Source organism: Malaclemys terrapin, chromosome 7, assembly GCF_027887155.1.
Source record: "Malaclemys terrapin pileata isolate rMalTer1 chromosome 7, rMalTer1.hap1, whole genome shotgun sequence".
NCBI lineage: Eukaryota > Metazoa > Chordata > Testudines > Emydidae > Malaclemys > Malaclemys terrapin.
Genome location: NC_071511.1, coordinates 57,191,518 through 57,741,380, shown reverse-complemented (window position 1 = coordinate 57,741,380; position 549,863 = coordinate 57,191,518). Strand labels below are relative to the sequence as shown.

The 549,863-nt window shown below is 49.4% G+C and overlaps 6 protein-coding genes across 17 annotated transcripts; 4 read left to right on the top strand and 2 right to left on the bottom strand.

The window, feature by feature from the left end:
- Positions 1–87,744: 87,744 nt before the first annotated feature.
- ELOVL3 (ELOVL fatty acid elongase 3) lies at positions 87,745–109,849 on the top strand. The gene is made up of 4 exons (XM_054035168.1): positions 87,745–88,028; positions 99,075–99,206; positions 108,659–108,810; positions 109,362–109,849. Exons 1-4 carry the CDS (start codon positions 87,922–87,924, stop codon positions 109,781–109,783), a joined length of 813 nt encoding a protein of 270 aa, XP_053891143.1. The 5' UTR covers positions 87,745–87,921; the 3' UTR covers positions 109,784–109,849.
- Positions 109,850–136,821: 26,972 nt separating this feature from the next.
- PITX3 (paired like homeodomain 3) lies at positions 136,822–174,575 on the bottom strand. The gene is made up of 4 exons (XM_054035081.1): positions 174,341–174,575; positions 154,590–154,733; positions 142,047–142,252; positions 136,822–138,083 (listed from the first exon to the last, which is right to left on the bottom strand). Exons 2-4 carry the CDS (start codon positions 154,696–154,698, stop codon positions 137,520–137,522), a joined length of 879 nt encoding a protein of 292 aa, XP_053891056.1. The 5' UTR covers positions 154,699–154,733; positions 174,341–174,575; the 3' UTR covers positions 136,822–137,519.
- A 12,949-nt stretch (positions 174,576–187,524) lies between these two features.
- GBF1 (golgi brefeldin A resistant guanine nucleotide exchange factor 1) lies at positions 187,525–373,461 on the top strand. Of its 8 annotated transcripts, none has more exons than XM_054033852.1 (41): positions 187,525–187,723; positions 193,003–193,108; positions 194,523–194,589; positions 299,991–300,122; positions 308,815–308,933; positions 309,569–309,677; positions 310,084–310,144; positions 314,053–314,107; positions 315,416–315,514; positions 322,187–322,334; positions 326,914–327,140; positions 329,291–329,459; positions 329,658–329,869; positions 330,800–330,898; positions 331,418–331,612; positions 332,263–332,449; positions 336,587–336,727; positions 337,333–337,421; positions 340,969–341,171; positions 341,514–341,637; positions 341,944–342,069; positions 342,810–342,892; positions 343,850–344,086; positions 344,914–345,007; positions 355,224–355,400; positions 356,379–356,443; positions 356,546–356,669; positions 357,313–357,384; positions 357,943–358,037; positions 358,753–358,906; positions 359,971–360,193; positions 362,131–362,294; positions 362,790–363,036; positions 363,585–363,772; positions 368,135–368,285; positions 369,048–369,178; positions 369,629–369,730; positions 370,406–370,519; positions 370,751–370,928; positions 371,203–371,319; positions 371,857–373,461. In XM_054033852.1, exons 1-41 carry the CDS (start codon positions 187,716–187,718, stop codon positions 372,138–372,140), a joined length of 5,676 nt encoding a protein of 1,891 aa, XP_053889827.1. In that variant the 5' UTR covers positions 187,525–187,715; the 3' UTR covers positions 372,141–373,461. The 8 variants fall into 8 exon arrangements, with proteins under 8 accessions (XP_053889827.1, XP_053889821.1, XP_053889822.1 ...); XM_054033846.1 differs by having other exon boundaries at positions 363,585–363,784; XM_054033847.1 differs by having other exon boundaries at positions 326,911–327,140.
- A 5,926-nt stretch (positions 373,462–379,387) lies between these two features.
- Positions 379,388–417,219, top strand: LOC128841354 (transmembrane protein 150A-like). 3 transcript variants are annotated; one of them, XM_054036367.1, is made up of 7 exons: positions 379,388–379,661; positions 385,979–386,026; positions 400,989–401,060; positions 403,927–403,994; positions 405,315–405,442; positions 410,347–410,524; positions 414,673–417,219. In XM_054036367.1, the coding sequence occupies exons 1-7, from the start codon at positions 379,597–379,599 to the stop codon at positions 414,915–414,917; spliced, it is 804 nt and encodes a 267-aa protein (XP_053892342.1). In that variant the 5' UTR covers positions 379,388–379,596; the 3' UTR covers positions 414,918–417,219. The 3 variants fall into 3 exon arrangements, with proteins under 3 accessions (XP_053892342.1, XP_053892340.1, XP_053892339.1); XM_054036365.1 differs by lacking the exons at positions 379,388–379,661; positions 385,979–386,026 and having other exon boundaries at positions 400,572–401,060; positions 410,425–410,524; XM_054036364.1 differs by lacking the exons at positions 379,388–379,661; positions 385,979–386,026 and having other exon boundaries at positions 400,572–401,060.
- A 1,012-nt stretch (positions 417,220–418,231) lies between these two features.
- On the top strand, positions 418,232–446,559 carry NFKB2 (nuclear factor kappa B subunit 2). Of its 3 annotated transcripts, none has more exons than XM_054034585.1 (23): positions 418,232–418,280; positions 433,300–433,357; positions 433,661–433,739; positions 434,327–434,367; positions 434,664–434,762; positions 435,164–435,315; positions 437,471–437,577; positions 437,996–438,154; positions 438,787–438,891; positions 439,628–439,713; positions 439,964–440,102; positions 440,267–440,386; positions 440,570–440,773; positions 440,965–441,106; positions 441,726–441,840; positions 442,315–442,522; positions 442,966–443,135; positions 443,616–443,718; positions 444,351–444,583; positions 445,428–445,497; positions 445,644–445,816; positions 445,895–446,006; positions 446,130–446,559. In XM_054034585.1, exons 2-23 carry the CDS (start codon positions 433,337–433,339, stop codon positions 446,267–446,269), a joined length of 2,778 nt encoding a protein of 925 aa, XP_053890560.1. In that variant the 5' UTR covers positions 418,232–418,280; positions 433,300–433,336; the 3' UTR covers positions 446,270–446,559. The 3 variants fall into 3 exon arrangements, with proteins under 3 accessions (XP_053890560.1, XP_053890561.1, XP_053890559.1); XM_054034586.1 differs by lacking the exon at positions 418,232–418,280 and adding an exon at positions 418,330–418,348; XM_054034584.1 differs by lacking the exon at positions 418,232–418,280 and adding an exon at positions 431,686–431,726.
- A 422-nt stretch (positions 446,560–446,981) lies between these two features.
- On the bottom strand, positions 446,982–522,774 carry PSD (pleckstrin and Sec7 domain containing). The gene is made up of 16 exons (XM_054034583.1): positions 521,762–522,774; positions 521,539–521,641; positions 520,297–520,789; positions 513,129–513,572; positions 479,013–479,207; positions 478,318–478,398; positions 477,568–477,680; positions 476,485–476,543; positions 475,827–475,916; positions 456,898–456,941; positions 454,318–454,496; positions 452,841–452,911; positions 451,974–452,131; positions 451,329–451,473; positions 449,680–449,823; positions 446,982–449,030 (listed from the first exon to the last, which is right to left on the bottom strand). The coding sequence occupies exons 1-16, from the start codon at positions 522,728–522,730 to the stop codon at positions 448,791–448,793; spliced, it is 3,528 nt and encodes a 1,175-aa protein (XP_053890558.1). The 5' UTR covers positions 522,731–522,774; the 3' UTR covers positions 446,982–448,790.
- Between the last annotated feature and the right edge of the window lie 27,089 nt (positions 522,775–549,863).

The window sequence follows — 549,863 nt, the reverse complement described above, 5'->3', positions numbered from 1 at the left end:
GACCTGCCTGTTCCCCACCCTGAGGGCGTGGTATGGAGGTAACGCCAAAGACCAAGTGCCTGCAGCCACCTGAGCTGTGCGATTGGAAGCCAAGCCATGCTCTAGTCTTACAATCCACCTGCAGTTGTATGGAAAATGCACTTGGTGATGCCTTGGAACAAGCATGAATGTTTCTGCGCTGGCAGCTTGGCCAAGCCTGTCACGGCTCTTGCAATAGTTGCCCTGTTATCCCCCTTCTGCCAGTTGTTCTGCTGTGTTTCCTGGGCACATCTCCCAGTCTGCCCTTATCTGAGTATATCTGTGGGACAGCACCTAGATTGCTGTCCTGAGTGTCCTGTATTGGAACCGGGCCCCGCTGCTGAATGGGTAGGGGCACTTGGCGCTAACTTGGATTTTAGCTGGCTCAGACTCCAGTGTCAAGCTTCATGTCCTTCTGATGCTGTTCGTGTTCCTATGAGGCATGAGTAATCACCCTGTGTACGACAGGCCAAATTCTAGCCCCTCCCTTACACCTTCTTGACATCACTGGGGTGATGGAGAAGAGATGGTCAGCTGCTGTCCTCTGCTCTCTAGGACAAATCTCGAGGGCAAATGAGGGCATCTGTGCCCCCCCTCGGTTACACAGTGAGAGATGCTAAAGTAGACCCTTGTCTGCTTACTGACGTGTGATTTATGCTTCACAGGGATTCTTGCACTTTCCTGATGCACCTGTTCCTCGCTGCTGTCTGAGACCGACAACGGGGCTACCTTGGACCCTACTGATTTCATTCTCTGTCAGCACTATGTAACTTACATCTGACTTGGGACTGCTGAGTCTCAGTGGGTGTAACTTGCATGCTGATGGGGCAGACGAGGAGCGTGGCAAGACAAGCAACTAACAGGAGGTGTATGGAAGAAGAATAACCTGCTCCTAGCTGGTAGTAGAGGAAGGAGGACTATGAGAGCCGAGAGCACTGGCTACCCCTGGCCTTCATGCCTTGGCCTAGAGATGGTTGAGATAAAAGGGCTAAATGGCTTTTCAAAAACACAGTGTAACAAGTTTCACAACATGCCTGTCCTAGTGCAGCTGTTTCCAATACATCAACTATGAGTCACTGGTCACCCTAGAGCAACTTGGAATGCATGGGTGTCTCATGGTGGGAGGGAAGGTGGAGGGGAGCTCATGTACTTCGTTCAGCTCTTCGGCCCCTGAGGGGTGGGCCGTTGGTAGTTCCTCTGCAGCCCATGTCGTACCTCAGCAACTTAGTTCAGTGCAGCAAGGCTGGGGTCCATGGCTTAGCTGAGTTCCATATGCTGTTTCTAGCCTGAGCCAGCGAGGAGGCCAATGCTCAGTACTGGTTCCCAGTAAGCCTTGCTGCTTGGGCGGAGTCTCTTGCTGTGTGCCAGGTCTGTTTTCACTGTCCATTCGCATTCCAGGTGCAGAGCTAGTGCTGTGGAGCAGAGAGGCAGGGCTAGCCTTGCTTTCCTCCACAGCACCCTCTTTGGCCAACAAAGGAACTGCAGGAGTGAGCGCCAAAGTCCGTTCTAGCTCGTATTCATCCTGGAAAGATGTTGGTCACAGTCTTTCCTGGGGCCGGAACGCCGTGTGCAGGGAGTGGGCTCAGCCAGGGAGGGGATGTGCCCATTTCCCTCTGGGAGTAAAAGGGCAGCATGTTTGACCCAAATGTTCCCTTTGTGACCTGCAGGGGGCTAAGCAAGAACCCAGCTTCGCCCATGACTTGCTGTGTCACTATCGGCAAGTCACTTAACTTCTTCTCTAAATCAATTGATTGTCTGTGAAATGGGGCCCTCCTCTGTCGAGAGCTACAGAGGACAACGTGCTGTTGTATATTAAGCCAAAGCTATGATTTGTGGGGTACCAAGCAATAGAGGTGCCCACTGAGAGACATGCCTCCCTATTCCTATCCTGGGGTCAAGAGGGACATGGCGGCTAAGTTCAGGAGCTGGGAATCTGCTCTGGGCCCCATGCTGCTATTTTGTATACAAAGCTGGCCTTCTGTCTGGCCCTCTGAGTTTTTGGAACAGAGTGCTTCAGGGAAATGCTGAAATGGTAGCATTCTTGCTGGTGTATGCAAAATCCCTCAGCAGGGACTGTGGGCCTCTTTAGGGGTGGGGATGTGCGTGGGGAGTGAATTAACTTGCTTTTCAAGTTTAGCTTGCATGGTCAGGTTCTTCAGAACCTCGCCTGGCAATGAGGAAAGACCGGCTTGTGAACAGAGATTGCATTTCAAGAGACAGTGGGAAAGTTAATTTGGAAAGGACCAGTACAACCCTACACAGGCACTGCAGAAACTCTGGTTGGGGGAGTGTGCAGCTACTCCATTTTCTAGGCATCTCCGTGCAGCATTGGCAATGCAGCCATGCTCTAACTACTGGGCCTTTCTGCAGCTTTCAACACCATAGACTCCAAGGTACTGCTAATCTGGCTAGCGCAGCTGGAGAAGTCAGTGCATTGCTACAGTGGCTCCAAGAGATCCTTTCCAGCAGGCGCAGAGAGCGGTGAATAGCTGCTGCTTCTCCCACAGGCCTTTTAGGCTGGGTCTCTACAGCGCAGCACAGCACATCTCCCCTTCTGCATATACACAGATGCCATGGGCTCTGCTGCCAACAATGTGATGCTGGCACTTTGTTGGGTGCCTCATTTTTCACAGCTGCAACCAGGGGCACTAAGCCGTCCATGTTTAGAGAAAGCAGCTCTTGCCTGAAGAGCAGCAGCTCTAGTTCTGCACAAGCAAGGATGAAGCTACACAAGCTGGTTGGAAGGGGGAAACGTGGACAACTTTCCAGTGGCAACGCTTCCCTGAGTGGTACAAAGAATCAGGCCCTTTGTCTCCTCCATTTAGCCTCAATAAGCTGCTAGAGTATAACTAAAGTCTACCCCCTCCAGCTTGCTTGGAAACTTTCCTTCCTCCTAGCTGACCAGTGCGCACACTGGAGTCTCTGCAGGTGCACCATCCCCCCTCCCAACACCATGCCTTAGGCTGCTGTGAGATCATCACCGCTGTGTTGTAGTGTGGTGCTTTTTTGGGCACCCAGGGCTGAGAGTCACCTTGTCGCCAGCTGCCTTCAGCAGGAGGGAGTCGTGCCTGTGCCAGCTGGGTGTTAGCTTCTAGCACAAACCAGCCTGTCAGCCACTCAAGCACTCTTCTCCAGGCTCTGCCATCTGACAGTAGATGCACCCCTGCCAAGCATCTGCCTATGGTATCCAGCCCCTGCTCATTGGCTACCCCAGAAACCCCAGCTCCTCTGTTCCCAAAGGAATAGTGTACCCCAGTTGATAAGTTTCATCTTAGCCCACCGCTCCTGTGTCACACACAGCACGTGAGCTTGATTGTAGTAAAACAAAAGGAAATGTATTTTAAAAAGATTCAAATAGAAACAAGGGCAAGTGATGGAAACAAATGGTCAATTAGAAACCCAAATCCTAAAACACAAACTATGGCCCACCCTTATAAATTATTATCTTTTGTAGCTAATAGATTCTAACCCAAAAGTTCAGTCTTTTGCAGCCTTGGCTGGTCCCAAGGACCTAGGCCCTAGTCTTTTACATAACATCCCTGCCCATCCCTTGACAGCTGGCACTACTGGGCCTCCATGTCACAAGGAGTCCCCGCACTAGCTCCCAGGCAAAAGTTTTGACTCTCTGTATAAGGCACAATGCAAGACCCTCCTCTTTGATGCTTTTTCCACTGTAACCAGAATATTTGTTACCCTCCCCTATCTCCAGCAAGAAACCCTAGCCCAGCCAAGAATTCTGTTCCCAGTACCCCCACTCTAACCACTAGGTGGCACTGCCTCCTAGAAAACCTGCTTGAGTGCAAGCTGGGATGAGCTCAGAACTGTCCTTGCCTCTCCCACCAGGAGTCAGACACTGGGGACAATCGTTGGAGGAATGGAGTCTTCCAATCTAAGCCATCCTTTGGCAATAGGGATAATGTTCTGTTTCTCTAGCCTGGTGTCTCCTGTTCAGGGGAGTGGGGAAATGCTAAGCTAGTCCCACCAGTAGGGGTCATGGCAGGACAGTGACTCAATTTTGTTTTGTCCATGACCTACGAAATGGCCAAAAACTTTGTCCCGTGACCCACCAGATCCTCCAATCCTTCCTGCTCTGTGAGCCTGGTTTGTCAGCCATTTTGTGGACGGGAGGAATTGGTAGGCGATGGTGCTGCTGCTGTCCCAGTCTCTCCCATCACTGAGTACTGTACATGGCAGAGGAATGGTGGTGGTGGAAACCAGAGCTAATCTATTTCTTCTAGCGGGAGTCACTGTAGGGTGTCCTGAACAGAGATGTCTTCATTCTGACCTCCTGCAGCCGGGAATGAACAAGAGGAGGGATGGCGGAGCTTTTTCCCATAGGCAGTGTGGGAGCTGGAGTGGGCTATGTGAAACTCCTTCCATCTCTGCTGTCCCTTGTAGGCAGGACTGGGCAGAATGACTTGAGGATGTGCCGATGCCCAGCCATTCCCTGGAGGAGGAATGAGGCTGTCAGCCATAAGAACATAAGAATGGCCATACCGGGTCAGATCAAAGGTCCATCCAGTCCAGTATCCTGTCTGCCGACAGTGGCCAATACCAGGTGCCCCAGAGGGAGTGAACCTAACAGGTAATGATCAAGTGATCTCTCTCCTACCATCCATCTCCACCCTGTGACAAACAGAGGCTAGGGACGCCATTCCTTTAGCTGCGTGGGAATGCAGTGATGCTGTTCCCAGCAGCAAATGCACACTGAGGAAAAGAGTGAAAGGGAGCTCTGAGGTTCTCCACTCCCAGCAGGAGACGCTCTGTGACAGTGTTGTGGGGGTAGGCAGGCTGCAATCAGGTGCTATGTGGGAGGGGACGGGGGGGGGGACTGGCATGTATAAACAAAGTTAGTCTTTATCTTGTGCTCAGTAAACCAAAACTAGGGCAGTTACACAGAGAAGGGCACAAAGGAGGCGGGCCTCTGTGTGTAACAAGATCAGCTAATTTAAAGATGTTTGGGGTGGGGAAGGGAATCTCACACTGACTGAGTCTTCAGGGAGGGTTGCTGGCTGCATGGACAAGGCGGCATCAACTGCAATGGACACAAGAACGTCATTAGGAGGAAAATGCACATGTACATTCACTGCAACTGTCAGCTGGGGGAGAGGGGGAGATAATGTCACCCTGACTTCTGGCTGCTGTGAGGTGCAGGGTATTATGTGGCTTTGGTCAGATAGCACTAGCTCTCTCCCAATTGCCAACTGCAAGAGTTAAAAAATCCTGAGTCAGACCCCCCACACACACAAATCATGAGATTGACTCCCAAATCACCCACTTCACCCGCTGGCACTGCTTCCTTGGTTCCACCACTCCTCTACCCAGTCCCAGCAGCACCACTTTCCTGATTCTCTGCCTCCTGCTGCTCCAGGACCCTCGCTTTGCTATAGGACCATATGTGAAGGCAGCACAGGTCTGTGTTCTCAGCTCTGAGGCTCTTGCCCAGAGTGTTATGCTTATAAGAAGCACTCCGGATCATTTTCAGGGGAAAAGGCAGTAGATTCCTGGTATTCTGGGTTGCTCTTCAGCTGCTACCAACTTTTCCTGATTTTCTGAAAGACAAAAAGAATATGTTTCTACCCCATTTGGGGTGGCAGATTATTGCTTAAAATATCCCCCCCCCCCTTTTTTTTTTTTTTTTTTTACAAATACCCTTGCTGATTGCAGGCAAAACAGAGGAATTACCCCCATACTCTTCTGTGTTTTTGTTCTATAGGCAGGCCATGTTTTAATGGCTTCTACCTTTTAAGGGTGAATTATCCCACTGTTCAGTTATTAAATTCATGAGTTAGTGTACCTCAGTTTTCCTTCTTATACAGCAGACCAAGTTTGTAATGTTTTGTTTTGTTTTCTGTGCTAAGCTCTAAGTTTATTCACAGGTAATAGCTGAGAAGCATCATTACCATATGTCTTTAAAGGTTTTTTCCAAAAATCATACACACTATACATTGTTACAGGGTACTTATTAACATTAAGTTTATCCCAGTGTTTAATATTAACATCAAATCTATTAAAAGTATCTTGTTATACCATGCTTTTTAGTCAGACAATTTGTTTTTGAGACCAGTGTGTTCAATGTCCTCTTGAAATCTTTGCATAGGCTTTTTAACGTAATTATATCCTTGGGGTTTGGGTGAATTAAAAGATAGGGGTGTCATGCATATAAGCAAACCTCTTTTGTACCTGTCTTCAGATTTCAGCACTGCATACACACACACACAAAGTATATTTTTCCTACTTAGAGTTAACCTGTCACTCTCTTATTCTTAGGTTTGACTCCTTTTACCACCTTCCTCTGAAGGGTCATAATTTGAGTCTTTTAGTTTCAGGTAGTTTGTTTGCTTACCAGGTATGTCCTTTATCTGTGGCTCCTTTGTGCTGCCATTTATGGGTAGTTCTCTCCTTCCTCTATCAATTAGGTAATTTGCATCAACACAGGTGCTTTCTGGCTTGCTTTTGGATCCAAAGCCATCAGTAGCTCAGAGCCTCTGTCTTAAAAGGTTTCAGAGTAGCAGCCGTGTTAGTCTGTATCCGCAAAAAGAACAGGAGTACTTGTGGCACCTTAGAGACTAACAAATTTATTTGAGCATAAGCTTTCGTGGACTACAGCCACTTCTTCGGATGCATAGGGACACAATCAACTTCCACCAGAGTTTTGATTTTTTTTCCTCTTTCAACTCCTGCTTCCAAAACACACAGCGATCTGAAAAAGAAAACACAACCTATTGTGGCTCCCTTTGGAGCCCTAATAGGATTTTAATTAAGTAGCATGTTTTGTTTGCATTTCTTTTACCCTTTCTACAATATACACTGCACACGTTCTGGGAAAAATGCACATTCCTTTCATAGTTTAACTTCTATAACATTAGCCATATCAATTTTTACATAAGGTGTAACTGTTTCTTTTGTGCTCACAGAGTTCTCATGCACCCTTATCAAAGTGACAGCTGATTACTCAGAGCCACCTTAAGGTGTTTTACAAAGAGTTTTACAAACCAGGAGTGTTGCTTTAGGTCCTAAATACTCCACATATTTACACAATATATTTATACACACAGATACATACATACTCTTTTGCTTAACAGCCCTTACACGGCTTTAATTTTTACACAGCTGTACATAGATTACATCTGTATATATTTGGGGGCAGTTAAGTTCCAATAGAAACCCCTTATGTTCTTTTAGCAAATGTGACTAAATTGTAAATAGTCCAGGCAAAGAGACAATCTGATTGAAATCATCTGACTATGAACAGACATTCCTTTGGAAAAGGGGCCCATTTTCCCTTCAGAATGGTTGCAAAGAAACCAAGAATTCTCTTTCTATAACACTTTTCCTTTTTAACATTTTTACAACGTTCAGCTGCTTAATTCCCTCCAGCCTCTGCAGAGTTAACTTCTCACTCTCTTTCCTTAAATCACTTGCTTATCTCCCAAAATGACACCTTCATGAAAAAGTCTATAAGCACTAAAAACTCTGCCTGACAGAGCAGGAGGGGAAAACGCTAAGCCCCCTACCTTTTGGGCTCAATCCTGCTAGGACAGAGGGTATATTCACCTATGCAATTTTTCCCCGACAGGCAGATATGAGCAATGACTCTAATCCTCCCCCTTATGGGCAGGCACCTCTATGACCAGGGGTGTGTATACCTAGACAGTTTGTATATATCTTCTCTGTATAATTTTCCCCAACAGACAGGTTGGAGCGAGAACTCTAATCCTCCCCCTATTGCCCGGCACTTCGATGACCGGGGGTGTGCACATCTGAATGATTGATCAAGTAAGTATGGTATACCTTTTAGCAATATTTAGCAGTATTTTCAAATATCACAAGTGCATGTCTTGCCCCCTTGCCCACATTCTCCACCAAAAATGTTATGCTTATAAGAAGCACAGGGGATCTTTTTCAGGGGAAAAGGCAATATGCCTGGTTTATTGAAGATACAACAATTAGCATATGCATTCAATCATACCCCCCCACACACACACACACACATACACACACTGCCCCACCAGTTGATGTTATAGTTACCAGTCCAGAGTCTGGATCAATCTAGTGACCAGCTATATTGATGATGGGTAGGTAGGAGTCAGGTTCTGTCGGTCGCAACATGGTGCTCCAGGGAAGTCTTGGCAGGATGAACCCAAAGTTTCATGGCAAGGCACCTTGTTTATATAGTGATTTTTCCTTCATTGGGACCAATGAGTTTTGGACCATCATGCTGTAATCAATTGTTGTTTAACAAGTGCTTGTTTTTTTTAAATTGTTCTTCTCATCATTTATCTTGTTCTTTCATCAAGTCTCTCAGGGAGTTATCTCATGCTAGTTTTGATCACAGCTATCTTGTCCCCATTGATATGTGCCTGTCTCATCTTTAGAGTCATTAATCTGCCCTCCTCTGACATTTCAATAGGGGCGTGTTGCACTCTCCTGGCACCCTTGCTTCTGTCTCTGGTTCCTCTCTAGAACATCTGGTTCAGTGATGGCCTTTACACTTATCTCTTAACATCCATTCCTCATTCACACATAAAACAGAATTAATTTACACAGAACATTTTGAACAGGAACATCAAATTGCAATGCAGAAGAAAAACAATCATGGCATCCTTTTACTCATTTTAAAATGCTAAGCCTACAACAACGTGGTGACCGTCAAAGGTCTGTTACTGCTTTGAAATCAGCCCAGACACAAATTGATTCTGGCTGATGCATCTCTACCAATGGCCCATTAGGCCATTCCTTTCTGCTATTCAAAAAGGGTGGCTGGCAGGATATGGTCAAATCATACATCAATACATTTAATGCAGGCTACATTATCTTATTATTCCTTATCCTTCATTATAAATTATACATGTTCCTCTCCACGGAAAACATAAAATCCTACTACTACAAGAGCTCTGCCCAAATGCCCAGCCTTGGAAATCACAGGACCAGAGGAACATCTCATGCCATCGTGACAGCTCCTCCTACAGGCACCAAAATCCCGGCACTTGTGGTCACTTCACAATAGTCGGCGATCCTGCAACACTGCCTTCCCCTGGCTGCTGGGAGGGGACCCCTCACCCCCACACTGCACCCAGGCTGTGGGAGAAGCCATGTTAGCCCCTCCATCTCCCACTCCCATCACTGTCCTCTGCACCTGTGACCCAGGGTGCCTGGGGTAGCCCTCACTGGAAATGCCAAGGTCAGGGCAGGCTGCAAAAAGGAGAGTGGATACTCCCAAAACTAGTAGTTAACACTGAAGTTAAACTTCCCAACCAGCCACAAAGTGAGCTCCTGATCCCCCACATTGGTTATCAAGAAGCAAAAAAAGGAAATCACACAGTCCCCTTTATTGCATTCCAGTTCTTGCTCCAAATCAGCACCTAGGAGCAGTAGGTTGAGGAGTTATTTAAAAACTCTGCTCGCTATATAAAATGTTTTTCTGACCTCCAAAGGGTCAGCCACATTGCCAGGTCAATATTAGGTTGGATCCTACCCAAATTACCATGTTGCCAGCCAATCCTTTAACATCTAAAACTAAAGGTTTATTACAAAGAAAAAAGAAAGAACAAGAAGAGAGTTGTTAAATGATGAAGTAGTCACATACATACAAAGACTTCAAAGTCCATATATCAGGTTCTTAGCCATATTGGTGAGTTTGCTGGCTTGATAGTCCCTCTGGACCACATCTACAGGTTGGATGGGTCATTCAATCCTTTGTTCAGAGCTTCAGTTTGTAGAAAAGTTATTCCAGAGGTAAGAAGCAGGATTGAAGACAAAATGGAGATGATGCGGCTGCCTTTTATAGTCTTTTGCCGTGCGGCTTGTACTTCCTTTGTCCCAAACACAAGCTACCCAGCACATGGCATGGAAGCCTTAGAGTTCTGTCCATAAGCATACCACATGTCTTGCTGACTCATAAGGAGTCTTCCCTATCTTTTCTTTCAATGGGTTCATTGTACAGTTGATGACCCTTGATGGGCCATTGAACAGGCTAGGTGGTGCTGATGCCAATCTGCCTGGGGGTGTCACCCAAAAACACAGTACAAGTTTGGAAATACAGCTATACCATGCATATCTAGAACTAACAATACAAAGGCGATACAAACATATAAAGAAGATTATCATACTTGGCGATTTATAACATTTTTGCAGATACCTTATAAGGCATATCTGGTCAGATTCCTTGCAATTTTATAATATTGGTGTCAATAATATAAAGTGTCTCCCATATTCCATACAGCATCATAGCTCCCCCTCAGCCCACAACATCCTCCTGCATGCTCCTCAGCCCCCCTACCCCCACATCTAGGCTGTACCCCTTAAATCTGCCTCCTGCCCCCATCACTCCCCCATCCCCCTTTCACAGGGTCTCTGCTGCTCCTCACAGCCTGTGTCCTGTCCAGCCCCTGAGCCCTAGACTGACAGCCATCTTGCCTGTGAGTGGTGTCAGCCTCACTGAAAACAGTGGAACGTGGCAACCAACTGTACTAAGGGCAGACTCCCTTCCCCATATGGCTGTGGGGGATGGCGCCCGTCACGCTGGCTTCAGCCCATTGAGGAGATGGCGGCCATCTTGAATAAGGGAAAATTCACACATCAACAACTTTCATCGTGTTTTCATGAGGCAGGTGAAACTACCCAGAATGGCTGGAGTGGCCCTGCTGCTGCCACCATCCCAGCCACTCAGCTGGGCAGGGAGGAGGCAGTAGCAGTTGCAGCCTCTAGCTACTGCCTCTTAGCGAGGGTGGAAAAACCCCTACACTACAGCTGTCGTGGCTGCAGTATAGACATGGCAATTAGTGAATTGCTTGCTTCTGCCCTGACAGCTACAGTGCAATGGGAAATTGGCTTTAGAGTTGCGCTGTAGGTTACAAGCAGAACAAGCTCCAATGTTAAGTACTGCTGCCACTCGTTCTCCTTGCTTGCTGCCACACAGGGCCTGTTACCTTCTGTGGCATGGTCTCAGGCGGCTCCTTTTGCTCCAACTCATGCAGAGGGAAATAGTTGCCATTATTTCAGTTCCTGGGAACATTTTGTGCTTGATCTGTCATGCTATTACACACAGAGGCCAGGGAGAGGATCAGCGTAGAGAAAATGCTTAGCTTTTACACACTGCCTTGTAAAAAGGCTGCATCTCAGTGTAAAACTGTGGGTGCTTCATTTTGCAACAATTTCAAGCAGCAAAGATCACTCGTGTAAAACTACTCATGGCCTGCAGCATTGCCATGCCAGTCTGTAGGAAGCATGACAGTTCCAGGCAAGTATGGATTGCTTCAGGATGCATGAGGGGGCCGTGTTTCTTGTTGGCTACGATTTGGGTAAAATAACAGCAATCACATGCCGCCCTCCAGCACCGGGGCAGTTTTAATGGAGCTCAGGCTGATGCCTGTGCAGCTCAACCGAGCGACTGTTGGCCTAGCTCTCTGGGCTGGCAGTTCGTCAGGGATGTGATGGGGAAGGTTCGGGAGGAGTGGGGTGCTGACTGTGAGGGGGCACAGACTGGCAGTTAGCCAGAGAGATGGAGGAGTGGAAGGTTCTAGATTCACACCCACGCAGCATTCCAGGTGGCCTGAGCCCACCGGCTGGTGGCTCTAAGGCACCGCAAACAGCTGACGTGGGTGAGCGGGGGTTGTGCTGGGAGATTGGTGTTGATTTGTGCGGGCGATGAAAGAGGGGTGTGTGCTGCAGTGAGGGGCTGCATGTGTGTTGGGGTTTGTGGTGTGGGTGGCAATGTTGATGTGTGGGGTCAGTTTGTGTTGTAGGGGTGTCTAATCAACCTTTGCGAAGCTGTGGCCAAGTAACCCACCAACAGTGCAGTCTCCCTCATTTCATTGACTCAATGCAACCTGTGAAACTGTTATATGCAAATTAGCTGCAGAGGAAGGGTGGTGATTGGTTGAATGACCTATGATGTCACAAATGTCTAGGACCGTTGCTGCAGATAGCTACATGGCTTATTGTTTTATTATATGGAGATTCTCTCTCTCTTCCTGACATAAATGAGCATGAGCTGTAGTTCTGAGTCAATGCCTGTGGAAATGGAGTGGATTTGAACAGTGCCCTAATCTCTCACCAGCAGCAAACTCTCACCCTTGCTGGTCTTCAGAATGTTGTCGAGAGGCAGAACTGCAACACTTTCCCATTTTAAAATTCTACAGACAATTCTCCTGCCTTGCACATGGGCCATAGCAGTTCTCTTTCTCCACCGCCCACACCGCATTCCTTCATTGCCATTTGATTGGACAAGTGTTTCCAGGGTTTCTTCTAGAATCATGGTATCAATAGTGGCTTTAAGTAAGAAGGAAATTCACTCCCCTCTCTTCCAGGAAAATTCTGCTGATCAATTCAGGGCTCTGTATAGAGTGCTGGACTTCACATTGGTACAGTTTCCACAGTATCTTGGTGTCATGGCCCTTTTTCAGGGGAGTCAGGGACCACCCTGTCTCTGACTTGCTCCTGAAAGTGAGAATGAGTCAACTTAGACCCCTCTAGAAGTAATTAAATCCCTAGGTGGCTGGTTGGCAGTTAATGAGCCTGATAAAGGGTTACCAGGACTCAGCTGAGTGGATCCAAGAAACAGGAAATGCCTGAGGAGAATGGCTCACCAGAGCAAGAAGCCTGGAAGGTGTGCTCCTGGAGAAAGGAGCTTTCCTAGAGATGACAACAGCAGCTGGTGCTGACTGGAGAAAGCAGTTGCAGGTGAGTGGTGTAAGGAATAAAGGTAGATTTTGAACTGAACTCAGCCCCAAGAAGGAGGGCTGAGGATTCTGGACTCAAGGAGAATGAGGCATTTGAGTGACAGTCAGAGGCTGGACCAGAGAGAAGGAAGAGACTTTGTTTTTGAGTTTCTTTGGACTGTGTGGGGTTATTTAAGGAGCACTGAAGAGGGTAAACTGAGACTGCTAGGGGTGTGTGCTTGAGGTGCTGCCCCCATGACTCTTGGATTCATGATAAACAGACCTGTGGTTTTAGAGAAGTCAGGCAATGAACCCCATTAGGTGTAAATCTAATCTCAGAACGTTAATAAAGATAAGGATTATCATAAAGGGAAACTAGTGGTGCAACACAACCAAAACTCCCATTCTTAGTGAAGACTATTAGGGACACTGATCTCATGCACGGACAAGTTTCAATGAACCAAAGTTTACATGAGCCTTATCCAATATCTCACTCCTATTTGCATGTCATGCCATCACATCTGTTAGCAGAGGTCAAGATTCTATTGTCCATTCTCCTTTCCCTCAGCTGGTGAATGCAGAGAATCACCACAAAGAGATCCAACCATTCATAAGCCAGGGAGAGCGATCCTTCTGTCAGATGCCAGCTGGAGGAGGGCTCGCTTAGGTCCCAGCCCAATCCAGGGGATGGGTAATAGAAAGTGAGCATAGCACACAGTAGCTGGAATACCTATGTGAGATCTGAGCACTTCCTTCCATGTCTGAGAGACTTGTTCTGGTGGTGACAGTAAACATGTCTGATGGGGTTTGGATAAATTGGGAACAACATGATCAGCCCAATCCCAGAGAGAATTCACCTGTCCTAGGCAGAGTAGAGTTTCCTATCTCTAGGTGCACTGCCCATCAAGGGGAAGGTTAGCACCCAGGCTTCCATGGCAGAATTTGGACTAAGCAGGGTGGAACCTGTACTCAGAAATATCCTCATTCATTGTAAGTCAATTTGATTGGCTGATAAGTGACCTCTTTGTATCAAGAAGCAGGAACACAGTACCCTGATGCCTCTCAGTGTGTGTGTCGGGACCAAAGATACAAAGTGCTGTATGATCTCTCACCAGGGCCGGCTCCAGGCACCAGCTTACCAAGCAGGTGCTTGAAGCAGCCATACCAGAGAGGGGCGGCACGTCCGGCTCTTCGGCGGCAATTCGGCAGTGGGTCCCTCACTCCTGCTCAGAGCGAAGGACCTCCTGCCGAAGTGCCGCAGATCGCGATCGTGGCTTTTTTGTTTGTTTGTTTTTTGTTTTGCAAGGGGGTGGGTGGCTGCTTGGGGCGGCAAAAACCCTGGAACCGGCCCTGTCTCTCGCAAAGCTGGGCGAGGTTTCTGCAGCATGCCCTCCTGTCTTTGCTGCTGCTCTTGCTCCCCGGACTATACAAGAGATCAGGAGAGTGCCAGTGATAGTTTGTCCTGACTGAAGAAGCTGAGATTCTCAACTTGATTGACCTAGCATTGGACCGGCTGCTGTGTGAGGAGGCAAAAAACAATCCTATAGACAGGATCAAAATGGGCACTTGGATGAGATGATTATGCCAATCACAGATCTTAGAAAAAGGTCAAATAGAACTTATCCTACTGGCAGAAGTAAAGTCCATAGTTTAATTGCCACACTGAAGTGAAACAGCTTTGAAGCCCTCTAGCAGGGCTCTAATGTTGGTATATGAGTGTCCATCTGAAATGGTCCATTCTGTCCATTCTCAGCATGTTCAAGAAAAGGAAGTTTGGTGCAAGCCCCTGGCATTAGAACCTTAGAACCTCATTCTGGTCTGTACCTGCCACACAGGTTCAACTTTGTCATACTTCCTAGCTATTAAAACAGGCCTTCTGGGAGCTACTACCAGATGAGTTCATGAAGCTGCACACTCTCTCAGCTTTTAATTCAGACAAGTTGTCCTTAAGTGTCAGAGCATTCATTCCCAAAATAAATGTAAGAAATATTTTTCTGTCAAGCATCAAAATCCAGTTTGTAGGAGCACTGACTATGTCAAGGCAGAAAAGGCACATCTCCTGTATTAAGATCTACTAAGTGGCCATCAATAGCTATTCACCAAATTCTACATACTGCTCATCAGTTATTATCCATTACCATTTTTTTTTTTTTTGGCAGAAGTCTTTTCTGTGCCTCAGTGGCCATGCCTCCGTGGTGGGTAGATAAATAACTTACCCCACTGTGGCTGTCCCCTGCAATAAAGCTACCAGCACCCTGCCTGCAAATAGAAAGTGATCATTTCTAAGCCCAGTACATCCCTGCTTGCCTTCAGCCAGGAAAAACAAAGGCCCAAACTCACAGGTGGCAGCACGGAGCTTCCCAATACTTCAGTGACCAGCACTAACTCAGACTAAAGCAGAGGAGATGTTTGTTTGTCCCTTCAAGATGATATTTTTCCATAGCATTCGCTGACTCAGGCCAAATCTGAGCAATTTTATGTGCAATGTGAGAGGAAAATTCAGTATGAAGAACTGTCTCTAAAAGAGGGGAGGCATCCCCCCCTCAATGCAGCCTGTTCATGCACTGACTTCTTCACTCTCCGACGGTTCAACATTAAGACCGGTCCTTTGCCCCATTGGGACTGTTGCACCCCAAGCCAAAGTTCATGTTCTGCCCATTCCAGGGGGGTAATAGCCATCCCTCCAACTTCCACTCCCAGCCTGGACACCAGAGCCAAAGTGCGCTCTGCCTAAGGAGTGGAGTTTACAAGTACCCAAAACAGTCCCATGGTTATCATGGCAACCATTAAATAGACCAGTTCAGAAGATTACTGTATATAGGCCCTGAAGACTCCATGCATGAGCAGCATTGGGAACTCCCATGCCACTCTAGTGAGAAAGCTGATCAGCCCAGGTAGGGTCGCGGTGTTGGAGCTGGGCAACCCTCTTTTCACTGGTGAGCTTCCAGGTGGGAGACATCTGGACACTCAGTCGGGGTAGCTTTGCAGGGGAAGCCCATACATTCAAGGATAAATGAAAAAAACATAACTGCCAGCCAATTATTTTAAACCTACTTATTGACTTGCAGAGTCCCATGGAACAGCCTTCTCTGCGCTCCCCCCCCCCCCCCCCACTCAATGTTTGCCTCAGACCCAATTACTGAGGAAGACGTATAGAGATGGAGGTGGGAGGCTAGAGTTACTCTGCTCTGGGAACTCTGGTTGTTAGCAATACAAAGGTCCAGTGCAACTGAATGCAATTATCTAGATTACACCTCAGGAGTGGGGGCAATTAAAGTAACTTTTGGTTCAAACTCCCAACCATAAACTTAATAACCCCTAGATTCTGTAGAATGATGTAAAACCCTGCTCATCTTTAATGGTATTCCTTTCTCCACTTGGCAGCTGTCTGTAATACAGTGTGCTTTGCCCTTAGAATAGAGCCACCCATGTATGTATAGCCAAAAATGACATTAAAAGAGCATTAAGAATGTTAAGGCTGCAGCATCAAGCATTCAAAAGTTAGAAAATGCCAAACCAGGACTGGCCTTAGGAGTGGGCGATGTGGGCAACCTCCCAGGGTGCCATGGTCAGGGGGGCACAGTAGCCAATGTGATCGCCATTTTCCCTATGGCCGGCTCTGTGCCGGAATTAAAGTTAGCTGGGCAACCTATTGCAGCCCCATTATGTGTATGCATGATGATACAATCTCTAATTACAGGATCATATACTCTGTTCCACGGGACCCCTGCCTCGTTCAGTGCATAGGATGGGCTGTGCACCGGGAGCAGCTATTCAGTATTTTGACTTATCCCCATTGCTCAGTGTGGCCCTACGCCTTATTTATTGGATGCTGATTAAACTCTGCTCTGAAGACATAACTTAATTTCCTCATAGGCTTTTCTGTGGTGCTCATCACTGTGGTATCCGAGTGCTTCACAACCCTCCAGAATTTATCTTCAAAATGCCCCTGTAAAGTGAGAGTTGGTATTATCCCCTATGTAGAGGTGGGCAGTTGAGGCACAAAGGCCCAGATCTTCAAAGGTAGTTAGGCACCAAACTCCCATTGATTTCAACGGGCACCTAAACACCTTTGAGGATCTGGGCCAAAGAGATTAAGATCAAAAGTATCCATCAACTTTGGATGCCCAAGTTGAGACCCTTGGGACGTGATTTTTTCAAAGCACTTATGAAGTGATAGATCATTATTATTATTAATCAGGGCAGTGCCTAATGGCCAGCCAAAAAGGGAGCCCGTTGTGTTAGGTGCTGTACAAACACACAGTAGTAGATGGCCTCTGCCCCAAAGAAAATAGAAATGAAATACACCAGACAGACACCTGGTGGGGAAGAGGTAGAACACAAGCAAATGGACCAACATGATGGCAGCAAATGCCATGTTAGTGCCACAATTTGGGGGTGGGATGGACTTAGGAGGGGATCAGCTAAATGGAAAGAAAAGGGAAGAGGGTGAGGGAGACAGAGAACTTTCTACAGTTTTGACTGGAATGTCCAAAGATGAGAAAGGTCCCTGATTTGGTTGCTTCTGTTCCTACTATGAGCTACGTTCAAAGCCCAGCACCCATTGACTTCAGTTGCACTTACAAGTGCTCAACACTTCTGCAAATCAGACCCCAGAGTCTCAAGGTAGGTGCCCAGAAAATGAGGCGCACCTCTGAAAAGTTTGGTTTGCGATTTGCCCAGCATCACAGAGGCAGGGATAGAATCCAGTTCCCCAGCGCAGCATTCAACTGTCTTAACCATGTGACCATCCTTTCTTGCTGCAGTCCCCTGCCTCATTCACTACTGTCCTTCCAATTTCTGAAACAAATAGGGCAAGGGTCCTACAGACAACAGTCTCCTTGACTATACATCTGTATTCTCAGCTCAGCCCCTGTGTTGCTCATCTGTGGAGGTAATTATGGCTCTGATCTGGTCAGTCCTGGACTCCCACAAATAGAGATTCCATCTTGGAGGTCTAAACTCTCCTCTAACTGTGTAAGCTGAGTTTCTTTGTCCCTAACAGAGGAGGCTATGAAGGACTCCTAGCTAGACACAGGTAGGGCTAGCTGCTGGTCCTATTAATCCCAAGAGGATGGCACCACGAGCAGTGACTCCACTCTTATAGAAATTGCAGCATTAGCTCTTTTCACCAACTGATATTGACTAACTGAACCCTCTTGAGCAGGGCCAGCTCTAGGCACCAGCTTACCAAGCAGGTGCTTGGGGTGGCCACACCAGAGAGGGGCGGCACGTCCAGCTCTTCAGCGGCAATTCGGCAGTGGGTCCCTCACTCCAGCTTGGAGCGAAGGACCTCCTGCCAAAGTGCCGCAGATCACGATCGTGGCTTTTTTGTTTGTTTGTTTTTTGTTTTGGCGGGGGGTGGCCGCTTGGGGCGGCAAAAACCCCGGAGCCGGCCCTGCTCTTGAGTCCACTCTTACTGCCAGGGCCGGCTCCAGGCACCAGGCAACCAAGCACATGCTTGGGGCGGCACCTGGTAAGGGGCAGCCAATCTTGGGGTGGAAGGGTGCAGAGCGGCGCTGCACTTGGCGGGGGGGCGGCGTAGGGTGCAGCACTGGGGGGTGGGGGGTTCCGGCAGTGCAGCGCTCGGCGTGGGGGGCTCGGCGGGGCGGCGCTCGGCGGGGCGGCGCTTTTTTTTGCTGCTTGGGGCAGCAAAAAAGTTAGAGCCGGCCCTGCTTACTGTACCTTAATTGGTTTTAAGAACTCCCCTGGAGCAAACTCCCAGACTAAACATGACCTGAGGCAAAGCTAAGCAATCTTTATATAAGATTACAGGGCAGAATTTCCCATAATCACAGGTGGTGCAAGTAGCTCAGAGTGACTCAGAATATTTGACAGAACAGGCAAGAGTATTTAAGGAACTGTGCAAGTCAGCTGGCTCAGGTGATACAAGTATTAATGAAGTTAGCTAAATTTTCTAACCTGCCTTTTTGGCTTTAAAGTCATGCACAACAAAGATCAACGCAATCCTGACAGTCATCATCCCACGTTTGTCATTTCAATCCTTAAAAAAAAAAAAAAAAAGATCTTGAAGTGCTAGCCGAGCCTCTATTGTAAGTAGCATAGATCTACTTCCAAATCATGCCAGAAAATTTTGAGAACAAAATTGATGCCCTGTGCATGGTAGATGTGACACACTCAGTGCAAGGTAACTGGATGAAATTCTAGGGCCTGTGTTATACAGGATATCAGATTAGATGATCTAATTGTCTTTTATGGCCTTGAAATCTAGGAAAGTGAATTTAAAAATTACAATTGTTACTCTGTAATATGCCTTACTAAAATCTAAGTGTTGCATGTGTTGAAGACTGGCTGGAGAACCCAATGCCAGGTAACTATCAATCATCGTGGTAAGGCGGGGACTGGTGCAATGCCGTTAAGGCCAGTATTGTTTAACGTCTAAGTTACCTGGGAGAGGGATTAAATTTGTTAATGAAATTTTCAGGTGAAAACAAGTTGGTAAAAAGTTGCATGTACCAATGAGAACAGAAACACAAATGGATGGATTGGCATAGTGCATTTTTAAAGGTGAGTTTCATTTTGCTTCCCCTGACCCATCTTCAGGGGCTGCATGGGGAGGAGGGACAATTCTAAAGAGATATTCAATAGGCGGGAGAAACTTGGAAAGCAGTAAAGTTCAAAGGGACCTGGGGGTGAGAGTGTAGAGCAAGTTAGACATGACTCTGATGTGACAGACAGCAGAAAAAACAATGCAGGCGCAGTCCCTGTGGGCAGCTCCTGGCACAATGCCTTCTGTTCCATGAACCAGTTAACCAGAAAGATGGTGACAAACTGCAGGGTTGAAACTGAAGTGATCAGGAGTTGGAGGGATTTTAGAGGACAGATTAAAAGGGGCTATAAGTGTCACCAGCTTGGCTAAGGGGCCAGTCTGGAAGTATCTAAGGCATGTAAACATCAAGGAACAGAGCTGGATCAAACAAAACAGAGCTGGCTTCCTGGGGCCCCACCAATGCTGATTTAAACAGCAAGCAAGCAAGTGAAATGAGAGGGAAAGTGACTTCAGACAGACATCTGAATGCTAGCCCCCCAACTGTCCCAATTTCTAAAGAAGCTAAGCAGTTATAGGATGCAAGGCAAAGTTTTGTCATGGTTCAGGACCGGCTAGGAGTAAATGATCAGTTTGCATGATGAAAAGGCTAACTGGGGTGCATCAAGGTTGTGTACAAGGTTTAATATTTAATATAGTTATTGATCTGGAAAGGCAGCCAAGTAGTGAGATAGCAAAATTTGCACATAACTCAAATTCCAGTCCTCTTTCGTCTTGCCTAATGTAAATAACTGGTCTAAACAAGCTAGGTGAATGGACAACTCAGCGGCATTTGATAAATGCAAAGTAATACACATTGGAGGGAAAAATTTGAACTACTCATACACCTGAGCGTTCTAAATTAGTTGTATCAATGCAGGAAGGGAACATGAGCATCATTGATCAGAGGGCTTCATTGAGCTGTGTACAATTTGCAGCTGCAGTCAAAAGTCAGTTAATCTTATGATGCATAAGGAAGGCCATGGCATATATTGAGTGTGTACACCTTTATGTAAGTCAGCGTTGTGGCCTCATCTGCAACACTGGCCACCCCATCTCAAAAAGGGCATTACGTAACTAGTGGGAGTTCAGAGAACGGGGACAAGAATGATCAAGGGCCTGGAAAAAATTATCTGAGGTGACTGAAAGGATTGGGACTGTTTACCTTTAGAAAGAAGATGAGTAGGAGGGGAGCAAGAATGAGTGGCGATAACAGAGACTGCAGGTCTTGAACCCTGCTTCACAGGGTTCTTAAGAGCTAGGCATGCCTGATCTGCCCTCCAGTGACCTACTAATAGCTGCTAGAATAACATCTGAACTCTAACAGAGGACTCTAGTCCTGGGATCAGATTGATGGAACCCTGCGTGTCCTGATTGGTCCGCAGCCTCTATTTAGCCTAAGCACAGGACCAGGAAGTTGTCCATGCAATTGGGTTCTCCCTGCTCAGGATTGTGTCCCCTGCAATACCTGCACCTACTACTGATCTCCTACTAACCTGACCCTGGCTGACATCTGACTTTCAATTTGCCCTCTGGCCTGTCTGACTCTGACCTCTTGGTATCTGACCAGGCATGACTTCTGCTCTGCCCATTAGGTCAGACTGCCCACATTCCAGCCATGACAGGTAGGGAATGTAGATCATGAACTTCTGGTCTTACCCTCTCAAAATATGGAGACAGTCAATGAAGTTGGGTGACAAATTCATAAAACTGAAAAGGAAACACTTTTGTACAACACCATTGTGACCAAAAGCACCCCTGTATTTGTACCCTACACATTAGTGTAATAATCTTTGTGCAAAATATGCTTTGTGAGGTATCACTTAAACACTAACACACTGGTCATCGATATTCTTGTATAATGTAGGTATGAAATGTGTATTAAGAGTTATGAACATAACCTGAAATTATGACTACCATGTGTTTACCAGACAAGTCTGGGGAGGGAATAAACCAGTCTTGCAAAGACAAACGACAAGCTGACACCTCTAGCCAGGTCTCATCAAAGATGATGGGCAATCACCTGTCAAGTGGCCATGCTTTGGCAACGAGAGGGAACAGGAACAGATTGATCTGCATTTTAGCAAATAACAGCATGGAACCTCTTTCACCACAAGACTCTGTGTCTCCGTCCTCACAGCTGGAAGGAACTTTGTCTAGAGGTAACCCTCAGGAAAACACATTTCCCAGGGTAACTGGACTATAAAAATGAGGGGCAAAAGCACCCTAGGCTATCTCTCCTTATTTCTCTATCATCTAAGAAGACAAAGGAACCAGCTCTTTGATTTTGCGGGAGTTCCTGACCTGAGAATTTGGTCAGCAATGTTGCTGGGAACCTGTAGTAAGGATTTTACCCTGAACCAAGTCTAGCTGTTGAGTTGAGCTACTAGAAAGTGTTTTTATCTTTATTTCTCTTGTAACCATTTCTGACTTCAATACCTTATTGTTCTACTCCCTTAAAATCTTTGTACATAAATACCTTTTTGTTTTGTTTTAATCAAAACTAATCCAGTGTTGTATTTAAACTGAACTGTGGGTAATGCCAGTTAAAGTAGCAAACTGTTGCATACTGACCCTTTATGAGGCAAGGGACCTCTAACATCTGAACTGCCCAGGAGAGGGCTGGACAGTGCAGATTACACATTTTGGGGAACATTCGGGTCTGGGAGTGTGTTGGGGTCACCCTGCAGGTAGTAACCAAGGCTGCTGGAAGCCAGAAGGTGGTTGGTGTGTTGCTAACAGGCTGCTAGGGTCAGAATGCTAGACTGGGGATGTAGCTACATGCAGACACTCGGGGTGTGACCTGCATTCTGTTAGGCTGTGAGTGGCCCAGATTGGAAGCTACAACAGCAAAGCATTGTGAGGCCGCCAGGGTTATGGGGCAGGTGGTGACACAGCCTCTCTGGTCTGAATTGCAGAATGTGACAATCATATAATTAGGCTGCAGGGCTTGCTGCTAGAGGAAGCTGCGGCCAAAAACTTGGCAAGATTAAAAGGGTTTGGACATTTAGCGGATCAGAAGACTGTCTAGAGTTATGATAAGAATTTTGAAAGGGATATTTAACTTCATACCACCTGCCCCCACTCTGCTGCTGGGGGCAGGTGGTATGACTGCATTATGTTTACTCTAGCAGGGTTTTTTATTTGTTTGGGCGGGGGAGGGGCGGTTTATTGGCCTAAGTTTAGAGTGTGTTTGTTAGGTGTATCTGCCTCTCCCACTCCCTCTCTAAAGTCCTTTGCTAAACTCCTATGTTGGTTAGCTCCTCTGGTCGCTTAGAAGCTGCTTTTCAAACCCCTGTTCTCCCTGTGTTAGCTCTGCCCCCTTGGCAAAAGATCCTAAATGGATGAAGGATCAAAGGATGGCAGGCTAGAGCCTAGTTAGGAAGCTCTCAGCCTAGCCTAGCAGGCCTCTAGGCTCAGCACACCACCCCAACACAGACCACACTATAAACTTCAGTGAAGCAGGCACTCAACAAACTAACAGACAACACACACAACCCAAGGGTCACATGGTCAGCCCTCCATGCCCTGGAGAACTCCCTCGGAGAACTCCATTTGCTAGCGTCATTGTATGTGGCATGCAGAAATGAAAGTTGTTAAAACAAGAAAAAAGTGACAAAATCACACAAATGTGAGTTCTATCCCCCTTCTCTTCAACATTAGTCTGCCAAGTATAAGAGCACACTGAAATGTATTCTTTCCTACATCGATGGCACAGACTGCTCCATACCAGTTATTGGAGTACAGTCCCTGACGTCACCTTTCGTCGGAAAACTGTAATATGGAGTGCAATTCCATACTTTAGAAATGTTTTAACTATTGACGAATGATGCAAAGATCTAGGGACATGCTTGGCAATGTTTATCTGGAAGCCTGGCTCGAATAATTGGCTTGTAACATGTTTCTATAGCAGCACAGGGCTCCAGGCTCTTTAGATCCATCAGCCCAGCCAACGATTCATTCAACACACACACATAACCCTGGTGGCTGCTGGGTTTTACTGTGAATTTTTTAATTCTACATTTGTGTGGGAGAGGGAAGACAGCTGCGAACTCACAAGAACTAAATCCAAACTGAACATGGGAAGTCCCCTTCAGAAAAGGGAATGATAAATACATGGGAATTTTGCTCAGGTAAAAACTGAATAAGGATTTCAGGAACTGGTCCTGTCTCTGAAAAGCATCTTGTAAATAATAAGAGGGCTCGAAAAAGAACTAGATAAGTTCATGGAGGATAGGTCCGACAATGGCTATTAACCAGGATGGGCAGGGATGGTGTCCCTAGCCTCTGTTTGCCAGAAGCCAGGTATGGGCAACAGGGGATGGATCACTTGGTGATTACCTGTTCTGTTCATTCCCTCTGGGCACAGGCACCAACTTTCCTTGGCGCTGGTGGTTGCTTGCACCACCCACCACCCCAACCCCACTTCTTCCCCGAGTGCGCTGTGTTCCTCCGCTTCCCCACTCCCTCCCAGTGCTTGCTGCACGAAACAGCTGTTTCGCGGCGCAAGCGCTAGGAGGGAGGGGGTAGAAGCAGGACGCAGCGGTACGCTCAGGGGAGAAGGCGGAGGTGGAAGTGAGCTGGGACGGGGGGGGCAGGTTGGGTTGGGGAACTGCTGGTGGGTGCAGAGCACCCACCAATTTTTCCCCATGGGTGCTCCAGCCCCAGAACACCCACGGAGTTGGAGCCTATGCCTCTGGACACCTGGCATTGGCCACTGTCGGAAGACAGGATGGGCTATATGGATCTTTGATCTGACCCAGTATGGCCATTCTTATGTTCTTATGTAACACTATTATAGCTGGCGCTACCAGCAGTGCCTATGGTTAATGTTGCTTAACACTTTCCAGTATGTGATCCTGTTTAGTTGCTTAAAACCTTGCTGAACTTGAAAGTTTCCCAGGGCGAGCATCTGCCTCAGACCAAATTTCTTTTTAAAAGTTTCAGAGGAGAAAGAACAAAACAATGCCCATCCCTTGCCCTCCCCATATTAAGTGTAAGAATTGTTTCATTTGGAAGTTCTGGTGCCTGTGTGTTTTGGAGCAGGGACTGGCAGGGGGTCAGACACGTTCCTTTTGCCATTCCCATGAAAATCCACTCAAATCTGGCTAACCCATAAGCAGGGCCGGCTTTAGGCCAATTCAACCAATTCCCCTGAATCAGACCCTGCCCCTAAGAGGGCCCCGCGCCCAAGCCCCGATACGGCGTACCGGCGTGGCGCGGCTTCCCCAGGGGGCAATTTAAACTGGAACTCCAGGCCCTTTAAATTGTCACCAGAGCCCCACTGCTGGAGCCCGGGGGTAGGGCTGCGGGGCTCTGGGGGTTATTTAAAAAGTCCAGGGCTCCCGTTGCTTCTACTGCCCCGGCCCTTTAAATAGCCACTGGAGCCCCACCGCTTCCCCAGGGCTCCAGCGGCTATTTAAAGGGCCAGGGCGGTGGAAGCAGGGGAGCCCCGGCCCCTTTAAATAGACCCCGAGCCCCGGGCTGCTGCTGCTACCTGGGTGGGAGAGGGAGGAGGAGGGGGCACTTACCGTACAGGGTGGGCTGTACCCGCACCCACTGCCCTGCCTGCACCAGCCCCTGCCTGCAGCCAGCCCCGCACCCCCTGCCCTGCCTGCATCAGCCCCTGTCTCCAGCCAGCCCCGCACCCCCTGCCCTGCCCGCAGCCAACCCCTGCCGCATCCCCTGCCCGCACCAGCCCCGCCCCCCCCCTGCCCTGCCACTGCCTGCAGCCAGCCCCGCACTCTCTGCCCGCAGCCAACCCCTGCCGCACCCCCTGTAGCCCTGCCCGAAGCCAGCCAGCCCTGCACCCCCTGCCCTGCCTGCACCCCCTGCCATGCCCACACCAGCCCTGCACCCCCTGCCCTGCCTGTAGCCAGCCCCTGCCACACCCCCCTGCCTGTAGCCAGCCAGTCCCGCACTCCTCTGTCTCCAGCCCTGCCAACCCATGCCGCTCCCCGCTGCAGCCCTGCCTGAAGCCAGCCAGCCCACCCCACACCCCTTGCCCTGCCTGCAGCCAGACCCTACCTCCAGTCAGCCGCTGCCCTGCCTCCAGCCAGCCACATGTCCAGTGGTGCCCTGCAGTTCCCAGGGCAGTAACCCTGCACACCTGCTTCAATGAGGGGGTCAGGGAGCAGCTGGGACCCACACATGTGCACACACCCCCAGAGAGTGGTGGGGACCCATACATGTGAAACGGAGCTCATTTCTAGTTCAGGCCCATCTTTTTAAAAAAAGAACTTTAGGTAGGGTTAACATACATCCGTATTTTCCCAGACATGTCAGGCTTTTTGGTTCTTAAATCGCCGTCCGGGAAACTACGGACATATGGTAACCCTATTGGTACAAAAAATACATACTGTGGCACATCCCTTAAATCAGAACTTTTTATAGGGAACCAGTTGCTAAGAAATTAAAGGCTTTTTATATATATATATTAGTCATCCCTGCTGGGCCCCCCCAAAAAATGTTCGAATTGGGCCCCACACTTCCTAAAGCCGGCCCTGCCCATAAGCCTCTGAAAGTCGTAGTTTGCCCATGCTCAGTAGAGTCACTTTGGCCACTAAGTTCCCAGTCTTCACTGCTGGTCCAGCCCTTGAATAGCTCCTATGGTCAATTGGGCTGCACATTTGCTGTGGGGATGGCACCTGAATATGCTCCAGATGGGCTCCAGGAAGGCAGAACTTTCCCTGCAATTGCCCAGTGCCCACACTGCTAGCAGGCAGTTAACAGGGGAGGAAAAGGTGGCCAGGCTGGAATGCCGGGGAGTGAGGAGCTTGTGGAGGGGAGACAGGGACAGACTACTAGAGGGGTAGAGAAAGGAGGACTGAGACAGATCAGACTGCAAGACACACAGATAGAAGAGGTCAGGTTTGTGGGGGGATAGAGGGCAGAAGGATCTGTAACCATTAGCACAGGGGTCGGCAACCTTTCAGAAGTGGTGTGCAGAGTCTTCATTTATTCACTCTAATTTAAGGTTTCGTGTGCCAGTAATATATTTTAACGTTTTTAGAAGATTTCTTTCTATAAGTCTATAATATATAACTAAACTATTGTTGTATGTAAAGTAAATAAGATTTTTAAAATGTTTAAGAAGCTTTATTTAAAATTAAATTAAAATGCAGAGCCCCCCTGGACCGGTGGCCACGACCCAGGCAGTGTGAGTGCCACTGAAAATCAGCTCGCGTGCCGCCTTCGGCAGGCGTGCCATAGGTTGCCTATCCCTGCATTAGCACATACTCTCCTCAGAACCTGGAACTGGATTCCTGTGTCTACATGCTGCTGCTATCAGTAAGTAACTGAAAACGACCTGGCAAAGCATGTGTGTTTGCTAGTGGCTGGTCCACACAAAGGATGATAACAGAAATAAGTTTTCTTTTACTCAGCTAGCTCATATGGCAGAGGCCTGTGGTAGAATCGAAAAGTTCCAGCCCTACTCATGAACCATGAGAGGGTCCATCTGATTCCATGTTTTTTGTGGGTTATTTTTTTTTAAGTTTGCAACCTTAATGTTTTTAATGTAGGATTTTGCATTAGGGTCTGCAAAGGAGCTCCTTCAGGACGTTTTGTACAGAGAGCAAAACTTTAAGTGCCACTATCTAAAATCAATATTCCCTGATTGTCTTAAAAATTGCTAGGCCACATTAGGGCTGAGTAGATTTGTGATGCATGTTGGGGATCATTTGGATCAGGTTCACAAAGTTTTTTCCCCACCCCCATTGGCTTATTTTAATTAGATTGCTCTCAAATCCACACAGGGGGTTGTTGTCTTGAAAACTGATGTGCGACAGCAGGGCTGAGGGGGAGAACACCCAATTAAATTAATGACCCATTTCACACTTTTTAAAAATCACAAAGTACCTTTTGGTGTAGCAATGTTATGGGTCATGTTTGGTTCTGTGTATCTACCTTCTGTTCTGAGTCTCTGGGATGCCCTGAGGACTTTTTTTTCTTCTCCAGTGGAAGTTGAAATTCTCACAAAAACATGACTCCAGGAGCTGGAGCTTTAAGAACATCAAATATCACGAGATGCAAGATAAAAACCATAAGCTGGCAACACTTATTTATCCTTTGTATCACTATTAGCTCTCACAACAACTTTGAGATCTGCTAGCACAGTACTGCAGGAACCTCCTACAGATCCCAGTTCATATACTAGGGAGGTTCCAGCCCTACTCATGAACCATGAGAGGGTCCATCTGATTCCATGTTTCCAGGCCAGGGAGATCCTTCAGTCCCACCCACTGATCATCAGCATCTGGAGCCTTAATTATAATGACTGCCTTCAGCTGCAAGGGATCTGAGTGAGGATTACTGAAGCATTGTTGTGAACTCAGTCTAGGGAGGAGAAGTGCTGCCTCCAGGACAGCCTGGATGACAGCAGCCTGAAAGAGATCTATAGGAAGCAGGTCAGTTGGGGTTGGCAGTGCCTGTAGTTGCTGCCACTGCCCTGAGCCAGGGCCTGTAAGAGCAGGCAGACCCCTGAGGTAAAGCGCTGGAGTCCCTGGGGAAGGGAGCAAGGGAATCGTGCTGGGAAAACAGCTGTTTAGGAGGCATTCTGCAGGGCCCAGGCTAGGGGCAAAGCAGCAACCTTTTGAGGAGCCTAAGAGGGGCAGAAGAATTATTAGTTTGGATATATTATTTGGACTTATAATTGGAGCTTTGTCACCACGGCAGGGGATTGAACTTTTAAGTGACTTAGCCAGAGGCCCAGGCCAGGGAGACCCAGGCAAGGGCAGGGCCAAGGAAGTGGCTACCAGCGGCCTGTTACAGATGGGGACCCTGGTAATGCCCTGAGTAGATATGAGGGGTGCACGTGAGGTGAGGGTGTGTTATAATACACCCTGTGATGGAATGCAACCATGTAGTCACAGCCCACAAACTACTGTAATTATTAGGGCCCTACTAATTTCTCGGCTGTGAAAAACAAGTCATGGACTGTGAAATAAGCCCTTCCCTATGAAATCTGAGATCCCCCTGCTGCTGGGAGCACCCTAGCCAAGGGGCTCCTAGCTGCAAGTCCCTCCTGGGCTAAGAAGGGACAGGACTTGTCCTTCCCCTGCATGGCTGCTCTGGGGGAGGTGAGGGGAGATCAGACCCACCTCAGGGTATCTTTAGGGTTGGGACCCCCACAGTTACAACACTATGAAATTTCAGATGTAAACATCTGAAAATGTGAAAGTGACCAATTTCACAACCCTCTAGACACAAAATGGATCAGAATGGACTGTGAACTTGGTAGGGCCCTAGTAATAATCTTTGTACCAGTTATACCATGTGAGCTATCATGTGAAAACTCCTACCTTGCTGATCATGGTAAAATGTATGTAGCGATGTTAAGTGTATAAAGTTGTGAGCATGAGCTGCAATCATGACTGAAGTGTGTTTCCCAGATAGGTATGGGGAGGGACTAAACCAGTTTCCCAAAAACAAAGGGCAAGCTGATGCTCCAGCCAGGTGTCAACAAAGCTGATGGCCCATCACCAATCAGGTGGCCATTCTTTGGCAAGAAAATGGGGGCAGAGACAAAGTGATCTGCATCTTAGCAAAGAAAGAGCATGAGGTCTCCTTCCTCTACCAGACCTCCTGTCTCTTGGTTCCCAGCTGGAAATGCTTTTCAAAGAGGGACTGAAACTATAAAAAGGAGCAGCAAACACCCCAAGCTACTCCTCCTCTTTCTCCCTGCCCATCTCACTCTTAGCACCTGAGATGACAAAAGAAGCTGCTGTTGGACTCTGGGGGAGGGGTCCTGACCTGAAAGTTTGGCCAGTAAAGCTGTTGGAAGCATGTGATGAAAAACTTGGCTTTGCAGTTTAAGCGAGGCACCCGAAAGCATTTTTATCTTTATTTTCTTGTAACCGTTTCAGATTTTTAGGCCTCCTTGATTATACTCACTTAAACCTCTCTCTTTGTAGTTAAGAGACCTATGTTAGTATATAATCCTGCGTGTTTAAGGCCAGATCTACACTACAGACTTATGTCAATATAACTACACTACTCTGTGTGTGAAAAATCCACACCCCTGAGCGATGTTGTTATACCAACCTTAACTAGGGTTACCATATTCAAACATTTAAAAAAGAGGACACTCCATGGGGACCCAGTCCTGCCCCAACTCTGCCCCTTCCCCACCCCTTGCCCCGCCCCAATCCCATCCCTTCCCTGCCCCCATTCCAACCCCTTCCCCAAAGTCCCTGCCCCAACTCTGCCCCCTCCTCTGAGCACCCCGCATTTCCCCTCCTCCTTCCCGCTCTGATCTTGGTTGGGGGTTGCTAAGTGCTTCCCTGCTGCCCACTCGCCCTGCAGCCCCTGCACCCCCCCGCCCCTGCAGCCTCAGGGCCCCCTGCTCCCCACTGGCCCTGCAGCCCCTGCACCCCCCCACCCCTGCAGCCTCTGGGCCCCCCACCTGCCCTGCCCCTTCAGCCTCTATGCCCCTGCCTGCCCTGCTCCTCCTCGCCCTGCAGCCTCTGCACCACACCGCCTGCCCTGCCCCTGTGCCCCCCTGCCCCTGCCTGCCCTGCTCCTCCTTGCCCTGCAGCCTCTGCATCCCCTGCCTGCCCTGTTCCCCTGCTCACCCGGCAGCCTCTGCCTGGCGGGGGCTTCGGATGCTCAGCCGCGACCGGGGCAGCGCGGGTCCCTGCAGCCCCGGCACACACTGCACTCCCTGCCCCGCAGCCTCCTTCCTGCCGCGCGGAGTGACGGGGCCACAGGAAGGGTCCCCCAGTGGCCGGGGAGTCCCCGCCCGTGAGGGAAGCCCGAGCCACTGGCTGGGCCCGGCCTCCCCGTGGTCCTGCGGGCTCGGCTGGGGCGCGCAGTCCGCCTGGCCTCCGGGGGCAGCAGTGGCCCCTTCACCGCCTTCTGTGGCTGCGCCTCCCCCGCCCGAGCTCGCTACAGTGTAGCCGGGCGGCTGGGCTGCACTGCAGACCCGGTGGATCGTGCTGGGGCCGGGCGGACCCTGGCTTATGCTGCCTCCCTATTTCCCCAGACATGTCCGGCTTTTTGGCAATTCCCCCTGGACGGGGATTTGAGTACCAAAAAGCCGGACATGTCCGGGGAAATCCGGACGTGTGGTAACCCTAACCTTAACTCTTGGTGTAGACCGTGCTATGTTAAGGGGAGAGCTTCTCCCACTGACATAGCTACCGCCCCTCGGGAAGGTAGATTAACTACGTCAATGGGAGAGCATACACACATCAGCATAGGAACATCTTCACTTAAGTGCTACAGTGGCACAGCTGCCTTGGTGCAGCATTTTAAGTGTAGACCTGCCCTAAACTAGTGTCCTCCATTTAAGGTGTATATTGTTCCCTTAAAGGAATAATGTACTTAATATATTTGGACTATCCAGGAGAAGGCTGGACAGTACAGAATGTATATTTGGGGGAAAATCCAGAACTAAGGGTGTGTTGGAGTCACCCTGCAGCATAACCAAGGCTGGTGAGAGCCAGAGCGTAACCCAAGTGTGGCTGGCAAGCTGCACTTACATCCAGACACTCTGGGTGTGGCCTGCATGCTGGAAGGCTGTGTGTGAGCAGCCCAGGTGGGAACTACTTCAGTAAGGTATTGTAAGGCGCCTAAGGGTATTGTAAGGTGCCTCACTGGTCTGGACTGCACTCTGGTATGGCACAGTGGGGTCAGGGCCTCTCTCCTGGACAGGGCATCTGCCACCGTGTTTTGTTTTCCCTTTATATGCACAATTTCCGTATCAAATTCTTGTAGTACAAGACTCCGATGTGGAAATTTGGAATTTGAGCCTTTAGGTTTGTGCAACCAGATCAGTGGAGAATGATTTGTTAATTCCTGAACTTTCTGTTGAAAAGATGGGGCTGTAACTGATTTACTGCCCACATAATTGCATAGCATTCTTTCTCTATGACAGAATAACTTTGTTCTGTGGGTGTCAATCTCTTGCTTAAGAAAGCAATGGGGCATTTGTTGTTCTCCCTTGACTGCATTAATACAGCCCCTAAAACAGTGGCTCGTGTTTCTGTACACAGCTCAAACATTTTGTCAAAATCTGAACTAGCTGGAACAGGCTTTTCAGACAAGATTTTCTCCCCCCGCTTCTGTTATTGGTTCCTGTAGGAGCTGTGAGAACCCTCCCCCATGGAGTAGAATGCAATCGTTCATAGAACGTCATAAATGTAATACAAAAGACACCAAAGATACTGCCTGGGGTTGCAATATTTGTCACAGCCCTTGCTTGGAAATAGGGCAGCTGGGTCATGAGGTCCCAGGTTCCAAAGACCAGCGCTGACACCCCGCCCTCCCCAAGATTCCACAGTAGCTTAAAGACATCTTCTCCCAGAGCTCCAAGCATGTGGGTGCTGTGGGTTGACAGTTCACCATCTGCTTCACAAACTGTGATAGTGGAAGGAAAAAGACACACCTGCTTTGCAAAGGTACCAACATACAATCATTCTACTGTCATTAGCACAAGAAACATAGAGCTCTAGACAAAATAATAACACACTGACTGCATTTCCTTGCCTCCGTTTCCTTGACACCCTTGGGGCTTAGGTCAGAGTCCTCTAAGGCGGCCCACCCACGACACATTGTGTCTCATCTGCAGCCAGTTTCTTCCTCAGCTGAACCTGCAGTTAAACAGGACCTCTGTGCTATAAGAGCACGTCTCTGTCTCTCTCCTGCCCAAGCTGACGTTGTCTCTGTGGATAGGTCTCTGATGCAGCGGCAGTGTGACTGTAGCATGGGTAGGTATGTCCTGTACAGCTCTAATCTAGCTAACACAGGTCATAGTGGCGAAGGTGTGGTGGTATAAGCTCAGGCTGGCTGCATCAATACAAGTCTACCGTGGACCTGGGTACATGCTGCTATGTCTTCATTCCTATTGTTACCTGGATGTGCAAGACAGCACATGGATGCCTATTGTCTACTACTTGGGTTTAAATCAAGTTCCTGGCAGCCAACCTAATGACACAGTATATTGTGAGAGCTTGTCCTGATGAAGGTCTGCTGTGATCTGTGTGGCACGTCTCATCCAAAAGCATTCTACATGTAGAGCATGTTGCCAGCACAGGGTGCCTGAGGACAGCAACAGCAAGGTTCGTGGCCCGGTGTGCTTCGCGCCAATAAACACACCAGGGGTGGAGGAGCAAACAAAGTTTATTTGAGACGTGCCAGTCTCCTTGCACCGCTTTGAGATCTCAAATAAACTTTGTTTGCTCCTCCACCCCTGGCAGGGCCGGCTCCAGGCACCAGCTGACCAAGCACGTGCTTGGGGCAGCACCTTATAAGGGGCGGCCAATGTTAGGGTGGCGGGGGGTGCGCGCAGTGTTTTTGTTTTTGTTCACGGGGCGGCACTCAAGGGCTTTTTTTGTTTGTTTGTTTCGCTGGCGCGGCGCTGGGGGGGGGCTTCGGCGGCGCAGCACTGGGGGGGCCGTTGGCTGGCACGGCACGTCGCTCCAGGGGTTTGGGCGGCCCAGCCCGGTGCTCTGGGGGGGTTGGCTGGCCCAGCGCGGCGCTCCGAGGGTTTGGGCGACCCAGCGAGGCGCTCGGGGGGCGGAGCGGGGGTTTGGGCAGCCCAGCGAGGCGCTCGGAGGTTTGAGCGGTCCGGCGCTCCAGGGGTTTTGGGCGACCCGGCACTCGGGGGGGGGGGGGGGCGTGGGTTTCGGCAGCGTGGCACTCGGGGGGGGGGATGTTACGGGGGGCGGCGCTCTTCTTTTTTGCCTGGGGCGGCAAAAAAGTTAGAGCTGGCCCTGACCCCTGGTGTGTTTATTGCCCGAAGCACACCGGGCCACGAACCTCGCTGTTGCTGTCCTCGGGCACCCTGTGCTGGCAACAAGCACATGGAACTACAGTCACCTCCAATGAAAAGGCTGCTGCATGAGTTTGAGGGGAATTTTGTGTACAACTGGCAAAACCCAGGTCCTACAGCAAATATGTGTCAGATGCAAGATGAAAACCAGGTTCTCTTGGCTCACACACCAAAAGCCTCATATTACCCTTCACCCCCAGCAAAGCCCTAGTTATTTAGATCTTGTGACAGTTTTCCCATCTGTCAAGGACTCTAATATTATGTTTGCGTAGCACTTTATCTGCACATCTCAAAGCACTTGACATGGGTGATTAACTGTTTTACAATCCTAACTAAACAGAGCTTTGAAGTCGTTTCTGAAGGCGTTATAGTCTTGTGCTGTATTGTGTCCGATTCTGGGATTGGGTCAGAGCTGCTACAAGATTCCAGTTCAGACACTTTTAAGCAGTTTTGGGTGTCTGGAGTTGGAGATGCTGAGGTGCTCATCGATATATTGAAGTTTTGAGCTTTAACCTGAGCACTTCACCATCTTCAGAAAATGCATGTAAAACCTATTGCGTCTATGCAGCATGTGATTTCCGAAGGCTCAGCTTGGGTCAATCAAACTCAGTTTTACTGGAATACACGCTTATCAGGAAGGGTTGTTTAGCTCAAAACTGAGTGTTGAAATCTGACAGGATAGTGTCTAAATGGAAAACACACTGACTTCTTAAAGTATGAACTGTTCCACGTGTTCTTTGCTCAGTCTTTCACATATTTGATCCGATTAGGCCTGAAACTTTTTAGCCTGATTGACGTTTCAGAAAATTAAGCGACTCAGAAGGCAATTGGGGGAGGGGGAGAGGAAGGAAACCAACCTTAACTATGATCCATCCCATGCTATATTACTCTGAGTACTCTGCATGTCTCAAGCATAGACTGTTTGAGGAAATCCCTATGTAACTGGGCTATAAAAATTTAAGCATTCCCTCCTCCCAGTGTTAATGCCACCTTTTTTTTCACTCCAGTGCATGCCCTCAATGCATGAAGGACCTCCCAGCGCTGCTATCCTCTTTCCACTCAGGCCCTTCTAATAAAACTCCTTCCATGCTACCCACAAACAGAGTTCACAGTAATAGTTTAACAGTTATTCCCCTTTGCAATTCCTAGTGCATCCTATCATCTTTTGTTCAGACACAAGCTCTTTAGGGCAGGGACTGTTTTGATTTCTGTTGCGTGTCAGGTCAAGCATGTTGTAAACACTAGAGACACAGCTCTGACTGAGGAAAGTCCAGTACTGCCAACCCAAACAAACAAATCACAAGTCAGGCTGAAAAGAATCGTGAGTAGCTTAGAACTCATGAGACTTTGAAATATATTTGGGATAATTTTATTTGCCTTCTCGTTTGAGCCACTAGGATGTTCTCTATTCTTGTTTTCAAGCTTTACTCTTGCAACCATGACGGCTAGAAAGTTTGAAATGGAAGTCGAGATTCGCATTTAATTACTTGCCTGCAGGAATTTGGTGTCTTTCTTAAATGGCCCACAAGAGGTGGAAACACTGGGAAACTGAGTCTTGAGTTTGAGGGTAACAAGTGGCACAGCTGGGAACAGGAAACAGTGGCTATGCCTCAGCAGCTGCTGTGTTCTGCTCTTTCCCCCTCCCTCCCCCCTCCCACGCCCAGTGTTCACTTGTGTCAGTATATGGGGTAGGCAGCAGCTCTGCACTTCAGAAGTAGCATGGTCAGAGACATTCCAGCAGACAGTAGCTTTATGGGCAGTATATTCTGCTTCTTGAGGACTGCACCAGAGCAATCAATTAGCATGTCTCCAAAATTTAACTGCTCAGACATTGTTAGTCTTTCAACTTCTATTTTGTCTGCACTAATGCAATCCAGCAACTGGCGGTAACTTCTTGAACTCTCCCTTTAAATAGGAAGCAAGGACGGGCTCTGGGAGAAAGAGAGAAACTCCAGGTTTGGGTTTGTGTGGCTGTGGCTATTTTCAGCAAACTGCACTTTTAAACGTTTGCGGTGTTGGTCCCAGGGTACTCGATAGACAAGGTGGGGGCGGTTTATTGGACCAGCTCCTTTGGGCAATTCCTGCTGTGCCTCACCATGTCCCAGACAAGAAGCCTCTTCTGCCTGCAGGACTTGCTATCTCACCCTGCAATGTGGCCCTACCTCCTGCAGACTGTGCGGGAAGGGGATGCCAAGTCAGATAGCTCTCCTCAAGGGATGCCCTCTCTCCGCCTCCAATCCTAAACCCATGTGATCAGTGTGCGTGTCCTTTAGAAAGGCCAGTACAAAGTGCTGTTCAAGTTCCCTGTAAAGAGGAATTTAGGTGTTTGATGCTTTGCATTGGTACAGGCATGTCCGTGGCATGAGACAGCGCTCCAGAAAATGAGTTGGTTGTTCAGTTCCTCCAGAAGCTTCCATGTAAGGGAGTGTCTGGTCTGTCAGGGATGGACATGCTGTTCTGATGGGGGCTGTTCATCTGGGTAGCCATTCTCCCCCACATAAGCCACATTCTCCAGGCCTGCTGAACCACTTCAATTCATCCCCAATGGTCTTTCATCTGATGACAGTTAGGGTCTCCTGCATCCTGAATCTGGGCAATGGCTTCCAGGAGACACCTCCTGGAGAATTTCCAGGGAGGTTTGAGGTTTTGCAGGCCTTACAACTGACCACCAAGCCCCGTTAAGTCCCTCTGCTGGTTGCTCTGTCACCACCATACGAAATACAAAGGGGAAGGAGAGACACGTGAGGCATTTTATATCTTAACCCCACCCAACCTAACTGACTTAGTAACCTGTTGCCATGTCAACCCCCACCATTGCTCCATGAGCATTCCCTCCTTTGCCACCCACCAATCAGCTTTTCCCTTGAACACCCCTATGTTGTCCCTTATGCATAGGAAGAATTCTGATAAAATCTGAACAGCTGGTACCTTCTCTTCCTTTCAGCTCTTCTGCCATGATGCTTACAAAACCCAGCCTGATGATTGTGACTAGGTAGATAAAGCCTGCCATTCCTCACCCCATCTCTCCTTTTCCTTTCTACCCTCAATTGAAACAAGCTACGATATTTGTGACAAAGCTGTGCCAATTCTTTGCCTTATTTGTTTCCTTGCTTGTTGTATTCACGTTCCCAACCCTCCATCTGTTTGTCTTTCAACTGTAAACCCTTCAGGGCATGAGTTGTCCCTCGTGTGTTGTATGGTGCCTAGCTCAATGGGGCATCCAGCATGCAACCCAAGCAATGATCCAGTTGGTACTATCCCACCTGGCTTTGACTTCTTGCTGGGGTGTCTTAACTGGGAGGATCTTTCATGGGATTCAGCAAGCCCTGATGTCTGAGTCGCCATAGAGACAATAGGGAGAGCTAGAGAGGGCCACATTGGCATAAAAGGATCAACTTTCTGAAAGGACAGAAGTGGCCCATACAAAATCTGTTGTAAGACATCTTGCCACCCAATGCAGAGTCAGTGACTGGACCTCTTGTGACCCTCTGTATCCTAGGTGTATTGGGCAGTTCTGGGGAACAGGGATGGAGGGTGACATACCTACAGTGTCTTGTATTCTGAATATTCTGTCCCAGCATAACCACACACAGTGGGCTGTTACAAACCAGTGCAACTTGCAACCCGGGCTGGCTGTAAGTTGTATCTGATCTGGGCATGCCCACCAGGCAGGGCCAGCATTTGGCAGCACAAAGGATACTGCAAAAGCCACCTTTGCCTGCCTACTCTTGTCTGGACCCAAGACTGGAAAGGAGAATCTGGGCCTTGATTTCTGAAACTCTCTGAAAATAATGCCAAAAGAACTAGCTTGTATAAGATAAGTCTCTGCTTTAGGGAAAAGCAGTCTTGTGTCCACTGTTTGCACCCCTTGGACTTGAAGATGGAAGCTCTGTGAGGCAAAGAATAGTTTGTGTCCAGTGTCTAGCACAGTGGAGGCTCAATCAGGGACTGAGTCCTGTAGATGCTACTGCAATTCAAGAATGCATACACAGACAGTATTGCTGGGGGTCTTCCCCCCCCCCCCCCGCCCCTTGCTCATAGCTGCCAAATTTATGAAGTCCCATATGGGACATTTGACACAGATTATGTTCAAATATGCAAATTAGCTTAAGGAACATGCATATCTGCAAATATTTGTACCATCCTAAACTTAAGCTTAAAGTTCATAGGACAAAGAGCTGCACAAAACTTGGTGGCTGGGTGAGGAGTAGGAGGGAAAGCCATGGCGGACATGTTTGTGGGATTGTCAGAAGGAGAAACTAGTTGTGGGGGGTTGACCACAGGGCATTGCGTTGGCTTTTAGAAGCTGGGGCCAGCCTGGTTTGTGTGGTGCCTGGGCAGAAGATTCAGCAGCTGGGACCTGGATGGGCCTGGGTAGATGGGAATATCTGAAGGCAAGTCTAGGGCCCTTCACCTTCTGGAGAAGTGCCAGACTCCATGAGGCCCCTCGGGACTCGGCTATTGATTGTATGTGGAAGGCTTAATAGTATAGTAAGACTGAGCATCACGTGACTGAAAGGCCATGCTATGGACCTCACAGGTGGTGCATGGGAGTGAAACACCTGTGGGACTGGCTACCAGATCAGGGGCCAGCAAATGACCTCCCTAAAGTGACAAGAGACCTTAACAGAAGGCAAGAAAATGCCACTCCCCAAGAAATAGGCAGGTGTTGAAAAGTCAGAAGCAACACTCAGAGCACGATTTTTGCTCAGCCTGGCAATGTCCAGTGTAGCTTGCCACTTGCCCAGTTACTCAGTGGTTAAGCTATGTTGTGTGCATTGCTACACTAAGCAACAACATGCTCATGTTGTTCCTTTGGCCTCTTCTTTCTACTTCTCCCCACTTGTTTTATCTGCCTGCCGGTGTTTCTTGTCCTTAGTCTAGACTGAAGGGCAGGAGCTGCCTTTGTCACATATGTGTACCTCCTCTTGGGCAGTGGGGCCATGGGGCCTTCAGGCACTACTGTAAGATAACTAAGAAGGGGGAAGGAAGTCCTTTCAGAGGCAGCTGGCATCAAAAAGCATCCTATGTATCAACATCCCTTAAAGAACGGGTATCTGTACCTCTCAGCTGATTCCAATGGAATTACAATGAAAACAGATGCTGTGGTAACTCCTGAAAGGTTCCCAGTGGTGAGCACTTCTTTGATTCGGGTCCATATAGACACTCCCAATCATTGGAAGAGGATTCATTCTGTACCTTTAAAAGCTTGGACCATTTTAGAGAAGAATTTGTTACAGGTGGAGGGTGGAGCCTGAATCCAAAATAAAGGTTCAACCATAGCTGAGCTCATGTATTCCCAAGGACTTAAGGCCAACTGAAGAATTTTATATAATTAGTCATACTTTCCTTTAGCTCTAACACATGCACTGATCTGTATTTGTTACTCATCCTGTTCTGCAGTTATTGATACAATTGAATTAATAAAACAAAACAAAAAAAACACATGGCCAAATCATGCTCTAGTCATGCTTTGTTCAGAAAGCTAGCTTGGGGAACTTAACAGTGCATAGCACTTACACCGTCTTTTAAAAGAGCTTTGAGAAAGGAAGCTATATTAAAACTTTTAGTGCTTCAAAGGGAATTAATGTAGGATATAGGAAAGCTGTAAGTAGCTGTTAAATAAATTAGAGAAATTACATGAACAAAGGGGTACAAAGAGAAATTTTGTAACTTCAAGGAAAGTCAACACCGGCTTTTTCAGCCAAAAGAGGTTGTTACCTTGTGACACTTCTAGTATTTGAAGATAGTTAGTGTCAACCTTAAAACATCTCTTTCTAATTTAACTTTTAGGTCCGGATTCATTGTCATGCTCTGGCTGCTGTATGCCATTCTGGGGAGGCACAAAGCAGCCAGAGTATGTATCCCATGTTCCTCTTCTCCCCGTTCCATTACATCCTCCACGCTGGTTCCTTCTCCTACCTTGCCTGTTGAATAGATCTGGTGCAAAAGTTTCCGATCTTAAAAAAGGAATAAACAAAAACCCACAACCTTCTACTGAAGAAACGATACATTCTGAAGAATAATGGGAAAGGAGCACTAATTTGCAGAATTTATTTTCAAAAACTTTCTAATGTACCAGAGCTATTCAAGAGCCACTTCTCGGCCAGTTTTTGAGTAGCTAAAAATACCCGAGCTGAGATCATTTGAGACAAAAGTCTGATGATCCTTTAAGAAATTTAGGCCCCCACTTTTAATGAATTTTTAGCTCATTAACCAACAGATTTAAATTAATTCAGTACTGTCCTGCTGTAATTTTGGGGAAGATTCTTTGTGCATAAAATGTGGATCCCTGCTTTAAGTGCACAACAATCCAACCATAATTTTGGCACTGTCACTGGCCCCTCCCAACAGGCTCAAATGCATAATTTCTAGTACGAATGGCTATTCTGATTCATGTAAAACTGAAGTAAGAAGATTTTTAAAAGATGCAGGCTTAAATTCACCCCTTAAGTGAGTCAAACTTTGTTGGGGTTAGTGTTGCTTTGGCCAGTAGTGAATTTGGTTATGTGACCACCGCTATTTAAGCACCCCTGAGCACAAGTAAGTCTCTTTCATGCAACAATATTGTCAGACCCATCTGTATTGCTGTTCTGTGTTACAGTTTAGATTGGGCATAACCTTTATAAGTGTCTCCAAAATATGGACATGTCTGAGGCTTGAGCAGTTACCATACCATCTGCTTTACACTACCAAACAGAACTGGGTTGTAATCAAGGCTGATGCCATGGTTATAATTGTAGTGTAGATGGACCCTTGCTCAGCTGACATCATAGATAACCTAATGCAGGAAATTGTCATACCCCTACTCTTCCTGGTTGCTCTATCTAGTGTGATTAACTGGTGTGTCTACCTTAATCACAGTGGTGCTACCTCCCTACTGTAATAACACCAGTGAGGGGGATTTCACCATTTCCCTTAGGACTCTGTTGCATTGTTTAATTGGTCACAGCTTAACCTTAGTTTTTGGATAGCTTGTGTGCAATTGCCCTTGCTCAATTTCTTACCTTTGTCATTAGTTACTGTAATCCTTCAACCAAATGAAACTATTCCTCCCCCTCCTTAATCAAGCGAAACGATTCCTCCCCTCCTTAATGCATGTCAGCTATTTGGCTGTGGTAATCAAATCAGCTTTTAGCCAAACTATGCACCTGGTGGCTTTAGCTTTTCCAAATAAGCCAGATCTTCCATGTTCTCGATCACCCCCTTTTTTTGGGGGGGGGGGGGTGAACTAGAGCATGCAAACACACACCCAGTATTTAAAATTCAGTCTAGCCAATATTATAGCAAAGGATGATCCACAATCAACAGACTAGTCTAGTTTTGACTTTTTTCCACTGTATTCCTTTATATGTAGGTTCTTCCCCATTGTTGCCTGTAAGGGTCTCTAAGGCCTGGTCTACACTAGGAGGTTATGTCAAATTTAGCAGCATTAAATCGAATTAACTCTGCACCCGTCCACACAACGAAGCTATTTAGTTTGACATAGAGGTCTCTTAAATTCGATTTCTGTACTCCTCCCCAAGGAGGGGAGTAGCGCTAAATTCGACATGTCCATGTCGAATTAGGGTAGGTGTGGATGGAAATCGATGCTAATAGCTCTGGGAGCTATCCCACAGTGCACCACTCTGTTAACGCTCTGGACAGCAGTCCGAGCTTGGATGCTCTGACCAGCCACACAGGAAAAGCCCCGGGAAAATTTTAATTCCTTTTCCTGTTTGGGCAGTTTGAATCTCATTTCCTGTTTGGACATCGTGGCGAGCTCAGCAGCACTGGCAACGATGCAGAGTTCTCCAGCAGAGGTGACCATGCAATCTCAGAATAGAAAAAGGGCCCCAGCATGGACTGATCGGGAAGTCTTGGATCTGATCGCTGTGTGGGGCGATGAGTCCGTGCTTTCGGAGCTGCGATCGAAAAGACGGAATGCAAAGACCTACGAGAAGATCTCAAAAGCCATGACAGAGAGAGGATACAGTCGGGATGCAACGCAGTGCCGCGTGAAAATCAAGGAGCTGAGACAAGCGTACCAGAAGACCAAAGAGTCAAACGGACGCTCCGGATCCCAGCCCCAGACATGCCGTTTCTACGAGGCACTGCATTCCATTCTAGGTGCGGCGGCCGCCACTACCCCACCACTGACCGTGGACTCTGAGGATGGGATATTGTCGACGGCCGCTTCCTCGGAGATGTTAGCGGACGGGGAAGATGAGGAAGGTGAGGAGGAAGATGAGGCAGTCGACAGCGCTTACAATGCTGATTTCCCAGACAGCCAGGATCTCTTCATCACCCTCACAGAGATCCCCTACCAACCGTCCCCAGGCGTTAACCCAGACCCTGAATCAGGGGAAGGATCAGTCAGTAAGTGTTTTAAACATGTAAACATTTATTTTGAACAGAACAGGAATATTAACAATGGGTTTTTCATGATTTGTTTGCCCTAGGCACTTAGCGTTTTAGTCCTTGGCAGTGCAACTACTGCAAAAGAATCTAACAATGTCCGGTTTATCATGATTAGTTTGCCCTAGGCGCTCTACTTTTTAGTCCTTGCCAGTTCAGCTACTGGAAAAGAAGGTCTATATGTCCAGGGATAGAGCTGAAATCCTCCTGGGACATCTCCACGAAGCTCTCCTGGAGGTAATGGAAAGCCTTTGCATGAGGTTCCTGGGGAGAGCGGCCTTATTGTGTCCTCCATGGTAGGAAACTTTTCCTCGCCAGGCTATCATCAAGTACTCTGGGATCATTGCCTTGCAGAGCATGGCAGCATACGGCCCTGGTTTTTGCTGGCTTTCACGCAGCATGCATTCTTTCTCAGTCTCAGAAATTCTCAGCAGAGTGATGTCGCTCATTGTGACCTGCTTAGAATTAGGGGAATGTTACTATTGGGACTGCTTGCCTGTTCCTTTACAGAACTGTCACCGGCGTTTTACCGCCACGCGGTGGAGGCGGGAGAGGGGCAGCATACAGGGATCTTTCCTGGGGACAGCCGCGAGGGGGTGGGACAGGGGCAGAGTTCATGCTTGTCGGATTGCCGGCAGCAGGAACTGCCCAACGATAGGAGCATTGCTTTGAACGTGAAAGGAGGGCACTGCTCTAATTTAAGTTTTAAGCAGCCAAAAGTCTATGGCTTACCATGTCAGCCTGCTACCCGAATTCCGCTGTCCTGCCCCCCTTGTCTGATCTCCACTGCAAGACCCCAGGCACTGAATGCAAAGGCCGAAAATTCGACCTTGTCCTGAGTGCGCATGTGACAGGTGCTGTGCATGGTCTTGTTCACAGAGAAAGACTATGTTCATTGTTCACAAAAAACTTATCTTTGTGAGGAATTCACTCCTTTTTTCCCATCCCACAGCTGTGATTGTCTCCCGACCTACCCTGGCATCCCCCTAGCAGAGGCTGGCACAGATTAGGCGGAGAAAGAAAAGGACACGGGATGACATGTTCTCAGAACTTATGGGCTGCTCCCGAGCCGATGCAGCCCAGCAGACCCAGTGGAGGGAGAACATGTCACAATACCAGCGAGCATACAGCGAATGGGAGGAGAGGTGGCGGCAGGAAGACCAGCAGGCGACTCAAACACTGCTTGGACTAATGAGGGAGCAAACGGACACACTCCGGCACCTTGTGGATGTTCTGCAGGACCGGAGGCAGGAGGACAGAGCCCCGCTGCAGTCTATCTCTAACCGCCCTCCCCCGCCACAAACTCCCATACCCCCCTCACCCAAAGCCCCAAGAAAGAGGGGCGGCAGGGGCCGTGAAAACTGTCACTCCACCCCTGCAGACTGCTCAAGTACCAGAAGGCTCTCATCCCCAAAAATCTGATAAATCCTTTCCTTCCCACCTCACCCAAGCCCCCGTCCCAGTTTCATCCCCTAATTGTGTAGTTGCTAATAAAAGATCCGTTTCTGTTAATTACTGTTTCCATCATGTTCTTTTAGGGGAGAGTGTGTTTCAAGGGGGGGAAGGGGGTTGGTAATTGGAGAGGACAGTCACCTTTACCAGGGTACAGACACGGGGGCAGGTTCAGCAGAAGGTCACACACACATTGCAGTCACTAGGCACCCTGGTCAGTCTGGGAGGTGGTTTTCCTGTTCTGTGGGGCGGGGGGAGACACGGATAGAGATCTTATGCTGCGGTCCTTATCCTGGATCACAGAGCCACGCAGCAGGTGATCTGTAACCGTCCTCCCCCGCCACAAAGTCACATAGCCTCCACACACAGAGTCCCGAAAAGGAGGGGTGGCAGGCTCCGTTGAAACAACCAGTCCAAGACTGCGGACCTCTCTAGGAGCAGGAGCCTTTCATTCCTCGAGTTTAGAAGCGTTCTTTCCAATACTATGCCTGCTCCCCACCACAGTCTGCATCCCAGTTTCAACACTTTAAAACGAAATCCGTAATAAAGAAAACGGTGTTCATTAACAAAGTTCCATTTATTTTATTTTTAAACGTGTGTTGGAAGGGGCGGGACAGGGTGAACGGTGTATGTTGCTGGAGAGGATAGTCCGCGTCCCAGTTTTAAAAAATTCCCGCGAAAACAGTAGTAAAGAAAACGGTGTTCATTAACAAAGTAGAACTGATTTTATTTCGAAACGTGTGTTGGAAGGGGGGGAGAAGGGGGTATGTAACTGGAGAGGATAGTCAACATTAACTGGGTAAAGAAACGGGGGCAGGTTCGGCTTCTCTGTACACAAACTTTACAGTCACAGGTTACCCTGCTCACTCAGGAACCTAGCTTTCAAAGCCTCCCGGATGCACAGCGCGTCCCGCTGGTCTCTTCTAATCGCCCGGCTGTCTGGCTGTGCGTAATCAGAAGCCAGGCTATTTTCCTCAACCTCCCACCCCGCCATAAAGGTCTCCCCCTTGCTCTCACAGAAATTGTGGAGCACACAGCAAGCTGCAATAACAATGGGGATATTGGTTTCGCTGAGATCAGAGCGAGTCAGTAAGCTTCTCCATCTCTCCTTGAGACGTCCAAAAGCACACTCCACCACCATTCTGCACTTGCTCAGACGGTAGTTGAAGAGTTCTTTTTCAGTGTCCAAGGCGCCTGTATAGGGCTTCATGAGCCAGGGCATTAGCGGGTAGGCTGGGTCCCCGAGGATCACTATAGGCATCTCCACATCCCCAAGAGTAATTTTCTGGTCCGGGAAGTAAATACCTTGCTGCAGCCGTCTAAACAGACCAGAGTTCCTGAAAACACAAGCATCATGAACCTTGCCCGGCCATCCTACGTTGATGTTTGTAAAACGTCCCCTATGGTCCACCAGTGCTTGCAGCACCATTGAAAAGTAGCCCTTTCGGTTAATGTACTGGCTGGCCTGGTGGTCCGGTCCCAGGATAGGAATGTGAGTTCCATCGATAGCCCCACCGCAGTTTGGGAATCCCATTGCGGCGAAGCCATCTATGATGACCTGGACGTTTCCAAGGGTCACTACCTTTGACAGCAGTAGCTCAACGATTGCATTGGCTACTTGCATCACAGCAACCCCCACGGTAGATTTGCCGACGCCAAAGTGATTCGTGACTGACCGGTAGCTATCTGGCGTTGCAAGCTTCCAGAGGGCTATGGCCACTCACTTCTGGACAGTCAGGGCTGCTCGCATCCGGGTGTCCTTGCACTTCATGGCAGGGGACAGCAACTCACAAAGTTCCAGGAAAGTTCCCTTCCGCATACGAAAGTTTCGCAGCCACTGTGATTCATCCCAGACCTGCAGCACTATGTGGTCCCACCAGTCTGTGCTTGTTTCCCTGGCCCAGAATCGCTGTTCCACAGCATCAACATGACCCATTGCCACCATGATGTTCACGGCGCGGGGTCCCGTGCTTTGTGAGAGGTCTGTGCCACTCTCAGACTCCATGTCCTCACCGCGCTGCCGTAGCCTCCTCGCCCGATTTCTCAGCATCTGCCTCTGGAAAAGGTGGATGATAAGGTGTGAGGTGTTGACAACAGCCATAACTGCAGCGATGGTCGCAGCGGGCTCCATGCTCGCAGTGCTGCGGCGTCCGCGCTGTCACTCACCAGAAAAGTGCGCGAACTGATTGCCCGCCAGCGTTTTCAGGGAGGGAGGGCGGGAGTGATGGTTGGATGATGACAGTTACCCAAAACCACCCTCGATACATTTTTTTCTCCAGCAGGCATTGGGGTATCGACTCAGAATTCCAATGGGCAGCGGGGACTGCGGAAACTGTGGGCTAACTGCCCACAGTGCGCCACTTCCAATGTCGACACTTGCCCCGTTAGTGTGGACTCACAAAGTTGAATTACTGTCCTTAGTGTGGATACACACGTTCGACTTTGTAATATCGATTCCACATATTCGATTTAAGTATAATCGAACTACTCTCGTAGTGTAGACATACCCTAAGTGTTGAAGTTTACTGACAATCTCTTTTTCATTAGATATTGGAGATGGGATCATCCTCCCCGGACGTGGGCTGCACCTTCCTGGTTGAATTTCATTTTGTTACTTCCTGTCATTTTCTGGTATAATCTTTAAATCTGTATCTTCCCTGCTACCCTCCCTGATTTTTCTATCTATCTCAGGCCCCTGTTAGTGGCCTCAGAGTCTTCAGTGTATTTGATCCTCACAACACCCCTGGGGGGTAGAAAAGTACTATTCGTCCCATTTTACAGATGGGGCACTGAGGCACTGATTTGCCCTAGGGCACACAGCAAGTCTGCAGCAGAGCAGGGAATTGAACTCATAACACATGTCCCAAGTGCCATGCTAGACCCTAACCATGGGGCCAGCTTTCCTCTCATGCAGCTGCCTGTAGGTTTTTGTATCCTCTCTAAACATAATTTGTGTGTGTGGTGGGTTTTTTTTTTTGGTTTGGGTTGTTGTTGGTGGTGGTGGTGTGGTTATGCATCCCCTCCAAATTGTAATGTTATTTACGATTACCACATAGTCTTGCCAGGGCAATAGAAGCTAATGACCTAAATTCACTAGTTGAAAAAGCCTAACAAATCTGTGATCTTCATATCAGAATTTTTATATTTACGTATATATGGTACCTCTAGGAAGTCTAACTCTCCGGTAGTAGGGGAAGCCCAACTGCTAGACAGGAGGAGTGGGGAAGTGGGTTCTGTGTTAGTTCTGAGCTGCTGTGAAATGTGGCATTCATTGCTCAGCTCATGAGTACAGACAGTACTTGGCTCGTGCCAGTCAGCAAGTCTCTGGTCAGGTTAATAGTGCTCTTGTTCGACCCTATTCAATTTGATTTTTTTTTAATTATTTTTATTGTTGAACGGCTAAAGCGAATCAAATTGCCACAGTGAGGAACTAGATATGGGACACACGAGTCTTGTTTGAGATCCAGTTGCCCTATATAGTGTGCAGGGCCGGCTCCAGGCATCGGCGAAGGAAGCAGGTGCTTGGGGCGGCCAATGGAAAGGAGTGGCACCTCCAGGTCTTCGGCAGCAATTCGGCGGCGGGTCCCTCACTCCCTCTCAGAGAGAAGGACCTGCCACCAAATTGCTGCCAAAGAATGAAGCGGTGCGGTAGAGCTGCCGCTGAAGTGACGCCGATTGCGGCTTTATCTTTTTTTTTTTTTTTTTCCCCCGCTTCGTCGCTTGGAGCGGCAAAAAAGCTGGAGCCGGCCTTGATAGTGTGCTAACAAAATTATCTGATGGTACAAAGTTGAGAGGCACCATCAATACAGAAGAGGAGTGGGCTATTACACAGGAGGAATTGGATGACCATGAGGACAGTAGTAATAAAAATGGGATGAAATTTAATAGTACAAAGTGCAAGGTCATGCACTTGTGGACTAAAAACAAGGGAGCCTTATTGGGTGGAAATGACAGAGGAGAAGACTTTGGGGGTATTAGTTGATCACACAGTAACAATAAGCCACCAGTGTGATGCAGCTGTAACTAAGACACAAAACAAAGAGGCAAGCAAATGCAACCATAGGATGTATCAGGTGAAGTATTTCCAGTAGCGATATAGAAGTATTAATGCCATTGTACAAGGCACTGGTAAGACCTCATCTGGAATGCTGTGCACAGGTCTGGTCACCCATGTTCAAGAGAGATTAATTCAAACTGGACCAGGTGCAGAGAATGGAGTCTAGGATGATCAGGGGAATTGAGGGCCTATCTTATGAGAGGAGACTCAAAGAGCTTGGCTTGTCTAGCCTAGCAAAAGGAAGGCTGAGAGAGGATATGATTGCTCTCTATAAATACATTAGGGGGTAAACACCAGGACAATGTTGGCACAAGAACAAATGGGTAGAAACGGGCCATGAATAAATTTATTTATAGAAATAAGAAGGTTTCTAACCATCAGAGGGGTGAAGTCTGGAACAGCCTTCCAATAGGAGTAGTGAGGGGGAGAAACTTAATTGGTTTTAACATGGAGTTTGATACCTTTTATGAACGGGATTGTATGTTGTGGTTGTCTGTGTCTCAATCAGGGTTTTGGAACTGTGCCTCGGTTCCGCTCCAGCTCCAGGCAAAAACCTGCAGCTCCACTGCTCCAGAGCTCCTCCATGCTCCAGCTCTGGGTTCCGCTCCAAAGCCCTGGTCTCAATGACCCAGTAGGTTCCTTCCAGTCCCAAATTCCTGTATGATAGGGTTTGACTTTGTGAAAAGGGAAGACTTGTGTTCCTAAGAGCACAGCTGTAGTGCACTCACAATGTGAGCATAACAACATGGTCCTTGTTTGGACAGAAACTCTTCTTGTTAGATCAGGAGGGAACCGTTGTCATCTGTCAGTCTTTTACATTGGTTGGAGCTAAGGGGGTAATTAATTTTGATAGCCTTTTTAAAAAAGTCTGTCTTGCCCTGTGAAGGATGATATTGTGATGTGCAGGGGAAAACCTCAAGCAAAGGAATCAGTATCCTAAAGGAATCTGAATATTATAACATGCCAAAGACAGACATAACTAGTTCAGATACATATCGTGACTCTTCCAGAAGAGGGGTATAGCTTCTGAGAGGTTTAAGATCTTTCATCTGTGATCATAGAATCATAGAATATCAGGGTTGGAAGGGACCTTAGGAGGTCATCTAATCCAACCTCCTGCTCGAAGCAGGACCAATCCCCAACTAAATCATCCCAGCCAGGGCTTTGTCAAGCCGGGCCTTAAAAACCTCTAAGGAAGAAGATTCCATCACCTCCCTAGGTAACCCATTCCAGTGCTTTCCCACCCTCCTAGTGAAAAAGTTTTTCCTAATATCCAACCTAAACCTTCCCCACTGCAACTTGAGACCATTAGTTCTTGTTCTGTCATCTGCTACCACTGAGAACAGTCTGGATCCATCCTCTTTGGAACCCCCTTTCAAGTAGTTGAAAGCAGCCGTAAAATCCTCCCTCATTCTTCTCTTCTGCAGACTAAATAATCCCAGTTCCCGCAGCCTCTCCTCATAAGTCATGTGCTCCAGCCCCCTAATCATTTTTGTTGCCCTCCGCTGGACTCTTTCCAATTTTTCCACATCCTTCTTGTAATGCGGGGCCCAAAACTGGACACATTACTCCAGATGAGGCCTCACCCAATGCCAAATAGAGGGGAATGATCACGTCCCTCGATCTGCTGGCAATGCTTCTACTTATACAGCCCAAAATGCCGTTAGCCTTCTTGGCAACAAGGGCACACTGTTGACTCATATCCAGCTTCTCGTCCACTTAACCCCTAGGTCCTTTTCTGCAGAACTGCTGCCTAGCCACTCGGTCCCTAGTCTGTAGCAGTGCATGGAATTCTTCCGTCCTAAGTGCGGGACTCTGCGCTTGTCCTTGTTGAACCTCATCAGATTTCTTTTGGCCCAATTCTCTAATTTATCTAGGTCCCTCTGTATCCTATCCCTACCCTCCAGCGTATCTACCACTCCTTCCAGTTTAGTGTCATCTGCAAACTTGCTGAGGGTGCAGTCCACGCCATCCTCCAGATCATTAATGAAGATATTGAACAAAACCGGCCCCAGGACCGATCCTTGGGGCACTCCACTTGATACTGGCTGCCAACTAGACATGGAGCCATTGATCACTACCCATTGAGCCCGACGATCTAACCAGCTTTCTATCCACCTTATAGTCCATTTAGGGTTACCATATGTCCGGCTTTCCCTGGACATGTCCGGCTTTTGGGTCTTTAAATAGCCGTCTGGGGGGAATTTGTAAAAAGCTAAAAATGTCCAGGATTTCCCCCCGTACGGCTATTTAAAGATCCAAAAGCACTGACAGGGCAGCCGCGCTCGGGGAACCGCGGCAAGCCGGTGCCACTCACCTTTCCTCCCTGGGCCCTGGGGCAGCGCGCAGCTGAGCTCCTGGTGCGGTGGTGTCAGCCCACGGGGCCCGCCGCCCAGCTGGCAGGAGCCTGCAGAGCGCAGCCCTGCCCCTGCCCCAGCACACAGAGAGGCAGCGAGGAGGTCTCGCTCCCCGGCGTGCTGCAGGGGGGCGGGGCCTGTAGACTCAGGCAGAGAGACCCCCCCCGCCCCTGCCCCCCTCCCCTCGACCCGACCCAACCATAGGAAGGAGCCAGAGGGACTGGCAGGGATCTGGATGCTTTCTGGGAGCCACTCCAGGTAAGCACTGCTGGGCTGACCTGGCCCCCTGGCAGGTCCCTCTGGGGGGGCTCCCCTCAGCCCCACTGCCCTCAGCCCCCACCCTGATCTGTTCCCTCAGCCTCCCCCGCAGTTCCCCCTGTGCCCCCCACCCTCAATCCACTGCCCTCAGCCCCCCTGAACCTGTTCCCTCTGCCTCCCCCACAGTCCCTCCCCTCCCCCATCATCTCACCTGTCCCAACGCCCCGTGATGCATCGCTTCGCATGCCAGAAATCCCTTTGATTCCGTACACCTTTGGCGCCATCTTTCAACGGTTTCTGTGCAGCGTGATCTGTCTGCAGGAAATGGAGCCCGAACTGCTGAGGCGGATGCTAACGAGTCTCGCCAGCACGTCACATTTGGCTGTAAAACTATTCCTTAAGATCCAAAGTGACAGTGAGAGTGAGGAGTCCGACGATGCTATCGAGCTACGTAAAGCCTATGACATGAAATTGCTTGTGGCATTCATGGACATGCTCAGCACCGTGGAACACTGCTTCTGAGCTCGAGAAACAAGCACCGATTGGTGGGATCACATTGTCATGGAAGTCTGGGATGACGAGTAGTGGCTGCAGAACTTTCGGATGAGAAAAGCCACTTTCATGGGACTGTGTGAGGAGCTCGCCCTCACCCTGCGGCGCAAGGATACAAGATTGAGAGCTGACCTGCCAGTGGAGAAGCAGGTGGCTATTGCGGTCTGGAAGCTGGCAACTCCAGACAGCTACCGGTCAGTCGCAAACCAGTTTGGAGTGGGAAAGTCGACTGTTGGAATCGTGTTGATGCAAGTTTGCAAGGCCATTAATCGCATCCTACTCAGAAGAACCGTGATTCTGGGTAATGTGCAGGACATAGTGGATGGCTTTGCACAAATGGGTTTCCCTAACTGTGGAGGGGCAATAGATGGGATGCACATTCCTATTCTGGCACCACCCCACCTAGCATCCAAGTACGTTAAACGGAAGGGGTATTTCTCTATGGTTCTCCAGGTGCTTGTGGATCACCGTGGGCGTTTCATTGACATTAACACAGGCTGGCCCGCAAAGGTGCATGACGCATGCATCTTTCGGAACATTTGGCTGTTCAGGAAGCTGCAGGCCAGGACTTTTTTCCCAGAGCGGAAGATCACAGTAGGGGAAGTTGAAATGCCCATTGTGATCCTTGGAGATCCCATTTATCCGTTAATGCCGTGGCTCATGAAACCCTACACAGGGAGCCTTGACAGCAGCAAGGAACGGTTCTACTACAGGCTGAGCCGGTGCCGAATGACTGTGGAGTGTGCCTTTGGCCGTTTAAAGGGCGGCTGGCGATCTCTGTATGGGAAGCTGGACTTGGCCGAACACAGCATCCCCGCGGTTATATCCGCGTGCTGTACCCTCCATAATATTTGTGAAGGGAAGGGTGAAAGCTTCACTCAGGCATGGACCTCTGAGGTTGAACACCTGGAGACTGAATTTGCACAGCCAGAGAACAGGGCTATTACAGGCACCCAGCGCGGGGCTGCAAGAATTAGGGATGTCTTGAGGGAGCAATTTGAGGCTGAAAATCAGCAGTGATATCTGGTGCCCTGCATGGGAGTGAAGTGCAGTAGTTCCAATCTTTAGGAATCAGTGTTTGCTAAGCAGACTTGCAGTGCCTGTTTATTTCCTGGGCTAAGGAATCTTTTACTTTATGCAATAATAAAGAATGTTTTCAAGTCAAAAAATCCATTTATTGAAAATAAAATTTATTTATTGAAAAGAAACACAACTGCTTGGGAATCAGAAAGGGCAAGGGGGTGGAGTGGGGTTAGTGTAGATTCGCGTATGTCCTGTCTGGTGTGCTGTGCAGTGAGTGCTGCACTTCAGGATAGCTATACTGCATAGTGATGGGTGTTGAGTGCGGAGGGTAAGGATCGTGGTTTTCAGGGCTGAGTGGTGAAGATACTGGTGTTGGAGGCAGCTGGTGGCGTGAAGAACCCGGAAAAGTGGGTTGGAGGTAACAGTGGGGCACAAGGAAAAGAGTTTTGGGACGAGGGCTGGGGGTGGGGGCGTTTGTGGTACTGCTCCTTCTGCATGGCTACGAGCTCCTGGATAGCGTCTGCTTGGACCTCCAGGATGCTTATGAGCCGATCCGTGCTTTGCTGCCGGTGCGTTGCGTTTTCCTGGCAGATCCTGCTTTCTCTCTCCCTCCTGTTCTGTGCTTTCTCATTCTCTTTAATAGATTGCCGCATCACTTCTTGCAGCATGTCTTCTTTGGTTTTTCGCAGTCTCTTCCTGAGTCTTTGCAGTCTCTGAGCAGGCGATAAGAAGGACGGCTGAGGTCTCAAGGTTGTTGCAGCTGTATAGGCAAAATGCAACATTTAACAGAGGCAGCATTGTTATACCAGACAGAGTAATGATTTCCCCCCACTTAAGGAGAGCACACACAGGGTCTACACAATAGCATAATTTCCCCATCCCAAACAGAGCACATATAACCCACAGGAGCCTCAAAATGGTGAGTAAGGGGGACTGATTGTTTCAGGGCTATACTGTCCTCTGTGTTTCTGTGCCTTGGGGAGAGCCAACAGCTGCAGGGGGCACCTACACTGAACACTGTCCCAACATTTTCCACAGGAGTTCGTCCTGGATGATATCTCGCTGCTGAGGGTGACCTGGGAAGCAAGGGAGGGTCTTCTACTGCAATGCGGCTTCCGCCCTGGCCCATATGCAGCTTGCCTGTGTGCAGCAATGGTCCCCCCACCCCTCGCGACACAGTGGCACGGACACATTAGCCTGGCTGGGACAAGACCACGGTGGCTCTCCCAATAAACCTCCGCAAGCGCATTGCACACGTTCTGGATGAGACATTCGAAGAGATTACCGAGGTCAATTACCGCGATGTGATAAACCACATCAATGCACTATTCCGCATCTAGGCATGCATGCCTAACCCTCCTCTCCCAAAGAGCCTGCACCGAAAAAATTCCTTCCCGAAAAAAAAACTGCTTACTGGGAACCTGCTCTTCTGTTTGTCCTCCACCAAGTACTGGCCGCTGCGACTGGCTACCTTCCTCCTGGCTCAAGAAGAGCTCCTGGCTGCATGCCTCCAGGGATTTCGGGGTGTCTCCATCCACCCTACCACCCTCACTCCCGTTTTCCTCCTCCTCCCACCCCGGCTCTGAAGTGTCCATGGTGGTGCTCGGAGTGGAGGTGAGGTTAACTCCAAGTATCACATCCAGCTCTTTGTAAAATTGGCAGGTCGTGGGGGGAGCACCTGAGCGGCCGTTTGTGTCGCGGGCTTTGCGCTAGGCACTCCGCAGCTCCTTCACTTTAATCCTGCACTGTAGGGTGTCCCGGACATGGCCCCTTTCCATCATGTCCTTTGATACCTTCCCGAAGGTATCGTAATTCCTACGGCTGGAGCACAGCTGGGACTGGACAGCTTCCTCCCCCTAAACACTGATGAGGTCCAGCAACTCGCCATTGCTCCATGCTGGGGCTCACTTGGCGCGTGGAGGCATGGGTCACCTGGAAAGATTCACTGATAGCACTCCACGCCATGCCTGGCTGAGCAAACAGAAGGGGATTTTTAAAATTCCCGGGGAATGTCAAGGGCGGGTCACATGGTTAATTAACTGAGGCCAGGGCAGTAGAGTTTGAACTGATGACCAGAGTGGTTAGAACAGGCATACTGCCGAATGCTTCTGGAGGCCAGTCACAGCGCATTGGGCGGCCACACTGGCGCCACAGCGCTGCAGTGGCAGCGCAATACACAGTATTCCTCTCGGGAAGGTGGAGTACATGCAGCGCTGTAGCCACAGAGATACAGCGCTGCAAATACCTTGCCAGTGTGGACAGGGAGTGAGTTACAGCACTGGGGGCGGCTTTATTGCACTGTAACTCACAAGTGTAGCCAAGGCCTCTCTCTCCATCCTGTGATATACTGAATCAGGTCTGGTCTACCTGAGAAAATTAGGTTGGTTTAATAACATTGGTTGGGGTGTGAAAAATCCATACCCCTGAGTGTTGTAGTTAAGCCAACCTAAGTCCCTGTGTAAACAACACTAGGTTGATGGAATAATTCTTCTGCAGTCACTTACGCGGACAGGAGAACCCCTCCCATCAACATAGTTAGTGCCTACAATGAAGCACTACAGCTTGAATGGGCCATCACTGAGACATATGATTCCCTGGCAACTCATTTTTACTCCAAGACCACAAGGGCATAGCTTTCAATGACTCTGGAGCACCTGGCATTGGCCACTGTCAGAAGACAGGATACTGGGCTAGATGGACTTTTGGTCTGACCCAGTATGGCTGTTCTTAAGGAATAAGTATTACCCATACACATATCTGGTGAGTATTGACAAGTCACAAGATTTCAGTGGAGACCTCACATGCTACCCTTTATTGGTAAATACTGTGATAGTGGTGTGTTAGGTGTAGTGAGTTTGTCAGGTCTGAGACAGTAGTTGCTTATAAAGAATAGTGAACCCTTTGTCTGTTGGCACCAATTGGCCTCAACATCACAGTGCTGATGGGTAAAATGCTCGTGCAGAAGTATGTTATGACAGGAGGAAATGTGTTGGATCCCTTAACTGCTGATTGCCAGACTTCCTAACTTTTTATTAAAACATGTACACTTTAAAAATTCTTAAAAGTAATCTTTTTAAAAAGCTGAAATTCATTGAAATACACTTTAAAACTTTAACATAGTTTAAATGAGCAAAAGAAACATAAGCAAAGGTGGTATATAAAATCTGCAGGACAGGAGCTGCTCTGCAACAGACCGTAGAAGACTGTGTGGGGTGGGGGGGACAGGAACCTTCCTGCACACAGACCTGAATGTTATGTTCCCATCATACACTAAAAGAATATAGATAAAAACACAAAATACAAGAGTTGGAAGGTTGCAATATGACGCTATTTTATTTCTTAGAATTCAGAAAAACACACAAGAACCCAAACACAGAGAGAGATAAAGCAGGCTGCTCCCTAAGGCTGGGGGAGACAATTCATTCTACCTTCCTTTAGGCTGGCTTTCTTCAGATTGACTGTGTGATCTCATACCTCCCTGTAGAGCCCCAGTAGTCTGCAAGCAAGGCCAGGAAACACCTGAGCATTAAAGCAACAGCTTACCATTTTAATATAGCTTTCCATACACCACCCCGAGCAAAACTATAGGAAATGTATACGTGGTAATTACCTCTAGGTGAGGCATGGAGGGAGTGGAAGTAATAGATGGTGGAATGGAATGAATGGGCGAGGCTTTTATCCACATTAAGCTCTTATGCCTTTCAAAGATTTCTACATAAGGAGAAAAGAATGAGGGCAGAGATCAGTGTTGTAGACTCCACACTCTTCCTCCGTCTCTGCCCCCCCCCACTTCGATACATGGATGGGGAGTCAAACACTTGTTTCCCCCTTTGGACCCTAGTGGATGATTTGGGGCCCTTGGGGTTGTTCCAGTTGGGAAGAGACATTGATGATGGAGTCTGGTACATTTTGATGCAACCGTCTTTATTTACAAAGTAGGTACAAAGATCTGTTTCTCCCCAAACTCCAGAGGAACCAAATGAGAGATGGTGTCCTTGTTCACAGCGCCATTAACTCTCTCAGCCAGCACCCCCAAAAGACTCTCTCAGGCTTTTTCCAGGCTCTGCTCCCAGCCACCTCAGTGTTTCCACACTTGATTCTCCTACATCTACACACAGAGAGACAAAAACAATACACAGGGCGTTCTCTGCCTACACAGCTCAAATTTCTGAGTGGCCTCAGGTGTGCACACACACACGGATGTCTTGGAGACCACTATTGTTTCTTTCATTTAACTTGAATGAAGGGCAGCTGCTACATTCATCTGTTTAAAAGGGCTTTAAGCCAATTATAACATGCTTTTAAAGCTGCTCGGTAATGGTTTAAACTAGGAAAGTAACATGTGGTAGTTCCCCTTAACAGGAATGTTGTACATCGAGGGGATGACTGGTGTAAATATCTCTGCTGCTATGTGGGAGTGAAAGGCACACAACTTCTCCCAGAAACAAAGACCATGTTGGAGTTCCAGATTCTGAGCTAGCAGATAGGGCAGGCAAAGATGGCTTGATGCCACCTCTACGCCTCCCAAATATTGGGCTAGTCTGGGTTCCAATGTGGTCCTTAGCATAAGTTAGATCAACTCCAAGGTCTGCTCAAATCTTTGGCAACTTCCCACAGCTGCTTGACAATACCCAGGAGCACAGAGCACTCTAGCCACCCCAGGTCCCCCTCACCCGCAGGGACTGGGCTGCTGCGGAATCCGCCCACCGCCTGCCAAGCCTGGGAGCTGTAGGGTCCCCCTGCTGTGGCTGGGCAGCTGTTGTGGTGTCCCCCCACCAGCTTGGAGGCTGGAAACTGGGGGTGGGGGGGCAGCTGGGAGCTCCAGCCCCAGGGCAGAAAATGTCACGGAGGTCTCTGGAAGTCACTGATTCAGTGACCTCTATGACATAATCGTAGCCTTACTTATAAGTCAGCAAAGATAAAGTCCGCCTCGTCAATGAATAGCCCAAGAGAAATCTCTGAGCATAGAAGGCCTCCATGTTTGTTTGCATACACCCACTAAGCACAGCACAAGCAACTACTGGTCACATAGCCACTCTCCCACCCCATTCTCATTTTCATTAAACCAGATACAGGAATGGATTTGACGTGTAAACTAACCAAAACTGTATTTGTGATTGTTCCCATTTGCTAAGCACAAGGCTTGAGTCTGATCAGTCAGCACTTCTGGTACTTGCTTCCTGCATGGGTCTGAGAAGGGGGGTCCCAGGGTGGCGTGGGTTGGAAACCCTTCGGCCTTGTCTACACTACGAGAGTAGTTCGATTTTACTTAAATCGAATTTTTGGAATCGATATTGCAAAGTCGAACGTGTGTGTCCACACTAAGGACAGTAATTCGACTTTGTGAGTCCACACTAACGGGGAAAGCGTCGACATTGGAAGCTGTGCACTGTGGGCAGCTATCCCACAGTTCCCGGAGTCCCCGCTGCCCATTGGAATTCTGGGTGGAGCCGCAAATGCCTTCTGGGTAAAAAAAATGTATCCAGGGTGCTTTTGGGTAACTGTCGTCATCCGTCCATCACTCCCGCCCTCCCTCCCTGAAAGCGCCGGCGGGAAATCAGTTCGCGCACTTTTCTAGTCAGTGACAGCGCGGACGCCACAGCACTGCGAGCATGGAGCACACTGCGACCATCGCTGCAGTTGTGGCCGCTCTCAACGCCTCGCAGCTTATCATACACCTTTCCCTGAGGCAGATGCAGATAAGTCAGGCGAGGAGGCTACGTCACCGCGGTGATGGCCTGAAGTCTGAGAGTAGCACAGACCTCTCAGAAAGCAGGGGACCCAGCGCCGAGGACATCACGGTCACAATGGGTCATGTTGATGCCGTGGAACGGCGATTCTGGGCACGGGAAACAAGCACTGAGTGGTGGGACCGCATAGTGCTGCAGGTCTGGGATGAATCCCAGTGGCTGCGAAACTTTCGCATGCGGAAGGGAACTTTCCTGGAACTTTGTGAGTTGCTGTCCCCTGCCCTGAAGCGCAATGACACCCGGATGCGAGTAGCCCTGACTGTCCAGAAGCGAGTGGCCATAGCCCTCTGGAAGCTTGCAACGCCAGACAGCTACCGGTCAGTCGCGAACCAGTTTGGGGTGGGCAAATCTACTGTGGGGGTTGTTGTGATGCAAGTAGCCAAGGCAATCATTGATGTACTGCTGCCAAAGGTAGTGACCCTGGGAAACGTGGAGGCGATCATAGATGGCTTCGCAGCGATGGGATTCCCAAACTGCGGTGGGGCCATAGATGGAACTCACATCCCTATCCTGGCACTGGACCACCAGGCCAGCCAGTACATTAACAGAAAGGGCTACTTTTCCATGGTGCTGCAAGCACTGGTGGACCACAGGGGACGTTTTACAAACATCTACGTCGGATGGCCGGGCAAGGTTCATGACGCTCGTGTTTTCAGGAACTCTGGTCTGTTTAGACGGCTGCAGCAAGGTATTTACTTCCCGGACCACAAAATAACTGTTGGGGATGTGGAGATGCCTATAGTCATCCTCGGGGACCCAGCCTACCCGCTAATGCCCTGGCTCATGAAGCCCTATACTGGCGCCCTGGACAGTGAAAAAGAACTCTTCAACTACCGGCTGAGCAAGTGCAGAATGGTGGTGGAGTGTGCTTTTGGCCGTCTCAAGGGGAGATGGAGAAGCTTGCTGACTCGCTGTGATCTCAGCGAAACCAATATCCCCATTGTTATAGCAGCTTGCTGTGTGCTCCACAATCTCTGTGAGAGCAAGGGGGAGACCTTTATGGCGGGGTGGGAGGTTGAGGAAAATAGCCTGGCTTCTGATTACGCACAGCCAGACAGCCGGGCGATTAGAAGAGACCAGCGGGACGCGCTGTGCATCCGGGAGGCTTTGAAAGCTAGGTTCCTGAGTGAGCAGGGTAACCTGTGACTGTAAAGTTTGTGTACAGAGAAGCCGAACCTGCCCCCGTTTCTTTACCCAGTTAATGTTGACTATCCTCTCCAGTTACATACCCCCTTCTCCCCCCCTTCCAACACACGTTTCGAAATAAAATCAGTTCTACTTTGTTAATGAACACCGTTTTCTTTACTACTGTTTTCGCGGGAATTTTTTAAAACTGGGACGCGGATTGTGGTGCGGAGCGGGTGTAGTGTAGTGACGCAAAGAAAGCTTCTAAACTCAAGGATTGACAGGCTCCGCTGTGGTGGGCTGGTTCTTTCAACGGAGCCTGTCACCCCTCCTGATCGGGACTGTGTGTATGGGGGGGCTATGTGACTTTGTGGCAGGGGGAGGACGGTTACAGATCTCCTGCTGTGTGGCTCTGTGATCCTGCATAAGGACCGCCGCTTAAGATCTGTAACTGCCCTCCCCCGCCACAAAGTCACAGAGCAACCCACCCCCCACTACAGAACATGAAAACCACCTCCCAGACTGACCAGGGCAACTAGTCACTGCACTGTGTATGTGCCCTGCTGCTGTACCTGCCCCCGCCTATGTACCCTGCCAAAGGTGACTGTCCTGTCCAATTACCATCCCCCTTTCCCCCCCTCCTCCAAAAGAACATGATGGAAACATTAGTTAACAGAAACATATTTTTTATTATCAACTACACATGGAACTGGGAGGTGAAACTTGGACGGGGGCTTGTGTCAGGTGGGAAGGAAAGAACTTGTCAAATTTTGGGGAATGAGAGCCTTCTGCTACTAGAGCTCTCTGCAGGGGTGGAGTGAGAGTTTGCGTGGACTCTGCCGCCTCTCCTTCTGTGCACTTTGGGTGAGGGGGGTATGGGACTTGGTGGCGGGGGAGCGCGGTTAGAGATGGACTGCAGTGGGGCTCTGTCCTCCTGCCTCCGTTCCTGCAGAACATCCACAAGGCGCCGGAGCGTGTCCGTTTGCTCCCTCAGTAGTCCAAGCAGGGTTTGAGTCGCCTGCTGGTCTTCCTGCCGCCACCTCTCCTCCCGATCCATGTTTGCTTGCTGCATTTGGGACAAGTTCTCCCGCCACTGGGTCTGCTGTGCTGCCTGGGCTCGGGAGCAGGCCATAAGCTCTGAGAACATGTCCTCCCGTGTCCTCTTCTTCCTATGCCTAATCCTCGCTAGCCTCTGGGAGTGTGATGCCAGGCTAGGTTGTGAGACAGTCGCAGATGGGGCTGTGGGAATGGGAAAAAGGGAGTGAATTCCTCAGAAAGATAAATGTAGTTGTGAACAAAGAACATAGTCTTTCTCTGTGAACAAGACCATGCACAGCACCTATCACATGCGCACTCAGCACAAGGTCGAATTCTCGGCCTTCGCATTCAGTGCCTGGGGTCTTGCACAGCACATTTGAGAACCGTGTCAGGACAACGGAATTTCTGTTGCAGGCAGACATGGTAAGCCGTAGACTCGTGGCAGCTTAAAACTTTAATATTAGCAATGGCCTCATTTCACATTGAAATCAATGTCGGTCCCTGCTGCCAGCAATCCGGCAAGCAGGAATTCTGCTCCTGTCCCACACCCTCGCGGCTGTCCCCGGGAACGATCCCTTTCGGCTGCCCCTCTCCCGCCTCCACCGCGTGGCTGCAAACCAGCGGTTACAGTTCTGTAAAGGAACGGTAAAGCAGTCCCAACACTAACATTCCCCTACCTCATTCAAAGCAGGTCACCATGAGCGATATCACCCTCATGAGGATCTCTGACAGCGAGAAAGAGAGAATGCTCCGGGAAAGCCTCCAAAGACCAGGGCCGTATGCCGCCCTGCTGTGCAGAGCAATGATTCCCGAGTACTTGCTTGTCTCGTGGCGCGGCAGCGTGTCGTACTACGGAGGACCCAATAAGGCCGCTCTCCCCAGGAACCTAATGCAACGGATTTCCAATTACCTCCAGGAGAGCTTCCTCGAGATGTCACAGGAGGATTTCTGCTCCATCCCCGGACATATAGACCGCATTTTACTCTAGCTGCTGTAGCAGTGACTAAACAGTAGAGCGGCTTGGGCAGGACAATCATGCAAAACTGGACATTGCTAGATTTTTTTTTCAATAGTTGCACTGCCCATGACTGAACCGTTAAGCGCCTAGGGCAAACTAATCATGAGAAACCCATTTTTTTAATTGTTAATATTCCTGTTCTGTTAAAAATAAATGTTTAGATGTTTACAACACTTACTGGCTGATCCTTCCCCAGATTCTGTGTCCGGGGTAACGGCTGGGGACGGTTGGTAGGGGATCTCTGTAAGGGTGATGAAGAGATCCTGGCTGTCGGGGAAACCAGCGTTGTGAGTGCTGTCGACTGCCTCGTCCACCTCTTCTCCTTACTCATCTTCCCCGTCCGCTAACATGTCCGAGGATCCGGCCGTGGACAATATCCCATCCTCAGAGTCCACGGTCACTGGTGGGGTAGTGGTGGCGGCCGCACCTAGGATGGAATGCAGTGCCTCGTAGAAATGGCATGTCTGGGGATGGGATCCGGAGCGTCCGTTTGCCTCTTTGGTCTTCTGGTAGCCTTGTCTCAGCTCCTTGATTTTCACGCGGCACTGCGTTGCATCCCGGCTGTATCCTCTCTCTGACATGTCTTTAGAGATCTTCTCGTAGATCTTTGCATTCCGTTTCTTGGAGCGCAGCTCGGAAAGCACGGACTCATCACCCCACACAGCGATGAGATCCAAGACTTCCCGATCAGTCCATGGTGGGGCCCTCTTTCTATTCTGAGATTGCACGGCCATCACTGCTGGAGAGCTCTGCATCATTGCCAGTGCTGCTGAGCTCGCCACAATGTCCAGACAGGAAATGAGATTCAAACTGGCCAGACAGGAAAAGGAATTCAAATTCAAATTTTCCCGGGGCTTTTCCTGTGTGGCTGTTCAGAGCATCCGAGCTCGTACTGCTGTCCAGAGCGTCAACAGAGTGGTGCACTGTGGGATAGCTCCCGGAGCTATTAGCGTCGATTTCCATCCACACCTAGCCTAATTCGACATGGCCATGTCGAATTTAGCGCTACTCCCCTCGTCGGGGAGGAGTACAGAAGTCGAATTAAAGAGACCTCTATATCGAACTAAATACCTTCGCGGTGTGGACGGGTGCAGGGTTAATTCGATGTAACGGCGCTAACTTCGACATAAACGCCTAGTGTAGACCAGGCCTTCATCTCACACTTGCTGTGGCTTTATATTGAGCCATGTCGTTAGGCAGCTCTTTTTAAATGGCTCTAGGGCAACTTTTCATGAGGACTAATACTACTGACTCACACTATACAGGTACAGCTTGAGGTCCCTGGGGCATCCAGACTCTGCCCTATACAGGTGGCCTCCTGTTGTTCCCTTGCCTAACTCTGTACCTATAACAAGACGAAAGTTCCCCTTAGCTACCGCGACAGGGGTTCTACCCGCCCCGCCCCCAGAAAGAATCATGCTGGGGTTAGTGGTGTGTGCTTACTTGGGTTTGAAGAGTAGCATCTCTGAAATGACTGCGTTTGGGATGTCTTGGCTGTACAGGGAAAAGGAGTACTGATGACATGCAAAGGGGGGTTATGGGAAACACCTATGCATTTGGGATCTCTCTGTGCAGAAACTTCCCCTTATTTGCTTCGTGGTCCTCTTCGGCAGAATGTGTAGAATCCAAAAAGCATTTAAAATGTGACTTACAAGTGCCCCAGATGATTGCTGCTGTATTTGGGGTGTAGATGAGATCTTTAAATGAGGGCAGAGCAGTTCCAGAAATCCATGCCATACAACAGCAGTGGAGTTGTGAAAATCCCATCCTCTAAGTGTTCTGTATCTGTCTGCGCTCTTAGATCCCTTATGCACCCACGACTGAACGCAAAGTTCTCCCGAATCCAAGCACCCTCCCTATTCAGCTTTAAAAGTTCCCCATTCTTCTGAGCAGCCCTTTGCAAGATCCCTGGTGCATAATTTTCCTGGTCAGACACTGTAGCCTATTGGATTAAATATTGTCCTTAGCAGTTGTTTTTACTTCTGCTTTTGCTCTGCTGTGATACCTTGGACAAATCACTTGTGTCTCAGCTTTTCCAGCTAACATGGGATAATAAAAATTTGAGATTTTTTTTTAAGGGTTCTTTTGCTTTCTGGCTTCTGAGCCTTTAGGGTTCACATTTTCAAGGTTTCCTCCACAACCACGAGGGTTAGAAACTTTAGTCTGGCATTTAAAACTGAGATTCTTACTTCATAGGGCTCCACAAGCTGAGGGTTTGAGAAAGACACCAAATAATGTGAGCTGGCAACATGGTAATAAGGTTCAGCTAAAGCCTTCTCGCCAGGCTTGGCTACTCCTCAGGACTGCTCAGCCCACACACTAGCTCCTCACTCAGCAGTCACACCCAGCTCCCTTGTGGCAAGGTGGGGTAACAACTTGCCTCAGGGAGTCAATTTAACTTTTCTTCTTCAGCAGGATCACATCTTAACAGGGTGGGATGTTTGAAGGAAACACTTCCAGCCTCTTGGGCGTTGCCTCTGCTCTATGCATCATCCTATATAGCAGGGGTCTCAAACATGCGGCCCGCGGGGCTATTTTCTGCGGCCCGCAAGCCCCTTGCAGCCCCCCCCCCCACCCTCCCCCAGTGTTTACCTAGAGCGGCTCCGGCCGGACATGCACCGGGGGCAGGGCAGCCTCTCGGGGTGGTGGAGTACCATGCCAATGGGAGAATCTCTCCCATTGGTTTAGGTAGCATCTTCTCTGAATAGGGATAGCTGCATCACTTCAGCATTTTAAGTGTAGACAAGCTCTAAGTGTCTTATGCCAGACAAAATCATTATTCTTCCCAGAAATGAGCATGGAACCTGGAAAGTCATCTCCCGAATAATTCCTGAAGTGTTTCAGATCATCCACTTGCCAAAAACAGTACACAGACTGTGGGTGTGCAAGGTGAGGGGAGAGGGGGGACAGACAGGAAAGAGCATCTGGAAGAAGAGAGGTTGTAGCTGTGTTTTCTTACTTGGCAGACTTTCTGTTGCTGGGGCCATGCCCAAGGGCTATGCCTGTTCATATCACAGCAAAGGTGCAAGAGATTTAGCATAACCCTGCTGGGTTCAAAGAATGTCTGGACGAGCTATATGTGAACAAATCTCTGACATAAGATTGTGAATTGGTAAACTTTGGTTTAGGTTATAATTTTATTATCATAAGTTTCCATATTTAGTGGGATGTCTTGCAAACAGAGTAAAATCAAAGGATACTTCCCCAAATATCCCCACTGCTGCTCCTTCTCTGTGACTAGCTGGAGTAAGGAGGAAACTCTCAACTCTTCTGCAAGCTGTTAACTCCCTGCTTTAGCACCCCTATGGTCAGGGCCGGCTCCAGGCACCAGCTTACCAAGCAGGTGCTTGGGGCGGCCACACCAGAGGGGGGCGGCACGTCCGGCTCTTCAGCAGCAATGCGGCAGTGGGTCCCTCACTCCAGCTCGGAGCGAAGGACCTCCTGCCGAAGTGCCGCAGATCACGATCGTGGCTTTTTTGTTTGTTTGTTTTTTGTTTTGCGAGGGGGGGGTAGCTGCTTGGGGCGGTAAAAACCCTGGAGCTGGCCCTGCCTATGGTTGGAGCTGTTGCAGAGGTTCTCACCCTACCCCCACCCCCATAAACCATCTGCTCTTGTGCACATTCCAGCTCTCCTCTGACTGAGATTTGTCAAGGTCAAGCTCCTTTTGGGGTAACAAAAGGTTTAACTAATATCCAAAGTCCCAACAAACCAGTCCATTCCCAGTCCCCTTTCTGGTGTTACCTACAGTCTCCTCCACAGTATCCTCTGATAGCGAGCCCTGGCCCCTCAGACTGAGTCTTCATGAGGTGTCTGTTCGGCTGATCCTGGCTCGGGATCCTTTGCAGGACCCTCTTTGCCTTTCATAAGGCCCCAGTGTCCACTGACGTTATCACCAGACCACTCTGAGCCCTGCCTCCTTGGACTGAGAATCAGCTCGTTAATTACACTACAGATGTAGTATATGGTCTTTAGCCCTCTCTATCTTGTGGTGGAGTTTCATCCTGCCACACCTCCTAAATTACTAGCAGCAGTGAGGCAGTCTGGAGAGGTCTCAAATGGCAGCAACAGCAGTAGAACCATAGGCCACAAGGTGGCAAAAAACCCCACTAAAATCTCTCTTCCAGTGTCATCATCTCCTTCTCAAAGCCACCATCAACTGACATGGCCAGGAGCTCCCTCCCTCAGTTGACAGTTACTAAACCAGAGAGACAGTTACTGGAATCTGGAGCCTCCTCTGAGCATGGCTACTCTAGTGAACGGGCCATGGGTCTGCAAAATCCTTTCCCCCACAGCTCGGCAGAGGAACGGTGTTGCAATACCACCAGAGAGGTTAATCCGTCGTTCATTGGGTGTTACACTTTTTGTGGCTTTGTTTTTTCTCCCCTTTTTATTTCTGTCTATGGGAGGCTTAGAAGGTGGTTTAACTACTATAAACATGGTTATGGGAGGGAAAGAAGTGATTATATCTGGTTACTGTATTGTTCTAAGATGCTTTCTTGTTGAAAATATTTACAGATTTAATATAGGGAGAAATAAGGCCAGCATGTGTGGCCCAGTGGCTTTTTGTCCCTGAAAAGTTGTTCTGAGGGGAGAGGGCAGGAGAAAGGAGGAAATAAGGGTGAAATAGAGGATAAAATGGTAATAACTGGGAATCAAAAGAAGAGAAAAGGAGATTATGGCCTGGTCTACACAGTTGGATGGGTTAACTAAGGTGTGATTTTTATTACACTGCTGCAATTTTCTGTAGACAGCCCAGTTTACATGGATTACATTGCTTTTGCTTGTCCTTGTAAGTTTATTGGGGCAAGGTTAGCAATCTAATCAGGGTTAAGCCAATATAAGTGTCGCTATTTTTTTAGCTCAACCAGTGCAAGCTTGTGTGTAGACAAGCCCAAGGAGTGGTGAAGGGGATAGGTGCAAAGAGGCCAGAAAGAGGTAGAATACTTCACTTACACCTCCCGTGTTAATTGCTTTTCCTGCTACACACCTATCTTCTGGCTCCTCTGTATGTTAATTGCACCAATCTATATGCAAGGGACCAAATTCTGAGGTCATGAGTGTTTCCCAAAATCCAGTTATGCTTTTAATTTAACTACAGTGACTTTAATCAGATCAGAATAATTAAGAAGAAAAGTAACAGGCCTGAGATTTTTCTAATATGCCTATGGGCTGTTAGCAAGGCTTAAATTCAGCAGGAGCTGATGCCCTGAGCCCCAGCATCTCCTGAAGGGGGCTCTGGGAAATACTCTTTGAGAATTTAGAGTTAGACACCCAACTCCCATTGCAAATTAATTGGAGTTAGGTATCTAACACCTTTAGGCACATTAGAAAATGCAGGATACATTATCCTTGGACTCTTCTCTAAATTTGCCCATGATGAGGGAAGGTCAGGTGATCACCAGAGATCAGACCTCAAGGCTTGATGCAAAGGACCATATTGTAAATAACTGGGGATGAAACTACTCTGTGATATTTAGAGCTCTGAGGAGACCAATCCATGAGTGAATGGGAGGGGAGATGATCATTGAGCAATGTTGATCAGTAATTCTGAGAACTCCAAAAGACAAGCATTACTCAACTCACGTTGAAGGGAGATATCTAGACTGTCAAGCTCTAGTGGAATGTTTGCAGATAAACTGTTTATAACTGAGGAGGAACTGAGTTGCTACTGCTAGTGACTAACCTGTGTTGGCAAAAAGGAAGGATGGGAGTGGACAATCCTCTCTCATGATAAATAATAATGGAAATGTCTCTGGACTAGATCTTGTGGGGTGATGCAGTGGGAAACTTTAGGAAGAGTTCTATAGTACTATCCCAAACTGCATTTTTCCAAGGTTTGAAAAGCATTCCCAAAGCACGTGCTCAAATGCCTTCATGTGGAGGGCAAGGAGAAGGCCCTCTGTTTTGATCTTATTGACATTTTGTATAATATCGAATGATCTCTTTATATGGACATGTCTGAAATAATTTCTGGCTGGTCCATATGAGTTCCTTTGGCAGTGTTTTGCATAACTATTAAAGCCAAAAAGGACCATTGTGATCATAGTGTTTGGGACAGTGGATTTACTGAGGTTCTTGCCAAGTTCTGTTTTCTAAACTGGTCAGCGATATTGGATCGAAACAGTTAAAACTCTCTTGATCTTTCTCTCTTCAGGGTGATAGTTGTTTCCTGACAGGTGCTTGGAATAGCTCCCACCACTGGAGTTTTACAGACACTTGTTTCGTGAATTCTGTTTAAACTCATCCAGTCAAGGGGATTTTCCATTGGGGAAGCCATCTGTCACTTCTCTCCCCTTTTCAAACATGCTGGCACCACTGCTCTTTGGTTCAGGGTAGAATTTGGAAGTTCAGGGTGCCCAGGGAATCCTGTCTAGTTACATTTGGGCTTTGATTTTAACTAAGGCATCAATCCTGCCACCGCTCACTACTGGGTGAAATCAGTTGAACAACTCACAGGAGGAAGCACTGCCCCTGGTATTAAGTGTTCACAGGAGTGGAATCTAAGTTAAAATTGAATCCAGTTGGGACTGGATATCTAGTAAATCACATGTCCTAGCCAATTTCCCTAGCATAACTATTTGCTGCAGATCATGAAACTTATAAAACACAGCTGTTTAACAATCTTTTGTTTTCTTGCTTTTGACTAGTATATAACCATGACCTCTTAGAAATGAATACTTCTAACAGCTACCTAAGTGAAACCCATCATAGTATGATGATCATTTAAATAACTGAAATCACTAAGCACCGTCTCAAATGTTACAGATTGTCTTCAGGAAGCATGTAGAAACCTCAATTAGTCAGCAGCTCCCTTTGGTGCACCAACTGGTACAAACTAGGGGCATGATCTATTGTAGGGGTCGGCAACCTTTCAGAAGTGGTGGGCCGAGTCTTCATTTAGTCACTCTCATTTAAGGTTTTGCGTGCCAGTAATACATTTTAAGGTTTTTAGAAGGTCTCTTTCTATAAATCTATAATATATAACTAAACTATTGTTGTATGTAAAGTAAATAAGATTTTTAAAATGTTTAAGAAGCTTCATTTAAAATTAAATTAAAATGCAGAGCCCCCCGGACCGGTGGCCAGGACCCGGGCAGTGTGAGTGCCACTGAAAATCAGCTCCTGTGCCACCTTTGGCACGCGTGCCATAGGTTGCCTACCCCTGATTACATGATCTATGCACACCCACTCCCTCACTGCAAGATGGTGACAGCTGACACAGCTAATGAACCCTTCCCTTGTAGTAGATAACTCTACTGCGTGCCTGTTTGGTCTAACCTAAACTAAATGGCCCAAATGATTAAATTAAATTAAGTATCAGATGTGATAGACCCAGGCCTGTTGGGTACAGCAGAGTAGTCCTATTGGGTACTGGGAAGTGGGCGGGCGGAAGCCCACCTACAGCAGAGTAGTCGAAGGCAGATATACTGGCCACTGGATAAGCAATTTTCTGTTCCTTGACTGACCAGAGCGGGGGCTGGTCCAGGTTAGGCTAAGGAGAACACCTGACTCCAATTAACCTGCAAAGAGTCAAGTGAGGCTGTTAGGCTAATGTGAACACCTGACTCTAATTAAGGGCCCTCTGAGACTGTAAAAGGGCTCACTCCAGTCAGGCTGGGGGGAGAAAAAGGGAGCCGGGGGGAGGAAGTGTAGTTGAAGGGCTGGGTAATGAAGACACCCTCAAGGCACTGGAAAGGGAGCCCTAAGGTAAGGGTGAAGAAGGCATTAAGAGAGAGAGAGAGAGAGAGAGAAGTGGGAGAGCTGTAGGAGAGCTGTGGGGAAGTGGCCCAGGAAACTGTAGCAACTCTGGCAGTGAAAGATCGGCTGTCAACAGTTGCTGCCACTAGGGTCCCTGGGCCAGAACCTGGAGTAGAGGGCGGGCCTGGGTTCCCCTCAACCTCCCACTACAGAAACACCTCCTGGGAAGGGAAGACAGGCCCCTGTCAGGACGGAAGGCTAAACTGTTCTTGAATAAGCCCCTAGGGACAACAGAGACTGTGGGAGTTCTCTCACCAACCTCCTTGCTGGCTTATGATGAAAAGGGCTCCGTAGATTGTAACCCTGGCCCTAGAGAGAGAAGGGCTACGTGGAGAGTCGCAGGGAGCCTCTGAAGCTAGCAATAACCACCTGGAAGCACGGGACCCACAGGGACAAGGTCGGAGCTCTGCCACACAGAGTACTTGGCAAGTATTTAAAAATATGAATAATCTGCCCGCCAGCTGCTCAGACCTCCCAAAAGCTACTTACTTTCCCTGTTCAGGACAATTGTTTTTAAGATTCTTGTTAAGATTATGTACCTATAGGTGGACTTCTGCAGTCAGAGAGATCTTCAACTTTTTAATGAGTGAATGCTCTCTGATTCAGTCTTTGTATAACTTTTATATATTTAAATCTTATTACACAAAGGCTGTTGATATAAATCCTTTAGTCTCAGTGGGTCTTGGTAGCAATTTTCCAATAGTTCCTGTAGTCTCTAGTACTGAAGTGTTTTTAAGTGCTTGTCTGAAACTCCTTTTTGTTATAGATCTGAAAAACCTATTCAGGCTTTTCTGCACATCACAATACCATTTTAGGCCCAAACTTTCCCATGTTGCAGTCTTTTAAAGGTTGGGTAGGTTGTCTACTGCTTCACTTGAGCCAGATATTACTAGGGTAGCAGCCTTACACGGAAAAGCCTGCCAGTGCTGGTCAAGACTCAATCTATAGGTAAACTACAAAGATGAACTACTATTTATTAAAAAGCAACAGAGGGTCCTGTGGCACCTTTGAGACTAACAGAAGTATTGGGAGCATAAGCTTTCGTGGGTAAGAACCTCACTTCTTCAGATGCAAGTAATGGAAATCTCTAGAGGCAGGTATATATCAGTGTGGAGATAACGAGGTTAGTTCAATCAGGGAGGGTGAGGTGCTCTGCTAGCAGTTGAGGTGTGAACACCAAGGGAGGAGAAACTGTTTCTGTAGTTGGATAGCCATTCACAGTCTTTGTTTAATCCTGATCTGATGGTGTCAAATTTGCAAATGAACTGGAGCTCAGCAGTTTCTCTTTGGAGTCTGGTCCTGAAGTTTTTTTGCTGTAAGATGGCAACCTTTACATCTGCTATTGTGTGGCCAGGGAGGTTGAAGTGTTCTCCTACAGGTTTTTGTATATTGCCATTCCTGATATCTGACTTGTGTCCATTTATCCTCTTGCGTAGTGACTGTCCAGTTTGGCCAATGTACATAGCAGAGGGGCATTGCTGGCATATGATGGCATATATAACATTAGTGGACGTGCAGGTGAATGAGCCGGTGATGTTGTAGCTGATCTGGTTAGGTCCAGTGATGGTGTTGCTGGTGTAGATATGTGGGCAGAGTTGGCATCGAGGTTTGTTGCATGGGTTGGTTCCTGAGTTAGAGTTGTTATGGTGCGGTGCGTGGTTGCTGGTGAGAATATGCTTAAGGTTGGCAGGTTGTCTGTGGGCGAGGACTGGCCTGCCTCCCAAGGTCTGTGAAAGTGAGGGATCATTGTCCAGGATGGGTTGTAGATCACTGATGATGCGTTGGAGAGGTTTAAGCTGAGGACTGTAGGTGATGGCCAGTGGAGTTCTGTTGGTTTCTCTTCTGGGCCTGTCTTGTAGCAGGAGGCTTCTGGGTACACGTCTGGCTCTGTTGATTTGTTTCTTTATTTCCTTGTGTGGGTATCGTAGTTTTGAGAATGCTTGGTGAAGATCTTGTAGGCGTTGGTCTCTGTCTGAGGGGTTGGAGCAGATGCGATTGTACCTCAGTGCTTGGCTGTAGACGATGGATCGTGTGGTGTGACCGGGGTGGAAGCTGGAGGCATGAAGGTAGGCGTAGCGGTCGGTGGGTTTTCGGTATAGGGTGGTGTTAATGTGGCCATCGCTTATTTGTACGGTGGTGTCCAGGAAGTGGACCTCCCGTGTAGATTGGTCCAGGCTGAGGTTGATGGTGGGGTGGAAGCTGTTGAAAGCATGGTGGAATTCTTCCAGGGCCTCCTTCCCATGGGTCCAGATGATGAAGATGTCATCAATATAGCGTAGGTAGAGAAGGGGCATGAGTGGACGGGAGCTGAGGAAGCGTTGTTCCAGATCAGCCATAAAAATGTTGGCATATTGTGGGGCCATGCGGGTGCCCATAGCGGTGCCACTGGTCTGGAGGTATATATTGTCACCAAATTTGAAATAATTGTGCGTGAGGATAAAGTCACAGAGCTCAGCAATAAGTTGTGCTGTGTCATCATCAGGGATACTGTTCCTGACAGCTTGTATTCCATCTGTATGTGGGATGTTAGTGTAGAGAGCCTCTACATCCATGGTGGCTAGGATGGTGTTTTCTGGGAGGTCACCAATGCATTGTAGTTTCCTCAGGAAATCTGTGGTGTCACGGAGATAGCTGGGAGTGCTGGTGGCGTAGGGTCTGAGTAGGGAGTCCACATATCCAGACAGTCCTTCAGTGAGAGTGCCAATGCCCGAGATGATGGGGCGTCCAGGATTTCCAGGTTTGTGGATCTTAGGTAGTAGATAGAATAACCCCGGTCGGGGCTCTAAGGGTATGTTGATTTGTTCCTGTGTTAGTGTAGGGAGTGTCCTGAGTAGATGGTGTAGTTTCTTAGTGTATTCCTCAGTGGGATCTGAGGAAAGAGGCCTGTAGAATTGGGTATTGGAGAGTTGTCTGGCAGCCTCCTTCTGGTAGTCAGACCTGTTCATGATGACAACAGCACCTCCTTTATCAGCCTCTTTGATGATAATGTCAGGGTGGTTTCTGAGGCTGTGGATGGCATTGCGTTCTGCACGACTTAGGTTATGAGGCAAGCGATGTTGTTTTTCCACAATTTCTGCCTGTGCACGTCGGCGGAAGCATTCTATGTATAGGTCCAGACTGTCATTTCGACCCTCAGGAGGAGTCCATGTGGAGTTCTTCTTCCTGTGTTGTTGGTGGGAGGGTATCTGTGTATCAGTGCGCTGTTCCGTGTTATCATGAAAGTATTCTTTGAGTCGGAGGCGGCGAAAGTAAGCTTCCAGATCACCACAGAACTGTATCATGTTCGTGGGGGTGCTGGGGCAAAAGGAGAGTCCCCGAGATAGGACTATATAACCAACCCTCCACACAAACGGGCTTAACTAAAATAAGACCGGAGATCTACATTACACACTTCACCTCTCTACAAAGGAAAAAGGACCGTAAGCTGTCTAAAATCCTACCTGCCACATGGACAAAAGGAGAGTCCCCGAGATAGGACAGACTCTTCTGCTGGGTTGAGTGTGTAGCTGGATAAATTGACGATATTGCTGGGTGAGTTAGGGGTACCCCTGTTGTGGCCCCATGTGGCAGGTAGGATTTTAGACAGCTTACGGTCCTTTTTCCTTTGTAGAGAGGTGAAGTGTGTAATGTAGATCTCCGGTCTTATTTTAGTAAAGCCCGTTTGTGTGGAGGGTTGGTTATATAGTCCTATCTCGGGGACTCTCCTTTTGCCCCAGCACCCCCACGAACATGATACAGTTCTGTGGTGATCTGGAAGCCTACTTTCGCCGCCTCCGACTCAAAGAATACTTTCATGATAACACGGAACAGCGCACTGATACACAGATACCCTCCCACCAACAACACAGGAAGAAGAACTCCACATGGACTCCTCCTGAGGGTCGAAATGACAGTCTGGACCTATACATAGAATGCTTCCGCCGACGTGCACAGGCAGAAATTGTGGAAAAACAACATCGCTTGCCTCATAACCTAAGTCGTGCAGAACGCAATGCCATCCACAGCCTCAGAAACCACCCTGACATTATCATCAAAGAGGCTGATAAAGGAGGTGCTGTTGTCATCATGAACAGGTCTGACTACCAGAAGGAGGCTGCCAGACAACTCTCCAATACCCAATTCTACAGGCCTCTTTCCTCAGATCCCACTGAGGAATACACTAAGAAACTACACCATCTACTCAGGACACTCCCTACACTAACACAGGAACAAATCAACATACCCTTAGAGCCCCGACCGGGGTTATTCTATCTACTACCTAAGATCCACAAACCTGGAAATCCTGGACGCCCCATCATCTCGGGCATTGGCACTCTCACTGAAGGACTGTCTGGATATGTGGACTCCCTACTCAGACCCTACGCCACCAGCACTCCCAGCTATCTCCGTGACACCACAGATTTCCTGAGGAAACTACAATGCATTGGTGACCTCCCAGAAAACACCATCCTAGCCACCATGGATGTAGAGGCTCTCTACACTAACATCCCACATACAGATGGAATACAAGCTGTCAGGAACAGTATCCCTGATGATGACACAGCACAACTTATTGCTGAGCTCTGTGACTTTATCCTCACGCACAATTATTTCAAATTTGGTGACAATATATACCTCCAGACCAGTGGCACCGCTATGGGCACCCGCATGGCCCCACAATATGCCAACATTTTTATGGCTGATCTGGAACAACGCTTCCTCAGCTCCCGTCCACTCATGCCCCTTCTCTGCCTACGCTATATTGATGACATCTTCATCATCTGGACCCATGGGAAGGAGGCCCTGGAAGAATTCCACCATGCTTTCAACAGCTTCCACCCCACCATCAACCTCAGCCTGGACCAATCTACACGGGAGGTCCACTTCCTGGACACCACCGTACAAATAAGCGATGGCCACATTAACACCACCCTATACCGAAAACCCACCGACCGCTACGCCTACCTTCATGCCTCCAGCTTCCACCCCGGTCACACCACACGATCCATCGTCTACAGCCAAGCACTGAGGTACAATCGCATCTGCTCCAACCCCTCAGACAGAGACCAACAAGAAGACCAACTACAAGATCTTCACCAAGCATTCTCAAAACTACAATACCCACACAAGGAAATAAAGAAACAAATCAACAGAGCCAGACGTGTACCCAGAAGCCTCCTGCTACAAGACAGGCCCAGAAGAGAAACCAACAGAACTCCACTGGCCATCACCTACAGTCCTCAGCTTAAACCTCTCCAACGCATCATCAGTGATCTACAACCCATCCTGGACAATGATCCCTCACTTTCACAGACCTTGGGAGGCAGGCCAGTCCTCGCCCACAGACAACCTGCCAACCTTAAGCATATTCTCACCAGCAACCACGCACCGCACCATAACAACTCTAACTCAGGAACCAACCCATGCAACAAACCTCGATGCCAACTCTGCCCACATATCTACACCAGCAACACCATCACTGGACCTAACCAGATCAGCTACAACATCACCGGCTCATTCACCTGCACGTCCACTAATGTTATATATGCCATCATATGCCAGCAATGCCCCTCTGCTATGTACATTGGCCAAACTGGACAGTCACTACGCAAGAGGATAAATGGACACAAGTCAGATATCAGGAATGGCAATATACAAAAACCTGTAGGAGAACACTTCAACCTCCCTGGCCACACAATAGCAGATGTAAAGGTAGCCATCTTACAGCAAAAAAACTTCAGGACCAGACTCCAAAGAGAAACTGCTGAGCTCCAGTTCATTTGCAAATTTGACACCATCAGATCAGGATTAAACAAAGACTGTGAATGGCTATCCAACTACAGTGGGAGAACACTTTAACCTGTCTGGTCATTCAGTGACAGACCTGCGGGTGGCTATATTACAACAGAAAAACTTCAAAAACAGACTCCAAAGAGAGACTGCAGAGCTAGAATTGATATGCAAACTAGACACAATCAACTCCGGTTTGAATAAGGACTGGGAATGGCTGAGCCATTACAAACATTGACTCTATCTCCCCTTGTAAGTACTCTCACACTTCTTATCAAACTGTCTGTACACGGCTAGCTTGATTATCACTTCAAAAGTTTTTTTTCTCTTAATTAATTGGCCTCTCAGAGTTGGTAAGACAACTCCCACCTGTTTATGCTCTCTGTATGTGTGTATATATATCTCCTCAATATATGTTCCATTCTATATGCATCCGAAGAAGTGGGCTGTAGTCCACGAAAGCTTATGCTCTAATAAATTTGTTAGTCTCTAAGGTGCCACAAGTACTCCTGTTCTTCTTTTTGCAACTACAGAAACAGTTTCTCCTCCCTTGGTGTTCACACCTCAACTGCTAGCAGAGCACCTCACCCTCCCTGATTGAACTAACCTCGTTATCTCCACACTGATATATACCTGCCTCTAGAGATTTCCATTACTTGCATCTGAAGAAGTGAGGTTCTTACCCACGAAAGCTTATGCTCCCAATACTTCTGTTAGTCTCAAAGGTGCCACAGGACCCTCTGTTGCTTTTTACAGATTCAGACTAACACGGCTACCCCTCTGATACTATTTATTAATAAACCTTATGCATTTGTAAATAGATGCACTCCAAACAGAAACCACAGGAGATGCTTTTTCTGACCTAACACTAGAAATTACTGAACACTTACTCTGTGATGTTCTGATATGGGATTACTGTCCTAATTAAACATTGGATAAAACCAGGTCCTATCCTAGATGAAACTTGCCACCAGTGCTTCAAAAGCACTGGTAAATATTTTGAAAGCTCTACTGTCTAGCACATGTGTAGAGCTCTCCTATGTACTTTGCTTCTGCATAAGGTGTCTTCGTGTTCTGTTATTTTTATCATTTTTCATTAGTCTCATACCAAAAATGCACAACTGGCAACACAATCTGATCAGAGACCAATTCTTGTTTCTCTTCATCTAGCGGCTGGGATATGTCCACATGATATTATATTATTGTAGTGCCTGGGAGCTTCCTTATTAACACAGTTGATACAAATAAAATGAGAGAACACACTTTGGATTGCAGTAAATTTAGGCCAGGTAAGTTTTGTCAGCATAGCTGTCTGTCAGGTGTGTGAAAATACTATGCCCTCTAGCGACATCACTATGCTGGCAATGCCCTCAGGGATGGTCAACACTAAATTTAGGTCAGCTATGTAGTTATGCTGACCCAAGCCCCGGCGTAGATGCTGCTAGGTTGACAAAATAATTGTTCTGGCTACACAACTACTACCTCTTGTGGAGGTGGATTTACTCAGCAATGGCCAAACCCCTTCTGTCTCTGCAGGTGTTCCATTGTAGCCTTTCTAGAGGACACATACCCTCAGTATAGAGGTAACTGTGCCGCAGGGTGTGTCTGTTGGCATAACTAACATCACTGTGGTATCAGAGTAGCAGCTGTGTTAGTCTGTATCCGCAAAAAGAACAGGAGTACTTGTGGCACCTTAGAGACTAACAAATTTATTCGAGCATAAGCTTTCGTGGGCTACAGTTTTTGTTTTTTTTTCACTTAATTGGCCTCTCAGAGTTGGTAAGACAACTCCCACCTGTTCATACTCTCTGTATGTATGTATATATATCTCCTCAATATATGTTCCATTCTATATGCATCCGAAGAAGTGGGCTGTAGCCCACAAAAGCTTATGCTCGAATAAATTTGTTAGTCTCTAAGGTGCCACAAATACTCCTGTTCTTATCACTGTGGTACTGTCCTGTCAGAAAAACTCCTCCTGTCAGCATATGCTGTGTCTACACCAAGGGACACTTGGTCTAGCTATACCTGCAAAGGATTTGTACTGTAGCTGAGACCTTCATTTCTCTGTGGGGCAAGGACTGTCTGCTCATCTATTAGAAAGCAGCTACTGCTGCAGGCACTTCCTCAATTTAATGACTATTCACCCATGGCCTCTGTGGCAGTGCTGTGGCCATTATTACTAGGAGTGACAGTGTCCTTGACATTTTCCTGGAGAACGCTGCTTGGACTCTCCGGCTCTGTGCTGATGGATCAGCGAATGCAGTGGCTCCTAACCATACAGTTGGAACCCCCCTTGTGACTGACTAGATAGTCGCCCTGCTGTAGCCCCTCATTGCCACACACCAGCACAGCTGCAGTCTATTTTTTTTTTTTCTTCAGGCTTTCCCCTCTTTTCCTTTCTTCCCTCTGGGAGACAAGGTGGGGGAGGTAATATCTTCTATTGGACCAACTTCTGCTGGTGTGAGAGACAAGCTTCCAAGCCTCACAGAGCTCTTCTCCAGATCTGGGAAATGTATTCAGAGTCACAGCTAAATACAGGGTGGAACAGATTGTTTAGAAGAAGTAGTTAACACACGTTCTAAGAGACCATTTGAGGTGAAATGGCCTGTTAACACTTCTGCAGTCACCGGACAAAAAGGGGGGTTAGTGGGTTACAGGTTGTTGTAATAAGCCATAAATCCTGTGTCCCTATTAAGACCATGATGTGTAATGTCTAGCAAAGTTATGAACTAAAGCCATAGGCGCTGACTCCGTGGGTACTCCAGCACCCCCCATAAGTCCCTCCATCAGCTCCTCCCCTGCCCCGCAGTGTTTGCTGCTCACCAGCAGGCCCTGCTTCCCCCTCCCTCGCTGTGCCTCCTGCCCACACATCAGCTGTTTTGTGGCATGCAGGGGGCGCAGGAGGAGCGAGAGCGTGGCATGCTGGGGGCAGGAGGCGGAACATGAGAGGAAAGAACAGAGGAGTGCAGACACTGATCCGAGAGTTAAACCCTCGGGCATCTTTTTTGTCCCATGCAGTTCTCATTCATTGGACTTGGTGGTCAGTGATGCAGCATCAGCTTCTAGTGAGGCTGCTGAATTTTTTTAATGTAATTCAAAGCATCTATCTTTTTTTTTTTTTTTTTTTTCCTGCATCAACTCATCAATGGCAAATTTTGAGGCAACATCTGGGAACATCCTGTCTGACACTGAAACCACTGAGTGCCACACGATGGGAAAGTTGAGTGGAGGAGATAAAGCCTATCAAATGCCAAATTGGGAAGATAGATGATGCCATGGTTGCCATTATGGAGGATAATGCTATGACAGGAACTGTTCGTGGGAGAACAGTGGCAGAGGGAAATGGAATCACCAGAAACATACATAACTTCACATTTCTGTGTGGCTTAGTGTTGTGGCATGACATACTGTTTGAAATAAATGTTGTAAGCAAGAGACTCCAAGGTGTTGACCTTGATATATCTGGAGCAATGGAACAACTGGATTAAGCAAAGTCATATCTACAGTCTTACCAGTCAAATGAGGGATTTCAAAACATTCTGAAGAGTGCACAGAAGTTGGCAGAGGAACTTCACACTGAAGCTATTTTCCCACCCATTCAAGAATACAAGTCACCGAAGAAGACAGTTTGATTACGAGGCACTGGATAATCCCATAAGAGACCCCAAACAACAATTCAAAGTTGAATTCTTTAACCAGGTGCTAGATTGTGCAATACAGTCAGTTGAAGAACGTTTCATGCAGCTCAAGGAACACAGCAGTATATTTGGGATGTTGTATGATACTCTAAAACTCCTCACTATACCTCAAGAAGACCTACACTAGCAAGGCAGGGCACTAGAGACAGTGTTGACACATGATGACATGCGTGATATTGATGCAAGTGATTTAAGTGATGAACTGAAAGCCCTTTCAAGATGCATTTCAGCAGGATCAACTCCGAAGACTGTTCTGGAATATATGTGCACAAATAAGATGACCACCTTCTTTCCAAATGCTTTTGTTGTTCTGTGCATACTTCTAACACTTCCTGTAACAGTTGCCAGTGGAGAACGCAGCTTCTCCAAGCTGAAGTTAATAAAAACACATCAATGCTCCACAATGACACAGGAGAGGCTGGTCAGCCTTGCAACCATCTCAATAGAGCATGAGCTGGCCCAGACTGTGGACCTTCAGCAGGAAGCAGTTCAAATCTTTGCAACCAAGAAGGCACGGAAAGCACCACTTTGATTATTCAAACAGATAAAAATGCCAGTGTTTACTATGCAGACAAGAAAAGTTATATTTGCTGTTCAGGCGTTTGAAAGTTAAGTGTTACTTAAAATTTTTGAACAAGACATTTTAAGTTGTTAATTCTCCTTTATTGGGGTAGGTAGCAGAGCAGTCCCATGAGAGGAGTAGAACAAGAAGAAGGCAGAATTGAGACCTTTCAAAGTTTTGGCCCAAGCGAGGGAGTATGGGGGCGTCATTTGAGCTCCCCGCCTCAGGTGCCAAAATGTTGTGGGCCAGCACTGCTGGCATCCCTGGATTGGGAAACTCTGAATTAAAGGTGGAACTCAGGCCCCTACTGACCTGACATTGCACGGGAATTTACGATGTAAAATTGACAATCAAGTTGTTTGTCCCTGACATGGGAATGCAGTGTTAGACGGGGAGGAGGCTCCAGGAAACCTGACACATTCCTGGGTGCAATCCAGACCAACAAGGGGCTGTGTCACTGCCTGCCCTGCAACCTTACACTGCTTCACTGTTGTAGCTCCCAACCTGCACTACTCCCAAAGAGCCTGCAGGTCACACCTGGAGCGTCAGTGTACAGCTGCAGCCCTGGTTCAGCAACCTGTTAGTGACACACCAGCCACCCTCTGGCTTCCAGCAGCCTGTTACTACCAGCCCTCTCCTGGACAGTTCAGATAATAAAGTTCTGTTGCCCCTGCTATAAAGGGTCAATATTCATGTTTGCCACTTTAAGTGGAGTTACTCAACAGTGCAGTTTAAACACAGCACTGGCTTGGTTTCACTGAAAAAGAATAAAACCAGTTTTATTAAAAAAAGAAGATAGAATTTTAAGTGAATTCAAGTATCAGATATGAAAGTCAGAAATGGTTTCTAGTAGCTAAACTTAACACGCTTGACTTGGTTCAAGGTTAAATCCTCACCCCATGTTCCCAGCAATGTGGCTGACCAAATTCTCAGGTCAGGATCTCCTCCAAAGTCAAAGAGCTGGTTCCTTTGTTTTGTTAGGCGAGAGAGATCCTTTGGGGTTTTCTGCCCCTTTCTTTTATAGGCCAGTTAACCCTTGAAGTGGATTCTTCTGAGGGTTACCCCTCAAAGCAAAGTTTATTCAAGCAGTAAAGAAGGCGACATTGGGTCTGGTGGTGAAGGAGCTCCCCGTGTTCTTTCTTCTCACCTGTGTTTGCTGAAATGCAAATTTGGTTTGTCTCCTGCCCTCTCCTCTTCCTGCTGTCCCAGGGACCGTGCTTACTCCTTCTATGTAAACTGAGGTAAAAACACATTTCTTCAATCAGGATACTGCGGGCTGGGCTGTGTGGGTTTGAACAAGTGTTAAGAATAGCATGCAGGGGGACTTCATAACTGTACATCTAATGTTACATACACTTCACCATGATATTATTGGCCTGTGAGCTGTTAGTTTTCATATGATCCCTCACAAGCCATATTTTGTACAATTATTACACTAGTGTGTAGATATGAACACTGGAGTGCTTTCGGTCTCACCTTCCTCCCACTTGCATGGCCCCATGAGGGTCAGACAGTTGCAGTCCCTAAAATGGAAGCTGCACAGAGACTTTTTCCTCCCTTGTGGCATCCAGCACACCCAAGGCAATGGAGAGGAGCGAGCAAGAGACATGATCCCATAGAAGGGGTGTAGTAGCAGATGCACTTCCCCCTGCAAGCCAGGATTTCTTAGGGGGGAAGGGAGGGGTGCAGCTCTGCATTGCCCCAAATGAGGGGAGAGAGGAGGTTGGCTATGGAACCTTACCTCTTAATTTCCACGCTTACAGATGGGTGGGGATTTCTTTAACTATGCTGTAATTAGGGGGTGTTTTGGTTTAAGGACTACGTATTTTCAATCTTACCACTATCTAAACGGTGTCTTGTTTGGGAACTGTCTTGTACAGTAAGATGTACATGTAAACACTGCTGATCATGGATGAATTCAGTGTATGCATTTTGTGCATTGCTAGATGCACAGTTATTGGGCATTGAACACTTATACTTGCATGAGTGTGTAGGTGGTGGTCAGTATTTAAATAAGAGACTGCATCTTCCTAGATACTGTACAGTGTCACTTTAGCCTGAGGCTGCGGTTGGCTTTGTTACAGATAACTCATTGGCTCCAGTTAGCCTTGGGGATGTTTTAAGGTTCCATCTGCACCACATACTTTGTCACATGTTGTAAAAAGTGCCTAAATACAGTATTGCCCTGACTAATACCATGAGGCTTTACTATGTCTGTGCTCCCATAAGCAGACAGGCTGGGAGGAGTATCCCCTCCTTGCATCATTGCTGCTGCTGCTCTCCTATGAGATTCTCTCTTGGTTTTGCACTAAGCATCCTACACAAAGAGCCTGTGGAAGGGTTGAGGGTGGCCGGGAGGCAGTATTGAGACATAAGACCTTCATGCAGGTGACTTATGGCCTCCACTGATACCCCTAACTTCAGTGACCAAACCCCTTATCATTTAAGGTGACCCACCCACTCCTACCCCTTGGAGGAAAGAATGCACTGTAAACTCAGGGCACAAACTTGCAGTGTTTCTCCCCCCCCCCCTCCCCTGCAGTCTGGCCCATGGTGCTGATGATATCAAATCATGTTAAGGAACTGAGACGTGTCCTGGAGCATGATTCCTTAACAGACTTATAACTGTTTGTTTGCTCCTGTTCAGCACATGAGACCAAACCATACTATAACACAGGCTCTATCACATTTGATAAAGTACAGTAGAATCTGTAGTTTAGGCAGGGCCTAATTCAAGCGGAGGCATAACTTAATTGTTGCTAGCTGGGTTCCAGCCCAGGTTTCCTGATGGGTGTGGACTGGCAACTCCTTGCTGGAGGACCATGCTGTGAAACTGTGATATGGATAACTTTTCATATCCCTGTAGATTGTGTCTAGCCCACTCCCCCGGGATTGTTTTCCCCACAGCATAGACTGGTCAGGCAAGAATGGCAGGACCCTGCTGGAAAGAACCATTTAAACCTAACTGTAGCTATGCAGTCCTGCTTACAACAGGTGTATATGCATTAGAAAATTGTATAGCCATTTTCCAGCAGTAATTCAGTTGCACTTGTGCTAGCAGTGTAAGCCCTAGTCTAGTGCATACAAGACTTGGCCATTAAAATCTGTTCTGTACCAACTGTGAGGCAAGCTTGGTCAAACTTGGTTAGAAAGTTCAGCTTCCATCTATTCCTCCGTGTAGATGCAGTTCTGTGGAGCAATCCTATCCTTAAAATCAAAACCTTGATGTGGAAGGGCTGGATAGAGAGAGGAATTCTGATTGGGTTGCAGCTACTTGGCTATGATAAATTTAAATCATTTGTAGTCTTCAACAACAATTTGGCTTGTCCTGCTCTGGGCATGGAAATATCTCCAATTAAAGTATTCACTTCTGACTGTATTTGGAGCAGATGCTTTGGGAGCTCCAGAACTTTTGTTATTTTAAGGGAAACTTCCTGGCTTTACTTGGCCGTTGGTGTCCTTTTGTGATTTTTTTTTTTTTCTGGCTCAAAAAACTCTGCCAAAAATTAAGAATCTGAGAGTTGCTCGGAATAGAGATTTGGATACATGACTATCTTCAACCCAATAGAATACATTTGTATCTGATGTTTAAAAGGCAACTATTGATCTGAGACTACAGTTTATTCACCAAAAGACATTCTTTCCAGTATCCTGGTCCTGACATCGGTTAATGGTAATGGGCCCCTCACAAATGCTAATCTGTGGGGGAAATGGAATTCCTTTGGTGCTATATTAACTTATAAGTTTTGGGGGTGCCTTTATATCAAGCATTTATGGCATGAGGTGGGTCAAAGGACCAATTAGCTATTGGATGCTAACTTGGAGCCCTCCCCCTTAAGTTTCCTTATTGGATGTATTCCTGATACCTGATAACAATGCGGCGTGGTTCCAATGTGCAGCTTTGGTTGCTACAAAAATTAACCCTGCACAAATGGAAAATTTGATTTCCACCAAACCTTGCTGCATGGCCCAGTGATATTGCTGGCTTTGCAGCTAACGCAGGCAGACTGTCATGAGGGGAGTTCCATCCTGGCTTGACCCAGATTCTGCTGATGGCCAATAAAGACCCAGACCTTCTAAAGTTTTTTAAATGAGGCAGAAATTTTCCACAGTGGGAGTATGTGTAGAGATGCTGATTCTAGCACATGGGGAAGAGGCATGTTCTGGCAGCTTTAAATAGTTATATTGTGAAACTGCAGAGATCCACAGATATCAGATACAGTGTGCAGTGCTGAGATAGCTTCAGGACTTTCCTTTTTGGGGAACCACTATGCAGAGATCTTGGGGAGATAACCCTTCAGGCCGTTCAAAATCAATAAGTCAATCAGCTGTTGCTTCTCACTCCTAGTCCTCCTCCCTTCCCCCCAGCCTGGGGTAAATGAGTGGTCTCTGTCTTTGGAAAAATCTGAGATAGATTTGCCATTTTGTCTCTGTGTCCCCACCCTGGCCCCCCCATCAGCCCACTGATAACATCCATTTGTCTGAAACCTTGGTTTCAGTTACAGCCTCAGAGAGTCCTTCAGTGGTAACCTGAAAATTCCTCTGCCATCATGGTTGTGATTTCCAGGGAGTGCTGTAAATCTTCCACTCTTTAGGGAGTTAAACGCCAGCTTGTTGAAACAAAGTTGTTATAAACCTTTGAGTGCTGGGGGAAAATGCCAGCTCAGGAGTTCTGGAGTCGGAGATGGACATCCTCAATGCAGCCTTACAGCAGGAACTGTACAGGCAGAAGCCGTGCAAGGTACCCCCACTCCTGATCTGGAGAGACCCCCTCGAGGGCTAAGAGGAAAGTCCAGGCTCCAGGTCTCACTTTGCCCTTGGCTTGTCAGCTGAGGTTGCCACAACGAGGGGGGACAGCTGTTGCCAGTTGTGATAGTGTTTGTGAGGGGCCACTTGTGCTCTAGACACTTGGCTGAGGCCCACCAGGAACACTTCACATGGCATGGCACTGCCCTGCCCCTCTTGGATAGTAACAATGATAATTCTATTCCGTTAGGCTAGATTTCAACTGGGGACCTAGATGTGAAATAAAGGGAGTGTTTAGAATCAGGGCTTTGGAGCTGTGCTCCAGCTCCAGGCGGGTATTGTAGTTTTAAGAATGCTTGATAGAGATCTTGTAGGTGCTTGTCTCTGTCTGAAGGATTGGAGCCAACCCCTGGAGAGGTTTGCATATACTAGATCAAACTGGATTCTCCAGGGACCAGCAGACAAAGGATTTGTGGTTAAATAGCCTTGTTTTAGACAGGCTTAGGGCCTTCTTCCTTTCTTAGCCAGCAAATGGACAGGCCCCTGGAAGGACTTGGCCTGCTGTGACCCTATAAGATTGGTGCTTTAACTTGAAACTACAAGGAAACACCTCGAGGGCAGGTGTTGAAGGACTGCTCCTGCCAGAGCCTGTATTAGGGTTAGCGTGATCTCTGGTAAGCTTATTAGCATGCATACAGGTTCTTCTATTGCTTGTAATGTTTTCTCTTGTGGTTTTTACCTTAAGAACATGGGTGGCAGGTATCGTAGCCTGGAGGAGGCTAAGCCTCCCCCAAACAGTCCCATGTGACCCTGCCCACACTTCACCCTGAGGTGGCCCCGCCTACTTGTTGCTATCCCCCTTAGCCCCAGCCCAGGCAGGCTGCTCCTCTTCTGCAGCTGGGACTTGGGGGGGCTGGGGGCACTGGGGCTGCGCTGCCCAGTGCTTGGGGGGGAGGGGGCTGTGGCACCTGGGAGGCTGGAGGTACTGAGGCTGTGGGCAGTGCCAGGTGCTCTAGGGCAGGGGATGCTTGGGCGGGGCGGCCCGGGTCTGGGGTGGCAGGGCTGTGGCCGTGGGGGGTGGGGAGGGGCTTGGGTCTCTGGCAGGAGAGGGGAGTGGAAGGGGCAGAGGAGGGGGCAGAGAGGTGGCGGGGTCTAGGGTAGAAGAGGTGGGGCCGAGGGTTAACCTCCCCCAACGGACAGCTCACGCGCCGCCCATACTTATGAATAAAATAGGCTTGCATAGGAAGTGCTGTGTGGTTACTATAACAATTGGCAGTTACACTGTGTACGTGTCTGAGGAGCAAGAGAGCAAGCAGACCTCAGTAGGCAGCCTGTCTCTGCTAGGAGTAACACAATGAAGGCAGTGAGCAGCTCAACCTGGAAGGACCATGGTCAGAAAGGGAGAGAGTGACATCTCCACCCAAGAGAGGGGACAGCCATGGGAACCGGAAGCCAGAGTGTGGGTGCCTTTGCTGGACCACAGAGGGGGATGGCAGGTGCAGATACCCTGAGCTGTGACAGGGGCTTTAGCCTGGCACTGTCCTGACATTAGGAGAATACTCTCTCCTCATATCCACCCCTCCACACCCTCTGCTCCTGAGTGACTGTTGAGTGTCCTGGTCAAAGTCCCTGTGATGTGGGGGGAAATATCAGTGATCTGTGAAGATTAACTTGGATTACTAGAGAGAGATTCACTGGGTTATGCTGAAACAAGACCTAAACCATTTTCAGTCAGGCCAAGCTTCTTGCCTCAGTATCATGCAGCAGTGTGTTGCCCAGGTTAATTACAAGCTGGATTAAAGAATTTGCTTTATTACCTTTAAAATTGTTGTCTTTTGGTTTCATCATGGCCTTGTGCAATGGGACATGGTAAACAGAAGCACAGAGAATATGTGTTATGTACTATTTGTGATTTCATACACTTGTCATCTGCTTTTACTCTTGCTAAAGTAAGTTGACCTAGGGACAAATCCTGCCCTCCGTCACTCAAAAGGGCCACTGAATTCCAACAGACTGCATGGCTAAGTAAGGTGAGCAGTCGGCAGCTTTTAAAAGCCCTCTCCAAGTAACCATTTTTGGGGCCCTTCTCTGAACCTGTACTCTCTGATATAGTCTCATGTGATGAGGTGACCAAATTGGACTGTGTCCAAGGTGAGGCTATACTGTGCATTTGTACAATGCTGCCGTATCTTCCATATTCTCTCTCCCTCTCCTTTTAATTCATCCTACTGCCACTCCTTATTGGAGCTTTTCTACCAAGCTAATGCCACTGGCTGATGTATCAACAGTGATCAGAACATGACCTTACTGAGCATCTAGAACAATGGCAAGATTATCCAACTTCATTCAACTCTTAATACTTCACTAGTATAAAATAATTGCATAGCACTATAGATGGGCATAGTGCTCCAGGATACAGATAAGGATGGATTCCTTGCCCTGAAGAGTATAGTTCAGTCAGTGGTTCTCTGCCTCCTGCACACTGAGACCCCATGTTGCAGCAGTAAAAATATTCTGCCCACCCTCTCACCTAACCATTAAGAAAGCAAGTTGAGAACCTGTGTTCTAAGTGAAAACAAAAACATCTAAAGGAAGGCAACACAGGACGGGACGGCAGAGGTGGAAGCCAAGGTAGAGGATATGAAAAAGCAATTAATGTTGTGTAAAGAGGGGTGATGGTGCAGAATACAACTGGTGTTTCCCTTCAGGAATCTTCTAGTTTTTGAGTGTGGTAAGGTATAAATAGAGGCTTACTTAGTGGTAGCCAGTCACAGGAGTCACTGAGGGCAGTGACCTCTAAGGAATGAGAGCTATGTGGTATGTTACTAATAAAAGTTTTGAGGAAGGAAAGGTTCTTATAAGAGAAAAGGAATAATTTCAGTCATGCTGTTGGCCAGGTGATGCTTGTAGCACAAGTTACACCAGTCTAACTGGCTGGCTTGGTGCAGAATATTCTGATTTTGGTCTATGCCTATTGTATTCACAATCGCAGTATAACCTTGTCACGCATGCCTGGTAGATGGCAGGAGTGCAGTGCACGCAGGGACACAGACTAGGAAGGCTCTAAAAAAAAAGGTTCCAAGGTTTCAGGCTACAATTTGAGAAATACAGCTCTTTAAAAGCTAACCTAGAGTCTTCCTGATCAAGCTGGAAACCCAGCGAGATGTAGTCTGAGAACCCCTGCATTTCAACCAGTAGTATGTTTGTATGCACTTTTAAAGCACATACCACAAAACTAGTCTAGATCAGTGGTTTTCAAACTTTTTTTCTGGCGACCCAGTTGAAAAAAATTGTTGATGCCCGTGTCCCAACAGAGCTGGGAATGAGGGATTTGTGGGAGGGGCTCAGGGCTGGTGCAGAGGGTTGTGGTGTGTGGGTGAGAGCTCCGGGGTGGGGTGGGAATGAGGGGTTCAGGGTGTGAGAGGGGGCTCTGGGCTGGGGAAGGGGGTTGGGGTGTGGGAGGGGGTCAGGGATCTGGGCTGGGGGTGCAGGCTCTGGGGTGGGGCAGGGATGAGGGGTTAGGGGTGCAGGAAGGGGCTCTGGGATTAAATGGGGGGCTCAGGGCTGGGGCGCAGGCTTAACTCTGGCAGCTCCCGGTCAGCAGTGCAGCCGGGATGCAGAGGCAGACTTCCTGCCTGTCTTAGCGCCACAGACTGCACTGTGCCCCGGAAAAGGCCAGCAGCAGGTCTGGCTCCTAGGTGGAAGTGCGCAAGTGGCTCTGCTCAGCTCTCGCCCACAGGCACTGCCCCCACCAAGCTCCCATTGGCCAGAAACCGGCCAATGGGAGTGCAGAGCCAATGCTCAGGTCAGGATCAACGTGCAGAGCCCCCTGGCCCTCCCGCCTAGGAGCCGGACCTGCTGGTGGCTGCTTCTGGGGCACAGTGCAGTGTCAGAACAAGTAGGGACTAGCCTGCTTTAGCCGGGGTAGCACCGCCGACGGGACTTTTAACTGCCTGGTCAGCGGTGCTGACCAGAGCAACTGCGACCCAGTACCTTACATTCTGCAACCCAGTACTGAGTCGCAACCCACAGTTTGAAACCACTGGTCTAGATGCTGGAATGCTGAGCTAGCTTAGCCCCAGTCTGTCTCTGCAACTCACTGACCTTTTGTATAATTGTTTCTATCTCATTCTGCTTCTTGCGTTTGCTGATCTGTCTTTATAGTGGAAAACGGTTCAGTGCTGTGAGCCTTATTTGTGTTGCACCAAGGGGAGGCCACTCTTCTGACAAGTGTGAAGATATGGTCCTTATGCATGAGAGCATACTCAAAATAGCAAACGTACAACGTATGGGGTTTAGGATGCAGAAAAGGTAAGATGACTGGTGATGTAGTGTGCACATAGTGTTCCAAGAATCATGCTTATGGTCATTGTTTTCAAATATAGGAACTGCCGTACTGATTAGCCCAGAGGTCCATCTGGTCTCTGAGGCTGGCAAGGACCAAATGCTTCAGAGTGTGGTGCAAAACAGCCCATAGCAGACAACTGGTCTCTAAGTGCCTATAGGGTAAGTTTCTTCCTAATCCTCATTAATGTGCTATGTATATTGTTTGGATGATACATTGTTGGATCAACCAATGCAAACACTGGAATTAATAGGCCCTCTGAAAGGGAGCCCATGTTTAATAAGACAGTGAGGGTGGCTGGAGAAAGGGCAGCCTGGGTCAGAGAGGGTATCAGGTACTGGGTGGGGGAGCTGATGGCTACCTTCCAGGTGCTGGGGCTTCTGAGGATAAAGGACCTGTACTAGTGTAACTGAAGGGAAATCATCTTTACAGGGCCAAAGACTCTGGCCCCTTTGATTTACACAGTAATTGCCAGCAGCAGGTTGGTTGAGGGCCAGCACCTTGAGGGAGGCCATAGATAAGTAGGCTGCGAGCTTCCTGCTGCTGCCAGTGCCCTATATGGGGTCCGGCTCTGCGGGAAGCAAGGCTGAGTGACTCCGAGCAGCAGAGCCTGGCGCGGCGGCCGATGAAGGACAAGACTGCAGCCTTTCCCCAGGGCGGAATGGAAGCGCGGTGTCCTGGTGCAGCCGCCTCTCAGTCATGGGGTGGGTGGGTGGGCGGGGCCACTCGCGCTGTCTGTCTCCGGGATTGGTTGTCGGCGGCAGGCGGGTCGGGGGCGGAGTCTGAGCGGAATCAATTGGCGGGGCTGGCGGCGGGAACCCGTCACCTGCAGCCTGGCTGCGGCTGGGGGTCCCAGCTCCGGGCTGCCGCCGGCGGCTCCTCCTCTAACGCCGGCCCGGCACTGACCCATTCGCCCGCCGGCTCCTGCAGGGCCCGACCCGGCACTGACCTGCCCGCCTGCTCCTGCAGGGCCCGGCCCGGCCCGGCCCCGAGCCGCCCGCGCCCCTCCAGCATGGAGCTGTTGGGCGCCAACCTGTCCGCGCTGCCCCGCCCGCAGGAGTACGACTTCGAGCGGCACTTCGACGAGCTGCAGGCGATCCAGTGGATGCGGGAGAACTGGTGAGCGCTGCCGGGGCGGCTGGCTAGCTCCGCGGGGGCACCTTGCTGGGGTGGGGATGCCCGAGCTAGGCAGTAACTTGAACTGGAGCCTGCGGTGCAGCACCGGGGGACCCGTCTGCTGCACCGAGACTAGCAGCGCAAAAACCGGGGCGCCAATCCCGTACAACCAGCTTGGCGCTGCTGCTGAGAGAAAGGGGCGCCTAGAACCAGCCTGAAGATGCCCCGTGAAGCTGAGGGTGTAACTGCCATTCTGCAGGGCCCGCCTCATGTAAGCAAGGCTGGCAGCTGGACGTGACAGTCACAGGCTCAGATGTTTAATCCACCATTGGACCAATTTACCAAGGGTCTCCTGGTGGATTCTCCATCACTGGAGTGAGTCTTTTCTAAGAGATCTGCTCCTCTAGTACAAATGGGAATTAATCGGGGAAGTCCTGTAAGAGGCTGGTTATGCAGGGGGTCAGACTAACACAGTGGTCCTTTCTGGCTTTATAATCTGTGACCCAACTCAGAAGAATGTGCTTCTGTCAATATTTTGGGAAAGAAGAGCTAGATAATAAAATAGGAAACAAAACTATAATCTGGATGAAAGACTGAGCACGTACAAAAGCTAAATCCAAATAGCCTTCCAGGAGGAAATGCAACTTAGTTAATAGAGCAATTGCCTTAAAATAAAACTAGGTTAACTGCTCTGTTTACTTCAATATGAATTTAGGGTTAAAATTGCTGGTGAAAGTTTAATATTAAACACCTTCATAAACCTATGCCGCTGAGGTCCTTTTGAGAGCCAAGAATTAAATTTATGCTACTGGCTTGAATAGTGAAACCCATTGTACAAGATTAGTCAACAATTGCTAGATTTCATAAAGCATCATTCAATGTACAATTGTTTTCTGTGTCTCAAAGGAGATGTTAGAGAGCAGCATCTTTATACTCAATTCTTGTTTGAACTCTTTCTTCCCTTGACACAAAGATAAATTGTAATAAGAATGTCTACGCTGCAATTTTTAGTCCTGAGTTATCTGGCCGGGGCCAGCTGCCAGCCATGCTGTGGGTCTTTTATCCCTGTATAGACATACCCTAAGTAGTGCCTTTAGAGTAGCAATAATAGTGATAATGACTCAGCCATCTTACCTAGTGTACAGATATTGTTTAATCAAATCTGCATTTCTTGAGTGCAGAAATATTTTAGGGTGAAGAGCAGCAGCTTGAAATAAACAGTTACAATAAACTTTAAAGAGCCTGCTGGTACAGTTTCTCTGTGTGTGAGGTCCTGAGTTCTGTATGTAGGGGTATGGCCTTGACCAGGTTTGTCCCCAAGACTGGAACAGGAGGGGCTGCTGTAGGTCAGAATTTAGGGGTGGTATGGTAGAACTGTATTTGGAGAGAAGTTTCCTGCATCATACTTGGACTTCGTTAATGTGATTGCTCTCTGGCTTTTTGAGTAGCCTTGCTCAGGTGATGCTGTAGGTAGAACATGTAAAACAATCACTGAAGTCTTGCCTGTTATCTGAGGTGTTCTAAAAATTATGGCCCCAGATCTTCTCTAATAAAATGAATCGGGATCTGGGGGCTTTGCCTCAGACACAGGCTGGGTTCAGTGGACATTGCCAATGTTTAGTTTACAGAGCTAGGTGGCCTGCAGGTTTGGAGGTAAGCGATTGCAGGGGGTGGTTATGGTATATTGGTATTTCAGAGGACCGGAACAATATGCAGTAGACAATTCTGGGAGATGAGGGCAGTATGTGGGAGAAAGATGTCGCCTGCTTGGGGCAGCTGCTGATTCCACACAGCACTGTTATACTTCCTGAAAGTGTCCTAAGATTACAAAGTTGTCTGCATGCTAGGAAACTTCTACTGAGGTGATGTGGCATAGGATAACCTGTATGTCTGACAAGAAAACATGGTGCTATTTTTTTTTTTTTTTTCTTGTGCTGAAGGTGTGTCATGAAGTCGTTTTTGTCTCTTTCCTAAGGGAAAATTACTGGTCTAATCTGTAGTTAAAACTCTGGTGCATCAATTGACAAGCACATCCAGGTTGAGGCTGAAAATGAAAACTGCTCTCCTGTCTCTTTCTCGCAGCTGCTGCTGAACAGCAGCGTCACCCCATGCCATGCTTCATGACAGGAAGAGCTGTCTGCTGTTTGCTACTATGCCCCACGAGGCTATGTGCACAGCCAGAGGAGGAGTTACACCAGGGGTCGGCAACCTTTCAGAAGTGGTGTGCCAAGTCTTCATTTATTCACTCTAATTTAAGGTTTTGCGTGCCAGTAATACATTTTAACCTTTTTAGAAGGTCTCTTTCTATAAGTCTATAATATTTACTTTACATACAACAGTAGTTCAGTTATATAAGGTTTTTAAAATGTGTAAGAAGCTTCGTTTAAAATTAAATTAAAATGCAGAGCCCTCCGGACCGGTGGCCAGGACTCGGGCAGTGTGAGTTCCACTGAAAATCAGCTTGCGTGCCGCCTTCGGCACACGTGCCATAGGTTGCCTACCTCTGAGTTACACCATGAAACAGGGAAATCCATTCATTTCTGCGGTTGGAATTTACAGGGAAACTTGAGTAGGACTAGGAGACCATGCTTCATTTGCACCTTCAGTTCAGCGACATGCAAATCCACGTACCCAGGATCTTGCTATGTGGGGTGACAGGTTGCAGCTGCATTTGATTTGTCCACACTTGGTATTTCTGGGCTGGCAGCCAATAGGCTTTTCCTGGCCTGCTAAAATTTGCACTGAGCACAAGATTTGTCAGGATTCTAAGCCTCCAAAGACCTGAGGTGGTTTGCGTCCAGGGTTTTGGTTTGGGGTCCAGCTAATTTGACACCAGAACTTAGAACACTTAAGTTGTATTGAACTTCATAAATATTTCTTCTGCATGCTGAGATTACATGACAAATGCCCACAGCACACACCTCTTCATCTTTCAAAATCTCTCCCTGAGCATGGGGTAAAATCTGTATGGCTTGCTATTTGGGGATGCTAATTCTAAAAGAATAGACCGCACCCTGTTTCCATTGGGACATCTATTGTGTATTCCTGTTTCCTAGCATGGAAATGTGATGGGTTGAGCGGGGGGGGGGTTGTCGTCAGGTAGTCTCTCTTTATTGGGCCAACTTCCCTTGGTGAGAGAGACAAGGTTTGTAGGTTACACAGGCTCTCCTTCAGCTCCTGAGCAACACAGGGTTGGTAACTGTCTCTGGAGCAAACTTAACTTGTTTGTTCTTGGCTTAGTGCAGTTAGGAAGGATTTATGCCCTGATTGGGAGAGGCTTAGAGTGAAACTTTCTTGGAGGGGGTATTTCCGCAAAATGCCAGAGCGCTTGATTACTTTGTGGTGAACTGTTGTAAGCATTTGATGGAATGAATGGGCTGGTTGTCGTGGGTGCAGTGATAACATCATTAACACCACATTAAATTATGACGCATGGTTTAGATTTGGAGCAGAATCCTTTTGCTTGCTTAGTCCCATGGCAAATATGCTATGGGAGGGGATGAGAGATTCATCTCAAAACTAAGTTTTTATTAATGGAATAGATGGAAGAATTCAAAATGAAACCAAGCATTTTGAAATCAAATTTAAACAATTATTCACAAAACAATCAAATGCAAAACTCACAACTCCTATTTTAGAGAGTGTCTATTCATCCCTTATCTTAGAGTGTCTTACCAAAGTCCCTTAGGGCAGTGGTTTTCAAACTGCAGGTCACTACCCAGTGCTGGGTCGCAGAATGTAAGGCACTGGGTTGTGGTGGCTCTGGTCAGCACTAGGCCATTAAAAATCCCGTCAGCGGTGCCGCCCAGCTAAGGCAGGCAAGTCCCTACCTGTTCTGACACTGCACTGTGCCCCAAAAGCAGTCAGCAGCAGGTCCAGCTCCTAGGCGAGGGGGGCCATGAGGCTCCATGCACTGACCCCGCTCCAAGCACTGGCTCCACACTCCCATTGGCCGGCTCCCAGCGGGAGCTGAGGGGCAGTGCCTGTGGAGGGGGGGTGGCGAGAGCCGCGCAGAGCTGCTTGCGCACCTCTGCTTAGGAACCGGACCTGCTGCTGGCTGCTTCCGGGGCGCTGCAAGGTCCACTGTGCCAAGGCAGGCAGGAAGCCTGCCTTAGCACCCCCGCTGCACCACTGACCGGGAGCTGCCGCAGGTAAGCCTATGCTCCATCCCCATGTCCCATTCACCTACCCCAGCCCTGAGCCCTCCCCAAACCCAGAGCCCCCTCCTGCACCCCAAAGCCCTTATCCCCAGCCCCATCCCAGAGCCTGCACCCCCAGCCTAGAGCCCTGACCCCCTGCAGGAGCGGCGCCAGGGTTTTTGCTGCCCTAGGCGACAGTGCTCCTCCTCTGAGCATTCAGCGGCGGGGGGTCCTTCTGCTCCGCGTCTTCGGGGCACTTAGGCGGCGGGTCCTGGAGCAAGTGAAGGACCCACTTCCGAATTTTCACCGAAGACCCGGAGTGGAAGGACACCCCCCCCCCCCCCCCCCCGGCCGCTGAATTTCCGCCGAGGGCGGCAAAATGCCACCCCCAAATCCTGCCCTAGGTAACCGGCTGGGGTTGCCTAGTGGAAGTGCCGGCCCTAACCCCCTGCACCAGCCCAGAGCCCTCGCACACACCTTGAACCCCTCATTCCTAACTGCAGCCCTCACCTTGCACCCCAACCTCTGCCTGAGCCCCTCTGCCCCAGCTCCGCTGGGTCACGGGCATCAACAATTTTCTTCAACTGGGTCGCCAGAAAGTCTGAAAACCACTGCCTTAGAGCCCTCCTTGTGGGGGATGGAGGAAAAGTTAATTCTGTTGCTGGACCTTGAACTTGCTGTTTGCTATTAAAGTTACTCTTGCCTTTAGCAGACCCAAGAGAGCAGGATGGAGAAGAATGGCTTTCTGTTGACAGTCACAGACAGCTCATGCATCTGTTGTGGCCAACCTGTGTAACACCTCTGAGCCCTGGCTTGCTTGCTTGCCTTCCCCACCTGGCAGGTTTTGGCAGGTGCCTCTTTCTTTGGGTTTCTCTTGGGCAAGCTATGCTGCTTCATACCATTGTGCTGATGCCATGCAGTACAGCTGATCTCTGCACCGGGTGAGAAATAGTGGGGGATCCCAGGAATCAAGTTGGGTCCTCACTGGTTCAGCAAGATGATCCAATGTCCTCACTGGCATGTTGACACCTGGACTGCTCCATCCTTCACCTGTGAACCTGGAGGATTCTGGAGCGAAGCAGAGGCCTTTGGATATTTCTCAAGCAAACCCCTCAGGAGCCCATGATCTTTCTCATTCTCTAGAGTCCCAGTTCAGCCTGACTTCCAATACACCAAGTTTGTCTAACTTCTGGTTTCAAACTCCTCTTGTTTGCAAGTTGTAATCTCAGTAGAGTCCTTGGGTTGGAGCAACAGCCCTCTTCTGTTAATACATATTCAATCTTTTTTTTTTTTTTTTTTTCCCCCCCTATACCTTCTCAATCACCTTTCTTTGTTACTGTGACTCTAAGTTTTCATCCACGTATCAATTACAGCTCAAACAGCAACTAGGCCTGCTATGTCCTACCAAGGCACCAATACTACCCCAGTCAGGCCAAAGTTGAGGGCGTTGGCAGTGGCTCATTTGGAGTAGAGAGAGCATCTTTGCCCTGTGAAACTAACACATTCCCTCCTTCCTGAGCTGTCTACCAACCTGCCTTTGAGAAGTCACTTCCTCCAAATGAGGCAGTGGCTTTTAGGAGAGAAATCAATGTAGCTCCTTTCTGGTCATGGCTGTCTAACATATGGTATTGTTTTAACTGCTAAGCTGCTGGTTGGGCCAAGTGTGCTGTGCCACATACATCCCCTGGCGCCCGAGATCAGCTTCACACCTCTACACTGTCAGCACTAAGAACTGGAATAGAGTCTAAATTCAGATTTATAAAATGAAAGTGTCTGAGAAGTATTCCTGTGAAGGAGGCTCCTTTTCTGGTGGCTGACTGTGTGTTGGGATTGGCTGATAGTGCTGCTCGGTACCAGGGAAGATGGTCTTGTGGTCAAAACACTGGATTAGGAATTAGGAGGCCAGCTCTGCCTCCGACTTGGCATGACCAAGTAAGTCACTTAATCTGACTCAGTTTCCCATCTCTTAAATGGATCTAGTAGTACTTCCAGCCTGCCCTTGGTCACTCTTGTCTCACAGGGACAAGGGCTATCTCCTCGGTATGTAGAAAGTCTATAGTACAATGTGTCCCTGATCTCACTTGGGTCTTCCCAAGCACTTTGGTATTCTATTTATGTACAGCCATTGGGGGCTTCAGTTTCACCAGGCTGCTTAAAATACTGCTTGGTGACGGCTATTATTGTGTTTAGTGTGAGCCGCTTCATGTTGACTGCGACTCTGTGGATGTAACTTGAGCTTCCTGAGGAACTAGAGCATCTTCCTTCTCTTTCGGCCCTGGCACAAAGGTCCCTCTGTTTAAGAGGAAACTTCTGTCCACTCTTACCTGCCACAGATAAACCCCTTTCTTGGCATGTTGGGCCCAGTTCATCCTTCGTGGAACTCAGCTCCCATGGGACCGAACGCCTGTGGCCTGGGAGGCTGGGTTTGGGTGAGAGGCAGGAGAATTGCTGGGTGAATCTTGGGCCTTAGAGCCGATGTGGGCAACAGTATTGTTTGAACTGCTTCTCAGACCTGTCTTGTTTCAGTAGGGTGGGGAGTGTGTGAAGTCTTCTAGCAAATGAGCACAGCCCCTTGGGAGGGGATTATGTTGACTCATCAGCCTACACATCTGTGAGGTTACCAGATTGCCCGCTGCATACAAGAGTCCTTCTCCTTGATATTGAAGACGAAGTTGCACACAAACCACCACCAGAGTGTTCCCCTGGGGCTGCTCAGGCTGATGTGGGTCCAGTGTTCAACTCCATCTGTGCTCTGCAGCCTTCCATGTTGGCAGCACTTGGCAGAAGTTCAGTACTTAGATAGGAATGGAAAGGGATGGGTGCAAAGGTCAGCATGCATCATGCACAACTAGTCAATGCTGGGAGTAGCTGTTTACTTTAGGGGTGTCTCATCAGGGTGGAGGGGGTGTTTTCTGGACTGTTCCATGGAAAGTGGCTAGATATGACCTTTGTCCCACTTGGATTTTCTTCACTGAGTCAGTTGGCCTCTAGATACAACTGCATTGCAAAAGGAAAAAAAATCTGCAGCAGTAAGTCTGAGCCCGGTCAACTGACTCGGGCCCTGGGGCTCATGCTACAGGGCTAAACATAGAGGATTAGTTGTTTTTGCTAGGGCTTGATCCTGGCAAGGGGATGGGTGACAGAGCCCAGCTCCAGCCCAAGGGGATGTCTACACTGATATTTTTAGCCCTGTAGAATGCGCCAGAGTCAGCTGCCCCAAGCTCTAAAACTCACTGCTGCTGGATATTTTTGCAGTGTCCCCGTACCCTTTGACCCTCCCCTGTTAATGGGGGATTTTGAAGTTCCTTTCTTACTGGGGTGATAAACCTGTTGAGGATGAGCTGGCCAACCAGTCATTTTCCTTGCCTCCCCATTCTCCGGACGTGGTTGGAGCTGCCACCCACCTGCTCCCACCTCTACAGGACAGATGAAAAGTTGAGTAATTTGCCTGAGAGAGTGGAGCAGTGAGATTTCCTGTTTGTTCTGTAACTTACTAAATTAGGAGTCTTTCCTAATTTTACATAGCAGGGGCAAGAGTGTAACGCACACCTTCCTCTTCCATTTGGCATCATGTGGCATGCCTCTGACAACTGCGATTGCTTAGGCAGAAAAGTAACATAGAAATATTTAGTGTATTTTCTCGACGCCTTCTAATGAAACTTGGCAGTTGCAGGAGAGGAGTGAGAGCCATGTGACCAGCTCCCTTTTCACTAGCAAATGCCCAGTGGGCCCCGCATGACAATTTGGGGGATTTCCTGTTAAACCAGGATCCCAATTCCAGTGGGTTTTATAGTGCCGAGGGGTGAGTCATGGCTAGAGTGTAGGGAACGGTGCTCCTGAATTATAGGCTGGATCCCTGGCATCTTGGATATGGAGCTCACGAGAGCAGAAGGTCTTGTCAGAGAACCCTCGGGGTGACAACGAAATGCAGCCATTCAGCCCCTTCTCTTCCATTCACAAGCTGTGAATCACAAAGCCGTTGGCAGTGCTGCAGATCAGTGAAATGTCGACTCCACCCCTGTGATGCCTCTGGCACCAGCTGCCACTGCTTGCTGGTACACACCCCTGTGCAGGCTCAGCAGGAAAGAAGGGTTAATCCTGTTCTTAATCAGTACCAACAACCCGCTGCCGCCTCTTTAGCAAACACGGATGGAAGCTTAACCCTGGCTGAGCTGGGTTCACTACTACTACTCGGGATGCCTTGGCACTTCCTGGTGCTGGGATACTTCCCTGCCCGAAGCCTGCCTTTGCAGTGATTTGGGTACAGTTGGGGGGCAGGGGTGGCTTCATGCTGCAGCGCTGCTCTAGTATGGGCTGGTAGCTTCATTTTCTGCCATGCTGTTTACCTTTAACTTCAGCATGTAGTGCTTGAAGGGAGGTGCTGGCTAGAGCAAAGCCTAGTGCAGGCAAGTGGTGTTCACTAGCAGTACCTGCTCATCTAGGTCTCTCTCAGTGAAGTTCTGTGGCCTGTTATATGCAGGAAGTCAAGTCATAATGGTCCCTTCTAGCCTTAATCTATTAATCTCTTTTTTTTGTTTGTTTGTTTGGGCGAAGGCAGCGCATCTCTGCCAATACACCACAATCCTGACCTGTAACATGTCCTGCTTTTCTCCCAGCCAGCCTGCTCTGCTCATGCATCTAAGTCTACCTGCTACCCCAGTCCAGGCGTATGTTGCCCACTAGGCCACAGCCTGAGACCTTCAACCTCTTTGCTGTTAAACTAAGTAGAGTAACTTGGACTAAAGTCTCTGGGGTTGAAAGGCTTGTGCAATAGCCTGAATGTCAATTGATGTACAGATTCTCCTAGGGCATAGGTACCATACATACAGATGCCTGACCTGGGAGTACAGTCCTCACTATAGTAAACTGTGGATCACATTTCAAGCTATAATTCTACTGTTTCCATGGAGACTTGTTCTGAATGCCTCTCTCCGTCCATCAAACGTCTCTGTAAAACATCTGGCATTTTCAGTCCACGTAGACCAGGCGTCCCTGTGACCGCAGTGTGAATTCGAACAATACTGGGGCAAAGAGTAGGGATTCCCTCACGGCAATGCCACTCTTGCCCAGGAATCTGGTAAGCCCATTGCAGTGGGTCCTGGAAGTTAACTAATATGAAGAATGTTAGACTTAGGCTGAATTGGCCTAGGATCAGAGAGAGGAATGTAGATCTTCCCCCTGCATGGTTGAAGAGGGACTCGGTTGCTTTGGTTCTTACCCTAGATGGGGATATGACTTATGGTGGCTGGAGTCAAGTAGGTGGGCTGTGCAGCACGTGCACATTCTGGTGGTTGTTCTCAAATAAGCCAAATCAGACTCATCAGCTGTTGGGGCTGGGAGGAGGGGCAGCTTCTTAAGGCCAGGGAGAGAAGAGAAGAGGGGCTCTGAAGGGCAACTGTGCTCCCTTGTTTACTCCCCCTAGCAAGAGGTGGGTGTTTAAATCCTAGGTCTTTAAATCAAGGACTTAAGAACAAAGTAACATGGGCAGACTGGGTTGAGTGGCTGCCTTGGGTTCTATCCATCCATTCGGTCTCTTCCACTTCTCTCCAGTGCTTTCCTTCCTTTCCCTGAAAGAGGAAAGATCTGCCCCCTTCAGAAATGGAGAAGGCAGCTGGTTGCTGGGACAATTCACTGTTACTCTGTGCCTTACAAAGGGCATTTCCATCTAGCAGCAGAGAAATGGAGCGAATAGGATTTGTTGGTGCCTTTGCTACAGAGAGGACACAGCTGAATGCCTGTGTCCAGGCTGCTGCTCCTACTGCAGAATCCCCAGGCACAAAAGGCTTTATAGGACTATTGGGAGCAGGGAAGATGGGGAGGGATCTCTTACGGTGTGGCTGGAATCTTAGATTTTTGCGAGCTGAGCCTAACTAGATTAGGACTTGGATGGGAGAGCTCCAAGGAACACAGCTGGTGCAGGAAGTGGTATTTGTGACCCGCTAAGCTTTCTTCCTAACACAAACTCATGGCCTAAGATTCTCTGCTACTCTTTGATTGGTGGCGTCAGGCAGGCAACAAGGGCCAGACTCCGGCTCGGGTTCTGTTCTGCCACCCTAGGTTCCACTTGCAGGTTCTCTTCACTTCCTGTCCTGTTACGTTACTATGCGCTGCTGAGGCTGCATTTCAGTGGGGCTGTGAGAGCTGGTATAGGGTTTGTAAATGTCTCTGGGATGAAAGGCTTGTGAAACTCTAGTTAGCCATGGAGATAATTCTTTAGGTTTTTTTTTTTTTTTTTTTTTTTTTAAAGATAATTTAATTCTTCAAAAATGTATTCTGATGGCCAGTATAGGGGACTGGATTTTGTCCAGCCTGGTGAATTGTCAGACCTTTTTAAAATCAGACTGCATCATACGAATGGAGTATCAAAAATGGGGTCCCAGATCTGGGAAGCTAAGGCCAGAACACGTCATAGCACGACAGAATGTTGTTTTCAGCCAAGTCTGTTGTGAGGGTCAGCCCCCAGCGCTGCCTGTGTAGAACGCTGTCCCTTTCCTCCATGTACTAAGAAGTGGTACAAAACAAACACTGGCCTCCTCACAAATTACAGTAAATGAGCTAGTCTGTAGATAAATAAAACTGCCCTGTTCTCTCAGCTTGAAATCCTTGCAGCTGAGCCTTCACTTGGGATCTGAAGGGGCAGGGCAGCATTGTGGAAGTCTCCATAATGTGAGAGATCCCCTTTCTTTTCCTTCCCTCACCAAAGGTATTTCTACCGGCTCCACTTATGGCCAAAGCCTGCTCCTCGTGACTACAGCTAGAGGAACACAGATATTTCCAGTACCCATGGGAGTGCAGGGCTCCATTAGATTCCTCCTTGTCCAGGCTAGCGAAGCCCCCACCAGGAGCAAGGGGTAGGTCTGTGCTTTACCACGTGCCAGCCTGTCTGAGAACTCTTCTTCCCCACTCACAGGCGTAAATCTTTCTCGTTCGCCTTGGCTTATGTGCTGCTGATCTTCGGAGGCCAGCATGTCATGAAGCAGCGGAGAGGATACGACCTGCGCAAGCCACTGGTCCTGTGGTCACTCAGCCTGGCCTTGTTCAGGTAAGAATGGTGTCTCTCGCTGTATTCTGCTGCTGACGGTTACTGGGCAGCCGTAGAGCTGACCCTGGAGAGAGACATGGAGGCATTTCCTTCTGGGATGCTAACCCAAAAGGGGCAATAGGTTTTTGATAAACTGCTGAACCACAGACAATTTCCCACTCCCAGCCTGGCCACAGGGCTTTAATGTTAGTCCTTATTTTAAAACCTTCCTCCTCTTCTCCCCCCACCCCCCCACCCCATTTCCTAACCCTGTAGAAGCGATCCCAAAATGAGGGGAAAGGATCCTGTGAAGTCTTCCCCTCTTCCCCACCCCGAGCCCTCTGGTCTTGAGCCATCCCTGCAAGGCCTCTCTCTGCCTTCCCCACCAACAGCTGCAGTCTCTTCCAGGGACGATCCCTGCCTTTGTATGTGGCAGGCAGGCAGCAGTGGGGGGAGAGGCAGAGGCACTACTCTGTTGTGGCCTTGGGCAAAACAGAGGGCGCTAACACTCAGCAAAGCTCAGCCTGAACTAGAGTAACTGAGCTGCTGCCCCAGATGAGATGAGCCACGTTGGGGTTGACGGCTTCTGTGCTCTTCTGTACGGGTTCTTACCATGCCCTCGTCACCTCAGAATCTGAAACCATTTGGATCTGTTGACTGTTGTCTTCATCTGAGAGCATTGGCTCTCCTAGGTACCCTGGGCCCAGGTGCTAGAGCATCTTGAAGATAAGGGGAGGGGGGAGAGAGAGCTCAGTGGTTTGAGCATTGGTCTGCTAAACCCAGGGTTGTGAGTTCAGTCCTTGTGGGGGCCACTTAGGGATCTGGGGCAAAATCAGTACTTGGTCCTGCTAGTGAAGGCAGGGGGCTGGACTCAATAACCTTGCAAGGTCCCTTCCAGTTCAAAGAGATAGGATATCTCCTTTAATTTAATTTAATTTAATTTTTTTAGTTTAAAAAAGACGGAGACCTTGAACTTGACTGCTCAATCCACTCCCTGAGCATTTCCCTTAGAGTTTGGGTGGGCAGAGTAGCAGGCCTATCCCTACTCCAGATGGCTGGCTGGCCATGACCATGAGCCAAGGCAAAGATCAGCCTCTGCTGTGCAGGGCCCAGCTAGCCTGGTCTTGAGGTGCAGGATTCTGAAAACTGAAAGGTGAACAGAGAAGTGCATGATCCCTGCCTTGCTCTTTGAGCTGAGACCCTCTGAATCCAGAGGAGAACATGAAAGGGATTGCCAGCTCCTCTCTGGCCATTGGCACAAGCTGGCTGAATGTGTCAGTATGTACAGGCCTCTCCATTCCTTGTTATCTTTACTGCACTTGTGAGGTGCTCAGGGAAACTTTCCAGTGTGGAAAATTTGCTACTTGTTTTTGCAGTGGTGAGGATAAAAGCTGAATAGCAAAACAACAAGGATGAGATGGTTTGTTAAACACAGATTTCTTTTGTGAACAGGTATTATTTTTAAGTTTCATCAACACACATGTCATAAAAGTGAGACAAGTTTCAGAGTAACAGCCGTGTTAGTCTGTATCCGCAAAAAGAAGAACAGGAGTACTTGTGGCACCTTAGAGACTAACAAATTTATTAGAGCATAAGCTTTCGTGGACTACAGCCCACTTCTTCGGATGCATATAGAATGGAACATATATTGAGGAGATATATATACACACATACAGAGAGCATAAACAGGTGGGAGTTGTCTTACTAACTCTGAGAGGCCAATTAATTCAGAGATCTACAACCTATCCTGAAAGATGATCCTTTACTCTCACAGATCTTGGGAGACAGACCTGTCCTCGCTTACAGACAACCCCCCAACCTAAAGCAAATACTCACCAGCAACCACACATCACTGAACAAAACCACTAACCCAGGAACCTATCCTTGTAACAAACCCCGATGCCAACTCTGTCCACATATCTATTCAAGTGACATCATCATAGGACCTAATCACATCAGCCATACCATCAGGGGCTCGTTCACCTGCACATCTACCAATGTGATCTATGCCATCATGTGCCAGCAATGCCCCTCTGCCATGTACATTGGCCAAACCGGACAGTCTCTACGCAAAAGAATTAATGGACACAAATCTGACATCAGGAATCAAAATACTCAAAAACCAGTGGGAGAACACTTTAACCTGTCTGGTCATTCAGTGACAGACCTGCGGGTGGCTATATTACAACAGAAAAACTTCAAAAACAGACTCCAAAGAGAGACTGCAGAGCTAGAATTGATATGCAAACTAGACACAATTAACTCCGGTTTGAATAAGGACTGGGAATGGCTGAGCCATTACAAACGTTGACTATCTCCCCTTGTAAGTATTCTCACACTTCTTATCACACTGTCTGTACTCGGCTAGCTTGATTATCACTTCAAAAGTTTTTTTTTTTTTTTTTTTTTTTTTTTCTCTTAATTAATTGGCCTCTCAGAGTTAGTAAGACAACTCCCACCTGTTTATGCTCTCTGTATGTGTGTATATATATCTCCTCAATATATGTTCCATTCTATATGCATCCGAAGAAGTGGGCTGTAGTCCACGAAAGCTTATGCTCTAATAAATTTGTTAGTCTCTAAGGTGCCACAAGTACTCCTGTTCTTCTTTTTGCGGATACAGACTAACACGGCTGTTACTCTGAAACTTGTCATTATGCAAGGCACTGCATTTAGCCGTATGGAATGGAAATCCATCAACCTCATGAAAAAACTCGTACAGATACAGACAGACATCATCTTCCTTTCCAAATGCAAGCAGATGGACATCATACCAAAAGGACTAAAGGTAAAAAATCCATTACAATCTACATATCACACAGACTATGCTGAGAGACTGTGTCACACACTCTCAAAGAAACTGCGAAACCACCTGATCAGCATCCTATACAGCAAACAGGGAAAGATTAAGAATGAGCTCTCAGAACTGGATACTCTCATAAGAAACCAACCTTCCACACAAACTTCCTCATGGATAGACTTTACAAAAACTAGACAAGCCATTTACAAGACAAACTTTGCCTCTCTACAAAGGAAAAAGGACACTAAACTATCTAAACTGCTACATGCCACAAGCAGCCACAACAGTAGCTCCCTTAACCCACCCAGCAATATTGTTAATCTTTCCAGCTATACTCTTAGCCCAGCAGAAGAGTCTGTCCTATCTCGGGGCCTCTCCTTTTGTCCCTCCAGACCCATGAATATGATACAGTTCTGCGGTGACCTAGAATCCTACTTTCGACGTCTCCGACTCAAAGAATATTTCCAACATACCTCTGAACAGCATACTAACCCACAGAATCCTCCCTACCAGCACTACAAAAAAAAGGATTCTGCATGGACTCCTCCGGACGGTCGAAACAACAGACTGGATTTCTACATAGATTGCTTCCGTCGACGTGCAAAGGCTGAAATTGTGGAAAAGCAACATCACTTGCCACATAACCTCAGCCATGCTGAACACAACGCCATCTACAGCCTCAGAAACAACCCTGACATCATAATCAAAAAGGCTGACAAAGGAGGTGCTGTCGTCATCATGAATAAATTGGAATATGACCAGGAGGCTGCTAGACAGCTCTCTAACACCACATTCTACAGGCCATTATCCTCTGATCCCACTGAAGATTACCTAAAGAAACTACACCATCTGCTAAAAAAACTCCCTGACAAAGCACAGGAACAAATCCGTACAGACACATGCCTAGAACCCCGACCAGGGGTATTCTATTTGCTACCCAAGATCCATAAACCTGGATATCCTGGACGCCCCATCATCTCAGGCATTGGCACCCTAACATCAGGCTTGTCTGGTTATGTAGACTCTGTCCTAAGACCCTACGCTACCAGCACTCCCAGCTATCTTCGAGACACCACTGACTTCCTGAGGAAACTACAATCCATCGGTGATCTTCCAGAAAACACCATCCTGGCCACTATGGACGTAGAAGCCCTCTACACCAATATTCCACACAAAGATGGACTACAAGCTATCAGGAACAGTATCCCTGATAATGTCACAGCTAACCTGGTGGCTGAACTTTGTGATTTTGTCCTCACCCACAACTATTTCACATTTGGGGACAATATATACCTTCAAGTCAGCGGCACTGCTATGGGTACCCGCATGGCCCCACAATATGCCAACATTTTTATGGCTGACTTAGAACAACGCTTCCTTAGCTCTCGTCCCCTAACGCCCCTACTCTACTTGCGCTACATTGATGACATCTTCATCATCTGGACCCATGGAAAAGAAGCCCTTGAGGAATTTCACCATGATTTCAATAATTTCCATCCCACCATCAACCTCAGCCTAGATCAATCCACACAAGCGGTCCATTTCCTGGACACTACTGTGCTAATAAGCGATGGTCACATCAATACCACCCTATACCGGAAACCTACTGACCGCTACACTTACCTACATGCCTCCAGCTTCCATCCAGGACACACCACACGATCCATTGTCTACAGCCAAGCTCTAAGATATAACCGCATTTGCTCCAATCCCTCGGATAGAGACAAGCACCTACAAGATCTCTATCAAGCATTCTTAAAACTACAATACCCACCTGCTGAAGTGAAAAAACAGATTGACAGAGCCAGACGAGTACCCAGAAGTCACCTCCTACAAGACAGGCCCAACAAAGAAAATAACAGAACACCACTAGCTGTCACCTTCAGCCCCCAACTAAAACCTCTCCAGCGCATCATCAGAGATCTACAACCTATCCTGAAAGATGATCCTTTACTCTCACAGATCTTGGGAGACAGACCTGTCCTCGCTTACAGACAACCCCCCAACCTAAAGCAAATACTCACCAGCAACCACACATCACTGAACAAAACCACTAACCCAGGAACCTATCCTTGTAACAAACCCCGATGCCAACTCTGTCCACATATCTATTCAAGTGACATCATCATAGGACCTAATCACATCAGCCATACCATCAGGGGCTCGTTCACCTGCACATCTACCAATGTGATCTATGCCATCATGTGCCAGCAATGCCCCTCTGCCATGTACATTGGCCAAACCGGACAGTCTCTACGCAAAAGAATTAATGGACACAAATCTGACATCAGGAATCAAAATACTCAAAAACCAGTGGGAGAACACTTTAACCTGTCTGGTCATTCAGTGACAGACCTGCGGGTGGCTATATTACAACAGAAAAACTTCAAAAACAGACTCCAAAGAGAGACTGCAGAGCTAGAATTGATATGCAAACTAGACACAATTAACTCCGGTTTGAATAAGGACTGGGAATGGCTGAGCCATTACAAACGTTGACTATCTCCCCTTGTAAGTATTCTCACACTTCTTATCACACTGTCTGTACTCGGCTAGCTTGATTATCACTTCAAAAGTTTTTTTTTTTTTTTTTTTTTTTTTTTTTTTTTTTTTCTCTTAATTAATTGGCCTCTCAGAGTTAGTAAGACAACTCCCACCTGTTTATGCTCTCTGTATGTGTGTATATATATCTCCTCAATATATGTTCCATTCTATATGCATCCGAAGAAGTGGGCTGTAGTCCACGAAAGCTTATGCTCTAATAAATTTGTTAGTCTCTAAGGTGCCACAAGTACTCCTGTTCTTCTTTTTATAAAAGTGAGAGTAATCTTGCATCTAAGGTCTCCGTGTAAAAGATTCAGTTCTTTGTCTTTAAGCAGCCCTATAAACTGTCCATAAACATACTGTGCTGGCAACTCTGGCTTCCTGCGGGGACTCTGATAGGAGTCTGCCGAGAATGACTCAACCATAGCTTTGCTCTGTAATTTAGAGCAGAGCCAAGCCAACATCCTTCAGTTTTCTCACACTCCTCTCAGCACCTGTTTACTGCAGCTCCAGCTGGTTGGGCAGAGTGAGACTATCATCCTCACAAGGTTAATTGGTGTAAGATGCTGAAGTATGAGGGGGATGAAGCTGGCTGGGAGTGATGCTGGATTCTGACTGGCTTGCGTGGTCCACATAAGGGTGGAAGGGGGTAGGGGAAGATGTAGGAAGCTAGAATGACACCTTGCTATGCAGTGTCCTGGGACATGCAAGCTCTGGCACTGATAGTGCATGCACAACCATTGTGAAGCCATATCCCCTCTTTAATGACTGACAGCTTTGGGTAGCCAGCCCACAAATTTAAGGGGTGCTTCTTGGCCTGCATGAGCATCTCTTTCAAAGTACTTGAAGCCAAAGGTGGGGCAGGGAGCGCATATTCTTCACTTCTCTTGTTGTCTTGGTTTCCCAGGAGCCATTGCCTGGCATCAGGTACGCAGAAAGCCTTGCGTTTGTATACACTGGGTTGCTGTGATACAGTCCTCAGCTTTTTATCTCTTGTGTGGCATTTTATTGGTGGTGTCATTCTGACAAGGCAGTTCTAGGTGGAAAAACCACAACTGCTTATACCAGCTCAGACTGCTTTCAGCCTGATATTAGTCATCACACCAGTGGTATTCAGAAGCTCTCTACTCAGCCATGCAGTTATGGCTCCAATGCTTTGTGTACATTAGCCTTTTCCTGAAAAACTCACAAGTGGCTCAGCTCTTGGGAGGATTGCCATAGTTTGGGTGGGTGCTGGCAAGACAGGAGCTGCCTGGAACTTTTTGGCTGAATAGTTTATTCGTTGAAAAATGCAGTTTTGGGGCAAGTGAAATTATTTGCAAATTTGGATCAAATTCAGGAAATAGCACAGAATGAATAAAAGAAATTTCTAAGTCAAAATGTTTTTTTCTAACACATTTTGAAATGAAAGGCTTTGACTTTGTTTCATTTTGAAATGTAGCTAGATTTGTTTCAAAACTTTAGATGGGTAAAAACCACCCTAAATAAATGAGAATGTCCAAGTTGAACAAAATGTTTCATTTGACTGGAAATGAATTTTTTTTTTTTTCATTTTCATTTTGCAAGCAAGAACAAAAATGTCAGGGGATTTTTTTTTTTCGGTTTTACTTTTTTGGTTCGGCCACTGAACCAAAAAATCCATTATTCGCGCAGCTCTAGTGAAAGCCTCCTCTAAACTTCAGTTTCTAAAATGGTGCTGAATGCAATTAATCTGCACTTGCAGCTAAACCATGTTCAGGACTTGCTTAGCTGTCCCTGTCAACAACACAGAGCTTGTCTAAGCTACAGAAGAAGTGGGGGAAAAACTACTATGTTTAAATACATTTGTCAACCTCTTGATTTCTTGCTGTGTGGAGGAGAGGGGAACCATGGGTTAGCCTAGGAATCTACCGGGGTTAAAACATGGCTCCTTATTATCTTGTCTGGTTAGTATTTCTAGCATGTAGCAGACCTTGAAGTCTGTGGTGATCACTTTCCAGACCCAAACAAGTGTTGATTCCTGCCAGCAGTGCAGAGCCTATGTAGCTGTTAAATGGATTTTTGAGATCCCAGCTGAGGTTTGCCCTCCAGCACAAGCTCTTAGGTCACTTCTCAGTTTGTAAACTGAGCCAGCCATCTAGCGCTAGTGACCTCAATTTCCAGTCAGATCAGAACCACACATCACATAGCTCTCTGTGTCATGTGTCCATGGATTTCTGCAGTGTGTCTTATGGACGCTAGGAATGGGGTTAGGCAGCAAACCTTTAGAATGGCATTTGTGCATGTTGATTGTAGGGGCTGAGATGAGCGAGTTGAATTAGTGGCTCTTTGCCTAATTCAGACTTTCCGTTATGCTTAAGATGTGTAGTGGTTTTTGTATCCTCTGCTCATTTGAGGCCCAGGCCTGGCCCGACTTGCTGAAACTCCAGTTAAGAGGCGAGAAGAGACTGGAATATCAGAGCGTGTGGTAGTTCACTGTTGAGGTGCCCTGGAAGAACTTGGAGTAGGACTTCATAATGAAGTAGGATCTTCATTAATGATCTGGAGGATAGTTTGCAGATAACACTAAACTGGGAGGAGTGGTAGATACACTGGAGGGCAGGGATAGGATACAGAGGGACCTAGACAAATTAGAGGATTGGGCCAAAAGAAACCTGATGAGGTTCAACAAGGACAAGTGCAGAGTCCTGCACTTAGGACAGAAGAATCCCATGCACTGTTACAGACTAGGGACTGAATGGCTAGGAAGCAGTTCTGCAGAAGAGGACCTAGGGGTTACAGTGGATGAGAAGCTGGCTATGAGTCAACAGTGTGCCCTTGTTGCCAAGAAGGCTAACGGCATTTTGGGCTGCATAAGTAGGGGCATTGCCAGCAGATCGAGGGGCGTAATCATTCCCCTCTATTCGACATTGGTGAGGCCTCATCTGGAGTACTGTGTCCAGTTTTGGGCCCCACACTACAAGAAGGATGTGGAAAAATTGGAAAGAGTCCAGCGGAGGGCAACAAAAATGATTAGGGGGCTGGAGCACATGACTTATGAGGAGAGGCTGAGGGAACTGGGATTGTTTAGTCTGCAGAAGAGAAGAATGAGGGGGGATTTGATAGCTGCTTTCAACTACCTGAAAGGGGGTTCCAAAGAGGATGGATCTAGACTAGGGGTCAGCAACGTTCGGCACGCAGCTCGCCAGGGTAAGCACCCTGGCAGGCCGGGCCAGTTTATTTACTTGCTGACACGGCAGGTTCGGCCGATCGCGGCCCCCACTGGCTGCAGTTCGCCGTCCCGGGCCAATGGGGGCGGCGGGAAGCTGCGGCCAGCACATCCCTCAATGGGGGCGGTGGGAAGCAGCGTGGGCTGAGGGATGTGCTGGCCGCAGCTTCCCGCCACCCCCATTGGCCCGGGATGGCGAACTGCAGCCAGTGGGGGCCGCGATCGGCCGAACCTGCCGTGTCAGCAGGTAAATAAACTGGCCCGGCCCGCCAGGGTGCTTACCCTGGCGAGCCGTGTGCCGAACGTTGCCGACCCCTGATCTAGACTGTTCTCAGTGGTACCAGATGACAGAACAAGGAGTAATGGTCTCAAGCTGCAGTTGGGTAGGTCTAGGTTGGATATTAGGAAAAACGTCTTCACTAGGAGAGTGGTGAAGCACTGGAATGGGTTACCTAGGGAGGTGGTGGAATCTCCTTCCTTAGAGGTTTTAAAGTTCAGGCTTGACAACGCCCTGGCTGGGATGATTTAGTTGGGAATTGGTCCTGCTTTGAGCAGGGGGTTGGACTAGATGACCTCCTGAGGTCCCTTCCAACCCTGATATTCTATGACTTGGGCAGGAGGTGCTGTAGGCTCAGGACTGAAATGTGTTGGCAGAGCTGCCTGGGGACTTGTGGCTGGCTGGATGGCTGCCCTTATCTGAGTAGGGTCAAGTAGTTCTGCTAGTGAGCCAAGGTATTCAAATCTGTGCTTCCCAAGACAAGGAGGAGCAATAACTGAAGTAAATACAGTATCAGTTGCCCTGCAGGGCAGGAGACTGATTACTTGGGCTTCCTACTTCTCCTGCGGAGGGGATGGAGTTGCCAGAGTTTCTGTGGGGGGAGAAGTCAGCCTTCCTTGTGTGATTTCGTCATGTCCCATGATGCTCATATGGCTCTCTTGCAGTATCATCGGCACCCTGAGGACATGGGGTTACATGGGATTCGTCCTCTCCACCAGTGGATTTAAGCAATCTGTATGTGATCCAGGCTTCTATAATGGCCCTGTCAGCAAGTTCTGGGCATATATGTTTGTCCTAAGCAAAGTACCAGAATTGGGTGAGTATAAAACCTCCTTTGCTTTATCTGATGTGGTTATAAACTCTTCCCTTGTTACTGGCAGACTCTCTAAAGGGCTCCATCCTCCACAGGAGGGGCTGACTCAGCCAGCATAAGCTGTCTCCCTTGTTCTGACCCACTGCACTCAATGCAGACAGTGTAGCACCATCCTGTGACCTCCCAGGTAACCTCAGTCTAGCTCAGTCCCCCCAGCATGGTCACTTACACAGGAAGGAGGACTTCGGGATAAGACACAGAACTGGCAATTAGGGTTCAAATCCAGGCCCTGCCACTAACTTTTTGCCTGGAGGGAGAAGGGGGTAAACATCAGTACCATAAGGTGTATGGTGTTACTTCTCTCAGTGCAGCGTTGTATGTTTGGTGGAGGGAGGGGCTGTCCCCTTGAAGCATGGAAATAATCTGGGCTGAATAAAAGTTTTGGTTGGGTCGAGTGAGGTGATGGATTTAGTGCAATGGTTTATCTCTTCACTGCAGCCTGAAAACACATCAGCTGCTTTGCCTTATCTGACCAGTGATGTCTGTCTCCTAAGGTGACACAGTGTTCATCGTTCTCCGGAAGCAACGGCTCATCTTCCTGCACTGGTACCACCATGTCACAGTGCTGCTCTACACCTGGTACGCCTATAAGGACATGGTAGCCGGTGGCGGCTGGTTCATGACCATGAATTACAGTGTCCACGCCTTCATGTACTCCTACTACACAGTGCGGGCGGCAGGCTTGAGGGTGCCACGCCCATTTGCCATGGTGATTACCTTTACCCAGATCCTGCAGATGGTGATGGGCACAGCAGTGAGCATCATGGCATACTCCTGGATGCAGGATGGCATCTGCTCCACCTCCTGGGAACAGATCTTCTGGTCGTCCATAATGTATCTCAGCTACCTAGTGCTCTTCTGCCACTTCTTCCATGAGGCGTACCTTAAGGGGAGGGGCAAAACAAAAGGGGACTAAAACTGGGGGAGGGGTGCAGCTGGGGGTTGCTGGGACTCTTACTCCCTAGGCTGTTGGTGCTCTGGCACGTTACAGGCCTGGTGTGATGATGGCGGGGGGGGGGGGGGGAGGAGGAGAAACTGCTTGGACCTATGAAGAGGAATTGGTATCTGCCTCAGAGGGGGCTTCTCCCTGGGCCTTCCAGCCAAAGGCTGAGTTCTGTTCCTTCTGCAGTCTTTAGAGGGATGGGGCAAGAGAACTGGAGAGGCTGTGAATGTCAGAGAGAGGGTTCGGAGTGTCAAGAACCCATCACTGAATTTCAGGTTCTGCCTTTTCTGTCCTGCAAACCTGTCTCTCCCCTACCCCCCAGGGTTGTGTTGTGCGTCTCTGGCACAGATCTAATCTTCCCTTCGGTTCTTAAAGGCCAAACTTCCCTAAGGGTGAGGAGTGTCTGCTCCCTGGCATGAGCTTCACACACCAAGGGATGGTTGCGTGCCTGTTGCACAATGGCTGGCCATGCCAGTTCTGCAGGAGAGGTTGGGAGCCAAGATTAGATGCTATTGCCAGCTAGAGGGAGACCCTTGAATTCAACAACTCACTGGGCCAGGGGGTGGGGCAGGAAATGGCAATGGTGGCTACATTGAATGGGAAAACACCCTAGTTTTCTTAAGTACCTAAATCTTTCTCCTGCAAGGAACTGGTGGGGGGAGGAGGGAAGGTGCCAGTAACAACTGGGAAGCCTTGGTTGTCCTGATTGGCTTAGAGTCCAGGGGGCTTGAACTAAGGGGTTGAAAGCTCACAGGTACTGACCTTATATTAAGGGTTCTCCTGCTCCCCCAAGCTAGCTGGCTTGACTTGGCATTTCACTTTTCTCTTGGATGACAAGAATTCTCCTCTTTTCTGGGTTATAACTGTGAACACCCACTGGGGAAGAGGGGAAAGGGACAGTCCCCAGTACATATCTAGATTGCCTAGCTGGGGCAGAATGAAGATCCTCCCACGTGCTAATTGCAGGAGATGAAAAGCCCTGGCACCTGCTGCTAAAAGCCAGAGCTCTAAGTAACTAGTTCAAAAATTGATCTCCCCAGTGATGGTCTCACTTAACTCCTCATGACACTCACTTTGGTATGAACGTGCGTGCCTGGGCTGCTGGCCTAGATGTTCCCCATCTGATATCCTGCCACTTGTAATTACCTCAACTTTTAATAGTGGATGGGCAAAGACGGTGTTTAAATCTGGCTTTGTGATCCTGGAGCCAAAATACTAATGCCCGTCATGAGACTGGAGGGGTCGTCCCCAAGCTGGACCTTGGAGTTAACGTATACTGGCTGCACTTTAAAAACCTGCTTTCCCCATTGTGAGTTCAGGGAACTGCTCTGATTGGCATACTGGTAGAGCTGCTAATCTCAGAAGGCCAGTTTAAAGCTCCTGATGCTTTATTAATTGAGGTCTGTGTGCAGGACTGGAGGCTGGGTACCAGCCTCACTTCTAACAGATTCCCTCTGTGGCCTTGGGCAAATCATTTCACCATGTTGTGCCTCCATTTCCCCACCTGTAAAATGGGATGATCCTGACCTACCTCCCATGGGGTTTGAGGCTTACTGTCTGTAAAGTGTTCTGAAGACTAACATTGTGCAAAGACTTGTCACTGTGTAATGCGGCCCCGCCCCCTGCTTTCATCGCAGGAATTGCCTCTTCTAGTCAAAGCACCTGTCTGTTTCAGGCAGCTGTGCCGCTGGAGGAGGCTGAAGCCCTGATCACTAACTCCCAGGGGACACCAAGCCCAAAGCTTCTTTATGTTGTAAACAGTTGGAGGCAAGAGTTTTTCCTCCTAAAATCAAGATGGGAGAAGCCCATCCCTTCGTGGCATGCTGTGACCTGTAACTGAAGTTAACCAACGTCCTCTTCCTTGAACAGGAAAATAAAGGGTAAGAGTCCCTGGAGAAACAGCAATGAGTGTTAATGAAGCCAGGAATCTTTGGAGTCCAGGTTCCCTTGCTAAGGCACTGACTGACAGCACTCTAGTAGCGTGTTTAATCAGGCACACGGATTCTCAGGGTTTAAGCTGCTCTTTCTACTTCAATTAAATCAATTTATGCTTCCTCAGCTGTTCTGCTGCTGACTTCCACTGCACCTTGACATGGCCTCTTTCAGATTCCCTGGCTGGATGGCAATTCTGGAAGAGAATTCACCCCTTACTGGAGGGTGCTGAGTATCAGGGGGTGCTGAGCGGTTCCCACTGCAGTGATCTCTGCATGGGGCAAGCCTGCTCCAGAAACTACTCCTGTTGGGACTTGCATCATAACACTGCAATAGGGCTGTGGTGATGCTAGCTTTAACAGCCATACATTTATTATAACTAGCAAGCAGGGCCCAGCTTACTCTACAGCATCAAAACTTGCTGCAGTCTTTCCAGAATTATGCAGCCAAATCGAAACTTTCATTTTTAAGTTTCTGGGTGTTAGTTATGAAGAAAACATTAATCTGAACTGAATGTAAAGTGGTGTGGTACTGTCTGCCTCCGGCTACAGCCACCCTAAGCAATAGCTCTGAGTTAACACCTTATTTAGCTTGAATGGATGTACACTCTGAAATCGAATGACAGCAGTTTAAATGTCCATTGGTCAGCACTGTGACAGCTACTCTGGAAAAATCTTCCCGCTAAACTGCTTGTTCTGCAATCCCAAACTACCTTCCCTCCAGTTTCATCTGTGTCAGTTTCCTCTTGACAATTGCTAAGTGGAGTCCTACATCATTCTGGAGCTCTGCAGCACAGAGCAAAGTGGGTGGCAGTGTAGAATTAAATAAGGAACACTATGCTGATTGTATTATTCATATTTATATTAAATAACCTCAGTTAATTTACCAGATACTGCTTCCACACCATCCCTGCCCCCGGAGTTCTGCAGAATCCATCTCTAGCTTGCTGCAGTGTTATGTGGGGCCTTGTAGAAGTGCTGAGCACCTATGACTCCCCTCAGCTTCAGTGAGATTTGCAGGTATACCCATCCCCCAAGACCAGGGCAAGCTGTAGAAAGGTTGGGAAGAAGCTGTCTTGGTGTCGCTGGGTGTTTGTCCTGCTTGTTACAAGACTTGCAAAGCAGCCAACAGCGAAGAAATGTGTCTGAACTAGATCTGCAAATCCACTCCAACTGCTTCTGAAATGGTTATTATGTGATCTGTGAATTTGGTTAATAAAGTGTATGGTTTTTATCACTCTCCTTTGTATCTGGCCTATGTTCTGAATTAGTAAAAAAAAAAAAAAAAAAAAAAAAGGCTAAGCATGACTTCCCCTTTACAGCCCTGACTCCTCGTGGGGAAGAACTAGCCTGGAGGTGGGCTAGCTACTGAACAGAGGCAACTGTAACTTCACTTGCTGGAGGATTCTCTGCACCTTGAAGCCTTTAACTCATGATTTGAGGACTTCAGCAGCTCAGACGTAGGTTAGGGGTTTGTTACAGGACTGGGTGGGTGAGATTCTGTGGCTTGCGCTGTGCAGGAGGTCAGACTAGACTATCATAATGGTCCCTTCTGACCTTAAAGTCTGACTCTGTGCTTATTTATATTTTTATCCAGCAACTTTTTCACTAAACTCTTGTAAAGCATCCGGTCCTGTTTTGTACTTTACACACTATCTAACTAAGGGTCATCTTACTCCGTAAAGTAGGTTTGAGGAGAAGCAGAAAACAGTTTGGTAGTTGTGGAATAAACAAAAAACAGTTAAACCGTAATTATTTCTTGCTCAGTTAAGCAACTAAGAGCTTGCTCAAACCTTGTGAAAGGCCACAAATCACTGAGCTGTAATGCACCCATTTGCCCCAAAAGTTGAGTTCTCTTCATACTGCTCATCAAACTGTGGTGTTCGTTTGTTTGTTTTTAAATGCCCTACTGTTCTTGCTTGCCTAGTTCCTCCCCCACCCCCACAGCCAGGGAATCCAGCTCGTGAAATCCACACGTATTCAGTAAAGACAAATGCAAAGTACTGCACTTAAGGAGAAGAAAAATCAAATGCACAACTACACAATGGGAAACAACTCATGTATTGCTCAGAAGGAGCTGGGGCTTATAGTGGATCAGAATTGAATGAGAGTCATCAATGTGATGCAGTTGCGAAAAAGACTGTATAATTCTGGGGTATATTTAACAGAAGTATTGTATATAAGACGAGGTAATTATGGGCCAAATCAACTTGGAGAATGAATTTAAGCAGAAAACTGAATGATTATTGGAAATCAGCTAAGAACACTAGTAGATGTCACAAGTGAGGGAAAAGTCTGTATTTGAATAAATAAGTGAGCTGGTTTAGAAGGGAAGTGAAGGCAGATATATATATATATATATATATATATATATATATATATATATATATATATATATATATATATATTTTAAATGGAAGAAGGGGGAAGTTGGTAGTAATGAAGATAAATCAGAAATTAGGAATGGTAGAAAATTGGTAAGGGAAGCAAAGAGATGCAAGGGGAAATCTCTATGGCCAGCAGAGTGAAGGACCAAAAGGAATCCTGACAATGATATTGGTCCGTTATTAGATGGGAATGGTGGAATTTTAAATAATAATGCAGAAAAGGTAGAAGTGTCCAATAAATATTTTTATTCTGTGGTGGGTGGAGGGAATTAAATGATCTCATTATATGATAACACTTTCCATTCCATTACTATCTCTGGAGGATGTTAAACAGAAGCTACTCTAAGGCCTTGTCTACACTACCAAGTTTTGTCGCCAAAACACCCAGCTTTGATGACACAAACTTCCACCCCTACGAGAGACTTTTGTCTTTTCCCCTCCCTTTATTGTCCACAAAGAGCCAGTGTAGACACTGCTGATTGTTTTGTCCACAGAACTGGCTTCTGCCAGTCTCCCACAAAGCCTGCCCTGATTGCTCTGCTCAGTGTTTTGATCTCTGCTGCCCTGCAGGCATACGCCCCTCCCCTTTCAGAGCTCTGGGAAATATCTGTGTGGTGCTCCGTTCCATTCTGGGAACAAACAAAAAGCAAATAATTGGAATGCTCCTGTTCTGCCCTGCACTAGGAACACAGCGGCAGGCAGACTGCTGCTGCAGGGGGAGGGGGACAGACTGCTATGCTGCTTTGCCATTCCTCAGCACGGAGAGCTCACAGAGCTATCCATGATGCTGCTCTCAGCAGCTGAGGGGGCTGTGGGAGAATTTGGAGAGAATCCCAAGATGTGCAGTGATCAGCTCTTCCTTCCCACAACACTGCACTGTGGGATACATACCCATGGTGCATTGCTCACCCTGTCGGTGATGGTGTCCCCAATGTGGACATGTGTTGACAAAGGGAGCAAGTGTGAACACTGTTTGGTGATGTGTTTTGTTGACTTTTGGGTGCCGACATAAGTTTTGTCAACAAAACTTGGCAGTGTAGACAAGCCCTAAGTCTTGGAGTACTGGGGAAGTTCCAAAATACTGGAAGAAAGCTAATGTTATGCCAGTACTTTAAAAAGCTAATCATAGATCTGTCTGCCTGACATCGATCCTGGGCAACATAATGGAGCAGCTGATACAGGACTTGATTTAATAAAGAATTAAAGGAGGGTAATATATTTAATGCAAATCAACAGAGGCCTATGGAAAGTAGATCCTGTCAAACTAATGTGATATTTTTTTTTGATGATTACATATTGGGTTGATAAAGGTAATTGAGTTGACGTAATATACTTAGATTTTCCCTAAGGTGTTTGACTTGGTACTGCAGGACATTTTGATTAAAAATTAAAACAATATAGATTTAACATAGCCAATTTTTAATTCATTTAATGTATACTAACTGATATTTACAATTATATTTTGAGCTATGGAAACATCATTGAGCGGGTGTGTTTCCGGTGGGATCCTCCAGGATCGGTTCTTAGCCCTACACTATTTAACATTTTTATTCGTGACCTAGAAGAAAACACAAAATCATCGCTGATAAAGTTTGCAGATGAGGCAAAAACTGGGGGACTGGTAAATAATGAAGAGGACGGGTCACTGATTCAGAGCAATTGGGATCATCTGGTGTCACAGACTCACAGGACTAGTGCCCTCTGCTCCGTACAGTCCCTGGGAGGAACCCCCTTCAGCGTGCCAGTCCTCAGGATTTACACTCTCTTGGGGGTTAAGCCTTGGGCTCCACCGCCTTCTGGAACTGCACCTCTGAGCCTGCACATCTGTCTCTCTATGAGCCCCCTTTGGGAGTCCACTCACTCCAGACCCCCAGGGCCTCCACACCCAGAGGGAGCAATTCAACCCTGATTTCTAGAGCGCAGTGATTCTCAATCAGTGTAAAAGAAAAGGGTTTATTGAACATCTGAACACAGCACAGGAAGTGGTCAGAGCCCTCGGGCCTAGAAAGTCAGCACAGTCCATCTGGGCCTGTCCAACATGGAGGTGGGATCAGTTTTCTCTTTGTCCCCAGTCCAGAAGTGACCTTCCAGCCCACCACCCTATATCAACTTCCCAACACGCCCTCCTCCATCCTTTGTCTTCTTTCCTGGGCAAACAGATCATCTGGACCCTCTGTCTTCCACCCTTTGTTTTCCCACAGGCCAGAACCTGCTGCCTTCCAGCTAATCTGGGCCCTCTCTCCTCAGGCCTTTGTCTTCCCACGGGCCAGAACCCACTGCCTTCCAGATCATCTGGGCCCTCTCTCCTCGGCCCTTTGTTCTTCCCCTGGCTGAAAACCGGCTGGCTCCCAAGGTGGGGGGCGGGGGTCTCTGGGTCACCAGTTGCTATGTTATGCAATTCCAGGCTGTTGTCCAGACTGCTAGGTGAGGGGTCACACCTGGCCCTCTGCAACAACAAACACCCTCTTCCACCATCTCATTAAACACACAGTACAAAGAGAAAACAGAGACACACACTGTATTCATGCAAACCATTAAGAAAATCCCCCACTTCATTACATTTGGTAAATTGAGTCCAAGCATTGTGTATTTTAATACAGGGTTAGGTCACAGAAATCTCCTTAGGATTGCCACCTGTTGTGCTGAGACTACCTCTGAGCCTGTTTTCCCTGGCAGCTTGGGACTTCAGTAGCCTGTCTTGTTGGGCCAGACACGCTAGCCTGCTGCAAAGACAGACCCATGTCTGAACCACATACCCCACAAGCTGCAGGCTTAACTGAAAACAGCTTAAGAAGTACTCCGGTCTCTAGCGCCCAGATACCCAGTTCTCAATGGGATCCAAACCCCAAATAAATCTATTTTACTCTGTATAAAGCTTATACAGGGTAAATTCATGAATTGTTCGCCCTCTGTAACACTGATAGAGAGATATGTACAGCTGTTTGCTCCCCCAGGAATTAATTACTTGCTCTGGGTCAATTAATAGGTGGAAATGATTTTATTAAGTATAAAAAGTAGGATTTAAGTATTCCAAGTAATAACAAACAGAACAAATTAAGTTTCCAAGTAAAATAAAACAAAAACATGCAAGTCTAAGCCTAATACAGTAGGAAACTAAATGCAGGTAAATCTCACCCTCAGATATGTTCCAATAAGCTGCTTTTACAGACCAGACTCCTTCCTAGTCTGGATCCAGCAATTACTCACACCCCCATAGTTACTGTCCTTTGTTCCAGTTTCTTTCAAGCATCTCTTGGGGGTGAAGAAGCTATCTTTTGAGCCAGCTGAAGACAAAATGGAGGGGTTTCTAGGGCCTTATATAGTCTTTCTCTTGTGGGTGGAAACCCCTTTGTTCTCCTGTGTAAAATCCCCTCAACAAGATGGAGTTTGCAGTCACCTGGGCAAGTTACATGTCTATGAATGGTTCAGCTTTTTGCAGGCTGACGCCATTGTTTACATGTTAGTTTGAACGTTCCTAGGAAAGCTCAGATGTGGTTTGGCGTCTTCCAAAGTCCATTGTAAGTTAAGTGTTTCTTGATTAGGCACTTACTGAGAATAGTCCTTTCTCAAGAAGCTGACCAAATGCTTCACTGAGGCTACTTAGAATCAAACAAATACATAGCCAATATTCATAACTTCAAATACAAAAATGATACAGCATAATCATAACCAGTAAACTACAACTTTCCCATAGACACCCCACTTGGCCTCTTCTGTATAAGAACTGGTGCAACCATAGGACCTGGTTGCAACAATGATCTGTACGGTCACAGTTTATGTCAATAATGTCACAGCTAGGAACAAAGAATGTAGGCCATAGTTACAGGTTAGGGGATTCTACCCTGAGCAGTAATGAATCAGCTGAACATGAGCTCCCAGTGCAACGCTGGGGCCAAAAGAGCTAATGTGATCCTCAGATACATGAACAGGGGAATCTCAACTAGGAGTAGAGAGGTTTGTTTTTCTTCTGTTTTGCACTGGTGCAACTGCAGCTGGAATCCTGTGTCCAGTTCTGGTGCCCACAATTCAAGAAGGATGTTGATATATTGAAGAGGGTTCAGAGAAGAGCCACGAGAATGATTAAAGGATTAGAAAACATGCCTGACAGTGATACTCAAAGAATTCAGTCTATTTAGCTTAATGAAGAGGAAAGTTAAGGGATGACTTGATTACAGTCTAAGTGTATACATGGGGAACAGATATTTAAGAATGGGCTCTCCAATCTAGCAGAGAGGGGTCTAACATGATCCAATGGCTGGTAGTTGAAGCTAGACAAATTGAGACCAGAAACAAAGTATACATTTTTAGGTGTGAGTATAATTAACCATTGGAACAATTTACCAAGAGTCGTGGTGGATTCTCCATCACTGACAATATTTTAAATCAAGACTGGATGTTTTTCTAAAAGATCTGCTCTAGGAATTATTTGGGGATGTTCTATTATCTGTGTTATACAGGAAGTCAGACTGGATCAGTGGTCTCCAAACTATAGGGTGCAACACCCCTCCCCCCCAGGTGGACACAGAGGAACATTTGAAGGGGCAAGGAGGGAGCACCACCCAGCCCTGCTCCAGACCCAGCCGCAGCTCCGCTCCACCTCCAGCTATCTCTGCCTCTAGTCCTAGCTCCTCCCCCATCCCCAGTTCCGCCTTCAGCCCAAGCTCCTTTGCTGAGCCCACTGTGCTGTAATGGAGGAGGGGGCAGACAGATTCCATTACTGGTAAGGGGGAAGGAGGGCAAGAGGAAAAGTTTGGGCACCACTGGACTAAATGGTCATAATGGTCCCTCTGCCTTTGGAATCTGTGAATTGTCCCACTCTACGAGGCAGTGGTGAGGCCTCAGATGGAGTACTGTGTCCGGGTTTGGACACAAGAAAGATGTGGACAAATTGAGGAGAGTCTAGAGGAGAGCAGCAAAAATTAGAAAAAGTTTAGGGAACCTGATCGGTCAGGAAAGGTTCAAAAATTGGGCATGTTCAGTCTTGAGAAAAGATGACTGTGGTGTGTGTGGGGGGGCATGGGAGAGGCGTGATAACAGTCTTCAAATATGTTAAGGGCTGTTACAAAGAAGGCCCATGTCCACTGAAGGAAGAGCAAGAAGTAGTGGGCTTAAGCTGCACCAAGGGAGATTTACATTAGATATTAGGGAAAACTTTACAGGAGTAGTTAAGCTCGCGAACAAGCTTCCAAGGGAGGTGGTGGAATCCCGGTCTTTGGAGCTTGTTAAGACCAGGTGGAGCAAACACCGTCCAGGACAGGCCACATTTATTTGGTGTTGCCTCAGTGCAAGGGGCTGATGACCTGCTGAAGTCCCTTCCAGCCCTACATTGGTGGGAGCCATGGCTGGGATCTTGGGTGGAGGGAGCAGGCGTATCTGGGTAAGAGGGGCCCCATTGCTGGTCTCTGGGGGGAAGGGGATGTGGGTATCTGGGCGGGGGGGCACAGCTGAGCTCTTTGGAGGAGGGATTGTGGGTGTCTGGCCCCCTGGCTGGGCTCTGGAGTGGCAGGGAAGGGAGCAGAGAAACAGGAACTGGATTGTCGTCGGAGTTTCTTTAATGCTCTACTCCTGGGGGAATTTTTGTGTGTCTGTATAGTTACAAACATACTTGCTGACAGGTATTTTGAAATAAATTACCAAAATAATTGAAACTGCCGTGATTGTGTAGTGTTATTTTGACAAATAAAATTTGCAGAATTTTAAAATATTTTGCACAGAATTTTTATTTTTTGGTGCAGAACTCCCCCAGGAATAGAGCTCTCACACCCCTGTTCAGGACAGGACCTGGTGCGGAGTGAATACCTCAGTAATTTCTCCAACTCAAACCTTCCTGACTCGCACCATGGCCACCGGCAGAGGCATGGGAATCGTAAACTGACTCCTCTCCATGGGCTAGGAGGAGGCCATAGCTAAGGCTAAGATTTTGTCATGGTTATTTTTAGTAAAAGTCACGGATAGGTCATAGGTTTCCATGAATTTTTGTTTGTTGCCAGTGACGTGTCTGTGACTTTTACTAAAAATAACCATGACAAAATAGGGATTGGGGTCCAGCACCCACCGCTGCTGCCACTCATGATGGCTGGGAGCTATGGGGTCCCCCTCGCCCCGATGGGGGACAGAAGCAGCTCCACACGCATCATGGATAAAATAACATCTATTGTTCAAGCCCTTCTGCAGCAGGGGGGAGCCACAGGTGGTGGAATTAATGCTGGACACTGGCTCCGTGGTTTCTATACTACCTATATCAATTCACTTGCAATACTTTGGACGTGTGCCACTTACTGAAGCAAGCTTACATCTAGCGCACTACTTGCTGAACTGCATTTCTGTGCTTGGTTGCTTATCTGTAACTGTGACTTTTGATACATGCTGTGTACCAGCAGAATGTATTGTGTAGAGGGGTACTCCTGTCCTAGGCAGAGATTTGTTTGACGCACTCCACATGCCGGTGGTCAATGGGCAGGTTACTCCTATGCCACTGGCACCATTACAGCACAAACACCAGTCTCCGCTCTTAACAAGGATGGTACAGAGAAGGCCCTTGGCTGTGCATTTGGATTTGTTCACAAAAGTAAACTGACCTAATGTGACAGCCATAGCACAGAAATTGCACTGTCTTCCATTCTCAATCAGGGATGCTGTATCACAGGAGCTTAAAAAATGAGTACGGAATGGTATTACTGAAGAGATGGCATCCTCTGAATGGGTCTCACCAATAAAGGTGATGAAGGAGAAACCTGGAGGTATTGATCGTTGCATATGTAACCCTTCTGCCCATCTAAGTTGGCAGCAACAAGGGCCGGGTTCTGTATCTAGGGGTTCCGCTTCAATAACACAGTGCAAAACCGGCTCGAGCCCCCACCCAGTGACCTGGGACAATTACATACCACCCCCTGGGTGCCTCTAAGAGGCAATACTTCCCCTCTCGCAAGCACGGAGTCTGAGTGTAACAGAAAATGTTTAATAACATGAGGTAAACGACATCAGCATTAAATTGGAAAAACACCACAACTAGAGTTCATAGACCAAACCATGAGCGAAGACCCACCCCAGCAAATTGGGCCGTGTCCTCTCCCGTTGGTTCTTGGAACCAGCGACCCAAGAATCACCAAAGTCCCAAAAGTCCGACAACCTCCCAAAGTCTCTGTCCCTGATCAGTGCAGCCCCAGAGTTCAAAAGGGGGTGTGTGTGTGAGCAGGGTGTTAAGGGGCACCTTACGTGATCCGAGGCCAACCGGCTGCTTCTCCGTGGGGTTCCACCCAGCCTTCACCACGAACTGCTCCACTCCACCCGCAGTCCCACTCCTGCCGTCCCACGAACTGCTCTGGCAGCTGCTCCGCTCCGCTCCCCGACCTGTGAGCCGTGCCGCACCGCGCTGCTCCGCTCCGCTCCGCTCCGCTCCGCTCACCGACCTGTGAGCCGCTCCGCTCCGCTCCGCTCCAGCCGTCCCTTGGGCCGCTCCCACAAGGCTCTGTTCTGTTAGCTGCTCCTCCAGCCGCTCCACTCACCGACCTGTGAGTCGCTCAGCGCCACTCCAACCGTCCCACAAGGCTCCACTCTGCTAGCTGCTCTGCCAGCCGCTTAGCATTATAGCTTCAGGCTCCCCCACTAGTTAACACCGCCTCAGTGATCTCAGCTCTTTTGTGATTTCAGCTCATAGTAGGGGAGCCCCAGTGCTAGTGCACCACTGGCCCAAAGTGAATTCAGTTCAGCAGTCTGTAACTAAACTTCTAATGGAATCAAAAGTTAGCTCTGATATTCAACAATGGAGAGAGAAGGTAGTGCAATTGGTGTTTCAACCCCTCAGAGAGGGCCCATACCATCAGGTACAAATACCTGTCCCCATCCTCTCTCAATTCACTGGGTTTTGTAACCCATGCCCCTTGACAAGCACATGCTACTTAGGTAATGGTGAATGACTCACTCAGTCCTTCTGTCATACACAGTTCCACTGGCCTTGATTCACAGAATCAGGGTAACAAAACTTTATTCTTCCTGCCCCAATAACAGAGAAACTGGGGATCCCACACCAGCCAAAGTAACCACTTTGAGTTGCTGTTGTTTCATGCCAGGCGAGTGGGTGTGCCTATGCAAACAAGATCAGCCCCTGGAGTTCTTTTCCACACTCGCCATAATTCACCACCAGATGTCAGGGTAGAGCTCATCCTGACTCTGCTTACACATAGAATTAAGGGAGCCTAATAAAGCTGTCGTGATTGACAGCCATCCACTCCCCCTAAAAGAGGCAGTCAAGGGACTTTGTGGTGCAAAGATGTTTTCTACTCTTGATCTACTGAGTGCATCTCACCACATTATGCTACAGAAGGAAAGCACAGCTCTCACAATGTTCATTATTACGCATGCTGAACTATTCTGCTTTAAACCTGTTCCGTGGAAACTAGCATCGGCACCCAGCGCTTTCCAAAGAATGATGTCAGTGATTCTAAAGAACCAACTTGGAGTCCAGTGTTGTTTGGACAATATTATTTTGTTCAGCAAGACTCTGGAGGAACATGGAAACATCTCCAGGTTGCACTACACTGTGTCACAACAGCAGGGCCGCACAAATTAGTTTTGAGACAGGAAACAATTTGATTGTAAATAGCCCAGCACTAACTTTGTTTGCACCTGCATTACCAACAATTGCGGCTACAGATGCCTCACACTACAGACTGGGAGCAATACTTATTCAACTCCACCATGGAAACATGGAGAAGCCTGTTGCATTTGCTTTGCAAACACTTACAGAAGTTTAGAGGAGAAATTTTCCGTTGTTGAAAAGGTGGCATTTGCTTGCATATGGGCTATGGAAAAATGAAGAACTTACTTTCAAATTGCTTACAGATCGCAGCCCTTGGACGACACTGTTAACATTTAAAGGACTCAGACAAGCAGGAAGCCAAATTACTCAATGGTCAGCAAAAGTATTGCCTTTCCTGTATGACAGAGTACAGGCTGGGAATGAAAAATGATTGCTGATCATTTGTCCCGTCTTCCCTTGCCTTTGCACGATGTACAGATGGATGATGACAAAGAAGTAGTTGCATTTATTACAGCCTGTTCCCCTTCCAGCTGCAGCACTGGAAGGGTTTGCCAGGTCAATTCGACAATGCACCACGTGACAGTTACTATGTGATCAGCCTGCTAGACTACTTCAGTAAATGGCTGGAAGTGTTATTTACATCACAGGTCTCCACTGCTATGGTGATCAAGTTCTTGTTGACAGACTTTAGCAAGGAAGGGTACCCAAAAGAACTGATATCAGACAACAGAACAAACTCACCTCACTGGAATTTGAAACTTTCCTGACAGACAGGACTATTAGACATAGCAGATCCTCAAGCTAACAGAGAAATTGAATGATTCAGCAGAAGCTTGGAAGGCAGTCTTCAGACAGCTATGTTGGAAAGAAAAGTATAGATGACCTTCACTACAGTTTTCTTTCAAACCTATGGTGCCACAGTGCACACCTCACCGACTGAATTATTGCATGGTAGAGAGATGTATATTAAATAAAATATTGCTCAATTACAGGAATTTACATCTGATATATCCCTGCAGCTGGATATAAGACAAACTGTTCAACAGAAACAGCACAAATGTAAGACATACAGATAAACATCATGGGGCCTAAGAACCCAAAGTCAAATGTGGTTCGTTATGAAAAGGAGACCCCAGGTTCACATCTCCACTGGAAAATTGTTGCATAAAAAGAACCTGGCACTTACAAGCTGTGAGATGGTCCACTATGGAACGCCATTCAACTTGCACCTGCTTACCAAGAGTGAAGCAGAGATGTTTCAGACCATCTAACTGGTCCCAGTGATTTTACTTTGCCACTGACAAGGCAGGAGAACAGACAGGACATTGGACCTGACAGACATGCTATCAGAGTCAGATGGCCATCGGTATGAACTAGAGACTATGTTATATAATTATTAACAAAAAAGGGGATTAGTCCTCAGTTATAACTAGAAATTTACTTAGAGTTACATAACTGTTTCTTCTTAGTTATTGTTTGTTTATTTGCTAATTACTTAATTGGCATTTGTTAATACAGTAGCAAGTTACTTTTGCTGCATTATTATTATTACTGATGTAAGATCCGGGTTGTTCTTGAGACAGGGAAATGTGGTGTTGCTCTAGCCAGTATGGCATGTTGGGAGTTGTAGTCTTTGAGTTTAGAAAATCTAACAGGAAGCAGGAAGAGAGTGTGTGTGACACAGAGAGAAACAGTTGGGGGCAGGGACTCCTGCTGCAACTATTTCTGGAACAGCATGGCTGTTTTGTCTAAATAAAAACCTTATTGGATTTCACGCTTTCAATCTTGCCTTCCACTTATCGCTCCCCCTGCCCTATAATTTTCTACAACAATTAACTAAATGTTAAACAATAATTCAGCCCAAGACTTTAGCTTTCAGCAGCTTTGAAAGCATCTGATTTCCCCTGTTTTCTCCCACTGATCTGCAGCTTCTGGGTCTTTTCCTGCTTTTCAGCAAGAGATCCAGCCTGATGAAGTGCCAGTCCAAGGGCTGCCCCTACTGAGACACCAGCAACGCTGCTGAGAAAGTCCTTGCTCACTTTCTTGAACATTATGCTGTAACAAATATTCCACACTCCACAGTTCTCTTCCTTTCCCTGCAAGCTCCTGGAAATAGGCTCAGGCCAGTGACTGGGGGGAGGAGAAGGGTCTCTTTCAGAAGCAGCTGTTATGTGATCCAAAAGTTGCCAGCAATCCTGATTTTGGAGGGGACAGTCCTGAGTTTTTGCGTTTTTCCTCTGGGCAGCCGGACACGGGAACAAAAGTTGGCTGCAGTTCTAACATTTGGCCCCTAGAGGGAGCTGGTGCCTGTGCAGCCAGACGCTGCCCTTCCATTCACTGCTCAAGGGTGCCCACCGTGGGGAGCACAGGTGAGAGCCAGCAACTCGCCCCCTGGGGGAGAGACTCAGAGGCGAGGGGGCATGTGGGGGAGGCCAGAGGGTGGGGAGAAGAGAGCAGGGGGGAGAGGAAGTGGAGGACACACCTGGTCGCAAAACCCCAAGGGGAGGACAAAAAAGGGTGCTCAATGGGGGGTTGCTGTCACAGGGAGTGAACGGTGGTGGGGAGCCGGGGCTGATGGCCCTGGGAGATGGTGGGGTGGGGGAGAATGGCTTGCCCAAAGGGGAGTACCAGCCCACAGGGCCCCGTCATCACTGGAGAGGCCTCCCTTCAAGAAGACAGGTGCAGGTGGAAGGGGCCTAGTGTGGGGAGGGGTGGGAGGTCCCCACCCAGTCTGTAGGGTGTGTCTCTGAACTCTGAGCCATGGGGTCTCCCTGTCACTGGGGTCTTTGGGGGCTTTGTACTGTTGGTCCGTGCTATGTTCATGGTTTACATGTCCTTTGCCTCATTTGGCCCCTTTGGACACTGCAAAGTCCTGACTCAGCCTACAGAGCAAAGAACACAGAGGTGGGGGAGCTTGGGTCTAACGGGCGAAGATGCTGGAAAACAAGGCCTGCTTCGACAGCCCTCTGGAGTATTAGTGGCCTTGGAGCTCTGGCTTACGTGGAGGCTGGTCTTCGGGGAAAACCTTTCAAAGTCTGGTGAACTTTAGAGGCCAGGGAAGTAATGACTTTACCCGGAATAGAAGCAACCGCTAGGTGGCACCATTGCACTTGGTTTTACAACTGAGCCATTTCCTACTGCCTGGCTAGGGCCAGATTTCCTAGGCCTTTTTACCCATGTCATCTCTGGCTCCTTGGCTCTCTGGGGCTGGGTCTCCTCCAGCAGCGCTGGCTGTGTGCGCGTGAGGGGGAGCACCCATGCCTAGCACCACCTCCTCTCCTGGGTTTGTGAGGTGGTTCTATTGACCCAGCTAGAGACAGTCAAGGCCGATTAGCCATGGGGCTTTATAGCTAGTGCTAAACTCTGTTTCAGGGACATAGGGACTCCTCCTAGCGAGGGGCAAGTTGTCTGGGCTCCTTGGATGTCCCCTCAGTGGAGGTCAGGGCTCTGGGCTTCTCAAGGAGCAGGCCCATCATTGTCCTCAGGCCCCTGAATTTTGTGGGGACAGCTGGCAAGAAGGTAGCAAAGGAGAGCGCAGCAGGCTGTGTTGTAGGATTAGTGCTAAGATGGTGACTCTGTGAAGCTCCCTGCTAGTGGTTGTGAGACGGGGCTAGTGCTGCAGGTCTGACACCCAGTCTGTGCTGGAGGGTTTTACGCAGCACAGGAGTAGGCCTCTGGGGCCTGTGTGTCTGGGCCTCTCCTGGTGTCTCCCCTCAGTGTGGCTGTGATGTGGGCAGACCTGGAGCCTCCAGCGGTGTCATGCTGAGCCAATTCTCCCCAGGCTCTTTAGTTAGAAACCTGCTTGCCCCATAGTGGGGGGATGGGTAATGCATTTCCGACGCATCGCCAGCTACACTCACCTCACCTCTGCACCATGGAGCCCCTTCTTGCCACCTTTGGCAGGTGTCTGAGGCTGCTAGGGGGGTTTTGGCCTGGGGACAGGTCTGAGCCAGCTGGTATGGCTGGGAGGACCATGAGGGGCTCAGTGCCTGTACTGACTGGTGTGGGAGGCACTGATAGACTGGCACGGAGCTTTGGGGGGCTCTGCATATGCTGGCTGGTAGGTGAGGGCAGGACCTGATAGGCCAGTCACAGGGCTCATTGAAGGCTGTGCATTCCTCCAGGCTCTCCTCACTGTATTCCATGTGGACTTGCTAGCCCCTTCCCTCTCTCCTGCTCCCCGCCCAGATGCCTGTCACTGCAGCCTGCAGTCTGTCTCACTGCCTCCTTTGGGGAAGGTCAGGGGGTGCGTTGCTCTATGGGGGGCAGCCAGCCTGAGCCTGTGCCATTCCAGCTGGGGTTTGGGGTTTTCTAGTTGTGATGTCTCCCTCTCTCCCCAGTGAAGGAGCAGGATACAGGGTGACAAACAATCCATGCCTCGCAGTGAGGGATTGCTGTGGGGAGGAGGAAGAGGGCATTACATGGGACCACCACTGTGCCAAATTAATGGGAGCCACTGTCTGCCCCAGGAATCCTCACCAATAAACTGGAGAGGGCCAGGGCCAATTACCAGATTTGCATCTCCGTGAGTAAATACCATGCCCTGTTCCTCTTCTCCAGGTCCAGGCCTCTTGGCATCCCCACTATTTAGAGGAAGTGGGGAGAGACCCAGGTAGGTTCTGGGTAGATACAGAACTTTGAGATCTCACTCCTGTCTCATCAATGCACCTCTGTTAGATCCTGGTCTGTTAGGGCCTCTCTTCCCCATGCGCGCCTGAGTGGGGATCAGCTGCAGGTTCCCCTCAGCACTCTCCCTCTGTAGCAGAGGCTTCCTTGCTCATGCTAGTGGACGGGTCCGGATTGGCTGGAGTCTGAAGATCTCAGTTTCCAGAGGAGGCCAAGGAGATGCCTGCCAGAGGTTTCGGGAGTGCGAGCACAGGATCTGGGCTGAGACCCACCAACTGGTTTCACACAGGGACACTAGATAGCCACTGGCAAGCCAGAGAAGTGCCCTGGGAAGCTCACACCAGGGCACAGAGGGGTTTCCTTCTCCTTTCTGAGGGTATGTCGGTCTCTGAGCTCATTCACCAGGAAGGATAGTTTTTGGCGGTCGTGTTTAAGAGGCTCTAGTGGATGGAAGGGTCTCTGCTTTATGTGAGAGAATGTATCAGTGGTGTGGAAGGTCCTTGCCAGTCCAGAAGATGCTATGGCTTTGACTTGGCTCAATGTAGTGGCTGTTAGGTGTTGTCTCATTGTTGGAGGAAAACCAGGGGCACTGCTATCAAATAAGAGAGCTGTGATCACAACAAACGGCCTTGTCGTTGTCTCCCTGAGATGACACACTGCTTGGATTCCATCTCCTGGTGGCTTTCTCTATCAGAAGCCGTCCAGAACTGCTTCTCTCCCTCTCTTACCCTGCCTCCTCCCTGTGACTCAATGTACCCCTGTGTCTACTCCCTACACACTAGGGTAATCATCTTTGTACAAAGACTTTGTCTTGTGAGGGATCATTTGAAAACTCATCATTTGCTGCTCACTATTGTCCTGTTAAAATATGTGCGGCAACATTGTATGGGAAGTTATAAGATTACACTGTATGGTGCTCTTAACACATGGTCTATCTCAAACAATGGAATGTGTGCTTTGCTTAGTTTGCATTTAAGCAGTAAACAAAGTCATCAAGCAGGAAGGGTGGACAAGGAAACCTCAAACAGGTGAGGAAAAGCGGCAAGGAACATCCTTCTCCATAGACCTTTGGTCTCCAGAATCTCAGCTGAAATGTTTTCCCCGGGGGCGGTAGCGGGAGAGAACGGACACTATAAAAAGGAGGGACAAACACCTTAAGGCACCTCTCTCTCTGTCCATCGATTCACTGCACAAGAAGGGATAAAGGAGGCAGCCATTGAACTGGAAAAGGGGTCCTGGCCTAAGACATTTGATCAGTAAGACTGTTGAGAGCAGGTGGGGAGAAAAACTTTGCTTTGAATTTAACATAGTTTGTTAAGTTAAGCATCAGTAGTGTTTTATCTTTGTTTCTTGTAAACAGTTCTGACTTTTATGCCTCATTACATGTACTCACTTAAAATCCCTCTTTGTAGTTAATAAACGTGTTTGTTTGTTCTTATTCATAGATTCATAGATTCATATATTATAGGACTGGAAGGGACCTCGAGAGGTCATCGAGTCCAGTCCCCTGCCCGCATGGCAGGACCAAATACTGTCTAGACCATCCCTGATAGACACTTATCTAACCTACTCTTAAATATCTCCAGAGACGGAGATTCCACAACCTCCCTAGGCAATTTGTTCCAGTGTTTAACCACCCTGACAGTTAGGAACTTTTTCCTAATGTCCAACCTAGACCTCCCTTGCTGCAGTTTAAACTCATTGTTTCTGGTTCTATTCTTAGAGGCTAAGGTGAACAAGTTCTCTCCCTCCTCCTTATGACACCCTTTTAGATACCTGAAAACTGCTATCATGTCCCCTCTCAGTCTTCTCTTTTCCAAACTAAACAAACCCAGTTCTTTCAGCCTTCCTTCATAGGTCATGTTCTCAAGACCTTTAATCATTCTTGTTGCTCTTCTTTGGACCCTTTCCAATTTCTCCACATCTTTTTTAAAATGCGGTGCCCAGAACTGGACACAATACTCCAGCTGAGGCCTAACCAGAGCAGAGTAGAGCAGAAGAATGACTTCTCGTGTCTTGCTCACAACACACCTGTTAATGCATCCCAGAATCATGTTTGCTTTTTTTGCAACAGCATCACACTGTTGACTCATATTTAGCTTGTGGTCCACTATAACCCCTAGATCCCTTTCTGCCGTACTCCTTCCTAGTCTTTTCCCATTCTGTATGTGTGAAATTGATTTTTCCTTCCTAAGTGGAGCACTTTGCATTTGTCTTTGTTAAACTTCATCCTGTTTACCTCAGCCCATTTCTCCAATTTGTCCAGATCATTTTGAATTATGACTCTGTCCTCCAAAGTAGTTGCAATCCCTCCCAGTTTGGTATCATCCGCAAACTTAATAAGCGTACTTTCTATGCCAATATCTAAGTCGTTGATGAAGATATTGAACAGAGCCGGTCCCAATACAGACCCCTGCGGAACCCCACTCGTTACGCCTTTCCAGCAGGATTGGGAACCATTAATAACAACTCTCTGAGTACGGTTATCCAGCCAGTTATGCACCCACCTTATAGTAGCCCCATCTAATTTGTATTTGCCTAGTTTATCGATAAGAATATCATGCGAGACCGTATCAAATGCCTTACTAAAGTCTAGGTATACCACATCCACCGCTTCACCCTTATCCACAAGGCTCGTTATCCTATCAAAGAAAGCTATCAGATTGGTTTGACATGATTTGTTCTTCACAAATCCATGCTGGCTGTTCCCTATCACCTTACCACCTTCCAAGTGTTTGCAGATGATTTCCTTAATTACTTGCTCCATTATCTTCCCTGGCACAGAAGTTAAACTAACTGGTCTGTAGTTACCTGGGTTGTTTTTATTTCCCTTTTTATAGATGGGCACTATATTTGCCCTTTTCCAGTCTTCTGGAATCTCTCCCGTCTCCCATGACTTTCCAAAGATAATAGCTAGAGGCTCAGATACCTCCTCTATTAGCTCCTTGAGTATTCTAGGATGCATTTCATCTGGCCCAGGTGACTTGCAGGCATCTAACTTTTCTAAGTGATTTTTAACTTTTTCTTTTTTTATTTTATCCGCTAAACCTACCCCCTTCCCATTAGCATTCACTATGTTAGGCATTCCTTCAGACTTCTCGGTGAAGACCGAAACAAAGAAGTCATTAAGCATCTCCGCCATTTCCAAGTTTCCTGTTACTGTTTCTCCCTCTTCACTAAGCAGTGGGCCTACCCTGTCTTTGGTCTTCCTCTTGCTTCTAATGTATTGATAAAAAGTCTTCTTGTTTTCTTTTATTCCCGTAGCTAGTTTGAGCTCATTTTGTGCCTTTGCCTTTCTAATCTTGCCCCTGCATTCCTGTGTTGTTTGCCTATATTCATCCTTTGTAATCTGTCCTAGTTTCCATTTTTTATATGACTCCTTTTTATTTTTTAGATCGTGCAAGATCTCGTGGTTAAGCCAAGGTGGTCTTTTGCCACATTTTCTATCTTTTCTAACCAGCGGAATAGCTTGCTTTTGGGCCCTTAATAGTGTCCCTTTGAAAAACTGCCAACTCTCCTCAGTTGTTTTTCCCCTCAGTCTTGATTCCCATGGGACCTTACCTATCAGCTCTCTGAGCTTCCCAAAATCTGCCTTCCTGAAATCCATTGTCTCTATTTTGCTGTTCTCCCTTCTACCGTTCCTTAGAATTGCAAACTCTATGATTTCATGATCACTTTCACCCAGGCTGCCTTCTACTTTCACATTCTCAACGAGTTCCTCCCTATTTGTTAAAATCAAGTCTAGAACAGCTTCCCCCCTAGTAGCTTTTTCAACCTTCTGAAATAAAAAGTTGTCTCCAATGCAGTCCAAGAATTTGTTGGATAGTCTGTGCCCCGCTGTGTTATTTTCCCAACATATATCCGGATAGTTGAAGTCCCCCATCACCACCAAATCTTGGGCTTTGGATGATTTTGTTAGTTGCTTGAAAAAAGCCTCATCCACCTCTTCCACCTGGTTAGGTGGCCTGTAGTAGACTCCTAGCATGACATCTCCCTTGTTTTTTGCCCCTTTAAGCCTAACCCAGAGACTCTCAACACTTCCGTCTCCTATGTCCATCTCTACCTCAGTCCAAGTGTGTATATTTTTAATATATAAGGCAACACCTCCTCCCTTTTTCCCCTGTCTATCCTTCCTGAGCAAGCTGTACCCATCCACACCAACATTCCAATCATGTGTATTATCCCACCAAGTTTCAGTGATGCCAACAATGTCATAGTTGTATTTATTTATTAGCACTTCCAGTTCTTCCTGCTTATTCCCCATACTTCTCGCATTTGTATATAGGCATCTAAGATACTGGTTTGATCTTTCCTCCCAGTTTTGTCCTGACTCTCCTTTCTGTCTGCCAATATAGCCCACACTCCCTCTCGTTTCCGACCCATCTCCCCGGTCTCCATGTTCCCCACTTACCTGTGGGCTTTGCTCACCTGTCCCCGTCGAACCTATCTAATCCAGTAAACTGGAGCGTCGGTAAAACTCCATTTGGAGTAATAAAGTGTGCCTATTATGTCTATGAAAGAAATACGGACTTTATATGAATTTGTATTGTCCAGGAGAGGGCTGAGCCGTATAGTACACACATTTCTGGAGGGAAATCTAGGACTGGCAGTGTTCTGGGGTCAGGGCCGGCTTTTGGCCGACTCCCCCGAATCGGGCCTCGCACCTAAGAGGGTCCCACGCCCTAAAGAAGAGCGCCTAACTTCGGCACCTTTTTAATTTTTACTCACCCGGCAGCACTCCGGGTTTTCGGCAGCACTTCGGCGGCGGGTCCTTCACTCACTCCAGGTCTTCGGCGGCATTTCGACGGCGGGTCCTTCAGTGCCGCCGAAGACTCAGAGTGAAGGACCCGCCGCTGAAGTGCCGCCGAAGACCTGACGCATCGCCGGGTGAGTCATCCCTGCCGGGGCCCCGTCGAAGCTATTCAAATCGGGCTCCGCACTTCCTAAAGCCGGCCCTGGCTGGGTCACCCAACAGTATAACCAAGACTGGTAAGAGCCAAGGTGTGGCTGGCTGGCTGCAGCACACACAGACGCAGGTGGGAGTGACTTGCATGCTGGAGGCTGCTTGTGAGCAGTCCAGGCTGGAGGGTACAGCAGCAAGGCATTGCAAAGGGCATCCCCTGTTAGAGGGCAGGGGGGTGACACAGCTACTCATTAGTCCGGATTGTACCTTGGTATGTCACACCCCCACCTCTCTCTTTTTCCCCTTCAGTTAGGGAAATTGGGGTCAAGTGGCAGGTCCTTCCTTTGTGGTTAGCCAAAGGACCCTCTTGCCCTTGCAGGCTGGAGTAGCTGCACCAGGATAGACAGCACTCGCCACTTCCTTCATGTGTTGTCTTTCTACTGAATTCCCATCCTGCTCAGAAGTGGTTTGTTCTGACAGTTTGCCATGAATCTTGAAAATCTCCATTCCTTTGGCCCCTCTAAGCCAGAGCAACTGACGCTTTGCACGCTGTTTGAGTTTCTGCAGGAGAAGCAGATGGACTCAATCCTGATGGAGAAGCATTGGAACATATGTGCACAGGTCCCCCCCCTCCCATGGCAGACTGCAGCTCCTTCTGCAGACATGAAAGGAAATGGCTACAAAGCTTCATCCCTGATAGGTGAAGAAGAGGAGGGAGCTGCCCCCAGGACAGTCTCTGGCATCTCCAGGTAGGAACCAGGCTGGTCAGATCCAGCCTGTCATCTTGTCACCAGCTCATGGCCATAGATTAAAGGGAAGAAGAGTTGTCACTGTGTTAACTCCAAAAGTAGCTATGGAAACAGCATGGAAAGGTGCTCTGGGATCCAGTTACTCGTCCCACAGATCCTCTAGCAGGAGAAACATCTCTTTGGGGCTAAGCAAGCCAACTCTGCCTGCTCTGCCAAAAACCCGACCCAGCCGGGCAGAGATACCAAGGCAATACAGTTAGGAAGACCATGGCAACCAGTGACATGGAGGCTCCAAAGAAGATCTATGGGATGGAGCTCTCCAGAGCAACTCAAATAGCAATTCTGACATCTCTTCCCAGGGCCCTTATGTTCAGCTAGGGTTCATGCTCAATCAAAGAGTGCCCCTAGGGAAGTATGCAAGCCACCGGGGCATGGCCAGGGTCCTGGTGCTAGAGGCCAGGCTGCATCAATAGAAGCCAAGCTTCTGAAATGTAAAACCAGGACATATTTCCCAATGGTGACATGGGGCAAGGTGGTTATGGGGAGGGATTGGCAGTTCGGAGGGGTATGAAGTTGTTGACAAAGGTCTGTGTGGAACGCTTTGGCAGCTGGGAGGTGAGCTTTATTAACCAAACTGTTGAACAGTTCAGGACCAGCCTTTTGTCTTACAATGCCCAGCCGTGGGTGGTCCTTGACAGGCCTTCAGCACACCAGAAGAACCTGCTGCTGATAGGGCCAGGATACTGTGAGGCTGGGGCCTTCGATCCGCCATGTGGAGAACCAGGAAGAAAGCTACTTAGCTATCTCACTTGTAACTCAGTGAGATCTACATGAGCACGAGGTGGTTGAAAAGTCACATCCGTCGTCCTTGAGCCAGGGTGACTCTGAAGTTCAGTCCATGCTATTTAGAGACAGGGCTGAACTGTCAGCTACTCCTCCAGCCCTAGGTGTCCCTACCAATGGAACGTGGTTCCTGCCCTGAAGTCACCTTGCTGGGCCTCCTTAGTCTCCATGGCTGGGTACCTTTCCTTCGGCTCCACCAATGAATCCCACCTCTTGACCTATGGGGACAGCACTCCCTTCCCTGCCCATTTGCAGAATGGACATGAAATCCCATTGCAAATAGCCATTCCCTATGATCTCCACCAATAGGCTTTAGTGTTGACTTGCAGAGAATCCCTTCTCCGGGTGCAGGGGGAGAGGAGAACCCACGCTCGCCACTCCCTAAAACCTAGACTTTCCCCACACACTGCTGCACCCATGGAGCTGAGCCTGGCCATGAGATCTAGCTTCTGGGGTGAGAAGGGAACCCACACAAATGACACATTAGCAGTGAGAAGGGCAAACCAAATTGTTTAGAAACAATTTGTTCAGATCAGAGTGAATATGCACACTGGAAGGTGCAGTGGTTAAAGCAGGTTGAAATGGGGGGAGCTCTCCCCACACTAGCTAGGGAGGAGGCCAGTGGGGAAGCTCTCGCTATATGCTTAGCAGCACCAACCAGTGGAAAGGGGGAGCTCTCAGCTCTGCTCCTCACCCCTGGGGTGGGGGGATGCAACAGGTCCTTTAAGACAGACAGCATTTCCCTGAGCCTGGTCACAGTCCCAAACAAGAGGTATGCTGGGAATTAGTCCAAGAGATAGTTGGGTAATGTGGGGGCAGGAGATATAAAGCATGCTGGGAAAGAATACACTATATGAGCAGCTCCATTCTTTCCTGAGAGAGACTAGAAGGGAACTGGAGCTAGGGGATGTGCTGGCACCACCTTACGAAAGTCACAGATTGCGGAGGCACCATGGGAAAGAGGGTTTGGCAGCTGCAGTTAGTGATGAACTTTGTGGGGTTTGTTAGGAGCTCCAGCGAGGGGAAGGACTTGGAGAGAAGAAAGGTGTCTCAGGCAGGGGAGCTGAGAGGGCGTGGGGGGGGAGCATCCAGACTGGGTGCTTGCTTCCTTCTTTGGAGCCCAGAGCAGCCCTCAGTGGGTGGGTGAAATCTGCTCTTCACACCACTGCATCAAGGGTGGAGGCTTGCACAGAGCCTCTACAGAGAGACCGTGACCCAGAGAGAGACTAGGACTGTGTGCTTGATCTGGTCTTCTGGTACTCTGAAGAGGAGTGGCTTCAGCTCGGCCAGAGAACCAACCACAGAACATGGGCAAAGCCGCTCCAAACCAGCACAGCAGCAGGGAAAGTGAGGTGGCCTCTGCATTCCCACGGTGGTACGGTCAGACCAGGCTACACTGAACTACTTTGTCTCAAATGCACTATTTTATAAAAGCTTGTGCTCTCTCTTAAATGTCCACCCTGGAACTGGATTATGTTCTCATCTATAGTCATGTAAATCTGGATTAGTTTAATTGAGTAGCTTCTGATTACGTCAGGTTGACTGGGCTCTGCTAGAGCAAGAATAGCCTGTGGTTATTCCATGGCAGACACGAAGGGAACGGAAGTACTGAGGGCTGCCCGTGTGAGTCCCAGAAATGGTTACTGTGTGAAAATGGATAAGGCACTTGAAGCCAAAGGGGGTTTCTACCTCTCCTCGTTGGGAGGAGACATCTCAGCAGAGTCCCCGCCCCTCTATGGCACATGCGGCAGCTGCACATGTGGAAATGCCAGCAAGCATGTACTGTGTTGCTCGCTGTCTGTTAACTGAACTGAGCTGCTGAAAATGAAGAGGCACCAACACCATGTGCCCAGCCAGCAGATGGCTGGCTCCTGGGCCATGCTTCAGGAACCTCTGCTCTGAGACGACTGCATCAAAGGGCAGGGGCACCTCATTTGTCAGTTTTTAAACAGCTTCATACTAATCCATTGGGAAAGGCAGGGGTTGCCCCCTCTGCACATGTGCAGATTCCTTATGACCCAGTGGAAGCAAGAGTGATCTGTACAACCAACCTGCTTCTGCTGTGGTGCCAGGCCCCACCAGCTCCTCCTAGACTCTGCACAGCACAGTAGGTGCCACGCCTCTAGCAGCTCCCGCTGTGGCAGCTGTCCTCAAAGGGCGCATCCCTCAGGGTGGCCGGGCAAGGCAGTGTAAGTTCATGGAGGCTCTGCCTCTATTAAGAGTTGGGTGTGGGTGTAGGAGGGGGAATCCAGAAGATCAGAGGTCTGGTTCCCTCCCAGCCTACCCAGTCTATAGCACCATGGACCTGAAACCCTGCAGGGACCCCCAGGAAGGGGCTTCCATTAGTTCATGGGGGAAAGCTTGGTATAGTTTCTCCTTAATGCCCCCTCCCAAGGTGAGGAGACAGCCATGGAAATGGACAGTTCTGCAAGGGATCCTGGGAGTTAGGCCACTGGCACTGTGTTCTCGAAAGATCGCCAGAGCATTTGAATTGCAAACATGGAGGAGAAAGACGGCTCAGGCACATGTTGGGGCCCCCATCCCTTGACTTTGCTTAGATGACACTTCCCCTTCTGTTACTGGGCCCTCACCAAGAACTGGCGTCTCATAAACAGCAGCCCTCTTGCAGACTCTCCTCTTTCACAACGTGGGTTTGATTTGGACCCTTTAGACACGGTCGCTGGTCTTTCTTTTCCCCACGTTCTCATCTTGTGCACGCAATAACCAGACAGACGGAAACCGCTAACGGGACTGCTCCAACTTTCATTTTATTGTTGAACATGGAATTCAGGGGCAGAGAGGCGGGTGCACAAAAGAGGTCAATTTGTTGCAAAAGGAAAAAAAAGGGATTCTTTGGATGTACATTGGCAAAGGAATTCCTACCCGAGTGGAAATGACTTAAGCAGTAAAGCGGACAGGCTGAATGCTCCACCATGGTGGACATGCTTGGCTTTTCATCTGTAAGGTCTACTTCATGGATTATCCCACGTACAAAACAAAAAGGTGTGTTTTATATATATATATATATATATATATATATATATATATATATATATTTGTGTGTGTATATGTGTGTGTTATATAACACACACACATCCTACATCCCTACAACTCCCGATCCCTAAGGGGTTCAATTACTTGGCCATGCATATATCTGCAGTATAAAAATGTATTGCCGGCTGAGACAGTACTTTCCTGACTGGTGGCTGGTGAGACTAGCCATATGATAAATAAATGGGTGAGATGCCTCAAAATGAAATCTGACCACTCACACCTGTGGGTGTATCTGTGTTCTCAGCCAAGCATTGAGTAGCTGCGCCACTTTGTCTGGGTCCCTGGCTGCTTCCTACAGCTGTGCCACCTGGCTGCCTATGCTTTAAACAGGGCTTTTGTGCCAGGGAAGGGCAAGGACAACTATCACACCAAGTGGAGGGGGGAAGGGGCAGATTGACATATGCTCAGTTCTGCTGCCCAGGAGCCAAACTGAATGTCACAGGTTCCTGTTTCCCAGTGGGTCTTCCAATGAGCAGTTTCTGTTGCTTTACCAAAAAAAAAAAAAAAAAAAAAAACCAAAAAACAAAGACAGTCAAAATTCACCATACGATAGTTAGACAAGTCTTCACAGAGATCCATCTGTCTTTCTCTCTCCTGCAGGGCGTACGCTGTTGTAGGGCTAAAGGTCTCCTTTCATCAGGCTAAGGTCGAGTCCCTGGTTGGTGGAAGGTGGCCCTTCATACGGGCCTGTCCACGGCATATTGGCAGGGGCTCAGGTTGGAAGCTGCCGTCTGAACCGCTGGGTAGGTGAAGTTGGCATGCTGCTTGGCCTTCAGCCTCAAGCTGGCCAGGCTAGAGTTGCACGTGTCCCTGTACATGTAGGGGCTGGCGGTGGAGGCATAAGGGCAGGCACTGGATGAAACGGCAGAGTTGAGGCTTGGGCTGTTGAGGTTGTTGATGTTTCCCAGGTTGTTGAGGCTGGATCCTGGCACGCCAGTCACTGCTGAGGGGACCATGGAGGAAGGCATGGTCATGGAAGCAATGGAACTGGGAGGGGAGAACATGGGCTGGGAGGAGAGGGGGCTGACATTCATGGAGTTGAAGAAGGGGAAGCTCTTGGCTGACAGGGGGCTGGTAGCAAGCCCTTTGGTAGCCCAGTTGTTATACGAATAGCCGGAATACATGTCATCATAAGGCTGCATCAGTCCATTGAACTGAGCTCCAAAACTGTTCTTACAAAGCTCTGCCTGCTGGTTCCTTTCTCGTTTCCTCCACTTGGCTCTGCGGTTCTTAAACCAGACCTGCAAGGCAAGGGGAGAGGGGGAGGGTCATTCCAGTTATTAATGAGGAAGCCTCTGCCTTTGTCAGTCATCCCTCCTTGTACCAACATGGTCATCAGGACAACTGAGTACATCTGGAAAAGGACAGGCTGAGGTGAGCAAGGAGCTTGTAACTAGGAGTGATTACATAGAATTAACCAAAGAAAACTTTGGCTGAATAGCAGGAAAAGTTACTTCACAGGGGTATGGTAGGCTGTGGCATGGTCTCCCAAAGGGAGCTGGTGGGAGCCCCCTCACATAGCCCCCCTAAAACCAGAACAGAGAACTGGAGCATGCAGTACAGGGAGAATCCTGGGACTGTGTAGGTGACCTAGCAGGTCCTTTCACATTCTAACGTCCATGATTTTCAGTATTAATGTAGTCCTGTACGTTTGTGTACATACCCTGTTTCCACAGCTATCAGAGAGAGACTGGACCCTACAGGAGTGGAAAATCCAGCAGACTCCCTTGACATCCCCCTTCTGGTTTCTGTTAGTTTAGTCTGGTTCTCTGTCGCTAGTGGAGATCAGCTGGAGATTCTCCATGGGGATTCCCACCAGGACAGGGGACCTCAAACTGGGCTGGACTACAACTTACTAGAGAGGGTGCCTCACAGACCCTCCCTGCATGGCTGTTTGCGATCATGTAACCCACTTTGCCTTCCATTCTCGATCACACAACAAATACAGCAGTTGCTTACATAGGAAAATATTAGGAAAATACTTTGTGTATTTTTAACTGTGATCTAGCAGCTAGGAGCCGGTATCGTATGGCTTTGTAGATCTTCATAGACCAAGAGCAAGTGCTCTGAGGTGCATGGTTTGAGAACTGCTGCACTAGGGGAATTCACACTTCTTTTTGTCTGTATCTCAAAATCAGTTTGATTTTGTGTTATTAATCTTTTGTATTCATTAGAAGGTGATGAAAGATTAGTTTTGCTGGGATTCTTCAAAGACAAATAACAAATGTAAAAATAACCCCATAGGAAATAAATTAAAATGTTGACTGAAGACTATTAATGGGACACTGTCAAAAACCCTATTTGAAACTATTTTTTTCTTAAGTTACTAGTAATACCTCAGTTTAAAAATATAATTAATTTTGCCATTGATGCACTTTGTTTTGTTTTGGCATTTCTGTCAGCTTGGATGGTGAAATGACTGGTCCGTTTCACTCCTGGGTTCTTATGTTGTAGCCCAGTGTAGTTGCTTAGTATGGATTTAAACCACTTGACAAGTTCCCTCTCTGAGAATCGTAATTTCACCGCTGCCTACTCTAAGCATTCAAAAATCATGAGTCAGAACCCAAAATATCATGTGTCTTAAATTATAATTTTGAAAAACTGTCACTTTGTTTTGTTTTTGGCCTGCCATCTGATTTCCCCCCCACCCCACCTTAGGGGGAAGCCACACATTTCCAACTTGTGTGGGATCATGTTGGGTTCAAAATTCAATCACAGAAATGCAACTTCCCTGTTTGCAAATACCACCTACCCTCTTGTATCCCTTGGGGCCATTCTAGCCCTCTCTACCTCTTCCCTAGCTAGACACGGTAGGCAGCTGCCCCACACACATGCTCCCTTTTCTAGTATGTATGGAACTTGAGAAAGAGGGTCAGACTTCAGGGGAACCTAGTGTGATGTTTGTTTATACTGCTTAGAGTTCAGTAGTTCCCTCATATTGACCCTGAGAGAAGTGTAATCGGGTGCGGGTCACTTGCTAGGATTATCTGGTGTATCTCACTTAATCATTATTGCAGGGGCCTCAGACATTGGTGCACCTTGGTCCCTCCTGTTCTCTGCCTGTGGCACACAATAGTCTAGTCTCCTGTGGGCTGTAATACTTCGATCTAATTTCGGTTGTTGGGTTTAGCATGTGGGTGGTAGAGGTGGCCTGTGATATACAGGCAGTAGGTAGCTGATCTGGGGGGCCCTTCTGGCCAACTCTATGACTGTATTTAAGATCAGAGCCCTGCCATTACCTACACTTAGCGAGACAGGCCTGCCCCAAAGAGCTGACAGTCCAAATAGACAAGCTAAAGGTTGAAAGGCGAGAATGAAGGTCCGGAGAGAAGTGACCAGCCCATGGTGGCATAACAGGCCAGTAACAGAGCAAGTTATAGAGCCCAGGTGTCCTGTCTCCCAGGCAGGGCTTAACGTGCATTTGGTGGAAAGGGGGTCAGACCCACAAATGAAATTTCAGGTACATCTACACTATCGTGCAGTAGTGTAGACGCTCCCTACAGTGAGAGAAGGGGTTTTCCCATCAATGTAGTTAATCCGCCACTCCAAGAGGCAGTAGCTAGGTGGATGGAAAAGTTTGTCCAACATGCTAGCTGTATCTACACCAGGGGCTAGGTTGGGCTAATTTTTAGGTGTAGACCCAGCCTTCTACAACTACAACTCCAGCCATGTCACTGAGAGGTGCACATGTCAGCCCGGGAAAACCCCCACTGACTGGCTACATTCGCCATTGCCCCACCTCCTGGGCAAGAGCAGCCAATCAGAGCTGCTGCACCAAGCAGGCAGAGCTGACACATTCTTACAGGAGGGGAGCAAGGAGCAGAAATTGACCAGCAGCTCAGGATGGCTCCACTCCCCCATCTCCCAATCTCCTCCCCTCTCTGCAATATCCAACCTGGGAAAGGAGAAAGAGGTGAAGAGTAGAGATGAGGCTGGAAAGGAGAACTGAGGGGGAACTGGACAGAATTTGGAGGTTGGGAGGACAGACATGCTGGGCATGGAACAGGTAGATGTGGGGATCAAAGCTCCTGCAGCGGCAGCCAAAATCCCCTTACCCAATACATTCAGGAGCACGGGAAACACTAAATGTGTCTGTGTCTCATACTCACACGCTCCCACTCACAGAGCATGGGCAAGGGGAGTTCTGCAGTCAAAAAACAGACTGAAAAACACAGACTTTTTTTTTTTTTAATCATGAGTTTTGGATCAATCTCCTGATTTTCTAGTGTCCAACTCATGATTGTTGAACCTTTGGGGTTGGCCTCTGCTCCTTCCCTCCTCCCCACTCCATCCCTGCAACACCTCGTCTGAGAAAGGGGACCCTGCTGCAGCCCCTACACCCCAGGCCTGTGAAATAGGGGTGAAGGGCTCCAGGGAGCTGCAGGAGGAGCGGAGATGAGGCTAATGGGGCAGCATTGATGTGGGACAGGAGGACAGGCAGATGTGATGTCACTTCCATTTGTGTAGGAAATGACAGACTGTCCCTCCCCACTTTTTCCAGCCTGCTGTCAGGCCCATGCCCTGGCCACTGGGCAATGCTGTCCCAAGGCAGAGGAAGCATTGAGACACAGTGAAATGGACAGGGAAGAGGAATGGGGGATGAGCACTGAGGAGGGGGGAACAAGGCCTGGGATAGGGATGAAGGCAAAAGAGGGGATTGGCAGTGGTGGCGGGACAGGGGATCAGGATGGTGTGGCAGAGCAAAGGGGGTATTTCCTGAACTGAGTAATGGCTTCTCCTCTGTATTGGGTGAGATTTCTTCCCCAGGGTCCTCTGACCCTGAGCAGCCCAGGGAGACTTTTCTTTCCTGGGGGCCAGAGCACAGGACAGAGGTCTGTTTTTATATGGAACTGGAGGAAGGTGGGCAGTTCTCTGTCTGGGAAGGAGCCTGCCATCAATCATTCTCAAGGAAATCAAGTGAGATTTCCCTCTCAAACACCTGCCAGAATGATGGTTCTTTGTGAACTTGCACTGAATCCAAGATGGCAGCCTGCAAGGTGTCTGCAGCTGGGGCCTGTTGGGCACTGAGAGCAGAGCTGGGTGGAATTGATGTGCTGGAGAAGCCTCTAGTGCCCTTGGCTCTCTGTTAAAGGCAGGTTCTGGGTTGGTTTGGTGGCTGGCTGCAGAACTGGTCTCGGGACCCCTCCTCCCCCCAAGCTGTGGCTGTGTTCAGAGACTGTGGAGCGGGAGATTGGCAGCCATACCCGGACTCGTGCCTCGGTCAGGTTGGTCCAGACTGCTATCTCCTCCCTGGTGCTCATGTCTGGGTAGCGGTTCCTCTGGAAGGTAGCTTCCAGTTCCTGGAGCTGCTGGCTGGTAAAGTGAGTCCGCTGCCTCCGCTGCTTCTTCTTCAGGGAGCCGTCCTCGGGGTTGGAGTCATCAGTCTGGTTCTGCTGGGACTTCTCTGTGTCTGTGAAATGCAAAGGCAGGTAACCTGTCACAACGTAGCCCTGGGACTCCGGCACATGCCTCGGTCCCCAGGACAGTAACTTCCCCAAAGCTCAGTGGCTTGGGATGCAACTCTTTCTCATTACCCTGGTGCTACCTGCTCCAGGCTTCCGGCCTGCATCTCTGAGTCCCAGGACTCCAGGGCACCTCATTCCTGGTGCATGTAATCCAGGCACACATGAAAGTCACCTGCCTTCCCTCCCTAATGCAGCCAACTGTGGTAACTATGTAGGGCTTCAGGAGCAGGCAGCATCCTATTAGACTAAACGCTTCTCTCATCAGCCCAGCCTTACAGCCCCACCCACCTCTAGGTGTAAGAGGAGGCAAAAATCTACTCCTTGTTTACACACAACTTGCACTGTTTTAAACTGACGGGTGGACTCTTGTTTTCATTTGAGTAGCTTATTGTAATGTAGCTTAAACCTGCTCCTAACTGACTTAGGCTAAATTGATATAAGCCTGGGTTGAACAGATTTTAAAGTGTTCACTTAGTGTTTCTTATGCTTGCTTAACTAAAGCAATTTTCAATCACACCGTTTAGCAAAGTCCACAAATCAGGAAAAATGCCAAAGGAGAAAGAAAATGGACAAAGGAGTCGGTGGGAGCCACATGGGAGAAACGTTAGTCACGTCATTTATTGCCATTCTGGAAAGTGCCTGGGTACCGGGGTGATGGCTGCTGTATAAGAGCCAGGATAGAATAGAACTGTCAAGCCCTGGCTTGAGGGAACAGCAGAGACAAGAGGGGAGGGGAGCCAATCTGCCAGGATCACAAACTGAGGCTCCTACAGTAAGTGGAAGCCGCAGATGAAAGTAATGACTTTCCAGGATACTCCGTTCAATTTTACTTCGATTTAACAGGCACATACACACATACATACATACATAATGGATATGACATCTTGGCCTCTCTTGAACTTTTGTCATGGAGAATGGCCAGGTTATGAAAGATTCCCCCACCCCATTGCCATGTCCCTTACAAGTGAATACTCTTTCCCCATTCTCTACTCAGTGGCCATCTAGAAATCCCTTCTATTGGATTTGTAGACTTCAAGGTCAGAAGGGACTACTGTGATCATCTAGTCTGACCTCCTGTATAACCCAGGCCAGAGAACTTCCCCAGAATAATCCCTAGAGCAGCTCTTTTAGAAAAACATCCAGCCTTGATTTTAAAATTGTTAGTGATGGAGAATCCACCACAACCCTTGGTAAATTGTTCCCATGGTTAATTACTCTCCCTGTTAAAAATTTACACCTTATTTCCTCTCTGAATTTGTCTAGCTTCAACTTCCAGCCATTGGATCATGTCAGACCTTCTTCTGCTAGACTGAAGAGATCATTAGAAGTATCTACATGGAGAACAAATATTTAATAGACTGTAATCAAGTCACCCCTTTAACTTCCTCTTTGTTAAGCTAAATAGGTTGAGCTCCTTGAGTCTGTCACTATCGGGAAGTTTTCTAATTGTTTAGTCATTCTTGAGGCTCTTCTCTGAGCCCTCTCAAATTTATCAACATTCTTCTTGAATTATGGGCACCCGAACTGAATACAGTATTCCAGCAGTGGTTGCACTATTGCCAAATATAGACGTAAAATAGCCTCTCTGCTCCTACTCCAGATTCCTCTGTTTATGCACCCCAGGATCGCATTTGCCCTTTTGGCCACAATGTCACATTGGGAGCTCATGTTCAGCTAATTATCCACCATGAACCCCAAATCTTTTTCAGAGTCACTGCTTCCCAGGACAGTGGCCTACATTCTTTAGTCCAAGATGTATACCTTTGCATTTAGCTGTAAACCCTAGTATTCCCACTCATATCCAGTGAAGATAAATCAGTTAAAAAAAAACAGAATATTTTCAAATTGTAAATCTCCTCTTTATATTGTATAGATGCTTCATAATACAAGCCTTGAAGACAAAAACAACCCCAGCAGCCATATTCTTCCCTGCACTGAAGCCAGTGGGACTACGTGCCCTGTGAATCGGGACAGAATTTGAACACAAAATTGCCTCTGTTGAGAGACAACAGAGTGTTTTAATCGTGTGCAGGGATAATCCACCTCATGGAGTAACAGTGTGAGGAGAAAAAAGCAGCATGCATTAAAAATCTTCTAGGATGAGCAAAGATCTAGAAAGATCGCATAACCAAAGAATAAGTATTGGAGAGTACTGGAACTCAGCAATTGCTAGTTAGACATATTTGATTTGGATGGCACATTTTAAGAGGTTCAGTGCATGACACAGAGGGCACCAGAGGGGAAAGTTGATGGCAGAAGAACATGATGCAGAAAAAGAGGATCCTTGATGGACCAGGTGGTATCTTGGGTGGATCAAAGGGACAATCCATCCACCAAGAGATTAGCAGAGAGGATCATTCAGAATGGGCTACCATGGTTGCAAATCTCCAGTAATGGAGAGGCCATATAAGAAGAAGATGAGCAATAAAGATAATATTCCGTTACAGGCTGGAGAATGATATTTTGGGGGTGGGGAATAAATAAATAAATAAATAATCCTGGCTTTATCCTCTCTTCGATCTAGAGGCCTGAGGAAATGTGTTTAATTGAAAACCCAGTTTTCTACTGAAGTCCCCCCTCCCCCGTTTTGTTTTTTAAATGGAAATTTTTCAACCAATCCTAACCATAACTGATCACAACACTATTGAACTGGGGGAGGAATCATAACAAAAACTAGCGCTGACACTCAACTTCAGGTGGGGGGATTAAAAAATTGATGCAAGTCCAAGCACAACAAACTTGGCAAAGATGTTACTTATCTATATAGAGCTATAGCGATCTGTCTAATCACACAGAAAAATAGGAAGGCAGGAAGAAATACAGTAAGATATAATGGCAAGGTAACAAAGGTTATTCAAATTCAATGGATATTCTTTAGAAAATGGAAATTCAGCCCTAGTGAAGCCAGCAGAATGGAGTATATTAACTATGGCTGGTAAAATATAAGAAAGAAATTAGGAAGGTTTAAGAATGAATTTGAAGGGTAAATAGCCAAAGATACGAACTGCTAACAAGAATTTCTTTAATTATAGCTGCAGCAGGAAACCTGTGAGAAAAATCAGTGGGTCTGTTGAATTAGTAGAGAGTAAAGTGAGCAATTAAGGAAGGTAAGGACACTGCAGAGAAATCAGATCATTTATTTGCAGGCTCTACCACTGAGGATGGTGGGGGGGGAGAGAGGATAAGAGGGACTTATTAAGGAGCCCACTGGTCCAATAGATTCTCTTCTTGCATGGGAACTAAATTGGGTGCTCCTCTCTACCCTTCTTCATTTAAAGAGCAAAAAGGCACATATAATGAAATGGAAAGGCAACTCATGTAAAATTGACCAAGGGAATTACCTTTCTACAAACTGCATATTTAGCCTGCGGAACTCCATGCCACAGGATATCACTGAAGTTAGTAGTGAGTCAAAAAAGGACTGGACACTTATCTCGATAAGCGTGAAAACACCTGCAGTTACATAATTAGGATATAATAAACACTTATGCATCATGTTATAAGCCAACCACTAACTGACAGAGTTTAGAAAGTTTATGCCATAATAGTTCATTAGTGGGTTCTTTGTCCCTTCCTCTGAAGTGTCTGGTTCTGGCTCTGTTAGAGATGGACTTCGGTCTGACTTGGCAATTCCTATATTTCCATTCTTTCTTTGCTTGTCCTCTAAGAGAAGTTGTGCATATGGTGCTATGCATATTCTTGTTGGCTGGTTATATGACAGTAACACCTAACTAAATCAGGCCATTCTGCTAGGCCCAGTCCCTGTCCCAATCAGCTTCTGCTTTTACTAATCCCCAACTCTTTCCTGTGGTATCCCATTGCTGCACAAACAGTAGGGCCGTCTATATGTCATTGCTGTGAAAATCCGCCTCTAATTACTTTTGAGAGACACAATGGAGGAAAGTATAATTTAGGCTGCAAACAGCCTTTGTCAAGGAGCAAATCCATGGCCCAGGTTGGAGGAGCAATGTCTGGATGACAGGGAATTAGCTGATGTGAATACAGCCTATTACTAGCAAAGTGAACTAGTACAGGAAGGAAGAGGAGTCCCATATCCAACCTGAACCTTCCAGGCAAATGTGTCTCAGTGTTAATGTGTGAACTGAGTGCTGGCAAAAGACACCGCATTGATCCCCTGGAATAGGGATGTTCTCTACTGATCAACAGCACAGGCAGTGGCAATATAGGCTTCCCTCATGCTGCCCCACCAGCCACCTCTTAAGGATGGGAGGTTAGTTCTCTCCATTGCCCATTTAACCCTTGGCCTCTCAGCTGCATTTAAGAAGAAGGGGGCATGTCAATAGGCATAGACAACTGACCATTAGGAAGCCGAGTGAGACCCCCAAATATTCAACATAAACACCTAACCAAACATCAGCTCACGACAGCCAGACATGGTTTGGCAGTGGAGGAAGGCTCCATGCCCCATCATCAAACCTCAAGCTCAGACAGCTTCTTCAGCTAATGTTGTTTGAGACTATGAAAAATGCTGAAGATGTGTATTCAAAAGGTGGAAATATGTAGTACCTAAAAATAGACCCACAGGAAACTGCTGTACCCTTGTGACACTCTAAGCACTGCTATAATTATCTAGATGTGGGGACACTGCCCATTTCCTGAGGGCTCTTTGGAAGCAGATGAATTTCTCTGGCCCCCATTGAGTTGATGCTCTTTGACAACAACACGTGCTTTTAATGTGTATGTTACAGTTGTGGTTCCAATGGAGACTATATTCTTATTCCTCTGATCTGAACCAATGTCATAGGAGAGGGACTCAGCCCTTGTTGGCCTCTGAACAGATTAAAAAGGGAATGATGGTAGATGCCATTTCTGAGCACGAAAGTAATGGTCTGACTATCCACGAGGGGACAATATTCAGTTAAACCCTCATTCATTTTGTTAGGTCTGAAACCCTTCACAGAGAGAAGCACGGGTGTAAGAGCCTGCTTGTGAGAGTCAATGGCAAAACGCCACCAACTTCCAAAGGAATTGATGCTAAGGTAGTAATGATGTGCCCCAATCTGCAGCCTTTGCTCAGAATGCCTACTGAGGGCAGGAGAAGCTTGCAATGCATGGGACATAGAGGGATGGTGTAGACATATAGCCCATGAGCAGTGTGCTATATCATCCTTAGTCTCAGGAAATATCTGATTTTGTCACCATCTAAGCCCAAGGCATCATCACCTTTGAGCAGGGGTGCAAGACTGTCCAGGTAATTGTGTGGAACCCAAGGAGATAAGGGGAATCCTGGTCCTAATCTTACAAATCTCAGCACACATCTGCAGAGCAGCATGCCCAGTGCCCTTAGTGTCCTGTTCGCAGTACCCCACTCCCAAAGGACAGAAGCTCTGTACTACCAGCTAATGGTTGCAAGTGGCTTCTGCAGAGCAAACTTCCCATGGTGGTATAGTATTGCCAGGGGAGCACCATGCTTCAGGGAAAACACCTTCCTTCCCATTCTTGCTGGCCCTGGCTTCCCCGTGTGGTGTGTGTAGGGAAGGATTTTCAGCATGGCAGAACCAAGAGAGGATCGTGCTGTGCAGCTGGAAAGGAAGTAGAGGGCGCACTAAACACCCACTGATTAAACCTCACAGCTGCCCAGGACACTGATCATTGAAGCTTAAGAATTTAGTCCTATCTGGTAGCTGGGGCAACCAAGCCCCAGAGCAGGTGAAGTGACTTGCCTGAAATCACAAAGCAAATCAGGAGCAGAATCCTGAATGGAAGTCCTGAATCCCCATCCCCAGTTCCAACCAGTACCCACAGCTGATTAGTTGCAACAGAGTGTGCATCTCCAAAGGCAGCAGGGTAGTCTTTGCACTGGGGAGAAGGTGCTCATCTAAGGTGACCAGACAGCAACTGTGAAAAATCGGGATGGGGTGGGGGGTAATAGGAGCCTATATAAGAAAAAGACCCCAAAATCGGGACTGTCCCTATAAAATCGGGACATCTGGTCACCCTATGAATCTGGCCAAGGTTTTTCAACTGAGGAGGAATGGAACTGGGCTCTTGCAAAGAGAGCGGCCAGCCAATTTAGAACAAGGTAGAGAAATGGTGACATCATGGGGAGGCAGCTACCAGGTATGAGGGTAAAGAGAGAGAAAGGTAACTGGAAACAACAATTTGAGTAGAAGAAAAACTAAGGCCAGGGAACAATAGGTTAGAAGAAAGGAGGGATTCAGACTGTCTAATATACATTTGAGTTTAGGACTGTTCTGTTCGTTATGCCAATGGCTGCAAACCAGAGAGAGTAAGTAATTAGCATGCTGAAAGAGCATGCTCTTGGTATCTGCCCAGACCTCTAGCAGGGGTTGTGCACTCTGACAAACCCCAAGATGATAAATGGCTTTTGTGGCTCCGATATAAACAATTTCCCTTTACACCGAGATTCTAGACTCCTTTGAAACGGGCTCCCGAGATTTAAAGCGTGGTCATGAAAAGGGGGTTGAAAGGCTCTGCCGGGAAACTGGATAGCGAGGTTTTGGCTACAAAGGAAGTATCAAGGTGCTAATGACAATTGGTAACACCTGGCCAGCAGGTCAGGGAGGCATGGTGACACACCTCGCTGGGATGCTGGAGAGGATAGGTAGGTTGAGAGTACGGGCAGAGGGGAAGGAGTAGGTTTTCATCTCACTTAACCAATATTTGCACTTCAGTTTAAGGCTCAGCCAGCCCTGCTGTCTCTATCTAGGCGCTGCTTAGCTTTGATGATTGTGTGATCCCCCCCTTATTTTCTACCCAAGGCCAAACAAACGGTGCTTAATGAAGATACGCTGGGCTAACTGCGCAGGCTGTTCAATTAGGGGGGGTTACTTTAGGGGCACCAGCCAGAGACAGCTGGTCCCTTGGGAGGTGGGATTAGGAGAGAAGGAACCGTCTGGGCCAGTCAAGGCCCGCAGGAATTGCTATTCTATCGCGGAGGGAGCGCGGGCTGGTCCCATGGAAGGGAGAGTCCGGAGCCCTCGAGGGGGCAGATAGTTGGGGGCAGTGCTTGTGGGACCAGGGGCGCGGAAGGATCGGGGACCAGGGGGTGGGGAATGTCCCGGAGAGCAGAGAGTGGGATAAATGTGTTGTTTAGAGGCTGAGCTATTGCGGTGATGAGTTCTGCCACTTCTGTACAGCGCAGATTTGGTGCTAATCAAACATGGGGCAGAGCAAACAGCGCGCTGGCCGCTGGCTCTGCTCGTTGGCTACGTGGCACTCGCTGGAGTTGCAGTTAGGGGCACGGATCGCTTTGCACGGCGCTCTTCCACGGGTTCCCCGGTCCCCTGGCACTGGCCTGTGTAAACCGAGCCGGAGCAGAGAGAACTAAACAGGAAGCTGCTGACGCTCCAAAACCAGCTCTGGCCGATAAGAGATCGGTGCACTCTGACTGAAAACAACCAGATGGGTTACCTGGGAACCGTGCAGGGCTGGGGGAGGGGCTGTTCTCAACGCTTTATTTCCAGAATAAGGGGCAGAGCAGTTTACAGAGGCTGGATTCGTTCCGCTTCGGGTTTAGCCGGGTTGATGGGGGGAGTCCAGGAAAGTTTTAGTCCACAGGCTGCTGTCCCTGTTACATATCCCTGGGGGCTCAGAAAGCCCGTTTGTTGCAGGAGCCGCCTGCCTGCGTTGGTAACTGAAGAGCGAAGCGACAGATCTGCGAGGGGCGCGTTACCTGCTGCTAGGGATGGAAGGGCTCGCCATGGCCACAGGGAACGGGTCAGGGGCGCTCGGGGGAGCGGAGACAGGTGGCCAGACCCGCGCTGATCTCTGCAAGTGTTTTTTGCTGACGCCTTTATCCGATCAGCCGGAGCAGAATCTGGGCCCAGCAGGCGGAAGCGCCCCAGAGAAGATGCTTGGTTCAGTGTAAAGCTGCTTGTAACCTAGGCTGCTCCTGAGGGCGGGCCGCAGGCAGGATAGTCTGGCAGAGTTTCCCCGGGGCTGAAGGCAGCAGGGAAAGGAAGGGCCCTGTGCAGCGGTGTGCGTCCCGGTAGTGGCGGGGAGACGGGTACAGGTTTCTGCTCTATGGAGCTGCAGCTCACTAGCTCAGAGGCTGCCGCGGAGCGCCCAGCTCTCTGGAGAGGGAGCGCTGCATCAGCTAGGGAGAGGGGGAGGCGCTGGGCAGGGAAGGCAGCGATCAGGAGGAAGCGTCCCTTCCTCAGTCACCGTTCAAAGTCCCAGGAGTCTGGTCCCAGCGGCTCTACCGCTCCCCGCTCTGCCTGCAGCGGCGCTGGCCTGTTGGTGGCGCACAAGTCCCAAACCGCAGGGAGTCCTACAGGCGGTGGAGGGGACAGGAGGGCGGTAGATTACCAGACAAACTGGGAACCGACTCCTGCGCTCCCTCGCCTAACAAGAACCTGGCCACGTTCAGTGAAAAGCAGGCGAGGCATCTCCGGGTGCCCCCGGAACACGGTGGAACTCACTGCCACAAGGTGAGGCTAAGAGCTGGATAGATGTAGGGTTGGACATTTACAACGGGTGAGATCGGCGACGGTTCCATTAGCCAGCGAGGATGCGGGTAAGGATAAATCCTTGTGGTTCAGGGAATGACCCGCCTGGCCTGGGTTTAGGAAGACAGGTTGATTTAATAATTAGCCGTTAGCAGAGCAGAAAGCGGTCCTGTGGGCAGAGCCCTACAACCTTCAGTTGGACCCCCCTTAATTATAGCAAGCGGATGCGTCTGGCCCTCAGCCCCTAGCTCTGCGCCTGGCAATCCGCTTCTAACCTGTCCCCAGCAGGCGCACTAGCTGAGGTGCCATCAGAGCAGGGCTGGGCAGCTATCGGTGCGGTCCTGCGCCTCCACCAACTGTGCCCGAGGAAGCTGTGGCTGTTAACACTCCTGCCACCAATACTGACTGCGCCCCATTTTCAACGCAGCTGGTTCCCCTGCGACCGCGAGAGAATAGCGCCAGGCTGGGGGCTTTGCCTGCTGCAGCGCTCGATCCCAGCCCTGATCGCTGACCCCGCAGCCAAGTATCTCCACTGGGGGCTGCTCCCGGCCGGGCCCTCTCCTGCTCCCCGGCACTCCCCTCTCCAATCTGCAGGGCAAGCTGCAGCCCCGGCCCTGTCTCGCCTTAGCCCCCTGCCTTCTCCAGCGGAGCCGGAAAGGGTTGGTTGGCCGGGCTCCAGCCCTGCTGTCGAGTGGCACAGCTCACCTGGCCGGCCTCAGCACAGGACGTGCACGCTGAACCCTGAAGGATCCGAAGCCGGGTGTCTGCACGGTGCCGGGCCGGGAATTCGCGCTGCACTGCAGCTGCCCCCCACCCGTTGTCCCTTTGCCCCGCACACATCCCGGCTGCAGATAAAGGCGAGAGACTGGCAGCATCAGTGCGAGCGGGGGGAGTTTTAACCCGGGTTCGGCGGGCGCAGAATCGAGTCCAGAAACTGAGCATTTCCTCGTCCCAGTTACTCTCCGCGCCAGATCCAGCCCTCGGCTCCAGATTAATTAACAAAGATCTCCTTCTACCCACCCCCACCCCCTCGAACACGAGTATTTCATCAAGAAACTGCACAGGGGGCAAAACTGGCCGGATCGCGCAGTTCTCCGGGAAAGAGACCAAAGTCTACAGGTGGGACCCGAAACAAGTTAGATTTGGGCTGGGAAATGTCACTGAAAGCAAAAAAGCGCGTGTGACATCCCAGCCCGGACGAAAGGGAAGCGGAGAAAAGAGAGGAAGCGAAGGAATAGCGCAGAATGGAAAACACCGGTATGAACGCCCAAAAAAACCGAAACCAGATTGAATTGGGACCTATGAAACCAGGACAATAACCAGACGCTCGGACCCGGGATTAATAATTTGAAATCGACAAACAAACCCCAACAGGGGGACGTGGAATAGGATTTAAACATAAACTGCGCGTGATGAACAATAAAAGCTCACGGCAAAAATGAAAATCGGACAGCAGCGCAGAGAGGGGGCCCTGCGGGGGACGAAATGAAGCGGGTGTAGCCAGAGGCTGTTTTGTTTGGGTGTCTGGGTCGAGTTGTTTGTGTGTCTAGAGCTGAGCTGGTTGTGTCTGCAATACGGGGGGTATCTCTGGATCAGGCGGTGCAGGGATGTGTGGGCAGTGGATGGGGGGTTGCTGGTGCAGTGTGCGTTGTTGGGGGCTGTGCGGGGCAGCAGGCAGGTGGAGCTGTTAGCTGAGTGTGGTGGATGTGGGCGCACTGGATGACACCGCCTGGCGCGCATACGCGTTCTGTATGGGGCACTTTGGTGTGCCTGTTGGGCGGTGCCCAGCGTGTGTGACTTTGTCGAGGTTGCCCGCGTGTGTGTCGGTGGCCGTTTCACGCAGTGGACACGGGTGAGCTGTGAGCGCGGGTGACAGCGCGTTCCACTGCCCTGCGTGGGGGCGGGAGTGACAGCGTGAGGGCGGAGGGGGCTGCGCGTTCCACTGCACTGCGCGGGCTGCTCTGGCGGTGCTGGGCTGCCTTTTGGGGTAGCGCCTATCGCGTTCCGCCTGGGAAGGAAAGCGCTGTAGGGGTGCGGAGCTTGCAGCAGAGATTGTAGCTTGGGCCTAGATGAAGTGGAAGATGAACCTGGCAGCCGTTGCTAGTTGGGGGAGAGGGGGTATCTCCCGGCCGCTTATTGCTGCTAAAGCCTCTGTAGCATGAGTCCCCGGGACACTACAGGGTTACCTGAAGGAGGGGCTCTCCAGAGTGTTGCAGGGCTCGCTGCTCCAGCCCTATAGCCTGGCAGTGCCCGGTACCCAGATGTGCCTACATGATCCCTACTGGCTCCTGAACCAGCCCTGGGCGGTGCAAGCCATTTCCGGGTTCTGCTCTCTTCCGGGAGGGAATCTCAGTCAGTGGGAACCTGGCCCTTGGCTTCCAAGGTAGTTGGATTGGACCTTAAGTGCACAAAGAGCATTAAACCAAAAGTGGTCTGGGAGGTTTGAATGTAACTCCTTGGAGGAGCCTTTCCGCTGAGAGATTCTCCCTGGGTCTTCAATGCCCTTTTCCCCACTTCCAGCTTTGTTCCAACTCATTAATGGGGCTAAAACCGCAGCAGAGGAAGCAGCCAGCTGCAATGCCTCTGAAGGAAGCCATTCTCAGCCAGAGGTCCCCAGCACTGAGGGGAAGTCACACTACTTAGGGACAGCTGGACCTTCCCTCTGTCTATGGCTTAAACTGGGAAAGGGTGTGTCTCTTCCCAGTTCCCAAAAGGGGGACCGACCACCCACCCACAACACATGGTGGTGCCAGACCTTTTAAACAGACTTTGCATTTCTGTGGCCTTTCGTCTGCAGTCTAGCACCAGGGTACCCAGCAAGTCTGTGGCACAACCCAGGTCTCCCGACTTCCCTGCTCTAGACACTGGACCATGCTCCCTCCAAGGGCCCAATGCTGCTCTCACTGAAGTCAACTGCTAAACTCCTGGTGATGCAATTGGATCGGAAGGGAACAGGACGTACTTTGGATCAGATTTGTTTTATACTTTCTGTAGGTCGATGTCGGTCTATGGGAATGGCGGACTGAGATCTGGAGTGATGCTCTAATCAGAAAGCAAGGAAGTGCAGCGCCTCCCTGTGTGCTGCTAGGAATAGGATAATAAACTGTCCCATTCATAAGCTGGTTTCCTTCTCTCCCTTCCATCTCCCAAGCAGCTGCTTGATCTGCTCTCATCTCTCCTTCCCAGGACGCAGGTATGGGATCAGGACAGATCTGAAGCTGTCAGGCTCCTGACTAACCTTGTCATCAAAATCAGCATCCCCGAAACACGCCCACTGAGATGTTTGTTGCCTTTAGCCTGCTTAAATTCCTAGCAGAAATCGAACCCTCCAGCCTGTCTGCAAGCTAAACAGTCAGCTCTAGGAAACCATCATCTATCTGCAGGCTTACAAAGAAGACACCATGGCCCCTTGTTGTGTTAGTTGCTGAGTTTCTGGAGGAGGTAGAAGAGGGTGGAGCCTTTTAAGGAAGAGCCCAAGATCCAAATGTCAAGTGCTGGGGGTGTTTTTTATTGGGCCCACTTTTAGATTGCAATGATTTTGGGTAGGGACTGTCACTGACTCTGTTTATACAGCACTGAACACAATGAGACCCAGACCTAGTAAAGGCATCTGTCCGGCACCCATTTAACCAGACAAGTGTCCCAGGCGCCTAAAACTGATCCCTAGGTCAATGACACAGCCAATCTTCTTGCCAGAGAGACTTCTGGCACTATCACCAAGGAGCATGCAAAACAGAGACATGTCCATTCAGTGCAGGTGCTATGTGGGAGAGCTCTGCCACTCCTTCTGGCCAGGCAGCAATGTCAGGGAGGGGGAAGGGAAGGGTCTCGGGGAAGAGCCTGCACTTACCACTATGGTCCTGCCCCTTGCAGCTGTGTTCGTGTTGAGGGGTCCCAGAATCCGAGAGGGACAGAGCAGGGCTGCGAGCTTCTGAGTCCGTCAGCAGGTTGAAATCCATCTGGCAGGAGTCGGTGGTGGGGGAGGAGGAGAGATCTGCAGAAACAGGCACAGAGTGAATGGGGAGGTAGAGCTCACATCATGCCCCCTCCCTACCCCTTCTGGGAAGGGACCAGCCAATTCAGGGCAGAGGAAGTTCTGCTAGGAAAAGTAAAGGAAACTGCAGGAGCAGGACCCCAGCCCAGTCTGGGTTTCCTGGCTGGGAAGTGGGCAGACTGGCCGCAGCCCTCACTAAACTCCACACTTAGCTGCCCTATAAATCAAAGATTATCTAATGGCACTTCTATTTGCAGCCTTCAGAGAAAGAGCCTCCAATTTATAGGTGACATTCAGACTGAAATAGCAACATTGGGAGCAGGCTGCGTAATGGAGATCTGAGGAAGTGGCCCTGTGGCCAGCCAAGTGCAGTTAGCACCTTCCCAAAACATCCAGCTCTCCCTCCTGTCCTCTTTCCTATCGTCCCCTGGTCTCCCTCACCTTCTCCTTTGCTTCTTAACAAGCTGCTCTGGTCTAAATAATGTTACAGACACACAAAAACAGGACTAGGGAGTCCCATAGAATCACTTCTAGGCATAACGCGAACACAGATACACAGGCATATATGCACAGACACACAGTAACAGAAGGACACAAACAAGAGGGTAGATACACGTGCACAAGTGCTGACACAGAGCTAGAATGTTACAAGTGAATGCCATTCTTTTCGGTGACAGGCTAGACCCATCCAGATCCCTGTAAACCCTGCATTAGTATAAGAGTAAACACCCTTGGGTGACTGAGGACAAAGCAAGCTTGGTTCAGATGGCCCCTTACTTTTAACCTAAAAAGGTCTTAGTTTTCCTTACGGCCCCCCAGGTTCTTCTCTAATGGCAATTCTATGTGCCCATATGCTTCCCCTTCTAACCTACAGTATCCGAGTTTGAGCACTAGTAATGATCAGTGGCTCTGCAGGAAAGCATAGCACCCCACCCGCTGCCTTTTGTATTACTCAACCCCAGTGTCTTCCTGCCACACTCTTACGAAGGGACCAAAGCCTGACAGATTGCTCTATGCTAAGGAAAAGCTAAGGTGGGGAAAGTGCTTTCATCCTAATTTGGGGTATCTGAAGGTTACCAGGGGTCAGCTTCACATTCCTTCCAGACTAGTAAGAGTTAAAGGCCCTACCATGTGTAGCTAGAAAGGGAAGTTTCTCTAGATTTGCACTAAGGTCTCAAATTTGACCTGTGACCTTGTTGTCAGGCAGCACTTAATATTCTTATCCAACTGCGCATGTGCAATATTTTCTGTGCTCTTACTTCATTAAGAGTGAACAAAACACGCTGATTTCTACAGTGACCTTTACCTGTGCTAACTATTCCCATTCTATAGCCAGGGAGCCCCACTAATATTGAATAGCAGCTGACCTGAGGCAATACACTGGGATCCAGAGTAGGATTTCAAAGCTTCCAGAGTGTGGGGCTGTTCAGACCTGGAGTTTTGGATTTAGACATTGCAGATATAGGATCAGTTGTGACATTTGCATCCTGGTTTGGAAACATCTCCTACGCTCCCAAAATTCAGTGGCTTAGGAATTGGGATTTCTAATCCAGGGCATTTGGATGGGATTCTCTAACATGTATATCATAAGCAGGGATAATAATTATTTACTCTACCTCATAGGGTTGTGGATGATAATTACATGGGGTGAGGTTTTCAAAAACACTCAGCATTTGCCTAGTTCTGCCCCGACTAACGTCAATAGAAGAACTCCCATTGAGTTTAACAGGGAGAGAGGCCAGTGCTGAGTGCCTTTAGTGCATGTTAAGTGCTTTGAGAACCACCAGAAGTGGAAGAGCAGGGTCTTATTAATTCTGATGACTATTATCCAATAGCTCCTATGACAGATTTCGGTTTAAACCCATGGGCAATTTATCCTCACTCCTCCTACGAACTCATTTAGTCAGCCCCTCAGTTCAAAGAGCCCCCAGAGTTCCGACACATGTGTCTTGACACTGATCTGAGTCAACCTCCCCTTTTTTCCCTGCTCACTTTGTAAGGTCTGTGTCTTCCCGAATGGACACAGTTGCCCTAGTGCCCATTTTCCAGTCATTTGTCTTGCTGCAGGCTTCCGATCCCCTGTCCAGGGTGGGCGTGGCAGGAGCCCCTCATTTGTTCTGAGGCAAGTTCCAGTTTCCACCGCATTGCAAGCCCGGCTTTTGATGTCTGCAGACTGCATAAGCTCCAGGCAGGGGCAGGGCACAGCCCCGTTGCTTTTCACCATGTGTATGTACACGAAGTGATGTGACAGGGGCTGTGTTTTCTTTAATACCTTTGCATGGAGTTGGAGGGAGTCCATCTGCTGCTGATATTGCCAAGGTTTTTAGCATTACTCCTGGAATTATGCAGAAACGCGCAGTGAATTAATTCCTTGGATTAAGGCTTGATTAAGATGTGTGTCACTTTGCTGTCTCAGAATTTATTAAGAGCCCTTCCTGAGGAGGCAGCAGATGGAATTTCTGCCCAATGTTTGTAGATGATAATTTCCCCTCTTCTACAGCCATTTGCATATGATTGCATCTGTCAAGCACAATTTCCTCTCTTCTAGGGCTTGACTCTGCACTGGACCAGATTTAAGGAGGAATTCAGACTCCTGCCTGTCTGCAGCTAAAGGACATTTTCATCCTATGTGGGGTCCTATTTGCATAGGGGCCTCATTCTCTCCTGTCTTGCATCTTGTGGCATCATTTACATCTGTGCCAACTGGGATGGAAACACTAGCAGACCAGAACAGGAGCATTTTACAGCCACTTTGCCCGGCTGTAAGTGACGCCCAGGTGTAAAACAGAGAATCCAATCCCCATGGTTCAAAAAACACATTCATTTTTAAACTGCTCCAGGCTGACAGTATAAACAAGCTTAAACCAGCAGTGTGGACACAGCATAATCTGTTTAAACCATGTTAAAAATGCTTTTAACTAGATAGAGAACTAAACTAGAACCTGTTTTTAAAAGTGGTTTCAACACAGTTTGATTCCATCTATTACCGAATCAGGTTAGAAACCATTTAGCTAGAACTGTCTTTAAAGATAGTGGTTAGATTTCTTTGAAGCTTAGTGGAGTTTAAGAGATGGGTGAATTTTCCCCCTCTCATATAGGGAAGACAGTGAAAGGTCTCAGTCTTTCAGACCACTGAAACTCCACCACAGGGCAGACTGCAGGTAAGCAAGCACCTGGGAGTATCTGTCCACCCCGTTATGCTGCGGAAAGGATCTGTGATGGTGCAAGTGGCACAACATAAGCATTTACATTGATACAGCTTCCCCAAGATCATCTCAGGCAACTGGTAGAGAGTAGACATAGCCACTATTTCAAGACCATAGACTTACATAAATATCCAAGCAACGCTACACAGCATTGCTAGATTTTTACCTTGTGATTTATGTCCTTAGGGAAAGATTTTACCATTGAAGTCAGCTTTTGCTCAGTTACCACATGGTCACATTTGAAATATATCTCTGTATCGTAAAGGTAATGTAAATTCTAAAGCATGAATTCTCAACCTTGGGAGTCATGACCACTCTAACATGCCCCTATTGCTAAATGAGAGGGGGTCTAGCATGGCAAAGTTCAAGAAACACAGCTTTAAGGGTAGCTACTGTAGTAGTAATATGAAAGCCAGGCTCGCTCAGAGTAACTGGTGCTGTAGTCCTTACAGAGCAGAGAGCAAATATATGTTTCCTTGCAGTGTTTTCATTGGATAAGCGTCAGTCCCTTCCCCAAGGTATTATGCAGAGTTCGTGCACGTTGTTTGTTTGTTTGTTTGACTCTAGTACTGGGGCAAGGTGATGGCACGACAGTCCTGGAGACAAAAGTTCTCAAGCAGCCTAAGACTGGTACAACATGGACAATGGCAGGTGTTCTTCATGCACTGTTCTAGTATTGCCACCCCACAAGCATTCATAATGGGGCCTGACTCATAAGACTAGTTTAAAAAAGTTGGGGGTTTGTGTGTTGCCTGTGCTTTTGGAGCCTTTAGGGTACACTCTTCTTATAGTTACGAGCGTCTCTCCACGCCAAAAAGCTTACTTCTTCAAAAGGAAAGCTAAGGTTCTCATGTTGTTACATGACTCCAGGAGCTGGGCCTTTAAGAAAAATAGTATCACAAACCTCACAGTATAATCACAAGAGCAGGCAACACCTTCACCACTGTGCCTCTGCCAGGCTGTGGAAGGTGGTGAGAAGAGAATGATCAGTCTGTGTCACTATCAAGAGATGGGTCAGTACTGGAACAATTTTTACAATGGGGGTGCTTTAGGTGGAAACCATGTTTTTGGGTTGTTATTACTATTTCAAGCCAGGGGCTGCAGCAGCATCCCTAGTTCCAGCACCTACGGATGGGTCAAGACACCCTACCCATTAGAGCAGCAGTAGGATAAATAAGAATAGAAAGTATAACAGACATCCTAGATCTTCAAATGCTCTAACAGACACAGCTACGTACGTATAGCCAAGTGAGCCATAGGGCTCAGAGACACAGATTCCTAAATATATACACAAGAGGCTTTTTCCTTCAAATTGCTACCCATCCACATCCCAGGTTTTCCTCTCCTAGAGGCCTTTTGGCAGCACCTGCTCCTGTTCTTTCAAATACTAGAGAAATGCCTCCATTGCAGAGGCCTTCAGACTCTTCCCCTTCCTTTCCCAGTGTGCTTTACGAGGCAGTGGAAGGGCAGGCCTTCCTTCTCCCACTCTGGGAGAGGAGTATATTTGTTGTGTACCATGTGCTCTCTAGTTTCCTGGCAAGCATTATTCTTTTCAGCCTTCATATTTTACCCCCTTTTCTAGTATTGAGGAAAAACTAACCTAGCCTGGGTGGGAAAGAGGAGCATTCATTCTTCTCTAAGGGCTCCCCTCCCTAGCAAACAAATAGAGACCAAGCCCTATTTGTTTAAAAAATATGGCTTCTCTTTCCTAATTCTAGTGATACTCGGTCACACCATGGCAAATGCACCATGACTTCTTGACTGAAATCTAGCAGCTGACATGGAAGCCAATGGTGGTTTATGTAGTGTAGACAGCTGTCCACTGAGAACTGCTCGAGACTGCCAAACTCATGGCACGTACGTCCCTTGACTATAGGGTGACCAGATGTCCTGTTTTTAAGTGGACAGTCCTGTTTTTTGGGACTTTTTCTTATATAGGCGCCTATTACCCCTCACCCCCTGTCCCGTTTTTTCACAGTTGCTATCTAGTAACCCTACTTAACTACCATCAGATAGCAAAAACCTTTTCACATGACAACACTGGGCAGACTTGGACTAGTAACTTAAAGATATAAGGTTGTCTATCTGGTTGCTTGGTGCTATGAGGTAGGTGCTGTGGCTCACCCCCAGAGTGGCGATATTTCAGTACTGGCTCGCTACGCTGTCTCAATAACCTCTTAGGATCCACCTTCAGGCTGAAAAAGTCTCTAAATGTCATAATATAAACTGGCAGAGGAGAAGAGCCCACCTCTAGTTGTCATCTGAGATTAAGGTGCAATTGAATTATTACATTGGATCTCCTAAGGAAAGACCCTCTCTTCCGCTGCTCCATCAAGCCAAGATATCAGGCGGCTGGAAAGGGCTCTTCTCCTGATGGAATTTAGTTGATTAATTTCCCTCTCTCTCCTACAAGTCCCTATTCCCCTTGCACTCCTGTTCACCCCATCCTGTGGGCAGGTTTATTTTTAGCCACGATAAACATTCTGAGGTTTATTTAATTGCAGTTTCATGAGGACAATGTGTTTCTCTTCACTTTGGTCCCTGAGAGAGGCCGGCCTATGGTAGAACAGCTCCGCCTTCCTGTTCCGGCTCGTCACAGGGGAATAGGCAGAGGGTGTGAAGGGGTTCCTGAGGTTCCTGCCTGTCCGATCCAGGAGGAGCACTCAGGGATCCAGATTCAGGGAGTTCAGAGGCTTGGGGGTAGGCCAGCCAGGCATGTGGTGCTCAGTGGCCCTGGATTTAAAGTGCCATTGCACCCCAGGCCCAGAAACACATGTGAGCAGGAGAATCCGGCACAAAAACTCATTCAAAGATGTTTCAGCTGCAGTGTCTTTATAGTGATGCTCCAGCTAAAAAAAGGAGGGCAGGGACAGAGGGGTCACGGCCTCCTTGCTGGTCTTAGCTCCCAATTTTGTCAGGACTGCAGGAATAAGACTAAGGACAGAACAGAATCTTCTGCTGCAAAACCGCTCAGTGTAACTCCCCTACGTTTTTGATCTTAATGGAATGGCAACAGGAACTGAGGCAGCCCATTAATCACCAGAAGATAAACAGCAGCAGCAAACCAGTTACTCAGAGTACAAATCCATTACAGGACAGGAGAGTAATCTGCCGTCCTCTACAGCCTTGCGGCTGTGTGTAGTGCTGGACTGGCTGAGCAGCGTGTGCAGGCGCACTCAGGATGAAATGGTTCCCCATCCCTCAGGTCAGGCTGAGTCAGTTTATAATAAACCCTTTTTCTTGGTTTGGCTCTTGCACTCCCAACTGCCGGTGGGCTCTAACCCCAAACTCGGGCACGCTGGGAGATGACACATCTGCTGGCCTTGGGACACTTTTCCCCCTGCCAAAGCCCTCGGACCCCTGGATGTTTGTTGCCTTAGGTTTGGTGGTTGGGTTTTTTTTAAACTGCCTGTTTATATGGCTGGACAAGTGTCTCCCTCGCACGTGCAGATATTTCTGTAACACTGGTTTGTCACTATGAGCATCGCTGGGAAAGCGCCACATTAAGCCCTGGCAAAGGGAACTCCCAGCCTTCAGGAGACAGAAGTACAAGCTGACTTTCCAGCCACGTTCGACTCACGGATGTCGCCCTAGCCTCCAGTGGAAGTGCTCTGATCACTTGGCCTGGGATTCAGGAGTGCTGTCACTGAGTTGGTGAGTCGCTCAACTCTTCTGGGCCTCCATTTCCTGTCTCTATAATGGTGCTAATCATCCTGACCTACCAGGGGCGCTGCATTTTTGTGCTTCCAGGTCCTCAGATAAGAGGTAGCAGGGAAATGCACGTAATTATCAGACATTGCCTAATGCATTGTTGAATAGAGAGTGCCGGTGCTGTAGGCAGCTCAAAGGATGGGCTATGCTTTTACTTCTTGCCCCAGTAATGTGCATGCCACTGCGGAGGAGGGTGATCATTTAACCCTTGGTCCAGGACAAGAGTTTTAATAAATCACTGGTGACATGTGGTGGATTGTAATGATTACAGTGGAAACGTCCCAAGGATTGACAGCTTCATGTCAGTGGGTCCAGGGCAAAGAATTAGGATGGAATTAAATGTCCTTTATGCTTATTTGATGGTCTGTATTGTGTGCCCCAAGGGAAGAACTGTGACTTAGAGTCCCATACATAATAAGCATCCACCCCAAAAGGGATGGAATGGTGTTTTATATGCTTCCCCTGAAACCGTGATGTATCTGGTGTCCCGAGGGACATTCACACCTCCATTGAAGTGAAATTGTATTGGGTCTAAAATAATCTCTTAATCGAGAGGGCAGAGCAGAATAGAACTGGAATACAGCATGTTCCTTAGTTGGGATATCCCAAAGCAGTTTGCAAAGTAATATGATGATAATAGGAATCTTTATACTCTTTAATTCTGCTGTTAAAAGGTATCAAGGGAAGGTATCAAGGAGGTTGACCAACTGGTCAACCAAACCAGGAAATGTAGGTTTTATTCCTTGCACATTGTAAAGTAGTTACTAAGCAGCAACCAGAAACTTGGCCTCCCTGCTTCTTTCCACACCTAATGTTATATTTTGCTGTAGACTTTTAAGAATCTGCAAAGCCCACTATAGGTCTTGCTATGCCGGAAAACTTTCCTGTGTGGTACGTGCATACTTAGGCCAGATCTATGCTACAAACTTTTGCCAGCATAGCTTGTTGCAGGGATGTAAAGAGGTGTGACCCCAGACCAACAAAGCGGTGCTTGCAAAAACTCTTAGTATGGATATGTTTATACCAGCAAAATGTGCTGGTGGGGGGCAGGCATAAACTATACTGGAAAAAGCGTATTTTCACTGATATAAGCTATGTCCACACTAGGAGCACTTTGCCGATATAGTATCTTGGTATCGCTATACTGCCAAAACACTCCTAGCGTAGACATGGCATAAGGCAATAGGTGCTACAGAAGAGTTTTCAAGAAAAAATAATCATACTCATTTTGGTGGGGGTGGGGTTGAAGCTCATTTACCTAGAAATTCTGTCTGAAGAAAAACTTGAGACTTAAACAAATGACCTGGTGAAATGGAGAGAGATTCAGTGTTTGTCTAATCTGTACATACCTATAGTACTGATCTCTATTCACTGATGCCTCATCTGATCCTGCAGCCCTCCCTCATAGGCATATTCCGATTGATTTCAAAGATGTTACTCACATGAACAGCCTTGGGACCAGGCCTATATCTACATGGTAGAAACTGCAATGCTGAAGCTAAAAATGTACAATGAACTCTGACACCCTGGTTGAGGTGGAGGCAGCAGTCAGAAATGAAAATTGCACACAGAACCATGCAGAGAAATGAGAGCCAAACACCACCTGTTCAAGCCCTTTCTCTGACAACCTAAGATCAACATCCTATACTCAACTGAATGAAACACACAAGAACTGTCTCTTCCACTCATGGAATGAAGATTTAGGGCCAGATACTGGCTTTGAAGATTTAGGCCTGGACTAAACAGGTTTGGGGTTTTTTTTAGGACTAATACACTATTTTGGTGTGATTTTTTTTTTTATCCTGAAATAATCAAACCAGGCCAATTCTTAGAATGGATGCAGTTACACTGCTATAAAGGTGCTTAAATCAGTATAGCTTATGCCTGTAAACTGAGTTTCTCAACCAACTGATAGTGGTACCAAAACTGTAGTCAAGCCCTTAGTATAGAATCCGTCCAGCCATGCAACTTCAGCTGATGTCACTAAGCTTTGTATGCAGATGGAAGGCAGTATATGACTCAGACATTGCTGAAGACATAAAGGGGCCTTACAATTAGTAAACCAGCTTAAGGCAGCCCCTAATCAAGAGAAATGAGAATGATGCACAGCACCAAAGGTAAGAAACAATGAGCCACTTAATTTGGATGTAATGCACTCTACCTATACCTAGCTTCGGTGGAGTGACTGCCGCAGAGCTGATCTATTTTACAATCTGCCAGCATTTTGAGAGAAAGAGACAGAGAGGGGATTGTAACTTACATAAACATTTATTTTGTAATGAACATCAACAAAGACCAACACAGGCCAGTGGAATTTTGGTTTGGGGCTGAGCTGACATTTTTTTTCAAAATCAGTGTTGAGTGGAGTGGATTGGGCAGCAGTGTCTTGCAGTGAGAATATTGAAAATGCCAGTGGAGTTTGATACCCTTATGTGCCCGCCTCCCCAAAGACCGGCTGCATTGGTTATTGCAAGATTGCACAAGAGGGTGGTTTGCTTTGAAGGAGGTGTATGGTCTTAAAGTGCAAACCCACAGCACTGGAGGGGTTTAGTGTTAACTGCGTCTGGCAACAAGATTTGCTGAGGTGTTTTTTTTTCCAAGCTATTAAAAAAAAAAGGGGGGGGGGCAATAAATCCATTACGCAGCACAGATCACCTGACAATAAAATAAGCTGATGATCTCAGAGCACAATATACAGAAGAAAAGGGGACACTCCAGCTGACAGTCCCTAGATTGGTATGACTCAGTAGAGTGCATCTCTGTGATCTATGCTAGAACTTGCTTCCCCAACTCCTCAGTCTGACAAAGCTGGAGTTTATGGACCTTGCAACATGCCCTGAAGGTCAATTTGTTTATGCAGTCATTGTTTGAGGGGGGCAGTGTGTGTGTGTGTGGGGGGGGGGGTTACTGTTTGTAGTGGGGAGGAGCTTCCTTGTTAGCTGATCCTGTAATTCCTCCATGAACAGCCCTCCCGCTTGGCAAATCAGTGCACAGAAGGTTTGCAGGATTGGGTCCATGGGCTAGCTGATATTTTGCATTGTAAATGTGCCAAAAGATAATTGATCCGTGTTTATAAATAGCGGGGAAGAGAGAGGATAATTAAAATCTATCAATAACTAGTGAGCACCTATCACAACAAAATATATCAATATAGGGCCCAATCCCAGGTTCTGAACTCCCTGTGCAGCACACCCTCAAATGTCCTTGATTACAATCCCAAAGCTAACTACATTCCACACACACATGCAGTGTTCCTCTTGCTTACTGTTGCAAATTAATAATCAAGATGGTGAGATTCTAGAATAATTTTTTTGTTCTTCATTTTGAGTCTCTGTCACATCCAAGGCTGAAATGTGGGAAGCAGTGTAAGGTGTGGAATTTTGGGTGCGTAAGAAAAACAGGAACAGGACCATAATTAATTTGCATACAATTATTGTCCCTAGGAAAGTCTTTTCAAAACAGCTAAATAACCAAAACTTCCCATTTGCTAGTTTATGTCCACATTAGTTAAACAATTCAATGATTCCTCCTACTTCTGGAATTAAAATGGTTGCACTGAGAAATATCTTGGCCTTATCAAAATCAAAACGTGTAATTGCTTACCATCTAATGTAACACACAACTTAGTGGCACTGAGTACAGATTCCTAAGGATTTGTACCCTGCATTCACTGGTGGGGGTGCATAATCCCCAGTTTGTTCTAGTGTTAACAGACATCTGAGCCAATACACTGAGCGTCCTGAATAGGAGGCAGAGGTGGTTTTTTTTTTAATACCGTAATTTAAACCCACCAACAAAAAATTAATCCACAGAACCCTTTTAAACTTGACATGAAAGTGTATATACGACCCTTTATCTTACACCTAAAATTTCCTTTGACCTTAGCGTGGATTCTGTACACAGCTCAGGAGTATTATATGACCCTGTGAATCAAACTTAAACTGAAGGTGTTGATTCAAATTTGGTCCAACATTTAGGTTTTGTAAAACGGACATTTTGCTATTAACTTCAGTTGCACCAGGATCAAAGCCAACCTTATACAAAACCTCAGACCCCCACAGAAACGAGCCAGGAATTTATTTTAACAGCAAATTAAACAAATGCAAATGTCCTTGTAGTATCTGCAGACCAAACGTAGCGGCATTGAAAACCCCAAAACGAAACTAATGGAACAAAGGGGAAATTAATTTCATGTGATTTTCCTTGTCCGAACTCAGAAACAAACAGAAAAAAATGGCTAAAAATAAATAAAGCATTTTAAAAGTGTTCTAATCTGTGGTCTTTTTAGTAAAAATGGGTAAATAAGTGTGTTTAAAATAAGATTTTTAAATTGACAAATTCTTTAAATTCACAAAACCAGGTGGCTGAATCTCCATTCTCCCCTATGACCATATATTCTATACAAGGATCACTTCTGTCATTTAGCACCACCATATATTTAAGGATCACTAAAAAAGACTTGTTACAAAATATGTTGTGTCCCTCCCTGATGCAGCAGGGATAGATAAAGATGGCGTGCAGACATCAGGGGTACCTTTAATTAGAAATGTGATTTTAAAAAATGTAAGTTAAAAGTAATTTCCGGTCCTATGCTGGCTCATTTGATTTAACAATCACACTTCCCTATTTTCAAATTTCAGTCCCCTTTCGCTGGATGATAGGCCCAACCAGTGAGAGGAAGCAGACTGACTGTGGCCCCGATCTAGAAAGCAGCACTGGGTAGGCAGATCCCTGCACTAGTGGGAAGCCCCATTGACCTGAGTGGCAGCAAATGGATGCAGGGGACTGCCTGTATGGAACAGTTTGGAGGCTCAGGGCCTATGTGGGGAAACGATGAAACAGAGCATACAAAGCGCTACTGAATGCACAGAACAAAAACTAAAACAGAGATGTTTTTCCAATTTTTCAGTTACTGGAATCTTAAGCATCAGAACATTATTTCAGACAAATGGCATTTTTTAAATCGGTGTCCCTTTAATTCAGGATGTCTCAAATAGCCACTGATTTTAGGGGCCAGTCTGAGACATCGAGGGCCCAATAGTCTTAACTGGCAAGGCCCCGCAATTCCAGTTGAGGGCAATGGGAGCTGTGGAGTGCTTGGCATCATGGCAAAATCCGGCCCAAACTGTGACATTGGGCACTAGAAATTAACGGCTGTGGATACATCTACACTGCAAAAACAAAAAACGCATCAGCGAGACTCAGAGCCTGGGTAAAGGGATTTGGGTGCACTACCGGGCTAAAAACAGCAGTGTAGACATTTCCGCTGGGGCTGGAGCCCAGGCTCCAAGACCCAGCTTCATCGCCAGGTGATAGAGCCCAGGCTCTGGCCTGAATCAATTGACCTGAGCTCTGAGATTCACTGCTGCTGGGGGGCAGTTTACAGTGTAGATGTACCCTTACTGTCTCTGCCTGCTCCTCCAGCTGTAAAATGGGGATAACACCACTTGCTTGCTTCACAGACAGTCTGTGAAATATAATTGCTTGCAGAGCATTCAGAGATGGCGGACAGTGCACCAGAGTGGGTCTCAGGAGACATGGGTTCTACTTCCAGTTCCACCACTGGCCTGCTGGGTGACCTTGAGTTAGACATTTCACTGTTCTGTGCTTCAGTTTCCCCATCTGCAGAAGGGGGATAATGATACCCACCTCCCTTGTAAAGTGCTTTGAGAGCTACTGATGAAGTGCTACAAAATACTAGGAAGTGTTATTAAAGGAAAGGCACCTAAGAGCAAATTAAAAGTGTATGGGCCCAATCCTGTTCCCACTGAAACTAGTGGCAAAGCTACCCCTGGGTTCATAAGTGCAGGATTGGGCATTTTTGTGTAAATATGTAGGGAAATAAACTGAATGAAAGTCCTGACTGACCCAGTTGTGAGAGAGGGGGGAAGACGTCCCATAATAAATAATATCTCATCTAAACACTTTTCACTAGTAGAGCTCAAAGCACTTTACAAAGGTGGTCAGTACCTTTATCCTCATTTTACAAATGGTGATCCCCAAACAAGCTTTTTAAATCTATCAGTAACAGGATCATTTCTCAGTAGCTCTCTAATGCTAAAGAGCTGATCTATTTCCCTACAGAAAGGCAACGTTTAAATATTTAATTACTGTACATACTGCAAAATGACAGCTCTGTATATGGAGATATAACAGGAATTCTCTGCTCTGGCTAAATCATATCATCCTCTTGCTGGAGGCTTTCCCTTAGGTTAGACTGAGATGTTGATTTCAGACAACTCTGCCAGAGAAGAGCCATGTTGCCCCATACACACCCCCAGCCTCTCTCTTGGCCCTCAGACTATTGATCCTTCAGTAACAGACATGGGGCTCCCTTAAATACATCAAGGAGTCCATCAGCTAATAACAGCTTCATTCAATTCCCAGTCACATTATTATCCAATCTGCCAGAGGCATTAATATTCAGAGGTGAAATGGGAGGGAGGGCAAGGGTGCCGGGGAGGGGGAGCACAAATAGGAAAAGGGGAAATCAAACGGCAGCCTGGTGTCATCAGAATCCTCTTTTCTAGTCTTCTAGAAAATCAACTAATTTCAGCAATGTGTTGACAGGAGTGTCTTTCTGAATAGCCTTGGCATTAACTTTGATTCCAATTTGTAAACATGGAGCATGAGCAGATGAATGGAGTGCCAGAATGCTGCACAAAATTTCTGCTCCTGGTCCTCTCTCTGCACCGATTCCAAATAGGAGGCTCACTCCTGCCAGGTGCTGCGTGCTCTCAGCAAGCTCAACAGATGTGCAGGGTGCTCAGTACCTTTTAGAACCAGGCCCTAAATAACTAACAGAATTTATCTTCCTCTTTAAAAAGGGGAGGAAATAATTGAGCCCCCACCCCAACCCAGTTACACTCCATTTTTTTCTAGGCTACCTTATAGTTCAAGTCTCCTCTTGCATTCACGACCATTTCCCTAGACCAGGTCTGCAGAACCACCATAATGCCCCATTCCCGAACCAGAGCTCCAGCCCTCATTCACCTAGTCTAATAGGCCAGATTCACCTTTTGTGCTCATCTCCTGTCCCTGCAAGCCAGGGTTCACATTCTGGGTCACATCCTTTCTGTGGGAGTCAGATCCCATATTCATCCCATCCTCTGGGCCAGATCTCCTATTTCTGGTTCCTCTCTCTTTCTTTTTGGCAGAGTCTCTGTACTCAGGTTCACCCCTCTATCATAAATTTTTGGGATGCTATTCACAGACAGAGGAGCATTTCCTCATATTGTTTCTGATTGCACGCAGGGAATATTAACTGATCCAGCTGCAATCCATTCAGAGCTTTTAGAGCTATTGATTACCTGCATTATCCTCTAGAGAAAGACTATATATTAAAGGAGCATTGTAACTATTTCTCTGCCAGAAGAAAAGATACTGGCTCTAAAGAGGAATACAACTCAGATATGAAAATTTAAATGGGCTCTGAATGAAGAATGTGGAGCGTCTGGACTGCGTTTCCTCAAAGGTCTCCTTTGTGAAAGGCAGGGGAAACTGTTATCTGTCTCAGACCCTCAAAGGTATGTAGGTGCCCAACTCTGCCCTGCTGTGAAGGCACCCAAATATCTTTGAGGATCTGGGCCCTTCTTTTTTTAGGAGGGTTAGGGATGGCTCAGGCAATTGCAAATAGAAATCAGGGCCTTGTCACTTATTCAAATTTACCCCACGTTCGACATATCCACAAGTTGTAACTATCTGACAGGGGTTTGGTGGCCTCAGTACGTGGGGCCAGTTCCTAGCGGGCACGTGTCCAACACAACCACACGTCACCACCAGTTTATACCATTTGTCCCCCTTCTTAGCATATCACAGCAGACAGATGCCAAGGATTCAGCATGTTATGAAGGCACAACTCCCCTCTGCACCGTCAATGTGGGTCCTCCTGGTCATAGTGGAGGTTTGGCAGGACAGCGTGTGGATAAGTTGTTCTGGTGACTCCCCTCCCACCAGCTGTACCTGTTCTGTGGATAAATAGATTTCAGTTGGCTAGCCACTAAGCCCAGCACTTTTCCCACACAGGGAGTGCTAAAGGAGCTGCAAATGAGCATTACTAAGGGTATCTCTAGCACCCTCAGTACCAGCTACCCTCTGCCAGGAGAGGGTCTGGCTTCATCTCAGCAGCTGTCTCCTTTAATCTAGATCAGGGAATTTAATGAAGACACTGAAATCTTGACCTTCTCTGAGGGCATGGTCTACAGAGGAATGCACTACATGTTTCGGGATGGTCCATACCAAAGGAACCTATGAGCTACCTCCTCCAAGAGATTAACAACAAAGCTAGCCATTCCTCCCCATACACGGTGGGGTTTGGTCTTTGCACTGCTTAGTGATGCCAGTTTAAGCTAAATTGATAGAAGGCCTGCAAGGGGGCTTAAGGGTACCGCCTTTTGGGGGGAGGTGCCAATGTGACACTATGTATCTAAACCCATTTAGTTCGATTGTGCAACTTGGGTGTGGACAAGGCCTTTGGCAGATGGAGAACTAGGCTCAAGTGGCCTCTGCTAAACTCAAATCTTTGAGCTTCAGCATATGCCTCATGTAATGTAACCTCTCTAGCTCTCCTCCAGCTAGATGTCTGGTCTGATATTTAGCTGTGAACAGAGGTATACTAACCAGAGTAGTGGTCTTGCAAGAGTTTGAGGTTATCCCCATGCACAAAAACCAATTACACCCACTGGAGGTTAGCTCTAGGCTTCCCAAGAAAATTAAAAGCTATGTTTAACAGTAATAAAGAGCTGGCTAGAAAGTGGTGGAATTTTCAGGGTAAGGTTGTTGAAAATTTGAGAAAGGTCCCCAAACTGTAACTCCAAACCTGTGAAAGTAGCCTCCCAGTGGCCCCAGTCTATGCTGGGGCCAGAGGCCAGAGAGGTGCAGACAGACAGATCCTCTGGCTAGGGGGCTGCAGGGACCAGCCCTAGGCAATAAAGCAAAGGCTGGTGGGACTGGGGCAGAACCTCAGTGCATCGGTACATGCAGGTGGGGTAAATTTCACCCCCTAGCTGCAGCCAGCTGGGCTTGTATTACTTGCTCCCCGCCAGCCGGATCAGGCCCATCCCTGATATTTCTGCCTCTCTTCTCCGACTCCCCTTGGCCCAGGGTTTCACGGGGCAAATGCTGCTTCCAGCGACCGGCCCCGCTGACTTCCACCGCGGCCTAAGGGAGAATCCAGGCCGGGCTCGCTGCCTCCTAGCAGGCTGCCCCGGGGCGCGCTCTTCCCGGGGGGAGAAGTTGGCTGCAGGAGAGGCCCCGATCCAGCGGGCTGGAACCTGCTCGGCAGCACAGAGCGGACGGCGGGTGGGTCCCTTACCAGCTGGAAGGGCTCAGGGTAAGTGGCTGCTTATAAAGACGGAGTTTGCCGGGGACGGGGGGCGTCCCAGTTCCCCCGGCCGGGGCCCTGGCAGAGGCTGCGGGCAGCACTGGGCAGCTCTCGTGCATGCGGCCCCGCCCGGGAAAGAGCCCGCGGCCAGAGGACGGGCTCTGGGCTGCAGCCAGGGGCCCGGCCAACCCTCCCCGCTGTCCCTGCGGGGCTCACCCAGTCTCGGGTCTGCCTTAGACAGGGCCTGGCACTTTCCCTGCGGCTAGAGCCCCGCGCTCCGCATCCTGCAGAGCCCCAGGGGCCCGGCCGCTCCGCCTCAATCGGAGCCCCCCCGCCTGCGGACCTGGGCGCCAAACCCACCGGCCAGCGGGCTACTAGGTGCGTCAAGCCGCCGAGCAATGGCTGGAGCCGGGTGGCCAGGACAGGCCGCAGCTCCGTTGCCACCAGCGCCTCGGCTCCTTTCAGTGGAGGCTTGAACGAAGGAGCCGCGGTGCCCTGCCCCGGTTGGGACTGCTAGGAGGGGGCTTCCAGCCCCCCCCCACTGGGCTGCGTGCAGGGGGGTGGTGGGGCAGGCTGCATTCTCTGTAGGGCCGGGTCAGGGTCCCACTAGTCTGCTCCTTCCTCACCCTGAACACCCTTCCCCACCGCACCCCCAGCCAGAGGCAGGGCCTGGCCCGGGAAAGAACCACTGCTCTTCCCAGGCTCCTTCTGGCTTGAGGAGGCAGATGGGGAGGCACTGGTACCTCCAGGGCCCTGAGGATGAGCCAGATGCCCGAGACCTGGAGACCCACAGGCAGGGAGGGCCCGGCCCCGGCGGAGGTCGGTGGTGCATGGGCTGTTTTATTTCCGCCGGCTGTTCGGCTCGGAGAGACGCTGGTTTCTGGGACCCCCGCGGAGTTACAGAACAGGTCTGGGGGGCGGGTTCCCCTTCTGCTCCGCTCGCCTGTTCTGCAGAGAAGGCGCACAGGGCTGGTGGGTGTGACACGGGGGAAGGCATCTGCAGCCCCCAACCCCCGTGAGCAAAACTCCGAAACAGGACAGCGCTTCTCGCAGCCAGCCCCTGGGGACCCCGGTCCAGCAGCTGCAATGGAGGGAGAGCCCCCCTCCCCAGCGATGGGGTAGAGGGGCCTGACACTCTCTTAGCGGGTCACCCTAAAGGAACTATATACACAACTCTAGAAGGCCACCCATTAGAGTCACTCCGTACAATCGGATGCAAATATAGTATCTGCTTGTGATTTGGCCTGCTATAATCTGGCCCGGTGCAAATGCTTTTCTTCGCCGTGAAAGTGCTGGGCGAGCTCTGGGCATATACCTGCTCTATTTGTGGGCATGAATCTAGAGAGAGAATTGCGAGGAACGGACAGGTTCGCGTGGGTGCGCTCCGAACTGGATAATAAACATTTAAAGCAGAGGCCACGCTGCAGGATTCTACCAAATATTCGTTAAATGGAAATTAACTTGGGTTTGGAAAAATTTCTATCGCTTTCGATTATTGCAGGTAGTCAATAGTGTACAGAGAAACACGCTATTTATTGCTATATTATATACATACTATGTCCCTGTTGTTAAACTAATATACACACAATTATTTACTATTGTACACTATAATTCATACTATTATACACGGTTTTCTTGTGATTAGTAGAATACAAACACCTAATACACAGGATTTAATTATTTTATACTAGAATTGATACTATATTATATACACACGATTTCCTTGTTAGTAGAATATAGACAACTAATATACACACAATATTTACTTATTATTTTATACTAGAATTGATATGATTTGTTCTGTACACACGCTATTTACTCATCTGTATTGTACAAAGTAAATCCAAACACTTTACTAAAATTAAATGATTGGTACTATATATAGTGTGTACATATACGTAACTTAGCACTAGTAAATCGTGCATATTTAGCGTAAAATTTTATACGATGTAAAATTTGATATTACATAGCAATTTTATTCCTGTCCATTACAAATACTCCTCGTTGCTAATGCACACATTATAATACGGGGTTTTTTAAACGGAAGGTCTCTTTAAGAGGTCTTTGGTGGCGATTTCAGTTCATGTCAAATCTTGATGTTTAAATGTGAGGCGAATGAAAACGTGGCGTGGGGAAATGTGTAATAATTGGATGTGGAGAAGGTGGACGCGCCGGGCGAGGAGTTGTTGGAGCCGCTGTTGTCGGTATCGAAATGCGCAGCGAAATAGGATTGAAATCCTGTTTCAGTGCCCGCATTTCGGCCGGGGAACGCAGGCCTTAGAACTCGCTCTTTACTTGGGACATTTTAATGTTAAAGGAAACCCTGCCGACCGCTGCTCGGGGCTGGATTCGTTCCCTGCTCTCTGGATTTTAGTTAAAGCAAGGGAGCGGTGGCAACTTCATCTCAGTAGCCGGATTCCGCAGAAATAATGGGGGGGGGGACAATGGGGGGGTGACTCTGTGGCTAGGTATGCAAGGGTGCAGCACCCATGCGAGGGGGTGCAGGAGAACTGCCCAGCCCTCCCTCCCCTCCGAGCTGGGAACTGCAGGGAGGTCGCTTTGCTGTAAACAGGAGCTAGTTCGTTACATAAATATCATTTATCCAGCTGTCCAAAAGCCGTCGGGCTGCTTTCCTCTTCCCAGGCGGTGGCTCCCCGCCTCTGCTCCCCCAAACCCTCGCCCCTGGACTCTGCCGCCAGCTGAGTTAGCAGCTCGGAATGGCATTATTTACAGCGAAACCCCAGCTAAGTTAAACAGCTCTGCCCCTCTCTCTCGGCTAAGTGGAAAATGACTAAGTTTAGAAACGGCGGCCGGGTGTCCCGAGCTAGTGCCCTAGGAAGTAAAGCCTGGCTGGACTGGAGGCGATCTAGGCTGTAGAAACGGAGCAACATAAACAGACCAAAATAGTCTAGACCTTCGGAAAAGGGTCGCTTGGCTTAGCCCAGCTTCCCGCAGGCCTCCATGCTGAAGGCGCTGCGCTCTGCTACCAGCCCGGCTAAGAAAGCCCGGTGAATAGCATGCCCGTCTGTTTTCCAAAACCGGATTTTCAGGGCCCGATCCTGCCTTTTCCTGCTGACCCACGTAAGTGTCCCCACCACAGGGGAGGCCGCGGGGGAGTTAGGGGTGCAGAAGGACTGCAGGACTACACCCGTGGTAGAGCTGGCTACCTGGCAGTGCCATGGGACGCGAAGGACGGACAGACACGTCTCCCTTAATCAGTTCCCGTAGGTGCTCTTTCTGCGGGACGCGAGGGCAGCTTTGCAGAAGTTGCAGGGAGCTGACGCCTGAGTTTTAACGGGGAAAACGGGCCCGAAGAGCTGCATGCCGCAGCAAGCCGTCGCGGCGATAAGTGGCGGGGGAGCACTTACAGCGGTTCCAGATGCTGGTGCTGCCGGGTAGCCTTAATCCTGGATAAAGGAGGGAAGTTTGCCCCCGCCCCAGCGCCCGGGCTCCTCCGCGCCTGTCAGACGGTAAGTCCCCCTGGCTTGCTGCTGGGCACTCTGCGCTCTGTTAGCCTGTGACTCATGGAGAGAGACGAGGAGGAGGCGGATTCCTGTCGACTGACTCCCATTCACTGTGGCCATTCACTTTATGGAAGGCAGCAGGCGCCCCCAGCCAGCTGCTCCCCGGCTCTGCGCGCTCAGCCCGCCCTATTTCCAGCTGCGCCCCCCAGCGCAGGCACCGGCCCTGTCCAGCTGTGAACCCTCAGGCACCGCCCCCATCAGCAGGGACCCAATCACAGGCCGCTGATTTGCATCCAGAGGTCCGCCCATCTAATTGCCCGCTGGGGTGATTAGGCTCCGCCCCGTCTCCCTCTATCCCCGCCCACAAGAGCTGCGCGAAGCGAGTGGTAGGGGACTTGCTGCGCAGTCTTCGGGATGCAGAGCTCGGGAGCCGGCGGATTACCCAGGCCTCAGCTGGCTGGTCCCCACCTCTTAGCCCCCTATTCAAGGGCTGTTCTTTCCTCTCGTTCCCAAACCTTCAGCTGCTCCCACCCAGTGGGCACAGGGCTTCCACCACGTGCCCGAATGCAGAGGCTTCCCTCCAGTTGCACTGTCCCTGGGGAAGGCGAGAATGGTCAACCAGCTGATTTTGCAGAGATGCCGGCATCTTTTATCCTGTTGGAGACCTGCATGGGGATATGGTCTTTGGGAATATTAGATACGTGGCAATGGTGTTTTTTATAAACACCATGGAAAGACAGGATGGATTGTATTCCTTGAGTTCAAATATAAATCTCAGTTTACTTTGTAAGAAATGTAGGAAATAAGTCTCCTTCTCAGCCATGATTTGATCCTGTTAACTGCTCTGCTGCACCATCCAATTTATAATGATTTCTTTCTATAGTTTAGCATTTAAAGTTTCGTTTCTCTAAAATCCTTCTTAGAGGCTTGCTCACTTCAATAAGATTTTGCAAAGTATTTTGAGATCTAGGAGGGAAAGCGTCTCTACTTTTGCAGCTGTATTGTGCATCTTCCCTGCTTCACAGATGGAGCCACCACACCACGGTTGTTTAGGGAAAACGTAACATATCAAACAAGTGGTTGATCATACTGGTGGAATGCTTGTAATAAAGGGCCAAAGTGGAAGTCAACATAGTAATAACTTGCACTGTCAGTACATGGCATTTTCTCCAAAGCTAGGGTGACTAACCCTAGAATATATGTGATATTTTCTAATTCAGTTACAGTCTGCCAGCCTAAATATCCCTGGCAGTTTTACAGTCTAGTTTGTCTCCTATTGACGTAAACTGCAAAACTTCCATTTTCTGCATGGTGGTGCAGGACCCTGGCCCCTAGCTGAATGCATGTTGTCTTCATGTCCTGTCCTGATGTCTTTGTACAGCGTTAAGCCCCAATTCCGCAAATACTTGCACACATCTGGTGCTTAATTTTAGGCCCATGAATAGTGCCATGGACTTAATTGGGACTCGCAAATGCACAGACTAAGCATGTGTGCAAGTGTGTGCAGGACTGGCATTTTAGCTGGCATGTTCCAACCTAGGGTGTCTCCCCTTTCCTGCAGACTACTGCATGGAAGGGGTTTACCAGTGGAAGGTGTTTCTGGCACTGGATGGGGGAATACCTATTTCTGTATTCAGCATTTCTTGAGGTCACTTCCATGTCAGCCTTTCCTGAGATTTATGATGCCAAAGGTCACCCTCTAGCTCTCACCCTGATATGTTTTAGAGATTAGGAAGTAATGTTGTGGGGAGTAAATTTAACTCTCTGTGATTTACAAGCTGTATTTAGAGAGCCTGTTAAATGCATAACATGACATATGGATAAGTATGGAAAGATGAATGTGCCAAAAGCAGGCATATTACAACAAGCAGGTTGTAAGGATTTAGGTTTTATGGATTAAGTTCAGTAATATGAACACACATGTTTATCCAACACACAGTGCTGGATAGTAAAAAATTAAATTCTTATCACAATATTGACTATCACTGGAAGCTGCTGCGTTTTTTCTTTCTTCTTAAAATGCAATAATTTGAATTTTTTTTGGCATGTGTCTTTGGCATGTTATTACCACTATATGACCAGACTTGGGGCCACATTCATTCTGAAGTCAGTAGTCATAACAGAGATGAATTTGGTTTAGCTCTACATTTTATAAAACCTGATCCACAGGGAAAATCCTGCACTGGCAGAGGGACTAACTAGATTTAGTAGATCTCTTCCACCTAACATCTGATTGCATATAATTCAGTGAAAACATATTTGCTCTTTAGACAGAGGGTGTTTTGTGACTCAACCTTTTTCTGGATTCTGAAGATGCCATCTGGCAGGTGTACAAACTATATGATGCTCAGGTACTGTTGTGCTGAACGTGATATAAATGTGTAGACATAAATGCTCCTTTGGAGACATGTTTTGGTTTATCTGATTTAGGAAAGGATTTGTCTGTCATGCGATTCAGCTAGCAGAGCTTGGATCTCATCTTTCTCTTTTAGTTCTTGACGGGTCAAATCTTGAAGTCCTTTCTTACTTGGGCAAAATGTTTATAGCCCTCCATGGGACCTATGCCTGTGCAAAGACTACAGAATTTGGTTCAACGTTTTTGCCCTCTGTAGAATTCCAAATGAGAACTTCGAGGGACAGGGTAGCAAACTGAACCTAGTCTTTCCCCTCACAAAGAGCAATCCTTTTTTTATTGGGTGAGGGATAGCTCAGTGGTTTGAGCATTGACCTGCTAAACCTAGGGTTGTGAGTTCAATCCTTGAGGGGGCCACTTAGGGATCTGGGGCAAAACTAGTACTTGGTCCTGCCAGTGAAGGCACGGGGCTAGACTCAATAACCTTTCAGGGTCCCTTCCAGTTCTAGGAGGTATATTTATATAGACTTGTCTCAGTCATGGGATGGGCAAGTGTAGTTCCATTATCACTGTATTGGAGATAGTACAGCATCAGTTATACAAATGTCCTGGGGCAACTGAAATTTGAACATAAGGTTTTGAGTTGGAGGGAACACCCTGGAAATGACCATGGTTTGGATAACTGATGCATTGCACATCCCCTCCTCTTGGGGATCTGTTTTCTGTACTGGTGCAAGGAGATGGGCTAGATCAGGGGCTCACGTGGGGTAGACCACATTCTTAGTGGAGACTGTCTTGTGTGTGCCTCTTCACAATCACAGTCACTATTTCTAACTGTGTAACATCTCTGAAGTAGCTACAGTAACTGCTTATATTGAAAAGTAATAAGGAAACAAAATTATTTTTCATCTGTTTAATTTTAGCTGCTGGAAACAAGAACCAGCACCATGTTAACGGCTAGTTAATAGCAGGTGTCCCATGGACCATAATTTTGGAACTGCTGGACTAGATGATCCTGACCTGAGCTAGGAAATCTTTAACTGGGCCAAATTCCCAGTTACTGCAGGGCTCACCCTCTAATAGTCTCTCTGGGATTTATCATGGTCTGTTTTTAGCCATTGATTTGAAAATACCCTGTAGTAGCAGCTGTTGCTGCTTTGTGCCAAGACTTCTTAGCTATCATCTTGTCTTCCTACAGTTCACTGCCAGAGAGGAAGACCAGGGATTCACCTGAGATCAGGAGACAGATGCTATTACTTTACACAAACACAGTAAAAACAAAAGCAAACTAAAACCACAGTGGAAGTAGCTCCCTTCTCAGCAGAGAGATTAAATGCACAGAGAACAAAGGGAAGGAAGTGATTCTGGACCTAAACAAAACTTCTTTTCCCCCAAGTGTGATCATTTTTTTATTGAATAGTAACTGCCCCTGAAAAGGTGAGTGCATCCTTCTCAGTACAGCATCCCTCTTATTGTACCCAAATAAGACTCTGGGACAGAGGAAAAGCCTGGAAGGAAGCCCTTGGGGCTCAACAGACAGGCTACCATCATATTCAATAATTGAACATTCACATATTTCAGAAATAGGCTTCAGATGTTGCTTGCTCTCCTCCTTAGAATAAGGTTGTGTGGATTCAGTTAATTTCTAGATGCTACAAGGATTGGTGCTATATGAGTACCTTGGATAAAAGTCTGTATTGCTGCCTTCTTGCTAGCTACCTCTTGACATCTTAGGAAAGTGTGCGACTTTCCCTTGGGGATATCTTAACAATTTTCAAGGGAAGGTTACGGGTTCAAGTTCAAGATATCCCAAACTATACCATGTCATAGTGTTTCTGTGGCACGTGTCCATGAGCCCAATACTTTTCATTCATTCTGTGTAGCTAGTGTTTATTGAGGAATGGCTTTTCTGGGCACAGTGTTCCCAGTGATAGCCGCATGATGAAGTTGCTGCTCATATCACTTCCTTATTGCATGTAGCATATTGCATCAAGGACAGCTATCTTCCTTGTAGCTTGGGAACGTGTGCACACTTCTCACAGGCTACAGCCTGAACATGTTGTATAGTGTCCATTGGTTCCCTGAGCTAAGACATTGTCTGGTGTTAGTCCTCCTTTGGACAGAAAAGGAGTGATTCCCCCTTGGTGTCAATTCAGATTAGAATTGCTAAAAAGTGAAACCTAACTAAATGACTATACATATAGTGTATACTGTAGTCTATAGTCTGTACTATACACAATTCAAACCCTCCATCTGGTAAGTCATCATGGTCCTCTCCACTGCTCTTCTGACAAAGATCTGTGCATAGCTCATCCTGAATGGCAAAATAAAGTGGCAGTTCTAAATAGTGCCCTGTTGAGTCATGTCTTGACCATGTGTAAATGTCTATCAGCAGGGACGGCTCTTCCATACAAGCAGTATAGCAGCCAACTGAGGCAGCAGAATATTCAGTAACTCTTTGTATGGGTGACTGTGGGCTGGCAGGGGTGGGCATTTGCTTGTTTGCCAAGGGTAATGGAACTTGCAAAGCTGGTTCTGTCCAGCAATGCAGGCTGCAATAACAGAGATGGCTGGCTGCAAATTTTGGGTCTAGTAAACATTGCTAACAAATTCATGGATGAAGCCTATATTGATTTGGAGCAGGGTGAAGTAAGCAAGAGAGCAGGGCTGGGGGCACACTTGGTCCAAATGAGGGCCACTATGGCAGCTGTCAGTCATTTAACAGTAGAGATGTGCCCTATGGAGACAGCCTGGAATTCTCCAGTTTGATCAAAGCAGAGGCCTGGCAGTTTGGAGCATACAGTGTCCGTAGACTGCACCTCCATACTGAAGAGCAGCGACGGTGGGCTGCTTTGTAGAATCACATGGCCTACCTCTCCTCAAGCTCTTCATGGAGTCAGTGTCATGGATCAGCAGTTCAGCTGTCTAAGGTGAGATCAGGTCCAGGGGCAATGACTGAATTAATTAGATTGCTGGGCAAGATCTAGGCTTGCTATATTCAGTGAGTTTGCTGTCCCTGGGTCTGACTTTCTATAAGCTTCTTGTTGGTTTAAGGAGAACATACAGCAGAGAAGTCATTCAGAGGCAGCATCATTGTTCTGGGAGTAGAACCCAGATGTGGTGGTAATAGGAGTCAGAAGCATTCATGCATATTCTTATCCTCTTTGCCTTGATTTAATAACACTGCTTTATAAGAACCAAGTGTAATACCTTTAAAATTCAAGGGACACCCTTAAAACAATGGGCCTGTCCATGGCTGTGTGTTGCTCTTACATCTGCAAACTCATTGGTCTGAGGGAGCAGTGCCACGTGCATGCTCACAGGTTTGAGTAGAGTGATACAGTGTCATGTCAGTGTTCCTTGGTCCAGGCAGGGCAGTACCAGGTTATTGTTACTGTGCTCACTTGGTCGTGGTAGCGTGGTGCTGATCTGATCTGAAGAACTTGCCTGTGCAGATGCTGTGTTACCGTATCAGCATGATGTCAGATCAGGAGAGTGCAATGCTTGGGTTGCATCTGAAGGCTCTTCAGTGTGGGTAATGCAGTGCTGTATTGTGTGTGAACTTTCTTTTAGCCAGACAGTTGTGGTGCCGTATCATATTAATGTTTTTGTCTCCCAACAATGCAAAGCACGTTGCAATGTTTGCTCTTTATCAACACATTGAGATGCATTTGGGTGCATGTGGGAAGTTCCTGGCTGGCTCAGTTTCAGGTTCCATGACAAGCTTCTATAAATAACAGCTTTGCACCTTACAGGACAGAGTATCATATGCACCTGAACTCTGCTCCTTCCATCTCCAAGAGTGAGGGGATATCAGGGATTTCCAGGCCCTAACCCCATGATCCTGGAAGCTCAAGCTAGCTTTTACTGTTTGGAAACTTCTAGCCAGACTGCAGACTCAAGTTCAGCATGCTCCAGCCACACCCCTACCATGCCCCCATCACTGGGGTTGGATAGCACCAGGAGTGGGTGGCACAAAACTGGCCAAGCTGACTGTATCAGCTGGGAATTCACATATGGCTGGGGGAAATCCACCGCCACCTCACTGAAACATCTTTCTGTCCCCTTTATGCTGCTGGAGCAGTGCCAAAGGGAAGGAGCCAAGGGCCAGCATTTGACCCTCTGTCTTGAGAACTCTTCTCATTACCTAACCTTTGCAACCCCTCTGCAGTAGGTCAGTATTCTGATGTCTGTTTTACAATGAGGAAATTGAGGCACAGAGAAGTTATGTGACTTGCCTAAGGCCACAGAAAGAACCGGGTTCAGTGTTAGGAGTCCCTGGTCTATGCTCAGGTCACTAGCAAATACTGTTTCTTATTCCACCCTTCTTGGTTGGAACACTGACGTTCTTGCTGGTGGCAATTACCACTGATGGCCTGAAACTTGTAGCTCTACAAGTTTCTAAATATTCTCATTGCCGTCCATGTTGAGGCAGTGTACAGAAGGCAAGAATGGGGAGGCCAAATTGAACTACTCACAAAAGAATCAATGTCCACTTTAGAAAGACCTCCAAACTCACACCATCCAGCAGACGGCCTAATGTTCTTATTGTTCTAGAAGGCAGACAGACTTCCTGCCTTTTCCTTAAGCATAAAGTCAGGGGTGGAGCCACTTAACTCAGTCCATAAGAGCCTTACCTCAGAACCTTGAGGCAGAGCAACCAAATTTAGAGGCAGAAAACTAAAATCTCTAGGGCATAGGCCAGACTAGCAACCTGTAACGAACAGCATAATTTCTAGTCCCCACCCTGCTCAGTTTCCATTTCCAGTTTCTATAGACCCTGCCCCAGCACGGGGTAGGTCTTCATGATAGATGCTAGAATGTTTTGGCCATAAGCTCTGGACTGTCCCTTAAATGGGTGGTACACCCCTGGAAAGGCAGGTTCCCTGGTCCGAGGGTGCCAGAACTGGAGTGATCTTAAAAGTAGGGTAATTGTGTCCTAAGTACATTTTCAATGGATCTGAAGTTCTCCCTCTGACTCTCAGGCAGGCAATACTCAGGAGGTTTTATGAGGGTTGATGCATTTGGGCTTAGAAGGAAATGGTGACCCAGTCCCCTGCATGCCCCTGCTGGTTAAGTCATGGGAGGGTATTGCAGTCAGCCTTGGTGGAGGTCACTCCCTGGAGAGAAGAAACGTTTTGCTTTGGTCATCTAATAGGGAGAAGTTTTAGCAACCTTTGGATCAGGGCCCAGCTAACTAGGGAAGGCCTATGTTTCAGAGTCTTCTCCAAAAACTTTGGTTCTTCATCAAAAATATGGCTAGGCAGGTAGAGTTGTGATTACTGCTTCTGACTGGCTAAATGTTGCACATCCTGTTTCCCCCGCCCCCAGCCTGCTTGTTAGTCTGATCCACCTGTTGTCTTGGCTTAAACTGTAAGATCTCTGGAGCAGGGCACAACGCCTAGCAAAACAGAGCCCCAATCTAGCTGGCCCGTAGCCACCACTGCAATATTGCAAATGCTTCATAATCCCCTCTCCCCCAAAGTTGAATTATATGAAAAATTGTGATTATAAAGCAGTGTGTCTGAATGTCAAATTACTGTCAGTGATACACTGTGCATTCAAAAACATTTTTATTGCAGTAGTTCTTAGGAGCCCTAGTCCTGGACCAGGCGTTGATTATGCTAGACACTGTACACACGGAATAAAGTTTGCCCATGCCCAAAGGTATACAATCTAAGTACATTTAAATTCAGCATGGCCCAGCCCTTTGCTCCCAGGCAGGCTGGGAGGAGTGTGCTGCAGAGGTAGCCCATAGCTCCTCTGGCCAACTCAGGAACTGCACCAACAGTTCTGGAGGCAGGAATCCTTGAGAAGGAAGCTGGCGTGGAGAATGGGGGTGTTATGTATATTTGTTATAGATATCATATTCCCCTCAGGTTATCTCTTTGATACTAACCTGCCTGACTGCTGGGAGTTAGATCAGTAGAGATTGTTAAAGGAACTAAGCAGGAAGTGATTGTATGATTAAAGGGTGGGAAAACAGGCCTTATAGTGACAGACTCAAGGAGTTCCATCTATTTAGCTCAAAGAGAAGGGTGAAAGGTGACTTGGTTACACATACGCAGAGAACAAAAAAATGATAATGGGCTCTTAAATTTAGCATACAAAGATATAACAAAATCCAATGGCTGGAAGATGAAGCTAGACAAATTCACACTAGAAATAATAAGGCATAATTTTTTTTACCAGTGAGGATAATTAACCATTGGAACAATCATAGAATCATAGACTTTAAGGTCAGAAGGGACCATTATGATCATCTAGATCAGGGGTTGGCAACCTATGGCACGTGTGCCAAAGATGGCACGTGAGCTGATTTTTAATGGCACGCTGCTGCCTGCCCAAGTCCCGAGGACACACCGCCCCAGAAAGGAGCCGCCTCAGCGGCCTGCCCGTGGGCTCCCGCGTCCCCTTACCCAGCGAGGAGTCCTGCCTGGGGGCGCGGAGGGGGCCCGCTCACCAGGGCCGCCTTGGTGTAGCTGGCTATGGTGGATTGGTGGCGCGCCGGGGGAGTGGGTTCACTGCCGGACCCAGTCCCGACTCCCGGCGGCAGTAAGCAGGGGCAGTGGAGGCGGGAGAGGCGCTGCTGAGCATCCCCGGGAGGAGGCGCCCGGCCACAGCCAAGGATCGGTACTTGCTGGGAGGAGCGGAGAGCCCTGCGGCCCAGCGGTGCTGAGCGCACAGCAGGTGCGGGCGAGCGGGAATCGGTGGTGGCCAGAGAGCCCTGGGGCGAGGAGCTCGCATACCGCGCCTGGAGCGGCTCCTCCAGACACAGCCAGAGGGGACTCTCTCGCTGGGGAGCGCTAGTTGCGCTCGTGTGGTATGCTGCGAGGCCCCGAGTGGATGAGCCAGCTGGGGGCCGCAGGAGTGAGGGGAGCCCTCTGCCTTGATCCCCCCACATGCACCCAGCCCTCTGTCCTGAGCCCTGCCCCCCTCACACACACCTAACCCTCTGCCCTGACCCCACCTCACACCCACCCAGGCCCCTGCCCTGACCCCCCCTCACACATATCCAGCCCCCTGCCCTGAGCCCTGACCCCCCCTCACACACACCCAGCCCTCTACCTCCAGCCCTGCATGCCCCCCAGGCCCGTGCCCTGAGCCCTGTGCCCCGCAGCCCCCCAGGCCCATGCCCTGAGCTGTGTACCCCCCTCACACACACCCAGCCCTCTGCTTGACTCCTTCACCCCCGCATGCCCCTAGCCCTGACTCTGGCACCCTCACACATACCCAGCCCCCCCCACCCTGACACCTGCACCCCCTCACATGCCCCCAGCCCTCTGCCTTGACTCTTGCAACCCCCCACATACCCAGCGCCCCCACACCCTATGCACCCCTCACATCCTGACTCTTGTACCCCCCACATCCCCACCGCCACCCTGCGCACCAAACGAGAGCTCCTGCACCCCCTACCACATTCCTACCTGCACCCCTCGCACCAAATGGGAGCTGCCCAGGTAAATGCCCCACACCCAAATCTCCTGCCCCAACCCTCAGCCCCCTCCCTCATTCTAGCTCCTGGTCAGACCCTTCACCCCCAGCCCTGTGCTCAGTGCAGAGAGAGGAAGAGAATGGGCCAGAACCAGGGAGAAGGTAGGTACCCACTGTATATGGGCAGGACCGGGACCCCAGACAGGCAGTGGGCTGAGCGGCTCCGGCAGCCAGGATCCCGGCTGGCAGGAGCCGGCGGATGGAACCCCTGAGCGGCAGTGGGCTCCCGGCCACCAGCCCCGCACACCCTGCTGCCGGTCTGGGGTTCTGGCTGCCAGACCCTTGCCGGCCAGGGTCCTGGCCGCAGGCCCCGCTCAGCCTGCTGCCGGCCTAGGTGAACAGAACCCTAGACCAGCAGCGGGCTGAGCGGGCTGGCGGCGTAAGATCAACCTTTTAATTTAATTTTAAATGAAGCTTCTTAAACATTTTGAAAACCTTGTTTATTTTACATACAACAATAGTTTAGTTATATAATATATAGACTTATAGAGAGAGACCTTCTAAAAAACATTAAAATGTATTGCCAGCATGTGAAACCTTAAATCAGAGTGAATAAATGAAGACTCGGCACGCCACTTCTGAAAGGTTGCCGACCCCAGTCTAGATTCTAGTCTGACCTCCTGCACAACGCAGGCCACAGAATCTCACCCACCCGCTCCTGTATCAAACCTATGTCAGAGCCATTGAAGTCCTCAATCATGGTTTAAAGACTTCAAGGTGCAGAGAATCTTCCAGCAAGTGACCCATGCCCCACACTGCAGAGGAAGGCAAAAAAAACCCAGGGCCTCTCACAATCTGCCCTGAAGGAAAATGCCTTCCCAACCCCAAATATGGCGATCAGCTAAACCCTGAGCATGTGGGCAAGACTCACCAGACACCCAGGAAAGAATTCTCTGTAGTAACTCAGATCCCACCCCATCTAACATCCCCTCACAAGCCATTGGGCATATTTACCGCTAATATAAAAGACCAATTAATTGCCAAAATTAGGCTATCCGATCATACCATCCCCTCCATAAACTTATCAAGCTTAGTCTTGAAGCCAGATATGTCTTTTGCCCCCACTACTTCCCTTGGAAGGCTGTTCCAGAACTTCACTCCTCTGATTTTAGAAACCTTCATCTAAGGATTGTGGTGGCAATACAATCACCGACAATTTGTAATCAAGATTAAGTGTTTTTCTAAAAGATCTGTTCTAGGAATTATTGTGGGGCAGTTCTCTCGCCTGTGTTATGCAAGAGGTGAGATTAGATGGCCACAGTGGTCCCTTCTGGCCTTAGAATGTATGAACCTATGAAAGGTAAAACAATGACATAGATAAGAGTCCTGGAGGAAACAATAGAAATGGTGTTTATTGGGGAAAGCCCCCTATCTGTCCCCAGCCAGGCTACAATGGATTACTCTTCCCAAGGCTAAAAGCTGAGATTAAAGGGGCTTCTAAACCTCGAAGACCCTAGAAAGGGAGGGGAGTTGGGTGGGAGAGGTTAAGAGAAGCACCCAGAATGTCAGTGAAAAGCTGACAGGATGGCAAACACACAGAGCTAGAAACTGCAGCAAGGGTAGTTGCTCCCTGCCAGAGATGGAGTTAGCGGGGCTGAGAGGAACTTACAAAGATGTAAGTAATATGCAGAGAGGTTGGCCTTTTGTTATTTTTACATTTTGCTCTTTGTACATTTGAGGAATGAATAAATAATGCATTGGTTGATTTGAAGATGCTGTTTCTGTGTCACTGCAAACGTATGTTGTCACAAGCTCCCAAAGAGAACCTTACAGTTGCCAAAAGCGCACTGCGCCAGTGTAGCTAACATGGTTTGGAACCGGGGGGCTGCAGCTCAGAGAGCCAGTCTGAATGACTGAACCATGTGGTTGCACCCAGAGTGAGGTACAGGAAGACAAGCAGGCTTTGCACCTTGGGTCTGAACTTGAGAGGGGCTACAACTCTGCTTAAGGCATAATTTACCCTGAAGCTGTGGCAGCCAGATGTTATGGAGAGGTGTTGTTGGGTCCCACCCCACCTTTCCAGGCAGGCTACCAGTCCTAAACTGGGTTTTTAAATACTTCTCCATCCTGCCTCCCATTGGCAGGGGAAGCAAAACTACTGCCTCCTTATCACTGCAACCAGCAGCAGACTCTGCTCTGTCTCTGCCCCTTCACTGTAGAAAAGGTTGGGTGAGAGAGGAGGCACCAAGAAACAACCATCTTTCCTTGATCAAGGCTAGGGTTGTTGGAAGCAAGAATGGGTAGGGATGGGGACTGGAAAGAGTCAGAATGTCAGGACCGTGGGGATGACGAGCTGGGGGAGCTTAAAGATTGTGGGGTTCCTGAGAGGCTGAAGAGCTATGGGGTGCTCTTTGGGGGGGAGCAGAAGGACAGAGGAGAGACTTTAAAAGGAAACAGAAGCTTAATTAGCTATGGGTCTGACAACAAAGGACCTTGGAGGCCAGAAGCCAGCATAGCTGTCTCCAGATGACGCAGAACAAAGGGTAGGATGAAGTAGTGAATGCTGGAAACTGCTACTCATGGGAGTTTTGTATCCCCTGGATGCTCCAAGTGAGAGCAGGACCCTAGCGTGCTAGGTGCTGTATGGTCCCACTGGGATGGTCCTTGCCCCGAAGTGGCTACAATCTAAACAGCCAGCCCAAGGGGTGGGCGAGGCTGTGGGCAGCAAGAAGCAACCCATCCAGCAGGCAGTGCCAGGGGCAGACCCCATCTCTCCTCGCCCCACTCCAAGGGCTCTGGCTGGCGGCGCGCGGGATATGATGGCAGCTAAGCCGGCATCGCCCCTGGGCTCAGGCTGGGAGCCACACTCGCTGCGCAGCGCTGGCTAGTAGCTCCACCCCCAGGAGACCTGGGACCTTTTACACTCGCTGTCCTGCGAAATTGTTCCCTGCCTAGTCGTTTCCTGTGGCACTCGGTATACCCACAATGCATCGTACAGGACACTGCTGCAGATCTACCACACTTGATTCACCCCCCTCTATTGTCCCGCCTTCCCAAGCACAGTCTGTTCTCGCTATTGGGAACTCTATTGCCAACTCTATTTACTTTCATGTGATTGGTTCTCTTCCCTAAGTCAGTGGGGGCGTTGGCCTGCTGGACTTTGGATCCCGCCTCCTCGCTCAACGAGTTGTTATTATTGGGTAACTCTGCGACTGCCACGCCAGGTTAACGTTCTGGTTGGCCAACGAGCTTGGTCGTCGGTGCAGTAACCAGGCAGCGGGTTAGATTGAGTGCGTTTCCACGTCAGTGAGAGCAGAGCGCAGCCGGTTCCTCTTGCTTATCCCCCACTGGCTTTTGCTCTGTCTCGGTCCCGCGCGCAGCCCTCGGCCGGCAGGAATCGTTGCTCCGCGGTCGCCGCCCCCGCAGCGCCGCGCGCCGGCCCGAAATGTGAAGCAGCCGCCGGTCCGCTAGCAACAGGCGCCGCCATTTTGGATGCGGGGGTCAGTAGTGACGGGAGGCGAACCCCTATCGCGATATTGACGCGGCGCCGAGATCCCGCGGGTGGGGAGTCGGGGCCGGGGCAGGCCGTGGGCTGTCCCGGTGAGCAGGGGTGTGCGGTCGTGTTGGGGACGGAGCTGGGAGCTCCCGGGGGCGAGGCGGCGGGTTGGGCCCTAGGGCGGTGGCGGCGGGGTGAGCTGTGAGGGCCCCGGTTTTGGGTGTATGCTGGGCAGGGGGCGGGGTGGCGGGCCCAGCCATGGGGTGTGTGTGTGACGGTGTGTCCTGGGCAGGGTGTTGGCGGAGGGGAGCTCTGCCCAATCCTGTGTGTGTATGTGGTGTAGGTGTATCCTGGCCCAGCCCCAGCCGATGGGAGGTTGGGGGTGGGGACATGTTGCCACAATTTCATGCCGTGATATTTATCCCATTTTAGGCCTGATTTCTTCCTCCCCCCCCCCCCCCTCGCCGCTTCATCTTTCTCTTGTGTGAACCTCCCTGGTTACAAGGAGACAGCGACATATGTATCTGCCAAGTGCTTTTCCTCTGAATGTGTCAAGAAATAACTGTGGGGTTAAGGTCAGTTTTGCCTTGGATTAAATTCATTCAAAGGTAAACACAGATTACTCAAACTCTGGCCAAAGTAATATAAACCAGCCCTGTACACTGATTGGTTCTCTGCGTATGGGATCCCCTGGAGGGGACAGACCTGGAGTCACTGGTCAGGTGCATGATAATGTCTGCCCATGTTGTAACAGCGCTTCTAAGAAAGCTGATTGGAATTGTTCAGTGGGGAGAGAGTAAAATACGATAATGTGGCCCAATCCTAGCTGGAGGACAGTCTAGTTCTAGTCACCTCCCCCTAATTTAGGTGGAGCGCAGATTAAAAAGGTTGAGCTAAGAGCAGTATGGTCAATCAGCAGGATGGTGGTATATACACATGACTAAATTCTAAACTCTAGGATTATTTAGGCTGGAAAGAGTTGGAGGGGACTTTCGTGAAGTGATCAGTTATGAATAATTCATTGAGTATGGGTAATTTAAAAAAAGTGAAAGTGAAGACTACTTTACACAACATATAGATAACCTTTTTAATTGCTGAAGGAGGAAGGGTCAAAGACAGTGGCCTTATTAAATGGACAGTATCAGCACAAGACTTTTTGAACTGTAAAAGCTAAGACAGTTTAATCAGTCGTAAGTAAGTAGAGAAAAAGCATTCATCCTACTATTTATTCTGTTTAATTTTTATTTTTCACTCAGTTTTGATAGTTAAAAGAGGGTATTCTGTTTCACTTCTTGGTTCCCATATGCTAGCTCAGTGTTGTTGTATTTAGGCTCACAACAGCACTGCAGAGGGGTTATACCACTCTTGCCTCTCCCTTATACCAAGTAGTATGTTACAACTACTTTTGAGAGCACCCTAAACTGTCTCATTGAGTATAAATGTCACAATGTCTGTTCTGTGTCACCAGACCATAGCACAGTATGGTGAAATAAGAACCAGACCTCTTGGGTTAATAAAAGTACTCTTCTGTGTTATTTTTTAGATATTAGGAAAACCTTTCTAACTAAAAGAGTGGTTTAATGCTGTAATAGGCTCCTAAGGAAGGTTATGGAATCCCTATCAGTCCAATGGGGATGGTCTAGGTTTACTTGGACCTGCCTCAGTTCAGGGGGCTGGACCTGATGACTTCTTGAGGTCCCTTCCAGCCCTACATATCTATGATTCTGTGATTTTTGTCCAGAGAATTAGCCTTAAGAGGAGGTTCTTCAACTGTTTCAGCTCTTGCATCTCCCAGTTATTATACTGTATGTAAAAAGCTCAAGTGAATTAGACTTCTAAATCAACTTTCTATATGAAGATTTACAGGCAAGTGCAGGCAATATCACTGTATTGACTTGGTTTTTAGGTAGTCTGGCTAGCTGTGCAGTAGGCAGGAACTGTTGATGTGATTTGTGGACTGATGAATGTTCCCTAATCTTATTCCTTAATAGCAGTTTATCTGCAGTGGGACTTGACTGCATCCTGCTCAGAAATGTTCAAATTACAGTAGAACCCCGATTTTATGAAAATCAATCTTATGAATGAATGACTGGTTAGGTGAACCATTTTTCTGCTACCAAAGTCATTTTTCTGCTGCCGAATGTGACTTCAGTCCTTCAACCCATGTTCAAAAAGCTGTACAGGTTTGAAAAGGCTGAGAGATTTGGTGACAAAGATGATATGCAGTTCTATCCAACAAAGAAAAATCAGGCATACTATATACATTTATCATTTGTATCCGTGAAAAACTAATAAATTAACTTGTGCACCATATGTCCTGTAAGTTTGAAATGTTTAATTTTATGAACTTTCAAATGCCCAGTTAATTCACAAAATAGGTGATCTACTGTCTTGTTATGAACATTGCAGATCTGGCTCAACAGCAGCCTGGTTTTGAACTAAATCCCCTTTCCCAATTGTAGAAGTGGATTGGATCCATTTCTGTGATTGCTGTCCATTGTGGTGGTTTCATTGGCATTGGGTCTGCAGGTAACTGGTATTCAGTAAGGGTCAAAAAAGGTGATGGAAAGAAGGGACTTGATGGAAATCTAACAGCTTAACCAGAGGATGGTGTTATCTCTTGGTCGTATTTCCCAAGGCACTAGCTTCCCAAAAGGACTCGAAGTGGTTTCCCAAAATAGTACACCTGACTCTTGATGTCTGTACCCAAGAGATGTACATATGTACTTGACTATTGAGTAACCAAGGGTTCCATCTGGGTGTGAGATAGTAGCATATGCCTTTGATGGCACACATTTGAAGCATTTTTGAATGTGGAATTGATGATGTAAGATCACACACAGGTACTTCAATTGATGATCATTTGGCTGCTAGAGAGCACTGCTGAAGCCTATCATCAGCAGAATGATTTGGCAGACAAGAACATACTAAGAACATACTAATTGAAACTTGTAAACATTTCAGACTGATTCTAGCCACAGGATTTAGACCTATTAGCTAGAGGTTGATACAGAATAAGATAGGCACCTACAGTAGAGTCACATCATAGGTGCATTTAACTTACACGATTTTAACTATATGTGCTTGGCAAAACAAAAAAAAGAGAGAAAAATAACAATTTAAATACTGTACCTGTAGTGTGGGCGATTCTGTCCGCCATTCCACTCAATGAGCGCTTGACTATATGTGATTTTTGCCTTACGCGCTGACTAACCCCTGTGTAAGATGCGACTCCCCTGTATAAGGTCCAGGACAGCATCTGGTGGGAAGCACTTTATCTGCTGTGGGGAAGAAGACTTTTTCTTTTCAAGGATGTCCTTGTACTCTGAATAGGGCACTATTTCATATGGTGTCCATCTTGAAGACACTTGGTTATTGCAGTAAAGAGGACCATGTAAGGGACTTTCTTCTTCCTCCCTCCACACTGCCCAGCCTACTGACTATTGGGGGGATTCAATACTTCTTCCTCCTTTCCTCTCTTTTCAAGTCCTCTTCACATGGGAATAACTCCAATGTTTACTTTTGCTGCCACTCATAATGTTCCTGCATATTAGCAGTGGTACTGTTATGACTTTTGTTATAGCTTCACTGCTGTCTCTAAAGATGTGAATAAAGCTGCAGTGATTCTGAGTAGAGCTAGATTCAGGAAGACAGACCCTTCACCAGAAAGGAATATGTATTTCGGAGGGATGAGCTTTTGCTTCAAGAAGCTCAATTCCTTAAAAGTAGCTGAAATTTAACAGGTGTCTAGTTTTTATGGATTTTTAAAGCCAGAAGGGGCCAGTAGGTCAGCAAGTCTGACCTCCTGCATTACATAGGCCATATAATTTCATCTAGTTACTTCTGTATTGAGCCCAATAACTTGTTTGAAGCATATCTTCCAGAAAGGCATCCTGTGTTGCATTGGGGAATCTGCCATTTTCCTTGGTAGTTTGTTCCAATGGTTGTTAATCACCCTGCCTGTTCAAAGTTCTACAAACAAAATTCTGCAAAAAACTTCCTTATCAGGGTCATAAGAAAGTGTCAGATCCTCTGACTTTTTTTTTCTTTTTAAGTATCTGCATTTGATGAATTCTGTAATTGTTCTGCTGATGTCTCAAACTCAGTTGATTAAAAATTAACCCTCTCATCTTTGCTTCCAGTCCCTCTATACATCCTCATTCCTTGGCTAGCCTTCCACTTCCTACTCATCTGGGTTTGCAGGCATGGTGTCCTGTCACTCTGGTCTCCTGATCAGTCCTTTTGCTTATTTGTCATAACCTTAATCAGTCTGTGTGTTACTTACCACCCCCCGTTTCTCTATCTTTGTCCATGCCTAGGTCATATCTAGCATTAATTACTGTAATATTGTCTTCTTTTATCCATGCCTCTTCACTTCTGTGTACCTCACAGTCAATCAAAAATGTTGCTGCTTCTCCAGTCATACCATTCTTTCAGCCCTCCCTGTGCAAATCCCTTCATTGGCTTTCTATCTCAGTACATCAAATTCAGGCTTCTCACCCCTGCATTCAAGGCCCTGCATGACATCCGGCTGTTTTGGACTACATCTCTGCCTTTATCTGCTCCCATTTTCTCTCCCTTTGGTCTGTCCAATTCTGTAAACCTTACTTCTTCCTTGATGTTGTCCTGAACTTGACTTCATGCTTGTGTTCTTCCTCCTCCTAAGGTGCATGTGAAAGCAACATCTAACACAAATGGTTTTAATCTTTAAAAGTTTAGCATCCCAAGGAGCTGCTATCCCAGGCAAATCAAATAGCAGTAGCCTATATAAAGGGCACAAATAAGAAGTCTAAGGCTGGTTTCCTGTACTATATAGGGCTGCAGTATTTACATAGCACCGTAGATGTGCATGATGTTATACCATGGGTAAACTTGTACACATAAATAACAGGAATTCTTGTGGTTACTGGGAAATAAGTGAGACAGGTAGCTCAAGTGCAGTTGTTTATTACTGCACTTATCCCCTGATGTACCTAGCTAGCTGCTTTGAATGCAGATGTACCTAGCTAGCTGCTTATATGGAAAAGTGTGGTGTCTTTCTCATAGTAGAATAACTGTATTGGTCTGCACATGGAAAACTGGGAATATACCCAAATGGTTCTATTGGGAGCTCTCCTGTAACTAACCTACACTCTACAAATATTTCTTGCTTGTCATTTGCATCCCTACCGTGTCCCTTACAAACCTGCGGACCAGATTGATTTCCTGCCCAAGGCATTGGGTGATTCAGTGTGCTTTATTTTGAACAACTAGGCATTAACTTGGATTCTCTTTATTTGTTAGGACTGTCAGGATGGTGGATAAGAATATTTACATTGTCCAAGGTGAAATCAATACTGTGGTGGGTGCCATAAAACGCAATGCTCGATGGAATACTCACACGCATTTGGTAAGTTTGCTTGGGTTGGTGAGATCTGTTTGTGTTATGAAGAACCTAGAAACTGTAAACTTTAATAAAATCAAACTTCCTGTGTCCTCAAACTAAAGCACCCTACAGTAGTTTTCTAGGTTACACAGGAATAATAATTTGCTATGGTTTGCTACTTTAGACAGCTTTGACCTTCTAACTGTATGTGCTTGTAAGCATGTATGTTGTACTGGTGAGCACCGAGAGATGAAGCTGGAAATCTATTGCTCCATGGGTTGGAAAAGTGACTGAGTTGGGGATATGATTATACATCCTCACACTCACTTTAACATTTTATTCAGACCCTTGTAGGAATCTCTCCTGGTGTCATAGGGAGTGTTTGAAAATACTACCTGTTTCATTTTAGCATCATTTTTACATGCTTTTTGTGTCCTGCCGTGGCTGACAGTTTAAAACCACAAGAGCCAAGAAATGTAAATTTGGGACATAGAGTAAGTTAATAAAAATGGGGCATTTTTCATCCTTTGTGTGGTACATTGTCACTTTATCTTTTTATGTCTGTTTTGTGACAGCTAGCTATGCCATTGACTGAAATAATATTCCAAAACCTGATTTGTTAAAAGATCACTAATGCGAGATTTTGGTTCACATGGTGTTCTCAGCCAGCATTTCAGTTTAGCAGTGTAATGTGTATGTGTTGTACTATATCTGTGATGCACTGTAAAATGGCACATGAAACACAGATGGTTCTAATCTAGCATAAATGGCTTTAATCTCAAACGGCAGGCCTTTTTGCCTTCTTAGAAGCATTCCTTCATTAGCGTTTGCTGTCTTCCAGTAGGACTTGTGGCTGTATGTGCATGCAGCTTGGAGGAACCGCTGCCTGTGCTCATAAAAATAGATATACTAAATTATGGCTGTAGGAAGTAGCTACTCTGGTAACTTTCTTACAGTGGCTCTTTTTTCAAGTTACTGTTGTAGTGCCTAGTATTGTTGGTGTGTTCCCATTATAAAACACTCTGAGGATTAAATTGGTTCATAATGATTTGCTATGGGTGTTAATGTGGCATATATCTACCCTGAACGTTATTGAGTAGTGGAAAGTAAATCAGAAATCTTTCTTACGACAGTACAGCGAAAACAGAGTACTGAGTCTTGAGAGGGCATTCTGCTCTTGACCCCCAAACTATACAGCAGTGGAAAATTGTAAAGGAAAATTGAATACTTTCCCCTGATCTTGATGGAATAGGGAGATTGAAACTAATGAACCCAACCTACCTATCTTCCCCTCTTTGGAAAATCTCTCAATACGGTTTGTCCTGAAGGAAAACTAAAAGGAGAAGACATCTTTGTGGACCCTGCATACCTTTTTTTCTGTGTGATTTAGGTATCTATCTGTCTCATTAAGTACTTCCTTTGTTTGTGTAACCTGTAGGATGAAGAACGGGATCCCCTGCTGCACAGCTTTAGTTTATTGAAAGACGTGCTAAATAACATAACCGGTAAGTGCACATGTGCAGGTATGAATATACAATAGAACATGTGTAAATATGGTATGTCTGTAGCTGGGCACAAATATAGCATCTTATGACTGTCACTCTTTACCTAAGGTTCAGATATTTAGTAATGGAAAAGCACTAACACGTACACCCTTTATAGAAAATAGTAAATCAGTCCATAAATAGGGGAAATGCCTTTTTACTGGGAGTGTGGGGTCCACGTGCTTATGACTAATCTCATGCCATTTATGTGCTTATACCAGTTACTCAAACATCTTGCCTGTGTTGTTAGACTTTCATCCACCTGAGAAATGTTGGTGTCTAGCATACCTGCTTGTTCTGATGTATGGTATTGCTTTTATAACTTTTTCTGTAGCACTGGCTAATGAATCTCTGACCCCTTGAAGTTATTTCATGACCATATGCTCTGAGCTTTAGACAAACAGTTTACCCTCTGACCATTTGTTTTTTATATATTGTGTTGTGTTTATACAGTACATGTGAGGGACGCTTCAAATATATTTATGTGCAATCTGTAGCCATTATACCCATGCCTCTCTGTTCACCCTGATCTGTCTCTATAATCCAGTATGTTTGTAGTATTATATGAGATCGGTGCATAAACATATGTAGTCTTTCTGTCCAAGCTGTGATAGTAATATATGGAGATATACCCATCTCATAGAACTAGAAGGGACCCCAAAAGGTCATCGAGTCCAGCTCCCTGCCTTCACTAGCAGTGTGTTTTGTTCCTGTACGTAGTCATGAGTGACAGGAAAATTCTGCTTGGAAAGGAGACTCCCACTGTTTGATTTTTTTTTTCTATCTCCCATCTCTTAGGACTGCAGGTTTGGTCACCTGCTGCCTGTAATTAATGGCAAACAGACTGCAATTTCAACATAAATCTCCTGGGTTCAGGGATGAAACCCTGGTTAGCCTTGCACTGAAGGGAGGCCAGCAGCTGTGATAGATGTTCCTGCAATGATTGCTAGAATTTCACTATTGTTCTTCCTTCTTTCTGGAAGTGAACCTATGTGGATTAATTTCCGTGAGCTTTGAGAGGACCGGTCACTCTTATATGGTACATATAAAACAGTCTGATAGGACCTGATTCTGAGCCAGAATGGGTCATTGGTACACTTTAATGGGCCAATAGCTCTCTGGAATGTGAGCCCTGCTAACTTTATTTTTTCTGGAGCAAAATGTCTTCTCTGACTAACAGTGTCAGGGCAGTTGCATTACTCTAAGTTAGTCATGTGTTGGCATGAGCCTTTCCCTCTCAGACTCACAAGTCAGGTGTGCATTCTGTTAGATCTCACCAGATCCTATTGTCTCATGACTGAACATAACAGAGAAACAAACGTTGCAATATTATGCAATGGCTGCTTCACTACTGAACTCTGTCTAGAGCCACAAGAATGTTAAGCTTATTTTGAGTTGGTCTCTGCACGTTCCCACTGGTGGGCTTTGCTCGCTACTCTTTGGGCACTGAGTTTAGGAACCCACTAAGAAAGCAGTGTTCATTGAAACTCCAGGAGCATCACCTCCCGGCACTGAAGAGAGGTTATAGGAGTGAGTCAGTGGAGAGCTATAATTCCTTCCTTTTTCATGACTAGCTGCAGGCATAGGGACTTCTGCTCTGTGCCTGGAGAACTTGCTTGATCTTAAAAAAGAATCTGTTAGCTTGTAGTACAGAAATTTTAAGTAGGTAGTTTCTACCTGGTTAAATTTCTCGACTATGTTTTGGTTCTGAGGCATCATGTCAGAACCCAAAGTCCTTGAGCAAGTCCGTTTAAATGCTTTGGAGCCTTTTGTCATCATCTAACTTGGATAAACGTACCCATTGCCTTAAGGACCATGGGAAGAACTACTCCCTGGAATCCCTGTATGCCTAGCACCTGAAAGGATAGGGATGTTCTGCTCCATTCCTTGGTTGTAAGAAATGATTTCATATGTTACCACTGCAATGGCTCTCACTTGAATGAGGCTGTGATTCTCTCTGAGTTGGGCCTCCTGAAACCCTTTCCTGGCAGTAATTAGAGTAACAGACATTATCAGAAATGGTGTGTGTCAAGCAATAACGAAATTGAACTGGAGAGTCCTGATATTTTCATACAGTCACAATGAGTAGCTGGCAGGGCTTGGTGAACATTTGGGCACTGTCCACAATAACTTCTCTCGAATGAATTCAATCCAAACCACTAATTGCTCATTGTAAAGAGAGAGTCCCATGCACTGAGTAACCCAGAAGCTTCCTGGGAGCTCCCGAGGGATTACACAAAAATGGCCTGTGTTCATTCTGCCATGGTGGTGTCAAGAGTGCCTGCTTGTATATGACATTAGAGTGTGATCTCACTTTGATCGCAAGGTGCTCTCCTAAACAGGCAGTTTCAGCACCAGTGACTGCTCTGACTTTAATGCCTGAGATTAGGAGACAGATGCTTTGCCCAGTTTGACTGAGCCTTAGGCATGCGATGGAATCCAAGCAGTGCTTTGTAGTATTGGTGGAGTCTGCTGAAGGATGTCCACTACTATGCTAAGCCCAACACCTTCTCTGGGCAGTGAGGCCAGAGCTTAGTTCTTGTCCAGCCTTTCTTTTCATGTCTCTTTCATTAACTCATGGAAGCACATGGCTTTTATATTTAAATTTATTCAAGCTGTAATCTTTGACATTTGAGTTAGCTTTTAGTACAGTTTTGCATTTATAGTAATATATATTATGTATTTTCTCAGTCCCCCAAGAATCCATTTTAATCTGTTCCGGATGCAAATTTCAGACTGCCTTGTCCCATCTCCCTTCTTGCTCTCCCCCTTTCCTCCCCCCACGGAGCATGTTTGATCAGGTGTGGCAGGAATATCCACTGTCAAGCTGCGCCCTTTATATTAGTCAATATTATCCTTCCCTCCCTCCCACTCCCTTCGTTCTCCTCTGGGCTTTACCAGTTGATTTATAATTTTGGAATTCTCATCGGAATCTGTAATACAGTTTGTTCATTATTTAACCAAAACCTGTTTAATGAGCAGAGAGAGGCAATGTAAATGTTAGGCAAGTTGCAGTGGAGTACCTTTTGTTCTCCTCTGAGCTGGTGGGTATTTAACTCTGTCCTGACTGTAATGCTTAAATACCCTGGTCTGGGGTATAGAGGTGCACCCCATTGCCTCCAGCAGCTCAAGATTTTCACTTCAAAGGGTTGCTCTTCAGGAGTCAATAAACTGCATAATACAGTCATAATCTGAATTACCAACAATAATAAGCCCCCATTAACTTGTGGGAGCCCATCTATTCACAAGATAAGCAGAGTTTCAGGTGGAACTGTGTTCAAGCAGACTCCTAAGGGTAGTGTCTGTAGAAGAGACTCTCTTGTTCATTGGGAAATATTAGTGATGGAGAACATGGGATTTGTTAAATTTCTAAAGTTCATGTAACTTCCATTGCAAAGGCCTCTTGTACTCCTTGGACCTAAACTTTGTGACATGAGCCTGGATTCTGCAGTAATTTGGTGCTGAAACTTAAACTGAAGCTGCCTCAGAATTTAAATTTTTAAAGCTGTTTTTAATAATTTGAAAATGAATAATACAGTTAGTACAGTAGACCCAGTGCGTTCTCTTGGATGGTGTCCCTAACCTCTGTTTGCCAGAAGCTGGGAATGAGCGACAGAGAATGGATCTCTTCATGATTACCTGTTCTGTTCATTCCCTCTGGGGCACCTGGCATTAGCCACTGTCCGAAGACAGGATACTGGGCTGGATGGATCTTTGGTCTGACCCAGTATGGCTGTTCTTCTGTTTAGCTTATTTTATGTTCTCACCTTTTCAATCATCATTTTTGCTGTTCAGTGTTCTGCAGATTTTTGTATTGATGCACAGTTGCAACAAAAATATTAGGTACACAGGAGGTCTTGGCAATGGGTAGGGGGCATTTGGGGCTTTTGGCACATGGGGAAGTTTGGGAGGCAATCTGCGATAAGCTTATTAGCTGAACATTTCTACTAAAATAATAAATTAAATAGTTTTGCTCATGTAAGTCATAGTCTGGCTGGGAGTCTTGTTTTGCTAGGCACTACAAACATGAATGGCTTCATGACCTTCTCATAAACAAACTAGAGACAGAGCCTAGATGAAACTAATATAAGGTAGGTGTGCAACTGGTTGGAAAACCATACTCAGAGAGCAGTTACCAGTGGTTTCCAATAGAGCTGGAAGGGTATGATGGTTGGGGTTCCACAGGGATCTGTCCTGGTTCCGGTTCTATTCAATATCTTTAAAAATTATTCGGACAATGGCATAGAGAGTACACTTATAAAGTTTGCGGAGGATACCAAGCTGGGAGGGGTTGCAAGGGCTTTGGAGGACAGGATTAAAATTCAAAATGATCTTGACAAACTGGAGAAATGGTCTGGGAGAAAAAGGATGAAATTCAATCAGGACAAATGCAAAGTGCTACACTTAGGAAGGAATAATCAGTTGCATAAATACAAAATGGGAAATGACTGCCTAGGAAGGAGTACTCCAGAAAAGGATCTAACAGTTATAGCGGATCACAAACTAAATATGAGTCAACAATGTAACCTTGTTACATCCCAGAATGATTGCTTTTTTTTTTTTTTTTTTTTGTATTAGCAGGTGTGTTGTAAGCAAGACACAAGAAGTACACCTCTACCCCAATATAACGCGACCCGATATAACACGAATTCTGATATAACGTGGTAAAGCAGTGCTCTGGGGGTGGGGGGAGCTGCACACTCCGGCGGATCAAAGCAAGTTCGATATAACGCCGTTTCACCTATAACGTGGTAAGATTTTTTTGGCTCCCAAGGACAGCGTTATATGGAGGTAGAGGTGTAATTCTTCCACTCTACACAGCACTGATAAGACCTCACGTGGAGTATTGTGTCCAGTTCTGGGTACCACATTTTGGAAAGATGTGGACAGATTTTAGAAAGTCCAGAGAAGAGCAACAAAAATGATGAAATGTCTAGAAAACATGACTTATGAGGAAAGACTGAAAAAAATTGGGTTTGTTTAGTCTGGAGAAGAGAAGACTGAGGAGTAGGGTTGCCAACTTTCTGATTGCAGAAAACCGAACACTCTTGCCCCGCCCCTGGCTTTTCCCCAAGGCCCCACCCTTCTCAGAGGCCCCATCGCCCGCCCACTCCATTCCCCTCCCTCTGTCGCTCGCTCTCCCCCACCCTTGCTCACTTGCTCATTTTGACTGGGCTGGGGCAGGGGGTTGGGATGTGGGAGGGAGTGAGGCCTCTGGCTGGGGGTGCAGGTTCTGGGGTGGGCCTGGGGATGAGAGGTTTGGGGTGTAGGAGGGGGCTCAGGAACGTAGCAGTGGGTTGAGGTGTGGGGGAGAGGGTGAGGGCTCTGGTGTGAAGTCAGAGATGAGAGGTTTTAGGTGCAGAAGAGGCTCTGGGCTGGGGCCGAGGGATTGTGGGCTCTGGGAGGGAGCTTGGGTGCGGGAGGGGGCTTAGGGCTGGGGCAGGGGATTGGGGTGCAGGAGGAAGTGTGGGCTCCAGGCAGCACTTACATCAGGCAGCTCCCACAAGCGGCTGGTATGTCCCTGTGGCCTCTAAGCGCAGGAGTGGCCAGGGGGCTCCATATGCTGCCCTCGCCTGCAAGCATTACCCCCACTGCTTCCATTGGCTGGCACTTAGGGCGGGTGCTGCGCATGGAGCCTCCCTGGCCGCCCCTGTGCCTTGGGGTTACAGGGACATGTTGGCTGCTTCCGAGGAGCTGTGTGGAGCCAGGGCAGGCAGGGAACCTCTCTTAGCCCCAATGCGCCGCCAACTGGACTTTTAACAGCCCGGTGAGTGGTGCTCACTGGAGCTGCCAGAGTCCCTTTTCGACCAGGCGTTCCGATCAAAAACTGGACGCCTGGCAACCCTACTGAGGGGGGACAACAGTTGTCAAGTACGTAAAAGCTTGTTGTAAAGAGGGTGATAAATTGTTCTCCTTATCCACTGAGGACCGGACAAGAAGCAAAGGGCTTAAATTGCAGCAAGGGAGATTTAGGTTAGACATTAGGGAAAAACTTCCTAACTGTAAGAGTATATAAGCACTGGTACAAATTACCTAGGTGGAATCTCAGTTGTAGAAGGTTTTTTTAAGAACAGGCTAGACAAATACCTATTTGGAATGGTCTAGATAATACTTAGTCCTGCCTCAGTGCAGGGTACTGGCCTATATGACCTATTGAGGTCTCCATCCAGTCCTACATTTCTATGATTCTCTGTCCTGAACCGCCTACACATAAACAGTGACATCTAGGCTTAGTCCACAGTAGCAAAACAGGTTGGAGCCATAGTATAGACAGAGCTTTTGAGACTGGAGCCTGTTTTTACCACAACTTAAACTTAGACCTGCTTTTCAATAAGTTGAACTTAAATGCTGGTAGCAGTATGTCCAAGTGCCAGAGCCTTGGCTACATTGTAGCTTCCGCCAGTTCTAATGTGGGTTCAGTTGAACTGGTGGAAGCTTTTATTTGAAATCAAAGACAACTTCAGTCTACACTGGGGAAACTTCCGAGGTAAAACCCCATGGAGTTGAATGGAGCAGTTAACACAGTTTAAGAATGATGATTTCAGGCTGACAGTAAACTCAAGACATTAATGCTATAGTTGCTGTGGTTTGTGCATAAAAATGTTTATCCTTGCAACTTTTGTGGCTGTTGAAGTCATGGGACGCTGCTGATAGTTGTGAAGCTTGAGCAGAGCTCATAGCTGGAGCTACTGCTGTATGTCTCCTCCTTTTGGAATGAGTTATGAATGGTACTCTATTCTAAAGGTGCTGGCTTGTAGCAACCTGTGCTTATCAGAAACAACCCATAAGGAAAACTGCTTGTCACCCGCTAGTGCTTTCCTCACTCAATTCCCATAATCGGAGCAAGCTAGGAGTTTAATGAATGAGTTGCTGCTTAATGCTGTGTACAGTGCCTTGTAGGCAGTCAATTACTGTCCTGAACTCTCCTGCACAGAAGAATCTTGTGCATGTCAGTGGTGTAGTGGGAGAAGCAGGTGTCTATGGAAATTGTGTGCATCAAATCTATTTAAATAAGGCTGGTACTGGATAAACACAGCTGTAAGAAGATGTCTGTTGGAGTAGGGGGCCATGAGTGCCATGCTTGGGAGGTTTGAGTCCCTTCATACTCTAGGCCCAGGAGTTCTGAGTTAGAGCATTTCAATAGAAGCTGCAAAGTGAGCCATTAGAAGCACTCTGACTTCATGCACACTCATGACATCTTAAATGAGTGTGTGTATATCAGGATCAGAGGAATCACTCCATGGCTTATTTCAGACAAGAAGCTGTTGAAAAATCTCCATCCTGAGGGGGTTAGTTGGGTGCAGTTAAGAGCTGGCTAAAGGTCAAACAGTTGTAACCATAAGAGAACGTTTGCCCAGCCTGCTAATTTAATACACTTGTGGTAGCCATCAGTTTGCTGGTACTGAAATTGGATTCACACCTTGCTTTCTCATGTCTCAACTTTTCATAGAATCATAGAAATTTAGGGCTGGACAAGACCTCAAGAAGTCATCACAGCATAGGGGGCTGGATTTGATAGGACCAAGTGACCCTAGACCAGTAGTTTTCAACCAGGAGTCTGGGAGCCTCCTGGGGGACCACGAGCAGACTTCAGGGGGATCCACCAAGGAGGGCCAGTGTTAGACTCACTGGGGCCCAGGGCAGAAAGCTGAAGCCCCACCACATGGGGCTGAAGTCTGGGGCCCTGAGCCCCGCCACCTGGGGCTGAAACTGAACTTAGCTTCCTGGGGGCCCTAGTGGCATGGGGCCCCAGGCAATTGCTCTGCTTGCTACCCCTAATGCTGGCCCAGTTATTGTGGCACAGTTGAGCCATGGAATTTTCATAGCATGTTGTGGGGGCCTCAGAAAGAAAAAGGTTGAAAACCCCTGACCTAGACCATCCTTGACAGGTGTGTGTCCAACTTGTTTTTGAAAGCTTCCAATGATGGGGACTCCATGACCTCCCTTGGAAGCCTATTCCAGACTTAACTACCTTTATAGTTAGAAAGCTTTTCCTAAGATCTAATCTGAATACCCCTTGCGGCAGATTAAGTCCATTACTATTTGTTCTACCTTAAGTGGAAGTCCAAATGTATGCTTGAGGGAGGCAAAGGGTCAAAGAGCCACATGCAATAACAGTGCAGAAATTTTATCTTGGTTTGGAATTAATTTCAAAAACATTTTCTGAAACCTTAGTGTTGATTCAGCATTTAAGATCCAGTAATTTACGACAGCAAAAATGAGTATATGGATTTGTGACATAGGTTATTTTGATTCTCAGTGCAGTTGGAGTGTTGCTAAACAGAGCATGACCAGTTAGCTATGGCACAGTTGGAAGTGGTTGACATTGGCAAGAAAAATCCCTTTAAAAGTTTGAAAGTTAGATGACACGAATTGCCTCTGGTATCTTGCCATCTCTTGGTGGTTTGGTTTCAGTCTGCAGTTATAAGTGATAATTCATTCTATTTACTACTTAAGTTCTGAGATTCTGCAGGAGGTTAATGGACTTCCTTTCTTGATGACAGGTCTCAACTAAACAGTGATCTAGGACAATTTCTTGTATTTATACAAACATCTTCAACGTTAGTGCTGCAGCTGAGTTAAGGAGAGGTGTGAGACTTATACTCTTCAAAGTAACTGTCTACACACATTGACTGGTGTATACCATCCTTGAACTGGGAGTAATGAGATGAATCTCAGCAAGTGAGGACTTCCTAATGGTGGGATGTATTTAGATGTATTTGTGTTTTCCCAAGAGTAGGGATAGAAGAAAGCACTTTGTTTAAGTTGTTTAATGTTAAACTGGAAGTATGGTATTTGAGAATAGACATGGAACTGGTCCTTTGCAGACGGAGACCTATTAAGTCATCTAACCCATCCCTTAAAGTTATGAATCTTTGGTTCATGTGGTGAGGATAGTGATGTTCCATGAACCTTCTTAAATGTAAAAGCCAGAAAAGAAATGCAAATAATATAGGCTGGGGGGTTAGCCTTAATGGGGCTATCGTTGTCCCTTTCCTCTCTTCTTGCCTCATTCTTCCTTCTATCTCTTCCCTTTCCTTCCCTTAAAATCCCTCCTCATTTTCGTTCCATTCTGGCCTCATCACCACTAACTTCTGAACAGCCACATTGTAACATACAGGAACCAAATCAGGGACTTTAGGAAAGATGAATCAGAAATGCCCAAACCAGACTTAATGTGCCATAGAAATTTCAGTAAATAGGAGTTAAAAATTCTTCTTGTACCTAAAATATCTTTCCCTGCTGGATTGTCTAAGGTGAATCTACCCTCATACATTACACAGAAGCCTGAGCTGGGGATGCTTCATACTGCACACGCACGCGCACACACACACACACACCCTCTCTTTCCCCAATATTGGATATTCAGTGGATACATGGAACATTACTCATTTTGCACCTACACTTCGTAGATTATTCCATATGTATGTAATAAGGAGGATAAAGGAGCTCTATTTGAAACATACAAAGAGCTATAAAAATACTCTGGGAAAAAATGACTGTAGACATCTGACTGGGTGCCCATAACTAGTGGACACTTGACAGTTTTGATTTTAATCATGGTGTTAGTTCTCCATTTTTAAAATGGGCATAATACCTCCCTACCTCACAAGAGTGTTGTGAAGAGAAATTCCTTCATGTTTGTGAAGCACATAGAAGAGCCCATGAAGAAATCAATTCTGTCAGTGCCGGATTTGGATGGTGTGTGGTAAATCAGGCATGGACCACACTAAATAATGAGGATAAGCAGACATTGAATTAGCTGCTCATTCAATGAGCATCGTCCATCCTGAATTCTTATGGGAAAAAATAGTCTGAGATTGTAATTAAAGACTGTAATTAAAGAATGCATATGCACAGGCAACCTTTAATACTGGCACTTCCTGCTTTTTGTATTCTTTACTTTGTAATCTTACCATTCTTTTAATATAGTTTTTGGGATGTAATTAAAGCATGATGGGAGTGGATTAACACTGCAGTCCTTTGCCTTCCTATCTAATGGCTAATGCCTGGCAGGTAGTGGGAGGAGGCGGTGCTGTTGGAAGGAATTGTTTCCTGCCCTCTAGTCCTGCGGGACCCTTAGGAGTTAGATGGACAAGCACTCCTGGCTGTTCCTTGGTAGACTTCCCACAGTATAGTGTTCTGTAACACCAGCCCTCTGTTACCACTTCAAGACTGGGCTCTGAAGAGCTGCCACATGTGCACAACTCGCAACTGACCCTCTCTTGTTCCACGCTTGTTGAGCAATTACTTTCCCACTTGTTGAGCACTCCTTTATTTTCTTCAGTTACTGCTTCTTTGTGAAGTGGGGCCATAAAGGAAATGGCCTAATGAACTGTACATTAGAGGGCAATAAATTGCGGTTTGATTTGGTGGAAAGGCTGGGCCAGATGCGATGCTGAAGTCAAGATTCCTCGTAAGTCATCCATGGGGGAGTTTGTTCCAGGGCTTTGTGACCATGTTGTCTTGATCACTGGAGTCTTGGGATAAAAGGGACTGTAGGTGATTGCAGATTCCAAAGATATTTGTATGGTACTAAAAATCCTCTGGAAATAGAAATGTTCATGAAATTGTCCTGAATTCAATAGGGGTTCATGGAATACATAAATCTTCCCTTATTGTTCCCTCCTCCCCCCCCCTTCTTGCTGGACATTAAAATTTTGCACATTGAAGATTAAACTTCAGTAACAAGTGTTATTTCCTCTCACATTCAATCAGGTAACAATGGGGAGGATTTTCTGCTAGTGCATATCTGCATTAGCAGAATAGGACATAATTATTATGTAGTATATTACTGTACTGGCAAGAAGTCCTGGTTCAGGACTCTGCCCCTATTTGTGCTAAGTGTTGTACAGAACACCTATGAAGACAGTCACTGCCCCACAGAGCTTATAGTCCAAGCAAAGTGACATACAAAGGGTGGAAGCAAAAGGAAACAATCAAATTATGCAGTTTTTATACACACTTAAAAAAGCAAGTGGTTAACCCCTCAACCTGACCGTCATTGGCAGATTGCTAATAGGTGTTCCAGCAGAGGTGGGTTTGGAGGAGGGATTTGAAGGAAGATGGTAGTAGCCTAATGGGTCAGTTAAGGACGAACACTCTGGTTGAAGGGCAGTGTGGAAGAAAATGCAGAGATGGTGTGTGATAAACTGACAAACGAGTAAGACCAGAGCCAGCAAGTTGGGGGTGTGTGGGGGGAAGTGATCAGAAGGCTAACTGGGTGTAGTGAATTGATAAATCCCATCAACAGCCAATTAGTTACTTAAAAAAGATGGCTGTGGAGCTGTTGGTTAGCCAATGTAAAGCTGGTTTACACAAATTATTCTCTCTAAGGTGATTATATCTTGTGTCTCTGCTGCCCAAGTGCTGTGTGATGTCCTGAGAATTCCAGGGCAACTAGAGACCCTTTTTCTGTGCTCAAGGAGAATTTCATTAATTCCCAGAGAATACAGGCTCTCCTCAGGCTAAGTTCTCCTCCAGGCCTCCGAAGGGGTAACCTATATCTCCAATCAATGACCTCCTTTGTAATGACTCCAAGTGATGTGCAGAATGGCAGGTTTGGGGCACACCTCATGCATTATTTTAACGTGGCTTGTAAGGGTGAGGACTGATGTTGTACAGTGTGATAGGAGTTGTGGATTGCTCAGTGGAAGAGAGTGAGTGGGGAATGCAGAGTGGTAGTATAGATGCATGGGAGTGCATCAAAATGTGGAACCCTGGTGTCACAGGTACCAAAGAGAAGTGAGTGTGACTTTGGGGAATGCACTGGGAATGCGATATGTTAATGGAATAAGGAACATTTATACTTAAGTTAGAGACGTTTGTAAATATCAGTGGGTCAGGAGGTAAATAAATTTCATTATACAATCAAGTAGAATAACATGTATTTCAGGAAGTGCCTTTTATCTACTTTTTGAGTTTTATCAAATAGTTGTAGCAGTTACTTTAGAAAATGGATATTATCTAAATCAGTATTTTATAAAAGTGAGCTGCATCAGACGTTCAGTTGGCCAACATGAATGCCTAAGCATTCGGAACATTAATTTCTGGTGCAGGGGCAAGTCACCCTCGCTTCAAACCTCTTTTCAGTCTAAAGTCATCATAGAATTTGTCAGAATATAAATTAGTGCTTGGGAGGTCCAGGCTCCCCATCCTGTGGTTGCACTACTAGACCATAGTGTCAGTGTTGCTAGGATATAGTTACAAAACAGTGTAACCTTTCAGAAACCATGTGCCCAGTTTGCTCAGTGCAGCTGTAGGAACGCTCGCATGATCAGAAACTCTCTCCTCAGTGTGTAACAAATAAGACACTGCACAATCTTAAATGACACAGCAAACATCAAAACACTGCTCATCTTTGATCCATTTAAACTTCATCTATTTTAGGGTTACCATATTTCAGCAAGTAAAAAAGAGGATGGGAGGAGCCCCGCCCCTGCCCCTCCCACTTCCCACCCCCCCCCCGAACCCTCAACCCTCCCCCCCGCTCCTTGTCCCCTGACTGCCCCCTCCTGGGACCCCTGCTCCTAACTGCCCTCCAGAACCCCACCCCCTACCTAAGCCTCCCTGTTCCTTGTCCCCTAACTGCCCGCTCCTAAGACCCCCCCCCCCACCCTAACTGCCGCCCAGGACCCTACCCCCCTACCGGTACCCTGACTGCCCAAAACCTTATCCACCCCTCCCGAAAGCCGCCCCCCCCCGAATTCCCAACCCCCCCCCCCGTCTCTTGACTGCCCCCTCCAAAACCTCCCTGCCCCTTCTCCGACCCCCTGGTCCCCTTGTTTGTTGATGGCCTTCGCCTAACGTCTCTGTGAGCATGCTCAGGAACGGCCTTAGCTGTTCGTCCCTGCACTCTGAGCAGCAGTGGGGGAGGAGCTCCAGACTGCCTGAGGCGATCTGCCAATGCAGGGAGGGAGGGAATGCTCTCAGCTGCAGGGGAGAGGAGGGGGAAGCGGAGGAGGGGCTCTCTCTGGCTGTCGGAGCCCCATGTAAGTGGCACCATCCGGCCGGCTGCCCTGTTAGCCGTGCGTGCTCTGCATGGGGGGGGGAAGTCCGGACATTTACAAATTCCCCCCGGATGCTATTTTTAGCTCAAAAAGCCGGACATGTCCGGGGGAATCCGGACGAATGGTAACCCTATCTGTTTGGAGTTTGTCATTAAAATGGCTTTTCTAGAACTCCTAGTAGCTTGTAGGAAAGTGACCTTAATTTATGAGACACATAGCAAGGGGAGGCCTGTCTGGAGTTGTAAAACTAGATTCTGTCTTGCTTTGATTCAGGTTTAGTAGTTACTTAAAGAATGTAAGTGGCTAATATTTTAACAAAATACCTTATGTTTACAAAGTGATGTTCTTAATACACAGTTGGGGAATGGCCAGAGTAGTAGCTGTGGAGTCCAGGGGTGTGGTTGCCTGCTTTACTGAGCTCTGATTACATCCTTATCATGGCCTGTTCAAGGTTTGGAGTCCACTAGGTCTGGATATGAAATTGGGAGGAGCTTTTGTACTAGAACAAAAGGGAGTGGTGGAGGTGTTCCGCAGCTGACTGCAGTAAGATCATGCAAGAGCTGTTTACATAAGACACTTCATTAACTGCACTTAGGAGTTTGGATGTTCTTCAGGGCCGGATTAGACAGTTTATATTGGGCTATGATTATTCAGCTCTGTGTATAAGAACTGAACTGGCTGTTGTGGCACCATAGGAGGAGACATCGCTGGCTGATCGTCCACGCCAATCTGATGTTTTCACATTACTCATTCAAGGGTAGTCTGTATTTCTTCTAATGTTTAAGTCTTACACAAAATAGCTGGGATTTCCTGCTCTGAGGAGCAAATATGGTGACTCAGCACTCAGGTCTAGTAAATATTTTGAAAGTTTTCTCTCCTGCACTCCTCCCCACCTCATCCACTCTTTAAAAATGCTTTGCCCTAGCTGAATGGACTAACTGCTCATACATTAAATTACTGCTTACATTCTAAAATGGTCAGATTACTGGTGCAAATTGGAAACCCTGTTCCTGACACCTATTCCAGTGACGTTGTTTTTAAGGGACATTCTGAAACACATTTGTTCAGGCATTTACCAACATTAAAATAGTTTATGATGAGCAGGCAGTGTCTTCTGGAATGTAAATATCTGTCTGTTTTAAGAATCTCTCATCCTAACACTGAGAAATTACCCCCCAAAAGCAATTTCTTTTTTTGTTCAAGAAAAAGTAATTGCTTATTGTGAGGCAGAAGAGTCAGCTTACTGAACACCACTGTTCCCTGAGCCAGGCATACTCCTGTTGACCCAGTCATTGATGCTGGTACACAAATGGAGGGGTAAGCAAAATCCTACCTTGTTGGCTTCTGCTCCACTAGGAACACAGGGGAAGAAATATCAATGTTTGCTAAATGGAAAAGGAGCATCTCGTTAGGGAAATATATGTTGCCTTTTAGTGTCTCAGAGGATGTTGGAAACAGTGGAGAGGAACAAATTAAAAGGCACAGCTATCGTTTTATTAATTCAAAGAGATACTTTCAAACTTGTGAGAGGGAAGAGAACATTAATACGAAAAGCAAGTTTATTGGCCATTCCTTTATGTATTCCCTCTTGCTGCCAGTTCAGAAGGCTTCCTTTTGAATTAGTTCTCCCTCTTAGTTTAACTTCTCCTGAGGGATGCTTCAGAGACATTTTAATGCTCAATTTATGACATCTTAGGCCTTTCCATGGTGTCAAAAAAACAACATATCACAAGGACAGTCTGTTACTGCTTTTCTATGGCCTTCAGGAAAGGATGGAAGGGAAAAATAAAGGAATCCCCTGCTTTAAACCTTGATCTTTGGAAAACAACTTGGCCCCCACTCTTCAGTTGGGTCCGTGTTAACAGACCTCTTGTGGTTTAAGCAGGATCCCATTAAAGTCACAGGGGGTAGGAGGGGAGGGGAGGGGGCTTGTCTACACTTAAAAGAGTTTGCCAATACAGCTATGCCAATAGAACTATACTAGCAAACCCCCCCCCCAATAGAAATGCAGCTTATAGCAGCAGAGATTTTTTGCCAGTATAGGTTATACCAGTGCACTGATCAGAATAAGCTCTACTGGTAAAATGAGGGCTTTTGGGTGGGGGTGGAATAGTCAATTTAACTGTCTACACTAGGGCTTTTGCTATCACAACTGTGTCAGTTAAGGGGATGATTTCCCCTCCCCCGCACTTTGAACTGACACAGCATTGTTAGCAAAACTTAAATATAGCCCAAGCCTGGGTCTCTACACTGTGCAGGGATCAGCTTGTGCTGGTCTCAGTGCATAATCGGGGCCTTCAGGAAGGATATTATGAAAACTGGGAGGTGAAAGTGTCAGTCCAAAAGAGTACCAGAATATAGTCTTAACTCTCATTGTGATGTATTAAAGGTCTTCTTTCAAGCAGCTGTGTCCTGGGATAAAATTCAAGAGCCTTGTTTGGTAAAACTGCTTGAATTTGAAGGTAGTTGCTGAGCACCCAAATTGCTGTACTTAGGCAAAATCAACCTAGCATCAGTTGCATCTGTGTTCATTAAAAGGAAGCAGAAAACCACGAGTATTTCCAGCATTTGTGTTCTCTCAGGCTTTTCCCTAGAGCAGGGGTGGGCAAACTTTTTGGCTTGAGGGCCATATCTGGATATGGAAATGGTATGACGGGCCATGAATGCTCACAAAATTGGGGGTTGGGGTACGGGAGGTGGTGAGGGCTCCAGCTGGTGGTGCAGGCTCTGGGGTAGGGCTGGAGATGAGGGGTTGGGGGTGCAGGAGGGTGCTCTGGGCTGGGACCGAGTGGTTCAGAGGGCAGGAGGGGGATCAGGGTTAGGGCACAGGAGCAGGTTAGGGGTGCAGGCTCTGGGCAGCGCTTCCCTCAAGCAGCTCCCGGAAGCAGCAGCATGTCCCCCTCCAGCTCCTATGCAGAGGGGCAGCCAGGCAGCTCTACGTGCCGCCCCGTCCACAGGCGCTGCCCCTGCAGCTCCCATTGGCCACGGTTCCAGGCCAGTGGGAGCTGCAGCGGTGGCACTTGGGGCAGGGGCAGCATGCAGAGCCCCCTGGCTGCCCCTACATGTAGGAGCTGAGAGGTGGACATGCTGCTGCTTCTGCGAGCCACGTGGCGCCACAGCACGTGCAGAGTGGGGCAAGCCCCTGACCCTGCTCCTCGGCTGGAGCACCGGAGTAGGGCAAGCCCTGGACCCTGCTCCCTGGTGGGAGCTCAAGGGCCAGATTAAAATGTCTGAAGGGCTGGATGCGGCCCCCGGGCCGTAGTTTGCCCACTCCTGCCCTAGAGCTATAAGTAAGGTAGCTATTATGGCTTCCTTACACTCATAATCAGTTTTTAGTAACCAGTGTTTACTTCCCAAGATAACCTGTGACTCTTCTTTCTTTTTCTTTAACCTGTGTTAATGAAATAAAGCTTATCTGTCTTAGGCCAGGTCTACACTGCAAACATACATTGGTATAACTACTTCATTCGGGAGTGTGAAAAATCCACACCTCTGAACGTGACGCAGTTATACCAGCCTAACCCCTGTTGTAGACAGTGCTGTGTCGACAGAAGGGCTTCTCATGTCAGCACAGCTACTGCCTCTCGCGGAGGTGAGTTAACTACGCTGATTAGACAAGCTCTCCCGTCGCCATAGTGACATTTTCACTGAAGTACTACAGCGGTACAGCTGCGCGACTGTTGTGGTTTCAGTGTAGACCTGCCCTTAAATACAAGTTTAAACAAATGTGTGTATAAAATTTCTCAAAGGTCTCATCTTCACTGCAGAGTTAACTCTAGTTGTAACTCAAGTATTACTCCTAACTAGAGTCTTGTCCACATACAAACCCTTAACTTGAGGTGGTGCAGCTTTCAAATTTCAAGTTGACTGGCCAGTCAGGAGGGTATAGGCCACATCTCAAGTTATCACAACATGTCAGCTGCTAAAACAATCACTCTGTGCAACTTGAGTGTTAATTTGCAGTGTGACTGTCCTCGCTTGAATTAGACTAACTCAGGATAAGTTAACTCTGTGGTGAAAACCGCATATATAGTCTTGTGAAAATTAATGAATAATATTTTAATAAAACATTCTAACAATCTAGTTCGGATTGGAGTAGATCATTAGACACTATTAACTTGTGGTTCTCAGGGAACAGAAAACTAAAGTGAAATAATGGAGAGAAACCACTATAAAATTCTCTGGAATATTTATTGTAGTGATAGATTAGAAACTGACCATTGTTACTGTTGTATTAAAGGCGCAGTCAACTGAAATCACGATTTTAAGTACTATTAGTATGTTACTAATAACCCATTAGAAATCTCCAAGTGACATTTTTCACTCAGCTGTCCCCAGTGTTACAATTTGTTTTTTTTGTGGCACTTCTCAGTTATATGGAGTTTCACAGCCCATCCTTGTATTTGTTGTACATGTGCACTGGTGCACATGAACCACACTGGAAGGTCACACACTAGCTCCCACTCCAAAGGAACAACAGGTGACAATACCAGCTGTTCAAATCTGTTCGATGTCTGAATTTGAGCATCTGTAGACTATTAAATTATAATTTGCACCACTTTTCACTTGACTCTACTTTGCACCAGTCAGCATTTCTTATGCAAACATCTTTCAATGTCCCCCACAAGATACTGGTTTCCTCCCTCGTTTGTTGGTTCCCAGTCTTCCCACACATGATGCCTCTTCCAGGGATACACAAATCGTAGATGTGCATAGGATGCTATTATGGGCCAAACCTAAAAAGAACAACATCTGAAAAATTAGTAGCATAGAAGGCTTTAAGTAAAAGGGAGTAACTTTTTTAGCATACATTTCTGTAGGCTGTTTCATGATTGCACACTCATGATGTGAATAACTTACAATTTAAAAATATAAGGTCTGTGATCCGGAAGTAATTTTTGTTTATAGCGAAGGGTATCCTTTGTCATCAAGGACAGCTAAGAGGTGCCCTCTTCCTTGCAGTGTCCCCCACTTGAAATCAGATAGCCAGGGAAGGCCTCTTATTCAAATGTGCTATTAAGAGAAGGTTGCAATGATTTTTAACTCCATCTTGAATAATAAAATTGGTCTGACCATGAGTTTTAATATTATTTACCCACAGCTGATTTCAACTTTTACTTTTTATTTAAAAAGCTTAATTGTGAGCTGTAAAAACTCTCAGTTAAGCCTGTTAAATAAACCCTGGAAAGGTTGAAACTGCCTGTCTGCTGATTCCAGGGGAGGGGAGGAGGGAGCTAAAGGAAGAAAGTTTTTAGAAATAAAAAACCTTTCACTCTTCCCCTGCAACTTTTCTTCTTGCTCTTTCTTCCACCTTCCTCCTTTCCTCTTGCATCACTTGGACCATAACTGCACTATGGGGACTATAATGGCATAATTGCAGCACCATAGCTATGCTGGCATAATCCCATAATGTAGACGCAGCCTACAATGACATAAGGGTTTTTTTCATTGCTGTAGGAACACCACCTCCCTGAATGATGGTAGCTAAATTGACAGAAACATTCTTCCGTTGACCTAGCTGCATCTACTCTGGGATTTAGGATGGCACAGCTACAGTGCTCAGGGGAGTGAAAAGACTACTCTTGGATCTTCAGCTCCCAATAAGATCTCAAGGTGGTTTCCCCCTGCCAATAAGGTCCATAGAGAGATAGAAATCCCAAAGTCTTTTGCAGTTAAAAAAAAAAAATACAAATTGTTCAGTGCCTAGACCCCACTTAGGAGTGGAGCCACCTGGGGCAAAGCCTTGTGCAGAGCTTGTGAATAAGCATGCTTTAAAAACTAATGACGGGAGGCTGAAGAGAGGTGGAACAGTTCTTTGAAGCCTTAATGCAGGGGTGGGCAAACTTTTGGGCCACATCTGGGTATGGAAATTGTGTGGCGGGCCATGAATGCTCATGAAATTGGAGGTTGGGGTGCAGGAGGGGATGAGGGCTCCAGCTGGGGGTGTGGGCTCTGGGGTAGAGCCAAAAATGAAGAATTCAGGGTACGGGAAGAGGTTCCAAGCTAGGTCAGGGGGTATGGAGCGGGGAGGGAGGTCTGACTGGGGGTGTGGGCTCTGGGATGGGGCTGGGGATGAGGGGTTGGGGGTGCAGGAAGGTGCTCTGGGCTGGGACCAAGGGGTTTGGAGGGCGGGAGGGGGATCAGGGCTGGGGCAGAGGGTTGGGGTACAGGAGGGGGCAGCGTTTCCCTTAAGCAGCTCCCAGAAGCAGCGGCATGTCCCCCTCCAGCTCCTACTCAGAGGGGCAGCTAGGCAGCTCTGCGTGCCGCCCTGTCCACAGGCACCGCCTCTGCAGCTCCCATTGGCTGCAGTTCCAGGCCAATAGGAAGTGCAGGGGTGGTGGTTGGGGCAGGGACAGTGTGCGGAGCCCCCTGGCTGCCCCTACACGTAGGAGCCGTGGGGTAGACATGCCGCTGCTTCCAGGAGCTGCGCGGCGCTACGGCATGTGCAGAGCCGGGCAAGCCCCCGATCCTGCTCCCCAGCTGGAGCTCGAGGGCCAGATGTGGCCCCCATGCTGTAGTTTACCCACCTCTGTCTTAATAGGACTGAATATCATGGTTCTTGTTGGTTTGTAGCAGCAAGCCAAGGATCCTGGGTATCTTACAAAATGACTTCCTGATGGAGACAAGGGTAAGCTGCCTATAATGAAGTTGTGCCTGGGAGGGACAGAATTGGAACAAGAGTGGGTGCGTACATGTGCGCATGTGCCTTGGCTCTAATTCTGTCTCTCCCAGGCATATATATGGTTGTTTTGTTTTTGGGGGTGGGAGAATATAGAGGAAAGTAATGATAAAAAATTGGAAAGATCCATGCCTCAGAGAAAATACAAGTAAAATACATAGAATCATAGAAGATTAGGGTTGGAAGAGACCTCAGGAGGTCATTTCTGCTTCATTTGGTCCTTTCCCCCTCCATGCACTAGGGCGGCAACTTGACCAATACATTTTTCTGTCATTTGGAGTTGGTCCTCCCTTGACAAAATAACCCACTAGCCTCCTGGTTTAGCATCCAGCCCTCTTGTTTCAGGAAGCTGAGAGCTGCTTTCTAGAGAACTAATATTAATGGGTTGGAACAGGCAGTTATTTTCAACTTCATACTTCAGATTTTTCACTGTTCAGGTGTCCCCTTCAGCTATCAAGAAAGCAGTTCATTTGACACAGCTGTTCATTTCAAGTACCTTCTGTCCCCCAACTCTTCCAAAATAAACAGGGGAGTAATGCTTTACACGTTTTGTCGTCTTGTACTCCAAAGGCCAGCAGCAGCATGGATTAGCATGTAGTGATTTCTAGGAGCTGTTCAGATTCCTCTGTGCTCAGGCTGATTGACAGGGACATGTGGCTGGAGTACAGCTGGAAGTATATAACTGGCAAATTTTGGTTGGGTAAATATAGCAGGCATGGGATGTCAGAGCAGGAGACAGATTGTTCTGGGAAAGGAAGCGTTGTCTATCTTTTATCCGAATAACAATTTCCTACATTTCTGGGACTTCTCTTTCTTTCAGTATAGAGGAGGAGTTGTCGGGGGCTGGCACACTTGTCACATTCTATCTATGTCACTGTTTGTTTATGTGATTGGTGTAGTGAAAACAATAATAGCTGTTTCATTGTGGTAGGAATACTCTAAGATGCAGAAAACTGGCATTGATCAATTACATATGGTTTAATTAGCATTGACGTTTATTTCACTGTGGTTTGAGCCTCTTTTCTTGGAGAACAGTTAGGGGTGGGTTCAGGGGGAAAGTGTTGGTAATATTGTTGCAAAGCTGACCTAAGAAATGCCAGGTGGAGAGCTACTAGGATGAAATTGGAATAAGTGTGTTAGAGAGTTGATTGGGGTGGGAGGAAATTGGGAGTGAGAAGAAAAGACTCGTTCTGTGTCCAGTGTATCCTTGAGATCCTTGGATTAAAACATCACCAGAATGAATTGGTGTGACTGCATCGTTCTGTCTTGAATAGAGGGAGTTAGTATGAGTGTTAATTCAAGTTGACGAGTTCATAAGAGTGAGAGCTGGGAATGATTGTTTTGAGTCTCACTATTTGTCATGTTTCTTAAAGCTCCATCTTCTGGAATCATGAGAATAGATAAGAATCTCAACTTAATTTTGTTTTTAAAATGAAGTGTCTAGCCCTTTTGGTTGAAAATATGACCCAAATGCATCCTAAAGATTAAATCCGAAGGTAAATAAAATAAAAAGAATCTCCAACCTTTGAAAAAATCTCATGCTTAACGAATCTCAAGATTTTGGGGGCTGGCAGTATTGTCACCTGACCTGCTACTGCTCTTTTCCTGAAACTTGTAAATGTTATTAAGTAAACTGTGGGATAAAGGAGTTTACCTTCTGGGAATTTGCTGAAGTGGGGAGGTGTTTGGTAAGATTACATTGTCCTTGACTTTGATTTCAGTGTATCCACAAGCTAATACTTGAATTACGAAACAGAATTTTTTTATTTTAAAGTAGGCCAGGTCTGTGCTAAAGAGTTTGCTGGTGTAGCTATACTGGGAAAAGCTTATGCTAGCAAAAAGTGCTTTTTCTAGTATACCTTATACCTGTTTCCCAAATGAAATAAACTATATAGGCAAAAACAAAGGGACACTATTAAGGGCCCAAAAGCAAGCTATTCCGCTGGATAGGAAAGATAGAAAATGTGGCAACAGACCACCTTGGCTTAACCACGAGATCTTACATGTCCTAAAAAATAAAAAGGAGTCATATAAAAAATGGAAACTAGGACAGATTACAAAGGATGAATATAGGCAAACAACACAGGAATGCAGGGGCAAGATTAGAAAGGCAAAGGCACAAAATGAGCTGAAACTAGCTACGGGAATAAAGGGAAACAAGACTTTTTATCAATACATTAGGAGGAAGACCAAGGACAGGGTAGGTCCACTGCTTGGTGAGGAGGGAGAATCAATAACAGGAAACTTGGAAATGGCAGAGATGCTTAATGACTTCTTTGTTTCTGTCTTCACCGAGAAGTCTGAAGGAATGCCTAACATAGTGAATGCTAATGGGAAGGGGGTAGGTTTAGAAGATAAAATAAAAAAAGAACAAATTAAAAATCACTTAGAAAAGTTAGATGCCTGCAAGTCACCAGGGCCTGATAAAATGCATCCTAGAATACTCAAGGAGCTAATAGAGAAGGTATCTGAGCCTCTAGCTATTATCTTTGGAAAATCATGGGAGACGGGAGAGATTCCAGAAGACTGGAAAAGGGCAAATACAGTGCCCATCTATAAAAAGGGAAATAAAAACAACCCAGGAAACTACAGACCAGTTAGTTTAACTTCTGTGCCAGGGAAGATAATGAAGCAAGTAATTAAGGAAATCCTCTGCAAACACTTAGAAGGTGGTAAGGTGATAGGGAATAGCCAGCATGGATTTGTGAAGAACAAATCATGTCAAACCAATCTGATAGCTTTCTTTGATAGGATAACGAGTATTGTGGATAAGGGAGAAGCTGTGGATGTGGTATACCTAGACTTTAGTAAGGCATTTGATACGGTCTCGCACAATATTCTTATCGATAAACTAGGCAAATACAATTTAGATGGGGCTACTATAAGGAGGGTGCATAACTGGCTGGATAACCGTACTCAGAGTAGTTATTAATGGTTCCCAATCCTGCTGGAAAGGTATAACAAGTGGGGTTCCGCAGGGGTCTGTTTTGGGACCGGCTCTGTTCAATATCTTCATTAACGACTTAGATATTGGCATAGAAAGTACACTTATTAAATTTGCAGATGATACCAAACTGGGAGGGATTGCAACTGCTTTGGAGGACAGGGTCATAATTCAAAATGATCTGGACAAATTGGAGAAATGGTCTGAGGTAAACAGGATGAAGTTTAACAAAGACAAATGCAAAGTGCTCCACTTAGGAGGGAAAAATCAGTTTCACACATACAGAATGGGAAGAGATGTCTAGGAAGGAGTATGGCAGAAAGAGATCTAGGGGTTATAGTGGACCACAAGCTAAATATGAGTCAACAGTGTGATGCTGTTGCAAAAAAAGCAAACATGATTCTGGGATGCATTAACAGGTGTGTTGTGAGCAAGACACGAGAAGTCATTCTTCCACTCTACTCTGGGCTGGTTAGGCCCCAACTGGAGTCTTGTGTCCAGTTCTGGACACCGCATTTCAAGAAAGATGTGGAGCAATTGGAAAGGGTCCAGAGAAGAGCAACAAGAATGATTAAAGGTCTTGAGAACATGACTTATGAAGGAAGGCTGAAAGAACTGGGTTTGTTTAGTTTGGAAAAGAGAAGACCGAGAGGGGACATGATAGCAGTTTTCAGATCTAAAAGGGTGTCATAAGGAGGAGGGAGAAAACTTGTTCACCTTAGCCTCTAAGGATAGAACAAGAAGCAATGGGCTTAAACTGCAGCAAGGGAAGTTTAGTTGGACATTAGGAAAAAGTTCCTAACTGTCGGGGGTTAAACACTGGAATAAATTGCCTAGGGAGGTTGTGGAATCTCCATCTCTGGAGATATTTAAGAGTAGGTTAGATAAATGTCTATCAGGGATGGTCTAGACAGCATTTGGTCCTGCCATGCGGGCAGGGGACTGGACTTGACCTCTCGAGGTCCCTTCCAGTTCTAGCATCTATGAATCTATGAAAAACACTTATGCTGGTATAACTGCATCTACTTTAGGAATTCTTTTGGCATAGAAATGTCACTTAAAAAAAAAAAACAAAAACCAAACACCTCGGACACACATTACTATACCAGTAAAAGTTTCTAATGTAGACCTGGCCCTTAGATAGCAAGCAGCAACTAGCAGTAAAAGTAATATTCTTGGAGGTAGGACTGAAACAGTATTGTCAACTGCAAAAGTTCAAAAATCATGCATCAGATTAATAAAAACAAAAAAGAAAGAAAAAATGTCGACTTGGTCTCTTTGATTTTTGAACTCCCCCTGCTCATCCCCAGTGTGTGTAATGTTGCCAATTCTACCGGTTTATTGAATAAGGTGATTTTGGCCCCCGCAGCAAGAGCTCTTAATGGAGCAGAACTTCCCGCTTCTCCCTAGATTTCAAAATTCCAATTAATTCTGTCCCCTGACCCTCACATCTGTCCCTCCCCAGCCCAGCAATTATGCAGCCCCCATATCAGTTCTGCTCCCACATCAATACCCCCAGAGCCTCACTTTTGCTCCTCAGAAAGCTCTTGGAGTTCTTTAACACCTCCCTCTCCCCAGGCCTGTTCTGAAGAGGCTGTCTGGGTCACTGCATTCACTAGTTACTGAGCCCAGTAAGATCTGCTGAGCAATCGTGGTTGGTACGGAGCCCTGGATTGGGTCTGAGTGGAAGAATTGTGGGATTCCATGCCAGTACCAGTGAAGCAAGAGGCTGAACACAGCTGCATAGTTCAGAGTTCAAATCCAAAAATTTAGAAGTAAAACTTGCATGGCTAACTGGACGAATTGTACTAGTTTGGTAGGACGTGCAATGCATCCTTTAGTAGTCTTTGCCACAGTTCAGGGCTAGCTGCACCTCTGTCCTCTCTTCTGAGTGTACCCCTGACAGGTATTAGGCCTCTTGCTTCACCATTCCTGGTGTGGAATCCCACAGTTCTTCCACTCTTACACCAGGTCCAGGGCTCTATACCTTGTGTACCAACCATGATTGGTCAACAGATCTTGCTGAGCTCAGTCATCTATAAGGCTTCCCTTTGGAAGCTGTGACCAGTAGTGAATGCAGTGACCCAGACAGCTTCTTCAGAACAAAATGTTGTTGAACCCCGATAGTAGGAACAATGTGTACTGGGAGAAGGGATTTTAATGCAATAAAAAGTCTACACACACATCATGCTTACCTAAAAGCTTAGGTAGGCCTAGCTTATCCTAGATGCCCCAGCTTCTGGGGAATGGGATTCAGATGCTCCCCAGAAGTCTCTACCTTACTCCCTCCTGTTCTTCAGGGGCTGTCTTTTTAAGCACCCTGAAGTTTTGATCCAAGGTTTTCCTGCTTAGTTTCTCTCTCTCCCCCCCCCCCTAAGTTGTGTGTCAGATGGTTGAACTCAGCTTGGATAGAGGTGAAACTTCACAGTGAATGCCACCTGCTTTGTTCTTTAGGTATCAGAAAATTGGACTATCAGAAGCTGCTGACTGCTTTCTTGCATGTGTGCAGTCAGAGCCTCCTGGAATTAACCCCTTTGGAATCATATAACAAACACAGGAGCAAACAGAATAGATAATGTTCATAAAATATTATAGGCAGGTCCCACGTCCTTCAGTCTTGTATAAAAGGACAGTGCTCCTTTTCCTATGGTAATATATTTCCTTTAGTACACAATAGGACTTGGCCATTTTTAAAAACAAAAAACTGATACAGTAAAAGCTTTGTTATCCAACATGTTGGGGGAATCGGGGGTGCCGGTTAGTCAAAAATTCTGGTTAACTAAGAGTTACACTTACTACTGGAATACCAATTTTCAAAGAATTGGAATACAATAAAATGAATAAAGTATAAAATAGTATACAGGTACTCACCAATCCAGTAATAGTGCTGCACTGCAGAGTGGTTGGTTTCTTGAAGCACTTAGGTGTATACAGGTAAAGTTTTCTATACAGTAGGTTATCTTATGACACTACATATCACTATGGGCAGTGCATGGTGTACACCCAGATCACTAAAAATACACTTAACACTAAAACTATACTGAACATAATTTAATCTTTTTTTAAGTCATAGATTCATAGATTATAGGACTGGAAGGGACCTCGAGAGGTCATCGAGTCCAGTCCCCTGCCCTCATGGCAGGACCAAATACTGCCTAGACCATCCCTAATAGACATTTATCTAACCTACTCTTAAATATCTCCAGAGACGGAGATTCCACAACCTTCCTAGGCAATTTGTTCAGAAGGCACTGCAAGACTCTGAAGTCATCATTATTAACATCAATTATCCTTGTAGATGTAGAAGGAGTAGGAGATTGGGCTGAATCTATAAGATCCTATAACACACCCTGGAAGCTGCTTTTTTGAATAAATCCCTGATATCAGCTTGCTTACTTGTCTTCTGCCTCTTTTGCATAAAAGTAGAGTGCAGAATGTGCAATTGCATAACCTCCTGAGCAGTATACTAGTCCTGTTTACTAGACTGAAGATTTGATTGGGAGATATCAGAAATGCTGGTTAATAAAGCTTTCCGGTTGATAAAGTGCCGGATAATACAGCTTTTACTGTAGTAAGTTTCTTGTTGTATCTTTGTTACAACACCCTGTGATGTGGAAAAGTATTTACTGTTAAGTTTTGAAAAAATGCTAGAAGGAGCTAAGCAAAAGGGGATTAATTGATATTTGTACAGGCCATTGAAAATATAAAGCATTGTATACAGTAAACACTGACACTGCACCCCCTATGCATCATAATGGTATGATTATGACATAATTATGATGCATTTTATATAAGACGTCATGTGAGGTGTCATTGGCAAAGTTATTTGCTGAATATGATTATCCTATGTGTGCATGTATCTCTTTTGTATCTGTAGTTATGAATATTGACTATGTATCTATTTCAAATGAGCTTACTCTGGGTAACACCCACAACTAGCCTTTCAGGTGGTACAGTGAAGAAGCTAGATAGTGCTAATGGCTCATCAACAAAGACAATGGACCATGGAAGTGCTTAGCCTTCCTGTGAATATTTCAACCAGCCTATGAGTAATGGCTGGTATGACTCAGCAAGGAATGCAAGGGCATGTGACCAGACCACGTGACACTGAACTCCATTTTTGTACCTGTATTTTCCCATAAACTGCGCTGGGAACTTAGCTTGAAACAAAGAGTTCCTGCAATATGGAGAGACTACTCTGAGACTAAGGTGCGCAGTGACATCATCATATGTCTTTGTTCCCCCACAACACCTGAAAGAAGCTCTGAAAGACAAAGGACTTGGAACAGGGAAGGGGAACCCAGGCTGCACAGCAATTTCAGTCTGTACCTTTAGAATCTTCAAGTCTGCTTGTATCATCAGTCAGGGTGAGAAATAGATAGGATTTGAATTAGCAATCTAGTATATTAGGCTTAGTTTGCAGTTTTGTTTATTTGCTAGGTAATCTGTTTTGATCTGTTTGCTATTAATTATAATCACTTAAAATCTATCTTTCTGTAGCTAACAAACTTGTTTTGTTTCATCTTAACCAGTGTGTCTTTAAGTGAAGTGTGTGTTAGCCAAGCTGAGATTTTCCCACATCAAGGGAAAAGCGAACTATATTAATGAGTTTGCATTGTACAGATCCCTGTGCAGTGCAACATAGTATAATACTGGGTTTATACTACAGCAAGGGTGCAAGGCTAGGAAGCTGGAAAATTGGCTGTTGTCTCTTGCTTGTCCTTGAGTGCCTTAGGTAAAGCACTCGGGTAGCTCAGTTGGGTGTGTGGCACCATAGCTGTTGAGTTGGGTGATAACAGGGCCTGGAGAGGCTGGCTGAATCACCAGCAGCAGTGTAAGAGGGACCAACCCAACTGAATTGTTAGACAGCACAGCAGTTCCAATGGCTCACAGACTGCATCCTGGGGGTGACACCCATCACAAACACTACCATTGTTTACCAGAATTGGGCAGCACAAGAGCAACAAGTAACTTGTATATTACCAAGTGTAAACTTCTCATCAATACTAGTGAGCTCTGAACTTGCAGAATCATCAGAGGAAAGACCAAGCAGCCAATCTAATTAGGCAGTTATCTTTGCTCTACTAACAAACAAGATGAGTGGATGTGTTAAAGGGATAGAAAATATGGGAGATATGACATCATATAAAAGGATAGACTATTCTTACATGCAGTGCTATGTATGCAATGTTGTAGCCGTGTTGGTCCCAGGGTATTAGAGGGACAAGGTGAGGAAGGTAACATCTTTAATTGAACCAACTTCTGTTAGTGAAAGAGGTAAGCTTTCAAGCTGAAGAAGAGCCCTATGTAAACTCAAAAGCTTGTCTCTCTCACCAACAGGAGTTGGTCTAGTAAAAAATATTACCTCACCCACCTTGTAGCATAGTACTCCATATAGAGAGATCTGAAAGAGGAAAACTAAACTGAACAGGGAATAGAAAACCCAGGGGGCAGCAACAGTGCGTATGGATGGATTGTTTCTCCTATATGACATTGAAAAGAATAGGGGTATTTATCTTCAAACAGGAATGAGTTGGGGGAATATAGTTAAAAACCATGAAGGGTTCAATTGTTCTGAAACAGGTACGTTATTGTCTTAGGTCTTGACTACATGGGGAAATTGACCAGCATAGCTAGAGTGGAATAAACTATTCCCGAATGGTTCCCCATATGGACAATATTCTGGAATACAAGTGACTATTCTGGAATAGTGTGGCCACCTTTTGGAACTATTCTGTAATAGCTATAGCTGAATAGCTTGTTCGGCTCTAACTGTGCTGGTCAGTTTCCCTGTGTAACAAGGCCTTAGTCTGTACTGTAAAGAATAACTTTTTGCATTCTGCTCTAAACTTCATTACAACTGTCCAAATGATGTTCAGGTCTTACGGTATCTGAGCCTTGGGGGGGGGTGGTTTTTTTTTTTTTTAAGCTGGCTGTATTTTTACTAGGTTACAAGATGAATTGTTTAGTGGTTTTGCATATATTGGGAACCTCCATTACTTTCACTGTTTAAAGATTGTAGGCATTTCACAACTTAAGCATAACCCTCCTTCATTCAAGCTATTAGCCATTGTTACAACAACTAATAAGCATCAAAACAACAACTTAAGGGAAAGAAGAGATCAAGCAGGAACAGTTAGCTGATTGTCTGTCTGTGGCTCAGGTCCTTCATTCTTCACCTCTCTTCTTCCAGTTGGGTATCTTTCTAGGAAGTAGCTTTCATGAATATTGGAACTCTCCAGATCACATTATCAGTCTCTTAGCAACAATGCCAGGTAATTCAAATGATGATTTAAATACTTTGGTTCATAAAAAGGACCAAGAGTGTTAGCTTAGTATAGTCTTTCAGTATGAATTCATTAAAGCCATCTGTGTTCAGAGTCTGTGGCTACAATAAAAAGGTTGCAGAGTGTCTAGGCTGCAACCTGATTTCCTTGTCAAAAAAGGAAAATCAAAATCCAGAGGGGCTGCTTCAGGAATCAAAGCAAGGGAAGGAAAATCTTGGAAGTGGGAAACATGGTGTCACAGCTCCAATTGAGAGCCCCCTTTTGGTAACTGTTGTGAGGGAATCCAGTTACTTGCTCCCCAGGTGTTTTAAACCTCTGGAGACTGAAGAGAGTCCAGGTATTGCCCCTGTCTTGGAGTCCCTAGGCACAGTTTCAAGATGCAGAGTCTGTGTCTAGAATCTTTTTTTTTTTTTTTTAAAGAAATAGACCATGCAGTCCTTCTCCCTGGTCCCTCTCCCAAGTCCTTGGCACCAGTGCTGACTCCTCAGACTCCACCATAGCTCAAACACACCCTCTCCCAGAACTCCATCTGAAGGTGTGAACTTTCTGGTTTTCCCCTTCAAAGAGACATAGGGTAGGTATAAATGCTTAATGCTCACAGACAGACTGCACTAGATTCTAATACACTGTTGCTCTTTACTCAAGCTCAATAAAAAGAATACAATAATAAGGAAACAAGAAGCATCCTGAATGCAATGCCCCCGCATTCTAGCTTATTCTTCCTTTGGGGACTACTGTTGTTCAGGTAGCAGGGTTCCCTCCACCTCAACAGGTTCCTGCAGTAGTGTCCCTCATCTTGAGCTAGTGAAAATGTCCGAAGTTCTAAATAGATCTGCTCCTGCTCTTTTTATAACCTTCTGGTACCTCTGTCGGGTGGCTTCTGGATCAGCCTCTTCAGGTGATTCATGCCAGGTGATTTAGTTGCTAGACTGCCCCTCTCCTGATAAACTAATTCTCCTGGGTAAGAGCCAGCCTCTTTAGAGCTATTCCATTTCAGTGGGAGAGCTCTTAAGTCAGTGATGCTTTATTGTAAGCCCTGTATTACTGTCCCTTAGAATTTCAGTCCAACGTGCAGGAACCATGATAACAGAGAAGATGATGAGCCCCACATCCAAAATAGTCTGTGGTCTACCACAGATAGAGAGCCCCTCCTATTGAATAGAATTCGTAAGTTGTATATACAGATTCCCCAAATTAGCACACATGGGCCATTGTGCTAAAATGTAGATCAATCTTAGGATCAGTTTTGCAATATGACTTAAATTGTGTAAAGTTGTGTCCCATCCTTATACTAGAACTTACAGCACTTGGGATGAAATTAGAGACTTCAACACACACTTCCATTGTAAACCCAGAGTTCATTTAACAAAAGAAGGTTTTTCCCTGAAGTCTGTTTCTTGACATTTGTGTTCTCAATAACTCTAGTTCTTTCCTGATCTCTTGTCACCGCCCTTTTTTTTTTTTTTGAAATGAGGTCTAAGGGCAGGTCTTCACTACTGGGGAGGAAGGGGGTCGATTTAAGATAAGCAAATTCAGCTATGCGAATAGCATAGCTGAATTCGACCTATCAGAGCCGACTTACCCCGCTGTGAGGACGGCGGCAAAATCGACCTCCGTGGCTCCCTGTCAACGGCGCTTACTTCCACCTCCGCTGGTGGAGTAAGAGCGTCGATTCGGGGATCGATTGTCGCGTCCCGACGAGATGTGATAATTCGATCCCCGAGAGATTGATTTCTACCCGCCGATTCAGGTGGGTAGTGTAGACCTAGCCTCATTCACGATCTTCCACACTCAAACCCAGTAAGGCCAAAACCCTTGGGTGTTAAATGACAAGACATGTTTTCTCCTATTGAAAATGCAGCACTTCTTTCTAATATTGTCCCCCCACTTCACCTCTGCTCCCCAAATCCTCATTATCCTTTGCATAATCAACAATGAGTTTTTGCTAGGCTTTTATACAAAGGAGCTTAGAAAGGCAGGTATTTCTGGATTTGAACTTATGAAACTTCCAGAGATGGAGTTTGTTGTGTCCCCCTGCTCCCCTTCTGTAATACTTTGTAGCTTGTAATAGGTTGAGTTGTAACATTCATTAAACCATTCCTCACATTCCCTGCTTTGAAAGCTTATCAGGACTGCTTTGATTTAGTTATCTGGAACAAAAAAGGCAGTTTGTGAAGGCTGGAATGGAGCTCTGGAGCAGTAATATACCGGAGATCAGATTCAGGTCCCAGTTGTATTATTCCTAGGGATTTATTTGCCTGTGTACACACAGGAGCAGAGTGGTATGTATGGAAGGCTTGCCGGAATGCAAATTGGACACATTTTGTTGGGACCTGTAGGGGATTTTCACTGCTTCATAATTTTTCAAAGGTTTGTTATACATCAGGCAGCCACTGCTTTTTCTTTAAAGCTTTAAATCCCCCCTCTTTTTGCTGTTGTAAAGGTCAGATTTTTTGACAACTGTGTGCAGGAACAAGATTTGCTAAATCCCTTCATTTTTATTCATACAAATATCGGCGTTTAGTGATCAAGAGTAACCCCAGGATTCAGAGGCAGATAGAGCTCACCACAAGCCTTGTGAACCTAAATTCAGGTTAGAGACATTTCTTCAGGGCTGAACCTTCCATCTGGATTTTAACCCTTGGCTGTCCTGGTAAAGGGTAGCAGGAGCTTGCCCTTTTTTGTGTGGTGCTAGTAATAAGTAAAACTAACCCCTTCACAAATGTGAATGTATTGTTTTGCTTAACTGGTCAATGGAAACTCAAGTACTTCGAAAAGGATGTAGGCATATTCTGAAGCTCACTTGCTAGGATGCAGGCCTTGAGAGTTATCATAGTTGGGTATATCACATTCTCTTATCTAACCCCCGTTAATTATGGTGAGTCAGCAAAATATATTTTTTTGAGCTGTTTTCCTTTTCTGGTCCAGTCACTCAAGTAATGGAGTACCTAACTGGCACATCCTCGCAGAAGCTATTTTGCTTGCTTTTATGTAATTACGTGTGACTGTTACTCAACCTTGAACAAGTGATGTGGAGTACAGTTGGTTTTTGGTAAGTATATAAAGACCTAATTCGTGTGTATCACCTTTCTTAGGAAAGGCTGACACTAATCTGGGCTTGATGGTGAAATCCTCAGGTCTATGGGAATTGAAGATGATTCGTATCATTAGGTTTTTATCATTGGGGTATTCTCTAATTCAAACGGTTCGTGCAGAGTCTCTTTCCTTGACTAGCTCCTGCATCTGTCAAGACATGTGGGATCTTATTTTATTTTAGTTGGCCATTGCTGGAGGTGCAACTCAGGTAGCATAAGGGGATGTATTTCTGCCGGCCTCCCATCTAGGGTATTGTACACTAAAATGTTAGCAAAAAAGTCATATTATTCTTGCTTATCTGGTTTAATGCTGTAATAAATACCAAAAGCGGCTGGAACTCTAAGGTTGAACCATTGGTAACACTTATAGGAATTTCTGTATAAAATAAAAAGAGATCAAGGAGTGTTCATACCTATATTTAAAGCAAATTGAAAATGGAATGTATCCCTTCATTTTTAGCCTTCACAAAAGGACTTCCTGCAGACATTCTGGAATTAGCCAAATGTTCCTGTCACTCAGATTTCTTGACTTAGGTTTGAAATGGCTAACCATCTCTAGCTTTTCCCAGTCACCTTTAGCAAACTTTCTGCTCACACAATGAAACTGGCCAACTGTTCTTCGCAGACCTTGTGATGACTGACTGGAGTAGGCTGAGCCCTGGGGCCATGTCTGATGGCTGTTGTTTAGATAAGCGAATCTTAGATTTGTATTCTACTGGCCCCAAAAGACTGGAATGCGATTCTACTTTCAAATTTGGTGCTCTGAAATAGAAATGTGCTAGTCCCAAGTTGAAGTTTATTTTAGTCTGCTCTGTGCCAGCCAAATGAGGTTGGGGAATGAAGAACCATTTCAACCACTTGTACTAATGTGTTACTCATCGCCTCTCCTGTGCAAGCAGGCTTCTTGCTGCTGAGTGAAAAAATGTAGTAGTCAAGGACAAATGGAGCTTGACGCCAGCCAAAGGAAGCCTAGCCTGTTACTGTGCTTAGTAACTGCATCGGCTGTGTTTATACTTCTCATTCTTGGTGTGGGAAAACCCTGCCTTGGGCTCCATATTGTCCAGGATGACAAGGGCATGTATAGGGGCTGGAAAGGAAAGGACACAGGCGGCTTTCTCAAAATAACGAGACAGCTAACACCACCTTGGAAAAAGACTTGCTCTGTGGAGGAAGCTCGTTCAAACAGCATTGCTGGAATAGCTGAATGGACTGTAATGGAATCTGTTGTAGATTAACCTTGGTGCTTTTTAAGCGAGCCTGTCCTTCAAAAGGGTTTGACCCGAGCAGACGTTTTAAACATAAGGTCATGGTTAATCAGTCAGAACTGGAGAGAGAAAAAAGGGGAAGTAAAGAGTGAAAAGCTTGTCCTTCTTGGTGATTGCATTAAGAGACTTTGGTATCTTTAGTCATTTTATTTTCTTTTGAATGATCAGTTTTAAATGTGTTCCACCCAACTTCCTGGAGCCTTCAAAAACTGGTGAGGAAGGGCATTTTGAGGGCATAAAGGTAACAGCTAACCAAAAAAGCATGAATAAAATTAAAACAAAACAAGGGGAAATTGCCTTTTGTGTAGATAACCTGGCTTGAGAAATCTTGATTGTGCTGATAATGCAGGCCAGATGCTGGCTGGAACAAGCCATGAGAGAGAGATTATTTTGTGGAGAACTGACTATGTGGAAGCATGAGGGATTAGTCTCTTAATTCATTAGAAACAAATGGGATTAGTTGAACGTGGTGCACACTTGATTTATCTTTTCAGAATAGTCACTTTGGCTGTTCACTGCTCATAGGTAGTGCCTTGGTCTGACCATCTGAAAGGGAAGCTGGGGCTTCCTTAGCATGAGCTTTGATGCATCTGTAAAGGTAGTGGCTGGGACAGTCTCTTGCTTACAGCTTCCTCCTTGTTAGTTCTCATGGCTGTTTTCAGTGTTTATCTACAAATGGGTAGATATGGCACAAATGGTTTATCTACAAATGGGCGCATTTGAAGAATATCCTGGTTTTTTTCTTTATTCACTCGGATTAAGTTTCAGACACCACCCTGATCGCTAGAAATAAGTGTGTAAAGCCGAAGAGCGTAGCAGATTGTCCCTGTGTAAAGTGCAGTTTTAAATGGAGACATGCCCGGTTGGGAAAGTGGGACTTGTATAAAAAAGGGGAGTAGTGAGTTTTCTTTGAAATATAAAGCTGTTAGTGTAACGCTGAGGATCACATTTTAAAAAGTGATCTCGGTTTGTGGCTTGAAGTTTTTTTTTTTTTTTTTTTTTTTTAAACAGGTCCAAATACTTTTTATTTCTATTTGTAAATCCCATGATTGGAATTGTAGTGGAATTTCTGCTACTTCTCATGTTACTAGACACAGACACACATGTCTCGGTGCTGGTGCCTGTGTGGCTTCTAAAGGAGCTTGTGGCTAAGAGCAGTGAACTTGGCTTTTGGGATGAGAGGTCTTGTCATGTGCATTACTCATTAGGAGTGCAGACTGGAGGGAGCAAGAGAACACAAGTCTCCATCTAACTTGGGGGTGAAAGGTAGTAATTAATAGAAACTATTGTAGTGAGCTGCCACTGAGCTGGTGGTTAGGAGCTGTAAATCCGGTCAGTTAATGGCACTTTAAACAGAGAGTGACAGCTTTGGCTTAGAAGAGGGGTGCAACTGTTGTCCTGCTTCAACAGCTTTCAACAATGTGCTGAGTGGATGGAGGGTCCAGACAAGAGTAATTAATCAGTTTGGGGTCTCTGAAGTGCTGACAGAAACATTGTGTAAGACACTTGCAAAACCAACTTCTGAACTGCAGCCGCTGTATCACTGGATTAACTTGACCAGTTGGGTTTGCAGAGGGATAACGGAAGTTACTTGACAATTGGCCTGCCAGTTGTTATATAAAATAATGGGGTAAATATGGCTTAGGCTGAAGGGTAGTAGTGAAACAGTGACTGTGCTCTCCTCTAGCATACCTTAGCTCTGCTATGTATATGACATTGGCTGTAGGTTAAGCCTCCTACTTGAAAGGGGATAGGCATCATTTTGAGAATACTGGCTGAGCAGCAGAGATCCCAGCCCTTGGGAGTGGTCATGTTTCATTCACTTCTTAAAATGTTGATTCACAGGGAAGGACCGTGTGTGTTCAAGGAAGTTAAGAATTTCTAGGATGACCACCTTTGACTTAAGCCTGGTCCCAATAGGATATTTATCCCTGAAACCACCAGACAATTCTTCATAGTTTAGAATGCTCGATAGTTTGAAAGATCCAGTATTGGAGTGGAATCTGCCAGCCAGTCAAATGACTAGATGGCTGAATCTTTAAGTCAACTTGATAACCATTCAAAAGCAAACCCAGTGCTGGTGAGGATAGGTACCCAGTTGACCACATAGTGAATTAATTTTTTTAGTTACAAGGACAAGGGCAGCTGCCCTGCCAACTTCACTAACCTACTCCATTGATGTCTTGATCCTGACTTGGGTGGAGTACCTCTGGGTGAGAATTTCTCCTCTCTTGGGTTTGTCTGCTGAAGCAGGGAGCCATTTGGTATCAGACAGGCATTTGCCTCACAAAATTTCTACCACGGCTGTTAGGAACTTGACAAACTCACCACATTTATTTGATATAAATAACCATAGCTAAAACTTCAGCTTTCATGATGGAGATGCCAGTCATGGGAATCCATAGTTAGGGCTGTTGAGCACATATGTAAGGAAAAATATAGTATATTCTCTACAAACTCATAGCACATCTGGAGTTCAAAATGAATTTTCTAATGATTCACAAGTAAACAGGTTTACGTGAAAATTAATTTTAAAATGGGTCCTTTAAGAAGTGTTGCATCTGACAGTCTTTGACTCAGATGATCCTAACAGAACACTCTCTTCAAACTTTCCATATAGTTAAACTTATTGAAATCATGTGCATAGGCTATATTTGAAGAAATTGCGTTATAATTAAGAAGTTAACTATTCTGTCTGTTGTTACCTGAGCTGTAGGACCTCAACTTGTCTGCAGCCTATTGAGTTCTAAGTGGTGGCACAGTGACATCAGATGTAACTTTATTGTCTGGACACATGTAAAACTTCTTATCGGTAGATGATTTGGCCAACTGTCATGGCTTTTTAAAGATTCAATTACTGTGTGCTAGCTGGGGCATTTGTCTGAGAATGGCTTACCCCATAGCTCTTCTGTCTCAGCTCCACCGCACACTAAGGCAGAGCACTGCTGGAGGAATTGAACCAGGAACATAATCAGGGCCGGCTCCAGGCACCAGCTTAACAGGCAGGTGCTTGGGGCGGCCAAGGGAGAGGGGCGGCACCTGCGGCATTTCGGGGGCAGCAGGTCCCTCACTTCCTCTAGAAGCGAAGGACCTGCCGCTGAACTGCTGCCGCCGATCACGGCTTTTTTTTTTTTTTTTTTTTTTTTGCTTGGGACGGCAGAAATGCTGGAGCCGGCCCTGAACATAATGGAGGGGTTTAAAGTGCGAGACATTGGAACTTGGGGTGTGGACATCCCATCTTCTTTCTTCACACAATACTAGTCTCTGTTAATACCCTCTTGCAAATTAGGGAGAGATTCACCAGTACATTTTGCACTACAGCCTATGCAGGTATAGCTATGTCAGCATAATGTAGATGCAGCCTACACCAACAGGAGTTTTTTCTGTCAGTATAGGAACACTGCCTCCATGAATGATGATGGTTGCATCAGCAGAAGTTCTCTTCCTTCAACATAAATTGGAGTTTTTGTCTGCATAGCTACTTCAGTTAAGAGTGTGTTTTTCACACCTCTGACCAGTGTAGCTATGCCAACATAACTTTTAGTAGACCAACCCTTAGACTGCTTTGAACTGCTCTGGTGTATCAGTGAATCTACCTTTCCAAGTTACAAATTTAAACCAGATTTAAAGTTGATACTACATATCTTCACACCATAAGAAAATCACCTGGTATAACACTTCTTGGGATTTTTGTTCAGTTTTTTTTAATTAATACATGAATTCTAAAGAATTCCCCAGACACATTATTAAAATGTAGTTTGTCATTGTTATATACTGTCAACTCTAAGGTAAACATACAGGGATGTTGGGATAGTTACAACTAAGCATTACTGTGCCAGGAAAGTCAGGTTACACTTAAAGAAATCAAAAAGAGTGAGGCACCCAAACAACTTTAACTCTGCCTTTTAGTGATGCCAGGCAATAACCACACGATTGTGATTAAGGTATGTTAGTATTTGTGATCCAGAGTAAGAGGAAACTAGTTTTTAAACACTTTTTCACATTTTTCTCCTAATGCTGTCACTAGAGGACAAAGTTAAGGTTGTTTGGATGTTTTAACTAGATGTTTCTGTCCTCCATTCACCACACCATGCTTACTTATTAAAACTGCATATACCGTGTATCAATATCTGATAAAATATCAAGGGATAATTTTAGTGAAAGACAATTACCTACACGAAGTTGCACGAGTTTAAATTACATTTAAAAACTACATCTTTGGGTTAAACTAAGTAAGCCAGCCTTAAACCAAAATAAATGTCCATGCAGGGGATTGCACTGGTTTAAATGAAAGTGTGATTATTTTTTAGACCTGTTTAAATTGCAACTTTCTTGTTTGGACAAGCCCTTAATTCTTAATTTTCTGATATTTGAGGATTTGCCATTGTCTTGCCAAGGAAGTTGGAGAAGTCACTTCCTCTCTCTATGCCTTAGTTTTCCCATCTGTAAAATGACAATAAAGATGCCTACCCACCTTTATAAAATACTTTCAGATCTATGGAGGAAAATTGCTATAGCAGAGCTAAGTATTAATTTTAATCAAACCCTAATGCTAGAAAAATTGAGCTTTTCTGTATGACAGTGAGAACTTCATAATATTGCAGAAAAGTTGATTTACTACTGCTGTCAGTTGTACTGATGATTAACCTTTTCTAACCCAGAAAATTATTGCAGTATAGAAAATTAAACTAAACTTCAGGAACTGCCAGTTGTCCAATCATGTGATGTGTCAAATGGAATGTGGCAAATAACTGCTGGGTTGCTATGAGGGGCACTGGATATGGGCCTCGTGCCTCATGAAGTTAGACAGCCCAATTAAAACAATCATGCGTTAAATAACACATCACCAGGCCTCTTTGTGTTTCTTTATTCTGATCAGATGTCAGAAACCATTAGGATCAACGCTATCCTTTTCAGTTAGATAATACCATGGTGTAGTCAAGGAGAGAAAGTGGGGGTTCGGGCCAGCAGTTCTGTAACTGAGTAAGGGCACCTTCCTAATTTCATTGTTGCCTAGTAAAATTTGGGGGATTACCTGTGTGCAACCAAAATATGGTGGAGTGAAGTTCTGGTTCTGATCCCGCCCTGTTGTTGCCCTTCCTTCTAGTGCTGAGTGCAACTTGGGGGACTTAAGTAAATAAAGGGTGGAGTGGAGAGAGCAATGTGCAACCAGGTAGAGAAAGTAGAATTGACCCCCTGAGCTTTTAGAGACCTTGGATAAATTAGAAGTGTAAATTAAAGGCACTAGACTAGCACTTGTGCTTCAGAACACCTGGACTTTCTATCACAATGTGCTGTTACAGGATTATATGTGGGTCTTCCCTTGCGCCCTGTCTCTCCTTCAGTAAGGGAGTGCTGTGGTCAGTGTAAGGCTGTATCTTCTCTAGAGAACACTGTAGTGGGAAAGTGTAGCTGTGCCACTGTAGTACTTCAGTGTAGACTCACTACAGCGAGGGGAGGGGTTCTCTCATCGCTATAGTTAATCCACCTCCCTGAGATGTGATAGCTGGGTTGACAGATGAATTTTTCCATCGACTTAACGCTGTCGACACTGAGGATTATGTCATCTTAACTGCATTGCTCAGGGTGTGGGTTTTTCATACTCCTGAGCAACATAGGTGGGTCGACCTAACTTTTTATTGTAGACCTGGCCTCAGGAACATCTCATTCTCCATTCATGTTAAATTCCATGTTTTGTGTGTGTGTGTGTGTGTGTGTGTGTCTCTCTCTCTCCTCTCCTCTCCTCTCCCCCCACCCCTACCAACAGGGATTCTCAAAATTAAGAGAGGTATATCTACATTACAAAGCCAATGTCGGCATAGATATCTGTATAGCTGCAGCCTACACTGACAGGAGGAATGTTTTATCAGTGTGGGAACACCAGCTCTCCGAATGACATTAACTATAATGACTCTGTTGGCATAGTTGCATCTACATTGGGGGTTTTGTTGGCATAGATACGTTAATCAGGGGAGTGCCTTTTTCGCACCTCTGACCAACGTAACTATACCAACATAACGTTTATGTGTAGGCCAAGCCTAACTAAAAGTGTGACGTTCAAGCATATTAGGCCAGGTCTATACGAAAAAGTTAGGTTGACCCAGCTACATCGTTCAGGAGTGTGAAAAATCCAACCCCCCTGAGTGATGTAATTAAGCTGGCCTAACTCCTGGTGTAGACAGCGCTAGGTTGACTGAAGAATTCTTAAGAACAGAAGCCTACGTAAGAACATAAAAATGGCCGTACTGTGTCAGACCAGTAGTCCGTCTAACCCCGTATCCTGTCTTCTGACAGTGGCCAATGCCAGGTGCTTCAGAGGGAATGAACAGAACAGGACAATTATCAAGTGATCCATCCCCTGTTGTCCTGTCCCAGCTTCTGGCAGTCCAGGGTTTAGGGGGGCACAGAATATGGGGCTGTGTCCCTGACTGTCTTGGCTAATAGCCATTGATGAATCTATCCTCCAGGAACTTATCTAATTCTTTATTGAACCTGGTTGTAGTTTTGGCCTGCACAACATCACCTGGCAACAAGTTCCGCAAGTTGACTGTGCATTGTGTGAAGAAGTACTTCCTTTGGTTGTTTTAAACCTGCTGCCTATTAATCCTCTTGAGTTATGTGAAGAGTAAATAACGCTTCCTTATTCACTTTCTCCACACCATTCTTGATTTTTATAGATCTCTCTCATATCCCCCCTTAGTCTTCTCTTTTCCAAGCTGAATAGTTCCAGTCTTTTTAACTTAACTATCACCTCTCAGAGAGGTGGATTCATTACAGCTACAGGAGAACCCTTCCTGTCGCTGTAGCGAGTGGTTACACTGAAGTACTGCCGTGGTACTGCTGTAGTAGTTTAAGTGTAGATGTGACCTTAGTTATAGCACATTTAAACCCCTGCATGGACACTCTCATTCAGAAGTAAAGTGGCCTGAGGTCGCTTTAGCTTAATCCCGTTTGACCTTGGACTTTCACAGATTGGCATTCGACATGAGAATGGGCCATAAAGTCAAATTTCAGGGCTCCATGCTGAGCCACCCTCTTCCTCTGCTGCTGAGTTTGTGCTCTTTCCTGTGCAGAGAAATGAAGGGGGGATTAGCTGCAAGGAGGAGAATGTAATACCTTTTGGAATGTTGGGTTAGAATGGCATACATGCAAGTCTCTTAAAGGCTTTGCTACGTCTAATGGTTCTGAGGCTGCAAGGCAAGGTGCAGTATTCTTTGTGTGTTGTTCCGCATGGCCAGTACATTCCCAGTCAGTTACTGGTAACTTTTATCTGAAGTAGGAACCACCTGATCAACATCCTATACAGCAAACAGGGAAAGATTAAGAAACACCTTCTTGTGAACTGTTTGAAATGGATCATCCTGATTATCACTACAAAAGTTTTTTTTTCTCCTGCTAATAGCCCACCTTAATTGATTAGTCTTGTTAGAGTTGGTATGGCAACACCCATTTTTTCATGTGGTGTGTGTGTGTGTGTGTATATCCATCTTCCTACTGTATTTTTCACTGCATGCATCTGATGAAGTGGGCTTTAGCCCACGAAAGCTTATGCCCAAATAAGTTTGTTAGTTTCTAAGGTGCCACAAGGACTCTTCCTTCTTTTTGCTGATACAGACTAACACGGCTATCGCTCTGAAACCTTTTATCTGAAGTATTCAGCTATCACAGAACAGAATGAGGATTGTTCTTCTTGTGGTAGTCTGTACTGCATCCTCCTGAGCTTTTTGGATTGTTGGGCACTATGTGAATCTATGGTGCTACAGACATATAATTGGCTGAGGATTTGAAGTTCTCCAGAGGATGAGTTAGGTGTGTTGCTAATTCATGGAACGCCTTTTATATCACTGAAATCTCTGCATGCACTGTGGAGATTTGTTAGTGTTACAACAAGTGGGTTTCTTTGATCCTCTACAATGGGGGTTATCTGGGAACAGCTCCTTTTGCTGATGGTAGGTTAGTTCTTATGCTCTGGGCATGCTGATCAAAGAAGGAAATGAAGTGATTCTCATAGTTGGAAGATGAAGACTGGACTATGTAACAGCTGTGGCTTCTAGAGCCATTTCCTGCTGCCAGCCTCATGCACTGTATTAGAAGATGACAGCAGTGGGCAAACTTGACTCATGAGCTAAAATAATCTGAGGTCAGCCTGGCATTGGCTTGTTGCATTCTTGATGGGAGGAGGAAGTTCAGAAGTGAAGCGTTGACCTTACCACTGGTAAGGTCAGTCCAGTTGGAAGATCATTCCCTTTTTCCTGAAGACATGCTGCCTATTGGGGTTGATGTGTGTTAGGTCAGTGGCTGCTGCATGTAATGCTATTTAGCCTGCCTTTGTTGAGTGCTGCCTTCGGTTGAGGAAGGTGAGGAATCAGCAGCTTATAGCTTTCCACAAACTTGCAAAGGAGCACTTGTCTTGTTCCCGTTGGATGTTGCATGTGAATGACTTCCATTGACTGTTTATCTGGAATGTGCAAAGTAGTACACAATATTATAAGGTGGTACACATGTCTAAAGTTGTATATTACTGAGTAATAGGATGTGATCCAGTCATTAAAGACTGAGGGTATAGTTAAGAGTGCCAAATTTGAAAGAGGCCTGTTAAAAGGCAGTTTGAGAGCTTGGAGTAATTGAAAATAGAGCATTCTATTTTTAATTTTTGCACCATACTATCTGCTAATGTGACAAGTGAGAATTAGTAATAGATAGCTTGAGGGATTGGTAAAGGAATAAGTCACTGATTCAAGTGTAGCTGAGGGCAGGGGAAGGGATGGGTCAGCATTTGTTAAATGAATGTGGTGTTCTAAACCAGTGGTTTTCAAACTTTTTTTCTGGTGACCCAGTTGAAGAAAATTGTTGATGCCTGCAATCCAACGGAGCTGGGGTTGAGGGGTTTAGGGTGTGGGAGCGGGCTCAGGGCTGGGGCAGAGGGTTGGAGTGCAGGGGTGAGGCTGCAGTGTGGGGCTGGGAATGAGGGGTTCAGGGTGTGGGAGGGGGCTCTGGGCTGGGGCAAGGGGTTGGGTGCGGGAGGGGGTCAGGGCTCTGGGCTGGGGGTGCAGGCTCTAGGGTGGGGCTGGGGGGGTTGGGGTGCAGAAAAGGGCTCCAGGTTTGGGGGGGCTCAGGGCAGGGGATTGGGGCACGGGGTTGGGACATGGGTTTACCTCCAGCGCTCCCAGTCAGCGGTGCAGCTAGGGTGCAGAGGCAGGCTTCCCACTTGTTCTGGCACCACATACCGCGCGGTGCCCTGGAGGCAGCCAGCAGGTCCGGATCCTAGGTGGAGGCGCACAAGCGGTTCTGTGCGGCTCTTGCCTGCAGGCACCACCACTCCCACTCCCACTGGTCAGAAACTGGCCAATGGGAGTGTGGAGCCGGTGCTCGGGGCAGGGGCAGCACATGGAGCCCTGTGACCCCCCTGCCTATGAGCCGGACCTCCTGCTGGACGCTTCTGGGTAGGGACTACTAGTTTTTACTGGCCAGCCACCAGGGTCCCTGGGTGCTGAGCAAGGTGACCCAGTGCCTCACATTCCACGACCTGAACTTTGAAAACCACTGTTCTAAACTCTGTGGTTCTGATATGAGTCCTGGTCAGGTCAATAGTAATTGGAATTAATCTTTCAGCTGTTCAGTGGCCTATATTAAATGGGTGGTCTTAGTCCTGTTTCTAGTGCAAGTTTTCAGTTGATGTGGTACTGTTTACCCTCTTGGTAGAGAGGCTGAAGACTGAGTGGGGATGGAGTCTAAACTCCTGACTCTGGAGATGGCCCTTTCAGCTCAGAGTTTACAGCTTGTTAGTGGGAAGTTGGAAAATGTGTTCCCTGCCTCTGCTTGTTCTTTTACCCATTCCATGAATCTACTAAGGACTTCAGTCTCCTGGGCGGGCAGATAAAGTAACTTAAAAATTGGTTTCAAGCTGTTGCAACCATCACTATCCTCCCTAGTCTGGCCTTGCCCAAGTGGTCACAAAGATGACAGCAGCCCACAGCACAAACAGTCAAGCTGCCTTTTGCTAATGCTGGCATGCGTTTGTAAGGCTTCAGAGACTGATGCATGGCTTGGACTCTAATCAAATCTGGGTGTCGAGAGAGGTTCTTTCTAATTTCTGCGCCTGATCAGTCACTGACTGATATGACAGTCCATGTGTCCAGAGTGTCAAGCAGCAGGTAAGTGCTGACACTCTGATTGGACAGGCCACATTTTGGGGATTGACAACAATGTCTGCAATGACGTTGGAAGACCAGCCAAGAATTTACTTTCAGTGGACAAATGGGATTAGTTACTATGTTTAGCTGACATTAAGCTATAAATTATTTGAAAGGTGGAAGGAGATTCCATTCGGAGTTCACATAGAATTTCCATTTGCTAATCTGGCTACATGAGGTCTGAGTGTTTACTAAGCTCTTCCTGCCCCACATTGTATTGTATTTTTTTGATGAATGTGTTTAGTATTTATATTGCAGTAGTATCCAGAGGGTCCTATCAGAATTAAGGGCCCATTTTGCTAGGTGTTATATAAACATAATAAAGCCACAGACACTCCCAGAAGAGTTTACATTCTAAGGCCCTGATCCTGCAAACACATGCATATGCTTAATTTTTAATCATGTGAGTGGAGCCCCATTGAAGTCAATGGGATTAACTTTAAACTTGTGAGTAATCATTCAAAACCAATGAATATTTCTAGGATACTTCCTCTAATGATACTTTCTACCTTTTGAGTTACTTCCGCTGAAAGTATTAGTATAAGAACATTGTTATTGCACTGTTTCTCAGTTTGTGACAGGAAATGGTCGGTCTTTTTAGATTATCTGCTGTGAAGGAAAGGGGTACAGCATAGGTTGGCATCATGGTAGTTACATACTTGTAAGAAAAAATAAAAATTCAGCATTAAATCTCTCTCCACCATTCAGTTCCTTTACCATCCCCACCCATCTCAGTTTGAGTTTCACCCAATGTTTAGCCTGTTTCCTCAGTGTAAAGTTATCTCATAAGTACACTAAATATAAATTATGTAGGCAGCTAGTTTCTTGTAGGTGTCACAAGGTGGGCCTTATAGATGTCCTGAAGTGGGCCTTCAGGAAGACATTCATCAAAATGACTAAAACAGAAAGGCTTTCTTTCCAGTTCATAAAATGTAATCTGGCCTGTAATCTCAGTTTATACATTTTTGAAGTTGCACTGTTTTTTCTTGTTTGATAGGGTTAATTTCTTGCATTACTGAGGCTTGTAGATTTCTGTATAGTCAAGAATTCATGCTTGCTGTTTGCACCTTTTTTGCAGAGGTGGTTATCAAAGCGAGTGTTCTGACCACTAGAGAAGGGGCAATTGATGTGAAATGACTGGCTCTGAATTGGATCTGATTGTTAGGCAAGAAGGATTAGCAATCTTGTGGTGATAGTAATGAAGATGGCATACAATTAGCTTATTTCTGCCAATTACTGTTTATGGAGAGATGTTAAGGACACTTACTGCACAGCAGAAACTATCTAGTAGTTAGGCACATTAAAATGCCAGTTAAATTTTGCTGCCCTCCATGCTCTACTGTGAATAGCTGCCCTCTTTGTAATTGTTGATCAATCTGCAAGTGATTTGAAGAGAACCTTAGCGATGGAAGACTTGAACATGCTGCTCTAAGGTTTTTGCTAGCTGGCATTAGGTACTATGGGCAAGGAAGTTTTGTGGCTGATGTAGTTCACTATAATGAAAAACTCTTGCTAGTCATTGTGCAGCAGCTCCTCGTTAACTCTTCTATATGGCTGTGCCTGAGAAAGCTGAACGCTGGGGAGTTGGCCTTCTCTGCCACTTTTTCATCTTACCCTTTTGCCTGTTGCACTTCTCCTTTCAACTTGTCATACAACTTTCATTTTACCTGTGCATTAAGGAGAATGACCTCTGTGTGGCCGAGGATACCCGAGGAAGGTGCATACAGTAATAGAGAGGGGAAGAGAGATGGAAGGCATGCCAGTTCCTTCTTTCCCTTGCTGTGTGCCTTTTAATGTAAATATATTTGTGGTGATAGTGAAAGCATGTCACAGGCAAATTTGTTTTGGAAAGATTCCATTAATAAACGTATGTAGCAATCAGTTTGTTTCAGGAGATTAATACAACAATTACAGCAAGCTTACCAAATGCTGTACAGATTTTGATTTATCAGCAGACTAAAGCACTGTTCAAACTACCAATTTATTGAGAGATCTTGGAATTTCTCACTCAGTCTTTGGTTTTCCCTGGCTTCCTTTTCATTAACTGAGGTGCTACTGTTCAGGCAAACTTGAAGTTAAAATAACCAACAGGGTCTGTATATGTCCTTTAATTTCTTCATGTTCAAGATCTGGAAATTCCATCTGAATAGAGATTAAACTTCTGATGGCTTAACCTAGAAGGTTAACTGTATAAAACTTCAGAAGTTTAAGGCAGTGTTTGCTGTAAGGCTTTAAGGTGAAGAGTGCCATAAATAAAAGAATGGATGGTTACTCTGGTGGACTCAATTTCATGAGTCAGTTGTATGTTGCTGCTGCTCTTGCTTATATGGAGGCATTTTAGCAATGCTGCTTACCGTGCAGCTGAGCTGCTGCTTGGGACCAAAAAGTGATGCCCGAGGTATCCTTCCTTTTCCATCTTCAGTCATTTTTAGGGGGTGAGTTACAATTATATCTAGCATGAAGTATATCCCATTGCTTCACTGTCCATCAGTTTTTCTGTGTCTCATACACCCCACCAAGGTCCCCCTCAAATTGGAGACGTCTCCTGTGGAGTTTGGAAAAAGCAGTTTCTATAGGTAAACACTTTAGCCATAACATGAATGTGACCCTTTCCATTGAGACAGTATAAAATACTAAGGGGAGAAACTTGCATCTCACTTGTTTAAATTCTGTCATGTGGTGTTGTCTAGTTCCTGCACTCAAACAGATATACCAACGAACCTATCTCCCATGCTATGGGAGAAGAATCCCTTCTATGAATGCCAGTGTTTTGTTTGTCTTTCTGGCCAAAATTTTGTGTCCCAAAAGCACTGATTGTTCTAGTGGGAGTGGGGAGAAGAGACAGTTCAAAGAAATTCTCTGAAATGTCGAAATTTTTAGGAGTAAAGAGAACATATCTTGATTATTTTGAGTCAGCTTTTCTCTGCGGACATTTTTCACTTTTAATCCTAAGAGCCCCTGGATGCTGTGTTAAGCATCAGCTTCAGTGAGGTGGTAGGAGAGTCCTGAAGAGTGAGAGCTAAATTACTATGCTTATAGTACGGAACACTTGGTGTAAAGGAGAGAGAATAAAGGCTCCCTTCAACGTCCATATCCCATTTCACCCACTATCCAGGACTGGCAGTAAACAGCTTGCAAAAAAAAAAAAAAAAGTGCCATTTGCTGTGGGATTGTTTTTCTGTTTATTGGAGGTGACATGAGCAATGGGGCAGTGGCAGAGAGGCCGTGTTGCCATTGCTAAATATACATCCCTGACAGTCTGATAATAGGTTCCAGGAAGTTCAGTGGAAAATTAAAACAAAGCAACATTTATAGCTGATTGAACTTGAAAAGCAGTTTTCATGTTGAATGGTAAATATGTGGACTTCAGCATTCCAGGAGACTGATGCAGCCCAACTGGATGGGCCTGACCTTGTGTGTGCAAAATGGACTGTGGACACAGCAGCATGCAGAATGGTTTCATCTATAGAGCACTTTATGGGGAGGAAAAATTTGCTATCGTGCACAAAAATTGTTCTCACATATGCCTATATTTATACAGTGTCCGCAGGTCTGAATAGCGTCTTTCGTATGAGGGTTTTTCAGCCTGTTAATGGTACAAGAAACTCTGATTCTGGACAGTCTCTGCCAGAATGCTATAAACACCCCCCCACCCACCCCTCCTCTGAAGCTGTAAGCAGACTTTGCTGCATTGTTTATGCACAATATTGTGATAGTTACTGATTATGTCCCAGGTGTGAGGGATGGCTCTAAATCAAAATTTGTTTCCTCCACCACAAAGATTTAAAAACAAACAAACAAACAAACACAAAAAAAACAGCTGTGCAGAAACTGTTATCATTTAAACTTATTTTATTCTTTTGAATGCTGGGTAACAAACATCATTACACAGTGCAATTTAATAGAACACGTGGAAGGAAACAGCTAGTTCAGCTGAAGTGATATATAATGTTGTGATCAGGAATACCAAAACTACAGCTCTTGCTCAGTTTCTCAGTGGTAAAACACACCATCAGCTGAACGTCCATCTTCCATTGGGATCCTCTGAAAGAGAGCTGATGAAGACTGTGCCCTTACAACCTCTTCACATTTAGAAGACCCCATAAATAGAATTTCTGGACATCTTCCTGTACTGCTTTTTAGTATATGTAGTATGTTTGAATTATTTAAATAGACTGACGGTAAAAGTAAATGTAGGGGTGTAATAGGACAACAACATTTTGGCCCATTAATCCTTGGCCAAAATTGCCCTCTACTCCCCAATGCTATGTAGTGTGCTGCTTTCTTTTCAGTCCTAGTGGTGCCTCTGTCTGACTGTCCCATATATATGTGTGTGTGTGTGTATAACTATAATATCAAGCTTGTAAATCACTCTAGTGTCTTGCAGGATGAAAGGCATAGAGGAATGTAAAATATTAAGATTGGACTGCTAAAGGTTTTGATGCCTTCACTCATCTGCATAAACTTTATAATTAAATATCCTGATGTTGCTATTACCATTGGCTTGGGAGAAGCCTTTCCTGGGGCATTCTCTTTGAGAGCTGCAGTGTTGTCATATCTCAGTTTTTAACATGAGTCTCGTGAGATTTTGAGGCCTTTTTTTAAACGCCCAACTCCTAGTTGTGTGACGGAATCGCAACTTACTTCTTAAAAAATGGAAGTTGCTAGCTTTCATGGCTCTGAAGAGAATCTTAAATGTGAGCCATAAAGTCTCAAACCAGAAGGCAAATAATACCTTCTCCTGTGCCCCAAATTTGGCTTAATTATGGGATTTAAAAGAATTAATAATTTCCTGATTTTTGTGGGCCTAACTCATGATTTTTGAATGTTTAATTTGGTAACACTGGGACTGAAACCTGTTAAGGTTTCATTTGTGAGACTAGCTTTATACTTGCTTGTCCTAAGACTATGAAAGAAGAAAATCTGTTAAGAGATCTGCATATATCTTAAGTTCTAAATGTAACATACTACTAAAAATGGAATGGCAGAGTCCAGGAGCTTTATTCTAAAAGGGGACACAGTATAAAGCCAGCTAAACAAAAAGCCTTCCAAATTTCTTGAAACAGTTTTTCAGTTGCTTGGCACCAAAGGAGCTTTGGATGGTATATTTTGAGTATTTGATGATGATTTCTCCCTACCCCCACTTTAGTGAAACAGGATCATATAAGTGAAAAGATTGGACCAGAAACATTCTAGTATTCCTGTGATGGTCAGGGTCCAGGTACTCTAGTGGGAGAACAGAGAGTCTGACCCCCAAAGAACAAGCAATTGAATCAACTGGTTGTAGACAATATTACTGTACTATAAAACTGTATTGAGCAAGGTCTTTTATGATATCTAGTGACACACTGTTGTTCTATATAATTGTGTAATGTATGCATTAATGCTATAGGAACAATTATGGATACTTATTTTAAAGTCTGTGACCAAACAGGGAGAAACAGGTTCCCTTCCAAACAGAAGGGAAGGCAGCTGTCTACCTGTCTCGTATGTAAATTAAGCATTATGGAATCAAAACAATGGAAGCCCCATTTGTGCACAAATCAACAGAGGGATGGGAAGTCAACAGGAAGGGAAGAACAGCAGGAGGTTATTCTGACTATGGGGACAAAACAATGAATTTTGGGAAATATAAGCAGAAACAAAAGGCCATTTTAGCCACTATCACTTAGGAGACAGGATACATCACTTTCTGAGCCTGTGAAAGTTGGAGGGGTGCAGGTAACTTGATGTAAGTTTAAAAAAACTGCTTAAACAAAGATTGTAACTTGCTAAAAGTTAATTTTAGCCACTAGAAAGACGTTTTGTTTTGTTTGCAAGCATATCTTTTTTTATTCTTGCTTAGTGTCCCTTAAATCTCTGTTCTTTGTTAATAAACTTAGTTTTACTATAAACCATTTCACTTCAATTTAATAACACTAAGTATTAGGGGGAGGGATAGCTCAGTGGTTTGAGCATTGGCCTGCTAAACCCAGGGTTGTGAGTTCAATCCTTGAGGGGGCCACTTAGGGTTCTGGGGCAAAAATCAGTACTTGGTCCTGCTAGTGAAGGCAGGGGGCTGGACTCGATGACCTTTCAAGGTCCCTTCCAGTTCTAGGAGATAGGTTAACTGAAGACTCATACTTAATTTTATCCTAACAGTCTGATTTGACTTTGTCACTGTCTCTTTGCAGACAGCGAACATAATAATTTCTGAGGGCGCCCAGTGAGTGGGACTGGACGCTGCAGGGAGACGTCTCTGGGAAACTTGGGAGCTGGGGTTTGCTGATTGTTACCTGCGAGGCAAGGTTTAGACCAGCAGAGTGTCAAGGAGTTTGCTAGTGAAGCAGACAGACTGGTGTGGCAGGGAGCTGACGCACAGTCTAATCTCCATCAAAGCTCCTTCTTGCTAAGGCAGTGAGGTAACACAATGGCTTACGGTTCTGGGCTGCCCTGAGGAGACCATCACAATTCCATGAATATCTGTGCAACTAGGACTGTGGGAATAGCGTTAAAAGTAGGCAAAGCATTGAAATTCTCTGAATCGTTGCAGACTAATCAACTATTATAGCATGTGCTGCATTTCAGATGAAAATCAAGATTCTAACTGAGATACTGTCTTACTTAAAGAAAGAAAACCCAGGTGTAAGAGTCTGAGCCATGCCCCTTTCTCACTGCCAGATATTTCTCATGTGAAAGTGCTGTGGAATGTTTACAAATACAGAAAATGTCAACTCCATTGCCGCTCCATTCTGCCTTTAGGACTGTTGGATAATGCACTTAATGGATCCCTTCCCATCTGCTCAGCTGTGTGCAGTGCAGCTCCACTCTGTCTGTTTGCTGGCGTTTAGTTTATAAACTTCAGATAAATTGGCACCAGTCCCTCATATCACTTACATGTTAGTGTAACAAAAGTTCAAGACTTTATTCTGTCCTTCTATTTAATGTAGTATTTTTTTCTTATTCTATTGGCTATAAGCCACATGCTTGCAAAGTGTGTGTACCGTATTTACCTCTGTACTGTATCCACTGAGTTACTAAGGTAGCTGATGGGCTGAGAAGACCTGTTGAGTTAATAGTTTTGATAGGCCTACCCTCCCGATTTATCTGATCTGACTTCAGCGAGGATCTGTCAGGGCCCGTATAGGGACAGACTGACCTAATGATCGAAGTCCAGCGTAGAGTTGGGATCATGGTCAGGAATCAGGTCCAGGCTCACAGCTTGAGTCAGAGGCAGGAGCCGTGCCAAGGGTTGGAGCCGGAGTCAATAACTGAAGTCAGGATGCGGGAGCAGGAACAAGGAATTGAGAACCAGGCAAGGAGGGCAAGAAATTAATCTTAAGGGTCTGGTCAGCAGCAGGCCTAGCAACTAGTTGCTCAGACAAGGGGTGTGGCAGGAACAGAAGGTGACCAATCAGCAATTGGCAGCTAGTCAGCTGATCCTGCTGAGTCCGTGGGTATAGTTTCTGTTTGCAAGGTATCAGTAGCACTTTGCACCACTGCGCTGCAAAGCCCAGACAGGGAAAGAGTAAGGCTCCTGCTCAGCACCTTGAGCCAGGATTCAAGACCTGTAGTTCCTGACAGGATTTGGAATTGCACTGTGAAAGAAAGGCCTGGTCCACACTAACCCCCCCGCTTCGGACTAAGGTACGCAAATTCAGCTACGTTAATAACGTAGCTGAATTCGAAGTACCTTAGTCTGAACTTACCGCGGGTCCAGACGCGGCAGGGAGGCTCCCCCGTCGATGCCGCGTACTCCTCTTGCCGAGCTGGAGTACCGGCGTCGATGGCGAGCACTTCTGGGATCGATCCGGGATCGATTTATCGTGTCTAGACCAGATGCGATAAATCGATCCCAGAACATCGATTGCCTGCCGCCGGACCCGGAGGTAAGTGTAGACGTACCCAAAGATGCGGTCTACTTTAACTCCTGTCCTCTCTTTCAATTATTTTTCTCAGCCATCCTTAAGAATGCAGCTGTTTGACTTTTTTTCGAAAAAGCTCTCTGCAATCTATCTCACTGAATAACTGTGAATCTGTAAAAGGTTACTCCTTCATCTAGATGTAGTTTAATCTCCACCTGTAAATAAACCAGGATTTGTATCTGGAGCTCTCTTTGTGCCAGAGTTTTCTACTGATGTTGCTCAGTATCATTAAAAATAGAGACCACCATCATTACATAGAGCTTTGTTGGTACTAGGCCCACAGTGAAAGGCAACACTTTTTCTAGATAGCTGATCTCTTAACAATCACTTCTGTTTTACCATTTTGATGACTTTTAATACCGAGGAAAGGGCTTCAGTAATGAAGTTTAACCCCCAACCCCATTTGTAACAGTTGGATTTGCAGAGAATAAAGCAGATTAGATAGCTTGGAGTCTTACGTATCCTTTTAACTTCTTCTCTAAAATGAAATACACTCACAGGTGTTCATGCCCATCCCACAGCTCTGCTTAGTGTCAGCGCTCAAAACAAGGGGCTATGGCCCTCTCTGAGCACAGACAACTTGTTGTAGCAGTTATTTCTGCACACAAGTCCATTTAAAAATTATAGTAATTTATGAGGTGTGCGCTCTTATGTGAGGGAAAAAAACAAACCAGCCACTGTGCAGTTCTTTTAAATTCCTGAGTGTGCTCGGAGGTGCGGCTTACAGGAGATGCAGATAGTGAGGGGGGACAATTCTATGCTGGGTTCAGCTGCCCAAAGTATTTGTGCTGGTGTGTATATATTTATGAGCCTGTCTTTGCTGGGGATTCACCTGGTGGATGAAGACTCCTGGGCAGAAGGAGGACGCTCTCATTAATCTTCTTGTTCTTGTTGAGGATTTCTCATGCTGTCTGCTGCAGCTCCTGTTGGAGCAGGCACTGGCCTCTCACAGTGAATTGAAATGGCCAAGATTAATATTAATCCCTCTAATACTGCAGCTCATGATATAGTCATTAGGTGACTTGGAACTAATCCTGCCCACCTAACTAGTGTGATTTATTAAATACACATGGAGGATTTAGTCTGAATACAGCTTGGTGGAATAGGCATCAAATAAATACCTCTGTGTATCTGTGTTAATGCTGGCAGATTGGGACACAATTGCAGAACAGGCTGGGAAGAAACAGGAGTGGAAGGGATGCTTATCGCAAAGTTCACTAGGTTCTACCTTGTTAGGATTAGTGTTAGTGACTTCCATAGCTGGAGGCTGCATATGTCAAGAAGTGAATTTGGATAGAGGGCTTAATGTAAGAAGAAACTTCCTAAAATCTGCCATTTAATAAGACATATTTTTGCTCCAAGGATTTAGAAAGTAAATGAAACCAGAGGAATTTACACTATGCACTTCACAGGAAAACCTGTTCAAGATCTTTGGCATACTGGGTGGAGAAAGCCAATCCTGCTAGCCTCAAATTCAGGACAGGGCAGTGGAATATGCCAATTAATAAAACTCTCTTCTGCAGATATGCAAACAATTGAGTAGGAAGGTGTCTTCATATTTTCTTCATTCCTTCTACTCTCCCTCAGTGGTTTTTTTTTGCCTCCACAAAATTTACAATCACCCCTTTTTATCTGTGTGCTTCACAAATCCCTGTTTAACCCCTGCATCTTCCTGTGACAGCTACTGCACCACTGACCCTTCCTCAGTTACCATCTTTGCCCTGTTGGACTCTCACTCTTTAAGATTCACCCTTATTTCGTCTTTCCCTTCCTTTCCTTCCCTTCTCCTCTCCTTCTGGGGGGATGTGCATGTGTGTAAATTATGAACAGTTCTTGACAGAGCTTAAAAACATGTTTAAATTTCTTTAGGAGTTAAGCAAGTAGCTTAAAAAATCTCCCTGCTAACTTTTCTTTATGAAAATTAAAGGGATATTAATGGATCACTGGGGCGAGATCCTGGAACACAGATTAGCTGCCACAACAATCCATGCAGAGTTTTAACACCACAAATTCCCTGCCCAGAATGAAGCTGGGTCAACCTGCTATTGTTTGTTATGGTTCACAGAAGAAGAACAGAAGGAAGACAGTAGTGCACAACTGTAGTATTGGTATTTTCTTTTCAGAGTTCTGGAGATTAAATCCTTCCTGTTACTGTTAGGGTAGGTCTACAGTGCAAGCACTATAATGGTACAGCTGCAGCTGTAGCACTGTGGTATAGACATGTGCTACAGTGACAGAAGGGTTTTTTCTGTCCCTGTAGTAAATGCATCCCCTCAAGAGCTGGTACGTATGTCAACGGAATAATTCTTCTGTTGACGTAGCAGCGTCTATAGCTTGGCTTAGGTTGTCTTAACTGTGTCCCTCTGGGTGAGTGACGAAGCTAGGTTTACCTAAGTTTTAGCTATAGACCACATCTTATATATTTATGTCATTGGAAAGTCTTGGTGTTCACCTTGCTTGCAAGGCTAGCCTTGTATTAACTGATGCTGCCTGCAGGTCCATAAAGCTGCTGTCAAAGTGCAAGGTAAGTTGCTTAGATCTTTACACTTCAGCCTTCAGGCAGACAACTTTCTAACACGGGTGGGCAAACTGGCCCGTCAGGGCTTTCAGTCGGTCCCCGGGATTGCCAGCCCCGTGGTGCAGTGGGGCTAAGGCAGGATCCCTGCCTGCCCTGGCCCCGCGCCGCTCCTGGAAGTGGCCAGCACCAATGTCCCTGCAGCTCCTGGGAGGGCAGAGGGCTCTGTGCGCTGCCCTCGCCTGCAGGCACTGCCCCCGCAACTCCCATTGGCCGGGAATGGGGAACCGCAGCCAATGGGAGCTTCGGGGTTGGTGCCCACAGGCGAGGGCAGAGTGAGGTGGACCCGCGTGCCCCACCCCACCCCAGGAGCCACTTCCGGAAATGCTGGCCACTTCTGGGAGTGGCGCAGGGCCAGGGCAGGCAGGGAGCCTACCTTAGCCTTGCTGCGCGCCACTGCCAATGCCACTTGAGGTAAGCGACGTCGGGCCAGAGCCTGTACTCCGAACCCCTCCTGCACCCCACACCCCAACCCCCTGCCACAACGCCATAACCCCCAGTCTTGAACCCCCTGCCACACCCCTCCTGGACCCCAATGCCCTGCCCTGAGCGCCCTCCCATGCCCCCTCCTGCACCTCAACCCCCTATCCTGAGCCCTCAGGGCCCCTGCTCTGGGCCCCCTCCTGCACCCCAACCCCTTACCCTGAGCCCCTTCCTATACACTGCACCCCCTGCCCCAGCCCTGCATACAATTTCCCCACTCAGATGTGGCCCTTGGGCTAAAAAGTTTGCCCACCCCTGTTCTAACATGTCTGTATGGCCTTAACTCCGCTGTGATTCTTTCTGCTTCCTTTTTATTCTACATAGGTGTGACAGAGTGCTGTTAGCAGCTGTAAATTGAGCCCTTTGGAAGCCAGCATCCTGGTCACTGACAACACTCAGGGCTCTGCGTGTAGTTAGAGTAGGAGGGGCTTAGGTAGTTTGGGCTTGGAAGGGTAGAAGGGAACACTTACTCCTGTAGAAAGCCTGATGAACTAATGAGGTAACTAGCTCACTAGCTGGATAGCTCTGGGAAGAAAGCAAGCAGTATAAAAGGCTGAGCCAGGAAGCAGAAGGGAGCCCCCCATAACTGCTGCTATGTTGTGATGTACCTAGAGCATAAACAGTAATAAAGATTCTTGGTGGAGGTACCCTGACGAAGACTGTATGTGCTGCTTAACTGACAAAGTGGGCTTACTAGCCAGGGTTTCCAGGAGCTGATGGGGAAACCTGTTCACAGACAGGGTGACCAGACAGCAAGTGTGAAAAATCTGGACAGGGGGTGGGGGGTAATAGGAGCCTATATAAGAAAAAGACCCAAAAATCCGGACTGTCCGTATAAAATCAGGACATCTGGTCACCCTATTAGTGTTAAATGTGCCGTTTTTCCTCTCCTATCTACTTCACTTTAAACTTACATGTTTCAAAATAAAGCAACATCCCTATCGTTCTCGCATCCCGGACAAGGATCTGTTAAACTAGGCAAGTGAAGTTTGTTGAACCTCCAGTGCTATTATAGTAGCAGACTCTTTGTATCAGACATTTGTTTTCGGCGGTCTCTGGTATTTAGCAGTTATTTGGCTATCTGGGGTGGTAACACCTCGTATGTTACCTATCCCTCTCAAGGTGGCTGCCAATCAGGGATCTTTGTATTCCACTAACAAAGATGTGGCCATACGAAATACAGGATGACCAGGAATATCAGTGGCTAATAGCTGCATGGCTGCTCAGCTACAGTACGTGTTTGTTTTAAAGCAGGCGCTAGAAATGCCCAATTTTAAAGGTAGCAACTATTTTTTCTAGAGAAGAGATGAGTGAAAGTAGCTATAGCTTATTTTGAAGAGAGGATGGGACTTTTTGCACCAATATTCAGTTGCCTTTACCAGTCAGTGTGGGAATACAGCTGTGACTTCTCATAAGATAGGCAAGTTCATGCACCAGTTCTTCAGAGACCATATACAAAGCTGGAAAGACTAAAGCTGGCTATAGCTAAGGAAATTCAAAATATGCTAGATATGAAACTTACTGAAATGTCCCTGTCTCTGGTGTTTGCCTGTTGTCTTGGTTCTGAAAAGGGATGGTCAAATGCAATTTAGTACTTTTTGTAAGATTAATGTCCGTTTAGTTGCTATCCAGTGCCAAGAAGTGCTGAATTATCAGGTCAGTTGGCATTAGTAAATTTAATCTAGATATTGGATCTTACCAAAGGATATTGGCAAATGCTTAACTCCTCATGGTCCCCTCCTGTCCGTCCGACCTCCCCCCCCCCCCCCAAGTTTACTGTGCTGTTTGGACTCCATGATGCTCCGGCAACTTTTCAGAGAATGATAAATGGTCTTTTGCGTGATGATGCTTAAGCATGCAGTGTTCTACCTTGATAGTGAACATCAATACGACTTGGGGAGGATTCCTCTGAACGTTATTGTAAAACAGATTGAAGAATCTGGATCACTATTAATCTGAAAGCATGCTAAATTTTAAAGAAAGTAGCTAGGTTTTTTTCTGGACAATTGAAATACTAAGGTAGAGCAGAACAAGATGAAAACAATTGTGGTGTCTAAATAGCTTAGGAAGAAGAAGGTAAGGTTTCTTCTGGGTTTAGCGGGTTGTTACTAGCACTTTAGTCACCAGTTATTTCTAAAATAACTGCTCACCTCATACAAATAACCCTAAATGGATTGAAACTTTTTAATCTGTAAAGGACACCTTTGTGTTCTGCACCAATCACATGCAATCCAAGTATCTGATATTTTTACATACTTTGTTCAGTGGGTGTGAGAGCTCTTTAGAATTAGGCCATGAACATCTCCAGTTAATGTAACCGAAGTTATTGCATAGGGGGAAAAAACAGATTCCACTATTGAGCAGCAATGTCTCACTTTGGAATGGGATGTGGAGGTTTTAAGATATCACTACCAAGCAGATACTTTTATCTTAGTGACCAATTGTAACCTATTAATACAGTTACAATAGGGGGTGTAACTCCAGATTGTGAGCTCTGTCACTGTCTTCACTCTGTTACATGTGTGTACAGAGCCTAGCCAAACAGGGTCCTGATTGCTAATTGAGCCTGAGATGAGCTACTATAGTACAAATATGGCATAGGTGGTCTAATTGTTTGCTTGAAAACATGCTTTTAAGGTTAAACTGATCAGATACTACATATCAGAGGGGTAGCCATGATAGTCTGGATCTGTAAAAAGCAACAGAGTCCTGTGGCACCTTTAAGACTAACAGATGTATTGGAGCATAAGCTTTCGTGGGTGAATACCCACTTCGTCAGACGCATCTGACGTTGCGTCTGACGAAGTGGGTATTCACCCACGAAAGCTTATGCTCCAATACATCTGTTAGTCTTAAAGGTGCCACAGGACTCTGTTGCTTTTTACAGATACTACATAGTAACTCCCTGTTTGTAAGGAACATCCTAGCACCATATCCAGTAAGAAATGCCTCTTAAAATACAGGCCAGGTGGCCACTCTTCCTTTAGGTAGTAAGGAATGTGAGACATGGGAGTCTCTAGCTAATTAGTTTGGTATTCTTTTATTTGGCTTTCAAAGACTCGCTATAAATATTATCCAGTAATTGCCTGTGTATTGTAGTAGATGCTTGGGACAGGAAGCTTGGGCCACTACTGGCATGTCTCAGGGTTTGTGTGTGTGTGAATGTTTGTGGTTTGTTTTCTTTACCTAGCCAACAGAATGCTTGTTTTGGTGTGACCTAGGGATGAATCATGCCTGTTTTAACCCAAGTCGTCTTTTGTTCCAGTGAGGAAATATAACAAGGACAGGGGGGATTTTAAGTAAAAGGAGTTTTAGGGTGAAAGTAGATACATGAGATAATACTTTTTTGCCCAACCTTGCGATGGGGAAGGGAAGTGGTGAGCCAGATATTGACACAAAACAAAGCCAGAAACTGGGGATTTGTGTATATATACACCTAGGAAGATGGTGTGAATCTGACCTTAGGTTCTTCTTCGAGTGCTTGCTCATACCAATTCCAATTAGGTGTGCGCGCACTGTGTGCACGATCGTCGGAAGATTTTTACCCTAGCAACACTCGGTGGGTTGGCTGAGGCGCCCCTTGGAGTGGTGCCCTTATGGCGCTGGATATATGTCCCTGCCGACCCAGCACCCCCTCAGTTCCTTCTTACTGCCTGTGACGGTCATTGGAACTGTGGAGCATGGCTTAGCTAATCTCCACTTCCCTAGCTCTTAGCTCATTTATACCTGTAGATAGTTGTTATAGAGTAGTTGTTAGTAGTTTCTAGTTGTAGTTAATAGTAGTTTTTATAGTTAATGTATATAGTAATTGGAGGTAAGGGGTTTCCCTCCTTCCTGGTACCCGGGCTTATGCCTAGGTCTCTGGGTTCAAACCGTGCTCGGCCTGCCTCAATCTGATGCCTATGGGAGACCCCCACGACTCCTGTCTGAAGTGCCTAGGGGAATCCCATCAATCAAATAAGTGCCGCATTTGTAAGGCATTCAAGCCTCAGACAAAAAAGGAACGGGACTTTCGTTTGAAGCAGCTCCTCATGGAAGCAGCACTTAACCTGATGTCCTCGGCCCCGCGCCGAGACCCGTCGATCCGAGGCGCGCCTCCGGCACCGGAATGACCTGGCACCTGCAAAGACTCTTGGCACCGTACGTCTCCGGCACAGCTACCTGCACGGCACTGCTCGCTGTCTCCAGGATCCAAGAAGCAGCACAGGCAACCTGCTGCTCCTGTACAGTTGCCGGCACTACCTGTGCCCCTCTTGGAGCAGTGTCCCATGCCAGAGCGCCCCGCAAAGGCTCCAACTCCGGCACTGTTGATTCCAGCGCCACAAGTGTCATTGAGTCCGGTGCACATAACCTCCCCGGTGCGTACTGCGGTCGAGCTCGGCCTGCCTTCCATCCCAGAGACTTTCTCCACTGCTTGCAATCTGATTGCGCTCACCGAGCCAGGACCGTCACAACCTTTGGTACCACCGGTGCGGGCTGTTCCCTCGAAAGGGAAGCCCTCCATGATGCGCCCTCCATTGCAGAGCGAGACGGGTCAGCACCGATCTCGATCCCAGTCCAGGTCACGGTCCAGATATAGGCGCTGGTCTCATCCATGGCACTGTTCGCAGTCCTGGCACCGATCACCATCTCGGTGCCGGTCGCACTCGTGGCACCGCTCCGCCTCACGAAGATCTTCTTTCCGGTATGGTCGGTACCAGTCCAGCTCCCGGCGCCAGTCTATTTGGAGTCGTTCCCTGCACCGCTCCACCCGTAGATGTTCATCAAGGTCCAGATCTGCCTCCCGGCACCGATATGACCATCAGTCCCGGTCCAGGTCGCGGTACCGCTCGAGAGTGCGGTGCAGATCCGCGACGCAGGCCAACAACACAGGACAGCGCAACCCAGCATGAACGATCAGCTCCACCTTGGCCATCCCACACCAACTCAAGGTCGTCCCAAGCGGAGAGTGGCTACCATGTCCATGACCAAGACGTGGACGGTGCTAGCCAATGGCATGACGAGGGACAGGATCCTGCTCAGGGACCCCCACAATGGTCCTTTTGGACCCCTTGGGCATACCATCAAGCCCAAGGTGTCCCATCGGGGGCTTCTCGCTCTGCCCACTTGGAACCCCAGATTCTGGAGGCCACTGTCAGTCGCAACCCCCCCCCCCCCACCACCACCACCAGGGGGCTCGGAGGCGACAGCCCTATCCTCAGCTCAGGCCCATGCCCCTAGCATGGCGGACCTAAGGCAGTCGGACATTTTCCCCCCCCCCCCAGCAAGATTTGCCCCAGGACCCATTAGTCCTGGGCGTATCCTCCTCATTTTCACCTGACGAGGTGGTGGCGGGCACGTCCTCCTCTGTCCCACCACCTATAGATCTGCGCACCAAGACTTACTTCATAGGGTGGCACAAAACATGAACCTCCAGGTGGAGGAGGTGGTGGAGGTCAAGGATCTGGTGGTGGACGTTTTATCTGCCGATACCCCCACACATATAGCCTTGCCATTTATTCGGACCATCCAGGCTAATGCCAATACAATCTGGCAGTCTCCGGCATCTATTCCTCCCACTGCCAAGGTGGTGGAGAGGAAGTACTTGGTCTCCTCCAAAGACAATGAGTACTTCTACATTCACCCCCAACCGTGCTCCCTTGTTGTATAGTCCGTTAATGAGAGGGAAAGACACGGTCAACAAGCTCCCACTCCTAAATCCAAGAACGCTAGACGCCTGGATTTATTCAGGCGCAAGATCTATTCTACTGGTGACCTACAACTCAGGGTGGCTAACCAGCAGGCCCTCTTGAGTCGTTATAATTATAATACCTGGAACTCGATAAGGAAGTTTAAAGAGCTGGTTCCTCAGGAATCCAGGGAGGAGTTTGGGGCCTTGCTAGAGGAGGGCAAGAAAGTAGCCAGGACATCCTTGCAAGCCTCAATAGATGTGGCAGACTTGGCAGCTAGGACTCTAGCCTTGGGCGTAGCTATGCGCCGCATTTCGTGGCTGCAGGTGTCCGGTCTTCCACCGGAGCTGCAGCAGACAATTCAGGACCTGCCCTTTGGCAAGGGGCTATTTTCAGACAAAACTGACTCCTGACTCCAGAGTCTGAAGGATAACCAGGCCATCATGCGCTCATTGGGAATGCATACTCCGGTGACGCAACGGCCCTTCTGACCCCAACCGCAGCGCACCTACCGTAACCCCCAGCTGAGACAGGACTTCTCTAGAAGATGCGGCCGGGGTGGTAGGAGAAGGCAATCTGGTCCTCAGATGGGCCAGAACCAGGGCCCCCCCAAACTATCGGTGGGGCCCAAACAAAACTTTTGAAGGTGCACCCAAGGGCGGAGTACCAGTCTCCTTACAGGATCCTTCCGCACCTTTTACCAACCGCCTCTCCTATTTCCTCCCTGCGTGGTGCCACATAACGTCAGACTGCTGGGTCCTACACATGGTAAAAAGTGGATACCGCCTTCAATTTGTTTTGTCCCCCCCCTTCCCACCATCCCTCCCCGTCCCTCTTCAGGGACCCCTCTCACAAGCAACTTCTCCTACAGGAGGTGCAAATGCTCCTAACTGTCAGGGCTATAGAGGAAGTTCCAAAGGAACTGAGGGGCAGGGGGTTTTACTCCCGTTACTTCCTAATCCCCAAGGCAAAGGGGGGGGGCTACGGCCCATTCTGGACCTGCGCGGACTCAACAAATTCATGCTAAAGTTGAAGTTCCGCTAGGTTTCCCTGGGGACCGTTATCCCTTCCCTGGAGACTGGTACGCCGCCCTCGACATGAAGGACATAGCGATTTACCTGCCACACAGGCGCTTCCTTCGCTTTGTGGTCAACAAACAACACTTCCAATTTACCGTCCTCCCCTTCGGTCTATCCACGGCACCAAGGATCTTTACAAAGTGTATGGCTGTCATAGCTGCCTCGCTCCATTGACATCGGATCCAAGTGTTTCCGTACCTCGACGACTGGCTCATTCGGGGTCGGTCCGAGCTCTAGGTGCAATCTCTTGTTCAGTTCACCATGAGCTTGTTCAGACAGCTGGGCCTGCTGCTCAATGTCGAAAAGTCCACTTTGCAGCCGACCCAAAGAACAGACTTCATCGGAGCAGTCCTGGATTCAAATCTCGCCCAGGCGTGCCTACTGCATGCCCGCTTCCAGTCCATGGCGAGCATTATCCACAGCCTCCAAAGCTTCTCAACCTCGACAGCACGCACGTGCCTCGGTCTACTGGGACACATGGCGTCTTGCACCTTCGTGACCAGACATGCCAGACTACGCCTCCGTCCACTTCAGGCCTGGCTCTCATCAGTGTACCGTCCAGGCTGGGACAATTTAGACACAGTGCTCACAGTACCGATGGAAGTCTTAACCTTCCTGGTTTGGTGGCTGAACCCCAACTCGGTATGCGGGGGAATGCCATTCCATGCCCTACAGCCCTCCCTAGTCCTAACCATGGATGCATCATCTCTGGGCTGGGGCGCTCACCTTGCGGACCTTTGCACACAGGGCCTTTGGTCCACACGAGAGAACCCTGCACATCAGCGTATGGGAACTGAGAGCAGTGCGCCTGGCTTGTCAGGTGTTCCGCAAAAACCTTCAGGGCCATTGTGTCGCAGTCTTCACAGACAACACAACGGCCATGTTTTACATCAACAAGCAAGGGGGAGCGCGATCGTGCCCCCCCGTCAGGAAGCCATTCACCTGTGGGAATTCTGCATAGCCCACTCGATCGACCTGGTGGCGTCGTTTCTCCTGGGAGTCCAAAACACCTTGGTAGATTGCCTCAGCAGGTCCTTTCTGGCTCATGAGTGGTCAGTTCACCCGGACATTATCCATTCAGTTTTCTGGAAGTGGGGGTTTCCCCACATAGACCTTTTCGCCTCTTGCGAGAATTGGGAGTGCCAGGGGCGCTCCCCGGGCTCCCTATCAGACGCCTTCCTGATCCCGTGGAAAGACCACCTGTTCTACGCCTTTCCTCCATTCCCAGTAGTCCACAAGGTCCTTCTCAAATTACGAAGAGACAAAGCCCGCTTAACTTTGATCGCCCCGGCGTGGCCCAGGCAACATTGGTACACTACACTCCTCAATCTGTCGGTGACCACACCAATTCCACTCCCGTTGTGGCCGGACCTGATCACTCAGGAGCACGGCCAACTGTGTCATCTGGACCTGCAGTCCCTCCATCTCACAGCATGGATGCTGCATGACTAACTCAATCTGAGCTGCGTTGCTCCCTCTTGGGTAGCAGAAAGCCCTCTACTAGGTCCACGTATCTGGTCAAGTGGAAGCGTTTCTCCTGCTGGTGTGCCCTGAGCAATACTGCCCCTCTGGAGATGCCAGTAACTACCATCCTAGACTATCTCTTGTCCTTGAAACAGCAAGGCCTGGCAGTTTCATCCATCAGCGTACACCTAACAGCGATTTTGGCCTTCCACCCGGACAAAAACGGGCGCTCAGTTTTCTCCAATCCCATGGTCAGCAGGTTCCTCAAGGGATTGGAAAGTCTGTACCCGCAAATTCGGCATCCGGCCCCTACGTGGGACCTCAGCCTGGTCCTATCCAGACTCATGGGTGCCCCGTTCGAGCCAATGGCCACTTGCTCGCTCCTGTACCTTTCCTAGTAAACAGCTTTCCTCATCGCTATCACTTCGGCAAGACGTGTCGGAGCTTCGAGCCCTCACTTTGGACCTATCATATACAGTGTTTCATAAGGACAAGGTACAGCTGCGACCACACCCCGCCTTCCTTCCTAACGTAGTGTCTGCCTTCCATGTCAACCAAGACATCTTCCTTCCGGTTTTCTACCCGAAGCCGCACGCTTCTCAACGAGAGCAACAGCTGCATTCCCTAGACGTTCGCAGGGCCCTCACCTTTTACATTGAACGAACGAGATCTTTTAGGAGGACAACCCAGCTGTTCGTAGCTGTGGCAGACCGGATGAAGGGCCTCCCGGTCTCCACCCAGCGCATCTCATCCTGGATTATGTCATGCATCCGTGTGTGCTATGACTTGGCTGGTGTCTCAACTACACACCTTACTGCCCACTCTACTCTGGCTCAAGCTTCGTCCTCCGCCTTCCTGGCTCATGTGCCCATACAGGAGATCTGTAGGGCAGCAACTTGGTCATCAGTACATACCTTCGCTTCCCACTATGCTGTAGTGCAGCAGTCCAGGGCAGATGCTGCATTTGGTTCAGCGGTCCTTCACTCTGCGACATCTCACTCCGACTCCACCGCCTAGGTAAGGCTTGGGGGTTACCTAATTGGAATCGATCTGAGCAAGCACTCGAAGAAAAGATGGTGTGACAGACCCAGACCAGTGGGGTACAGGAGTCTGGTAGAGGGCAAATATACTGGTCACTGGATGAGTAGTTTTCTGTTCCCTGAGTGACCAGAGCAGGAGCTGCACTAGAGTAATCAGGAACCTGCTAGAACCAGTTAAGGCAGGCAGGCTAATTAGGACACCTGGAGTCAATTTAGAAGAAGCTGCTAGAATCAATTAAGGTAGGCTAATCAGGGCACCTGGGTTTTAAAAAGGAGCTCACTTCAGTTTGTGGTGAGAGTGTGAGGAGCTGGGAGCAAGAGGCACACGGAGTTGAGAGTGAGAGGGTGTGCTGCTGGAGGACTGAGGAGCGCAAGCGTTATCAGACACCAGGAGGAAGGTCCTGTGGTGAGAATAAGGAAGGTGTTTGGAGGAGGCCATGGGGAAATAGCCCAGGGAGTTGTAGCTGTCATGCAGCTGTTACAGAAGGCACTATAGACAGCTGCAGCCCACAGGGCCCTGGGCTGGAACCTGGAGTAGAGGGTGGGCCCGGGTTCCCCCCAAACCTCCCAGTTGACCCAGACTGTGGGTTCTTCCAGAGGAGAAGGTCTCTGGGCTGTTCCCCAACCCACATGGTGAATCTCTGAGACAAGAAAATCTACCAATAAGCACAGGACCCACCAAGATAGAGGAAGAACTTTGTCACAACGGTTACTCACCTTTGTAACTGTTGTTCTCCGAGATGTGTTGTTCATATCCATTCCAAACCCGCCCTCCTTCTCCTCTGTTGGAGTAGCCGGCAAGAAGGAACCGAGTGGGTGCTGGGTCAGCAGGGGCATATATCCAGCACCATAAGGGCACCGCTTCAGGGGGCGTCTCAGCTGACCCACCGAGTGTTGCTAGGGTAAAAATCTTCCGATGATCGTGCACATGACGCGCGCACAACTAATTGGAATGGATATGAGCAACCCATCTCAAAGAACAATAGTTACAAAGGTGAGTAACCGTCTTTTCTTGTGAGTCTGGGATATATAATGCAATATGCAGGGGAGAAGAGTGGCTTTTTTGTTGCACAAATGTTTGTGACTGAGTCAAGAAAAGAATGTGCATTAAAGAACAACCTCATTAATGGTGAAATTATGGTTAATTTCATTGCATATGAGTTACTGTGTGCTTTTTAATGAAGAGGGAAACTGCTAATTCTTTTGGGTGGGGGATTTTGGTGATCTCGTAGGATGAGGGCAGAGCAGAAGTTCTGGGGGCACTTCTCAGCATGGGTTAGGCAGTGCCTGGCTTCAGTATTGAGCTTTAGACTTTCCTACTTTCCTGTGTGTCATTGGATGTTTTGGTGGATAATGCTTTAGGTTGAATACAGGTGGTCACTTTTGTGTCTTTTATATTTTCCCTATCTCTTTAATCAGTCACTTTTATTACACCTTCCTTAGTTTTTTCAATAAAAGGTCCCTATATCTGACAGTGCTGTTTTTTTTTTTTTGCAACTGGCCACTTCTATCAACTTGTGATGTCTTTTGCTGAAAGGTTTCTTGACTTAAAAAATTTTTTTTTTAAATTTCTTCCCTGCCACTCTGACAGAACATGCGTGGCACAGAAAACACATCACAAGTCTCCTGCCAAGGTGGAGATTCGTGGGGGTAAAACCCCACACATTTGAAAAGCTGCCAGTTTATTCTTTACAATCATCCCTTTCTCCAGACTTGGAAGTGCTCTTTACCTGAGAGCAGCAATCTGACTCTCCAGAGGAAGAGTTGTCATCCTTCTGCAGTTATCACTGTAGGGGATCGTAGCAGAGCTCCACCTTCCCTCCATTTCTGTGAATGAATAAGAACAGGCAGCAGCATGTCACCTCTGCAACACCCCTATCCTGTTTGGTCCAACTAGTAAAAGATTCCTTGCCCCGACGCTGGGGCAAGCTGAGTTAGCGTCACCAATTTGAATTTGTACAGAGTAACAGCAAAATTATTTTAACCCTGAAGCCAGGGGAACAGTATAGCCTTGTCCATTGTTGATGCAGAACCAGTCTGCTTTGGCTGTTTTTTTCACTGCCTAGCACTTTTGGCCACTTCATCCTTCCCCAACCACCACAACTGTGTTAACTGGTTCTGATCAACAGTAGGCTTTCCCCATGGTTGTCCGTGACCAGCTAATACTACTTGAAGTGGTTAAACCCTGTCTATTAGTGTTTAAAAACATGTTAGGTTGATGTTGAAAATTATAGTATATTAATATAGACATACTTTTGTCATTGTGGTCAGTTTATCTCTTAATGTACTTGTGTGGAACAGGTGCATCTTATCTCTTGATTCATGTGGTCTCTGTAGTGGCATATCTAATCTTTAGTAATGGAATCTTCACTTCCGGATTCTCGTCTTGGCTTTATAGTATGTTTGCAGAAAAAGTAGGGGAGCAGGAGGAAAGGAAGGCTACTTCCTCCCATTCATTCTCCCTCTTTCTCTGGCACCTCATCCTTGCTTGAAATGTGGAGTGAGTAGCAAAGGATTCTGGCATTCCCTAGAGCATGTCATTCATCTGAAGGAACCCAGCAGGTGAAGCAAATGTATAAGGAGCATTTCTTTTTCTCTGTCTCTCTCAAACGCACACACTGGTGGATGTTTGTACTCACAGAACTAGTGTGAAATTTAGTCACAGCCACAGCATGTGTTCCAATTTTCCAGGGAAACTCTCCCCCAGCTGTGGCTTTAACCCTTTCCCCATTCTGCATCTTCCTTCTGTTTCAGTAGTTCAGGATATTTGGAAAATGAGGGAATGGTTGAGGCCAAAAGTAGTCTTGAGAGAATAAGGCAAAATTTAAGTTTTAGTGATCTGACTGGGAAAAAGGTAAACTGTGGTTGATTAGTAGGGCATGCTGGGGGATGCTCTTATTAGTTTTTTTCACATAATGGAGAATTACAAGTTTTCCTTTTTCATGCAAACCTTAATATATCATATTCCCTTTAGCCTTCCATTTCTGCATATGCTAATGGCTTATTTATACACAATTTGTGCTGCCTCACCCACCTTGTTACTCTCTAATATCCAGGGACCAACACGGCTACAATCACCCTGCAAATAAGTTGTACTGCAGTAACTTTACTGAAATGGTTAAAACGGTACAAACTACCTAATGTGGATGTAGTTATACTGGTATAAAAGTACATATACTAGTGTAATTGCATCCATGCTGGGAATTGTACCACCATAACTATTTCAGTAAAATCACATCCCTAACCAAAGTAGTTATCCTGGTACAAAAACTGTGTACTCACCAGGCATAAGGGATCCTATACTACTTCTCCTTGAAGTAAGAGGAGCTGTGCTAAGAGTACAGTTTTTCTCCTGTCTGATGCAGACTGATGCCTCTTGTATCCCTTGTTAAGTGTGCTACTGACGAAGAATGAATGTGTTGGCATTTTTTCTTTCCTTGGGTGGGAGTGGCATTTCTTTTAAAGCAGGTTTTCATGTACCAGTATATTTATTGAACCAGACATGGGAGACTTCCTGTTAGTGCATTGGAATAAAATATGGGATAAATGGACGCCATGAGCCAACCCTCTAAACTTAAACCTAAAGGGGGTATGTAGTTTTGTAACTTTAAATTTGAAATTTATGATTGTGTCGGTGGAGGAGAGGGGGGAGAGCCCAAATCTAAGCCCATTTTAGTAATAACTTACATATATATGGTACTTTACATTCTGAAGAGTTCCAAAGCAATTGGCATGCTATATAGAAATCCTTTCCCCAAACACTGAAATGCAGTTATGACTGGTGTGGAAAGCAGCATGTATTTAGTAGTGCCCACTATTAAGCAGTCTTTGGCAGGGAGTGAATACCACATCCAGTTCTAGAGTGGAGACATTGTGGCACACTTTTCTTCAGCTGCTTTTCTCTTTGGCTGTACTGATGTAGGTCATGTGGTCTTCTTTGTCTGCTGCTGCTCTTTTCACTCACTTCTGCCTTTGGATTCTTTTTCCGTTAAGGGTGAGCCTTTAGCAGAGCTGGAAAACCACATCTTCAGGCTGTCTGCTGCCAGATCACAGCAGTTTGAATTGGACACTTAAAAAGCTGAAGCAGGTGCTGGAAACCCTATTCCCCCTTTGGTGTGATTCATTGAGTGCCAGCTTTCAACTGAGAGTGGGGGAGGGGACCTCTATTGCCAGTAAAATAGAAACATGTTTAATATTAGTAATCCTCTCACACAGTAGAATAAAGATTCTACGGGTTGTTGATAGTGTTGCATTTTCCTGGAGATCAGGGTGGCTACAGTGTAGCTGATGTGGCTCATCTTTTGTATTGAGATATGGGTATGTGGCTCAAGAACAGAGCATTCCATGTTTGGGCTTTGAGTTCTGCACACCACACCTCTTAAACAAGAGAGCCAGAGCAACTTGCTCCATTTTAATTCTAGTTCACGTGAGGCCCTCAGACTCTGGCAAGCTATTAAATGTGGTTCTTGGGTGGGGAAAAAGCTTGACTCTGTATTTGTGTTTACGAGTCTATGTAAGAAAATAATGAGTTTGTTTCTGGTACCAACTTTTTTGGCAAGGGTGCTAAAGTGTAAACAAGGCATGCTTTCTGTTGTTCATGGTATTGACCATTAATGGGGCTGAGAAGAAGGGAATTGCTTAAGTTAGTGAATAGTATAATAAACCACACTATTAGTGTAAAAAGTGTTGCAGAGCTATTTGCTTTTGGAGTAAGCAAAATTTAGAGATCCTTACTCTTCCTGTTGGAGAGATGTGATTATCTCCTAAATATATAGGGGGAAAGAGTTTCTGAATTTCCACCTCTGCCTTGTTTGGGCTATTTTTGGAAACTCTGCCAGGCTTTTCTTGGGTACTTGTTGGAGAAAGTAACTGGTTAGTAGACTGTGGCTGCAGAGATCAGTAGAGCTTCCTATCACTGGAGGAGAAAACCCCACAATCTTTTGGGGGTTGTCAGAGCAAAGATTTTTATAACACTGCTCTGGTAGAAGAGGGAGTTAGAAATTTAAGTGTTTTGAGGAGCTTATCCTTTTTCATAGCTTAGTCATTAGCTTTAGTTTTTAGGAAAACTGCGGAAAGATGTCTGCTTCTACAGATCAAAGCCCTCAGGCAGAACTCTATCTGGCGTACGTGTGTGTCTCAGAATAACCTGGACCTGGACTAAGCTGTAGGTACTTTCCTAAGTAGTATTCGGTCATGCTTCCATGTTACAGGAGAGTGGTGAAAGAGTTAAAGTAGAATATCACTTGCATCACTTCTCCCCTTGCCCCTACCAGGAACAGCTCTTGGTTCTGCTCCTCACTGCTCCTCTTGTCTGTTGCTCTTTTTTCTGTCAATTTTTAATTCAGTGTGATAAAACATCCGTTATTTGTAAGTTGACTGAGCATAAAGTATTTCATTATAAAACGGTCATCCATCACCGGGAGGCTGGGGGCTGCGAAAAACATTAACTGGGCACTTTTGGCTGGAATTCAGCTTTGCCAGAATAATGCAGCTTCTGTGTAAAGTATGCAGCGTAAAAAAATTGACTGTTCAGGAAAACAGGTGCTGGGCCTGCTCTCTCAGAGCTTTGGGATTTCATCCCAAGTTTTTGGAAGGGCCTTCCAAGTCCTTCTGTTACCTATAGTCAGACATTCAGACAAACGGCCTCAAAACTAAGCAAAATCATTTTTGTATATTGACATATCTGCATATGCTATTCTCAATAGAATCTTTTCAAGTGCTTTATATTTTCATTCTGATTCTTGAGCTGTAGGTGTAGGAACTGGTGGTCCCAGCTATTCTGCAGGTCCTACATCTTTTCTAGCTAGTTAGATGCCCTGTGGATTTCTAGGAGTGAGACTTTGTTTCCCTGGGTAATACTTGGTTGGCCATACAGTTTTCCAAATATCTTTTCAGAGTGTTTTTTATGCTGTTATTGCTGTGAATCTAGAAATTCTGCACTGGGAGAAGTAATAATTGCATGCTCCTAGCTTCTGTTTTTCCTTGCTGCTAGTAGATGTAGATCAGTGTTGAATTGCCTCTTTGAGGTATGTGATCATTATTGAGATGGTTGGAAAGCAAATTTGAGGATGTGATGGGAGCGTGTTAACTGTCTGGGTTGTTGAAACAGTTGGTGTATCTGGAAACAGGTTAACCTACAGGTTGATCTACTGAGAGAAGTTGAAGTAGATCCAAAGAGGGTTTCCCCAACCATCCTTTCCTCTGCGTCTTCTTTCCTGAGCATTTCCATAATCCTTTTTAATAGCTGAAAGGTGAGGAATGGAGAACATCCTGTGCCAGTACCATTGTCAATATTGGTGTAAGGAAAAGCTTTCTTAAAGCATTTCCTAATCCAAGTTCTTTAGGATGCCTTCTGAAATCTTTGGCCACTGAAGGTCAGCAACTTGTGTGTTGAGGGATGTAGTCTTATACCTATGGAGAGATTTCCTTTGGAGACAATACTGTTTAATACATTATATTTCTGGAAGCATGAGCCATGGGTACAAAAGGAAGAAAATGCATGACCGTGGATTAAATAACTGAGTGACCAGTTCCAATCAGACACTTCTGAAAGGGCCTGCTAGTCATAGAATCATAGAATCATAGAATATCAGAGTTGGAAGGGACCTCAAGAGGTCATCTAGTCCAACCCCCTGCTCAAAGCAGGACCAATTCCCAGCTAAATCATCCCAGCCAGGGCTTTGTCAAGCCGGGCCTTAAAAACCTCCAAGGAAGGAGACTCCACCACCTCCCTAGGTAACGCATTCCAGTGTTTCACCACCCTCCTAGTGAAATAGTTTTTCCTGATATCCAACCTGGACCTCCCCCACTGCAACTTGAGACCATTGCTCCTTGTTCTGTCATCTGCCACCACTGAGAACAGCCGAGCTCCATCCTCTTTGGAACCCCCCTTCAGGTAGTTGAAGGCTGCTATCAAATCCCCCCTCATTCTTCTCTTCTGGAGACTAAACAATCCCAGTTCTCTCAGCCTCTCCTCATAAGTCATGTGCTCCAGACCCCTAATCATTTTTGTTGCCCTCCGCTGGACTCTTTCCAATTTTTCCACATCCTTCTTGTAGTGTGGGGACCAAAACTGGACACAGTATTCCAGATGAGGCCTCACCAATGTCGAATAAAGGGGAACGATCACGTTCCTCGATCTGCTGGCAATGCCCCTACTTATACAGCCCAAAATGCCGTTAGCCTTCTTGGCAACAAGAGCACACTGTTGACTCATATCCAGCTTCATATCCACTGTGACCCCTAGGTCCTTTTCAGCAGAACTGCTACCTAGCCATTCGGTCCCTAGTCTGTAGCAGTGCATGGGATTCTTCCGTCCTAAGTGCAGGACTCTGCACTTGTCCTTGTTGAACCTCATCAGGTTTTTTTCTGCCCAATCCTCTAATTTGTCTAGGTCCCTCTGTATCCTATCCCTACCCTCTAGTGTATCTACCACGCCTCCTAGTTTAGTGTCATCTGCAAACTTGCTGAGAGTGCAGTCCACACCATCCTCCAGATCATTAATAAAGATATTAAACAAAACCGGCCCCAGGACCGACCCTTGGGGCACTCCACTTGAAACCGGCTGCCAACTAGACATGGAGCCATTGATCACTACCCGTTGAGCCCGATGATCTAGCCAGCTTTCTATCCACCTTACAGTCCATTCATCCAGCCCATACTTCTTTAACTTGGTGGCAAGAATACTGTGGGAGACAGTATCAAAAGCTTTGCTAAAGTCAAGAAATAACACATCCACTGCTTTCCCCTCATCCACAGAGCCAGTTATCTCATCATAGAAGGCAATTAGGTTAGTCAGGCACGACTTCCCCTTCGTGAATCCATGCTGACTGTTCTTGATCACTTTCCTCTCCTCTAAATGTTTCATAATTGATTCCTTGAGGACCTGCTCCATGATTTTTCCAGGGACTGAGGTGAGGCTGACTGGCCTGTAGTTCCCCGGATCCTCCTTCTTCCCTTTTTTAAAGATGGGCACTACATTAGCCTTTTTCCAGTCATCTGGGACCTCCCCCGATCGCCATGAGTTTTCAAAAATAATGGCTAATGGCTCTGCAATCTCACCCGCCAACTCCTTTAGCACCCTCGGATGCAGCGCATCCGGCCCCATGGACTTGTGCACGTCCAGTTTTTCTAAATAGTCCCGAACCACTTCTTTCTCCACAGAGGGTTGGTCACCTTCTCCCCATGCTGTACTGCCCAGTGCAGCAATCTGGGAGCTGACCTTGTGCGTGAAGACAGAGGCAAAAAAATCATTGAGTACATTAGCTTTTTCCACATCCTCGGTCACTAGGTTGCCTCCCTCGTTCAGTAAGGGGCCCACACTTTCCTTGATTTTCTTCTTGTTGCTAACATACCTGAAGAAACCCTTCTTGTTACTCTTAACATCTCTTGCTAACTGCAACTCCAAGTGTGATTTGGCCTTCCTGATTTCACTCCTGCACGCCTGAGCAATATTTTTATACTCCTCCCTGGTCATTTGTCCAATCTTCCACTCCTTATAAGCCTCTTTTTTGCGTTTAAGATCAGCAAGGATTTCACTGTTAAGCCAAGCTGGTCGTCTGCCATGTTTACTATTCTTTCTATACATTGGGACGGTTTGTTCCTGCAACCTCAATAAGGATTCTTTAAAATACAGCCAGCTCTCCTGGACCCCTTTGCCCTTCATGTTATTCTCCCAGGGGATCCTGCCCATCTGTTCCCTGAGGGAGTCAAAGTCTGCTTTTCTGAAGTCCAGGGTCCGTATTCTGCTGCTCTCCTTTCTTCCTTGTGTCAGGATCCTGAACTCGACCATCTCATGGTCACTGCCTCCCAGGTTCCCATCCACTTTTGCTTCCCCTACTAGTTCTTCCCTGTTTGTGAGCAGCAGGTCAAGAAAAGCTTTGCCCCTAGTTGGTTCCTCCAGCACTTGCACCAGGAAATTGTCCCCTACACTTTCCAAAAGTCTTTTGACTGCTGCTCTTTAAAATATGGAGTATTACCCCCCCCCCAATAAGTACTCTCCATGTGTTTCTGATCCGTAGCCTCACAAAGATGACTGTACTTGTGGCACCTTAGAGACTAACAAATTTATTTCAGCATAAGCTTTCGTGGGCTACAGCTCATTATTCAGATGCATAGCTGTAGCCCAGAAAGCTTATGCTGAAATAAATTTGTTAGTCTCTAAGGTGCCACAAGAACTCCGGTTCTTTTTGCGGATACAGACTAACACGGCTGTTACTTTGAAACAAAGATGACTGGCTCAACTTTAGAAGGTTGTGTCTGTCTCTTTTTCTAGTGTGCCCATAGTGTTACAGTTCTGACTTTTATTGTGAGTACTGCACTACAGTAGAACCTCAGAGTTACAAACGCCTTTGAAATGGAGGTTGTTTGGAACTCTGAAATGTTCATAACTCTGAACAAAATGTTATGGTTGTTCTTTCAAAAGTTTACAACTGCTTTGAAACTTTACTATGCAGAAGAAAAATGCTGCTTGTAACCATCTTAATTTAAATGAAACAAGCACAGAAAGTTTCCTTACCATGTCAAATTTTTTTTTAAAACTTCCCTTTATATTTTAGTAGTTTACGTTTAAGACAGTACTGTATTTGGTTTTGTTCGTTTGTTTTGTCTCTGCTGCTGCCTGATTGCCTACTTCTGGTTCCAAATGAGGTGTGCGGTTGACCGGTCAGTTTGTAATTCTGAGGTTCTACTGTACTTGGTGCTTTTCTTAAAGCAAGTAGTGCATCTACATGAGAATCTCAGCTTTTGTTTTAAAATAATTTATTCTTTGAGTGATTGTTCACGTCAATTCCAATCAGGTGTGCATGTGCCGTGTGCTTTTCCCTTAGCAGCTCCCATCGGGTTGACTGTGGAGCCCCCTGGAGTGGCGCCTTCAAGTCGCTCAATATATAACCCTGCTGACCTGACCCCCCCCCATTCAGGTCCTTCTTACCGTCCGTGACGGCCATTGGAACTGCGTTCACTTGCCTTGCAAGTGCTTCCCTTAGTTTTCTACTTTAGCCTATAGTTTTCTAGTCTAGATTTCTGTTAGAAGTTTGTTTAGTGTATATAGTAGTTTGGGTTAGGGTGCGGGGTCATCCCCTATCCCTTACCTCCACTTGGCTCTGGGGCATGCCTCGGGGTTTAAACCTTGCGGGACCTGTGGTAAGTCCATGCCAACAGGTGACCCCCACGATGCATGCCTGAAGTGTCTGGGGGAAAGAGCACCAAACGGACAGGTGCAAAATCTGCAGGTCTTTTCACCCTAGGACGAAGAAAGGGAGGGATTTCTGTCTGATCCAACTTCTGATGGAGTCCGCTCTCCGTCCACAGCCCGCCACAACGCAGGGATCCGGCACCGAGTGCATCGGTGCAGAGTGCCCCGGCTTCGGTGCGTGACACAGTGCTGAGGAAAGACTCTGATTCAAGAGACCCCTCGGCACCGGCGCTCCCGCAGACAGCCAGGCACCACTTGTGCTCACCGGTGCTGCACAAGTGGCACGAGAAGATGGTCAGAGGTCGTTCCCCAGTGCCAAAGGCAGCGCCAAGCGCAACAGTAGTGTGTCCCACAAAGGAACCTCAGCCCCCAAAGACCAGGAGTCGGCGCCGTTGACTTCGGTTCCTCGGAGGGGACCGTTGAGTGTGGCACCCAGCAACTCCCCAGACAGACAGTGCCAGGTGGAGGAGTTGCGGTCCCCCTCCACGCCGGACACTTCCAAAACCACCAGGGACCTGATAGCCAGAGGTTATGGGGCCATCATTGCTATCAGGGACAAGCCCCCAGTATCACGGCACCCCGCGACATCTAGGGGCAAGCCGGCCATGATGCGGCAATCACCTTCCCCTGCATGGCACTGTTTACCTCAGCACCGCTCAGGTTCACCATTCCCGAGGCACTGTTCCCCAACTTGGGACCCCGTGCATGGCTCCCCGGCTCAGTCTCCGGCATCGGCCTCATGGCACCGGTCCCTGGCGGAGCAACACCAGTTCCCATCATCGGCCTCTCAGCACTGATCTCTTGCGCGGGAGCATCTGCACTGGTCCCCAGCTCAATACCATTCAGCGCTGCTGTGGTCATCACAATCTAGATCAGTGTCGTCTGATTCGGACGGGGACTCATTCACACTGCAGCAGGTGCAGGTCGCATCGGCGCAGAGTTGAGGCACTGGCAACATGGCCTCCACATTGGCAGCCACAGTCTCAATGGCCCTTTTGGACTCCCTGCACTTATTACTCGTTCTCCAGGGGCACTTGGTCAGTAGCCTTTGAGGGCCAAGCACCCCAGCATAAAGATTGCCCTGCGCCTCAGGGATTGGAATGTATTCCAGCACAGGGCCCGCAGCCTGTCCAGGACATTGTCAACGCAACCAAAGCTACAGCCCCGACAGCTGGCCAGACTACTGCTGCCGCGACAACAGTTAGCGCAGCGCCCACAGGCACTGACTAGGAAGATGCTAGAGAACTGGATGGTCAGGAGAACCCAGTACTGCCTCTAGCCTCCTCATCCTTGTCTCCAGACAAGGCAGTTGCAGGGACTTGAACCTAGGGACTCCCCCAATAGACCACCGTGTGCACCAGGACCTCTTGCATGGAATCCCCTGCAACATGGGATTGCAGGCGGAGGAGGTTATCGAATCAGAGGACACCATGGTCGATATCCTGACACTGGAGGGTCCCTCCAGTGTAGCTCTGCCCCTAATTAAAACTATACAGAGCAATATCAAAACACTGTGGCAGACCGTTATTGATCCCACCTACGGCGAGGGGCGTGAAGCACAAGCCCTTTTTCCCATCCAAGGGATACGAGTACTTGTTCTTTCACCCACAGCCCTGCTCCCTAGTAGTGACTGTAGTCAACGAGGAGAAGCAGGGCCAGCAAGGACTGACTGACTCCCAAATCCAAGGAGTCTAAAAGATGATAGACCTTTTTGGTAGAAAAGTCAACTCAATGGGGGGCTTGCAGCTGAGGATAGCTAACCAAAAAACTATCCTCAGCAGATACAACTTCAACTCGTGGGCCTCCATGTTGAAGCTTAAGGAGTAAATTCCATCAGACTCCGGGGCTGAATTCACGGCCATTGATGACGAAGGGAAGGTGGTGGCACAAACCTCTTCAAGCCTCCCTTGATGCAGCGGACTCTGCCGCCTGCACCCTCTCATTGGGGTTAGCCATGAGAAGGGGTTTGTGGCTGCAGGCGTCTGGGTTGCCCCTTGAAGTGCAGCAAACGCTTCAGGACCTGCCCTTTGAGGGCACAGGCTTATTCTTGGAGCAGACAGACTCCAAGCTGCACGGTCTGAAGGACTCCTGGGTGACCATGAAGTTGCTGGGTATACACACCCCTGCTACCCAGCATAAACACTTCAAACCACAGCCTCAACAGCAACATTCCTACCCTTCTTGACCCAGACAAGACTTTGATAGAACGAGGGGTAGGAGTGGCAGGTGCAGACCATTGCATCCCCAGTCAGGTCAGGGCCAGTGCCCAACCAAACCTTCCTCGGGCTCTAAGCAGGCCTTTTGAAGGGACGCCTGAGGATGGCGTACCCGCCACGGCACCAGATCCTTCCCCTTGTTTTATGAGTTTTCTATCCCACTTCTACCATGCTTGGTCCCAAATAACATCAGACCACTGGGTCCTTTGCACGGGAGAGGTGGAATATTCTCTCCCATTCTGCTCCTCCCTTCCCTCCCACCCCTATCCCTGTCCCTCTCCAGGGACCCTTCTCACGAGCAACTCCTTATCCAGGAGGTGCAAGTGCTCCTTGCCATAGGGGCAGTGGAGGAGGTTCCTCAGGAGCTATGGGGCAGGGGATTCTACTCCCATTATTTCCTAGTCCCCAAGGCAAAGCGGGGTCTCAGACCTATTTTAGACCTGTGAGGACACAACCTCATGGTAAAGTTGAAGTTCCGCATGGTCTCCCTGAGCACAATCATCCCTTCCCTGGATCCAGGAGACTGGTACGTGCCTTCGACATGAAAGATACATACTTTCATATAGACATTTGGCCTGTGCAAAGATGGTTCCTACAGTTTGAAACGTCAGTCCTCCCATTCTGTCTATCAATGGCTCCCTGAGTATTCACTAAGTTTGTCAGTTGTAGCAGCCTTCCTCTGTAGGAGGCAGGTGCAGGTATATCCCTACTCGACGACTGGTTAATATGGGGGCACTCCAGGGAGCAGGTAGAGTCTCAAGTCCGATTAGTCAGATACACTTTTGAGAGACTGGGACGACTCCTCAACGTGAACAAGTCAACCATATCACCGACCCAAAGAATAGAATTCATCGCGGCGACGCTGGACGCGGTATAGGTAAGGGCGTTCCTGCCAGAGACCTGGTTCCAAGCCATAACAGACATTATTCAAAACCTCAGGCAGTATCCAACCACTACAGCAAGGGGATGCCTGAGTGTCCTTGGCCACTTGGCAGCCTGCACTTATGTGGTCTGACATGCCAGATTGAGGCTCAGACCCCTACAAATGTGGCTTGCATTGGTCTACCACCTGGGGCGTGACAACCTGGACTCAGTGGTCACCGTGCCAGAGCAAGTACTCAAGTCCCTCCGATGCTGGCTCGGCCTTCTGTCAGTGTGCAAAGGGGTCCCCTTCAACAGCCCACAACCTTCTCTGTCCCTAGTAATGGACACGTCAGCTCTGGGTTGAGGGGCTCATCTGGGAGATCTCCGAACGCAAGGCCTATAGTTGCAGAACGAGCTCTCACTCCATATCAATATCAAGGAGCTCAGAGTGGTGCGACTAGCCTGCCAGACCTTCCTGTCCCGACTACAAGGCCAATGCGTGGCAGTGATGACCGACAACACCACTGCCATGTTTTACATCAAAAAACATGGCGGAGCCCATTCCTCCTCCCTATGTCGGGAAGTCCTCCAGCTACGGGAGTTGTGAATAGCCCACTCCATTCATGTGGAGGCGTCCTATCTCCTGGGAGTGCAGAACGAACTAGTGGGTCACCTCAGCAGGTCGTTCCGCAATCATGAGTGGTCCATCCGTCCAGATGTCCTACATTCCATCTTCCAAAGGTGGGAGTTTCTCCAGGTAGATCTGTTTGCCACATGGAGCAACAGAAAGTGCCCAACATTCTGCTCCTTCCGGAAACACAGCCCTGGCTTGATCTCGGATGCGTTCATGTTACCCTGGAGGGGCCATCTTCTGTATGCCTTTCCAGTGGTCCCACTTGTACACAAAGTACTGCTCAAGATCCACAGAGACAAGGCAGAAATAATTCTGTTGGCCCCAGCATGGCCACATCAACATTGGTACACCACGCTTCTGGAGCTGTCCATGGGCACCCCAATCCTGCTACCGCTTTACCCAGATCTCATCACCGAGGACCAAGGTCGTCTTCACCACCCAGACCTCCAGTTCCTCCATCTCACAGCATGGAAGCTTCATGGTTGAACCCGCTGTAGCTCCTGTGCTTGGAACCGGCAAGGCAGGTTCTCCTTGGCAGCAGGAAACCATCACCTGGGCCACTTACCTAGTGAAGTGGAAGAGGTTCACTTGCTGGTGTGCCCAGCATCGCACACCTACACTCCAAGGGCCTATACCACTCATCCTGGATTACCTCCTACACCTGAAACAACAGGGCCTAGCAGGGTCATCCAACAGGGTACACCTTGCTGCTATTTCGGCCTTCCACCTGGAAGAGTTGGGTCGTTCCGTGTTCACCAACCCCATGGTAGGATGTTACCTCACGGGCCTGGAAAGATTATATCCACAGACTCGATGACCTGTGCCTGCATGGGACCTCAATCTCGTCCTTTCCCATCTAATGGGGCTCTCTTTCGACCCATTGACGACTTGCTCCCTTCTGTATTTGTTGTCGAAGGTGGCATTCCTGGTCACCATCACATCGGCTAGAAGGTGTCTGAGTTAAAAGCACTAACCTCCGACCCACCCTACACTGTTTTCCACAACAACAAGGTGCAACACAGGCCTCACCCAGCCTTCCTTCTCAAGGGAGTATCCCAATTTCATACTAGCCAAGACATTTTTCTACCAGTCTTCTATCTCAAGCCTCATAACAGTGCACAGGACAAGAGGCTTCACTCATTGGATGTCCGGTGTGTGCTAGCATTCTACATCGAGCATACTAAACCTTTCAGGAAATTGAACCAATTATTCGTTGTGGTGGCAGACCGGATTAAAGGGCTCCCAGTCTCTTCCCAATGCATTTCTTCCTGGATCACGGACTACATCCGCACATGTTATGAGCCAGTTAAGGTCCTAGCCCCGGCTATTATGGCACACTCCACAAAGGCACAAGCTTCTTCAGTGGCTTTCTCAGCCCAGATCCCCATTCAGGAAATATGCAGAGCGGCAACCTGGTCATTGGTGCATACGTTTACCACTCACTATGCTATCACCCAGCATTCCAGAGATGATGCGGCATTCGGCAGAGCGATGCTCCAGTCAGCGATTCCTTAACTCTGACCCCATCTCCGAGGGGAGAGCATGGGAGTCACCTAATCGGAATCAATGTGCACAATCCTTCGAAGAAGAAGAAACGGTTACTCACCTTCTTGTAGATATGAGGTTACTCACCTTTGAGATATGATGTTCATGTCCATTCTAATACCCGCCCTCCTTCCCCTCTGTCAGAGTAGCCGGCAAGAAGGAACTGAAGGGGGGTCGGGTTGGCAGGGTTATATATTGAGTGCCATGAAGGCAGGGGGCTCCCCAGCCGACCCGTTGGGACTTGCTAAGGGAAAACTTTCCGACAACTGTGCACACGGTGTGCACATACCTGGAATGGATATGAACAACACATCTCGAAGAACAACGGTTACGAGAAGGTGAGTAACCGTTTTTTCTAGCTTTCATGATTTCAGAGAAACTGGTAAACTCAGACTCAAACTAGAAGGCAAAAAGATCCCCAAACTATTATTATTTATTATTTATTTTGAAAGTCACATTTTTGGGGAGCCTTGCTCATAACATTTGAATGTTTGGGCTTGGCAGTAGTGTGCCCATCATGATGATATCTAGTCTTCTGATACAACAAAGTGATCTAAATGTTGCTCAGGAACTTGCCTGCTTCTCCTTTCAGACATGCATGTTGGCATAATTTATCAAGGATTAAACAGTGTATCAGAGAAATTGCAGAGTGACTGACTTCTGCTGTCAGGGTTAACAGGTTTTAGGAAGATGGAGTGGGGAGAGAGGATGTTTGAATGGGGAGAGGCGGATGTTAGTAGGCAGGCTGGAGGGGGAGGATGGCCATACTTTTTCCATGAATAACTAAAATCCCCATTGGAGTTGCTGAGGTACCGAAGAAAGATGAGTTGTGCTTGGTCTGGGTGTTAATGTTGCTGTATCTGGTTATTTCCTTGATTGGAAACTCAGTTGAGCAAGATGAACTCTAAGCTAATGATGCTTTGGGTGTATTGGAAGGGGGCAGCATTGACTTGGGATCTTGAAGTGGTTTCAAAACTATTAAAAGCAACAGAAACTTTCCATTTAATTTTTATCTGGTCACTATAACATTCAGTATTGTAATTATAATATATATAGTAGAAAACTGATGAAATCACTGAGAATGCTAAATATCCTATAACAAATCCAGTGGAACTGGGAGTATGGGGTGGGGATAGATATGTAAGCATCTACATTATGATGGGTAATTGTTCTGTGATGTCTCTTCCAAAGTGTTTTTTTCCAGTTACCTTCCTCCTCTGTTTTTTTAGAAACACCCAGCAAAAATGCACTGTATCAGAGAAAGTAGGGAGAGGAGTTCTTTGCTGTGCAGTCTCAACAGCAAGTTGGTAGGGTCTTGGTCTGATTTCACCAACTGGATCACTTTAGAGAGAAAGGCAAGAATGAGGAGCTGAAGCAGAAGTGACAAGACTTGCCCAAAATCACCCAGGAGGTGAAAGTGGCAGAGTCAAAACTAGAGCTAGTCTCCATATTCTTGGTCTAGTATTCTTTCCACTAGACCGTGTCACCATCTGATGGTTATCTTATCTGTATACACACTTCAGCACCGTCAGAGCTAAAATTATGTGGTATCTTGATTACAGATTTGAAAGAAACTCTCCTTTCTTTCACTGAAGGCGAAAAATCCATTGCTATCTACATACTACACAGACCACAGTGAGAGATTATGCCATACTCTATCAAAGAAACTGAGGAACCATCTGATCAGCATCCTATACAGCAAACAGGAAAACATCAAAAAAGAGCTCTCCAACCTGGAGACTCTCATAAATAACCAAACTTCCATACAAACGGACTTCACTAAAATAAGACAGGAGATCTACATTACACACTTCACCTCTCTACAAAGGAAAAAGGACGATAAGCTGTCTAAAATCCTATATACCACATGGGGCCACAACAGTGGTACCCCTAACCCACCCAGCAATATCGTCAATCTATCCAACTACACACTCAGCCCGGCAGAAGAGTCTGTCCTATCTCGGGGACTCTTTCTGCCCTGCCACCCCCCCAAACATGATACAGTTCTATGGCGTTCTGGAAGCCTACTTTCGCCATCTCCGACTCAAAGAATACTTTCAAGATAACACTGAACAGCACACTGATACAAAGATACCCTCCCACCAATAGCACAAGAAGAAGAACTCCACATGGACTCCTCCTGAGGGTCAAAATGACAGTCTGGACCTATACATAGAATGCTTCCGCCAACGTGCACAGGCAGAAATTGTGGAAAAACAACATCACTTGCCTCATAACTTAAATCGTGCAGAATGCAATGCCGTTCACAGCCTCAGAAACCACCCTGACATTATAATCAAAGAGGCTGATAAAGGAGGTGCTGTTGTCATCATGAACAGGTCTGACTACCAAAAGGAGGCTGCCAGACAACTCTCCAATACCAAATTCTACAGGCCACTTCCCTCAGATCCCACTGAGGAATATACTAAGAAACTGCACCATCAACTCAGGACACTCCCTACACTAACACAGGAACAAATCAACATACCCTTAGAGCCCTGACCGGGGTTATTCTATCTACTACCAAGATCCGGAAATCCTGGACACCCCGTCATCTCGGGCATTGGCACTCTCACTGAAGGACTGTCTGGATATGTGAACTCTCTACTCAGACCCTATGCCACCAGCACTCCCATGATACCACTGATTTCCTGAGAAAACTACAATGCATTGGTGACCTTCCAGAAATCACCATTCTAGCCACCATGGATGTAGAGGCGCTCTACACAAACATCCCACACACAGATGGAATACAAGCTGTCAGGAACAGTATCCCTGATGATGCCACAGTACAACTAGTTGCTGAGCTCTGTGCCTTAATCCTCACACACAACTATTTCAAATTTGATGACCATATATACCTCCAGACCAGTGGCACCGCTATGGGCACCCCCATGGCCCCACAATATGCCAACATTTTTATGGCTGACCTGGAACAATGCTTCCTCAGCTCTCGTTCACTCACGCCCCTTCTCTACCTACGATACATTGATGACATCTTCATCATCTGGACCCATGGGAAGGAGACTCAGGAAAAATTCCACCACAATTTCAACAGCTTCCACCCCACCATCAACCTCAGCCTGGACCAATCTACACGGGAGGTCCACTTCCTAGACACCACGGTGCAAATAAGTGACGGTCACGTTAACACCACCCTATACCGAAAACCCACCGACCGCTATGCCTACCTTCATGCCTCCAGCTTCCATCCCGGACACACCACACGATCCATTGTCTACAGCCAACCACTGAGATACAACCGTATCTGCTCCAACCCCTCAGACAGAGACCAACATCTACAAAATCTTCACCAAGCATTCTCAAAACTACGATACCTGCATGAGGAAACAGATCAACAGAGCCAGACGTGTACCCAGAAGCCTCCTACTGCAAGACAAGCCCAAGAAAGAAACCAACAGAACTCCACTGACCATCACCTACAGTCGCCAGCTAAAACTCTCCAACGCATCATCAGTGATCTACAACCCATCCTGAACAACGATCCCTCTCTTTCACAGACCTTGGGTGGCAGGCCAGTCCTCGCCCACAGACAACCCGTCAACCTGCATATTCTCACCAGTAACTACACACCGCACCCTTGTAACTCTAACTCAGGAACCAATCCATGCAACAAACCTCGATGCCAACTCTGCCCACATATCTACACCAGCGACACCATCACAGGACCTAACCAGATCAGCCACACCATCACCGCTTCATTCACCTGCACGTCCACCAATGTAGTATACGCCATCATATGCCAGCAATGCCCCTCTGCTATGTACATCGGCCAAACTGGACAGTCCCTATGTAAAAGGATAAATGGACACAAGTCAGATATCAGGAATGGCAATATACAAAAACCTGTAGGAGAACACTTTAGTCTCCCTGGACACACTATAGCAGATGTAAAGGTAGCCATCCTGCTGCAAAAAAACTTCAGGACAAGACTTCAAAGAGAAACGGTGGAGCTTCAGTTCATCTGCAAATTTGATACCATCAGATCAGGATTAAACAAAGACTGTGAATGGCTAGCCAACTACAAAAGCAGTTTCTCCTCCCTTGGTGTTCACACCTCAACTGCTAGAAGAGGGCCTCATCCTCCCTGATTGAGCTAACCTCGTTATCTCTAGCCTGACTCACTCTTGCTTGCATATTTTTACCTGCCTCTGGAAATTTCCACTACATGCATCCGATGAAGTGGGTATTCACCCACGAAAGCTCATGCGCCAATACGTCTGTTAGCCTATAAGGTGCCACAGGACTCTTTGCTGCTTCTCCTTTCTTTGTATTTGAGCAGGATTTTGAAATAAATGATTCTATCTCAAAGGTCGTGGTAGCAAAAATGCTGAGGGTGAGGTGTTAAAGCAAGGAGATTGTGTGTGCTGGTCTGTTAAATGTGTGTTTTATAATTCATTTGGAGGGCTGGGCAGCTCTGTGCCCTGAGGGAAGGAGGGGAAATGAGGAAACCCATATAAGTGTGTGAACTGGGAAGTGGCTTGAGCAAACAGGTCCTGTTTCTCTGTGTGAATTAAAGTGTGTGCTGTGCTGTCACTTTTGGGTCAGTCTGACTGCACACTGGCCAACCAGTCAATGATGGACTTAATAAAGTGAGGAGAAGGACACCCAGTTGAGCTTCCAAAGCACTTTCACAGATTCAGCTGCTGTGGGTAGAAGGATTGGAAGAGTTTTTGGCCCACACAGATAGTGGAAAATAGTTTGCTTCTTCACCACTAACTTCATCCTGTAAACTGGTTATAGTGCCAATGCCCTGTGTGCAGGAGGGCTTCTGTCACTCCTCACACTTGCTGTGTTGCCCAGAGTGTATTGGCTACTTGCCTTCTTGGTTGTGTCAAAAAGTTGATGGTGTAGGTGAAAGGCTACACGTTGTGGCTCGCTGTCTGGGGCAGTGGCTGAAATAGTATTCATAGTGGTGTGCAGACCTCCAGATAGAAACCTTATCAACTTTCTGGAGGAGCTTATGTAGAGCATGGTACTGGAATACCCCAAATTTTTAGTCCTCGGTGAACTCCATTCTCTACGGATAATGTAAAGTATACAGCAGTAGTTAATCTCATGACCAATGGAAACAATAGGATTCTCCTAGACGGTCTGTGGACTTAAACATGTAGCTGGGGACACACTGGATCAATCCTGTCGCCAGAGGAGTGGCCGTGGAAGACCCATTGCCAACATACTGCTGTCTTGGTCTCACCACCCCCTCCTACTCCAGGCAAAGGTCAGAGCCTGCCTTCCTTCCTACTCCTGCCAAGGTAACCATGTTCATGCTGCAGGCTCTCTCTGCAGCTTTTGATACAGTAGACCGCAAGGTATTTCTAACCTCTGCCTGGCATAGCAGGAGTACAAGGATGACTCTGCTTTATAGTGGCTCCATTCACACTTCTCCAACAGAACTTAATGGTGATGGCTAGCTGCTGCTCCTTTGAAAGCCTCACCTGCAGGGTCCCACAAGGATCCATACTATCCCTTCTTGTACAACAGCTGTATGAAATCACTAGGAGAGATGGTGAGATTCCACAAGCTCATCTGGCAACAATATGCTGCTGATACTAGACTAGATCTCATTAACCATTGTCACCACTGATGTAACCACCACCACTCTTAAGATGTTAAGAATATCTACAAGAGAAGCTTTTGGACGAAGAGGAGGTGGCTTAAGTTGAACCCAGGCAAGACCAATTTGGAGATGCTGTCCCAACTTTCCATTGAAGGAATTCAGTCCTCATTCATCTAAGTGGTGTGAAGCCTCAGGGTCTTGTTTGACTCATCACTAAACTTGAGAAGTCAAGTAGTCAAAACTATCTCAAAATACCTTCTTTTCCAGTTTGCTAGAAAACTTTTTTCCCCTTCCTCTTGGATATAGACCTGGCCACAGTGACATGCATTTATTTCTGGGCTGGATTATTATAATTCCCTATATCTGAATGTGAAGAAGATAAAGCACAGGCTCTTAACTGATACAGTGCCCACCTGCTCCATTGTCTAGGCTGCAGGGAGCCAATCTGGTCCATGCTCAGGTTCCAGTCAACATACCTTTTTGTTATGAAATGGAATTTCATCATTACCCACTGTTAGATTTGAGATCATTTTAAGATATAGTAGATATTTAAACTCTTCACAACTGCCTTCTGGCCCTGGTTCTGAGAGGGGTGGAAGATCTATGTAGTGACTAGGAAGCTGGTGTGATTTCCCTAACATACAGGTGCATCGAGGTAACACGTACTATTCTGGTTGAGGATCCTAGCTAAAATCTAAGAATTCACAGACCTATCATTCTTTCATTGTATCTGGGCCTAGTCAGTTTCACAGGTACTATGGAAGCAAAGTAAGTCTTGGTTTATTGACAGAGCCAATAGTTCAAACCTGCACATGAGCACTCTCTACCAACAGATCACTACAACACACAGGATTGGCACTGAAGTTTTCCCTTCTTTCCTAACCTATCTTTAAGAATGTCTGGTAATATACATTTGTTGCTTTCTGAGGATCGGGAGCCCATCTCCTTTTTAATAGGAGTCTCCTGCTGCTTGGACTTTGTTCTGGGAACCTTTATGCTGCATTTATAATGCTCACTTCAGTTGTTACTATGTTAAAACTGTTCTTATTCTGCTAACATTTTATATTATGGGAACATCTTAAAGCCAAAATTGGGTAGATCCCCACTGTGGCAGTCTGGTGTTGCTTTTATTTTCTGATGTCCCTCATCCACCTCCAAAGGTTTGGAGCTGTAGTGTTTCTAAGGTATTTTGAAGTCCCTTTGTTGAAGCTCAGCCATTTGCACCTATGAAAAGTTAATATTGGTATTTAGGCTATTCAGAACTCATGGAACTTATGTTTGCCGTTAGCATTTGGAATTGCTAATGGCGACACGGTGCAGAAGCACAATCCATCTCCTTCATTATTTACAGGTCTGCTAGAGATATGTTGTATAAAAGTCAAAATGACTAGGTGAAGTAGTAGTTTTGTGCCTGAAGTACATGAAGCCATTAAAAAGCTCCTTTGTTTCTTTTTGGGCTCATCAAGTTTTTCTTCACTCCCTTCTTTGGTTATTAGGGTTTTGTTTGCTTCCCTGATGCTTTTCAGATTCTCTGGCATCAGAAAGAGTCTCTTGACTTGTTTGGAATTTGTTTCCCTTTGATTTCCTTTTAATTTTTCCCCTCCCTGCTCTTGGGCTTCCCAGGAGAAAGGCGTAAACAGAACAGGGTAACAGCCAGAAAGCTAATTGATGATAAAACTGTAATTCTCTTTTTCCAGCCTCTCAAAAACAATAGAGCTTTCCTTTTGACAGCATGGTGAATTTGCAATCAGAGAGCTACTTATAGTGTGCTGGTCACAAAAAGCTGCAGAGAATTACTATGCTTTAAAGTGGTGTAGAAGAAGTTTTTAATTTCTCCTGGGCTTTCAAATTGCCTGCTTAGTTTGGGTCTGGTATTGTGCAAAGCACGTATAAAATGCCTCTATGGAACGAATACAGTGACTGAATAGAGTTCTGTAGTGTGTTACAACCTAATTGCTCTTTCTTCGACATATGCCAATTTTCGAAGAAGGGGAAAAGAGTGCTTAAAGTTGACACACATCAAACTTGTGCTGTCAGTAAGACGGATGGATCAGTCCATCCTCTGGACTTGGCAGTGTGCAGTGCAATTCCCTGTGGGTTTCATTTAGCCCAGCTAGCCTTGTTAAAGCGGCTGCTCTCTTTTTCTCATATTAGGAGGAAACCTTGGGAAACCTGGCCCTAATTCACAACAGGAGCAAGATCAATAACTATCAGTGTTTGGTCATGGGCAGATGAATTTGTCACGGGGTGGCTGCTTTTGCTTTGGTTTAGTCTGATTTAGTAATTTCATTTGGAGTTGAAAGTCACTACCTCAGAGGGTATTGGCTGGCCATGGACACTGAAGATTGGAGCTGGGGCAAGTTCAGTCCAGGGGCTGGCCATTCTCCTGTGTGATTATTTACTTTGTGTAAGAAATCTACCCAAACAGTCTGTTAGTTGGAATCAGAGACAGCTTGAAGCTTATCTGTGCTTTTGGTGCACTTTAACTTGGCTTTATGGTCATTTTCAGTAGTGATTTATGAAAAACAGTTTACAAAATGATGCTCTCCTTTCTCCTCTTCAGTAATTGGTACTGCTGAGCTAATGTAAATACTAACTGCTGGCCCTCAAGTGAAGAAATAGCCCTTATTTTTGTAAACCTCTAATAGAAATCTGCTGTAAGGTGAGGTTCAGTTGTTGAGTATCACAGTGAGTTGACCCCAGAGTGACTGGAGAGATGGCTGTCCTGTACATCAAATGATAGTGCCTCTTGTGAAGTACATTACCATGAGCTTATGGCTTTTATTTTAGTGATAAAATAATGTCTTTAAGACATCTTGTCTCTTTTTCTTAAAAAGCAGCCATTAAATGTTACCAAATTAAAAGAAAGTGTTAAAGTTGTTTCTCTTGTTTTACTGAACTCTAAAGTATACAAAACCTTATTTAGTTAGTATCTGGTTTTTACCTGGAAGGAAAGGTAAGTGTAAGCCTACAGACAAGGTTGCTTCTGGGGTCTTGACACGAAGGAACAGACGGTTTGTAATTCACGTGATCATTTTTGCACTGATTTTTCACAAATGATTCAGTTTATCTATTCTAGCCATACTGAATCAGTTGAGGGACTCTTAGGACTTGTCTACACTTAAAACACTGCTGCGGCGCAGTTGCACTGCTGTAGCGCTTCAGTTAAGACATTACCTACGCTGGTGGGATGGCTTCTCCTGTTGGCATAGGTAATCCACCTTCCCGAGAGGTGGCAGGTAGGCAAACCTAGTACGATTTGCACTGGGGGCTAGATCCATTTAATGGCATTGTTCGGGGCCATGGATTTTTCACACCCCTCTGCAGTGTAGTTATACCAACCTAATTTCCTAGAATAGACTAGGCCTTATTGTGTATCCACAGTTATGCTGTCCTAAATTGCTTCAGCTGCAATGCCCTCTGCTTAGAAATGTCTCCTCTCCAACCTGCCCTGAGAAATACCCATCCCCTGTTCTTGAGCCCTGCAGGGATCAGGCATGGTACCAGTCTTCTGTAGCTACAGTTATGCTCTCTCAAATGATTAAAGCTTAGTTGATAACCCCTAAAAGAGCATAAGCTTCTAGCGTGGCTGATACCACCTTCAATAAATGATTGCAGAGCTCATGTGTGTGGGAGCAGAGTATACTGCAGTCATGCAAAGGAAAGCAGCAGTGCTAGTCATGGCAAATTTATCTAGTATAGTCAAAGCCTTGGTGACTGTTTGGAGGGCAGTAATGATCCAGTGTACGGATCAGCATATAGCACAGAGCCTGAAAACTACCATGATGGTGTAACATGGTAGATAATGTTTCTATGCTAGGATTTTGGTGAGTTACCACTGATGAGGTATTTCAGGTAAAGTACAGAGGTGTATGAGAGAGTTTGTACCATTAATGTTAGCATATGCCGTCTTCTGAATACATTCTACTTCTCATCTCTTTTCCCAGATACTCCCCCCCCCCCCCCCCCCTCCAATTTCAAACTTTCAGGTATCCATGAAGACTTTAATTTTTAGCCTGATTTGCCCATTGTGCTCACAGAATTTCTTTGGAAAGGTGAAGATGAGACCCATCTTCTCTGAAAGATCGTTGAATTCCAAGTCTCTCAGGTAACTTCCACCTTTGGGAGAGAATTCTTCAAAAAAGGCCTCTTGAAGATAGGATCTCACACCAGCATTTGTGAAGAAAGATCATTTCAAAAGACCAGTTCCTTGGGTAGGTAGTGAAGCCTTTCCAGTACCATTGGGAGCTAAGACTATAAATGTATTGATGTCTTTGAAAAATCTAGAATACTAGTATTCTAGAACCTGCCAGAGGATCAGCTTGTCTGAATTCTTTTCTTGACCTGAGAGCAATTGATCTCTCCAGGATTGAGGTTGAGATCTATTTGTGAAGCAGTGTGTAGAGTTTGTGTCTGTGGGTCTTAAACATTGTGCCCTGATCTAATGTCTCTTTTCCTGGAATACAGTAGTGCAGTGTTTGATCATTGTGCACAACTTCTACCTTGCATGAGGTACGAGAGGAAAGTTCTTAGAAACTGGGTTGGAGCTATGTTTAAACTAAACTTTAATGTAGGTGGGTACCGCTCTTCATAAAGGGCTCTCAACATTCCCCTAGGAATCTGAAATGGAGGCTATATGGTACAAGTAGATTTACTAGGCAAATGCATAGTGTAGAATAATTGATTTGTTGACTTGATTAAGAAAAGCCTCCAAGTCACTGACGAGGTATTCAGGTCATAGGGTGAGAGTGAGCTCTATAGGATTAATTTTAAATCCTTCTTCCAATGACCTTCAACCTTTCCATGCCAAATAGCTGTTCAGTTCAGTTTTAGTGCTGCCCTAGTTCTGGAATAGAGCTTGTTGGACATGACATCCAGCTAATTACATCTCAACTATAGCTTAAGGAAAAGTTTTTATGGTGTGATTCCAATTTGTGTTTCTTTAGTGCTAATTATTAAGATCACAATTAATTAAGACAAGTTTCTTCAACTTCTGAATTAAAATCCACCCCCAAACCTATTTCTTCCACAAGGCCCAAGCATTCAATTCTTTATCAGTAGGGTGACCAGATGTCCCGATTTTTATAGGGACAGTCCCGATTTTGGGGTCTTTTTCCTTATATAGGCCCCTATTATCCCCCAACCCTCATCACGATTTTTCACATTTGCTGTCTGGTCACCCTATATATCAGGAAAACACCACCACAGGGTTTTTTTAATCCAAAGAAATGTGAATGGTGTATCATCTTGGTCTGTAAATGCAGCTCTTCTTTTTTGTCTCCTGTGTTGTAAGCACCTCTGAGTAAGAACAAGAAATGTTTGTGCTTTGTACAGCTCCATGCTTGCCATTGGTGTTTAACACGTTTGTTTTCCTTGTGAAGGAGTCATAAATACTTTCCAAATTTTTATAATGCCCCTGAAATGCATCCACTTCTGGAGCAGAATACTGCAGCCAGGTGGACAGCATGTTGTGTAACAGGGTTGGTGATGTTGGAGTGTTTTTATAATATTTTAGCTGAGGATGCCAGGGCAAATGCCTGTTCATGAGAAAAGTCAACGGATTTTTAATAAGGAAGAGCAGTTATTAAAACTAAAACACGGCAGCTAGTCTAAGCCAGAACTCTCAGCATTGCTACCACTGGTGGAGTTTACAAATGGTAGCTGAGGTGGGAGACTTTAACAGTCACTAATGGAGACAAGCCCTTAAATGAGCGAAGGTGTCCTGACCAGAAGATATCTAGTGGCAAATGTTCATTATATGTTGTATGTCCCCTTCCCCCAAAATAAAATCTCAGTTCTGAGGGGCTCTTGAGGTCCCAGCACAATGAAGCAATCATTTGTTAAAGTCATGTTTAGTGAAAAGGAGATGAAACACATGAAGCTGCAGTCTGACAAATGAAAGCATTCGTGCCATTGTAATGAAATTAGGCAAACAGAACAGGCTTGACAGCTCTGGGTTCTCCCTGTCAAACTGCATTTGTAATTGTAGCCCTGCATTCATGTGTGGCTGTGAATGGCACCGTTCTCCTTTCAGTAACACAGGCAGGGCCCCTGAATGCCTGCACTAATTCACAGGGAATTAGACTTGGAGAGTGTATTTAGAGACTTTCTGAAAAGGACTGGTAATTAACCTCTCAGCTCTCCCTCATTAGCTGGGACATCCTTCATTTTAGACCCATATTTATCTCTGCCCCATACAAACCTGCTGTTATACTCCTGTTTATTATTGTGAAGTATTGACTTCAGAGATTTACAAACTAAGAGTTCTGCCTCACAACATTGCTTCTGCAGATTCCCACAGTGAGCTGGCATGCTCTACCATGCGGCAACAGAACCCATTTTAAACACCCAGGGGGGAATGTGTGTATGGCCCTCTGTTCAGCATACTAGAACCAAGGGTGTAAAGTCTCCCACTTGACAGCTGTCCCTCAGTCTCTTCTCATGCTGCCAGCCTGGGTGGATGCAGAACCCAATCTTTCCCCCTTTTTGGGGGTTTATATAGGGGTGAGAGAGTGCATTTTTGGTGACCATTAGGGAAGGTCAGGTGGTTACAAGTTCTCTTTGGAGGGACTCTTATGATACCTTGGGCTTGAGGGCTATACCTAGGGACCCAGTTACCATTGTTTGAAGGTACTCATGCTATGGGATTCTGTGGCCAGATGAACAGGTAGTTCACTGAGGTAGGATCAGTCTTTGTAGAAGAAGCAGTCCTCTTTTTGATTTCAGAGGCCTTGTCTAGACAAGATGTTTTGTTCCACTATAACTTGAGTTACAAACCTGATTTTAATAGCTAATCTAGACACTACACAAACATTTGTTCAGGGACACTGTTCAGACTAGGCTGCACCACAACCAGGAAAAATCACGTGTCCTGGAACAAATGGATGAATTTCCTGAATTTTAGTGTCTCTATTACCTATTGGTCAGATTAATAAGAAAAAGACCCTGTTTGTAATGTAAGTCAATGCTTAATTAGTGAAAGTGCCTCATGCTGGAAACATTGTGTTCTTGTCTGAGTTGTCTGGTGTGTGTTACAATGAGGTGCACATAATAAAGAAAGTTTCAACAGCCTTCCTTAAGGCTCAACATCAAAGGGTAACAGCTGTTGCATAGGAAAGGGTCAGGCAGGTCATGTGGTTTGCGTTGCAGTTCCCTGTCCTGTGGATAAATGATGTTGAAATAACTTGTCATAAACTATTTTTTCTTGCTCATTTAAACTGATTCAAAACGCATAGCAGACCCTGATAAGAGTTACTCAGGAGTGAAGAGTTTAACTACCAGAGAAAGCAGCTTATGTGAGCATTTTAGATCAGGAATGTGCCAACAGTGTATCAGCAATGAGATGAAATCTCTTCACAGAAGGACCCAATCTTCTATACCAGGAATGCAGGGGAATGAGTGGCCTTAATAGACCTTATTTTCTGGGGTGCTGTTAGATTCACCAGCTAGGCCCTGGAGTGCAATTGGATGGGATTTCCTCCCAACAGGAGGAGACTGACTTTTTGCCCTCAGTGAAATTAGCTGTTGCTTGGAGAGAGAGAGGGAGAGGAAGGAATGGTTTCTAGTCTGCTATTGAAGGTGGCGTGATATAACGGAGCTCAGTGGCGGGATGACTCCTAGTTTTTTCAGTACAGAGAGAGATCTAAACTTGCAATAAAAGCAAGTGCTTCAGCGAGGAATAAGTGTCCCTAGCTATACTGTGCTGCACTGTGAATGGGAGTTTATAACTTTGTTGTAAAAGCACAACCTGAAACTGAATGGGTCTGGCGTTCTCATAACTGGAAATAGTCCAGAGGATCTGAAAGTGAAAGCACAGTGGTTGCAGGGTTTCTAACTTCATACTAAAAATCTGGCTCTTCTGACCAAGCTTCTTTAATATGTTACTAAAGTGATTACGGACATTTCCTTCACTACTTGCTCAATCCACACACACTGCCTTGGGTCATCTGAGCCTACCACAGAGCTGTTGTGGTTTGCGTCTTTATTTGCCTTCTTGATGCTGCATTACAGTGACTCCTGAATTTTTGGTTAATGGAGAGTTGGAGGTAGGGTTACCATCTTTCAGGTTCCCCAAAAGAGGATGCTGCCGGGGGGGGGGTACAGTTGGGGATACTGGAGGAGGTATTTGGGCGGGTGCTGGAGGGTGTGTGTGTGTACTGGGAGGGGGCATAGGGGGTGCTGGAGGGGGTGTGTACTAGGAAGGGGTATTTGGGGGGGTGCTGGAGGGGGTGTGTGTATTGGGAAGGGTACCTGCAGGGTGCTAGAGAGGGTACTTCTGTCCTCACTCTCGAGGTGGGGGGCACTGTCGCTCCCTGTCATGGTGTCAAGGCAGATGGGCAGGCCTAGGATGCCGTGTCAACTATCCATCAGCGCCTCCCTACCTCTTCCGCTCCCCAGGGCTGGGAGCCAGTAGCTGCAGCGGAGGGACCAGTCATGACACAGAGCACCTCTTTCTGAGCTGTGATGACTGCTCTGCAAAAACCTGGACATTTTCTCTTATTTGAAAAATCCGCCTGGACAGAGGGTGGAGGATCTAGGGGTACATCTACACTACAGCGGGGAGTCGATTTAAGATACGCAAATTCAGCTACGTGAATAGCGTAGCTGAATTCGACGTATTGCAGCCGACTTACCCCGTTGTGAGGACGGCGGCAAAATCGACTTCTGCCGCTTTTTGTCGGCGGCGCTTACTACCACCTCTGCTGGTGGAGTTAGAGCGCCGATTCGGGGATCGATTGTCGCGTCCCGACGGGACACGATAAATCGATCCCCGAGAGGTCGATTTCTACCCGCCGATTCAGGCGGGTAGTATAGACCAGACCTAAGAGGAGGAAATGTCTGGGAAAGCCAGGATGTATGGTAACACTATTTGAAGATGTCCTGGAGCTGTTTCCTGAAGGACACCCAACCCCTCTATGGATCACTAGAACCCAATTTTTACTATAGCTCCCACCCCCCCTTCTGAGCAGTTTGCAGATGATGGAGACCCTTGATGAGATTTTGATCTGCTTTTGACAGTCACTCAGTTTGTTGTGTACTATGGAGAAGAACATTAATGAGGTGGCTGCAGTCTTTATTGCACAGCTGAAATCAGATGCCCAATGAGAGGAGAAATTTCCCATGTTTCTGAGAGCTCATGCAATGAGATTCCCCTTGCTGGGAAGCTCACTTGGAGAGACATATTTCTGAGCCTCTTGCTGGTGTGGCCACTTTCACCGAAGTGATGTGACATCTGACCCTGGCAGAGCAGGAACCTTAGGGACAAGAACACATAAACGCCTTTCCAAAGTGCTTTAAATAATGGCTTAGCCATCATAATTTTTAAGTCTGAACTTTCAAACACCCAATACTTTGTTTAAACAGATTTTATGATGGCTAAGCCATTATTAAAATAGGTTGAAAATGGGTTTTACTGTCTCTTCCCTGAGGTTCCCATGCTGCCAGGATATCGCACAATTTTGCTTTTCAGTCAGATGTCTCAAAAAGATTGATCTGCAAACAGCTCCTTGTCTCCCTTCCCACCCCAATTCTTGATCAAAAGTTCTTCTCTATTAACTTTCAGGGCTGAGCTACTCCTTTAAGGATGTGACCCCTCCCTTCTCCTCCAAGCAGTAAATGAACCTTCAACCCAAGCCAGTAATAGAACAGGGAAATGGAAGATGCTGTCCAATTTTTACAAAAACAAAGAGGAGTCCGGTGGCACCTTAAAGACTAACAGATTTATTTGGGCATAAGCTTTCGTGCGTAAAAAAACACACTTCTTCACTCCTCATTGTTTTTGTGAATACAGACTAACACGGCTACTCCTCTGATAATTTGTCCAGTTTTTGTTATCAGTAGAGACTAGATAAGGGCGTAGTGCAGTGGTTCTCAAACTTTTGTATTGGTGACCCCTTTCACATAGCAAGCCTCCGAGTGTGACCCCCCCCCCCTTATAAATTAAAATCACTTTAAAATATATTGAATATCATTATAAATGCTGGAGGCAAAGCGGGGCTTGGGGTGGAGGTTGACAGCTTGCGACCCCCTCCATGTAATAACCTCACAACCCCCAGAGGGTCTCGACCCCCAGTTTGAGAACCCCGGGCGTAATGGCTGAGAAAGCTACATTGAAGGGGCACAGACGGCAATTGCAATATGTGGGCTGGAAGTACTGGGCATATGATTTTGAACTTGACAGTTTTCTTCAATATTGGCTGTAGTGCTGTGTGAACCTTTGATGGGAGACCTTCTGAACTACCTTATAGAAGCACAATAGCACTGAATAAATGTAGAGTTATTTTTATGAGTTTCTCTGTTGACTTTGTTTAAATAAAAGCTCAAGAATTATGTTTAAAGCTTTCTAGAAATGTTAGTGCTGTTTTTAGGTGCTGAATTTATAATCCAGGAAAGGGATGTTGTCTGTTTATAGATAACGTATAGCATGTGCCCATGCTATACAGGCTTCCCCCATATAACAATGCACTGCCACTGAGCTTCAGTCCTCTTATGAAAAGATGGTACAAGATTTCAATCATCCTGCATGTTGAATCCTTGGTGCACCTGCCAACACAACCAATAAGGGGCCCCTAATGACATGATGGACACTAGTCCCCTAAAGAACTAGACTGAGACCAGAGATGTCACATAGGCCACTGAACAGCCTTCAGATGGTGGTCACTAGAAACTTCACTGGGTTTCAGTCTCTCTCTGAAGGTACTTGGATTTGCTTAGGGAGCAATCCCTTTCCTTACACTCCCTTCCCAAAAAATACAGGTAATTATTCCAAATATCAAACACTATTCTATCTGTATATTAATATTTTTAACTATATATGGAGATCCTAATGGAAATAGATCTTTAAATAGTGCAAAAATCCTATTAATAGAGAACTCGGTGAAGAGGGGGAACAAAGACGGACAGACCATCTCATAATTAGGGCTTCTATTTTTGGGGATTTATTTTTAGCAATTTGTGAGTCTTATGTAGATGTCCAAAAATTGGAGGTTTGGGGGACTTTCTCATGTATATTATATACATCACTCATTACAGTAGTATATACTGTAATGATTAATCTCTTTGTAATGTTTCCTAGTGGCCTTTAACATAGTACTGTTTCAAACAGCACTGCGTTACAGCACACTAGGGAACCTTTAGTGCACTCCAGCAGGGTCTAGATGGACCTGTTAATGCACAACATGTTAGTGCACTGTACAAATCATACCCCTGTAATCTGCATTACTGCTCCTTGTAGACAAGCCCTTAGATATAAGTAACTATTTCCAGTGTTAATGTGATGTTTATTGGATGAACACAGATTTATTTTTTTTGTTTATCGGGGTGTTTAACAGTATTGTGTGGTTCAAACTTTAAATCAGAAGCTCTATTCATATTCAAATTCCCAAATGAGAAGTAGACAGAGCAACTGATTTTGCAATGGCAAGTAGTTTGTCAGTCCAATCTTTCCATTCTCTCCCAAACAGTTGTCTATGGGAGGGGATTACTAATGTCTGCTCATCTTCTCTCCTTCCCCCCAAATAGTATCTCTTTGCAACAGGGAAGGGAAGATTGCTAGCTGTGAATCTTTGTACAAGCCTTTCTGATCTGGATTTTGGTTTGTTGGTGGGAAAAGGAACGTGTAGTTCTCCTTCCTCCCTATGCTACTTTCACAAAAAGGGTTCAGCTTATCTTCTTCCCAGACTATGCCTCCTTCAGTTATTTTGGTGTGTAGTGTGTGAGTGATCATCCCCAAATTAACTCTTAAGAAAGTTGGAAATCCTGAGTAGTTGTATACTTCAGAAATGGCTTGTTACCAGAGTTTTGTGCCTGTAGGAGACTAATGAACTGGGGAGGAGGAAGATCCTGATTGAGAATCTAGAGTGCACCTGGTTCCATCCAGCTCCATCTTCTTCTGGCAGGGAACCTCTTGGTCCTCTGCTGGTTTGACTCTGTCCCATCTTTTCCTGCTTCTGGATCCTGTATGGGTCTTGCAGTATGGGTCAGGTGACTCAGCGAGCAGCAGCTGAGGAGAGGATGCTTCCCTAGAACATGCTGAAAACACTACGCAGTGGTGAGGGAAGGCAGGCAGAGAGCAGAAGGCTTCTACCCCCACTGCGATGGGGGACAGTTTTGGTTATTTGAATAGTGGAGAAGTGTGGGGAGGAGAGTTGCCCTTTGAGGAGCTAAGGACTTGTATGCTTTTCTGTAGGGTTTTAAGGGTAAATCCAAGACTTAGAGATGGAACCGGCGTTTCCTGCATTACTGGCTTGCAGCTCTTTGTTCCGTGGGTTCTGATATTTCTGAGCCTTTTGGTACCACAGTAGTTCCATCAGCTTACAGTGTGTTCATTTATATTGTAAAGTCTTTTACAGCAAATTTCATGTAAAAGACCTCACTACCCTAGAAGCTGAGTGCTGTATCCAGAAATAAGCCTAGGCTTTTGCATGCAAAGGGGACTCTAGGGTCTCTTGGTTCTTGTTTTCTGGCCTGGTTATCATAGAGCAACAACACTAGTTGATCTTCTGAAGACTGATCAGGTGTCAGTGCTGATTCATTTTGATCTGTCAATTGCCTGTGATACTGTTGATTGTGTAAAAAGCAACAGAGGGTCCTGTGGCACCTTTGAGACTAACAAGTACTGGGAGCATAAGCTTTCGTGGGTAAGAACCTCACTTCTTCAGATGCAAGAGATGTTGATTGTGTGACATTGCTGGACACATCTGCTGCTGTCTCTAGCAGGAGTAGATGGGGTTGCTAGTGAGTGGCTGTGCTCCCTTTCAGAGACATCCCAAAAGAGATAAAGGTTCATATACCCTGAGGCTTCTCATATGTAGGTGACGTTCCTGGATAGGTTTGTCTTTGGGGATTAAACCCAGGACCTCTGGATGTAAAAGCATGAGATTGACAATCAGGACCACTAACTTGAAGGCAGTAGCAGATTCGTAATCTTCTGTGACCTTGTCTTCACTGTGGGGAAAATGGTGTATTAACGAAAGATAAAATCCTAGTGAAGACAAGGCAGTTTGTAGTCCTTCATATGAGGTAGCAGATAGTTTAAAAACTAGTCTCACTCAAACTCCTAATTTATGTGAAGACTACAGACTGCTTTGTCTTTACTAGGATTTTAGTTAACCAGAGTTAAATTGGATTGAGAACACATCTTTTTCTTAGGGCTTGTCTACACTTGCATTTTATAGCACTCTAGTTTGCTGGCTCAGGGGGGTGAAAAATCACCCCCCCCCCCACTGAGCGCAGCTAGTCTGAGCGCTTTAAAGTGCTAGTGTAAACAGGCTCCGAGTGCTCAGAGCTAATCCCCTCGTGGCCCCCACACTTGCACTTCAAAGCGCTGCCGCGGGAGCATTCCCGCAACAGCGCTTTGAAGTTTCCAGTGTAGCCATGCCCTTAGTGAAGACAAGGCCTATATGTGGTCTAGATGCGGGATAAAGAAACGTATTACCATGTGATACGCACTAACACACTTGGCTCTGTACGCTCATCCCTCCTGTTCAAATAGTATGTGTGGTGTTTAGTAGGATTGTTGAGAGAGAAATATGAGCTATGGTGTGTTCTGTATCCTGATACCCAGCTCTGTTTCTGTCTTGACAGTGTAGTTGATGCAGTTTAGTTACTCACTGGCTGAGGCTTCACACAGGTAAGATTAAGGAGAAGCTTGTTAGTAAGGGAAGAAACAGCAGAGATTTATATAAGTCCCCTTAACTGAGGCAGTGCATCTGTTTGTTACTCAGGATCTCAATTTGGGATTCATAGAAAAGTAAAGCTTGAAGGGACCTCGAGATGTCATGTGTGTCAGCCTCCCATGCAGAGGCAGGACTGTGTTAGGTCCTAAGCTTCCTTTGGGTGGGCAGGAGCAATTTTTTCATCTCTGTGCTTTTCTTGACAAGCAATCTTAAAGGCTCCGAGTGGTATGGGTCTTGGGTACCTGAGGCACCAGCTCTCTCCCAGTGTGGTACTGCTGCAGTTGTGAAACAGACACTGAGCGATCAGCCTTTGGCTTAAAAGGAAGCTGTCTAGTTATGTAAGGCCTCTTTCTATGAGGGATCCTCAGCACTGGGACTGTTAGTATACACGGGCCTGATGAAACCTTGACTTATTTACATTCAAAGCACAACTCCTCTTTCTTTCTGGATTCTTATAAGAGAGGGCTGAGGGAAGGGTGAATAGTTTGGCAGGTATGTACGATGGGTTGATAAACTTGGTGACTGTTTTGATAGATAGCCATCTTCCTCAAAGCTGATCCTAAGTCTGTCAATATAGATCCGTTAGTTTTGTATATTTTTAATATTGCACAGGTGCCTGTAACCTTAGAAAAGTGTGTTTATAAGAAGGCAGGGATTTTTCCCAGCTTGCTAACGACTCACTGCCACGCTCTGTCTCTTGTAGGCACATTTATTGTCCAAACTTAAACAAAACGGCTCCTCAGCTCGCCCGTTACATTTTCAGCTTTCACTGCCTTCCCTGCCAGGGGACTCTGGCAGTCCTGCTGCTTCTGCTTCCTGCAGCTTCCTGCCTCTTTCTCAGCCAGTTCCCCCTCACTGGGTCTCTCTCTGACTCTTTATAGCCCCAGTTGCACTCTTTTAAACCTAACTAGGGTCAGATGACCAGGCACAGGTGCACTGGCCCTGCTCCCTCTTAAAGGGCAGTCACCCTGTGACAGTTCTATAAAGCAAATTTTAGGATATGTCTACACTGCAATTAAAACCTACGGCTGGCCTGTGCCAGCTGAATTGGGTCAGTGGGGCTCAGGCTAAAGGGCTGTTTAATTGTGGTGTAGACGTGGGGGCTTGGCCTGGAGCCAGAGCTCTAGGACCCTGTGAGGTGAGAGAGTCCCAGAACTTGTGCTGCAGCCTGAGCGAGAACATCTAAGCCACAATTAACTTTTTAGCCCAAGCCCTGCAACCCTGAGTCAGCTGGCACTTGCCAGCTGTGGGTGTCTAATTGCAGTGTAGACATACTCTTAAGCATTGCAGAAAGCATGTCTCATGATCTCTGCATTTCCATGAGCTATTGAGAAGTCGTACAGTTGTAATGTCATATCAGAATATTATCCTTTCTGTGCTCCTTGTGGTTTTTTGTCTACAGGTTTTCTTTCTCACTACAAATGGAGTAGAAGAAACCATATTACTTTGCTTTAGGCTATGTCTACACAGTTAACTTGGGTAATTGGCATCTGGGTCTGTGAGCACCCAAGTTGTCTAGTCCTACTGTGAGCAATCCCACTGCAAAGCCATAACCTTGTTACTGTGTCCTCACTGTTTCTGCTCTTGCCTCTAGTTATTTATGCTGAGACACTCTAGGATTCTTTCCCTGACAGCTGTGGGATAAATTGTCTGTCCTTTAGGGGGAATTGTGGGAAGGCATTGGAGAACTATCAGCACTAGAATGATTTAGCTTGAAAAGTAAGTGAGCTCCAGCCTGAGTCAAAGTTATGCCTGTATTCTAACTCACAAGCCTAAACTTAAAGCATCTCCAAACCCAGGTAGAAAGTTCCCTTCTCAACATACAACTCCATGCATCTGCCTGTCTCTGTGGCCGCTGTACAGAGGACTCCTGTTGTACAAAGCAACAGGAATTGGGGTAATAGCACATTCTTTTTTGAGTGATGGTCTCTATTGCATTCTACTGAGGGTTATGCTCATGCACCATGTACCCAGAGCCGGAGCCTTTCAAAGTAGTCATGTGTGTTGGTCCGCACGTGTACCCTTGTATTGCCTCGTGGTTTCGCCTGAGGTGATAAACAGCAGGATGGACCGACCATGTCTTCAGTTCCTTCTCACCAACACATAATCCGAGTGGGAGCTTCTGCTTTTCTCTTGTCCTTGGTGACTTAGACGCCGATTCCGTGTGTGCTCCAGTGCCAAAGCACCGACGGGGGGGAAAAAAAATATTGGGTGCTTAGCACCCACTGGCAGCCAGCTCCTCCCCAGTGCCTCCCACCCATAATGGCCCTTCCGAACAACTTCTCCCCCTCCCTCCCAGCGCTCCTGCCCTCTGCGTTCAGCTGTTCCATGGCGTGCAGGAGGCACTGGGAAGAAGGGAAGTGGGCAGAGCGGGGGCGGGAACAGGTCCGGCCGGAAGTGGAGCAGGGGCAGAGGTGGGGGATTGGGGGAAGGGGTGGAGTGGGGGCCGGGCCTGGGGCGGAGTGGGGGGTCAAGCACTCTTCTCCTTCCCCCCCCCCCCCCCCCATGCTTGGTGACACACTTTCGAAACTTTCCAGAAAAACAGTTTCTATTCTTGTACATAGTTAGGATTTTGCTGATTTTTGTAGTAGCTTTAGTGTTCATAATAACTTTTGTAGGATTAAAGACTTTGGGATGCCGCTTTGGTGGTTTCCTGCCAACCCCCTGCCACCTGTGCAGGGTACTGGATTATACTGAAGATGCTGGAATTCAAAGTCTGTGCTTCCTGCCTTCGCTTGTTTTCACTAAGCGACAAGCACCAACGGTGGCTGTACTGCTCGGGAGAAGCGCATGTCGTATCCAGGTGCAATATCTGCCTCCTTCCCTTCCCGTACCCAGGAAGGCTGGGCCCTATACCTTAAGCACCTCATGGAGGTCGCTATGGGGCTGTAGTCAGCTCCTGGCTCCAATATTTGCCTTCAGAACCGTCTTGCTCAGCCCTGTCTCATCACCCCATCCTTCGCCAAGGAGACATTTGAAGCGATGTGCCAGTCAGCCCAGCTCCGACGGTACCGACAGATCCAAAGAGGTTCCCCTCATTGTCCCTGGAGGTGACTGTCATTGACATCCTCCTCTGACCTGGATGACTACCATCAATTTCAGGAGCTGGTCAGGAAAATAGCTAATGCTCTTCATATCCCGTTGGAGGAGGTGCAGGACAGTCAGCACCAACTACTAAACATCTTGCATGCATCGGTATCCTCTGGAGTGGCCCTACTGATCAACAATGCCATTCTCCAACTGGTATGCACCATGTGGCATACTGTGGACACATGCGCCCCACCCCAAAGGGGGCAGAAGAGAGGTACTGTGTCCCCCCGAAGGGGTCTGAGTTTCTGTTCTCCTCTCCTCTGCCTAATTCCCTGGTGATCCAGGCTGATGAGGAGTGGTCCAGACAACAGCACACCTGCACCACCCTCTCTGACAAAGAGGGCAAGAGGTTTGACGTTATGGGTAGAAAGGTTTTTTCCTCTGCCAGTCTCCAGTTCTGTATCTTGAACTACCTAGTGCTGATGGCCAAATATGACTTCTTGAACTATAGGTAGATGGTGGATTTTGCAGATAAGCTAACTCAGCAGGACTGTGCTCGCTTCCAAGCTATTTTGGAGGAGGGCAAGGTTGTCTCCAGGACCATACTTCAGGCTGCAGTTGATTCCACGGACATGTCCTCGCACAAAGTGACGACTGCAATAGGCATGAGGAGGGACTCCTGGTTACGTTCCTCAGGCTTCCCTTGAGAGGTATAGAGCACAATTGAGGATGAATTACCGTCTTCAATCAGAAGACTGATGATTCTTTACGCTCACTGAAAGACTCTAGACCCACCCTTCAATCCCAAGGCAAATATACACTAGCGCTGAAATGAAAATATATATGCCATCGCCTACACAATGCTATTGAACTCCCCAGTTCTACCACTAGCGAGCCTACGAACTCCACAGAAGTGCCTGAAGGTCCACAGGTCTTCCCTGCTTGGTCTGCCAATGGTCAGCCCTCCACGCAGCACACTCAGTCTTTGCATAAGCGATATTTTGAGTGCATCTAGAGAGCCATCAACCACTTTGCACCCCAATGTTCTTGCCAACCCACCCCCTTTGGTGCATTCAATACTGCTCAAGGGGAAGGGTCAGTGCCCATTCAGAAGGCGACACCCTGGTTGTCGACTGGTTGAACCAGATCAACGATGCCTTTCCTCCCCTACCACTCTTGCAATGCATCTTTCACAAACTCCAACAGGAGAGGGCAATGGTCATCCTGATTGCTCCATTCTGGCCTCACCAGTTCTGGTTTCCTCTGCTTCTCCGCATGTTGAAACATCCTCCACTCCTACTCCCAGCGTTTCTGGAACTTCTCTCACAACACAACTGCAGACTCAGATACCTCAATCCACAGATGCTTCACCTGACAGCCTGGTTTTTCGGATGGACACCTCTGCTAGCATGAGAATGTTTGTCGGCAGTATGACACGTCTTCTCCAGTAGTAGGAAGGGTTCCATGAGACGAGCCTACTGAGCTAAATGGACGCGTTTCACCTCCTGGCCCAACAGAAAGCTGTTGGCATCCTGATGCTCTTGGACTATTTCCTCTCTTTGAAGGCCCTTGGGGCTTGCTCTCAACTCCTGCTCCCTTTCTCTCCTTTCCATGAAGGTTGCTTTTCTGGTGGCTGTCACCTCTGTAAGGAGGGTTCGCAAACTTGGAGTCATGATGGTAAACCCCCCTTTCACCACGTTTCATAAGGATAGAGTTTCCCTGTGCTTGCATCCCAAATTTCTACCAAAAGTGGTTTCCCGCTTCCACCTCAACCAACCCATACGTTTGCTAACCTAAATCACATGCCTCAAATGAGGAACGGCAGCTTCATTCTCTCAATGTCCATAGGACCCTGGCCTTTTACCTATAGAGGACGAAGCCCTTCCAGAAATCTAGACTATTCGTTGCCATAGCGGGGAGAATTAAAGGGCAGGCAATCTCCACCCAGAAAATCTCAAAGTGGGTCTTAGGGCGCATTACACTGTGCAATCAACTACCAGGACGGTCCCCACCAAATGGGATACAGGCCCATTCCATGAGAGCGCAGGCAGCAGCTACTGCCGTGCTCCACGACAAACACATAGAAGGCAGCCATGTGGAGTCCAGTACACACCTTTTCTTCTCATTATGCTCTAGTGCAGAGGTCCCCAAAGTGTGAGGCGCACCCTCCTTGTGGGGCGTGGAGGGCTGTCTGGGGGTGTGTGTGGCAGGGCCTGGACCAGCCCCCGCGGTGGTGGGGTGGGAGTGCCACCCAGCCCCTCCCCACCCCCAGCTCTGCTCTGGTCTGGCCCCCAGCCGTGTCCTCGGCCCTGCGCGTGCCTGGCCCCGTCTCTATCCTTGTCTACTGGCTGGGGCTCCGTTCCCAGCCTGGGGCTGAGGCTGGGGGCAAGGCCAGGAGTGGAGCCTCACCTTGCTGTGGGTCCGGGTGCTGGCTCCCACCACAGCCCGGCAGCAGCGCCACTCCCACCCCTGTCTCCAGCCCCACCCGCAGTTGCGACCCCAGCCTCGGCCCCCTTATCCTGTTTGCATCGCCCCGTGAGACGCAGCCCCACTCCCGGCCCCAACTTGGGGTGGGGGGGCAGAATAAGGGAGTTGCAACCCTCAAAACTTTGGTGACTGCTGCTCTAGTGCATGATTCTCATTTGGTGCAGTAGTCCTCCGTTCCACGGTTCCGTCATCTTCCCACACTGTCCTCCTACTTAAGTACTGCTTGTTAATAATCCTCAGTGGAATACAATAGGGATCATCACTTGAAGAAGGGGATGGTTTCTTACCGTAACTGGAGGTTCTTCGAGATGTTTGGTCCCTATCTGTATTCCAATCCCATCCTCTTTCCCATCTGCTGTGGATCTGGTAGATCTGCAGTGAAGGAACTGAAGATGCGGTTGGTCTGCCTTGCCCTATATCTGCTTGGCCAAAACCACGAGGCAATGCAAGGGCACAGACATGGGCCAATGGATGCTACTACTTTGAAAAGGTCTGGGTGCATGGCGCATGCGCATAACCCTCAGTGGAATACAGATAGGGACCACTCATCTCGAAGAACCTCCGTTTACAGGTAAGTAATTGCCCCTTTTTCATTCCCAAGTTTAGATGTATAGTCTGAAGGCCACGGTTGTTTGGGGGAGGAGGTAAGGTGTCTAAAATGGTTTGGCTCAGTTTCTCTTGCCTAAAACTGAAATTGGTCTAGAACACGGACTTCAATACAAGCCCGTGGGGGACACACACCAAATGTGGTCATGTATTCACACTATAGATGTAGGTGGTGGATATACTATGCACACAGATAGTGGATATTGTGAGGGAATGGGGAAGGATGAGTCAAGTTTTATACAGCTAATTTGATCACATTACAGGCATCCAAGGAAAATGCTGCAATATCTGCCAATTAATTAAAGCATTAATATAAGGAGCAGCAGCTCTGTGATGTTTACATAGTGCTCTTACAATGGGAGCTCAGACAGGAGGCTCCAGAAGGCTGTTTAGAAGATCACTACATTTGCATAAGAATTAAGGAGCTTCATAACCCCTTCCTCTCTCTGCGGTGCTCATTTTTTAGGAGCAGCCCCCACCTTCCCATCAGTCTTCTGAAATGAGTAATGAGCCACTTCTACGGCTTCCTCCCTGAGAGACTGAGCTTGGACAGCTACTTAGAGGGGAAATTAAATGCAACCTAATGAATGAGACTAATGAGCAAATTGGCTATGTGAGGACTTAGTATGTAGTATGCTGTTGGAGTTTGCGAGCATGTTGTCTCAGGCTCGAATCATACTGCCAGTCACCAAAGGGATGATCATTCTGGCTTTACGCCAAGGTCCCACAGGGCTTACTCCCCTGTTACAAGAATTTGTTTTTAGCACAAATGGCTTTTAGTTCTGTGGTCTGGCCGTTGGAAAGCTAAGTCTCTAATGATGTTGTTCTCTTTTTCTTACAGAGCTTTCGGAAATTGAACCCAATGTCTTTCTCCGACCCTTCCTGGAAGTAATCCGTTCTGAAGACACTACAGGTCCCATCACTGGATTGGCCCTGACATCTGTGAACAAGTTCCTCTCATACGCATTAATAGGTATGGGGCTTGGATCACTGGCATTTTCCAAAATGCCAGCCAAGTGTATGCTCTGGAAATCCCATGCATAATGGGGTAATACATATTTGCAGCTTTCTCAGGGTTGAAGTCTACCTGGGCTGATGGTGTGGGGATGACAGAGTCTTTAGTTATACTTTGGAAATAATGGGGAAGTGTTTTTTCTGTAAATTTGGTTCATATGATGCTGACTAGTGCCATTCACAGCTTTAGAATGGTAGTAGATGGTAGTAAATAGCTCTAGGACTTCTAGTCTTTTCTAACCATTGCAGGCATTTCAGGACATTTGGAATATTTGTTTTAAGCACCTAGAAGTGTGTTAGGTATGTCACAGAAATATATAAAGGAGCAATCCATGCACTGGAGTGTTTGCCATGTGATTTCAGACACAGTATAACAAGGTGGGAAGGAAGAGTGGAGAATGAGGGCAAGGGTTACAATAATAGGTTCACACACACAATAAACTCAGCAGGGTTACTTGGGGGAGGTATTCCCAGATCTTGACGGTTCTGTGATAGGTGGATTTTTTTATAGTCCAGTCCCTGTCCAGTGGCCTACATTGTCAGCTCCTGGAAAAACTCACTTCTCACAGTTGACATGGCAGTAGTTTTGCTATTACTTCTTTGTCTGTATAAAGAGAGAGTATTTCTTGGGAGCAGTGGGGGGAAAATCAACTTGTGGCACTAATATTTTTAAATTAGCCATATGGGAGATTAGGGTTCATTGTAAACTTGAAACTCTTCTTGTGCTTACTAGAATCTAGGAACATCACTAGATTAGGGGTGGAGGGTGGTGCATGTTGCGTTGTTCTGTAGCACCCCCTCGTGGCTGTATGCACTGAGTTGTGTTCAGCAATCACCGCAGAACATGCTATGTGCCGCTGCTTGTGTTGAGGTGGCAGAGAGCTAGTGGGAACAAAGAAGCCAGCATTGCATCTGAAGGATGGACAAAAGTTAAGGTCGTCTCCTACATCTTGTGTTTACAAGGTGGAGTGGTTGTGGAGTTGGAATCTAGTGACAAATGGCAGGTCCTGCTTACTTAGGTTTCAGGTACTTGTTACTAGAAAGCTTTGTATTGTAGGTGAATCTAATCATCACTTCAGCATAAGAAACCCAGTCCCCAAGTTAAGAAAAGAAATGCTAAGAAACTGGGATCTTTGTGACCTATTAAAATGGGCATCTCAGTCTGTTTCTTCTGGTTGGTACCTTGGTTTTTCTGCAGTGGTGTGTGTAATAGTAAAATTAAATGCTTAACTGGTGGGATATCGCCAAACTTTTAATGTAATTTTAATATAATGTACTGTGACAATAAATGCATTAGCAACAAATAAACCATTCCTAGCACATGCACCTTTGAAAATGTAAGCAACAGTGCAGCTCTGTTGTATCCTGGTAGAAAGAGGACATGACAGTTTCTAAGTGGATTGAGTACACAATGACTTCCTATGTGCCTGCTTGTGAACTGGGAAGTAGGACCAAAATGTCAGATACGCTTTTAGCTGTGTGTTTTAAAAGGTAGGGTCACCTATACAGTAGACACACTGCATTTCAGTCAGCAGGGTAACTGCATAAATGGCTAAAGACAGTTGGTTTAGGATTTCGATTGTTTATTTTAACAAAGCTAGACAGAAAATGATTGAGAGTTTGACAACATTCTTTAACTTCCTAATTAGCTACAGGTCACACCAGAGCTCCCCAGCAAGAGGCCATCTCTAAAGTGTATGGGGTGTGTGATTTTTGCAGGCAATGGCAGAATCCTTTGGTTTTTGTTTTGGAACAGCACCTGTAATCCAAGTTCTCAGTGATTGCTTTAGGTGATGTTTGCAGGGGCCTTGCCTTTTGTGCTTCTCCAGACACCAATGAGGCTGGGATTAACGGTGCTGATTGAATGTCTGGCTGGGGCTGCATTGTTATATTAAAGTCCTGTCATTCTTACCTTCTCTTTTGTGATATTAATTTACTTCACTCCAGCACAGGAACTATCAAAGTGCTATATAAAGATACATAAAGTGTAAAATTCTTCGTAACAAGCAAGCTTTTCCCAGATTATAAACAGGGAAGAAGAGTGGGGAAATGTAGTGTGGCTGATGTTTGCTGTGCTTTCTAACTCTGGGTAATTGAATGACCAAACCAGAACCCTTTCCAAAATTGGCATTCATTAGATCTGTGTGGGAGCAGATGGCCTGTGCTCTGCACTTGGGGTTTAAGACCAGCGCGCAGTGGAAGGACTGGTATATTTAACACAACACGTTTGAGGAGGTGTCTTGAGATGCAATATGTTTATAAACAGCTCCCTCTTCCTACTCCTAAAGGCATTTTGTGGACAACACACATTTCTCATTCTCTCAGATGGAGTCTCTGCCAGCTAGTCAGTTGTCTAACCAGTATTGAGAGAGAGTGGTTGAAACCTCTTAAATCAGAAAACATCCTCTTCAGAGTAACACAGTTCTTGAGCGCACTTTTTGACATCTGATCTCCAACTGGCAAAGGTCTGTTATGAGTTGGTATTAATGCAGCCATTTATTAATGGTGTAGCGTGCAGCCTGTAAGTGTGCTGTCCAGTCAGAACATAAGAACGACCATACTGGGTCAGACCAAAGGTCTATCGAGTCCAGTATCCTATCTCCCGACAGTGGCCAATGCCAGGTGCCTCAGAGGGAATGAACAGAACAGGTAATCATGGTTAAAAAACAAACAAACAAAAAAAACCAGGTAAAACAATTAAGTATCCATCATGCATGTAGTTTGGTAGAAATATTCATCATTACAGAATGTTGTCACAGGTTGTCTTCTGCTCTGAAATAAACACTTCATCTTTGCTTGGACACTTACATTCTGTATATACCATGGCAATATTTTGCAGCAACAGGAAACCTTGTGACAATATTAATGTCAGTTGAATTCATCTCCATCGTTTCCCAGTGCATTTGCTTTTGGATTAGTTATTTTTTGAGCTTTGCTATTTCTACAGGATGACTAGCAACCGATTTCTTTGATAGACGCTGTAGAGAACATAAGAGCGGCCATATTGGGTCAGACCAGTGGTGCATCTAGCCCAGTATCCTATCTTCCTACAGTGGCCAGTGCCAGATGCTTCAGAGGGAACAGAACAAGGCAATTATCGAGTGATCCAGAGCATGGGGTTGTGTCCTTGACCATCTTGACTAATAGCCATTTATGGACCTATCATCCATGAATTTGTTGTTCTTTTTTGAACCCAGTTATACTTTTGGACTTCGCAACATACCCTGGCAACGAGTTCCACAGATTGACTGTGTGTTGTATGAAGAAGTACTTCCTTTTGTTTATTTTAAACCTGCTGCCTATTAATTTCATCAGGTGAGCCCTGGTTCTCGTGTTATGAGATGGGTAAATAACACTTCCTTATTCACTTTCTTCACACCGTACATGGTTTTATAGATCTCTATCATATCCCCCCTTTGTCATCTCTTTTCTAAGAGTCTTTTAATCTCTCCTCATACGGAAGTTGTTCCATACCCCTAAATATTTTTGATGCCCTTCTTTGAAACTTTTACAATTGTGTTATATCTTTTCTGAGATGGGTCGACCAAAACTGCACGCATGGTATTCAAGGTGTGGGCATACCATGAATTTCTATAGTGGCATTATGAGATTTTCTCTTTTATTATCTATCCCTTTCCTAATGGGTCCTTATATTCTGTTAGCTTTTTTGAGTGTTTCTGCACATTGAACAGATGTTTTCAGAGAACTATTCACAATGACTCCAAGATCTTTCTTGAGTGGTAACAGCAAATTTAGACCCCAATCTTCTTGTATGTATAGGTGGGATTATGTTTTTCAAAGTGCATTACTTTGCACTTATCAATATTGAATTTCATGTGCCATTTTGTTACCCCGTCACCCAGTTTAATGAGATCCGTTACTTTGAACTTAACTATCTTGAGTAATTTTGTATTGTTGGCAAATTTTTGCCATCGCACTGTTTATCCCTATTTCCGTATCATATGGAATATGTTAAACAGTACTGGTCCCAGTACTGATCCTTGGGGGAACCTGCTGTTTACCTCTCTTCACTGTAAAAACTGACTATTTATTCCTACCCTTTATTTTTATCTTTTAACCAGTTACTGATCTATGAGAGGACCTTCCCTCTTATTCCATGACTGCTTACTTTGCTTAAGAGCCTTGGTGTGGGACCTTGTCAAAGGTTCTCTGATAGTCCAAGTACATTGTGTCCACTGGATCACCCTTGTCCATGTGTGTGTTGATCCTCTCAAAGAATTCTAATAGATTGGTGAGGCATGGTTTCCCTTTATAAAAGCCATGTTGACCCTTCCCCAACATATTGTGTCTGATCTTCACTATAATTTCAACCAATTTGCCTGGTACTGAAGTTAGGCTTACTGACCTGTAATTGCCAGGATCGCCTTGGGAGCCTTTTAAAAAAATCGATGTGACATTCACTATCCTTCTGTCATCTATTCCAGAGGCTGATTTAAGTGATAGGTTACATACTACAGTTAGTAGTTCTGTAATTTCATAGTTGAGTTCATTCAGAACTCTTGGGTGAATACCATCTGTTTTTGGTGACTTATTACTGTTTTAATTTATCAATTTGTCAAAAACTTCTCTATTGACACTCAGCCTAGGACAGTTCCTCAGATTTGTCACCTAAAAAGAATGGCTGAGGTGTGGGAACTTCCAACACATCCTTTGTGGTGAAGACCAGTGCAAAGAATTCATTTAGTTTCTTTGTAGTGGCCTTGTCTTCCTTAAGTGCTCCTTTAGCACTTTGATCATCCAGTGGCCCCCCTGACTGTTTGGCAGGCTTCCTGCTTCTGATATACTTAAACAAAAAAAAATTGCTATTAGTTTTTGTCTTTTGCTACTTGTTATTAAAATTCTTTTTTGGCCCTCCTAATTATACTTTGACACTTGACTTTCCAGAATTTATGCTCCTTTCTATTTTCCTCAGTAGGCTTTGATTTCCAATTTGTAAAGGATTCCCTTTTGTCTCTTTTACTCTGCTGTTCCTCATACTGTTTTTTAAAATTTGGGATACAAGTTTAGTTTGAGCCTTTGGTATGTCTTTGTTAAATAATTTCCATGCAGTTTGTAGGCATTTCACCCTTGTGACTATTCCTTTTAATTTCTGTTTAACTAGCTTTCTCATTTTTTTTGTAGTTCCCCTTTTTGAAGTTAAATGCTACTGTGGTGAATGTTGTTGGTATTTTCTCCCTTACAAGGATGCTAAATTTAATTACATTATGGTTGCTATTACAGAGTGGTTCAGGTATATATTCACCTCTCGGACCAGATTTTGTGATGCACTTAGGACTAAATCAACAATTGCCTCTCCTCTTGTGGGTTCTAGGACTAGTTGCTCTAAGAAGCAAAAGTAATATTGTCTAGAAATTTTATCACCGCATCCTGTCCTGAAGTGACATGTACCCAGTCAATATGGGGAAAGTTGAGATCCCCCATTATTACTGGATTTTCTGGTTTTTTTTTTTTTTTTTTTTTTTTTGTAGCCTCTCTAATCTCTGAGCATTTCACAATCACCATCCTGGTCAGGTGGTCAGCAGTATATTCCTACTGCTATACTCTTATTATTCAAGTACGGAATTTCTGTCTATAGAGATTTTGTGGTACAATTTGATTCATTTAAGATATTTACTATATTTGACTCTCTATACCCTGGTATTACCATTTTCCATTGATAAGTTTCTGTGATGCCTATTATATCAATATCCTAATTTAATACATGGCACTCAAGTTGACCCATCTTAGTACTTAGACTTCTAGCGTTTATATACAAGCATTTATTAAATTTGTCAGTATTTAATTGTCTACCTTCATGTAATGTAACTGAATGGGATTTTTTCGTTTGACTGTTTCTCTTCAGTTCCTGTCTGTACTTTGTTCAACTTCTGTCCTCTCCTCTTCATAAGGGTAATAGAGTATCTCCTTTTAATAAACCGTCCCCGAAGGCATGTCCATGTCCAAGCCATGTGCTCTTCTGCACCTGTGGGCTTTCTCCCAGCCCTTAGTTTAAAAATTGCTTTACAACCTATTTCATTTTACATGCCAGCAGTCTGGTTCTATTTTGCTTTAGATGGAGCCCATCCTTCCTATATAAGCTCCATTTTCCCACAAGGTTTTCCAGTTCCTAATAAACCAAAATCCCTCCTCCCAACACCACCATCTCATCCATGCATTGAGACCCTGTAGTTTTGCCTGTCTAACTGGCCCTGTGCATGGAACTGGAAGCATTTCAGAGAATGCTACTTCTAAAACAAACCTTCGCTCTCAACATCACTCGGCTCAGCATGTCTATAGGTGCAGTCTGGATTTTCACCAGTTTAGCTCTGCCTTCGGCACCACAGGATAGCCGCTCTTTGAATTTGTATGCTGCAGTAGAGATGATCCATCTTGTGTAGATTGAGAGAAATAACTACCTCCTGCGGTAGTAGAATTGGTTTATATTGTGGTGAGAATAAGAATCCCCTTCCAGTTCTGACCTGGTTCTTTTTAGTTTTATTTTCTGGTGTATACATCTGCTACTAAGCGAATGTACAGCAGTCTGACCAGTAATAAATGACTAGCTAATTAGTCCAAGTCTTGGGGAATGAGTTAACTTCATACTGTGCTATGACTATCTGTAGAATAACACGTGGGTAGGCCTTTAAGCTTTTTTTTTTCTGTGTTCCTAACTCTTACATGCTGCATTGTCCCTGAACCTACTCATATTTATTAAAATAAAAAACACTTGATTGTTCCTTTTTCCCATTCTCCTCAATGGAAGTGATGAGAATAAATTATAGCAACTGTACCTTGGGTCTGCTACCTATTTTTACAGCTAGTTTGATTTACTACTTGAGTCACTTGGATGTGCCTATCTTTGCTCCATTGCTCTTTGTAGCTGCTTATTGAGAGGTTTGAAGCATATTCTCCCCACTCCAATTATTCCACTTCCCTTAAAGCTCCTGCTGAGAGGACCCCTGAATTCCTCAAAAGATGAGAGCCAGTAGTTAAAATCACAAGGCCACCTAACCCAGCTCAGTTAGTCTACACTAGCATCACCACGGGTGGAGCTGAGCTGATGATAGCAATGGTAGAAGCCATTGTGTATCCTAAGCAGTGAAATATCTACTTTTAAGTCAGGCCACCAGATAGAAACTATCATCTCTCTGACATTGAGGTCCATGTGCTGCCTTTTGCCACCAAGTGTCAGTGCTCAACAGGATGCCACTGGCGTGGAGTCAGAAATGACCAATCCAAATCTCTGACAGACTCTGATCAGTTTAATAAGACATTATATAATGATGAGTTATATAAGCATTGCCCAAATATGTAAAAACAAACCCATCAGAGAAGGCAAGATCTGCATAAGATAGGGATGCATGCTGTGTTGGTGGGCTACTGTCCCTCAGCCAGTAGTATCCATGCCTGATCCAATGGCAGGCTGCTACATAGCATGATGCCATCCCTTGCCATGCGTGTAGCTGTGAAAAATGTTTCTTACATGGTAGCTTTTCAGAACCTGCATAGCGCTGTTGAGCCCGCTGTCTGTGATGGGACATGGAGGGCATGGAACACAACAAGGGCAGCTTTCTTTAATATGTAGACTTTAGTGGTTGAGGTGTGAATGCTACTAGAGCTGAAGAGAGAATCTGCTGCAGCTTCTCTGCCAAGTGCACAAGGCCAATTCGCTTCCAGGGCTCTTCTGCCAGATACGTATTTGCTGGAGTTCATGGAGCCCTGTCCCCAATTAATGAGGTATTAACTAGTGTTTAGTTTGTTTCCTTTCTTTCCTAATGACTGTTTAGGTAAGATGGTAACAAGACTCTTGCTCAATGCGGTATTGTTTAAGTGAGAATGAAATCAAAGCCAGAGGCAGCTTTCCCAAAGCCACTGAAATGTGGCACAAGATACGGTTACTGGCAACAATCCTGTCCAGAACTCCCTCTCAGCTGCACCCATGTTTGTAGATACAAGAGAATGAAATGGAGAGAGGGGCCTTGATGACTGATTGAAGTAGGAGGGTTGCAGCTCTGGTATCTCAGCCATGGTCCTGTCTGTCTACCCTTTTTCCCCTGAGAGAGCTGCTGGCCTATTTCTTCTCCCTCTCCTGCTCCTTGGGAGGGACCTTAGGCAGCAGAGGACAGCTTCTTTCCCTGTCGGGGAGAAACCCCAGTCAGGGACTCCTATGCCTGTAGTAGAAGTGAGTTTAGCAAATGGAAACTGGTTTCATATGTTGACATTTTTTCTCTCCCCAATGTGATGTGGTTAACAGCTGACTAGGCCATGGGTGTTTGGGGAGTAGTCTTATAATTTACCAACAAAAACATGACCTGGGGGGCGGGCGTAATCAGCTTAATCACTTACTCCTCTCCTCTTTCCTTTGTCTGTTAGAACATAAGCTCTTTGCAAACATAAAGGCAGTTCCTAACCCAAAGTGCCCTGTGTGCAATACTGAAAACGTATAGCAATAAAAAAAAAGCGCCTATCAATGCTAATGGAAGTTGAGTGGACCCTACAGGGAGAGGAATGTACCCTGAGCCACACAAAAAGACAGCAGATGTAAGTGAAGCAGCTCTGGGTCAGCGTCTCCGCACAGAGGCGACCGCCTGCAGCTGGCTTTCCCTGTCAGTTTCCATTTCCTGTCATGGTTTCCTTGTTTTCTTGTGCAGATCCCAGCCATGAGGGCACAGCTGAGGGAATGGAGAACATGGCGGACGCCGTCACGCATGCCCGATTTGTGGGCACAGATCCGGCAAGCGATGAGGTTGTCTTGATGAAAATCCTGCAGGTAAGTGGAGAGAAGTGGCAATTACCATAATGGCTGCTGCCTGGCACTGAGTGGATCCAGTTACATGGAGATGCAAGGGGAGGGAGCAGTGTTTTGACTCTGCAGGAGCTTAGTGACAGACTTTATTTTTAAACAGATGGCTCATGTACCTGTGGTAAAAGCTTTTCCAAATGAAAATAATTAAAAGCTTAAATGAATTGATTTTAAATAGAGTTCTTGATGTGCTATAGCCTTGATCCTAGCCTGTGTGTGTTCCTCTCCAGTGGTGGGGAAAGCAGGGATGGGGAACCCAGCAGCTTCTTTGGTGGTAGGGAGTGAAAGTTGTTACTCTGAGACAAGCCTAGAGTTATATACTGCTTGGATCTGCATTTGGGCTAAGGAATTTAAGCAAACCCAAGTGTTGGGCAGCATGTGAGGTGCCAGGCCTATGAGCAGAGCCATCACTCTTGCTGTCCAGCTTTCCTGCCCTTGAGCACAACAGTCACTTTGAAGTGACTTTTGGAAACCCTCCTCCTTTCACTCATGGCAGTGATTCCTGGATTCCAAGCAGACCTTTCCTGAGTGCCTCGACCCTGTCTCAGTGTGCAGGTGAATGGCACTGGTGCTGCATTACATTTAAACTTTGCTTTTTGCAGGTTTTGAGGACCCTGCTGCTCACTCCAGTGGGAGCCCATCTCACCAATGAGTCAGTGTGTGAGATCATGCAGTCCTGCTTCCGTATATGCTTTGAAATGAGGCTCAGCGGTAGGTTTGTTTTTCATATTCCCATGGTGGTGGCTCCTAATAAATGGTCTGGGCTCTCCAGACCTCAGCATCTAGGCCCAGTGCATGAAATCCATCAAGGGGAAGATGCTGAGTTTACAACATCACAAGCTTCCACAGTTTCATGGAAACTTAGTCAGAGGAACGTTCACTGCACAACTTCTTGCTCAGTGGCTCCTCTGTTTTGTTTTTTTTGTTTTTCCCCAGCTCTGTGGCGCCACCTTGTGAGTATGTGCCCATTTTGCAGCAAGGCAGAGTTGGAGCTGGTTTTAATAAATTTGCCATAATCCTCTGTAAACAAGACTCGGAGGGGAGTCTGCTTGGAGAAGCCTCTTGATAATATCACACTGAGTAATGACACCTGTGTTATTTGTTTTTGTCTTCGCAGAGTTATTGAGAAAATCTGCAGAGCACACTCTGGTCGACATGGTGCAGCTGCTCTTCACAAGGTAAACCTGCTTGTGTTTGCCTCAGCATTGCTGAGATGGCCCTCTATGGACAGGAAGATTCCACACTTCCACTTAGGGGCCCACAGAAAATCCGTTTGATCGGACCATGGTTTCAGGGTGGTGGGGAAGGGAGGATTTGGTCCTTCTCTCTTGGGCTGTCCCACCAAGACAGGAGCGGGGGGGTTAGACCAAGTTGTATGGTTTAAGGTGCCCTTCAGGGACAGACAGACAACCAAACAAGAACTTTTGGTTAAGAAAAGGTTCTTTGGCCAGATAATGCAAATTCCACTCAAAAACCCAAAATCCATTTCAGTGCTTTAAAAACGTAACAGACTGTGTTAAATAGACACATGCTTAATTCCAGCAGAGTTTCACCTCAGATACTGAAAGGAATTTAAACTCCTTCAGGGTCACTTGGGGCAGTTTGTCATTTGGATGACTCTTGTGCCCTGACCAACACCGCCAAAGTGTTGAACTAGGATTCCCTCTCCTTTTGAAACTCAATACTTAATTCATTTTTGTAAGCAATGCCTAAACTCCTCTTCCTGGCCAATGAAATAATCAAAGCCTTTCTCTGGGTATTATACAAATATAGAGATCTGTTCAAAAGGAAGCAGTGCAGTAAGTTTGTTCCGAGAAATGCTGACTGGGGAATACAGTGCTTCTGCTCTTTTTTCAACCCTCCTAGTTCCCACAAGCACATCCTTCCATCTTTCATATTCCCAGCCACTGCAACTGGCCGTGCTAGCCCCATCATCTGAGGTGGAAGAAAAACTTAAGAGTTTAATGGGTTCAAATCAGTGGCACTGAATAATTTCCATCCCAGAATACTGAAAGAACTGACACATGAAATTGCTAGTCCGGTAGCAAGGATTTTTAATAAATGTATCTATTCAAAGGTAATTCGGTATGACTGGAGAGTTGCTAATGTCATACGTATATTTAAGAGAGAGAAAAAGTGATCTGGGCAATTGGATTTGTTAGTCTAACATAAGTAGCACTCCAGGCTTTAGAACAAATTGTGAAGGAAAAATAATTAAATTCATGGAGGCAAATGATAAAGGGGAGGAAAAGCAACATGGGTTCACCAAACATTAGATCATTGCAGGCTAACCTTATTTCTTTCTTTGAGAAAATAGCAGATTTTTTTTATATAAGAGCAGTGCAGTAGATCTAATATACTTGGACTTCAGTAAAGCATTTGACGTGGTACCATGTGGGAAATTATTAGTTAAATTAGAGAAGATGGGGACCAGTACAAGAATTGCAAGGTAGTTAAGGAACTGGCTAAAGGGGAGAGAGGCAACAGGTTATTCAGAAAGGTGAATGACCAGACTGGAGGGAAGTTACTAGTGGAGTTCCTCAAAGATCAGTCTTGGGACCAACCTTTATTCAATATTTTTATTGATGACCTTGGCACAGAAAGTATGAGCCTGTATCATGATCATATTTCATTAGTAAAGTTGGGAGGCATTATTGATGATCAATAAGATCTGGACTGGAATATTATACAGGAAGATCTGGATGACCTTGAAGCCTGGAGAGACAAAAATGGGATGAAATTCAATAGTACAAAAGTGAAAAGTCAGTTGGAAGCAACAGAGGAGGAGAGAGACCTGGGTGTGTGGGTTGATCACAGGATGAGTATGAGCCACCAATATGATGTGACTATGAAAAAAGCATGTTTGATCTTAGGATGTATCAGGCAAGGCATTTCCTCTAGCGACAGAGAAGTATTAATGCCATTGTACAAGGCACCTGTAAGACCTCGTGTGAAATACTGTGTACAATTCTGGTCACCCATGTTCAAGAAAGATTAATTCAAACTGGAACAGGTGCAGAGGGATATTGGGATGATCAGGAGGATGGAGGATCTATCTTATGAGAGGAGACTTGAAGATCTTTGCTTGTTTAGGTTAGAAAAAGGAAGCTGAGGGGATATGATTGCTTTCTATAAATACATTGGGGGTAAATATCATGGAGGTGAATTGCTATTTAAGCTAAAGGACAATGTTGGTACAAAAACAAATGGGCATAAACAGGCCATAAACAAATAAATAAAGGCTAGAAATTCAAAGGTTTCTAACCATCAGAGGGAGGAGTTTCTGGAACAGCCTCCCAATAGGAGTTGTGAGGGCAAAAATTTAATTCATTTTAAGAGAGACAAATTTATGAGTGCGATTGTTTGACAGGGTTGCTTGTGATTGTGGGGCTCAGGGCTCAGCAGCCCTCGGGCTCAATTCCAGTTTCTTACATTTCTAAAAGCTCATGCTTCGGGGTTTCAGCTGGCCACCTGCAGGTGTCAGGAAGGGATTCCCTCTGACCATACTCTCCATGTATTCTGGATTTTTAACATCTCCTTTCTCTGAAGTCTCAGGGATGGCCATGGCTGGAAATGGGATATTGGCGGGGGGGCTGTGAGGTAGACTGAGCATTCTCTTTCTTGTATGCTTGGCTGGCTGGTTCTTGCTCACATGCTAAGGGTCTAACTCGGGGAAAAATTCCTTCCTGACCCCCAGGTCAGATTGGCAGTGACCTGACGGGGGAGGGTTTGCCTTCATCTGTGGTGTGGGTCACTTGACAGGATTCACTGAGTATGTCTCACTTAATCATTTCCCAGCCATTGTGGGTGCTTCGCGTATTGGTGCACTTTGGCCCTGCCTAGTCTCTGCTTCTGGCACGTAATAGTTTTGCCTGCTGTGGGCTGTAATGCTTCGGTCTAATTCTGGTTGTTGGGTTGGTGTTCGTGGTGTATGATACGATGGTCTTTGAAATATGACTCTGATTCTGGCCACATAGATAACTGGATGAATGCAAACACCCTGTGGTCTATGGGTCTTTGTGGCTAGGTTCAGAAGCAAGTGTATGATAAAGGAGCAACGGTCAATGTATTGTTTTGACTTATTTGGCAGAGTTCTTATTCATAAATCCATATGCAGCTTCCTCTTTCCTTCCCCCTCCCAACTTAACTTGAAAATATCACCACCATGGCTAGTTCCTGAGAGCAGCTGAACTTGTATATACCTGTGGCAACCACTGGGGCATGAGTAGGGTGAGCACTGCCTCTGGATGGTGGGCTTGCTCTGTTTGCCTTTCCTTTGGAATATTACCTTGTCTGTTCCTCCTTGGACAAAGCTGGGGCATGGGCTTGCTGTCTCCCCAGCATGTGAAGGCCAGAAGTGTAAGGAAGCCAGATGAGAGGAGACAAGGTATGTGGGTGGTAAAGACGTAAATGCTGTTTATTGCAGAGATCACTTGGGAGGACAGGTTTAAGCTGCCCATCTCTGCCGAGCTCTGACTTTCCTATCTACTCTACTCCCAGTGAGGGGGCTGCTTAATGTGAGGCTGAGGGCTGGAGAAAATAATGCTGGATTTCTGACTATATACTGTGCAATGTGGAGGATAACAGGGCTTCTAGATGGTCCAGTGGGATAAGTTCAAAGTAATAACTACTCTAAATCTGAGTCTGCTGCTTCTGAGAGAAGAGAAACTGATTCACAGTTCACTAGTGCTAGCAATATTGGGAGCCCTAGTGTAGGTGGCTCTCGACCTCCTGCTGCCATTTTCAGCAATGTACTACTTGGACTTGCTCTGGACAAGTTTAATTTTCAGTGCTGAAACCAGCAGCTGGAGCCAGAGAATTTGCTACATAAGTGCTCCTGAAGCGATTAACATCAGCATAGCTGTCCCACTGTTAGCAGCAGTGGGGTGCTTTCTATGAATGTTCCATAGTGTAGAGAAGGCTTTTCCCATAGCATCCTCTACAGCAGAAAGAAACTGGGAGAAGATCTTGGGTCCAAGGTGGTTCTCCATCCTTAGTGTTTGCAGCCAAATCTGAAGAGGGTGTTCTCTTCCTGCACCAGTGCCTGGGAGGCCGTGTGCATTCCTGCTTGTTCTTTGTCTTTCAGATTGCCTCACTTTAAGGAAGAGCCTAAAAGCTATGTGGGGGCTAACATGAAGAAGGTAAGAGCCAATACACTCCCTGCTGTCTCCTCCGCCTCCTCTTGCTTGCTCACATCTCTCTTCTTTGCCTTCACATCTATGGTTATGTTATTCCTGGAAATCTTTAGCTCAGTGAAGAAAGCACGCTAAATAACATAGGGCTGAATTCACCACTGGTGTAAATGGGCACAGCTTTATTGAACTTTGTGGAGTTGTGCTCACTTTTTTTCCAGCAATGAATTTTGCTTATGAATTATTGCCTGGGCAAGTCAGGCAGAGCTGTGGCAATAGCCAACAGCTGCTCCTCATGTAGAACCCCTGCAGGCCCTGGGATCTGGTGGTGATGCTTTTCAAATGTTTTAACCCTTTCTGACATCTCTTCAGCTTCTTTTTCATTTGCCTGTATTGCTTACCAGTGCATCTTGTTCCTGCTCCCCTGACCTAAAAAGGAAGCCCTCTTGAGGGTAGGTGAGGCACTGTGAAAACCTTGTAAAAATTCCCTAGTGTTGACAAGGTTTCTGGAGGCTTTTCTCATGAAGAGGTAGGAAACTAGGAGAGGGATGCTCCATGGTGGAAATCTGAGTTCAGAAGAGGGCTTCTATCTTTGGAAGAGGATGTTCCTTCTCCCCTCCATACCCTCTTGGAGGAGAAAGGGGACTGTAGGGCTCTGGGTTGTTGCCTAGTACCATCTTGTATGTGCAGCTGCCTTGCCAATGAGTGTTAAGCATCTGGATGCAGTAGGGTATATACCACAAATGTGATCTCACATGTTTAAGAATGTAATAAGTCTTTTCTTTCCTTCTGGATCCCTGACATTTTAGAACTGCTCTTCTTAGACTGGTGCTCTACATAGAGGTGTCTTGGGAAATCTGCTGCCAGTGTACTCTTATGATGAGGGATCTGAACCAGCAGGGGCTCTGGTACTTCCACGGCAGTGTATGGTGACACACTATTGTTGCATGTTTCCTTCTCTGATGGAAGGAAGCAACAGATTTTGTGCTGAGCATAAGATGGGACAGTGAGAACAGGGAAAGGTCAGAGCTGGTCTATGTGACATACTCTAAGTGCCAGAATTCCTAATGCCCATATACAGAAGCTGTAGCTTTCTGTAAATTAAACCTCCCCCAAGCTATCCAGTGATCAGGTGATGGCTGCTCCCAGCTCATGAAGGCAATGCTCTAAGTCCAATCTCTGAAACACTGTTACCTTGTCCTGTCTGGTCACCACATGCCACAATTCTCCCCCATAGTCTTGCACTCTGCCAGGTTATTCTTTCTCTTTGGGTTTATTTTGCTTTGTTTAAACCATGCATTTGCCTGTCTTTCACAGATCTCTCCATGTCTCCTCAACAAACTGGAACTAAGTAGTGGGGAACAACCCAAAGCCCTGAACCAGTTAGAGAGGGTACTGCTCTTTAAGAACCTGAAGGTCTCTCTCTCCCTTCCTCCCTCCATCTCTCTTTCCTTTCCTTCCTCCTGCAAATGCCACCTGGGATATAGTTATGTTGTGTGTAGCAAATCTCCCCGTACCCTTTTGACACAGCATGGCTTTTGGGGAGAGTGCATGCAGTGGTTGCTTTCCAGTGTTGTGGATCTGCCTGGGGCAGGACCAGAAAGGAGAGACCCTGTTCTCACTGGATCATTAAATGTCTTGGTGAGTGGGAATTGGGACACTGTTGTGGAGTCTTCTGAAGGAAAGAAGTGGGAGGGCATGGGCAAGGGATGAATCATCCCAGTGGCCAGTGAAAATAGAGAAGGAGCCTGTTGCCCACAGCCTAAGTAACTCCTCAAAGACCAAGTCTTGCATGTCATTCTTGGGTGATGGCTGCAGAAGCATGATGGAGGAGTCACTTGACAAGGACACAGTCAGACAACTCTGGTTTGCAGACTGAGACTGTAAGCACCTTTACGTGGCACAGTGGTGGGGAGTTCATCTGCCTCCCAGACATTCAAATGGGCTGTGATGTATTGTCCAAGTCTCTTTTTGGTTCTGGCTTCACTGACTTTGGAATAGTGTTTGAGAGCCATATTTAATCTGTTCTAACATGGCCTTAGCTAAGCCATTCTGCCCAGTGGGTGTGAATGGGGCCAAACAGTATTAAAAATGTCTTGGAAACCATTTTTTCACTAGAACAATATTTTTAAAAAGTGTTTTAGATCCATAGTTTGGCCCTGTCCATATTGGCCCTACACAGTATTAGAAACCGGCTTAGCTGGAGCCATTTTTTGGCTTCCAAATTGAGTTCATAGACCAGTGTAGATTGAGCTTCTTTCACTGTCCCTATCTTCTTTTGCTCCTGATAGAGCAGAAATAAAAGTGCATAGAAGTCTTCAGCGTGTCCTCATCTGTCTCTGTAGTCAGGACAGTTTGGAAAGACTATGGCTGGAGCTACTTCCATAAATGGGGTACTTATGCTGAGTTGCTCAAGAATGGAACTTAAGTGAATCCCCTTTCTTGCTGATAGATGGTATTGTAGTTGAACTTCCTGCTCTGAAGAAGAGAGAATGGGGACTGGTGTTTCTGGGTTTTCCCAGGGGTGGGGTAATGGGGAAAGGACCTGTCATTAAATGTGTAAAATGATGTTTCCCCATCCAGTTCTACCAGGTCTATGAGGGTGTGGAGGTGTGTGAGATGACTGATCCCATCAGTGTCTTTACTGGGGCAGGACTCAGATCAGGGGCTGCATTCTCTCTGCATGCTGTTGTCTTGAACGCCACTCGGTACGCTGACCAGTTTCATGCTGTATCTAGAATGAGCTCACGTGCTAGTCTCGTTGCTTTAGTTACTAATCATTGGCCCCTGCCCTTTTCTCTTGAGGCTTACAATATCTTGTGGAAAACCAAACATGTTCAGGTAAGGTGGCTTGTTGAATAATGGGCTCTCCCAGACCTCTTAGAGAAAGCTGTAGTAGTATGCCCCCACTTTTCTAACCCTCAACTGGGATCTTACTGTCAAAGCTTGGCAGTTCAAAAGGGAGAAGAGCAGGAGCCTCATGGCTCTGCTAGTTGCACTTCCTCTCCTTATGCAAAGGAAACTCAATCAAACAATGACTTTTCTACCATGAGACAATTTCCGCAGACTGTAAACTGATGAGAGATGTGGCTATGGAGACAAAGTAGGAGGAGAGAGCAAGTTAGCAGGATGGAGAAACTTCCTGGTTATAACTGGAGTTTGAAGGAACCCAAATGCAGAGGAATCTGTATAGTTGGGACATCCTTGTAGATATCGTATTGATTGCACTGGATGTATCCAAAACGGCTGAAGCATGACTTGCAAATGGGAAAAAAGGATTGTTCCCTTTTTTTCTTTCAAATTCCACATTTTGCTTGTTTTTACTCTAGAAATTCAGTTATGGGCTATTCTGAAGGACACTGGTTGACTGGAGAGCTTGTGACATTATAACATCACAAGAGCTGAAAGTTAGAGAGGGAAAGAAATTTTTAATTTCTGTTTAAAATACAGCATTTTAAAATTCTATTCAACTTCAATACCTAATAAACACTGGGCGGAAAGGAAATTTTGAAGTTTCAACACCCCTGCCCATTATTTAAGGTGCCAAATGGAATAATGCATATGCTTTTGAAGACTCTTCCTTCCCCCTCTTCCCTCCTCCCACCCAAAAAAAAGTTGAAGATACTATCCAGAAAAATCAGGAAAGACCATGCTTTATGTTGTTGATATTTCCAATGTAAAAACAAGCATGAGGGATGGAATCCTCTTGTGGGAGGAGGAGAAGTTGTGGACAGCTTTCAGGTCATGTTTATATTATTATAATAAAGCAAGAGGGCATAAAAGCTATTAAATTATTTGCGAGACACCTTTAAAATTAAGTACAATACAAAAAACAAGAATAAAAAGGATGTTACTTTTCATCTTTGACTCTCTGTCAGAACCTCCCAAACATAGAATTTCATACTGTAACACCTTCTTCAAACAACACTTGACATGGTGAAACATGTACCCAGTAAGTATAAATCTCATGCTAATTCAGTGCTGATTAAGCAGCAGTTGTTTGCTATCCAGTTCCCTGAGAGATGTCCTAATAAAACAATTTTCCTAATGAAGCAGAATATGGAATTCTGGAGAGTAGAGCTGAAAAAGCCCTATTGGGTAATCTTAACTGTTCCCTAAATTGTAAAACCAAAGCTTTTAAATAGGCCTTCGTTTATATGTTTGTATTTCATAATATTTGAATGAATGTTAAAGTTAAATCATAAAGAAATGTCATTGAATCTCTTGTGTTCCTGGCCCAGAAGTTACATGTCTGCTCACCGCGTTGAATTTGAGCCCCTGGCAAGTGGTGCAAATTGGCTGTGTGTGTATGTGTGTGGGGGGGAAGATACAGAATTTAAAGCAAACTTCTGCTTACAGAGCTAGATCAATCAAACTAGCATCTTAAATATTTTAAAGTTAACCATGTTAAAGTGGTGTTTGTAAAGTTCCCTGTTTCTTAAAAACCTGATTGAGGGTAGAAGAGGTGAAACCAACATGGGTAGTTCTCAATAAGAGATCTTGTTTCTGTGTTCCACTGGCTTGGCTTGACTTTGTTTTCACTCTTTACCAATCAGTTAATGAATGGTTAATTACTTAGGCAAGTCATGGAAACAGGCACAGGGTTTAGTAACTAGAAGCAAAATCTGATATCTTACAATTGCTTTGAAATAAACCTTTCTGGGCTTAATGGTTCATGCTTCCATTTTTCTCTTTCATGCTTACACCTCTTTGCATGCAATTGACCATATAAAAGTCTTTCAAATGTGGTCAAAAATGAGAAAATGAAGCTTATTTATGTCTAATAAAATAATCAAATAATAGTACACTGACCAGATTTGATAGCTGTTGTCAAACCTCTACAAGCATTAAGGGGCACAGAACCAGGGAGTGACCTTATAATTGAGCAAATTGGGACTCTTAAGGGATTTCTGGGGAAATTAAAAAAGGAAAATGCAACTGGTGGAGACGAAATATGAAGGAGGAGAACTGGTAAAAGTCTAAGGTCTAGCTATATTCTAGAAGTCAGGGCATTAAGTAGGAAATTCTCATGCAGGCGCCTATGCTGGTAATGCAGTGGCACGGTGGGATGAGGCGCATGACTAGAATACCAGAATAGAAGGACATTGTCTATATAGGAAAGATCAGCAGCTGGTGTAATGATGTGGATCAAAGCTATGTATGTAAGCACTGGAGCACAAATAAATAGTAGTGAAATCCTATGGTTAAAATAAAGGATTAACAAGCGTGGAGGATAATGAATAATAGCTTGTATCCCTCTGAACTGGGAAGCAGGGGAGATGAGACAGCAAACAGAATGTCTACATGAAAAAAATGTTATCAGTGAGCTTTTTAAATGGTGGAGATCTGTTGTATATGTTTTCTATCGTGTATGGAATAGTTACAACCTAAGGAAGGGTAGTTTCTTACTGAAAAACTGGAGGAAACAGCAAGGGACAGTGCAGTCCCAAATCTGTTGTTAATTAACTAGCTCAAAGGAAACTGTAACATCTTTAAAACTTGGGGATTAGCAGTCAAACAAATAGAATTTGTGGTGCAAGGAAGAGTTACACAAATGGGTTGCCTCATTGGGACATAACATTTTCATAAGCTTTGTTGAAATAAGAGAAATTATAGGCCATGTAAACGGGTTACACAGTCTTGGATAGAAAAGAGGGGATGGGGAGAGATGGTCTTCCAGTATTGTGTTTTCCAAAATGCTAACTGCTATACGAAGATTAAAGGATGGGTGGTGAAAGAAAGAAGCCCCCAAAACAGTTGATAGCACATGGAAAAATGAGAAGAGTGAAAAAATATACCTCAGATGCCATGAAAGAGTTTAAACCTAAAATAAGGGGACAGAGAAGCAAAAGACAATAACATTAGATCAGTGAGATACAGTGGTGTGTCTATGCTATAGAGAAATTAGTACTTTTATCACAACAGCCATTCAACTGCAAATGTGCTAGGCTACTAAGAGCAGGTTTTCATGACATTGGTAAAAATACTGGAAGCCATAATGTATACATCCAGTTATTCTAAAACTTAATTGTGCATAGAAGAGATCTAACCTTAACTCTGTTATAGGCATGGCAAATATGTCTTTGGATAAAAGATCCTAATAATGATATGGTCATAATTAAGGGTTCATAGATTAAGGCCAGAAGGCTCCATTAAGACTATTTAGTCTGGCCTCCATTCATAGGCCATAGAATATAACCAAATGATTTCTGCATCAAGCTCAGAAATTCTGGCTGATCTTGAACAATTGAATGGGTGCTTTGGTTGCCACCGAGAGGAAATTGTGGAGGTGAGGAGTCTGAGTGGCTTGAGAAGTGTGTTGATCAGGTGGTAAAGCATGCAAACAGAGTTGGTCTGGCTGTTTCTGTGCCTTAACTTGCAATTTCTTCGACTCAGTGCTACAGAAGTTTGATCAGAAATGCATTTTTGTGGGGGATAGTCCATCTGGATCTCAGTCAGATATTCAATATACTGCCACATTGTTAACTGAAAAATTGGATAAATACCAACTAGATAAAGTACTGAAGCCTGGAATAGAAATTGGTTGACAGAGGGATAATAGTAAGGCTTGCAAGGAAAAAACATCAACTAAGGGAACTCCAGGGATCAGTAGTGGGACCTGTTAAATATTTTTTGCTGCCTAGTTGAAACTCTCTGCTCACAACACCCAAATCTGAGTGGTTATGCCTGCACAAAAGAACTACCCTACTGTAAAGGGATCTGTAGAGGTTGGATCAGTTGGCTGCAGCAACAAAATTCAGTACTAACAAGCATTAAGTCCTAGACCCAGTGAGAGGAACTAAGTCTCTCTCTGGGGGACATCTGTCTGGAAAGTAGCCATTTCAAGACCTAGCTGTGGCCATAGATTTACTAAATGTGAACATGTGGGCACGTGTGGTGATGACCTAGGGTAATAGTGCAACACTGCAAATCCTGGTCTGGATGCCTCTGAGGTACTATAGTCTTAGTCTGCACAATTTAGGAAGAATACAAGTACTACAAAAAGTATAAAAGACAAAAACAATTCAAAGATTAGATGTAGAAACAAAGGGGAGTGAAAGTTAAAATCTAGATTAAGGGGGCCATGGTTGCTGTCTGATACCATCAAGTTAATATTAACAAAGAAAAGGAATTAGTTTCCCAAGAGCTAAAGGAAAAATAAGATATTAAGGAAATTGACTTGATCATGGAACAGACAAAAGGGAAAAAGTGAAGGCCCCATTGCTGCAGAGATTCAAGTGTGTCTGAGGAGAACTACAAAAGATATGGAGTTGCACTGGATGACAGAATCTTAATTCCTAACCCTACTGTACCATTTTTATGGAAGCTCCCTTAACAAGTTTGAATTGGTGCCTACTTAAATGTCTTTAGAGTTGCTAGGAGAGTATTATTTAAAACATTAGCAGGGACTTAACAGGCAAAATTGAAAATGTTTGAGATGCATCTGGAGGGCAGTCTTAAAGAAGACTGCATTTTAGTGTAAAGCAGGGAGACATTGATGTGAAAAATAGGGTCTGGGGACTTGGATTGAATGACACTAAAGGTACGTCTTCACTAAGGGATCGGCGGGTAGTAATCGATCTATCGGGGATCGATTTTATCGCGTCTCATCTAGACATGATAAATCGATCCCTGAACACGCCGCCCCCCCCCACCCCCCCCCCCGTCGACTCCAGAACTCCACCAGGGCGAGAGGTGGAAGCGGAGTCGACGGGGGAGCCGAAGCCGTTGATCCTGCACCGTGAGGACGCGAGGTAAGTTGATCTAAGATACGTCGACTTCAGCTACGCTATTCTCGTAGCTGAAGTTGCGTATCTTAGATTGATTCTCTCCCCCCCCCCCCCCCCCCCCCCCGTGTAGACCAGCCCTAAGTGAATTGTCTCCTGAATCGGGGTGGGGATGTGGGCTTTTGGAGTTAGGGTGCTGTGGGCTAGTTTGCATGACTTTGAGGTGCTTGGTTTGTGTGATACAGTGGGGTGCTACTGCCTGTTTTTGTGCCTTTGGGGAGCCTTTCTGGGCTAGATTTTTGTGGTCAATTGTGCTGCACAATGTTGCTGTTTTGACGTTCTTGGTGTTCACTATTCACAGCTGAAAATGAGAGCAGGAGGAATGAGTGATTCATCTAAATGGAAAAAACAGAAGAGATCCCCAAGGCCCCCTCGCCATGCAACCAAGGTCTCTCCAGGGACAGAGCAACCAGCCACCAATGGTACTGTTATGCCCAGTAACATCACAGGTACGTGGAAACCTGTTTCCAAAAGATGGGTGTCCATCTTGTAGCCCTGTGCTGTACCTCTTTATTTTTTCTTTCACTTTTCCCACTCAGTTTTTCTGTATTTAGTCTGTGTTAGTCTTCAAAGATCCTAGTAGCACACATCTCACAACGATCCAAGCCCAGAAAGAAGTGTATGAGAAAGAGGGAATACTTACTGCTCTATGTGCAACTCAACAGCATTCCTCTGTTTGTTGGTAATGCATCTTATAGAGAGGATAATGGGGGTGGGAGGAAGCTGCAGAGACTGGAGCAAAGGGGAAGGGGGGAATCAGGGACTTGGGGGAGATTGGGAGATTAGGTGAAGGTGGGGGAAACAGGGACTTGATGGGGGGTGGGGGACACAGAGGAGAAGAGGGGCTGAGGGTGTGCGGGGATATGCAGAGACCCGCAAGAGAATGCGGAGTGGGGAGTAGTGGTGGTGTTTGAAGCAAAGATCCAAAGGAGGGAATTGGGCAGGTGGGCTTGGAAGCATGGACCTCGAATGGAGATGGGGAGGGGGGAATGGGAACACACAGACCCAGGCATCAAGGCAGGGGAAGAGGGGTGCACACAGAGCCCCTGGCATGTGGGGAAGAGAATGTGGTGGGGCACACACATTCAGGGAAGGGAAAGAATGGAAGGTCAGGGAGAGAGAGCCCTTGGCATGAGGGTGTGGGGAGTTGCAGGAAGTCCTTGTAATGAAGGGTCAAGTGAGGGTGGCCCAGAGGGAACTTGTGAGGGGACTAGAGAAATGCAAGGAGCCCTTTTTTTGGGTCTTAAGCTCTGCCCTCAGAAACCACAAAGTGTGCTACTCTGTATTACTGTGATACAAAAAGAAGGGAGAATTTGCATGCCCCGTGGCTGTGCTGTAGTAGACAGACTGCACAGTCTCAGTCTTTAACCTTTAATTTGGGTACATGGGTTCTCTTGGCTGTGGAGTAGATTCTGATCTCATGTACTCTTTAAATTTTGACAGATTAGATGTAAACAATAGCAGTGAAAGGAAGCAGACAGGAAAGTTGCTATAATAGTTATGTAGAGTACACAGCTCTGAAGCATACTGCTTGCACAAAAAGGCTATTTAGGGCAGAGGTTCTCAAACTGGGGGTCGGGACACCTCAGGGGGTTGTGAGGTTATTACATTGGGGATCGCGAGCTGTCAGCCTCCACCCTAACCCCGCTTTGCGTCCAGCATTTATAATGGTGTTAAATATATTTAAAAGCCCTTTTAATTTATAAGGGGGATCGCACTTAGAGGCTTGCTATGTGAAAGGGGTCATCAGTAAAAAAGTTTGAGAACCACTGATTTAGGGTGTTTCCTCACAACAATGCAAACATTGAAAAGTAAGGAAATCATAAAGTAGAGCAAATTACAACCAACATAATACAAACATCCAAATATTAGCCTACTCCTTACACCAACACATTAATACCTTCTCTAACATTCAATTTCAGTTCAACAGTCTGTCACCCTCAGTGCATACATGAAAAAAATGAATCCTTCTGAGGCACACATCCTTAACTCTGACACTCCTGTGCCATTATTTAACAATTATCTCTAAATTGCAACAAGGATATTCACCAGGGAGGGGGGAAATGCAAAGTTGATGCCAGAGTCCATTTATCTTATGTAGCAGAAGTTTGTGTATTTTTTATATTTGCCTTTTGTCTTTCAAGAAAAACAGCTCAGCTGTACAACATACACTACTAAACAAAACCACGTTTCATATGCGAGTTTATAATATGTAACTCTGGCTCGTTCATTTATTCTGTTAACATGCTCTGCAATGTGACTTTCAGTGCTTGCTTCACATTTTCAAGGTTTTCCCTTACAACCGTGAAGGCTACAAACGCGGGGGTTTGTCTTAAATGAAAACAGATTCTGGAGCATCCACCTGACGTGGAGACGATGAAAATGTTCTGACTCTTCTCATGTTCATTTGGTTTCTGCTGAAACTCAATTTGATTGAGGAATTACAGGAATAACTTTTGCCTTTCTATTTTAAATTGTTTTCCTTTCAAAAGTTACTACTCAGTTTTCTTGCCAAGCCAACATACTTCATTGGAATCTGAGACACCTGCCAGGTTTTCTAGATTCTGTAGAGCAAGGTGAAAATGCATCCTTCTCTTATTTCAAGGCATATTGTATTCTTGTGTCCTAAATTATTAGATGTTGTTTCCCTGGATTTTTCATTTAATCTTGGTACTCTATATATTCATGACAGTTATTGATTAAGTTGAAGGGAAGCATGGATCAGTGTGGATCTGCATCCTCGTCATATGCTGAAATGAAGTTAAGAATAGAAAGTAAATAAATAGACTCAGACTCCTACCCATCATGTTCCCTTAATAGGTGTGAGCACCCCCTCTAAATGCCTCCATATCTGTCTAGTTCATTTCTCCTTTAATCTGCCATCCTTTCACATAGTTTCAGGGAGAGAGTTTAGAAATGGACTCCAATTCTATTTATGGAAAGGAAAAAACAGCAGGAATAAAGAATAGAAGTCACCAGTCAGTCCCCTTCAAGGTTTGCTCTCTAGTAGCGATAAAGGTGGGAAAAGTCCATCCAGTCCCAGGATTATTTTCCATCCTGCACCAAGGAACAGTTTTAGGTAGTTCTTAACTGAAGAAGGAAGTTCATGTAGTACAGGCACTTCTCTAAATAGAAACCCTATAAGGTCTAAACAGTTGAACAATGTTGATGTTGTCTTCTCCAGTGTGGGAAGCACAAAAACTGCCAGTGGTTTCAGTCCACTACTTGTATGTCACATTTCAGACATGGTCAACCCAGGGGGAATAAATTAGCCTCTGAGCAGTGGAGTAATATATAATTGTGTACAGTTTCTCTTGCATCTGCTTCAGCAATAACGCTAGACTGAGGTAATGTAATTCCTGAGAACATTAATCAACCTTCTGTCCTGTAGTATACCCCCCTGCTATTCTAACCATAGACATTTGGAGCAGGAAGCAATACAAGGGTCTGTGTTGTTCAAAATAGATTCTAGGTGAGTCAGGCCAATTTCTCATGTATGCAATTCTCTGGAATGTTTCCACTGAAAGCAGGAAAAGAATTAGGATCTGGGAAGCTTTGTTGTTGTGTTTTTGTAGCTCTTTCGAGTTGAGCAGACCATAGGGACCAAATAAATCAGCCAAATAATTGTTTACTGTGAGCATTTTTTCATACCTGACCTGGATAGGTTTGGAGAGAGAATGATTTGGACTAGTTTTGATAAGGATGCAAACTTGCCAGATTAACATGTTGCTCAGAGGGTAGCTACTGAGGAGTAAATAGAGTTGGGTTCAGTGATGTAGGGCCCAGTTGTACAACTCTTACTCCTGGAGGGCACTCACTTGTGCCAGTAGCGCCAGAGAAGTCAAGGGGACTACTCAGATTGAGTAAGTTCTCTGGGTGAGCAAGGTTTTGCACTTGGGTCCTTAAAGTCAAGAGGGATTGTTGCAATATTGAAAAACGAAAATGCAAACTTTGGTCTTGACAGGAGTATAAGAGCTTGTCTATACAGTGCTGGCAAAATGGACTAGATGGGTGTGATTTTTAAAGCACTCTAACTGTCCCAGGCAGACCCTGCTGGTACGCACTAAGGCTTTCTCTGCACTAGCACTTTTGTTGGCAAAATGTTTTGTCAGTCAGGGGTGTGGAAAAAAACACCCCTAGCCAACATAAATGTCACCAACAAAAGCGCTGGTGTAGACAATGCTATGTCGGCGGGAGATGCTCTCCTGCCGACCTAGGTACTGCAGCTCACTGGGGGTGGTTTAATTATGTCGATGGGAGAGCTCTGGACATAGAGCGGCTACACGGAGACCTTACAGCAGCACAGCTGCAGTGGTACAGCAATCCTGTATTGGCCTCAACTGCAGAATACGGAAGGTCCCTTGCTGTCACTTCTAGACTTTGTTCTTCCTTTTTCTGGATGCTCCAACCAGTCCTCCCTTAAAGTCCCTCAGTGTCCAGCGATGCTTTGAAGGGGAGGAGCCATTTTAATGTACTTAAAGCCTTCCGACTGGAGCTCCTCTGGTCTTTCCCCTTGTAGATGTGACATATGAAGTGTCTGTCTCTCCTGCCCTGCCTCCCCACAAGCTAGTCTGTACCTCCAGTTCAGACAACTTGGGGTGCAGGGAAAGGATCATCTCCTGCAGGGCCTCCAGTCTCTGATAGATATCCCTCCTGGCATCTGCTCTGCCCTGTTTCCCCTCCAGATAGTGTCAAGTACAATAACCTTGCCTGCCCTCTCCCATTTTAGCTAAATGTATGCATTCTGTTTGAATATGGTTTTCATTTGTTCACTAGGTCTGCTAGATTCCATCTACTATGTGATAACAGGGAGTTGCCAGTCTTTCTCCTTGTGATCTGCTTGACTTGCTGATACCTCATTTATCTGAGTCTCTTCTGCATTCTTATGTCATTTTGAGAGTTCATTTGTGGTGCAGCATGATCCAGGTTAAAGCAATATTTGTTGCTGTTTCGACATGTAATGATAAGGATGGGGGAGGGGCGGTGTCACAGTTTCACTAACCTGTTGCTGCTGTTTCTTCTCAGTAGATGGAGTTACTTTTATTGATGCTCCTTCTCCCATCTCATCTGGAAATTCAGAAAACACCTCCTCTGCAGTCAGTCCTGCTACAGACAGTGGCTTGGAGTTGTCCTCCCAAACCACCTCCAAGGAAGATCTTACAGACTTGGACCAAGTCAACTCTTTGGGATTTAGTGCAGCAATGCCTTCAAGTGAGCCCAGTGCCACTGAGCATCCACACCAGCCTGAACCCCAGGTATGAGCATGATCCTGTGCAGACGAGGCAACTCCAAACCCAGGAGATCTAGTGTCTGTATTTGTGCTCTCCTTTTGGTCAGTGTCACTACTGCTATGCTATAGTTAGGAGCTTAGAAAGTGGTCAGGAAGAAATTTCCCTTAATAACAGAGAATTGCATAGTTTGGGTGCCTTATGTGTTCATACTCTCCTCAAGACTATCCGGCATTGGCTACTGTTAAAGGGTAACTATGTGGACCAGTTTCTATGTAGCTGTATCCTTTCCAATGTTTCCATTACGCCAGCCTTAATTAAAGGAGTAACTAATAAAGGCAGAGATGGCTGAAGTTTGCTGTGATCCCTTTTTGCTGTCTTCAGTACTAATTTTCCAGCCTCAATTTTTTAATTTGTAGAGGAGTTTTTGATGATTACTTGGGTCATGTGCACTTGCATTTGGTCTTGCCTAGTCAGGGAGTATGATTAGATATAATGTGGTGCAATTAAAAAGAAAAGTGTACTTATATAGATCAAAAACTTACTAGCAGGCCGAGTAGATTGATTTAAATTTAAGTGGTGTAAGTCCTCAAGTCAGAAACCTTGGTTTAAATGATTGATTTTAATCATGTTTTGCATTTGTACATTTTAGTTATTTTCCTAAGGAAAGGTTCATCCTCATTAGCTGATAACCTTTAAAATATGTTGATTTGCTACTAAAGATAACCTTTACACTAAATTGTTTGCTTCTTTTTGCTAACTAGGATACACTATATCTATATACATTTATTTAAGCAATTATAGCTTAATTTGCATTTATTCGGACTCTTAATTTCTCCTTTTTGATTGTTAGAAAATGGTGAACGATGCATTTCTTTACTAGAAGATCAAGTTTTTTACTTGTGATTTGTGTCAATTTGCGGAAATTCAAATTCAATTAAATGCGCAAACAGCATTTTAATTTTTTTAATTAAACAGAGCAACCTTAAAGGTGCTGAATTCATAAGAAGAAAAGTTTTTATCGAAAAGTTTTTCAAAAGATGTTTTGCATTTAGAATTAACTGATTTTTTTAAACAAAGGAAGTATAATCTGTAGTTAGTGAATTGAACTGACTTTATGGTAACCATGTCCTTCACGATTGTAGAACTAGTAGATCTCACCCTCTCACACCTAGTTTTATTCATAGATTGGAAGAGGAAAACAAGATTTCTTGCTTTTTCAACTCCCAATTGGTTTCTTACCTTTGAATGAACTAGTCATTGAACTGAACTAGTCGAATAAACTGAAATGAAGAAAATATTTTCTCTGCACTTTCAGAAGAGGAAAATGCCATCAAATGTTGGTTTAGCATTTCAGCAAACTCTGGGTCCAGGCGCTTAACTGTGTCTTCAGTGGTTTCTTTAAGACTTGGCAACAAACGTACTGCTTAATATTATTTTTATATGTAATTTATATGATTTTAATCTATATAAGAAGGTTCCAGGATTGTATGTGTGTGTCACTCTGAACCCTAGAATGTCAGTAGAGCCAGTGTGATGTGATGGAAACAGCTACAAGGATTGTTGATAGCCCTTTTTGTTCAGAATATCCCCAGGTTCAGTCATCACTGGGATCTGTAGTGTATTACCATCCAACTTTTAAGTTCTTAGCCATTTTTGGCTTTATTACACCCATGATTTTATGAATTACACCCATGCAACAGTATGGGCTTTCAGCCACTGATAGATTCTAATGAATTTAGGCCATAATATGGATTGTCAATTTCAAATGTAATTTTAAATAGGTTTATTTTTAAAAACTAAACCTGTGTTAAATTTAAAAATACAGTTTTTACTTTTTTTAATCAGTTTTTATCTGCCCTGCTACCAGTAAGATCGATTGGGCTGTGGCAGCATCTTCCAAGTGAAACTGCTGGAGCATTATCATTGTGGACATTTCTAAAGCAGACTGAGACACACACTAGAGGGTGTTCCCACACTGGCTGTGGGGGATGGACTATAAGTGATGTACAAAGTTTCTTCTGTCTGAATTTTGAGTTCTGCTTTGCTCCCTCATGAGTGCCCAGTGCTACTTTGGCCACTCTAAAGAGAATGAGCCTCACCTGCAGCTGGTGCAGTATTAGTTTATACTTGCTCTGTTTTTTTCCTTCCTTCCCAAATGACTGGTATGAATGAAGAATGAAGGTCTCAGGGTGGAGAAGACCCAGTCAGCCTCAGTAGAGTCTATCCCAGAGGTGCTAGAAGAGTGCACATCTGTGGCAGAACATTCTGACTCTGCCTCTGTTCATGACATGGACTATGTCAATCCCCGAGGAGTACGTTTTACACAGTCCTCCCAAAAAGAAGGTGAGAGCTTTGGAATACTGCCAGTGTCCTTTCTGCCTCTGCCTGTGCTACTCCATGGCTTGAGAGCAGGGAGATGAGTTCCTGTTCCTGAACTATTTTCTGTAACAAAATGTTCCATACTTCTTGATGGGCATCGGTAAGAGATGGGAGCAAACTTGTAGAGGCTCTACATTTTCTTACCAGCTCTTATTTCCTCAGGAATAGCGCTGGTCCCCTACGGTCTGCCTTGTATCCGAGAGCTGTTCCGCTTCCTCATCTCCCTCACTAATCCACATGACCGCCACAACTCAGAGGTGATGATCCACATGGGGCTGCAGCTGCTCACTGTTGCTCTGGAGTCTGCCCCTGTTGCAAACTGCCAGTCTCTGCTGGGGCTTGTGAAAGATGAGTTATGCCGGCACCTTTTTCAAGTGAGTTTGGGCTTCGCCACTGGGTATGCTGTGCTAGTGAGTTTCCCTGTGTACCAGGTGGGAATCATGGCAACCCAACTCACCTCCTCCGCAGCTCACTTTGGCTAGAACTTTTATTTTGGAAACTGAGGTGAGGTTAGCTGTAATGTAGGATCACAAATCTGGTTGCTGTCCTGGTGAGAGAGTGTCTCTGATAGAAAGAGGTCTTCATAAGAATTTATGCAAGAGTCTATTAGTTTACTGTTGTTGTATATAGGAGAAGATGACACATGGGCACTCTTCCTCCCCCACCTTTCCTGAATCCTTTTCCTCTCATGCAGCAGATACCACTGTTGGATCACCCCTAAGCCCCAAACTGGTACCAGATAATTTCCCCTCACCATTTCTCCATCAAATTCTCAAATGGTTCTGAAGGGCAGAAACGTCTCCTCTTGATCCCTAACTTTCTTACCTCAAGGTAGAGGCCGAGGAAGCTGATTTTAATGAGCTGTTGTGACTGGCTTGGTTCCATTGTCTCAGTAGCTTTGTGACAATACTCTATGGCTTGGCCTGGGAAAATGGGGCTTTGAGCTGCATCCCCAAGATAAGTGACCAGTCTGGCAGCAGGTGGAGACTTGGAAATAAGTACTTAATCATTCTTTAGAGTGACATTCTTGGAGGCAGCTAGTCACCTAGCTTTCTGCTTAGAGGAGATATGCATGCTCTACAAAAGAGCAAGTGTAGCAGTTGAAGGAGAAATTAGAGTTCCCTGAAAGTAGGGGAGGAGTGTTTGAAGCATAGCCACTGCCTTTCACAGCAGGAGAGCTCTTGAGACGGGGAGGGGATTGCTTCCAGAAATAGATCTGTTATGTGATAAAACAGTAGCACTACTCACCTGGGCAAATAAGGAGTGAGAGGTCAAGCCACACTATGTTTCTGTTCCTTGCTCAGCTGCTGAGTGTGGAGCGGCTCAATCTGTATGCAGCCTCCCTCAGGGTATGCTTCCTTCTCTTCGAGAGCATGAGAGAGCACCTGAAGTTCCAACTGGAGGTGAGTTTTTGAAATACAACCACATGGTCCCATAGGATAGGTCAGTAATAACTGCTTGACGTGTAGGGGTATACAGAATGGGGTGGCAACATACACTGATTCAATAGGGTACAGTCCAAGTACCAATTAGTTAGGTGTTAGTAGCTGTATGGGTGGGGTTCTGAGGGCTTTTCTGGGTCCCTTCCTATTAAAACAGTAAAGTGCTTTTGAAACTTACACATTGCCTTGCCTTCCCTCTAGCTTTTTGGAATAGTGAATCTTAGTCCGCTGAATGGTAAAATAATTCAGTGACACCCTTAAGAGTTTGCTGTTGAAATGTGTATGAAGTTACTAAATTTACAGGAACCTGAAAAGGTTCTTCCACTGGAGTGAGCATTCACTAAATGTGGAGGATTTCACACTGTGAATCACATGTGAAAGGGGAACTCGTAAATCTCCATTTAAATAGCCCTGAAAGCTCAGTATTGTCCTGCTTTCCTTTCTCTTCCCCTAACCTGAGCTGTCCTGTGTTTCTGCCAGATGTACATAAAGAAGCTGATGGAGATCATCACTGTGGAGAACCCCAAGATGCCCTATGAGATGAAGGAGATGGCCCTGGAGGCCATTGTTCAGCTGTGGAGGATCCCCAGCTTTGTCACTGAGCTTTATATAAACTATGACTGTGACTACTACTGCTGTAACCTCTTTGAGGACCTCACCAAACTGCTCTCCAAGGTCCTGAAAAGGCTCTGCTTTGTCCTTCCCTTCAGCTAGTGCTGCAGACTTCAGAACATGAGCTAGAACAGGGCTGGGAGGGAATTGTAGGTGGGGATGTGGAGAGGAAAGTCCCTCTAGAGGAGGGATGGCAGAGAGTCTGAGAGGAGGGAGAGGAGCAGATGGTGGTGGATGAAAGGTTCTGGTTGAACAGCTTTGTATGGATTAGAAAGACCTCTGATCTTCCAGAACCTAAGTGAAGTGGAAGGAGTACAGTAAGGTTAAGTGGGGGAAAATGAGTGGGAATTCTCAAGTTATATGGAAAGTTTAGGGGGTTTTGTATTGTACATTTACTTTTTCAGAGCACTGGGACAAACTCGCCTTGAAAGGTGTTAAATCTGAGACCATCTGACATTCAGGAAATTCAGGACATTTTTAGGAAACACTATTTCACTAGGAGAGTGGTGAAGCACTGGAATGCGTTACCTAGGGAGGTGGTGAAGTCTCCTTCCTTGGAGGTTTTTAAGGCCCGGCTTGACAAAGCCCTGGCTGGGATGATTTAGTTGGGGATTGGTCCTGCTTTGAGCAGGGGGTTGGACTAGATGACCTCTTGAGGTCCCTTCCTACCCTGATATTCTATGATTCTATGATTCAACTGTTTGATTTCCCAGAATGCCTTTCCAGTTTCTGGACAACTTTACACTACTCACCTGCTGTCTCTTGAAGCATTGCTGACAGTGATTGATAGCACTGAAGCACACTGCCAAGCCAAAGTGCTGAGCAACATCCACCAACAGGAGAAGGAAGTGGTCAAACCCAGCACAGAAACTGCCAGTAGCACCAAAGAACCAAGCAACAGTGAGACCTTTCTTTTTAACCTCTCCATGTTCAGCCCTAGATTTATTCTAAACCCACTTGTATACCTCCTTTTGGTCACTCAGCTAGTGAACTCCAAGATAATGTATTTCCATTCTTCCAGTTTCATGCTTTCCAATACTCTTTAGCATTTAAAACCTTGATGTCAGACCACTCCACTTCAGGGACTTAGTCACTGGCAACTGAGATCAAGGAGATCGAGCTTACTGTCTGTCCCAAGATACAGCCTGGAGAGGGCAGGAGGCATGGCCTTATTTGTTAATGGTTCTAGAGACATCTCTGGAATGCTCTTCTGTTCCATGAATGCTACAGTCCATCTGTGGCATCCTTTAGGACAAAATGTTTAATGTTGTGTATATGCGCATGTGCGCTAACCTTGCTGCTGCCCCATTTAGAGTATGTTGCCCTTTCTTTGAAAACATACTGTTCTTTGAGAGATTGTCCACATGGATTCCACTCCTCCTGCCCCTCATGTGAAGAATCAGTGCCGTTTACTGACTCTGGCAAAAGTCCACTCCAAGTGCCTTTTTTTGCCTAGGAGAAGGACACCTCCCTGAGTGATGTTCCATACGTCATTCCTTCTCTAAGTAGCCTCAGAAAGCTAGACCATCTATGCAATCCTCTGGATGCCAAAAGGAAGGACGCAGCTGGACTTCGCTTCTCTGGTCAGTCCCACTCCATGAGCACCCTAGTCAGCTGAGATTCCACCCTGAACTCCTGTGCTATGTCAACCAAGAGGCCCCAGTTGTCTTCCTCATTCCAGTGTCACTCTGAGATGGAAGTAGGCAGGAGCACCACTCCAGAGAGGTCGAGGCATAGGTCACCCTCTTTGCTGCCTACCAAGTCAAGACACAAGAGTCTGCAGGCATCCGACGTGTCTTGGGTTCAACAGAAGGGTAACTAATGACCTGACATAGCTCTCTTTGGTTCCTGTGGTACCTACTAAACCCATGGCCCATGCTTTGTCAAGTACCCAGCACCTCAGTACTGCCCAGGTCTGTACCTAGAGCATATTCAGTCTTGAATGATCCATTTGTACAACTGGTACTCGAGTCACTTCTTCTCGAGAGGTTGAAGATGTTGATAATGTAGCCAGTAGTTACTGAATCATCTGTATAGCGGATGAAGGAGATATCTCTGGTACCAACATCAGCCCCTACCCAATTAGGGAGGATCCAGCAGAACCACAGCACACAGACAGACCTATCTTTAGAGGAGGTATACTCCTCTTAATCCCCATCATGACACAGTAGGGAGTCATCTCCTAAGTACCCTCTCTCACCCCTTGTGTAGCATAATTGTAGTCAAGAAAGGACTCTACAGAGGGCTCTGTCAGGCGTTCATTCAAACCAATCTGTAATCTATCTGTTTGTTTTCTAAAACCTCATTTCTCTCTGTGAGAGACTGAACTTCATATCTTGGCCATTTCAAGGGACTTGCTATACTATCTTCAGAGGGCAAAGTCTTTCAGACCATCTCCCTGTACTTTTATTGCCATCTCTGGTGCTTCAAAGGTCAAGCCATCTCTTCCCAAAGAACGTAAAAACGGATCACATAGTGTATATCAATGTATCACATGATATTCTATGCTATTCCTCTCCCTTCAAATATTAAAAGTTCATTCCACAAGAGCAAAAACTGCAACCTATGCATTCCGTATCCAAAATTTGCAAGGCAGTATGTGGAGTAATCCCCTTTCTTTGATTTAAACACTAAGCCCTTGATCTGGCTGCAAGATCAGATGCAAAAATTTGGCAGAGCAGTGTTACCATCACTATTCAGTTAGTGACAATGAAGGCTCCTCAGTCACACTTTCCAGATAGGGCACTGCTGAGCAGTCACCTACAGTGGCATCTACCCTGTCAAATTTGCTAAGAAAAGGAGGGGTTACTTCCCTAATAGTGATTGTGGTTCTTTGAGGTGGTGCCATCTGTGTGGACCCTCTTTATTTGGGACTCTGAATTAGTAAAGGAAGTGAGGGATGGTTATGGTCGCTCTGTCCTTAATGCCCTCAAGTGGGAGGGTATGCACGGTGCGGGCGCAGCCCAACAGATACTGCTATTCAAAAGATTTCAGTGTCACATGCATGTGCATCTACAGTGGGATCTGCACAGATGACAACATCTCGAAGTACCACAATTACTATAAGGCAAATAACCATTTGTTACACAGAATCTTTTGCAAGTGGTATACCTATTAATAGACTTGTTTGCCACAGATCAGAACAAGAATGGACAGGTCTGCTTTAGGGTGGTCTCCAGTCTAGGCTCCCTGTCACTTGCCTTTCTCATCCTTTGAACACCAGAACCAATGTGATTTCCCCTTCCCAATCCTCATGATACTGAGGCAAGTTGCTGCATCAGTGATCATGATAGCCCTGGCATGGGCAAGGCAGTTCTGGTATTCAGATCCAGTGAACCTCTCATCGCAGCCCCCAGTCACTTTGCCCTCTGTGCCTGACGTAGTCTTGCACAACAATGGTCACATCCTACAGGTTGACCCAGCATCATTATGTCAGATAGCCTGGATGCTGGCTGGCTGGCTATCTGTCCAAAGAAGCTGTTCAGCTGTAGCTCAGAATGTTCTCTAAAGCAGGAGAGTCTCAACTAGACTGAGTTACAAAGCTAAGTGGAAAGGGTGTTCTGTATAGTCATCTTACCACAAGCTGTCTCCCTTGACAACACTCATTTAAACAATATTGGATTATTTTATCCCTGAAACAGTTGGGACTATTCATTCCAGAAGGATACAACTAGCAGCAATATTTGCACACACACCCCCCCCCCCCCCATCTTGGGCCACACTGTATTTTCTCATCCTACAGTGGCTAGATTCCTTAAGACCCTAACTTGTGTTTTCCCTCCAATTTGGGAGACCTCACCCTCTTGGGATCTCACTATAGTATTAATGTGTTGATGTCTCTCCTTTGAGCCCTTAGTAACCTGTTCTCTTTACCACCTACAATGAAGAGTTCCTTTTTAGTAGCCATTACATCAGCTCAGTTAGGGGAGAGTCACACCTGCTTGGTGGGTCCCCCTTATAATAGTGTTTGATAAGAACAGGGTCACTCTTAGGCTTCATCCCAAGTTCTTGCCCAAAGTTGTTTCAGGGTTCCATACAAACCAATTTATTCATCCTCCAAGCCTCGTTCAACCCCCTGGAAGCTAAATTTCACATGCATGATGTAGTAAGGGCATTGTCATACTACCTTACCAGGACAAAATCATTCAGGAACTCACCTGGACTGACTGTGATCTTTGCAGAGGGTGTTAAGGTTCATGTAGAATTCTCCAATTGTATAAGGACATATTATAAATTAGCCAGGTTAGATCCACCTACTCCCATTAGAGCTCATTTCACTGGACCTAATGCAGCCTCTGCTGCCAGTTTGAAGAATGTCCCTATTTTTGAAATTTTTGGGACAGCTATAAAGAGCTTGGTTCAGACATTTTAAAAACACTATACTTTGGTAGAGGCCTCCACATCAGATGCCTATTTTGTCTTGCAGTTATTGTTTTAAGCAAGGCTCCTAGCACGCATCTCCAACCAAACTGATAATTGCTTGTTACTCACCAAGAGTGGGATCTGTGTGGAAAACCACTTGAAAAAATGGTTACCTATCTTACAGGTTCTTTGAGATGTATTGTCAACACGGATTCCTCAACCTGCACTCCTTCCCTGCTTCCACAGAGTCCTGCTCCTCTGGGATTCTGTATTGGAAAAGGAACTGAGGAGCAGTTAGACCCATTCTGCTCTTAATACCCGTGGATGCATCAGTTCCTTCACCAATACAGAATCTTAGAGAAGGAACTGACTCACCCAAGAATATAAAGGGCAGAGTGGATCCAGCTGCCCCTCAGTTCCTTTGTCAATACAGAATCCCAGAGGAGCAGGACTCTGCAGTAGCAGGGAAGGAGTGGGGGTCACAAAATCAATGAGGGCAACACATCTCAAAGTCTCTCAGTTCCTATAAGGTCAGTAACTGGTCTTTTCTTTTGATAAGACATGCAAAGGCCTTCAAGTGGTGAACAGCAATTAAAGTAAAAGGCATTATGATTATTCAGAAGCTCTTGTCCATCTTCTGTTGCTGATTTCTCTTGCCTTCTCTTTTGCCCACAGACAATGAGAGAGTGCTGAGTGAAGGGAAATCTCCCAGTGTGGTCACAGAGCTGTCCGGGGCATGCCCGCCCACCAGTGGGTGTCTTATGGCTGACCAGATGAAGCAGGGCTGCCAGGATTTGGAGGGAGGAAGTGATGCAGGTAATAGTCCCCACAGGACCTTGACTCTGACTGAACATCTGCACGCAGGGAATGGTTCAGACCTACGTTCTTTGGTATTAATACCTTATAGTGGACTGTGCTATACGTGTTAACGGAACCTGCTCAGAGCCAGAAACACATGTGCATGGGACGCTCAAGTTACTTTAGATGTGGTGTATTTGACAGAGGAGGCTACTGTCGATGTTTGTATGTGTGGAGAGGGTTGGAACTGGTGGGTCCCCTTTGCTTGTAGCAAAAACAGATAGTCACAGTTAGCACAGCACTCTCTAAGACAGAATCATCACTCTCAGGCTGCAACAGCCCCAGAGGAGGCAGAAAAATAAACTGGGTGTGTGAAATTATCATGGCTGAGAAGCTCCTGTGCACATGAGTGGTACTGGAGTTGCTGAGTAGTGACAGGAAGGTTGTGTGTTATGGGGACCAGGAGGTACTATAGTGAGATACTACAGCATTTGTGGAAAGGGCAGTGCAGCAGGGCTTAGTGATTGAAGGGGGGCACTGAAAAATCATTCAGTGCACCATAGTGAGCGATGCTGTTGTGGGGGAGGGGTTGGCTGTAATGACACTTTCACTTTCCTTCCTAGCCGAGAAGAACATCCCCAGGAAGCCTACTCGGTTTTCCTGCCTCCTGCCCAGAACTCAGGAACTGATGGAAATTAAGAGCAAAAAGAAGGTGCGGTCTGTTAACTTACTGTAAATTGGTTCTCTGGACATCATCCTGTTTCTTCCTCCATAAAGTATTTACATGTTGGCTTGCTGTGATTAATCAAACCTTTAGAATGTTCATTTGAGACCTTTGTGTGTATAATAAATTCAGTAGTCACACACTGAGGACCAAACTGCATCAAAGGAGGCAGGACAGTGTCTTAAGGGAATTAATATTACTTTGTGTCTACTTGAGTTTCACTCTGGTAGTGCTCTTGAGTGTTGGGGAAATTTCATGCCTGAACTTGTACTCTGGATCCATGGTGCTCCAGGCTGTTGGAGGCCATTGGGGAAACTGCTGGGCCTAATGTTAATGGAAATGGTCAACATCTTCTTCAAGAAGGGTAGGTTGCTTGCTACTCTTACCGAAGCATTGGTACAGCCTGGTCTCAAGAAGCCACCGTCTGAAAATGTCATTCTGGCCAATTGTGGGTACCCTTTATGGGTAAGATAATTGACAGATTGTGACAAGACAACTCTTCCCATATCTAGATGCCTCAATTCCTTTAACCCTTGTTAATCTAGGGTCCAATCTGAGGATGGCATAGAGACTGCACTTGCTTAGTAGTTGGTCTGCTCCTCAAGTTGGATGAAGGTCAGGTATCCATGCAGGTGGTGTTAGATCTATCAGCTGTCTTTGATATCAAAAGCAAGATGGTGTTGACATGCCTGCTGACCCCAGGGTAGGAGGTAGTGGATGAGACTGCTCAGAGAGATCCCAGAGGATAGCGTTGGGTAATTGCTCTTCTTTCAGTGGTGCGCTCATATGGAGTTCTGCTGGGTTCTGTCTTGTTTTCCCTCTCTCTCAGGCTTTTCCCTCTGCTCCTAAGTTAGATCAACCTAGCTACCTTGCTCAGGGCTGTGAAAAATATCATGCAACGTAGTTAGGTTGACCTAACCCCCACTATAGACCCAGCTAGGTCGACAGAAGACCTAGATACCACCTCTTGGAGGGGTAGATTAATCATATCAGTGGAAGAACTCCTTTCATTAATGTAGGAAGCATCTACATTATGGCAGTACAGTGGCACAGCTGCACCGCTGTAGCTGAGCTGTTGTACTGCAGACATACATTCAGCATATATATGAGTTTGTTAGGAGGCCTAGAGAGTAAGCCAGGGTTATGATTTCATTGACAGAGGCCCAGTCTAGATGAATTAGACTGGTGTTGGTAGGCTGGGGCAAGCAATCAAAAGATATGGTGATTTTAACTATCCCTTTATGGGTGGTTGCAACTTGGGTTGAATGGGTTGGCTTTACATATGCATCAGGCTAGAAGGCTGCAGCCTTTTCTCTCCAATGCAGATTTCACTACTGTGATTCATGCCTTTGTCACCTCAACTAGATGATAATGTGCTTTCTTGGGGCTATCTTACATCTATTCAGAAACAAATTGTCACAAAATGTATATGTGCAGGGTATTTCACCGTGAGCACATTACATCTGTGCCTTATGATCCGCTTTGGCTGCCTGTGGTTTGAATGGAGCATTGGTTCTGATTTAGACAGCTCTGAACTGTGTGGGACTGTCTTGCAATACCTCAGATCTCCCTTCCTTCCCCATAACTAATGTAAGAGCTGTAGTTTGAGCGCTCTCAGTTATAAGAGAGGGAATTGTTGGCAAGATAGTCTCTATAATGGCCTTTCCGCTTTGGAATTTGTTCTCCTCCCTTGGTCTAAAAAGGACCAAATTTGTTGACTTTCACATCCCACTGTAAGTCTGCTTTTTATGGAGGCTGTTGGGGAGAGGAGGTTGTTTGAGAAAGGTGGATCACATCTTTTGCTCAGAGGTTTAATTAGCCATATATCATACAGGTGATTAATTATTTTTTTTGATAGATAACTGTCAAAGGTGCCTACAGTCTGGAATAGGCACCTTTTTTTGTCCTGCAGCTCCAAATATATAGTAATGGTTTTCCATATCAAGGTAACCCCTCAGGCTAGGTAGGTACTTGGGCTTCATCGAGGCAGCATCTATGCACTTCACAGTCATTAACAGATGTTATCCTGACTGCATCCCTGTGTTCTCTACACTACAGGAGCTGTGTACTTCATTGTACTTTGAGAAAGTTCACACAGGCATACATGGGGGGATAGAGAGGAGTGGGGGATGGGCTCTGAGGTACTGAGAGCCCAGGGGAGTTAGAATTGGGATGGTCGTGAATTTAGTTCACTAGGTCATTGCTAGCGGTTTCATGGTGATGGGAACTAACAGGGAACTGACATTTATTCTGGGGCTTTAGTAAAGTTCATGTAGCTGTTTGTGCATTTGGTTTTCTTAACACGACAAAACCTTCAGTTAACCCTTCCTTAACCAGGTGCTCTATCGCACTGTAGACATTTTGTTATAGAATCCTGGTTCTGAAGTATAGACAGAATTGAGTCCTCTTAAATAAATAAATAAATAATCCATTTATGTTGTATTGTCCCAGACTTTCAGTTGGTTTTGGTTGTTCTGATGGAGCTCCAGATGTTCCTGTTTCACCTGCTGAACTCTTTATAGTTCTTACTTCTCTAACACCTGGTCTACACTAAGAATTTACACTGGCCTAGCTGTGTGTCTCAGGTGTGTGAAAAATCCACATGTACCAATGTAACCCCTGGTATAGACAGTGCTAAGTTGATGGAAGAATTTTTCCATGGACCTAGCTACCACCTCTCAGTGAAGGTCGATTATCTACACTGTCGGGAGAACCCCTCCCATCAGCATAAGTAGTGTCTACACTGAAGTGCCCATCGATCTAAGTTACACAACTTTGGCTACGTGAATACTTAGATCTACTCACCGCAGTGAGTTGACTGCTGCCACTACCCCATCGACTCCGTCTGCGCCTCTTGCACCAGAGGAGTACAGGAGTCGATGGGAGAGCGCTCGGGGGTCAATTTATTGCGTTTAGACTAGATGCGATAAATCGACCCCCGCTGGATTGATCGCTGCCTGCCGATCCGGCAGGTAGTATAGACATACCCTCAGTGTCTCTTGCTTCTGCGTGCCACATAGGTGCATAGGACTCTTGCTACCTGCACTCCTGTAAGTGGCTTAGAATGAGATTCCAGTAGTCCAAAAAAACTGGATAAAAGTAGCTACTGTTGTAGAGGAGTAGCCCTGATCTCCTGCTATTTGTTCAGAGTTCATCTTGCGACTTCCTCTGCTCTAGTTGGATAACAGTGTTGGGGAGGGCTTGGATACCTTGTAGTATCAGAATTAGTCACTGGCTGAGACTTGAAGCTTTTTGTGGTTTGTGCTGGTCCTGTTGTTTTGTTGCGTCTCTGAGGAGGGAGGTCTGCAGATCTGGCTTTGGGTGATCCCTCTTGCAAGATCACACAAGTATAACAACGTATTCAGTCCTGAAGTAACTCATATTTTTCACAGTGCCTTTGAAGTAATTTTGTTTTGTGGCTTTTGACCCCCAAGAGCACCTGTAGGTAAAAAGTGGAAGTGAATCTCCATAGAGAGGTTCTCTGCTTTGTAGGGCTCTCCAGCCAAACTGGTAACTGTTAGCTTGTCTCCTGCAGCTCCTTATAACTGGCACAGAGCAGTTCAACCAGAAGCCAAGGAAAGGGATACAATTTCTGCAGGAGAAGAACCTTCTGGCCATCCCCATGGACAACAATGAGGTGGCCCAATGGCTGCGAGAAAATCCCCGGCTAGACAAGAAGATGATTGGGGAGTTTGTGAGTGACCGTAAGAACATAGACTTGTTGGAGAGCTTTGTGGGGTGAGTATTTTTCCATAGTTGGTATCTGTTTCTTGTATTTGGTCACAAAGGGGAACTGATTCAGGAGCTAAACAGATCACCAGCTACTATGACCGCTCTTCCTCCTTCCTTGCTCCTATCCACTGGCTGTTATTGGTGACCTTTCCTTCTGCTTTCTTCCACCTACCACTCTTGCCCATCTCCCTCCACTCCCTGCCCACCAATCGGTATGGCTCATTCCTGTATATTGATTCTCAGTGTTTTCCAGTCAGTAAATCTGAGTGCACAAATGCCTTGTTTTGTCTGCCCTGCCTTCTTCTCCTGTCTGTTTCAGTCTCTCTTAGCATTTCGCTCTTATTGCAGGACTTTCAATTTCCAAGGCTTAAGACTGGATGAAGCATTACGACTTTACCTAGAAGCATTTCGCTTACCAGGAGAGGCGCCAGTGATTCAGAGGCTATTGGAAGCCTTCACAGAACATTGGCGGGTGCGTACTGGGTGGGAAGAAATTATGCTCCCTTCACCCCTTTTGTATGTTTGCCACCCTTGACATGTCATATCACAGTGTGAATTTGACCTCTTTTGAGCTCCCGGTGTTCTATAACATTACTGTGTAGGTGGGGGATGGCACAGTGACTTCTTCCGGGGCGTTGTCCAGAAGCTGGGAGTAGAGTTCTGATTTTTCAGCCAGTCCATTTGTTGGATTTTGTTGTTCTGGCAGAAAATGGAGATCTCAGGTCATGTGTGCATCTTTCTCCCATGGATCTGACTTGTGGCTGTATTTGTCTTTCAGAAATCAAATGGCTCTCCATTTGCTAATAGTGACGCCTGCTTTGCCCTGGCCTACGCAGTTATTATGCTGAACACTGACCAGCATAACCATAATGTCCGCAAGCAGAATGTTCCAATGACCCTAGAGGTGAGAACAGATTCCCTGCACGTGACTGTTATGATGCCTCTTACTTCTCTTCATTTTCATAGCACTGTGTTCTGTTTTCACCTTTCTGGCTTTCTTTCGTTTGCTGTTTCTCCCATCTTCTGTTTTGTATGGCCCACTCATCACGCTTCAATGTACTGTAAATAACAGTAGTGTTGGGGTTAAGTACAAGAGTGACGCAGTCTGAAGAAATGAAAACTAAGCAGGAACATGCAGGGAAGGTTTGAATTGCTCTTACTCTGTAAACACAGTTTTGTGACCTGCTGTATCATAAGACCTAGGAAGAGTGAAAAGAAGCAATAGAAAAAAGAATAGTCGATTAGAGAAGTGATGCTAAGTGAATAAGCAACTGGGGAAGTGCAGAGTGCTCAAAGTAATGGCACAGTGTTCTTACAGAGGTGGTGTATTTGTCATCCTGATGCACAGTTGAAGCTAATCACATGTAACATTAGTGGACCATCCCCATGTAACGTTGTCTGTCAGCAGCTGGGATGGAGGCTACTGAAAGCTCCCGTGCCACTAAAAGGATTATTCAATACTCCCTGAATTATAGTGTAATGGTCAGTGTTTCTTGAGTCCCAGGAAAGACAAGCAGACAAGTAATCAGACCCATGGAGTCTGCAAGCTGCATATGGGCCTCTGAGTTGCTGAGTGCCCCTTAAGTTAGCGTTTTTGAAATATTTTTAAGAGCATCATCTTGGTGCTAACTGTAATGTTCCCAGGAATTCCGGAAGAACTTGAAGGGGGTGAATGGAGGCAAAGACTTTGAACAGGACATACTGGAGGACATGTACCATGCCATCAAGTAAGTATTCAGCCCTCTATCGCATTTCCATGTACTCACCGAGCATAGCGGCTCTCTTCTGGTCTGTGAGACCTCTGGAGCTCAATTAATGAACTCGGCTGATCATGTGCCAGTCTGCCTTGGACCATCTTCATCTCAATCTGGGGCTGTGGTAATAGGCTTGTCACAGTTATTGAATTGGATATATATAGTTGGATCCCTGCCATGGTATTTTAATCCACAAAGCTTAAGATAAAGTTTTTTTTAAAAAGAACATGGCTTCTATCAACACGTGAAGGAACAGCAGGGTGAGAGCGGCACGTGTGAAATACTGTAGCTAAGAAACCACTCCTCTGAGTCAGGCTTCCAACTGTATTAGAACTTGTAGTGCCAGACGCAGTGTCCCTCGCTGATGCTGCATTGGTGCCCTGAGATGGTGTGGCCAGGTCTTGGTCTTGTATATTTTGCTTTTGCATTTGTCCCTTTCTATCTCATGAAACTGTCTGCTCCTGGTCTCTGCTCCCCATCTCTGGGGCCCCTGGCACGCAGACCACTGCTTGGGGGAATTCCTGACTGCTGTGGTCCTTTCGTGCACAGAGTTGGCTGTGGGTGAGGAAGCTTTAATAACAGCTCAGAAATTATGCTATTCGGTAAATCCAGGCCCAGCCACTTCGAAGCTAAGGGGATTACAGCTTTGAGGAGGCAGGATGTGACTCTGACTCTCAGCTGGTTTCAATCCATGATTGCGTGCAACAACTGGGTCTGGAAGTGAAGCAGACTTAGTCTGGGGCTCCCTTTCAAGTCTCCTCCAGAAGGAGGGTCATGCAGCCACCTGTGCTAAGCACCTAGAAGTTCCTCGAGGCATCTCCAGATTTCAACAAATAAGTTGTAGTTTTGATCAATGTCTATTGCTTGCTGGGCTAGTGTTAGATTTTTTCATTCTGAGCCAAACCTAACCTTTCCTTCCATCCCTGTTAGAAATGACGAAATAGTGATGCCAGAAGAGCAGACGGGCCTGGTGAAGGAAAACTACATATGGAATGTACTGCTGCATCGTGGTGCCACTGATGAAGGCATCTTCCTGCACATGCCTCCTGGAAGCTATGATCATGATCTCTTCACCATGACTTGGGGCCCCACCATTGCAGCCCTATCCTACGTTTTTGACAAGAGCTTAGATGAAACAATCATCCAGAAGGCTATCTCTGGCTTCAGGTAGCCCTACTCATCCTCTGCAGAGATCTAGTAGGCTTCCAGTCTGTGGGTGTAAATCATCCCCATTTTGGGCAGTGTCTTCTGTCTGCCAGCTGGGAGAGTGCATAGAGAAGATCAGCTGTTGTCTTTCCCTAACAACGTAGAAGCTTTTGCTCCCAGCCTGCAGCCGCACACTACTGGCTAGTGCTCTTCCCTGGGCTCGTGTGGATTCAATCCTTAAAGGCTTCTGATTAGTACCACCAATCTTTGTCTGGTCTACATTGTTGTAATAAATTATTTAAAGTGATTGAGCACCATTTAAACTTAGTTGTGGCCAGGGTAGGTCCTAGCATGTTTTTTGGCCAACCTGGTTCTCAAAACTCCATGGTCTGGCAAAAATCCCTCCCTAGACAGAGCAGTCTGTATTGGGAGGTCTTTGATCACAGCTGAGTTCAAATTAGGTGTAAGCACATTTTAAAAGCTCAATTATTACATCATTGTAGCCGGGGCCTTTTTGAACTTTGAACCTCAACACCATGAACAAATTCACCACCTGTACTTTTACATTAAGAATTGAACTGGGGACCTTGGTCCGGTCTGCCTGGGTCTCTGAGACTGCTTTTTGTTTTCTGTACTAGCACAAGGAAATATCAGGGTTTCAGGATCTCTGTGCACCTGCCAGTAGTTTGTGCTGGAGGGTGGCAGCGCAGAACAGAGGTGGGTTGCTAACATTGGCATGCATTGTGAGATGGTCCTGCATTGTCAGTGGAGAGGGAACCTGACCTACAGTTATAGACTGGGAACGTCCTGTGCTGTCGTAGTTACATTACTTGTGGTTTGTCTTTCAGGAAATGTGCAATGATTTCTGCACACTATGGCCTGAGTGATGTGTTTGACAATCTCATAATTTCTCTCTGCAAGTTTACTGCCCTCAGCAGTGAGGTGAGTTTGTGGGGTGGGGTCTGGAAGCAAATACTTGTCATATATTATCTTCTGTCTCAAAGTCTCTGCTCTGGAGAGGTTAACTTTTACAAGTGATAACACCCCCTGCAGATACGTCTGTCCTGTTCTTCAGCCCTAGTCCAGGGATTTCTGCAGTGAACTCTTCAATGCAAGTGAATGGAGAAATGTGATTTGTCGGTAATAAAGTAGGGTTTCCACATAGCAGCATATCCTAATATCCACACTGTTTCCTTCTAGGTGTTGCTTATGTGGCATTTTCAGCAGCAGCTTTGTCAGGGATGGGAAGGGATCACCTGTGGCAGTCCCTGTCCCTCTTACTTGGACTCAATAAACTTCTGTCCATCTTGCTGTGACCAAGGCCATGACCTTACACATCCCAAACCAGAGCAGACATTGCAACTGTTCATCCTGTAATTTAATTTTTGAGTGTAATTTGGTGCTGAGAATGGCCATTTTCTGACCTAAATGTTTTTAAACATGCCATCGTTTAGTTGCTTAAGTGTAAAGTGCTGTGGCAGGGGCTCTGCATTTACCCAGTATTAGGGGATTAGTAAAATAAATGCTCTGAATTCTGACCCTTGATATACAGAATCTGATGAGAAGATCAGGTGAGTTAGCCCAACCCAAGTGCTAAAGCCAGTGAATCTGAGGTGTTCTTCTTCGAGTGCTTGCTCATATCCATTCCATTAGGTGTGTGCGCGCCGCGTGCACGATCGTCGGAAGATTTTCTACCCTAGCAACACCGGCGGGTCGGCTGTGGAGCCCCCTAGAGTGGCGCCTTCATGGCGCTGAATATATACCCCAGCCGACCCGGCGCCCCCTCAGTTCCTTCTTACCGCCCCTGACGGTCGTTGGAACTGTGGAGCGCTGCTTAGCTGTTCTCCACTCTCCCTAGCTTTGTTGGTTATTAGCAGTTATAGTTATAGTGTTTATAGTTAAATAGTTAAATAGTTTTAAAAAAGTTGTTATAGTTGTTCTAAGTAGCTCAGGGGATTAAGGGGGTCGTCTCCCCCTTTCTTCCCCGGCCGCGGGGCCGGGCTCATGCCCAACGCTCCCGGCTTCAAGCAGTGCGCCTCCTGCGCGAAGCCTATGCCCACGAGCGACCCGCACGACTCCTGTCTGAAGTGCCTGGGAGAGTCCCACCAAACAGATAAGTGCAAGATCTGTAAGGCCTTCAGACCAAGGACCAAGAAGGAGCGGGACTTTCGGCTCAGGCAACTCCTGATGGAGGCGGCACTTAGCCCGGACACTCCCTCTACGGGCCAGACCCCGGCGCCTAGCACCTCGGTGCGCAGTGCACCGGCAGCACCGGCTTTGACGACCACGCGAGTGGCGTCAGACAAGCCTCCCCGGCACCGGACCTCGTCGGCACCGCAAGCAGTGCCTCGGCGCCGATCATTATCCCCGGGGCATAAAAAAGCCCATAAAACGGGGACGTCCGTGCCGAAGACGCCAGCTCCCCCAGTGCCGGGGGTAGAGCCGCGTCCGCCGGTGGAGCAAAGGAAACAGGTGCCTCCAGCACCGTCGACTCCGGCACCGAAGCCGTTGAGTCCGGTGCAGATAGCGTCTCCACCGAGGCCGGCGGTGATACAGTGCCTACCGTCGACTCCAGAGACCTTCGCGGCGGCGAGAGACTTAATAGCTCTCACGGAGCCGGCACCGCCTCAACCACCGGCACCGACTGCACCGCTGACTCGCCCGGTCCAGTCGAGGGGGAAACCTGCCTTGATGCGCCCTCCACAAGGACTGGAACCTCGGCACCGCTCCAGGTCCCGAAGCAGGTCCCCACGCCGCTCGCAGTCCCGGCACCGAATATCATCTCGGCACCGGTCGTACTCGCGGCCAAGATCTTCTTCGCGGCACCGCTCTACGTCTCGGCACCGATATGATCGTCGGCACCGATCAACGTCGAGACGTAGCTCTCGGCACCGCTACGGTCGACGCTCGACGTCGAGAGGCCGCTCCCGGCACCGGGCATACTCCAGGTCCTCGTCGAGGTCCAGATCCGACTCCCGGCACCGACGAGGTCATCGGCACCGGTCGCGGTCCCGGCACCGATCGCCGGCACCGCGTGGAGATAGAACATCCCCGGACCGGCACCGTGCGGCACCGCATCCCACGGGATTCGTCTCGACGCACTCGGCACCGCCATGGCCATCGAGATCGGTGTCCCGCTCCTCTGAGGAAGTATCGAGATCGGCATACCCCCCTCAGGGTCAAGCCGAGGAGCAGGACATAGGCCATTGGCAGGAGGTAGCAGAGGACCCTGCTCATGGCCCATCTCACTGGTCGTTCTGGACCCCGTGGGCGTACCATCAGGCGCAAGGGGCTCCAATTGCGTCGACCTCTCGCTCCGGTCACTCCGTCAGAGGGGCCCCGGAGTCCACCATCTCTCGGCCTCCGCCAGGGGGCATGGAGGCCTCTGGGTCCGCACCACCTGACACCCTGGACCCAGGCACAGGTGATGCTCCAGCCCAGGAACAGGGAGACCAGGACCAGCCCTTGGATCCTGTTCCACCGGAGGCATCTTCCTCTTCTTCTCCCGATGAGGCAGTGGCGGGCACATCGTGCACAGGCCCGCCTCCAATAGATCTTCGGGCTCACCAGGATCTTCTGCGCAGGATGGCCCGTAATATGGACCTGCAGGCGGAGGAGATAGTGGAGGTTCACGACCCGATCGTGAATATCCTTGGAGCGGATGCCCCATCGAGGGTAGCGTTACCCCTGATCCGCACGATTCAAATGAATGCGGATACGATATGGCAGACTCCTGCCTCTATCCCACCCACAGCGAGAGGGGTGGAAAGGAAATACTTTGTCCCGTCTAAGGACTATGGGTACTTGTATACCCACCCCCAACCGTGTTCACTGGTGGTGGAATCAGTGAACGCACGAGAGCGCCACGGCCAGCAGGCTGCAGCGCCTAAATCAAAAGAGGCTAAGCGGCTCGATTTGTTTGGCCGTAAGGTTTACTCAGCCGGAGGGCTACAACTTAGAGCAGCGAACCAACAGGCGCTGCTGAGCCGCTACAGTTTCAACTCCTGGAACTCTATGGGGAAGTTTAAGGAGCTGATTCCCCAAGAGTCCAGGGAAGAGTTTGGAGCCATGGTAGAGGAGGGCAAGAAGGTGGCTCGGACCTCCTTGCAGGCCTCCTTGGACATAGCAGACTCAGCTGCGAGGACCCTGGCTTCGGGTATCGCTATGCGTAGGATCTCCTGGCTTCAGGTCTCGGGTTTGCCTCCGGAGCTGCAGCAAACCCTACAGGATCTCCCCTTTGAGGGACACGGATTGTTCTCAGACAAAACGGACTCTCGCCTGCAGAGCCTAAAGGACTCGAGAACAATCATGCGCTCCCTGGGGATGCATGTTGTGGGCCCTCAGCGCAGGCCATTTAGGCCGCAGCCTCAGCGCTTCTACCCCCCCCCACCTCGTCAGAGACAGGACTCGGCCAGGAGGCGAGGGCGAGGTGGTAGAAGAAGGTGGACCGGCCCTCAACCCGGCCAGAACCAGGGGCCACCTAGACCACCTTCAGGCCCCAGGCAGAACTTTTGAAGGTGCGGTCGAGGACGGCGCCCCAGTCATCCCCCAGGATCCAACCCCCTCCTTTCGGGATCGCCTCTCCACTTCCACCGTGCTTGGTCCCTTATAACTTCGGACCGTTGGGTCCTCCGCACGGTGGAGAGGGGATACGCTATCCAATTTTCTTCTATCCCCCCCTCCCACCCCCCTTCCCCGTCCCTCTTCAGGGACCCTTCTCACGAGCAACTTCTTATTCAGGAGGTTTCTACGCTCCTGGCCATGGGGGCCATAGAGGAGGTTCCGATAGAGTTAAGGGGCAGGGGATTTTATTCCCGTTATTTCCTGATCCCCAAGTCCAAGGGAGGTCTGCGGCCCATCTTGGACTTGCGCGGACTCAACAAATTCGTAGTAAAGTTGAAGTTCCGCATGGTCTCTTTGGGGGCCATTATCCCTTCCCTCGATCCTGGAGACTGGTTCGCCGCCCTCGACATGAAAGACGCATACTTTCACATCTCAATTTACCCACCTCACAGACGCTTCCTGCGATTCGTGGTGAACGCGGTGCACTACCAATTTGCAGTCCTTCCCTTCGGCCTATCCTCGGCCCCAAGAGTGTTCACGAAATGTATGGCTGTCGTGGCAGCATACCTTCGTCGGCAAGGGATACAGGTGTTCCCGTACCTAGACGACTGGCTGGTACGCAGTCGCACCAAGGAGCAAGTTCAAGCTCACGTCCACATAATAGTGCACACATTCAACGAGTTGGGCATCCTACTCAACAAGGACAAATCCACTCTAGAACCTACCCAGAGAATAGAATTCATCGGCGCAGTTCTAGACTCCAGACGTGCACAAGCCATCCTGCCAGACAACAGATTCGGCACCATCACGAGCCTCATTCAAGGGCTCCAGGCCTTCCCAACGACCACGGTGAGGTCGTGCCTTACCCTGCTGGGTCACATGGCTTCCTGCACGCACGTAACCAGGCATGCCAGACTTCGGCTTCGCCCACTTCAAACCTGGGTGTCATCAATATACCGTCCACATCGGGACAGTCTGAACATGGTGGTCACGGTCCCGAACTCGGTCCTGGCCTCCCTCACCTGGTGGCTAGATCGCAATGTGGTCTGCGAGGGGATACCATTTCACGCCCCACAACCCTCTCTGCACCTGGTCACAGACGCTTCATCTCTGGGTTGGGGCGCCCATCTCAACGAACACCATACCCAGGGCCTGTGGACTGCATCCCAGCTAGCCCTGCACATCAATGTTCGGGAACTGATGGCGGTACGACTGGCGTGCCAGGCATTTCTCAACCTCCTACGTGGCCGATGTGTGTTAGTTCTCATCGACAACACCACGGCCATGTTTTACATCAACAAGCAAGGAGGAGCACGTTCGTCAATCCTATGCCAAGAGGCCATTCGCCTGTGGGACTTCTGCATCGCCCACTCAATCCACCTCACGGCATCGTTCCTCCCTGGAGTCCAGAACACTCTAGCGGACCGACTCAGCAGGTCCTTCCAGACGCACGAGTGGTCTATCCGTCCGGACATCATACATTCCATCTTCCAGAGGTGGGGGTTTCCCCAGATAGACCTGTTTGCATCCCGAGACAACAGGAAGTGCCACGTGTTCTGCTCCCTACAAGGTCGAGCTCCGGGCTCCCTCTCGGATGCGTTTCTCCTTCCCTGGAAAGACCACCTGTTTTACGCCTTCCCTCCGTTTCCTCTGGTCCACAAGGTACTGCTCAAATTGCGCAGAGACCAGGCACAGGTAATTCTGGTCGCTCCAGCGTGGCCGAGACAACATTGGTACACCACACTGTTGGAACTCTCGGTTCAGACACCGATCCCGCTTCCGTTGTATCCGGATCTCATCACGCAGGACCACGGCCGGCTGCGTCACCCCGACCTGCAATCACTCCACCTCACGGCGTGGCTGCTCCATGGTTCACCCAGGCAGAGCAGCAATGCTCGCACTCTGTCCAACAGATTCTGCTGAGCAGTAGGAAGCCCTCAACACGCACCACGTACCTGGCCAAGTGGAAGCGGTTCTCCTGTTGGTGCGAACAACGAGCCACGTCCCCGTTGCAGGCACCCATTCCTCTCATTTTGGAGTATCTCCTCTCCCTAAAACATCAGGGGTTGGCGATATCTTCAATTAGGGTTCACCTGGCCGCTATATCGGCCTTTCACCCAGGGGAACTCGTGTCCTCGGTATTCTCTAACCCGATGGTCGTTAGATTCCTCAAGGGCTTAGACCGGATGTACCCACAACAACGTCAGCCCGTCCCGACGTGGGACCTCAACCTGGTTCTCTCCAAGCTCACAGGTCCTCCATTCGAGCCACTGGCCACCTGTTCACTTCTGTACCTATCCTGGAAGACAGCCTTCCTCGTAGCCATCACCTCAGCAAGGCGCGTTTCTGAACTCAGGGCGCTGACATCCGAGCCCCCTTATACAGTTTTCCATAAGGATAAAGTGCAGCTTCGTCCACATCCTGCCTTTCTCCCTAAGGTGGTTTCTCCTTTTCACATCAACCAGGACATCTTTCTCCCGGTCTTTCATCCCAAACCACATGCCACTCGCCAGGATCAACGTTTGCATTCCCTGGACGTACGAAGGGCCCTGGCCTTCTATATTGACCGCACAAAGCACTTTAGAAAGACGACGCAGCTCTTCGTTGCAGTGGCCGACCGAATGAAAGGCTCACCGGTCTCCTCACAGCGCCTATCCTCCTGGATTACGTCTTGCATCCGGACTTGCTATGACCTGACAGGTGTCTCAGCACCGCACCTCACCGCTCACTCCACGAGGGCCCAAGCCTCCTCGACTGCTTTCCTGGCACGTGTTCCGATACAGGACATTTGTAGAGCGGCGGTTTGGTCATCAGTCCACACGTTTACAGCTCACTATGCACTAGTGCAGCAGTCCAGGGACGATGCTGCCTTCGGATCAGCGGTTTTGCACACGGCAATGTCTCACTCCGACCCCACCACCTAAGTTGGGCTTGGGAGTCACCTAATGGAATGGATATGAGCAAGCACTCGAAGAAGAAAAGACGGTTACTCACCGTTGTAACTGTTGTTCTTCGAGATGTGTTGCTCATATCCATTCCAAACCCGCCCCCCGTCCCCACTGTCGGAGTAGCCGGCAAGAAGGAACTGAGGGGGCGCCGGGTCGGCTGGGGTATATATTCAGCGCCATGAAGGCGCCACTCTAGGGGGCTCCACAGCCGACCCGCCGGTGTTGCTAGGGTAGAAAATCTTCCGACGATCGTGCACGCGGCGCGCACACACCTAATGGAATGGATATGAGCAACACATCTCGAAGAACAACAGTTACAACGGTGAGTAACCGTCTTTTCTGTGAAGATAGTCACATTCAGGGCTTGGTGCCCTATATACATTTTTGGCTGAAATTTCCTCTGCTTGCCCAGATTAGTAAGTCTTGGCCCAAGTTTTCCAAGGTATTTGATAGATAGTGGTGGACCATGCAGTATGTTAAGCAGAATCAGTGTAGACATACCCAGCATACCACTGGCAGCAGCATGTAGGGTATGTGTGGCTACATGTCCCAGTGAAAAGCATGCTGCATCCACACTACAGCATGTATCTACATGCATCGGTGAAGGGCTCTGGCGGGGTGGAACTGTGGCAGTGAAAGGCTCCAGCAGCAGAGAGTTGCCGCAGACTTTGCCTCTGCCTTCCCTCTGCCAGAGCCTTTCCTCTCTGCTGGAGTCTTTCCCTGAGGTAGAGAAAAGCTCAGGCAGCAGGAAGACAGTGGGACAGTACACTGCTAAAAATAGCAGTGTAGACAGACAAGGCATTGCTTGGGCTTGTAGAGAGCCATGCGAGGTACATATCATAAGGTTCTGGTGTGTCTATACTCGCCTAAGCAGAGTCTCACCATCTGCATTGGTATTTATACCTGTGCTAGAGTGGTGTATATACTCCACCTTTCTGTAAAGCATGTGCAGTGTAGACATATTATTAGGAAATAATAGAGCAGGAATTTGAAGAAGTTCCTAGAGTACATGTACGTACGTACACACACTCTCTCTCTCTCTCTCGGCTGACGTTACAGAAACGTGGTGGGATAAATGAGTCTGGGTTGCTGGAGGATTTTCTTTTTTTTTTTTCAAGAAACAGAGGGAAGGAGAAGAAGGGTGCAAGCGTTGCGTTGTGTGTTTGGGGGCGCTTGCATTGTGGCAATGGCAACAATGAAACCCTACCAGTTTGGTTATAAAGAGAGGCAGGTAAAATCAGATTGGTGGATGTTGTAGATTCCATCCTCTTCTACAGATCAGGACCATAAAGATGAAACACTTGATAGTCCTGATCTGGAGTGCTTGGAGAGTGCCAGTAGATAATGTAAGCAGGAGAGTGTATGCCATCAAAAAACTGTTAAATTATGTAAATCTGCTGATCCCAACCTTTTAGAGCACTGTACCAAACTACTAGACTAAGCCCTGCAAGGCTCCAACAATTGCTTGCTGCATCCCATTCAATTGTGAGACTGAAATTTGGCACACTGCAGCCCGAGTTCTGTTGCAGTTTAGCAAGTGCATCTTTTGGTAGGAGATGTAAAATCAAGGACTTTTAGTCCTGAAAAATGCCACTGGCTCTTCCACAAGAAATAGGGTCTTATCCTTAGCTGTATTCCAATTGTACCAATTACATTCTGCAGCCCTAAATTTCCATACAGCCTGGGGACCACAGATATTTGAGAGGTAATATAGTGGAGGGCAAGGCAGTGTTGCAAGGGGTTGAGAAGATGACTAAGAGCAACAGTGAAAAAGTAAGGAGAGACCATTTTAGTTTAGGTTAGCTGTTAGCTGCTTCCCTAGGCAAACATTTTAGTGATCAGGTATCTTTTCTGAGGTACTGCAATTGCAAGATGTCGCCATATTGGTGATCAGCTGTGAGAGAAGAGATGGAAGAGGTCTCTGCAAGGAATCAACTGGTTGTAAGCAAGATCACCTTGCTCTCCAGTGGATTCAGTAGTATCCAGTAATTTTCTCTGCAGTTAGACACTCACCTACTGGGTGTTCTGGAGTTGCTGTCTATTGGGATGAGTTGGATGTGGCTGGTCAGTGCACAGAGGAAGCCAAGGGATATTGAATTTCATATTTTGATGTGAGAGCTCACTGATGTTTGTTCCTGTGGTTCTGTCATAATAACATGGGGGCTGGCACTGGAAATGGAACAAAGGCAGCTGAAACTTTCCTGCCAAGCTTGCCGCATAGAGCCCACTCCTGCAATACAGCTCTTGTCACTAGCACTGACAGCAGTCTCTACCAAAGCAAGTAGTTTGCAGTTGGACCTCTATCAGGAGCAATGAGATAACGGGATGGGACACATGTTTTCTGGGCTTCAAGTATGAGATCTGAAGAGCCACACTTCTGACTGGTCCAATCTTTCTCACCCCTTCTCAATTAGCCTTGGGGGTAGAACAGAGTTATTGGCTTTTCTGTTCCTTACTTACACAGACTATTTCTTGGCATAGTGTTCCTCCTCTTGAGAGGTTGGTGGGCTCCTCAAAAACATTGGACATATTAGTTCTGATCCTTATTCACATGGTTGCTATATTGCTTTTCTGAGCGACTCAGTTTTGCAGCATGTGGTCAGTTTGATGGAATGGCATAACACACTTTGTGTTGGTAAGCTGTGGGTCTGTTGGACAGGTTGTCTTTATGAAAGGACTGTGATCTAGTAATTAGCACAGGACACTGCAGATCAGGACTCATGGTTCTGTTCCCAGCCCTGCCATTGATTGGGTGGGAATAGCTGTGCCCTTAAGCAAGTCATTTATATACTCGGGTTACTTAGGGTTTGTCTAGACTTAAAATGCTGCAGCAGTGCCTCAGTAGAGCATCAGTGCAGATACTACCTATGCTGCCAGGAAAGGTTCTCCCATCAGCATAGGTACTCCACCTCCCGGAGAAGTGGTAGCTGGGTCTACAGGAGAATTCTCCCACCGACCTAATGCTGTCTACACTGTGGGTTAGATTGGTTTAACTGTCATTCAGGGAGGTGGATTTTTCACTCCCCTAATGATGTAATTATACCAACCTAATTTCCTGATGTAGACCAGGGCGGCAAGGGAAACTGAGGTACAGAGAAGTTAATTCCTGCCTCTCAGGGGAGTTGTGATGTTGAATGAAGTATTAGTAAAGAGCTTCGTGATCCTGGAATGAATTACTGTAGTGCAAAGTCTTAAGTCTGGTCTACCCTAGGAAATTAGGTTAGTATAACTTTGTTGCTCAGGGATGTGAAAAATCCACACACCTGAGCAACATAGTTAAACCAATCTAACCCCTGGTGAAGACAGCACTGTATGGGCAGGAGAATTCTCCTGTTGACCTAGCTACCGCTTCTCAGGTAGATGGAATACCTATGCCAACAGGAAAACCTCTCCTGTCAGCATAGTAGTGTTGTCGCTGAACTGCTACAAAGGCGCAATCTGCCTTCCCTTGGTGTTTCAGCAAGGGTCAGCTAAGCCAGCTGATCCCAGCCTTCCCCAAAATTGAGTGTTAGCTGTAGTTTACCCATAGCCTTTCTTAGAAATATCATCTGTCCCATAGCAGGGTCCGCAATGCACTCCATCCTGGGTTGTGTTGAAAGGGAAATGTGTCTTGCTGACAGACCACCACCCACTCTTCTCTCTTGCAGTCTATCGAGAATTTGCCGAGTGTTTTTGGAAGTAATCCCAAGGCCCACATCGCAGCAAAGACTGTGTTTCACTTGGCACATCGCCATGGCGACATTCTGCGGGAGGGCTGGAAAAACATCATGGAGGCCATGCTGCAGCTTTTCCGAGCAGAGCTGCTGCCCAAGGCCATGGTGGAGGTAATGACAGCCAGCTCCTGGCTAATTCAAGACAGGGCAAGTGAGGAGCCCAGCTTTGCAGAGTCGCAGTTCAAAGGGGAGGAGAGCCTGCTTGGAAAGGCATGGCTTTAGCAGTGCGTGTATAGAGCAAGACAGCCCTTGAAGGGCTTAGCACAATAGTGACCTGTGGGCTCTTGCATCTCAGATTTGCAGATTATTTGTTTTTTTTAACTGAATTTGATGAATTCCAACTCTGACATCTGCTAAAATAAATGACAAGACATGTCTGTGTGGGGAAATACAATGGTGTGAGGACTGCAACAGTGCACTGTAGAAGGCCCAATTCTGTGGTACACCTCTACTCCGATATAACGCAGTTCTCAGGAGCTAAAAAATCTCATCGCCTTATAGGTGAAACCGCGTTATATCGGGTTCGGTACATTCCAGCGTGCCGGACTGGACCGGCTTCCCCGACGGTGATTTAAAGGGCCCTGTGCTCCAGCCACGTGTGGAGCCCCCCGGTCCCTTTAAATCACCTCTGGAGCTCTAGCAGCGGGGCTCGGGTAGGGATTTAAAGGGCTCGGGGCTCCCTGCAGCAGCTGGAGCCTCTGGCCCTTTAAATCACCACCCGAGCCTGGCTGCCGGAGCCCCGGTGATTTAAAGGGCCCGGGGCTCCACACGAATTCTGATATAACCGGTAAAGCAGCGGGGCTCGGGTGGCACTTTAAAGGGACCTGGGCTCCCCGCTGCTTTACTGCATTATATCTGAATTTGTGTTATATCGGGTCACGTTCTGTCGGGGTAGAGGTGTGTTGCCTGTGGGGTTGCAGGTTTGGTTACAGTGTCTGTATGTGGGGGTCGGGGTGTTTGCTGTGTATAGATCAGATAGTGTAGACTTTCAGGGATGGGAAGGTAGAGTGGAAAATTGATTAGGGGATGTGAAGAAGACAGAGCTGAAAGAGGTGAACACTGGGACATGCACTCTGGTGTGACTTCCAGGTTGAAGACTTTGTGGATCCCAATGGCAAGATCTCTCTGCAGCGGGAAGAGACCCCATCTAACCGGTGAGTGGCACAGGGAGATGTGGCCCAATGAGTCCCTCGTGGGTGCTAGGGAACATGCATGTTTTTTTTCTTGTGTGGCTGATGTGTGTGTTCTGTTTGCAGCGGTGAATCCACAGTGCTGAGCTTTGTTAGCTGGCTCACCCTCAGCGGTACAGAACAATCGGGTATGAGGGGGCCATCTACAGAGAACCAGGAGGCAAAGCGAATTGCTCTGGAGTGCATAAAGGTAATGCACAGGACTGAAAAGAATCTGGCACACAGTGCAATGCATTGAGCGCAGTGTGTATGAGAGGACAGACCTTCACAGATAATGGGAAGTGGGGCTGTAACTCTAAGTACCCGCTTCCTGTGGAGGAGTCTTAACCATTTAGCTGGAGCCAGGATCCCAGAGGACTTGAAAACTTCAAGACCTAAATACCCTGAAGAATACCTGCATATGCACAGCTGTAGGGAGCGGTAGTGTTCTCCGTACAGGTCTAACAACACTCGCCCATGGGGAGCCACGTTCCATAAGTCCATGAAAATGCAGGCGCTTCCCCATAGGAAGCTGAGATGTGCCCTCTAGGTTAGAGTCCCATAACTAAGCACAAGCTGATGAGAATAGATTTGTAACAAATACAGGTTTTCCTTGATGTGACAGTCAGAAGGTGACTTTTTCTCTCCCCTAAAATCTGCCCAGTGGAGGCCAGGTTCTTTAGGAGGAATGGCTTCTAGTGATGTGTATTGGTTGGACGGGGGACTGAGTTACTAGAAATGGGCTTAAAGCTCCCTCTCCAATCTATTCTGTGTGTGCAGACCTGCATGAGCTGTGTTTCTTCAGGTTGTGTCTCTGCTCATAGCACTCTCCCTTTCCCTTCTCTTCTTTGCAGCAATGTGACCCCGAGAAGTTGATCACTGAAAGCAAGTTCCTCCAGCTGGAGTCCCTTCAGGAGCTCATGAAGGTGAGAGGCATCACAGGCAGGTTGTAGGGCTAGAGGATAGTGGTCAGGAGGGTACGCTGTAATTACAGCCATGTAACATATACTGCGGTGGAATATTTCCCTTGCAGGTCCTTCTCCAGAAGACTTATCTAGGAGTACTTTAAGAACAGCACTCAGTTCAGCTTTTGGCTCAAGGTTTCTCATTGTCTCTGGGATGGGAAATTAGGTCCAGGGACTTCCTTAAGAGCAGAGCCAGGTGTTATTTTATTGTATAGCTTCTTAAAGGATCACTGTGGGACTCAGCAGAGTCTTGAGAACTTGTGTAGCTGTGCCTAGGGGCCCTGGGGCCGTCCCTCTTGCCTTCCCTTGGCAAGCTGCATGCCTGAATGCATGGTAGTTGAACATTAGTTAGCGCATCAGGAAAAGAATCTGGCAGCTCTGCTCTCCCAAATGGCTGATCCAGTTGCAGAAGCTGCGAAGTGCTGTGTGACTGGGGGAATGCACAAACGGGTCCCTCTGGGAGGGTTTCTACTGCATGCAGAGGTGATGATGGGTACTGATGATTTTTGGCTCTTTCAGGCTCTGATCTCCGTAACTCCTGATGAGGAGACGTATGATGAGGAGGACGCTGCTTTCTGCTTGGAGATGCTGCTGAGGATTGTGCTGGAGAACAGGTGATTCTTTGAGCTGCATGCCAATGCCTTCATTCAAACACAGTCTCCAGAACTGCTCCAGCAGTGACTAGCTGATGTGTAGGTCCAGGGGCTCAGTTCCTTATGGGCTTGGTTTGCCAGCTGAAGCACAACTGCTGGGTTTAGTAGTTCCACCACAGTACCTGTAAACAAAGGAGCCATCCCCTGTGAAGCTCTGCTTACTACAGGGAGACCTAAAGGACATGGAGACTAAAATGGTGTCTGCCCCAGCTAGGTATGCAGCGGTGGGGGAGACCTGACTCCTAGAGTAGAGGTGGGGGGATAGTGTAGCTGCAGTGCAAAGTCTTATGATCAAGAATTACCCTTCCCCCACATCGCCTTGATGGTGAGGTGGGTGGCCTGTTGCAAAGATCTCCTGCTAAATATGGGAGGGCTGGCTGGTGGGGCTGGCAGGAGCCCCTATGCGTCTGGCACACCTGAGGCGGGGAAGGGGGTTGCAAAATGAGCAAAGGGGCCAGGAGGTTCTAAGGAAGCTGAGTTTAGGGTGCCCTCCCTCACGTGGTTGCCTGTGAATAATGAAGCAATGAGCTCCCATAGATCTGCTGTTGGTAACTCTGCTGGAGCATCCAAGTGAAGCAGAGAGATACTAGGCCTGCAAGGTCTCTGAGAACAGCCGCTCAGCCCTGCTGTTCATCTCCCTTCACCCTGCCCTTTCTCCTGTTGCTGTGTTGGCTAGGGACCGTGTGGGATGTGTCTGGCAGGCAGTGCGAGACCACCTCTATCACCTGTGCGTCCATGCTCTGGAGTTCTGCTTCCTGGTGGAAAGAGCGGTGGTAGGGCTGCTCAGGCTGGCCATTCGGCTCCTGCGCCGGGAGGAGATCAGTGCCCAGGTAAAGGGGTTGGTGGAGGTCGGTGCACTGGGTTTTGTGTCTGCACTCACCAGCCCGTGAGGAATCTGTTGCTGCTGTTAGTCATCCTAGCATGGCATCACTTGTGTGCTCTGAGTGCTGGCCTCTTTCCTGTATTTGTGGCAGGACCACTTCCCACCTGTTCACTTGTCTTGGGATTTGGTGCCCTGCTGCAGACTTCAAGGCACTTTGGGCGCTGTTTGAATTGCTAAGAAGGGGAGAGTTACAGCTAAAAGGCAAAAGCCCTGGAGCCTGGTCTGATGGGTTCAGAGCATTGAAGATGATGGAGAAGAATTCCCCTACAAGGGCCCTTAGCAAGGGAAAGACCCATCCCCCAAAGGCATCTGAACATGTCCCTTGTCATGGAGAAGGAGGGTAGGTGGACCTGGTCTGGGAGAGGGGAATCTCACAGCCAAAGGGACAACGTCCGCTTAAAGCCTAGTCAGTTAAAAGTAGTGTCAGGTCTTGACAGATTCACACCCTGTGGGACACCTGCATCTGAGAGCACTTCAGAGTCCAATTGACAAGTGAACAGACTCAACTGCAGACTGATGGTTTTCTTCACCCTTTCAGTTCTAGGGGCTGAAGGTGTTGTGTGGAACAGTGGTGACTAAAATGCTTTCACCCAAGTTTGTGTGTTAACCGTATGTGCCTAAAGGGACACCGTTACAATCCCTGGCTTGTAGCTTCTTTGTACTAACACACTGCCTGGGTGATGGGGAGTTTTATACTCTTTACACACCACATTGAATGGCCTTGTTCCTGCTTGTGCTGCTTTGCTGACATCCTACTACAGCAGATTCCAGCTCACAGAAATTGTCTGCTGCCAACCACCAGGGACTAAGGGGCCTAAGCACACTGTATGTGACTACTGCACACCAGCGAGCAAGGGGGCTGGGTTAATCTCAGTCCTTTGCAGTGCACGCAACTCTGCTGAAGAAGCTGCAGCCTTTAGCTCTAAGTAACTGGGAGAGGAGGACTCTGATAAGAAATGGGACTGGATGTAGCGCTGGCCGTGAGCACTCACTGCCACCTTCCCTGGCCAGGTTCTCCTCTCGCTCCGTATCCTGCTAATGATGAAGCCCAGCGTGCTGTCCAGAGTTAGCCACCAGGTTGCCTATGGCCTCCACGAGCTCCTGAAGACCAATGCTGCCAACATCCACTCCGGGGATGACTGGTACACACTCTTCACCCTCCTGGAGTGTATCGGGTCAGGGGTGAAACCGCCCCCAGCCCTGCAGGTTACAGCAAGGGCAGATAATGACACAGGTAAGACAGAGGGCTGCTGCTAGGAAATCTGATGCCTGCTTGCCAGATAAGCAGCTGCTTCCCCGGGCTTTTCAATTAGCAAAGGGGTCTGCAGGAAAACAAAGCTGATATTAAACTACATTAGCAAGATTAAAAGCCAGCACCTGCTGTTCACTCCTACTCATGATTTGTCCCTTTCTCTGCTCTGCCATCTCCTCCTGGAGCAGTAGCCCATGCACCAGAGGGAACAATGGAAGGGAAGCTGAGATTGCACAGCTGCTGAGAGAGACTGCTGTGTTCCAAGAGAGGGAGGGGGGTCTTGTCCTGGGCAGTACAGATTAATCCCCCTCTTCGGGGGTGTAATATAAACCGAGCTATTGTCCATATCTTACTAGATGTTCTTATGGGGGAGACAGCAAGGAAGTGAAGAGACTGGCTCCTCTGTGGCTGTTTTAAGAGCAGTGTGCTGGGAAACTGAAATCAAACATTTGTTTGGGCATAGACAGGGCACTGGCACTCATACAAAACCTGCTCACCAGTCCCCCACTGTCTCACCTTGATACTTACCGATCACCTGAGAGCAATCCAGTTGGGAGCATTGGCAAATCCAATCTAAGCTCCTCTTCCCTCCCCTTCCCCCCCCCCCCCTCCCCGCACATGGCAAAATGATTGATGATGTGCCTTCAAAGCTCATTGCCACAGGCCTACAATAGAGGGCCTCCTTCCTCTCCCCAGCTCTTACTTGTGAGGTCCTGGGGCGTTATGCCTGCTGGTTTGGCAAGTCCTGCTGCCATAGACTCCTAGCTGCTGGAGACGGGGCTGGTGGGCCTTTCATCTTGGCTTCTACAGGGGCCAGCCCAGGATTGTTCTCTACAGTCTCTTCTAGCACTGCTGTCTGTTGGTGGCACAAGCACACGACAAGACCCAGTGGCAATGCAACAGCCCACAAGCTCTTCTGCCATGAGTCCTGTACCAAGAAATGCATTTGGACATTCAGGGCCGAGCTCTACCTCCCTCCCTGCTGGCTAAATTGTAGCAAATGTGGGATGTTGGAGAACACCCAGCAATTGCCCATAAATAAGTGATCCCATTGGCTTCAGTGCTGCCCCCAGCAAGGATTGCTTAGCTGGGAATGTGTGATATCAAACTGAATGCCAGGTGTAGAGAAGGCAGCCCCTATGACACAGCATGCTAAAGTACACGGCTGGCTATTGGAGAGCATGAGATTAGTGCAGAGGTGGGGCTGGGTGAATGACCCCGAGGCCCTATCTAGCGCATGAAATTCTCCAACACGTTGGCTGTGCTGCCCTGTCCCACCATAGCAACTGCAGTAATTCTCCTCAAACTCCCCTTTTCCGTGTGATGTTTCTGATCTGCCCCACTGGAGTAAAGTGCCTGGAATGAAAGCACTTCCATGCATACAAATGAGGCTCAGCAGTTCAGGCCACGTTTTTGGTTGGATCTGCATGTATCCCCTGTTCTGTATGGCTATGTAGCAGGCAGTGTGGGTGCGGGGGGAGGGCACATGCACAAATGGGGGGTGGGGGTGTGAAAGATTTTGCAAATGCAATTTCGGAGATGAGTTTTGGGAACCCCCGGCTGGGATCCATCTTTATCCTGTCCAGGCTTCAGCGTTGGACTTTCTCCCCTTCTAGGTCCCCAGCCATGTTAGCCAGCTGGAGCATGGGGAATCCTGTGGGAATTCACAGCATAAATCATGTGTTCCCTCAGAAGAGGAGAGTCTGCTACAGGGGATAAACTATTACAAAGATCTGGTCTTTCTCTCTCTCCCCTGAGGGTGCTGCTCTGATGGCTGCTTTCATGGGGGAAAAGCAAGAGGAGATGAGGCCTGGCCAGGTTCTCCTCTAACTGGGAACTCGTGGGCTGGAGCAGCCTCTTTTGGCTTATATCCTCTGGAGCTCTGGCTTTGGCTCACTTCTATGCATTTCTTCTTGAAGGTGCTCAGTCTGACAGTGAGATCTCCTTGTCCTACCACCCGAGTGATGTCAGCCTGGACCGTGGCTACACCTCTGATTCTGAGGTGTATGCTGATCACAGTAAGCAAGGCAAGATGCATCGCTCCGTGACTGACGTGGATGTGGTGAACAGCGGCTGGCTGGTGGTGAGTGAGGCGAGGGCTGCCTGGGGTGAAGGCTCGATCCCCTGTAGCAGCAGAGTGTACAGAAGTGAGATGGCTGTAAGCACCACAGCTGGACACGTATCCACTGGAGTCAGGGTGCAGCTGTCATTGAGCTCCCTGCCCTGCAGATCCCATCCTCCTCAATGTGCATCTAGCTCGTGCTTGCCCTGTAGTGAGTGGGTGCAGTTCTCTGACAGCTCTGGGTGGAGGGTAGGGTGGGGTGGGGTCTGAAGGGAATGGGACTGGAGAACAGAGCAAGGAGGGTGAGGGAAGGAAAGGGGGATGAAAGGCAAAGGTGGAGAGGAGTGAACAGGAGGAGACAAGTGTGGAAAGGAGGAGAGATGAGTCTGCCAGCAGCAGTACCTCCTGTTGGTGATAGAGAAAAGGGCCTGTCTCTGGCCTTGGGGATGGGCTGATGCGTGTGTGCTGTGCACACTGGGCTACATCCTCTCACACTGCTAGTGCTCCGCATTGCAGGTTGGCAAGGACGACATTGACAGCCCCAAACCCATGGCTGGGCTCAGCAGGCAGGGTCCGTCTCCTCTCGTGAACCAGTATAGCCTGACTGTGGGTCTGGACCTGGGCCCACACGACACCAAATCTCTCATGAAGTGCGTGGAGTCCCTGTCCTTCATTGTGCGAGATGCTGCTCATGTCACTCCAGAGAACTTCGAGCTCTGCGTCAAAACCATCCGCATCTTTGTAGAGGCGAGTTTGAATGGAGGTGAGGCGGGGCTTGGTTAGGGTGCATCCAGCAACAGCACACAGAGGAGCAAGGGACAAGCAGAGCGCACCCCCAGAGAAGGAGAGCCAATCGGCTGTGGGATTTTCTCAGAAGCGGGGGTGGGGGCAGGGGGAGGCCTTGTCACTTCAGCCTTTTAAAGCTTGGCTGTCTGCAGCAGGCAGATCTCACCCAGTGGGGGTCAGTCTGGCTATGGGTGCTGGAGTAGTGAGCTAGTGCTGACCTCATTCCATAGCTCCTTCCTGTCCCTCATTCCTGCCAGTGAGGGGAACCGTGTGACTGCAATGTGGAGAAAGAGGAGCACCATCAGCCAGAGACATGGCGTCCTGGTGGTGCTGCTGCCCAGGGCTTGGTTCCAACAGGCTCTGAGGATCCACAGACCTCTGGGGGCACTCAGCACCTCATGAGGTTGTTGGGCCCTTTGCTTCAGCATGTTGTTAGCATGTAGATTGAGAGGGGCTTGCAGGCCAGTCTGCATTGGGATCCCAGTGCGTATGATGGAGTATGTTACGGCCCCTGGTGCTCCCTAGGGTACAAGTCCCAGGAGAAGCGGGCGAAAAGCCATAAGTATGACGGTAAAGCCAACCGGTTCAAGAAGAAGCCAAAAGAGAACTCGCTGAGGCGCTCGCGGGCCTCGAGCCAGCACCAGAGCCACTCCCACAGCGATGAGGAGGATGACGAGAGTGTTCCGGCCAGCTACCACACTGTGTCTTTACAGGTTAGTCAGGACGTAAGTATAGCCAGGATTTCCTCCTCTCCTTTCCCATCTGGGGGCCCCGCTGCCCACCCTTGGTGGGAACTCCCCCGAGAGGGATGGGGCTCATCTCTATCAGTGCTCAGCAAGAGGTCAGGCATGTGTCTGGTTGTAATGTTAAGGGGAGTGTAGGAGGTGCCTGTGTGATGAAGGGAGACACAGGCAGATGGGGGGGGTCGGGGGGGGATGAAGGCTGTGTCTGGAGCTGTGGGGGTCACTGAAGAATGTGACTGGGATGGAGGGGATTTTGTGATGATAGTGAGGGGCATCTGTGATAGAGGAACGAAGGATGTGTGAGCCCTGGGGTGTGTCTGAGGTGGGGTTAGGGCACTTCCATGGAGGGAAGTGAAGAATGTGTTTGGAATTTGGAGGTCTTTGAAGGGCGGAGGAGTCACCTCTGTCTGGAAACAGTTCTCAATGCGGACCTTGACTGGCCATGTGTGCAGCACCATGCTGGGTGTTGTTCCGTGGGAAGTGTCATGCTGTAGACCTATAGTTCAGTCACTGAATCATTAGTCCCTGAGCAATAGCCTTGATACAGGCTTTACGCAGAAAAGATCAGACTGTACCTGGTCAGCATGACTGCAATTGTCTCCCTCTCTCCAGCGGGACCGTTCCCTCCCCACATGCCTAGAAGGACTCCATTCTTTCCCATGCGACCCACTAGTCCTTCCGAGTGGTGAGCTGGAGTTGGTTCGCACTGGTTCGCAAGAACCGGTTGCTAAATTTAGAAGCTGGTGTAGAACCGGTTACTAAAGGGGCGGGCGGGTGAGCAAACTCTGGTCCGCAGGCCACATCCGGCCCGCAGGACCGTCCTGTCTGGCCCACCTGAGCTTCCAGCTGGGGAGGCCAAGGCTCCCCCAGCCCTGGGGAAAGCGGCGGGGCTCCCAGGGGGCAGCAGAGGCAGCTGGAGCGCTGGCCTTTTAAATAGCCCCTGGAGACCCCCGCTACCCCAGGGCTCCAGCAGTGGGGCTCTGGTGGCAATTTAAAGGGCCTGGGGCTCCCAGCAGAGGCTGGAGCCCCAGGCCCTTTAAATTGCCCCCTGGGGAAGCCGGGCCACCCCAGTATGGCGCACCGGCTCTTGCCGGTACGCTGTACAGGGGCATACCAGCTTACTTTCACCTTTTGGGTAAGGGGGTGGGGCTGCAAGCTTCAGTGGCTGCGCGGCATCCTTACACAGCAGCATGCTAAGGGGGCCAGCCGGGGCTGGGAGGAGGGGTTGGATAAGGGGTAGGGAGTGGTTGGAGGGGGCGGAGGTGGTCAGGGGACAGGGAAAGGGGGGGTTGGGTAGGCGTGGGAGTCCCGGGGGTCTGTCGGGGTGGTAGTAGATAGGGTTGGGACAGTCAGGGGACAGGGAGTGGGGCGAGTTGGGTAGGGGGTGGGGTCCTGGGGGGCAGTTAGGGTGGGGCGTCTTGGGAGGGGGTGGTCAGGGGACAAGGGTGGGGTTGATGGGTTGCGGGTTCTGAGGGGGGCAGTTGGGGGCAAGACGTGGGTTGGAGTCAGATGGGTGGGTGGCGGGGGGGAAACAGGCACGTGGGGCTTGTACTCACCGCGCGGTTCCCTACCGGATCTTCGGCAGCACTTTGGTGGCGGGCGAGTGAAGGATCTGCCGCCGAAAACCCGGAGCGAGTGAGGACACCCACTCCTCCCCCCCGCCGCCAAAGTGCCGCCGAGGATCCGGTAAGGAACCGGTTCTTAGGATTTTGGGAGCTCATCACTGGTCCTTCCCCTGATCCTCTCTCCTTCTCCCAGAGGAGTGCTTCTTCCTTCCATCCCTTAAAGACAGGCTCATCTCTGCCAGTGTGTTTGTCCCCCTCTCTTGCATGACCCAGTGGGGGGCATAGAAGGATGTGAGACTGCTCACTGGTGTGGGCGAATCTGGGTGAGGAGTGGAAGCCCTTAGCCCTGGGTTAGGGGAAGGCAGGGCACAACATTGCTTTGGGCACTAGAATCCTGCAGGTTGCAAGGGTGCCAATTGGGGGGGGGGGGTCCTGCCCCACCCTGAGTTCCCTACAGGAGGTGGGCTCCCAGGCGGACCTCTCAACTTCACAGAATTACACCTTTACCCCGATATAACGGTGTCCTCAGGAGACAAAAAATCTTACCGCGTTATAGGTGAAACTGTTATATGGAACTTGCTTTGATCTGCCAGAGTGCGCAGCCCCGCCCCCCGGAGCACTGCTTTACCACATTATATCCGAATTCATGTTCTATCCGGGTAGAGGTTTAGTGTGGAATGTGAGTTCTGCAGAGGAGAGTGCTTGTGCTCTTGGGGCAGGGAGTCAGTGTTTTGTTTACAAACAGAGGCAGGGTGATTAAGATAAGAAAGGTTGGTGATTAAATTAAGGATCTGGAAGTCTTTAGATGAACCTGTAAAACAGGAATCCCTGGGGGGTGTTGAAGAGAGAAAGCAGAGGACTCAGAAGAAATACAGCCAAGCTCTCTGAGCCAAGTTTACATTCAGAAAAGATCAGGGGGGTAGCCGTGTTAGTCTGTATCCACAAAACAATGAGGAGTCTGGTGGGCACTTTAAGACTAACAGATTTTATTTGGGCATAAACTTTCATGGGTAAAAAAGAAGTGGGTTTTTACCCATGAAAGCTTATGCCTAAATAAATCTGTTAGTCTTTAAGGTGCCACCAGACTCCTCGTTTTTATTCAGAAAAGAGGGATATGTGAGAGGGGTATGTGAAAAGAAGGAGCCAGAACCCAGGGAAGGGATAGCAGATATAGAGAAGTTCCCACTCTCTGTGGTACTTATGTGGCCCCATCACCACAGTATGACTACCTCACATCACAGGCCCTCGGTGAGGTAGAGCAGTGCTGTTATCCCCATTGTACAGATGGGGCACTGAGGGACACACTAGGGTGACCAGATGTCTCAATTTTATAGGGACCGTCCCAATATTTGGGGCCTTGTTTTGTATAGGTGCCTATTACCCTCCACCCCTTGTCCCAATTTTTCACACTTGCTGTCTAGTCACCCTAGGACACAGACAAAAGGCCAGATTTTCAAAGGCACCTAGTGGGAAAATGTAGTCCCTGAGCCAATGCATATATGATGTGTAACTCTGGATAAGATGGCTCGGATATTTAAGTATGAAGTGTATAGTTATTGCCACACATGTGTTTATAATCATATGTTCACTGTGATGTTAATATCTCTGAGTGGAGGCACTGATGGCAATAGTTTTACTTGATTAATGTCTAGGAGATTTGACCCTCCAAGTTTCTTTCAAGAGGAAGAGCTGCCCAGAACTCCAGTGCTGTTTATTTTTCTTTCCTGCCTGCATTGGCTCTGAGATACCTCAGAAGTCTCAATTCTTTTCTCAACTTTAAAATGTGGAATTTTCTTGGTGTTTGGTTTTAAATATTCTCCTGTGAAAACTGCAACTCAAGCACTGTAGTGTTGTGTTTAAGATCCTTCTGGAAAGTAACTAGCCTCTAAACAGAAGGCAGTTTTGCCAACTCTCATGATTTTGTCATGAGTCTGTCATGAGTCTCATGATAATTATTGTTTTCCTTAAAGCCCCAGCTCCTGGAGTCAAGTGTATATGTGATGATTTCATCCTTCATTCTTAGAGAAGTGACGTTTCTAGCCTTTGTGTGTGTGGAGAAATCTTCAAAATGTGACCCCAGTGCACTGTAAAGGCTCAAAAAGCAAAATGTAAATAAAAAGAACACCAAATGTATTATTTATACATAATCTGGCTTTAAAAATAATGAATCTCATGATTTTTGGTGAGCCTGATTCATGAACATTTGGGGTTGGCAATACTATGAAAGTGACTTGACAGTGTCCTTTTCACTCCTGTTTAAAGTCAGTTTCTAGTCTATTATTTGTAGTGGGGTAACACCCCTAGAATCCCAGGCAGTATAAACTCAGGGGCCTTGCCCTAGTAGGATGTTTCCAAAAGTTAAATGATCTATTCCAAGCTTGATGAACTGCAAAAAAGTGATAGAAAGTAATCTAGATTTTTCTACAATCATTTCAATAGTTAGTTGTATTCAAGAATTAGTACCAAAGTAAGTTTACACATTAAAATTTTAAACCAAACAAGTGTCCCTTAAGTGAATTGACACAAGATATCAGAACATGTTAGTATTAGAGCTGAGTGGGTTTAATATTGAATTTTCTTTCTTCTATATAGGAATTAGAAATTATCTGACAGGGCACTGTATCTAAGATGTTATCTGGAAAAAAAATCCTGAGTTTTCAGGTGCCCAAGTAGCCTCAGGAATCATGGTTAAAGTTAACCCCCTTCCCCCCACCACCATGAAATGGCATCCCTGGTGCGTTGCTTACTTGGATGCTTTTAATTGCAGTTGCTGGACCTCATGCACACCCTCCACACACGAGCTGCCACCATCTACAGCTCCTGGGCAGAGGAGCAGCGCCACCTGGAGGCCGCAGGGAAGAAAATCGAAGCAGACTCTCAAACACTGTGGTCCAACTGCTGGTGCCCCTTGCTGCAGGGTAAAGCCTGCCCCTTCCCCACCCCCGCTTTCCTATGCTGATGGGGTGGAGATTTCCATTGTCAGGGTGAGGGCTGGTACACAGGGCCGAGCCCTGCAGAGGGGAGAAGGAGGAGAGTTCAGCCAGAGCTGCTCCTTGTGTCCTCTCCAGATGGAAAAGAACACTGGACAGCAGCTGTATGACAAGTGATGTCCAAGCCCAGCTTGGAAGAAATCAGTGCGTTTGCTCCTGTTCCTTGGCTGTTTTGACATGGCTGTTGCTACCAATACCCTCCCACTGGCTAATGTCCTGTTTCACCTAGGCCAGGGGCCTGGCAGCTGAGATGAGCTTGCAGGGCAGCATGGGAAAGGGCCGCAGTGACTAAGTGAGCAGCAGCACTGCTGTTCTGAACAGTTGGGGCTGAGCATCGTCCAGCACCATGGGGCTGGAGAGAGACGTGACTTAGTGCTCAGAGCAGGGCTGTGAGCTGAGTCCAACCTGGCATCTCTGCCACTGGCTCACTTTGGACTTGTCACTTCACCACTCTAGGCCTCACGTTCCCCATCTGTGACCTCGGTGCTGGATAGCTTCTCTCCGGGGGGTGAAGGAGGGTCAGCATATGCCCGTCCCTAGCACTTCTCACCCAAGGCTCCAGATTGCACGGCAAAGTGTTGCACTGCATTAGAATGAGCTTTTACACTTGCCCACGGGATGGCAGAGGAGGATGTGACACCACCCTATGTTTGATGCGGAAATGAGATTCTGATTCTCACCCGTGTGCAGGTATCGCCTGGCTGTGCTGTGATGCCCGGCGCCAGGTGCGGATGCAGGCGCTCACCTACCTGCAGCGGGCTCTCCTTGTGCATGACCTGCAGGCGCTGGATGCTCTGGAGTGGGAGTCCTGCTTCAATAAGGTAACCTCCCAGCTGGGCTGTGCACTTGAGCAGGGGAGCGTTGCCTCTGGGAACTGTAGCTGGAGTTGGCTGGCTTCCCATTGGCTTTAGCAGTGCTGTATGGGGGAGTCAAGGAGCAAGCCGTCCAGGGGCTGAGGGCACTGGCTTCCCATGCCCTGTGGCTAGCATGGGAGTGCAGCTGTTCCAGGCAGCTGCCCACTCGCAATGAGGGATTGGGCTTTCCCTACTCCCGGTCCCTCTGAAAACCCCTTTGCCCAGACTCCCAGCTGAACCTCTTTGAGGTGTGAAAGCAGCCCTGTACTTCTCATATCCTGAGCTGCCTCTGCACTTGCTGGCCTAGGTGTGAGTCCCCAGAATGCCATGAGCCAGCCACTCTGGCCAGGTTAGCAACCTTCTCTGCTGTGGTGACGATTCCTGACCCCCAGCATGTTCATGTCATTGATCCACTAGGTGCTGTTCCCTCTGCTGACCAAACTGCTGGAGAACGTCAGTCCAGCTGATGTTGGTGGGATGGAAGAGACTAGAATGAGAGCCTCGACACTGCTCTCCAAGGCAAGGATGCGCCTCATTCCGCTTGTGCGTGCGGAGCTCTGTGGCAGACAGCTTGGGAAGACTTTGCTTGGGGTCTAGCTAAAAAGTTGTGCTTGGATTTTGACCAACTCTGCTGCTGTGGGGGTGGGCTTGAAGGTTGACTGCCAGTGTGTGATCTGGCCAGGCATTAGCCCTGAGCAATGGGCACCTCCCCGAGCTGCCCGTGCTGTACTTAATGCTGTGCAATGCCTGCTTTCCAGGGGGGTGTCTTGCTGCCAGACTGCAGCATGTCCCCCTCATCCCAGCATTCAGAAACATTCCTGTTCGCAGAGGATGGAGACAGGCACCTTAACGCTGCACTCCTCCTCCTCCAGAACGATCAGTGATAATGCCTTGATCAGCATTTGGCCCGTGGCCCAGGGGAAGTGGGTGCCAAAGGCATGGAAGTGTGGGGGTCGGAGCTGAGCAGCAGCATGTACTGGAGATCTAAAGGAGGGGAGATCAGGTCCTGGGCACTGCCTCTGGAGCCCTCAGAGCCCTGTGGCTGGATTCCTGCCTATCCCTCTCCTGAACCTGCCAGAAAAAGGGAGGGCTCTGGGATGGAGGGTTTAGTCCCAGAGCTGAGGGTTGCAGCCCTGTGGCTTGGTGCTGCCTCTTAACTCGTGTCCCTTACTGTGGTGGTGGTTGCTACTCTAGGTGTTCCTGCAGCATCTCTCCCCGCTGCTCTCCTTGACAACGTTCGCTGCTCTGTGGCTGACGATCCTGGACTTCATGGACAAATACATGCATGCAGGCTCCAGCGACTTACTGGTATGGCACTGAGTGGAAGCTACAATGCTTTCCCTGTTCTCTGGGCCTCATGGTGCCTTCTCTTCCCACTCTTACTCCCGGCTCCCTCCTCTCCCCTCCCCTGCTCTGAAAGCCTCCTGGTCCCATCTCCCCCAGTGGTCTCATGCTCCAAGACTCTGTCAGCTGTTCTGTGCCTCCATTTCTCTGTCCCTGATTTGCTCCAGCTCTGTTCTAAAGAGTGTCTCTTTGCAGCCAGAGGCCATCCCAGAGTCTCTGAAGAACATGCTGCTTGTGATGGACACGGCTGGAATATTCCACAGTGCTGATTCACGCACAGGATACTCGGACCTCTGGGAGATCACTTGGGAGCGGATAGATTGCTTCCTGCCCAGACTGCGTGATGAGCTCTTCAAACAGACAGTCATCCAGGGTACGCAGGTTTGGGGAATTGCCATCACGACCCTGCCCTTGCAGGCCAGATCTTTGCTTCCTGGGTGGGGGGGGAGCCTTCCTCCAGTGCCAGGATGTTGGTGAACCCATAGGCCTGGGATGGAGGGAATGCCTTTTACATTTGTTGGTGAGCCCATAGGCCTGGGGTGGTGGGGCTTGTGAGTAGGGCACTGTGGTGAGAGGCTGGATGTTGGGGTTGGGGGGAGTATGGCTCATGGGGGGCTGCAGGCTCACTGCTTGTTTTATGTATCTAGAACCTGTCCCCAGTGTGCCAACAGAGCCACATCCTCAGAAACCAGTGGCCCCTGCCCTGCCTGCTTCTGCCGCCCACCCAGCACCCTCGGAGAAGTCCTCTGAGCTGGGTGCCAGTGGTGAGTCTCCTGTGGGCTCAAGCACTCGTCCCTCCCCAGCAGCATTGTCCAGCTGGGCTTGGGTTCAATGGAGCCACTTTCAGCCTCAATCAGACTGGTCTGCAGGGGCTGGGTCTCCTGAGCAGGCTCTGAGCTGTGGAGTGGGCTTCAGTTTTCAACTGGACAAGCCTAGGCCCCCATCCCTCTGTGGTTATAGTGATGGGGGAATGCTCGTAGCTGCCCTGGCTTGTGTCTTTGTTCAGGCTGCCTGACTGGGACTGGGGAGGATGGCCCAGGGGAAGGCACCACGATCCCTGCTCGGCTCGGGTGGAGGTTGGCCTTGGCAAGCCCCACTATCCCCGCTTGGCTTTGGGGGAGGCTGGCCCATGGGAAGCCCCGTGATCCACTCTTGGCGGAGGGTGGTGGGAGGAAGGCCCTGTGATCCCCGCTGGGTGTGGGTGGGAGGCCGGCCTGGGGGCAGGCCCCATGATCCCTGCTTGCCTTGGAGTTACTTGGGATAGGTTTTAATACAAAGAATTGTATCCATTCCTTTCACAGACTCTGAGAGAGCCCCAGGCCCCGGCCCAGCCATCAGAGGCGCCTCTGGCTCCCCTCTCTCTGCGGTGGCATCGGTGAAGATGAGCCCTGTCACAGATGTACCTCCTCATATGGCGCAGTCACCACTGATCCTGCAGCCTCTCGCCTCCCCTCTGCAGGTCGGGGTGCCGCCTATGACTCTGCCAATCATTCTCAATCCTGCCCTGATTGAGGCCACTTCCCCAGTTCCCCTCCTGGCCACTGCACGGCCCACCGATCCCATAACAACCTCTGAAGTCAACTAGAGTGAGGGGGCTCGAGGATGGCTTGCTGAGGAAGTGCTGCAGGTGGAGGACACCGGCTAGATTCTCCCTGGTAGTTGCCACGTTTGCTGTAGAGGATGGTAGCTTGAGCAGAAGGGCAGCAGGGTGCTTGGCAGGGCAGCTGCTAAAATCTCCCTGGAGCATGTCCGCCTCTGCTCCCTTTTCATGGCTACTGCTCAGGAGTCACTGGCTCCCTTCTTTGGAGGGGGAGCTCAGTGCCACTGATCATTGCTGACCGCCTCCTTGCCTTTGCAATCTCAGGGGCCAGGCAGCCACCTTTACCCAGCAGCCTGTGACCAAGCCACTGCTGTTAGCAGGTGAAGTGGGAAGCTCTGTGCTGTGGGAGCAGAGAGGCCTGGGTTCCTGGGACCCCTCTGATCATTCAGTCCAGCTGGTTCATCCTCCATGTCCACTGTCCTCGGCACTAGTTCTTGGTGCAGGCCCTGGGCATCCCCATGCAGCAGGGGTTTGGCTTTTGTTCCTCTCCCCAGAAACATACAGCCCCCTCAGCGTGACTCTGAGCTTGCTGGCCATGGTGTGCAGGCTGCGCTCTCCTGGCTCCAGACTGCAGCGTATCACCAAGCTCCCTCCAGCCCAATGGCGAGAGGGCACAAGTGGGCACCCCTGGCGAGACCAACTCTGGGTCTGAGTGACACTCTGAGGCCTTTCTGGGAGGAGGGAGAGAATCCAACCAGTGTTAGCTATTGGGCAGACTAGATGGAAGCCAGCAGCTGAACGCAGCCCCAGCAATGCCTCTCCCACAGCAGCTCTTGGGGAGCAACTCCCCATGAAATGAACAGCATCCTCCTGCCTAGACACTACACTGGCCCCTTCCTATTTCCAGCCGCAGGTGCTCTCTTCTCCAGCCGATGGGCCTTCATGCTCCTTAGCTTGAGAGAGGAGCTGGCTGCTGCTTGTCAAGTCCCACCGTGGGCACTGGGGTGCTCAGCTTCCCTCCTTTCCTGCCCCCAAAGCTCCAGCAGCTCAGCAAAGCCCTGGCAGCATTGCACTTTGCTTCTCACCTGCGCTGTGGATGCCGGTACCTTTTCTGCCATCCCTTCCCGAAGTGGAGCGAGCCAGCTGGAATGTACCATATCTCAGTTCTTCCTGTTTTCTGAACTAGTTTTATAAATTCTCTGGGCTGATTGCAGAAATCCCATTGGAAACGGGGAGCGACTCAGAGCCAGCGTGTTCTGTACTCAGAGGAAACCCAGAGCCGCAGGGGATAGACAATGTACATAAGGAAGAAATGGCTGGGAATCCAATGGACTTTTTACAGTGTAATAAATGTCTTGTAAATGAACACTCCGGCTTGGTGGCTCCTTCCTTTTCTCTCAAGTCAGTGGCATTGATATCTGGGCTTTGGGAAGAGCAAGGGTGTTGCCCCCTGTGCCAGGCTGGCCGGGCCCACCATGTAGCAGGATATGTCCCTGTGCAGTGGGACACCCCCAATGAGAAGAGAGCCTTTCAAAGGATGCTGCCAAGTTGGCTTGCAGCAGAGAGGCTGCAGGGGAGAATGGCAGCAAAGAATTACGAAGAAATGGCTCTGACCTGAGCAGGGTAGGGCTGTCAGAGCTCTTGTGGACACAGAAATGCTTTAGTTTTGCCATAAAGCTCCTCCTGGCCTCTTGCTAGTGTGCAGCTGTTCACAGCCCGTGCTGAGGTCACGAACCGGTACCAGTGATGCCAGCCCTGCGATGTCTCCGCACAAAGCCTGGCTGCTCTGACTGCAGCCATCCCCTTCCCCTGAGGAGAGCCCAGCACTGCTCAGAGAGGGGTCCTGGCTTCATGTCCCGCGGCTTGGAGTCTGCTGGGGCATAAAAGAGTGTGGCTTCCTGCAGGGTCCTAGAGTTTCCATGTGTCCAGAAGGACATGTGTGTTTCCCTGTAGTTTCTGCCCTTTTATGGATCTTCTCCTAAGTGCTGCAGTGTGCTGAGACCTGTGCAGGACACAGCCCCAGTTCCTGCCCCAAGTCCCTTGGAATCGAAAAGATGGACATAGATCAAGTAAGAGCACCTCCCGAAGAGAGTGCTTAAAACAGTGTGCTGGGTTGACTTTAATTGGAGGGCGAAGGCCTAAATGCCTAGTCATGGGAGACATTGCCTTGGTAGCCCTTGTGGGCTTCCTGGAATTGTACCAGGAAGGGAGCCTTGTGCATTGGGATTTGAAGGGCCAATTACCAAATCCTTCTGCTGCTGCTTTTATGGCAGGCCTAAAAATCCATCCTTCCCTCTCCCATCCCTCCTACTAAGACTCTGGGCTATTCCTCAGTCACCTTCGCTGCTGTCAGCTCGTCCTCTCCCCTCCAGTGCCACCACAATCATCTTCCTTTCCCATCACTGACTTGTCACGCCCTTATTTGCATCCCTCCACTGGCTCCCCAACACCTTCTATATCAAGTTCCAGCTTCTGGTCTCCTGCCTGCCCCTCTGTTCTCATGTCCTTCCCCAAACTCCTCTTTATAACCTTCTGTTCAATGTAGATTGCTTGAAGTTTACAATCTTACAGCATCTTGGCTTCACTATGTCTACCCTGTGTCCCCGGTGCGTTCATTTCACAATGTGAATGCTGGCCAGACAGTGGCATCGCTACATTTTCCCAGCTACTTCATAACTATTTTGTATGGGCACTGCTTATTAAACAGGGTAATGCAAACCTGCTTGCTGCTCTGAGGAGCTCTGCATCTTAATTCAGACAATTAGGGAACCAAACAATATTGATGCAAGACAGTTTCACTTCTCCTGTGATCCCAACGTGGAAATTCTGAGTAGCTTTTTTGTTTGTTTAAAGTGTAATTGTTCTACATAAAACAGTTTGATTAAACAGAACTGCAAACTGCGATTGACAATCAACCAACAACTTCCTTTGCTTACAAGAGTTTCACCATCCACACTCCCCATACAAAAAATGTTGTGTGGGAAATCATTCACTGCAACTGGATCTTTTTGGTCTAAACACTGTGGAAGGTTAAGGATCTATTGAAAAGTAATTAGCAGACAGTGACTTCACTGCATCAACTAGCCTGTGCTTATGTGCTAACTTAACTGTAAAAATAAATACATGGCACATGTGAGACTGACGTTATCATGGACAAACAATTCAGTTAAACCTTATTGAATGAGGTGTAATACCTTTGGGGTCCATTGTATTAACAATGTAATTGAGTACATGCTGTTGAGTAGCAGGTTGCTAATGTAATTCCTCCAGTTATTAGCCCTTTAAAGCTGGAGAGGTTCGCATATACTAGTTCAAACTGCATTCTCCAGGGACCAACAGACAAAGAATGGTATTTCTGATAAATAGCCTGGTTTTAAACAGGCTCAGTCGTCTTCCTGATCCAACAGACAGACAAGGCCCCTGGTCCACGGAGGGGCCTAGTCTTTAGGGAAGGACTGGGCCTAGACCCGTAAAACTGGGTGCTTGTTCTGTGATGAACTTGAAACCACAAGAAAACCCAGGACTGTTCCTACCAGAGCCCATGTTCGGGTTGGGATGATCTCTAGTTATTAGCATGTGTGTAGGTTCTTTTTATTATTTTTGTGTTTTCCCTGAAGTGCTTCTACCCTAAGAATAAATAGGGTTCCATTAAAAGAGCTGTGTACTAATTGGAACTGTGGGCAGTCACAGCTACGTGTCTCTGAAGAGAAAGCAAGTAGGACTGCTGGGGCAGCCTGTCTCTGCTGGGAATAACAGTGAAGGCAGGGAATTATTCAGCCTGGAGATCCCTTGGTCAGAAGGGCGAGGGATAAAATAATAAATTAATGGAGATATCCCATCTCCTAGAACTGGAAGGGACCAAAGGTCATCAAGTCCAGCCCCCTGCCTTCACTAGGCAGGACCAAGTACTGATTTTGCCCCAGCTCCCCAAGTGGCCCCCTCAAGGATTGAACTCACAACCCTGGGTTTAGCAGGCCAATGCTCAAACCACTGAGCTATCCAGAGGTGACAGCCAGGGGAGTTGGGAGCTGAGTGTGGGTGCCTTTGCTGAACCATAGAGGGGAAATACAGGTGCAGTTGCCCTGAACTGTGACAGCACATACATACTGTAGTCACACACAAACAGTAGTGCTATCTACTGCCACTGAGGAGAGGGTGAGTACAGTACAACAAGAGGAGCAAACTGTCAGCATATACTTTCAGCTAGGATTGGTCTTTTATTTTTCTTCTTTGCATATGCTTGACAAAGTGTTGCTAAAACGATCACTAAAAATCACACTTGGAATTTTTTTTTACCTACTGTTGTTCCATGTAACAATTAAGATGCCTGTAATGGAAGCAACATGTAAAAAAAAGTTTGTTTTATCTAGATTGACAGCACATCATGTAGTCAGCGTTACTGCTTCACCTGTCTGCATGGGCCTTTCAAACTACCACAGAAGCAATGAACTCCTCCTAAAAAGATAAAACATGGTTGTCAAACCACACACCTGCCCTGTGAACTCAGAGGCAATTGTAGAACCTGAACCTAGCTGGTCACTTTTAAATTAAATCCATGTAAAAAGAAATGGAAGTGTCCCTTTAACTCCAGTGATGTTTAGTCACTGAACTTAGCCACTCCGCTAGAGGGAGGAAAGTTAATACCAAAATCCTAGATGTTACAAGACCAGAAGTGAGCGCTTTTGGAACCATAACTGAGGTCAAATTTTCAAATGTGGTCAGCAGCTCCCACTGCTCAGCCTCCTTGGAACATCTGGCCCCAATCTCTTTCAGACCACCTGTGTGTGCAAATGAAAGCTTTAGCAATCCTAAAGTAGCCTTGTTCGGTTTACACTGTTCTTCCCATTGTTTGTAAATAACCTAATCCCTAACAAAGGATGCTGCATCCAGCAGCAGCTGCGTCATTAGCCCTGGAGCCCTAACATACTGGAGTATATTGTTCTTAGTAGCACGATAACAATGTGCTATTTGTCTGTGCAGTAGTGCCTGCTGCCAGCAGAGGGGGTTTCAGAGCTATGGTCCATTGTTGGAGACAAACTGCGGCAGGAGCCTTAGCCCAGGGCTCACATAGTAGGTGAAAGACAAGGTGGGTGAGGTACTATCTCCTATTGGACCAACTTCTGTTGGTGAGAGAGACAAGCTTCCAAGCCTCCTCTCTCTCTCATCCTGGGAGGGCCCGATCTAGCTGCCCCTCCCCTGCGTGCAGTATGGGAATGATGTTTCAAGAGCACAGTATACTTAGTGCAAACCTCCTTGTGGTTAGTGGTTGACTGCAGGAGATGTTTGGAAAGCCTGGGAACGCAGCTGTGATAGCTAAGGCTGATTTTGCTGTTTGGGACCATACACTCCATGGACTTCAATTAAACGGCCTGTGGTTATGTTCAACTGCAGGAGACCTGTAGAGACTACGACTCTCAACATGCAATACTCTGATTCAAGTAGCCTCCATCCTAAAGGTGTACTGCCTCAGGGCAGCTATAGCCGGAGCCTGAGGTATCTCAATGGAAATTAAATCCTGCAATTGACTCGGCGTTGACAGTTCACTTGAAGCCAGCAGGCCACTCGTGAAGTCATCCCTTGGCCAGGGGGTAGGTGCCTCTGTAGTGGGTGGCTTCTCCTACGCTGGCCTGGCTTGGGCTGTGGGAAGAAGGTTTTTAGCCACTTGTTTCCAGCTACACAATGTAGAATACCAACTACTCTCTGTGCAGCGGTGGTGTATCCTTGTTGTCCAGGATAAAAGAGAAACAAGGTGGGTAATAAAAGATACTACCTCCCCCACCTTCGCTCTCCAATGCTTTGCTATGTGGCCAGGAGTCTGACTACCAGCTGTGGCTCCCACCTTCACCACAGCCATGACTAGCTCTTCCGCTGTCACCGTGGACAGGGGAAATTCCCTGAGTGACAGGGGTGTTAGGGACTACTTCAGTGAGCATCTGAGCTGCTCTGATCGAAGAGGGTATTTGGGCTGATGAACCATTTATGGACTCAGGAGTGCCTCAGGGTCACACATGCAGCTCTCACGCCCTTGCCATCTACTTACCACAGCATGGAGCAGAGAGCAGTTTCCAGCTCCAAGGTGGAAAGGCTGGGTGTAGTGACTCCGGCTCCCACTAGACACAGCTGTAGCCGGAGGTGAGGACTGATCGAAATGGAGCACTGCAGGCTGAGACTTGCAAGGGAAGGGAAGGTGCACTTGGTGAGTGAACAGGGTTTCCTATCTGGCTTGCAGAGTAGCCAGCAGGGTTGAGTTTAACTCCCAGGCAGGAAAGTCTTCAAGCTTCTGGACCTGGCTGCAGCTCTGGACAGTAGGAGCTGCCACGCAGGCTTCCACAAACAAACCCTTCGGGGCCTTGCTGCTATTCACAGCGGTGGTGTTACAAGTAGCTGTTCTTATCTCCACCTTTCTGAAGGAGCTGGTACTAGAGCCCTTCTCCCCCACCCTGTCTCCTTAGGGCTTGAGAGCTGCTTTGTCTGAAGATAACTACCGGTCAGGGCCAGGTCCTAGTAGAAACGCTGGCCGAGGGCAGCAATGCAGGCCCTGCCGCTAGGGACTCTGTTTCTACTCAAGCCAGAAGCTGGGCAAGAGAAGAGCCCAGCTGCTGAGTGGGAGTAGGGTGACCAGCCGCTCCGATATGTCGGCGTTTGTCCCGATATTTCGCGGTTTTGGGTTTTTTTGGCTCCGCCGGCGGACCTTCCCCCCCCCCCCCCCCCACCCAGGTGTCCCGATATTTTCTTCCTCTCATGTGGTCACCCTAAGTGGGAGACAGACAAAGGGCTCTGCCTACAGCTGCTGCTGCTGGAGAGAGCCGGCTCCCTGTTGCTCTAACTTGCTCAGACTTGGACCCCCTCCAGCAGCTCCATCCCCCGCAGCTGGCTTGCTGTGAGCGCTGGGCCGGTCGGCGGGGACCCCAGCCCTGCCTCCAGTGCACTGGAGAGGGAGTGATTGGACAGTGCTGGGGGGTCAGCTGCTTACATACCACGTTCCTCCTGGGGCAGAAGCCAGAGCAGCCGCAGGTCCCTCTCTAGGGCAGTGACTTTGCAGGGCCCATGCTAGGTACCCCCGGCCCAGAGCCACCGAGGGGCCCCACCCGGAGAGGGCCCAGGGTTCCTGACAAGGTGGAGCTTGCCTGGCTAGGGGGACCCGGCCTGCCCCGCGGGGGAAGCGCCCCGGGCTCCCCGGCCGGCGCCGCGCACACGTGCCTGCTGGGGCAGGGGCGGGGCCGTCCCGAGCCGGGGTCGCTCCTCCCGCCGGCCCAGAGCTTGCTGCTCGCTGGGGAAGTGGAGTTCGACTCGGGCGGGCTCTAGCGCTCCTGCTGATCGCGCCCCGCTCCCGGCCGGGTCCCTGAGGCCGGGCACACGGGCAGCCCCGTCCCGCTCCTGCGCCGGGCCGGGCCGCCGATGGGGAGGCTGATTCTGGGCGAGCTTCGGACGAGCAGCCCCCGGGGAGCCCCGCCTGGACCCCGGCCCGCGCCCCGGCCGCTGCTGGCTGCCCGGGGCCAGAATGCCCGCCTGGGGGATCCTGCCCGTCACCCTGCCCGCCGTCACCATCACCGGCATGTGGATCGTGTAAGTACTGGGCAGGGGGCGCTAGGGAGCGCGGACACCGGAGCCCAGCCCGGGGCGGCGACCCCATGGGGGCTCTGGGCTCCGGGCAGCGATTCCCCAGTATCTGCACCTAGTGAGCCCTGTCCAGCGATTTCCCCCATCACTGCCCCCTTAGGGGCCCTGGGCTCCGGGCAGCAATTCTCCCCTCTCCTCTAGTGAGCCTCGTCCAGCGACCCTCCCCCCCATCACTGCCTTAGGCTCTGGGCAGCCATTCCTCCCATCACTGACCCCATCGGGGCTCAGGGCAGCGATTCTCTCCTATCACTGCCTGGTGATTCCTCCCCCATCACTGCACCCTATGTGGGCCCTGGGCAGCAATTCTCTCCTCCACCCCCCTATCACCGCCTCCTAGCGAGCCATGTCCAGCGATTGCCCCCCATCGCTGCCCCCATGGGGCCCTAGGCAGCGATTTCCCCCCCCCCCCCCCATCGCTGCCTCCATGGGGGCCTAGGCTCTGGGCAGTAATTTCCCACCCACACACGCTGCCTGTTGATCCCCCCCATCACTGCCCCCTAGTGGGCCCTGGGCAGCAATCATCCCATCACTGCCCCCCCATGGGTGCTCAGTGCCAACCGTGGTCTCAGGGAAAGCTACAGGTGGGACACCATCCTGCAAATCGGGCTGGGCTAGGGGAGCCCCAAGGCAGATGGGCTGGAGGGGAAGAGGTGGGTGGATTGGAAGGGCTGATGAAGAGATGGGCAGAGGGCTTATGCTCCTTTCAGTGTCTTAGCTGGACAGCACAGCTCAAGGCTCTGGGTCACCTTGTCAGGGGGTGGCGTGGGCTAGGGGAGATGTCAGTGTCTCGGGCTCAGCAGCCCTGTAGCAAGCTTAGCAGCAGATGCTGAAGGTTTGATGTACCCACACCTTGTGCCTGCTGTGGGTTGTGCCGGTAGGAATTACAGATGGAGAATACCTCTTTAAATCATCCCTCTCTCCTCCCCCAGGCAGGACTAGTTACTGCCGTGAACTTCCCGGGATTCTTGCCAAGGCGAATTTGAAAGGTCCCAGGCGATGGGTCTTTCGCCTCTTCCCATGGGAGGATTCCCAGAGGATACCATGTCTCATTGCCAGGAAATTTTCTCTTGAGCATAGCCAAGCCTTCCCCTTTCCTAGTTTAATTGAGCCGAGCTCCCTTTACATCCCGTTCACTGCACTAAGTAATTCCAGTAATTCCACTTCTTCTCGTCTCCTTACTCTCCTCCCATACTTTCAAACTCCAATCCCCCTCCCTAGTGGCTCTGCGAAGCCGGACGTGTTTAATCCCTTCTCCTGAATCCATTGCTCCAGCTCATTTTTACTGCTCTTCTCTGAGCTCCCTGCAAATGGGTCAGTGAAAGATGTGTTCTGGGCGTGGTCATCCTGAAGCCAGACGCTGACTGTCGCCTCCCTGCTCGGTTACCAGTCAAGGATGCTTTGATCTCTCTTGCTGTCCAGCTCACCTAATCTGCTGTCCTGTGTCACGCCTCAGCTTCTCCCCAACTCTCCTGCTTCCCCCTCCTACCCCCCATGTGAAGTTGAATCACAGTTTATTTGCCCATGTTTCTAATCTCCAAGTCTCTCAGTGGTGTCTGGTGTCGTCTCTTTGTCTTCGTTGGGGCTCCTGATTTCCCGTCTTCCCCAACCATTAGTAGCTGCCTTGTGCTGAAGCTGTGGAATCAAACAGGCCACTTCTCGGTTGCCTTTTATCATTACCCATTGTTGGAGCCTTTCGGCCCCGTGACCCTGCTGGTATTGGAGCCACTCTGAATTAACCCTGAATTAACTCTGTCTCAAATGCTCTGGGTTCCTGGGAGGCCTGGCAGCTTTGTGGATTGATGCAAAGTTGAAGAAAATGCAGCAAACTCCAGAGTGAGGATAATGAACCCCCTGCCACCATCTGGAAACTAAAGTGAGGTTTCAGGTGTGTGGTGTGGTGTCTTTATCTTCCTTTGTTGCAGCTGGACAGGAGACAGGATTACTGGGCTAGATGGACTGTTGGTCCGATCCAGTCTGGGAATGCCTAGGTTCCTACATCGCTGTGCTTTAAGTGACTTGCCATGGATAAAGCTGCTTCCTGTACACGCTACTGAATTCAGGCATCTGGCTAGCTGAGACGGCCAACACGTAGCATCTCGGAGTTCTCTGACTTCTGCAATGCTGCTACGCTAGAATTGTATTAATAATCCTAGTCCAATAACTCCTCGTCCAGGAGTGCAATATCCAAAACTGGATCCTGTGGGGCCTTTCCGGCCAGGCCAATTGGCCTGACCCGCGTTGAAGACAGGACAGAAACATGCAGTGTTCTCAGTTCCTTACACATCCTCCCCCTGACATGCATCCACAGCCTTGTGTGTTCACCTAGGACCTCTGCATGCCTCCACCCACAACCTCTCCTGTAGGGGCTCAGGTGTCATCCATGGGCTGCTGGCTTCCTAGCCCTATAAAACAGCGTGGATCTGGTCAGTAATGACGCTAGTGCATCAGTCATCCTGCCTAAGTGACCCTTGTAAATAAACTAGGCCTCCAATGAATGTTGCCTGGTGAAGGGTCTTCAGTGCCATTCACCTGCCCATACGTATAAGAGGGGACAACGTAGTTCCTCCCACCCACAGCACTGCCCAGCTGGCTGCTGCTGAAACTGAAATGAAGGGGAGGCTGCAGCTCTTGTTCTTGGCAGTAAGTGTCAACCTGGGGCCTTCGCTGCCCAAGGCTGCTCCTACTGTGGACAAACAGCCCCTGGGTGCTGAGCAGACCTGTTTCTCGTGTGGCTCCAGCCTCAGGGCTGCTGATTACTCCGGCCAGCCCTGCAGATCCAGCGCAGGTGAGAGCACGAGATCTGGAGGCATGTCCGATTCCTGCATCGCTGGCAGAACCTTGTCCCGGCAATGCAGGGAGCACAGAGCCTGGGGGCTGGTGGTGGTTTGCAGAGCCCAGGGGGAGTTTTCAGCACTGGGATGTCATGGCCCTGTGAACTGGCCCCAGGTGGCCTGGAGCCACTGAGAGTATGTGTGAACTCCAGCCGGGCATGTGGGATTGCAGCAAGTGTAGACGTACCTCAGCTAGTTGGGATCTAGCTAGATCTACTCGCTGGAGTAACAGTGGCAGTGTCTGCCCCTTGTGACTCAGGAGTAATGATCAGCTTCACTGCTATCATTCCTGGAGCTAGCTTTGGTCTGGCTAGTTGAAAGCCAGCTCAGGTATGTCTGCCGATTGCAGTGCAGACGGACCCGTGGAGAGGACTCCCCAATGGCACCTTGACAGCCCCTCTTCAGGGCAGAGCCTTACCTGGAGTCCTCTCTGGACAGCTCCCTTGAGGCTCCCTTTCTCCAAGCCCTTCCCTCAGATGTGCGTAGTCCCTGGCTGTGTCCTCAGGGCTGATTCTCATGGGCCAAATACCCCCAGAGGAGCTGCCTTGGCTAAAGCTGCCTCTGGCTGCTGTAGCAACCGCTGCACCCAGAGGGTCATAGAAGGGGAGCAGAAATGCATTGAGTGCTGCTCTCTCCAGATGGCTTCAGCACCGTGCAGTGACAGTGGCTTCCACGCCTGACGGGGTCGCTGTGCCGGTTGGAAGAAGCCCTCGAAATGCCAATGCTACAGATGCCCCGGGATGGGAAAATCCAGCCAGGTTCTCTGCACCTCTGGCATTGTCACCTGTCACGCTGAGCTGGCTGCTCTGCTGACAGACCCCAGCTTGTGCACATCAGAGAGTCCGGCAGAGGGACAGGACAGGAAGATCCTGTGGGAGAGCTAGGCGGGAGTGTGTGTGTGATATAAAGAAACTGGAGGAGAAACGGCGGTTTGTGCGCTGGAGGGGCAGGGCCGGAAGGTCTGGGTGATCTGCCTGCTTAGTTACGCTACCCCAGCTGGGCTTGTGGTGGGTACATTGGGATGAGCTGCTGCTGATGCCTGTTCTGGGAGCAGGGAGGGAGTTAGCGGGGTGCTAAGGGTTAACAGCAGCCCCTGGGGCGAGGTTGGGACCCTGTAGCCCTATGGAATTGCACCTCAAGTGAGGTACGCCAGGCAGTGGTCCCCTGCCTGTGGGTGTCCCAGCAGCGCTGTCCTCAGGCCTGGCTGTCTGTACAACGCCCCTAGTACCCCGGGATGTTACGTGGCCACCGTGGTAACTAGAGAGGTTTCTTACTGGTGCTTGTGCCTATTTTTAACGGGTGTTGGTCATCGTTAGCGTCAGCAGCTGCCCACAATTGGAGCCAGCCCAGGGCAGGATCCGCCCGATGCTCTAGGGCCAGCCAAGCACCAAGCTGCCCTTCTCGAAGCGGGAGCTGGTACAGAAGGGTCAGCGCAAAGAGATCGTGGAGAACCACCAGCCCGCCTCCTCCCCCCCTCCCCAGGGCTTTGGAGCATGTTAGACGCTAACCATTAGGCCTTGTGCCTTCCGGGAAGTATTAACCATTCTGCAGCTGCATACTGAGGCTAAGTGATTATCCCAAGATCCCTCAGAGTTGGTAAGAGAGTAGGAGACCTGAGCCCTGGTCCCCTGCGCTGGTCACTAATGCGCTACCCCAGGGAGACCCTGATCCTGCATCTTTGTGCCCCCGACATCAGCAGGCGTTGGGAATACACAAGGACTGCGGCCCTGCGCCCTAGCGCCTCCAAGAGGCCAGTGAGGAGTAGCACAGCCCTGAGCAGCATTCGGCCCAGTGCCTGCTTGTCTGACTGTTCAGTCTCTCCATCATCCCGGCCAACCCCTGGGAAAGGCACATGAACCAAGCTGCCACCTGTCCCTCCTGGGCAACCTTCTTAGACCCATCACTGTAACTGGGCTTGGCTACCTTGGCAGCCACTGAGTTCTGAGTGATTGACACTCCTGCCTTTAATGAGCCGCGTGGCTAATTTGTGATCCAAGCCCAGCTGCCCAGCGCTGTCTGGCAGCCAGCCCTGGATCCCAAGGGGCAGCCATCTGTAAATGCAGCTTGACGTGCCTGTGAATGAATCCTCTCTCTCCCTGTGTTTGTGGGTGTCACCGAGGTGCGGGAGGGTGTGTTTGGAGGACTGGACTGTGCATGTGAGAGGGACACACTGAGCCCTTTCCCTAGAGGAGTCTGGCCAGCTGAAACAGCCGGAGATTCCTGCTTTGGGCAGGAGGCTGGAGCGCTAGGGCCTGGAGGTTCCATGGCAGTGGGGGACCGACGCTCGGCCCGGAGGAGGCAGCGGGCAGCATGGGGTCAGAGGGAGAATGTGTTTGGATGTGTGCCAGCTGCTGCCAGGAGATGCCCCTTGGTGCTTGGGAAACAGTCTAGACCGAGGTCGGGGAGTGACTGTGCAAAGAGGGCAGAGAACCCTGGGGGCTGCATGAGATGGAGAGTTTTGCTCCCCAATCTAGTCTGCAGGGAATGGAGGGGATTTGCCCCTGGAAATGAAGGGAGCCCGGAGGATCTCAGGGGAAAGAGACAGAAATGCTGGGGAGAGCACAAGCCCTGGTGAGTGGGTGTGTTGTGGGGGGCAAGCCTGGGGAGAACGCTGCTGGGTACCAGAGATTCCTGGGGGCTGGGAGCAGGAGGGTCCCTGTGCCGCTCTGCGGGATCTAGATGGCAGTAGGGATCGGCACCCCTCTGCTAGAACTCTCCTATTCAGCACCACAGTGGCTAGACTAGACTCTGCTTTCCGAGGCTTTCCATGGTCCTCCTGCAACAGGGAAATGCAGCAGTGATGGTTTGGCGGGTGGTGAACTGCAGGTGAGACCATTGGGTGGCTCTCAGGGTAGCTGTGCAGGCTCCTTGCTGGAGCCAGGGAGATGCTGCGACCAGATACCAATTCAGGTGCTCTGGCCTGGCGTCCCCACCCTGGGGCATACAGCTGAGATCAGGTTCTCCCTGGCCTGTTCCTCTGCTGCTCAGTGAATTCGAGCTGATGTCGTCCAGCCTAGTTATTATTTACAGTGCTGCCTTCTCCTAACACCCATCGGGAGTGACACACTGACCTGCATGGAGGGTGATCCTCTTAATGTAGCAATCCCCCTCCCCCCTGAAGGTCCTAGGGGCAGTGGGAATCAATCCGAGCTCTTCACGGATCCAGCCCTCTTCCCTCAGTCTCGATCAATAGGCTGTGTAAACCTCGGCTGGGAGCGTGGGGTCACTCTCCGAGCTAGAGCATTCCAGTGCCGCTCAGTTGCTCTGGGAGACGCTCCCAGAGGCTGCCTGTGGCTGCTGCCCTGAGTCTGTGCATCTCCCTGAGGAAGTGCTGCTGGGGGTGTGGCATGATGGGCTGGAAGGGGCGTGGGTGGGGTGATCTAGTGAGGATCGAAGGTTGAACTAACCCAGGCATTCTTCTCTCTCCTATAGGTATGCCATGGCGCTCTCCAACAACCACATCTGCCCAGTCCACAACTGGTAAGTAGCCCTGGTGGGATGGGACCTTTGTTGGCTGAGAGGGGGTCCCCACCAACTGGCTGCGGAGCCTGTCGTGGCAGGTCCTTCTCTGAGCAGGGTGGAAAGGCCTGTGCTGGCACCGAGACACAAGGCCATGCGGGCAGGGCCGGCGCAACCCATTAGGCGACCTAGGCGGTCTCCTAGGGCGCTAACATTTGGGGGGCGGTGACCGCGGCGGCCAGATCTTCGGCCGCCCCAGTCATCGTCGGCATTTCGGGGGCAGGACCTTCCACCGCCTAGGGCGGCAAAAAAGCTGGCGGCGCTCCTGCATGTGGGCAGGTGTGTGGGAGGATGTGGCGACACAGTACCTCTCCCCACGGCCTAGCTGCTGGGGGTTGGGCTGAGGTCAGTGACCCAGCCCGCACATAGGCATTCTGTCTCCGACCTAGTTCCGGCCAAGGCTGGCCTTGCCCAGCAAATCAAAGGGAAAGCGGTTGCTGATCAGGTTAGACGGGTGATGGGGAAACTCCAGGTCCTTCTTGGTCCTTGTCATTTCGTGTGGATCAGCTCCTGGTTACCAGAGCTGGCCCCAAATACCAGCATCACAGCCTGGTGGTGGAGTAGTGTGGGGGGGGCTGCTAGGGCTGGAGGCTGGTGTCCTGTTGATTGCGGGGCCCAGTATGTTCCCCTCCATGGCATGTCTTCACAGAGGGCCTGTTCCCCACATCCAGTCCCAGATTGTCCTTTAGACATGGCTCCGGTTCGCTAAGGTCCTCTGTTCACCAATACACCCCAGCCCAGGCCCTCTGACTCTGGGAGGTGGGGTAGGGAGAGGGCGGGATTGGTGGATTGTTCACATGCTGGGCAGAGACAGACTGTAGAGAAGCCAGAGCCCGATGGGTTACAATCCTAACCAATCTCAGCAGCTAAGCAGGGTCAGGCCCAGGCAGTACATGGATGGGGAACCTCCAGCAAAGGCCTATGTTCAGCAGCAAGTAGTGTTGCTGACTCAGGAGGTGGCCCACTTCAGCTGTGGTATTGAAGCCATGCTCCAGCATGGCACTAGGGGGCACTGTGTTGTAGGGTGTTATTTTGGGGGTCTTGGCCCACTACACTCCACCTCCCCCTGCCATTGCAATGAAACGTGGTACACGTCACTTCCTCCCCTGACCTGTGGGGCGGCGCCGCCCCTTGCTGTGAAAGTCACCTTCTGTGGCTCATTGGCAGGGCAAGGCAAGCCTAGCGTAGAGCTCATTCATTAAGGGCTTAGTCCTGCAAACCTTTCCGCCCTTGAGTAACCTGATTGGTGTCAGCAGGCCCCTGGCTTCAAGGGAGCTGCCGATATGAGTAAAGCTAGTCACGTGTGTTAGGAGCCTGCAGGATGAGCCTCGAGCGTTCAAAGCCCTTTAGGATCTGGCCGTGTGACGGGTGCTATATAAAGCCCCCCACAAGAACATGGTCAATATGTGAGTAAGGCGGCTCCAGTAAATAATGTAACCCTTGTTAAAAGGTTTCCACTCAAAGCCCCAGAACAAGAAAAAGTCTGCCAATAAGCAGTTAAGGGAATCGTAGAGGGGTGTGAGTCTCCATGGAAAAGGTTGGAACTCGCTACTTTGCTCTGTTGAGGCTGAACGTACCCCTCCCCCAACTTTGCCAAAACCAAACCCACCTTGCAGCTTCTCCTGGCAGATCTTAGCAGAGGGTCGACCTTTCTGGAAAGTTATGGACAGATCGGACCAGGTGTCCGGGAGAGGTGGGGATTAGAAAATTGGCTCGTTTTTGGACATTTTTCTGAATGGTTTTTGGCTTTGCCGTGTCTCGTAAAGAGCTCAGATGTAGAAGTGACGGGTTAGTGTATTCTGGCTGGTGTACACAGCTCTTGGTGCAAGGAAAAAAATATACACTGCCATTTCCTGCAGAATATTTTATTTTCAGACAAACGCATTTTTCTCCATTGGCTTCAGAGCATAAACAGAATGCTGACGATGAGTAATGCTAAAGAACTTGGTTTTAATTTTGAAAAAACAAACCCAAACCTATGCAGGAGAGACTGCTTAGCTCCCCGTCTCTGAGGTTTCATGGCTGGAAAACAGAGCCACATGGAAACGAGAAGGGTCTGAAAAAATGCCAGTTCTAATCTTTCCAAAGGGAAGTCCTTCTTAACTCTGTGATTACCAAACAGATTCAGTTGTAACTCACCGGTAAGGCAGAGATTGAGCTCTCTAGTACACGGGGGAGTTCTGAGAACCACCAGCCTTTGTTTTTATTTATGCCTAGCAAAGACAACATCTTCTTTTAACTGTGAAACTCAGCCTTAATTATGGAGCTGAGAAGGAGGCCTCCATCTGTAAGGTCAGATGGAATTTTAGGCTGGGAACCTGGTCCTAAGGGAACTGGGTGCCAGACACCCTGTGGTTCTGTTGAAATCCCAGCCGTAGTGGTCTACTGCCATCTACCAGGGAGAATTTAAACTGCTTAGCTGTCTGTGTGACCTAGACCTCCAACTTACATGCCTGGGACCTGTGTTTCTGGAGCTGGAAGACACGGGTTAGAGGCCCGCTGTGCCTATAGAGCCCTGAGTGGGCGGTGTCGGTGCTGCTGGGGTTTGCGGAGCTGTGGCTGTAGTACATGTGTGTGTGAATGTTGGGTGTACGCCCGTATGGGAGGGTGCTTGTCTGTCTGCCAGGGAAGGGCTGGGGGTGGGTGCCCAGGGGGAGCGGGTTGTGCAGCGGATGAGCGGAGTGCCTGAAAGTGTTACAGCGGAAGTCGATCAAAGTGGGAAGTGACCTGAGTTCAGATCTTTGTAGGGGTCTGGCGGGCCCTGTCCCAGCTTCCTCCCTCCCTGGCTCCCCCCCCCCCCCCCCAAGTCTGGGAGAGAGCTCGGGGGCATGGTCCTGCCTCCAGCTGGAGCCCGTCGTATGGCCTGGCCTGAGGGACAGCCCCGTGCCTCCAAGCTGTTTCCATGCCAGGAGCCCTACGGTGGCTGGGATCTGCAGGTAAATATCTGCCACACTCAGCTCCCGCTGGGCTGAGGGGAGAGCGGTGCCTCCCTGGGATGGCTGGCAGGCAGAGAGGGAACTGTTAGCTGAGTAAGCAATTGACCAAGGCCCCCAGCCACCTCGCCAGCTCCTGCATTCCTGGCCCATCTCCCAGGGTGGTGCTGCTGCGTTCCCTGGCCAAGCTCGGAGCAGCTCACACATCACTTCTGTCTGACGGTGAGGGAAGAGGCCTGAGCCTGCAGCCCTCTGGGACCTAGGGTGACCAGATGTCCCGATTTTATAGGGACAGTCCCGATTTTTGGGTCTTTATCTTATATAGACTCCTATTACCCCCTACCCCCCCTCCCGATTTTTCACATTTGCTTTCTGGTCATCCTCTGGGACCCCCTGCCCCAATCCAGCCTTAGCCCTGCAGCTCTGAGAGGCAGCTCTGGTGGGTCAGGAGTACTGGACAGCCTCTGGGAGTCCTGCTGTGACAGGCACTTTGCTAAGCCACTCCAACTCCATTTGCAGAAAGGAGGGCCTGGGGGAGTAGCCGGGGCCATTTGCAGAAAGGAGGGCCTGGGAGAGTAGCCGGGGCCATTTGCAGAAAGGAGGGCCTGGGAGAGTAGCCGGGGCTCTCTACACTATAGCCTTGTTTCACGCCATCTGCAGGCAGAGCTGTGCAAATCAGTGGCAACGAACTGCCCTTTGCCCAGCCGGATTTGGCAAGCCTATGCTTTGAGCCTCCCTGCTGGGTGGCAGGGCCCTGGGAGTGAGCACGGAAGAGGCGGTGGAGAGGGCAAAGGCACACTCTGAGCCGGACAGAGCCAGGAGCCAACCCCCCCAGGCCAGGATCCTGCCTGGTCTCCCAGCCTGTTTGGTACCTGGTTGGGAGACCTGCAGGGCCGGCTCAGGTGATGCAGGAATTGCTGCTGTTTCCTGAGTCAGTACAGAACCAGTGTCCAAACGTGGTACTAGGGGCACTTTCAGCTGGGACCTAAAACCCAGCCGCTTGTCCATTGTGGACATGAACCCGCCCCTCCCCCCGCCCTTTTTCTGGAGAAATTGGGGTCTCGGCTTTGGTAGCTGTGTTCTGTCAAACACCTGCATGGTCACTTGGCCATGGTGGCTTTCTCCACTTTCCATCCTCAATGGCTGTGCAGTGTTGCTGTGTGCTGCTGAACAGCTCTCAGGCTCTGGCCCAGAGGTGGCTGCAGCAGCTCCAGCATGCAGTTTCTGGTGGGTTTGTTGCTGGGTGCTTTGGGAGTCCAGCCTGAAGGACGCTATAGAAATCTGTCATGACCATTTAGCACAGGAGCCGGATGGGGAGTAGCAACCTGGGGTGGGAGGGAGGTGGATCCGCTGGGCCCCGGGGGGCCTGCGAGCAGCCTGAGCAGCGCCACTTCCCCTTGAGACTGGGAGGAGATGTTTTGCCCCGTTCTGTCAGCAGATGAGGGGAGGGGAGGGGGCTTTGGGGCAGGTTCCCAGGGCTCTGGGCTGCCAGGAGCCTGGCTGCAGGGGGTTCTGTCCCCAGCAGGCAGGGGAGGACAGCAGTGCATGTTCAGGGAATTCCTACCCCTCCCTTCCTCTCCCACCCCCACTCTGCTGGAGCCCTCCCCATCACCCTGTCTGGAGGCCTGTCCAAGCTTTGAGCTTCCTGAAAATGGATGAAGCTCCCTGAAGTAACGCTTCTGCCCATACCCCCCACTTCCCCCACAGACCTGCTCTTTCCACCCTGAGCAGCCCAGTCTAACCCCATCCCACCCAGACAGATGGGTTCCTGCTCTGTCCCCCACACCTTCTCTCCCCTCCCCACCTCTCCTGCTTTGCCTGGATTAATGAGCCAAGGGTCATAAGTCAGGGTTGTCCAGAGCTGTACTCCCAGCCCTTCCACCAACTCCCTGGGTGACCTTGAGCAAGTCATGTCTGTGCTCTGTGACTCAGTTTCTCCATCTGTGCAATGGGGATAATAGCACTCTCCTACTGCCAGGGGTGTCAGGAGGGTGAATAATGTCTGTATAATGCTTTGATCATACAAGGGCTGTGTAAGTATGGAATGTTAGAGGTGTGACTGTCTCTCCCTGCATCCCTTGCTGGTAAGACACATGAATGGCTCCCCTGCAGCCATCTCTGGGCTGGAACGTGTTTCCCTGGGGATGCCAGTCCTTCATCACTCCCTTCTGCACATAACCCTTTACCAAGCTGCCTGCTGCCAACAACCCACTGCTGCAGCCAACATCCACAACTGCCAGCACTAGGGGATGGGGGGATAACCTGTTTGAGGGGTGTGTGCAGAGGGCAGGAAAGGGCAAAGTTAAGGTTAACATGGATGGGCTGCGGTGTCCAGTAGTTGTGGTAATGGTGGGGGATGCAGGAGGAGAGGGTATGTGCTGTTAGGTGGGTTAACTTTCCATTTCCTTGCGTGCGTGTGTGTGTGTGTGTGTGTGTGTGTGTGTGTACACACACACATACACATAGCAACCTGAACTGCTTCCCAACAAGATTTGTGTCAATGTAAGCAGTGGTTATTCATCTGAAGCCTTCTCTGGGTTGGAGCATGAGAGCTGTTTCACAGTGACAGTTTTAGGACAGGAAGTGAAGAATGCTACCACGTCCAGCTGAACAATCCAGGGAGAACAGAAGCAGCAAGATGTAACCACCCAGGTGGCATTTGGCCAGGTGTGTGGGATTAATGCCCCAACTCGCCTGGATGCTGACTAGGCTCTTTACTGTGGGCACTGCCTCCTCCAACAGGACAGTGCCTCCTTGGCATGGGGGCACAACTGATTCCAAGGGAAGAGACCTCGTACAGCCCAGCCTTCCTGCAACTCTGGAAGGTCTCTCCTCCTTGCACTGGCCTGGCCAGCTCTCCTCCATCCCTAGGGCCTGCTGTGAGGTCTCAGTGCTGGCGACTGGCTTGGGGAGATCTGTCTGATGAGAGATGGCAGAGGAGCTGGGGTCCCTGGCTCAGTTCCTGGAGGGGACAGGGCAGCACAGGAGCCCAGGGCCTGTCCAGGTTGGCTTGGATTTGGCTCAGAGGACCCAGGGCCTTCTCTGCTCCATGTGTTGTTTTGCCTGCCAAGGCACTGGGGTGAAAGGATTGTTAACAGGTTCTGCAGGACCCGCTGGCCTGGCCTCTGCGTCTGCTGCTGTGTCTGGCTGGTTTGTGGTGGCAGAACTAGGGGCAGGCTGGTTCCTTTCCCACCCGGGGGCAATTGGCCCTTTCTGCCCTGGAGCCAACGGATTCCTGTGCTCGAAGGGCAGCCCTGTAGAGCAGAGTGGCTGCTCTGTTGCAGAGGGGAATGGGGTCGCCGGGCGGCTGTACTGTAGTGCAGGGGACAAGGTCGTGTGGTGGCTGCGCCGTAGCGGAGGGGAACAGGGTCTTGTGGTGGCTGTACTGTAGCACAGGAGACAGGGTCATGTGGTGGCTGTGCTGTAGCGGAGGGGACAGGGTCACTGGGCAGCTGCGCTGTAGTGGGAGGGATGGAGTTACGTGGTGACTGTGCTGTGGCAGAGGGGAACGGGGTCGTATGGTGGCTGCGCTGTTGCGGAGGGGACGGGATCGTGTGGCGGCTGTGTTGTGGTGGAGGGGAACGGGGTCATGTGGTGGCTACGCTGTTGTGGAGGGGAACGGGGTTGCCAGGCAGCTGTGCTGTGGCGGAGGGGAACGGGGTCCTGTGGTGGCTGTGCTGTAGCGCAAGGGACGTGGTCACTGGATAGCTGCACTGTAGCAGGAGGGACGGAATCGTGTGGTGGCTGCGCCATAGCGGAGGGGAACAGGGTCTTGTGGTGGCTGCGCTGTAATGCAGGGGCAGGGTCATGTGGTGGCTGTACTGTGGCAGAGGGGAACGGGGTTGTGTGGTGGCTGCACTGTTACGGAGAGGAACGGGGTTGCTGGGCAAGCTGTACTGTGGTGGAGGGGAACGGGGTCGTGTGGTGGCTGCACTGTTGCAGAGAGGACGGGGTCGTGTGGTGGCTGTGCTGTTGTGGAGGGGACGGGATCGTGTGGTGGTTGTGCTGTAGCGGGAGGGATGGAGTTGTGTAGTGGCTGCTCTGTTGCGGAGAGGAACGGGGTTGCCAGGTAGCTGTGCTGTGGTGGAGGGGAACAGTGTCATATGGTAGCTGCGCTGTTGCAGAAGGGAACGGGGTTGCCGGGCAGTTGTGCTGTGGCGGAGAGGAACAGGGTTGTGTGGTGGCTGCGCTGTAGCGGAGGGGTCGGGGTCGCCGGGCGGCTGCGCTGTAGCGGAGGGGTCGGGGTCGCCGGGCGGCTGCGCTGTAGCGGAGGGGTCGGGGTCGCCGGGCAGCTGCGTTGTAGCGGAGGGGTTGGGGTAGTGTGGTAGCTATGCTGTAGTGGAGGGGTCGCGGTCGCCGGGCAGCTGCGCTGTAGCGGAGGGGTCGGGGTCGCCGGGCGGCTGCGCTGTAGCGCAGGGGTTGGGGTAGTGTGGTAGCTATGCTGTAGTGGAGGGGTCGGGGTCGCGGTCGCCGGGCAGCTGCGCTGTAGCGGAGGGGACAGGGTCGCCAGGTGTCTGCGCCGTTGTTGTGGGATGGGGTTTCTGATGCTTTGCCATGGCAGAATTTGGCAGCGTGGGAGGCTGTCTCAGCACCAGCTCATTCTGTGTGATGACATGCAGTCAGTTTTTACCTTGGGCAGCTCATGGGTCCCAGTGGCTGCCCTGCGCGCACAGCCTCTCCTGTGCATCTGCCCCACACTCAGAGGGGGTGGGGAGGAGGCACTGGGGCCAGGAAATCCCTGGGAGTCAGCATTAGCTGTTTAGGAGGACCTGGAGAAACCATCACCTTTGCCAATGGAAACTCAGCAACCACATGAGAGAGCAGCCGGAGCCAATCCTGCGAGTCTGACGAGCTTCACACACAGCAGCAGGTATCTGAACCCTGCCATGCACGGCTCTCCTAGAGGCAGCACTGGCAGGGCTGGCTTTCCTCACTGGCTGCCACATGGAGACCTGGGACCCGCGCAGCTACAGCTCCACTGCACACACAGAGACCTGTCTGTCTGGAGCAGTTGGGAGGGGCCTCAGTAGGTCAAATGGGAAGAGGTGTGGGCCCCCTTCCTTCCTTCCTCGCCCCACTGCTTCTGCAGAGCTTCCCGGGGCACGTGTGTGCCCTGCCATGTGAAGACAGGACCCACGGGAAAGCAGCTCGCCCGTGGAGGGGTGTGTGCATGCCTGTCTGCTCCAGCATTTGAGAGCTGTATAGACTCCCCCACTTGACAGCCGTCCCTCTGCCCACCTGGGACCATGTTGAGGGTGAGAGCGCAGCATTTGGGGCCCATTTGAGGAGGTCAGGTGGTTCCAAGTTCCCCTGGAGGGTCTGTAACAATGCCCAGGAATTGGGGCTGTGGCCATTGCTGTTCACAGGCATTCCTGGGGCTGGGGCCGGCTGAGAAGTGGCAGCTGTGCTCGTCATCTGTCTGATTTCAGGGAGGCCACTCGTCTTCTCCTCGCGATGGCGGTGTGGGGGCTGGGACTGGACTTGCTGCCCACGAGGTTCCTTCCGGTTTTATGTTCAGGGGGTTTCCCAGCTCTGCACGTTGACCTGGCCGTTCTGGTCCCTTGCCGACAGCGACTGCTGATTGGCTGATTGGCCAAAGCTATAAATCCTGCCCCGGGTTTGGCCTGGCCCCTTGGCTTGTGTTCCATCCTGGCACTTCCCCACAGCTCCCTCTGATCGTGTCTGGCTCTCTGAGCGATTTTTCTGCCTGTTATCCTGGCCTTTCTTTTCTCTGCGATGCAGAGCTTGACTCAGGACTTGCCCTTGGCCCTGGCCTCTTGCTCCGGTTTCCATCAAGGGGCAATAGACCCACTGGTTGCAAAAAGCCATGTGTGACTCCTCCCTGCCTGCACAGAGGCTGTATCTGTAAATCCTCTTAGGGTATGTCTACACTACGAAATTAGGTCGAATTTATAGAAGCCGGTTTTATAGAAATCGGTTTTATACAGTCGATTGTGTGTGTCCCCACATAAAATGCTCTAAGTGCATTAAGTCGGTGGACCGCGTCCACAGTACCGAGGCTAGCGTCGACTTCCGGAGCGTTGCACTGTGGGTAGCTATCCCACAGTTCCCGCAGTCTCCGCTGCCCACTGGAATTCTGGGTTGAGATCCCAATGCCTGATGATGCAAAAACAGTGTCGCGGGGGGTTCTAGGTATGTCGTCAGGCCCCTCCCCCTCCATCAGAGCAACGGCAGACCATCGATTCGCGCCTTTTTACCTGGGTTACCTGTGCAGACAACATACCACGGCAAGCATGGAGCCCAGCTCACCGTCACCATATGTCATCTGGGTGCCGGCAGACGTGGTACTGCATTGCTACACAGCAGCAGCTAATTGCCTTTTGGCAGTAGATGGTGTATTATGACTGGTATCCATCATCATCGTATTCCTCAGTGAGTTCGGTCAGAGGCAGACATATTTTCTCTCCTGGAGACTCAGTCCTGCCGGCAGTCCTATTGAACCGTCTTGACGATGATGGCTAGCAATGTAATACAGCATCTTCTGCCAAGCACCCAGAAGATGCCGATGGCTATCAGTTATGCTGCACCGTCTGCTGCCATCCTAAGATGTAAAAGATAGATGGACCAGATTTGTTCTGTATTCATTTGCTTCCCCCTCCCTCCGTGAAATCAACGGCCTGCTAAACCCAGGGTTTTGAGTTCAATCTTTGGGGGGGGCCATTCTGTGTGACAGTTGTTTGTGTTTCTCCCTGATGCACAGCCACCTTTGTTGATTTTAATTCCCTGTAAGCCATGTCGTCACTCACCCCTCCCTCCCTCTGTCAGACAATAGTTTCGCGCTTTTTTTCAGCCCAGACGCCATAGCACTGGGATCATGGAGCCCACTCAGATCACCGCAGCAATTATGAGCACTATGAACACCACGCGCATTGTCCTGGAGTATATGCAGAGCCAGAACATGCCAAAGCAAAACCAGGCGAGGAGGCGATTGCAGCGATTGCAGCGCGGCGACGAGAGTGATGAGGAAATTGACATGGACATAGACCTCTCACAAAGTACAGGCCCCAGCAATGTGCAAATCATGGTGTTACTGGGGGAGGTTCATGGCATGGAATACCAATTCTGGGCCCGGGAAACAAGCACAGCCTGGTGGGACCGCATTGTGTTGCAGGTGTGGGACGATTCCGAGTGGCTGCGAAACTTTCGCATGCGTAAGGGCACTTTCATGGAACTTTGTGACTTGCTTTCCCCTGCCCTGAAGCGCCAGAATACCAGGATGAGAGAAGCCCTCACAGTTGAGAAGCGAGTGGCGATAGCCCTGTGGAAGCTTGCAACGCCAGACAGCTACCGGTCAGTCGTGAATCAATTTGGAGTGGGCAAATCTACTGTGGGGGCTGCTGTGATCCAAGTAGCCAACGCAATCAAAGACCTGCTGATATCAAGGGTAGTGACTCTGGGAAATGTGCAGGTCATAGTGGATGGCTTTGCTGCAGTGGGATTCCCAAACTGTGGTGGGGCGATAGACAGAACCCATATCCCTATCTTGTCACTGGAGCACCAAACCACCGAGTACATAAACCGCAAGGGGTACTTTTCAATGCTGCTGCAGGCCCTGGTGGATCACAAGGGACTTTTCACTAACATCAACGTGGGATGGCCAGGAAAGCCATGAGGCTCGCGTCTTCAGGAACTCTGGTCTGTTTCAAAAGCTGGAGGAAGGGACTTTCTTCCCGGACCAGAAAATAACCATTGGGGATGTTGAAATGCCTATAGTTATCCTTGGGGACCCAGCCTACCCCTTAATGCCATGGCTCATGAAGCTGTACACAGGCAGCCTGGACAGTAGTCAGGAGTTGTTCAACTATAGGCTGAGCAAGTGCCGAATGGTGGTAGAATTTGCATTTGGACGTTTAAAAGCGCGCTGGCGCAGTTTACTGTCTCAGATAGACCTCAGCGAAACCAATATTCCAATTGTTATTGCTGCTTGCTGTGCGCTTCACAATATCTGTGAGAGTAAGGGGGAGACATTTATGGCAGGGTGGGAGGTTGAGGCAAATCGCCTGGCCGCTGATTATGCACAGCCAGACACCAGGGCGGTTAGAAGAGTACAGCAGGGCGCGGTGCGCATCAGAGAAGTTTTGAAAACCAATTTTGTGACTGGCCAGGCTACGGTGTGAAACTTCTGTTTGTTTCTCCTTGATGAACCCTCCGCCCCCCCGCCCCCCGACCCGGTTCACTCTACTTCCCTGTAAACCAACCACCCCACCCTCCCCTCCCCGCTTCGAGCACCGCTTGCAGAGGCAATAAAGTCATTGTTACTTCACATTCATGCATTCTTTATTAATTCATCACACAACTACGGGGATAACTGCCAAGGTACCCCGGGAGGGGTGGGGGAGGAGGGAAGGAAAAGGACACACTGCAGTTTAAAACTTTAACACTTATTGAAGGCCAGCCTTCTGATGCTTGGGCAATCATCTGGGGTGGAGTGGCTAGGTGGCCAGAGGCCCCCCCACCGCGTTCTTGGGCGTCTGGGTGAGGAGGCTATGGAACTTGGGGAGGAGGGCTGTTGGTTACACAGGGGCTGTAGCGGCAGTCTCTGCTCCTGCTGCCTTTCCTGCAGCTCAACCATACACTGGAGCATATCAGTTTGATGCTCCAGCAGCCGGAGCATCGATTCTTGCCTTCTGTCAGCAAGCTGACGCCACCTATCCTCTTCAGTCTGCGATTCAGTCCGCCACCTCTCTTATAGTTCATATTGTGCTTTTTGCACTCTGACATTGACTGCCTCCACACATTCTGCTGTGCAATGTCAGCGTGGGAGGACATCTGGAGCTCTGAAAACATATCATCCCGAGTCCGCCGTTTTCTCCTTCTAATTTTCACTAGCCTCTGCGAAGGAGAAACATTTGCAGCTGGTGGAGGAGAAGGGAGAGGTGGCTTAAAAAAGACACATTTTAGAGAACAATGGGTACACTCTTTCACGTTAAATTTTGCTGTTCACATTACACAGCACATGTGCTTTCGTTACAAGGTCGCATTTTCCCTCTTATATTGAGGGCCTGCCGGTTTGGTGTGACAGATCAGTCACGGAGTGCCAGGCAACAGAATTCAGCTTGCAGGCAGCCATGGTAAGCCACAGTCTTTTGGCTTTTTTAACCTTCATAACATGTGGGAATGGTTTCAAACAGCAGCGCCCTCATTTCCCATACCAAGCACCTGTTGGGTTGGCCATTTAAAATGGGTTTGCAATGTAAAAGGAGGGGCTGCGGTTTGCGGGTTAACATGCAGCACAAACCCAACTATCCCCCCACACACACCCAATTCTCTGGGATGATCACTTCACACCTCCCCCCCACCACGTGGCTAACAACGGGGAACATTTCTGTTCAGCCGAGCAGGAACGGGCACCTCTGAATGTCCCCTTAATAAAATCACCCCATTTCAACCAAGTGACCGTGAATGATATCACTCTCCTGAGGATAACAAAGAGAGATAAGGAATGGATGTTGTCTGCATGCCAGCAAACACCGGGACCATACACTGCCATGCTTTGTTATGCAATGATTCCAGACTACGTGCTACTGGCCTGTCATGGTAAAGTGTCCTACCATGGCAGACGGGATAAGGCAGCCCTCCCCAGAAACCTTTTGCAAAGGCTTTGGGAGTACGTGAAGGAGAGCTTTCTGGAGATGTCCCTGGAGGATTTCTGCTCCATCCCCATACATGTTAACAGACTTTTCCAGTAGCTGTTCTGGCCACGATTGCCAGGGCAAATTAATCATTAATCATTAAACACGCTTGCTTTTAAACCATGTGTAATATTTACAAAGGTACATTCACCAGAGGTCCCTTGTGTGCCCTTAGGGTCTGGGAGCACACCTTGGGTGAGTTCAGGGGTTCCTGGTTCCAGGTCCAGGGTGATAAACATATCCTGGCTGTTGGGAAAACCGGTTTCTCCGCTTCCTTGCTGTGAACTATCTTCATTGTCTTCATCATCATCTTCCTCGTACCCCGAACCCGCTTCCCTGTTGCGTGATTCTCCATTGATGGAGTCAAAGCACATGGTTGGGGTAGTGGTGGCTGCACCCCCTAGCATGGCATGCAGCTCCACGTAGAAGCGGCATGTTTGCGGCTCTGCCCCGGACCTTCCGTTTGCCTCTCTGGCTTTGTGGTAGGCTTGCCTTAGCTCCTTAATTTTCATGCGGCACTGCTGTGCATCCCTGTTATGGCCTCTGTCCTTCATGGCCTTTGAGACTTTTTCTAATACTTTGCCATTTCGTTTACTGCTACGGAGTTCAGCTAGTACTGATTCGTCTCCCCATATGGCGAGCAGATCTCGTACCTCCCGTTCGGTCCATGCTGGAGCTCTTTTGCGATCCTGGGCCTCCATCATGGTTACCTGTGTTGATGAGCTCTGCGTGGTCACCTATGCTCTCCACGCTGGGCAAACAGGAAATGAAATTCAAAAGTTCGTGGGGCTTTTCCTGTCTACCTGGTCAGTGCATCTGAGTTGAGAGCGCTGTCCAAAGCGGTCACAATGAAGCACTGTGGGATAGCTCCTGGAGGCCAATAACGTCTAATTCCATCCACACTACCCCAAATCCGACCCGCAAAGGCCGATTTCAGCGCTAATCCCCTCGTCGGAGGTGGAGTAAAGAAACCGGTTTAAAGGGCCCTTTAAGTTGAAAAAAAGGGCTTCGTCGTGTGGACGTGTCCAGGCTTAATTCGATTTAACACTGCTAAATTCAACCTAAACTCGTAGTGTAGACCAGGCCTTAGTGAGAGTCGTCTCTCTCCACAAGCATGTGGGGATGGGCCACAAGATGGACTCATTTGCCCAGGCGTGAACCATGGGCCATTTCCATGTAGCGAGCAGCCAGCTGTGGAAGGGGCTGTATGCATGCACACAGCTAGGAACCCTGGGGAGAGGTCCCATCAGGCCTCTGGCTTTATCTTCAGCCCACCTTCCTGGCTCTTCAGGGCTCCTTGGGGAGCGTGCTGTGAAACGGAGATCCCCGCACGTTTGCCCGTGCTGCTCCTCACTGACGCGTAGCTTTAGTGAGCAGACAGGAGCGTTGCCGTCTCTCTGGTTTTGTTTGATGGGGAGGAAGGAGTTACGCCCCCTTTCCTGAACTGCATGGGCACAGTTAATGGGCAGCCATTCTCCACCTGCTCTTGGGAGATGGGCACTAAACTGCTGCAGGAAACCCATCCTGGTCCCTGGCCCTGGGGTTGTTTGGCTGGAGCCGTTCAAATGGGTATTGCCCCATGAGCCACTTCTTGGCACAGGACTGTGGACTCAGCTGGGCAAATCTGATTGGATAAAAGGAGAGCTGATCTGAAAGTCAGCCCAAGACTCAAACTGCCCTGCAGCTTCTCCCGGGACACGGACTAAACCTGTCCAGAGGATGGACGCAGGTTCATTTGTAACTCTCTCAGGGGCTTCTAAGCTTCCAGGGTCCTGCTGGAAGCAGAGTGGTTAACCCCTGCCAGCGGGCAGCGTCCTGCCTGTGGCATCTCCCCAGAGAGCCTGACAGCTCAGCTTAGCGGGTCCAAGAGCTTCTGATTGTTTGGAGCAGCATCCAGATGCCACGTGAGCTGAACCGCAGAGCTCCCTTGAGTTGTGCTTGATGCTGTCTGTAGTGATCCTGGGGAAACTGGAGAGGGGTCAGGCTGGGGGCAGGGGGACTCTGCCCCCAACCCCAGAGTAGCTAAAAGAGTTTTGCTAAAACGATTCACAGCGAAATCGTTAGCAGCACTGACATGTTACTGGTAAGCTTCTGTGTGGGCATCCCGTTGAGCCAGCTGAGGTCAGGCCCGAGTTCTGAGCTGTGTCAGCCTGGCTGCAGACGCAGGCAGATGGCACTGTATGGAGTCATGTTGGGCACGTTTTCTCTGCAGCCAGCAGGGCTGGGAAACTTATTTCAACAAAGGCTTAAAATCTGCAGAAGCTGGTGGGCTCAGCAAGTCTGGTGCCCGACAAGTATTGACCCCTTATCTAATGTGCCTTGTTCCCTTCTCCCCAGGAGTTATAACCAGTCCTGTGGGCTGGATGGCCCCATTTCGTGCTGCACTCTGGATCACATTCCTCTGGTCAGGTAAGAGCAAAAATGCCCCCAAATGGCACAGCAATCCAGTGCCTGCTGAACCGGTCCAGTGCACTTGTGTGGGCGGTTCCTGGAACTGTGGGTGGGGGGCAGGTTGTTCCTGGAACTGCCAGGAGCTGTGCTCCTGTGGCTTGCAGCGTCTTGCTGACAACTTTCCCTCTTGCCTGAGGTGGCGGATCTCAGCTGCCTCGTGTGGCTCGTTAGCGATGAGCTCCCAGCCCTGTCTGCCCCTGGCAGCATGCTGCGAATGGAAAGAGAGCGAGACCGGGAGCCAGTGGGTGGGAGGGGTGGCATTGCCCGGGCGCTGCTGCCATCCCATGCTACTGCTGGGGGCCCGGAGGACAACCCATAGGGGTGTAGCTCTGCTGGCGCCCAGGCCCACCCCTGAGCAGGTGCTGGGGACGGAGCATAGCCGGGCAGGGAGCCGGTCTTGCAGATGGAGGGAAGGGACTGGGCTGAACTGACCTGGCTGGCAGAGCCTGCACTGAAGGTGTCCTGCTGCTTATGTGGCTCGGGAGCTAGGACTGGCACTCAAGCTCGGAGCTGCTTCCCAGTGGGTGCTCATGGGTGCTGCTGAGCTGGTGCCCCTGGGGCTCTGCGGCCAGAGAGGTCGCCCTGTGGCTGTGTCTCGGGTAGCAGCAGCTGGGCGATTCCAGTGCTGAGTGGGAGTGATGGTCAGGGCTCCGTAGCAGCTGGTGGGCAAACCCTGCAGCTGGCAGGGCCTGCGAGTCCAGGCTAGATTCCTGCCAGTCATTAACAGGATCCTTTTTGAGGAGCCAGAGGGGAAACGGCTCCAGGGCAGGTTGTGGGGTGGGGTTAGGCTGAGGTCTGGAGGCATCTCCGTGGCTGTAGCACTGTGGAGCTTGCAGCGTAGGGAAGCCTGGTGCTCCATCCCCGCGCCCCAGTGATCTGGGGCTCTGCTCTCCCTCCACAAACTCCACTCTTAGGGGGTTTTCCGTGTGGGAGGGGTGACTGGTCTTCGTTGAGCTGGTCTCTGTGTGGAAGGGCGGCGTGTGTTTGTAGTGTGCGTGTGGTTGATGGGCTCTGTGCAGAAGTTTGTGGCTGGGGGGTGGCGTACACACCTGGGAATGGAGAGGGTGCTGGGTGCATGGAGCAGGGGTCTCTGGGAAAGTGTCTTGGGGCATTTCTGTAGTGGCTGCGAGTGCTTGCAGAAAGGACCCCCTGAGCATGTGTTTGTGGCATGGGATGGGGGGGCATGCGGGGTGTGTGAACAGTGCATTTGTGTTTGTGGCATCCTGGATATGTGAGCAGTGCATCTGTGTGTTTGTGGCATGTGTGTGTGTGTAGTGTGTGTGTTTGTGGCACGCTGGGTGTGTGAGCAGTGCGTGTATGTTTGTGGTACATGGGTGTGTGAGCAGTGCATGTGTGTTTGTGGCGTGTGTGTGTGTGTGTTTGTGGTACATGGGGTGTGAGCAGCGCATGTGTCTGTGGCATGCAGGGGGTGAGCTGTGTGTGTTTGTGGCACGCAGGGTGTAAGCAGTGTCTGTGTGTGTTTGTGGCACACTGGGTATGTGAGCAGTGTGTGTGTTTGTGTGTGTGTGTGTGTGTGTGTGTGTGTGCGCGCGCCCTGGGATGGGAGGCTGGCTCCGCAGCGCCTGTGGCAGAGGAGGAAGGGGACGACTTGCATGAAGTAGAAGTGGGCGCTGGGGTTGGAATTTCCCCTTGGCTTCCTGTTTGCGAAGTGGGGGAAAGGTCAGGTGCTCGCTGGAGGCTCTAGCTCGCTCCCAGCTGCGGAGAGACCGCCTGGAGCTCCAGCCTTCCCATACCGCCTGCCCCAGCGCCTCTGCTGGGCCAGCTTGTTGCCCAGGGAGTCCTCACGCCAGCCCCCTCCAAGCCTCCCAGCTAATCCTGATCTGGGGAGGGCAGGGAGCTGGGCATGGGGGGAGGCAGGGATGATTGGCACAGGAAGGGAGGGGTCCCTGGCGTGTGCGTGTGGTGGCTAGCCTCAGGGGCTGTATCTGAAGTGCTGGTTTGCCTACGCTCACCTGAAGTGAGGTGCTCCCGAGCCCTCCCCTTTGCCAGGCACAATGCATGTGGCTGATGCCCTGCCGTCCTGAGCAGCCCGTCTCCGCCCCTCAACACCTGGCCGTGGCTCTGCGGCGCATGAAGATGCAAGGGCAGCAGCTGGTGTTCTATGCAGCATCCCTCGCCCTGTGGGGGGCGCTCTGAGGGGGCAGGTTATGGCAGGACACTCTCTGAGGGCATGGGTGGAGCAGGCAATGCCCCAGCAACCATGTCACTAAGCCATAGCGCCCACCCTCCCGCTTGGCAGCTCAGGGGTGCTAGCCAGGACAGCAGCTCCAAGAATCTCAGCTGAGGGGTAGTACCTCCCCCCATCCCACCGTCTCTCTGCAGCACCCACACTGGGAATGGGCCCCAGCCCTGGTCCTGTGGCCTGGAGGTGAGAGCTTCCCATGGATGCAGGGGGGCACCAAAGGAGTGAAGAACCTCCTGCCTCCACCAAGCACCCCTCTGCGAGTCCAGTCCGTCAGGGACCTGGCTGAAGCATGGTACCCATGCAGTGTGGGGGTGTGCCAGCTGTGAGCAGCCCATCCCACTCCAGCGCTTCCTGATGAGACCCTGCCCTGTGCACCCTCAGCACCACATCTAGGCAGCCAGGAGCACCACACTGCCTGCAGGAGGAGGGGACGGCAAATGGCCATGAATCAGCCAGGGGGAATGGAGGGAGCAAGTGGGGCAGCAAGGCCAGGGCTGGGAGGACAGCTGCCCCAGTTATTGGTGGCACTGCCGGCAGGCCTGTTTCCCCTGGGCTAGTGGCCCACCCAAGGCCTGGTGCCGTGTGGCGTCTCTAACAGGCCCTGTCCCCTTTCCCCAGCAAGTGTGGCACCTTCCCTCCAGAGAGCTGCTTCTTCAGCCTGATCTGCAGCCTGGGCTCGTTCATGGGTAAGTCTGTGCTGCTCAGGGATGGGGACGCAGAGCTGCAGGAGCTCAGCCGGCCGGGGCAGCGCTGCCCTTCCCATACACAGGGCCACCAGCTCTCCCTGACCTGTCACGGCTGATGGGGGAGGGTGCAGAGCTGGGTGGGGCCACAGGCCCCTGCCAGCTGCTTGCTTTGCTGGTGCCTAAGGCTGAGCTGACCCAGATGCACCTGCTGCAGAGCCCGGGCTGAGGAGGACGTGGCCCAGTGGGGTCAGAACTCCAGCGTGGGAAACCTCACTGGGCTCAGACATGGGACTCAGCCCGATGGGAGGGCAGGGGTGAGCGCCAGGGCAGGGACTGATCCAATCTGCATGGAGAGGGGGCGGCCAGGAGCAGCATGCAGGGCACAGCTGTCCATGTAGGGAGGGGGCACAGAGTGGGGGTTGGGAAGTGTCTGTTTGTATATAAAACGAACCAGACTCAGGTTCCCTGGTCGCGAGAGCTTCCTGCTGCAGGGGACTTGCGCGGGAAGGTGGACAGCGTGGCTACTCCCCAGCCTGTCCAGGCCCTAGAAACGTACCCTCCAGGGATGTGCAGGGACCCTGTTGCTCCTGGGACATCTGGGGGGGGTGGATCTCTGGCCCTCGATCCCTTGCTGCTGAGTGCCGTGGATTAGTTCTCTGTGTCGAAGTCCAGGTCAAGTAACTACTGCAACCTGACATCAGTGTCACAGACCCTCGCCCTTTGCAGCCTGTTAGAGCCCCAGCAGTTTGCTGTGCAACTGGTGCCTCCCGCAGCCTGGCCCTAGGAGAGCTGTGCATGGCGGGGTTCAGTTCCCTGCTGCTGTGTGGGAAGTTTTACGTGTCTGGCCCGAAGCATTGTAAGCTCTTCAGCACAGAGTCTTTGGGTCTGCACTTCACCCACAGAGAACATTTAATCCAAAATCTTTTCAAGTTGAGAAGGGGCCTTGGCTTCTGCTCTCCTCACCCTCCCCACTGCACTCCCAGCTTCCAGCACTAGGAGCAGGAGCAGATTGCCCTGTAATATGTGCTGGGAGGGCTGGCAAGGCTCTGGCATTGCCCCAAGGCCGGGAGCTGTGGCTGAAATGAACCGAATTTGGCCCTTGAGACCTGTGACAGAAGGGGCTTCTGCGTCATCATCTCCAGGTGGTACTGTTGCTGGCCAGGGGTCTGCTTGGCCTCTCCAAGACAGAGGGGTGGGCGAAGAGCTCCTTGTTCTCCTGCCCGTTGGGCAGGCTCAGGCAGGGCAAAGATGGCTCTGGGAGGTGAGACATTGCAGCTGGTGGGCGTGTGTCTGACGGGATGCCTTGTCTCCATCTCCCAGTGATGCTCGTGGGCCTGCTGAGATACGCCCACGTCATCGAGTGCTGCGGGCCATCCCTCCTCAACACCCTGGGGCTGGCAGCAGGCTGGATCTGCGCCGCCGGCCTCACCATGGTTGGCAACTTTCAGGTAAGACTCCTCCTCTAGGGGGGAGGGAACAGATGGGGGCTCTGGGAAGCCAGCGCAGGGTTCTAGCTCAGCTGCATGCAGAGGGATCCCAGTGGCCCAGTCATGTGCAGAAAACCTCCTTATTGAAGCTCTTGGGGCATTTTGATCCACTCACAAATCGGTTGTGTTTGGCTTGTCAAGTTAAATATCCTGTATTCCCTTCCCTGTGCTCCTAATAACCCCGCAGTGTGTTAAAGCTGAAGGAGCCATAAGCACCACACTCATTCCCACCGCTGCTCCAGATGGTTACTCATTGCCTGTCACTCGCCCTACATGGTTGAACCCGGGCCGAAGCGCACTGTCTCCCAGCGCTTGTGTTTGGTGTTTCCAGCATCACAGGAGAGTATTTAGGATCAACCCCCCATTTTCATTAATTTTTTCACTTCATGCAAGTAAATTTCCTTTCCTCTTAGGCTCTGGAATTCCCCTTCATTTGCTCACCCCTAATGGGCCCAGACTAAGCTGCCAGTCTCCATTTAACTCTTATCTTGTAAAGTAAATATTTGTGAAATAACATTGCCCTGCAATCTCTGATCTTGTCACCAAAACCTGTCTAGCGAAACCCCCACCCAGCCAGGGGCTGCAGCAGGAGCTGGCTCAGGCAGTTGTTCTGCATTTCAAATTTCAGTCTGCATGTTGCATTGACATGCTGGCTTAGCATTTACTGAAGGCATGGAAATAGCGAGGATTCATCTGCGCTGAGCAGGATTGGGTGAGCAGGTGCTGAGAGACCCCATCTCGCTGTATGCGCCAGCGTCCCCAGATTGGACACTGATACCCAGATCCATGTAGGCCTCCTGTCCCCGGTGGGAATCTAGAGCCTAGAAACCAGGGGTTGATCTTGTGTGAAAGAGACTCGCCCTGATGTTAGCAAACCTGCTGCCCTCCTGTGAGAACCACTGAAGGCTGCCCCTGGACCCCAGGGGTGTGCCCATAGGTGCAGGTTTGTAAAATTTTTGGTCAGTCCCAGGAGTCTTGGGGCAAAGGGAAAGAGCCCCTGGTACTCAAGGGTCAGGGGGATGAGTCTCCCCAGGTAGGCAGGCAAGACAGAAGGGCAGTTGGGCCAAATTTGAGTGGTGCTGGGGCCCGGTGCGCAGGGGTGCTGGAACAATTTGTATAGTGGGGGTGCTGAGAGCCATTGAATCAAACTTTAAACCGGGGTGGGCAATAATTTTTGCAGAGAAGCCACTCCACGAATATTGGGAAGTCATCACGGGCTGCACATTTCTACTATATTAATGGAGGGGGTGCGGGGTCTGGGAGGGAGTTTGGTGCAGGAGGGGGCTCCGGGTTGGGGCAGAGTGTTGGGGTGCAGGAGAGGGTGAGGGGTGTGGGCTCTGGGAGGGAGTTTGGTGCAGGAGGGGGTTCTGACTTGGGGCAGGGGGTTGGGGTACAGGAGACGGGGTGCGAGGTGCAGGCTCTGGCCAGGAGGCACTTACCACAGGCGACTTCCGGCCAGCGGCACCGCAGGGCTCAGGCAGGCTGCCTGCCTGTTGTGGCCCCACACCGCTCCCAGAAGCGGCTGCAGCTGACTGCTGTTGACACATTTCTGCGCCCCTCCTTGGGGAGGAGGGGGGCAGGGGGTCTCTGTGCGCTGCCTGCTCCCATAAGCACCGCTCCGCAGCTCCCATTGGCCGGTTTCCAACCAATGGGAGCTGTGAGGATGGTGGCAGCAAGCGGAGCTGCCTCCTACCCCTGCCAGAGGCCGCAGAGTGGGGCCACAACAGGCAGGCAGTCTGTCTGAGCCCTGCTGCGCCGTGGCCCGTATTTTGCCCACTCCTGCTGTAAACCCTGTATATGATGGAAACCTCTTCAAGCCAGGGGGTGCTGCCCCCACCCAGCACTCCTAGTTCCAGCCCCTATGCCTGTGCTCCAGGTCACAATGCCAGTCAAATCTGGGGCAGTCGGGCAGGTCACCTGGGCCCACTCCTTAGCAAAATCCTGGTTGTACCCCTGGCTCCAACATGTAACCTGGCACTTATGGGCATGTCTCCTTCCAGCTTTGTCACAGGTCCGCAGAGATATTCTGCGGGCGTGAGGCCAGAGCAGCCCCTTCCTCACCCCTGGGCTGGAATGCTTTGCGCTAGGGATGTTCGCATAGCCACAGTCCAAGGTTCCTTCCCTTTGGATTGTGTCACTAACACAATATTTGGTGCCCCTGTGTCCTGGACTCTGGGGTTTTTCCATCAGACATGGGGCAGATAAGATGACCTGGATGAGTGGATGCCGTCACCAGGTCCGTTCCAGCTGTCAGATCAGCAGGGGACTACCCCAGTGTGCTCATCAACTTCCCCCCACTTGATGGGCTTATGCAATCCGGCATCAGAGGGCAGAGACCGCGCAGAAACTGCTTCCCTGCAGTGCACTCTGGAGTTGAAAGCTAGGGGAGGGAGAGAGGCGCAAGCAGGAAAGAGAGTGCCTCTCTTCAGCTGATGGCTTTTCCAGATGTCAAGAGCTGCAGAGGGGAAGGCTCTTGCACCAGGTAGAGGAGGCCAGTGCCAGATGAGTAGGGCAGGAGTTCTGTGAGGTTGGCTAGGAAGGGCTGTACCCTGAAATGTCTAGGGAGCCAGGGGCGGTGTCTTGGGATTTGCTTCGCTCTGCATACGCAAGAAGGTGCGTGGCAGGAGGGTGCTGCAAGGAAACCCAGACTGCAGAGCAGTTGGCAGCGCAGGGGAAAACGCTTGGCAAAGCAGTCTGCTCCCTGAGGGCCTGATCCTGTGAGGAGCTGAGCCAACGGGAGTCGAGAGCGCTCAGCACCTGTCTAGGAAATGGCTCTGAATTGTGACTTGGATCGTAGGTTCCTGGCTTGGGTGTGATGGGATCTGCTCCCTCCAGCTCTGGGTGGGGGCGTAAAGTGCTTTACCTGGAATCAGCATTGCCTTGTGTGCAGCCGGGGGCCAGGCTGCCCTGAGTCCTCTGTGCTCAGCTTTGTGGGCACGCTCGCACCGTGGTTCAAGCGAGCTTATCCTTGTGAACTGGCAGGAGTTTGAGAGTTCCAGGCGACGGGGGTAGACTGCATCAAAATCAGCCTGGAGATGCAGTGCCAGCTAATGCCCTGGATCAGAGACCAGGGCCTGGTGCAGGGAAGGAAGGCTGTGGAGGCAACGTGCCCAACACTTGGAGTGGGCAACCCCTTCCTTGTCTCGCCTGAACCCAGCCATGGACTGGCCAGCTTTGACCCGCTCTGTGGGGAGCCCTATCCCCTGGGCTGAGCTATGGAGCGCTTTAGCTGCAGGCAAGGAATTTCCCCCCACCCCAAAAACAAATGACCCAATGCCAGGGTTCCCAGTCTGAGGGGGAGGGGGGAGGAGGTTAATGGGTTAATCACTGTCAGAGGAGTAAAGGTGGCCTAGGCCCTGGGGGATGAGCCACTGGATTTGGAGTCAGGGGTTCAGTTTCCTGCTCTACCAGACTCTGTGCACGACTTTGGGCAAGTCACTTAGCCTCTGTGTGCCTGAGTTTCTCCATCTATAATGTGGTGGTAATGGCACTGCCCTGTCTCCCGGGGAGCTGTGAGGTTGGATGAATGACTGCGAGGTGCCCATATCCCGAGGGCTGTATGGAACCTAGCTTGGCTCCCATGGGGTTAACTGAGATTCTCCCCCCAGCTTCAGTTCCCAGCCGGATGTCACTGGTGCACCTGGGTTTGTGCATGGAGGGGGCGCCAAGTCTCTGGGCTCTGGCAGCGGCTCTCCCCCCATCAGAAGAGCAAAGCGGATGAATCACAGATGTGTCTGTTCTTCCTCCAGCGCCCGCCAAGGGTGGATGTTTGCTCCTCCCGAAGCGATGCCAGGAAACGTGTCTGGACAGACACTGCTTTCTAGTGGTGTCTGCTTTTCTCTACCCACAATCAGGCCATCCTCTGGGAGGGGGATGTTTACCTACAGGCAGGAATAGGCTCGCCTTGGCCACCCCCAAAACCTCATGGGGGATGCTGGGCTTGCACTAGGTCTCTGAGTACCCCCAGCTCTGCGATGGGCTGCTGGGCCGTTCGTAACCAGTCGCCTGCCCCGAGCACCTGGCTTCTCTCCTTTCCCTTGTGTGATAGGTTCTGGCTTCACTGCCCGGGAGGCTGCTGTGGATGCTGTATTCCGAGGGCACAGCTCAGCTGGCTGCATTGCCCCGACCCTGGCCCCAGCCTTGCTCTAACTCGCTCCTTGCATCAAGCCAGCCAGCCAAATTCACCGTGTGCCTTCTGGGCAGCCATAGAGCCAGCCTGGTAACAGCTGGGAACATGCAGAGGCATGGGGCCCCCTGCCTGCGGGAATGCTGCCCTGCCACGCCAAAGACTAACCTGCTGAAACCGTGTAAACATGGATTCCCTTCCTGGACAGAGAACAGTACTTGGCCAGACCTGTTCCATGTCCCCCTGCTGAATCCATTGTCAGTCTGGACTCATCTGCGAGTGCTCTCTGGGGAATCCTCAGACCTCAATGTGGGGGCCCAGACAGCTCTGCCTATGTGTGAGATTTGCTGCCAGGTAGAGGGAGACCTCTCCCTCCGCCTCCCCCTCTCCCTCCTCCTTCTTGTGGTGGTTTAGACCTTAAGCCTCACGTTAGAGTCGGGGGGAGAATGTGTCTGAAACCAGGTGCCAGATGCCCCTTAGGTTCTAATTATGCAGCTGCTCATATGGTGGCCCTGGGATCCTGACTCTCCAGTTAGAAAGCGTGCGTGCAAGTGACATCTGATGCAGGGCACCCCAAGCCAGAGAGGGGTGTGTGTGTGAGACAGAAATCTGATTAGGGGCTAGAACCCAAACTCTAGAGTTAGAAAGAGGAAGGCCAGAGTGCTGTGAACTGTAGCGTCTGGGCGACGGAGTGGAGTGGGACTCTGTGTGCCCTGACCTGGTTGTTTCTGTCTCCCAGGTGGACTATGCCAAGGTGCTGCATTACATTGGCGCAGGTGTGGCATTTCCTACCAGCATGCTCTTTGTGTTCCTGCAGTCGGTTCTGACTTACCGCATGGCGAAAACCAGGGGCCGCTACTGGACCGGTCACTTGCGCAGCATCCTCTCCGCTCTGGCCTTCATCACCCTTGTCTTCAGTATCCTTTCCTTGGCAATAGGATGTGGGTAAGAAATGGGCAGCTGAGGTGTGTGAAAACGAATTGCCAGCGTTGGCAGCTCTGCGGGCTGGGCAACAAATCTGATGGCTCAGACCGTACCTAGGGAAAATCGTCACTGGCATCTGCACTGCTCGGAGCAGCCCCCTGGACTTAGCACCGAGTCTGTTATACAGACACCATCCTCCTGTACAGCCTTTAGTCCAATTGCAGGGAGAAATAATAGCAGCAGGGGGCCTGGGCAAGGGAGAGGGACCTTGGCTGCTGAGTGGAGGGGCTGTGGAGGGAAGGCAGAAGTCAGTGGCCCACACACTAGGTTTTACTGGCTGATGGCAGATTTGAGCCTGGGTGTGGAATAGCGTTCGCCCCTTTGGCAGCAGGATTCGATGGTTTGTTTCAGCACTCCTGGAAAGTGCATCCCTTGCCATGGGGTCCCCCTGGCCCTGCTGCTGGCGGTTTGTAGCTTTCAAGCAAACAGCTTTCTTAGCCCTCTGGAGTTCCAATGTAGCTGGTAGCAGGGGCAAGCATCTAAGGGACTGGATTTAGGCTCCAGGCTCCTTGTAAGTGTAGGTTCAGATCTTGCTGCTGACAAGTCACAACCTTTTTTCCGTCAGACAGTAAGCTCTCGGGGGCAGGGAGTGTCTTTGGGTTCTGTGTTTGTACAGCGCCTAGCGCCGGGGGGGTCCTGGATCCTATGGATGCTAGGTGCTACTGTAACACAAATAACAGGCGGCTGCAGTGTTCTGAGCCCTCAGCCCTCGATAAGCCAGCTGGCTGTAATGTTATTTACTGACCATCCAGGTTTAAAAGAGGGAGCTGGGCAGAGCTATAAATGTGTTCTGTGCAAACACAGGAGCAAACCCAGCGAGGTCGCTGAATCGGAGCCGTGCGGTGAGGGAAAAGGCTAGGTGGAGTTGGTTAAACTAAGGCCCTTCATGCGCAGCTAAATTAGCAGGCATTGGAGTTTATAAAGAGAGCACTAGGAGAGGTGTCTGGGGGAGAAGAAGGGAATATTGTGTTAGCCGGAAGAAAGCCCCCTAGTGTCTGGGCTGACACAGCAGAGGGTTATTTGGACTGAGGTCACGGACAAAATAGGAACCAAGGTGATGGTTGTTTGCAGCTCGAGAGCCCTTGGGCAGGATGGCAGGGGAGCCCAGGAGACGCCAGTGCAGATACCAGAGGTCAGAGGGGACTCTGATGATGCGACTGTGCCGAGTAGGAGAAGAGTTGTATAGAAGCGTGGGCTGGGTACATGGTGGCGGTGGTCGTAATGCGTTTCCTGATGCAGCATGCTGGAGGCAGCCCGTGGCTGCTCTATTTTAGATGGGATGGGTGGGAAGGAGACAGGCGTGAGCTGTGGGCATCTAGGATTCAGTGATCGTCATGTGGGGCAGGAAGTGCAGAGGAGGATCTGTATGAAGGGCAGGGATGCAGAATACTGAACGCTGGGGACCGTGAAGTGGAGTATTGGCTGGGTAAGTGGGACACATTCCCAATGCCTAGGGGGAGGTTGTGATCCAAGCCCCACATCAGTAAACTCCAGAATGGCGAAAGGGCAACAGAAACCAGTGTGGCTGAGCAGGGAGGTGCCAGGGATTGAAGAGAGAGGCAGGGGCGTATAAGGACACGAGAGGAGGGTTGGAGCCAGCACCAGGCACTGTGGCGGCTGGCGCACTCTGTGAATACCTGGCAGAGAGGAGAGCAGCAAGTGGAGAAGCAGAGACATGGCAAGAGCAGCTGCAGAGGGCTCCGGGGGCACAGGCCTTGGTGTGAGTGGCCTGGACGAATGGATAAAGGAAAGTCATGGATTAAGCACAGTAACTCCTCACTTAATGTTGTAGTTATGTTATTGAAAAATGCGACTTTATGCGAAACAATGTTAAGCGAATCCAATTTCCCCATAAAAATTCATGTAAATGGGGGAGGGGGGGCGGGGTAGGTTCCAGGAATTTTTTTTTTCGACAGACAAAAGACATTATATACATATACAGTATAAGTTTTAAACAATTTCAAACAAAGAGTTTAATACTGTACACAGCAATGATGATTGTGAAGCTTGGTTGAGTGGTGAAGTCAGAGGGTGGGCTATTTCCCAGGGAATGCCTTACTGCTAAATGAGGAATCAGCATCGGCTGAGCCCTCAAGGGTTAATACGCTGGTGTTAATGTAGCCTCACACTCTACAAGACAGCATGGACTGAGGCAGGAGGGGGAAAACATGATAGATGCAGGGCAGTAGCTGCAAACACTTCCCTGCAAAAACTGAACAGGATGATGAGCCCAAGCTATCCAGCTGGAGCACACCCCTCCCTTCTCCTGACAGCACATGCACAGCTGCATAGGTGCTGACTTTCCAAAGTGCTGGGCGGGGGGGGGGGGGGGGGTGAGTGCATGAGTGAGAGAGAGAGAGAGAGATGTGCATTGCCCCTTTAAGTATGCAGACCGCACTTCAAGTACATTGCCCTTTTAAGCAGATCAGACAGGAAGCAACAGCTTCCAGGTCCCTCCTTTCTGTCCCTCTCCTCCCCTTTGTGGAGAGGGGGTACAAAATGGGAGGGGGGGAGGCAGGAGCAGCTCCAAGGCAGAGGGAAGGGTAGGAGCCGCACAGCAGTGGTGGGAGGGCCACCTGAACTGCTGCTGGGCAGCTGCCAAGCTGCATACCTTACAGGGAATTTAGGGGAGCTGAAGGGGGTGGGGGGCTGCCAACCCCCCCGCTTCTAATCCCCACAAGGAGGGGCTGCTCTTCCAGAGAATCCTGCAAGCGGTGGACAAAGCAGGTAGCTGCCAAAGGAGTTATAAGGGAGCACTGCGCAACTTGAAACGAGCTTGTTCCCTAATAGATCAGCAACAAAACAATGTTAACAGGGCCAAGGTTAAGTGAGGAGTTACTGTAGTCAAAGAGGAGGCTGGGGCAGTCAGAGCTGGAAAGCAGTTGGAGTGGAGTACGCAGAGCAGAGGTGCACAGTCCCAAAATGAAGGAGCTGGGTTTCCCAGAGAGTTGCAGGCCAAGGCAGGGGAAAGGGGTCTCAGGGGAGGAGACGGTGGCTGTAATGAGGGGCTCTCATACAGGAGTGTGGGCAAGAAACAGAGGCTGGAGATTTCAATAAGTCCTAAGGGTGTTGGGCACCCAGCTGCCCCTGAAACTTGGTGGGATGTGAGTGCTGGATTCCCATGGGCTCCTTTGAAAATGGCCAGGCAGGAGATGCAGAGTGTCCTTGCTGGGGAGGGAGGGGATTGACAGCTGGGGGTGGGGTAAATGGTGGTAGAGGCAGCATGGGGACTTGGTGGGCTGGCCCTGCCCTCATGGGTATTCCCTGAAGTGGATGAGATTCTGGACTCTTGACACAGGGCCCATCCTTCCGCCTTGCATACCAAGCTCCCTTCTGACAACAGACTTTGTGCTGGAAGGATCACGCTGGGATGATCATTAACCCCTCAGTGTCCATGAGAGTCCTGTTCCGCCCTGGAGACTGTTTGCATTTGGCCTGGCCCTGCAGCTCGTGGGTTTATATTCAACCCGCTGGGATGGCTCCCTGCAAACTCGCTCCAAAAGGCTGCGTCTCGTTCCAGCTCAGCACCTTGTAAGCTGCCCCAGCAATAGCTAACAGACCAAGGGGCAGAGAGAGAGACGGACTGCCTGAGCCACAGTGACCCTCCGCCCTGCATGTGAGGAGCTGAGGGTCCCCGTGGCTGTGTTACTCATCATGCTCACGAGCAGCGGCATCCAGTCTAGGGCCTGCTTCTGCTCCCACTGACGTAAAATGGGAGTTCTGCCGCTGATTTCAGTGGGGCAGTGAGACTGGCACTTGGGCATTCAGGGCTTTATCCCCTGCCCTGGGGCTGGCACTGGGGGGGGTTCAGGGTTGTACCCCCTGCCCTGGGCCGCCAGACCCCTCCTGGAGGCAGGCCTAGCACTTGGGGGGTCAGGTAATTCCCTGTATCCAAGAGCAATGCTCCGTTCCCTGTAGAGGCTCTCAGTACATCCCACACTGACTCAGCCCGGCCTCACATGTCTGGGGGAGTTGCCGGCCCCACCTTTCCCGGGCTGCCCGCTGCAGCTGCCTGCCCCGCCCGCTGGAGAGAGATGCTGGTGCCTCTTGCTGTGGGTTTCCTTGACTCTGGTGCCCTCAGGTGGCGTGTTCTTCGTCCAGGAGAGTTTTGTGCTGCAGCACGTGGCCGCCCTGTGCGAGTGGATTTTCATCATCAATATCCTTGTCTTCTATGGCACCTTCACTTTTGAGTTCGGGGCCATCTCCACAGACACGTTCCTGGTGCTTCTGAAAGCCAGCCGGGCTCCCAAGAGCTACAAATCTGACAGCAGCACGGCCAGCACACCGCACGGCCACAGCCACTCCGAGGGCCTGGCCATGGTCTGAGGGGACCTGACCTCATCCCTGGAGAGCTGGGACAGGCAGATTGGCGAGACCAAAAATCCAGACATTGCCAGTGATTCTCTTGCCTTGAACATATCCAGGAACCAAAGTGCCTCCAATTGGGGGGAGGGGGAAGGATTGGGGGCCTGATCCTGACTTCACCTCCCCTTCTGACTCATGCAGACAATACACTATGAACATCTGGACCCACAGCCCCAGCATCACCAGTGCCCTTCAGGGGCTTTTTACCTCCCATCAAAAAGCTCTCCCTGCAGGAGCAGAGAGGTACTAAAAGGGGATGGGGGGAGGGGCAGGGAGTAAATGAGACTCTGAGGTGGAAGCAGGCTTAAGGTACTTGGTGCTCCAGAAGTCCTAGGGTTACCCTTCCTTGATAGTGAGACATAGAGACAATCTGAGCATGAGCTGCCCTTGCAGGGAGACATTTAGCATTGGCTCCGGGCTCGGTTTGGGGAGGGGGGTCTGCCCTGGTAGAAGGCACCTGGTACATCAGGGAGGGGAGGTAGAGGCACAGATGTTTATGCCCTTGAGGGGGCGGGGGTGGAGGCAAAAAGGACTTGTTCTGTAGGGAGGAAGGTGGGAGAGGTGGCAGCAGGGAGGGGGCCATGGGGAAGGCAGAGGGGCTGCCTTCTGGGGACCATGGATGGCACGAGATGACAAGGTCAGACAATTTTTTGCTGAGATACCAGAGTCCTCTGGGGTAGCTAGGCCTGTCAAAGAGACTGCAAACCCCACTCCTCTAGTCGGCTAGCTCAGGAGCAGTGGGGGGTGCTTATTGTAGACCAGTACCTGATCTCGCCGGGCTGATCAAGGGGGACCAGATGGTTGGAGGCAAAAGGCAAGATGCCTCTCTTCTCCCAGCAGGGTTAAGTCATGCTGGCACATCTGGCTGTGAACAAAGTCTAAGTGACTATGGCAAAGATGAAATCTGTAGCAGTTTAGGTCTTTTATAGTAGACCCCTGTCCTGTGGGCCCACGTGGCTGGTGCTTACCTGGCTGAGCTGGTGCCTGATGGCTACACAGGAGCACCATGGAGAAAGCAATCCGTGTGCCAGCCACTCCATAGTTCAGGCCGAGGCAGCACTTTAATTTCAGGGAAGTCCCTATTTCTGTGGGCTCTTCTCAGGAATGCCCCCCGGTACTGACCCGCTTCCTGCTTGTTCTCAGCCCAGATCTGGCTTACACTGAAAGCTCTTTAAGACAAGGAGCAGCTTTTCATCCTGTGTTTGTACAGCACCTAGCCACAGTGGGGTCCTGGGCTGAGTCAAGCTCCTAGGTGCTGTCGGCTGATGAACGGTAAGTTAGAGGTTTTAAGCTGCAGTGTGGCCATGCCTGAATTCTTTCCACAATCTTCACCTTCTTCCCTCAGGTCTGCATATGCTTAAAGAGTTCTTTGCATTAAGTAGTGCCCCGAGGCCGCAGCGTGCTAGGTGCTGTGCAGATACAAAGGCCCTGGGCTGAAGAGCTTGCAGTGCTTCGGGCCAGATCTGACACAAAACTTCACGCACCTGTGGGTTAGTGCTCAGAGGAGAGGATGACTTTACCCTTCTGTAGTCCTGTGTAATTAGATCCAACACGGTTCTCCTGCACCTCCTCTCACTATTGAGGCATTCAGGATACTTTGCTGTCATTAGTGAATTCAGCCTCCCAGCCCCTCGGAAGGTGGGTTATCATCATTCCCCTGTTACAGAGGAGGGAAATGGAGCAGAGAAAGATGAAGTGACTTCCCCAACGTAAGTGTACAGCAGACCCAGCTGTGATTCTTAGCACAAGACTAGCCTTCCTCTACTGCCTATGCCTTATAAAGTGCCTTGGGCACATTGTAAAATGTTTAAGAACACTGGGGATGTGATTTGAAACTGCATGCTCCCTACGGGGATGCTTTTTTGCCTTCATTACATGTAGACCAACTCCATCTCTTCCAAGGGAGGATGAGTGGATCCTAACCTAACTCAGGACATGAACAAAGTCAGCCAGTCCTACTAAGTGTATGTCATCTGGTCTCCGGAGGCTTATCCTTACGAGACCACAGGAGGAGGGGTTGGTGGGGGTGAACCTTAGATGTGTATGAGAGTGAATGTAACAGATGTGTATTTTTCCCCCTTGACAGGGGAGTTTGCTGCTGCTGTGTGTGTTAATGGGGCTCTGCTTCTTGATTTGCCCACCTTTCAAAGGGAATTGCCCTGTAAATTCACCAGGCATGTGGTTCAGAGAGGAGTGCGTATATGTAATATATGGAAAATATATATGGAAAAATAAATTTGCAATAATAAAATGGAAAACCAGCCAGGTGTGAAGAGTTCACTTTCTTCCCAGGAGGAACAGCCTTGGTAGCCTGAACATAGCAAGTACCCAAATCTCTATGGCAGTAGTTCCTGAACTGTGGCCAATGGCCCACCAGTTGCTCACTGAGCCCTTGCTGGTAATATGGGGCTGGCTCAGTTCCTTGTTTCCAGCTGTTCAGTAGCATTTAACAGTGAGATTTTCCAAAGCACTGCGCAGGAGCCCCAGGGAAAGGCTGTAAGTCACTCTGCCGTGGCTGAAAATCCCACCCCAAATATATCATTTTCCTGGTACTCCCTTTCCATGTTGTTGTCCCAGGGACGTTGTTTGATCATTCTGGGCCCTGCGATGGTGAAGAGACGGGACGATGTTTGGGTGACAGTCTGTTCAGATGCGGGCGGCCTGTGAGCTGCAGGATCCTTCTCCTGAGGCCTCAGCTTCCTTCCCAGGCGGTGGGCTCTGGGGCACTCTGCGACCTGGGGAGGACGCTGCAGTTCTGCTCCCTTTGTGCCCGGTGCCATGGAAGGGTGGAGGCGGAACTCAGGTCCTGCCTGAGTGGTGCGGGGCATCGCCGGGTTTGCTCCCCCTCCCCCGAGGACACCTGGTTGGTGGCCCACCTGAGCCGTGCAGGGAGAGGGGAATTTCACTTCCCTCCCGGAAAGGGGGCAGAGTTCAGGCAGAGGCAGTTTGCTCAGGCTGCAGGAGTCCAAGCCCAGAGTGGCACCTCCCCGTGAAACCAGCCGTGCTTCTAGCAGCCCTGCAGCCACGGGAACGCCTGTCCTTGGGCTCCGTGTTTCACTGCTCGGCCCCCCCAGCTCAGCTGCAGCCCCGCTCGGATCGGCCTCCCAAGGGGGCAAGGCCTGAGCGAGGCTCTGCCGGGGTCGCCCCGGATCTCTGGGCCGGTGGGGCCCGCGGACCTCGGAACGCGAGTGGGGGCGGGGAAGGGGAGGCCCCGCCCCGGGTGGTCCCGTGGCGCAGGAGGCGGGCTCCGGAATCCCCGGGAGGCGGGGTCAGAGACGGGACTTTCCGGGGTCAGCTGGAGCGAGGAGCGGCTGGAGCTGGAGGGTGAGTCCGCGGGGCATGGATCCGGCTCCGGGCAGGGGGGTCAGGGTGCTGTCTGGTGCCTGGGGCAGGTGTGTGTGGAGAGGTTGTTGGGGGTCAGGGTGGAGTGTGGATCAGGGTGCTGGTTTGTTACCTGCATGGGGGGGAGAGGGTGGATCAGGGTGTTGGTTTGGCACCTGGAGCAGGTGTGTGAGCTAGGGGGTCAGGATGGAGTGGATCAGGGTGCTGGTTTGGTATCTGCATGGTGGGGTGCTAGGGGTCGGGGTGGATCAGGGTGCTGGTTTAGTACCTACATAGTGAGGTGCGAGGGTACTAGGGGTCAGGGTGGGGTGGATCAGGGTGCTGGCCTGGCACCTAGGGCAGGAGTTGTGTGTTTGGGGGTGTGTGCTAGGGGTCAGGATGGGGTGTGGGAGTGGATCGGGGTGCTGGCTTGGCATCGGGGTAAGGGTGGAGGCATCTGGGGGGGTCAGGTGACTAGTTTGGCATGTTGGGGAGGGGAGGGGTACAGATTACTTTTGGATTCTTTCCTTAATTTCCAGCTATTGCCCAAGCATGTAACAAATCCGTTTTGTTGTTATCTCATTCCTGGCCAGTTAGTTGGCAGCCCTGCCTTTCACTTCCACTGCCGTCACGCCTCTGTGTGTTCCGTGTTCTAGCTAAATTTGCTTCCTCCCCGAGTCCTCTCTTTCCATGCACTCTGTGTCAGAGTAAGACGCATTTCTCTGTCTCCATCTCTTTCCTCACTCTGGATGCAGGCTCCTCCCTCTCCCAGTTCGCACTGGCCTTTGTGCCTAGTCCTCTGTTCACCAAGTCTGTATTTGCTGAAGATCTGCCTGTGTCCTCTATGTTCTAGTGTGCTAAGGTATTGGCTAGCATTAACCTCTGGTTAGTGCCTGTGACAGACCAGATTGGGGGCCCAGCAGTACAGTGTAGGGTTTTCTTTCCTTGGGAATCTTAGGTCTGACTTGATTTTGTCTAGGGTTCTGTGTCGTGTCTGGCTTTGAGTGGGGTTGCTGGCTCTGTTGTGCTGCAGGTTGATAGTGTTGACGTTGCTCTGCACAGTGTCTAGTGAAACACCATTGTGGGGTCCTGCATTGATTCTATTAGCGATTCCAGGCCAAATGGGGTCAAATCACAAGCAGAAAGAATGGTTTTCTGTCTGCCAGCCCTGCAAACTCAGCCTGGGCTCTGACAACCATGCTGGGATCTTTCCAGCTCATGTATCAAAAGGATCTGCCAGTACACCTGTGGAGCCCTGTTGGTCTCGATGCACAAGCACAAGTTTAGCTAACTGGAGTTCAGTGCTCAGATCTGTTAATGATGCACAAGGAAAAGCGCACAATTCTCCCTCCTGTAGCTGTGTTGGCTCTGCAGGGAAGGCAGCAAAGGTAGGTTTGTGCTCCCCAGCATTGTGCCAGCACCCTCTTGTGCTGTGCAGTGGAGGGGGGGTTAGGTAGGGTCAGGGCCGGTGCAAGGCGAAACTTCCACCTTGCGCCCCCACACTGATGTCCAGCCCCCACCTTCCTACGGCCAAGTTCCCCCCAGGGGCCCAGATGTTCACAAAGTGCAGGGGACCCGGGGGGGGAGGGCTGCAAAGAGGGGGGTCGTATGGGGGCTCTTCCAGGGGGTGAAGGTGGCAGAGAGGGGAGTGCATGGGATTGTTGCAGGGGGTGGAGGTGACCAAGAGGTGGAGGGAGTGGGGGTGTAGTGGCAGGGAAGAGATTGCACAGAGGCAAAAGGGGCTTGTTGCAGGGGGTGCAGTGGCAGGGAGGGAGTGGCATAAGGCAGAAGTGAGCAGGAGGGGGGCTGGCAGGCAGGGGTGTGTCTGTGCCCAGGGTTGTTGCAGGGGGGTGAAGGTGGCACGGAGGGGTTTGCACAAGGGAGGAGTGGGCAGAAGGGAGATGGCAGGTGGAGGGGGTGGGTCCCAAGGTTGATGCAGGGGTGAAGGTAACTGTGGTGGCTGGGGGGGGAAGGGAAGGATTGCTGGGTGTAGGTTGCCCAGAGGTAAAAGTGGCAGGACAGGGTGGGTTGTTGGGGCGGGGGGTGCACACGGGAGAAGGTAGCTGGTCAGTGGGTGTTGGAGGGGGTGGGTCTGGCTGGGGAGGGGTGCCTGGGTTGCTCCCACATACACCATTCCCCAGGCCAGGGACTGGACCTGCCCACCCACCGGTGCTCCGCGAGCCCGTGCGGCTCCCCACGGCCCGGCTGGTACTTTGCAGGTGGAGTAGACACCCAACTTCTCTGCCCAAAGAGCAGAGCACAGCTGCGCCTTCTTCCCTGCGCCGCGGGCTGAGCCGGGCTCTCTGCCGCCTCCGGGGCTCTCAGTGGCAGCACAGGCAGCCAGCCCACCTGAGCCTGCTGCCGCCACCACCACTGAGAGCCCCGGGGGCAGTGGGGAGCCTGGCTCGGCCTGCAGCGCGGGGAAGAAGGTGCAGCTGCTAGCATTAGACCCTCCCCTTCCCCGCTCCACCGCCGGCTGCTCCCCTTGGGGGAGGGACTAGCCGCGCTGTTGGGGCCCCTCTGGAACCGGGAGGCAGGGAGCAGAGGCAGCCTGGTGCTCCGCTGTTCAAAAATTTTGGGGGGCACCGCTTTTTGGCACCCCCAACCACTTGGCGCCCTAGGCGTCCGCCTAGTCCGCCTAGTGGTTGCACTGGCCCTGGATGGGGTGCATGTGCTGCTTTGATTGCGATTGCACCAGAAGTGGAGGACTCCCTTTGTGTGCGCTGACAAGCTAACCCTAGTTCTGCCCTCGCTGGAAGGGTTCCTGTGTGCAGAGGATTTGCAGAATTGCACATATAGAGGTAGGGATTTGTCCTATCCAGTTAGTTGCTATCAAGGCTGGGGTCCAGGAATGGAATGGGGTGAATTATGAAGAGTCTTTCTAGGGCTGATTGTAGGTGTCTAGTGATCATTTAGGGTCAGGGAGGCTCACGGTGCTTTGTCTTGCCTCATTGGGAGGTGTTTGTTGTCTGGTCTGGGTTTGGGCTGGTGAAGTAGAACTTTATCTTGTGGTGGTGGCTTTTGGGCTTGCTCTGGAAGTTCCTGACATTTTCATCTCAATGGACTTGAAGGTCCTGTGTCACCCTAGATCTGGGGCATGCCTGGATCCCTTATCAGGCCCTGCTGGGTGGGCCAGAGTGACAAGGCAGGGTGTCTAGAAAGCAGTTTATCTCCGAGTCTTTCAGTGGCAGGCTTGCATTTAGGATTGAGAAAGAGCTTGGGGAGGCCGCAGGTGGATTGGCTTGAGAAGGTTTGAGGGGCTCCATTCCTGTCTCTCTCCTGGTTTCAAGGCACCTGGTGTCTGTCTTTAGCAGTCCTGTGGCGGATGGATTGGTACATGGCTTTAATTATGGTCCTATGTTTTGTCTCTGATCATATGTTGTAACAGTTGAAAGTGTAGCCTGGGGTGCCAGATTGCTTCTCAGGTCTCTGAGCCTGTGGTTTGCAAGGGGGTAGAATCTGAGCCCGTTACTGGCCCTGGGTTTTTGAGGCCAGAAGTCCCTCTCCTTGCTGGAAAGGGGTAGAATGTCCGCCCTTCTCTTTGAGTGAATCGCTTCTGGAACCACACTGGTTGGGGGGAACATGCAGTGCCCTTAGCAGCTGGTGGGGAGATACACCCCAAACTTACCAAATATCAGCCCAGCAAACCCTTCACGGAGAGTGGCTGAAATTTGGGATTGGGATATCCTGTGGATGACCTGAAAATGGAATAGTCCTGGAGAATTCTGGACAGGTGGTAACTTGGCAGTATGCTGGATCTAGGGAAACGAAGGAGCTGCCTGGGATGGGTCAGGGAGAGCTGTGATAAATTCCAGGGATGGCATGGCTGAGGGTGGTTACCCCTGGTGATCATACACGTGGGTGGGTCGGCTTGGGATGAATGCATCGCCCATGTGCCATAGGGAATAGCCGAGAGGCAGAGCTGAAGTAGGAAGAGTTGAGGGAAACCTAATTTATAACATGAGTTCTTGATGCTCTCCCTTCTCTAGGGCCCCTTTGTGCCCAAAGAGCTGTGCAAGTTCCAGTGAAGAACCACCACTGCCCATGAGGGAAAAACCCCTTGTGGACCTCCCCCCGGTGGTGTTTCAGGGAGATGGGCTTCGTGCAATGGCCTTGGTTAGTGCATCGGGGGAGGGAGTGTTCTGTGACTGCACTGAGGAAGGGTAAATGACTGTGCATCTTCCGGGGGGATTGTGAAAAAGCTGGGGAGTTACTGCGCTGGGTGGAGAAGGGGGCTGTGATTCTGCCCAGGAGCAGTGGGTTGGGGTTCACTAATGTTTACAAGTGAAGCCTGTGCCAGAGTTTTGACAGACTCCAGCTACAGCTAGACAACAGGGCAAAGGAGGAGATTCATAATAGCAACGTGCTGCAGCCTTCACTGGACAAGCTACTAGAGCTTAATAGAGCACGTGCCTGGGGCAGCACATTGTAAGGGGCAGCATTCTGGCCAGTCTTGGGGCGGCACATTCCGGCTGCCCTGATGTGGTTCTTTCTTTTTTTCTTTTTTTTTTTGCTTTGGCAGCCTGGTCCGCAGCTCCGGAGCCCCCGGCCAGCTCCCCGTGCTCTGCCAGTCCCAACCCAGCCCTGCAGGGGCACGGACCTCCGGGGTGGCAGGAACTAGCGATCCCCGCTGCTCACGGTGCCGCCGGGCTCCCCGGGACGCGCCACTCCCCATCACCTGCACCGGCCTCCGCCTCCTGCGCCGCTCTGAGCCCGGCCCAGCCGAGCCGCCTTTAAAGGAGCGACTGAGCCAGCACCTCCTGCAGCCCCTGGGTGGGAGAGGCACCCCAAGGCCAGAGGGGGGGGGCCCTCCACGCGCTCCCTGCGGCTGCCGTTTTTTTTTTTTTTTTTTGCTTCGGCAGTCTGGCCGCCCTTTTTTTTTTGCTTGGTGTGGCAAAAAAGCTAGACCCGGCCCTGAGCTTAATGCATTGAGGGCTTGTCTACACTACCCGCCGGATTGGTGGGCAGCGATCGATCCAGCAGGGTTCGATTTATCGAGTCTAGTTTAGATGCGATAAATCGACTGCTGAGCACTCTCCCGTCAACTCCGGTATTCCAACAGAATGAGAAGTGCAAGTGGAGTCGACGGGAGAGTGTCAGCTGTCGACTTGCCACACTGAAGACACCGCAGTAAGTAGATCTAAGTACATTGACTTCAGCTATGCTATTCATGTAGCTGAAGTTGCACATCTTAGATCGACCCTGCATGGTAGTGTAGACAGACCCTGAGAGTGAGAAGGAAAGGGGAGGAACCAAGGAAGAAGCAGGCTGATATGAGAAAGGAGTGTAGACTGAGCATGGTGCTAGGAGTCTGCATTTTCAGCCTGGCTTTAAGACCTGCTCCTCTGTGGCCTCAGGCAACTCAAGGCCTTGACCTCCCTGCCCACTGAAAGGGTTTAATACTACCCGATCCCACAGGAGGGTTGCAAGTTGATTCCTTGTTTGTAACATGCCTTGAATCTGGAAAGAGCTGTCTACTTGCTAAGCACTCATAGTAAAGGTACTGTCCCTGGTCCCCATGAATGCATGCCTCGGATGGAGTCACCCTGGAGGGCCGCAGGGACTAGCTGGAGTAGTATTGATGCCACTGGTGACTTGTAAACATGTGGAGGGTGGGTGAAGTTCCGGGGATGGGGAAAAGGCAACCCCAGAGCCAATGGTCAGAGAAATTTTTTTTTGGGTGTGGGGGGGATTGAGCGTAGTGGGGAGAACAGATAATGGAACAAACTGTTTTAATAAGTTAATGAACAAAGCTGTTGATCTATAAGTAAAATCATTGGAGGATTAAAAAGTAGGCAGCCTGGATCTGTCAGAACAAATGTAACTTCTGTCTGTGACTGGATAGAGAATTTAGGGAATGCTTTAGGCATAGCGAATGTCAGGTGTAATCAGGTCCCCTTGCGTGCTCCTACGGCGAGGGGAGAGTTTGACTGCTCTGAGGTAGAGGGCTTTCATCTCCTTTTTGTCAGGTCAGAGGACCTCTCCTTGCCACACTTTCATGGTAAAATGATATTCTTCTTTGAGTGCTGGTCCCTATGGGTATTCGCAATAGGGTTGCACATGTGCTCCATGCACCCACGACCAGAAGAGTGATCACTAGCAGTGTTTGTGCCCTGCACCTTCTTGTGCGCTGAACCAAGGGCATAAGTGGTGCTGTGGACTGCCTGCCTTTTCAGTTCTTTCTGCCACTCATGGCTTGAGATGGAACTCCAACAACTGTCCGCAGTTTCTCTAGCATTCATGCCTCCTCCCAGCCTAGTGTTTGGATGGGTGATGAGCGTAAAGAGTGCTCAGAGGAAGTCCAATCCATCCTCAGTAACAGCAGAAAGCCATTCCTGAGAAAATGCTATGCCGTGAAGTGGAAGAGATTATCAAGCTGGTGCCAGCACTGCCACAAAGTTCCACGGGATGCTGACGTTTCTACCATCTTGAGTTATTGCCTCTCCTTGAAATCTTTGGGTTTACCCATTAGCTCATTGCATGTGCACCTGGCAGTGATCAATGCTTTCCATGCTCCCATAGACAACTGCTCGATATTCTCCCATCCTACAACCATGAGATTTCTGAGAGGTCTTGTCAGAACCTTCCCTCCAGTATTAGCACCAGCTTCTAACTGGGACATTAACCTAGTGCTGCTGGCTCTTATGAATCTGCCATTTGAGCCATTGGTCTCCTGCTCCCTTCTCCGTCTGTCCCCGAAAGTAGCCTTCCCAATGGCAATCACTAGGAGAGCAGGGGAGCTTGCAGCTCGTATGAACTTGTTTGTAGGGAAAGAACAAGTTAAAAATTACTTAGACAAGTTAGATGTCTTCAAGTCACCAGGGCCTGACGAAATGCATACTAGAATACTCAGGGAGCTGACTGAGGAGATATCTGAGCCATTAGCGATTGTCTTTGAAAAGTCATGGAAGATGGGTGAGATTCCAAAAGACTGGAAAAGGGCGAATATCATGCCAATCAATAAAAAGGGAAATTAGGACAACCTGGGGAATTACAGACTAGTCAGCTTAACTTCTGTACCCGGAAAGATAATGGAGTAATCAATTTGCAAACACCTAGATGATACTAAGGTGATAAGTAACAGTCAGCATGGATTTGTCAAAAACAAATTGTGTCAAACCAACCTGATAGCTTTCTTTGACAGGGTAACATGCCTTGTGGATAGGGGTGGGGTAAGCAGTAGTCATGGTATATCTTGACTTTAGTAAGACTTTTAATACTGTCTCGCATGACCTTCTCATAAACAAACTAGGGAAGTACAACCTAGATAGAGCTACTATAAGGTGGGTGCATAACTGGTTGGAAAACCATTCCCAGAGAATAGTTATCAGTGGTTCACAGTCAAGCTGGAAGGGCATATCCAGTGGGGTCCCACAAGGATCAGTTCTGCGTCCAGTTCCGTTCAATATCTTCATCAGTGATTTAGATAATGGCATAGAGAGTACACTTAGAAAGTTTGCAGATAATACCAAACTGGAAGGGGTTGCAAGTGCTTTGGAGGATAGGATTAAAATTCAAAATAATCTGAATAACTGGTCTGAAGTCATAGGATGAAATTCAGTAAAGACAAATGCAAAGTACTCCACTGAGGAAGGAACAATCAGTTGCACAATTTCTGTAGAGCGGGAAATGGGAAATGACTGCCTAGAAAGAAGTACTGCAGAAAGTCATAGTGGATCACAAGCTGAATATGAGTCAAAAGTGTAACACTATTGCAGAAAAAAGCAAACATCATTCTGGAATGTATTAGTGGGAGTGTTGTAAGCAAGACACGAGAAGTAATTCTTCTGCTCTTCTCCGTGCTGATTAGGCTTCAGCTGGAGTATTGTGTCCAGTTCTGGGCGCCACTTTTCAGGAAAGATGTGGACTAATTGGAGAAAATCTAGAGAAGAGCAACAAAAATGATTAAAGGTCTAGAAAACATGACCTATGAGGGAACATTGAAAAAACTGGTTTGTTTAGTTTGGAGAAGAGAAGACTGAGGGGGGACATAACAGTTTTCAAGTACATAAAAAGCTGTTACAAGGAGGAGGGAGAAAAATTGTTCTCTTTAACCTCTGACGATAGGACAAGAAGCAATGGGCTTAAATTGCAGCAAGGGTGGTTTACGTTGGACATTAGGAAAAACTTCCTTTCAGGGTAGTTAAGCACTGGAATAAATTGCCTAGGACAGAGGTTCCCTCTAAGGTGCATGCCTGGGCGGTCGCACACAAAAGTATGAAGGGCCATCCACCTAATTAGTGAAGCTGCACAGGCATGGCTCCACTAATTAGGTTCCTGAAACCTGGAGAAGACGCACATGTAAGGTGAGGTGGTGGCCTTGAGGGGGGTAGGTGGGAGGGGGCAGTGGGATGAGAAGAGGAGGTGGGGGGAATTTGGGACATGCAGGGCTGCGATGGCCAGAGAAAGAGGCGACTTTCCCCAGCTCCAGGGCTATGGCTGCCAGGGAGAGACGGCCCTCCTTCCCAGCTCCAGCTTGGGGGGCTGCTACGGCAGGGAAGAGAAGGAGAGCCCCCCCCTCCTTCCCAGCCCCAGCTCGGGGGCTGCTGCGGTGGGGGGAGAGAGGGCACATCCATCGCATTAGAAAGCTAAGATTACTGATATTAAAATATGAATTGTGCGCTTTTATTTGTCGAACAAAAAAAGTTCATTATTAAGTTTTTTTTTTTATATAGTGATTTTATCCAAAGTGCTTTACAATAGTTAGCTAACGGTACAAACAACATTTGGAAAAATATTACGTGGTTCGCCAAGACCCTCAGCAATTTTCAAGTGGTCCGTGGGGGAAAAAAAGCTTGAGAACCATCGGCCTAGGGAGGTTGTGGAATCTCCGTCATTGGAGATTTTTAAGAGCAGGTTAGACAAACACCTGTTAGGGATGGTCTATAACACTTAGTCCTGCCTTGCATGCAGGGGACTGGACTAGAAGACCTCTTGCGGTCCCTTCCAGTCCTACAATTCTATGATTCTATAATGGACCCTGTATGGTATTCCATATGGATAAAGCGTCCCTAAGGGTACATCCCAAGTTCATCCCAAAGGTTCCCCCTGAATTCCACTTGAATCAGTCCATCCATGTGCTGGTATTCTACCAGAAACCTCATGCCACCCGGGAAGTATCCCTGTGCTGGGGACTAGACTAGATGACCTCTCAAGGTCCCTTCCAGTCCTCCAATTCTATGATTCTAAGTTGGAAAACTTCATTTCTGGGATGTTTGGCACAGCGGTCTTCACACCCTCGTCCTCAGTGAATACTGCAGTGAATACCCATGGGGAGCACACATCCCAGAGAACTCCAGTTACTATAAAATAAATAGCCTTCCCTTTCCCATGAAAAACATTGAACGCAGTCATTCTTGGTGTCCAAGTGGGATCCTGTTGGGCCTGCACTGCTCCTGTACTTGCTGTTAGTTATTGCATGAACTCTTCGGAGGACAGAGTAGAGGGTCAGCCAGGTGAAACTGTGCAGGATACGAGGGTAGGTTGAAAATACAGCAGGATGCTGATGAATTAGACATGAGCTGAGATCAGTGATAACACATCCAGTAAAGATAAATGGTGAGGAGGCCCCCATAGGGAGGAGGGGTAAGATGCATAGATAGGAGAGGAATAGCTAGTTCTATGCATACGTTGGGTACTTCAGCAATGGATCTGGGACTGCGCATCATCCCCTGTGTCTGCGTCTCTGAAACATCCATCCCTGTAGCCTCTGGGCGCTCTTACGGTATACATCTAATGCATGGGATGCGTTCCACTCCCTCCTGGAAAATAAGCTGTATGAGTCAGCATGTTTAGAAGCTGCTGCAAAAATAATACCTGGAATACTGGGTCATATTCATACGAGCTGCAAGCATGAAACAGTTAATCAGCTTTACTTGGCACTGGCAGGCCCTTAATTGGAGCCGTCTAGTTTTGGATAGTCAGAGCAGCAATTGCTGAGCTATTCTGCAGAGGGTGCTATGTGGCTGTCGTGCTCTCACTTTCCCAAGGGGCTCCAGGCGCTTGCTCTATCCGTGAAAAATAGGCCAGGGAAATGAAATTCTTCTGCAAGTTCGAAGTTGTAGCCGTTGGCACCTGTATCGCACCCAGAACTCAGTAGCTGGACTCCTGGCTCTCTGCATTCTCCATGACTAGGAGCCCACCACAGCCTCGAAATGTGTATCTTATGGGCGATAAAAATGTCACTTTTCAGGTGGATGGGGAGGAAAATTGCTTACAAAGGGAAGTAACTAGATAGTGTACGTCTGGGGAGCTGAGACTAGGGGATCAAGGACAGGAGATGACACATCAGACACAAGATGGAAAAGGATGCTGCTCCAGGCTGCGTATCGTCTTCTGGTTTTGTAGTCTCTTCCATCCTGAAGGAACCCAAAGTGCTTACACAGGCTGCATCACTGAAATGCAACCATTTCTGGGGTGTAGTGCAGCAGCCCTACACTTGCTTTCTGTAGAATAGCAAATCAAGGTCTCTGGCCTTATCTTCAAGGGGAACCATGGCCTGGGCCCAGGGTATTTAAAAGAGTGCAAAGTGCCGGATGAAGATCGTGGTTGACAATTTGGCTCCTCTGGCACAGTGGAACTCTCTATGATAAGGGTAAAGCTCGTCTGTGCAGGAGCCAGACTTTTTCCAAGGCTGGCCCAAGACTGTGGAACAAAGTCCCTTGGGATCTAAGGACCATCCCAGACCCCTCCACCTTCTGCTCCAAGAGCCAGATGTAAGAGAAGGCAGGTCAAAGAAACACATGGAGCAATACATGTGTGTAGATGATAAAATATTCCAAAAGAACTCCACGGCACACAACCACATGACTGATGTTAGTCACGTCACTCAATGCACTGCTAGAATAAAACAACGGATGGGGGAAATCCATTTTGCCCAAAGACATTGGTGCAACCCACCCACTATCCTTTATGAAAATGCCAGCAATCCTTTAATGTCCATACAGCGCAGACAGCCTATCAGAAAGGGTCTATGGATCAGGCAGTCAAGCCTGTTGTGATGGGCTGGCCTAGATCTGACTTGCTGGAGATTGTCTCCCCCAATTCCAGAGCATGGCGAGGGGGAGCCATAATATGCTGTCCATGCTCTGTTCGTAAGCTGCTTTTGAGCAATGGCTGAGTCCCAGGCTTGCTTTGTGATGCTGGAGTCTGCCTGCAGCCAAATAGCCGTGATCCTTCTCAGACTCCTAATTGCATCCCCAGAGGTTTCTACAGAGCTCCCCTCCCCATTTAGCAGCATCTCTTTGTAGTGCTTCCATGCGACAAGACTGGCTGGTTGGACTGTGGAAGAGTTTGGCAAGTCATGTAGACTCGGGAGTGAAATGCAGCTGCAGGGCCTCACCGTGGCCATGCATGCAGGGCAGCCTGTGGTTAGACCTTGAGCAGGGGGAAAATCTCCTTGAAAAGTTTTTCCTCACTTTGACTTCTGAAGAAAATGAGTCACTGACTGTGCAATCCCCTTCCTTCCCCTCACTCTCCCCCACACACCCAAAATCCCCAGAGTGGGACCTGCCAGCAGCCAGTGATTCAGAAATTCATGGTATGAGAGCACTGAAGAATCAGAAACATGCTGCTGTCGCTGAATAGTGGGGAGAAACCAATCTGGAAAAGGACTAGATGGCACTGAGGGCTCCACTTTGATCCTGGCCCACATCTGCAGTACCACTTCCTGGCCATTCACATCTCTGATGGTTTCTGTCCCGTGGGCAGGACTTGAGTTCTGTGGCTGCAGAAGCCCAGGGCTGAGCGGGCCATGGAGACAAACTCTTTCCTCAATCTGCTGAGGGAGGGGCGAGTCACTGGCACAGGGTGTGAGGGAAGTTTGCCCCACTGCTGCTCCGGCTGTACCTATTCTAGGTTTAGACCGAAACCCTCTGTTTTTAGCCCTGCACTCTTCAGCAGCACTGACTTGCTGCTAACACTCCCCCCTCCATGGCTGGTTTAGATGTGACCAGTTCTGAGTATCTCGACTCCAACTGTCCAGTTCTGTAGCAGGGGCTGAGTGCCTGCTTCCCAGAGGGAGAGGGACCTCAATGCAGGCTGGGCACATCCCCGCAGACGCCATTCTGCTACTATCTATGGAGGGTGGGGCGAGATGGGAAAATGCCTCCTCTTCTCGCCCTGCTCTCTGGGGGTCTGGCTGGGTCAGAACATCAGCGCTTGGGGGTGGGAGGGTGAGCAGGTGCCGAGATCTGTGCTTGGATCCCCGGATGGGGGAATAGGAGGCAGCAATTGGTGTTGGGAGTTATCCTTCAGCCCTCTGTGAGTGGAGGGGGAAGCAGGAGCTGTTAAGGGTGTCGTGTCTGAAGTGGGAGGACGACCTGGACCTGGCTTGAAAGAGGACTGGCCGTGGTGGACTGTCTCAGTGCACAGAATGGGGTGGGGGGGACAGTGGCAGTGGTGTGAAGGATGGGGCTGCGGGCGGGTGGCTGTGGAGCAAGGCCACTTTTTGGGGAGGGGAGCAGTGCCAATTAGCTCTGAGCACAGAGGGTGTTCTATCCATGTGAAGCTACTGACAGCAAATCTTGGGGAGGAGGGGGAGGATTTGAGCTGCACCTCTCCTTCCTCCCCCCCCCCCCCCTTGAGCTCAAGGTCAGTTGCATGTACACCAGGCTGGTCTGAGATGTGTTCTTCGCAGTCTGGTGTTGCGTTACCTTGCGAAGGTTTCTGTCTTTGGAAGGGCAGTTCGTGAGGAAGGGACCTGTGGAGCTGGATGTAGCTGGGCATCAGGTGTTATCCCTGTTGCCTTTCATCTCCAAGGATCACAAAACACTGGACAAGCTCACCACCTCTGAAATGCAGCCACCTCTGGGGTGGAGGGGCCCGCCAGCTGGAACATAACATGCTGCACACCAGCAGGAGGGAAGAGGGGACTTAGGTGGAGGAGGCAGGGGCAAACCCATGATGCTATAGAAAGGGCCACGGAATCTTTGCTGGGCTCTCCGGCAGAGCCTGATGCCGGGATAGCTACTCAGAGCAGAAGCGAGAGTTAGCAGTGGGGAAAGCAGGCAGCCTGCTGGAGTTTCCGGCCTAGGGCAGGGCCAACCCCATCTCTGTCTCTCTGCAGAGCCCTTGGAGTGACTGACTGATTGTGAATCTCTTGTGCTCGAGGTGAAAACTCCCTGTGTTTCAGAAGGGTAGGAAATGGTTTGCATAGCTCTCCCCAGCACCACCCCCTGAGGTCACACAGCCAGCCTGGCAGCAGTGCAGCAAGCTGGCTACTGCTTTGTTCTGGCACTTGGCTAAGGAGTGTGTGTGTGTGGAGGGGCTTAGAGACTGTGGAGTGTGTACAGGGAAGTCAGCGTTCCAGACTGGCACCTGGCTAAAGGGTGTGTGTGTATGTGTGTAGGGGCTCAGACTGTGTGTGTGTGTGTGTGTGTGTGTGGAGGTGTTCACAGACTTTGGGATGTGTGCAGAGGAGTCGATGTTCCGGACTAGCACGCGACTAAGGTAGGGTGTGTGCGCGCGCATGCAGGGGCTCAGATTGTGCGTGGAGGAGAGTCAGTGTGTGGATAGTGTAAACAGTGGAGTGGCGTTCGATGTGTATGTGGGGTGAGGGGTAACTGGAGGGGTGAGTTGCAGCATGTTGTGAATAGAGCGGGGTGCGAGGGAGTCGGGAGTGCATTTTTGTGTGTCGGGGAAAGAGTTTTAGAGCAGTCTGAGTATTGGGGTCAGAGGAGTCTCTGTGTGCAGGGGTTAGTGTATGTGGTGTAGGAGGAGTTGGGGTATGTGTGTTCGAAGTCTGGGGGAAGTCTGGGTGCATGTATGTATAGGGGATGTGGAGGGAGCGTTTCTGGCAGAGGAGTGGGGGAAGTTAGCGGGGTGGCTGGGGGTTGGGAGGAGTTCGGGAGGTACTGGGGAGTTGCCCCTCAGGGTGGGCAGCGGGGAGTTGGTGGGGTGCTGGGGGGTCTGGGTAGGAGGTGTTGGCTGGGGCAGGGACAGGCAGCGAGGAGTCCAGGGGTCTGGCGGGGGGGGGGGGGGGCAGCAGAAGCAGAGGGCGTTAGTGGGCACAGGATGAGGGGGCCTGGCTGGGGGGGCCAGGAGTGCCCGGGGTAGTGGCCCCGTGGGCTGGGCAGTGGGGAGTCCAGGGGCCGCCATGGGTCTGGTTGGGGGGCAAAGGGAATTAGTGGGGGTTGGGGACGCGGGAATGATCAGGGGATTGGCCCTGCGGGGCAGGGGGAGTTAGTGGGGGTCTTCCCGGGGTACCGGGAGAGTGGGCCCACAGGGCGCAGGGGAAGCGGGGGGGAGTTTGCGGGGTGCCGGAGGAGTTAGCGGGGGCCCGGGGGTGCCCCGTGGGGCGGGATGAGTTAGCCGGGGTCGGCCCGGGGTACCGGGAGTTGCCGGGAGAGTGGCCCCGCGGGGCGGGGTGGGGGGAGTTTGCGGGGTGCCGGGGGAGTGGCCCCGCGGGGCGGGGGGACCCGGGGAGAGTTAGCGGGGGTCGGCCCGGGGTACCGGGAGTTGCCGGGGGGGGGGGGGGGAGTTAGTCGGGGTCGGCCCGGGGTACCGGGAGTTGCCGGGGGGGGGGAGTTAGTCGGGGTCGGCCCGGGGTACCGGGAGACGGGAGTTGCCCCGCGGGGCGGGGGGAGGACCGGGGGGAGTTAGCCGGGGTCGGCCCGGGGTACCGGGAGTTGCCGGGGGGGCGGGGGGAGTTAGCCGGGGTCGGCCCGGGGTACCGGGAGTTGCCGGGGGGGCGGGGGGAGTTAGCGGGGGTCGGCCCGGGGTACCGGGAGTTGCCGGGGGGGCGGGGGGAGTTAGCCGGGGTCGGCCCGGGGTACCGGGAGACGGGAGTTGCCCCGCGGGGCGGGGGGAGGACCGGGGGGAGTTAGCCGGGGTCGGCCCGGGGTACCGGGAGTTGCCGGGGGAGTGGCCCCGCGGAGCGGGGGCGGGCCGGCGGACCGGTGACGCGCGGGGCCGTCATTTCCAGCCCCGGGCTGGATTTCTAGGGACTTTCCGGGCGGCGCGGCCCCAACTTTCCTGCCCCCCCGTTCCCCGCCGGCCCGCTCAGCTCTCGCCTCTCTCGCAGGCCCGGCCCAGGTCCCGCAGTGCAGCCCGGCTCCGCCATGGACGAACCCTACAACGCGGTGAGTCCCGGCCGCCCCCCTCATCCCCCCGCGCTGGGGCGGTTCAGACCTGGGGGGTCCCGCTCGGGCCCGCTCTGGGATGAGGGGCTGGGGCTTGGGGGGAGGGTCTCGCTTCAGCTGGCTCTGGGGCGGGTATTGGGGTGTGGCCCTCAAATGGGCTGCATCTGGGTTTGGGGGTGACACTTCTGTGCCTGGCTCAAGGGAGGGGGTCCCCCCTCTTGTTCTGCCATGTGGGGGTGCACCCTGCACCCCAGATGCTAGCAGGGTCTCACTCTCCGCTCTCCCCTCTCCTTCTCCATGAAGTGCCTGGATGGGATCGACTATGACGACTTCCAGTTCAGCTCCCACATGATGGAGCAGAAGGAGCCGCTGATGGAGACTGGTAAGGTCCTGGCCCAGTGCTCACTCAGGGCTGTGGCGGGGGGTGTGCATGTGTGTCAGGAAGCTGCCTCATTCCAGGTTCCTCACCCAAGACACACAGCTAAGAAGAACAGGGAGAGGGGAATTCCCGAGAAGCTGGTTCACCTCATATGGTTTCTTGGGCTGACCAGGAACTTGGGTCAGAGCGGCAGGAATTCCCCACTCAGCTGTGGGGAGCCTGCTGTACGTGGCTGGCTGCAGTTTCACGCATGGGGTCAGCCTGCAATCAGTTCCCGGGGGTCCCCATCCTTCCCTATGTGATCTTAGGGCTCTTGTGAGTGGGAAGGCCTGGTCTGTCTCCTTCCCTCCTCAGCACGGCTCTTACCCCCCATTAATGCTGCTTCCAGAAACACTGTTACCCCACAGATGCTATGGGACCCCCTCCCTGGCTCTGCTGTAGGGCGCGGGTGAACTGACTTCACCTCCAGCATTGACCCTGCCTCCCCCTCTTTCCTCTCCCTTTCGGCCACTGTCGGTGGGTTTTAAACCATTGGCACCCACATGTAGATACACATTTTTCACTTGGTGTCTTTCCTTTCTCTTTTCCAGCCGAAGGTCCGTATCTCATCATCATCGAGCAGCCAAAACAGGTGAGGACTCTATGGACCATCCCTCACTGGGTAGCTGTGTGCTCCCCACAAGCAGCATCTCCTCACTTATTCCCCACAATGCTTCCTGCTAGAAGAACCTGGGGTGGGAGTAGCTGTGAGTTCCCCTGGCCAGTGCTCTCACTCAATCCCCCCAGTGATCAGTAATGTGTGTATGAGGTTGATAACTCGACTGTCTGGAGCATGAAATGTGAGTTTTTCCCCTGATTGCCCAGTGTGTTGGGGCTCTTTGGCTGAATGCCTCTGCAGTGCAGTGACCTGGTGTTCTGGTTCTGCAGCGCGGGTTCCGGTTCCGGTACGGCTGTGAAGGCCCCTCACATGGTGGGCTGCCCGGAGCATCCAGCGAGAAGGGACGCAAGACTTACCCCACTGTCAAGGTGAGTGTCATGTGTGCAGGAGATGGTGCTGCTGTGTGCGGCCGTGGGTACCTGGGGATACCTGCAGCACCTTGTCTGCATGTGCAGAGGTGACTGCTCTGGGGCCTTGAGGAGGCATGTGAGTCTCCGTGGAGATATTAATAAAACCCTGTATGTTCGTGATGCTGAGGCCAAGACTTGTTCCTGCCCTGAGGGGCTTGCAAGAGTTTGGGGAGAAGTTGAGGGGGAGTGTGGCCCCAGGGGAGCCATCAGCAGAGGCAGTGCTGCAACAGAGCAGGGCAGTGACCTCAGTGATAGAATGCCATGGGGAGGAGGGGGGGGAAGGTTGCAGTGTGTGCACCATTCTCTCACCTGCCAGGGGGGAACGCTCTGGCCTCCTCTCACTCCCCTTCTCCCATCAGATCTGCAACTACGGAGGTGTGGCGCGGATCGAGGTAGACTTGGTGACCCACAGCGACCCTCCGCGAGTGCATGCTCACAGCCTGGTGGGGAAGCAGTGCAACGAGGCTGGCAATTGCATTGTGACCGTGGGACCTAAGGACATGACGGCACAGTACGTACTGGTGCCTAAGGCTGGGGAAGGCTTGCTCAGGCACCTGGCCAGAGGCCGGTCTGCAACTGAGTGGGTACCGGGTCGTGTTAGTGTTACTCTGATGTGCTGAGCAGATAGAGCAGCTGTCCTCTGCACCGCTCCATCCCCATGGGATCTCCTCTGGCTCTTAGCTTGGCATCCTCTGCAGGTGTCCTGATGGCTAGCAGCAACAGTAACATATTCCATGGAAAAAGAAGAACAGGAGTACTTGTGGCACCTTAGAGACTAACAAATTTATTAGAGCATAAGCTTTCGTGGACTACAGCCCACTTCTTCGGATGCATACAGAGTGGAATAAATATTGAGGAGATATATATACACACATACAGAGAGCATAAACAGGTGGGAGTTGTCTTACCAACTCTGAGAGGCCAATTAAGTAAGAGAAAGAAAAAAAACTTTTGAAGTGATAATCAAGATAGCCCAGTACAGACAAGTATCAGGGGGTAGCCGTGTTAGTCTGTATCTACAAAAACAACAAGGAGTCTGGTGGTACCTTAAAGACCAACAGATCTATCTGGGCACAAGCCCCCGCGAGCAAAAACCTCACTTCTTCGGATGCATCCGAAGAAGTGAGGTTTCCACTCACGAAAGCCTATCTCCTCAATATTTATTCCACTCTGTATGCATCCGAAGAAGTGGGCTGTAGTCCACGAAAGCTTATGCTCTAATAAATTTGTTAGTCTCTAAGGTGCCACAAGTACTCCTGTTCTTCTTTTTGCGGATACAGACTAACACGGCTGTTACTCTGAAACTTGTCATATTCCATGGACTTCACTTCTCGTGCTTTGCACTAGGCAGCCCTTGAGCCCAGCCCTCTGCTTTCTAGCCAGTGCCTTATCCACCTTCACAAATGCCTAGCCCACGTGGAAAGGGCTTATCCGCTAATCTGTCGCGTGAAACTCGCTGGCAAGCCTTGTGCCATTGCTGAAGCAGGCAGAGCTCATAGCTGGCTGTAGCGAGTGGGAGACACCGTGAACGAGTGAACTAATGCACAAGAAACCCACCCCTGTGGTGGAGGGATGACTCTTTTTCTCTGAGAACAGCAGTTCTGTTTTGAACAGCAGGTGAATCACAGGGCACTAGTGAAAGTCCTGTAAAAGCGGTGAGGTTCTCAGGAAGGTGCGTGAACTCTGCTACAGAGTCTTTCCTCACAGCTGGGCTGAGGCAGGGACTATATGTGTGGTTCTCCTAGATATTAAGCTTATTGGTCTCTAGTCCTAGTAACTTTCATTAAAAATCCAGCTCATGGCTTATCTACAGTCTACCTGCACTAGCCTGCGTCCTGTTGACACACGTTAATATTTCTTAGAGTGCTTTGATCTGCTCCTCTTTGAATCAGGACTAGATCAAAGCACATTAGTGGACTGGACACAGACAGTTAGATCTGCAGTAGGCTAGTTAGATTCAGATGCCTTTATCTGACTTGATCTGCATCCCCCCCAAATCAGTGCTGTGTCCTCATACTTGCCAGGAGTGTCACTCGCAGGCCTGCATGTCTAATCTCCACACCAGGTAAAGCTAGTGACCGTCTGGCCTTTCCCTAGAATGCCGCTGTCTGTACATTGGCATTAGACTGACCCTTTCCCAACTGCTTTGGATGTCTTCTGCATCAAGGCTCCCTTAAATAGCCAACTCCTTGCTCCCTAATCTCTCACCTTGCCCTGAACCCACTGGCTACCCAGTGCTTTCCCTCCCTTTGTCTTCTTTAGCTTTGTTTCAATGACTGGCATCCACCTTTCCCCCCTCCTGCTATAGCTGGTGAGCAGACAGCGCACAGTCAACCTGTGGAACTCCTTGCCTGAAGAGGTTGTGAAAGCTAGGACTGTAACAGGGTTTAAAAGAGAACTAGATAAATTCATGGAGGTTAAGTCCATTAATGGCTATTAGCCCTAGCCTTTGTTTATCAGAGGGTGGAGATGGATGGTAGGAGAGAGATCACTTGATCATTGCCTGTTAGGTTCACTCCCTCTGGGGCACCTGGCATTGGCCATTGTCGGCAGACAGGATACTGGGCTGGATGGACCTTTGGTCTGACCCAGTACGGCCGTTCTTATGTTCTTCCCCACTCTCCTGTGCTCACTCTATGATTGGGCCTTGGGCTCCTCTCTCTCAGATTCAACAACCTTGGGGTGCTCCACGTGACCAAGAAGAACATGATGGAGATCATGAAGGACAAGCTGAAGCAGCAGAAGATACGCAATAGAAATCAGGCATTGACAGGTGAGGGCTCTTCCATGGTGGAGCCAGGTGCTCTGGGCACAGGCAGCAAGGAAGGATGTCCAGTAGGTCCGAGAGCTGCAGGACAGTCTGCAGGGAATTGGAGGTGGGGGGTGGGGGTGGGCATGGGTCTCTCGTATGTTGCTAGGAGGGAAGGGCCATGGAATCAAGGTGGGGGGCCCAGACATGGGTTGTAGAGGGTCTAGTGACTCTGGGGATCTGGAGTGGGCCTGATCCCTTGCACAGTCTGCAGGGGAGCTGCACAGACTTGAGGGTGGGTGGATACAAACTGCAGGAGGGATGCATTGGTGTAGGCTGTGTGCTGGTGTGGGGGAGGCAGGACTCTGGGAGCTCTGAGCCAGAGTCCTTTCCCATTGCCAGGCGGTCTGTAACCCAGACTTCTGCTCCCTCTCTCGTGCAGAGTCTGAGCTGCGTGAGATTGAGGTGGAGGCGAAGGAGTTGAAGAAGGTGATGGACCTGAGCATCGTGCGCCTCCGTTTCACCGCCTACCTCCGCGACAGCAACGGGAACTTCACGCTGCCCCTGAACCCTGTCATCTCAGACCCGATCCACGACAGCAGTAAGTGCAGGCACTGGCCAGACCCAATGGCACCTGCCGTTGCTCCGAGCCGCAGCGGATTTAACGTGCCCAGCACCTCCTGGAGAGAAAGATGCTGCGCATGTACCTGGAACCCCCTTGGCCCAGAACTGATCGTGGGCTCTGCGCAACCCAGCTACTCTCTCACAATGCAGGGAATGGCCAGCAGGAGATATGGCCTCCTCAGGGCACGTCCTTGCTGGACCCTGAATTTGCCCATGGGGTGGTCGGGCCGGGGAAGGGTGTGTCCTTGTTGGGAACCCTCATTTGGCAGCTTAATGGGGGCGTTTCCCCTGAACCCACTGATTCGAGCTAAGGGGTGTTTCCCCTGGGCTGCGTTGCTAGTCGGTGGGCTCGATTGTGGCAAGTGGGTGCCTGTTCTCCCCATCACCCCTGCCAGGAGCAAGGAGCTGCTCTGTGGGGCATGCTGGGGGAAGGGAGGATGGCGGATGAGTCACAGATCAGGGACTTTGCCATGACTCATGTGTGACTCTCTGGAGATTTCCCTGACATTCTCTCCCTGTTCCCACCCTCCCCACTGCATTACTGCCGTGCATCCCCAGGACTGGGCAGTGCCTCTGTGGCTGAGCTCTAAATGCTTTCCTGCTCCACAGAATCACCTGGGGCTTCCAACCTGAAGATCTCCCGGATGGATAAGACAGCTGGCTCAGTGCGGGGAGGGGACGAGGTCTACTTGCTGTGCGATAAAGTTCAGAAAGGTAAGGAGCCTGCCAGCAGCCAGTTGGGTCCTTTGCTGTCATTCCCCTCCAAAACTCACCTGGGCGTGCTTATGTGCTGCTCCTTCTGGGTGGGGAAGAGCAAGTTGTTGTGTGGGGTCTCAGGCTCTCTCAGCAGCCTGTGTTTCGGTAGGATGCTCTGAGGGTTAGCTGGAACTCCCTCCTCCCCGTCTGGGTGAGCCTTTTTCGGAGCCAGACTGGCTGGACAGCAGGCTGAGTCTTGGGTCAATGGCCAGGTTGCTGGTGGGTGGGTGAGCTGAGAGAAGCCGGAGGCAGAGGCAGTGGGGGAAGATACATGTGTCTTTGGCCCGGCCTGCCAGGGAGAAGGGGGTTCAGCCTGAGATGGATTGGATTGTGAGGAGAAAGCCCATCTGAACCATGTAGTTATTTAACATAACCCCACAACGGGCATACCTCTGTCCCGTGCCCCTGTGAGCACCACTTCTCCAAGACCTGCAGTTACTTGGAGTCATTTTCGTTCATCCTTGCTGAAGCTTGTTGCTCTGGGGCTGGTGTTTGAGGTCAGGGCTGTATTGTGCCTCGCGCCTGGGGAGACAGAGGAGGATAAGGATAGTGGCTGGGAATGCTGAGCTACTCTGGTTCTAAGGCAGCTGTGGGAGAGGAGGAGGAAGCAGGGTCCTTGCACTGTGTGGGAGGGGTGAGGCAGGCTGGGCGCTGCTGGAGCCCCCATGGTAACTGCCCCGCTCTCCCCCCCCAGATGATATTGAGGTGCGGTTCTACGAGGATGATGAGAACGGTTGGCAGGCCTTCGGTGACTTCTCCCCTACGGATGTTCACAAGCAGGTGCAGTGGGCAGGAGGGGGGCAGGGCTGCTGTGCAGGTGGAGAGTGGGGGAAGCGCCCTGTGCCACCCAAGTGGCATGAGGGTTTTGGCATGGGCGGCACCTCGTTCTGCCTGCTGGACTGGGGATGTGCGATTGCCAGGGTGGTGGGATCCTGGAGGTGGCCAGGCTGTACTGCTGGGGTTGCCATGGGGAGTGTGGGGCTGTGAAGGTGGCACCAGTGCATAACTCCCTCTCCTGGGTTGCCTGCAGTACGCCATCGTCTTCCGCACGCCGCCCTACCACAAGCCCAAGATCGACCGCCCCGTCACTGTCTTCCTGCAGCTGAAGCGGAAGCGTGGGGGGGACGTGAGCGACTCCAAGCAGTTCACCTACTACCCAGTGGTGGAAGGTGAGTGGTGCTCGGTGGGGGGCTCTTCAGGTTGACTTGACTCGGCTCGGAGCCACTGTCTGCTTGCACTGAGCCCCGAGAAGGAGCCTGCAGCTTCCAGGAAAGTGCTGTCCCAGCACAGGTCGGGCTGGGTCCTGATCCTCCCCCATGTGTCTTGCCTACAGATAAGGAGGAGGTGGAGAGGAAGCGGAAGAAGGTGCTGCCTCAGTTCCCCCAGCACTTTGGTGGGGGCTCGCACATGGGAGGGGCCGGCGGGGGAAGCAGTGGCTTTGGCTCTGGTGGAGGTGAGTTGAGCTGTTCCCCACTGTGGGGAGCTATGGCAGGGCAAGTTACTTATCCCAGGCTGGCCTGGTAGACCCCAACCCTCCTGATCTGCCTCAGAGCCAGCAGCAGCAATATGGGGGGGAGGGAGCTGGCATTCCCCCAGATCCTGCCTTTGTCACAGCTCTTTCCCTCTTGGTCTGCAGGCGGGAATCTAAACTATCCATACTCCTCGGGGCTGACTTACAACAACATCTACTCGTCTGGCCCGCACCCCGTGGGCGGCTACCAAGGGGGGGTGCAGATGACCAACATGGAAGAGGAGGGGGATGGCAAGCACCTGCCTGCGGAGACTGGGAAGCAGCCCTGCCCGCCAGAGGAGAGCCACCGTCAGGAGCTGCATTACCACGGTATGGTGGGTGGGGAGATGGAGAGGGAAGGGCTGGGTTGAAAGAGGGGTCTGAGGCACAGTGTGTGTGGTGGGGTGGGGGCATTCACAGGCTATTGGCAGAATGGAGGACTGGCAATTCCAGTTAGTGGGTGGATCTTGCTGGTCCCTGAGCTGTCTGTCCAGGGGCCAACTCCCAGCTTTGCTTTCCAGCCCAGCTCTGCAGTATGAGGATGCTGGCTCTGGCTCAGCGCAGCGCCCATGCCCTGCTGGACTACTCGGTCACTGCTGACCCACGCATGCTGCTGGCCGTGCAGCGGCACCTGGCTGCCTCCCAGGATGAGAACGGAGACACGTGAGTCTTCGGGGAAGGGGGTTAGGGGGCTTGAGGACAGCGCTAGCTGTGGAGGGCTCTGGTTTTGTGTGTGGGCTTGTGCTGGACCTGTGCCCTTACAGCTTTCGCGTGATCCTTTCCACTCCATCCCTGGAGACTCCCAAATGGATCCTGCTCCCTGGGGATGGGCAGACCCAGCTCTGGCCAGGACTCTACAGAGCCCTGCTCTGGCACATGGGGGTCTAGGCTGAGCCAGCTAGCTCCCTCTCCCCCAGGAGCAGATGTGTCTCTTGAGCCAGCTCCCTTTTTGGCCCAGGAAGCCAAAGCTCCTTCCATGCAGGGCATGGGACCAGGTCATGTGGAATTCATTCCCCCCTGGAGTTGGGTAAGGCCACGGATGGTGGCTCAGGGCTCCATAAAGTGCAGGACCCTGTGCAGCCTCACACTAATGGTCACTGGGAGCAGGGATCTGCTGGGAACGCCAGCATGGAGGGAGAACGGGAAGGGAGTTTGGGGCTGGGGCCTGCATGGGGCCGGGGGAGGGAGCAAGCAGCCGGGCTGGGCAGCACAGTGCCGGCTCACCGCAGTGAACAGCCGCTGAGTTGCTGCTCTGAGCTTGCCATCCCCTCCCTGCCTGCAGGCCTTTGCATCTCGCCATCATCCACGAGCAGACGACTGTGATTGAGCAGCTGATCCAGGTTGTCCTCAGTATCCCCAACCAGCAGATCATCAACGTGGCCAACCACTTGCAGCAGGTACAGTGACCCCATCTGCTCCCTGGGGCCCCACCTGCGCTGCCTGAGGCATCTTCCAGGATTCCTGCCTTTCCCTGGCTGATGAAGGGCTGTTGTGATCCTCTAGCTGAAGCCATCCTCTTCCTATCCCTCTGCTCGCAGAGCATGACCCCAAGTTTCCTAGGCCATGCCGGATCCTGCCAGAGGCCTGGCTTGCCAGTGCTGGGAGTCCATTCCTCCAGCTCCAGCTGGCTGCCTCTGGGTGCCTCCACCAGGGGAGGCGGGCTCTTTGGTCTGAAAAACCACGTATCCCGAGTTGGGATGCTCGCCTGAGGGAGATTAGGCTGTGTTGTCGGTGTGGCAGGAAGGTGCCAGTGTGGTGGGAAGGTTGGAGGCTCCTGCTGTGAGAGCAAAGGGAGTGGGGCTGTCAGTTTGAGAGTATCCCGCTGGCTCTTGGCCCCCCGGTGAGCTGGCTGTCTCCTATCTCCCTCCCAGACTCCCTTACACCTGGCAGTGATCACCAAGCAGCACCAGGTGGTGGGGTTACTGCTGCAGGCCCACGCGGACCCCACTCTGCTGGATCGCTACGGCAACTCACTGCTGCACCTGGCGCTCCAGACGGGTGATGAGGCCATGCTGAGGACGTTGCTGGTGCACCTGGGCTCCGCCATCCCCTGTCTGCTCAGCACGCCCAATTATCATGGTGAGAGGGGACCCTGGGCAGGGTATGCTCGGGGATAGGATGATACTGAGCCAAGGGCAGACTGGCTCTCAGCAGGGCTCTGCCTCCCTGTGGGCTGGACTTCCAAGGAAGGGCCAGCAGTCCCAAAGCTGGCCTGGATCCTCTAGGTCACTGGTTTAAACCAGGCTTAGTGGCCTGTGTGAAATGAGACAGGGGTGGTCCCTGCAGCCCCCCCTCACCTGCCCTGGTACATGAGCCTCCGAGCCCTTGGCAATGGCCATGTATCTGTGTTGCGAAGGGCCCTTGTCAGCATGGGCCAGAGTCCGAACTCCCCTGCAGGGCAGGGCTGGGGGAAGCTTGCCCTGCTGGGGCTCCAGGTGGAGCTGGGGGAACACGTCCTCCTTGTGGGGCAAGTTGAGGGGGTGACAGCCCCCGCTGGTGCTAAAGCTTGCTCCATGTTCCAGGCCTGCTCCCCGTGCACCTGGCTGTGAGGGTAAAGAGCCTGGCCTGCCTGGACCTGCTGGTGAGGATGGGAGCAGACGTGAATGCCGTGGAGCGGCAGGGCGGCCGGACGCCCCTGCACCTGGCAGTGGAGATGGAGAACCTCAACGTGGCTGGCCACCTAGTAAAGAAGGTACAGGGCAGGGAGCCCTCCGACTCCAGGGTGTCCAGGAGTGTGTGTGGGGTTGCGGGGGTCAAGGTTCCTAGCTCTGGTCTGCCTGGGGGCTGGGCTCTTGGGACGGGAGTGGCAGGTTCCTCAGTCGGGCTGCAGGGAGGCCCGTCATGTTGGTGTGGGATTGGGCAGGAGGTTCAGAATTGCCCCGACCGTCTCGTACTGGCTCGGTTGGTTTCCCTTGGAGCCTGTATGTGGTTGCAGCACACAGGCTGGGGTGCCAGGAGGTCTGCCTGTGGGGCATGTGGCCGCCTGGCCCTGCTGTGTGGGGCAGGGCTTGTGCCTGTCCCTGGGTGCTCTGCTGCCCAGAGAGCACACTGCCGCTGCTGAGACTGGCAGTCTGTGTTCCCCCATGGTGCTGCAACCGGCATGCAGGGGCTGTGTCTCTTCTCGGTGCGTCGCTGCTGCCTGTTCCTCATTGGCTCTTGCATTTCTCTCTAGCTGGGAGCTGATGTCAATGCTCGGACGTTTGCTGGAAACACCCCTCTGCACCTGGCTGCAGGCCTGGGCTCCCCCATCCTCACCAAAATGCTCATCAAAGCAGGTAGCTCCTCTCTGCTTCCCTGGGGCTGGCAATCCCAGCAGTCCTTGCTGCTGCCTGCTAGACCTGTAGCACCAGAGCTGTGCTAGGTGCTTCTCAGCATAAGGAGGCAGGCTCTTTCCTGGTGCTCCAGTATCTGGCCCTCCCACCAAGACTGGCCTCCAGAGGAGGGGGCAGGGCTAATGGGTGGGCTCTCTGCTTGTGTACAGGCCCAGCCAGTGGGAGGTGGCAGATGGAGGCCAGCTGAGGTATAGACAGAAGTGATAACTCCAGCAGAGGGCGCTCTGCTGGCCAGGCTGGGGGTGGCCTCTGGGGCGAGTGAGATCTGAAGTGATGCTGTAACCTCCTTCCTCTGCATATGCTGGGCCAAGCCAGTTGCCCCGAATCCTGGCCCAAGGAGAGGGATGTGAAATGGAAGCGGAGACCTGCAAAGCCAGGCTGGCTAACAGGGGCACTGGAGAGTGCATGTGAACGACCCTCCCGGGACTGAATCCCTGCCCCCCCAATGGAGACGGGTGACTTGAAGGAGGTGTGGGTGCTGGGATCTGAGCCAGCCTCACCCTGGGCAGGTGGGAGGGGCCATACCCTCTTCCGGGGACCATGCTGTCTGGGCTCTGACCTCACTTTGTCCTCAGGAGGGGACATCCTCTGTGAGAATGATGAGCCAGTGAGGTCGTCCTCGTCCGAAGCCAGCAGCGACATGGACAGTGGGCCCGAGGATCAGGAGGCAGGCATGGAGCTGGGAGAGTCAGACACAGAGCATACAGATAACAGCACCGCTGCTGAGCACAGAAGCAGGGAGCCTGGCACCCGGGGTGCAAAGCAGCGCCGGAGACACACACCGCTTGACTTAACCAGGAGCCACAAGGTACAGAACATCAGGGGTTAAACCAGAGGAACTGGAGTCCCAAGAGCATGGGTTGGTTCTGGAGAGGGAGCTGCCCTGCGAGGGAGCGGTGGGTCCCAGAGTGCTGGTTGGGCACGTGAGTCTGGCAGCTCTGCCATCCCTCCAGCTGCGGAATCCCATCAAAAGAAGCTAAAGGACAAATGTTTCGCTCTTCTGTGGCAGGTGTTGGCACTGCGGTGTTGTGTGGGGTGGGGTCCCAGAGACACTCCTGGGATGTGGGGCTCGCTATGGGATGAGCTTGTGATGCTGGGTCTGAGGGGCGTGGGGCTCTGGGGGCTGGTCTGACCAGAGGTCTGGCGAGGCCAGTGCCAGGCTCCAAGGCGGTTGTTGGGCTCTGTAAGGACCAGTGCAGGAATACTGGCCCCCTAGCCAGTGGCTGCTTCCCACCCTGAAGGCTGGACCTGCATCCTGTCCAGTATTGGGTGTTCCTGTTGCCCAGGCCACCTGGGGGCCCTGCTCAGCCCTTGGTTCCCGTGGAAGCCTCGGGCTGGTGACGGGGAGAGAAGTGTTTGCCCTCCAGGCTCCTCTGTACTGCAGCTCTGTCAGGATGGGGTCCCAGGAGCTTCTTCTGGGCCTCTGGTGCTGTCGGGGGCCAGCAGAGCAGCAGAGTGTGGACTCACTCCCTGCCCCTGCTCTCCCCTGCTTGTACGCCCATTCCCTGCATGTTCTTTGGGGCGTGCTGGGAGTCCCGGCTCTGCTGGGGGAGCTTGGCCTACACTTGTGAGCCCAGTGAGGGAATGAGGGGAACATGCTGTGGGGATGCTCTCGAGATACGGCTCAGACATCTTGTATGTGTCTTTCCCAGGTGCGGGAGATCCTGCTGCGTGCCTCGCTGCAGGGCCCAGAGTCGGAGCAGCCTGCTGCCCCCAGGCCAGGTGAGCAGGGGTCCCCCCAGTCACACCCCTCCTTTCTGAGGGCTGAGCATGCTGGGATGGCAGTGACAGCTCGTCTCTGGGACGGGGGCGCCATGTCTGGGCAGGGCTGGGTCCATCGATGGGCTGATGCGTTTTCCCCCATCTAGGGACCATCCTGTCACTCGACAGCAACACCCTGCAGGGCCTGGAGCAGTTACTGAACCAGGACCGCAGTGGCTCGGACTGGACTGAGCTGGCCCAGAGACTCGGCCTGCGCAGCCTGGTGGAGACGTACAAGGACACAGCCTCCCCGAGCGGGAGCCTCCTGCTCAGTTACGAGGTGAGTCCCCCCTGCGGGGAACCCCCCTCCTCTCCTTGGCCCCTTGCCGAGCCCGCTCTCACTGCCTTCTCTCCCCAGCTCGCTGGCGGCAGCCTGGGGGGCTTGCTGGAGGCACTGGACTCCATGGGGCTCAGCGAGGGAGTAAGGATGCTTCGCAAAGCGGAGACGGCTGACAAGCTGCAAAGCACAGGTAGGGGCTGGGACAGGCCTGGGGGGCAGTGGAGTGCACCTGGTGCCTCAGCCCTCTCCCTAGGGCTGCCGCACAGGAGGGGTCCAGCTGCCCTCGTCACCATGCTGGCTCTTTGCTTTTCAGAGCTCAAGGAGGACAGTGCCTATGGGAGCCAGTCGGTGGAAGAGGAGCAGTCGCCGGCCCCACCGCTGAAGCTGCACCCGCTGCCCTCTGCAGAGCTGCTGGGCGAGCCCCCACACAGCCAGCAGCAGCAGGTGCACTGACCTGTTGTGCCTCCCTCTGGCCCCGGGGTAGCCCGGCTGTGACTGACACTTTGGAGGGGAGGAGCTGCGGCAGGCTCGGAGCCCCCGCACTGCCCACGGATTGAATACAAGTGCCTCTTGGCCCCAGAGTGGGTTGCCCGTGCCTCTTTGACTCTCCTCTGGCAGGGCTGGCCGCAGCCTGGCAGGCCCTGCTGTGCGGAACCCAGCCCCCTCTCTGCTCTTATTTAAAGATCCCTCATCAGGTTTCTTGGTTTAGGTAAATAAAGGGTGTGACTCCCAGAATGTTTGCACTGTGTCTCCAGTGTCCTGCTGAGAGCACCCTACCCAACTGCATGGGTGTTCCGAGCACTGGGGGCTAGGGGGTGCGTGCTGGTAGGGTCACATCAGCCCTACCTGTGTCGTTTGGCCTTGCCCCTTCCTTTAAGCACAGTTCTCTGCTCCTGCCTCTGATTCACTGTCACCTCAGTTGAGTCACTTTGCCCCTGCCTCAGTTTCCCCTCTGGTTGTGGAGATAAGGGCCTGCCCATGGACTGCCTGCACCATCATAGCATGGGGGGAGAGGCAGTGTCCCTGTATCACTCCTGCCACTGACCTGTGACCTAGGCCAAGTCACAGTGCTTCTCTGCATGAGGGGGGATTGGGAACTTGTCTGACAGGGATCCCTTTGCTCAGAGCTCCTAGTGCAGGGGAAGAACTGACTCCAGCCAGCAGCTTAAGAGCAGGTTTTACTTCAGTAACTGATGGAAGAAGCTGTACAAAGATTTTTTGCAATAGACTCAAAAGAGCAGAATAAAAAGAGAGACACATTCGCAGTCGGGGCGGAGGGCAGCGGCTGTCCTGCTGCCATTGACCAAGGTCCCGGGGTAGGTGCAGTCCTGTTAGGCCCTGGATTGCCTGCTGGCTGAACCTGCACCCTTGTGCTATAGCACAGCCCTGAGCTGCAGCTGACCATGCATTGATCTAGCCCCCTGCTGGTGACAGGATCCCCTTGCCCCTAGGCATGCTGCTAGGATGGTCTACTGCAGCCTGGGCCATGAATGTGGCAGGTGAGCTCCTGGGCTAGAGCTCATGCTGCTCCCCTCATGGGAGAGGAGCCTCCAGTAACCAAACCAAGCTGGGGGCAAAGCTCCTGTGAGCTCTGGCTTTGTTCCTAGGCTGTCCTGGCCCTTCCCTTTTTGCTATTCTTCCAGTGGTCAGGGATGGACAAGGCCCTTTAGTGCTGGAAAAAGCTTGTGAGAGGGAGGGCCTGGGCGTGATGTTCAGGGGCACCAGCTCCAGCCTCTGAGCCCTTTCAGGTGGGAGGTAGAGGGGGCAGGACTGGCATAGCCCCTCCAGCAGAGGAGCCTTCGGGGGAAGTGGCCAGCAGGTGCAGGTTGAATTCCAGCTCTCAAAATAGCCCTGCTCTTCCCTCCCCCCCTTGCCATGCCCCAAGCTAGTCCAGCTAGGAAAGCCACCCATGTCGCCTGTCCACAGTGATCTGCACTACGATGAGCCGAAGGGGCACTGTGTGCTCATCAGACACCACCCTGGCCCTTCGTTATGGCTTCATGGCTGAGCCCAGGGCTTGCTTAGCATCCTCCTCCCCTGCACCGTACAGCTGCAGCCAGAGCTGGAACGCTGGTGGTAGTTTCCTGTGCCCCAGGGCAACACCACCTCAGCGTGCGAGGGCAGGTGCCAGCTGCTGCCTAAGGGGCACAAGCCAGTCCAGTGTCTTGAGTGGGGCTGTGCAGAACTAGCCAGCTCCTCTGCAACATAGAAAACTAGTGCTAGGCTAGCAGCTGTGGGTGGGGCTGGGCCTCTGCTCCCCGCAGTCACAAAAAAACCTGCAGCAGCTCTAGGAATCAAATGCCTTGGAGGGATTGGGGTTTGTTTTTACAGTTCCCAAAAGAGCATCAAAATTACCCCCTAAAACCTCCTGTAAGTCAGCTCAGTCAGGTACTAAAAAGTGCAAAACTGTATCACAAAAACGTTCAAAACCGTAAGAAACCAGCAGATGGGAGGGTGGCATCACAGGGAGCGGCCAGGGCTCTGCCCATCTGGCGGCTTTAAAGAAACTGGCCCCTGGGGTGGCCAGGGCTGCAGTGATGCTGTATAAAAGGGCCCCACTTGGGTTGTCTCCCCGAGTCAGTCTGTCCTAGAAACCATGGTGGGGGGCCGTGGGGCCTGAGCAGGAGAGAGCACTGCTTTGCTTTTTACACTGAAGAATTTAGCTCAGTGGTTGGTTTTTGGTTATTTCCCCCCTCGGGAAACCTGCACCCAGTTCCCAGGGAATTGGGGGGTGGTAGGTAAGTCTTGTAGTGTGAGCCCGGTTGGCAGGGGCTGGAGACGGCACTGCACGGTATCTGTTTCCAATGGAATCGGTGGAGGGCTCTGGTTCCATGCTGAGCTGGCATGGGCTGGTGCTGGTGGCTGGGTGAGAGCTGTCAGCCCCATGGCTTGTGCCCACGAAGGATGAAGTCATGCAGATTCTCGGCGGCAGGGGCCCGGCTGCCCTGGGGCTGGCTGGGAAGGAGCTGCCCCTCTAGGATTTCTGCACGTTGCTGGTGGGCTGGCGGCTGCTGCGCTCCGAGACGTTGCGCTTGACCTTGGTGCCCGTGCTCGGTAGCTCCAGGTTGAGGGAGGGGCTGGAGCGGGATTTTTTGAGGCTGTCCTCCTCGCTGATGGCCGCATCGAACAGTGTGGCCTCGAAGGCCGCCAGGTCCTCGGAGCCGGCTTTCAGCTTGGCACGCAGCAGCATAGCATAGGTGCCGTAGCGCGTTTTCTGCAGGCAAGCGGAGGAGAGTGGGTGAGAGGCGCAGGGCATAGGGCACTGAGCACAGCCTCGCTGCTGGGAGCTGGAGTTGGCTCTTCCCCGCCTCAGTGGGTGAAGTAGCTGGGTGCTTCTCATCAGCATTTCATACCGGACTGAAAATGCAATGGAACTGCCCACCCCCGCCTGCTAGCTAGGGCCCTGGCCCCAAGCCGGGTTTGCACTGCACCCCTACTGCTGCCTCACTGATCCCGGGGGCGGGGTGGAGGAGCTGGGTGCCAGCAATAGGTGCCCACGAGTCTTAGTGTTGCTTGTGCTGAGCCAATTCTCCCCCTTTGGGGGGACTGGCAGCTGTAGCAGAGGGTGGGGGACGGGATTGAGGTATTTGGATGGTGCGAGCTGGCAGGTGGGTCTGTGGGCAGGGAAGGGAGGAGGGCTCTGGAGTAGCCCCATAGCATGTTCCCTGGTCTTACTGAGCTGTTCCCATTGCTCAGCCTGGTGGTACCCCCAGGCAGTGAGATGTCTCAGCAGCCCCTGAGCAGCAACTGGGGGTGCTGATGTGGAGCTGGCTGGAGTGGGGCCAGCAGGAAGAGCCAGGGAGTGGGGCCACTGCCAGCAGAAGGGCTGAGGGCTCCCCCCAGCAGGTGGGTGCTGAGCTTACCTCAAACTCCAGGTACTCCTCCTTCTGCTTCAGTTCCTCATACTCCTTGCCCTTCACCTTCTTCTCAGGCAGCGAGGAGCGATGCTCCACCAGCTCTGCTGACATGGCCTTGAACTTGGACTCGTGGCTCTTCACCTGCTCCTCCTGGGGCCCAGCAGGACTGTGTTAGTGCCCCTTCCCGAGCAGGCACCCACCCACTCACGCCCTGCTGGGGGAGCCCTGGCCACACCCCACATTGCTCTTGGCTAGGACTGCAGCTGGGCACTGTACCACTTGGCTGCGGTGACTGGCATGCTGGATTAGCCTAAGGACCCAGCCAGGCCCAGATCCTGTCTCTGACAGTGTTTGGTAGCAGAACCCCTGCAGGGAGCACTTAAGGGATAACCTGCCCCAGGGAATGCTTTGCTCAACCCCCACCAGTCCAGCTCCTGCCATGAAGATTTAGCTCCCTTCCAAAATTAGGTTCTTTTACTAGCCTGAGGCTATGTCCTCACTACGGGTAGGAGTAGATTTGAGATATGCAAATTCAGCTACACGAATAGCGTAGCTGAATTCAACGTATCCGAGCCGACTTACCCCGCTGCGAGGACGGTGGCAAATCGACCGCCGCGGCTCCCCCATCGACGGCGCTTACTCCTACCTGCGCTTGTGGAGTACAAGCGTCGATTCGGGGATCAATTGTTGCGTCCCAACTAGACGCGATAATTCGATCCCCAAGAGATTGATTTCTACCTGCTGATTCAGGCGGGTAGTGTAGATGTAGCCTGAGACTGGGCTGAATTTCCCACCTTTTGATTTCATTCAGTGTCCCTTGTTCAGGGCCAGCTCTGGCTTTTTTGCCGCCCCAGGCAAAAAGCCTCCTGCCGCCTGCCCTCTCCCCCCCCACAGCGCGGCAGGGGAGGGCGCCGAGCCTGGCTGCAGGCCGCTCTCCCCGACTGGCTGGAGTGCCAGTGGGAGGGCGGCGAGCCCGCCGCGGCTCTGCTGGCGGCCGGAGCGCCAGGAGGAGGGCCGGGAGGAGGGCGGTGAGCCCGGCCGGGGCTCTGCTTTCCCCGGCGGCCAGAGCCAGAGCGCCGCGCTGCCCCCCTCCAGGTGCCGCTCCAAGCACAAGCTTGGTGGGCTGGTGCCTGGAGCCGGCCCTGCCCTTGTTCGCGTGCTATGAGCTGGGCGGAGCAGAAGCTCCTGCTCTACCTGCGCTAGACCAACCAGTCGGGATCCCTGCAGCCCTCTCTCCTTCCTCTCCTAAGGCCACAATCCCGCACTTTCCCTCCGAGAGCATCCAGGCCCCTGGTCCTTCTCTGAGCCCCTCCTGTTCCCCGCAGGAGACTGCACAGTTGCTCTGCGGTGTGGCATTATAATATTGTCTGTACAAAGCGGCCCAGGCTTTGAGCACAGCAATGCGCTGAGCAGGGGTCTGCACTGAGCTGTCCTCAGGCACAGCCAGGTCCCTTTCCCGAGCTGACAGTTCATTTGCACAGGCTGCCAGCTGCTCCAACCTATTCCCTTCTACCTTACCCCTCCATGGTGCACTATTTGGCATGGCAATGTTGAATTTCACCTGCCGTTGTGTGTTAGCCCCTCTACAGCTGCTCCTCAGTGCTGCTCCTGCAGCCCCCAGCCCTACCACGGTGAGCTGGCTTGTGCCTTGTTACCTGGGACAGCCTGGTGGTAGAGCTGGGCAGCAGGGGCCGGCTGAACTTCTTCTGGGACCCGATGGCTGCGGGAAATGGGGGAGCAGAGAACATGGCTGCCACCACGTTGATGCGTGTGATCCAGGAGTGCATCTGTTCTGTATTCCTGTGGGGAAATGCCAAAGCACTGAGCCATGGGCCCAAAGCTGCATCCTCCCTACCTGCCCCCCTCCAGGGATGGTGCCAGCTCCAAGGCTGGAGCCCTGGGACCAGAGGAAGTGCCCTACTGGAACAGGCCCAATGGGCCTCCTAGGCCAGAATCTGCCCATGGACCATGGTAATGGCAGATGGTGCATCTAACCCCAGCTAGCAGCTGGCTACTATCGATGCGTGAGCGCTGGCCAAATGGCAGGGGCGCTCCCTACAGTGCGGTGGTGAGGGGAGGCATGGCAAAGGAGTGCTGGCTCTCCTCACTTCGCCCTTTCTTCCAGGAGAAGCAGTCACGGGACTGAAAAACGTAATGCTGCCCACAGGCCCACTCCCAGCCCTGGGGGTGGTGCTAGATGGGTAACGCTTCCCCAGTGCGATGTTTGTAGCTGGCGCCCCTCAGCACCATCTGCCTGGCCTGTGCAGCCAGGAGCTCCCACGTTGGCCCGGGTTACTCACTGGGCCTGGAACAGGAAGACCCGCCACTCGGCTGTCCTGAGGTAGAAGACGTTCGGTCTCTTGCTGTAGTCGGATGCTCGCGTAGCTAGTGCGTGGTGGATGCTGATAGCGTTCTTTAGCTCCTCCTCTGCCAGGGGCTTCCCAGGCTTATATTCCTCCTGCAAGGCCAGGCTCCGGTTACAAATGAGTCCTGCTCCTCACAGCCTGTCTGGGCGCCACATCTCTAGCAGGATGGGGGGAACTATAGTGGCCCTTGCCACTCCTCCTAGGAGCTCACCAGTACCAGGTGCAACAGTGCTAGGGCAGCAGGGCTGCTCCCAGGGTTCACATTTGGTGCATACCAACCCGCCATGAGCTGGCTGTGTCCGCGTGTTCCCCTGGGGGAGGACTGCATGTATGATTGGCCTATCGGAGGCCATTCCTTATGCTGCTAGCCCAATGCGGGGGCACTGCTGCTGCAAGCAAATGCTGCAGTCTCAGGCAGGAGGCCAGCTTGGAGGCTGGCATGTCACTCCTCCACCAGGACCCTGATGTTACACAGTCCTACTCTGCAAGGGCCATAGCTCTAACACCTGCCTTGGGGGAAGCAGCACTGCTGCCTTGGCCAGGGATGGCTCACCCTGCCCTGGGCCAAAGGCTCATGGCTAGTGCCTGGTGTCATGGTGCTTAAATGGATGCCACGCTCTAGACAGCAGCAAGGATCCCTCCACCTGATCTGTCTATCACTGCAGCAAGGTCCCACAACCCACCAGGGTAGCGGGGGCAGGGGCAGAAGTCCAGATTGGCTCCCTGGGATTCAGCTGCCTGGCTTGAGTTCAAGCCCTGCCCTGGGGTCGCCAGGTGGGCTGCGGTCTCGCTGCACCGTACCTTCTGCAGATAGAGGATCATTCCTTTCAGGATGGCGTGGAAAGTCTTCCAGCCTCTCTTTCCTCTGGGGGCTGGCAAGGAAGAGAGAAGCAGAGTCAGTGGAAAGTCAATGCCAAGCGCGATGTGGCACAGCGTGCTCTGCCAGCGTGCACGTCAGCCCACCCAGGGGATGGGCAGCTCTCCAGCGGCACTCACTCCCCAGCACACCTGAGCTGTGCCCTCTGTGAGGGTCAGCAGCTGGCACTGCTGTGGGGGGAGGGTCCTGCGTGCTGCCCCCTGGGGCCAGAGGCTGCTGCCAGGCAGCCAGGGCACGGTTCAGTGCTCTCCTTGCTGTGTTTAACCGCGGTGCTAGCCTCTCAGAGGAAGCAGAGGCAGGCAGCATTTCCTGCCAGGCACTGCTACGCCCAGCAGCAGATGCAGAAAATACGGCCAGCTTCTAATCAGATCAAGGAGGCATCAACAGGCCTGGGATTAGGAAGGATTTGGCAGTGGGAAGGTAGCATGTTCTGCGGCTTCCAGCCAACTGAATCTCTCTGGATAGCTCTGTCACTGCAGAACTGGGTGGCTCCCTTTGCTGCGCCCCCCATCCCCGAGCTAGATTTAATTATCATTGCAACAAGAGAGCAGCCTGCGCCCAGTCTGAACCCAGAGTGGGGGCTCAGGCTGCTTCCTCCCTCACCCCCTAGGGGTCCAGGCTGATTAGCACCTTGGAAAGAGGCACAGGGGGAGAGCTGAGCTATTCACTAATGTCCCCAGCTCTCTTCCCTACCCCCGCCTCCTTCCGCACACAGCTAAGGCAGGGTGGGGGAAGGGTCTCTCCTGCAACCGGCCATGCACCTAGCTGCCTTTCCCCCCACCCCCAGGGTGGCGATGATGTTGGCGTGCAGCGCACTAATGCTATCTCCCAATGGAAGAGAGCCATGCAGCCCCAGCTCCCCAGTAGGTCAGGCCCTCAGGTCTGCTCCTCCCAGCACAGATATCACAGCTGCTCTTGATGAATGTGGGGTTACCTCCGCTGCTGCTTTAATCTCTGGGGGGTTTCCCGCTGTGGGTGGCTGGGGTGTGCTCAGCTGAGAAGCTGGAAGTGCAGGGACAAAAATGAATACCAAATGGAGTCCTGACTAGCTGAAAGGCCCCTGTCCCCTGGGAGCATGGCACATGGGCGTGGGCATGTGCAGGAGCTGCAGACAATGGTGCTGCGGGAAGCAGAGATTTGGAGGGCCTGGCTTGTGTGTTTGAACATTCAGCTGTAATTTTACATGAACGTAGCTTTTTAAATGGATCCACTAAATGATGGGAGGGGAATGAAGAGGGGTCAGGGCCTGAGCTGGTTCTGAGACAGGCCTTGTCCCAACCGAAGCCCCCTTGCCACTGCATCACTCATCCCACTGTAACCCTAGTGACTGCAAGGGAGTGGCTCCCCATTGAGAACTGGTTCTGCCCATAGCACACCCCAGCCCTGCCCCCAGACACCTACTCTTCTTGCAGTCGGAGTCCGCATGGCTCTTGCGCACCAACAGGCCGTACTTGTAGGTGGCAATGCTGGGGTCCTGCGAGAAGTCCAGGAAGGGGTTACTGCAGCTGCTGATGCGTTTGATGGATTTGGGGTTGGGGTCGGCCAGCTCAGAGAGGGACTTCCTCAGCTCTTCCTCATCACTGTGGGCACAGATGTTGCAGAGGTTAGTGGCATCAAGGCTGGCCAACATGCCACCCAGCACTCTAGCCATGCCATGCCAAATGGGGTGGGAGGGGGAGACCATTCAAATCACCTCAGGAGAGACACCAACAGCCCCCTCCATGCCCCAGGCCCCTTCACTGCTCTGTCAGGCTGGTGGCTCTTGCACCATGTCTCTCCCAGGTTGGGGGCTCGGTTAGGCCAGTCTCGAGCTGGGCATGGGAGCCCGCCGGCCCCTTGGCAGCCAGTGCTCAACTTTGGCTAAAACAGGAAAACTTGCTGGCAACGGGGCCAGGCTGGGGCCTGCTAGGCTGGGGCCTGCTGCGCAGGGAAGGGCCAGTGCCCTGGCACTGCAGGAGGCCATCTTGGCCTGTGGTGACTGGCTCATGTCCCCCTCTGATAGCAAGGAGGGGACAGAGCCCCGGAGAGAAACTGCAGCCCTGGCTCTGACACCTTCAGGGGAGCAGGGGGCAACACAAAGCCCTGGCCCACTGTGGGCTTGGTTGAGGAGGCATTGGGTCCCCAAAGGGATGAGCGCCCAGTTAGGAACCTAGCCACAGGCATGGGGAGGGGCTGTGGGACATCATGAGCCAGGCTTGCAGATCCCTTCAGCCCCGTGGGCTGGGGCGCGGGGGAGAGGGGTAGGAAGGGGAGTGCATGTGCGGGTGGGAGGCGGGCATGCTGCATGCGGGAGGCAGCCGACAGCCAGCTGGCAAGGGAGGTGGGCCCTTGTTCACATGCTCGCAGGCTGTGAATCATGCTCCCTGCTGGGCTCTGGACTCCTTGGTGTCGCTCTCCCAATGCAAAGATGTGGGAGCCCAGCTCTGCCACCTCCCCTCTTCCTCACAAACACAGTGCTGCTAATTAAGCCCCTCAGCAGCTGCTGGCCGTCTCCATGACAGCTGCGTCGGCTCAAAGCTGGGATTACGTGAGCTCCCAGTGACGCGGCTGCTGCCGGTTATGGGGATGGCAGCTGTGGGCGAGGGGCATGGCCCCTCCATTTAACTGGCTGCCTGGGCAGTAGGACCCTACCCTGAGCCCCTCCCAGCCGTGGGGAAGGGGGCCATCTCCCTTTCACAGCCATGGCTCCTTGCCCCTCCCCCAATTCTATAGCCTCCGGCCCATTCCCCTGCTGCTCCCTGCTCTGCTCTGGTTCTTCCCCACCCTGGCCTCTTCCAGGCACCAGGTAAGGGGCTGGGCCACAGCCAGGGCCAGGCCACAGGCAGACTGGGCAAGAGGTGGCCTTGGGAACTAGCTCTGCCCAGAAGCCCCCCTCCCCTTCCCGCAGACCACCCCAAGGCCTTAGGACCAGGCCAGTTCTGCATGTGCAAGGCCCCCACCCGGCTGCACAGACCCCACCCAAGCTGGCAGCTCTGCAAATCTCGCTCCCTAGTCTACCCCTCAGCTACATTATGCAGAGTTGGCCAGGGCTACTCCCCCATTTAGCCTAGATGAGCCTCTCTCCCCTGTTATGCCCAAGCAGACCCTCAATGGCTCTCATCTTATATAGGCCTTGTCCCTCCTAGCCTGGTCCAACAGTCTGGGCTACTCTCAGCCATGAGCGACCCAGTGTAGATCTGGGCGGGGGAGGGGGGAATCCCACTGCCCCCCAACACATGGTCAGCTCACAATCTGCCTAGCCTATCTCCCAGCTACACTGGTGGATGGGCGGGGCTATTCTGTCACCCTGGTTAAAGCTGTGTGAATCCTGCCTCAGCTACTCCCCCACGCTGCTGCCTGCAGAGATCCTACTCCACCCCTCAGGCCTGCCCAGATCCTGCCCAGGTTATTTCCCTCTTTGGGGCCTTCCTGGGTCTCCTCAGTCCCTGAGCTAGTCCTCCCAGCTGTTAGCTGAGCCTAGTCTGACTTGCTTTGCTATACAGCTTCCAGCTGGGTGAAAAGCTGGGACCCTTCCTATCCCCGTTTTGGACAGTCCAAATCTAGTCTATGTTCAATTCCCCCCATTGCTTTTTGCTGCCTTATTGGGCCCCTCTGTACATCACTCCTGTTCCCGGGCAGCGAGCTCTCCAGCACACGCAGCAGCTGCGCTCTTCCTCACCTAGGCTGGAGACAGAGCCTGGAGAGAGCATGCAGAATCTTCTCATGGACTTAGCTGGGCTCTGGCCCCTCTTGGAGGCAATCTGCCCTCCAGGTCACACTTGCCATCTCCCCTCCCCCCCACCCCCAGCTGGCCTGGCCTGCAGGGAGAGGTGGGGATGGTTTGGATCCTATGAGCAAAGCTATGAGGCAAGAAACTAGCATCTGAAGGATTCATCTGACGGGGGCCGTGTGTCCGCGCTGCATGAAGCTCTGGGGCCAGAGCCCCCGCAAGCCCCATCTAGCCAGTGAGAGAGGCTGGCCCATGGCTGGGGCGCTACTCACATGGCCCACTGCAACTTCTCATTCTTGATGGAGCTGTACAGAGCCTGGGGAGACAAGAGAACAACGGTCAGCGGGGCCAATGCTTGCCACGCTACCCTGAGTGGGGCTCATCGCTCCCTCCCCACTGCCACCTACAGGGGTGGGGCAGTCGAGGGTAGGTGTGGATGCCTCCCTGAGGCCAGAAGGGGGACGGGTGAGGATGAGGGAGTTGTGTGTTTTCTTCACAAGCCAAAACAGCTGCACTGCCCTCCTGAATGTGCGAGACAGGGCAGTGCCCATGGCATGCTGGGTCTGGCCAATGGGAAGCGGGGAGCTGGGGTGGGAAGCTCCCTGCCTGGAACCGGGGGTGTGTGTGTAAGGAGGGATGGGTGGCTCTGAGGCTCAGGTCAGAAGCAGGGCTGTGAATGAGGGAGTGCTGGAGAGGCCCTGGGCATCTCTGTGAAAGTTGGGGACCAGCAAAGAGACAAGCGGGGCCAGGCCAAGCGAGGAGTGGGCAGAAATCCCATCCAGCAGCGAGGGTGAGCTGTGGAAGGCCAGGCAAAGGAAGACAGCTGCCATTGGACAAGCACAGGGTGCAAACAGAACAGGAAAGCTGGGGACAGCCTGCACCCCAGCACCTCCCTCTGGACAGCAGGGAAAACTGTACATTAAACAAATCCAGCAGCCGCAAGGAGGAGAGGCGAAAACAGCAGTGAGCTGAGGTTCTGTAATGCCTTCTCCGCACCGCAGGGTGTTCTAATAAAGGGGTTACACACAGGGGCTTGTAGGCAACATGGGATTGGGAGTAAACAAAATCTCTGGGGAAAATGCAGCTAGTGAAGCCGCCTGAATCCCTCTAGGAAGGGGCCTGGCAAAGAGCTGTGGGGCGGCGGATGGAAAGAAGAGGTACATGCAGCAGGCTCAGAAGCAGGGGGAAGCTACAGTGCACTACAGGGATGGATCATGCACACTGGCCACACCTCCTTTTTGTAAGCCACACCCACTGCTTGGCCCCTCACCAAAGTGGGGTGTGCTGCTGCTGCATCCCTAGTGCTCCGTGAGCAGTAACAGAGTCACACACACACACGAGTTTCAGGGGAACAAGTACCTTCTCCTTGGCTGCACCGCTCACGTTACTGCTAGGGTAGCATCTACCGATTAGGCCTGGGTGCCATGCCAGATTCTGCCACTGACTCACTGTGTAGCCATGGATAGCTCTCTTCCCCTGCACATCCCCATCTGTACCATGGTGCACTGACCTACTTGGGAGGGTGGCGGTGAGGTCTAATTAATGTTTTGCAAGCGCTTTGAAGATGAAAACCACTACAGATGTGCCAAGGCTGACTCCACTGGGCTTTCCCTCCTCCTTGTGGCTTGTGTTCTTCTGAAAACTCGCTGGCCCAGATGTTCAAAGTTCGGGGCTCACATTCGCATGCACGTTCCTGGGCAGACCTATGCGAGTAGCCGTATGGGACATTGATATCGTGGCAGCACCCCGAGGCCCCAATCAGGACTGCAACCCCTGTTGCGCTAGGCACTGTACAAACAGAAAAGATCCAATCCCTGCCCTGCAGGCACTATGGCCAACCCCAGTCCTGAGCCAGGCCTCCCTAAATACCCAGCTTGCGCACTCATATATGCACATGGCCAGGGCAGTGCACACCACTCGCATGCACCATAGCAAGGGAGACCCTTTGGAGCCTCTTTGGGGCAGGGACTGTCTCTCTGTTCTGTGCTTTAACACACAGCACAATGGGGTCCTGGGCTGTGATGGGGGTTCCTGGGTGCTACTGCAATGCAAATTATGACTCTCATGACAGTCGGGGCAACAAAGGCTCCTCCTGGCCTTGCAGGTCCTGTACCTTTTCTGGTACAGGAACCCACAGATTTTGGGCTGTGCAGTAATGCCTACTTGGGCTGTGACAGCCTCCCAACTCCTGCCTTGAGTCTGGCAGGGCCTCAGCAGGACTTCAGGAGCTCACCAAGTTGTGGCAGGCCTGGGGGGAGAGACAACTCACCCCCACTCCCTGAGTCAGCCGTGAATCAATGCCCCTGAACGGTCTTGGGGAAGGCACTGTGATGCTGTTGTTCAGATGTGCATGTGAAAGATCCCAGTGCATTTTCTACGCAGTAAGGATGTGAATGTTGGGGCCAAATTCCAGTCTGGGTAGCTAACATTCTACCTCTATAAACTTCACTTCTGGCCCCAACTCTTTGGGAGCATTGCCAATGAAGAATGCGTGCTAGTGTCTGCATTTCACTGGGAAAGACACACTTCATACACAGAGAGATTCATTTATACAGGGCCAAAGCCTCAAGTCCTCCTTCAGCTTTTACTCAGGTACAAGCCCCCCGATTCAGCCAGCATCTGGACTATGTAAAATCTGAGTATGGATTTCAGAGTTATGGCTACTGGTTGGGATCCTTGGGGCTGAACGGCTCTATAGAAAAGTATGTAATTGTCCTACCAGCCCATCTTCACACAGCCTGAACATCAGACACCATTAAGCCAGCCATTTATAATGTGGAAGGAGAACAGTGCCTCTTTCTGACAGAGCTGCACTACCATGGGAAGGTACCTGGAATACTTGTCTGGGGCTCCGTCCCCATTGGCATCCTTGCAGGGCCAGGACAAAGCCAGCCCTGCCCAAGCAAGGTGCACTGAGCTCACAGAAGTTCATCTAGGAAGGCCCAGGCTTGAAGTCCATTATTTATTGACCAATGGATTTGCTGGTGAAAGCAATGGAGGTTTGATTTTTTTGGAGGAGGTAAGAAGCCACCCCCATCGCATCTCTGAGTGAAGCTCTATGTAGACAGAGACTTGAACCCAGCCTCAGTAGGAAATGCATTCCCCGAGAAGAGACTAGGATCACGTTCATATGGACCTGGGCCCAACCATCCTCAGTGCTCTAGAAAAGTTCAGATCTGGTCACACCTTTTGCAGCTCTGGCTCATGCCTATTATCAAGTGATTGAGAAGCTGAGGTACACTAAGCAGCCATCTGCTGGAATTTCGGTAGCAAGACAACTAAAGGAGTGCAAGATACAGATCCAGACTCAAGGACGAGAATCCAGTCATGGAGGGGCAGGGAGAAGCAGACCTAGCTCTCGAAGGAGAGGAGCTGATGGCAATGACTCTGCCATAGGTAAGGAGGGGAAAGGCACCTCATCCAGTGTTGCAGCATTGAGTTGAGAGATGCTAAAAACCCTGGAGAGAAACAACAAAAAGATTTGGAAAAAGCACAAAAAGGAGACCAGGAGTACAGCAGGTGCCTGCAAAGCTCCATACAAGGTGTAGGGAATTGTAGCATGGGCCAGAAAGGTGCACTGAGAGAGAGTGGAATACGAACTCAGGTGGTTGATGGCAGAGCAGTGCTGAGCGATTGCATGTGCCTCAAGTGATGGAGGAAGTGAGATACGTATCAACTAACCAGGAAGTGTTCTTGGTAAATTCATCCAGCTGGAGATTTGAAATGTCTTGGAGATGACTGGGGATACTCTGACCACAGCCCTCTAAAGGGCTGATGAGAGGACTTCTGCTCCAGGAGAAGCAGCAGAGCAACAGCTGTGCCCTGAAAACTCAGAACAAGATGGACATCTGCACAGCTCTGAAGAACAGCCCAGCAGAGCTGAATTTTGCAACAGTCGGGGCTCCAGGACAGTCTGTGAACACTTTAAAGGACTAACAGCTTTGTGGATTCAGAAGGAACGGCTCTGTTACATACACTGCATGCATCACAAGGAGCTGCTGAGCAGGAGTAAGTGCATGATAGGGGAGGCGTGGCAGCATGGTGAACTGGGCTGGAGAAGACCAGGAGCTCTGCAAGTAGAGAGGATGGAAAGGCATACAGCAGTGCCGTCCCATGCAATTAGGGACATTAACAAACAGGAGTGCTTGGGACACCAGGACAGGAATATAGAGTTTTTCACCTCCACTGAAATCCTGCCATTATTAGAATAAAAGCTGCCCCCAGCTGACAGCTGCCTGGTGTCCAGTAGGAAATGAATCTGGGGGGTCTCAGTCCAACCCCAAAGATTTGTGGTGGACCACAACTGGTATGCATCCGAAGAAGTGGGCTGTAGTCCACGAAAGCTTATGCTCTAATAAATTTGTTAGTCTCTAAGGTGCCACAAGTACTCCTGTTCTTCTTTTTGCGGATACAGACTAACACGGCTGTTACTCTGAAACTGGTGTCCTGGTTTCCCTGCTCTCCTGGTGTATCCTGCTGCCTGTCTGTACATTCTTTCAAGCAAGGAGTTGGGAAAGGCTGAGTCCATTGCTGAGGCTTCAAGAATCACTCCTAACTCCCCTTGTTGGCTGCCTTAGCAGAGGACAGGAGACTGAACTCCCAGCCCATGCCTGGAGGGGAGAGGGGGGCAGTCCTTTCAGGGATGAGATGGCAGGGGCAAAACTTGCCTTGCTGCTATCCAGGCTGTACCTGTTCTGGGGATAGACTGAGGGCTCCAGTCCAGCTCTAAACTCCTCCACAAAAGGAAGTTTTTGGTAGTGCTGGCCCTTTAACAGGTTGGGGGCCTCAAGGTTCTTGCCTCCTGGCAGGTGCTATTAATCAGAGCCGAGGCTGAATTCTGCTTTGCTTTGGTTTGCGTCCTGGATGGAAGGGGAGTGTGTGATAAGAGGGAGAGAGGACAAGCTGCTGTGCATATAGACAGGGCACTGCTGGTTATCGGCTCACATTCATCTTCACCCTGCCCCTGCAGTGATGAATAAATCCGTGCCCTGTGGCCTCAGGGAGTTGTGGCATTGGTATAGGGTATGAGCTCACTGCAGCAGCAAGCAGAGGGGGAACGTGGGCTGGGAGGGGGACAGCTCTTACCCTGACACACATACACATGCAGGGAGAGAATCTGGCTGTCTCCACCCCACCCCCTCCGTTTCTTCCTATTGCTATCACTGGCCCACAACTGTGGGAAGATTTTCTGCTGCAAGTGCCCTAGAGTAAAGCCATCCATGCACAGGAACAGAGTTCCTGCACTGCTCTCTCAGCCACAGATCTCAGCATGCTTCACATTTTACAGACAGGGAACTGGTCCCACCACAGGGTGCAGGCAGAGGGGGGCATTTAAACCAGGGCTTCAATCCCTCCACCAGACACTTGGCTACTGCATGAATCAATGCAGCTGAAAGAGAGAATTAACCCCTTCCCGGGCCTAGGAGATTGGTTACACAGGTCTTCTATTCAGAGAAGGCTCAAACAGCCTATGGTTTAGTGTGATGGTGTCTGAGTTCAGGAACATGCCGCACATTTCTGAGCCTGTTTGGGGCAAGAGTCCTATGGGACCATCAGCATCCCTGACAGTCACAGCCATGGGCTATTTTGCAAAGGAGATGTCACAGCTACACAGCATCCTCCCTGCAAAGATTCCTCTTGGTCTCTGTGCCTAGGCGCATCTCACAATGAGAGCTCAACCCTGGGCTTTTCCCATCTCCACCTTCGCAAGGACCTTAGCTCAGCCATGGGCTACATTGCAAGGTGCCTCCCTAAGCCACCAAGAGCCCTTTGCATGCTGGCCTTGGCTTGGCTAAGCTGAAGAGAACTGCAGTATTGGTTCAGTGTGAGCCACCCTCTGTCCAGAGATTTGGGAGGTGGGGAGCCTTTCTCATCTCTACCTGCCATGGCCTGTCAGCTCTCTTCCCTACACCCCTCATTCCACCTCCAGTCCATTCCCTTACTCATGTTCACCGGGAGGCCTTGAACATGCTATACAATTCTGCTCTGCAGGTGTGAGAAATACTGGCTCTCCGCTGCAGCAACTGGGGAACCGCCAACCCTATTCCAAGCTCGTTTCCCTTCTGCTCCCCATGCTACCGGCATCGCAGTGGGGGAAATACACTCCTCCTCCACCCCATGTGAACATACATGAGTACACACATATGAAGCAGATGTGTGTAAATGTGGCTTGGGACAGCATGCATGGCCCCATCCTGCCACACTTCATCCCCCTCCTCTCCGTGCCATGCAGTGTCCATAGCTCCTAACCTGCAGTGGCTGCAATGCTAGCTGTCATACCAGCATCAGCTTTTGAAGAGGGCTAGGAATTGCATCCCCATCCCAATGATCCCAGGACCCTTCCCCTCCTAGTGCCTTGATCCTGCAGGCTGCAACATCAGCAGCGTGTAGGAGGCAAAGAGCGGAGGATTTCTGTGCCAGGTGGCCCTAGTGCGTGGTTACATCTCAGTGTGTCACAATGTGACGCGGATGCAGCCTGCCCCAATGCTGTGTTGTGCTATGACGGGATGTGTCATTGCCAGGCCATGCTCATGGTGGGATCTCCCCTTCTTCTTCCCCTCCCTGGGCCCAGCTTGGCACTGTTCTGGGGGTCTTCTCCTGAGGCTGACGCTCTGTAGGAAGACTTCTCCCCCTGCTGCTGTCTTTGGCAAGGGGCAGTGCCTCTTTGCTCCTCCTCACCCAGCATGCCCTTCTACCAGAGTCCAGGACTAAACTCAAAGGAGCACATCCAAAGCTGGTGTAAATTGGGATAGCTCCACTGAAATCAATGCTGATTTACACCAGGCAAGCACCTGGCCCCAAATCTCCCTCTCTGCACCTAGCGGGCTAAGGAAACCTACCCACCTTTCCAGGCCAAATTGCAGGTTGTACAGGAACCTGAAGCCCGCAGTCCCGTTGAGCCCATGGTGGGCTCTCTCCCCATTCTTCCAGCCATGTGGGGGTCCTGATTGGCATGACACACCTGGGTCTAAGACTAAGACTGGAGGGACAATCCTGCATACCCTGGCCCTGATCCTGCTTGCAGGGTGTTTTAAAGAGAAGAGGCTGCACACAGTGGTGCAATGTCACACTGTCATTACAGCCATGGGACTGGCACTGCCAGGAGGCCAGGCCTGGATCCCAAACCCCTGTCTCTGCAGAACGTGGGCGAGCGGGTTTTGAAGTGCACCCTGCGCCTTTCTGTTTCCAACTGCAGCCACTGGGGAGACCTCCCAGCCTGAGCGGGAAGGGAGTTGAAAAGAAAGGCGAGTCCCAAGAGGCCCGACTCAGATTTAAGGAAGACTGGAGCTTTCATCTGATGATGGCACAGAACTGCCCCTAGGTTAGAGCGGCTCCAGCGCTGCAGGCTGGGCTCTGCGGTCAAGTCTGGGGATCATTAAAACCCTGTTGTGTCCCTCTTCCACCAAGCAAGGGGGATGCGTGGGGAGCGCTACGCTCTTGGCTTCTCTCTGCCTGCCCTGCGCACACCCCGCTGTGTAGCCGGCTAGGGCTGAGCGCAGTGGGCTGTCCGGGCGCGCAGGGTACGAGCGCACGGCGATGGGAGTGTGGCTGTGATGGACTGGCGCACACAGGACCGAAGCGCGCGCACCTTTCTCCCCGGGGGGGGGGGCACAGACAAGTCTAAGCTGCCGTTTCCAGAGGGTTCAAGCTTTCTCTGCCCCCGGTGGGGAGCGGGCCCCCTCCACCAACTCCCGCCCGACGGCGGCCCCCACCCCAAACTCTCCCTCGGGAGCCGGCGGCGGCCAGTGCCCCCAGTCCTTACCGGTTTCTTCTTCCTGCGGCTCTGCAGGCGGCTGACCACCAGGTCGGTGTAGAGCACGGGCTTGAGCGTGCGGGAGCGCTGGGGCCAGCCGTAGCAGAAGGTCTCCATGCCCCGGTAATTCCGGCCGTAGCGCACGGAGCACATGGAGCGGGACCGCATGCGCCCGGCGCTGCTGTTGATGCTGTTCACGCCGATCATCTTGCTGGCCGCTATGACCCCCGGGCAGCCGGCCGGCGCGGGGCTGGGCTCGCCGGCAGCCTGTTGAAGCGGCCCTGGCTGCGCGCCGCCAAGGAGCGCGCTCCGTGCCGCAGCCGCAGGCCGTGCGCGCAATGGCGAGGGCGCTCGGCTGGCAGGGGAGCGCAATTCCCTCGCAGCAGCCAGCCAATGGCTCCCCGGCCAGGCGCTGGGGCGGGGGTGAACCGGCACGCTCAGGGACGCAGCGAGCTAGCGACGGAGGGGGCCCGGCAGCGGGGAAAGGGTGGCGCAGCCAGCCGAGGGTGGGGAGAGGAGACGGGCAATGGGGGAGCGTCAGAGAAATGAGAAAGGAGGGGGCAGATACGGGGAGCGGGGGGAGAGGGAGGAGGCTGGAGGAGAGAGAGTGATGGGGGAATGGGGGAGAGAAAGGAATGGAATTGAGGGAGAGGAGGGTGGAAGAGATGGAGGGTTCAGGAAGCACCCCCCCCCCCCCAAGTAGTGAGGATGGTGAGGGGCTGGAGGAGAGGAAGGAGGCTAGAAGCCAGAGAGCAGTGGCAGAAAAGGGGTAAAGGGTGGGGGGAGGGGATGTGTGAACAAAGGAGGCAATGGGGCTGGAGAGGAGGAGGGCAGAGAAAAGCTGGAGCAAATGGACACGTTCTGTTAGGCTACAAGGCCAGGCCCCCTGATGAAGCCAGATGGCACAAGTCAGGGAGGTGCTGCGCACCAGAAGTGGCTGCATACCAGGGGTGGGAGAGGTGCCCCAAAGCCGGAAAGCGCCATTTCCTTTGGGATGAATGGCTCTAGGAATGGGGTTGTCCTTCCTCAGAGTGGTGTGGCTGGTGTCCAAGTCCTGATCCGAAACCCTGTGATTGCAGGGGTTTGTGGAGGCCTGGAATTTTCACAGGGTCTTATATGTGGAGTAATGTCATCTCTTTCTGGGTGTCTCTCTCTCCAGGGAGGGCGTTCAGCAAGCCTGGCACTCATCCCCCCGTGATCAGAGCCGGCGAGGATTGTCATCACGCTGTCCAAGCTTGACGGTGCCACTTCAGAGAGAAGATGCCATCAGAGGCAGGGCCATTATCCATGACACTGACACGCTCCGCTCTTAAAGGTCAGGTCTTAAGACACGTAGGCAGGCCCTTGTGTACCCAAGGGCTTGGACGTGATGCATTGGTGGCAGGCGATGAGCTCAAGCCAGCAGCAGCCAGGCACTTCAGGCTGCCCCCGCCACGGCTGGGTTCAGCTGGCCCTGCTGCTCTTCTCACACTGCTGCTCCATGCAGAGATTAGCCAGCATTTGCTGCCAAAGATGGCGCCTGGTGCACTGACCATGGCAGTGGCCACAGTGGGTCCAATCATAAGTACTTACACTAGGATTCTCAAAGGGAGCGTGCCATCTGACTCCCATGGAATTTCAACTGGAGTTAAGCTGTTAACTCCCCCAGGCGCCTTTGAAAATCCCTCCTTAACTTCCGTGGGGAAGGGGGGTTGGTCACACCGGCCTGAAACACCGGCTATGGAGTGTATCCAGAGGGAGGGATGGGATCAGGAGGAGATGGGGAGACCCAGGTTGGAAGATGTAATCAGGGATTTTTGCCAGGCTCAACTTGAGATGCCTTAAAAGGGCATCTGCTGAGCACTTGCCTTCTGAAAACCAAGCACTAGTCACTTGGACGTCCTGGCCGGAGCCCTTATGCAATACTATACAGGGCACGTCTAGCCAATCTTTTTGTATAGCACCAGTCACTGCGATATCTAGGCACTAAAATATATTGCCCAAAAAAGGGCATAACATTCCAACTCAATGCAAGCGCCACGCCTCCTTTCCCAGGGTTCAGTCACTTGCCTTGACCTTTATATTATACAGATACATGGTGTCAACTCCTGTCATCGCTGAGATCAGTACTGGCCTTTGCTCACAAGGGCCGCAGGCGAAAACGTTCTGTTCACATCTAGAAGGGCAGTCTGTAGTCTAGCCAGCACCGACCACAGCCCCGGGTCTCATACCATCTGGGTCTCAGTTCTGTACCTCCGAGGAGGATAATCGCAGTCCCACCATGGAGCTCACAGCTTCTGCTCCTAGCCTGCTCTGCTAAACAAGCTTACTTGGCAACAGCCAGCCTCCTTAAGTTCTCTTCTCTCTACCTACAGGCCATGCTACCATAGGCTTTGATCTCACAAGCCCAGCAGGGTCAGGTCAAGCCTAGGGATAACGAAGGCTGTTTCCTGAAGGTGGGGTGGGTGATTTAGTGCGGGGACAGGGGTGTTCTTTTGAATCAGCACTAAATCAGTGCTTCAGCTACACTACTGCTGGCTGGCTTCCAGGTGAGATGTAAGACTGAAGCCCTTGTCACTGAGTCCTAGGTCCTCAAAGGTATTTGAGTGCCTAACTCCCATGGCACCAGGCTCTATTTCTTGGCCAACTACGTATTTGAGCAAACACATTCTGGCTCCTTCAATCCACCCCCCCTGCAGTTTTAATTGGCTAAGGTACTTAGCTTCACTTCCTGCCCTAAACTGTTGTGGTTAAACAGCTGCCACATTCCACCCCAGAGGGGCTGCAATTCAGTGGTGGGTGAAGTGATTCATTTTATATAGAGAGAGAAATACAGCGAGCAGGAGAGTGTCTCATTTGAGAGTGTTTGGGGATCCAGCTCTTTGGCAGAACTCCTACACGCAGGCACAATATCAGGAGCTGGAACTTGTCATGTCTCTGTTCTGCTCTCAGCAGCTTGCATAGGGGACATATGACAGGCTCCTGGGCCTCTCTGGATCCATTGTGAGAACTGACTTAACCAGACTGGAGGGATCAAGGAAATGGCTCTGATCGCCCATTAGGACGCCTGTAATGCTGAAGAGATTATACAGGCTCTTGGGAATTCTATGCTGGGGAGCTTCAGGTTGGAGCTGACAGCCAGAGCATCCAAAATACATGAGCCCAGTCCAACAGGGCCCAAGAAGCACCCCCTAACCCATTGGAGACCTTAGGAACAGTGAACAAAACACTGCACCAACTGTGCCCCTCGATTAGCAAAAGGCTTCTGCCATGTTTCTGCGCAGGAGCCAGCACTCCCATAGCCGAGGATCACTTACACGTTACCACGAACACGCCCTGGGAGGCAGAGCTTTTCAGCTGCATGTTGCAGATGAGGAAACAAGCACAGAGGGCCTAAAGGCCACATTTCGCCATTGGTGTCATGCAGGCAAGTGCCATTGATGTCAGTGTGTGCTGAGCGCATGTAGCCAAGGTGACTGGGCTCAGGCCTGCGTCCAGCTGCCTGCATGCAAAGGGAGCAGGGAATCTGCCCAGCGTAGGGGGACAAGCCTGGGACAGGAGCATGGCCAGGGTATTTCTGCACTCCATCAATCCCCAGCAGGCAGATGGCCCCATGGGGCCATAGCCAGCTGGGCACACTTCAGAGCAGCTGCCAGCCTCCTATCTAGCTCCAAAGAACTCCCCATCTCAGTTGTACAGAAGAGGTACTTGGCACAATCGACCACACGACCACCCTTCCTCCCACGGTAAGGAAAGCTAACAACCAAGAGGCAAGGGGAACATTGGTGGGCTGGCTGAACCACTGGTGAAGGGATAGGAAATAGATGTAATAAAGAGCAGCTGCTCCTTTGTGCGGAGATGCTAAGAGCTGTTCTCCACGGAGTCTGTATAAGAATGGGTGTTATGTAATCCATGATGGCGAGAAGGGGGCCAGCAAGAAGGGGGAATTTCCCAACGAGACATGTTTGGCATAGTGAACACCAGAGAAAACTGCAGGAGACTGGGGGAACCGGGCAGCACCTGACTGCAGCAGTCATTGAGCACATGGCAAAAGCATTGTCCACTGATGAGCTTTGGTCATATGGATCCTCAGCGGGCAAAGATACAGGGGTCCTCATGGACTGCGGGAGAGAGCATGCTAGTGGGATTAGTGAGAGGGAGGGGAAAGGGTTTTGTGGTTAAGGCTCAGCTCTGGGAATCAGGGTTTTCGTCCCACCTCCTCAAATCACTTTCCATGCGACTTTGGGCGCTTTATCTTCCTATGCTTTTGTTCCTGAGTTGTACAGTGATGCTCCTTGCCTCCCCCACAAGGGATGCGAGTGGCTCATGAGACTTCATTAATTTTTTTAAGGTGCTTTGAGTGCGGGTGGCAGGAACTATGGCCATGCAAAGGGTCATTCATACAATTACCAAACGCTGCGACTCACTTTGGAGTACTGGGGTGTGGTTTGCCTCACTCACACCACAGGCAAAGGCTTCGGGAAAGGGGAACTTAAGGCTGAGCGAGCAGATCAGTAACTTGAGGAGCAAATCCATCTCAGACTGTTTTGTTCAAGGACTAATGGCCACTGGAGACTCAGGGACTTCAGGGCTCAAGTCAATCACCAGGGAACCCAAACATTTCAAAACATGGAAATGCAGGGTTGAGCTCACTGAGGTTGAGGCCAGACAGCCTCACCAGATCAGGTAATCTGACATCCTGTACATCACAGGCCACCACCAGACCAAACCCACAACCAGATTTAGACCAATTCTAGCAATTCCACCATTCCAGCTTTGTTCCTTTTGTAGTTACTTTGTAAGCTGTGTTGGTTTGGGCTCAAGGACTCTTTCCTAAGGAGTCTGAAGTCTATGGCTTAAATTTTGAGAAAGTGGGGTATTAAAAATGGGCACCATAGCGTATTGGCTTATCACTGGTTTCATGTCTCCATTGTGGCTAGGCTGGCTGTGGTCAATGCACCTCATATCAGTGAATGGCCCAGAGCAACAAAAGGCCCAGTCCCACGAGGAAGAGGAGAGGGGACTGAAAGCTTATTGATTGCCCAAGCAGGAATTGGTTAAGTAGGAGTTTTTGGTGTTGTCTGTATCAGTAAAGGAGGCTGGAGATGGCACAACCATAGACAGCTATGGTTGAGAGTAAAGCATTTGAATTTGTGGTTATATACTTGTGTCCTCTTATATGGATAGCACAGTTTGAGTTTATTTTCTCTGGAGATTCGAAAGGGGGCAGAGTTAAGGTGGTTTTGTGTCCCTGAACTGTGACTTTCCATGCTTTCAAATGTTTGGGTTTCTTGTAAGTTTAAACTTGATTTTTCATTTCTTGTCTAGCAGTTAGTAACATTCATGTATGGCTCTCCATCTCTGAAGTTACTGTTATATATGCTCAGCCTTCACCTTAACAAAGTTTTTGTCTGTGAATTTCCTTAGTTTTTATGAGAGTTTTAAGATGGGAGTGTGGCACACGTGGAGCTTGAGGAGGCCGTTCTCTCACTTCTTGCTGACTTCCCTGCGGTCTGCAGGAAAGAAGCCCCACTACTACAGACGGTAACTGCTGCTTGCCATGCTGATTGCAGATCACTGTTACCATGTGCTTCCCCACATGTGGCAGCTCCACCTGATCTCTCTCCTCTTATAGTCAGGACTTGTCTATACAAAGAGTTCCATACTGAGCTATGACCTACTGCTCTTTGGTGCAGGCATCATCACGATGTACATGTACATGTGTTCAGCACCTAGCTACTGCCCTACAAATAATGAGGAGGTGTGCAGAAGACAGGGGATCCCTTCCAAGGGAAGGAGGCAATGGGGAGAATAGGGGCTCCTGGGGTAAGGGGGAGCAGTATCCCCCTCTCTCTGTGGGGGGACCACGTGAAGGGAGACAACACTAGCTACCTTAGGAAGTGGAGCAGAGTGCCACCCAATTAACTGCACCAACTTCCTGGTGTTGGATCAGAGGATCTTCTGAGGACCTTCCCCAATGCCCTCTCCCTGCAGACATTAGGGGCGCGTCAAGACCCTCTGCCAATGTCTTAGCAAGCTTCAGGGAGCTCCTCAGAGGTCAGCCAGCCCCGCCCCTCCTCTGCAAATCCTGTGTGTTCCTGGTGAGCTATAATTAGACAGGCAGCTGTGCGTCAAGGCTAACTAGGCTCCTTGGTCTCCAGACAGCCCTATGCCAGCGTGTCAGAGAGCTGATGAGCATATGTAGGCTAGTTGGGAGCTACCAGGCTAACAACGCTCTCAGTGAGCCAGGGGCAATTGCGAGGGGCTCAAAGGGGCCTGCTGGGGCATGCAGTGGTGGCAGCCCAACGAGCCCCCACACACTTGCAGGAATCTGGAGGACTGGTGTCCCAGGGAGCCTCCACTGGTCTGTGGAGTGGAATGTCCCACTTATGCCCCTTCTCCACTCCTTTCCATCACCCCCCTCGCCCCTCAGCTCTCTGGCACTGTCCAGGATTTCTTCTCTACTGCCCTCAAGTACTGGGCTTTCCTCTCACCCCACACGTCTGCCTGCCAGCCTCCTACTACCCTCAGGAAGCGAGCACCTCTGCTGGTCCATGGGTTGTGAATGCACCCAGGGGGCAGGGAGGTGGGGGCAGCAGTACTGTGAGCTCTTCCTCCTATCTCCGCTAGTTCCTGGCTGAGCCCCCATGCACTTCATTTCAAACATCTCCTGCTCCCTGTTCCCAAGCAAGAGGCTGGAGAAAAGTGGCAGAAGCATGGTCTGACTGTAGTGAGCTCTGGTTTTTAATACCGCTTTATTTAAAAGCAGCTTGTCTGGGGCCTTTCGTCTGTGGTGGAAACAGTCGCTTTTTGTCAGCGACGAACCTCCCTCACCGGCCAGTTACACGCGGCGCTCTTAGCTCAGCAGGGGAAAGGGGTAGATCCTCTAGGCCAGATCCTCAACTGCTATAAATCAGCATCCCTTTTTAAAGCCCAGCCATTGTTTCTGCTATTGCCCAGACCTGAATGCTGCATCCCAGTTGTGTTCACAGCACAGCCAGCTAGAGAAAGCTATCCCTGTCCTTGGTGCGAGGTCTGGTGCCTCAGATCACATTGCAAACCAAGATCCTGGCTCACAAGGGGTCAAAAGCTGTTTGCATCTTGCCTTAACATGGTGGCTTAGCATTTACTATTTCCATGCCTATAGTAATGATCTAGGCTGAACAGATGGGGGTGGGGGGGGGGGTGCTGAAGGACCTCAGACTTTGCAACAGTCCCACCCTGAGTCATACACACCACCCATCCTGGGCAGGAGTCCAGGGCTTGGAAATCGAGCTGGGAGTAGAAGCCCAATGGGTGAGGGCAGCAGGGAGCATTCTGGCTAGCTGTCACATGGGCCGTAGCCCTGTGAGATCAGTGCACCTTTCACCAGCCCTGCATCACAGCTCACTTGCGCCTCTGAAATCTTGGTGTTTCACATTTGTTTTTCCCTGATACAAATCAGCTGTGTTTGCCAAGGCTGTTCTTTCCGGTCTTTGCTTAGCGAGTTCTGTGTTCATGGGAGGGACGGCTCCGAATCTACTGAGCTGCCAAAAGAAGCTTCTCTCTAACGTTACAATTTTAAGACAAAATTGGCCTGGTTCTGATCTAACTTGGGCCAGTTTACACCTGCATAACTTCCTGGCCATGAATGAAGTCATGCCTGATTACCAATGGGGTAATTGATGGAGCTGGCTGAGGCTCTGGTCATAGTACAGAGCAAGCCTGGGTAAACATCCCTGCCTGGCCCCCAGCTAGACACCATGAGAATGAGGCAGTTGGACTGTGAGAGTGGAGGACCATGCAGCCCCGAGGGGGGAACAGGATCAGGCAGCCTGGGGTGACCCATAGTGGAGAGTTCTTGAATGTTGTCCAGCACAATGTGTGCAGAGCATGTCCTGTGCCAGCTGCACAGTACCCCAAAGCCCACAAGCCGTGGGATCAGTGGGCTGAGAGCCAGGCCTGTGCAGTTTGGAACCACTGAGCAATCCAGGAAAGGTCAAAAACAGAACCGGGGAGAATCAACAAGATTTCCTCCCCATTATTAACTCTTCACCAACTATCTACCAGTACTAGTGCCCCTGGAACGCTGCAGCATCAGCCTTTCCTGCTTCTCTGGTGCTTTCCAGCTGCCACTCTTAAAGCATTGCACAGGTTACTATAGTAATCCCCATCTTAACAATGGGGAAACTGAGGCACAGGGACATGGGGCCACACCCTGTTTTAATGACATAGAATCCAGGCCTCCTGCTTCCCAGGCTCATGGGTTAGTCACAAGGTCATTCTGGCTCCTGCTAGCCCTAGGGGGACTGGAAGGCTTTCAGCAGGCTGACGCTGCCCAGTGCAGGTGCCAGACACAAGCACTTCAATAGCATATACATGGGCTGATGTTTTGGCCCCCCCCCTGCGCCAGTTACCGTGAGACGCATGTACTCAGATCGCTTGCGCAGGTGAGGCAGTTAGAGGAAGGCTGAGCTGCATGTCAGGGGCAGCCCCTGTGCCGTAAGGCACATCGCCCCAAGGACTGGAGCCGCACAGTGTGAGGGGCACACTCATGCACCCTGCTACCGCTGAGCCGGTGGGGCTAACGAGCAGCCGCTCAGAGATGCAGGTGCCTTTTGGCTTGGTTTGGTTCCTTGGGCTCAATCCTGGTTGCAGCATAAGCTACGGCAGCACCCTAGACACATCCAGGGCCCGGTGAGGAGCCGAGGTCAACGGAGACAGCCCGCAAGGGGCAGGGCCAGTGTGGCGCTGGTGGCTCAGGGCCCAGGATGGGAGAATGGGGGGAGGCTGTTCTTTCCCACACAACAGCTTAGTCACGAGAGCTAAGTGACTCCCTGCGGAGTCGGCGCAAATGCTCCCAGGTGGAGGCGGCCAGCTTCCTTCCACACTGTGAGTCAGCCCTGCAGAAGCCATCTCGAGCTGCTGTCACCATCGCCCTGTAATGGCCTGGTGCAGTCACCATCAAACCGCTGCCACCTTCCCCTTCCCCACCACCTCCTGCGGGGGCAAGGCAGGCTGCAGCCTGGCATCCCTGCCACCAGCACCATGGCAGGCTCTGTCTGGCAGCTTGCCACTGCTAACGCCGCTGCCCTCCTCTCGCACCTCCCATCTGTTGGCGTCAAGGTACTTCATAATCGTCCCCAGACTGAGCCTCACGGCAGCCTGCTCAGTGTCTCTATGTCACATAGCAAGTAAGTGCTGGGAATTCCTGTCTGCCTCGCCTCTGCTTTAACCACTAGACCATCCTGCCCTCCCTGTGCTGCCGCGCACAGTGCCAGCAGCACCCCATTGCTGTTCGTCGTAGTCTCGCTCTTTGGGAGGACGGAGGGCCCCAGGGAGCCGAGCTTGATTTGGATCCGCAAAAGGGAGGGCAGCGGAGCTCAGCCAGGCTAGCAGTGAGGGGAAGCCATACCTGTCACAGTGCATGTGCTGGGAGAGAAAGTGGACCCCCCCGCTCCATCCGCCCCTGTTCTTGTGGGTCATTAGCTCTTGGGACCCTCACCCCCACACTCCCATTCTGAGGCAGCTGGGCACAGCAGCCCTTTACTGAGCCGCCTCCAGAACATCCCCAACAGCCAGAGACACGCTGGGCCAACACAGCAGGCAGGGCTGTGGGCAAACTTTTTGGCCCGACGGCCACATCTGGATATGGAAATTGTATGGCGGGTCATGAATGCTCATGAAATTGGGAGTTGGGGTGCAGGAGGGGATGAGGGCTCTGGCTGGGGGTGCGGGCTCTGGGGTAGGGCCAAAAATGAGGAGGTCAGGGTATGGGAGGGGGTTCCGAGCTGGGGCAGGGGAGTCTGACTGGGGGTGCTGGCTCTGGTGTGGGGCTGGGGATGAGGGGTTGGAGGTGCAGGAGCATGCTCTGAGCTGGGTCCGAGGGGTGTGGAGGGCAGGAGTGGGATCAGGGCTGGGGTGGGAGATTGGGGCACAGGAGGGGGTCAGGGGTACAGGCTCCGGGCGGCGCTTCCCTCAAGCAGCTCCCAGAAGCAGCGGCATGTCCCTCTCCAGCTCCTACGCAGAGGGGCAGACAGGCAGCTCTGCGCCCTGCCCCATCCGCAGGCGCCGCCCCTGCAGCTCCCATTGGCTGTGGTTCCAGGCCAATGGGAGCTGCAGGGGCAGCACTTGGGGCAGCGGCAGTGTATGGAGCCCCCTGGCTGCCCCTACGCATAGGAGCCGAGGGGTGGACATGCTGCTGCTTCCGGGAGCTGCACGGCCCTTGCAGAGCGGGGCAAACCCCTGACCCCGCTCCCCAGCTGCAGCGCTGGAGCAGGGCAAGCCCTGGACCCTGCTCCCTGGCAGGAGCTCAAGGGCCAGATTAAAATGTCTGAAGGGCTGGATGTGGCCCCCGGGCCATAGTTTGCCCACCCCTGTTCTAGATGGATGCCTGGCTCTGGGGGCAGGATGGAGAGGTACAACACAGTGGGCCTATGCCTCTTCCGCTGACTGCTAGGGATGGTGCATTCGCAGTGCTCTACCTCGGTGTACGGCCAGGAAGAGGGTTCCACCCAAGCAATGGGCCTCAGTCTACGCTAGCAGCTTGAACCAGTTGCAGTGCATGCCGGTCACTGCCTTGGCATTACCCATGCTGAGTTAGTGTAGATGCGGGGCAAAACTGACACTAGTGGTGTCCTAATCCTCTTCAGTTGCAATGCCTTCTGGGCATCTATCCCACAATTCCTGGCTCAGCTTCCAGAAGCAATGCATTCTGGGGCACCATGTGGGGCCACTGGTTTACTGGGGACCTTCCCAGGACTTTCAGCTTATCTGCATCCACAAGGCACTAAACCGGTTCAGGTTCAGTCTGAACCAGCTAAACTTTGCCCAGTTATTCACTCTGCTGAGACACTGTTCTTTTTAGTGGTTTTCTGAACCCTGGGGCATTGTGTGTGGATACAGGGCATCCTACAAATGTGCAAGAGGCTGTACAGGGGTTAGTTTCTCTAGTGGATGCCAGATCATGGCATATGGAAAGAAATTTGCTTTGCACCAATTTACAACCATACTTCAGGACAATGAATTGCCCCTCCTAGCAAACACCTGCTCTAGGGAAAGCCGCTGCCCAGGTAATGCTGCCTATGCCAGCAGTTCTCAAACTTTTGTCCTGGTGATGCCTTTCACCCAGCAAGCCTCTGAGTGAGATCCCCCCCTTATAAATTGAAAACACTTTATATTTAACACTATTATAAATGCTGGAGGCAAAGTGGAGTTTGGGGTGGAGGCTGACAGCTTGTGACTCCCCCCCCCATATAACCCAATGACCCCCTGAGGGGTCCCAACCCCCAGTTTGAGAACCCCTGGCCTATGCAGTCTGCTCTGGGTGCAAGACTGCACCCCACTCAGTGCCCCAGACAACGCCGGAATGAGCCAGCCAGGCCAGGGGGAATCCTTTAGTAGGAGGCGGCATGAGAGCAGTTTTCTAAGAGGGATCCCAGCCTTAACTCCAGCTGGCCTGGCTCAGCTGGGGAGACTGATCTGAGTTACCTTGAGCAGCTCCTTGGGGAAATCACTCCCTCCGTTGAGGCCTTCCAGGTTCCCAATGAAGTCAGAGCAGGACATTCTCTTCCCGATGTTCTGGGGGTGACAGGGGCAGAGAAATGTGGCTAGTTACCTTTGGGGAATGGGAGCAGCGGCTGGCCGGAGAGCCCCCCTGCACCATGGCGGTAGGCCAGCCAAGCATTACAGAGCAGCACTGCCCGGATCTCATGAAAGGCCACTTGGAGATATGGAGAACACAGCCCCCTTTGCTAAGGGCCAGGGAGTTTTAAAAAGCCATTCCTGTCAAAATTCAGAGACCCGAGGCCACTCAATGATTTCTTTCCCATCCCCCTCACTCTCCTCCCTTGTCTTCCTCCCCACTCCTCTCTTCTCCTCAGCCCCGTCTCGGCTTGCTGCTGCTTTGCCAATGCCCTTCTCTCTCCTGCAACCTTTTCTATGCGCTCATCACACCTTCTCCACTCTTCGTTGCTTCTCCTTCCCATCCCCTTGATGCCCCCATACAGCTAACAGGCTGGCTCCCGCATACCCCCGGTGCCTTCTGCTCACACGCAGTCAGACAACGGCCACTTTGCCCCCTCCCAGATGAGAAGACGCCTAGTGGAGGAGCAGAGCAGGCAGGGCGCTGGAGCTGGCAGGTACTCACATGCCCATGGAGGTCTGTGTTTAAGAGCATCAGGGCACAGGTCAGTGTGTGGACTCCGTCTGCAGCACAAGCACAAGAAAGGTGATCAGAGCCCCCCCGAAGCACCCCTCTGCATGTGGCTGTTCACTCCATTTATCCATGCCTCCAGAGATGGGTCGCCTGATTGATGGATAGGTGATTGATTGATGTTTGTTTCCCACGTGTTTCCCTCCCCCACAACCGGCACACAGGTTGGGCACTGGAGAAGGTGCTGACCTGGATACAGCTTCGGAGAGCACTCCCAGCCCAACACCAATCCATGCCCCTTGTCCGTGCAGCTCAGGGCGCACAGCATGGGCGGTATGCAGCTCTGGGCACCACTCAGATCAGCTGTGCAGGCTGAAGTTCCATTTAATTCTATTGTGTGGTCCCGGCCCCAAAGCAGCTGCACTTGATGGGATTTTGCACAGCTGCTTTGGGGCCAGGACCACACAATAGAAGAGCAGTGAAGCCAGAATTAATGCTACAGAACCGTGTCACCTTTGACATGGCATCTGGCACCAAGTGAGCCCTAAATCCCCATGTACATGGAGCTGACTCAGGGTTGATTCAAGGTGAGGACATGCAGGCATGCGGTGGTGAATTAAGTCAAGAAAGAAACAAGGATGTAAAAAGTCCAGATGAAATAGTGAGATCTGGGCAACTGCTGGTGGCCACTTGAGCATCCGGTTACCCTGGCTACTTCTCTTTGAAAGTCCCTGCAGTCCTGAGCCACGGGACTCGGACATCCAAGGACACACTTACACTTAGAGTAGCTCCTTTCTCTCTCCTGGTGCTGATCTACTACAGAGTTACAGGCAGTGAGTGTCCTAACTGTGCATGTCTAGGTCATAACGTCTCTGGCTTTCAGTGAAGCCTTATCGCTGAATTTCCTGGGTTTGCAACATTTAGTTTGGGAATAATTACAACATCCCTGTGATGTATTTATCTGTAAGGTACTGGCACGTGCTCTCTGCCTTAACTCCAGCTTAACCTAGTTTTGGTCAGGGAATCTGCACCCAGGTTTACAAACATACACGCAGCCACGGCCATATGGTAGCTCACCCTCAGAGGAGACAGCATTGGGGTTGCACTGATAATAGCGTTGTGAAAAATGAGCCAGGACTCGCTCTCTCTCCTGAGTCTCCCCCATCAGGGCCAGCTCCTTCAGAAAGGACCTGAAGAAGAGTGGGTCATGCATCAAACCAAACACCATCTGCCCTGCCCCACCCTGTCAAGGAGTAGAGAATTGTCCTTTCTGTAACTGACAGGAAAAACACCAGTGCGTGCAACAGGAAGCCCAGAACTCCTACATTGTTATTTCATCCACTTGGAGGATTCCCCACCGAGCATGTGATGAGACAGTCCCATGTGCACATCCCAGAACTCTACATCAGGTAGGAGAGTCTGCATGGGAACAGCGGCTGAACCCATCCCAGAACTGTCTGGGCTCAGAGACTGAGATTGTGGAAACTCAGCTGTGGCTGGAGGGGATCCAGAATCCATGACATCTCCCTCCACTAGACTGTAAGGTTTGGTATGCTCCTCCCATGCTCTTAGACACCAGCCTACGTGATGGGCTCCCATGTTGGAGATGGTCCTTGGGAAAAATTACATTTCTTGGGTAAGAGGAGAAATCTTCTTGAGAGGTGAATGGCTCTGCAACCATCTTTTGGTGCTGGGTCTAGGGCCAGCCTGGGGGGAGGGGGGACCTTTTGCTCTTGAACTGCAGATGGCCCGTGTTGCTGGGGCGCACATAGATTCTGATGGTGAACGGCTCCTAAAAACATACATGTCCCCATGAAAGATTCTGACCTGAGAGCCTGGTCCAGACTCATCCCAGTGAACACGAAGAATTTCAGATATTCCCCAGCCACCATCTTACTGAACTCATTACTGAAAGAGAGGGGAGAGAGAGTTGAATAGACCAGACCACAATGACAAACCAGTATATAGAGAGAGGGAGGGATGGAGATGGGGGTGGGGGGCACAGAGGAGATTTTAAGAACATAAGAACAGCCATACTGGGTCAGACAAAAGGTCAATCTAGCCCAGTATCCTGTCTTCCGACAGTGACCAATGCCAGGTACTTCAGAGGGAATGAACAGAACAGGTAATCACCAAGTGATTTTAAAGCACTTAGTACCACACCAGGAGACATGAGATAGGACAGTGGAAAGTGCGATGGGGGTGGACACACCCAATACAGTCTCCAGTTTTGAGGTTTATTGCGTTGATCTCCAGAGGGCAATATTCTGAGTTCTCCCTGGAGCCTGAATGCAGTATGAACTTTGGGCATACGTGGCCTTTTAGATGTGGGTTGTGAGGAATGCTCCCATGAGCTCCTGCTAAGGGCAGTCTGTCCTTGGGTGTGGCTCTCTTTCCTACCATTCTCTGCATGCTCCTATGCCCCTGTGGCAGCACCTATGCATGCAGCAGGCTGCTCTGTCTCCTCAGTGACTGAGCAGTGCCCTGGATGAACAGCCTCTCCTGATAATACCCACACGTACTTCTTCCCCAAATGGCGAGCCACGTCTGCTTTTTTGAATCCGTCCAGGTTGTAGAGCCTCTTTGCCAGGCGCTTGGCAGCCTCAAGGTCAGCCTTGTGTCCATTGGACAGCGTGTCTGTGCTGCCCAGTGCCAGCTGCTCCGTGCTGTCCATCTCGGAGTCCGAGTCAGAGACCAGCTGACTCAGAGGATGGTCACTGCAACAAAAACAGAAGCCTCGGGTAAAGTCTTGCAACAAAACTTTTTCCACTGCATCTTGCTAAGGCACCTGGGCTCCTGACCCCAGGCTCACTGTCCTTTCTGCAGCTCACTACCTGGCTCTCCACAGCTCTCTGAAGAGAGATGTCCTAGGAGGCTTCAGCTCTAGCTCCTGCTACTAGGCCGCAGAACTGTCTGGAAGTATGAGGGGTGGGATCTGGGTGTTCCCCACTTTGGTTTTGTTTGATGCCCAACCTAGAGTTTGGAGGCAGAGCTGTATCCCTCAGTGACACATCATCTGACCCCACCAGGCTGTCTCCTGCTGCTGGGCAGAGGGGCCTTTCCTGTTAGGGAAAGGGATATAATTGAAGACTTGCCCTGCGTATATATCCTGCTCTCCAGCTGTGCAATGTCTGACACATCTCCCGCTCTGAAAGAAGCCAGCCACTTCTTGCCACAGGGACCCCCCCGCACTGTGCCCTCTCTTCTCTTTCCCAATACCCCTGCTTGCTCCCTCCCGTCCTCTGCATCAGACTGGGACAAGCTGGACAATTTTAAATCCTTTTAGACCCCCAGAGCCAAATGTTCACAGATTCCCTGGACAGACTCACTAAGGTTCACCTAGCCCATGATTCCGGTCTAAGCAGGTGCACAAGGGTCCCAGGAGCACGGTCAGTGGAGAGGACCAGCGGCAGGCTCAACAGAAAAACTAACCCAGCACGCTGGGAGGGAGGAGGACTCTTCTGCAGAAGAAGCTCTCTCCAGAGATGCCCAAGTCCAGGGCTCTCCCTTGGTTCTGAAAGGCCCCCTCCAGCCCCTTCTCCACTTGTGCAGAGCCTGTTTCTCCTTGCTCTCCTGACTCAGCTGTCTCCAGCCCTGTGGAGCTGAAACAGCTTTCAGAGCAGGGAGGAAATTTCCCCTCTGACATGGACTGGTGGCACTGAAGTGGAGCCAGGCCCTTGAATGGGGAACTGGGGGTTCTGCTCAGCTGGTGGCCCAGAGAGCTGTGCCTGGGTGCAGCACCCCGCAGGGAGCATGGAAATTGCATTGGTTTATAGCCACCATTGGCCCAGAGAGAGGATCCAAGATAGAAGAACTCTGGAGACTTTCCCTGCTGGACTGACTGGATCACAGTCCCATGGCCTTCAGCTCAGCTTAACCCCTGAGTGCTGGCCTGGTGAGGCTCTAATAATAGAGTAATACCTAGCTCCTATATCTGTGCAGTGTTGTTGTAGCCCTGTCGGTCCTAGGCAATTAGAGAGACAAAGTGGGTGAGGTCATAGCTTTTCTGGGACCAATATAAGCACCCCAATAACCTCAGCCTTGTGCTGTGGATACATCAGCAGGTACTTTAATGGTGCTACTCCAGGGGTAAGTTTGGGACTATCCATAACACTGTACAAACTCAACTCTTGGGTTAGATGGTGCCAAGCTCTGTGAGCAGCGCCCTCCTCATCCGAAGCGTACTTCTGCAGGGGGCAGGCCCGATCCCGGACTCAGTGCAGAAGGCCCAGGGGAAACCTCATATGCACCAACCAGGGAAGCTGCCAGTGCTGTGTGTGGTCCCCCAGCACCCACGCAGGTTCTGGGCCTTCCTCCAGGAGCTGCTGGCATTGCAAAGTCCCTCTTTGCCCTCTCCAGGGCAGGCAGGTGCCCTAAAGGCACAATCTAGCTCAATCGTATTCCTCATAATTGCTTGTGCTATTTCATCTCTGAAATTCTTTATGGCTTATGAAAATACTGGTCAGTGAATTTTCACAGCTAACTGGGGTTTAGAGAGGCCCATTCATACACTCATGCACACAGAACAGAGCCGCCAGCTCCTTGCATGGCCATCGAATGGTCCTTAGCCCACATCCTTCCCTCCCCGTCCCTCCCTGCATATTGAAGGCATGCGACAAAGTGCCATTCATCCTCCGAGTCCCACAAAGCGTGCGTCCAATTTACACAATGGGCTGATTGCAGGATCTCCATCCAGTGTGCAACACCCACCAATGTAAATGCCTTAATGGACATTTTAACTGGAACAAACTCCCTGCATTCCTAGGAAAGCAGTAGTTTATAATCCAGACCAGTATGCTGACTTCTTTACTTAGCACTTCTCATCCGTTGATCTCAAAGCACTTTACAAAGGAAGGGTGATATTATTATCTGCATGTTACAGATGGGGAAACCGAGGCACACAGGGGCATACAGAGATTAGCACCCAGGTCTCCTAACCTGCAGTTCAGCGCCCAATCCTGTGTATTCTGCTTCCTGTACTACTTCACTGCTTGAGGCCTTAGACTGACATGTTAGAAGAGCTACTCTAGGGTTAGCTTTTAGATCAGACTGAGCCAGAGACAGAGAAGTTCTCCCAATCAAAAGCATCCAGAATCCACTCAACAGCAAACATTCAGCAACACTGACCTCGTCCAGATTTGCTGGCAGCCCCATAATGTCCTAGTCTGATTTATTTTTACGGTCCTCTAATTGACTTTTAAAGAGGCCTCCTCTCCTGAGCCAGTTACAGAATCAGATCTCCTGCAGAGTCTGCTTCATCCACTAAGGACACAGACTCCTCTCCGCTCCACACGGTTCTAGTGCACACTGCATGTGTGGAATTCTGGAAGCCAGCCAAGCATGCTCCACACAGGGGTCAAGTGCAGAGGATGGCAGAGAGCTCTCCTGAGTGCGGGGCAGGGGGGGAGGGAAGGAGATTTAGAGGCGGATTTTGCTGCTTCTGAAACCATTGGCTTCCATTTTCCCCAACTCCCCAACTTGGTTTTTGAACATGGTATGTAGTCTTGATATTTGAGTCAATGGGCCAAATTCAGCTCTGGTGTAAGCAGGTGTAACTCCCACTGAATTTTGTCTAATATCTGACTGCGATTACAATAAGACCAATACACGAAGGATGGCCCACTGCTAGGGCACTAGCCTATGTTTTGACACACCCAGGGTCTATTGCTTGTTCTGTCACAGACTCCCTGTGTGAACCTGGCTGAGTGATTGTGCCTCAGTTTCCCCATTTGTAAAATGGAGATAATAGCATTTCCCTCCCTTTCAGGAGTGGTGGAGGATAGATACATTGATGATAGCACAGCACTACAATATGGATATCATAAATTAGAGTTTGTTTTCAACCCGTCTCATCTACTGTCGGCCAGCCTTCCAACCCTTATGCACACTGTCCCAGTATTGCTGTTGGGAGCCACTTCTTGTAGCTAGATAACCCATAGCCAACCATGTCACAAACACGCACATGACTCCAAGGAGCCAAGTTTTAACTGATCCTAACAGCAAGCGAAGCCTGACTCTTTAAGGCGGCAACTACAAGCAGCTCACAAATCACATTCCAACTTGTTCCCGGCTGAAGGCCCTTTTTGTGCTTTCCGTCCAAAGTCTACTAAAAACCCACGTCTCCCTTCCAGATTCTATCCACCTGCTGCCAAGGTGATGCTGCTTTTGCTTTCTGTTAATGACCAACATCTCCACTGCGCTCCAAATAAGACGGGACATTTCAAGCCCAACTCAGAGAGGTTACGAGCTCTGTTGGGCCTCTCAAAGTGACCTCTCAACTGCCTTCTCCAGATTGATTTTCTTGCTATATCTGAAGGCAAAATCTTGCACGGATCTTTACAATAATCTCTCTCTCTCTCTCTCTCTCTCTCTCAAAGTCCACATCTCTCTCCAGGTTCTCCCATTTGCTTCTGATTGATAGGTGGGGTTCCTCTCTGCCTCTTTAAACTGGCGTGCATGGATTAGATAGTGCACTCCTGAAAGCTGTGTAGTATCTGAAATCCACCATCTCCAGCCTGCAATCCTGATTTCGGGCTCTAAATCAGCAGAACCTAGGGCAGAAGATAATATATCTGGCACTTAACATTTTAAGACAAAAATGAGCTGATTCATGCTCCAGGCTTTGAAATTAACTTTTTGTTCCTAATGGCAGAGCTACTATACTAACTTTAAATTGGAAGCATCAGCCTTGACTCCTAAGTCCTCAAGTTTGGCTAAACTGATGACAAGCTAAAATCCATCCCTCGCCAAGTCAAAGTCACTTGGATTTTTAAACAGAAGTGCCTTCAAGAAAGAAAGCTAATAACCCGGTCTTCCAATCAGTGGCGACCAGAACAAAATGTGCATGGATGTGAGTGTCATAACCAAGGTGACTCCAGTTTCCCTGCGAATGAGCTAAAACATCTCAAAGCAGTTTTTCAAACTGTACTTTCTCAAGCAGCATTTTTGTTTGGCTTGAAGAACTATTTAGCTCACATGTAAGTCTAACATAAAACCTTAACCAGAAGATTGGCCTGCACTTAAAAAATAAATCAATATTCAACCTAGTACTGTACAAGCATCTTCTGTGAGTCATCTCCAGACTGACCTGAAACCCCCTCAATATTCCAGTCTGGCACCCACACAGCTTGCATGACACCCCTCAATCCCGACCAGGAGCCCCTGCTATGCCCCAGGCTCCTCAGAGTACACTGCTATTCCAGTCCGGGATTGTATTCTCAGCTCTGTTGCTGCATCTCAAGCCTGACCTGCCACAACCCCTCACCATTTCACTAACAGGTCAGTTCCCAGGATACCAATTGTATAATACCACTTCCTGTTCTTTTTACAACTGTTCTTGTGGGACCCAATTCATGTAATGCCACTTCCTGAACTCACTACAACTGTCGCCAGGGACAAGGAATCTTTTCATGCCACCTCCTACTCCTGTAGTCACGGGGACAGATTAGCATTGTACTTTCTCCTGTTGCCTGCTACAGCTGTCACCTGGGTAAAGAGATTCCCGTTGTGCCACTTCCTGTTCTCGTTGTAATAACTGGCAATGGCTCACACCCTGTGGGAGTTTATCTGTTTGTCCAGGGTGTGAGTGTTGTCTGCATGGAGTTGGCTGTCCCCCCACATGCCGTACAGCTGTGCGCTTCTAAGTCATGTTCTAAGGGGAACATTCATTCTGTTATTTCCCAGTCAGTCATTCAACACTCCAGCTGCCATTTCTCAACGGTCCCTCTCAAAATCCTGCTGTCAGCCCCTTCTAGTTGCTAAGCAACCTCTGCCTCCCTTTCCTCGTTGCCATAGCATCCTGTCAAGGTGGTTACAAGCAGAAGGGAGCAGCTAGCTTCAGCCAGCCTTGGTTAGTAATGGGTGTTTTCTAATTAATTAAGATCACCAGTAGCTACAGCTCCCCATCCCAAATCTAGACACCCCTTACAACATTTGGCTTCTGAGGCAGCCTTCTGTCTTGCCACCAGTGAGTGCTTCATACTGGTATAAAGGCACCAACCAATTCCCTTGTTCATGCTACAATTCCCATCACTGGCATGAATTCACGTCGTGCTTTCTGTCCACACCAGAACACGCCCCACTCAGATTGATTGGAGCCCTGCCCCTTCCTATCAGGAAGAATGAGGTTCTCAGTCGCTGGGTGTGTTTGGGACAGACTCAGCTTGGTCCTGTACAGCTCCAATGTGCTTGAGTCTGGGAAGAAGAAAGGTGGTCGGCCAGATAAATACAGAGCAAGCAGCATCAGGTTGGAGTGGTGTTTTCAGAGAACTCCGCACTCCTGGTGCTGGGCACATCAGCTTGAAACCGGGGCATGGGTTCCCCAAAGGTGAAGGACTGTCCAGGTCCCATCACAGGACAGAAGGGAGTTCATCTCCAGGTTTTGTCCAACCATCTAGCACTCAGACAGTATTAAGGACCCAATCTTCCAGCCACTGTGTGCACAAAGCTCCCATTGACCAGAGTGGCATATACACGGGGTAGGATCTGGACAAAGTGGGGGATTTTCTTAGTGTTTTGCATGAATAATGGGCAGGTCTCAGTTTCCCTGTGTGTGGTGTATTTAACAAGGTGCTGGGAGAGGGAGTTTGTTATTACAGAAGACCAGCTGTTACCTCGCCTAGCAGCTGGGACCCCGGACAACTGCCTAGTGACTGGTGACCGGGTGACCAGGAGGCCTACCCCAGCTTGGCGTCAGCCGGCTCTGGCCAGTGGGAGGACAAAGGGCCGAGGATAGAGGACCCCGGTGACCTGACCAGCCAGTTCCAGCCAGAGGGGAACAAAGGACGGAAGACAGAGGGCTCCAGCGACCTCTTAATTGAGCTGTTGTGGCCGGTGATATGGGATGATCAGCTGGAAGGAGGGGACTTCTGGACTAGGGCGAGAGAGCAGCCAGAGCCCACCTGGATGCAAGGGAGACTTAGATGTACTGTGCTGAGGGAGGCCAGGCCTGAGGCCCTGAGAGTTTCCTATGCTGTGTTCTGATGCTCAATAAACCCTCCTGTTTTATGCTGGCTGAGAGTCGCTCCGGTCTAGAGATCAGGGTTGCATTATTCCCTGTGGGAATGGAGGCCCTGGGAGTCCAGAGTGAGTGGACTCCCTGAGGAGCCCACGGGGAGAGACAGGCGTACTGGAGGCTCAGAGAGGTGCAGTTCCAGGAGGTGGAGGGGCTTACAGCTTACCCCCTGAGAAGGGCTGTCGCACTGAAGGGGGTTCCTCCCAGGGACCATAGGGAGCTGAGACAGAGCAGGAGTCCTGTGAGTCCATGACAACTTGGTAGTAGAGGACAGTTGGTGGATGCACCCTGTAGACAGTTGGCTGTGAGCAGAGAGGCTCTGCAGTGAGTGGCTGCCAGAGATAAGACAAAAGGAATTGAAGGAACCAGCAAGGAAAGGGCCTAGAACCAGCTCCCTAAAAGGGACCTTGCACGTCTGTGCAGGGAGAGAGGGCTGTGTGTTGGGAGGTTCACCCAGGAGCAGCTGATTGCCTGGCTGGTAGAGAGTGACCAGTCCAAAGAGCAAGGGCCAGACCCCAGTGGGGCTCTCCAGATGCCTGTAGAGCCTGGGAGTAGCGGGGGGTAGGCAGGGCAGCAGCTGTGGGTCCATCAGACCCAGTTCCCCGGTCGGGAGGGGGACATCCCAACCTGAGTTTCCGCCAGTGGAGGTGAAGAGATGGAAACTGGAGCTGGGAGTGAAGGAGCTAGAGGAGCGGAGGCTAGCAGGTTAGCAAACTCCTTGGAGCAGCGGAAACAGGAACTGGAGTTGGAGGAGAGGCAGGCAAAGAGGACTTGCCATGGGGTAAGTGGGAAGGACCCCATGATACCAGTTCAGCAGGAAGCCTAGATTCCAAAGTGTGCCCCAGTGTAATGGGGGAGGGATATGGATGCCGACCTCACTGCTTGTGAGAAGGCTTCTGATTCAATCTCAGTTGATCCTATGGATGAGCTCTGCTCTCTAACCCCCACCCCCATACTTGGTCCTAAATCCATAAAGGTGTTCAGAATCCGGGGACTAAAAACGGTTCAAACAGGCGTGACTGCTCAAGTTTGAATTGACCCCTGAGGGATGTAGAAAACATTTCCAGGATTATGCAAGACCCCAGGCGTCACCTACAAGGAGGTCACCATCCCACTGGGAGAATATCCCCACAAAGACATGTATAATCTGATGGGATTGGAGCAACTGTCTAACATCTGCCATCTAGACCTTAAGATGTGGTTAGTGGACCATGTATGCTGGCAAATGAATTTATAAACAGCAGATCTGGAGTGGGGGGAGATTCAAGTCAGGGACTCAGAAGGGGAGTAACCCAGAGACTTCTCAGAGGTGGGACTTTAGGAAGCCAATGCAGGGGTGCCCACAAATCCCAGAGTAGGCAGACCCCCATATGGGACCCGAGGGACCTGGAATGTAATTACTGCAGGCAAAAGGACACAAGGTGGTGCAATGCCTAAAAACAAAGGAAATCTTGGCCCAAGAGAGCCCTCAAAGGGTTAACTTGGCAAAGGGAAGACAACCTGTAATACAGGCTCAGAGAGCGAGCTGTATGTCTATCCCACAGCTCTATCCCTTTGGAGGAAGCAGTCACCCAGCCAGCTCCTGGGGGCAGAGCTGGCCAGGGAGGAGTGGCAGACAGGCTTCCACCCCAAGTCCAGCAGATAGGTCTTGTTATACACCCCTGGGCTCAGGCACCTCTGATACCCGGTGGGAGCAGAAGGTGATGATCAACTGGGAGATATTCACGGGGTGGAGACATTCTGGGACCGAGAATTCTTGTCAGTGTGGTGCAACTCCACCAGATGCTGAGGAACTGTATAACTTGGGTGAAGGTCCCAAATATAAAGCCATTCGCCCTCCTTATGGCTCAGATTCCTGTGCAGACAGAGGAAGGATGGGGGGGGGGAAGGAGGGCTGGTAGCTGGCGTCTTTCAGCACATCAACTTTGATGTACCCTTGGATGACTGTGTCTCTTTAAGACAGGCTCCAGACCCTGTAACAGTCAAAGAGCTGAACCCAGAGATAGGAAGGTGGAGAGGGCGGGAGCCAGTGTGCACGTGAATGGCCCGTCTGCTGAGGAGGAGGGGATGTTCCCCCTAGCTAGTACCACAAAGGAAGATCTGTGAGGCTTGGGTTACCTTCCTATCTGCAGCCAGATCCCTGGAGTTGAGTGTGACAGGCCGGTCCTGCACCGGGAAGAGGTGACTCATGCTGGCTCTGATGCTGTAACCAAAGCAGTGGGCTCGTTGCCTAGATGGGGGCTAAGGTGACGACAGCTGAGGTGGTGGACCCATATCCAGTAGTGCCCAATGCATACCTAACCCTGAAGGGGGTGATCAGACCCCAAGTTAAGGTCCTGTAGTGAAGATACATATGAAATGGGGGGCCCAAAGCTGGCCCCAAAGAGGTTGGGGTGCATAATCAGCTACCTGAGGAGGTGCTGATGGGGGATGGATTGGAGACCTGGCCAGCCAGCGCCTTGGGTCTTGGCTGTGGCTAAGGGGGAGAGAGGGCGCTTGGCCTGGCACCAGCAATCTACCCAGCAGGGGGCGTGGAACCTCCAGTGGGGGGAGGTGAGTTATCAGGAACAGGGCTGAGACCAAGAAGTGTGGAAACTGAGGCACAGCCAACGAGGGCTGGGCCCGAACCCAGCAGCTGAACTCCAGACCAAGCAACAGAAGAACTCCTCCTTGAAAAAGCTGAGGGTCCTTATGGGCCCCGGTGTTGCAAGACCCTGTGGAAGAATTGCAGGGAAAGATCCCTGTAAGAAAAGGGATCTGCTACCGGGAAAACTGAACCTTGTAGGATCAGGGGGCAGCTGGTGGTTCACCAGAAGTACATGTCCCTCCCTCTAAACATCAGGGGGGCCAGTGCACCAGGCGAGGGGGCTGCAAAACTCTCACTGCCCCAGAAATTCATAGGGGTCCACCCTTTTGAGTTGGTGTCTGGAAGAAAAGTGAGGGGATCCCGGGACTTGAGAGACAAATGGGAGGGAAAGATGAATGGGAAACTGGTGGTGAAGGTGGAGTACATTCCGGGAAACGCTCACTGAGCCCATGGGCTTGGCCAGGAAGAACGTAACCAGGGCCCGTGTAGTAGAGAGAAAAACTATGTGATCATGGGGGACTTTAATCTGAGAAACATACAGCTGGAAGTCTCATGCTGCCAGTACTAAAACGTTCCTGGAATTTCTGAACATTACAGCTGACAATTTCCTAAGTCAAAAAGTGTTGCATCCAACATGGTGGAATTATATATTAGACCTCATCTTGACAGATAAAGAGGAACTGATCACAGAACTATTAGTTAATGTTAGCTTAGGTACAATGGTCATGGTATGATCACATTTATAATGTGCAAATAGAATACAGTCCAGACCAGTAATTATATATATAATGCTTTAAAAGAGCCAGTTTCACAAAACTGCAAACAGTTATGAGTCAAATCAGCTGGGAGGAAGAATTTAATCGGAAAAACTTGAATGATAATTGGGACTTGTTTAAAAACACTTTACTAGATGCCTGAAAAGCCACAATCGAGGAAGAAGGCCATATTGTTTAAAAAACCGACATGGTTTACAGGGGAAGTGAAGGCAGCTATAAATAACAACAAATGATAGATCACAAATGGAAGAAAGAGGAAGTTGATAATATAAATCAGAAACTAGGAACTGTAGAAAATTGATAAGGGAGAAATCTGTCACTAGCAGAGTTAAGGAAAATGAGGAGGTTTTTTAAAGCATAGTAGGAACAAAAAGAATCCTGACAGTGGTATGGATCCCTCTCCAGATGGAAATGGTAGAAATATCAGTAACAATACAGAAAAGGCAAAAGTGTTCAATAAATATTTCTGTTCTGTATTTGGAAAAAACAGATGATATAGTCTCATCATAAGGTGATAACTCTCTTTGGATTTGTACAAGATGGAACACCACCAACAGTGCTGCCTAGTGAGCAAGCAGGGGTGTGGCAGGTCACCTCCCAGTTACAAATATCATCCTGTCCTTCAATGCCCCTTCAAGGGTTTCCAGTCCTTCCCTTTAGCACAGGGACTTTGAGGGGTCTGGGCCCTCGAACGGTCAGGTCTTCCCCAGCTGGGTTCTTCGCCAAGGTGAAGACTCCTGTTCTCATGTCTTCTTGGAATGGGTAGGGAAGCACTGCCCTCTCCACCGGGCTCCGGTCCAGGGCCCAATGGTGGGCAGTTACACTCTGCACCTTGGGGTGCTAATCAGCCCCCTCCCCCAACTACTTCCTACACAAGTCTCCTTTTCCACACAGTGTAAATCAAAAAGTGTCAAGTAAAGTCTCTGACCTGCATAATCAGTCCTCTGCCTCTTTTTTGTAGGTTTGCTCAAGTCTCTGGCAATGAGTTCCAGGGCCTACTTCTCCCAAGAATTCAGAGCAGCTATCTGCTCCCTTCCATTGCCTGCCTCCTTCTGAGCTGCTCTGCTTCTCCTTTCAAGCCTCTCCTCCAGCTTGCGCAGGCTTTGCAGGTGTGGTTGTGGGGAGGCTGCCTGGGCCCGGAGCTTTTCCTTAACACCTTGCTCTTCAGTGTGGGGTTTTTACGCGTCATCATACCATTCCACTAGTATCTCACAAGGATGTTAAACAGCAGCTACTCAAGTTAGACATTTTAACATCAGCAGGTCCAGACCACTTGCATCCAAGAGTTACAAAAGAGCTGGCCAAGGAGCTCACTAGACCATTAATATTGATTTTCAATAAGTCTCAGAACACTGGGGAAGTTCCAAAAGACACAAAGAAAGCCAATGTTGTACCAATATCTAAAAAGGGTAAATGGGATGACTCAGATAATTATGATTTCCATTACTTGCATCTGAAGAAGTGAGGTTCTTACCCACGAAAGCTTATGCTCCCAATACTTCTGTTAGTCTTAAAGGTGCCACAGGACCCTCTGTTGCTTTTTACAGATTCAGACTAACACGGCTACCCCTCTGATACTCAGATAATTATAAGCCTGTTAGTCTGACATCGATCCCAGACAAGATAATGGAATGGGTGATATGAGACTTCAGTAATACACAGTTAAAATAGGGTAACATAATTACAGTAATACCAATCAACATGGGTTTATGGAAAATAGATCCTGTCAAACTAATTTGATTTTTTTTTATGAGATTACAACTTTGGCTGATAAAGATAATAGTGTTGATATAATATACTTAGACTCCTGTAAGGTATTTGACTTGGTACTACACAACATTTTGATTAAAATTCTAGAACAATATAAAATTTAGCCTACATTGAATTGATTAAAAGCTGTCTGACAGATCTCAAAATGTAATTATAGACATGGAATCATTATTGAATGGTTCTGTTTCTAGTGGGATCCTGCATGGATTGGCTCTTGGCCCTACACTATTTAACATTTTTATTAATGACTTGGAAAAAACAAAATCGTCACTGATGAAGTTTGCAGATGACACAAAAATTGAGGGAGTGGTAAATAATGAAGAGGACAGGTCGCTGGTATAGCACGAGCTGTATCGCTTGGTAACCTGGGCACAATCAAACAACATGTGTTTTAATATGGCTAAATGTAAATGTATCCATCTAGGAACAAAGAACGCGGGCCAGACTTATGGCCGGGTGAGGGGAACGGACTCTGTCCTGGGAAGCAGTGGTACTAAAAAATACTTGGGGACTGTGGTAGATAGTCAGTTGAACATGAGCTCCCAGTGTGATACTGTGGCAAAAAAGGCAAATATGTTCCTTGGATGCATAAACAAGGGAATCTTGAGTAAGATAGAGAGGTTATTACAAAATGGGAAATGATTGTCTTGGAAGGAGTACTGCGGAAAGGGATCTGGGGGTCATAGTGGATCACAAGCTAAATATGAGTCAACAGTGTAACACTGTTGCAAAAAAAAGCAAACATAACTCTGGGATGTATAAGCAAGACACAAGAAGTAATTCTTCCACTCTACTCCGCGCTGATTAGGCCTCAACTGGAGTATTGTGTCCAGTTCTGGGCGCCACATTTCAGGAAAGATGTGGACAAATTGGAGAAAGTCCAGAGAAGAGCAACAAAAATGATTAAAGGTCTAGAAAACATGACTTATGAGGAAAGATTGAAAAAACTGGGTTTGTTTAGTCTGGAGAAGAGATGACTGAGAGGGGACATGTTAACAGTTTTCAAGTACATAAAAGGTTGTTACAAGGAGAAGGGAGAAAAATTGTTCTTCTTAATAGCTGAGGATAGGACAAGAAGCAATGGGCTTAAATTGCAGCAAGGGCAGTTTAGGTTGGACATTAGGAAAAACTTCCTAACTGTCAGGGTGGTTAAGCACTGGAATAAATTGCCTAGGGAGGTTGTGGAATCTCCACCATTAGGGATTTTTAAGAGCAGGTTGGACAAACACCTGTCAGGGATGGTCAAGATAATACTTAGTCTTGCCTTGAGTGCAGGGAACTGGACTAGATAACTTCTCAAGGTCCCTTCCAGTTCTATGATTCTATGAAAGCAGAAGGGCCGATACAGCAGCTTGCCAGCTCCTATGGCACTGGGGACCAGGAGAGGGATCTTGGCTCAGTGCGAAGGGTGCCTGGGACTGTGACAGGCCTGTGAGATCACGAACCAGCTGAAGGTGAGTCATGTGCTGGCGCGGCCCAATATCATGAGTGTACCATGTCGACACAATGAAGCCACATGTTGACAGGGAGTGGTTGGTGCTGGTTATGTGTGGGCAGGGGGAGAGGGGGAATCCCCTGGTGGATCTCTTCCCTGAGACAGGAGTCAGCCTCCCACTGGAATCAATCCCGTTCTCAGACCAGCTAACCCTTGCCCAACAGGCAGGGAGCAGGGGGCTGCGTCCCTCCCAGCAGCTGCTCTCCAGCCTGGGCTCACTAAAAACTGTCCATGGGGGGAGGGGAGACAAAAACAACACACCCACCAGGTGTTCCCCATTCACAGTCACTGGGAAAATAGCCCAGGATCTGGAGAGAGAGGACAGTGACATGTTGGTCCTATGAGTGATCCAGCTACCCACCAGCCCTGGGCCTCTCCCGTGGTGCTGGTCCCCAAGAAGGACGGATCAATCAGACTTTGTGTGGACTATGTACTGGAAGATCAATGCTGTCACCGTGTCCGATGCATGCCCCATGCATAGTGCTAACAAGTTCCTAACCAAGTTTGGCCGGGGTGTGGGGGGGAGGGGAGTGTTACCTCACTACCAGGGATATCACCAAAGGCTAATGGCTAGCACCTTTGGACCCAGATGCCAGGTTGGAATCTGCTCCCATCACCCCTACGGGACTCTTTGGGTTCCTAGTCCTACCTGTCAGCCTCAAGGCGGCACCTGCCACCTCCCAGCACCTGGGGAATCAGTTACTGAGGGGGGTGGAGGACTGTGCCCGGGCAAGCATAAATAATATCTGTGTCTTCAGGCCAACCTGGGAGGACCATGTGTCCCAGGTGAAGAGGGGGCTGAGACACCTCCAGGATGCTGGACGACTATAGAGGACAAAAAGTGTAAGATGGGGATAGCAGAGGTGTCATAGCTGGGCCACTAGGTGGGAAGCGGCCATCTAAAGGCAGAGCTTGCCAAGGTGGAGGGGATCAGAGATTGACCCATTCTTCAAACCAAAACACAGGCCCAGGTCTCTAATTGGATGGCAGGGTACTACTGGAGGTTTGTACTACATTGTGGCTCCCATCATAAAGCTGTGTAAGAAGGGCAAGCCGGACAAGGAAGTCTGGACCAAGCAGTGCCAGTGGGCACTCTGTGTGCTGAAGGAGGCTCTAATCCAGGGGCTGGTCCTGGTAAACCCAGACTTGGATAAACCCAGACTTGGACAAGCCTTCAGGGTGTCCACAGATGCCTCAGACGCAGGGTAGGGCTGCACCAACTGAAAGGGGCTAATGCCAAGCCCTAAGATGGAGTCTGATCCCCCAGGGTTATGAGATGGACGTGATCCATGTTGATAAAGGTTCAAATGTTCTAGCCAATGCTTTGTCCCGGAGAGGGGTACCTGAACTTCCCCAGGTCACTGGCTGGAGTGACCCCGCTCAGTTCAGACTCGAAGCGGGGAGAGATGTGACGAAGTGGGGGATTTTCTTAGTGTTTTGCATGAATACTGTGTGGGTCACAGTTTCTGTGTGTGTGGTGTATTTAACAAGATGGTGGGAGAGGGAGTTTGTTGTTACAGAGGACGACATGTGACCTCACCTAGTAGCTGTGACCCAAACAACTGCCTGGAGATGGGGGACCCTAGCGACCGGTGACGGGGTGAGCAGGAGGCCCACCCCAGCTTGGCAGTCTGGCCAGTTCTGGCCAGTGGAAGGACAATGGGCTGCAGAGAGAGGACCCCGGTGACCTGACTAGCCAGTTCCAACCAGAGGGGAACAAAGGACAGAAGACTGAGGGCTCCAGCGACCTGTTTACCTGGGAAGGAAGACAAAGGACAGGGGAGGAGCTGTTGTGGCTGGTGATATAGGCCAGGGGTTCTCAAACTTCCCCACGACCCCCTTCTGACAACAAAAATTACTACACCACCCCAGGAGCAGGGCCAAAGCCAAAGGATGTCAGTCCCAGGAGGGGGCGGGCCTGTAACCTGAGCCCCACCACCCAGGGCTGAAGCCCTCAGGCTTCAGCTTCAGCCTGGATGGTGAGGCTCAGGCTTCGGCTTCACCCCCAGCAAGTCTAACGCCAGCCCTTGCAACCCAATTAAAACGGGGTCTGGATCCAACTGACCCACAGTTTGAAAACTGCTGATATAGGATGATTGGCTGGAAGGAGGGGGGGCTTCTGGACTGGGGCGAGAGAGCAGCCAGAGCCCACCTGGCTGCAGGAGAGACCTAGATGGACTATGCTGAGGGATGCTAGGCCTGAGGCCCTGAGAGTTTCCTATGCTGTATTCAGACGTTCAATAAACACTTCTGTTTTACGCTGGCTGAGAGTCACTGCAGGTTAGAGATCAGGGTTGCATTATTCCCTGTGGAAGTGGAGGCCTCAGGAGTCCAGAGCGAGTGGACTCTCTGAGGGGGCCCCTGGCGAGAGACAGGCATGCTGAAAGCTCAGAGAGGTGCGGTTCCAGGAGGCGAAGGGGCCTATGACTTTACCCCTGAGAGAGAGAGTGGACCCCCGAGAAGGGCTGTCGCACTGAATCACAGGAGCTGAGAGAGAGCAGGAGTCCTGTGAGTCTGTGACACCAAACAACAATAGAACCCTAAAGGTGCACGCACCATGGATCTGCAGATTCATACTGCGCATGCATACAGCAGGGGGTGGAGGGTGTCCTGGGGGCTCCCATGGGGGTAGGGGCGCACTCCTGAAGGCTCGCACCGAGAGGAGATACCACCAGATGACCTGGTAGGATGTGTCGGGGGGCAGGACAGAGATCCACGCCGATTGCCCACCCCAGGAAGGGGTGGAGCATGCAGCAGAAGTACCATGTCAGAGTGGTTCACCCCGGGAGCCAGGCACAGGGCACATGTCGGAGGCACATGCATGTGCAGGCAGCAGAGTCTTACTGTGGTGTTTGTGCGAAGCAATAGAACAAGCTGTGTGAGCACCTCCTGAACGTGCTGGTGGTATGGGGCCCACCAGAAAGGCAGCACCACGCTGCCAAGCTGGCAGAGTGCAGCACATTCACGTAGCCCTGAGGCTGTCTCCAATTCACTGCCACCAGCAGCTCCTCCTGCCAAGAGTTCTCAGCTGGCCAGGCAGCCATCTGCTGTGCTCTACGTCCAGCTAAGTGGGGAGACAGCAGAGTGGCATTGTCTCAGGAAACGGGCACTTCCCCCAGCTGGGACGCAGCATTGTGGGCCTTCCTATGTGACCCTCCTTCTAGCACAGAGAGGCTCAGGCCTACCTACCCAGCTTCTTCTCACCGGGCACAGCTGAAGGGGGATGTTCTCCTGGGCATGGCTCAGCCAACATCCCAGCGGAGGGAGGTTCAGAAATGCTGACGACACTCCAGCCCTCCCCTTCCCAAGCCATGTCCCCATATGAGACTCCCTCTCCACCTGCAAATCCTACAGCCATTGCTCTCCAGCTCAGCAGGGCTGTTTCCCGTGGTGGAATATGGCTGGAATGGGATCAGTGCTGGGATCTGACTCTGTTTTGGCATCTGAGATGCACCTGCAAGGACAGGGGCTCATTTCTCTCATGCATTGGTCAGAGGTTAGGTAGGGTGGGCTCACACTGCAATCAAGCGCGCTCCTCTCTGGCCCTTCCAGTGCTGATGCTAAGAACATGAGGGGGCAGATCTTCAGCTGGTGTAAATCAGCAAGGGAGCACTGTTGTTTTACAGCAGCCCAAGATCCAGTCTAGGTTAGCATCAGGATTGAAAGGGCCACAGGGGAGCTAACCTCTGGTCAGCATAAGACACAAATAAGCCGCTCTGCAGATGCATCTCTGCCCCAAATCCTGAACCAGGGTCACCACAGAGAGGTGTCCCCTCTCTCGCCTCCCATGGTTCAGCAAGCTCTTGTCAGACGCATGTCAGACGCATGCAGAGACGTCCCCTGCCACAAGGATTGGTGTTCCCCCCGCCGGGGGCCTTAGAGTTGGTGTACTCACCAGATAGCTTTGGTGGAGAATCTGAGAGATGTGGCCCATATGGCAAAGGGCATCTGAATCCAGTGACATCTGGATCTCAGACCTTGGGGCCTGGTACAGCAAGGGGTGAAGCGTGACCCATGGGGAGATGGAGGGGGGAGAAATGAAAGATGCTGTGGACCCCCTCCCAGCTGGGGTCTCTGGCACTGACCCCACCTGACCGAAGCAGTTCTTCAGTTCTGAGCTTTAAGATCAACAGCAGCCAGCCTGCCTGACAGAAAGAGCTGATCGTGGGGGGGGGGGGGGAAACCAGGTCCTCAGCCCTTGCTAGGGATAGGGATCTCCTGCAATGACTAGCCACACCTGAGTGTGTGCTAGTGCAGGGGCAGAGGCCATGCCACTCCGCCCCTGCCAAGAGGGAGCATGGCTCTAAGCCCAGCCTTTCATCTCCCCCAAGCCAGAGTCCAGCCCAGCAGACCCAGTCCCTGAATCGAGTTTAGATTAGCCTGGACTGGGGGCTAGTCCCCACCCACCGGCCCCAGCTAACTAGCCCAGGCTCTCCAATAGCGCTTACCATGGTGGGTTCTGCCCTAAGGCCTAGGTCAGAGCCCAGCTAGGCCAGAGCTTGGTGCCAGGGCGTTGCCGTGGTTCCCTGCTCCTAAGGCGGCACCCTGATTCCAGCCCAGCTCTTCTGTGCTCTGGAGGCCCTGTCTAATGCTCTCCCTCCAGACTGAACACATGGCCCTCGGCCTCCTCCCCTTCGCTGCCCTCCCGGGATCCCAGAGCCCCTCCTTTGCTTCTGCCTAGGCCTGCTGGCTCCCTCCCTTCCCCATCTTCTCCCATGCAGTCTCCAGGTCAACCCGTCTCCCCTCCCTATGTGTGTGGCCATCTGGGCCTCTCTCATGCTCTCTGCTCCTCCCACCCCCAGCTCACTTGCTCTGGGGGCGGGGGTGTCTTGTTTGTTCTGTGTAAGTCTTGCTCTCGCCATGTGAGCCCCTTGCTTGGTCTCCCTGTGCAGGCAGCTCGCTCAGCCTGCCTCTCCCTCCCGAGTGTCTGTGCTTGTGTGCTTTTCTCTGTCTAGCCCTGTGTGTGTGTGTGGGGGGGGGGGGGAGGAGGTGTCTTTACCGCTGAGCATGTCCATTCTGGCTGTCACAGTCTCTCCCTGTGTGTGACTACAAGCATCTCTGTGGAGGGGTCAGAGTGTGCACACACATGCATCTGAGTGTGTCCGTCTCCACATGTATGTGTGAGCGCTCCTGTCTGTGACCGTGTGTCCCTAACCCTCCCTATCCCCAAATACGTGTCTGTTATGTGTGTCACTCTCTCTTCCCCTTCTGGAGGTGTCTGTCACACACACGTGTGCTCACAGACACACCCTGTTATGACAGCCTGAATCACACGCTCGCTCTCTCCTGAGGAATCCTATTGCCATTCTCTGACCTTGCCGCCTCCAGCCCGTGCCACTGCTGAGAAAGTTCCTGCTGCCCTTCAGCTCTCGACCTAGACACCTCCCAGTGACCGGAACTGCGTGCTGGGATCCAGTAGCCGAGTGCAGGCCCTTAGGCAGCCACAAGCCCCTGCTCCCCGAGTCCCTCAGGGGCGGCTAGGCTGCAGGAGCTGGCAGAAAACTGCTTTCCCTGGCTCCTAGCAGGTTTCATAGCCTGGAGACTTTCCCACAGGGTGGGGGCCTTCTCAGTCCTCCAAACTCAAGGCAACACTTTCTGCCCTAAATCAGATACACCCTGGTTATCACACAAGCAGAGCTGAGCTGAGGATGGCAGCTGACGCCCCATCTTTGCCCAGAGGGGGCCCCCACTGAGCCCGTGGCCCCCTGCTTCAGTACAAGCATGGAGCCCAAGGATGAGATCAGGGTCCTGGACCACTGCAGGTCTTGCACCCCCGATTCTCCTCATGCCACAGCCAGCCCCTTCTGCCAGGAGACTCCAATCCCCCGACAGGGAGCAGCAATTGGTACAACCTGCCTCCTACTTTTGAGAAGCCAACTTCCCCCTCACCCAATTCCGCACAGTGGTACAGTCAGTTCCACGCTTGGGAGATGGACTGCAGCACCTCCACCTGCTACACACCCTGGGCAGGATCCAGCCCCGCGCTAGGGAGACTCTCAGCCCCCTAGGCCCTAGCATGCCAGGTCCTCGTCCTCCCCTGCATCCCTCCTCCCATAATCACCACACCCTCCTCCTACCACCCTCCTTCCATAACTACCCCCTGCACCCATCACCTCACCCTCCTCCTACCACACATCATCACCCTGCTCCAACCACCCCGACCCACCATCACACCATCCTCTCATCCCATATCTATCCTCCAGCCACCCCCGACCCCATCATCCTGCCCTCCTCCTCCCTCCAACACACCCATCACACCATCCGCTTATCCTGTATCTTGCCTTCAGCCACCCCCAACCTATCACCCTACCTTCCCTGACCCCATCACCCCACCCCCTCCAACTACCCCACACACCCATCCCCTCCCCTCCTCCTATCACCCCATCACCACCATGCTCCAACCACCCCCGACCCACCATCACACCATCCTCTCATCCTTTATGTATCCTCCAGTCACTTCCAACCTATCACCCTGCCTTCCCTGACCCCATCACCCCACCCTTCTCCAACCGCCCACTGCACCCAGACACTTTGTATCCTGCCACCCAGCTCCAACCACCCCAACACCTATATCCTGTCACCCTCCTCCAACGTTCTTCTCCCACCCCGGTGCCCCTCTCGCCCTGTCCCAGCCTCCTGCAAACATTGCTGCCACACCCCCATCCTCAAACTCTCCCACTGCTTCTCACCTCAGCCCCCTCCTGCTCCTGTGTGCCTGTCTTATTACCCTCCACTCCTCACGCCACCCCCGTCCCTGCTTCACCTTCTTCCTGTTCCCTCCTGTCGCCCCATCCCACTCTGTTCCCCAGCTCTTCACCCTCCAACCCCCTGCCCCTGCACACATCCTCTCACCCATGGCCCTTTCCATCGCTGCAGTGGCTTGCATCTCTCTCTCTTAGTGCTGAGAGCCCCACACTGGGCTCAGTGTCCCACAGAGCCAGCTAACCAGCCTGCCCAGTGAGTGCCCTGGAGAAAACAGTCCTGCACTGGCTTCTGGGAGGGAGAGGTCTGGTCCTCTAACTGTCCCAATATTTAAAGGGAACCTCAATGCATGCACACAACCGAATTTACTCCCATGACCCTCGCCCTTCTTGGGCATGCTGTTTGGATGCCCCCATGTACTAGCATAGGCTGTGTCCTCCTCTGCATTGGTGGTGGCATCAGCCCTGGGAGCTCGCTGGCCCTCTTACCAGGGCCATGGCATAGTGTCCATAGCCATCCACCAGCCCCCTGCCAGGTGAAGCCCAGCTTGTGACATCTCCATGACCATTCTCTCCCAGGTTTCTGTCCATGGCTGATTCTCCCTAGCCAGGGCTTCTAGGACTCTGCCCATCACCGCAGCATCTGACTCCCCTCTCCCTGCCCAGCTGCTGCTTCCCCAGCATGCTTTCCTGCCTGCCCTTCTTTACATCCGGCCTCATCTCGCTTCAGCCGATGCCCCTGTGACAAACTGGGACTGTTTTTGCTGGGGTGTGGAAATGCTGACAGGGGAGTGTAACTAGGATGGTCTGCATCGGAGGATGGGAGGCGGCCCGAGGGAACATACCTGAGCTTGTAACACTAGAACCCAGGAGGGGGTTGGAGGTCAGGTGACTCCGGGGCCCGGGAAACTGAACAAAGGCTGTGGGAGGGGTCGCTGAAAGGAGAGGGCTGGAAGCAGGCTGGAGAGATGGCTGGGAGGCAGAGATTGCTCTGACCTCCCAAGGGGGGCTGGGATGCCCTGGAACCCCAAGCTGGACCTAACTGAGGGGGGCCCTGTTGTCTGTGCCTGCAAGACCTGTCTTGGACTGTATTCCTGTCATCCAAATAAACCTTCTGCTTTACTGGCTGGCTGAGAGTCATGGTGAATCGCAGGAAGCCGGGGGTGCAGGGCCCTGAGTCCCCCAATACTCCGTGACAACTGGTGGCAGCGGCGGGATCTACTGCACCCCGTGGACGGCGCTTCCTGCAGTAAGTGACTGGGGAGCAGTAAAACGAAGGGGGATTGGCGGGGACCAGGCCTGCTGAAGAGTGGGAGAGAGACGGTTATTACCCCTGGGAGTGTGTGACCAGCGAGAAGAACTTTTGCAGTAACAGGGTCCCCCGGGGGGATCGCAGCGAGTGGTCCCAGGGGCGGAGGAGTCTGCCGCTCGACCCTGGCAGAGAGGCGGTGACCTCGAGAAGGGCTGGCACACTAGGGGTCCCCCTGGGAACTGTGGGGAGCTGTAAGCACACAGGCCGGTGAGTGGCCAGCAGGAAGATGTATGCCAAGCGGCTTAAGAGCGACCTGGTGGAGCTGTGCAAGCAGAGGTGGCTGCGCATTGGGAGGCTTACCAAAGAACAGCTCATTGCCCAGCTGGAGGCGGAAGATCGCGCAAATGAACTGATCCCTGTGTCTCAGGGAAGCAGCCTGGCAAATGCAGCGCAGGCACCAGTGTCTGTCCCAGCTGGGAGTGGTCAGCCGGCTGCTGAGGGCTTCCCGAGACCCCTCCTTCCTATGCCTAGGGGAAGGGTGGGGAGGAGCCCAGCAAATACCGAAGGCGCCGTGACCCCCCCGGCCAGCAGGGAACCCTCCCGGCGAAGCTCGCCGGCCAGCAAAGGATCCTCCCGGCGACGCTCGGCATCTGTGGAGCGGAATTGGCTGGAATGAAAAAAAGAGCTAAAACTAAAAGAGCTGGAGGATCGTAAACGACAGAGACAGCATGAACGGGAGAAAAAAGAGAAACAGCATCAGCGTAAAAAAAAACAGAAACAGCATAAACGGAAGAAGAATAAAAAACAGAGACAGCATAAAGAAAGACAGAGACAGAAGAATAAAAAACAGCGTCAGCATAACCTGGAACTGGCGAGATTGAAGGGCAGCGAACCCCCGGCTGCGGTAAGTAAGGGGGGACCCAGGACTGCACGAAGCTTTAATAAGTGCATCATGGCCCCATACAAGGAGGGGGAGGACATGGATAACTTCCTGGAGGCCTTTAAAACGGCCTGCGAGCTGCACCGGGTTGATCCCGCGAACAGACTCCGGGTCCTTACCCCCTTACTGGACCCCAAAGCCGTGGCATTGTACCGCCAACTGGGAGAGGCAGAGAAAGGGGACTACGAACTATTCAAAAAGGCCCTGCTACGTAAGTTTGGGCTAACTCCTGAAATGTACCGGGAAAGGTTCCGGAGTCAAGATAAAACCCCTAAAATCTCATATCTGCAACTAGCCGTCCGCATGAAAAGATACGCCAGCAAGTGGGCTGGTGGGGCCCCAACAAAGGAGAACCTGATTAAACTGCTGGTACTGGAGCAACTGTATGAGCGGTGCCCATCCGACCTGAGGCTGTGGTTGGTGGACAGAAAGCCAGAAAACCCGCAACACGCCGGGCAGCTGGCTGATAAGTTTGTAAAGAGCCGGTCAGGGGGTGGCAGGGAGGAGCCCCAAAGGAACAGGCCCGCCGCAATGCAAAGAGAAAGTCACCCTGGGACCTCCCAAAGGGGAAATATGGGGAATCCCCTCCCACGGGGAATGCCCAGCATCAGGGACAACCGACCGGCTCAAGGGGACCCACGGGACCTGAGCTGCTATTACTGCGGCCGAAAAGGCCACGTTCGGGCCCAGTGCCCCAAGCTCAAAAACAGACTGAGCAGACCAAACCCGCACCGGGTTAACTTGGTAGAGGCCCAGACGGACGAGGGGCAGGCTTCCCACGCAAGAAGGGCTGGCAGCTTATCAACTGCTCAAGAGAGAGAAGGGCCCCCGGCCAGCTTCTCTGGGGGGCCAAATGCTCCGAATTCAAAGTTCTCCGTTTACAGGGTTGGCACGGGGCTGTCCCTGCGAAGCGAGTGCCTTGTTCCCCTGAAGGTGAATGGAAAAAAAGTTTATGGATACTGGGAAACGGGCGCAGAGGTAACACTGGCCCGGCCCGAGGTGGTGGCCCCAGATCAGGTGGTGCCCAACACCTTCCTGACCCTGACCGGGGTGGGCGGGACCCCATTCAAGGTTCCCGTAGCGAGGGTACACCTAAAATGGGGGGCCAAGAAGGGCCCCAAGGACGTGGGAGTGCACCACCATTTGCCCACTGAGGTATTGATGGGGGGGGACCTAGAGGACTGGCCAAGCAACCCCCAAAAGGCACTGGTTGTGACCCGCAGTCAGAGCCGGCGAGGGGCCCTGCGCCCTGGCCTTGGGGGGGGTGCCTTGCCTGAGGCGCAGGACCCTAACCTGGTGGGGAGGGAACGCCCAGGGACACGGCTCAGGGAGGCTGCAGCTTCAGACCCAGCGGGCGAGAAAGAGCAGGTGGCCATCCCTGTCCCAGCTGCTGAGTTCCAGGCCAAGTTGCAAAAAGATCCCTCCTTGCGGAAGATAAGGGACCTGGCCGACCTCAATGCGGTACAGACCATGGGACGAGGTGGCCGGAAAAGGTTCCTGTGGGAGAAGGGGTTCCTGTACCGAGAATGGGCTCCCCCAGGAAAAATGGAGTCAGGGGGAATCAGGAGGCAGCTGGTGGTACCCCAGAAGTATCGCCGCCAGCTGCTGTGCCGGGCCCATAACATTCCCCTCTCAGGGCACCAGGGAACCTGGCGTACCCAGCAGAGGCTGCTACGGAGCTTTTACTGGCCTGGGGTCTTTGTTACTGTCTGACAGTACTGCGGATCCTGTAACCCCTGTCAGAGGGGGAGGAAGGCCTGGGACAAGGGAAAAACAGCTTTAGAACCCTTGCCCAGCAATAAGGATCCTTTCCGGAGGGTGGCCAAGGTTAAAAGGGGGGCTCTAAACCAAGAGAGCCCAAAGCACAGACCTCCAGACTGGAGCGCTGGAAGAAAACCACAGCCCAGTTGGAACCCCAGAGATATGGGGGTGGGAAAAGGGCACAGGCCGCATAAACCTTCCCACATGCAAACTGCAAGTGCCATCAAGCACCCCAACCTAAGGGGGGGCGTGAAACTAAAGGGGCCTGGTGTAATTCCCACCAAGGAACTGAAGGGATGCGGGGGCATCCATGGGAACGGGGGTAGGTTCGAACTTCCCCAGGTCACTGGCTAAAGTGACCCCGCTCAGTTCGGTCTCGAAGGGGGGAGAGATGTGACGAACTGGGACTGTTCTTGCTGGGGTGTGGAAATGCTGACAGGGGAGTGTAACTAGGATGGTCTGCATCAGAGGATGGGAGGCGGCCCGAGGGAACATACCTGAGCTTGTAACATGAGAACCCAGGAGGGGGTTGGAGGTCAGGTGACTCCGGGGCCCGGGAAACTGAACAAAGGCTGTGGGAGGGGTTGCTAAAAGGAGAGGGCTGGAAGCAGGCTGGAGAGATGGCTGGGAGGCAGAGATTGCTCTGACCTCCCAAGGGGGGCTGGGATGCCCTGGAACCCCAAGCTGGACCTAACTGAGGGGGGCCCTGTTGTCTGTGCCTGCAAAACCTGTCTTGGACTGTATTCCTGTCATCCAAATAAACCTTCTGCTTTACTGGCTGGCTGAGAGTCATGGTAAATCGCAGAAAGCCGGGGGTGCAGGGCCCTGAGTCCCCCAATACTCCGTGACAGCCCCAAATTTGCCAGGACCCTCCGGCGCGTGGCTCTATTGCCTCCTTCTGTGGTGTCGTTATACAATTAGTGTGATTAGTGCCAGCTCTCCCTTCCCCTCAGTGTCATTAAGGAAAGCAATCCAGAACACCAGGCCCCTGGGAAGGTCAAGCAGAGCCCTGTCTGTGGCACGGGCCTGAGCCCAGCATCAGAGGCATGGCACCGGGGGTCAGACCCGCTAAATAGCGGACCAGAGCCCCTGCAATACAGCACTGAACTGTGGGGTTTGGGACTAGACGCATCTCTTATGTGGCATGCCGTTTTTGTCTATGTGGGTTCAGTCCTCAGGGATCTCCAGCCCCTGCACATGGAAGGAGCCAGAAGCTCTGGCACGGTACATATGGTATTAGTGTCATTCTGCCAGGACCCTGGGTTCCCAGACTCCCCATCACACCAGGGGGCACTGCAAAGCCCTGGGATCTTGATCACTAATTGCAAATTCCGGCTAACACTGCCTTGCTCAATCCCCCGCCCCCCTGCCTCCTGTTGCCATGGCAGCCACAGCTCCAGTCTCTCCATCTCTCCAGCACAATGTTTTGTCTGCCCTTGGCAAGCAGTTCCGTCCAACTGAAGTGTCCTCCCCACAACCAGCTCCCCACCTGCAAGGATGGGACCTGTCCCCCATTCCATCATGGAGAGGGGCCACCTGTACCCTGCCCCCCATGCCCCACTGCACGCACTGACACGCTGTATCCTGCCCCCCCAAGAGGGGAGCGACACCCTATAATTGGGAGCGCCCCACACCAGGCACAGCCCCTTAGCCCAGAATGGGAAGGGGCACGGATGCCCTTGTCTCCTGCCTTGGACAGGGCGAGAGCCTGTAACGGCCCACACACTGCAGGCAGAGTGGGATCTGCTCTCACCCACACACCCCGCCAGGCCTGTCACATCCCCCACTCTGGCTCCATGGGGCAGGGATGCTGTGTAGCACTCTGTGCCTATGCAGGGGTGGGACTGCCTCCACACATGCAGGAGGAGGAACCAACCTCTCTACCCTGAACCCTGGCCCTGGCCCGGAGAGAACCCTCATTAACTGGATCCCCTACAGGGGAAGGGGAAGAGGCCCACTGGCACTTAACCGGGGCTGGCACCTCGTACAGAAGGGGGGCATGCAGCTGCTACCTGATGAACAGAGGAGATCTGCACCTCACTCTATAATCTGGAGGGTGGCTGCATGGCTGCACATTTACAAACAGGAAGCGCCACCTACTGGGGAAGAGGGAGAACAGGACAGCAAGTTGGTTCAGTGCAACACTGAAGGGAGAAAGGAAATCGAGGGCTTGGGGAAGTTACTGTGCAGCAAGCCAGAGTGTGGATCTACGGCACGCCAGCTTGCGGCAAGTTGGTGCACTGTGGCGTCACACCCTGTCTTGCCATGCAGTATCTTGCCCTCTAAACAAGCCCCCAAGCAACTGTAGTTACTTAGAAATAGATCTGACCATCAGAGGCTGGATCCAGATTGGGAACAGGATTGTCCCGGAGTTCAGGGCTTTTTGCATGGAGGGTTTTGGCTTAGGCCCATCTCTTCTCCTTGTGGATCATCTGAAATCAAAATGTCTTGATGTCCAAAGGGATTTATAACTCACCAGGACACTGGAAAAGGCTCAGAGGCTCGAATGCAGCTGCAGAATCTGCTACGCTACCAGTTTACATTATCCAGGCAAGCCTCCCAGCTTGGTGATGAGCTGGTAGATCATCTAATGATCACCACTTTTCAAGTCTTAGGGCCAAGCCTTGAAGATCACCCTGGTTCACAGATCGAGGCGAGTGACCCAAACAGGCAGAGACTGGAACATTATTTGCACTAACCACACTACAAATCCATCCACCAACAGCCTAAAGATAGTAATGGGAGCAAAGAGAACCCAGTGTTCCATCAACACTGAAGCTGCAAACTCACGGCCTGCAGAGCTAATCCACACTGGACCCAAGCACCAGCCACTGCAAGCAGCTCTCATCCAACGTCACAATACAACAGCTGGGTAAGGGAGGAACTCATTGAGGCAGTATTATTAAATCTAGCTGGATGGCATTAGCCACTCCATCACACATGATAAAGCACTTCTTTGGGATACTCAAACCACCCTCTGTGGATAGATCTATGCCCTTCTTAGTCATTCTTCCCTGGCTTTCAGTAGCTGTGTCCACTGCTAACAGAAATTATGTCTTCTGCAGGGTAGCCAGGCTTACAACTTCTCTGAAGAATGCATTAGTCCACTTCTGAAAGCTTGAGGCAGAAGAATTCTCCCATTGTTGTCCTGGGTGCAGCCTCCCATTCCTGGGGAAAATCACTGGGGAAGTGGTGGAAACCATGCTCCAACACGGGGACCTACCAACATCCTAGATGCTTGGCCAGTGGGCTTCAGGCCAAGACAGCATGGAGACAAGCCTAGTGGCACAAAAAATTATCTTCCGCAGGCAATGGATAGAGGTTACATCTCAATGCTCATGGTACTTGGCCTCTGCAGCTTATGACACAGCTGATCACAACATACTGCAGAGTTGTTAACATGACACAGCTGGTGTAGATGCGGCACTGTTTTGGCTACAGTTGTTCCTCTCAAAAAGGACCCAAAGAGAAGTAATGGATACCTACTTCTCTTCTCATAGAGCCCTCAGCACAGAGTCCTACAGGGATTTATCCTGATCCTGCTTCTTTTCAATATCTATGTGAGACCATTTAAAGAAGCAGTGAGATGCCAAAGACACTGCTGCCAGCAAAACCTGGATGAAGCACAGCACCACATCATCTTTTCCAAAGATGCAGTCAACAGCATCACAAGGATATCGCAATGCCTGAAGAAGATCAGCATCTAGATGAAAAGCAGCTGGCTCAAAGCCAATGGGGATAAGACCAAAGGGGAAAAAACTTTGAAGAACTGGCCCAGGCATTCTCCTCCCCTACGACTGTGGGCATCTGCCCCCATTCGTTAAAGTGGCTGGAAGCTTTGGGGTCCTGTACAACTTGGCATGTGGCCTAGAAAACAAGATAACGTCAGCGATGGAAAAAGCCTTTTTTCTACCTCCAGCTTGCTCGGAAATGCTGTCCTTCCTTCCAGAGGAACGCCTGGCCATAGCGATCTATCCAGGTGTTGGGTTAGTGTAACTAACTGTATCTGGGTTGGTAGGTGGCCACTGTGGAGACTCCAGCCCAAGCAAAATGCAGCAGCAGGATCCTCAACAGGATGGGCTGCCCCCTCATTCCTGCATTCCACTCCCCTCGCTGGCTCCCAGTTCAAGGTCCTAGTCCTGATTTTCAAGGCTGGCAAGACACCAAGTCCCAGCTATATCTGCAACCACATCTCCATTCATGACCCACCAGGAATGAAGTGATTCTCTAGGATGATGCAGCTCACTAAGCCCAGGAGGAGACATGTGAGAGCTGGAGTCAAATTGCTCTTGGTCAATGGGGTTTGGTTGTGGAAGAAGTTTGGAGAGAAAAACAGACTAATTTGGAGTCAGGGCACCCTGCAAGAGCCTCCTCTTTGACAAAGCTTTCCATTGGACTTTATCCAGCTTGGCTTAACAGTGAAATCTTTGGTGAGCTTAAACACAAAAAGGAAGCATACAAGAAGTGGAAACTTGGACAGATGACTAGGGAGGAGTATAAAAATATTGCTTGAACATGCAAGGGTGTAATCAGGAAGGCCAAAACACAACTGGAGTTTCTACAGTTATGTAAGCAACAAGAAAAAGGTCAGGGAAAGTGTGGGACCCTTAATGAACGGGGGAGGCAACTTAGTGACAGATGTGGAAAAAGCTGAAGTACTCAATGCTTTTTTTGCCTCGGTCTTCACAGACAAGGTCAGCCCCCACACTGCTGTCCTGGGCAACACAGTATGGAGAGGAGGTGAGCAGCCTTCAGTGGTGAAAGAACAGGTTAAGGACTATTTAGAAAAGCTGGACATGCACAAGTCCATGGGTCCAGATCTAGTGCATCCAAGTATGCTGAGGGAATTGGCTGATGTGATTGCAGAGCGATTGGCCATTATCTTTGAAAACTCGTGGCGATCAGGGGAGGTCCCGGACAATTGGAAAAAGGCAAATATAGTGCCCATCTTTTTAAAAGGGAAGAAGGAGAACCAGGGGAACTACAGACCGGTCAGCCTCACCTCAGTCCCTGGAAAAATTATGGAGCAGGTCCTCAAGGAAACCATTTTGAAGCACTTGGAGGAAAGGAAGGTGATCAGGAACAGTCAACATGGATTCACCAAGGGCAAGTCATGCCTGACCAACCTGATTGCCTTCTATGATGAGATAACTGGCTCTGTGGGGAAAGTGGTGGACGTGATATATCTTGACTTTAGCAAAGCTTTTGATACGGTCTCCCACAGTATTCTTGCCAGCAAGTTAAAAAAGTATGGATTGGATGAACGGACTATAAGGTGGATAGAAAGCTGGCTAGATTGTTGGGCTCAACGGGAAGTGATCAACGGCTCGATGTCTAGAGGTATCAAGAGGAGTATCTCAGGGGTCGGTCCTGGGGCCAGTTTTGTTCAACATCTTTATTAATGGTCTGGATGATGGGATGGATTGCACCCTCAGCAAGTTCACAGATGATACTAAGCTGGGGGGAGAGGTAGATAACCTGGAGGGTAGGAATAGGGTCCAGAGTGACCTAGACAAATTGGAGGATTGGGCCAAAAGAAATCTGATGAGGTTCACCAAGGACAAGTGCAGAGTCCTGCACTGAGGACAGAAGAATCCCATGCACTGCTACAGGCTGGGGACCAACTGGCTAAGCAGCAATTCTGCAGAAAAGGACCTGGGGATTACAGTGGATGAGAAGCTGGATATGAGTCAGCAGTGTGCCCTCGTTGCCAAGAAGGCTAACGGCATACTAGACTGCATTAGTAGGAGCATTGCCAGCAGATCGAGGGAAGTGTTTATTCCCTTCTATTCGGCACTGGTGAGGCCACCACTGGAGTATTGTGTCCACTACAGAAAGGATGTGGACAAATTGGAGAGAGTCCAGCGGAGGGCAACAAAAATGATCAGGGGGCTGGGGCACATGACTTATGAGGAGAGGCTAAGGGAACTGGGCTTGTTTAGTCTGCAGAAGAGAAGAGTGAGGGGGGATTTGATAGCAGCCTTCAACTACCTGAAGGGGGGTTCCAAAGAGGATGGAGCTCGGCTGTTCTCAGTGATGGCAGATGACAGAACAAGGAGCAATGGTCTCAAGTTGCAGTGGAAGAGGTCTAGGTTGGATATTAGGAAACACTATGTCACTTAGAGGTTGGTGAAGCACTGGAATGGGTTACCTAGGGAGGTGGTGGAATCTCCATCCTTAGAGGTTTTTAAGGCCCAGCTTGAGAAAGCCCTGGCTGGGATGATTTAGTAGGGAATTGGTCCTGCTTTGAGCAGGGGGTTGGACTAGATGACCTCCTGAGGTCTCTTCCAACCCTAATCTTCTATGATGTGCTCTGGAAGGGGTGTGTGATTGAGCAGCAAAGTGCTGACAGCATCTGCACAAGAGCCCCACAGTGGAGATAGCGATGGAGCTGTCAAGAGATAGGAAGCAATTGGGAAACTGAGGCCGCAGACACTTGGGATGTAAGACCCTGTGACACCCAAAGAATGTGGGTGTCGCACAACTATGGAGTCAGTGCAACTAGTGCAACTGTGTTCAGAACCTCTTAAGTGCTTGCTGACGGTAACATGGCTGGAGAGGTTTGCATGGGTGGGGGACACAGAGAATAATATCAGAGCAGACTCCCTCTGCCCAACTACTTACCAGTCCCTTTGAAAAATATCTGCCAGGCCACTTCTACCTGCCAGATTCCTACCCCCAGCCTTCCTTGTCTGTATCCCCTCTCCTCTCGCCCCTTCCTGCTGGGTTGGATCATGGCTGTAACGGCCCTGGGCTGCAAGATAACTGGGTACGACCCACCCATTGTCAAATTAAACTCACCCCTTAAATCTGGGCTGATTATGGACTAGAGATTGCTCTCGACCCCAGCTGCTCTGTGCTGCTCCGAAGGTGGATAGCAGCTGGGTAGCTGCTTATCTGATGTAGTGTCTGCGTAGCTGCTCCTGGCCCTGGGGAAAGGGTGAGGGCCAGGTTACCCTTGTGCTCCAGCTGCTCCTTGGGCTGCTTTACCTTACACCCAGGACCAGAATCCAGGGATTCCAAGGATGGTGTAGTCGTCCCCTCCCCCTGGAGCCGGGCACAGCACACAATCTGTGCTTTATGGTTTTCCATAGACATCTGAGCCTTGTTTACAATGAGGAGCATGGGACAGACAGACAGACATGGTCCGGTTACCAGCGGGCACCACTGACCATCACTTCCCCTGGCAGAAAGTACGGCAGGCCCCTCACTCAGCATGATCTAGCTGGAATACAGTGAAAGGTCAGCAGGCAGCACTTCTGCCTCTTCCTAGCTGTGTCCCTGCAGCACAGGCCTCAATCCTTGCACGGGGCTGCTTAGTATTTTGCCGAATGACTGTCCCAGGCCCCTCCATACAGCTTGAGATCCCTACATTGAGCCTCTCGTTTCTTACTCTCCTTGGAGCCAGTGGCCTTTAAGTCCAGAAGCAGGATACGACGAAGAGAAGCAGATCCATTCCCACTCTTGGTTACACCCAGGGCTGGCTTCAGTGTTTTTGCTGTCCCAGGCGGCGGGAAAAAAAAAAAAAAAAGCCGTGATCGGCGGCACTTCGGCAGCAGCTCTACTACCGCCGCTTCATTTTTTGGCGTCAGGTCTGAGGGACTCGCGCCGAATTACCGCCGAAGAGCCGGACGTGCCGCCCCTTTCTGTTGGCCGCCCCAAGCACCTGCTTGCTGCGCTGGTGCCTGGAGCCGGCCCTGGTCACACCCCCTGGAATCCCTCCTGAATACAACAGGCTGTGTAGAGGTCAGTGGGAACAGGGTTTGGCTCAATGTCACTAGAAAAATCAAACTTCACCCATGTGGGGTTGGTGTCAAAGCTGGCAACAGAGCCACGGGGCACTAGCTCCAGAGCGAGATGCCCTCGCATAAGGCATTGCTACAACACTGAGGGTCCCCGAGGAGAGAGGGTCTCTGGGTGAGGAGACTGAAGTAAGAGCTCTGGGGCTGCTGAGAAAAATCGAGAGTCGTGTAGCTGAGACCTGGTCTACACTAGGAAATGAAGTCGGTAGAACCACATTGCACAGGGTAGGGTGACCAGATGTCCCGATTTTATAGGGACAGTCCTGATTTTTGGGTCTTTTTCTTATATAGGCTCCTATTACCTCCCCTCCCCCGTCCTGATTTTTCACTCTTGCTGTCTGGTCACCCTAGCACAGGGGTTTGAAAAATCCACCCCCCTGAGCGACGCAGTTAAGCCAACCTGAGCCCCGGTGCAGACGGCGCTAGGTTAATGGATTACCTACGCTGACAGGAGAACTCCTCCTGTCGGTGTAGGTAGTGTCTGCACTGAAGCACTCCAGTGGCAGCTGCACCGCAGCAGCGTTTTAAGTATAGACAAGCCTTGGGAGACAAAACTCCAGGGGAAAGGCCAGACAGACCAAGAGCCCCGGATTGCCCAGGAATACTGGGAGAAACTGCATGGAGATGATAAGGCAGGAAGCAGATGGGTGGGAGGGAGGAATCCCAGAGGGATGCAGAGAAACTCTATTGGCCCTGGAAGTCCTCATGCAGGAGAAACAGGTCAGGCAGCACGAGCTGCAGAACCAAACACAAATGGTCTCCACACCTCTCTGGGTGAACAGCTTCCTGCGGAGGGCTCTCGAGCGGCCGTGGCAGACACAGGTAGAGCGCTAAGAGCTCTCCAGAAGTTTGCCCTTCCAGCAGAGCACTGACAGGCCAAAGGAATGCCGTGCTGGAGAGCAGCTGAGAGTCAGTGTCTCTCCACACAGCCCTACAGCAGACTCTATTGCTGCACAATATGCTGAGGTGGATCTTTGCAAAAGGCAATCCATTTCTGCCTCACACCTCCCCCTGTGCATCCCAGAGTGCACCGTCTGTACGCTGGAAGCAGGCAGTGCAGAGCAAACCACAGAAATTGATTCAGCATCTGGCGGCATTGCCCCCTTGGTAGCCATTAGGAAAACAAACAGCACTTACTTAGACAAACTAGCCTCAACAAGAGAGAAGTGGTAGAAGATTGGTGTGGCTTTAGCATAGACTTGGGAGCCAGGAACTCCCAGCTCTGACACCAACACACCACGCGATCTTGGGGGTAAATGTCATCTCTTCTCTGTGCCTAGTTCCCCAGCTGTGAAGAGGATAACACTGACACTGGGTGCTGTGTTAGTCAACATGTGTATGGTGCTTTAATGATATGCTCTGACACAGTGTTAAAGGGGAAAACAAGGAGTTATGACTCCAGTAACTGCCCTCTCATCGCCTGCCATCACGAGTTGAAATGAAAACACTACCAGCAATTTAGCTCCCCCATCTCCTAAAAGATGGGCTCCAGGGGAGAACCCCTGGGCAACCAGGACCAACTCCTGGTCAAGAACAGCCCATAAACAGACATCGCCTTTCCTCCCAGACGGGCTGGGGATCATGTCACTGACTGCAGTCACCATTACGTAGTGCCCACTGCCCAACAGCACCACTCATGGGGTTCTTCTCTGAGCCCCAGAGGGAGCGCATGGGAAACCAGGGAGTGTGGATTCCTTCATCCATAATAGCTCTGGATAACTTTCTCCCCACCCCATTTCCTGCTGGCCCAGCTCTGCCCTGACCCTCTTGTGACACATGCTCGTGAAAGCTGGGAATGGTTATGCTAAGAGGCTACTTGGGGATGCAGGGAGGTTTGGTGGCCAAGAGTGGGGGTCAGGTCCAGGAAGCTGCTGACACAGGATTGTGAGATTCTGGCTGCTGAGCGGACCGGCCATTGCTTGTCAGTGGGGAAGGGTGTGGTGGTAGCAGGAGGTCTCTGTAGCTGGGATGGGGGCTCTTGCTCTGAGTCTTATCACAGGCTTTGGATAAGCCTCTCTGTCATGATACCTGCAGGACCATTCTATGATAGCTATTATTGAGGCCAAAGGGATGAAGGTCCCAGCAGACCCAGGCCTCCTGCTTCCCAGCTCAAGTAGCCTTGGTTCCCTGTGTAACTCAGCATCAGGGACACCTCATGATGCTGAAGGGGGGGGGGGAGGAGACCACAAGCACCCCCAGCCAGAACACAAACAACTGCAGTGACATCACAAAGGCCTCTCGTGGCCAGCCAGCTAACGGTACAGGGCCTGTGCTAGCCCACCACGAACTGTGTTCATCCGGGGAACTTAGAGGGAGACAACTTGCTTTTACTAGAGTTGTTTTACCCCGTGAATCCCTCTGCCTGAGCCCCTGGATGTTCTCTCTGAGCGTGAGTTCGGCATTCTGAATGGCCCCCCTTCCCAGATGCTCTGGCCTGGATTCAAGTCGATTGACTAACCCAGGCAGGCTGCATGCCTCTTTCGGGTGGGTACACACATCCAGCCTTCAACGGCTCTGATGGAGGTAGCTTGGGTCACTCACCTTACGATGGAGGTCAGGGGCAGTCCAAAGCTGTCCTCCGAGTGGCAGGGGCTGTGAAAGCCATTCTTCCCCCTTCTCCCCTGCTCCTCTTCCCTCTCGGTCCAGGGGGCATCAGTGGCAGAGCTGGTTCCAGAATCTGGCTCCAGGTGGGCCAGAGGGGCAAAATTCTGCTCAATTAGCTTGGCGCTGTCTCGGATCTGGTCCTGTATTTCCGGGGTGAGGATTGGGAGGTCAAAGGTGAAATAGGTACCACGGGTACGGGCTGGGGAGGAGAGAACATCAATTGAATCTAGGCTGGTGTAGGACGTCCCCTTGGCTCGATGGGACTCCATGATGCTCTCGAAATGCTTGCTGAAAGAGTCCATCCCATCCTTGGAGAGGCTGTGTCCCAGGAGGAATGGCACTGGTGACTTGAGCAGGCCCTGTTCATCTCTGTTCATGATCCTGGGGGGGGGGGGGGGGGGGAAGAGAAGGAACAGCTGGTTAGTGAGGAGCATAGAACGGCGCACTCCTTGCCCTCTGCTAGCCCATCGGTTCTAAATTCATCTGCTACTGAGACCAATAACTGGGAAGGATAGCGTCTCCTCGGAACCAATACAGGACCATAACCCACTGGGGAGTCAGGTTATGGGGAAAAAGCCTGGCCAGTCAGATAGGACATTGCACACACTGCCTCACGTTGGAATCTGAACCGCTCTGCACCTAAGTGCTCTGGATGCACATGCCAATGAATACAGCACAGACTTTGTTCCCCTCCAGGGGCTCATCCACAAAGACCAATGACTCCGCTACTGCAACCAGACTTTGTCTGTTGGCTCAGGCAGTAAAGGCTCATTCTTTTAGACACAGAGGTCCTGGATTCAGATCCCATTGAGGACCCAGCCCTATGCCCCATGATCAGATCTGTAATGGGATACAAAGCCTTTCTCCCCTAGGTCACCGGTTTGAACCCAGTCCAGATCAGAAGTGATCAAAAGTCATTACGATCTGACAGTGTGGGCTGTTAAATGACGTAGACTACAGCCAGCCAATCAAATTGAGCATGAAGCAGTAAGCAGCTTTCCAGCAAAATGAACACAAATTCACTTCATTCATAAAAGTACAAACAAACAGAATCCCAAAACCCCTCTCAGCTGATATACCGCCATCAGTTTAATAAAGTAAAGGGAAATTACTTTAGGCCATGCCGGTTTCCAATTGGCTAGAGCACTGGAAAATTTATCCAGTCAGAAAGCATTCTATCCCACTGCTAGGTTACTGGACCCTATGAACACATCTTCATTCAGAGGACTTGGAAAACTCATTGTCTAAACACCTGCTGTCTCAGTGACTGAATGTCATTAATTCATTAACCTGCTCAAAACACAACTCTGGTAATCTCACTAGGCCAACCTCTCCATGACTTCAGGGGGGGTTGCCTAAGCAAGCAGTAGGTAAAGAGTGGAGAAACCCAACCTTATATACGATATTCTCCACTTCTGTTGTGCAGTGTTACTTGGGTGCTCAAATGTCCACCACGTTCCACCCCATAGGTGGCTGCGTTTCAGCGGTGGGTAAAATGACTGCTCTACATGGTAAAAATCAGTCTATTATATTTTATGGAGGCCTTTGTTTCCCCCAAGAAGAAAGATGCCATAGAAATGTAAATTCCCTATCATTATAATTCAGGAAGTGTACTATTAAATCAACTTAACAATGCCTGGATCATTTGTCATTAGAGTCCATCTGGAGTCCCATGTGCTGTACCAGAGGCCAAGGATTATTGCTGTGAATGGGCTGCAGCATAGGGCAGCAGCAATGGCACCAGGACAGAAGAATATCCATTAAGGAAGCTGGGCAGATTCTCACTGGAAAAGCAGAGGTCAGGGAGGTGACCTAGGCCAGGTTATGAAATAACAGATGGGCCGGACGGGGATGGTTCCCACAACCTGTTGGGGATCAGAGCAGAGGGGCACCATCTTAGCAAGAGGGAACTGCGGGCCAGGGGTAACAGACATGGGGGAGAAGACGGGAGCAGAGCACAGATTGTAATCGGGCTCCTGCGCAGAAGCACGGACAAGAAACAAATCATTTCCAGATGCCAGTCACATGCACTTGGGCAAGAGACACAGAGAATCCTTTCCAGAAGGGGAAGGGATCGTGGGAGAGGGGAAGGAGGTAAAGGACAGTAGGGGCGGCACTGCTTCTGGAGGGTCTTCTCTGTGCTCCTGCCTCGTTAGTGGCCCATACTGACAGATACAGGCCCACTGAACCAGCAGGATGCAAACTCTCATTGCTGTTATTGTCCCAACCATACTCACTTCAAGGTGTAATTACACGAGGGGAGAGAGCTGCGGCTTCAGCATCCCCAGCACTGTCAGCAGCATCCAGCTGGGGCCTTCCCCAGCTGCTGTATGTCAGCATGCCCTTTCCTGGGTCAGCACACGATCTCCAGCTGGAGTCGACCACAGACCCAGAGGCAGCACACAGTCCCACGACTGCCTCCTGCTTTGTATGCAGCTCCTCTGCTAAGACAGTCAAGAGCCTACTTCATCTTTTATTGCAGCTCTTCTCTACACCACTGTCAATGGATTTTTTTCCACAAGGCCTCCCGCCCCCTCCATCCTGCCAGAGACAGTGCTGGTTAATTCTGCCATTTAGCACCTACATGAACTGATCTGTGGCCCCAGGCTAATTAGGAGCATATTTATTGCCACAAAAATCAGGCCCCTGGCTCATTGCTGCTACTCTGCTGTAGTTTGAAGTTACTAGCAATTGGTTTTTGTAAGCAATTCTCACCAACTTGCTGTCCTCTTCCTTTAGCAGATACTTAATAAAAATACACAGGGGTGAACTCATTGGACTATTCACTCCCCTTCATTATGGGCCAGAGAAATCAACAGGGTCACTTGTAAAATAAGGTGTAAGGTATCCAGAATCTGGCCCCGATCATCACATGTACAGATTTTAATGGAAGTTAGGCACCTAGATATCCTTTAGGATCTGGGCGCCTGTGATTCCGTTTCCCATCACTGGGGCTCTGATTCAGCAAAGCGTTTAAGCAAATGCTTAAGTCCCCTTGGAGCCAGTGTAATCATGTGTTTCTAGTTAAGCACAGGCTTAAGTGTTTTGCGGAATCATCACTTGCACCTGTTTTTAATTCATAGGACTTTGCCTCTCACCCCATAGTTATTTACTGTCCTTAAAGCAAGGCTCTACTCCCTGGAGTGGCTCTCTGAACATGCCATTATGGGGCTCCCTAAGTATTGGGTCTCAGGGCAGGCTATGGGGGGGGGTCGATTTAAGATACGCAAATTCAGCTACACAAATAGCATAGCTGAATTCGACCTATCGGAGCCGACTTACCCCGCTGTGAGGACGGTGGCAAAATCGACCTCGCGGCTCCCCGTCAATGGTGCTTACTCCCACCTCCGCTGGTGGAGTAAGAGCGTCGATTCGGGGATCGATTGTCGCGTCCCGACGAGACGCGATAATTCGATCCCCGAGAGATCGATTTCTACCTGCCGATTCAGGCAGGTAGTGTAGACCTAGCCTCAGTCATTTCCAGAGCAAACCTGCTCCATGTGCAAGTAAAAGATGGTTTCCTCACTGACTGCCAGTCCTGCAAACTCACCTGGGATCTGAGTTTAGCTGGGTCTCCCCTTCACATACCATCAATAATGCTGATGGTTCTGCAGGCCAAATTCTGCCCTTGGTGACACGTGTGCAACCCCACGTGAGGTTTGCACAGGTGCAACTGATTGGAATGTAGCAAACAATTCTGAGGCAGAGCAGAGTAGAATCCAGCTCCCTCTTTTAACTGCGAGCATGCCTGCATTGCAGGCAAAGATGTGATGGCAGCATGGAAGGGTTAGCTTTGATTTAGCTAGCTCGAATAACAATAGCAGTGAAGTCATGGTAGCTCGGGCAGCAGCATGGCTAGCTACTCCGGGTCCCTCTTTGTCAGCAGGTCTGCATCTACACTGGGGGTTTTGTGTACATAGTGACATTGCTACGGGGGGGTTCCACACCCCTGACTGACATAGCTATCCTGGTATAAGCTTTCAGCATAGACCAAGCCTCAGGTTCGTGATTACAGTCAGCAGAGCTGAAGATCCCCTGGAAGTAAGAAGGTGCCCTTTCTCCACTCACTTTTCCTCTCTGGTTAGCTTGTGTTTTCCTTTCCCCTTTGCTGACCAGCCTGCTGGTAGCCATGTGCTCCTGGCTCTGGCATTTGTCGCCCCCTAAGGAAAGTCCCCTCTATTGTGACAATCAGTGTAACCACACAGCGCTCGCTGATGCTTGGGGGAGCAGCCACCCTAACTCTCCCTTGCAGAACTACTCCAAATGCCTAAGGCCAAATTTCTCAAGACTCCAAGAGATGCAGGTAGGTTTCTAGTAGGGTTTCTAAGAGAACCCAGGCACCTAATGCTCATTGCTTCCAATGGTAAGGGTGAGGCGTTTTGAAAACCCCACTAGCTGCCCACCTGCATCTTTAGATGCCTAAAAGACCTTTACAAATCCAGCCCTTATTAACTTCCACAGTGGCAGCTTCCAAAACATGCTGATCTACAAAGCAGGCCCAGAGAGATCTCAGATTGCTCCTCTCAGTCACAGCCTGGTGGGCCACTCACCTGCTTGAAGGGGCTAATTAACTCCACTGCGGCATGCTCTGCTCAGCGTTTGTACCTGTCTGACTATGGGGGTTATTTATTACTGCTCTGGTTATCCCAGTACAACCCATCAGGGGGGTGCTCTCATTCCAATATAAATGTGCCTTATACTGGTAGAGCTAATCCTCTCCCCCCATGGGAATAGAGGGGTTGTAGTGCATTAACTACTCCAGTATAGTTAAAGCAGTACAACTTCTGTGTGTAGACAAGGCCTCACTGCACTAGCAGATTTGGCAACTTGAGTCTCTTAACAGACAAGGTCTTGGTCCCCTCTCTGATCGGGAGGCCCGTCACACAACCCTACAGTACTGGTACGTTACTGGAGGGCCATGGAAGAATAAGGCAGTCAGCGCGGTACAGTGATATCCACATGGTAGGAGTGATAGATTGAGTGATCCATGCAAGGGAAAATGCAGCTGGGTGGTATGATTCCACACTGGCCCAACGGGGGAGCTGTTTGTTCTGGCTCCCATCACATTAGAAGAGCCATTCAACAGTAGGGAAAAGAGTGGGGTTGGGGTTGGGGCTGGAAAGAAGAGGGAGCAGCTGTGGTATGCTTTCACCGTGTGATGACTAACCCGTGAGCTGCCCACTGTGAAGACACAGTGAGACGAGGTAGTGTAGTTTCACCACAAGGTAGACTAGATGAGCTCGTCCCTGGCATGGATGTAGTGCTCTCCTCATCTTGTCACCTTGCAACAAACACTACAAGTGCCTAGGATTTTCCTGCAAGAGAACTACCCCCTAGCTGCACCACAGCCTCCCTCGGCCAGATGTTCAGCACAGCAAGGCTGCCATCCTCTGCCGGTGGCTGCTCAGTGCATGCAGAATGGCTGTCCTCCCTTACTGTGACCAGAAAGATGATTCCTTGATAAGGGGAGTAGACAGTCTGCTCCTTCCTGAGATCCACCTGTGACAACGCTGTCTCACCGGAGACACAGAAAGGGCAAGCCCAGAAGTCCCCCAGAATACCTTGACGTTGCAGCCTACAGTTTGCTGCAGGACAGGTCTCCAAGTCCTCAGTCTTTGTCTGAACTGGAGTCGCGGACCCCAGAGCCACTCGCATCTGATCACATGGGACTCATGGAGAGCCATCGCATGTACAGCTCCTGATGAGACACAGTGGGCCACAACTGGCTGGCTAACTCCACTGGCCTCCTGGCTCCAGCCAGGATCCTCACCCAATGTGCAGTGACCAGCTAGACTCATGTGGAAGCCTCATTTTGGTAAGCCCCACTTTGGCCTGGTGGGACAGGAGGGAGAGGAGAGAATCATCTCACACATCACACCCAGACGGACACAGCCCTTATGTTTATAAGCACAGCCGCAGCGGTGGACAGCTGCTGGCTGTGCCTGGGGCCCATTCCCCAGCTGGGGAAGCGGGAAGTCAGTCCTGCACGTGCAAAGCCATCTAGTGTTGGGTGTGTCGAACTGGCTGGGTGATGTCCCAGTCACCTGCCCTTACAGGATGGAGAGATTAAACTAGCCACAAGATAGAGAATAGTCCCTGTAAGAACCAAGAGGTGGACTGGATCTAGGGCCTGATGCAAAGGCCATTCAGGTCAATGGGAAGCGTCCCACTGACTTCAATGGCCTTTGGATCAGGCCCCAAGCCCTAGCCACTTCATAATTCGTCTCTCCATGCTCCCCTGGTGTGGCATTATCCCAGCGCACCTGTCCCTTCCCTCATCCTACCATTACCCTACTCACGCTATTCTCCACGCCTCGCTCTCACCCCATGCTGTCCCTTCAGAAAGCATTTTGTGTTAATAAGTAATACGTGCAGGCAAACAATTATACCTGGCTTGCTCTTTGTACTGAGAACTCTCTCCATCCCAAAAAACGTTGCAATCTCATGCCCTAGCTATGCATAGAAAGTTGCTCATCTAGTACTGAAATGCAGACCCCTCTGGGGTGGAGCATGGCAACTGCTGGACAACGCACAGCAACACTACGCGACAGTTTAGGACAGGCAGTGAAGGACACTAACGCCCAGCTGAAAAAGCTCGGCGGGAATTTAGGGAGGCAGAACGTAGTTATCCTGGTTGGAATTTGACCCTTACTTGCTAGAAGGGCTTTAGGGTCTCTGATCACCCCAAGTGACCTTAGTTCTATGCTCCAGCAGCTCCCACAGCACAGCACTTCCTACTGACTCACCAGCACCATTGGTTTTCTTTAGTAGTTTCCCATCTGAGCGCATCACTCAATAATTCCCCTGTCCCGTTCAGTCCCTCTGAAGCACCTGGCATTGGCCACTATTGGAAGACAGGACGCTGGGCTAGACAGACCGTTGGTCTGACCCAGTATGGCTGTTCTTATGAGTGCTGGCCAGTCCAATCCTCCTTAGCTTGTGGTACTGGACAGGACCCCAACCCAATGTGAGGATGCTCTACACAAATACACTGAATTGTACAGGTCACGTGTGTCTGGTTTGGGTGCTTGTCCACAGTGTACTTGACAGAGAACAGAGCAGCCCACCACAAGGCACCATCTCACTCCCCCTCAGCAAACCTCACCTGCCCCTGTTCTCCTGCCTCGTTGCCTCAAACACCTCGTCATCCTCGTCCATCTCTTCGCCCTGCATCCCGTTCCTCAGACACTTCCCATCCTGCTCTCCCCTGCGCTGGGGAAAGGGGTCCTCTGGCATGCTGTTCCTTCTCCCCAAGGTTCCCGTGACACTCGGATTGCTCTCGCTGTCCTTCTGGCTCTCGATGGCCGAATCCCCTTCGTCCTTCTCAGCCAGGATATCATCAATATTGGTCTCGCGATAGCATCGCAGCGGCACCGAGTCCAGATCCGTCTCCGAATACTTCACCGTCCTCCTTATGATGCCAGTTTCACAGGATCCTGGCTTCTTACTGCCTGCAGGAGCCATCTCTATTTCCACCTCGACGTGACACAAGCTGCGCTCCGCCATTGGTTTCTCTGATTCTGGCGGCAGCTGGTGGCTGGGCTTCTGCAGGGGCTTTGCCAGTGACGGAGACTCAAGAGGTGTCTGGGGGGAGGTGCCTGGAACAGAGAGATCCCAGAGTGTTTACATACGAACAGCTGTAACCTCGTTCTAAGAGCAACCCAGCCTACACTTCAAACGAGGGAGCTGCACCTGAGAAATGCAGAGAGACCCATTCTGCAGCTGCAACGTAGGAACACCTCCAGTGTAGTTCAGCCTGGAGCAGCAGCATAACTGGGCCCAGAGAAGGGGTGAATCCACAGGGACAAAAGTAAGAAGGAAGGTACTGGGGCAACGTCCAAAAGGAGAATCACCTCTGCCAGTGTGTCTGAGTGTTTGGGGTGGCTAGACGTACCCAGAACTGTACAGGTGGGGTCCACACCATGCTGGCCTACCCAAACTGGGTTTTTAACCCTGAGCCCTCCTCAAAACAGGAAACAAAGAGCTGCGTCCAGCAACCCAGTGTCAGCACGGATGGATTTGCTGACACCACAGTGGAGCTTAGGGGTTTGGACAAACAGACTCTGATGGCAGCAGAGCTGCTGGCCTCAGAGGGATGAGGGCCTGGCCATTTTGAGCCTGGATTTTATTAGATAGGCCCAAGCTGCAGAATTTGCATCCAGCTTTCCAAACTCCCCGTCATAAGGCTCAGGGAGGGAGGGCTTGGTTCTGGGGTGGGTTCGGCTGGACCAGGACAAAGAAAAGGCCAGCCAGAATATTCAGATCTGGATTTAGCAAGCAGATGTCAGTCGCAGTGGAAGGCGACGCTGTCCCTCATCCCCACCCCTAATCACGAGGGACCCATTACCTGTCCCCGGAGAGTCCAGTGAGCCATAGAAGAATTCCCACTTGGCCTTGGCAATGCGCTGGGCATGGGCTGAGCTCTCCCGGGAACATGCCCACGAGCCCCCCTGCAGGAATAAAAGAGCATGTTAGCTGGGAGCCTCCCAGGAGGGAAGGGACAGGGAAGCAGGTATGTGGCCTCTGAAGGCGAGGGCCCGGCTCTCCCTCAGAGACACCTTGGACAGTACCTGGTCGTGGGGCTCCATGCCCAAGGGGTTGCGCAGGAGCGCTGAGATGTGCTCGGATGGTGTCCCCAGACCATTGGAGAGGGAGCTGAAGAGGCAGTTGGTGTTCAAAGCATGGGGCAGCCCTGCTGCCCTTCCATTGCCAAGACTTAGAGAGGGCTGCTTGCCCACAGGAAAGCGGCTACCGGCCAGGAACGGATCTGAGGCAGAGACCTCCAGCTTCAGCTTCCGACTGAGGTGCTCCTGGAACAGGCTGTTCTGGGCGGGTTGGGGGCACGTGCCTCCAGGAGGCCCCCTCACAGAGCCACACGTGGGTGGCCGGGCTGTCAGCCGCAGGCTCTCACTTATGCCCTGCCTGGTGCCTGGGGAAGGCTGGCTTTGCATGGCGGGGCAGGAGCTCCCCTCTTTGCTGGAACCGCAGCGGACGGCCTCCCCAAACTCCAAGCTGCGGCTCAGTCCATGGGGACTTGGCCCGTTCTCCCTCCTGGGCTCACCCGATGGGAGGCCATTGAGGGTTTTCACGCTAGCCTTTTCAATGAAGCGGAACGTCACCACAGAGCTCTGCCCCTGGGGCGCCGGGGCCACCAGCGGGCTGCGGCTGCCCGGGGAGGACAGTAAGGAGCTTTGCCTGCTTCTCAGCGGGGTGCACGGTGCTGTCACCCGCCCAGAGCTTGGGCAGTTGCCGTTGCCAAAGGGGCCAGCGTCTGGTGCCTTGCGGATTAAGGAGCCGGTGCTGTTATACATGCCCAGCTGACATCGCCGCGCCTCGGGAGCCAGGCTCTTGCGCAGTAACTGGATCCTGCCCGTGCTGAGATTGGGCGTGAGGCAGCGCTGCGGGCTGGAGGCAGTGGACTCCATGCTCTTGGTGGCAGGCAGCCAGGGTCTCCGATCCAGGTTGCGGGCAAACCGCGGGGGCGACACGGCGCAGTCTCCTTCAGGGCGGAAGCGCACGACTCCTCCTGCCTGGGCCATCACAAAGGAGGAATCAGGTTTGAAGCCAAAAGGGGTGGGGCAGGGAGGAGGAGCTTTTCCAACACCCGTGAGCCGAGAGCTCCACCAGAGGGTGACGCATCCTTACGCGGCCCTGAAACAAAGGAAAAAGCAGCAAGTTAGGGCAAAAATACAATCAAAGACACAGAAAAGGGAGAGATACGGACCAGACCAAGGCCCAGCACTATCCTAAGTCACCAAGGCTCCTCGGCTCCCCACACAGGGATCGTGCTGGTGTAAGTGAAGGCAGAATTTGGCCCAGCTGGTGTACAAAGAGAGAGAGAGAAAACAGGGCTACAGCCTCACAACTGGCCACCTAAATGGCATAATGAGGCAGGGCTTGAAGTGGCCTGAAAAAGGTGGGGGGCGGAAGAGGGAGAATCTATCATTTTCTATAAATTAAAGTAACATCACACCTGCCTGTCCCCCCTGCCCTCATCAATTTTGGCCTCAAGTCTGTTCTGCTCTCCCAGCCCCACCTCTGCTCCTCCAGCATCTCTAGGGCTCTTCCCCCCCATCACCCAGGCCTGGGGGAACCGAAGGGAAGCTGCCTATCCCCCTCCCGCAGGCTGGGTGTTGCAGAGGGAAGGAGGGAACAGCAGAAGCACCACCCGGTTATTCCCAGGAGCTGCACCCGCCTGCTGCAGGAGCTCTGATTGGCTGCTCTCCCCAGCACCCCATCAGCAACACGGTTGGAGTTGTAGGCATTTCTTTTGCCCACTGAGCATCCTCTCTGGACCAGGCACACTTTAAGCCCGGCAACTAGAGGCCTGTCTCATTCTAATGCACGACTTGCATGTGCAGAGAGCCACTGAGGTGAGCAACGACCTCATCTGCATGCACAACAGATAGGGTGACCAGATGTCCTGTTTTTATAGGAACAGTCCCGATATTTGAGGCTTTTTCTTATGTAAACTCCTATTATCCTCCACCCCCTGTCCCGATTTTTCACACTTGCTATCTGGTCAGCCTAACAACAGAGCTTGGCAGCCCTGAAAATCTGAGGGAGAGTTAAAAAACGCAGAGAGGACATGTGCATGCATGGGTGTGTATGCATGAGCAGCCCCAAGAGGAGAATCTGGCTCTTTGTGTATAAGGCAGACAGTGTGAAAGAGAGAGAGAGAGGTGGGCATGTGGCTTGATCATCCCATTCAGTGCCAGCGTAATTGGCCCTGGGAAACTGCCCCCAAGGCCAGCAGTGGGATGCTGTCTCAGTACCCAGGGTGGACAGCACACGCCAGGGAGGTTAGTAGTTCTCTCCCAGCCCCTCCCTTCGGCACAGGAACCACCAGGTCCAGGAACAAGACTGCCACAGGACTCTGCATCCTTTACAGGGAAGGAGTCGTGAGCCCCAGCCCTGCTCTTCCAGCATTCACCATCACCTGCTGAGCAGGAAGCCACTTAGCATTCAGTAAGGACTAAGTTACAGCTGGAAAGTCCGAGCTCTCCTCCCCTCTCCAGCTCTCTCTTCCAAGGTTGGTAAGAGCAACAGGAACATCGTGACAACACAGGCAGCTTGTTTCAAGGCAGTGGATGCCTGATGCTGCTGACATCTCCCCTTTCTGCTGGTCTCGACCCTGTCTATTATTGTTGTCACTTATTTCTGTTGTTGTTCCACCATACTTCCAGCACACTCACCACTACCCCAGGAACTGACTCTACCCATTTCTAGAGCTCAACCAGGTCACAGTTCCTGAAGGCATGCAACAGGCTTGCCCTTCCCAAGGCATCTGGAGACCTAGACAAGCATCCCTCCATTCAGCTAATCCCATGCACAATCGACTACTTCACCTATCACAGTCCAAACTGGGAGGAAGTCTCCTAGGAAACAAAGCAGACATAAGAAACCAGCTTGCAGACATCTCACACCTGCACACGGCACAGGACCTTTTCCTTGGCACAGTCCAGGGGCAGGCAGCACAAAGCAACACAAATTGTGCTGATCAGTGCAAGAGCTGCCAATAGACAATACACAACCTCTTCAGAGATGAAACACCCATATAGCCTGTGATATCTGATACTGCAAGCCCAGTGCTAGCCCACCTCATCTCCCCAGGATACTTGGTGCATCGCAGACCCAGACAGGACAAGACAGCAGGAGGCTCTCCATTAGTCTTCTCTGCAAACTTCAAATCCACAAGAGGTCCCTCAGGCGAGACAAGTTCATTCAAGTTCACTCGTCTGACAATAGAAAGCAGAGCCAAAGCGAACAGATTTTATGCACAGACTAAAGGATTTATCAAGGAGATCACGGATGGCTTGTTGGCAACGATCATGAAATACCCTGGACTTGTCATCCTGGGGTACTTCAGCAGGCATGCTGAGAAGCCCAAAAACTCATCTCCCCATGCGACTCCCTAGGACTCTCATTGGTCATCTCTGGTTCCACCTACACAGCCAGCCACACCCTGGACTTGATCTTTGGCCTAGAGGGCAATACTGAGGCCATCACAATCCAGCCGCTGTTTTGGACAGACCATCACATTGCTCAGTCAGCTCCCAGGCAACAAAAGAGATCCAGGAATCTGAGGCCATCATGAGAACTCCTAGACTCCGCCAAATTCCAAAGCCTGCTTAAGGACAGCGGCACAGGGAGAGAAGCCACGGATCTGGTGAATCGTTGTCGTAGATATTAGGCCTAATTGGTAGACAAAATAGCGAGGGGGTTGGCTATCCCACCCAGTCCTCCCTTTCTGAGTCCTTAAAAGAAAGAGATTTTTTGGGGGGTGGGGGAAGAACATTTGAAAGAACAACAAGGGAGAACAAACACTGGCTACTGGAGTGAGCTTCACCATCACGGCTGCCAATCCCACCATCTCCTGGGACCTTCTTCGTCCTAAGCTTGAGGGATGCCCTGACCAGAGAGAGGGACCCATATGACAACACCACCCCTACCAGCTCCAGCTGAATGCCAACCACCACCGGGGATGAAAGGACTTTAGTTTCAGCAGCATAAGAACATAAGAATGGCCATACTGGTCAGACCAAAGGTCCATCCAGCCCAGTATCCTGTCTACCGATAGTGACCAATGCCAGGTGTCCCAGAGGGAGTAAACCTAACAGGTAATGATCAAGCGATCTCTCTCCTGCCATCCATCTCCACCCTCTGACAAACAGAGGCTAGGGACACCATTCCTTACCCATCCGGGCTAATAGCCATTAATGGACTTAACCTCCATGAATTTATCTCATTCTCTTTTAAACCCTGTTATAGTCCTAGCTTTCACAGCCTCCTCAGGCAAGGTGTTCCACAGGTTGACTGTGCACTGTGTGAAGAAGAATTTCCTTTGTTTTAAACCTGCTGCCCATTAATTTCATTTGGTAGACCCTAGTTCTTATATTATGGGAACCAAGTAAATAACTTTTCCTTATTCACTTTCTCCACACCACTCATGATTTTATATACCTCTATCATATCCCCCTGTAGTCTCCTCTTTTCCAAGCTGAAAAGTCCTAGCCTCTTTAATCTCTCCTCATATGGGACCTGTTCCAAACCCCTAATCATTTTAGTTGCCCTTCTCTGAACCTTTTCTAATGCCTGTATATCTTTTTTGGCCCTCTAGGCCAAAGATCAAGTCCAGGGTGTGGCTGGCTGTGTAGGTGGAACCAGAGATGACCAATGAGAGTCCTAGGGAGTCGCATGGGGAGATGAGTTTTTGGGCTTCTCAGCATGCCTGCTGAAGTACCCCAGGATGACAAGTCCAGGGTATTTCATGATCGTTGCCAACAAGCCATCCATGAGCTCCTTGATAAATCCTTTAGTCTGTGCATAAATCCTTTAGTCTGTGCAACAGCAGCTCCACCCATCTCAACTACCCACTTCTCTTTTCCCCAGGACAGCTATTACCATCTTTGATACCATCTAAGAGACTGTCAACCAAGGGGTTTTTTCCTTCTAAAACTCTCGCCAGCTACCGGGAAAGGGAACAAGAAATGTTAAAATTAAAGCCTGACTTAATACTTTACATTTCAAATGCTTTGCTGTTTTTTTCTTCTTTTAATAAAAGGTTTAAAAGGTGTGTGCACCATGGTCCTGAGCTCTCTGTATACCCGGGCCTTGTTTAACACGGTTTAATGTTTGACAGTGACTGGGTTACATTAATACCTTAAGCCCGTATATTCCATCTGAATTAATACAACAGCACCCGTCAATGGAAGGCCTTAACCTCCACTCCCCATTCTAGCACATTTTGGGGGGTTTCTTCCACACTTCTTGATGTTGAATGGCCAGAACATGTGAGGAGAGAGTGTGTGTGTGTGTGGGGGGGGGGAAGCGGTGGAGCATATGTGGGTTTGAAAGAGATTTCAAAATAGGCTGCCTTTTGGAACAGATGGTAAATTCTGGAAGTGCAGAATTCTGGGCCCCTGCATGTACTAAAGTCCCAGGGCCGGCCTTTGGGTTGGATGGTCCGGGGGGCGGCACAGAGCACCCTGCCAAAGAGGGCGCCATGTGAAGGGTTTGCCTGAGTCCCACCTGACCTGCCGAGAGCCAGCTGGGCTGGTAGAGGCAGCAGGCAGGCAGGCGAGCAGCAGTGTCTGGAGAGGGCAGAGAGACCCAAGCCGCTGGGGAGAAGCTGAACAACCATCCAGGTGACTTCTCCGGAGCAGGGGTGCCCCTCCTCCCACCTGCTCCACTGCTGTGTGCAGCCACCACTGCTCCTGTCCCCCCGTCTTCCCCTGCATTCTTCCCCTGGAGCCCCTGGCCATTCTAGACTGGGAGCGTCCTCTGCTGTGCGTGGTGCGGGGAAAGGTTGTTGTCGGGGTGTCTCCCTCACCCCACCTATGTACCCAGTCTCCGCTGAGCTGACAGGACAGGGGGAATCTGGCTGTGCTGCTGCCTCTCTTGGTCCAGAGCTGCTGGTGTCTGAACAAGCCTTCAGGCACCTGATCCTGAGTGCTTTCTTAAAGAGACAGTGCACTCATACACTCACTCAGGTGCACACACACACTGCCCTCAACACACACACATACACAGTGTCACACACTCCCCTCAGCACATACATGCACACACACACACTCCCTCTCTCACACACTCCCCCAAGCACCAACACACATGGCTCCAGCTGAACCTGAAAAGTTTTGGTGAGCTAGCAAGCGTGTTTATGGCTCAAGTTCATCCCTGGGGTAATCCCACTGATGTTACAGGAGGAATTATTTTGGGCCTACTGTAACTCTACACAGAGCTCAGCTATAGAACAAGCTGCCAGGGAGGGAATCACGATAATTGGTGGACCCCATCTATCAGGATGAGATTCAGGATAATGAACCCATTTCCACCGAGATGCTGGGGGACAAACCAGATCTAACTCACTCAATTCTGTGGTCTGAAGATGCCTGGGAAGCTCACAAAACCAATGTCGACTGTGAGAGCAGTCTACGGGCTTGTCTACACATGGAGTTATTCTGGAATAGCAAGCCCTCATATTCAATTGACTTTTCAAACTGCCCAGTCAAGCTGTGAACCAACATCCTTCTAGCTCAAAGGGACACTGTAATAAATAGCAACCACCTTTCTATTGAGTGTACAGATCATTACGTTGTTTACCTCCATCCTAGAAACATTTCCATTAAGTGGATTTAGTGGCTAGAAAGGACCCATTTTATTGTGTTGGGGAATGCATGGTGATATTCACAGCCCTCTCATTGTTACTATAATCCATCTCTTCTCCAACTCTCCCAGCCTCCTCAGGCCTGCCGATTTGAATATGTTGGACATGGACCACAAGTGTCACATATTAAATAATAAAAGAAACAGGGACAATGGGAGAAAATGGCTCATTCTACAAAAGAAAGCCATTTAAAAGAACCCCGTGCCTCATTAAAAGACTACTGAGATGTTACCTACAGGCCACAGGGCAACAAAAGGCATACAATGCACACCAGAAAGACAAAGAAAGAAACCAGCATTCAGGAATGCTACCTACAGACACTACCTGACACAGTATACTGTGATGGAAGACAGGAAAACCACCATCTTCCTGGGATATTACCTTCAGGACACAACAACTGGCCAATACACATTGGGAAGACAGAGAATCCACCAACCTATGAACTTCTAGTCAAGCTATGGAGAACAAGCAGGTGTCTTTTATAAAGGGCTTTTAAGAAGACCTGCTTAGATTCCACAACAATAAGCTTAGAAAAATCTAAGATCACTAGAAGATGCCGGATGGAAGCTTCCCCTTCTTTGTACAATGCAGTTGCTTTCTTGACAGAGAACTGGTTGATTCTACACCCAGTTCATTACTACCCCACAACCACAAGGGTTTGTAATCTAAAATTGGCCTTTGGATATTACTCACTGGCTGGGGGCAGCAGGCACTCATGGACAGAGATTTCTGACAGGAGGGATAGCTACACAACAGGCAGGACAGTGTTTTCAGAAATTTAGAAGGGATCCCAGGGACCCACAGGTGATGTGCACCCCACACAGTCTCGCACCAAGGAGGTACAGGATGCCCAGCTAACACTGAGCCTACGAGGCGCACCAGGACAGGGAAATGACTCTGAACCAGGCGGGGGGTTGCAAAGAGAGCACAGTTAGACGTTCACTGAGTGCTCACATTGGAAGGCATATTAAGGATCCTAATGAAGGTCCCAAATGCCCCAAATCCTTGTTGCTCTTTTCCTTTGAGCAGGGGTAGAGGATCCCTAAGTAGGCCAGCTCTGGCCTCCTATGGCCCATGGGGTAGTGCCTGCATTCCATCTTAGTTCTCAAATTCAATTCCTTCTGTACAAATTTCAAATAACTGTAGTATTCCCAAGCAGCAAGGACCCGAAACTCCACGGCCAAGGCTCCTGGATTCAAAGGTACTCCAGGCTGGCTGACTGGAATTTCTGGGGCAGCTTCCAAACAATTAAAGTCTGAAGGCTTTGACTGAATTAAAGAAGGAAGCAAATAATACTATCAGGATAGAATTCCTTGTGTGATTTCATCTGCTATTACATGCAATTCATTTTACTTGAACATAAGAACTTAAGAACGGCCGTACCGGGTCACACCAAAGGTCCATCTAGCCCAGTATCCTGTCTACTGACAGTGGCCAATGCCAGGTGCCCCAGAGGGAGTGGACCTAACAGGAAATGATCAAGTGATCTCTCTCCTGCCATCCATCTCCATCCTCTGACAAACAGAGGATAGGGACACCATTCCTTTCCCATCCTGGCTAACAGCCATTAATGGACTTAACCACCATGAATTTATCCAGTTCTCTTTTAAACGCTGTTATGGTCCTAGCCTTCACAACCGCCTCAGGTAAGGAGTTCCACAAGTTGACTGTGCGCTGCGTGAAGAAGAACTTCCTTGTATTTGTTTTAAACCTGTTGCCTATTAATTTCATTTGGTGACCCCTAGTTCTTGTATTATGGGAATAAGTAAATAACTTTTCCTTATCCACTTTCTCCATGTCACTCATGATTTTATATACCTCTATCATATCCCCCCGTAGTCTCCTCTTTTCCAAGCTGAAGAGTCCTAGCCTTTTTAATCTCTCCTCATATGGGACCCGTTCCAAGCCCCTAATCATTTTAGTTGCCCTTTTCTGAACCTTTTCTAGTGCCAGTATATCTTTTTTGAGATGAGGAGACCACATCTGTACGCAGTATTCGAGATGTGGGCGTACCATCGCTTTATATAAGGGCAATAATATTCTCTGTCTTATTCTCTATCCCCTTTTTAATGATCCCTAACATTCTGTTTGCTTTTTTGACCGCCACTGCATGGACATCTTCAGAGAACTATCCACGATGACTCCAAGATCTTTTTCCTGACTTGTTGTAGCTAAATTAGCCCCCATCATATAGTATGTATAGTTGGGGTTCTTTTTTCCAATGTGCATTACTTTACATTTATCCACATTAAATTTCATTTGCCATTTTGTTGCCCAATCACTTAGTTTTGTGAGATCTTTTTAAAGTTTGTCACAGTCTGCTTTGGTCTTAACTATCTTGAGCAGTTTAGTATCATCTGTAAACTTTGCCACCTCACTGTTTACCCCTTTCTCCAGATCATTTATGAATAAGTTGAATAAGATTGGTCCAAGGACTGACCCTTGGGGAACACCACTAGTTACCCTCTCCATTCTGAGAATTTACCATTAATTCCTACCCTTTGTTCCCTGTCTTTTAACCAGTTCTCAATCCATGAAAGGACCTTCCCTTTTATCCCATGACAGCTTAATTTACGTAAGAGGGACCTTGTCAAAGGCTTTCTGGAATTCTAAGTACACTATGTCCACTGGATACCCCTTGTCCACATGTTTGTTGACCCCTTCAAAGAACTCTAATAGATTAGTAAGACACAAATTTTCAATGCGCTGCAGAGTTTGGTACCAGCAATGCTGGGTACATCATATTGGTTGCCCTCGGGGAAGCTAGGCAGGGGGCTGATGGGGCTTTGGGTGTGTGTGGAAGGCTGCAGGAATTTTCTGCAAAGGTAAACAGCAGTGAAGTAGTTAATGTAGAGATTTAAGTTTCAAAGTTACCCCCTCACTAGGATGCACAGAGCAGTTTGCCCATTGCTCTCTGAGCTATCGTTTCAGGCTCTCTGCAAACTCAAGCAGGTGCCACCACATCAGTTTACCCTGGGTTCATGTCAGGAAGGTTTTCTTTCCCCAAAAGAGGTTTTGTTTTGTTTTTAAATGAGAGATTAGCGTTCACTGCCCAGTTCTGCAGCAAACCCTGCTACTACCAAAAGGCCTGCCAACATGTTGTAGCTCTTGAGCAAGATGCCCATTGCCTAAGCTCATCCTCACCCCAACACCCACCATGACAGGAGCTTTACTGATCAGTGCTAGAGCCGCATCCAAGGAGGAGGCCAATTACCCTCAAGCCTCTGTGCTAGCCAAGGCATTTATTCCCAGCACCCTAGGCCCATGGCAGATCCTGTCCTATCACCCCCCAACACATGCATTGCCCTTATCTCAAGTGTTGCAATAGGTGTACGGTTTTGATCAAGTGCTCTTGGCTCCCACCAAATCTATACCCTTTACTCATGCCTTTTATGCCCAGGAAATCCATGGCAGCTGCTTCCAAGAGTCCCAGGCCTCCATTATGGCCACACCCTTTGCTCCCAGCTGTCCACTCTCCTCCATTTGATTCAGAGTCACTGATTTCAAGTGCTTTAGGCTCTAAGCACATTCAGGCTGCAACTCCTGGGCTGGGACCCTTAAGCCCCCATCACATTCTTCTGAGCACCCCAGCCTCATCACATACATCTGAGCACCCTACACTTGTGCCACCCGCAGAATTGTAATCCCAAGAGCCTCCAAATCCCATCCCTTCCAAGGGCATTGCCCTCATGTACCCCAGCCCTGTCAAGTCCAGCTCATCTTCCAGAATGGGATGCAGGAGACGGAGAGCACAGGTACCAGGTGAGAGCTTACAGAAGTGCAAGGTGGAGGTGCAGGCTGTGGGAGGTGGGGAAGAGTGCTGGGGAGTGTGATGCACAGGTGCAGTGTAGAAGATGGGGTGCCCTCATGTATAAGAGGGAATGTGGTACTTGGCTATGGGATGTAGGAGGTGGAGAGCGTGGGGTTTTAGAGGCGCCAGGCAAGGGAATATCTGAAGGCAGTAGGGGTGCAGGCAGCTGCTGGGGGGGGGGGAACTTGGAGTGAAGTTTTGAAGGGCGTTCCAGCCTCTGAAGGAGTTGGGGAGTGGGTGTGGCGTGGGGCTTTGAGAGACACCTGCTGAGGGTATGGCTGCAGGATGTGGGATATGTAGGCATAAGGTATGCCTGCCCCTAAAGTCTGATTTTTTCACAAGGTTGGATGGAGGTGGACATGCTAGTTCCCATCTTGGGCAGAGCCTGTGCTGAGAACTGCTCCTACTAGATCCTTCCACTCCCCTCGGCCTGAATCCCGCTCCGCCATCCCATTCCCTGGGCTCAGCCAGACAGAGCTCTCAGTCCTCCCAATCCCTCCAGCCAGTCAGACCGGCCTCCCTCGCCCTCTGCCTGGCCTCCTCTCAGCTCACCAAGGATCAGCTCTGAGTGGAAGTGACATCCATCCGGCTCAGAAGGGAGCAAGTTCCCAGAGAATTCAGGACACAGAGACTGTAAACAAACTGCCTTCCCTACACCCCACCTCTCCCTAAGAGGCATCAGGGCAAGAGCTCCCTGGAGTCACGCGGAGAAGGAACTGGGCAACAAGCATCAACAGCTCATTATTCTGCTTGACTGAAAAGAAGTCACTTTTCCTGCTGAATGCTGCTAGGAGAGACTGGGACTGGAGTAGCTGTGAGCTCCCCCCCAGCCAGTGTCCCTATACCATTCCCTGCAGCGCCTCCTGCTGGGAGAGACTGGAGTAGCTGGGGAGCCTCCAAAGCCAGTACTCCTACATTGTCCCTCCAGCCCCTGCTGTTGCTGGCAGATGGTTGAGACAGAGAGAGCAGCCCCGAGTCAACTTCCCTATGCCCAGGGCTCCTGCAGCTGGGAGCAGCCCGCATGGGTTAGCGCCCAGCTCCCTTATAGTGCCCACAGGCAGCTCCTCTCTGCTCCCCGGATCTGGATTCAGCGGCATGCCCAGCCGATGCAGAGGCGAATGCAGACGTGCCGCACACACACACAGGCGGCGCTGATGCACATCCCAGCCAGGACAGGGCAAACTTCAGCGCTCCTCCATAGCCAGGGCCAGAAGGGAACCGACCCCCAGTCCCCGAACAGGCAGCGCCCCACTCCCGCCCCGTGCAGTAACCACAGCAGCCGATCCTCCGCGGCAGGCTCACGCACAAAGCCCAGCGCAAGAAAAAGCAATGGAGGGGGGATCCCCCCCGTACCCCGGGTGCAAACTTGCAGGGCTCCAGCATCACCCCCGGCCGGCGCAAGGCGGACAAGGCTGCGCGGGGCTCGGCAGGTTGCGCGCGTCTCCTGCGCTCCCCTAATGCCGGCTAATCACCGGCTCCTCTGACAGCAGGAATCCGCTGCCTGCCCTGCCCAGCCGCGGCACCTTCCGCCGTCGCACAGCCGGGCGGATCGCAGCCCTGGGCAGGCAGGTGCGGAGGGGGAACGGCCCCCGCTTACCCGAGCCGGACTCGCTCCTGCATCCTCCTCCCAGCCCCGAGGCGGCTCCCCCCGGGCGCAGGTGGGTGTCGGGGCGTCTCGCCCTCCCCGGCCAGCCCGAGCCGCGGGCGGCGATGCCCTGCTGCCGGTCCCGCGCTCTGCCTGCAGAGCGACCCCGTTCCCTGCCCCTCCAGCGCGTCTGCCTCCGCCGTCGCTCTGCGGCCCGACACCGCCGGCAGCCAATCGGGGCTCGGCTCCGGGCTCGCGGCGCCGCTCAGCGGGGATTGGCCGGGTGGGCAGGCACCGGCCCGGCAAGCCCCGGGGGGCAGGGAACAGACGGGGGAGAGGGGTGTCCCCGTGTCGCTCGGGGAGCTGGGCTGGGGAGGGGCTCGGTGGGCAACGGGTGGGGCTGGAAACAAGGATTCTTCTGTGCTGGTGCATGGCCAGCCGCTCCCTAGGGAACAGGGTCCCTCCGGGTGTCAGTGTCTGGCTCCCACACACACTGTCCCTAGAGACCAGGGTCCCTGGTGTCCATGTCTCTCACACCGTGAGTCACACACGCTATCCCTAGGGAATGAGGTCTTTCCAGATGTCATTGTCTCTCTCTCACACACACTCTCTAGGGAACAGGGTCTCTCTGGGTGTCACTGTCTCATACACATACTTCCTAGGGAACAGAGTCCCTCCAGGTGTTGATCTCTCTCTCTCTCTCTCTCTCTCTGAAACAGGGTCTGTCTGAGTGTCAGTGTCTGGCTCCCACACACACTCCCTGGGGAACAGGGTCCCTCCCAGTGTCGGTGTCTCTCTCACACACACACTGTTCGGAGGGAACAGGGTCCCTCTGGGTGTCAGTGTCTGGCTCACACACACACTGTCCCTAAGGAACAGGGTCCCTCCGGGTGTCAGTGTCTGACACACACTGTCCCTAGGGAACAGGGTCCCTCTGGGTGTTGGTGGCTCTCTCTCTCACACACACACACTGTCCCTAGGGAACATAGTCCCTCCGAGTGTCAGTATCTCACACACACTGTCCCTAATAAACAGGGTATCTCTGGGTATCAGTGTCTCTCTCACACACACTGTCCCTAGGGAACAGGGTCTCTCTCTCTGTCTCTCTCATTCCCTCTCTCTCCCCCCCCCTCACCTCCCCCCACCTCCCCAAGGAACAGGGTCTTTTCCAGTGTCGGCATCTCTCACACACACTCTTTCTAAAGAATAGGTTCTCTCTGGGTGTATCTCTCACACAAAAACTCCCTAAGAAACAGGGTCTCTCTTTGGTGTCAGTGCATCTCTCTCACACACTCTCCATAGGGAACAGTCTCTCTGGGTGTCTCACACACACTCCAGGGTACGGGTTCCTGTGTGCACCTGTTTCTCACATCCACTTGTTAAGGAACAGGTTCTCTCTGTGTTTCACAAAATGCTGTCTAAGGACAGTTTCTCTCTTGCAGTCTCTGTGGAACAGATTTGCTCTCTGTTGCATCCACCCTCAGGGAGCCAGACAATCTGTCTTTAGAATGGGACCTTGTGTTTCTATCAGAGAAAGGGGAAGTTTTGGGCCCAAGCTTTCCAGCCACTTGCACCCACTGATGTCAACGAACGGGATGATGGGGGCCCTGGGCCTGTCTTTTCTTGGGACTGAATGATTCACTCTTTCTAGAGACCAGGACCTCAGTCTTGTTCTGCCATGGAATGATCTCTTCAGAAGAGAAGGCCTCCTATTGTGGGCATAGGGAAGTGGGCTACAGTGCCCAGATATGACCTTTTTCCTCTTGAACAATTCTGATTACTGGATCAGGCTAAACTAGCTGTTTTGAAATCCCATAAGGAAATCCTGGTGCATGGGGAAGGGTGTGATTTGCTTGGGGGTCTCCATGTGCTGATTCTGACTAGGCTGTGAACCAATCACGCCGCATGTAAAATGATTGCTAATCTGGACATATTTCAGGCAGCCAGGTGTATTAATGATATTCTGCATGATGGTGTTGGTGGCAGCATATTAGGGATCCATATGCAATCCCTGCTGGAGGGTTAACTTATCTATCTCTTTGCACACACAACTGCCTAGTGCATAGTTGCTATAATGCCTCTTGCTGGGGATCATGTTCCACGCATGATGATTGCTTAGTTAAATGAGGGTGTTTTTCACATTGTACACTCTCTAGGATGCGACCATCTCTCCCTCTCTCTTGTATAAAATGATGCCGCCTGAGGCCCACTCTGGACCCCCTCTCATGGGATGATCTAGAGTTTTTCCTCTCTAGACTGGGGTGATCTCTCAGTCGCTCTCTCTAGAATAAAGGTGACATATTTTGCTGTCTCAAAAGTGGGGTCTCTCTCTCATTCAGTTGCTGTCCCTAGCAGCTTGAAATCTCTGTCTCTCTCCACTCTCTGGGGAGTGGGATATGTCCCTGGAGGTTGTGGGGCAGAGGGAGGTCTCTATCTCTCTTTGGCAAGGAATGATTCCCCTGCAGAGTGTCTCCCTGTCGGTGGTTAGTTTGTAGGGGGAGACCACAATCTTTCTCGTGAGGCTCTGGCCTGTCAGATCAATTCTTAATTAAACTGTGCTTTATTGCACAACCCCAGAAATCAATATTAAATCTGTGCAGTGGGAGGGGCCGGGGAGAGCCGGCTGCTAGTGCCTAGGTAATCCTTTAAGAAGGAAGTCAGGAATGCCTTCCTCTTCCACTTCCCATTGCCCCCTCTGCTTGAGTTCAGCCCAGACCCACATTCCCCCTAGCCCAGCTGGCTCCTAGGAAGGCAGGCATGGCCTCACCTCCCAGGGAGCATGGAGGGCAAGGAAGGTGACAAGCTAAGATGCATTTTCCTGTATGTTATACACAATGGTGAGAGATGCCATTTTCTCTCCTTTTCTCCAGCCTCCCGTATGGGGATCAAAGCTCCCCCTTGTGTCTGGGACCATGTCTCCCTGAACTGCCTGGTGCTCACAGATCTCACATCAGACCCTCGTGACTTTGGCTAATTGCGAGCCTGGTTTCCCCAGGATCAACAGCCTGAATCCTTCAGCTGCTTCCCAGCTGGAGGGAGGGTGGGGGATAGGAGGGGCTTTCCATTAATCTGCTGTGGAGCCCGAGCGACAAGCTTAACCAAGTGGAAGAGCTGAGTGGTACCATGACTCAAATCAGGGGAAACCGCAGGCCCACTCCCAGCCCCTGTGATCAAAGATGCAAGACACACAAAGAAAGGAGAGTGGCAGGTGTGTGTGTGTGTGCATGCGCACATACTCACACAACATACATGGAGCTGGCTTGCCTGACCCTTCTCTCCTGAAATCCCTCAATGGAACGCAGATTCCCTTCTCAGTCATTCAGGTTTTTCAGTAAAGAACCAGCTGGAAAACAAAGTAGACTTTCCCCCCATTTCTTGCTGCTCCAGCTCTGTCCCCAGTCTGTATGGGATCCGAGCGACAACCCCCTCCACACACACACTGACCAGGATTTGCCTCCATCAGTCATTGCTGTCCCTGGAGTTCATGTCCTTTCCCGCCCCCTCCTGGGCAGCACCTTCATTTCCGGGGTAAATCCCCTCCTCCCCTGGCCAGCAGAGTGTATGGGAGGGGGATAAAACTCTCCATCACTGGCAGGCCTTTTTTAGAAGGGAAAGGGGGTGGTGGTGGTAAATCACTCTGGCAGACAGTGGGAAAGAGAGAACAAAGTCTTTCATCCCTGGCTGATCCAGTCCCAGGATCCCTTTGCCCTTAGCCCAGGGATCTCCTCTGCACACACACACACACACCCCTGCCCAGGGACGTAGCTGCCTCTCTCTTCTCTCCTACTTGACTATATTTCCCTTTCTCCAGGGGCCATGGCAGAGACACCCACATCTATCCCCCTGCCTCCTTCTGCTGTTTCTCTCTGCCCACTAACCACCGAACCATCAGCCTTTAGCCTTTCATCCACCTCGTAAAGAGGCCATCTCCCTAAAAGTGTCACCCAACATAAAACCCTCCAAAGCAGCAGCACTTCTCCTTCCCCAACCCTTCTGCACATCATGTGACCAGGACACCTGACACAAGGAGCAAAGCAATGGAAAAAAAAATCAAGCCGCTTCTCTTTAATATAACCCCCCAGGGCCGGTGCAAGGAAATTTCGTGCCCTAGGCAAAACTTCCACCTTGCGCCCCACCCCCAGCCCTGTGGCAGCTCTCCGCCCTGAGGTGCTCCCCCCCGTGGCAAATTCCCCCCCCCCCCCCCGTGGCAGCTCCCCACTCCCCCGGCCCGAGGAGCCGTGCGGCAGCTCCCCACCCCAGCTCACCTCTGCTCCGCCTCCTCCCCAAGCACGCCGCCCCTGCTCTAATTCTCCTCCCCTCCCAGGCTTGCAGTGCCAAACAGCTGATTGGCGCTGCAAGCCTGGGAGGCGGGAGAAGTGGAGCGGCGACCGCGCGCTCGAGTAGGGGGCGTAGGAACGCTGTAAAAAACATTGGGGGCACCGCTTTTTGGCGCCCCCAAATCTTGGTGCCCTAGGCAACCGCCTAGTTTGCCTAAATGGTAGCATCGGCCCTGTAACCCCCCCAAAACCAAAACCCAAACAAACCCTAGACACTTCCAAATTAACTCTGACCCTATTTCACCATGTCCATATTCTGTGTAATCCAGCTGCTGAACAATTGGATAATAATTTCCAGGACTCTGAGGCTTTATTCTTGGCTCTGCAATTGTCTTGAGTGTAATGTTGGGAAGTCACAGGGTCAGCATTTTTAAAAGTGGCTTCTAACTTTGAGTGCCCAACTTCAGACACTTAGGCTCAGATTTTCAAAGGTATTTAGGCACCTAACTACCCTTGATCTCAATGGAAGTTAGGAGCCTGAATACTTCTAAGGGGCTGAACTGGACCATTGGAGCCAAACCCCCTTTGAACTCTGACTAGGTTTAGATCAAATTCTAGATCCAGGCCTCAGCCTTTGTGTTTAGCTCTGGTTTGGAAGGGTGCTGGCTTCTGACTGCCATCTCTTTGCGAACCGCTGTGTTTTGTGAGTCAGATTAAACCTTCACACATCCGAAATGGCATGCAGAATAGATTTGCTTGGCGGAAGTTAGTGGCGCCAAGAAGGAGGGTCAAAATGTTGCTTAGAAGGAAAAGCTAGTGACAACCTTAACTAGAAAGCTGTGGTCGCCGCTCCGTAATAGCCAGCTAAAAACATTCCTCTGCTCAATTTAATCTCATTTCCCCTAATCTCCTCCACTAACTGAGTCCTCTTCCTCCTTGTTATTCAGCCCCTTTCAGTTCTTGCACATGGTTATCATGTCCTTCTTACTCCTAGCTCTGCCAAACCACATGCAATCCCTTCTCTCTCTTTCTCAGCAAGTCCCTCAAGCCCAGCCGCATGTTTGTTCTTCTCAGGATTCTCTGCAATTTATCTATATCTTTCCAGTACTGAGGAGCCCAGAATAGCCCAAGTGCAGTCTCACCTGAGCCATATAGGGGATGACTATCTGCTCTCTGCTCTGCAGTGAGGTGACACTGACACTGAGGTGCCCAGGAATGAATGCAGTAGGTGATGTGTGGTCTCAGCAGAACCATACAGGCCAGATTGGCCTTAGCCCTAGCTTGGATAGGGGAGCGAGCAAGGAACCTTCTCCACCTGAACAAACTCCAGTGACAACTGCAGTTGCTGGCAAGACCAGTCTTTGCTGCTTCTCTGTAAATATTACAATATGTTGGTTGTTTGTACCAGGCAGGTGGTATGAAGAAAGGCAGGCCACAAAGCTGGGAACTCACGAAAGGTTAACCTTGCATATGCGATGCCTCGATGACGAAACTTCTGTAGCAATTAGTTTATTTTATCATTCATTTATCATTGTGTTGTCTAGTGTTATGGTCAACTCATAGAACCACAGGGTTAGAAAGGACCGCAAGGGTCATCTGGTCCAATCCACTGCCAAGATGCAGGATTTGTTGGGTCTAAACCATCCAAGACAGATGGCTACCCAACCTCCTTTTGAAAACCTCCAGTGAAGGAGCTTCCATGACCTCCCTAGGCAGTCTGGTCCACTGTCCTACTGTTGTTATGGTTAGGAAGTTTTTCCTGAGATTCAGTCTAAATCAGCTATGCTGTAGTTTGAATCTATTGCCTTTTGTCCTGCCCCCTGTGGCAAGAGAGAACAACTTTTCTCCATCTTTTTTATGGCAGCATTTAAAGTATTTGAAGACCCCTATCACATTCCCCTTAATCTCCTCTTTTCCAAACTAAACATACCCAGTAACTACAGCCTTTGCTCACATGGCTTGCACTCCATCTTTTTGATTATCCTTGTTGCTCGCCTCTGTATCCTTTTCAGTTTTTCTACATCCTTTCTATACGGTGGTGACCAAAATTGGACACAATACTCCAGCTGAGGCCTAACCAGCGCCGAGTAGAGCGGTACTATCACCTCCCATGACTTGCATGTTATGCCTCTGTTAATGTTATTTTATATATAATCAATGTGTGATAAATAGATTTAAGTTGTAGGTACAGGTAGAAGTAAAATAGGATTATAGAAGTATAAGATTAACAAGTATTTAGGAGAGATGAATATGTATTAGGTATATAAGTAAAGCATGGCTGTAATGGAAGGCCTACAGACTGAGGCTGTAAGATTTTACCTTAGCCACACTAGGCCTCAGGCTTACAGATACTTGACGTGAGTGGGTGACCTAAAAATAACCCGATGTCAGTAAGGTTACAAGATTACTGCAAAGAATGTGCCAATACATGATGTTCTGGAAATATGTTATAAGGTACCATCTAGACACCTGATTGTAACATCAGGGGATGTCCTGCTTTGACCGTGGATTGCCAGGGGTACATGCTGTGTGTAGATGCTAATGAAAATAACGGGAACTAAAAGAACAACCTATGAAAAACAGGGCACTCCAACATTCCCGGGGTGTGGAAGTTCAGATAAGGAAAGGAGGTTTGAAACCGTCATGCATATGCATAAGGTGTGAGGCTTCTCAGGCTGTAGCACACTCTGCTGTTCCGGGTGTGGGCTCCTCAGGGCCACCCTTCTGCTCCATTTCCCAGGCTCCACACAGCTCTGCCAATGCAGCACACTCCTTGGCTGAACCCCCGCTCCCACTTTTCCCACTCTACCCCGCGCCCCTTGCACAGCCTGTCACTAACATGGACAGAACTGCCTGCCCCACCCACTTGGACAGGCCTGATCCAGCTGCCAGTGCAGCCACCTTCTCCCATGGCCAGGCTGCTTTCACCCTCTAGTTTGTCACGAAACATCCATGCCAGGATGCAGCCCAGGGCTGGAAGCCACAGCTGCCATTCATGCCCTAGGGGATCATTTGTAATTGATTTGTAATGGGGTCCAAATGGGGCTATTCTTTCTGGAGGCGGGGGGCTGTCAATGCACGGGGACGGCCCCGTGGCCCAGATTCTGCCTCTGGTACACCTGCATGACTCCTAGTGAAGTCATCTGGAGCTGTGCTCCCACAGCTGAGAACAGCTTAGCTCTGTATGTATTGGCAGCCCCTACGTTAGTGATAGTTTGTAGCCTGTCTAGCTTAGGCCACGGGCCGAACCACTCAACAAGCCGAGTGCCGCCAGCTCCTACTGAAGTCAATGGGAATCAAGAGACCCTGGCAGCTCCAGCATCTTGCCAGAGCCAGGGCACCGAGTGGGCTGCTGAGGGTTACCATAATGCAGAGAGCTGACTGCACAGCTTGGACACAGCCTCTGAGTAACCCCTGCTGCTCTCAGGACCATGCTAACCCACCAAACACCTGAGCTGTAGATTTAAAAAGCTGCTGCTGTGTAAACTAATTCTTTTATGGGCTGATGATGTACTTATCTGTCACCTCCCCCAGCCTGGTGGCTAGGGATACACTCCCTTGGTGGACTCTTCCACAGATCCTGCTGTACTCTATACTCTAGGCAAACAGACATTAACGGAGAGGTGGACTTCCTCCTCCAAGTCTCCAAACAAACCTAGTCATTTTCACACGTCACTTCCTGCCCTGGACTCTTGTTCAGTGTTGCTACGTGCTGTTAAAAAGTCACCATGTTCCAGCCCAGAAGTGGGTGCATGTAAGAAGTGATTTCTGTACGTACTTGGCCAAGCACAGCCTCCCCTCCAAAGCTGGCACAGGTCCGTGCCGCAGAGGCAATAATAATCTTAGTCCACAATCTGCTGGTTGTTAGCAGCAGGAATAATCTACATAGGATGACCCTGCCCAGTTGTCATTGCAGAATCCTGCATGGACCTGAGGGCCACGCCCAGGCTCTGCTCTGGAACCTCCATCTGCAGCTCTTGTTGCCAAGGGACTGCTGAGCAAACCCTCCAAGGATCTGGAGCGGAGCCAGGATAGCAGGAGATTCCCAGCCCAGCCCAGCCCCAGCTCTCCCTGCAGGGTTTCTGGCCCACCGCTGTGCAGAGCAAGCAAGTGGGATTTGGTCAGCAGTGAAGCACTCTGGGAACCTTTGGGGTGAACGGTGTCATGGAAATGGAAGCACTGCCTGACACTAGCCCCACACAGGAGAAGCCTGAATGTGGTCCCTGCCAGGTGAAAGCAGCACTCTTCCCTCCTCACTCCTGGGGGGCGCTGTTCAGGACACAGCCATCACTCCTCACAGGTATTCCATCTGCTCTGCAGAAGGGAGGAAGCTAATAACAGTGGGCTGAGTGGGGCACTTCTCCCCCTGCAGGGGAGCCTGGCACCAGGCTGCTTCCTCTTGAGGACAGCCAGGCCAGTGCAGAAGGGGGCACAGAGCGGGTCCTCAGCTGCTCTGTGGTCAGGACCCACAGCAGCTAAGGATGGAGAGTGGAGCACACATGAATCGGCTCCCAGCCCCCTCTGGATCCTCCTTCCCTACACAGGGCTTGGAGGACTTGCTGAGTGGAGTGCATGGGCTAGAAAGAGGGACTCAACAATGGAGGGGGAACTCAAGATGAGCCCCCCCCCAAACACAATGCTTGTGGATGTGGGGGCAACAAATGCTCCCCTGTACTTTCCCCTGGTTGCAGGAAGCTCTCCAGGCTGATGGGTCCCTATGCTGGCCAGTTCCTATGCTGGGAAAAGATGGGGCCCCCTCATCTCTCCAGGAGTCAGTCAGGTGGGGAGACCCATCCCCCCCATAGAGAGGACACCCTGCTGGCTCTGAGTTTCATGATTTAGAGCATTCACATCTCAGAACTTCATGCTGCATTAACCCAGTTTCCTACCTATAATATCCAGGTTCTAATGGGTGGTGCACTGAGCTGGGAGTCAGCCGACCCAGGTCTGCCGCTGAATCACTGCATGACCTTGGCTGGTCACTTAAGGTTGGATTTTCAGAGACGAGTTCAAAGGGGAGCTGTGGGTGCTCAGCCCTTTTCAAAAGCAGGGCTTCACCTCGCGGTGCCTCTGTTTCTGTATCTGCCATAGGATGCTAATCCTGAGGGTAGGGGGATTGAACCTGTGTGCGCGCAGTGCACTGAGGCGCTCTGCTGAGAGGGAGAAGGACAGGGCACGTGTGTTGTGTTACCTCGGAAGCGACAGAAAATGATGGCCGGGTGTTAAAAGCAGCAGTTTAAATACTTTAAAAAAAAAATGAAACAACACAGAAAGTTGTTCTAAGCCCAGCCTGGAAAATTCCAATCACTGCGGGAGAAGTTAGTGAAAGTGGCTAACAGCAGGAGACCAGTGTAGCAGGAGCTCTGAGGCAGAGTAATGAGGTGTTTACATGATCCCTGGCACTGGGGCAAAGAATCTGCCACTAGAGACACTAAAGCTCACTTTGGTGTAATCTCTATGCTGGGTCCCAGCTGTGGGCTAGCAGGGTTCCCTCTTAGGCAGCCAGAAGGCATCCAGTTACCCAGCTCTCAGCACCAGACAAGCTCAGGCCCCTCCTCAGTGTTTTAGGTCCTGAAAAGCAGGTGCTGAAGGGGAGGAAAGGGGGGATGGAAGGAAGCACTGAATAGGAAAAGGCATGCAGCTCCCTGATAATGGTAACTGGAAGCCTGGCACCATTTCAACAGCCTCAGTGATGTGCTGTCAGCCAGAAGCTCCATCCACCCCCAGAACTAGCACACAGTTTGCACTCACACTTAAGTTTCCCACACGTGTTAGAATCCTGCTGGGGGGAGGGAGTGGGGGTAGAACAGGACTCCAGGGTGGTTTGTGGTAGCACATTTGTTGAACAACAGAAATCTCTCTCCCCAGTGGCTGGTGGGACAGCAATGCCAGGCATAGCCCTGTCTGGAAAGGGTTGATGGGCACAGTTCTTGTAGGCATGGGCTTGAGAATCATTTTCTAGCTAGTTTGATTGTGCGCTGCTGAGAACGGGGCCTTGTGGGGTGAGGGTAGAACATTCAATCCATCCCTGCTTAATGACATTGACTTCAGTGATTTCTTTATGATGGGGCCTACCAGAATGTGGGCTGAGGCCTGGTCTACATCTAAACCTTAGGTTGACCTACCTATGTTGCTCAGAGATGTGAAAAATTCACACTCATGAGAGATGTAGTTAAGCAAACCTAGGCCCTGGTATAGACACTGCTTGTTCAGCGGAAGAATTCTTCCATTGACCTAACTACCGCTGCTCTTGGGTGGGTTAACTACAGCGATGAAAACAGCTGTCACTGTTGCAGGTGTATCCATTATAGTGCTACAGCAGCAGCGCTGTAGCTGCACCAATGTAGCGTCTGTAGTGTAGACACAGACTGAATCTCCAGGTGCCAGGCTGTCTGCTGATGCCACTCCAGTAGCGCCAGGTCCCCCAGCAGTCTGCGCTGACAAAAGATTCGTCCCCCAGGGACTGACTGGAAAAACCCATCTCCAGGAGTGAAAAGCTTCAGCTGTTGCTGGCATTTGTGGAAGGGAGGTTTGAGAGGGTGAGGAGTCATGTGAGAGAAGTCAGAAGACAGGGGTGAGACTGGGGAAACAATAGAAAACAAACCCAGAGCCACAGCAACCTCACAATATTTCTGATCAAAACTAGCAACACTGGGGAGAGGGCTGGATGGCTCAGGGGACAATGGTCACTAGCTCACGCACAGAAGAGGAGCCATGAAAGGTTCCTAGCACATGAAAGCTGTTCTTTGGGAAGTGCACTGAGAGGTGTCGGTCCAGCTCCTGGTGGACTGGAGACCAAAACTCAAATCCAAATTTGGTTGGGGGGGTCTGGCAAAGGGATCCAGGGGCGGCTGGGGCTGCATATGGAACTACCGAATGCTCACACCCAGAGCCAGTCCCTGCCGGCAGAGTCCGAGGGAGGCTGATGTGGGGAACTTCCCTGCCACTGCCCAGCCTGTATCTGGTACATCTATACAGAGAGGTCTTCAGCCTGCAGGGCTGCCACCTGCCCCCTCTAACCCGCGCTGTAACAAGAGCAATGGGATTAGGGGAGAAGTTTCCAGCTGCTTCCTTCTCTGCGGAGGGCCCAGCCTGCTCTGTAATGGAGCCGCAGAAGGGCTGTGACAGCAGCAGGGAGAATGCTGGGTGGGTCCCGCAGAGTGGCTCAGTGTTTGGAGTTTGGCACAGATGGTTGTTAATGCCCCTAAGCTTCCAGGCCAATGGCTACATCCTGAGGGCTAGGCAGCGGGAATGGACAGCTGGACAGCTCAAACGGTGGGAGCGTGGCCATGTGCCAGGCCCAGGAGCGAGGCACTACAGTGCCAATGATCAAAGGTATTTAGGTGCCTAGCACCTATTGATTTCAAGGGGAGTTAGGATCCTAAATACCTTGAAGAGCTGGGCCTAAAACTAACTCCGCTGGCAGCATCAGGCTCCAGGGAGCAGTAGAGGCTAAAACGTATTGACGTCCCCAACCGCCTTATCCACACTGGGCACTTTTAGGGTCTTCATCTCTCCTGAATTCAGCACTTCCTCCCACTCAGCTGTGTGTCCTTTTCCTTCCCAGAGAAAGCTGCTGCTGCTTGAGCACAGGGAGCAACCTCCTCTTCTGAAAGCAGGTGCAAACCTGCTCGCTGGCGTGAAAATGGGCATTGGAAACCGCCCCCTGCTGCCTGGGCAGCACACTGCTGGGGAAGCGTCTCTGGCAGAATAACCAGGCCGGGACTTGGCTCTCACGTGGCACCTTTCGTTGGCTGCACAAAGACAACTGTGAACATTAAGGGCTGTGTCTGCTCCTGTTGACATTTGCAGCAGGCATCACTGGGAGCAGCATCCAGGCTTAATTAGGTCCCCTGCGAGGTAAGCATTGTTACCTCTGTTTTTCTGATGTGTGAAGAAGCTGAGGGGTGGGTAATTGACTCACCCAAAGTCACACAGCAGGTCGGGGCAAAGTCCTGGATAGAACCTAGGAGTCCTGACCCCCTGACCCCTGCTGGAACAACTAGACCTCACTGCCTCCACAAATTTGCAAAGGGGAAAAAGTATTCTGGGCCTAGCTCATGTAGGGTACCTTTTGAAAGGTCCTGTTTGCCTCCAATGACCTGTATTAATTTCTGCTGAGAACGAGCAAGGGGAAGAGGAAAGGGGGTGAGTGGAATGACATGCTGAGTTGGCTAATCCAGGGCCATCCCTTCTCCATTTGAATCCACCGTTTCCTCCATCTGGCTCTGGGAAATCTTCAGCTGGTTTCATTACACTTTGCTTTGCACAAGGCCAGTGTGTTATTTCCAGATGTTGATATGCCAAATGGATTCACACCTGACCTTTCAATTCAGAGTCCCCCAGGTTACACTGAGGTCTGGTCAATCTCCGTCCCTTGGCCATGAAGAGAACAGTACCCAGTTACTAATGATTTTGCACCCACGGACCAGGGAAAGGCACTAAGCAATATGGTCTAAGGTTAGCACACTGAAGTGGGAGTCAGGAGACCTGGGAGCTAGTCCCAGCCCTGCCACTGAGCTGCTGCATGACCTTGGGCCACTTCAGATCCCTGGTGCTTATTTTCTCCTCCCACTGTTTGTTGGTCTTGTCTAGTTAGACTGCAAGCTCTTTGGAGCAAAGACTGTCTCTATTGTGTGTTTGTGCGGCACCTAACACCATGGGGCCCTGGTCTCGCTTGCTGTTGTAATGCAAATAATAATAATAATACAGCACGTGGTAATAAACGGAGTCCAGGAGGCAGGCAGGCAGGCAAGAAATAAGTAGGTGGAGCACATGGGTCAATGATACACCAGAAAGGTATCATCTACCAGGAGAAAGTCCAGGGAAGAGCAGCAGCAGTTAATGCAGGGTAGGCGGGACTGTCTATGGAGAACAGTGAGAACACTATGGACCCCCGCAGCCTTGCAGGACGGATAATAGAATGGAAGTAACTGATAGGTGTAGAAACACCAAGAGCTCCCGGGACGGTTTGGGGAGGAGTAATTATGATTAAGGGATGAAACTGAGTGCAAGCAAATCGAGGCTGAATATCAGGGAAAAAACATCCTGACATGGAGATGTATTAGGCAGCAGAATCATCTCCCAAGGGAAGTGACAGAACCCGCATCCTTTGGGGACATTGAAAATATGGCAAGACCTGGAGAAGAAGCTGTAGGCGTGATCCCACCCCGGCTGCTAGGTGGGAGCCAAGAGGTCGTGTCCAGCTCCTATGTAGGTGATCTACTTCCATAATTAAAATGAGGCAGGGTACCAGGATCCACCTCTCATCCAGGTGTCTGTGTGCAGGACACCATCTGCCAGAGCGGGGTGAGAGATGGGTGAAAGATTCCTGTGACATCAAAGAGGTCCCTGCCTGCCATGCGGGACCAAGAACAATGGTCAGTGGGGTGGGGTTGCACAGGGCTCACGGTAGGCAGAGCTGGCCCCGTTAATTAAATAAATCTCTTCTTCCTCGCCTCTTACTAAGAGTTTGTCCTCTGGGCTGATAAGTACGGTCATGAGCCACATGGTGAAGTCAGCCTCTTGCTAGGAGGTTAGATACAATCCGATCATGGGGAAGGACGCTCAAGGGATCCCCAGGAAAGGCCCAATCTGGGGGGTGCTGAGCACCCCCAACTCTCAGGTCCTGGGGAAGAGCATTGCAAAGCTGCAGCTGGAGGAAGAGACTCTGCCCCCTGCCCTTTGAGACGGTTTTTTTGGGGGAAGATACACAAGGCTTGGCTAGACCAACACTGTTTGTGACTAATCAAGGGTGCACTAGTCTGCTGTGTGCTAACTGTCTGCATGGACCCTGCTGCCCCACACTAACTTGGATCTATGCTGCTTTGAAATGGGACTAGGTCAAAGCGCACTAGGGAGTGGTTAGCCTGGGGCGGCAGGATCCAGGTGGACCGGTAGCACACAGCCGGCTGATGCAGGGTAGATTCACACCCCAGCTTTCTGTAAACTAAACATTTGCATTGACAAGCCTCCAGGGACCACCACCACCTTCACTGCCAGGCAAAAATGTATTTGGCCAGTTTGGCACCAGCTCATTCCATCAGCAAGCGGCAGCTGTTGAACTCTCTCTCTCTCTCAGGGAAGAAGGGGGCTGGTTTTGGTGGTGTACTGACCTCCTAGTAATATATGAATACTGGTGCTTCCACAGCACCCATCCTCTAAGAGTCCCCAAAGTGCCTCCTGAACAGAATTCAGCCTCACAACACACCCTGAAATGAACGCTACTCCCGGCACAGATGGGGAAACCGAGGCACAGCAGGGTTAAATGACTCACCAAGGTCAAATAGGAGCACAGCTGGAATACAAACCGGGAGTCTTGGTGTCAGGTCACCTGCTCTAACCATTATGCAACAGACTGAAGGGAGCCTAAAATATACACTTTTGACCATCAGGGAAATGCCAAGTGATATATCTTATCATTTTAAGTGAGTTATTCCATGCTTATATGTCAACCCCCGTCTTGGCAGACACACTAGGGATTGAACCAGGGACCTCCAGAGCTGCATGAATCGTTACAGTTTGAGTGAAAGAGCCAAGCCTCTGTGTGTGGTGGCTATAGCAACACCTAGCCTGTGGATCGGCACAGAGTGGGACCTGCATCGCTCATTGCATGCAGAGCTGTGTCCCCCTAGCAGGGCTGCTGCTAAGTATCTGAAAAGACGCAGGGGTCTTTGCAGACCAGCTTGCAGAATTGGGACCTACATGGAAATTTGCCTGCCTGTAAAATTCACAAGTCAGTCACAACTGTTGTCCCAGAAAGGGTGACCAACAGTGGGTGGATCACTTGATGATTACCTGTTCTGTTCATTCCCTCTGGGGCAGCTGACATTGGCCACTGTCGGAAGACAGGCTACTAGGCTAGATGGACCTTTGGTCTGACCCAGTAAGGGCATTCTTATGACCACCTCCTTGCACAAAGGGAAATTTTGCTCCATTGAGCAATGGTGGGGGCGGCTTTCAGCACAGCGGAGATCTCTTCCCTTAGGGGAGAACTTCTAGCTCCCCACTATGGCAACACAACAGGAAAGAGATTCCCTGGGACCTGAAGGTGCGCTTCATGTTCCAGATCAGGGCCCGCATGCTCTTATCCTTTCTAGTTTTCTAGTCACCAAGTTGCACAGGGGGTGAACTGTCCGAGGTCGATTAAATGCAAACAATGCCCCAGAGTGCTTTAAAGCCTATCCACAGCAGCCATGCCACCAGGAGACCTGCCAGTGAACGGATAGTTCAGAATCCGTCCCATTGCTGCGCTGGATCGCTAGCCCTCTCAAACAGCCTGCAGGTGTCTCAACACATCCATGTACAGCAGACCAGCAGGACCCATTGAGCCACATAGGTATGGAGCGGACCTATACAGAAGAGATAAGGGACTCTAAGAACCAGGATGGATTTGAGGAGAGGTTTCTGGCTCAACTGGGCAACACTTTATAATTGGCCAGGTAGCACTGCCAAGTTAGGTTGTCTGACACTTATAAGACCCTGTTTTCAGTTGCTTATAATGCTGCCAAACTTTAACCTTGTGGGCTGAAATTTTCCATGCAGGCTGAATTGTCTTGCGAAGTTTCAGCCAAAATGGTTCAACTGTTTCAAAGAATGAGGCTAGGGGTAAAATACATTGTTTTGCACTGTTAAAAAGATTGTGGTGACCTGTTCTTTGGTTGCCTCTATTGCTCCTTTGCTGCGGAGCAGATGCCTGAAACTTGGCAGGGGATGGGGGGCGTTTGTCAGGGATATGCCTTTTGCTGTTCCTGTGAAAAATCGGCCCAACTTTGGCCGAGTTCCGAGACCCTGAAAAAAAAATCTCACATTGCACGTGCCCAGTAGAGACTTT

Coding starts and splice junctions, on each gene's coding strand:
- ELOVL3 (XM_054035168.1), top strand. CDS start 87,922: ATGGAGCTGTTGGGCGCCAACCTGTCCGCGCTGCCCCGCCCGCAGGAG. Junction 88,029..99,074: donor CAGTGGATGCGGGAGAACTG/GTGAGCGCTGCC, acceptor CCCCACTCACAG/GCGTAAATCTTTCTCGTTCG. Junction 99,207..108,658: donor CTCAGCCTGGCCTTGTTCAG/GTAAGAATGGTG, acceptor GCTCTCTTGCAG/TATCATCGGCACCCTGAGGA.
- PITX3 (XM_054035081.1), bottom strand. CDS start 154,698: ATGGATTTCAACCTGCTGACGGACTCAGAAGCTCGCAGCCCTGCTCTG. Junction 142,253..154,589: donor CAAGGGGCAGGACCATAGTG/GTAAGTGCAGGC, acceptor TGCATTTCACAG/ACACAGAGAAGTCCCAGCAG. Junction 138,084..142,046: donor TGACCGAGGCACGAGTCCGG/GTATGGCTGCCA, acceptor CTTGCCTTGCAG/GTCTGGTTTAAGAACCGCAG.
- GBF1 (XM_054033845.1), top strand. Junction 315,515..322,186: donor TGCTCTTTAAGAACCTGAAG/GTCTCTCTCTCC, acceptor CACTATTCACAG/CTGAAAATGAGAGCAGGAGG. Junction 345,008..355,223: donor TTACTGCCCTCAGCAGTGAG/GTGAGTTTGTGG, acceptor TCTCTCTTGCAG/TCTATCGAGAATTTGCCGAG.
- LOC128841354 (XM_054036364.1), top strand. CDS start 400,726: ATGTTACTGGTAAGCTTCTGTGTGGGCATCCCGTTGAGCCAGCTGAGG. Junction 401,061..403,926: donor GATCACATTCCTCTGGTCAG/GTAAGAGCAAAA, acceptor CCCTTTCCCCAG/CAAGTGTGGCACCTTCCCTC. Junction 403,995..405,314: donor CAGCCTGGGCTCGTTCATGG/GTAAGTCTGTGC, acceptor TCCATCTCCCAG/TGATGCTCGTGGGCCTGCTG.
- NFKB2 (XM_054034584.1), top strand. CDS start 431,701: ATGTTCCGGACTAGCACGCGACTAAG. Junction 440,103..440,266: donor CTACTACCCAGTGGTGGAAG/GTGAGTGGTGCT, acceptor TCTTGCCTACAG/ATAAGGAGGAGGTGGAGAGG. Junction 445,817..445,894: donor GCCTCCTGCTCAGTTACGAG/GTGAGTCCCCCC, acceptor TTCTCTCCCCAG/CTCGCTGGCGGCAGCCTGGG.
- PSD (XM_054034583.1), bottom strand. CDS start 522,730: ATGGCCCAGGCAGGAGGAGTCGTGCGCTTCCGCCCTGAAGGAGACTGC. Junction 476,544..477,567: donor CAATGCTGTCTCCTCTGAGG/GTGAGCTACCAT, acceptor CTTGTGCTGCAG/ACGGAGTCCACACACTGACC. Junction 475,917..476,484: donor ACACAGACCTCCATGGGCAT/GTGAGTACCTGC, acceptor TGTCACCCCCAG/AACATCGGGAAGAGAATGTC.